At 35.9% G+C, this 544001-nt stretch overlaps 3 protein-coding genes across 13 annotated transcripts; 2 read left to right on the top strand and 1 right to left on the bottom strand.

Annotated features, from left to right (window-relative positions):
• The first annotated feature begins 10634 nt into the window (after positions 1-10634).
• On the top strand, positions 10635-15964 carry LOC145694840 (uncharacterized). The gene has a single exon (XM_081771521.1). It carries the CDS (start codon positions 10959-10961, stop codon positions 12210-12212), a length of 1254 nt encoding a protein of 417 aa, XP_081627647.1. The 5' UTR covers positions 10635-10958; the 3' UTR covers positions 12213-15964.
• A 56622-nt stretch (positions 15965-72586) lies between these two features.
• On the top strand, positions 72587-533642 carry rdgB (retinal degeneration B). Of its 11 annotated transcripts, XR_014133053.1 has the most exons (29): positions 72588-73022; positions 110376-110481; positions 250008-250089; positions 429295-429419; positions 436474-436606; positions 441226-441429; positions 443261-443400; positions 446784-446901; positions 447885-448448; positions 457775-457798; positions 463999-464106; positions 464571-464759; positions 467081-467243; positions 467757-467974; positions 469157-469270; positions 471579-471693; positions 472951-473066; positions 477391-477561; positions 478745-478900; positions 479981-480129; positions 483081-483197; positions 483478-483586; positions 485239-485395; positions 487626-487775; positions 489364-489544; positions 490323-490597; positions 498629-498744; positions 509529-509683; positions 522104-522224. XR_014133053.1 is itself a non-coding variant. In XM_081771511.1 (28 exons), the coding sequence occupies exons 5-28, from the start codon at positions 429342-429344 to the stop codon at positions 522210-522212; spliced, it is 3858 nt and encodes a 1285-aa protein (XP_081627637.1). In that variant the 5' UTR covers positions 72588-73022; positions 90793-90962; positions 110376-110481; positions 250008-250089; positions 429295-429341; the 3' UTR covers positions 522213-533642. The 11 variants fall into 11 exon arrangements, 10 of the variants coding, with proteins under 10 accessions (XP_081627642.1, XP_081627637.1, XP_081627638.1 ...); XM_081771511.1 differs by lacking the exons at positions 498629-498744; positions 509529-509683 and adding an exon at positions 90793-90962 and having other exon boundaries at positions 522104-533642; XM_081771517.1 differs by lacking the exon at positions 509529-509683 and having other exon boundaries at positions 72589-73022; positions 522104-533642.
• On the bottom strand, positions 285088-285459 carry LOC145660926 (uncharacterized). The gene has a single exon (XM_081726363.1). It carries the CDS (start codon positions 285457-285459, stop codon positions 285088-285090), a length of 372 nt encoding a protein of 123 aa, XP_081582489.1.
• Positions 533643-544001: the final 10359 nt, after the last annotated feature.

Below are 544001 nucleotides of genomic sequence, written 5' to 3'. Positions count from 1 at the left end.
CATTTTTTACCTCACCTCGATCTTAAAAATGAAACTAAATATTTAATGTAATTATTAGATTTGGATCTTCCATGCGCTTTTAATCTTCTAATGCTATATTTTGTTTTGCAGAACTAATTTCTATTTTAACAACTAATCGCTGGTACTAGTCAAACAAATTATATATTAGTAAATTACATTATGTACAAGCTGAAAATATCACTATTTTAATTTGAAGATTTGATTGATGTATGTTTTTTTCAATACCTCGATTTTTTAAAATTTACAGTGCAATTAATATAAATCGTAGATGTTCATTATTATGTTGTAAGTAGTATGTGAATTTCAATTTTTATTATTATGCGTTTATATTCTGAAAATAAAATCTCATTTGGATTTAAAACTCACAGTAAGAGTCACACCTTTGTTAAAAAACTATATGTTGATTTCACTATGTAACGTGTTCTCATTGCTTATGTAAAAAGTGGTATTGATAATTCAGGATTCTGTTTTCTCATTTATATATTTTACTATTGATTTACGTGACTTTATTTCCATTGGAGCTGAGGTATTGGAAATAAAAACGATTATTTAAAGGCTGTGTTTTATTGTGAAATTTGTCATATACAATAAGGATGTATGTGCAAAACTACAGGGACAATTTATTGAAATATATCATTGAAGATTTTTGTGATAAATTTGTAACAATTTGGCTTTTTTGTGAAAAATAAAACGAATAAGATTGTCATTTTTTTCAATATTTATTGGTTGATTTCAATAAAAATTCGTAAATTGTATGTGTATTCTTTTGTGTGTTATAATGTGCCCTCATTACAATTTGTTATACATCGTCATTCGCGTGTTTGAACACCTCAGTATGATTTATTGGATTGTGTAGTTACAGAGAATGGATGACCCGTTTCTATCCGAACAAATCGAAGTTGCTTACGTAAGATATTCCCCTCGCTACCATGGATTATGCTGTATGTGATTGCCAGCGATATGGAACATTGCACGACATCGCAGTTGCCACTGCAGCAAACTTCGTTGCCGCTGTATTAGGTGTATATTGTCCCACTCCTGCCTTCAGGCCTTTCAGAAGACATTTACCATGCGAACTACAAGTGAAAACGCCTATTGAGAAGTTGAAAAGCACAGTAATTCATGAGACTAAAATCTGTTCGGCCTTACAAAGGCACGTGCAATTCAAGAACGGGGGTATGCTGTTGACCTACCCACGCTTGTACTCCTCCACAAAGTAGTTCACCGCTTTTCGTTATTACTTTTACTTCGAAACAATCAAATAAAACTAACAAGATACATTCGTGAAGTGTCCCCTCGGGATTCATGTAAAATTGATTCAAATGCACAAAGTTCTCTACGGCTGAATGTATTGTACTAATTTTAGCGGCCCATACCGGTAATTTCCATATTTATGAACCTTCATATATCCGGAATTCAATTCAATTATAAACTACCATAACGCTCGGACACAAAATTGCTTTTAGTTCCTTTAGATGTAACTGGAAATGAATGTGGATATATGCAAAACCAATTGGATCAAGTACTGCTTCTCTGACATGTTACATACTCCGGACGTCGTCTTGGATTCGCCATATTGGATTCGACTTTCGTTTTTCAAATTGCAATAGGTACAAGTGATATTTCAAATTCATGTACAATTTTCTCGGAAATTCACTGGTGTAGTGAGTTTTATCATTTCTTGTACCGTTTACAAGGTATTGCATGTTAAATATCAGGCACTTCACGAATATTAGTGAATAGACGAGTCACAAATGACTCGGAGACAGTTCTCCACGGCCATAACCCACCAGATCCGGTGTCCAACACCATTTATGTTGTGTTGTTGACATCATAAGCATCAAAGCTGGGAACATAAATGTCCCAGATGAGATCAAACTACGTGGAATCTTCCTAGGGTGTGGTGTGTAATGTTAGGACCGAGATCAGATAGGAGCTTCGGAATATCAACATGGTTGACCCTCAGTAAAGTCCAAGTGCTGATATCTAACCTGGAATACAGTTTCTCTGCTATAACAGAAGTTAACGTAGTATATAACCAAGTTGGCAAAGATAAATAACCAAGATTTTTCAGTAGAAATCAACTCAAATGTTCACGTATTAATTGGCTTATACACTCATAATACATAGTATCTTATTAAAACAATAACATCAGGCACATAGCAACAGGAAGCTTCCACCTGAAAAATAGTAGGTTGTTAATACCCAAGAGATCAACAGTGAGACAATTTAGTCATGTTGCTGATCAGAATTCTCGTATATGCGTAACCTTTACTTTCACATAAATATTAACTATTTATACTATTGTTGCATTCCTCATTACTTTTATAAATTTATTATTGGAGTGAAGCGAGTGTAGTGAGAGAAGCTCCTCTTTACTCGACTTAAGCGTTCATTTGTCTAGATATTCCTCCGAAATACTTGAACCGTTCTTAACCAAATTGACACGATGATTCGAGAGCGCGCACTGAGTGTCGTAAGGAGTCGCATGTCCCGATCGAACATATCACTGAGGAATAATCACCGTAAAACAGGATGTTCATAAACTTTAAACTTCGAAAAGCATGCGAATTCTCAGTGCAAACAATAGACAAAGCCCTTTCATTTTGTTGTGCGAAGACAATTTTTCAAAGCCATTATCTTTTCGCTGATAATGTCAAATTCAATTATTTGCATATTGTGTTCACGGAAACAACTGATGCACTAAAAAATCTATGAATAATCAATAATGGTCGATCGCTTCGCTCCATATTTGCAATTATTGCATGCCTATTATCTAGTATTCTATCGTTCATTACATCATAGTGACAACCCGGCTCAATTCGTGCCTAATTTGGGGATGCAAAATTGAATTGAGCTGAGCGCCTTCCACTCACCGTCTAGAATGAGTGGGCAAGTTCTCAAATTCATATGCGAGAGGTTTATAAATTTAACACATACCAAATGGGGATTGAGTTCTAATAAAAACATTAATTTCAATGATTAGGTAACAACTGTATTTCGTATTCAGTAAAATGTAATGAATGTGGATGTTGTGAATTTTAGTACGGATATTCGGAAACTTTGCCAGACGAGTATCGCTTATCGAGCATTGAGAAATTGAATCCTGAATAGGAGAAACACATACCTTTCAGTTGACGTTCGCTGATGACCTCGGTGTTGACGAGTTGAATCCAGTATCGCCAAGTTGATACTTCTATGGATAGGCTTTGCTGCTTAGCATTGAGTCTGGTCTCACTCCCAATGCTCTAGATGAATCGTAGAACTTCTTTAATAAAATACTGGAGCTTCTCTAAGAACTGAAGCTCTCATCCAAATCGCGATGACTTCTCTTTCAATCGAACTCACGGTTTTCTATCTGTCTGACTGTCTGTGTCTGTTCGAATCCCCGGTTCTCTGTCTGTCTCTCAGAAGACCCCCTGTCTCTTGGTTTTGTTCAACTCCTTCCTTCTGGAATTCTCTGGCGTCGTCTGCTGCTAGGCACGTGTGACCTCCTTTCATTTGGAAAAACAAATTCTTTCCTCGTGTCAAGACTCAAAAACTGCAACACTCGACACACTCCGATTTCCCGATTCTAGGCAATTTCCTCATATCCGTGAATGTGTGAAATGTTCACAAACAGATTACAATTACTTTTCATGATTTACAGAATGTCGTTTATGTAGGAGTTAACGCATTACATACATTGTCTTCCTGCATTCGCAGACTCTCCATTGTGCATTTTTGTTTACTGAATCTTGCTGACAATTAAATAATACATTTGCATCAGCTTGCGTTAGTCTCGATTCTTAATAGTTGTTTACCTTCACCTCATTATTTTTATAAAACCCGATATCCATAAAATAAATAAAAATTGATCAATAAAATAAAATTATTATACATGAAATTCTGATTAAATTCGGGTACTGCCACAATAGCTATAATTAGGTGAATCGGGAGTTCTAAAGAAGATTGGGTTGGAATAGGAATGTCGGAAGACTCGTAAGAAATTGATATATGAACCAACAAGTAAAGGTTAGAATAGGGCGGAAATGACAGAAGAGAGTGCAATTGAAAGGGAAGTTCGACAGGGATGCTCTCTCGCCAACATTAATATCTAACTGGAAGAAATACTGAAAAAAAAAACAACTACAAAATGAAGACAGCATTTCGGTAGGAGATAGAATAATTAGGTTTATATGGATTGCAGACGATATGGCGCTTTGGCGTGGGAGACCTGGGTTCGATTCCCGGTGGTAGCTCATGTGATTCGGATTCCACGTTAATCAGTAGGTCCCGAATCTCATAACTTCGCTGCTGAAAGGAACGTTAAACTCAACTCAAGGACATGGCGCTTATTGCAAAATCTAAAAAGTAAATCAATCAAATGTTAGAAAACTTGAGGAAGGGCTGTAAAGAATATTGGATGAAAATAAATATTAGAAAGACAAAGCCATGATGATTGTAACGAAGCAGTTGGTGTCAAATATAAGGCAGGAGGGGAGAAAATAGAACAGGCGACTAGTTTTCGATACCTGGATAGTATTTTTGTGATATGAAGTGCAAACGTGAAATAAACGCAAGGACAGGAATGGCAAAAGAAGCTTTAGGAGGAATAAAAGACTATTTTGTTAGAGGATATAATGACAGGAAAGAGAGGGAGGGGACGAAGGAGGCTACATTTTATACAGGTATCAAAACAAAAATCATACGTTAGGGTAGACTGTGCAGCATGAAAGGTTAGCCTGAAGACTGTGCAGCATGAAAACTTCTCAGTTGAGGCAAGAGACCTGCCAATAATGGCAATACGGTACGTATTATTATGATGATGATAGTAATTATGTTGAATACGCATAGTGACAGATGATTATTGAATACCAACATCATGTATGAATTGCATTTAATTAAATTACTCAGCCAAGATCATAACCAAAGTGATTGTCTTCTTAGATGTCAACTTTACCAGTTATTATATTACCTAGGTACTAGCGTCAATTACCCGCTTTGCTGGATTAAAATAAAAACTAGTAATATCCGTTAGTCAGTCACTTTTTAGAATTACTGAAGCGCTCTCTCATATTGGTCGTTTTCAATCATTTATATATCTCCCCCTTCCCTGCCCCAAGTTGCGCGACAATTTGGATTTAAACGGCATCAGAGGTGTCACTGTTCACCTCAGCGGCCCCGAAAACTATGGATTTGTCACTAATATTGGTCATTTTCGATCATTTATATATATATATATATATATATATATATATATATATATATATATATATATATATATATATATATATATATATATTTCCCCCTCCCCTAAGTTGCACCGTCAAAGTGAAATGATAAAAACCATCCCAGGCCCGAACCTCATCGGTGCCGTGTTGTTTGCTACGACTCGATGTTTGTGTTGTTTGCCACGATTTTGCTACAATCTTTGCATTCCGATCTTATCAGATCTGATTATCATGAAGATACATACACACTTGGAGTGAAAGGAAGGGTTGCCAGGCACTTTTGTTTTCGATTCCCTGGGACAAGTGGTAAGTGTTTTCACCTTTGGAACCAGAAAGGTCTCATTAGACTCGCTGCTGAAAGAGAATATTAAGCTCTAAACAAATGAACACAAAACATCATTATTATCACAATAGCTTAGAAAATTATCAGCCCTATAATTTCATTTTCTCTTTTAATAGATTTTTTAATATCATCTCCTGTTACATAACGTTTGGTTTTTCGTTATGCTAAGCTACTAAAGAACTAGATTTTATATACTTAAGAAAAATGAAATGAAATATTTCTGTTTTACGTCCCAAGCTTATGCCTTGTAAGCTAAAGGATATGATGATGATGAGGAGGAGGATGAATAAAAAATAGTGTATTGAAGAAAGTGGGAGGAAACAGAAGAACCCCGAGAAAACTCACGCACACGGTGTTTGCCCACCACAAAGCAACTTCGCACGAGCTGAAATCTGACCAGAGGTCCTGATAGTATGAAACAACAGCAAGCAAATACAAGTAGAAAACCTCAATAAAAACAAATGTAAACGGAAGATCACACTTCTAACTGATGAAATGGAGATATTTCCTGGCATGACTATAAACGCGTAACTATCCTTCTGAATATTTTTCAAACTAAGCTTAAATATAAATATATCTCAACAGAATCAGCCTATACCAGTGCTATTCAACCTTTTTTTTTTCTCGCGTACCCCTAGACACAGTTTGCTATCCTATTGTGTACCTCTGACGCTGTTTAAAAGAAATTAAATCGAAATTAATTTATTAAACGTAATATACATGTTCTGTTGATTAAAAAGGGGGACAAATAGAGACACAACAAAAGAACAATCAGTGTACCAATCAAAAGACTATTTACAGGGGTTAAAATGCACATCCGAAAAATTAACATGGAAAATTTCAAAACATATAGGACATACCCAGTTCTACTGAGGTGGATTTTCCCCTCATCCTCCCTGATAGTTTGCTCACTGAGGACAATGTTAAAAATTCAAAAACTAAAACTAACTTTAGAACTAACCTGTCAATAAGATGATAGCTTGTTTCCAGGACGCCAACTCCTCGAGTCTTGGTCGAATATTGGACATATACTTATTTTAGGATTACGTACCCCCAGAAACATCTTTGCGTAACTTACCCCAAGGGGTACGCGTACCCCCAGTTGAATAGCACTGGCTTATACAAACTCATTAAAACACAAATTAATAAGCAATCGAGTGCTGTCTAATGTCAAACGTCCGAGGCTTACGGTGTGTCAGAAATGGAAAATTCAGATATAATTTAAATTTTGAGAATAAACTAAAACATCCCTAAAACCAATTTTGAGAGAAATGTTTAACGAATATTCAAAACTAGGGTTAGGAATAAGAGCAGTAACTCAATAACATTTTTGGGACCGTTTGTATTGTATGTATTCTGTTTATAAATATAATAGATTTGATTGTTATAATATAGTTATCTGGCAACCCTCAACTTCTGAGTCGATTTTCTATAAATCTTCACGACGATTGTGATATAAATCAGAGAGAACAAACCACACCAAAATCGTGGCAAACAACACCAAAATCGAGCCGTGGCAAACAACACGTAATCACCTCATCCATGTTGAAGATTGGTTCGAGATCGGTCGGGTGGTTCAAAAGTTACTCGGGTTCAAACATCACTTTCATTTTTATTTATATAGACAGGCAGATAAATATAGTTTGTCTCAAATATTAATGTTATGTGCAGTGTATGAACTTTAAGTAATCAACAACCTCCGTTATCTTCTCCATTTAATCGAATTTATAATCTGCATTAAAAATATGTGGCTAATGTATTTCACGTCGAGAAGCTGAAGCACAGATTTTATGCAGTTATTTCCCAAATATATAAAAGAGGAAAATGCAGTGCTTGGAAAAATGGTAAATAATAATAATTTTGCAATCCGGAAGTTTCATTTTTTGCCGAAGGAGTTATATATTCCCAAACCTAATGACTACACTCAATTTTAGAATTAATTTCGAATTTCATTTTCCACCAAAACCTGTCCGGGGGTTCTTTAGGCGTATTTGAATCATTTATACACATAGAATAAAGCAGTTTTATTAAAAAACAATACTTAGAAACATGCCCTCGTATTGTGATAAACACACAACACAATGCATATAGGCCCACAATAAATCAAATATACAGAAAATTTACAATTTATTAAATAGCTGTTACTAGCATCAATTACCCGCTTCGCTGGGTTAAATTTTATATACGTCTCTCTCTCTCTCTCTCTCTCTCTATATATATATATATATATATATATATATATATATATATATATATATATATATATATATATATATATATATAGAGAGAGAGAGAGAGAGAGAGAGAGAACATATTGCTATATATATATAGCAATATGTTCTATTAGTCAATCACTTTCTCTCTGATATCCGTCACATTCGATCATTTTTATATTTCTCCCTCCCTCCTCCTCTTCCATGTTGCGTGACTGAATTTTGATTTAAACGGCATCGCAAGTGACACTGTTCGTCACAGCGACCCCGCCGACAACTACGGATTCGGCACTAATATAGGTCATTTTCAATGATTTTTATATATCCCCCTCCTTCATATTGCGGGGCACGGCATTGGAATTGTCATTGTTCATTTTAGTGACTCGGAAAACTATTGATTCAATACTGATATTAGTCAATTTCAACCATATATATATATATATATATATATATATATATATATATATATATATATATATATATATATATATATATATATATATATATATATATCCACCCCAAAGGTGCATGGCTGAATTTGGATTTAAACGGGATCAGACGTGTCCCTGTTCATCTCAGTGACCCCGAAAACTATGGATTCGACATTAATATTGGTCATTTTTGATCATTTTAATGTATCTCCCCCTTTCCTCCCCTCCCCCAAGTTACAGTGCTGAATTTGGATTTAAACAGCATCGAAAGTGTCAGTGTTCTTCTCAGCGACTCCGAAAACTATAGATTCGACACTAATATCGGTCATTTTCGATCATTTTAAGTGTCTCTCCTCCTGTCCCAACCTGTAAGTTGTACCGTCAAAGTGATATAATAAAAACCATGCCAGGTCCGAACCTCATCTATGTTGACAATTTAATCGAGATCAGTCGGTTGATTTAAGAGTGATGAAGTCGCAAAGACAGTCATTTTCATTATATATATATATATATAACCCCTTCTCCTACGTTGCACCGTGAAAGTGAAATGACTAAAACGCCCGAACTTCCGGATTGCAAAATACTTACTATGTTGAAAGTTTGATCGAGATCGGTCGGGGAGTTCAAGAGTGATGAAGTATTCTTTTTATTTTTATATCTCCCCTCCTTCCCTCCCCGAAGTTAGACCACCAAAGTGAATAGGTCAAAACACTCCCAGGCCCGAGCCTCTTCTATGTTGAAAATTGATCGATCGGTCGAGTGGTTCAAGAGATTAGGAGTCACAAACAGTCACTTTCAGTTTTATAATATAGATTAGGAACAATTCACGTTATTCTGAATCCTACATTTGATATGAGCTATATAGTAATTAGGGAGTTTAAAGACTTTATAAATTGGTGCAAAAGGAATAATATAGTACTTGGTGAGGTTAAAAATGAATCACAAGCCTCCATCTTAAATTATCTAGACGAAATGGTTGTATTCCAGGTATTGAAACTAGTTCAGGGACGATATGAAACTATTTCCTCTTAGGGTACGAAATAAGAATATATGAAATCAACTTTACGGCTGGTGAGCAACTTTCAGCAAATATGGCACTAATTAATCTCTCTATGTGCGGCACCTGAAGTACACAATGCATTACGTACTAGAACGTGAACAATGTTTTGGGTACATCCTTGCCAGAATCTTAAATCATTTCGTAACATAGTAACAATCGCTTGTGGCTATACAGTGTATAGGGTGGCCAGAAGGCAATGATTAAAAAGCCAGACATATTGGCTTAGAAAGCCGGATTTTATGAATTTGTAAACCTTTTCCCACATATGACAATTCAATTCATTAATTGCGTTTAGGCATTTTTGGCTCAAGCGATCTGGGAAAGCTTCATTTACATGTTAAAATTGTTACTTCATTGATATTTCTCTGCTCTGCGAGCGGCTTTCAATAGACGCTTGTTCTGGAAGAATTCTTTAAATATGTCACTACGTGTTCCATTCTCACTTTTTCCTTCAAAGTTGAAACAAACGTGAAGTTAGGATGTAACTGTGAAGATATTAAGTCGGTTGCGTTGTATTGTTCAAGTAGCATTCATTAATGAAAATATCCGTTCACAGTAAGCATTACTACTTTGTATGGAAACAATGATGAACCGACTTTCTTCAAATTCTCAAAACCTCCTTCACTTGCTGTTTTCGCACGTTCTAAAAGTTTTAAATACCATCGAGCCATCAGAATAATAAGAAGTTAAACATTTACAATTAGACAACTAAAAAGCAGGACAAATGGGCGTCCGGCTCGACTACTAAGCCGGACACGGGACAGGACCTCCAAAAACCGGACTGTCCGGCCAAAAGCAGGACATCTGGCCACCCTAGCTATATAGGAAGGTACACGCCTGCGGCGTGAAAGATCCGGGTTCGATCCCCGGTGGGAGTTCATGTGATTGGGATCCCACATTAAGCTGTAAGTTCATGTCTCATATAAATTCGATGCTGAAAGGGACGTTAAACTCCACGCCAACCAACTAATAAGGAATATCAACAACACTTTTAATGAAATTTACTTACCAAGTAAATTGCTCCGATTGGAATCTTCTCATTCTTAGAAGTTAATAAACTCTTTCAGTGTCTGATAACATACGGACAAAGAATACTAATAATAGATTTAATGCATAAAACATAATTTAAGAACTGATGGTATTATGCAAATGTTGAAAGAGGATAGATAAAAATAATCTAAAGAGGGAGAGGGAGAAGTCTGTGAAGATAGAAAAAAATCTAGAACAAATATTACGTGATCCTCTTCGCTTTACAAAATAAATGGTAGACATTATTTGATTACAAAGATTGCAACACTTAACAATTCTCTTTCCACATTCCTCATCAGCTGCTGCTGTCGAGTGCAGGAAACTTTGAGTTGACGTAACGTATGACTACGTGGTAACATAGTAGCGGTGGGATAGTGTTTATCTCGTGTTCAAATAGAAACTTTGTTCACATGTAATATATCTTGCTTGACACTATTTCCATGTAAAAAAGAGGGGAAACAAAGTGTGCTATTTGTCTTAGAATTACAAGTGCTCTTTGAATTGCAAGTGAGGAAATAATATTGCAATAATTTCTCAGCTGTTTTATGATAGTTTATGTAATAAGCAGAAGCCAAAAAGTACGTGCCTATTTAGTTCCTTTTCTGATCTGTTCTTATAGCTATTTCAGTCTGCTGCAAGATTACCGATATGAATAAACTGGAAAACCTTTCAAAGTTGTGCCCAGATAATGATTTGCTGGATATTCTCAAGTGCGAAACAGGCAGTGATGACCTTGCACTCTGTAACATTGAACTGAGCGAAGGATCCGGCAAAGGAGAGAATTTTCTTACTGAAGTGTACCGCGCAGTGGTTAGTGCGGAAAGAAGAAATGGGGAGAAAGTGTCTCAATCGGTAATCCTAAAGTGTTTACCACATAATATTGGCCGTAGGAAAACATTTAAGTCAGTTGAGTTTTTCCAAAATGAAGTATCGTTTTACAGTGTTGTTGTGCCCAAAATGATGGAATTCCAGCAGGAAAGGAAAGTGCAAAATCCTTTTACTGCTTTACCAAAGTGTTATAAGGCATTTGCAGATGGTCAGAATGATATTATTGTTATGGAAGATTTGTGTGTTGATGGGTATTCGCCCCTGAAAAAGCAAGAAGGTATAGATTTTGCTCATTGCGAAATGGCTTTAAAGGAACTGGGTAGATTTCATGCATTGTCGCTTGCGTTAAAAGATCAAGATCCAGAATCTTTGAAACAAATTGTTAGTTCTTTAAGCGAGACATACTATCATGAAGGCAATAGGGAATGGTACAGGGGTATGATGGAAATAACTATCGACATGACACTTAATGCCTTGAATGTTATTTGTCCAGGCAGTATTTACGAAACTAAGTTCAAACAATTCACCGTTGGGTTGTATGATAAGTTGATCGATTGGGTGAAACCTAGGGAACCACTATCAGTCATAGGTCACGGGGACGCGTGGTTACCAAATTTTATGTTTAAGCATAATGAGAGGGGCGAATTACACAGTGCTAAAATAATTGATTTTCAGCTTGCACGTTGTTCTTCTCCAATTTTAGATGTCATGTTTTTCATTTGTAGTTGTACAACAAAGCCACTGAGAGATTCGAAATTACAGGACCTTTTTCAAGCGTATCATACAAGTGTAACTGATTTCTTAAAGGAGTTAGGTTCGAATCCCGATTTGTTTTCGCGTCAAATATTCGAGAAGGAGTTAAAGGAGTTTGGGGCCTTTGGACTTGGAATGTCTATAGAGTCCATCCCATTTACTTTGTGTGATGCTGAAGATGCTCCAGACCTTGACCTAATCGAGGGCAATGAAGCTATTCCTCTTACTGATATCTGGATTTTGAAACCAATAACAGACGAAGAGGACAATCGAAGATTAGCGGATGTAGTAAAATTTATGGTTGATGATGGTTACATTTGATAAGTTTGCTGTATTTCCAGCGCATTTATTCAGTGTTGGTATCTATTAGTTGATTGATGACATACAATTGATTTATACATAACATTTGGAAATTAAAATTTAAACCACTACTTCTCTAAATTTAACAGTTAATGAATTTAAGCATGAACACTTTTCTGTTTTATCGTACAATTTACTCCATTAGCATTGAGGCTCTACCCATTGTACAGTTATGCCACATAATTAATTGATCTACCACTTATGAAATTGGCTAACAGTAAAACTAGGCTAGAAGCGTAAAATTTACGACAATAATGCATTTGGTCTCAATGCACCCGATGAAAACTTATTCGACAGAATTGATATATTTTTAAATGATTAAAGGGTGAGAAAGAAATTCCTTTGGTTAAGACCTTCATATAGCTTACATGCTCATTTTGTACGGCATTACTTGTTGCTACAATCGATAGAATTGATTCAGCATTCTTAGAAGTGGGTATTATATAAATGTGAAATTTGCAAATTCGAAGCAGTTGCATATTTTATACTTTAATTTCTTAGTAAAAACTATATTTTAGTTGAATAGTGCTATAACAGATAAAATAGAAATATTTTATTATATACAGTAGACATTGATATACAATAGACTACCGACCTCTGTAATAAAATGAGGAATTATTTTTTGAACAATCTACTCGTTTTTTTCTTAGTTTAACGTTTTAGTCTAGGATTATGCACCGAGGCTAAGGGAGACGGAGGTGATTTGATTTGATTTTTAGTTTAGCGTCTCTTTCAACAGCGAGGCTATATGAGACGTGGACCTATAGTGTGACGTCGAATCTAAATCACATGAGTTCCCGCCGGGAATCGAACCCAGGTAACTCATCCGAAAATGAGATTGATGATAATGGTGAAATGACGAAAGTGAGAGAAAACTGGGAAACCGCGAGGGAACTTGGTGTTTGTCCACCACAAAACCCATTTAGCGGAAGTTTGAATCGAACCAGGCATCACGCATGCAAAGGGTGAGCGCTCTACCGCTGAGCACCGGACACCCAATCCGAATTTTAACACTTTCGAAAAACGCGACTTCGTCTAGAAAAAGCAGTCATCTATCAAGGACACTAAACTGTAAGTGTGGATTTTTTCTTAGGCCTACCTTTTCAAATGAACAGTAAAATAAACTTAAATATTTATTAAGTATGCGTACGTATTGCGTTAATGTTTTATTTTAAAATTGTATTTATGTACAATGTACATCATTTTATGTTTTGTGCTATTAAAGTTAGACATTATAAGATTTATCTTAAAATGTGTATAATATTTTTATTTTTGGGCTTCTTTTTCCGTAATACATTTTTGCAATGTACAGTACAGTACAGTACGTAACAAACATTTATAAAATACTGGTCTGTACTAAGAGATAAGAAAATGTGAATGAGAGGGGGTTTTGGTATAAAATTTGAGTTTTTAATGGTATGAGTGGAGCAGGGAGTGAGAATCCTGTTATCTGACCTGCCCTTTCGCCAGATTGACCGGTCTGATAGTCGGAAGTATAATGTACTACGAAATTGCTGTCCTATAGTGGTAACTTGTAATAATTACTAAGCATTGTTAAACCTAATAACATAATTGTTAGAGGAATACTTTTTAATGCGAAAATATAGTATTTAAAATGAGAACCCCCCAATTCTCCAAATTCTGTCAATACTTCAATACTAACATTGTAACCCAGATTTCATATATAAAGTATTTACAGTGATGATAAGATACTTCAATAAATATTGAAATTTATCTAATATTAGGCCTATTGCATTTGGATTATGGGTTTTATATTCTTGAGATTATCTTTCAGATAATGTTGTCATAGGAAGCATGGATTTATCTTTTTAGTTTTCCGATTGCAGATAAGGAAAACATAATTACGGAATAACGTAACCTGTGCCTAAAATTAAAAAGAAAATCTTTTTATATACAGTGTGGCTCAAAAGTAAGTACACACTCTTACATTGATCAACTATAACATTCTAGTTTATAGGTTTATTTGCTTCTGCTTTTCCGAGCTGAAAATGTAAGCAAAATCACATTTAGAACAAATAAAAAAGAAAGTAAGTCTACCTGATGGATAACAATAAGAAATTATATAAAATGCAATGAGTTAATCAGTACGGGACTGTATACCTACTTTTGGGCCACCCTGTATATTCAATGGAATTTAAAGGAAAATAATTATATCTTTATGTGAAGTGTTACAGCTTGCAAAAAATAGTTTTTTTTTTTCAAACAAATTATTTGCACGTTTTTCTACAAGATTTCAAAATCTGGGGATTTTGAATGAACTTCGGTGATTTATCGCATAAAAATATTTTACATTAAAGTGAGGTGTCGTAGTTTTATTATGAAATAAATTATATACCAATGTCCTAGAAAATACGTAGATATAATGGTTAAATAAAGTTAAACGTAAAACGAAGTTTCCTAAACAAAAGGGGTTATGTAATTAATAATTTAAATCAATTTATGTAGTAATGAATTATGCCATCTTTATTAAGAATCAGATACAAAAATGAGCTCTTTTAAAAAAAATTGACGCACAGTAGGGAAATACAAACAAGATAGAATTTCTTACAGGAATTTGGAAATAATATTCTGTTCAAATATTGGATATTGTATATTCAACTTCCAAATTTATTTTTGTATACATACAACGTATTAAAATAAAATAAATACAATGTGGAGTGTATGTATGTATGTGTGCTAAAAAGTTATTTGTCAACGTCTCGACTTTGAGAATAGATATTTAAAATAAAATGAAATCGTTCAGTTTACCGCCCCACAATTATGCCTTTTAGGCTAAGGAAGACATATAATTGATGCATGTGATTGATAATGGTTGAGTTGATAGAATCAGATTGTAGGGGGAAACAGGAGTACCCCAAGAAAATTCACGGACACGATGTTAATCTACCAGAAACTTACTTGACGGCGGATCGAACCAGAGACTAAAAGATTTTAAGAATAGCTTTTTGAGAAAGAAAAGTTTCCGGGAACTCTAGTGAATTCAAACTTATGTCAATCAAGTAGCTATGGTTCTGTACATCTTTCAAATATTTTCTAACAATATTTCTCTAATTTCACTGGCTCATAAATAATTTGTTTAGACGGTTTAATCTGGTGTAACATTTTGAGTTTTTTTTTCGTATTCCTGGTATTTTGATATTTCTATGTACATTTCTTGGTAGCTTAAAAATAATACAATAATTAATTATGAAGTGATGTTTAATGGTATATGGCACACAGTGTTCCAAGTGGGCCAAAATATAGGGGACCAATCTTTACATGTTGCTTTCATTTCGGTTTATATCAGATATAATTCGCAAATTGAAAATTGGAAAGAAAAAATATAATATTCAAACTGAACCCTAAGGATGTTTAGTGGCTCCGTGATTGTTCCCCGTGGTAGTGATTGCCAGAACATGAATTTCGTGGTTTTTCCCCGAAATAAAAATGTTATGGTTTTTGCCTTAAAAGAACTGGCCAGCGCACTCAAGGGCACAAATCAAGTACAGGAGAATGAAATGGATACATTTTCTAATACATAACACTAATCATCACTGCATTTAAACCTTGTACTGTACTGCTAACAGTAACTCAGAGGGACGGTTTGTAGTTAAACTTCATTAACATATAAAGAAATGAATTGTAAACATAAATCATATGTAGATATAAATATAATATATTGCATTACTCCTTAACCATTAGTGATGAACAAATGCAAGACCAAGACCAAGACCAAGACCGGGGTGGTCTTGGTCTTGCACTGGAACCCTTGGTCTTGATCTTGGTCTTGGTCTTGCACACCCAGTCTTGGTTTTGGTCTTGCATGCAAGAGTCTTGCAAGTCTTGCATTTAAGAAATCTCAAGCTTTTCATGGGTAAATTTTACTATGGATATAAGGGATAATGAACTGTACAATGCGCCAATACCGGAAATACAATGCATGTTTCTAAATGTAATATAGTTTAACTTTGTGTAAGCATCATGATAGTGTACAACATAGGTGATGACCTTTCCTTTTTTTTTTAAATGGGTGCCCACGCTTCACTACTCGTAATCTGTTTATATTTTTTAACAGATCCAACACTGCACTGGTTCCCAAACTGGGGAGGCTACCCCTGAGACGCATGAAAGAAAATCAAGACGACATAGATTATTGAAATACTATGAATCACAAAATTATTTTACAATCTAAAGGCGTCAGATTTTTCTTTTTAACCACGATTAGCTAATCCTTGTATTAATCAAACTTCCAATTAAATATTGAGATTTTATTTTACTGATTCCAATATGTACTCTATAGGGCAGAAACATTGACATTATGCAAAAGTGATGAAAAAATTGCAGGCTTTCGTTACATGGGCATGGAGAAAAAAGGAGAAAATTAGCTGTGTTGAACGGACAACGAATGAGGTGTTAAAAAAAATAGCAGTAAGGGGAAAAAGAAGAATTTTAGATATTGTTAAGAGGAGGAAGAGGAACTGGTTAGGATATTAGTTGAGGGGGAACTGTATTATGAGGGACGTGCTGGAGGGTATTGTGGAAGGAAAGAAAGGGAGGGAGCGAAGGAGACTAGTTGAAGGAAGGTATTAAAACAGAAAATTGCTACGTCAAGACGAAGGGACTAGCTGAGGATCACCGAACGTAGAAGCTTCTCAGTTGCAGCAAGTAACCTGCCAATAATGGCAGAATAGCTATTATGAAGATGATGATATATTTAGCAATATTAACTAAAAGAAGATTGAGAAAAAAATAAAATAATAATTATCATAATCAAACCTCTTAATATTTTAGAATAATTTGAGTGAAAATTGGAAACGATTCAACTGTCTATATTGGAAATACAAAATAACGTCATCAAACTCCCAAGTTATTTGAAGTCTCACTTGTGAATATGGATTACTAGCATCAATTACCCACTTCGTTGGGTTAAACTTTAAAATAATAATAATAATAATAATAATATATTTCGTTAGTCAGTCACTTTTTACTATTAGTAAAGCGGTCTCTGATATCGGTCATTTTCGATTATTTTTATATTTCTCTCTCCTCCTTCTCCCCCAAGTTGCGGTGCTGAATTTGCATTTAAACGAGATCGGAAGTATCACTGTTCACCTTAGCGACGCCGAAACCTATGGATTCGAGACTAATATTTGGTCATTTTTTTTATCATTATTATGTATCTTCGTCTCCCCAAGTTACGAGACTGAATTTGGTCGTAAACGGTATCGGAAATGTCAGTATTCAACTCAGCGAACTGAAAAACTATGGATTCGACAATAATATTTGTCATTTTCGATCGTTTTTATATATCTTCTCTTCCGTCCGCCAAGCTACGAGGCTGAACTTGGATTTAAATAGCATGGGAAGTGTCACTGTTTATCTCAGCGACCCCTAAAACTATAGACTCCATTTTAATATCGGTCATTTTCGATCATTTTTAAATATCTTTCATTCCCTCTCCCCTAAACAGCACCGTCAAAGTGATATGACAGAAACCATCTCAGTTCCGATCCTCATCTATGTTGAAAATGAGATCGAGTTCGGTCGGGTGGTTCAAGTTGTTAAATTTTATTTATTTTTGTACATTTTCCATCCCCACCTCCTACCCTAACTTCTACCGTCAAAGTGATTTGATTAAAAAAAAAAAACGAAGTCAGAACTTCATCTATGTTGAAAATTTGATTGAGATCGATTGGCTGGTTCAAGAGTGCATATATATCCTCCCCCTCCCCTACGTTGCTCCGTCAAAGTAAAATAATAAAAATCGCTTCATATCCCCCTCCCTTCCTCCTCCCCTAGGTTCTACCATCAAATTGAAACAAACTTTAAAAAAACTTTCCAGGACTGAAACTCATACATGTTAAAAATTTGATTGAGATCGGTTCAAGAGTTATTAAGTCACTTTCAATTTTATAATATAAATTTGTTGTTGTAGTATAATGTTATATCGTTCAATCCTCGATGTACCGTATACCTAAGGAGGCTAAAAGTTATATTAATAAACAATTATACAATGTATAAGCATCTGCCCATGAAATCAAACTTGCGATCACATGCACTAAGTTTTTGTCAATGTCATGAAAATGTTATTTCGATATTAGTTTTAAGAGCACATATTGAAAATTTCCAACGGATTCTTGAGTCTCGGAGCCAAGGCCATACCCATGTAGTCGACACCTATGGCATACGGTATTACCGATGTTCAATACTACATTTCTCTTTAGTTTTGGAAGAAGAACACCACTAATATGCTTTGAAATGAAATGAAGTATTTAGTTTAACGTCCCACAATTGTGTACCAAGGCTAAGGGAGACAGTGATGATGAGAAATCACTGAAATGGTAGAATGAAGAAAGTAGGAGGAAACGAAATAATACCGAGAAAACCCACGCACACGCTGTTTGTCCATCAAAAAAGCTCACATGGTATGAGATGACACCTGTGTGGCTTGAAAACGAGTAATATCCACAGAAAACGCGAACAATTAATTCAGAAAACGACATACTGTTGCTATAAGCTACAGGAGCAGATCGACTCAAACGGATTGCATAAACTACTGGGAACACATTCACTCCAGCAGTATTTTTACTGAAGCCAAGAAATCTATCTCCTTCTTTTTTACATTATATATATATATATATATATATATATATATATATATATATATATATATATATATATATATATATATATATAAATCAAGTAGTACCGGTACTTGTGCAAGACTCTTGCGTAAGAGTCTTGGTCTTGGTCTTGCAGGTATGGTCTTGGTCTTGGTCTTGGTCTTGCATGCAAGACTCTTTCAAAAACTGCAAGACCAAGACTCTTGCGCTAATCACTATTAAACATATAAATCACTACGAAACAAAATGCACAATTTACTCAATAAAATACTGCAAATAATGTAATAACAAAAATATCAATACTAAACTTTCTCTTATCCAAAACTAACAGAAATTTTGTCGGATCTAGCACATGTTTATAAATTTTACATGAATTAAAATTATATAGAACCACAATATAGAATATAAGCCATTATAATATATAACTAATAAAAAAACTGAAAACTGAAAAAAAAACTTTGAAGAAGATTAGCAAAGCCTGCAACAAATGAACAAAAGAAGATCAGATATGTAAAACCAAAGAGATGGTTCCGTTCATTACTGCAGATAAACTATATTTCCTTTAACATACCGACTGGAGATATTTGACAATATCAGGTATTTAAAAAAAATACAAATTAAAATTTAATTTTGAAAAATTTTCACCTTTGAACAAAATTACAAATGGAGAAGAAAGGCATAAAGTGCGAGTACGTATAACTTGTTTTTCTTTCATTTCAGATATAATATGGACCCCGTTTGGTCTAATGGCTAACACTCTTGCTTTTGATGCGCGTGATCCCGGAAATGAAAATGAAATCTTTGAGTTTTACGTCCCACGCTTATGCCAGCTGGGCTAAAGGAGACGGTGATGACGAGAAATTAATAAAATGGTGGAATGAAGAAAGTGTGAGGAAACGGTACAACCCCAAGGAAACCCACGCACACGGTATTTGTCCACCACAAAGTTCACTTGGCTGGAGCAGGGTTTAACCCGAGACCCCCGCACCAGAGGTGAACGCTCTGCGTGGTCCCGGGTTCAATTCCCGGTGGGGTGTAGTTGAACGAAAAAAGTGGTTCGGATTCCATTATTATCAGTAGGTCCACGTCTCCTTTAGCCGTTCTGTGACAAACGTGTGGCGTTAAACAAACAAATATCATATGTATAATATATAACTGTTTATTAAAAATATAATATAGCCTACATACCGTTACACATTTTTTTACGATTGTAGTTGTGCCTTTTTGTTTAAGTTAAAGATTTTAAAAAAGCAATTTCAAAAACTTTTTCGAGTTCATCTTTCTTGATTTTGTTTGCGATTCTAAATTCAAATACATCCAAGAAGTTCAATTTAATACTCACAAGGGAAGAGAGGGAGATTATATATCGAAGGGGAAGATGGTTTATACACCAATCGAAAGCACTAATGACGCCTATTACGAAACTGTAATAAAAATTTTCCGAATGCATATAGTGTGCAAGTTATATGAATATACAGGGTGTCCAGAAAATCTGTTTCCACCCCAAGAAATCGCAAACGGTGAGACAGATGCCAAACCAGAAGAACACGTGTTTGATTATTTTAAAAGTATAACGTATCAAAACAAAAAGTGTTGTCTCAGGACCACCAGCAGGATCCCAGGCGGGGTCCAACTCAAAAATTGCAAATGATGTCAAGTAGCATATCGTTGGAAATCTGTTGCGAAATGAAACAAGACGGAACAAGTCTCAACTCTCTAAAATTACTCTGTACAAAATGGCGACCGGTCAAAATGTCAGCAAAGAAGTCATTGTAATGTCTATGGCCACCCCCAAAAAAACAAATGGTGAAACAGACGTCGAAACAGGAAAACATGTGTGTTATCATTTCAAAAGTACAATGATTAAAAGTAAAAATATTTTCCTAGGGTTCTCCACAGGATCCCAAACAGGGTCTTACTCAAAATTTTCAAATGGCAAGGGAGGTCAAGTAGGATATCGTTCGAAAGGTGCTGTTAAATGAAAGGATATGGAACAAGAGTGGACGCTCTACGATAACACTGTGCAAACATCTTGCGTTTAAGTTCTTCTTTCTGTAGTCGAGATTTAGTTTGCTTTCACTTTAACTCTTGTATTCAACAGAAAGAAAGGAAATGCTCTTACTGTGAGATTCTGCTATTTGAGCCCAGTAATGTCTAAATAAATAAATAAATATAATAAAATCTAAGGAAATTAAGAAATAAAGAAAAAAGAAATAACATTTGACATCTTTGAGTATAGAACTGACTAGTTAACGTATAATGTACAATAGTGCTACTTATGTTCGTTGTCTGGATTATCAAGTAAAAAATGATTGAAACAAAAAAATTCCTTGCACCAGGAACAGCGAATACTTGCAAGTGTCTCACAATGACAAGTGCTGATTGCAAAATGGAAAGCGAATGCGCTCGGAGAAGCGAAATGAGAATGTACATTTTGATCGACCTCCATTTTGCACAGGGCAATTTTAGAGAATCTAAACTTATTCCGTCTTCTTTCATTCCCCAACAGCTTTCCAATGATATGATACTTGACCTCCCTTGCCATTTGAAAATTTTGAGTAGGACCCTGGGAAAAATATTTTTACTTTCAATCATTGTACTTTTGAAATGATGACACACGTTTTCCTGTTCTGACATCTGTTTCACCATTTCAGATTTATGGGGGTAGTCATAAACTTTACAATGATTCTTTTGCTGACATTTTGACCGGCCGCCATTTTATACAGGGTAATTTTAGAGTCAAGAGTTGTTTCGTCTTGTTTCATTTCCAACAGGTTTCCAACAATATACTACTTGACATCCTTATCATTTGCAATTTTTGAGTTGGACCCCGCCTGGGACCCTGCTGGTGGCCCTGGGACAACTTTTTTTGCTTTGGTGCGTTGTACTGTTTTGGCATCTGTCTCGCCGTTTGCGATTTCTTGGGGTGAAAACGGATTTTCTGGACACCCTGTATATTCTTATAACTCGCACACTATATGCATTTGGGAAATTTTTATTACAGTTTCGTAATAGGCGTAATTAGTCCTTCCGATTGGTGTATAAATCATCTTCCACTTCGATATATAATCTGCCTCTCTTCCCTTGTCAGACTCATGACTTTTGGGGAATACCCACGAATTGAAAATAATTACGGGCAAAAACCACGACGGGCGGAAACCACACTACGATCTTAGTCACCTTGCAGTCCATCTCTGTGAAAGTTACAGCATAAACTCAAATCTACGCCCTTTCTTGTTCCTGGCAAATCTGTTGATGACACGATCGTGATCTACGTTTGTCTCGGTGCGTGTATAGTAGTGCCAGGTCGCTAAGTAGATCTGCACCCATCTGGGACCGTACCCATGTCTTCACCTTTTTAGTGTTGAAAATGTTCTTTCGGCTTATGCTCTATATAGGGTATTTTGTCCGAATACACCTCTTTTGCAGTGGTATAATTGAGTATGTAAAGTTAAAAAATCATTAGACCAGACTAGGAATAGGGAGTTGGTAATAGGCCCTATTAGATAATTTCTTAAATGCAGTTTTTAGAAACATAGTATAATTATAGCTATGCTTATAACAACAATAAGATTATATTATACTATCAGTAGTAATGGAGTTACTTTAGGACACTTTTTGGCCCCTGGGTCCCTGCCTCAGGACCCATGGTCCCTGGCCCGGGGTCAATGACCTAGGGGTACATAGGACCACCCCCTTTAAATTTTGGCAGGGATACCTTGGCCCACCCCCTAAATTTTGGCAGGGGTACATAGGACCACCCCCCTTAAATTTTGGAAATTGCCAAATCTAAAAATTTGGTGTGGTAGCCTAGGACCATAGTATGTACCTCTATCCGTATTGGGGGTCTATGTCGTTCCCTTTCATGGGTAAAAAATTGCCAAAAAGTTAAATTTCGGGGGTTTTTGACCTAATTTATCCCCTTTGATGAGGTATTATTACCCTATATGGTTATATGGACGCACACAGGGGTTCATTACCTATCATAAGACATGGATATATTAATGCACCCCTTGAAAAATTTGGGAGGGGTACCTTGGCCCACCCCTTAAATTTTGGAAATTGCCCAATTTAAACATTTGGTATTATAGTACTGGACCCTAATATGTATTATGATAAATTTGGGTGGTCCACCTCGTTCCCTTTTAGGGGTACAAAATTGCCAAAAATATAAACGTAAGCAATACGTTGTACCACGTGTTTGGTTTTTGGTCCATTTTATCACCCTTTGATGAGGTCCTATTACATTATATAGTTATATGGTCATGTATAGGGGTCCATTACCTATCATAAGACATGGGTACATTGGTGCACTCCTTTAAAAATTTGTGAGGGGTACTTTGGCCCACCCCCTTCAATTTTGGAAATTGCCCAATTTAAACATTTGGTATTATAGTACTGGACCCTAACATGTATTATAATAAATTTGGGTGGTCCACTTCGTTCCCTTCTAGGGGTACAAAATTGCCGAAATATAAACGTAAGCAATACGTTGTACCACGTGTTTGTTCTTTTGGCCCATTTTATTTCTTTGGATGAGGTCCTATTACCTTATATGGTTATATGGTTATGTATAGGGGTCTATTTCCTATCATAAGACATAGGTACATTTGTGCACCCCTTTAAAAATTTGGGAGGGGTACCTAGGACCATCCCCTTAAATTTTAGAAATTGCCTATTTTACACATTTGGTATAATAGTATAGGACCCTTATAGAGATTACTATAAATTTGGTTGGTTCACCTCGTTCCCTTTCATGGGTACGAAATTGCCAAATTTTAGTACAACCACGTGTTTGGTTTGGCTCAATTTATTCCCTTGGATGAGGTCCTATTACCTTATATAGTTATATGGGTGTATACAGGCGTTCATTTCTTATTGTAAGACATAGGTACATTTGTGCACCCCGGGAGGGTTGCCTTGGCCCACCCCTTAAATTTTGGAAATTGCCCAATTTAAACATTTGGTATAATAGTATAGAACCCTGATATAGATTTTATAAATTTGGGTGGTCTACCTCGTTCCCCTTTTAGGTGCATAAAATTGCCAAAATATAAACGTAAGCAATACGTTGTACCACGTGTTTGTTCCTTTGGCCCAATTTATTTTCTTGGATGAGGTCCTATTACCTTATATGGTTATATGGTTATGTATAGGGGTCTATTCCCTATCATAAGACATAGGTACATTTCTGCACCCCGGGAGGGGTACCTTGGCCCACCCCTTAAATTTTAGAAATTGTCCCTTTTAAACATTTGGTATTATAGTACTGGATCCTAACATGTATTATGATAAATTTGGGTGGTCCACCTCGTTCCCTTTCATGGGTACGAAATGCCAAATTTTAGTACAACCACGTGTTTCGTTTTTGACCTAATTTATCCTCTTGGATGAGGTCCTATTACCTTATATGGTTATATGGTTATGTATTGGGGTCTATTCCCTATCATAAGACATAGGTACATTTGTGCCCCCCTTTAAAAAATTTGGGAGGGGTACCTTGGCCCACCCCTTAAATTTTAGAAATTGACCATTTTACATATTTGGTATAATAGTATAGGACCCTAATATATACTACTATACATTTGGATGGTCCACCTCGTTCCCTTTCATGGGTACGAAATTGCCAAATTTTAGTACAACCACGTGTTTCGTTTTTGACCTAATTTATTCCCTTGGATGAGGTCCTATTACCTTATATGGTTATATGGTCATAGGTTCATTTCATATCATAAGACATGAGTACATTGATGCACCCTTTAAAATTTGGGAGGGGTATCTTGACTCATCCACTCAGTTTTAGAAATTGTTTAATATAAGCATTTGGTATCTTCGTACAGGTCTTCAATATGTACGACTATAAATTTGGATGGTCCACATCGTTCCCTTTCATGGGTAAAGAACTACCAAAAATCAAATTTCGGAGGTTATTGACTCCTATTTAGCACGTTATATGGTTTATTACCTCTATATGTTTATGTTCTCTTTTAAATTTGGGAATTATAAAATAACATAATTTGGTAAACGTTTTCTAGGACCCATTGGTGTTCCTCTTATGGCCAAATATTCAAAATTTAAAGGTTATTAACCGGCTTTATTATTAAATGAGTACAGGATTTATTACTTTTCCATAAGACACAGGTGTATTTGTGTATCAATCTTAAATTTTGGGAGGGGTACATTTCTTATTGTCATATCAATAATTGGTAAATGTTCTTTGGGTAAATCATTGTGAAATATTAGTATGATCACGTGATCAGTTATTGACCTATGATGGGATTAGGAGTCCAGGACATTGGTACATTTAAACTTTGTAGGATAATTTGAGAATGCGTCATTGGAATTGATTATTACAGCCAAATATAAACGTAAGCAATACGATGTACCACGTGATTGACCTTGAGTTTTAGAAATCTGATAGCTAACCTTATTGAATCTTATGACTCATAGTCTTAAGGGAATACATGCTACAACACTAGCAAAGTTATTGTTGATGCAATTTGATTGGTTGATCACTATCTTTCGTGCAATCTGATTGGCTGATCACTATCTTTCGTGCAATCTGATTGGTTGCTGATTTTCAAATCTTTGCTGCATTCAGTTTTAAGTTTTGTTTAACATTTAAAAATCTTGGTTTCGTTCAACATTTTGCACTCACTGATAAATATGATCAAAACCGTTTATTTGTTAATCGAATAGTTAAAAACCGGATAAAGTTTGACGGTTAACCGTGAAACGTAAAAATTTTTTCACTTTGAAAATTTTTTGTTTGAAAACTTTTGTTTCAAATTTGTGTTTGAATTTTTTTTGTTTCAGAATTTTGTTTGAAATTTGTTTCAAAATTTTTTTGAAAATTTTTTTTGTTGCAAAATTTTGTTTGAAAATTTTTTGTTTACAATTTTTTTCGAAATTTTTGTTTTGAAATTTTTCGTTTCCAAATTTGTTTTGTTTAAAATTTTTTGTTTCGAATTTTTTGTTTTGAAATTTTTCGTTTCCAAATTTTTTTGTTTTGAATTTTTTTTCAAAATTTTGTTTGAAAATTTTTTTCGTGTGAAAATTTTGTTTCCAAATTTTTCGTTTCAAAAAATTTTGTTTCAAAGTTTGGTTTGACATTTTTTTAAAGATTAAATAATAATAATAATAATAATAATAATAATAATAATAATAATAATAATAATAATAATTTCCATCCCTTTTCTTTCCTTTTAGGTAAAATATCAAAAATATGTATTGAATTATTTTGAGTGGAAAGTCCATACAGCAAATTTCATGTTTCTAACTTTCAAAGATTCTTACGGTTAGATATTGATATATTATTATAATAATTGCAATCCTCGTCCCCTTTTCTTTCCACCTCTTTTTTCCCATTTTACTAAAATATCTAAAAACGTTGAAACGCGTGTCAAATTATTTAAAATGAGAAATCCAAGTACCAAATTTCAAGTCTCCATCCTTAGAAGATTCGGAGAGATGGTCACCCCCCTTCCTTTTTTCGAATTCCCAAGAAATCCTTCCTTAGTGATACCTACATCACAAATCTTATCTACTGTCCGAATTCCAAGTTTCTAGCTTAAGCGGTTTGGCCTCTGCGAAGATAAGTTATTCAAAGGACTTCGACTTTTATATAACAGCTTCTTCTGTTATTTCCTAACAAAACATGAAATTCTATTAAAAGTCACAGTGAATCTCTGGTCCCTTCCTAATATTTCCGTGTTCGAACCCCAAAAGTCACGGCTCTCTTTGTTGATCTAGTAGTTAGCGAACGTATCTTTGATCTTTCATGCATGAGGTTCTGTGGTCTGATTCCCGGTGAGTGAGCATCGAACGCACTATGGTGGTTCAGATCCAACTTTAAACTCTAGTTCTCGTTCGGTAAAGCATCGCATTTGGCAAACGTCGTAAATACACATTAATCAATCAACCAACCAAAAAGTCTCAGATTCAGAGAGCTTTTCAGTAAGAAGCGCTGAAGATTTTATATTTCTCTTTATTCAAGGTAAAGGTACTTGAAGTTTCGGGACCCGAATTCCATTTCCATATCCTTTTTCTAGGACACAATTTTAAAATATTCCTTTTTAGTTCAAAGTTTTACCCTCGTTCCTACAGTTGTTTGTCACACACAATTAATCAGTCGGGAAAAGATCATATTTGTATTTTCCAACGATAAATGCTGGAAGTAAGAACCAGATTTTTTGGGAGGGAGGCGGTCGCCCCCTCCGTACCCCCTTGGATCCGCCAGTGCTTCTCCCAAATAAACTTCATAACTTGGCATACACTTGCTCATTTTCTTAATGAAACTCTACTTGTTTAGCAGAGAAATAATTGATGTAGACGAAAGATTTGACCTTACTCTTCATCTGTACTAGGTATATATAATCCTTTTTTTGATAAAAGCAATCTAATTTTCTTATTTTTCATCAGAATTAGGTTAAATATTACTTATTATTTTATTCGGCGGTAGATTAACACCCGTTCGATATTACATAAACATAATGTCTTGTATTATTGGACCCTGCCCCCTAGCCTAGGCCCCCTCCCAACAAAAATTTCTGGGTGCGCGCTTGGACTTGATTGTGCAGCTCTGAAAGGAAACTCTTAATGAACCATGATTATAGAATTTGTTCCTTTCATTTGGGATGAGATCTTTGTTTTTTCTTTCTGCAACCTATATTGAACGTACAGTAACTTTCAGATAACTAAACATTTCATTTAAACTAATCTAATTTTTCCTCAAGCGAGAATTAAGCTTCTGGGTCTCACAACTAAAACTGTATAATTGTTTATTTTCTGTGTTAAGAAGACCGACAAATTACACAAGAAAGAAGAAATGAAGACAATTCGGTAGGTAAGTTCATATTTTATTACTATACTAGCATATATTACCCGTTTCGCTGGGTTGAAATGAAAATTTAAGTGCACAACTACGACCCGTGAAATATGCTGTTTTCGTTTTTAGTAGCATCGATTTAAACAGTTCCGGAAGATCATTGATCATCTTGGCGACCCCGAAAACCATGGATTCGACACTAATATTGGTCATTATCGATCATTTATATATATACATACATACATACATACATATATATGGCATCATACTCGTTCATTAATTTTCCCAGTAAGTCAAAATAAGAATTCGCAGTTTCCTTGTTAATACTAGAAGCTTTCGCTTTTGACAAACAAATATAAAATAGTAGGCCTATAGTTCTAATTTCACTGCTATTCAAATTGCCCCGTTTTGAATTATCCAAATTGCCCCGCAGTCGACGAATATTCCATTCAGAACGTGGTATGAAAACTGCTCATTAGTTGACGCCAGCGTACGGTATATCAATGACCCACATGCTACTGATACGATTATAATCCAGAACGGTTTCATTTTATTCAGTTAATAATAAGGAAAGCTTAAGGAAACAACGTTGAAAATTATAACGACCAAAAAATACACACATTCATACTTGCTTTGCAGCAAACAAAAAATCGTATAAGCCTTCAAAACCGAAAGAATAGTTTGTATTTCTGAGAGCGACTTCTGCAAACCACCACCTACAAACCCACCACAGGCTCACTAACATGGCGAGCCGCGTTTCCACTCCAGCTGACAAAATGCTTAACATTATTCAAATTCCCCGCCTATTCGAATTACCCCGCTGTACCCTATATATCTCCCCTCCCCTCCGCCAAGCTACGGGACTGAATTTTGATTTGAACAGCACCGGAAGTATCATTGTTTATCCCAGCGACCCCCAAAACTATAGATTCCATTTTAATATCGGTCATTTTCGATCATTTTTCGACCATTTTAATATCTTTCCTCTCACTCTCCCCTAAACTGCACCGTCAAAGTGATATGACAGAAACCATCTCAGGTCTGATCCTCATCTATGTTGAAAATAAGATCGAGTTCGGTCGAGTGGTTCAAGAGTTATTAAATTTTATTTACTATTATTATTATTATTATTATTATTATTATTATTATTATTATTATTATTATTATTATTATTATTATTATTTTACATTTTCCATTCCCTTCCCCTTCCCTAAGTTCTACCGTCAAAGTGATTTGATAAAACCACCCCAAGTCCGAACCTCATCTATGTTGAAAATTTGATTGAGATCAATGGGCTGGTTCAAGAGTGATGAAGTCACAGTCACTTATATTTTTAGTTTTTTTTATATATATCTCCTTCCCCCCCCCCCTACGTTGCACTGTCAAAGTAAAATGATAAAAATCGCTCCAGGCCTGAACTTCATCTATGTTGAAAATTTGATCAATATCGGTCGGGTGATCAATAAAATTTGATCAATATATATATACCCTTTCTCTCCTCCTTCCTTAGGTTCTACTATCAAAGTGAAACAAACTCTAAAACTTTCCAGGAAATTTCCTTATCTATGTTGAAAATTTGATCGAGATCAGTTGGGCGGTTCAAGAGATTAGGAGTCACAAAAATAATATAGATTTATTGTTGTAGTATAACACTGGCTTACAGTGGTTTTGGTGCCGGGTGTTTCTTAGCTGATTTGAAGTAGAATTGGGACGCTGAATCCAAATATGGCGTTAGTTTTCCCCTAACAGCTTTAGTTTTTGAGATATAGGAATTGCAAGGCTGACCTGCTACAACGTTGAAAATTGCATAGGTGCTGTTTTACTGTAAGTGAAAAGAAAACTATGACATTTAAATCTGTTATTTGGAACACTTTGAAAATAATGAAAACCATATAAACACAAACATCAAGTACATAATAACTCTGTAACTACATTTTATAATAGTTTTTATGAATAAAAAAATTGTTCAAAACGATCTATTCAACACTTCGGAAGCTTCGTTTTCGTGACATCCTTGAATGTTTCTTTGCACAGTCTCTTTTTAGGTTCCAGCAGTAATCTGCCATCATATGGGCATCCCATCTTCCTTGGTAGCGGTCCTCCATTGTTTTAATATCTTGGTGAAATCTTTCACCTTGTTCTTCACTCAGACTGCCTACGTTGTCTGGGAAACGGTCCAAATGGCTGTGCAGGTAATGAATTTTGATACTCATATTACATCCAAGTTTTTGGAATGCATTAAGCATCTGGTTCACTAGCTCAACATAGTTATCAGCTTTATTATTGCCAAGGAAATTCTTGATAACTTCTACAAATGAGGTCCAAGCTCTACGTTCAGTCTCATTCATGGACTCCACGAAAGCCGGATCTTTCATGAGTTGTCTTATTTGGGGACCATCAAATATTCCAGCTTTTAATTTTTCTGTGCTGATCTGAGGTAGCTTGTTTCCCATGTAAGCAAAGCACGGCCCGTCCTTATTTAGCGCCTTTACAAACTGCTTCATCAAACCGAGCTTGAGATGTAGAGGTGGCAAAATGATTTTGTCACACTCAACAATAGGCATGTTAATAATATTTTTCTTACCAACAACCATGTCGTCTCTCTGCGGCCACTCTTTTTTTGACCAATGGTTTGCTTTGTCTCTGCTATCCCACAGACATAGAAAACAAGGATATTTTGTGTAGCCACTTTGCTGTCCAAGAAGAAAGTTCACCATCTTTAAATCCACACAAATCACCCACTGATGGTCCTGATATTTAATTTTTTCCATAACCAAAGCAATTGCTTCATATTCTTCTTTCAGTCGTGTTGAATGAGCGATTGGAATTGAGCCATATTTATTGCCATTGTGTAGAAGGACGCATTTTAAACTTCGCTTGGAGCTATCAATAAACAGGCGCCAATCATCTGGATTGTATTCTGGAAGACCCATGTGTTCTAGGAGACCTCTAACATCGTGACAGAATACGAGATTTGTGTCTTCAGTGAAAAATGGTAAAAACTCCTTTTCCCTTGTTCGGTAGAATGTGATTTTAGTTCCTTGTTCTAGTACGTTTTTCTCCTTCAATCTGGAAGCAAGTAATTCAGACGATTCTTTTGAAAGATTAAGGTCCCTAACTAGATCATTTAGCTCATCTTGATTAAACTGTTGAGGAATTGTTGACATTCCCTCATAATCACTGTCACTTCCATCATCCATGTCACAAGAATGTTCACTACGTTCGTTTTCAGTCTCACAAAGCTCTGGCAAGTGGTGAAACGTTGGGATTGGTATTTCATCGGAATGAACAACTGGACGTCTTGCTGAAGGCAGATCAGGATATGTCCACTTGTTCCGGTTATTTCTATTCATACCCGTAACATTTACCAGGCAGAAATAACAGTCATCAACATGGTTTGTGGGTTCCCTCCAAACCATTGGAACACCAAACTTAAGACTTTTTCTTTTTCCAGTTGTCCACTGTCGCAAGTGTTCAGTACACATTTTACACACAATATGTGGAGCCCACGTTTTATCTTGGTCCCCTAGGCGTACACCAAAATATGCATGATATGCTTTTTTTACAAAGTCACTGATATGTTTTCTATTGTCTTTAAATGTGTACTCACCACATATGTAGCAAAACACATCAGGATGGTTAACACAACTTCTTCGACTTGAACTCATTTTATGTTCAGGCCACTAACACGGATGTTAAATATAAAGCCTTAGTATACGCGATACAAGTTATGATTTCAGAACAAAACTCACATGTTCCAACACGTCACTCCACCTGCAAGACAACAACTACGATCCACTAGCCAAGTAGAATACCAATGCAATCTAGTGGACGTTCCTGGAACTACTATATGACTAGTTTCCGTTTAGTACCGACAGATAGCAGCACTAATGAGAAAAGAGCGCCGTTCTTCCAAATAGAAATCTCTATAGAGCACAGTAGGATTTATTTGAGTTGCAGAGTTTATAAGATCATATTCAAACTTGTTATTACGAGAATATTTGTATTTCTTTTGCTTATTTTGTATACTATTGCAAGAAGCATGCAGAAATAGTGGTTACATCATTTATAATTTACATATTTATTTTGGATTGTAATATTTCTTCCACATACATTGTAACGTAAATAACACTACTGGTACAGTAGCCTGTATCTACCAAAGTAGAGCTGATAGAAAAAAACTGCTTACATTATTGGATTCAGTGCCCCACACATAGTTAAAATCAGCTCTAAAATTTTAGGCACCAAGAAATTTTTTTTTTCTGTAGGCCTGTGTAATGTTACATCGCTGAATCCTCGATGTGCCGTATACCTGAGGAGGCTAAAAGTTATATTGATAAAAAATTATTCAACGCATAAACATTCGCCCATGAAATCAAACTTGCGGTCACATGCACTAAGTTTTTGTCAATGTCATGAAAATGTTACTTCGATATTAATTTTATGAGCACACATTAAAAATTAAAAACGGATGCTTGAGTCTCAGAGCCAAGGCCATACCCATATAGTCGACAACTATGGTGTACGGTATTACCAATGTTCAATACTGCATTTCTCTTTAGTTTTGGAAGAAAAACACTACTAATATGTTTTGAAACGAAATGAAATATCTAGTTTAACGTCCAACGATTATGCATCGAGGCTAAGGGAGACGGTAATGGTGAGAAATGAATGAAATGGTGGAATGAAGAAAGTAGGATGAAACAGGAAAACCCACGCACACGGCGTTTGCCCACCAAAAAGTTCCCATTGCGCAAGCTAGGATCCAACCAGGGACCCGTATAACCACACGTGACTGCTCTACCACCGAGCCGGTACTTGTGCAAGACTCTTGCGCAAGAGTCTTGGTCTTGCAGGTATGGTCTTGGTCTTGGTCTTGGTCTTGCACCCCTTGGTCTTGGTCTTGGTCTTGCATCGGGATTCCTGGTCTTGGTCTTGGTCTTGCGCCCCTTAGTCTTGGTCTTGGTCTTGCATCGGGATTCCTGGTCTTGGTCTTGGTCTTGGTCTTGGTCTTGCATGCAAGACTCTTGCAAAAACTGCAAGACCAAGACTCTTGCGCTCATCACTAGACCTTACTATTAACGTGAGTTCAGAACCAACGATCGGAACTGATTCCAATGCAATTGGTGGGTGCATGAACCAACATGAAAGATCAGTTCTCTTAGTAAATAGCATTTCTCACCACACTATTTCACCTGCAAGATAATTATATTATAAGACTGCGAGCGTTTTCCGTGACAAACTGGTTGACTTGACACAATGCTTTCCGTGCCTGTTTCCGGCGGCATTAGCCTCAACTAATCTTGACTATTATCTAAATTCCAGTTTAAGTAGTAGGGGTTTATTTAGTTTTGAGTTTAAGGTCTCTTTTCCACACAGAGGCTATGCTATACGAAATGTGAACGCGTGGTTTGTGGTGGCCACTGTAATGTGTTGAAATTTCAAGTCTTTCTCACCGGCAATCGATACCGTTAGCAACTACGGTACACGTTTAAAAACACAGATCAAAGATAATTTAGTGCAAGAACATATTTCATTCCTCTGCATAGAATGTTTATATGGTGTAAAAAATCAAAATGTTGCACACGTGACTGGAAAAGAATTAGTGATATACATAAAGGGTACATTAGGTAGCATTACATGCATAGTAAGAATATCTCTCGGTCATAGGATTTCAACGAATTAAAATATTAGTAAATGGTAATTTACAATGATATATAAACATCTTGTAACAAAAAGAATAAAATATTAAAGTTTGGTAGACAGTACCACACAGTAGAAGATTCAATTCATCGTAGCCGCTGCAGACCAGTGGCGGACCTAGCCCGGGGGGACTAGCCCACCCAGTTTTTTTGAGTGACAAAAATAATGTAAGCTATTATTTATATATTTTTGAAAGTTTATAATAAACTCATAACATACCTATCATAGTCTGGGTACTGGCTGCCTCCCCTAAGTTTTTATCTTCTAGATCCGCCACTGTGTGACAAACGTAAATGTACCGGGATAATTATTTCTCTACTAGCGTCAGAAAACTACTTACTCATTCTAAGCAACTCTCAATCCCATGTCGGCTAACAAAAGGAGGTAGCGGACTAATGATAGTCTAAGTGGTGGCTTTAGTGGGTAGGCCGGGCTGGCACGGGCCTACTCAAAAATTCTGAAAAATACATATGAACATTAAAAAGATACCGGTACAATAAATAGTAAATAAATATCCCACTATCCATATTAATGACAGATAATTATCTAGCAAATAGCATCAACCCTATTGTCTCTGTACTAGGCGTAGACCTTTCAAGTTCAGTTTCATTTTGTGCTTTTCAACGTAATTTATAATAATATGTGTTTTTATAATCTATATGTATGTATTAAATTCAGTGGTGCCCACCCCCCCTTATGTCCATGACGCACCCCCCCTCAATTGTCTATCCGTAGGTGTTCTTCCATGAAAAAATCTTCTTTTCGATTAATTTTACCCCCCCCCCATCAAACATATTTATATAGATTTTTAACCCCCCCCAAATATTTCAATGACGCAGTTTGCGTCATAGCCCCCCCTTGTGGGCACCCCTGTTAAATTAGCCTTTTTTGGTCCAAGTTTAAAGCTAGGGTTTGACTGATAATGAAATTAGGCCTATTACTTTTTTATATCAATCATATTAGATTCTTATTCAAATTACTCAATGGCTTATACGTATATATATCGAAGTATCAATGAATATTTCCCACTAACATTTTTTCAATCAAATGTGAATATGAATGCATGAGTGAGGAAGCGGGCCTACCCAAAATTAAAAACCTAAAGCCGCCCCTGGATAGTTTCCATTTACCTATGGTTATTCCACAGCAGGGGTTTCATTCACTTACTGAAAAAAATGGAAGTTTCTATACTCGTTATCGTTTCGGACTGGAATATACTTTTTCCTGTTATTAGAAGAATCAATTCTTTTCATTTACCGACATCAGAAATGAAATCAATGAAATGCCAAAAAATGCTAGAATTTACGCGAAATATGTACTAGATCACGAATTAAAAAAACACTATATCCAGTATGAAATCACTAGAAGTGGCATCCCTGCCTTTGATCACGTGGTCTAGTTTCCTTTCTTCTTTTTGTTCAACTAACACATCTTTTTACTTCATTACTTGTGGTCCGAGAGCTAATCAGGAAATGCCATTCGTTGATTATCTTTACGATGCCTTTCCAAGGTTAATCCAGTAAGTAAGGTTGGCTCATATCGGGAACATGACGTTGATTGGTTTGTAACATTACGTCACTGTTGGAGCAGAGCGAGAGAAGCGCACAGCCACAACCAGCCAATGCTTGGCGTTCGTACAAAAAATAACGATATTAATCACTGCTTATTTTTTTTTTCGGATTAATAGTTGTTTGTTTTGAGTTACATTTTAATTGACTATATTTTCTTATTTAGGTTGAAGTTGATGTTACTATTCCTATTCATATATATGTAGGGTGGCCAGAAGGCAATGAATAAAAAAATAAGACACATTGACTTAGAAAGCCAGACTTTATGAATTTGTAAACCTTTTTCCCACATGTGACAATTCAATTCATTAATTGCGTTTAGGTATCTTTGGCTCAAGCAATCTGGGAAAGCTACATTTACATGTTAAAATTGTTACTTCATTGATATTTCTCTGTTCTACGAGCGGCTTTCAATAGACGCTTGTTCTGCAAGAATTCTTTAAATATCTCACTGCACGTTGCATTCTCACTTTTTCCTTCAAAGTTGAAACAAACTTGAAGTTCGGAATTAACTGTGCAGATAATAAGTCGGTTGCGTTGTATTGTCCAAGTAGCATTCATTAATGAAAACATCCGTTCGCACTAAGCATTACTACTTTGTGTGGAAAGAATATATGAACCGACTTTCTTCAAATTCTCAAAACCTTTTCGCTTGATGTTTTCACACGAAACCTTTCTTCAACAGTTATACAGTTCTTGGATATAGGGCTATTTGAGGCTGCTACTTCTTGAAACACCTTGAATTTTTCGTAAAATTCATCCATGTCAATGGTTTTAATCAGTTTCGAAGTGAAAGAAAGCAGAAGTGGTATGTTTTACTACGATTTTGACTCGACATCTATATATATAAAAGAGAACGCACAAAATCCTTTGTCCGCTCATCACGCTAATACGGCTGAACCGATTTCTTTCATTTTTGGGGGGTTGTTAGGATTTGGACCCTAGATGGTTTTTATCATATCACTTTAATTTTCAATTACCAGTGTCTTGAGATAATTGACCAATCAGGTGTCAATACGTAAAAAAAATCCTTTGTCCGCTCATCACGCTAATACGGCTGAACCGATTTCTTTCATTTTTGGGGGGTTGTTAGGATGTGGACCCTAGATGGTTTTTATCATATCACTTTAATTTTCAATTACCAGTGTCTTGAGATAATTGACCATTCAGGTGTCCATACGTACAAATCCTTTGTTATTAGTTCATCATAGGTATAAAAATAAACGTATTTATATGCAACCCGCATGACCCTGTGACTCGGCGGGTTAACATAACTGACAGGCGCTATAAATCACTTGAAAGCGAAAAAGTAAAAATTATCTAAGTAACAAAGTTTATTGCGTTCCGGGATGACCGCAGCGAAGCGGGGCGGGTTGGGGTGACCGCAGCGAAGCGGGGCGGGTTAACATAAATGACAGGCGCTATAATGTTAACATTTACTGCAATCTACTATGGTTTTTATCATATCACTTGAAAGCGAAAAAGTAAAAATTATCTAATTAACAAGGTTTATTGCGTTCCGGGGTGACCCCAGCGAAGCGGGGTGAACGCTGCTAGTACTATCTAAATGTTGAAATACAGTGAGGGTATGTTTCCTAAAAATTGCATTTCTATTTACACAAAGACTGAAAACCTTTGGAGAGCTTCTCTTTAGTTACGGAGGGAGGGTGCATGGAGAGACTTTGATCCTCCGCCAACAATTTTCTGAAAAAATAAATAAATAAATAAAATAAAAACTATCGTCTAATGTTGTATTGTGGAGAATTATACAAGAAAATGTTCAAAAATCGAGTTTTTATATTAACAATTTCCTGCGGGAAAACCCCCACCCGGCTAAAGGATACTCCAAACCCCAGGAAGATCCGTTCCCCACATCAGACAACCCCTAAATCCCCTCATGTTTAAAACACGGCATTTATATGCATCAAGGTAAGAAAACACACGCACATATAAGAAAGAAACAATTCAATATGGCATATCAAAATATAAACTAGATGAACTTCTTTGAAGACACATAATTTTAAAGCAAAAGTTAGGAAAAAGATAACAAAAATGTCAGTGTTGTCAACTTAGAAACTATTTCTACATAAGAAACCATTTTTTTACGTGCACAGCCATTCATCAATTATTGTGTATAAAAATAGATTTATAAAATGTACTTAGCATCTACTATCCAGTGACAGTATGTCTTGATCACTGAAAAATCAGGCGGTATGCCTTCATCATTGAAAAACCAGAGGCGGTATGGCATACCACCGCATACCGTCTCACTTCGACCACGTATTAATAGTACACACCTCAACAGAACTAACAGTCTTCAAAAGAACAATTGGGATTTCCAAGCGAAAGAATCAAGAATCTCTTATGTAAACACTCGTTTCACTAAAATCAAACCGCTGGCGAATATATTGACGAGCCCATTTATAAAAATTCAAAAAATAAGAATCGCACTTTGCTTTATTACAAGGAACTGATAGTTTCAACTTAGAATTAACAACATATCCAAAGAATTTGTCTGTTATTCTATCTGTAAACTTTTTATCTAGATCTTTCAACATCGAATAAAGTGTAATAGTACAAGTATTACTTCTGAGAGTTTCGATGACAGGAAGAAATAAATTGAGGGCCATCGAACCATCAAAATAATGGAAAGTTACTAGTGTTGTAAATAGAAAAAAAAACCGTTCGTATTTTTTCAGAAATGTACGTTTTTTTTAAAAAAAACATTGCCTCTCGTTTTTTTCTAAATTTCGTTTTTTTTTTAATAGTCATTTGTAATGCATCTTACGTCTATTTAAGTATTAAATATTTTTATGTAGGTATAATCACCGTAAAATGCAACATAAATTAAATGCTAGATACTGATACGCTACAAATATTTTACAATTTACATGAATACCATACCTATTAACAATTCGGGTTTCAGCAGTTTTCATCAATATCAACTAAGAAATAAAAGTAGAAATGAAATTTTGTTTTTTCGTGAAAGCAGGCCTTTAATAAGTACGAAAATAATGTCACGAACAGTATACAATTCAAATAACTTGTCTAAAGGTAAAAACTAATACTAATTTGCCTAATAGTATTTTTCTAAATGTCATACGTAAATAATTTGTCGACAAGATATATATGATATGCAGAGCCGGCTCTACCATATATGCAACACGTGCATTTGCGTGGAGCGGCAAGTTTGGATGGTCCGGCAAAATCTGTCATAAGTATATTATTTAAATTAAATGTTTCTTGTTGGAAACAGACTTCATGATGATGGTAGTTACATTTACTAAGCTGACCTTCTATTTGAATACTACATTCATAAATTATGTTTAGGTTGCATTAGTTTAAGGCCACATGGACAATGCTAAAGCAAATGGTCGAGTAAATCCGAGCACAAATTGCTTGATTGTTGCCAAATGCAAGAATTCAATTCTCGAATAGTAGTGAATATCTGTTCCATTTAGTAAGTTATCACAGTTTTGATATGACAACTAGTCTTTTCTTGTCAGAAACAAGTCCCTTATCATTGAAGATAGAAACAAGTTCTTAAAAGAGAAATCAAGAAATAAAGATAAAAGAGCTAGTTGCACTGAAATTGCAAACTGATACATTGAGATTGAAGCTCGATAGTGAATTCTATAAAAAGGATTACCATCTTTCCTCTGCAGGTGTGTTTGCTTTATCTTTCACTAACATAATAGATTAATATTAAAAAAAAAAAAAAAAAAAACGGACACAACGGGATTGCATTTATAGAGTAAGTATTTAAGCTTTTCTGAGTGCAACTGCACTTACCCTGATCTTTGTTGTTCATGCTAGAGTAGCATACTTAAAATTTGTTCTTTCTGGAGAAAGGGGGAGGCGGCAAATTATGCCATTGCATGGGGCGACAAATTGACTAGGACCGGCCCTGATGATATGTATATAGCCTACAAGACATGAATATAGGATGACACAATTTTAAGCAATGCAGGCTGTTTCAAAATTAATATTAGGGTTTTGAAACTTTGTAGTATCTATTACAATTAACTTACAATTATAAATATTATATCAAATGAAAGAGCTACTCAAACAGTTTGTACGCATGCATGTAGTCTACATGCATTGTTTCTTCTGTCTGCCGTTAGAAAGAGCAAGCAGCAAAGATGTAGACTAAATGAGCAGAAAGTTTTTTTGTGTTTTAATAAAGACTGAATCTGTACAGTGCAACGGTCTGTGTGAAGAATATTAAGGAGACGCTTGCAACTACGTCCTTATCGTTTGCAATTGCTACAGGTCTAAAGCCTACAGACTACGGTTTACGTGCCAATTTCGCAAGTGAAATATTGCTGCATAACAATGAAGATTTTCTGGATCGTGTCGTCTTCAGTGATAAATCGACATTTTACCTAAGAGCTAATGTGAACACTCATAATGTTTGTATCTGGCTGTCAGCAAATCCTCAGGAGATGGTACACTTGAAACGAGACTCCCCTAAATTGAATGTGTTTTGTGCCATATGGCGGAAAGTTTATGGGCCTTTCTCGCCTATCGACTAGATGTGTGCCGTGTGACGAATGAATCTCACATTGAACACTTGTAGCAAAGACTGTTTGAGGTGCTTGATGCATTGCTTTACTTGATGCATTGCTTATAATTGTACATAAAATGTAATAAGTAATACGAAGACTTAAAACCCCGATATTCATTTTGAAACACCCTGCATTTCTCACCAACAGTGTTGGAACTAAGATGTAAAAAGGAGAGAAAATTTTCCTTATAAAGTTATTGTTTACAACAACGATATTATTATTAGTCGAGACTATAAGTACAACAACAACACGAGTTAGTAGTTAAAAAATGTAATCAAATGTATACTCGGTGGCCCAGGTGGCCAAGGTGGCATACACGGGTGTGTCATTTGTTTAATCCACTCCTGTGTGGACACTAATTAAGATATCGGGATATTATTCTTGCAAAATATGGTTGGACTATAGTTTATCATATTAATTGTTTTCTTCTGGTGTCGAATTTCCTTCTCAAATTTCACCCCAGTCGAAAATTCGAGAATTTTCTGATTTCGAATTTCCTTTACTTCTTTTTCCCTGTAGCTTCCTTCGTAATAGAAAGACCTCCTTAAGACTTGCTAGGTAGATACCTCGGATGGATACCTAACTGTTGACATCAATTGGACGGGCCTGCGCGCAGTGATGCTAATTAGGGAAATTAAATTTTTCTAAAATTTGGGGGAAAAAATTGAAATTTTTGTTTATAAATCCGTACCTATACGTAAGAGTGCAAGTCAACTTACGCCAATCGAACATTTGTCCTTACTTAACAAACGCAAATACAGATCGTTACAATGGGGTAATTAGGGAACGCACGAAAAATTCGTATTTAGGTTCTAACCCTTGATTTTCTAGTTTTTCCCTATTTTTCTGTTTACCGTAATATATTTTTGGTAATTAGAAGTTTTGTTCCTTAAATATCGTCATAATATTTGTAGGATATATTAGTGGTGTACCAATGTTTAATTTAAGATAGTTTACGTCTGTCTGGTAGCAGTGTTACCAGCTACAGAAAATTTTAATTTCAGATTTTAGGGGGAAAGTTTGGAAAAAAATATCTGTTTTGTCTCTATTATTTCCCTCTTATTAGCTATATCGGATCAAACGTACCAGTATCTGGAAGTCTCGTCTTTGCTCTACACAACGCACTATAGAAAGTTTCAATAGGATAATTAGGGGAAGTACAGTTGAGGTTTACAGCAGACCTTGTTCTCTAATTGGGAAGATAACTGTGATTTTTTTAAAGGTAGATTGAGATATTTTTTATTGACATGCTTACTTTATTAGATATCGCCACAATACTTGTAGGATATATTAGAGGGATACCAAAGCTTATTTTAAGATAGTTTGTGTGTGTCTGATAATAGTGCTGCCAGCTACAGAAAATTTTAATTCCAGATTTTAGGAGCAAATTCTGGAAAAATTCCCTTTTTTATTTCTATTATTTCCTTCTTGTTGGCTACATTCGAACAAACGTAACAGTGTCTAACAGCCTCATCCTTAGCCTACACAGCGTACCATAAAAAGTTTCACTAGAATGATTAGGGAAAGTACAGTTGAGGTTTATAATAAACCATGTTCTGTAAATGGTAAGAAAATGGTGAATTTCTGAGGTAGAATGAGATCTTTTTTTAATTTCATGCTTACTTTGTTATATATCGCCATGATACTTGTAGAATATATTCTTGGAGTACTAAGGTTTATTTTCAGATAGTTTTCGTCTGTCTGATGGCTGTGTTTCCAGCCAAAACAATTAATTCCCGCTTTTACGTGAAAAATTCGGAAATTTTCCCTTTTCCCTTCTATTATTTCCCTCTTACTGGCTACATTGAAACAAACGTACCCCTACCTGAAAGATTCCTCTTTGCCCTACAGAACGCACCATAAAAAGTTTCACTGTAGCCCAGGCATATTTGATTTTTGCTTGTGAGGAGCAAAAAGTGTCAAAATTTCATGTATATGTCAGAATTTTTTCTTTCCCTCTTTGGATGGAAGCAAGCGACTTCAGGATTTCACTGTACCTTGTCAACGCACCAAAGATTCTTTTAGGTGATTTGAACCCATATAGCAGGAGTGGTACTAGATACAAAAAAAAAAAAAAAAAAAAAAAATGAAATTCGGTTAGGGAATTTTTTGTAAATTTTTACCCCTACATTTCCCTCAATAATTTCCCACCCATTGGCAACACTGCAATGCAACTTACACCAAAAAATAGTCACATCCATTTTCTAAAAAACAAGGCCTTAACCATACCAATCGAATAAATGGTTTTTGAGCAATAACTCACTAACTGGAAATGTAGGAAAACGCCAAAAATGACCTGGGGCCGAAAGGAATAATCACACAATTTTGCTAACATATAGGTACAAAGAAACAAAAGATTTGTAAGATACGAGGGCTTCGACTCAAGTTCTGTTGATTATTTCAATAATCTGCAACGTAAATCAATAAATAATAGTTGCCAGAAAAAAAAACAGACATTTGAAAAAAAACATGAAAAAGAACGATGTTTTTTATTGAAAAAAAAACTTCACAGAAAAAAAAACGTTTTTTTACAACACTAAAAGTTACACATTTATAGAGACAAGGGAAAAGCAGGACAAATGGGCGTCCGGCTTGACTATTTAAACCGGACACGGGACAGGACCTCCACAAGCCGGGCTGTCCGGCCAAAAGCAGGACATATACCGTATATATACACACATACACACGCATATATATATATATATATATATATATATATATATATAGAGAGAGAGAGAGAGAGAGAGAGAGAGAGAGAAATAGTAGAGGGATAGTAGATGTAGCTCTCTTAGGAAATAAACCAGATAAGGCAGACAAAAGCGAAATCTTTACTGGGTACCACAAGTGACTAGTATAGACCTACACACCATCCTAATACAAGGTGGTGTGATGAAATTAGGTATAACTGGGAATATCTTGGAAACGAATTATCAAAGATAGATGGTTGTCAAAAAGTATTTGGAAGATCGTAATCCAGCAATGGATCGACAGTTATTGATAATGGTATGTATGCGTTTCAGATTTAAATAATCCTCACAACTACACTCATGTGATCCCAGTTCTCATTCTTGACATCTGAACATTTGAGATTAAGAAATAAACGCTTATACCTTATTCTGAGAGCAGGGCTGGACTGGCTACTAGTTGGCCCGACGGCTAACGTATTGTTGGCCCCGAATTCTCAATCCTCTCTCCCAACCACCATTACCCCAACTGCATAGGTGGCGCAACAGTGAGTGCAGTGGGTGCAGCTGCACCCACATTTACTTCGATTTTCAGATTTCCTACAATAATCCTTTCTATTTTGTATATTTCTTGTTTCCTATGTTTGGATATATTTGAGTGACTCCGTAAGTCTCTCATAAGTTACTTGCTATCATACCTTGTTTTTCTAGGTTTTTCTATTTTTAAGTAAAACTTAGGGATTATTTTTGAAATCTTAAAAGGCTCAATATTGCACAGTGTTCTAGCAACAATGTTACGATATGTTGTTCTATCCTAGCCTCAGCCTGCACTCACATTACCAAAATCCTAGCGCCCCCTATGCCCAACTGCCTACTGTTTTCCCACAATAAAAGAACACTAGTTTAGATAAAGTACGTATTTCTTTCTCCTGACTTCTTCTCTTATTAAAATATTCATTTGGCCCCTGTGTGGGCGGCAATCGCCATCTGGACCAGTCCGGGCCTGTCTGAGAGATTACATGTTTAACCTGTAGCTGTAAGAATTTACAATTTCTAAAAACAAAGATAATTAAACTAAAATTTACTGTTCTTGGGTATAAATGGGTAAAATTTACTGTTATATCTGGGTATAACATGTGCCCTATCCAAAAATACATGTTTCAGAAACCTGCTGTATTCACGCAACTATTTTTAAAAAGGGAGTTTGGGTAGGGCATATAATTAGAAGTACTCATCGACTGCGGTAGGTCCCATAGTTTTGGAGTTATGAACCTTTAAAGTTCATTTTTTTTCATATTTTCGGCAACCTGTAACTCCGAAAGGAAGCATTTGTGCACCCAGGTTGGTCCATACTTTTTGTCTTATCTTGGTGTCATGAATCACCTTCCAAACGTTATCGGTGTTGTTTTGAAACACCCTGTATGGTTAGCATAGCACCTTCGACAAAGGAGATTGGAGTTTGATTCTCGGTGGGGGCTAATGTGGTTCGAATTCCATGTTAAGCAGTAGGTCCATGTTTTATATGGCCTTGCTGATAAATGGGACGCTAAACTCTCATACGACAACTAAATTACGTTTGCACTGGTAATTTATCTGCTGTACTTAGCATATCTGACAACCGTGAAATGAGTTTCTGTTTATGTTGACTTTCGTAAATAGCGTACACTTACAACACTTTTTTTCTTTTTACTTAAATTTGACTTAAGCACAGTATATAACACACACATGCACACACACGTATAGACAATAAAACACCAATAAGAAAACAAAATATTAAAACACTAGCACAAAATCTCCGAAGGCACTTCATTAGCCCACACAAATTGCGAAAACGGAGAACATTTCCGCTTTCGCTCGGAAAGAATAAGGTTTATGAAATGTATTTGAATCCCCTTTGTACCCCTTTGGATTTGTATATTAATTAATGAGATAGAATTAATACACAAATCAACCCAAGAACTAATTTAAAGATTTCATTTCAAATGATTCAGCCATTCTTAACATCTTATAATTACAAATCAGAAAGGAAAATTCCACAGAAATCACATATCCCTTTAGAAGTGGTATTTTCGCACACGCAGACACGTGTTCAGTTCTAATTATGAGTTTGTGTACCAAGGATCAGCTCCCTAACTTGGAGTGCGGTGAGATACTTGATTTTTGGCGTACAATTTGAATCTTCTTTGGATACACATAAGAATTAAAATCATAAGGTATAAGCTCGACTGGAGTTTATATTCAAAAGCGCATTTCAATCGAGAAGTCTATTATCTCGTGAAAATAGCAACACATGTTATTTTAATTATAACCCCTACACTGATCGTGATATATGAATAACAATACTTTAAAGTGGACTCACACTTTATACTAAGGATTCTTCTACTATTTTTTGTCTAAGTTAGTATAAGCGTGTAGAATCAATGATTAACACGCCCTCTAAAAATTGGTGGAATCGAACCCGGTTTGCGTGGTGACGCCCTTGAATCTCGTACGGTTCGAAAATGTTCAAGATCCTCCTGTGAAATTTTAAATATTATTGTTTATTTCAACTTAATTCAGAAACGTAATTGACAGTTTAAATATTTTCTCAATATACAGTTAAAAGCTTTTAATGAGCATACAATAACATTAAAAATTGTTTGATTACGTTAAAAATTTCTTATGGAACAGTTTTAAAGAAACAGTAGTGTCATCTAGTGAGAGTTATGAAAACAACATTCATGCAGCATTTTATTTGGGTTGCAAAAAACCTTCCTTCTCTTACAATAATCAGTAACGATCAGGGTGCGAATTGGCGGGGGGGATGCCAGGGATATCCCCCCTGACAAAAATCTTTCCCACCCTGGAGAAGAAAAATTTTATCCCTGGCAGGGATAACTTTTTCCCCCTCTGGAATATTTTTAAGTGGACATAAAGATAAGTAAGTCTACTTTGCGTAGCTAACTTAAATATTACTTGAGTGAAAATTTATGAAAGATCTCACATCTCAACTGTTTTGTACTTGTTAGTGTATATATATATATATATATATATATATATATATATATATATATATATATATATATATATATATATATATATATATATATGGGGGGAGGACTGGGTGCGCATATGGGTGAAATTCATCCCCCCCTGGGAAAATTTTTCAATTCGCACACTGGTAACGATTATTGTTATCTACGACTTTGAAAATCGAAAGTTGCCGGTCCTAAAAAGTACAAAATCAAGACCAAATGTATATGCTGCAACATTCATTTCCAGCCTCTATGACACTGCAAAATAGCTGGCGATGGTACAGAAATACAGAAGAAAATTCCTTTATATAGCCTACATAAATCTTCACTTTTTGCAGACTGATAGAAAAAGTACAATGCAAAGCAAAACATTTCTTAATTATAAGCAATGGCTGTTCAGACGCATATGTTGAGTCATTTATTTTTATTTTATTTTATTTATTTAATTAATTTTTTGTAGCTACGTGTCCACTACAGAGTAACTGACACTGATCCAGAAATACCAAATAATATTATTATTATATAAATTATCTTCATTTTCAAGATAAAAAAGAACAGTTCATAATCAAAGCACTGCTTAATTGAAGTAACTACAAAGCATTATTCCGTACGGAGAGAAAAATATCACAAGAAGGAAACACGTAGCTTTTGCTTTGTGTTGACGCAGACTTTTGCTTTGTGTTACGGAATGAGTATGACGCCAAGGATGACATTGAGTTTTGCATGTTCAATCTCTTCTTTCTTTTAACCTCTCTGCGACTAAACCATAGTGGACAATTATTCTGAAATACCATAGAATATTTGTATACGAATTACCTTAATTTTAGAGTTAAAAAAGATTTTGTTCAAAACATCTCTTACAAGGAAGGGTCACGCAGTGACTCCGCTGAGATCCGAACGAGACGATTGTGTTTGCATTTGATTTAGACGAATCCCAAAGTTAAACGTGGCACCGGGCGGGATGTCGTGAGTTACAACATATTTTGTAATATAAAAGCTACAAGGCTGGCAGAATAGTTTGAGCCGAGTCATTTGTTCGGGAACGGTTGGGTAAATGGAGAACTCGGACAATACGTATTCCATCATTTTCAAGCACACACTTTTTCGGATAAAAAAAAGTTTGCCCCAGGGTTCCAGACGGGATCCAACTCAAACTTTTTAAATGGCAAGATGGGTTAAGTAGCACATCGTTTGAAAGTTGTTGTTAAATGAAAGAAAATGCAGCAAGTCTCTACTCTCTACGACAACCCTGTGCAAAATGGCGGAGGGTCAAAATGTAAACAAAAACTTAATTGAAAAGTCAATGGTCACCCCTATAAATCGGAGACGGTAAGACAAACATGAAAATAGGAAAGGGAGTGTGGCATTATTTTCAAAGTTCAACAATTTAAGTTAAAGCGTCTTGTCCCAGGGTGCCCACAGGGTCCCAGGTGGAGTTCAACTAAAAAGTTTCAAATGGCAAGAGAGGTTAAGAAGCTCATCGTTTGCAAGATCTTGTTAAATGAAAATAGATTGAGCAAGTCTTGACTTTCTACGACAATCATGTCCAAAATTGCGGCGGGTCAAAATGTAAACAAAAGCTTAATTGAAAAACTATGGCCACCTTGAATCCAAGATGGCCGCTTAAAACCTATGTCATTCATAACAGTACAAATCTAAATCTCTATTTTTCCCTATTACGTATCTAGAAATAATAGGAAGACTAAAGAACAATTGAATTTCGATTCACTTCAACTATTATTTCATTCGGTAACAACAAATATATGTTTTCTTCTTAATGCATGTTCGTCACGGTTCTCTCGACATTATTCACTTGAATATAACGAATATGCGATGAAGACACAACTCTGACTTCCTACTCATACAGCTAAACAAAAGTTGAATACCTTGGGGTATTTTTCTAATTTTGTCATACGTAGTTCATACAGAAAGAACTTGCTGCACCAGTAGGTTGGGGGTTCTATTGTAACGTATTCGTAATGGTTAGATTTGTATGCCATTCGTTGGTTTGATCGCAATACTTCAAGCAATATCAAATATACAATAAATAAATAAAATAAAGTAAAATAAAATAAAATAAAATTGCAAGATTGGCGAGTAGTACCAACCATGTGTAAGTCATTTCAGTACATCGAGCTGCGTCAAACTTTGTTGATTTGGTCACAGTATTCCAAGAAATAACATATTTATATACAAACTCATTTTTGACGCTAGCAGCCGTATTGGATTACAGATTATACTCTGATATTTTGTGGATATCTACTATTAACCATTAACGTTCGGTTCTCCAACACCAGTGGTGTGAGCTGGATATGCGTTCGATACATAGTGCAGCATTTTGAACTCAACAAGATGTCGCGTATTTGAACATTTTCATTATTTTAGTCATTTACTAATCAACAATAATGCCAAATTTGTTTTCCTAGTTTCAGCAGTTTGGTATGCTTATTCTTTCGATATAGGTTTTAAGCGGCCATCTTGGACTCAAGGTGGCCATATATTTTCAATTATCGGAAAGTTTTTGTTTACATTTTGACCAACCACAATTTTGAACAGGGTTTTCGTAGAAAGTCGAGACGTGCTCCATCTTTCCCTTAACAAGAGCTTTCAAACGATGTCCTATCTCTCTTGCCATTTGAAACTTTTTAGTTGGACCCGACCTGGCACCATGTGGGACCTTGGGACAAGACGTTTTCACTTAAATCGTTGTACTTTGAAAACAATGCCACACTTCCTTTCCTGCTTTCACATTTGTCTCACCGTTTCCAATTTATAGGGGTGACCATAGACTTTTCAAAGTAAGGTTTTGTTTACGCTTTGACCCGTTGCCATTTTGCACAGGGTTATTGTAAAGAGTCGAAACTTGCTGCATTTTCTTTCATTTTACAACAGCTTTCAAATGATGCGCCACTTAACCCCCCTTGCCATTTAAAAATTTTGAGTTGGACCCCGTTTGGGACCCTGCGGAGGACCCTGGGACAAAGTTTTTTACCCCAAAAGTTTGTCGTTGAAAATGATGGGATACGTGTTTGCCGAGTTTTCCACTTACCCAACCGTTTCCGAACAAATGACTCGGTTCAAACCATTCTGCCAGTAGTGCCAGATAATTTTTTTTGTAGTTCCTACATTACAAAATATGTTGTAACTCACGATATTCCACTCGGTGGCACGTATAACTTTGGGATTCATCTAGTTATGACATATAAAATGCAAACACAATTGTCTCGTTCGGATCTCAGCGGAGCCACTGCGTGACCCTTCCTTGTTAGTATGAAGCACTTACGGAGCCCTATTCTAATATATATATATGGACAATCTTTAGCAGAAGGAGTCTAGCTATTTTTCTCAAAAATGTTACAATTTCGGAAATGCTGTAAGAAAACTTCGGGGCCCCGGTGCAAGAGGGTATTTGGGGGCCCCTATAAGCGAACATAACTTATTTTTCAATATAATAGTAAAAGCAGCAAACACAATATTACACACAAACACCTACACACACACACACACACACACACACACACATATATATATATATATATATATATATATATATATATATATATATATATATATATATATATATACTTACCTCGAAAATAACCTTAAAATAATGAAATAATATAAGATAGGAAGGATATACTTCATACTACAGCACTTAACAATTTACGATAATTTTACAGAGCTTTTAAAAAGCACAGTACCATATCCATCGTGCAAAGTAAGTGAAATATTCTTTGAATATTAGTCAAGATGAAAAAGGTGTTAATCACATACATTTTTTTTTTACAGAAAACAAAAAAATATAAGAAATAATGGTGTTATTCATAGTGTACCATAGTTATACATATGCTATTTACAGAAAATAACGTCATGATTAAGAAATAAAAAGCGAATTTAAGGGATGTGGCAAAACTGCTGAAACGATTTCAAAATAAACTTATTGTAATGGATATTCAAACATGTAAAGAACAATACAAAAAACAACAAAAAATTAAAAGTCGTTTCAAAAAGCTTTTTCTTCTAGCTTTAGCATCAGCAAAATCTTATCTTTGTTTAGTCTTCCTGAAGTTTGTTTTCGTTCTACGTTTAATATAGCACTATTTGTTTACCTTTGTTGTGAGGTACTACTTCTCAAGTAGTTCTTTATGAGCTCTAATTTCAAAAACGAGCTTTCAGCAGAAGCCACACTTGCTGGGATTGTTAGAAAACCGTATGTTGGAGCAGACGGACAGCGTGTCTTGGGGCAAACAGACGATGGTATTTACAGTTATTTTGAGAGACTGTGATAAGCAATTAAGTCTAGAAAAAATGTTAAACAAACCCATCGGTAATTGACACAGCCTTTCATTTTTCTTTCAGTTATGATTTGGCACCGGAAAAGGACAACAAACAGATGTCAGTGGAACGCCGAGTCTATATCATCTGCAGTTAACGCTGTTAAGGAAAGTGCAATGCCACTGTCAACAGCATCAAGGACATTTAACATTTCTCGCAATACATTGTGGCGTCCTGTTCTTTCTGATAGAGACGCTTCCTAAGTTAGATACACACATTTTTGATTGATGTAAGAAACGAACTAGAAGCCTACCTATTAGATCTTGAAGGAATTGGATTTGGTTTGACTACGAGGGAGATTCGCTCTTTGGTGTATTGTTTTGCTATGGCAAATAATTACAAGCAACTGTTCAGCAACAACACACAAATGGCTGGTGATAACGGGATTAGAGGTTTCTGCTACGTCATAGACATCCGAGTGCACGAGTGGCTGAAGGATTATTATATGCTAGGGGAAGAAACTTAACCAGAGAGAAGGCTTAAAAATTTTTGCTCAAACAGACACCAACCAATGAAGAGCACGTGGAGTCTGATGCAAATAGGTCTTCATTGGATGGAGAACATCTTGCAGCTACAGACGAAATGAAGGTGATGTACATCTACCAAGAGGAAAGTCAAGTTGCAGTTCCACTTCGCTAGAAACCATAAGCCTTTCTCGTCTAAGTCCTTCGACTACTGCAACGTCATTAGGACAGCACTACAACAGGAACAATGCTGGATCAAGAATACTTTCCAGTCCTGGTGTCATGAATGTGCTTCGGCGTAATAAATCCTCCAATCCAAAAGCTAAAACGAATTTCCTGCCGACGATATCTAAAAAGAGTGGAGCATCCAATCCACCAACAAAACGACAATTCGATCTGAGTAATGTTTGTCTGAATGTAGAAAGGTACACAGGAAGGAGGAAAATGGGTTTAGTGTTTGAGATGTCATTTTTGGTTTCATATTTCATGTATTTCCAATAGAGATGAGCAGTACTTTGTGTGTGTACGTTGTGATGATGATTCTGATGACAGATGTGCACAGTGTCTGTTTGGCCCCTTTGTACTGTCCTTATGCCCCACTGTCGGGGGCATATGGCCACTTTGGCATTATTTTATCTTGCGACTTTTTCGTGGACTAAATGTAACTACTGTTTTTCGTTTACAACTTTTCCTATTATGTAAAAGTCTGTAGTTTTCAATGCCATATGTATCTACCTTCCAAATATAATACAGTATATATAAAAATTCACAGCTATTTTCATTAGCATGTCCGTTTACCCCACTTTTCCCCTATATTGTGACAACTTACTCCGCATATTATAGACAGTAGCAAATGGGTGGATTGGCTGCCAAGTGGTGTAAGTCACAAAAATTGAAAAATGGACTAATACCACATATCATATCTAGGCAGGCAACTACACTTATCCGCCAAACAATGTGAGTCCTAGTTCATTATTCCGCTCACAAATGGCGTTCGTTGTTTGTCGGCCAAACGAAGCAGCTGAGCGGCTTGACGTTCAAGTGGTGTAAGTCCCAATTCTCCCGCCTAACTAGTCCGCGCTGCTGGAGTCTCTTTGTTGATATTTCTGTTTCGAGTGTGTATGAAATGCAATATGTCGATTTTCTGAATGTGAAGAGCCTCCAAGACTTTATCACAAAACGTAAAAAAGAATCGTACTGGAAGTGAAAGCAACTGGCTGAAAATGCGCCATATCAAGTACGCTAGACGTATAGACTATCAATCCTCTACAAAGAACTACAGAACGACACGGTTGAATTCCAGGAGCTTGACTTGCGGAAAGGAAGCAGAGCTAGGACTAGCTCGGGAGAGTAATGCTCCCGGAAGTAGAAACGAGAAACACAGTTCTGATTGGTTGGCGTTATCCACTTCTTGCCACGTTGCATTAAAATATTGTGCTGCCAAAATGTCTTGAGCCGTGGCAAAAATGCGAACTAAACATCACACCCTCACACACCCACGCGTTGAGCCAATAAGGGTTCAGTTGTTGCTAAGCGAGAGAAAGCGAGTGGAATTCCTTCAGCCGATAGCAGCGCTTGCAACGAAAGACCAGGGATCAAGTCAATGTGGTATATTTATAGCAGAAATCTAACGCTTGTTGCTGTCGGCCGTGGTGGCTGAGTGGGCTAGCGCTATATGCTAGTAATAGAAGTCTGTTTTGGCGTGAGTTCAAACCCAGCCCGAGGAAAGTTTTTTAAACATTTTTTTTTTGCATTTTTATAACACTTATTAAATTAAAATAATATGAAAATAATACTTAAAAAGTAATTTATTTACTTCTGTGCAGATAAGTAGTTGTAGTACTTATGCCCTTGTACTCCATGATATAGGGCTCGTTTTGTTCCCCTTGTACTTCATGATATAAATTTTGTGACCAACTTAAAACAACTGGCTAGGATAGCGCGTAAAACAGCTGGCTAGAGTAGCGCGCTGAAAAACGTACTTCCGGGAGTATTACTCTCCCGAGCGGGTCGTGCAGAGCTGGGCGTCCATCACTACAACTGATTCAACATGAACTTGAAGCAGCATACCCTGATGGAATATCCATCACAGCAGCCAAGAAAAAGGATATGTTGGACCTACTGAATTTTATACTCCTTGTCACCATCCTTCTTTAAAAAACTTAAAGACTGACCGCAACAATCAAGAATTGACGAAGCCATGTAAGAAAGTAAAGAATTTGTATTGTTTACTCACACAGTTTTTGTTAAGAAGGTAAATAATTTGTATTGTTTACTTACACAGTTTCTATTCTTGTACTTCTTAACATTGAACAGCATTGCCAGTGTAAGAGTAATGCTTCAATTTGTTATTTAATCCCACTTCATTTGCACAGTATTTTTCCCCACAAAAGTACCCTCATTCGCCATGTCATGATCTTGCAACTTCTAACCTTACCTACCCTAACTTTGCAAATTATAATTTTGACGAACATGCAACTTCTGCCTAATAGATTTTTGCAATGCATTTACGATATTATAGATCAAAGTCATTATTGAGCAGTACCTTCCTGAAGAAATACACATTTTTGAATTTACAGAGCATTGCGAACTTTCAACTTGCTCTCCTGTAAAACAGGCATATTGAACTTACACCACTTGGCAGCCAACCCACCCAAATATTGTCCCGTCCCTAAGTATGAAACTTATAATTCCAAACAAGCAAATTTTCTAGGTATTTACAACAGCATTAGGGAAATTACCGTAATAAATTATTGTTGTAACAGTGTTAACGAAGCTACTGATCATTTATATTATTTAATTTATTCTGTATTAAACGAGCATGCACCTAAGAAGTCAATTGATTGTAAACAAAAGTATAACAATCCATGGATGACGCGAGAATTGAAAGCATTAATAAACAAACAAGCAAATAATAATAATAAAAAAAACTAAATATTTTGTTAAAGCCAGAAGAACAAATTATGATGTATGGTACCAGAGATATTCAAATCTAAGAAAAATTGTTAAAAAGAAATACAATGAAGCAAGGAAATGTTACTATTCAAGCTTGGGAAATAGTATTTATAAGAACAGCTCATTTTTTGAAACATTTCTAAAAAATCTAAACAAATCCCAAAACAAATAAATTATAATATATATAATAAATAGTATTATAATTACAATTACAAGGCACTATCGAAATTGGTGAGGCGTTTAAGAATGTATTTTTATGAAGCTTTTAACTTAAGATAAATTGCCTGAAAATAACGTTAGTAATAGTACCCTAATCGGAATTCCTACCGTTACTGAATTAGATGTAATGGAAGCAATTAAACTACTTTAGCCTAACACCATTCCAAGTCCGGATAATATTCCTTGTTATGTAATAAAGTGCAATCGAACTTTCAACTAGTTTGGCAAACATATTTAACCTTTCATTACGTAGGTTTTATTTTTCAATGTGGAAGGTATTTGAACTAATTGTGCATAAACACATATATTTTAATGTAAGAAATATCTTAAATGAAGCTCAACATGTATTTTTTATAAGGCGAGGTAAATTGTAACAAATTTAATTCATTTTACAGATTTTACCTGTCACGCACTGAAAAATAAATTGCAAGTCGATGTAATAGAGCTTTTGATTCTGTCAATCATAAGTATCTTACTAGTAAGTGATCAAATATTGGTTTATCACATTTATACATTCGCTGGTTTGAAAGCTATCTGTCAAACATAACACACAAAGTTAAAATTGGACCTGTACATTTTCGTGTAAGGTATGTAAAAAATTAAATACCGCAAGATCGCCCTTGGGATCCCTCTTATTTTCTTTATTTTCAAATGATTTCGCGAAAAAAAATAAAATACTCTAAAATTCTACTATATGCAAGGGCGCCGATCCTGAGGGGCCGGGGGGCCCAGGCCCCCCAAAGCACATGGGGTCTCCCTAATTGTATTCATGAATATACAATATTTGGCATAATTTGAATGCAATTTGTCTTAAAATCCTCATATATGCCTTCTGCATCTGAATGGGCCCCCCAAATTTACAGAGAAATCTGCGCCCTTGGCTATATGCTGACGATATAAGTTGGTTTGTTAGGACAATAAGGATATGTTAGTAAGTATTTTAATAAAAAACTATGAAGAAACCTCGAAGAAAAAGAAATTAAAAAAGTATTCGAGTAAAAGAATATTAAAAAGTATTGAAAGTATAGTCTTCCGAGATCATTCGAACTCAGTTCTTCTTGTCTTCTTTCTCTTATCTTCGTTTAATGCCGTCAAGGATAGCAACCCGAAATCTCTTTCGGCAGTAAAGACATCCTATAAAATGGATTAGTGTTGCCGCGAAATTGAAAATTTCTTTACCAAGTGTAATTGGAATCTATGTTGCCATGCTCATATTATTGGCGATTGTGGGCATTTCTTAAGTTCTACCTGAGAGTCTATCTGATCGAACCGGTTTATCGATGGTCACTTGTAGTCCATAGGATTAGCATGGAGGCAGATGGAATTCGGAATGCTCCGTTACAATAATATCCATTTTCAACTTGACCCTCCCCCGTTTCCTCTACACAAAGCTCCTCATACGAAAGAATAACCAAACGCTTGCTGTAACTTTATATTTTTAACGCTAATTCTTCCTTTTTCTCGTTTCTTTTTGTTTCATTCTTCTTTATTTTTTTTCATTTCTGGTTCCGAAGGGGGGGTCCGGACTCCCCAGACCTACCCCTTGCTACGTGCCTGGTACCCCGAGAAAACCCACAGACTTGATGTTGTCCATTACACATTTACTTGACCGGAGATCGAAACAGGAATACCACACACCAGAGGTAAGCACTCTACCAACGAGACACCATACCCCGGGACAGAGAGTAACATCAAGCATCGTTGACTTACACTACTGTACGTACATATGCTATCAAATCTCTCAGACATCAATCAAGGCTGTAAACTTCATATTAAAATAACTACTTTTTCTTCGTTCGTTTCTAATTCGTATTCATTCATCCATATATTTTTTTATTAATTGGGAAGAGATGTGACTTTGTCACTTCATTATAGAGCTGTCCCTGATAACAAGGGAGTTTCGTTTGAAAATATGAAACTACGATAGACTTCCAAACTATGCGAATTCAATACTTAAACTTGAAGTAGTTGCCCGTTACTGAACCCATATTGTCTTTGCTCTATGGAAATTAAATGGTAATTGGTTATCACTTCCGGTCGCAATACAAAGAATAAAGTCAGAGATAAAATATATTCTTGATACTAAATCCATATATTAAACAAATCTTTGTCGCTGACTATTTCTGTTTTATCCATTATGCGATCAATGTGATAATCGAATGAACGTAGATTTTTCACCACTTTCGGTTTTAACAGATAGATAAACGTCTAGACAAAGCTCATCGTTGTGGCTCTGGATCTGTCAAAAAGTTTTTTTTTTTATTTTACTTACTATTTTTGTTCTATAAAAATAAGTATCGAAACCGGAAATATCTCTAAATTCCAACCACTTCCAGTCAGTGGAGAATCTAGACCGGAACCGGGGGCTTAGACCCCCCATTTTTAGAGAGACAAAATCATTGAAGCTATTATTTATATATTTTTGAAAGATTATAGTAAACTCATGATACAGCTATCATAGTCTGGGTTCTGGTTGCCCCAAGGATTAACCTTCCAGATCCGCCACTGCTTCTGGTTTTGATAGAAAGTTGCGGTTGGTGATGGTATGTTCTCTTGATGTGGTGAACCCAGGCACGTAGCCAAGGGGGATCCGGGAGGTCTGGTCCCTCCCTTCGAAACCAGAAATGAAAAAATTAAGGAAGGGTGAAACAAAAAGAAACGACAAAAAGAATAATCAGAGTTAAAAATAAAAAAGCTCCAGCAAGCTTTTGGTTACTCTTTCTAATGAGGAGGCTTGTACTACTTGCAATCATGGTGGCGAATATGCGGGATATTTTGGAAAAGTCAGGGAATTTGAAATTTCCAGAAAAGTTACCGAATTCTCAGTATTTCTGTTGCTAGTCAGTGATTTCAAGCTTTCGAAAGCATAGTGCCATTCTATAACAGTGTGGTCATTTATATATATATATATATATATATATATATATATATATATATATATATATATATATATCATATCAAGTCGTCATCGCTTATCTGCAGTATCAAACATGTTATTTCAGAAACAGCTTTTTACTGCTCCTTTAACCTATAATTTGCAACAAACAGTAGTTGATAGAATAATGAAAACAAAAAAGTTAGCCTATGTGGAAAGAAATTTCTGTTAACATTTGGTTCAACAGAGAAAGGAACACAGATATTGTAAAATATTTTACAAGACGTTATTGAAATGAAATGAAATGAAATCTTTAAGTTTAACGTCCCACGGTTATGCCGGTTAGGCTAAAGGAGACGGTGATAATGAGAAATGAGTGAAATGGTGGAATGAAGAAAGTGGGAGGAAACGGGAGAACCCCGAGAAAACCCACGAGCACGGTGTTTGTCCACCATAAAAAGACGTTATTGAATACGTACTTTTTATAATAGTGTATGTACTTTTCATAATAGTTGAGGTCATAATGGAAAGAAAATTGTTATAGACTATTTGAATAAACAAAGGAAGGAACGTAAATGTTGTAAAATCTTTTTCAATGCTTTTTTATATTCTTTTACTCGAGATTTCTTCATAGTTTGTTATTAAAATACTTACTAACATTTTCTCATTTTATTATCCTGACAAACCAATATAAGTTGCTAGTAAAATAGTTTAGATTGATTAAGCTTCTGGTGTGATAATCACAATATTTCATGTCACGAACTCTCCCGCCCGCATTACGAAATCCTTGCTGAACGAAATAATATATATAGCTATGTTGCCAGTAAAATAGTTTAGAATGATCGAACCCATGGTGTGATGACCACAGTACTTCATGTCACGGAACCCCCCTTCCCCCCTTTACGAAATCTTGGCTACGTGCCTGCCCGTGAACCAATTGAAAAAATAAAACCTGTTACTTACTATTAAGTTTATGTTATATAGCGATGAACGTTGAGACTGGAAATCGTTGATTCCCATCATTTGCGGTTTGAATAGAGTGTTAATAGAGAAAATGGAACATATTCTAGGGACGCTGAATCGATTGCAAAAAATCATCTCTCGATATTTTTTTAACCATTTTTGCCTTGATACCTGTCGAAAGACAGTCGGATATAGCCGTTTTATAAGACTTCCGACAGTTATGCATAACGAACTTTGGAAGTCTAATAATTAAATAAATGATAAAGTCAATTGAAGGAAAATACAAATATTGGAATGTTGAAGAAAATTCGAAGTCCATGGAAGAATTTTTGGAGGGATTTGCATAACAACACTGAAACACCAAACTTCCATTACAACTAAGTGCGATACAACAAGACCCTACTTCAAGATGTGTAATGCCAAGCCAAACACAAGGGAAAGCAAGACAGAAGACACATGGACATAACATAACCGACCATTTCCTTTAATGTCTGATAACCATATTGAATTAATTTATCGAGAAGCTAAATGCTTCCCACAAAAAATTTTATTATTATTATTATATAAGTAACAAGAAAATAAAATATTATTATTATGCTGAGAAAGACGCACCTTGTCAGATCATTCAATAGATCTTCATTTTCTACATCGGGTTCTTAAAATTATGTATTGCCTTCGGATGAATGTATTTCTGTTTATACCAGTAAGATTTAACAATAATACATAAGTAAATATTCTAAGCTTGAGTTGCTGAATAGCCATAGTAACTTTTAACAGTCGCTTAAAATGTCATGTAGTTTTGTCTAAGACAATTATGCTGCCATCTATTGAGTTTATTTTAAATCCAATTCACGTAAAGTTCAGCTCCAATTCACTCTACCCTTACTGGTATTGTCAGAATTAGGTCAACAGATTCCGAGAACATTTTTCGTTTCTTTCCTTTAAGTATTCATTACACTATTAAACGTTAGATATAGATAGGGCTCGCAGACCCAAAAATCCCAGTTTAGCCGAGACATTCCCGGATCTGTCTCTCCAGGAATTGTTTGAGACAACGTTTTGATTTCCTTTCAAAACATAATATATTCGTAAAAGAAAAAAATCCCAGTTTTATTAATAATCGATACTCAGCTGATAAGAATACGTTCCTTCACTCACTAATATATTCTAACGGTGTTTAATAGTATATCACTATCTCTGTTATTTTAGGAAAAAGAAAGTACATATAGCGATAAAATCAAGGATCTTGGATAAAATATTGTAAATCAGCGATGGCAACCTGATCAGAAGCTATTATCGTACAGTAGCACTTTAAATTATCGTTTTTGTCATAAAATTACATAATAATAATAATAATAATAATAATAATAATAATAATAATAATAATAATAATAATAATAATAATAATAATAATAATAATAATAATAATAATAATAATTATTATTATTATTATTATTATTATTATTATTATTATTATTATTATTATTATTATTATTATTATTATTATTATTATTATTATTATTATTATTAAAAGGAAACTAACAGAAACATTTACAATTAAAACTATATTTAAATTTGCATGGGAAATTAGATTAAAAGTTCAATTCTTTACCAGTCTATAGACATTTTTTCTGTGATTTTCCTTCGACACTATGGGCCTTATGTAGAGCCGTTTTGACGTACGATTAGCATCATATTAAAGACATGACTACTGCAGGAAACATATGTTAGTCGAACTCTTTAGTATGACGCTAATCACGCGTCGAAACGACTTTGCATAAGGCCCTAATATTTACTTGTGGAAACTCATCTAATAGCTTAATAGTGCAGTAAACGAAGCTCAAATTTTAATCAAGAAAGGAACAAATTAGTAACAAGCTGAAAATTGGTACAGATGTTGGGAATGATGTTCTAAACAACATATTAAAAGTCCCCTGAAATCCGAGGTGATTTTCGTCGCCATATTGGAAAATGGCGGCTGGAAGTGTCAAATGAACAATACACAAATAAAAATAGCAATATCTTCGCTATGGTTGAACATAAAGAGATAAAATTAATGACGTTCTATAGAACATAGATAACACAATATTTTTTAAAGAGAAACAATTTTTCATAAAATGCATACTTTTACAAATATTTAGCTCTAAATTCTAAAATTCCAAAACTACCGTCAAACTGATTTACAATTTTATTGAACTTAGGAAGTAAACATTAAAAGTTAAAATTTGACATAGATGTTGATAAAGATTATTTAGATGACATACTAAAATCCCACAACTTCTTCGCTCACCATCTTGGAAAATGTCAAAATGTCCGAAGTAATTGAAAGATAATATTTTGTTAAGTGAAATACAAAATCTCGACCGGGCTAAATATTTGAGAAACTGTAAATGCAGTCGATCCGAAGTCAATTGCGATCAATGGTGGTGCAAAGGGGGGAAACATTATGACGTGTTTAAGATTGTCCTCCGCCATCTTGGAATCAACTTGTTTATTTTAAATGGCAACATGGTCGTGTGACATATTAAACATCCTCATTCGAAGGGAAACCCAATGGTAAGATTATTTTTCTAAAACCTGCATCAGTTTTGAAGTTGTGAATAGATTTAGGATATGTTATATGTGAAATGCTGTGAAATGTGCTGTGCGAAGCTTCGAATTGAAAGATGCTTTGTAACATCTCACATTACGTATTCTTCAATAACCAGAAAAAGAGAGAGCTAACACACATGAGACAATTACAATCATATGATATGTTCAGCATGCCCACCGTTCTGTTCTATGCATATCCTTAACCGTAAGACCCAGTGCTTGTGCACTCTGCGAAGCATGGTTGGTGATATTTATTCACAAGCCGTAATGATTCTTCTTTTCAGGTAGCCAATGTCAATAATTTTACACTTTTAGACAATAGCTTTAAAATGTCCCTAAAGATAGAAATCCAAAGGAGGTAGGTCGGGGGACCTTGCTGGCCACTCATCTGGTCCAGGCTGACCTAACCAACAACCGAGAAAGTGTTCATTGAACCATCCATTACATTACTACCATAATGTGGCGGTGCCCCATCTTGTTGCCAATATTGACGTAATCACCCTTCCTTAAAAAAAAAAAAAAAAAAAAAAAAAAACAAGGTGGCATAACAGTGTTTTCAAGCATATTTCCATATTGTGCAACATCCAAGTCCCATCAATGAAAACAGGTCCAATAAGTTTTCGCCCCATATTACACACCACACCATTATCTTTGATGCATCTCTCCAATTAAGATTTGTATTAGCCCAATATCGGACATTTTGGTTGTTAATCTCATCTGTTACATAGAAATTTGCATCATTACTAAAAACAATGTTATGAGGAAACACTGGGTCACGAGCTATCTGGGCCAACGCCTACTCACAAAACTCCATTGGTCTATGTAAATCATCCTCTGGCAGTTTTTATTTCACCTTTAATTTTTAAGGGTGCCACCTTTATCTTTTTAATATCCTTTGAACAGTTTTGACACTAACATTATGTTCACTTGATATTTGTCTCACACTCTTCATAATACCTTACACCAATACACCCAAACACAGCTGCTGATGGGTCTGGATCAGTTGCATTTCGTAGTCGTCCTGATCGAGGTAAATCATCAACATTTCCCATTGTCATGAATTGGCGGATTAGTTTTCGCACAGCACTGTCTGTCACCGGTTCGCGATTAGGATGTCGCTCTTTTAGGAAGGATGTTATTGCTGAACTGCATCCAGCCAAAAGGAAAATTTCGATTCTTTCCTCTCGTGTTAGCACCCTGTCCTACCTACAAGAAAAAAGAAAAAGCGATAGTCGGTCCCCGTCTATACAACGTTCCACACATAGCAAAATTTAAGTCTAAATGATAACATATTCTAGCTTAAAGCAATTTACAACTTCAAAACCGTTGCAGATTTTGAAAAAAAAAAAAAAGCTTTACCATAGGATTTCTCGATATTGGGCAAATGTTCGGTACAGGACTAATACAAATTTTAATTAGATAGATGCATTAAAGATGCAAGATGCAGGTAACGGTGTGGTGTGGAGTATTGGGAGAAAACTTATTGGACCTGTTTTCATTGATGGGACCTGGAATGCTGCGCAATATGGAGATATGCTTGAAGATACTGTTATGCCACTTTTGTTGGAAGAGGAAGGGTGATATCATCAATATTGGCAACAGGATGGGCACCTCCGCATTATGGTGGTAATGTAATCGATGGTTCAATGAACACTTTCTCGGTTGTTGGTTAGGTCAGCCTGGACCAGATGAGTGGCCAGCAAGGTCCCCCGACCTACCTCCTTTGGATTTCTATCTTTAGGGACATTTTAAAGCTATTGTCTAAAAGTGTAAAATTATTGACATTGGCTACCTGAAAAGAAGAATCATTACGGCTTGTGAATAAATATCACCAACCATGCTTCGCAGAGTGCACAAGCACTGGGTCTTACGGTTAAGGATATGCATAGAACAGAACGGTGGGCATGCTGAACATATCATATGATTGTAATTGTCTCATGTGTGTTAGCTCTCTCTTTTTCTGGTTATTGAAGAATACGTAATGTGAGATGTTACAAAGCATCTTTCAATTCGAAGCTTCGCACAGCACATTTCACAGCATTTCACATATAACATATCCTAAATCTATTCACAACTTCAAAACTGATGCAGGTTTTAGAAAAATAATCTTACCATTGGGTTTCCCTTCGAATGAGGATGTTTAATATGTCACACGACCATGTTGCCATTTAAAATAAACAAGTTGATTCCAAGATGGCGGTCACCAAGATGGCGGAGGACAATCTTAAACACGTCATAATGTTTCCCCCCTTTGCACCACCATTGATCGCAATTGACTTCGGATCGACTGCATTTACAGTTTCTCAAATATTTAGCCCGGTCGAGATTTTGTATTTCACTTAACAAAATATTATCTTTCAATTACTTCGGACATTTTGACATTTTCCAAGATGGTGAGCGAAGAAGTTGTGGGATTTTAGTATGTCATCTAAATAATCTTTATCAACATCTATGTCAAATTTTAACTTTTAATGTTTACTTCCTAAGTTCAATAAAATTGTAAATCAGTTTGACGGTAGTTTTGGAATTTTAGAATTTAGAGCTAAATATTTGTAAAAGTATGCATTTTATGAAAAATTGTTTCTCTTTAAAAAATATTGTGTTATCTATGTTCTATAGAACGACACTAATTTTATCTCTTTATGTTCAACCATAGCGAAGATATTGCTATTTTTATTTGTGTATTGTTCATTTGACACTTCCAGCCGCCATTTTCCAATATGGCGACGAAAGTCACCTGGGATTTCAGGGGACTTTTAATATGTTGTTTAGAACATCATTCCCAACATCTGTACCAATTTTCAGCTTGTTACTAGTTTGTTCCTTACTTTTTGCTGATTTGACTGCCCTACAAGTAACTAGTTTCTGATCGAGTAATTAACGCTCATTTTCTGTGCACATTGCCCGTGATTTGATAACAGATGAGAGCACTTGTCTGGGACACAAACACTACTAGTGGTTAGGGGTCATATTTTAAAAACTACATTCTGTCTTATATTGTATAGGCAGTGGCGTATTTAGGGGGGTGGCTTCCGGGCTTAAGCTCCCCCCCGAAATCTTACTTACTATTGTAAAATATATGAAATATATTGCAGAATTTTCACATTTTCAGGCAAAGCCCCTCCCGAAACAAAATCGTAAATACGCCACTGTGTATAGGTGTTCAAAATGTATGTTGAACTGCAAGTATTTGAACCAGGGCTGACTCTAGTCCATATATGCAACATGTCGATTTGCATGGGGACGGCAATATCTGCCATAACCAGGGCCGGCGAGAGCGGTCGCGGGCCCCGGGGCTGAACAATCCCGGGCCCCTTACATGTTCCCTTATGACTTTTTACGTACTTACCACTTTGGACGAAGGTAAACAAAAATGAACATTAAGGCTTATTTTGAACTATTTATTAGACCATTATTGCATTTAATTTACATGTTAAACAGTATTGCTATATCTCCAAATAAGAACTCTGAACCTAGCCTATGTTCACTGTTCGCTGAAAAAAAAGCCCTCATTAATTCTCTATTTATGATTTTATTTAGACCCTATACTTGTTGGTTCTAAGATTTTTGAAGGCTTCAAAACTAAAATAATAATAATAATAATAATAATAATAATAATAATAATAATAATAATAATAATAATAATATAGGCCTTTTTAATACAATGGTATCAAAATACAGAAAAAAGTAACTTATCTATTTGTAATAGCAAAAGTTCTCTCCCAATGCTCAATCAAATCCTCAAAACAAACTAATTTGTGAAGGAAATACAAAAAGAACGTATTAAATAGTTAATAAAAGTTGAGAAAGTAAATGTTCTCAATCATCCAACCTACCCTGTACTATGAATATCTTTGCACAAATTGTTGATATAAATAATTATATAGAAGTAAGCTATGCAGTTAGTCTTCCTTAACTAGAGACATGAGACATTAGGCCTAATTTAGTTATTTCAATGAAATATTGCTCAAATTAACTATAGTGTGATTAATAATGTGATATTAATAGTAATTGTCTGTAGGAGAAATTTATTTTATGTATTACTACCAGACAACTGTTACAGTTACAATGTATCCTTTTCTACGTATAGTTACAACAAAATTCCCTTTCTGGCCCTTTCAGGGCGAATTCATCAATGATAGCATCCAGGTTGGTACACTTGACAAGTTCTGTCTCCACTGCCAACAAGCCTAAGCTTGATAATCTGTTTTGATACATTGTAGAGTGTAAAACTTTTTTACTCGATTTAACAGAGAGAAAGAGCGCTCTGTACTAGCAACGGTAGCAGGGATTGTGGCGAATATACGAAGGGCCACTGTCAGATTTAGAAATAAAGTTTCTAGATTCAAAAGTTTTGATGTTATGTAGGAGATCCCATGGTGAAAGCGTTTTCTAACCAAAATTGGCCGAATATATCAATTTCAGGCTATGTAGTTCATCAGAAAGATCATCTCCTAAATCTTTTAGATATCGCTGGACTAGTGCAGCTGCTTGTTCTTGGATCTGGTCACCTGTCATTTCTTTGCAAGACCACAATACACAAAAATTGTTACCCAAAGAGCGCAATGATTGGAAGCGAACTGAGTAAGAATATACAACATTTAGTAATTGTTTATCCTCGGCCGCCGGGCCCCCTTTGGGGCCCCGGGCCCCAGGGCTCTGGCCCCTCCTGCCCTCCCCTCTCGCCGGCCCTGGCCATAACTATATTATTTAAAATAAATATTTCTTATTGGGTACAGACTTCATGATGATGGTGGTTAAATTTACTAAGCTGACCTTCTATTTGAATACTACATTCATAAGTCATGTCTAGGTCGCATTATTTTAAGGTTACATAGACAGTGCTAAAGCAAGTGGCCCAACAAATCCCAGCATGAATTGCTTGATTGTTGTCAAATACAACTCAATTCTCGAACACCATGATACCATTAATATAAATAGTGGATTTACTCTTCATTGTATCTTTTAACGTTTATATATTTTTCAAAATTTTTGGATAGGTCCATGCCTATCCGGCCTACTCGCTAAAACCGCCACTGTCAAACAGTAGCGAAAACCTGTTCCATTTAGTTAGTTATCACAGTTTTGACATGAAAACTAGCTTTATCCTTGTCACAAATAAGTTGCTTATCACTGAAGGTGTAAACACGTTTAAAAAAATAACAGATGTGGGAGGAAAATCAAGAAATAAAGATAAAGGAGCTAGTTGCACTGAAATTGCAAACTGATATACTGAGATTGAAACTCGATATTGAATTGTACGGAAAGGATTACCATCTTTCCTCGGTAGATGTGTTTGCATTATCTTTTACTAACAATATATTATTATTTAAAGAAAAAGCAAATACAACGAGATTTTACTTGTAGTGTTTAGGTCTTTCTGAGTGCGAGCACGTTTCCCCCTCCTTTTCTTTGTTCATGATTGGGTAGCATACTTAAAATCGTGGCTTTTAAGATTTGTAGCTTTTCTGTATTACGCAAGCGAGAAGTTTTCATTTTTCACGCTCACAACGGCTTCAAAATTGTGAGGGCTCACTTTCTCAGAACCTACGATGGACTCACGCATTGTTTTAATAAAACATGTTCTATACATGTTTCATGTAGTATGGAAAAACCGCTTTCATGAAAATAGTCTAAGAATTTCTATTCCCGTGCTGAAAGGGATAATGATCGCTATAGGATATAAACGGTGGTAATAGTTAGTGAGAATCTGTTTTCTGCAACCGATTAAGCGTCGCAAGAATATATTTTATCTTAATCTTTAACTCTCTACTAAAACCGGAAGTGATAGAAATCCACTGCACCTACCAGTTTCACTAATCTACATAGAACACAAACGAAAAGAGATAGCGAAAAGCTGTATTTTGGAATCGATTTAGCATTCTAAGAATAAGCTTCATCTCTCTTAACCCCTATTCAAACCGGAAGAGAAATCAACCCCGTCTGGTTTTAACGTTGATCGCCATAGAATAAAAACCGTAATAGATAGCAAGAAAAAAGTTTTCTATAATCAATTAGGTGTCCTAAGAATATTTTCCATCTCTACTCTGTTCTCTCTACTAGTAGAAATTTTCTACAACTTTCGGTTGCAATATTAGCGGATAAAATACCACGTCATACAAATGAAACTCGTTGACATAGTGTACACGTAACACTGCTGTTTGTCACATAAACAATATAAAAGTAAACGAAACGTTCGTTTTTAGGCGGGAGTTTGTTACCCAAAGATTGAGTGGAAGTAAGGGTGCACAAGAATACTCTACGTTTTTATTTTTCCTTAAGACAATGACTTCCGTCTTTTAAGGAGTTCGGTTTAGCAAAATTCCTTTATATGTTTACCCTGTCATTTTATCCGTTCATCCGGAAGACAAAAAAAAAAAAAAAAAAAAAAAAAACTCAAAAAATATTCGATTGATCATCAGGAGCGTCATTTCAGATTTTGCTTGGGGGGGCAAGACCCCTTGATATAAGTAAAATTTCCCGTTTTTCACTGATTTACTACTATTCTATTGATAAAATCTATATACCTCTCAAACTCAGGGGGGTGCGAATGCCCCTCCCTGCCCCCCTAAATGGCGCCCCTGTTGATCATTGTCAAATATGATCAGAGGATCAAAAGTTAGGAGTCGAGTTTGTTAATAGACGCGAGGTTCAAACTGGAAATGACTGAAATTCAGAGCTTCAATCCGTAACGGTTTCGTCAACGCAACGCTAAATTTGCATTTTAACTTGCGAAAACCGACATAGCAGTTATAATCGCTTTTAGCATGTCTTGCGTTGCGGACCTAGCCATTAGTTGCTTGCGACCGCGCATAGCGTAGTCGCTAACGCTCTTACGCTAACGTGGCCATAGATGCAGAACACCCAGAAAACTAATTCCTAATGCTAATTTATTAGACACTCATCAAAGTACCATATTTCTATTAATTATTCCCGTCCCAGGAAGAATTGTTCCCTTCTTCCAAGACACTCTTCGCCCTGGTTCTGTTCAGAAGCACACTCCCACTGCTGTGACAACACGAGCTTGAGGGTGTATTGGGGAAGAGCAAAAGAGCAGAAACATTTTTCTAGGAAGCTATTTCACGTACATCAGAAACGATGGGCGGTATTCAGAGATAACTCGTTAATTTAGGGTTAGTCTCAGACTAGTTAGTACGCATACTAACAATTTACTAACGGAGGTGCACGTTATGGTATTCAGAGTCTACTTTGAGTACTACTAAAATCATGATTTGGGTATGATTAACTTATATAACCGCAATGCATCGGGTGAGAAAAATAAATGTGGCAACTACGGAAAAGTAGATGAGCGCATTCGTAGTCTGTAAAAATGAAAATATATGAAACACGAAATACGAAATGTTGTGTCGCGTGCTAAACCGTGGGTAAAAGATTAGCCTCAACTCTAGATTAATTAGTCACATGTGATTAACTTCGTCAAATACTACGTCCTAATCAGAGACTCTAAATACAATTTTGATAACCACCCGTTAGTCAACAACGTAGTATGGTTTTAATCAGACGGCAAAACGTCTCTGCATAAGGCCCGATAATTTTATATTATTTGATCAACATTAAAATACAAACCGTCTTATGCAGAGTCATTCTGAATTATGATTAGCGTCACACTAAAGGCCTTACTACTGCAGGAATTGGATGTTAGTCGATATCTTTAGTATGACACTCATCACGCGTCAAAATGATTGCATAAGGTCGAAAATATTTGGGCGTGCTGGCTTAGATGTCGAGGGTGCTTCCCTTATTAGTTCCCTTATGGCCTTGTCACTGTCTTGGAGCTAAGATGGAATAATTGCGGTTATATGTCACTTTTGTGCGGGGCACATCATTTTCAAAAAAAAAAAAAAAAAAAAAAAAAATCCAAAAGTAGCTTTTTCACATTTTGATTTTGACCCTCTGGACAAAACTTTCTGGAACAAAGCCTGCTTGCTCAACTCTTTAAATTGTTCTTCACCTTGCTACTACGTAACTATACTATCATCGACATGTCTAACTTTTCCTGCAGCATGTAATTTTCCCCAATTAAAACCTACGTAGGTAACATCTGAAAGTGGTGTATTTCTTTTAGAAAAATGTCCCGGGGGCTAAGCTAGTACTATTCTATTTATTATTATATTACAGACATATTATTTTGGTCTCCTCGTGGGCACACTCTGAGCTCCTTGGGGGCAGTGTCCCCCCAAATAATTTCTGGAAGTAACACTGACGGGCTTTATGCTGACTCGTTCTGACGCGTGATTAGAGCCATACTAAAGAGTTCGACTAAAATGTTACCTGCAGAAGTCAGGTATTTAGTATGACTCTAATCATACATCAAATCGACTCTGCATAAGGCCCTGGGTGTCCATCTGCGAGAATATGGAAAAGGGCTGAATTACAACAAAATATACTTTTGTATTGCTTCCGTAGGAAACGAGGAAGAGTCTTTAGGTAAAGTAAGCCCACAATTAGGGTTACAAGACGTCCCGGTTTTGCGGGACAGTCCCGGTTTTCAATGAAAGAATTAACTGACCCGAAAAAGGCTTTCGGGACGCCTATTTGTCCCGGTCTTCGTTCTTCAGATTAAAAAAAATAATAACCTGCAAAAACTAGTATGTCACCTAAAAGCGTAAGATTTTCGGTAGATTTGTGTAGCCGACTAACTTTACTAAACAAACAAGAAGTTTAAAAATCGCATTCATTCTTTCGTCCTACAGGGTGTCTACTGGAATACCAGAAAGTAAATTCATGACTTTTTCATGACTTTTCATGACCTTTTTGTTCAAATTTTCATGACCATGGCGATAAAAATTTACCATTAGTAATAATAAACCCCTACCATCAGTGGTGCATCGGTTAAGATGAAGATCACACTATGTTCTTATTTGTCTAATGTACATAATGTCGATTAGCTGAAACTAATTTTAAAATGCAAGAGCAATTTAAAAGGCAGTAAACAAATTTTTAATTGCGGTTCAAAAAGACAAAACAAATTATAAAAGAAATTCGTTTTAAAAAAATAGATCAAATTTAAAATCTGCAAACTCAAACGAATAATATTATTTGCATAAGTCTAAAGGCCCAAAAATACACAATTTACATTTCTTAGAAGTAAAGAAATAGCAGATCAGAAAGTTGGACAGTAAAAAGTTGTTACTATATTACAGAGACTAGAAGATGAAATGGGGAGCAGCTAGGAAGACAGTAAAGTACCAGTTAGCCAGCACTAACTGGTGGGGGAAATTCTCACAATTACTGACATGATACAACTGTTTCAGTACATGCAGTATGAGGTATAAAAGTATGAAGTATAAAAATATACTCTGAGATTTCAGATTTTCATGACCAGTTGGGTAAATAAAGGACTTTTTCATGGCTTTCATGACCACTAAGCAAAATATATGACTTTTTCATGACTTTCATGACCAGTAGACACCCTGTCCTACGGATTGTTTCGCTTCCAGAAGAAGAAAAAAATATATTCATAAGGGGCATAGCATGGCAATAATTTCTTGAATATCACTTTCTCGGTGACGGGCTCTAACTACTATAACCTGACCAGGATAGCTGTGCGGTTTTGGAAGGATGGCGCTGCTGTAGTGTTTACATCAGTTTCTTGGCAAGCGCGGTGGGACAGGGGAGCGGAGAGTTTCACTTTGCAGTGTATCCAACGGTTTTTTTAAAGTTGCAGTTTAGATGTTATGCATAGTCTAATCTCTTTACGCTTAATAAAAAAAGCCGCAACTTATGTATGTATTGTAGTGAACCATTCCTGCAGTAATGCAGATGTATTGTGAATAGTGATTTATGAATGGAAATTACCAATTTAAGAACAACATAGCACAGTTGACAATTCCGTGAGCTTCTACCGTGTATTAAGCAGATTGTATAAAAATTGATTACGTTTTATTCGATTTCATTATAAAACAGTAGCAGCCTTTAAAACGCAGGAATGACAATGTCAGTGACTAAAAGATTAATTTTGGGTTGATAGCTTAGAGTTTTGCGTAATATCTTGTAACTGTAAGTTTAAATCAAGTTAAGGTTAAGGCTCATGATGCTGCTGTTTAAGTGTATGTTTATCGATTGACAAATAAATTATTTTTTCGAGTTTTAGCCAGGGAGGAATCTCGAAACGTTTCCTCTCGAAAGCTGTGAAAGTCCTTTCCGCTGGTCTATTGGTCAGTGCACGTGCTTTTCTTGTATGTGGTTCTGGGTTTGATTCCCATTGAGATACCAAAATTTAATTTTATAATCCTTCACTGACGTTAAAATAAAGAAATTTCATTTTTTTGTTCGAGAAATGTGAACCCTTTGGGAGAAAAGGAGGTGAAGAAATTTTTCCTTCATTTTTTAAAGATTTATGTGATTGGATAGCTTACTTTAGGGATTGATTTGTACAATTTGGTTCAGTGCACCCTTCTTTTAGGATCATTATAGAAATCCAGCCCTTTGGTAGAGTTCGAATAAAAGTATTGATAAAACATCAGCGTATGGATAGTATCAGTGCTTCAGCACACAAATTTTATTTATGAGGAAAGAAATTACCTCTGGACTAACTCTGAATTTCTCTCAGGTTTTTGCTATCAGGTGACAAAGAATTAAATCTACTAACTGTTTTCACACACAATATAATTTTGAAACTTGAGAGCCTAGTGTTATATTTGTGTCTGTAGTATATAATAATGCTGATACATTATTCTGTTGAACATCTTAAAGGTATTTGTCGATTGACTTCAGAGAACTGAGTTTAGCCCGTAAACACAAGTTGCCTATAGTTCAAACATATCAGATGTACGGTCTTGTTTAATAAAACCTGCTCCTCCCTGTCCTCTATCTGAAAAGTCCTATATTGTTATTCACATATGAAATTCAAAGGCAAAGTCAAACTTCTTTATTCAGTTGTATTTTTATTTCAAGTGTAAGTATTAAAATGCGCTACGCATGGTTGCAAGAGGTTGGATGGCTTTTTTTTAAATACTGAACTGACATATCTAACATTAGCACTCATCTTCTTTATAAATTGATGTAAGAAACGGCCGGTTGATTTCCAGCCATTTACTTCATCACCGGTATTTTTGAGCAATGAGATAACAATGGAAGACAAACTTCGTTCTTTTCAAACTTGATACTTGAAAAACTTTCATAAAGTGATTTTGTTATTCAAATTCATATTCGCTCTAATCAATTTCAGAATTAGATTTAATCTTAGAATAACGTAATGGCTGTAAGAGTTACCCTGAAAATGTATTTTGTATGTTTTCTTTTTTACTTAATTCAGAGATTTTGCCTGAATTTTACTGGAGTTATAAGGAACCTTAAATTATCAGGCACCCCATTTTAATCGCTCCCTCTCCGCCGTCAATTCAACACTTCTAACCGTCTCCCCAGGGGTCCTGGGTCCACCCCTGATTGAGATGGTACATAAAGATAACTTTGTCTAATCTCTGTCATTATTTAGCATGGTTTAGTATTTTTTTTAAAAGAAAAACGATATTTCTGCCACATTTTGAAAACTTTATTTGAAAGTTTTCAAAATGTGGCAGAAATATCTTTTTTTTTTTTTTAAATTACTAAACCATGCTAAATAATGACAAAGATTAGACAAAATTATCTTTATGTACCATCTAAATCAGGGGGTGGACCCAGGATCCCTGGGGAGACGGTTAGAAGTGTGGTGGTGAAAGATTATCAGTTCTCTCTCTCACCAAACTTTTGAAGTACATCCGAATATGATGTCAATGCAAAAGAATTTTCTTACTCAAGGCACCGTTTCAACAATGGATCGGAGATCACATGATCCGACAAGGTCGTAATTTCGTAGATGCTTTATTTCAAAACTACACAATAGAACTTGGTTTAAACAATGGAAGCGCAGTTGCCAAATGTTTAACTTTGATTCACAATGGTGAACTTCGCGGTTTTGTTAGTGGGAGAATCAGAATTTTCTTACACTCGACTGCTAAGAAGTTCGTAGTGTTAGAAACTATACTAAATGAACGTCGAAAGTTATTATTGCGTGAGTAGTACAAAGTAACTACTGAGCAGTGATTGGTGTGTGGTTTGCGTTTCCTGTACAAAAGTTTGGTTACTTGATTGAACTTCTTAGCATCATGTCATCGACATCTAACAAATCACCGAGAAGTGTTGTTCGGTCTCAGAGTAAAAGTATTATTTATAAAGTAGCCTATTAAAATTTTGTCAAGAAGAGAAAAAGAGTGGTCTGTTAATTCCTTTGACTCAGGCTACTGCAAGAGCAGCTCGAGCTGTAGGTCGAAGTGAAAGAACAGTATTAAACATTTTTTTTTTTTTTTTTTTTAGCAAGAACGCCAAAGTAAGTAATTTCTTGCTATTTATTGTTTTATTCGACTTCTGCAACGTAAAAAAAAAAAAACGTAAGGCCTACGTATTTTAGGTTTTATTTTACATTTATAATACAAAGGTGAAAATTCTTAGGTTTTATTTTTAAAATAAAAAAAGAAATATCCTATTCTAAGGGGTCAATCGCTCCGCCCCTGACTTGAACATATGCGTGAAGTGGTTTATTACGAACAAGACAGAAAGAACTGTGATAGATTGATTACAAGTAGTCCGGTTAGAAACACTGCTGCTTGCATTTTAGTTCCAAAACCGGCCGCCCGCACTCGTTCGCTGGTTGTGTTATAGTTATTTTACATTTCAAATGTGTTTTTTTTTCTTTCTTGCTAAATGCTAAATTTGTATTTCTTTCAGAGTAGTGTTTCTCATTCAGATGATGACGCAACAAAGAAAAAATATCCCTTCAGTCACAAATGGGAGGGTGTTTTGCAATTGGCGCAATATTTAGGATCTGTTAAACATAACAAATCAGAATTCGGAATTAGGGACTCCAGGCAGTTTCCTTTATGTTACCTTTTCACATTCTTTATACATCCCTTGTAGGACTACATTTCTGTTAACTGTATATAGAATAAACTTGAAAATTATGAGTAAGAACCTGGAAAAGACTGGTAGTTAATTGACTCTGACCAAATGACGTGAGTAGGAAACCCTGACTTTATATATAGTCTGAGATTGGTGTCCCGGTTTTTCGTTTACAAAATTTTGCAACCCTACCTACAATCTCAAGTACTTATTGAAAGAAATTTGGTGGAGAAAAAGATAAATAAATTTTTCCTACAAAATATTTCCATAATGTCACCCAAAGACAGACTTTTACCTTCTAATTTAGGTAGAATATGCTTTAGTTAGCACCACTAGGTTATTTCCAGTTCCAGTGTTAAATGAACACAAAAAATGTTCCTTGTACTATTGATTGTTGTGCACTCTTACGTCAGATTAGTAAAATAATTTCTAACAAGCGAAAGATAATATTGCGCATCTAAAACTTTTGAATTGGATGTCTGTAAGTTAAATATTTCTTATATTTTATTATATCACTTTTAAATTGTATCAGAGTTAAGTGTCGAGTTACCTAAAATTATGTTCGTATACCAATAACATCAAAATGAAAACTTCTTAATGATAATCATAGTAATTCCCTTCTTCTGTAACATTTAATTACTAACAGCATCTATTTGTATCCAAATATTAAAAATATTATTGTCATAATATTAGATTGAAAAGTACGGTATATGTATATACATATAATATTTAGTTTATACATTCTAAGGAGCACCACAATGGTTCGGATTAACTTCGGTGGTGAGTGCCACTATAATAAAAAGTATAAATACGTACTGTGTTCGTTTAGAATGGTCTCATGTGCCTCGAAAATTTGTATTCGGCAAATCTTTAGTTTAGGCAAGGCAGTGACAGGAACTGATTGCATTAAGTACAAGGGCAATATTGTAGTAAATTAAAGTCCCCTTATTACTGCCTTCTTAAGGTCGTACATAGTCTATGAATAGTCCCTAGCAGCAGAAACGAACCAATGACACCTGTGAATAATACTAACAGTGACGGGATATCACTGCCTTGCCCAAAGTAAAGAGTTACCTTGTATTCTATTAACAATTGTCCATTTTGAGAATGTATACTTACGTTGGCTGGGTGTCTTATTTCGTAACTCTTGGGTATGTGTGTGAACCTGAAAGAATAAAGCTAGGCGAGTAGCACGAAAACTTAGGGCGCAGGGGCGGGTGCTATTCGAGATTACTGAGACTTAGGAGAAAGTTTATCCTTTAAAATCGATTGGGCCTATGTTTAGCAGAAGGGGTCCAGCTCTTTTCTCTAAAAAATGTTACAATTTTGGTATTTTCTGTTTACATTCGGTTAGTTTAGGATAGGTCAGGTTAGTTTAGTCGGCATTTATTCCGAAGTTGGGCGTCCGCTTTCACCAGGATTTTCGCTGTTATCTCCTTTCCATATTTTCTGCAATTTGTTATTAGCTTCATTAATCTGTGCTCTTCACAAACTTTTAAAAGATTTTGCTCGTTATCAACGTATTGATCCACAAATGTTAAAACTGTTATATTCATTGCCCTTGTACATTCGCCGTGTTGATAACATAAATGCTCGTTTCTTTCCCACAATGCAACTGTTTAGTTACCTTGCGCCAAGTAGTTCCCTCCGCTCGCCGTATAGTCCCATGTTCATAACCGCTTATATATAACAAATAAACAGATTTTTCGAGACTCTTATATATTATCAAACACACAAACGATGAAATTATCCATATTCTTCCTGTAAATTTTAAAAATTTTGCTCCAAACGGACGCCCAACTTTGGAACTTAACCCTTATGTTATATTAGTGTAGGGGTTCCGCATAATTTTCCAAAAAATTATAGAATTTCGCTTATTTCTGCTAATATTAGTTTAGGTTAGTTTATGTGAGGTAAAGGTAAGCTTTGGTTACGTTATGTTACGTCTAAGTACTTGCATCATTCATTTCTGTAAATTTTGTGTTTTTTACGTGTTTCTGGACCCCTTGTACTAAACATACTCCATAGATTGTTCGAGTAGGCAACGTTCTAGAACACAGATCCTCCTTCGGCAAGGTTCTAGAGCACGGTCCCGCTTCGCATTGAGCTGTCGTAAAGACAGAAAACAGCGTGCCCGGCGAGGCTCTAACTTGCCTTCACTGGCTAACGCTCGCTCGAAAATACTATGTGAATTAAATATTACACTTTGGTATAGAAAATCACCAACTAACCTATATGGGGGACCTGGCTCTAGAACCTTCTCGTTCGGGCATACATGCTGCGCAGCAGTTTTGCTTATGGAGGGTCATGATGATACATTATTTATGCTGTATTTCTCCTTTCTACTTATAGATATGATGTCTCCACAATAATTAATGAAACTACAATGCCCACTTCAGTTACTATCCATACGCTGATTAATTTTAACAAAATGGGTCCAAACTTCTCTAAGCTTAAGCTAACACTACCTTACCTTACCGTACTCTTGTTAAGTGGTCGTACTTATTGATGCCCAGCTAGAGCTTGTACCGGCATGTAAAGTTTATTCAAATAAAATTCGACAGGTATCACTCTTATCTGGAATAGTATATTTCTTTTAACATTTTCAAATCTTTTAATTGAAATTCCTAATGAGCTTTGAAAATAAGTATGCCCCTACGAAGTCTTATCTGTAAATTAAAGGGAAATAATTGTAGCAGATCAGAATCTGTTGCCTCTGTCGAATACTTTATTATGAAAGCTCTCCCTGCTAGCATAGCGGTTAGCAAGCGCGCCTTTGGTATACAGGGTCCCGGATTCGATTCTTGGTGGGGGAGAGCGTTAAGGATTGAATGCATTGTAGTTGTTTGGATTCCACCTTAAACTGTAGGTGCAGGTCTCATAGCCTCGGTGCTGAAAGGGACGTTGAATTCCAACATAAGCAGACAACTTTATTATGAAATGTGTAGTTAATGATTATGAATCTTGCGACATATTTCTCTATGCTTAACATTACCATGCTGTCCATAAGTTTCGTAAATTCGCACGAAAATTTGAACCGTAATTACAGTGCTAATATATCATGTTTGTTACATTACTAAGTTCAATTTTCCAAATGTGTAAGTCAACCAATTTTAAATCAATCGGTACCAATTAAAAATTTACAACTACATCTAATTAAAAATGTTAAGTACTAATTCTACTAGTATACGAGAGTTGTTATACCGGTAAATTAAGAATAGTTCGTTAAATTTAAAAAAGACTTTTTTCTTGCCTTAAATGATTCTCCAAGACGTTCTGAACTGTTATTATTCCGGAGCATTCCCAAATTATTGCGTGCTGATTGATAATATTCATGCAAACTGATATGCCCTGGAAATCAGTTTTATTGTAGTACGCACCTGATACCCTAGTATATGTAATTATGTCATAAGAAATTCACTCGCAGTGTCTTAAAAGTTGTGTTTTTAGGGTAGGAGTTGCATTTATGGGAGCAGACGCACTTTACGAGGATTTCCCCTTCTGGTATAAATACCCATTCTGACGTATGCCATAAAACGACGGTGCAAAACTACAGACTAGCTTACGCTAGGTGCCACTAAAAGCGAGAATGCCGTGTACCCGAGACAGGGCAGGAGAACAGCAGGGGTGCCCGAGCCAGGGGCGGATCCAGGACCGACTTCTGGGGGGGGGGCGGTGGGTTGTCATACTGCTACTTTTAAGGACTCCAAACTTTGGGATGGATTTTATTTATATATATATAATAAGAAAGTTTCCTCTTCTGGGGGGGGCGATCCCCCCCTGGATCCGCCCCTGGCCCGAGCGGGGGTTCACATAAAAGCGGATAGTACGAAAAACACTAGATATCACACAAAATCACATAGGTTACAGCACTTGTAGTTTCACACTTGTAACTCTATACTTGTAAACATATAATATACTTTTCCTAAATAGTGCAAAAATACTCCGCCGGTGAAAATTAGTAAGTTAAACAGTCGTCTTAAATGCACTCATTCATTTTCATCCTATTATAGCCCTTGTAATGGTTTCACACTTCTAAATATGAAATACTGGTTTCCTAGTTCAGTGGTTCTCAACCTTTTTTGACTGACAGCATACTTACTAAAAGTCCAGAACATCGCGACACACTTGTTTGATATTTTTATTGTAAATAATAATAATAATAATATCTATTATAATAATGAAACTAATTAGTTTTTGTAAGACCGTATATAGCACCGAGCATTATTGCTACCGCTGGAGGTGTTGGCTGGTACAGCCTGTCTCGATTGTAACTAATTATTATTAAGTTCTTAATTATTTTTAAACTCTAAAATTGCGCGACACACTAGTGTGTCGCGACACATCGAATTTAATATCCTACACAATCCTCTTTCATATGCACTCAGTCATTTTAAATATAAAATTACTTCTACTGTAACTGGGTTAATCAGTATCGAAGAGTTAATATATTATATATTTTCTTCTCTTAGTTTGTAACAATAACATTTTTACCATTTTTCACTTCCCTCAAGAGCCATCACTGGCGTAGGTGCTGCAGACAAGAACATTTTTAATATAACGGTCCTATTTTCATCCAGCGAACGTAAGGTATCGCGACAGAGTACCGCAGGAAAATCCTACCGCATGTACTTAATCCTATCACTGACATATTTAATTACTCTCTTGCCACAGGTACTTTTCCCACAGTATGAAAACTCGCTAAGGTCCGCCCACTTCCAAAAAAGAACAACGCTGACAATATCGCAGACTATCGTCCTATCAGTGTTCTTCCCGTGCTTTCAAAAGTTTTTGAATTGTAAATGATCAAATTTGGGAATACTTAACAACAAATAATTTATTGGATACATTTCAATCTGGTTTTCGAAGTAATCATAGCACATGCACTGCACTAGTAAACGTAACGGATGATATAAGATGGGCTATTGATAACAAAACTGACGCTCCTTACTCCACTTGACTATAGTAAGGGATTTCAGACGATTCATTTTGAGATATTACTTCAGAAAATATCATTATTGTTTAATTTTTCTGAATCAGTGGTTAAATGGTTTCATTCTTACCTTCACGAACGTAAACAAAGAGTAGTGATCAATCAGGATCACATATCGACATGGCATTGTATCAATAGTGGAGTGCCGCAGGGTAGAGTACTAGGTCCCCTTCTCTTTGTCCTTTACATTAATGATCTCCCTAAAATTCTTACATATTGTAAATACCATATTTACGCTGATGATTTTCAGTTATATGCTTCCTTTCCCGAACAAGATATTAATAATGCGATTGAGAAAATAAATATCGAGTTAAACAAAATCAGCGACTGGTCTACGGTTCACGGGTAAAATTAAATGCAACAAAATCGCAGTTCATCTTGATTGGCTCCCCAAGAATTCTCTCTTCTATTAATATCTATCAGCTCCCAAATATAAAATTATCCAATACTGTTATTCCATTCTCCACAACTGTCAAAAATTTGGGAGTCATACTAAATCAAAATCTCTCCTGGTCAGATCAAATAAATGGAGTTTGTAAGAGAGCATTTGGTGCCCTGTATACGTTAAATCGACTAAGAATTTCCTTACCAATATCTCTGAAGATCAAACTTGTCAAGGTACTGGTGTTTGCACATCTTGATTATTGCGACTCAGTCTATTCTGATCTAACAGAAAATCAATCAAAGCGCTTGCAAAGAGTGCAAAATGCCTGCATTAGATTTATTTTCAATTTAACTTACAGGGAACATCTCACATCTTTTTATAAAAAAACTGTCATGGCTGACGTTAGTTGAAAGAAGAAATTTTCATAATCTTACCCTATTGTACAAAATACTTACTACGTCAGAACCATCGTACCTAGCCTGTAGATTTTTATATTTATCAGACTTTCATACTAGAAGCACAAGATCACAAGATAATTTCTTGCTCTCCATACCCAGTCATAATTCTGATTCATACTCAAAATCCTTCACAGTAAGTACTACACGCCTCTGGAACAGTTTACCTCAATTAATACACAACGTTTTCACAGTTGCCAAATTTTAAAAGTCTGTAAATTCCCTTTTTTTAAGTAAAGATAAGGATACTGGTAGCACATGAGGCATCTTCGTTTTACCTTTTTTTTTTTTTTTTTTTTACTTAAGTAGTATACTCTTTTTTATGTGGTTCAATACTTTTCTTTTGTAATTGTTAATATTTCCTATATATTGGTGCTTTTTTTTTTTTTTAAGTATGCACGTGGTTAAGTGCTTGGAGAAGACTGCAGAGCCTTAACTTCGTCACGTAAAATAAGTCATAAATAAATAAATATCGTATTATAGTAGAAACACTGTGTGCTGCAGGGTAAAAAAAAAGTTTCGTTTCTCCCCCTCGTGTTCAAAATATAAACTTCACGATGATCGAAGTTTGTTACATAAATTTATGTAAATTATATTCTATATCTTTTCTTTAAGAAATGAGACTTGCAGCAAACAGAATGCTTATCGTAATAATCTCTCAGAAGCTTATTAAGTACACCAGGATAAGAAAAGTGACACACTTTGTATCTTCGTGTTTACTACATGAATTAAACATTTCCTTCATCTCCGGGAATGTCATCAACACTATTTTTACTACTGTATCGCCTCGGATCCTTATTTTTACATCTCCTGTTTTAAGTTTTCTTTTCCTTAATAACTGTCCATGTATTTCCCATCAATTTACTGTTCTTAAAAATACACTATTCACATTAATATTTTTGCGGAATTCGACAATATGTCTTTAATTTATGCTCTGTATGGTTGTCCTTTTTTTTTTTTCTGTTGTAAACATTAGTTCCACTGGCAGATTTAACATTTGGCAAATTTTGTGAATTTTAGGACTAAGGTAGTTGAACACTTATTTTCGCTTGAATTGTTTGTCAATAAGATTTCTTCTGAAAGTAAGTTTTATATTTTTGTTGGCATCAGATGTGAATTTGTGAAATTATTTTCAATTGACAATTCAAGTCCAGTTTTTGCAGTAATGTAAATATCCTCAGAGAACCTGTTGAGAACTTATTTAAGTTCCTTAATGAGACTGCTAATCTTTTTAACGGTGAAGTTGTGTAAACTGGAGTCGTTTTCAGTAGGAAGAAAAATAGAGGACAAGTTTATATACTAAAACGTTTAAAGGTGGTAAAGTGAAAACAGATTTGTTTGGAGTTTGAAGAAGAGAATATGATTTGAGAAAAAGTGGATACAGGAACTAATTCGTTGTGAGATGCATTCGATGTGTGAGCATTTTCTATTTTGCAAGTAAAGGTATGGTATCATGAAGGTAGCACAGCTACGAAGCATGGGTTATAGAAGAAACTTTGGAAAACTATATAAACAAAAGTATGGAAAGAAAATTGCACTGAAGAATGTAAAATACTGTAAAGAAAGTTGAACTGCGAATTAAAAAAGAAAATCGAGAAAGATACGGAAATATGCAATAGAAGTTCAAGTGACAAGAGGAAATATATAGAAATTTGGATAATATGTATGGAGGTAAGTTCAATGGAAATAGAAAGGTAGAAGGAAAAACTACTACGACTATATTGTAAAACTTTGTTCCATATAGGTTTATAGGTAGAGCGTTAATAAATAGAGCGTCCGGAATCGACTCCCACTACCGGCTTTTATTATAAAATTTCCACTATATAAATGTATTTTTATAAAGTACTGTACAAATAATCTCTCCAAGTTTGCAAGGTTAGTTACAGGTAATCTTTGACTGTGAGGTCGCAGACAGGATCTCTACAGAGCCCCGTAGCAGGCTAAGCAGAGTGGAATTAGGGACCCAATGCTCCGTAGCAAGCAGAGGGATGGTTAAGTGGTCAACAGAGCCCCGTAGCAGGCTAAGCGGCTGAGGTTAGGATTCCCAGATAGAGCCCCATAGCAGACTAAGCCAGGAGATAGGATAGGTATAGTCCCGTAGCAGACTAGATGCCTTGGGTTAGGTTACTCCTAATGTTCCGTGGCAAACAGTAGGAGGGTCACTAGAAAACTGGTACAAAATTGCCGTCGTCCAGCCAATTTATAGGGTTCCTTGGGTGGCGGTGGCGCTGCTGCTCCGTTGATATCGTCTGCTCTGTGGGAGGGGTCAGAAGCCCGTCGTCTGCAGGTGATTGTAGATCCCTCTGTTGTATGGAATCCTCTTGCTAAACCACGTGGTGGTGTTTATAAACACTGACGTGTAGAATTGTTTACGCACTACACCATGTGGAACATTACAATATAGAAATCAAGGACGCAGACGAGTTTCTAACGAGTGAAATATAACATGAGATGATGAAAAGAATACGTTGAATTGTATAAAAAATGAATGTGCTGAGAATCGGAAAGAAATTACTATACTGAAGGACAAGTTCAAGAATACACGTAAGCGTAATGAAGAATGGAAGCGTAAATAATTTGCGTTTTTTTTTTTTTAATTATATAAAAAAGAGAAGACAAAATATTTGGAATTTGTAATCAAATGACAAGGGAGTCGTCAAGGGAACAGAGAGTTAAGATTTCATTAGCTACAAAATAAGATAAAATATATGAGAACTGTAGAACTACCCTGACACATTCGCGTAAGAACACACAATTAGAATTCATGAATGTAGCGTAAAGTTGGTATACAACGCGAAGTAGGTGGTACTGTTTCCAAAATTGTACCCATGGCGTAGCTCTGAACATGTTACAGTGCTCATCTTTATAGAACGTATGACTGCCCCAAGCAATCACACAACTGTTCGGACATATAGCCGATCAGATGATGTAGGGTAGGTCTTGAAAGAGCGTCGTTTTCGGAGCAAGCTGATGGTCAGGGCCCATCCTATCACAACCCACACGTGCTCGCTAAGGCTTAGATCTGAAGACCTGGCGGACTAGAATAGAAATCGTAATTCACACTGAATTCACCTGGGTAGAGTACATTGAGTTCATTTGGCAGCTTCCCAGAAAGTGTTTAGATAAGGTCGAAAGACAGGATTAACGACATTACTAATGTACACCTTACCAATCGTACTCTCCTGAATATATTTGAATGAATCACTGAATGAAGAACTACAAAAAGAAATTAAACGATGAGTATTGCATTGTACGGAGCATAAACTTGGGCATTACGAGAAGTCGACAAAAAAATCTTCCACTGAAGTTTTCCGAAGTTCGTTTGTTGAGTAGAATGGAGAAGCTGTTATTTGAAACGATAAATCGGTAAGGGGCATTATGAATAACAAAGGTAAAAGAATGTAATTGCAAATAATTAAAAAGATGTTAGAAAATTGGTGGAGAAGAAATTGTACTTTGACGTTGTAGAAGGTATGATGAAAAGAAAACAAGAATAGTAAAGAATTAGTGGATAATATTAATAGTATAATTCCTACATCAAGACGAAGTTTCCTAACCATCATTGTATATGGAAACTTCTAAATATGTAGTAACTGAGCTATCAATAATAGAAGAAAATTATGATGAACTGTACTGGTAGAGGTAGAAACCCGATTCTACTGGCTCAAATAGCTTTTCATTTACCTCACGATTTTGACGTAAATTTAGTTGAGGTTTACAGTCATTCTTTGTTCTAGTCGTCCTATAAACTTCCCATACATAAATAGGAAAATAAACTAGGTTACTTTAAAATACAAGAGTATTTCGAAAGAATAAAGTATAAATAAATTTAAAAAGAATGTAATGCAAGAGTAAATTTCAAAACAAAGGAATATGTGCAAAATAAATAAATAAAATAAAACGTGAATACTAAATAACTAAGATGTTTTATGACGTTCGCCTTCCTGTAGATCATGAATTGCTCAAATATACTGCATATTCATGTCTACACAACGTGCTGGCTAAAATGATTGTGCATCAACAATCGACAACATACTTGTGCAGTCCATATGTCCCCGGAAAACAAAAGTGTTCAGCCCATTAAGAATCTGAGAACAGCTTCTACGTCAACTCAGACATCAGCATCAAGGTCTCCAGTTTGTTATCTGTAATCCTCTGAAAATATCTATAATCGGTGAAGGATTTTGCGAACACCAAACCATTCACACAAAATACTAACCCTCTGAGAATTAAAAAGTTAACACTAGTTTACCCTAATAGAACAATAAATACATAAAGTAAAATGTTGAAAGAAAAGAAATTTAAATTAAGATTGCGCAACGAAAATCAAATAAACAAAAGCACGAAACCTCACCCAGAATGAATTTGGAATTTTTCGGATATACCTATCCCCGGTTGTAGTAAAATTTACTTTTGAATACTTAGTTGTACCTAAATGTGATAATAGTGAACAAACTATTATGCTGTGGTTTCTCTCAAGATATTCAAACATCACACTAAACCTTTCGTAAATATGATTAAATACCAAAATATTTTTTTATACCGAAGAATATTATGAGCTTTGTTCATCAAATAAAAATTGATTTTGGAAATCGAACTGTTTATTTGAGGTACTAAGAAGCTGTAGATACATACATTTACAAATCACCGGTACTTAAAATAATAATAATAATAATAAAAACTCAAGGTCTGTGATAATAAAATAAACAGTTTTTATTCCTTGACTTCTATGAATTTCAAAATCTATTACACGAAAATTTTAACATTAAGATTGATTCAGATAAATATAAGTTCTCTTCCAATTACATAACAATATGTACTGTCTTTACAGCATTCGACTTTGCAGAAACTTTTACCTTCTTATTCAGACCATATAACATCACTCACTACAGAACAGAATTTAACTCTCTTTTCTGCAGTGTTATCAGAGCTATGAAACTTCAAATATTTATTTCGTGCACGCAGACATGCTCACGTAGTAATTGTGCCATTCGAGATTAGAGTAACCTCACTATTGTTAACCTACAGGGTTTTATATTCGAGCATTCAGACAATATAATACAATATACTAAATAATGACACACATCACACAATAATAATAATAGAAAATCTTAACCAAAAGCTTTAACTTAATCTACTTTAGCCTTTATATATCATACACTCACAAAATTAAATTCACTATTGAACACGCAGAGATATTTTGTTCTGTGAGGACGTATCTGAACTGGAGAGGCACGTTCCACATTCATCAAAAATGGAGTTTGAAAGTTAGAACATAAATTTGAGACTACTCATGACGATATAATGGAGAAAGATGAATAAAATAAATTAATAATGGGTTTAAGAAACGCAGTAAATACTAATATTGAAGAGGAAACTAATTTCAGTTACTGGTGATAAAAGAGTATCGATAGATTGAGATTAACTTGGCAAATTTTTCGTTAATATGCACAATGTTGAATGGTTTTATACCATAAAAACATTCGAGACAAATAATTTCGCAAATAATGTACTAAACTTCCAATGTTGCATTACTTAAGAAAGGTGTCAGTACATATGTGGTTAGGCAGGGCCAAAACTACACACGTTAATGATATGGTATTCACTATTATATTTTTAATGTAAAGTAAATTTCGACTTAATGTACTTTAAGATACGTAAGATTAGTATTGTGACAATTTAGTTTCTCCCCTTTCAGAAAGATCGCAGAAAGCTACATAATGAACAATAGCAGTTGTAACTTTCAATAGAACGACTCTTCGTAATATGACCTATTTTAAAAAGTGAACCAACACATATTAAAATCAAATACTTTGATCTAGACATAAATGTCAATAATAATGAATAATGATAATAATAATGAATAATAATAATAATAATAATAATGAAATTTGAATAAGGTGGCAATTTAGAACTTCACCACAAACGGTATATAGACGACACTTTCACCACACTGCAAATCTACACACATTAAAAGTAAATTTATAACTCACTTGACTTGTTACCTGGACTGTGAACTGGAAGGTACATATGAATAATGATACTGGAACCAGCAGTCAGGATACAGGATTTCCTGAAATTTCCTGAAATATTTATCTAGGACTTCAATGTCTACATTGGGCTAACTACAGTGGCAATGAATCTTTTACATATAATATTCTTTAACCACGTATAGAGTAGGCGTACCCTAGTCCATAATTTTTTTTAACAATCTCAAAACTTGGAGTAGTTGCTGGTAAGTTCTTGCTTAGGTAGCTCCCAATATGACCTCAACATACAGCGTCACTTCTTCAGTTTTTCGAATAGTTCGTTCCTTTTAAGCACTAGTCAATCTCGGTTTGATTATTGTGTTGTAAATACCACAGATCACCAATTCAAATTATGCTTGACTTGTATCAATTCATGCCAATTTCAATATTCATTATATTTTAAAAACAATACATATATCGACCACACACACTTACACCATCGGAAATACTGATTGGCAGAATCGTAAGGTAACAAGAATAGAATGGACCAATAATTACTGCACATGAAAGACGCCCACCAGTTAGAGATCTACACGTCAACAATCTAGACACTGCAAGAATTATACTGCCGATTGGAGAAGATTACGCAAGACAAAGGAAATTGTTAAACAAGGTAAAAATGGCCGATCTTAAATAAAATTAATTTTCGAAGAATTTAGAAATTAAAATTTTGGGGTTTCTAAGGAAGACTTCAAATTTCGATTTTCCAACTAAAACATTACAGAAGAATGAAAACGACAAAATACATGCCTCAATACTGAAATAACCTACTTAAATACATTGAAAGAAAATAATAATAACAACGACACATGGAAATTACATTCGACAACGAAAATATTGAAACCTAAAGTTAATTAATAATAATTTTGAAAGTTTTACTATATTGAATACAAAATGTTAATACTCCATATTTGAATATTTGGGACACAATGACATTTTAATATAAACTCATATCTAGTGCGCTACAAATATCTCGAATCATGATATATTATATAATTTTTAATGTATCATCTTCCGGGACCTTTGGATAAAAGAAATATTTAAACCTAACAGTTATTACTATTTTTTTTTTTTTTTTTTTTTTTGATAAGGAAAGAAACCCATAACATAGACAAAATATATGAGGGTAGGTTGATAAGTTCTCAGCGTATCCAGGTTCAAACAAAGCTAGATATAAAAGTTATATACGTTTATGAGGCTTATAATTTGTGAACCTTCTGTGCAAAATTTGGTTTGACTAAACTAATTTTAAATTTGTTTTTTCAGGTCCAAAGTGAGGATGTCAACCCACATCCCAAAAATTAGTAAATTTGAACACCGTACATTCATCAAGTACCTCTTCCTAAAGAGACTCTCGCCGAAGGAGATCCACAACGACCTTGTCACAACATTGGGGAACAAGGCACCATCGCATGCCACTGTGAAGAAATGGGCAGCGAACTTCAAACGTGGGTAGTTTGGTCTGAACGATGATCCAAGGTGTGGCAGACCAATTTCTGTGACCTCTCCCGAGATGATTGACGCCATTCATCGGATGAATCTCGACAATAGCCGAATCCCACTCAAACAGATAAAGGGCACAGTGGGCATTAATCATGAACGGGTGTGGAAAGTTATCCATGAAGACTTGGGTGTGAGGAAGGTCGCGGCAAAATGGATTCCGAAACTTTTGAACACAGATCAGAAGCGTGAACGGGTGGAGGCAAGTAAGGCAGTTCTGTCCCAATTTCAAGCGAATAAGGCCAATTTTTTGCAACGGCTGGTAACAGTGGACGAAACCTCGTTATATTTCTACGATCCCACGACGAAACAGCAATCGGCGGAATGGCGACACAGCGCTCCTCTGCTAAGGTCCTTGCTACGGTCTTCTGGATTATCTTGCTGGATTATCTGAAATCGGGTGAAACCAGCAATGCAACTTATTATACATCTCTTTTGGACAAACTGAAAGCAGGACTAAAGAAGAAGAGACATGGAAAACTGTCAAAAGGGGTAATCTTCCTCTAAGACCATGCGCCCTCACACAAGGCACGTCTGACATTGCAAAAATTGGAGGACCTACGGTTTCAAATACAGGAACATCCACTTTATTCGCCTGATTTGGCTCCATCAGACTTTTATCTCTTTCCTAAATTGAAAATGTTTTTAAAGGGAACGCATTTCAATGCCGCCGATGACGTCATTTCACAAACCAAGGCCTGGTTTGCAGAGCATTCATCCGACTTCTATTTGTCTGGCCTGCAAGTACTGCAGCAGCGATGCGAAAAGTGCATTGCATTACAAGGGGAATATGTTGAATAAAAACACCAAGCTTCGCTTCCTATCTACTTGTTTTATTGGTGAGGCTGAGAACTTATCAACCCACCCTCGTATATATACTTACACACTAATAACATTGAATCCTTACTTTAAGCAAGTTGGCGACAAACCTAGAAAACCGGGTAAAATCAGAAAAAGTTTGAGAATTTGAAAAGACCGGGAATAGTTAGGGACTGCTGCTAAGAGTCAGAGAATTTTGAATTGCTAAGAACGGGATTTTAAAAACTTTTAAAGTAAAAAAAAAAAAAAAAGATTATTTCAGATGTGGTTGAGTGCTTGCTTTTTAATTGGGTTATAAACTTAACTGCTTTTCACTAATGATATGTAACAGACGTATGTTCTGTGGTTGTGCACATTATCTTTTGCTTTCGCTTGTGCAGTGGAATATCATATTAGTGAATCATCCACAAAATGTAATTGAATCAACGATGCAGTGAGAAATTCATTTCTGACGCTCGCATAATTCCATTTGTCTATTTTTTTTTCGTTCCCATTAGTTTCTATTTTGTCGAAATTTCTTGTCTTGTAATAAATGAGGATAGCGTATCTCACAAATGAAAGGATTTTGGAATACGGTTACTCCTATTTAAGCTTCAATAATGTATTTTAATTCAAAAAAAGGTTTATTTTGGAAGTGCTTGTGAGTGTACGAAATTAAATGGTAAAGTTGCATATCAGCGTATGCATTGGGTCAATATTCGGTGGATAGCCGGGCTAAATTAATCAGATTCTTGATCTTTAAATATGGGATACGTCTATCCCAAATTAACATTAACGTTATAGTTTCGGCAAAGTATCTTTGCTCTCATCAGACTCGTTATCTGACGAAGGCAAAGATATTTACCGAAACTGTAACGCTATTATTTATTAGATAGTATATGCTTGTGCAGAATTTGTTATTTTATACAAAAACTATCTGTGGCTCAAAAAGGAAAAGAAGTAGCAAATGCAGATTGATTATAGAGTACCAATTGATCGAGGTGGTACGTGCCAGAAGAAAAATATTTAATGCAGTCGTCAATAACTGAATTTTGTTTACGACTTTATATTGTATATAATGGCGGTCGAGTAGCGGAGGGGCCGAGTGCATAGTAGCAGCTTTCTTCTGGTTTAGCGTGGATGTTCAAGTTGCGGAGGCAGAATTGAAAGTAAAGAGATGTAGTTGTGGTGTTCGTTACATCCATTGTTTTTGTGCAGATGAAAAGCATTTCAGTTTTCAAGTATCAAAACCACGTAAATTTCTTCCTGGTTGTTACATAATTCTTCAATATGAGTTCGGAAAGTACCAAGTGACAAATCTTTTGCATCCTGCAACATTTGCAGAGCGTCTTTTTGCTGAGTAGCATATAACAGCAAGCGGTAGCAAGTCACATGAAAGGTAAAAAGCATATGCAAATTGCCACGTCCATTTCAGTATTAGCAAAATGTATGCCTTTGTGAATCAAGAAAACAAGCCAGTACCTTCCGACTTAGAGTGTTATCTCATTCGTACATTGTCTGTAGAGAACTTAAAGGTTTCTGATGATGTTGTGTACTCAAATGTGGATTCAACGTTGCAAGTGGTACGAGGTCAGGGCCGAAAGAAAGTAATATATAGGGATTCGTAGTAAAAAACAAAACGAAACAAAAAAAGCGTTATAAAAGCATAATTATTATGGATATTCAAAGTGTAATGACATATATTAATGCGCACTGTTGCTAAAGATGTGAAAATATTAGTTATGTTCCCAGCCAATGAGATTGCCAGGAAAATGCTGCTTCAATGTGACAAAATAACATTCGCTTTAGTTATGGGTTATCACTATACTTTAGAAGGGACCAAATTCAATTCGTGAGGGAGACATAAATATGCGATTTGGAGTACCGTAAAGGGCAAGTGTGCATGCGTTTTTGACATGGGCGTTTCTAGGAAAGTCTCCAGCTTCTGACCTTTGAATCTCTTTTAAAGAGGCACTTTTATCCTTTAACTTACAAGGATGATTCAGATATCAATGGATTACCTTAATGTAAACTACATTTTTGCATACCTTCAAGTCAGATATCAAGACATCGCCAAATGATCCTCTAACATTTGATATAAGAGACTGTGAATTACTAACTTTGCGTGAAGCATTTAAGGCTGCAATTGAGGTAACGAACTTGGAGAATCGTTCAATTTTTAAAAGCTCTTCATGGCTTAAGAATGTTCCAGCACGCCGTGCCGAGTACACTCCTATTTTCCATTTAATTTTGTTCTGTGTTGGTATGAAAATAGTAGTGTTACCTAGCGAGCCATCTACATATTCAGCGTGTCAGGGAAAAAAAAAAAGTTCCAAGATTTTCGAGCTATCAGATAATGTTAGATATGTTGCAAGAAGATAAAATCCTTATTCCTAAACTTACATTTTTAAAATCACTTGCTTCAGAAGTAGAACTGAAATTTCAAACTGACTCTCCTTTCAGTCCACTTCTTTACGAAACTTTATCAGACGTAATAAAAATGTAATGCAAAATAAGTTTGTAAAACCAGAAATGTTTAGTTCTTTGAGCCCATATATACGAATTGATGTAGAAGACGAAGAAAATCCTGTGAAAAGCGTTGACATTGGTTTTACTACACATACTCCTTTAAGAAATGTCAACCAATAACGGATTTGAACATTTTAGATTTTCCCTAAAATTGCAGACAGTACCTACAGAAATTTGATCTTAAACTTCTGGAGAAGTCACCTTTAAATTGTATATTAACTAGAGCTCTTTCGTGTTTGGATCTTAATGTTTCTGCAGGGTCTGATATTGGAGTGAATTGCGTGAAGCCTTTTTTAGCTGACCTAGTTGAAAATAATTAGCTAGATTACATTAGGCCAGATAGAGCTGTGAGGGAGTTCAAAGAATTTTATTCGAATCGAAGTTGTAAAACAATTATGAATCAGTATTCTAGAACTGGCCAGTGTTTAGCTGACTTTTGGCTGAAGACTTGGATACTTCAGAGTAAAATGGGTTAAAAATGTTAAAATGGTTTTGATTTTCTCTCATATAAATTCAAATCTAGAAAGAAAATTTTCAATCAATGCACAACATGCAGCAGATAATTTAAAATCAGGCGCATACATTTGGTTGAAGTCTACACCACGTTGAAGCCTACCAACATTAAAAAAAACTTGAAGGAATTCTCTTTCATGATATGTACTCATTGATGTAAGTTTTCATTCATTTCCCAATTAAATTTATACTTAAAACTAGGGATTTTTTAAACACCCTTTATATATATATACCCATATACTCGACTAACGAGAAATCGTTACATTACTTGGACGCAATTCATGTTGCCATTTTAATTGAGAGTGATTATTCCAAACGCAGCATAATTATCAATGACTCAATACCACTTTTTTCTTTTCCTCTCTCTGTTACTGCAAACATACCTAGAATCAATCTTAGGTTTTCTCCCATATAAAAATAATAATAATAAGTTACATGGAAGAGAAGTTAAGTAAAGATTCATACGAACAAGTGATACTCAGCATTTTTTTTTCTTTCTTGAGGGAGCTGAGCCAGAACCTCAAGATAGATTCGAGGGGGGAGGGCATGCTTAAACTTTATGTGTTGGCTTAAATAGAGAATGCTAAGTCGCACCCTTGCTACAAAAGTGCCACAACTCAAAGAAGTTAATTTTGAGTAAATCACATTTGAAAGTATTGGTAATACATTCTTTTAAGTGTTATTCATTAGTGAAATTACGCTTTAACGCAGCCTCTAGGAGAGCTAGAGGCGTGATTCTTATATTGCCATGTAGAAGGCAGGCTCACAAATCCCAGTATATACATAACTTACAATTGACAAGTTTTGACTTGTGGCACTTTTGTAGTAAGGGTGCGAAATGTATTGTTGCGATATTGATTCAATTGTGATCATCAGCGTCATTTCATAGATGGCATTTTCGAGCTATGTAAACTCGTCGTTTAAGCTGGAATCATGGGCATTTGTGTCTTTTTTGGGTACAGCCCAGGTAAATGTCGGGCAAACATGGCTATAGATGTCGATGGTCAGAAATTTAATTCCTAACCTAACCCTCTCTCTCTCCCCTACAGGTTTGAATTATCCTGTGTCGCCCAGTATGCTGGTTTTGACTTTTATGTATATATATATGGATCATTCCATAGTAACGGACGGGACATTCATAGATATTTCAAGTACAATGAAGTTTAATTTTCTAGCTGTCCTTAATAATTATAAATGTAATATACACAACAGGGAAAACGTAAGTAAAATAGGCTTTCTGTAGCTTAATTTCAGAATATTGTCAGAGATATGAACTGAGTTGTTAATATTTTTATGGAGCGTAACGGACGGGACACATATTGGACGTGGTTCGCAACTGTCAAATAGGTAGTGTAAATTTCTGCGAATTGTTAAGAAGTTTGCAAATATTAAATATAGTACGAGGCGTCTTGATCTTTCAACTACTGCTACACAACATATTGTGTCAATTTGGTTTGTTGGACATGAGTTCTGCTTGATTGATTAACCATAGTATAGCGAACGGACGGGACAATTTGTCCTATGTTTCAAAAGCCATATTTTATACATACTACGTTATAATTTCTAATACACGTTTTACAATATGTGTGATATGAACATAGTTTTACTGATGTAACGTTATTTGTAACTAATAGGATTGTCTATTACACAACAACTTTGGCAACATAAAGACCATAGACGTATTCTGTAGAAAAAAAAATTAAGTTTTCATCGTCAGAGTACACATCAGAAAAAGACTGTTTCTGTTCTACTGCTTCTTTTGTATTAAACATACTCAAATCCAAATCAGAACTACTGCTGCTACTACTACTATCGTCCTCGTCTAACACTGTATATGCATGGAGCTCTGATAAAGCTGTTCGTCCAGCTACAACCTGAAATGGATTGATGCCCCTAAAGTAATGTTTGGTTTGAATGTGTGGTATAGCCTTAACAGTTTTCCACCTGTTTTGTAGGACGGATTTCTGCATGTCTATTGTTCGAGTGTCAACAAAATAGAGTTTTATCCCTTTACAATAAGAAGAAGCAACATGAAAAAACTCTTTGGCTGAGCTGACCATCACCGTTCTTTCTTTAACCCTCTGCCAGACCGTTCTTTTTAAAGTCCCACCAACACCATCTACAGCTCCTTTACCGTGGGATGTTGCAAAGAAATTCCATTCTCCCTGTACTCCGAAATCGTTTTCCATGTAACACATGTTTGCAATGTTAAACTTGTTTTTAAACTGCGCGGCACAGCCATCAGAAAATATAGACACTTCAGAAACATTGAAATTTGATCGAAGATCGTCAATAATTATCTTCAGAAAACACCACACACTAACCTTATCATGAAACACATGATCACTCACAATAGCGTAAGAGATGGTATGATTTTTAACCCATGCAACACATGTGAAAATTGTAACTTGTTCATGATTCCAATGTGCACTTTGTATTTCATCTTGGGTTAGAGTAGTATAATTCTCTGCGAAGTCCACTTGTAACACTGCTTCACATTCTTCCACGCTTCTTTTTTTTATATTCAAAATGTTGTTCTTGTGTCTTTTTCACAAAATAATGAGTCTTGAAATTTGTCAGTTGACCTTGAAGTTCATTTATAGCATCAACTACGGACCCCTCGACAAATACTTGCTTTAGGCGGCCATCTATATCCCTCATTGTTTCCATTTTATCCTGTCACCTAAGTTAAAGTCATTGGGTTCGGGCAATAAGGAAATGATTTCCTTACAGCTTTCGCATAATCCTGTCATGCACTTTTCGGATCCCACATTGCAGCATATTTCTTGCATAAGGTCACTGCTGGTGGAGGGAAAGCAAGGTATCTTCTTCGCCAAAGCTTCAATAATGAAAGTAAAATTTGAATGATATTTACACACACAAATATTATGAGGCATTTTCGATGACGGTAACACAAACTTCGGTCGTAGTTCATAAAATTTGCTGAGTTTAATCTTAACCGCAGGGTTTTCAATTGTAAACAGACGGTAAGCTTCTTTAACTGTCATCATCATGTGACGTTTCTGTAACTTCATTCTACCACCATCACTGCACTTAACACTTTTAAAGTCCTTTTTTCCAGAAGACTGACGGCTTACATCATCTCTGCAGTAAAATGCTTCAACCGTACGTACATCTTCAGTAGACATTCTTTTCCCAGATGGTTTTATTGTTTTGGTCAACGAATTCACGGATGAATCGCAATTTCGAAGAGTATCCGAAAGCAGTTTCTTGAATACAGCTCTTTTCTTTCGTGGGCTTTGTGGCAGAGCCTTCCTAACTCTTTGGATTGCCTTTCCAAGAGATTGTGGACACGAGAAGGAGCCTAGGTCACTTAACACACTAATATGTTCTTTCTCTAAACTTTCCTTTTGTCTTGCTCTGTATTTCTGTTTTCTTACCCTTTCCATAGACCTCTTTGCATTCAATAGTCTCTTATTTCCTGCCATTCTCGCCTTCTCCTTAGCACGGGCTTCTCTCTTTCTCTGAGCTTCCTTCCTTAGATGCGTTTGCCATTCTTGACTGTTTGTCTTCAGCTTCTCCCTGTATTTTCTCATTCTTAATCTAGCCTTCTCAGCTTCTTTCTTTCTATCCATTTTTACCTTGAAAAGAATAGCAGCAAGTTGTAGTATCATCTTCCATGAACTCCTTTAATACACATCATTAAATGTAAAGCAAATGAATTATAAATAAAGAAAACAACAAATTAAATTACATTTATTATCTCTCCACCTCTCTCTCTCTCTCTCTCTCTCTCTCTCTCTCTCTCTCTCTCTCTCTCTCTCTCTGGAAACTGTGAATGAATAAAGACTTTTTTTTTTTAGTTTTACGTACAACGGTTATGCCCGCAAGGCTAAAGGAGATAGTGATGATTAGAAATGAATGAAATTCCAGAATGAACAGTGAGGAAACGGGAGAACCCCGAGGAAACCCACGCACACGGTGTTCATCCACCACAAAGTTCACTTGGCGGGGGCTGGGATCGAACCCAAAACTCCAAGCACCAGAGATGAACGCTCTACCACTGAGCTACCGCGGCCCCCTGAATAAAGAATAGGGTCCCTAAAGCACATTTGAAAAAGAAACATGACATATAGTAGAGGGGCCATTACGTGGTTGAACTATTTCAGTCCGCGTGATTTACTAACCTTACTAATGCATAATAAAAGAGCGTTTATTAAAACGCACGTTCAGAAATGTAGTCGTTGGTTTAATTCTATTTATCTCTCTCTTTCTCTGTCTTTATCGCTCTCTATATATTCATAACAGTTCCAGTACAAACCACATAATTACAGTACGAACTGAAGTATTGTAAGCACAACTATACTTTTATATTCATCAGATTAGTAAACATTAAATGAAATGCTGATATTCTTTTCTTTCTTTTCAAGCACTTATAATATAATTTACATTAATGTAAACCAAGAATAACCTTGACCCTACGTCTGTACGAAAGGAAACAATGAGAATGCACTGACAGTCTGAAATCCGTAACGGACGGGACATTTTTTTTTAGTAGAACAATACGTGAACTTCAATAGCACATGATCACACAACAGTTAGTAATTTATAACTTACTACCTGAATACTCTTTAATACCAGCAACACAAATATTAATTTTACGAACGTCAACATAATAATAAACTTTCTTACCTTTCAGCGTAACGGACGGGACACAACACAATCGATATTTCATTCACACTTTCCTAACAGATGTATGTGGCTTGAACAACGTCAAATAAACTCTACCTTTCTGCCTTCTTTCCTCACTAACAAACAACTAAGAAACACGTGAACACATTGATTGCTGCATGGGTGCAAACATTAGACTATTCTCACTCCGTAGTTGCTCCCACGCAGACCTTTGATTTCAGCGAAGCCAGATGACGTAATTTTATTTCACCGCGAAAAATGTTCTCGTATCATTACCTGGAGACTTTCTCCCACATGACTACGTACTGAATGTTTTTTTATATCAATGTTTGTAAAATGGTACCCAGGCTCAGTTCGACGTGGAATGACCCATATATAAAGAATGAGTCAGAAAAAACTTGGCCAGTAACTTTGACCAAAAAAGTAGGTAAAGAAATGAAAAGAAGAAAGGTCGTTTGCATATTTTAGTTGACTATAAAGTTTAAAAAAATAAACACACAAAATATATTATAAAGAACTAATTATGGAAAAATGCTCGTACATTACTCTTAATCCGCTTCATAAGAGTTCGCACATCTTCTTCTGTTATTTGATTGGCAGCTGCAGTCCACTTGCGACGAAAAGTTTTCAAGTCAGCCGCCTTCCCTTTTGATGTTTTCAATGTTCTTTTAATGTGGGCCCAATATTTTTCAATTGGCCTAACTTCAGGGCAATTTGGTGAATTTGCCTCTCTTCGAACTGCGACGATACCGTTTTCTTTATAACAATCAGTGGCTGCTTTGGAGTAGTGAGAGGTAGCAAGATCTGGCCAAAAGAAAACAGAGTTACTGTATGACATCACAAATGGATACAAGCGTTTTTGTAAACACTCCTTCGTATAAATTTCGCCGTTAATTGTCCCTGTTGTGATGAACGCTTTGCTTTTTTTACCGCATGAACAAATAGCTTGCCAAATCAAATATTGTTTGGGATATTTGGATGCCTTCCGTTGTTTAAATTTATCCTGCAAATCTCTCCTCTTCAGTGCCACGTACTACTCCTTTCCGGGAATTTGACTGAAATCAGCGACACAATAGGTTTCGTCGTCCATAATGCAACATCCATATTGAGTAAGGTACTGATCATAGAGTTTTCTTGCTCTGGATTTTGCCGTCACTTCTTGCTTTTCGTCTCGGTTAGGTACCTTTTGGACTTTGAAAGATCGTAAACTTTTCCTTGCTTAAATCTGTGCACTGTAGATTGGGACGCTTTGACCACACCAGCAACTGCTCTTTCCGATAAATAAGGATTTTGACGCAGCAATGCAGTAACCCTTTTCTCCAGCTTCGGTTGGCTAGTCCCCGGTTTTCTACCTGAGCCAGGTTTTCTTTCAACAGTTAAATCTTGTGCGTACTTTTTAATTACATTTTGCACAGTAGACCGAGGGTATTTTACGAGTTTGCTTAATTTATTTAAGGACATACCTGGATTTTCGAGGTATTTGTTCACAATTAGTTTTCGTTTTTCTAACTGACTCATCGTTCTTTACCACAGTATGCACACTTCACAACTGACAATCTATTCGTGAGTAAGATCGACAGTCTGCCCTTGCTTATGCACAGTGCTGCCAATGTTCATCTTATATACTAGAAAATATGGAGGGAGGAAAGTGGCCAGGTTTTTTCTGACTCATTCTTTATATATATATATATATATATATATATATATATATATATATATATATATATATATATATATATATATATATATATATATATATATATATATATATATATATATATATATATATATATATATATATATATATATAGATAGATAGATAGATAGATAGATAGATATCTCTTTTTGTCATTTCAGTATGCTAATTATTTATTTTCTTAGCGGCAACGTGCAGATGGCCTATTGTTCTTGTCAGACTATACATGTTACTCTATGTCAGAATGAAGAAAAAATAATTTTCCTTGTAAGCACAGATCTGAAGGACGTAAGGATCTAAGTTCGGTTTTTGGACTTATACTCTAGAAGGCATTGTAGGTTTTTGTAACCAAAAATGTACAATAATGGGATGTGTACAGTTTACATATAGCGCTTGTTGTGGAATCTGAAAATAAAATCAATAAGGTGTTAGAAAACTTGAGAAAAATCTGCTAAATATAAGAGAGAAAAATAAATGTAGAAATTCAAAAGCATTTGTGATCGGAACGAACCAGTTAGTATAAGATATACAAGGTGGCCCACATCAAAGTAGTCCGGCATGTAATATCGGCTGAAAGAGTAGAACATGTAAACACTGGCTTATCTGCATGTTACAAGAGATGCTGAAAATTGCCCTCGTTAACGTCGAGACAGTTCTGAGCACGTTGCAGCATATTGACTGACACCACTTGTAGCTTTTCGCAGATGACGCTCCGGATGATTTGGATAATGTTTTGCTGCAGTTCATCAGGGTATAAAGGTTATTAACATACCTTCTGCACTAGGCATCCCCAGATATAAAAATCCGGGGAAGAAGGGGACTGCGAGTCCCTGCATACTGTGCTCTCTTCTGTAAGCAGTTCATGCACCATTCACCTGTGTCCAGCTCCTTCAGTTCCTGGACACATGTTACTTACAATATTATTTCAGTTTCAGACGTCAGCACACTGTTCGACTTTTGCAGGCATCGTGAGACCTCGCGTTCGGATATGTAGTTTCCGTCTCCTCACATTCACTAAAGATCCAGTTGGACGCCATTTTTGCACAAAATTCTGAATTCAGCATTTCGCATGTGGTTTTATTCCTGAATACCTGGAAATGAAGCCTCTTTTGTGTTCTTAATTGACCCCATCCGCACAGACTCTTTCACTATCATAATTTGCTGCTACATGGAAAATACCATCTTTTTGACGCGACTTGTTCACCACACATAAATAGGCAGAGAATTCCAGCTAAATAACTGGGCATTGGGCGACAGGCCGGCATCACATCGCGGCGTCAGACAGAAGCAGATTTCGCGAAGTGCTAAACAACTTCGCAAGCACACCGGCATCAGCTAGAATTACTCAGGAGAATTACACAATTATTTACTCGTCTCTGGTATTACCTGTCTTGCGACTTTTGTGTGGATCACCCTGTAGAAGTAGAAGGGGAGAAAAATGAACAGAATGAATATAATTTTCGATGCATTGGCTGAACATATTAGTGAGAATGACATGAAGTCAACGTGAAATAGAAGTAAGGATACTGGGGCCGCGGTGGCTTAGTGGTAGAGCGTTCTCCTCTGGTGCTTGGGGTCCCGGGTTCGATCCCAGCCCCCGCCAAGTGAACTTTGTGGTGGACAAACACCGTGTGCGTGGGTTTCCTCGGGGTTCTCCCGTTTCCTCCCACTTTCTTCATTCCACCATTTCATTCATTACTCATCATCACCGTCTCCTTTAGCCTAACCGGCATAACCGTGGGGCGTAAAAGAAGTAAGGATAGGAATCGTGAAAGCATTTAGAAAGAAGAAAAAAAAACTGTTTTGTTGACCCTTGAATAAAGAGTTAAGAAAAAAAAAAACTCTAAACTGCCACAATTCAGCATATGGATGTTCATATGGATTATTGTACTTTATGGCGCAGAAACCTGGATATTACGCAACAGCAGTGAAAAGACTGGAGGCTTTTGAAATGTGAGTGTGGTGGGTCGAAGGTAAAATGAAACCAGAAGTGTTAGAAATAATAGAAAACTCGAAATATAATAGTATTTTTTATAAATATAATAGTAATGATAAACTGATGGTACAGCCAATGGAGGACTGTGGTTGACTAGATGACAATGTTCATCGCATCAATTTACAGGTCATCACTTCTGACTGCGAAAAGCTGATGAGAGACATCCACATTGTTTTATTATTATTATTATTATTATTATTATTATTATTATTATTATTATTATTATTATTATTATTATTATTATTATTATTATTATTATTATTATTATTATTACTAGCATATATTACCCGCTTCCCTGGTGTTGAAGTGAAAATTTAAATACACAACTCCGTATCTCATGTGTGTAGTACCCGTGAAATATGCTGTTTTCGTTTTAAATGGCATCGATTTAACCAGTATCGGAAAGATCATTCATCATCTCGGCGACCCCGAAAACCATGGATTTGACACTAATATTGGTCATTTTCGATCATTTATATATATATATATATATATATATATATATATATATATATATATATCCCTTCCCCATATTGCGGGCCATGGCATCGGAAGTGTCACCGTTCATCTCAGCGCCCCTAAAAAATGTGTAATCAACACTAATATCGGTCATTTTTCGATCATTTTTAAATATCTCTTCCTCCCCTCGCCCAAGTTGCGGGGTTGAATTTGGATTTAAACGGGATCGAAAGTATCACTGTTCATCTAAGCGACCCAGAAAACTATAAATTCGACAGTGATAGTGGCCATTTTCGATCATTTTTATATATCTCTTTCTCCCCTTCCCCCAAGTGGCGGGGCTGATTTTGGATTTAAACCGGATCGGAAATGTCTGTTCATCTGAATGATCCAGAAAACTACGGATTAGACACTAATATTGGTCATTTTCGATTATTATTATATATACACCTCCCCTTTCCCCTCCTCCTTGCTGCGACACACGGCATCAGAATTGTCACTGTTAATCTCAGCTACTCCTAAAACTATGGATTCGACACGAATATTAGTCATTTTCAACCACTTTTAAATATTTATCCCCCTGCCCTACGTTGTACCCTTCCCCTCCCCAACTATCAGGCTGAACTTGGATTGAAGCAGCATCAGAGGTGTCACTGTTTCTCTCATCGGCCCCGAAAACTATGGATTCAACTCTAATATCGGTCATTTTTGATCATTTTTAAATTTCTCTCCGCCTCCCCATCCTCTACGTTGCATCGTCAAACTGAATAGCCTTAAGTAATCCCTACCACTAAACTCATGTATGTTGAAAATTTGATTGAGATCGGTCGGGTGGTTCTAGAGTGATGAAGTCACAAAAGCAGTCATTTTTATTTTTATTTTGTTTTTACATGTATCTCTCCCTTCCCCCTCCCCTAGGTTGGCTCGTCAAAGTGAAACGATTAAAAACACCCAAAGCCCGACCCTCATATATGTTGAAAATTTGATCGAGGTTAGTGGGTGGTTCAAAAATTATTAGGTTTTATTAGTTTTTATTTATACGTCCCCCTCCTTACCCTTAGGATCTACCATTAAAGTGAAATTACAAAAATGTTTCCAGATCCGAAAATCATGTATCTTGAAAATTTGATTGAGATCGGTCGGATAGCTCAAGAGTTATTAATTTACAAAAATAGTCACTTTCAGTCTTATATAAATTGATTTTTATATATCTCCCCCACATTCTCCTCCCCTACGTTGCTCCGTCAAATTTAAATCATAAAAACGATCTCAGGCCTGAACCTCATCCATGTTACAAATTTGTTCGAGATCGATCGGGCGGTTCAGAAGATTTAGAGTCACAAACATAGTGATTTTCAATTTTTTATATATATATAGATTATTATTATTATTATTATTATTATTATTATTATTATTATTATTATTATTATTATTATTATTATTATTATAGTGTCTTTCTGAAACCTTTTTTTTTTTTTTTAATATTTTGTAAACAGTTTCAACTATACCGCGAATAATGTTTTATTCTTGTATTTTATTCGCGATACTTATTTTAAATGCATGATAATTATGCTTCTTTGTATTTTTCACTTTTTAGTAGGCATTGCATGTTTTTATTTTATTTTATTTTTTTTTTTGAACCAATATTTTATTTCATTTTACCAATTTTTGTATGATCAGTTGTATGTTATGTCTATCTGCATGCGCCCTATACTTGTATAAACTCTTTTTTTCTTTTTCTTTTTTGGGGCCCTTGTGGCTGTAATGCTGTTTGTTCCCAATAAACATTTCAAACATTATTATTATTATTATTATTATTATTATTATTATTATTATTATTATTATTATTATTATTATTATTATTATTATTATTTGGGCTAGGAATTAATTCGTGCGGGTGGACAAGAGATGGCGCAACGAACGGAGCGTCCCACAGTTCCGTGTATCCTCACATGTGTTGCAAACCCCTGTCATCGCGTATCGTTCGTAGTATAGGGCAGTGGATTAAAGCGTCAACAACACCAGTTTGTAGTTAAGTGAACATGGCACAATTTGTGCCTGATAAAGTGTTTTTGCGGGGTGTCCTGCTGCATTACTTTAACATGCAGAAAAGTGCGACTGAAAGTCATCGTATTTTGGTGGAAGTGTATGGTGATCATGCTCTAGCTGAGCGAACGTGTCAGAAGTGGTTTGCACGGTTTAGAAGTGGTGATTTCGGCTTGGCAGACCAAGAGCGAGCTGGACAGTTAAAAAAATTTCAAGACGAAGAATTGACAGCATTGCTCGAGCAGGATTCGTGTCAAACGCAGGAACAACTTGCAGCAGCATTAGGCGTTGATCAAACAACAGTCTCCAAACGCTTGAAAGCCATGGGAATGATTCAAAAGATGTCACATTGGGTTCCACATGAATTGAAAGACAGAGACGTTGAAAGACGAAAAACCATTTGCGAATTGCTGCTTCAGCGACAGAGCAGAAAGGGATTTCTGCATCGAATTATTACGGGTGATGAGAAGTGGATCCATTACGAGAACCCTAAACGAAAAAACGCCTGGGTGAAACCAGGTGAACCAGGTCCATCACAACCAAAACGAGATATTCACTGTGCAAAAGTTATGCTGTGCATATGGTGGGATATGAAAGGTGTGGTGTACTATGAGCTGCTGCAACCGGGTGAAACTATGAATGGAGAACGTTATCGACGACAATTAATGCGTTTGAAGCAAGCTCTGGCCAGAACACGACCAGAATGGGAGAACAGACATGATAAACTTATTGTTCAACATGATAACGCTCGCCCACATGTCGCAAAACCGGTCAAAACCTATTTAGAAAATGTCGGATGGGAAGTTTTACCCCACCCGCCGTATTCACCAGACGTTGCTCCTTCGGACTACTACTTGTTCGATTGCATGAACAACGATTTGATTGGACAGCGGTTTACTTCTTCAGAAGATATCGAAACATGGGTCTCTGACTGGATCGCTTCCAAGGATGAGGACTTCTTTCGCCACGGAATCCGTACATTGCCTGACAGATGGGCGAAAGTGGTGGCTAGCGATGGACAATATTTTTCTTAAGGTATTTATGTATTTTCTGTTTGTACTACAGCTTCAATGTGTGCGTACCAACCGCACGAATTAATTCCTAGACCAAATATTATTATTATTATTATTATTATTATTATTATTATTATTATTATTATTATTATTATTATTATTAAAGATATATGGAATACATTTTACAAGATAAAAATTGTAATGACCTTACGTATTCCTAGTAAACCGAAATAATTTCTGATATTTCGGATGCTTTTAGCAAGTCTTCATTTTTAAGAACCACAATGGCTTAAATTTGTTATGCAGGAAGATCTTCTCATGCTTTTTGTTTCAACATCAGGTTTTTGTTTTGTTTTTCAATTTATGTACGAAGTAACGTCATAAATGAGAATGTGATTTGGTTATACTGAACTTCGTATTAGTTTCATGGATGTCGTTTGATAGTGTAGAAGACCATATCAAGACGAGTTTCAAGAATAAATTAATACTTTCAAATATCTGTTAAGATAAAAATAACAAATGTAGAACTGGGTAATACAGTTATGGAACATGTAGGAATCTGATGCTCCCTTTCTTTTCTTTCTTTAAAATACATTACTTTATAGAAACTGAAAAATTTTTCACTGATGTTGAAACACTCGCTAAAAGTATCTGAAATATCGGAAATTATTTCAGTCTACTAGGAATACAAAAGGTTAGTACAATTTTTGTCAAGATTTTACATATTCGGTGGAAAAGAGTCGGAAAAGGGAAAAATATTCAAAAGTAAATTCTAATGATTGTGAATTGCTTTTTTGGATATAGTGGATATGAATCCTTCAATTTCTGTGATTTAGCTGTATAATATGTTAGAAAACTATGATCTGTCCGGAAATTATAGAGTTTGAGACAGAACGAATGATTGAACTGTTGGAAGTTTGTATAAGATATAGTTGTTTTGATTTGAGGATAAAATATATTTCCTGCAAAATAGCTCAGCTCTGTGGAGCCCCTTGTCTCAGTTCCTTACAAATAATGTCCTATTTTAGTTCGAATCAGAATTTCCCAAAGATCTAAAGATGAAATATACTAGATATTACTTGATAGCAAAACATAGATGGTGTTTTATTGCGCTTCTTCACATCCTTACAAACTTAGGCTAACGTACATAATTTTTGTCTTTGTGTTCTGGAAAATAACGAAAAATGTAGTTATTAGCAGTAATTTAATAATAATAATAATAATAATAATAATAATAATAATAATAATAATAATAATAGGATCAGTGATTTATTTGTGGATTTTGTAGAAGGGGGAATATATGTATATATATATATATATATATATATATATATATATATATATATATATATACAAGATTGTGTTCCGTATAACAGAACAACTTTAAAGTGGGGTTGGGATAACGTTATTTTTAAACCTATCCAGTTTGAAATTATAGTACTAGTTTGATAGGAGACTCCCAAGTTCATCATTTTTTAAACTTTTTTTTAAAAAAAAAAACAGTTTTATGATAAATACGAATAGGTACGTTAGATAAGATTTGGTTAGGTAGATTAGATTGCATGCGTTAGTTACCTTACTACTTTTTGTTCTACTGCTGAGGACAAGTGTAAAGCATCCAGTAAAAGCCCTATAGTTGCATTGCAATTTGCACATCTTGTCATAACAAGTGTCACACTCCTACGTGAAACGGTTTTCCTATGAGAAGTAATTCTTTAGTCTGTTCTAATTTGGTCCTTAAAGACCAAATTCCCCTCCCGAACAATAAATACAACAAAACGTAAGAGTTTACTTTGGGCAGAACAGTGATAGGTACACATACACTTGCGTCTAATTTTATTAAGTACAAGGGTGAATCAAAAAGTAAGGTGAATTGTTGATTTACAGAAAAGCGTACAGAGATACGTCGATGAAGCTTTACTATGTTTGAAGTATGGTATCACACTATTATTCGAAGAAGGAACCGTAGTTGTCTAAACATTTATTCCAACGTGGCACCAAATCATCCATGCCCTGTCCAAAGAAATGTGGTTCCCGATTTCCTAACCAGTTACGTCTGTCTCTGTCAGCGTCTGGAAACGCTGCCCACGGAGATGTTGCTTCAGTGGGCCGAACAAATGGTAATCCGACGGGGCTAGATCAGGGCTATACGGAGGGTGATCGAGAATTTCCCACTTGAATCCGCGGAGGTGTGTACGGGCCTGTTCGATTGTATGTGGACGTGCGTTATCATGCAGTAACAACCCGCTCTCTCGAAGTGCCCCCTTCCCCCGCCGTTTCTGCCGTATGGTTACTTTCAGTCTGTCCAGGGTTTGGCAGTAGGTGTCTGCATTAATGGTCGTACCCTTTTCCAGAAATTCAACATGAATAACACCGAGACGGTCTCAAAAGACAGTAGCCATTGTTTTCTGGGCAGATGCTATTGTCTTGCATTTCTGGGCCTGTGGTGACGATGGATGTTTCCATGTCATGCTCTGACACTTGGATTCAGGTGTCCGGAAAGGTATCGGAGTTTCATCGCCCGTTATGATGCGATGAAGGAATGAATTTCCTTCGTCGGCATAACGTGTGAGGTGGCTCACGGAAATTCCCATTCGCTGGTTTTTGTGTTCGTTACTCAGAAGCTTGGGTACCCAGCGCGCACACACTTTTGTGAAGCCCAGTTGGTCATGGACGATACCGCTTACGGAACCATAAGAGATATTCAATTCATTGGCAATGTCCTGCAACCACACTCTTCTGTCTTCACGAATCATGGCATCGACGACAGCCACATTCGTGTCGGTGATGGACGTTGATGGTCTGCCACTTCTGCCATCATCTGTGACAGTACTCCTACCACTTGCAAATGCGTTACACCACACGTACACTTGTTTCAGCGACATAACACTATCTCCGTAGACCTGCACCAATTCTCGATGAATATCACATGGTTTTGTTCCCTTGGCCCAGAAAAAAAGAATGACACCGCGCACTTCCTCCTTGGTGTAATGTTCCAGTCGTTGTGCCATCTTTGAGTTGCTCTCAGCACCAGACGGGTAGACATAGAATGTTGTACAAGCCGTCACACTTCTATTACCAGATTACCTGTAACATGGAAAAGAATTAATTAGCTACACACAATACTATGGGTTTGACAGGCAATTTCACCTTACTTTTTGATTTATCCTTGTAGAAGGAGAAAGACGCTACTAAATGTCATTCCTTATTATCATAAGTGAGTTTTCGTACCACTTTGCTCCTTGTACCGTACTTAATAAAATTAGATTCAGGGGTGTGTGCACCAACCAATGTTCTGCTAAAAGTGAACTTTTGGCCAACAAAAAATACTGGCATTAAAATGAATCCAGAATTGAACAAAGACAGGGATAAGCTGAAACATGATTTACGGCATGTTATTTAACAATGTCTTTAGAAATTAACAATACTTTCACATCGTACCTCACATTAGAATAGTGTAGCAATATGAAGTTGTTTTACATAGACTACCGTCTTTTTCCCAGTTGGTTTGTTAGTGGTAGCATGATGTCATGATGTCCATTTCTTATCCAGCTGATGTCATACTTTTCTGCGTTGAACGAGGTAATATCTGGTCCATTAACGTTTATAAAAAGAATAAATTCGAGGGTTTTTACAGATAAATGGTTTCTAGTAGCAGTATGCTGGAAGTTTAAGCTGGAAAAGCCTCTCTCACACTTTGCAGAAGAGACTGGAAGAACACTGATTTCCCTGTTAAGATTTTGTAGATTTGGGCCAATATTAGGTTTCATCTTATGCTCTCGAAATTCCTGCAGAATTTTGGCTGAATCATCAGAGGAAACTTTTAATTATTTTATTTTTTATTTTATTTTATTTTTGAAATTTACATCACTTCTTTGTCGCCGTTTAACATTCTTGCAGACAATTATTCTCGCCAATTGGATTGTAGCAAAACCTTTTGGAAAGATTCATACTTTCACATATTTTAACTATGGAATCACAAACCTCTCTGCCTATTGTTACCTATACTTAAATAAACCTTAAAATATATTGCTACGCACCTGATTAACTACAGTACGGAGATACACCATGAGAACAGATTTATGAGACACAGTGGAGGATTCGTCCATCATTAGCACGAAGGGTTGATCGGAATTCGCAAGATACTGGGTCATTTTTCGTCCATTTCTGTAGCTATAAAGTCAATAATATTTAAACACGTAACCTTAGAGTAGAGAACTTGTTCGTGGTTCATTCCATTTATTTCTTATTATCTAATAAAATGCACGGTAAACGACAGACGATTTTGCGCAATAACATAAGCAGTTCTAAATATCACAGTTGTCTTTTCAACACGATTTCATTCACAGTTAACACGAAAGCCACTTACTTTCTTACTTTGTGTACCGGAATTACTTGTCTTTTAATCGTCAGGAACTTTTTCTTTATTAAAATATAGTCTAATATTCATTTCCTTATGTTCTTTTTAAGGTGCTTGTCCACGAAGAATGTACCAATTCTCAACTGCAGTGACTGCTCACTATATTATTATTATTATTATTATTATTATTATTATTATTATTATTATTATTATTATTATTATTATTATTATTATTATTATTATTATTATTACTACTACTACTACTACTACTACTACTACTACAGGGTGTCTATCGGTCACGAAAGTCATGAATGTCACGAAAAAGTCACGAAATCAGAAAACGGTCATGAAAGTCACGAAAAAGTAACGAAATTAGCTTTTGGGTCACGATTTCTTTTAACTGTACAAATGTAAGTCCAGATTGAAAATTTTTGTTCTGTGAAACGTCAAAATTCACCATAAAAAATGTCTATGGCCGGCTTTAGACGCTACAAAATCGCAAGCAAAGTACGTTTCTATCGCATGGATGAAAATTCGGCCTAATTCGCATGCAAATTCGCCCTTCAAAATGTTAGGAAATTTTATGGTTTGGTAAAGAAAAGGTCACGAAAAAGTCACGAAATTTCATTTTTGACTTTTAGTAGACACTCTGTATTATTATTATTATTATTATTATTATTATTATTATTATTATTATTATTATTATTATTATTATTATTATTATTATTATTATTATTATTATTATTGTGTTACTCGGATGAAGTATGATAGTCAGTGGTATCAGCTGCAAGGTTTTTCTTCAAGAAACAATTCTATAAACAAGACCAGCATAGCTCGCAACAATAAACATACTAAAAAAGTAAAGAATTGTTACTAAAATATGGAGTTGAATTATTATATTTTAAAATCGATTGTATAGCCTAAGAAAGGTGGAAAATATCTTCCCAGGCTGGGAAGATAGAATTAAATCTAGAAACAGGGAAACCAAAACTTAGAAGGGGGGAAATTCCCAGGCTTCCCTGGCTACAAATAAACCCCTGAATAGGATGGTTATTCATCTAGATGACAATAGCCAAAAATGGATAGGCCTATTAAATTTTTACCACTCAAGTAACCATCGAAGAGTGATTTTTTAAAAAATACTGTATACGTACAGCTAATAAACTGGGTAAAAGTATAGAGAAAATATCGCACGAATTACAAAAGTTATTTTAGGAAAACTTGCTGAATAGGGAGATGAATTAAGTTCCATGTTCATGTAGTAAATTCTACATTTAGATTACATAATAAATGCATTTCCAACTTTAGGCCAGTCAATGAAGGGTCGAATAACGAAAAAAAAAAAAAAATGTGGAAAGTTGAAACAAATTTTATTTTCTTCATAAAAGTGTCAGTAACAACATACTAATTTTTCACCCTCTACCACCCCGGATTTGGTCGCCATCTTGGAAAATTGCATCAAAAATTAGTTTTTTTTTTTTTTGTAGATATCTCGCATGGAAAGCATTTTAGGGAAAACATGTTATTACAAAAAATAATCTACATTAAATTCTCTACAAGAAATGTTCTCTTCATTTTTTCTCTAGGATGCACCGTTTAGATACTACAGGCGTAACTAAATACGCGTTTCTCTTTAAGCATCGCTTTGCAGTAGAACCTTAACGAAAATTTTCGTATACTATTTTGTTTTAGTGATTTCTTTTTAATATAAAATATAAATTAATATATTTTTCATTCATTACAGACGTGACTACGGATAAGTAATCAGGTCTATTGGATCATCTATGTTCAAGATGTCGTCAGCTGAAAAGTGTTTTATCTGCGAGAGACTTCTCAGTGGTGGTGTTCTATGGTAAAAGAAAAGGTACTGAAAATATTAGTAGACTGCAATATTAAAGTAAAAGATGGAAAGGAATGCCAACTTAAGGGACTGAAAAGTGTTACGGTTCATGAAAAGTGTAGAAAAGTTTGCAGAAAAGCAAGAAGTAGCAAAGGGTTATCATCACGACGTACTTCATCACCTACACCGATGACCCTTAGGTCAGCGTCGAGACCATTCAAGTCAAAGATTCTATTATGGGAGCAGCCGACAGAACAAAATGACGACTGAGGCAAAGAAGTTGATATTAGGATTGACAGTGTTCATGATTTAGTTGCTCCTGAAGCCAAATACCATTCCTCATGCATAAAAAAAGTTCTACATGATTTCTGCTGGAATGAAACGTGGTCGTTCGAAAGATAATGTTGTTTCAGACGCTATACTGATGCTTTCAACTACCTTAAAGCTAAGAAGGAAGAGTGTCAGTTTTCATTCAGTAAAGTTTTTCAAGATTATGATGATGCATTGCTAACTGAATAAACAATAAGAACTAAACTGAAAGAAAACACTCAGAATATATTATTATATCAATAAATAAAAACAGAAAGCCTATAGTTTGCTTCCGTGATTTAGGACATAAAATTCACACGGATGCATGATATGATCATCAAAAGCTTAAAAATGTGGACGAAGAGAAGCTGAGCTTCAGAATCGTAATGAGAGCTGGACAAATAATTGCTGAAGATATCAGGTTCCAGATTTACGAAAGTGATGAGTATCCATCAAGAGATAATTTTTTGAATGATGTTAATTCATTACTTCCTGGGACCTTAAAATTCCTTCTCGACACCACTATCTTGAAAAACAAGAAAGGGAATACCACCAAATCGGAATGAAAATCTATAAAAATTTCTCACGTCATAATTGCAGCAGCAGACCAAAATCGTTTTTATCCCCATTGCAAATAGGACTTGCGGTGCATCTTAATGAAAAGTATGATAGCAAGCATCTTTTTAATGTTCTCTCTTTGTTAAGACTGTGTGCATCATAATCTGAGACAGCTCTCTTTCAAGTTTCGGCTCTTCTTCATCCTCAAGACAAACCTGTGAACAATTCACTGACGCAGTTCGTGTTTGATAACGCTGATGTCAATATTTTTACTCTGGATGGTACAGTGCTTTCCACAGGATGAGAGGAATATAATGTGTTATGATTCCACTTCAAATCAATCTATCACAAGACTGAAGAAGATCCCGCCAGCATCTTCTTTCCGTATGACATTATGGTTTCATTCCAGAAGAAATCGTGTAGAACTTCTTCATGCATGAGGAATGATATCTGACTTCAGCAGCAATTAAATCATGAACATTGCCAATACTCTCAATCACAGGTATTTTATTCTGTCTCTTTAAAAATTCATCTGATGTGCATTTTCCACAAAACAGGCAGGCTTCTTGAAAATTAAAGTATAGTATTTCTTACCTAAGGGTTATCGCCGTAGTTGATAAAGTACGTCGTGATAGCAACGCTTTGCTACTTCTTGCTTTTGTGTATACTTTTCTACACTTTTCATGAACCGTAACACTTTTCAGTCCTTTAAGTTGGCATTCCTTTCCATCTTTCACTTTAATATTGCAGTCTATTAATATTTTCAGTACCTTTTCTTTTACCATAGAACACCACCACTGAGAAGTCTCTCGCAGATGAAACACTTTTCAGCTGACGACATCTTGAACATAGATGATCCAATAGACCTGATTACATATCCGTAGTCACGTCTGTAATGAATGAAAAATATAATTATTTATATTTTATATATAAAAAATCACTAAAACAAAATAGTATACGAAAATTTTCGCTAAGTTCTACTACAAAGCGATGCTGAGAGAGAAATGCGTATTTAGTTACGCCTATAGCATCTAAACGGTGCATCCTAGAGAAAAAAAATGAAGGGTACATTTCTTGTAGAGAATTTAATGTAGAATATTTTTTGTAATAATATGTTTTCTCTAAAATGCTTTCCATGCGAGATATCTATTAAAAAAAAACTAATTTTTGGTGCCATTTTTCAAAATGGCGACCAAATCCGGGGTGGTAGAGGGGTGAAAAATTAGTATGTTGTTACTGACATTTTTATGAAGAAAATAAAATTTGTTCCAGCTTTCCACCATTTTTTTTTCCTTATTCCACCCTAAATCATCCCTTATTGACTGTCCTACTTGAGCATTTAAAAAGTTAGTGACTTAAATGTCGTAAGTAGAACCAAAGTTTGGCACGAATAGAACAGTTCGATAAATGTAGGTTGATTTGATATGGTTTACGGGCTGTATTCAAAATTTTGTTTTGGTGAGTTTTAAATTTCGGAAGTCAGGTAATGTTGTTCATTCCTTTCTTTTATTTTTCATTGCTTGTGTACTTTTTTGGTCTCGAAATAGTGCAAGTGATTAAGTGATAAAGAGTGAGTATGTTCCTTTCCTAAAATATTGTGATCAAAATCATTCCTGCATTTAATTCGTAATGTGAATGTCAACAGTTTACAAAGCACATAGTAACAGTGTAATTCGATAATCATTTTTGTTTTTACTTTTAGAATATAAGGCGTGAAAGACTAGTATGTGAAATTTGAATTGCTGAGTTCATGGGTACCTGTACAGGAAGAGATGAGAATCGTGAACGAGTTATGTCGTGGTCTTGAGGTGAGTATTTACTACTCTTTATTTATGAAGTGATAGTATATTTTATTTTTGACAGAGAAAGCAGTTTTGTTGCAAGTTTAAGAAATGAAAAGCGGAAACTACATTCCAGTGAAACACTAAATTAAAGAAAAATAATATACAAAGGATACTGTAACCGCTGTGTTCGGGTCGCTGTTCGGGCTGCCATTTATTTGTAACCAATTCGAGGTCTCTGTTCGTGGTTCTGTCCTCCGTTGTCCTGCCAATAAGTATTCTCCTGAGGCCTGTACTTACCTGGATAGGACGATAAAGGACCTCTCCAAGAAGGTATTACAAATTGTTTCCAAATTGCTCGTCGGTCTCAATGATGAGATGAGCATTAGGTGCCGAGAGGTTCGGATGTCTTGTCCCGAAAACCTCACGGACGATCAGACGGTCATCGAGACCATAACGCACACAAACATCATTCACACAAACAACGAAAACACACTGGATTAAATAACACTAGACTTATTTATTAGAATACTATTATATATATATAAAAAAAATATATAATGAAGAGAAATGAACACAACACTTAACACAGAATATGTATAATAATCTTCATTACTAAAATCACACTTTGCCTTTTTAATGCGCTGTAGCCCTTTATATTGTAAAACTTTGTGTAATTTCGTCTCATATAAGGAAGAGGTAGAGCAGTTAATAAAAAGAGTGTCCGGAATCGACTCCCACTACCAGTTTTTATTATAAAAATCCACTATATAAGAGTATTTGTACAAAATACTATACAATTTGTTCTCTATTTTAAAGGGTAAGTAAAAGGTAGTCTTTAGACCGTAAGGTCGCAGACAGGATCTCCAACAGAGCCCCGAAGCAGGCAAAGTGGAGTGGAATTAGGTTCCCAAAGCTCCGAAGCAAGCAGTGGGTAGGTTAGATGGCCAACAGAGCCCCGAAGCAGGCAAAGTGGCTGAGGTTTGGATTCCCAGACAGAGCCCCGAAGCAGGCAAAGCCAGGAGAAAGGATAGGCGTAGTCCCGTAGCAGACTAGAGGCCCTGGGATAGGTTACTCCTAAAGTCCCGAAGCAGACAGTAGGAGGGTCACCAGAAAACTGGTACTGAGCTGGATTCTTCTGCCCAATTTATAGCGTCCCTTGGGTGGCGGTGGCGCTTCTGCTTCGATTTTGACTTCTGCTCCGTGGGACTAAACGTCGTCTGCAGGTGATTGCAGGTCCTCCTGATGGAAGTTCCTCTTAATGAAACACGTGGTGGTGTTTATAAACACTTGAGGCGTGTATTTGTTTACAAACAACTTCACATGGGATATTACAATATATATGAGATTATGTTTGAAATTTCACTATAAATACTTCTCTCACACCATTGACGCACTTGGGGGATTAGCACACTGGGGGAAAAGTTGCCGGGATAATCCCACGTAGAAATCCAGTTGCTGCGCCAAACAATTCTGAAGCGTTAAGATGAGTCTTCAGCACATAAAAAAAGTCTCCAAAGTAGAATGCTAATGTTGGAGGGCGCGTTTATAACTGACAGGTACGCACAAGGTACGTGAACCTGGGACTTCACTAGTTGGGGGCTAGCCGTAAGAAAACGTCCTTCGCCGGCTAATAGCTTGCGCCCCTTAACACAAAGTCAGACTTAATTCCCGACGCAACGTGCGTGGTAGCTGCACACAATTCCGAAGTTAAATTCCCCGAGCTTAAAAGTTTAAAATACGAGCTGTAATTGACGACTGAAGAGAGTTGACAGTTCATTCTAAAAATCACTCAGTTAACTCACCTGTAAGCACATACAAACAGAATACGGAAAATAATTTATGTTAATTTTAGTCCACTGGCCACAATGCACGAGACATTGCGATAACTCGGGCGTGAGAAAGTACAGATAAGGAACTGCAAAAGCAATGTGACTGGCGTCACTCTGGTCACTCGAACATCTGGTCAGCTAGTATTTCCATAAATGATTAAAGAAAGCACTCAATTCAGTTCCAAATAACTGCAGAATATATACTGTACATATTAATAAGTCAGGGAGAAACATTGAAAAGGTTCGTCGCACACTGAAATGTTCTCACCGAAAAGCAATGTTTTTTTTATATATATATGAAAAAACAATGAGAGACTTCTTTGTCCAGTTGCGTGGGAAAGAAGCAATTCCCACCGAAGAAAGAACTTATTTGCGTCGCAGAATATAGTATAAATAAATAAAAAAAAAAATAATAATCACTGTCTTTACGAAATATACAGAGCGTCCACAAAAAATACTTCTATAACCTCGTAGCGGTTATAATACGGTCACTCACAGAAATGATTAAGTATTTTTAATGTTTACATTGTAGATTACTTGCCACTTCACAAAAGTGCGTCAATGCTATCATAATTTTCACAATATTTTTTATTGTAATTACAGTTGAAAATCGAAAACGTTTTTTGTCAAAATCTTAATACGTGTTTCCATTGTGCGCACCATCATATGAGATACATTAAATCATTGTAGAAAGATAAGAAAATGAATTATTTTATTTTAGTATGAAAGTAAATGTAGACATTTCGTTACACTTATTGTATTTCAGCAAGCAATAATGAAGTGTCAAACCTACTCAGTGTACTCCTTAGGTTTTTTCAAACGGAAACCTGACCTGATATTGCACATCTATATGTTAAATGAAAATGTGCAATACCATATTTGTCATATAGTGAGAGGAACTGAAGATGCTGCAGTATTGGAAACATCGAAACGTGGAAGAGGTCTCTACATCAGTAATAATATAGGTGACATGGACGGGAAAAGGCACATCTGTGGTACCTTAATGTCCAATACTATGATCGTGATATAACGTATTTCGAATATAGAGGAACAGAATTACAAGGCGTTGAAAATTTGACTTTTCTTTTTAAATGCTTTATTTCGAAAAAAATATTTAAATAGGTATCACACCCAATGGTATAGATAGTTCTCAAGAAACATAGTGATCATGCCGTTTACAGCAATTTGATGTCTCAAAATTCTGAAAATATTAAAACAAAGGTAGAGATTGCTATGCTGTTTAAAATGACGTATTTGTGTGAATTTTTTGAAATTATTGTTGTTTTCATTTACTTGGGGGTAGGAAGAAAATTTAATAGAAAAAAATGTGGAGGATTGCATAAAGAACTTAAGTTTTAACATTCGGTGCAGATACGTTGAACAATATGGCCTATAGATGAATGTACATCAGACGGACAGACATCGAAAAATTACTTTTTCGGTCTGTAGGGGTCATGAAACGTTTAAGTACGTTGATATATCGAATTTGATTTTTTTAAACGATAACCATATTTTCTTCTCTCCTATCACTGCTCGAAAGTAAGAAGATGGAACATATTCTTGGAACACAGAGTCGGTTACAAAAATCTCTTTTCGATATCTCTTACCTTTTAGTCTATAAAAATCAATATGAAATCGAAAGTACTAGTACATTTCAACTATTTCTGGTTTAAGTCAGTCCCCTCGGCTGGAAAAGTGATGGCTACAGTTTTCTGGGATTCGGAAGGGATAATGATGGTGAATTATCATCCAAGGGGGCGGACAGTGACTACGGAATACTATGCAGGTTTTCTACGACAGCCGTATGATAATATTCTGCAGAAGCGTCGTGGGAAACTGATAACAGGTGTGCTTCTCCATCAAAATACTGTCCCTAGTCACAAATCAGTCATCGCAGTGGCAGCAATTCACGGTTACGGCTACGGATTGATCCTCTACCCACCTTATTTGCCTGATTTGTCACTTTTTGACTTTCACCTCTTTCCAAAGCTCAAAAAGAAGTTGAAAGATACTCATTTTGACATTGATGATGACGTTATATATGCTGTAGATGGAATTGTACACACTTTCGACAAATCCTTTTTTACCAGCTGTATTAACGCACTCGAATATTGATGGATAAGATGTGTTGACTTGTGTCTGGGAACCATGTTGAAAAGTAACACCATCCATGATCTCTCTGCAACTCCGTTCATGGATGGCTTAGAATTTTTGTAACAACCTTCATATTTCTATGGTGTACTCCATATTGGAAAACTACTTCTCTTTATGTATTACCGTTTTGCACAGGAAATGGGAGATTTTTACTACTTTTGGTTGATATGTAAGAATGAAGGTCGAATTAACAAGTTTTTGTTTGGACGCTCAATGGATACTAAAATATCGCTTCTTGATATCTCTTACTGCTTTTGCTCTATGAAGACCAGTATTTAAACTGGAAGTAATAGTAAATTTCTTCTATTTTCGGTCTAAATAGAGAGGTACAGGAGAAGATAGATTTTTTTCCCTAAGAATGAAATCCTACTGAATGAAATCAAGAAAAAAACTCTCGGTCGGTTTTTTATTACCCTTTTTGTTCTTTGGCGATCAACGATCAAACTGGTAATGATTGATTGATTTCAACAACTTCCGTTTGAATAAAAGGTTAACGGAGGAGATGGAAACCTACTTTTAGGACGTTGAATCTATTCCTAAAAACCGCATGTCGGTACCTATTACCTGTTTTAACTGTATGGAGATCAATATTGAAACCGGAAGCACTAGTAAATATCTTCCTAGTAATACTTCCAGATTTATTAGTGTGTTATGTATGAAAATGACATACTTTCTTGACATTCCGAATCGATTCCAAAAACTGGTTGTAGCTACCTATTACCTTTTTTGTTGTATGATGATCAATGTTGAAACCGGAAACGGTTAATTTCTGCAACTTCCGTTTTGAATAGAAGAGCAATAGAGAACATAAAACGCATTTTTGAAACTCTGAATCGGTTACAGAAAACCGCATCACGATACCTTACTGCTTTTGATGTGATATCTTTCAACGCACGGACAGACGGATCCGACACTTACACCTTACACTTAGCATAGTTTGGAAGCCTAATGATTAATTGTCATAACAAATAATGAATTCTTTTTTGGGGCCGCGGTGGGTCAGTGATAGAGCTTTCGCTTCTAGAGTATGGGGTAGCTGGTTCGGTTCTAGCTTACGCCAGCTTGGCTTTGTGCTGGGCAAACACCGTGTGCGTGGATTTTATTTGGGTTTTCCATTTTCTTCTACTTCTCATTCCACAATTTCATTTATTACTATTATCTTAATCTCCTTTAACCTTGGTGGATGATAGACGTTAAACTAAGAAGAAGAGAAACATGTTCTTTTGATCGAAAGGACAAAGTTGTGATGAGAGGCTTAAGCAGACATAGACTGATTTTGTTCTAAAAGAAAGAGATACAGGCTACGAATTTTTTATTTATTTATTTATTTATTTTTATTTATTTTTATTTTTTTATTTTATTTTTTTTTTATTTTATTTTTTTTTTTTTTTTTGCGAGGATTACACCCAAGCACTGGGGAGAGATGGGTACTGCTGAGATAGAACGTAAATATTATCATATGTAAATTTATTACAACAAGTAACAAGACATTTGTAGACTATTTTGCTTGTTTTCCTGTTTTCATCAAGAATAATTCAAGAAGTGTTTTCTCTATTTATCTGAAAGCTCTAAGTTTAGTATTGAAATCAAGATTACTTTTCAGCAAACACTGGGCTTGCTTGGAAGAACTATCTGCTTACAGACCTCACGTTAAAGGCCTTTCGTTAGAGTTAAATCACCTGAGCAGATTTGGGAATATTTTCCCTCTCTCCTGTAACTTGAAAGACAAAATTCTTTATCTCATGGTTGTACTTCAAGACGCATGCCCCTTTGTTCGACCATCGCCCAAATCATAAAAGAAAATTCGATTCTAGAAAGAAGTGCATAAACTAACTAACTAACTATATGACCTATGGAACCCGGAGGTTCAGTGCCGCGTTTACAAAACCTCTCCACTGACTTCTGTCCTTAGCCAACTGGATCCAGTTTCTACTTTGTATTCCTATTTCTGCGAGATCCATCTTAATATTGTCCTCCCATCTGCGCCTAGGCCTTCCTAATGGTCGTTTCCCGATTTGTCTTCCAGTTACGACTTTGAAAGCGTTCCTAATTTCTTCCATTCTGGCTACATCATCTGCCCACCTGAGCCTCCTAAATTTGATGATCCTAACAATGTTCGGTAAACCGTATAAATTATGTAGTTCCTTGCTATGAAGTTTCTGCCATTCCCCATTTCCATTTTTCTTGGGTCCGAATATACGTCTCAGAATCTTGCTCTCAAATACTTTCACTCTATGTTCTTCCCTCAGAGTAAGCGACCATGTTTCGCAACCATACAGAACAACAGGCATGATTATCGTTTTATATATTTTAAGCTTCAGATTCCTCGACAGAATTCGCGACGACAAGGGACTTTGAAATGAATGATAACACGAATTCCCTGCTTGTAGCCGACATTTAATTTCTTCGTGAATATGGTTTTCGTCTATTAATATTCATCCTAGATGTTTGAAAGTATCCACTTTATCAAAAATATTGTCGTATTACGATTCCGACGAACTTTAATGTATTTAGTTTTCTCTGCATTTACTTCTAAACTCATGTCCCTGCAAGCGTTTAATATGACTTCTGCATTTCTTTCTGTTGTTCTTCTATCATCCCCTATTAGATTTACATAACTAGCATATGCCATAACCTGGTGAACTGATGAAAAGAAATCCATGATAAATTAAAATTACCTACATGTAGATACAATAGAGTCTTAAATGTACTGCAGTATTTTCTTGTCGCCTACATATATATATATGGCAAGGAAAATAGTTCCAAATATCGAAAAGTATCACTTGTATACATGAGAAACAGAAAGAAGGCTCAAGAAATAAATGCTTAGAAAGTTCAGGAAGGCTGCAGGTGCCATGTCCCTTTCTACATGCTGTTCCTGGGTTGTATATACGTATACATGTTAGTGACGCTGTTCGAATTCACCTCTAAATATCGCAAATACATTTTTGGTCTTCACTTACTTACATTCGTTCTCAACCACATATATCCATGCCCTCTATGCTTCTCTAGCGCTAATGCGCACGCCTTGGGTACACGGGTACCTAGATTTTATTTCTGCTAATGGAAGAGCTTTGAAATTTGAAAGAATTATGATGGTTCGGATTCCATTTCAAATTGCAGGTCCACTTCTCGCATTGGTTCGGTGTTGCAAAGAGACGCTAAATTCCAGCATACACAACAACACTCGTGACAGCGGCTCTTTCGAGTTCTAAACCCGCTGTCACAAATGTATGGTTTTAGAATATATAGGCTTATAGAGTTATATTATTTTTTTCAGCATTTTTCTTTGGGAACAATGCCCCACGTCCTTTTTGATGTAGGTATGTTTAACACTTATATCTAAGTTAGATAAGATACACTGACCATACCTTATGGCTGGAGGCATGGCATACCACATCTACACACAAGTCACTTAATTTCTGTAAATTTTACGATGAGCTCGGATCTGACATTCAATGACATCCCAAAGATATGCAATTGGGTTAACATCGGCTGAGTTCGGGGGCCATTGCAGTAATTGAAATTCACCGCTGTGCTTCTCGAACCACTGCAGTACAACATTGGCCTTATTGACATGGAGCTTTGCACTGCTGAAAGATGCCATTGCATGCTGGAAACATGATCAATAAGAATGGATGTAAATGATCAGCAATGACCTATCTACAGGTAGGAGCCTCACGGTGTTCTCTACACGCACTGCTGGACCCATTTATGACCATGTGAAGGTTCCCCAAATCATAATAGAGCCATCACTGAACTGTCATATTCCAATTACGCACGTCTCGGAAAAGCTCTTCCACTGGAAGACGACGAATTCTGACGTGGCGGAATCCCATATCTAATGGTGTATTTTGAACGCAGCTGTTAATTATGATACACTTTGTGCCCTATCCTGTTGTATCAACTTTTGACAGTCTACACAACATCTTTAGTCACCCGCTTCCACGCGTTGTCGTTTGGTGCTGGCTTCACCGTCTTTTACCCAACTGTGGAAGACTTTAACCACAGCAGCTCGCGAACACTCGACAAGTCGCACGGTTTCTGAAATTCTCGTGCCAGCTGTCGGACCAGTATCGCTCTGATATATCGCTGGCCTTCCACATTCTAAGCACAGACACACTGAGTGATATCCCTGATCGTCTGGCAAGCTGTTCTCTTTTGCCCTGTGACTCTTATGTCAACCCAAAATTTCCTTCAAAAAGTAGTGATTGGTCATAATGTTTTTGTTGGTTAGTGTAATTCATTTTCTGTTCATTACTAGACCGTTTTCTGGCTTCTGTCAGCAGTTTTCGATTGGTTTGACGCAGCTTTCCATTCTTCGCTTTCGTGAGATAAGCTTTTCATTTCCGCATTCTTTTCTTCCCTTCATCTTGTATTATTTTATCCATATGTTTCAATCGCAGCCTTCTGCCATTCTCTTCATAGCTAATAGCGTAATTCCTCCATAATATGTCAAACATTCTATATATTCTTCTCGAGAACTCCTTTGTGGCTATGTAGTTAGTGTACGCGCCAGTAGGATATGGTGATCCAGATTCAATATTAATCTGTATGTCTACGTCTTATATAGCCTTGGTGCTGAAAGGGCCACTAAACTCCAAAACACCAACTAACTAATCTTTTCGAAATATTTTTCAGTATACTCTTTTTATTTAATCTCATTTCCAGTACTGCCATTTGATACCTTTTTCACACTTATATGATTTTAAACATTCTTCTGTAACACCACATTTCGAAGGTTTCCAATCTAGTTTTCATCATCTTCTAGAGTTCATGCCTCACATCCATACGTCAGTCATTTCTTCAGTCCTATGTCCATGTTTACGGTTAGAAGATTCTTGTTTTCTTCGAATAATATCTTCGTCTGAAGTATTCTAGGTTTCACATCTTGTATGCATCCATCATCGCTTGTTATTTTACTCCCAAAGTAAATTGCTGCACCTCTTTCACCAGGTGGTCTATTTTGATCATAATTTTTTCGTCGTTTCTTGTCTTGTGCATCTCATTACTTTAGTTTTGGTCTTGTTGATCTTCATGTTAAATTTGCAGCTAAGCACTTGTTGCATTCCATTTAGACTTGCGTCTTTTTTTTTTTTTCCTCAATGTCTGCAAAGAACATGATGTCGCCCGCAAACCTAAGCATGTGTATTTCCTGTCCGTGAATAGTTATTCCGTGTCTTCTGAGCTGTAAATGCCCTTGATTTCTTTTATTGCTTCTTCAATGTAGCGACTAACTCATTTGAAACCAAATTATTATTTTTCTGATTTCTTTCACTTTAAGAAGTTAATTTAGTTTATTACTGCGTAAGTATCCCGAAAATACAATAGTTTAAGTTTTCATGCGCATCAGATGTGACTAACTCTCGGTCCTATAAATAGGACGCTGGTCCTTTCTATACACTAGAGAGGACATATTTTTAAACTAATTTTATTCTATTGTTTCAGTGAAGCAATTCAACTTTTTACCGCTAAATGCCTCAAGGCATTAGTAGAAGACAAGATACGTCGATTGTCATTACATTTGACAATGAGAACTTACCTCCTAGTCGAACCTGTATTCATATGAACTCTGCATATTTACTCAACTCTTTGAATCAATCAATGGATACTGAGACTCGCGATTGCTTTGGAGAGCACCGGTTGCTCTGAATGTCAATTCACGAAGATGTATTAGCAGATCCCTACTTGCGAAGAAATGCTCAAAATATAGCACATGACTTTTTGGATCATCTACGAAATCTAGCATATTGAGAACCACTCTGGAATCTAAAGAAAAAAAATTCTCTATCATTATGTATATTGTCGCTAACATTCTTCTTTATTTTCATATCCTTTCCACAGTAGAGATCAAATTTTTATAACAAACTTTATAATTGCACAACTGAAGATGATGATCATTCTTTATATCCACACTATACCGAACTGTTTCCTTCACTATAGCTATATTGCACTGTGTCACTGTTGAAAATACAATATAATATCTCTATTGGTGATTTGTTTACAACATCTCTGCTTTAGTTCGCCCAAGTTTCTTACAATTTGCACACCAACTTGGGGAAGCTCTGTGTATGATGCGTCCATTTTTCTCCAAACTGAAATATTATTATTCAGGAATTTTCTTTTTTTACACTTATTTTTCTACTGTAATTATACTAAAGCTTAGAGATAAATTGCGTTCAATTGAGAAAAGCAAAGTTTATGTTTTTAAGTGTTCAACAATGAATGATAAGTGTAAAAGCGCTGGTCTATCTATACGTTCGTTTTCAATGCTTGGTAGTGTATTGCTTTGGACCAGCGCACAGTGGGAGATTTCATCGATCTAGGGGAATTTCATTAAGTGTGTGATGCATATTTGAATGGTGCAGGTTTTGAAGTTCTATTCGATTGAAATATGCGATTTCTTTGGTAAAGAACGTTGTTTGTGTATTATTGAATTGAGTTTAACGTCTTGTTCAGCAGCGAGGCTATATGAGACGTGGACCTACTGATTAAGGTGGAATCCGGACCACATGTGCTCCCGTCGTTGTGTATTATTTACCAAAGAAGTAACACATGTGTGAGGAAGGTAAACACCGTTACACACAATTGGTGAAAGGACAACAATAGGATTAATGTGATCAGCTTCTATCTAAAGACACGTTTAGTGATAATGAGTACGTTACACTAGGTAGTCAGGACAATAAACAAGAGTCAGCGAGTACGCAAAACTGACGGCAAAAATAAGTTCATTAGACTTAGTTACTGCTCTGTTCGGAATTATCAGAGGAATCATTCACATAAGGCGCTTTTAGCAATCATGGTAGCACGGACATTATATGTCTGGACGTTTGGTTTTGGCAGGTGCACGTTTAACTAGTAATATGTGGATCAGAGGTGATCAGCTATCTATGAATTAAATCCGTGTTGGTATTCACTCTGGATAATTTTCTTGTGAAGAGTTCCCAATGTATATTATTGTTCTTATTTTGAGCCTCCTGTGCTTTTTCGGAAACTTGGCTTATCGGTAGAATACTCGCGGCAATGATATTTTTCCCGCGAAATAGGACTTTGAGTACGCTTACAGACATATGATACCAAGAATACTCTTGTAATTACAGTTCTAAAGTGCAATGAATGTACTCACTAAATTTGTTTGTATCAGTTGGAAAAACACAATTTAAGCATTCTAAAATAATGTGAAATCACTTAATTAAGTCGACATTTATCCCAGTTCTTTCGGACGGTTTTTCAGTATCCCGAAACTTGCAATTGCCATCATTGGTGTTTCGACATATCTACAAATAGTCCGAACTCACTACGAAATTTTGCTTGGACACTTTTTTTTTTTTTTTTATTCCATTTTCATCCGATTTTCTTTGCCTCGTACATGCCATCTTTTAATATCTAGGCGGTAGGGAATGTGGAGAATACATTCCATAAGACAAATCCAACAATAAACCGGAGAAAGTCCAAAAGTCAAAAAGTTCGGATCTACAGTTTTATGAGAAAGAATACCAAGATTATTCATCTCTCTCTGTTTGCTCCACATAAATAACACACCTGCGTAGACGCATGAGGATACAGAATTACACACTTTTCCATCAATCATACAAAAAATCATCTTAGGCCGAATGATAAATTCCTTGTCACCTACAGTTATTATGATCGGAGTGAGTTTTTCTTGATTTGGTCTTCTACTTTCTGGACTTCGTTTTGTACAACCTCAACCGTTTCTTTTGCAAACACAAAACTTATGGGATGACAATATCTGGTAGAGGTTGGAGCGGGATTTTGCCAAATGACACAGTTACGATTGTTAGTGACACTATACAGTTGAGTAGGGCCCATAGATACACCAAACAAATTCTTTTCAGTTGAACGCTCATCTAAAAAAGATTGACAATACATACTTTGTAGCGCACCATCACAGTCACCCTTAACAACAATATTAATATTGCGAACATCGGATAAATTTTGAATCACATCTTGTTTTACTGAATCTTCATATGGTATCATCAGAAGGGATTGCACCAGTATGTCAACGAATGTTTCTGTGATTTTTATTTCATCTGGATAACAACGTTGCTTAGCATCTCTAACCTTATCATAAGATGGATACATTTTACAGCCTGCTTATTTTACCTCATTACGCACGAAATTTTACTGGTTTTTCGAAAGATTCGCATCAACTTGTAACGCCAAAGCTTCATTTCTGATAATTTCTCCCGAACTGGAAGTGCAGCTCTTCGAGATTTCGTGATTTTCGTACGCAGTGTGGGGAAGAACGCGGTGCCCAATCGCGTTTTCCTGCCCTCCGTAGTTTTAATTCATTAGCCTTCAACAGTTCCTCGTTGCTGGTTGATTCTATAAGTTCTTTTAGTTTTCCACTTTACACTTTTGAGGTACATTTTCGGTCTACCACTTTTATTTGCAACAGAAGTATCCGTTGGCAGAACAGGCGCTATGTTGTAGTCCACTTCATTTTCCAACCATGTTGCAGTGTCTTCTATCAACCTCTCCTGGTGCCGATTGGCTTTGTCCCGTTTAACCAGTACGTATATCGTTTAACCAGTACGTATATCATTAATACATTTTCTTATTCTTGCTCGCAAACTAGTGGTCAGTTTTACTACCCAGGTTTCTTCCATTATGCAATTTGTTAAACCTTCCAACCGCTTTGTTGACGCATGTTGTTCCCACACATCTAATATAGCACGCCATGTAAATACGGGTCCCATTTTTACATCACATCTTCACGTTTTTGCGCAAACTTGCATAAGGTTTCTCGATTGTTTTCACTTCTAACCTCAATAAGCTTTCACGTGAACATAATCCGCAGACTGAACACCACAAAACACCCACTTGAAACCTTGTTTGTAATTCACACATAACAGTTTTTCCACACGTTCACAAACACTTTTTTCCCACGCTATCCCCCACGAACCCTAAAATGCAATGAAAAGTTCAAGTGCTCGATCTTCCCTTTAAATATCGTCAATACTATTACAACACTGCACTCATCACTCTGTGTAAGCACAGCAGTACACAAGTCAAGTGAACTGCTAGTATATAGCGTACCTGTCGTAGACTCTACGCGTGTGACCTTCGTTGCCTCCTTTTAGGCCATATTTGCAACCGTTGCACGCGACCATCGCCCGAATTCATGTCAATTTCATACCAACGGTATATTTAGCTACCTACATCGCAGGTATTCTTTGCTATATTGCATGGTCGCAAAATTGAATAAAGTTCCCTTAGATCAATGAAATCTCCCACTGTGTAGCGTCCTATTTATATGACACTAATGTTTCAACATCTATAGCACTGAAAATTTTAACAAAACAAAAATAACTTTTCTCTGTTCTGATTGCTGCATACCTGTTGCTGCCTAACAAATACAGAAGGTCGATCCGCGTATATGTATCCAATTTTGAAATAGCACTAACCTTATGAGAATCCATGTGACCACCATCGGTTGGCCTCAATGTGATGGCCATGTGTTCTGGCAATAGCCCTGCACCGTAACTTCCACTGTAGAAGACTACGACGAAGTACAGGAAGTGAAATCATCTCCCATTCCTCCCGGCAGGCTTTCCACAGGCCCCCGAGAGTAGTGACACGACGAGAAGAAAGTGCCATTTTCAGTAGACCAAACCCGCAGAAATCCATGGGACTGGCATCTGGTAATTTCACTGGTATATCATGAAATGGAATAGCACGAATACCGGCGTCTGTCTCCATCTGCTTCAGAAAGTTCTGGGTAGAACGTGATGTATGTGAGGAGGCCTTATCCATATGCACAGACACTTGCTTTATGGCATGGCCATACAAACGAGGCAGATCCTCTGTATAAATTGGGGTCAGTATATGTTGCTGAAAGAATGCAGAGTTGATTTTATAGTTTTTAGGAACCTGACGAATTGTTAACTTGCCCTGATAAGAGTAACCGATGACAACCATAAGTCCTTTCGAGAAAGTTGCTTTGCAATGACGGATGAACGCAGGACGGCTTTTTGCATCTCGCGAAGTGTAAGTTATCGAGCGAATTTTGCCACAATCTGATAGATACACCCATGCTTTATCTAGTGTGGCCACAAACTTCCACTTTTCCCCAGATAGATGGCGTTCATAGAGGCGCCTGCTGTTGGTCTTTCTCTCACGGCGATGGGCTGCACAGGTAATATCCATGACTTTTAAAGACCCTCCGGAGGTTTAATTTCCCACTCAGGGCGCGGTTAACAGTTGACTGTGGTATGTGGAGTCGAGCTGCCATCACACGTTGCGGAGGGGGATTTTCTTGTAAGGCCATTCGCCTCAACTTCTGAGCTACTTGTGGAGTCACTGTGGTACACGCTCGCTTCCTCGACCCCTTAGTGGGTGAATGCTTACCTGGTATGTCTTCTTTTTTATACTGCTTGATTATGTTCTTGATAGTCGACGAAACCAATGCACAACCATTTTCTTTGCACTGCTTTTGAATTTTAGAAACCGAATATTTGGCGTGGAAAAGTCCAATTACGTAGCCCTTCCAAAAACGGTTCATCTTTAGAGCCATGGTGCACACGATACACAGTTTCGCTTGGCAGACGATAGAATGGACCTCCAGGTATAGCACACGCGTTTAACCACTTGGTTCGGTCGCTTCTGTGGTTAAAGGTACGGGTGTAAAATTGGACACATATACGCGGATCGACCTTCTGTATAAAGCAAATGCATTGTTTATATTAAAAAAAAAAAAAAAACTTTTCCCGAAGCATATCCAATTAAAGTAACTTACACACATTAGTTTAAGCGTCCGTCTTTTACAGAGGGAAAGGAAAAATGTATCAAGAAATTACAGTACACTAGAACAGGTCTTCAATTGCCCCCTGTAATTAGCAGAACTTAACAACCTTATTCTTCTTTGTTATAAAAAATAAAATATCAAGTGTCCTAAAAATAGAACGCTGGCTCCAAATAGGATAATCAACATTTGTAATCCGCTTCTGAACTGATACTTCTCCTCTCTCTCTCTCTCTCTCTCTCTCCTTCTATTTCAATACATCCTGTTGTTTGTATAGGTTATACGTACATCATTCATCCTTGCATACACACTAATTGTTTGCTGAGCAAAACCATATATTTTCATTAAAAATTAAACATGTGTTACAATTTCACCAACTAACTCTTTGGCCTCATCAGACACTATGAGATACAGGATAACTCTACAATCTTATAAATAATATTACTAAAAGCAGGGCCGGATCTAGGCAATTTCTGCTCAGTGCAATAGCATCATTTGCCGCTTCCCCCTTTCTCCAGAACGAATAAATCGTAAGGGAAAGAGCATTCGCACTTAGAAAGGCCTAAGTGCGTCGTTGTCTTTTTTTTTTTTTTTTTAATAATAATCTCTTATATTAGTGAAAGATAAAGCAAACACACCTGCAGAGGAAATATGGTAATTCGGTTTATAGAATTTAAAATCAAGCTTCAATCTCGATATATCAGTTTGCAGTTTCAGTGCAACTAGCTCTTTTATCTTCATTTCTTGAATTTCCTTTTACATCTGTTAAAAAAAAAAAAAAAAAAAAAAAAAAAAACTTGTTTCCATCTTTAATGATACGGAACTTGTTTGTGACAAAGACAAGACTAGTTTTCGTATCAAAACTGTGATAACTAACTAACTAATCGAAAAGATGTTCGCTACTATTCGAGAATTGACTCCTTGTTTTTGACAATAATCAAGTAGTTCGTGCTGGGATTTGTTTGACTATTTGGTTTAGCACAATCCATTTGACCTTAAACTAATGCGACCTGCACATGATTTATGAATATAGTATTCAAATAGTATATAGCTTAGTAAATTTAAGTACTATCATCATGAAGTCTGTCTCCAACAAGAAATATTCATTTAAATAATATAGTTGTGCCAAATTTTGCCGCCTCGTGCAATGCAGGTGTTGCATATATGGCAGAGTTACTGACTGTAAGTTATTTTTGACAATGAACAACATACTTTTTAGCCCCATAAAATTATTATTTTTTTCTAAAACTACATCGGCAATATAAGAATTTACCTTCAAATACACCATTTTGTTCAACTTGATGTAATGTATCGATTCGTAATTGTTTCATCTTTGGATATTGTAGTTAAAGTAAAATTTACGTTTAACAGTTAACTATAATTTAACCACACGACTTTTTTTTTTTTTTTTGAAAAAGTTTAGTGTCCATTTTCAGTGGCGACATTATATGAGATGTGAACCAATAGTTCAAAGGGCAATCTGCAATACTTTCAAATGTTTTTACTCTCCCACCTGGAATCGAACGCGGAACTACTTGTTCCAAATTCGCACGCGTTAGCGACTAGACCAGCAGGAAAGGCTTTAGAGGGGTGTATTTCAGTTTGAGTTTCTCCTTAATAGATGGCGTAATTATTATGCAGCGTCAATTTTTAAGTGTACGTTTTCCCCTTCAAAAACTGCGCATGAGGATTTACACTCACTATATTAATTTATTTAGTTCACGAGATGTATCAATTGGTTTGTGTACAGGGCTTCGAGTTTTAATCTAAAAAATCGGAACACCCGATTAAAAATTTACACTAATGACCAGGTTAATTATGAACATTTACAATATAACTGTAGTTGTGCACTTGCTTCTTGCTGAAATATCAAAATTAATTAAAATAATAGGTCAGCAGTAAAAAAAGTAAGTGACAGAGAGTATTCCAATTGTTGAATATCAATGACTAATAAAACGGTCTTTGAGCTCCCTCGTGGCTATGTGGGTAACATACGCGTCTTTGGCGCGAAAGACCCGGCTCGATTCCCTGCAAGAAATCATGTGGTTCGGTTGATTTGATTTGATTTTCAATTTGGAATCCCTTTCAGCAACGAGGCTATATGAGACGTGGACTTACACGGGACAGGACGTTTGGGCGCCATCATTTGGGCGCGGACGTTTCGGCGCTGCGGTTTGGGCGCCAGACGTTTGGGCGCGAGGTACATAGTAAAAATCACAATTTACGACATATAAAGTAAGGCACTGAAAACTAAGCGCGAATTAAGATATATACATTTCCTACACTTCTATCTTTATCTCACCTCATTTATCTCTATATTTTCTATCTCTATCTTATTTATTCATCTAAATTAAATAGTTTAATGTGTTTGTTGCCTAACCTCGTCATGGATTGATTTATCGCTTGTTCACGATTCTTGTACTTCTGATCTAATGTTGATTTAATTTTTGTATTATATAAGAAAGCTAGGAAATGAAGGAATCAGACGAACTGTTAATAATTTTCTTAATGTTAATTAAAACATATTTGCCAAACTCTCCTCTTCCTTAAGTCCAATAAAGAACTACCATTAAAAGATTTCCGCGCACTCGAGTTGAGGGAAGTGGCCGCGCGTAGCGTAGCGGTCCCGGGTTCGATTCCCGGTGGGGGAACTCGGTCCAAAAAGTGTAACACGCTCTTTCAGGCCAGCCACCCTCAATGAGGATTTTCTGGGTTTTCCTCATTCACGGCAAATGCCGGGGTGGTACCTAATTTATAAGTCCAGGCCGCTTCCTTCCTTCCCCAATCGTTTCTTCCTTCCCTTTCCCCGGATAGTGTGCTCCCTCAAACGTGACGGGCTAAATGGCCTTAGATGCCAAGAGCCCAGAAATCTAAAAATCCTAAATCCTAATCGAGTTGAGGGAAAGATATTTCGCATACAGGGTGTCTAAGACATTGAGTTTAGGAACTGCAGTATCCCGTATTTCTAGTATCACTTATATATATATATATATATATATATATTAACATTCCAATATAAAAATCAAAACTTAACACACATTTTTTTCGTCCCATTGTGAGCATTTAATCTGCATTAAAGAAAGTGGCGAAAGGAAAAAGAGAACGATTTCAAAGTGAAAAATAATAGTGTATGATACATATATTGATCATTTAGCCACTAGAAATGTGTTTGACATTCACACTTATTGCATAATTATAGTAGAAGGCCTGCTTTAAGTTTTTTAATGGAATAGGCTCACTATGTACGTAATGCAGTCAATCATGTCTAGTCTGGTCGACTTACCTTTGGCTTGAAAAGTAATCAAATAAAAAGCACACTTAACTTTGGTTGAAACTTAAATTTACAAAATTTAATTGTTAATTCAGTTTTTAGAATTTTGAAATTCTAGTATTTCTAGTATGCAAAACAAAATCCAGTATAATTCAAGGACTTCCACTACACTCGTGATATCTTGATTCGAACTTAGTACTCAGCGCCTAACACAATGACTTTTTAATTTAACTCGTGCCCAAACGTCTGGCGCTCAAATGGCTTCGCGCCCAAACGTCCAGTGCCCAAACGGCGGGGCCCAAACGTCCGCGCCCAAATGGCGGCGCTCAAACGTCACGTACCGGACTTAGAGCTTAACGTAAGATCCGAATCACATGAGCTCCCACCGGGAATCGAACCCGGATTCCCCATGCCAAAGGCGCGTGCGCTAACCGCTTAGCCCACAAGGTAGCTCTCATGTGGTTCGGATCCAACGTTAATCTGTAGGTCCGTGTTTCATATAGCTTCTCTGTTGAACCGAATGCTAAACTCAAATCAAATCAAATTAAAATAGCGCTATTTTTTAAGTATCGAATGAATGATATTAACTTATGTTTGGACAACAATATATATATTAGTTTGATTTTACAAAGACGTAAGAATGTGAACTTCTGGTACTATTATACAGGGTGGCCCAAAAGTAGGTATACAGTACCGTACCGATAAGCTCATTGTATTTTATATCATTTCTTATTCTTATCCATCAGGTAGACTTAGTTTCTTTATTATTTGTGCTTAATGTGTTTTTACCTATATCTTAAGCTCGGAAGAGCCGAAGCAAATAAACCCATAAACTTGATCAATGCAGGGCTGTATACCTACTTTTGGGCCACCTTGTATTACAGTTAAATAAATTCTGAATAGATGCCAAACATATATAAGATGAAAAGCTAAAATATGTTCCATCTTCAGTAAGTGATTCCTCTAAAGACAGGCAAAAAAAAAAAGTCTATATCAATATATAGTACATGACTGCACCGTTCCGGAAATATACAGGGTGAATTGAAAGACACGACACATGCCGCAGGGTATAAAGTAGAACTGAACAGGCTATCGTTGAGCCTGACAGACACATTCATATGCTGTAAACAGTGGAATGGTTACTAGCGTACCGTAGGCGTAATTAAGAGGCAGGTGGAATTATGAAAACGACTACTAAAAGCAACATTTAATTAATGTAATGGAAATGGTATTTGTCTTTTGGGAGGAGACAGAACATGGTTTCACAGTAGGCGCAGCGTTGTTAGGGGGAATGTTCAAAATGCCACTATCTGCACAAATACAGGCACGAACACAGCGGATCATAGATCCACGCGCATGTTCAAAAACAACTGTAGCGTCGAATTGTTCGTTTCTCCAGATCGTGAACATCCACGAAAAGCGACAAAAAGGCAAGGGCTATGTGATTGTTCTAAACGTAAAATTCTCTCGTAATATTTCTTCTACAATGGGCGTCCTGCCATCTAGCAAGAATATTCTCGAACGCCATATCTATATATATAGTGCGTTCCACGAATAACACTAAGGCCCGCCTCCTGAAGAAACCAAGAGCCAAGGCAGATAGAAACACGAAACCTTTTGTAACCTTCAAGGGACATAAAAGACAGCATTATGCTGATATGGAGAATCTTCCATGAGGTGCACTCAAGGGTGTTACGGAGGGTAACTACAAAATTTTAAATAGCAACCTCCGTCGTATGGTATCTCGTTTGAAAGGTAATCACGTGTAGAGACCAATTTTGGAAATTACATGTCGCTAGCGTGTCCCTATCCAACATGGCGGCCATCCGTAAAGTACGGTCGAAGTACGTTCCACGCATAACACGAAGACCCATCTCCTGAAGAAACCAAGGCAGATAGAAAAATAAAATCTTTCGTATCCTTTAAGAGATATAAAAGACAACATTATGCTGATAAGGAGAATCCCCCAAGAGGGAGATTTAATGGAGTTAGGGGGTAACTATAAAATTTTAAATAACAACTCCCATCGTGTGGTACCACGTTTCAAAGCTAATAACGTGTAGATACCAGTTCTGGAGACTGATTATCGCTATTGCGTCGCTATCCATCATGGCGGCCATCCGTAAGTACGGTCGAAGTACTCGTAGTTACCCCTCATAACCTCCTTAGACCCCCTCATGGGGGATTTTCCTTATCAGCATAATTTTGTCTTTTGTGTCCCTTCAAGGTTAAAAAAGGTTTCATGCTTCTATCTGCCTTGGTTTCTTCAGGAGATGGGCCTTAGTGTTACGCGTTCAACGCACTTCGACCGTACTTACGGATGGCCGCCATGTTGAATAGAGACACGCTAGCGACATGTAATTTCCAAAATTGGTCTCTACAAGTGATTACCTTTCAAAGGAGATACCCACGGTGGGGGTTGCTATTTAAAATTTTGTAGTTATCCCCCGTAACCCCCTTGAGCTCACCTCATGGAGGGTTCTCTATATCAGCATAATGTCTTTTATGTCCCTTGAAGGATACAAAAGGTTTCATGTTTCTGTCTGTCTTGGTTTCTTCAGGAGGCGGGCCTTAGTGTTATTCGTGGAACGCACTGTATATATATATGGCCGGATCCAGGATTGTCTGAGGGGGGTGCACCAATAACTATCAAAATAACCAATCACACTGAAACTCTTCAAAGTGACATGTGACAATGATCTTTACCTCTGATAACACTGATGCATAGAACTGAGGAGAGTATTTAAAAGAGGGTCGCAGGTGTTATGCAAGAAAGAAAAAAAAAGTTGCTGTTCTCTCCTCCTGGCTTCTGTTTTCTTCCGTACTTGACAAACGCTATATTGTTTTACTTGGTTAATCCTTTTCCTTCAACCTTTTGAAAATCGACTTAAACTATTGCTTTTGCAAAGCTCTGCTTTCTTTTAAGCCCTAAACTGAAACATGATAGCAGAAAGTTTCGGAAAATGTTGATATTTTCACTCCTAGCTTCTCATTTTAGATAGTGTATATTTACAACGAAAGGTGGGGGGTGCACGTGCACCTTTGCACCCCCCTAAATCCGGCCTTGGATATATACATCTATCTCCGAGACGCCTGCTGAAGTTTGGACATATCTTAATGCCCCACCCTGTACGTATTGAACTTAAATAAGCTCGACGTAAAGCGTGACGTAAAGACGTATCATATTTCGGCATATATATGCACATCGGTCAGTTGCAATAAGTGACCAACTGAAGAACTGATATTAACTGAAGAACTGAACTCTATATGATTCTTTCTGTACTACCGCTGTTTCATTTGCTGTTGGTGTGGCTTATCTGTTAGTAAAAAATGTAGTGTTAGATAGCGTCATATATACACAACACAACTTGGAATGGATTGGTTGCTTTTACCACAGGGTGTTTGAACGGAGTTCCAACCGGAAATCGAATCTGGACCTCTCGCACCAGACAGAGGAACGGTAACCATTACGAAAGAAAAGTAGTCACGAGAAGGCTTGAACTTTGGATCGATTTGCGGCCATGCACTTTAGAAATAAGCACTCTAGCATTAATCCATCTCGGTCCAAAACTCCCCTCAAGAAACAGAATGAGATTAATAATATATAAATACAGACTAAAATTCTGATTTCCATGAACGAGGGAAAGAAATCGATGTCTAACAATCAATGTGAAATTACGGCATAAGTGGAGGCGCACTCTGCTCTTTCCCCCGGCTTGTAGATTTCCAGCTCTGGAATGGAAAAGCAGCCTGGAAAAAGACAGAAAAGCAGTGCGCGCGAGACTATTGAGCACCCCACCCTACTTTCCTATGAAGCCCAAACACATGATGCACTGTGACGTCATAGAAACAGTCGCTGACGTCATTGCGTTCTCTTTTAGATTCTGTGGTATGACGGAAGCAAAACCCGGGAAAAGCTTACGGGTTTTTGTCTTCCAGTAATATTGAATGACGTTCTTTTTTTACGTCACAAAGATATCCAGTGCCACGTGTAGCTATAAATATCATAATGACGTTACAACTTATGAGAGGGAGCAAGATTAATACGTTCATCCAAAAACTTATAATTAAAACACGAATTGAAACCTTAACCCGTTTACTTTCTGTGGGATAATGCGTGTTTCCAAGTTTCCTGTTTCATATGTTGCTACTCACAGTGCTTATTCTAGTTCGTTTTGGGCTTAATGAAGTTCCAGTTTATTATTTTGATAAAATAGAAAGAACAAATAAGCTGTACAGTAAATTTGATCTTGTAACTATTTTGTATACTACTCTTTAGCACCAGGAAATTAATGTTCGAGTGAAATGAAATTTATACCAGAGATTCTTTATGTAACTATGCAAAAACGATTAAAATTTCAGCTCTACGTCTCTGACCTTGATAAATCGGAATAACGTGAAACACCCATGCGCTAAAATCAGGCAGAAACTCTGTAACATTGAATCAGACGAACGTTGGATGTGTTTCTGAGGAATTACTTGCGACGCTATTTGTAGACATCGATTCTGCTTGCTGGAAGACCGTCATAAACAAAATAAAGAGCAAAAATTACATCCTACACATATTCGATGAGTGACATGCCAGACGACCGTGCAAGCTAGGAAGCAGTAATACGCTGAATATTCTTTCTCGATGAAAACTCGTATACTCCGGGATACGTGTGGTCGAGCATTGTCGTGCTGAAATATGGCGTTCGGAATTATCTAAAGAAAAAGTGTAATCTCGGTTGGTCTCTAAAACTTCACCACACGCTAGGACAATATTCGTAGTACTGAAGTCGCGGTGTACGTAGTGGTGATCTACACAGTCTCACGTACTGTTCATGCTCTTTAGCGTTCGATGATGCGCGCTACCAGATTGTACTTACCACGATAGCGTATACCACGCATTTGACTATTACTGTAGGACAGATTAAAGCGAGGCTCATCTGAAAACATGACTGTCTGCACTCAGCATGCCATGAATGGTGCTCATATACCAATTACAGCATGAAGCGTTCTTGGTCAATGGAAGACGACACATAGGCATGCGTGCCGTCAGTCTAGCGTTCAGCAGCAAATATTCAATGACTGTTTTAGCGTTGAGCTAATATTGTAATAGATGAGATTGTCCGTTACTGTCATACTGACAGAAAGCCAGTCATCCAGTAGTATAATTACTTTGCACGGTCCACTTCCCATTAATCGCAGCGCACGGTTCTCTTCTATTTATTGGTTCTTCTGTAATGACGGTATGACCTGTGCGTGCACCAATTTGGAGATAAGAAAATTCGCCTTCCAGGAAACCGACCATGCGGCCCCTCCGAACGCACATGCTTTATAAGAATGGCACGGTGGCTCAGTGATAGAGCACTTACCTCTGGTACACTCATGTCCAAAATTGTTGTCGCATATCTATAACTGTCTTCTTGTAAGAATATAATTTGAAAATGATTTCGCAGGGTACTTTTAACACTGATAATCTATGCATAATCGGGAAATGCATATTTGTGGTAAATTTCATAGGAAAAGAATTATAAATACGAAAATTAGAGTGAGTAAAACAAAATGTTGCTAAATGTACAAGAAGGTTTTATTTTCGTTTTATTGTTCTTATTTACTATTCCTTTGAGATGAAATTTGCAACATACATGTCTTTGCCGATTATACACATACTAACGCCATAAGAAATACTGGGCGAATTTGTTATCAAATTATATTCCTACAACAACATATTTATAGACATGCGACAATAATTTTGGACATGAGTGTACGTGGGATCCGTGGTTCAATTCCCGCTAAGTAAGTTTGTGGTAGACAACATCGTGACGGTGGGTTTTTCCCGGGTACTCCTGTTTCCTCCCACATGTTCGTTCCACGAATTATTCCATCATTATTCACTTCCCTTAATCATCCGTCTTCCTTAGCCTAACGGTCATAATCATGGGACATTAAACTGAAAGATTTCATTTCATTTGATTTGCACGTGACGTACAGTATGTTTCCCATTGCTGGATTGTGCCCTTCATTTGGCTACAATGATATTTCTTATGGATAACCTTGCACAGTACTTGTAGAGAGAAAAGTGAAAATAACTAGTGTCAGGTTCGTTTAACTAATTGGTTCATATTAGCTTTGCTATCTTAAGTAACTTACACTAAAAATACAAATCACTGAGCAAAGCGATTTTATTATTATTATTTTAAAATAAACGTTGCTTTGCTCAGCGATTTGTGTTTTTTTAGTGCAGTTTCGTTTGTTTGAAAGATGTATCTATATAGGAGGGAGAGTAGAGAGAAGGAAGAACGTTGACGAATATTCGATGCATTTCATTTAATATTAGCTTACGTCGTTTGCAAAGTAATGTATGTAAGATGGAAAATAAAGAGAGGAAAATTATAATCTTCTTGGATCAGCAATCTCTCGATTGGCTTAATGCAGTTTTTCTTCGACTCTTCTCTATCCTAACCGTAAGCCAGACTTATTCATTTCCGTGTAGTTTGTCTTCCTTACGTTTTGTGTTCTTTGGCTCATATATTTCAATCGCGCCCTTCCTCAAAATACTTTTCCGTCCGTCATTCCCGCCATAACCAATAATATAATTAATTCATGTCTAATAGTGTGTCTTCTTCTTTTGGATACATCCATCAGCATGCTCCTACCCACGGCGAACTCCACGTGTCCTACCATATCCAATATACTTTCGTTTGTTACTGTGTCCATTCACCTAAATTTCAGCATTCTTCTCTAGCATTACATTTCAGTGGCTTTGATTTTCTTCTCCCAGAGTCCATGAGTCATCCATTCAATATGTTCTCTCATCAGCTTTTTCTTCAGTTCTGTGTTGATACTTCCGGTTAGAAGCTTTTTTTAATGTGTTCTTCGTCCAAGCTAGTCTGAATTCTAATCTTGTTTGGACCTATTATCACTCGCAACCCGTAGTAACACAAATGGTGCACCAGGTGATTTATTTTGATCTTCCACTTTTAAATAGTTTCTTTTCTTGTTCTTCTCATTACTTTTGTTTTGCTTTTGTTGTATTGCTGCTATGTATGTATTATATTTCACTTAGATGTCTCGTAAGGTTTTTTGTCCGTCTAACAGCTCAATATTTCCCGCATGTTCTTTGTAGGGCTCGGAAGTTTGATGCACGAGCGGTACGAAAGGCACTCTTAGAATCTACTTGTTTGTAGTAAGACTGAGGCATACGTTCATAGGGATAAATTTTTGATAAATACTTTATATATGTTCAAAACTGGTGGAATGATAATGTGGGAGAAAAGGGAGAATCCCGAGAAAATTCATATTGTCCACCAGAGACTCATATGGCCTAAAATCGAACTAGGCACTCCCCTCGCAACAAAGGTGAGCTCCCACCGTACCTCTTTTATTGTAGGTTGAAGTTTCTAGTTGCCCTAGTACATTTGACATGGTTCAGCCGAAAGTAAATTTTGATGTCAACTGCATTCAGATGTATTTTCAAGATTAGATGACCGATAGTTGGGACACCAAAATGTACATATGTTCTTGTTTTCTAAGGTGCAAATGTGTCTTGAGCAATAAGATTTAGATTGGTTGGATTCCTGTTCATCTTGATGTTCTATTTTGGTGATAGAGATAGCTGTGACCTTAGTTTTAAGTCGATTGATCTTAAGACGCCATAATTCCCAAAAATGTTCATGGATGATTCCAAATGAATATAAGAGTTGTAAATGTTTTTCGTGGCAAGAAATGTGAAATTATGTGAGTATTGATAAAGCTTAATAGAACAGGAAAATCTGCATGTAACAGCTATACAGGGTTATTCAAAATGAATGAACCGATTTCGCAGCGATTTCCTAGTCCTCAAGCTTGTCTTCACTGAATGAAGCACACGTTTTAAAGAGTAAATTTTTATGTTTTAAATTGTTGCTAGCATGGCGCTCTGGATACATTGCTTCCTTAAACGCTGAGTTGATTTTTTACGCTCGGAATGGCAATATCAGCAAATGGCATTCTACGTTCTCGAGTTTGCCTTCGGTTATCACGGTACTGCATGTGTTTTGAAGGCGATACTGCTGAATATCATTGATATTTTTCAAAATATCTTCATATCTTCTACTATCTTCATAGAAACAATTCTTTATGTTGCCATAAATAAGATGTTTATTGATACTTTTTTCATGTGTACCCCTTTACGTATCATGGGGCTCAGAGGTCCACTCAAGTTTCCCTCAGATTTGTTTAGTAACTCTCACAAAAAATCCCTTTTTTTCAATTCCAGATATCTATTCTGCTTCGGAAGTGAGTGGTGATTCAGAAGAAATTATTGTTCCTGAGATTGTCCTTCGTTGGTGTTACTGTCTACAGATGTGTACGATTTGAATGAAGTTTCATTTTTAGTTTTATACATTTCCAATATGCCACATGTAATATTTATTCAAATCTTACGAGTCTCGCCTGGCCATTTTCACCCTTTGGAGACCCCAAGACTGGCATAACAATTACACTGGTCTCACACCCGTAGAGGAGGTCTAATGCTTTCAGCTCTCTTGTTTTATGTAACTTTTGTCAATGTTTTAGGAACATAAGAAGGACGGACTTACCTAAATTTCTAGTCTTCATCCTTTGTGTCTTCCTACGGATCTGCTGGTCATGAACGAGAAGGGGTCATAGATTCAATTCTTTGTGAGCATGTATTGAATAATAAAGACAGTAGTTTGTTTTTACCAAGTTCATGTCCCATTTTGCGTAGTTGTTGTGCATAACTAACGTAAGAACTTGTATATATACGAGGCGGTATCAGAAATATTCGAGACTAGTTCTGTTTACAAGAAAGTACTTTATTTATCTACGTTTACACACCACATTCAAAATAGTCACCTTGTACAGCAATACATCGCTCCCAGCGTTTCTACTACGGCTGGAATGCGTCCTGGAAGTTTTCTTTTTCAAGCGTGTCAAGCACCTGCGGTTCGCGCAGACCGCAGAACCTCCGCAATTGTGTCCAAACGGCAATCTTTGACTTGGATCTTCAGCTCCGGGAAGATAGCGAAGTCCACAGGAACCAAATCTGGCGAGGGATGGGTGCGGAAGTGCAGTAATCTTATTTCTGGTGAGAAACTCAGGTGTGAGGAGAGTACGATGATAGGGTCCATTGTTGTCGTGTAGCAGCCAATTTTTCGCGCTCCAATGAATCGGTCGCTTTCGCCGAATGTCCTCCCTCAAACACCTTAAAACCTCACAGTAGAACTCGCTATTGATGGTCGAGGTCCGGACCTGCCTGCCCTCTTTCGGTCGTGGAGATGATGGACTCTTCCACTGTGGAGACTTGATTTTCTCAGGGTCGTACTTGTACACCCAAGTTTCATCACCGCTAATGATCCTCAACATGAAAGACAGATCATCAACAGCACACTGACGGAGATTTTGACAGACTTTGTCGTAGTGTTCCTTCTGATCGTGGGTCAACAGCCTGAGGACGAATTTTGTGAATTGTTCTCCGACAATCCTCATGCACGAGTTGCCGAATGGTTTCGACATTTTCGAGTGTTGTGCTCGTTGAGGGTTGTCGTGATCTCTCGTCGTCTTCCAGTGATGTTCTTCCGCTCTTGAAGGGCTCGTGCCACTCAAAACACGTCGAATGACTCATTGCATCATCTTCGTACACTTGCTGAATCATATCAAGCGTCTCTGTGGCGGATTTGCCCAGTTTAAACATAATTTCACGTTCGCTCGTTGTTCAAACTTGCTGTTCATGATGAAATCACAGATGTGATAACGCTTGTGGTCAGAATAGCATTCACTGCAAAGCTCCCGATGTACACAGTATGATGTATCTTGGCACACTGATTTACGAAGCTCGGTGCTTCTTATGCCTGGACGTGCAGCCTGACGCTGCTATCTGTTAGCTCGTTACAGAGCTAGTCTCGAAATTTTTTATAGCAGCTCGTATCTATACAGACTGTCCCATAATTCCTGTGTAAATTTTAGTTTCATAATACTCAGCACTCATAGTCAGAATTGGGAAATTTGCAGGCAATTTAGACGAAGGTCAGAAGTTTTGTTCGACAGCAAAGTAAGTCACAGATGTTAGAATCTGCGGAGTTACAGGGTCAAAGGTCAAAGTGCAGTGCATTGGAATCCTTATGGGATTTCAATGTTAAATAGTAGTCTCACATACTATTTTTTTTTTTTTTTTAATATCCATCTCTGGTAGCAAAAATTAGTATATCGGCATAAATTCTGATCTGAAACAATGTGAAAACGAGAAATGTGGCAGTGTCGGATTAGGTTTGATGAGAGCCTAAGTTAATGAAGGTCCCTATTACAAGCGAGGCTGTTCTAACGGGGTTCCATTACAAGCGGGGCTGAGTTACCGGGGCCGCATCCATCACAAGCGGGGTTGAGAAACAGGCTCCAATTACAAGCTAAGCTAGAAAACAGGGACCCTATTCATAACAAACTAGTACATACAAAACACCGTTGTTGTGTGTGCGTTTTATCGTATTTGCTTTTTTTTATTATTATTTTGAAATTACATTACTGCCAGATTTTTTCTTTAATTTTCCCCCCCACCCCTCAAGGGAGTGAGGTCTAAGCTATAGCTTGTTTAGCTTATACGTAGATTCGTCATTGAATGTGGGCAATCGTGACCCGCACCTGTGACCTTTGCGGAAAAAGCTCCCTTTCCAGCCGCTTATTGTACACAATTAATTCAGTTGAAGATGATGTTAAAGAGCATCTACATATTAAAATGCTAGGTTTATATGTTTCCAAAGAAAAGTATATATGTTTGTCTCCAATCTTTTCGACAATGAGATCTCGAAAACCAGAAGTGCTACAAACGTGCCGTTTCCACTGGTCGATTCCAAATTTTGTGTAAATTGTCCAGCTCTAATTGAATATTCTTTTTAAAAAAATGGACATTATTATATTTTTTAGGAGTACACTGGAAGTGTTGGAAGTTTTAACAAGCATTATATCCTACGTGTTATGCATTCCAATACCACAAAACTGTATATAGGGGTTGTATATCTGTCAGGCGTTTGTTTCATGGCCAAATGATAATGAAAAACTAAAGAAAACCATTTCTCCAGTCTTAACAAGTAAAGGGTCCAAATGGATGAGTCGAGTTGCAGGATGAGATATACCTAGTGTGCCCGATAGAGGATGTGAAAATATGTATATGTGCAAAGTTATAGCGGCTGAGCGCCATAAGAAACGGAGAGAGAGGGGTGAAAGTTGGTGGGCGAAGGCCTATGCTATGCTATTGAAATACATCAAATAAACTGTTGAATCATGAAAATAGTGAAAGATAGACAATGAAAACGGTGGTAGTTTCATATATTGGCAAAAGAAGAATGGACAGAGTAGATCACGAACCTCCGCCGCGATTTTGAAATCCGCCATTTTGAAATTGTAATATTTTTTGAAATGGAAAGGTAGTCATGTGATACATCAATTAGGGCCAGCATATTCTCAAAAAGTCAAATATTAACTTAAGCGATAGTTATTTGTATTTATTTGGAAGATTTGTACTTATTTGATATCAAATTTCACTCTGTTCTTAGCTTGTAGATATGTTTAACTTATTCTACATGTGTTTCCGTGATATCCAAATTTTCAACATACATGTGTCAGTCTCCTAGATTTTCGTAAATAACTATAAAGATGATCCAAATAAGTACAAATAACGATCACTTAAATTAATATTTGACTTTTTGAGAACATTCTGGCCCTAATTGATATATCACATGATTACCTTTCCATTTCAAAAAATATCACTGATTTCAAAATGGCTGATTTCAAGATCGCGGCGGAGGTTCATAATCTACTATGTCCATTCTTCTTTTGCCAATATGTGAAACTACCACCGTTTGCATTGTCTATCTTTAATTATTTTCACGATTCAACAGTTTATTTGATTTATTTCAATAACATAGCGCAGGCCTTCTTCCACCAACTTTGACCTCCTCCGTTTCTTATGGCGCTCAGTCGCTATAACATCCTCTATCACGCGCACCATGTCTCATCCCGTAACTGGATTAATCCATTTGGACCCTATTCTTGTAAGATGAATTTTTATTGTTTGGAATGTTTTGCCTAATGAACATCATATATCACTGTAAGTAATTGTGTGTGTAATGTATTACATACAAGTCCGTATTTATATATTGTGCGCCCGTGTGCTCTAAATAGTTTGCCGCTCCCCCCTCGCACAATTTTTTTCCAAAGAAGGAAACAAGTCCTGATTTTGCAAACATACTAGCTATTGTTAAGTAGCACTTTAGGTACGACAAGTTACAAAAGTTACAACATAACTTTAAATGGCCTAATTCTCTCAATGATTATTATAATGTGGTGTTTTTCCCGAAGGTAGGGGAGAGAGGGTAGCCCCGGTCAGTTTGATATAGCGTGAAAAACTTGTCGTAAATAGAAGCAGATGATGGCGCCTTACTGGCATGTATCAGATAAAGTAATTTTGGAAGCGACGCCATTGTAGGAGTGGTATATATTAAATGAAAGCGTGTTGTTTTTTTTCGCTGCGTTTGATGTAATATTAGGCAAAATATTCGACACTGTAAGTACTATTTCATTTGATATTTTTATTAAGTGACTTTTTAGGTAGACACTATGCTTATATAGTTCTAAAACAATCTATAAATTAATGCATTCATTTTTGTATGTTGGTGTTGACCATGTTTTACTCAAAACGCGTTTCGGGTAGCCTCGGTCAAACGGATGGGGTAATGGCTGTCAGTGACCGGAGTTCCACGACATTAAAATAAACGATAATAAATAAGTCTTGGCAGTCAACTTCCAAACAAAGCTCATCAAGTGTAATTTAACTCAGAGGCCAGAGGTGATGAACTTGAACAAAGAACTTCCACTAGATACAGACGTATACAGATGTATTCATTTAATGATTTTTTGCCAATACCAATAGATTTATATTTCAGGTATATTAAGGTGTTGACGAAAAATATATGTAACTTCAATGAATGAGTAGTTTTTTAAATCATCTTTACACGAAACTGCGGTTTATTATCTGTCCCTGTAGGTACCCAACTATTCTAAAGTTAATGAATACATTTGAAATCTTAATGGGGTTGAAGTTTTTTTTCATATGTAAAGCATGGGGAAATCCCTGATTGCCATTACCCAACCGTGTGGGAAATAACGGTCAATTTAGTATGCTCATATTTTCGTTTTTAACTTGGCAATGAAATAAGAGACGTATTTTGAAATTGGTCACAATAAACTAGACGGAATTACCTATAGGATCGACTTATCGCGGAAGCTTTTCGTGGTTTACGAAATAGATTATAATGATTTTTGCTTAGGTGACCGCCATTCCCCCATTCTCCCCTATGTATTTGACTCGAAGGTTCCTGGGCAAGGTGAACCCATGGTAGTGTCATTACCTTCCATGGGATGATGAAGATGTACTAAGGACAGGACCTACAGCTTAACTTGGGATCCGAACCACTTGTGTCCCCGCTGGTAATAGAACCCGGGACCCCTTGATTACAAGGGAACGAGCTTAACCACTTATCCATTGGAGACACATTCTCTCAATACTGGTATGTGATATGTTCATGTAGGTTTTAATTTACTGTCCGAAGAAAATGCATTCTATTAATTCTTAAGCTGTCTGTCTGTGGCGCTTTTCAACTCGAGAACCATAATAGATCGAAACATGAAATTTTAATATGTTTTAAAGCTCTCAGAGAAATGATCAAAATGGCCTCTTGCGGTCCCTAGGTCACAACTAAGCTGAGATATGTTGGGTGCAAAATCCCCATAAGAATAACATGAGTGCGTTTTTAAAAAATCGAAAACGAGCAATATTAGAGTTTAATTCATAGTTTTTGGAGTGGCTGAGATGAATAGTGACAGATTTAATCCAACTGAATTTCAAGGTCATATTCACTGCCCAGGGAGGGGACGAGATTTTAAAAGTAATGGAAAACGACAGATATGAGTGTGGAATTCATAGTTTTCGAGGTCACTGAGTTTATCGGTATCAGTTTACATGATGTTCAAGTTCATCTTCACCCCTTGGGTGACTGTGGGAGAGGATGACTTTTTAAAAAATAATCAGATAAGCTAGCTAATTAGTAACTACTGTAATTAAAGCGAATTAAGCGCATTATCATATTTTCTGGTGCTTGCACGGGACTCTGCTAGTTGCTACTTTTAAATATTACTTTATTGAGAATCTTTTAAAAAATCCAAAATTTTGCCGCCCCCTAAATTCTGCTGCCGTGTGCTAGAGACCTGCACGGGCCGGGCTTGGGCGGGCCGACTCTGCTATTTCTTTGGGCCGGGCCGGGCTTGGGCGTTCCGACACTGTTATTTCTTTGGGCCGGGCCGGGCTTGGGCTGGCCGACACTGATTTTTCTTCAGGTCGGGCCGGGCTGGGGCCGATCAATTGCAATTCTTTAATAATTATTGACTTTCGTTGAACGATAAATGGAATAAAGCCAAACGTTGAAGAAATGTGTCCGTGAAAAGTGTTACAAAGAATGCAATAGCTATTTACAGTTTGGGTTGCTTAGCAGCTCCACTTTCACTATAGAGGATTGCAGGCATTATGCGGTAAATTAAGCTCTAACCTTGACCTTCACTGAACTCAAAATATAACAAGAAAGGATGGGAATGTTTGGCCTGTCGCTAAACAATATTGCCATCTTCACTTTATGCTAAAAATGGTTAGATTTTTGTTACAGGGAATGGAATTTTTGTTCTCTCGATGACAGGCAAAGTTCTAGGAGGCAATGGTACCATTCGGGAGGCAAGCGTCAGGTTGTGAACCAGAGTTTAGAAAATGTTTCTGAGGGTTAGGTCAAATTTAGTACTAAATTTTGAGAAAGATTGGGGCTCGAGCTAATTTTTTTAAAAATTTATCGGGCCGGGGTCGGGCCAAAAACTTTAAAAATTCATCGGGCCCGGGCCGGACTTGGGCCAAGAATTTTAAAAACTTATCGGGCCGGGCCGAGCTCGGGCCGAAAATGTCCAAAGCTTTTCGGGCCCGGGCTGGGCCGGGCCTAGGTACGTTCGGGCTGGATTGGGCTCGGGCTGAAAAATTCGGCCCGTGCAGGTCTCTACCGTGTGCTCAAGCACATAATAGCACTTACGGCTATTATACGGGCCTAATTACATACTGCATGCAAGAAGAAAGGAAACACTGATCATACATGAATTAGAAACTCCAACCGGAAGTAGGGTTAAATCTTGCAAACGATGCGATATTGAAAAAATAATCGAAAAAAGTCTCCCTTTATGGTACCCCTTGCCGATTTTTATAAAGATGTTTTTCACTTGTGTCTGTAAAGGGGCATGTACAGATGTTGTGAGGACTGACAAGGAGGTTTATGCTCATACATGAATGATGCTCTGTATAGAGAGCGCAGGTTCAGCTAGCATGCATAAAGGATCTACCGAACGCCCTTCCTAGCAAACCGAAGAGAGCAATATCATTTGAGGTCAAAGGTCACAAAGTTAAAATTTCGTATTTGATGTGTTAGAAGTTAGGACCTGTGACGTTTGAAAGAATGGCTTAAGCTGCATAGAAAACATGCATAAAGGTTCGTCCAAGGGGTGTGTGAGAGTATAGGAATAAGTCAACAATGTCATGAAAGGTCAAAGGTCACGCAGTTAAAATTTCATTTTTGATGTGTTAGCAAGTATGAAACTGTGACATTGGATAGAATGATTTGAGCTGCCATAGAATACATTTAGAAATGTGCTTCCAAGGAGTGTATGGGCATAGGAAGAAGATCAGCAATGTCATGAAAGATCAAAAGTCACGTAGTTAAAATTTTATGTTTGATGTGTTAGCAAATATGAAACTATGACGTTGGAAAGAATTATTTAAGCTGCCATAGAACACATGCAGAAAGTTCCTTCCAAGAAGTGTGTATGACCATAGTGAAAAGGTCAATATTGCCATAAGGTGAAGAAGCCTAATTTTGTATTTCAGGTACTGCAGGTAATGGTAAGTATCTGTTTCTGTGATGTTTAAAACAATGAATAGAACATATGAGTTCCACCGCTTGTTAATTACTTACCTTTGCAAAACTGCATTCGAAATGTTTTTTTTTTTTCTGATTAAAACATACTAATAGCTACTTACTACACAGAAATATTTGAAATACATTAGAGTCTCGATTATAAGAGCTAATGTGGACCGGATCTAACTCGGATAAGCAAAAACTCGGTTAACACGGATGGATACATAGGAAATTTTGTACAATAGGCCTATTTATTATTTTGTCTCATCCATCTGATGCCGTGTCGTTTTGCTGTTCGATAGAGCAGTGTATCTCGATAGCGTACAAACCATGCGTGTGACTGATCCTTTCAACATTTACCATTTCTTCGTCATCCGAACTGTTATCTTGTGAGACTAAATTTACAGTGGCCTAATCAGACAATTCTTACTGTTCTTAATTTTGCATTCTATCACTCCCATCTTAATTTGTTGCTGCCTCTGTAACCTGTATAACTGTTTACTGTTTACCTGTAGCACACTGTTTAAGAGATTTATTAATTATATATCATTTGAAGATTCTTGAGTTTATGCCATCCGTTTGCTATCATTATTTGGTGAAATAGGTTTCCAGCTTTTTTGGGTGGTACACTCTTTTACATCGTCGCAAGATTCTACCAACCAGTAAATGAAATCTTTTAGAAACTTCTTTTAGGCTTTTGGCAGCTGTTTTGTTATTTTCTAGATCTTCCAATAAGTTTTCAAAAGTCTGTGTTGGTGGTTTCGCTTAATAGCGTATGCTTATCTTCTAGTGATAACACGATTTCTTTTTCTAGAAATTCCTACAAACAGTCCCGAGAACTCGAAAAGACACGTACCGTTGCTCACACACACACTGCTCTGTTGGACAAAATGCTTGTAAGTTCCGTGCAAAAATTGAATCTCAAGACCTGCAACAATTCAAACCCGCTCGTTTAAATGTAGCAACGTCGGGCGTGATCGTTATCTTTATACCAGCTTCATTTTTGCCTTGTTGCTGAAACAAAAGCCTACAGAGTGTTTATCGTTATAACTTGATTAGTTTTTCAAAGGTGTTTTTTTTTTTTTTTTTGTTTGGATTAAACTCGGATAACACCGAACATCGGTTAATCTAAACTCGGACAATCGGTACTCCACTGTATTGTCTTACCTGTACAGCAAACTGGCGTCTTTGTAGGCTAAATCTTCAGTAGTTAGCAATTTATTCCATCTGATCTCCGTGATGTGCTAAACATAAGTTCACTCTGTGTGTAAGGGTCTTTGTGAAGATTTTTTTCAAGTGTGTGCTGAGTTATCTGTTCAACGGCACGCTATATCGATTGTCAAAGTTCTTCAAGTGTTGCTGAAGTGAACTTCTTGTTTAAGGAAACCCCACAGAAAGAAGTTACATGGGGTTAGATAAGGACTTCTAGCTGGGTACTGTAAATCACAACCCATACTTGTTAAACGGTTTCCAAACCTTCCTCTCAAAATTTGTAATGTTGACCCAGTACGATGTGCTGGACCTCCATCCTGTTGAAACCACAGTCATTGTGTGGATCAAGATTTAAGCGATCAAGTTCAGGGAAAATAAATTTTTGTAACATATTTTGATATGTAAGTTGAGTAACGTTTCCTTCGAAGAAAAACGTCTCTATTACATAAGTTCCTGTTAGTCCCACCCATATTATAATACCAATTTGATCTGCACAGCGTTCAATTCTTTCCGACAATGGACTGAGACCCCAGAACTGTGCATGTGACGAAGATACCGTTCGATTTAAGAACAACTTAGCTTCATCTGACATAATTTGAAATAAAAACATGATATTTTCATTTAATATGTCTATCAACCAGTTACAAAATAAAATTCTGATACCAAAATCATCATTTTGTACTTTGTGTAAAATCTTCATCCTGTACAACTCAAGCACATGCAGTAGTATCCTACTCAGTGAACTCCTTTTAACGTTGAGTGCAACCCTCTAACAACGGATTGATTTTTTCTTTTTCTTTTTTTCTTTTTTTTTTTTGGTGAACTAAGCACAGAACAAAACACTTTGCGTTTAGTGTCCTCGGTAGAGACCCTTACTGGTGGCCCCGCCTTTCGTTGTTGCCGAGAAAGATGTTCCTTGCTGAAACAGTTATTCCGAAACGGACGAAGAATTGAGGTATTTCTTATTTTCACATCCCATTGTGCAAGGGCCTTTCTCTGCGTTTTTGTAATCGACTTCATACTACGAACGTAACAATAAAAAGGAGAAATACCACAGTTTTCATTTTCTTACACAATCACAAGACACACAAGATTCACTGACTCATTTAAAATCTAAGCTCAACTTCACACTCTACTGCCACCCTGTTTCTTTGAGTTTTAACGTCTCACGGTTATGCCGGCTAGACTAAAGGAGACAGTGATGATGAGAAATGAATGAAATAGTAGAATGAAGAGTGGGAGAAAACGGGAGAACCCCGAGGAAACCAACGCACACGTGTTTGTCCACCACGAAGTTCACTTGGCGGGAGCAGGATTCGAGCCCGGGACTACACGCACCAGAGGTGAGCGCTTTACCACTGAGCCACCGCGGCCCCCTGCCACAGTTTCTTGAGTTGTTGAATTGATATTAGTTTAGCGTCCCTTTCAACAGCGAGGCTGTATGAGATGTAGACCTACTGAATAACGTGGAATCTGAACCACATGATCTCCCGCCGGGAATCGAACCCGGGTCTCCCACGCAAAAAGGTGCGTACGCTAACCGCTTAGCCACGAGGGAGCTCGATCACACTTTCTGTCCAACTAGATTATCATTCGAGTAATGCCAAAGCATCCTTGTGAACGAAACAGATATTATCCTTGTGAACGAAACAGATATTATTTGACGCGAGCCTAAATCATAAACAGAGCGTGTTTACGCTTCTCTGTCACGAAAGGGTATAAAAAACGATAAGAGTGCGCCTCTTCCTACATATGGAGAGGAAATTTAATTCCATTTGAGTTATTATTATTTTCGTCTCAATTTCCTAGGTAAGCATCAAGGCAGTAATAAGCCTGCCATATTTATTTTTCATGAGAATAGGGGACATCTTTGTTCTCCCCTAACTTCTCGACACAATTTGGCGTGGATACAAAGAAATAACGAACAATCTATTTGGTCTAGGAATTAATTCGTGCGGTTGGTACGCACACATTGAAGCTGTAGTACAAACACAAAATACATAAATACCTTAAGAAAAATATTGTCCATCGCTAGCCACCACTTTCGCCCATCTGTCGGGCAATGTACGGATTCCGTGGCGAAAGAAGTCCTCATCCTTGGAAGCGATCCAGTCAGAGACCCATGTTTCGATATCTTCTGAAGAAGTAAACCGCTGTCCAATCAAATCGTTGTTCATGCAATCGAACAAGTAGTAGTCCGAAGGAGCAACGTCTGGTGAATACGGCGGGTGGGGTAAAACTTCCCATCCGACATTTTCTAAATAGGTTTTGACCGGTTTTGCGACATGTGGGCGAGCGTTATCATGTTGAACAATAAGTTTATCATGTCTGTTCTCCCATTCTGATCGTGTTCTGGCCAGAGCTTGCTTCAAACGCATTAATTGTCGTCGATAACGTTCTCCATTCATAGTTTCACCCGGTTGCAGCAGCTCATAGTACACCACACCTTTCATATCCCACCATATGCACAGCATAACCTTTGCACAGTGAATATCTCGTTTTGGTTGTGATGGACCTGGTTCACCTGGTTTCACCCAGGCCTTTTTTCGTTTAGGGTTCTCGTAATGGATCCACTTCTCATCACCCGTAATAATTCGATTCAGAAACCCCTTTCTGCTCTGTCGTTGAAGCAGCAATTCGCAAATGGTTTTTCGTCTTTCAACGTCTCTGTCTTTCAATTCATGTGGAACCCAATGTGACATCTTTTGAATCATTCCCATGGCTTTCAAGCGTTTGGAGACTGTTGTTTGATCAACGCCTAATGCTGCTGCAAGTTGTTCCTGCGTTTGACACGAATCCTGCTCGAGCAATGCTGTCAATTCTTCGTCTTGAAATTTTTTTGGCTGTCCAGCTCGCTCTTGGTCTGCCAAGCCGAAATCACCACTTCTAAACCGTGCAAACCACTTCTGACACGTTCGCTCAGCTAGAGCATGGTCACCATACACTTCCACCAAAATACGATGACTTTCAGTCGCACTTTTCTGCATGTTAAAGTAATGCAGCAGGACACCCCGCAAAAACACTTTATCAGGCACAAATTGCGCCATGTTCACTTAACTACAAACTGGTGTTGTTGACGCTTTAATCCACTGCCCTATACTACGAACGATACGCGATGACAGGGGTTTGCAACACATGTGTGGATACACGGAACTGTGGGACGCTCCGTTCGTTGCGCCATCTCTTGTCCACCCGCACGAATTAATTCCTAGACCAAATATAGCACAATCTGTTCTCAGGAAACTGAGAGTGATTTACATTTACATGTGATTTTTTAAATCGAAATAATTATGCTACCAACATATATATATATATATATATATATATATATATATATATATATTAAGGATTTAGGAGACGAAAGAAAATCGGGCACTCACTACGTCCTAAAATATCTAACAGACAATAGTGCGCATTCTAGAATGACTTTCTCAAATTAAGTAGACGTATTCTTATAATTTAAAAACAAACGGTTTTCTGAGAGCCGAGACCTTTCTTTCAAACATTATACAAACTCAATTTATCATTTCGCATAGTTTCATACCACCAATATACGAAAAACGAATCCTTCGTGACATTTGACCTTTTATGACATTGTTGACCTTTCCTCCATGCTTACAACCCCCCCCCCCTTCCTTGGAAGCATCTTTCTCCATGTGTTCTATTACAGCTGAAATCATTCTTTCCAACGTCGCAATTTCATACTTGCTAACACATCAAACACGAAATTTTAACTGCGTGACCTTTGACCTTTTATGACATTTTTTTTTTTTTTTTTTTACCTTCTTCCTATTCCCATACGCACTCCTTGATAGGGCCTTTCTGAATTATGGCAGCTCAAACCATTCTTTCGAACCTTGCAGTTTCATATTTGCTAACACATGAAACATGAAATTTTAGCCACGTAACTTTTGACCTTTTGGGACATTTACATTTTTCCTATTCCCATACACTCTCCTTGGAAGGACTTTTCTGTATGTTTTCTATGACAGCTCAAATTATTCTTTCTGACGTCGTAGTTTCATACTTGCTAACGTATCAAACATGAAATTTTAACTGCGTGACCTTTGACATTTTATGACATTGTTGTCCTTTATCCTGTGCTCATACACACCCCTTGGAAGGACCTTTATGCATTTTTTTATGGCAGCTCAAATTATTCTTTCAAACATCACAATTGCTAACACATCAAATATAAAATTTTAACTGCGTGACCTTTGATTTCTGATTATGTTGCTGACTTGGCTGACTTCTTCGCTTTACTAAATGGGGCATTCGGTACATCCTGTATGCATATGTAGCGCCCCAGAGGGCCCAATCCCTGGCAGGCTACAGCTAAGCTTGATTGCCCAGTGCCGGAGCACTGAGATGATAAATATATGGTAAGGGTCGCCACCTGTGATCATGCTATGACACAGGAGAAGAATAGCAAAAGATGCTAACACTGTATAAGATTGCGTTAAATACATGCGTTAATAACAAAAACGAGAAAAGAAAAAAAAAAAACTTTTAGTACAACGGTAAAACGAATCCAACCTGTGCGAGACTGCCCCCTGTACACTCTACGAATGCACAGAACACAGCCCTTCCCTTGTGTTGTGATTTCCTTACCTATTTGAAGCTTATGAGAATGCCAAAGCTGAAATACAAGACTGCGGAGTTAATTTCGCAAAACATAACACTTATGGTAGGGTGTTGCAACATTTTATTTGACTTAAAAACATTCACAGATTAAGAATAATGGATCTCACCAATTATTACACCAAAATTATAATGAAGTTACCATTGTGACTGCTTTCTGAGATAACCCTGCAATGTTATACTTAGTGACTTGCTCAGCTTCTTAACTGAATAAACTCACACCCATCATATTGCTATACTGTAATTGTAAATAATGATATGGGATTCAACACTCATATGAAACAAAATATTGGAACATATACATATATATTTTTATAAAATTGCATAACGAGTAATATGACACTAACAGCTAATAGGATAAATGGCTCGAGCGAACGTAGATTTACTTACCACGACTAGTCGGGTTTACACCAATTATGTAGTACTTAAAAATATCATATGATATACCTATTAGTAATCACCATAGCAGTGAGGAACCCCAAAGAAACATCATGCTAGATAGGTTCTCGCTACATAGTATGTAAACATAAGACAAGTGACTCGTCCCAAATGAAGGAGGACATGAATGTAAATAAAGGGGTGGACAAATTAGACAAGTGTAAATATTAGACATTATAAGGAAAACAGACAAAGCATTGCTGAACGCCAGCGCTGATCAGGATGCTAGGTACAAGTGAGCATCATAATTCTACCGACGAAATGTTATGACTAACAAAACCCATGTAATCGTCAAGTAGTGACGTGTTTGGACAGAACTTACAAGGAAGCGACGGTAGCGTGATCCACCTAGGCTGACAAAAGTAAATGCCACACTAACTTTAAGTGGAGAAACAAAAGGATCACATATCGAATCAACTTGTGCTAGACGGCCAGGTGTCTCCTAAATACGGAAAGCACACTCCTGCTTCCGACAGTGATAAACTCAATACACAGCAGTTACTTAAACAATCATGCAGCTAGTGGCGTTCCTATAGCTTACATCAGCATTGATAAGTGCAAACAGACAATCGTCGAAATTACACTCTTAAGACGGGCATCAGCAAATCCACATACGGGCGCTATGCAATTACGATTCCAATGAATCAGCAACAGAAAAGATAATTCTGTACAAAGCAGAATTATGGTCAGCCTGCTACGAAGACAGGCACTCACAACACAGGGTACTTACCCTTCTGACAGGTGTAAACAAGCAGAGACTGCTATACCTTCCATAAATGCACTTGCACTATTAACGGAACACACTTCTAACTGGACACAAAAGAAATACACACTAACTGCTATTCAAAACGCATACGATGCACAGAAACTGAGACAGAATAACTGATCACTGTTGTGGAGAACTTCCCTTAAGCTATAACGTCTAGAAGATAGGACATGAGAAGAATTCTTCGTCTTGCACACAACCCGATCTGGGCAGGCGAGAGCTGGGGGGCATCGTCGCCAAAAATAAACACACCGATCCTGATGCTGACAATCCATGACGTTCACTGGACAGTTTAACAGACAATGAAGATAAAGCATTTACTATGATTATCAATGGAGATTTGAATGATAAATAGCACTATTATAACATCGTACTGAGAACATATTAATTGAACGCTTCGTAAGAGACACAAATAGTGTATCGATGAAAGTTAAACGTGTAGATATTAACTCTTCTGGATAGATACTTCAAACTGTGAGCCTATGTACAAAGTTCCATTCCAACTTCTTGGGAGAATGCTGAATTCTTGACTTCTTAAATAGCCACTCGGGAGTACTGGATCACAAAAGTCACCAGGTTACGTACAATCACATGGCTAAACAGCACAAGCAAAATTAGCAGGAACGAGTGATAAACCTGTATCCGTACTTGCCACTCGAATAAATCACAATGATGACAATGTTCTGGATTCCATTTCCGGAATGTTATATTTTCACTGGCAAATTTACCATAAACTCCTGATGCTTCCATATCACATAAAGGCGCGGATATTTCTAGATGGGACAGATGAGGAAAGTACTTACTTCTAATACGCTTCACGGACATTGCGAATGAGTTGGGGGGCCCCGCTGCTAAGAATTTAGTTGAACATTAGATACATCATTTCTGACTGCAAGTAAAAATATGGCTCACTGAAAAACATGATGAGCAGTCCACTCTGAGAATGTCATTCACTGGATATTTGAATATGCAGAAGTAATCGAACAGAGCCAACGTAAAACATACACCTACACAAAGATGATTCACGTGGCAGCCTGGGCTAAAAAGTATATCCCAACTACATTCGGAATTTCATACTATGCTAAATAGTGGCCCACTTGCCAAAACCTGTGAAAGAGTTCCTTGAAGCATAAAGTGAAGCACACACCCTGTTAAACTTGACGATGGCGGCTGTAAATTAGAGATTTGACATAGTTTATCAACGCGCACCAAATTAATCATACCATGATGTCTTCATGTTCGACTCTAAGTACCCAGAATCCCTTGCGCGAACCCGCGAACATGATGCTTCGGCAGGGTTGCCAAATACAAAAGGATTACAAGAGGTAAGTAATAACTTGTACTAATAATACAATTGTAGAATCATTTACAATGGGGCGTTACACATATGCTCTTTAACATCGTCTTCAACTGAACTAATTGAGTACAATAAGCGGCTGAAAAGGGAGCGTTTTCCGCAAAGGTCAAAGGTGACTTGCTAGAGGTCACCGAGTCTCGACTGTCCACATTTCTCGTTATCACATTGTTTCGAATCTGAATTTATGCTGATATACCAATTTTTTCCACCAGAGATGGATATTCAAAAAATGATGTGAGACTATTATTTAACATTAAAATCCTGTAAGGAAAAATTGCATTTTGACCCTGTAATTCGGCTGACTGTATATTATCCTTCTTTATTTAGGTAAGGGGTAGCTTTTTCTGGACCTGAGTTCTGGCTAACTACCTCAGGTCTATTTTCTTCTTTTTTCTTTATTGACGATAACTGAAAGAAATAAAATTTATTATTACATAATTTATAATCACACAAACATAATACATAACATACAACATTCACAAAATCGCATGTCAACTACTAATAAAACATTAATATAAGAAAGATTTTGTTGTTGTTTGCATTTAAAACCAAATTTTTTCTGTTTCACCTGTGTGTTGGTTTATTTATTTGAATATGTTTGGTTTCCTTCCTGTGTTGAAGCATTGACAATTACTGTTTATTTTTATACTTTTTTAAACTTATAAAACTTATTTGGTTTCTCACCTGTTTTAGATTAATCAACAAAGTTTTTGTTATTTATGGAACCTATTTGGTTTCACCTGTATTATGTAGGTTGGATATATATATATATATATATATATATATATATATATATATATATATATATATATATATATATATATATATATATATAAGTAAAATTACTTGGAATATACGTGTGGGGGCACCGTCATATAGTCTCGCCCCGGGCGCTGATTTTCCACGACACGGCACTCTATATACAGTATATATATATATATATATATATATATATATATATATATATATATATATATATATATATATGTGTGTGTGTGTGTGTGTGTCCTAAAAGTAATGGTAAGAAATGAAACCACAGATTCCTGGCACCAAAACAAGAAAAAAGATTTATATGACCTATAGTCCGAAAGTGGCAGAGCTAGACAATATATAGGCTTGAGTACTACCGTAGCCTATGTGCCACGTTCTTACTTTATCATTGTTGACGGCTTAACAAGAAATCAGCATTCTCTCAGCACTGAGTGAGCTATGTTTCCCGATAGGTTAATGTCTCCTTGGTTGAAGAATGTAATCTAGGGGTGGCTCATGGACCTAACTGAGAAATTTCTATTTTGACGCTTAAGCGACTCTGGCACTCAACCCTCCATATATAGTAAGTTGATGGTGTTGTATCAGGGCAAACTGTATTGTGTGAAGGGCCATAGAACAAAAGTGCGAAGTGAACAAAGCAAACCACGATGGTGTAAAACGTGAGACCTCTTTGATTTCATAAGAGGGCAAATTGTTAGCGGTCGGTTATGAGAAGTGAGCGTGATGTAAGTGCAAGTGTGTTGCATACATCTCGAGGTACAGTTCCAAGGTAATGAATGCATACAAAACTCACGGTAAAACGACATCGGCGAACAAGAATAGTGGCCAGAAGAAAACCCTTATTGACAGGTCTCGCCGAGCATTAAAGCAGATTGTCAATCAAAACTGTCGTGCGACTTCAGTGCAAATAATTGAGAAACTCAAGCAGCACATCCCACAGCCTGTGTTGACAATCACAGTCCATGGAGTTATACAGATATGACATACGGGGTTGCTGATAATGTACTATAACCCTTTAACGCAACATCGACGGAGAAGCGAACATGCAACATTGACCGCGATGGATGACTAAATATGTGTGATATAGTTGGATTTCAAACCACGGACCGAGTTTCTGTATTGCAGACACCCAAAGAAACGTATGATCCACAATATCTCCGCTCAAGCGTGAAACATGGCTGCGGCTCTGTGATGCTGTGGATCGCAGTATCTTGATTTTCAATTAGTGCTGTGCTGACAGTTACCGGGCCGTCATTACCTGCGATGATATTTGAGGGATCATGTGCATTCTATGATCCATGTGTTATTTCCTAGCAATGACGTGATATTCCAGGGTAATAATGCGTCCATTCACGTAGCTGGAGCTGGTGCGGCGTGGTTTGAGAAACATCAGGATGCAGTGTAATACCTCCCCTAACCCACCCAATTCCCAGATCTGATCCTAACTGAACATCTCCGGTTTATTTTGAAGTCCAAATTCAGCGCAGATTTCCACTACCATCCGCTTTTTCGTGGAAATGAGTGCTGCACTGTAGGGGAAATGGTGCAATATTCCACTTTCTACATTCATGACCTTGGTGACTCCATTCCATGTTGCATCATATATGTTCTGAAATGGTCTGAAGGCATATTAAGCTGCATACTTTTTTACTTGCTTCCACTAAATTGATAAGCATTTATATATGCATGGATATAGCGAGAAACTAAAGCCAGTAATTTGGCTTTTTGCTGCAAGAACCTATGCTACTCATCTTAAATAAAATAAAATAAAATAAGTAAATAAAAAAATGAATAAATGCATATTTTTCATTGATTTTATACTTGATTGAGTCAGCTTTTTATATCATTGTCTTGTGGTTAACGGGTAATGATAATATTTTCCTAGATATGTAAAATTAAGTATAGAACTATACTTATTTAATTAGTGTCGAAAATTCATAAAAGAAGATATAGGTGATTAATAGAGAATGACAATTAACATCTGGCATCTTAATTCACAACGGCATCCCTAAAATCCATGTAACGTGTGCGTGGTCAGCGATTTGAGATACGGTGCTGAGTGAAGCAGAGCTCGTGGTAGAGAGGAAAAACATTAACAGCACTCCAGAAGATATTGTAATCCTAACAAGATTGGCATCCATGGTCAGCATGCATTTATGATGTGACACATGCTAGCTAAGCAGGATACTTTCTGTTTGAAAGGGTATTTAAGTCAACAGCTGTGGACTTTCCATTAAAAAAAAAAAAAAATCAAGGTTGCGTAAATGGGTTCACGAAGTGGATGGACGGAAAACAAACATAGCATCAGGATTGACAAAACACAAAGGTGAAGGTCTTACGCTGAGAAAAACTGAAAGATGGTTTACGCAATCAACAGTCTCAGGCTGTTTTCATCCTGTACAACAGAGCATACACGAATTGTGAAGTTGTTAAATTACGTAAGTGGCGTTGATGGACAAAGTGCTGAGTTCTGTTTTCACTTTAAATAGTTTTTCTCATGGTTTTTAACTGTTTAGTTTCTTATTAATATAGCTATTTTATGAAGTGTTATTTCATCTTCGAGTCATGTGTAGTGATTGCCATTTTTGAATCTGCAAGAAGAGGAAGGCCTAGAAATAACTTCAAATACAGAAGTACGTACGTAGCCTATACAGTGTATAGTATCCATATAAAATTTACGTATACTGAACTATGTGTATTATTCGAATTAAGTTATATTTTGTAGAATTATATTTAGGACATGTAATTAAATTCTTTAGAACCGAAGCAGATGTTCTGAAAAAGTTACTCATTAGGCTACACGTGAAACAAGAAACAGATTATCCAGAAAAAATCAAAGATTCAGAAAATATATGACACATACATTCAGCAATTGTCACTTCACTGGTGAAAAGAAAGGGCTCGCAAGTATGGTTCTTATTTTGTCGTGGCCCACAGTGTCGTAGACCCTATAAATTGGCCATCACTGGTATAGAAGATTTCTTAGTAGAAGAGCCCAATTTGTTTGTAAAATCATAAATCAAAGGGTCTATGTTTATACAGGGTGTTTCAAAACAACACCAACAACGTTTGGGAGGTGATTCCTGACACTAAGATAAGACAAAAAGTATAGACCAACCTGGGTGCACAAATGCTTCCTTTCGGAGTTCTAGGCTGCCGAAAACATGAAAGAATGATTTTTAAAGGTCCATAACTCCAAAACTACAGGTTTATTTTTATAAAGTTATTTTCGAAATTTTAAATAGTTACTTGTATTAAAGTTTCTCAGCGTCTGGTTTTGTATGGGTCGTTTCACTAAAATTTATAATTTTAAGTCATGGAGGATGTTATAGTTTACGGTCCACCATTTGAGAGAAGTTTCTGAAATTCTTATTAGAGGCTCAGGCAAGTATATGTCAGTTGTTGATTTCTTTTTTTTCTTTCTTTTTCTTTTTCTTTTTCTTTTCTTTTCTTTTCTTTTTTTTTGTATTATGCAGACAGTAAGAGTATGGCTATTTGAGAATGCGTTACCCCGCGCAGGGAACGCGGTCAAAGTGGCTACTTGGTAATTTTACTTTTGCCAGAGTAATAAATGATACTGTGAGCCAGTCAGGGTTTCCGGGTCTTTTTTGCCAGGTCCAGGTCTATACTAGCAGAGTTCCAATACTTTGCACAAAGCATCTTCCAAACAGCTGTTACAAAAAATTCCCTTTTGGGGGAATTTTCTCCCCTCAGGTGCACGATACGGATATGCAAGCTATACCGTTCGAAAGACTTATTCATGCCAAAGAAAACAAGGTATGATTCGTGTTCCTACGACAATTAGGGATGTGTCAGGAAATTTTTATCTAGAATTCGGCGGTTTTTTTTTCATGCTATAGGGGAACATCCGTATTGTTGGGACATGGGTCAATACTTTTTCTCGCCCTTAAAATTACAAAAAATTCCCTTTTGGGGGAATTTTCTCCCCTCAGGTGCACGATACGGATATGCAGGCTATACCGTTCGAAAGGCCGATTCATGCCGAAGAGAAGGACGTACGATTCATGATTTTAGGATAAATAGTGATAATACTGTAGATACTTTACTAAACTAATTGACTAAAAATGTGTAAATAAAGCAAGAATTCAAACATTGGAAAATTTCCTGGCACATTTCTATTTACTCTAGGATCATGATTTGTATCTCGCTTTGTTCCAAACAAGAGTAGGTTTCCAACGGTACCACTTCTAATATGTCTATATGTCCCTGAGGGGAGAAATTTAGAAAAAAGGGAAATTTTCTCCTGAAAAATCACTTTTTGATTTGGGCGGGATTTTCCCGCTTCTGGTTCAGAATAGGGAAATTTGAGTGCTACATTTGAAAACTGCTTTATAACGAAACCAACGAGGTAGAAACTGTTTCTAAGATTAATAGGGATCCGTCACGATTAAAAAAAAAAAAAAAAATAGTTCTAAAATTTACCCTTTTTAAAAAAGCCGCCTTCGTTGTTTGTGACGTCACTGCCCCCAGGCATCGCACACGTGACTGTGAAATGCCCATAAAACATGTTCTTTGATGCTTCTATATTTAAATAAATGCAAGAAAAAAAACCGGTGTGAAAAGCTTTACTAGAGATTTATAAAGCAAATTCCGAAGGTCGAGGCCATGACCTGTATACAGGCCAAAAAATTTAAAAGGGTTAAATTCGAGACGAAACATTTTTGAAATATCATAGGAAACACTAGATCACCCAAGTCTTAGATCTCAAATACTATTTAATGTAGCATGTATGAATCTATAAATTGATAAAATGATCACACAAACATATTACACTGTAAATAGTTCGGTTTTACGTCCCACGGTTATACCAGCTAGGCTAAAAAAGACATGTAGATGAGAATAAAATGGTTAAATAAGTGAAGTAGGAAAAAACGGGAGAACCCCGAGAAAACCCACTAACATGGTGTTTGTCCACCACAAAGCCCACTTGACACGAGCTCGAATCGAACCAGGAACCCTACACACTAGAGGTTAACGCTCTACCACTGAGCCACCGCAGTCCCTGTCCGAATATACTGAAGAGCCAACGTTCAAAGATATGCAGGTTATTACAATATGCTTCAATAATAAATAGCCCAATAGTTTAAATGTTGATATCACACCCTTCGTGGACTTCTCATGACACGAAAGGATTTTGTGAACTTCTAAATGAAATTAAGAAAAAGTCAGAGCATAAATTTTGTACATAAATTATAAAATGAGACGAGACGAGAAAGCGTTCCGAGAAGTGAGAAAGAATTTTTCGAGAATCGTGACAAGACGAGAGTTCAACAAAATTTACGAAACGAGGGGAGAACACATTTTCAATTATCGTCTTGTTCCTTGAACAACACTAAAAATAATTATGAATTTTGTTACAAAATGTTACAAGCTACGTAGAATTTTCCCCTCTTAAGCAGAATTAAAATATAAAACTTAAGCGATAAATTTTTAGTGTTATTTATTTTATTTTCTTATTCCATTGTCAACATTTAAAAGTTTTAGGTTGTGCTGTACCACTACAAGCAGTGGCGGCGATTGGACGTTAAAAGTGGGGGGGGGCAAGAGTGATATGAATATTTGTATATCAATGTTAATATACAAATTTCCCTGGTTGAAACTATATACATTAATAGGCCATTTCAGAAAAGTGGGGGGGCAACTGCCCCCCTTTGCCCCCCCTAATCGCCGCCCATGACTACAAGAAACAAACACATTTGTTTGTCTAAGTATCAAGTAGTAGCCTATACAAAATTAACTGCTGTTTTGTAGTTTTTTGCAGTTAGAGCGTGTCTTTTATCAATAATTTCATTTGTTCATTCAAGAATTCATTGAAATAACAGCCTTATTTACCCTCGTAACCTTATTCAATTCACAGATAAACCACTCATAACTGAAAGAGAGATGTGGCAGTTTAACGAAAACGTAAATAGCTATGTGATTCTTATTGTTGTTAATGTAATCGTTCATATATAATAATGTAAATTGTACTATAACGCTTTAATTCCACCAAGTAGACAGGAAAGAAAGAGTACCAAATACATTTAACTGAAGATATTGCTGATGGCAATATCCTTCTTTGTAGTTTAGATAAAAGTAGTTGGGGCAGTTATTGAATTGTGGCATGTGTGTGATGACTAGAAAAAGACAATGGCAACACTACGTAGGTAGTTACAAATGGCACTATTGGAAACGGATCAAGCAATGATGCTACAATGTAAGTAGAGTTCTCCACAGTCGATTTATCGGAGCCAACACATCTACGAGTATATATATATATAATTGTCACTATCTGACGCACCTGGAACCAGATGTGCACTTAGTAAACTCTTTAAAATGGGGAAAACGATGGACCTTCAAAAACATTCTTGTTCATAGTGGAGTAGGCAAAAGAGATGACCCCTTTTAAGCTCCTCATCGTTACAGTGACATTGGAAACTGGCTTTGCTTGCATGCAGTATGTTGGATTTGAAATCCCTGATGTTACGATTTCACGAAATACAATGATTTTATCATCATATTAAGCAAACTTCCTTTTCAAAAGCTCTATCTTTAATCTAGGGGAGGTTTTATAATGTACTCATAGAATCATGCGCTTTCCCATATAATACGAAGAAAAATATTAGAAAGAACAATTATGGACATTTATTTCTGTACGCGAATGAGGAAGACTGAATGGGTATATATATATATATATATATATATATATATATATATATATATATATATATATATATATATATATATTATCCAGTCTACAATCATGATTAATTTTTACGAGATATTTTGGCAACATAACGTAGGTCACGATGCTTGATGTTATCCCCTGTTCACGTGACATAGAATGTAATCACACTTTTATCGTGTATAAATAAAATTGCTTTATATAAAGGTAACCAAGAAAGTTTTTTTTTTTTTTTTTTGAGGCCTATGTTCCATTGGCCCTCACACAGGGAGTTCAATCCGAATGGAGATAAGGCGAAGATCAGTTGTTGGTTGTGGCTCTTCAGTTACACCGTGAACTTGCGTAAGGACAGGATGAACGTGGAACCTCCACAGATCGTCATAAGGCCGTATATGCTGTACCAGTTCAAACTGAGGTCAAACGCCGCTGCAGCGGAGCGGAAGATATACAAGGCCTTTGGTGAGGGTGTCGTGACTACACGGACAGTGCAGTAGTGGTTTAACAAGTTTAAGGACGATTACGAAACACTCGAAGACGCACCATATGGCAGAAGACCGACACATGTACGAAATGAAGATCTTCAGGCAGCAGTTGAGCGAACAGTGGCCAGACATGTAAGGAACTGGAACTACAATTCAGTGTGAGGGAAGAAACCATTCGGCAACACTTCCATCAACTTGGGAAGTACTACAAGTTAGGTCGATGGGTCCCACACAAGGGCGCCGATTTCTTTGTAAATTTGGGGGAGGGGCATTCAGATGCAGAAGGCATATATGAGGATTTTTAAGACAAATTGCATTCAAATTATGTCAAATATTGTATATTCATAAATACAATGCGGGGGCCCACATAAGCTTTCGGGGACCCAGGCCCCCGACTCCCTTGGTCGCACATGATTTGACTCCGGGCCTGAAGGCAACGCGAGCAGCCACCTTTGTTTCTTTGCTGTCTCGTCCGAGGAAGGAGCCATTTCTGGAGAGGGTGTTGATATGTGATGAGAATTGCGTTTTGTACAAAGCTCCAGGGTTAGCTCATCATTGGTTAGAATTCCATGAACCGGTTCCAAAACAGTTAAAATCAGCACTGCACCTGTGTGTTTTCTGGACTTCTCGCGGCATCGTGCATCGGGAACTGCGACCACCTGATTAAAGCATCAATGCAACTATGTACTGTCAGCAGTTAAGCCGTGTTCAAGAAAAACTCAAAACTCTGGAACCAACACTTCTGAATTGCAAAGGGATCCTCCTTTTGCAGGATAACGCTAAGCCGAACGTAGCTAGTATGACCACGCCTTGGATGGGAAACACTATTGCATCCGCCATACTCCCCGGACATTGCATCGTCCGATTATCACCTGTTCCATTCCTTGGACAATCACCTTAGAGGACGACAGCTCAAATCCCTAGTAGAGGTGCACTTGATAACTTCTTCGCTTCACAGCCCACAAAGTTCTGCCGCGATGGAATCCATGACCTTCCAGAACGTTGGCAGAAGGTCGTCGATGCTGATGGGGACTATTTTTGATCTTCCAGGTACGTGTTAGGTGACATATCGATGTTCGAAGGTGGTGGGTGAAAAAGCAACAGAATTTTTGTGGTTACCTTTATACTTAGCTCCGTGCAACGGGCGAGAGAGGAGGAAATACGGTGAAACTTCTAAGCTGAGTAGTGATTATGCAGCTGCACTCGCTGCACACAAGCAAGATGGAGAAATTTCTTGCTAATCGCATGAAAAAGATTGACTAGAAGTATTTCAAGGGCGAGAGGACTCCACAGTAGATTTTTGAAACATTGTACGTGTTCAGTCACACTAACATATGTTATTGTGAAGAAAAACCAAATACTTTCTTAGTTCACTTCACAATTTTGGAACTTAATAACACTTGATATATATTTACAAAACTTTATTTTGAAAGCATTTAGCATTAGTATTTTGAACTACATTTTCAATTGATTTTCCTGTGAAATGTTACTGTGAACGTAAGCATGCGAAGCTGTAGATAGATATGTTAATGTTACATTGGTAATTTAAATAAATAACCATAAAATTCTATTAAGTAGAGAGTAGTCAGTTGTTAAGTCATGCAGGGCTAATTTAAAATGGGGAACACGGTTTTCAGTGAATTTGATCTCCGCTAGATTTACAGAACTTCATGCATAATTTGAAGTATCTTCGTGGATGTATAGTTAACAAATGCATATTCGGCATGGGATAACAGTAGGCCTGCATTTTGGTGCTGAAATGAATTGTTGAATGAATTACTCACTTGCTTTAAGGTTGATTTAAAGTTTAGCGTCCCTTTCAGTACAAGTAGAAATGTGCTGCTAAAATTTTTGAAGGCATTCGCTCGTTCATTTTCAGAAGCATAGTGTATACCCATCCTTATCTCCCTTCGTGTCTAGCAGGGTAGGGAAGAGTTTTCACTCATAGTAAGAGTGTGAATAAATTGTACATAAGGCCAAATTTTTTAAGGACTGTTCTGTGACGCAAGATAGGCACTAAAAAGAGTCATGCTAGACGAGTGAACAGAGGTTAAAATGATAAAATAGGAGTGTCCATGTATTTTTTTTTTATTTAAATACTTTCCTTTGTATTAATTGGAAAAGCACGTGACTTCGTGAATACATTCTTGAACAGCCTCTTGATTATTTGTGTGCGAAATTATAGGCCTATGTAAGCGTAGCCGTCTAGTCAGGTGGTGAAGTGCGAAGTTAACACTAAATTACTTTATCGGAGTAATCCTAAATAAATGAAAGAAAAGAATATGATACATTGCAATATAGTGCATTTGCTTTTGCTAATTACCAATGAATTTTATTTTCTGTATATTCTATTAATGTGCTCCGTCCGGTTTTTAAATGAATTTTTTCTTTGAATTTTTGTGACCTAAATTTAGTAGGTTAGTTAGACTCTATTCGATCGTTCTAGTTATCTAAACTACGAGGGAAGTTTATTTTTATTTATTGTGACAGCAGTTACTGTGAACCAACATATTTCAGTGAAGAAAAACTCTCTCTCTTGATGTATATATATCAGCTTTCCCTCACTTCGAACGTCGTACAAAAAAAAAAAAAAAAAAAAAAAAAAGAGCGAATAAATCACGCGCTAGTATTTCATATAATAGTATACAGAGAAGCATGTAGAAGCTTTAAGTAATATTAGAAAATAAATTTAATAAATGATTCCTTATTCTTTTAATGGTTAGTTGTAAAATACGAATCTATTTATTTATTTACTATCATCAATTACCCGCTTCGCACGGTTAAATTAAGAAAAAAAATAGTAAAATGTTCCGTTAGTCAGTCATTTTTTACTACTAAAGAGCTCTTTGATATCGGTCTTTTTCGATGATTTTTATATATCACTCCTCTCTCCATGTTGCAGGGCACGGCATCCGAAGTGTCATTGTTCATATCAGCGACCCCGAAAACTATGAATTCGACACTGATATTGGTCATTTCGATCATTTGTATATATATCATCATCATCACAGGTATTCTGCCTTTATTGGCAGGTCACTTGCCGCAGCTGAGAAGCTTCCATGCTCCACGGTCCTCCGCTAACTTCTTCGTCTTCGCTTATGATCTTTCTGTTTTTATATCATCCATTAATTGTAGTCTCCTTCGCCCCTTCCCTCTCTTTCCCGACACCATACCCTCTAGGACGTCCCTCATGATACAATCTCTTCTTAGGCAATGTCCCAACCAGTTTCTCTTCCTCTTCCTAATAATATCTAAAAGTGTTCTTTTCTCACCTACCATTTCTAACACTCTCTCTCTCATTCGTTTTGTATATATATATATATATATATATATATATATATATATATAATTTTTGTATATCTCCCCCTCCTCCACACCCCTACGTTGCTTCGTCAAAGTGAAATGATAAAAACATCCCTGGCCCGAATCTCATCTTTGTTGAAAGTTTGATCGAGATCGCTCGTACGGTTCAAGAGTTATTCACCTTATGCAGTCATTTTACGTATGATTAGAGTCATACTAAAGGTCTGATTTTGCAGGAGTCTAACTCTTTAGTATAGCACTAATCACGTATCTGAATGACCCTGCATAAGGCCTATTAAGTTTTATTTTTTATAATTCCCCCTCCTCCCAAGCTCTACCGTCAAAACGAATAGCTAAAAACACCCCCAGGCCAGAACTGCATCTACGTCAAAAATTTGATCGAGATCGTTAGGGCGGTTCAAGAGATTAAGAGTAACAAACAGTCACTTTCAATTTTATAATATAGATTGCATTATTATTACTATTATTAGTATTTACACATTAGAATCATTTAGCGATATTACTCACTAGAAAAACACTCTTCCGACAACAAGATTTCAAGTGCTTTGTAGTGTGAAGTAATTGATTTTACATGGAAAATTGTATTTAAAAAGAAATAGCTGCAACACCCGCCTTGCATTCAACACCTTATATTCATGCATCAAGTAGGATTCTCCAGGTACCAAGGGCGTACTCAACAAAGATTTGTTCTCTGTAAACTCCACTTACTAATGCACTCTGAACGATCGAAATAATTTTCCACTTACTTTGAAAGTACTTTCTAAGGGAAAAAATGAACGACTTCCACAAACTATAGACATAGACAAGAAAACTCGCCGCCACAGAGCAGTTTGATATTAGTACACACACACCTCAAATGTCAAATGTCTAGACTTCAGGTCTTAAAGACAGGAACGGCTTATATCCTCCCAGATAAAAATTTTATTCTGTAACAGACGGAAATTCGCAGAGAGATTTCTCGCTCAACTCCTAATAATTCACATAATGAGTATCCGAATTCTTTTTTGATCTATATATATAAAAGAGAACGTACAAATCCTTTGTTAGCTCATCACGCTAATACGGCTGAACCAATTTCTTTCATTTTTGGGGGGTTATTAAGATTTGGACCCTAGATGGTTTTTATCATATCACTTTAATTTTCAATTACCAGTGTCTTGAGATAATTGACCATTCAAGTGTCCATAACGTAGAAATCCTTTGTTAGCTCATCATAGCTAAATCTAACCGTATTTATATGCAACCCACATGACCGTGTCACTCGGCGGGTTAACATAAATGACAGGCGATATAATGTTAACATTTACTGCAATCTTCTATGGTTTTTATCATATCACTTGAAAGCGAAAAAGTAAAAATTATCTAAGTAACAAAGTTTATTGCGTTCCGGGGTGACCCCAGCGAAGCGGGGTGAACGCTGCTAGTATACCTATGTAAAGTTGCAAGTATAAAAACACAATCCTAACAATATATAAAACTACATGAGCTGACAAATTATTGAGCACTTCCTGTAGGGCTACAATGATTAAATCTGACATGATTGTAGCTTTCCGGAACTAACCGACAGGAAAATTGACAAGAGTGAATATTTTTAATTTTTAGGGGTCTATAGAGGGAATGAAGAATTTCCCCATGTTATCTAAATGGGCCTTTTTTTGGACCTATAATCTTATGTTTTAGTACTTAGAATTGAAATAAAAACTTGAAATTCGGTATGCTTGTACGTTTTTGTTAGTTACCTAAGTATATAATCAGAAATAAAAGTTTCCAACCATAGAGTGGTTTTATGGCGAACTGAAAAATCTTTCCCATGTTATTTATATGGGACGTCTTTTACACCCCAAAATGTTTAGGTACTTCCGGCATGATTAGAATGATGAAATTTGGCATGATTGTAGCTTTCCAGGACTAACCGACAGGAAAATTGCTAAAAGTGGATATTTTTAATTTTTGGGGGGTCTAAAGGGGGATGAAGAAATTCCCATGTTATTTAAATGGGCGTTTTCTTGGGATACAAAATCTTATCTTTTAAATAGTTGAAATAGGGAAAGAAACGATAGAATTGTGGGTTTAAGAGGTGCGAGGCCGTAGGCCGAGCGAAGAGAGTGTGTGGGGGCAATACCTCCGGATGGGCAGATTCAGGAAATATAAAGAGCAAGTTCAGGAAATCCATTGTTGATGCAAAGGGCGATAGATGAGAAATGCGAGGCCATAGGCCGAGCAAATCCGGGGGACTGAGCCCCCAGCTGCACAAAGCCTGGCCCATATTATAAAATTGAAAGTGACTATGTTTGTGACTTAATCTCTTGAACCGTCCTACCGATCTCGATCAAATTTTTGACGTAGATGAAGTTCTGGCCTGGAGTTTTTTTTAGCTATTCACTTTTACGATAGAACTTAGGGGAGGGGTAGGGTGGTAATTATAAAAAAAAAATAAATAAAACTTAGTAACTCTTGAACCGTACGAGCAATCTCGACCAAACTTTCAACATAGCTGAGATTCGGGCCTGGGATGTTTTTTATCATTTCACTTTGACGGAGCAACGTAAGGGAGGGGGAGATTTACAAAAAATAATATATATAAAATTGACTATTTGTGAGTTAATAACTCTTGATCCACCCGATCGATCTGAATCAAATTTTCAACATACATGAGGTTCGAACCTGGGAAGTTTTTTGTCGTTCACTTTGACGGTAGATCTTAGGGGAGGAGGGAAAATATATGGAAATGAAGAAAACTTAACTCTTGAATCATCCGACCGATCTCAACCAAACTTTCAAGATAGATAAGGTTCGGGCCTGGGATGTTTTCTTCATTTCACATTTACGGTGCAAGGCAGGGGAGGGGAAGAGGGAGATATATTTAAAACAAATTAAAGTGACTGTGACTTCATCACACTTAAACCACCCGACCGATCATAACCAAATTTTCAACATAGATGAGGTTCGGACCTAGGGTGGTTTTTATCATATCACTTTTACGGTAGAACTTAGGGAAGGGGGAGGGAGAGATCTTTAAAAATAAATAAAACTTAATAACTCTTGAACCACCCGACCGATCTCGATCAAATTTTCAGCATAGATGAGTTTCGGGCCTGGGATGGTATTTTTCTATTCACTTTCGTGACAGAACTTAGGGGAGGGAAGGGAGGAGTTAAAAATAAATAAAACTTAATAACTCTTGAACCAAACAATCAATCTCGATCAAATTTTTAACATAGATAAAGTTCGGGCCTGAGATATTTTTTATCGTTTCACTTCGACGGTAGAACTTAGGGGAGGGTGATAGGAGGGGAAGATATATACAAATAAATAACACTTAATAACTCTTGAACCTGATCTCGATCCAATTTACGATCTATATGAAGTTTAAACCTGAGATTTTTTTTTTGTCATATCACTTTGACGGTGTAAGTGACAGAAACATGTATTTACATAGGTTGCCATAAAGCCCTGTCTGTACATGCGATTACTGCACTGCAGATGGAGTAGAAAGAGATTAGTGGACCTTGAAAGTCGAAACTCATTGTAACAGTAAAGCTCACTTGCCAAAGGATGATCAAGTATTTCCCTCATTTTATTGTGCATCAAATTTAATGTGAACGTTGAAAATTCACTTAAGAGAGCTCAGTTTACGCAGTTAAAGGTGTTTAAACGAGGGAGTATCGGTGGCTTAAGGAGGCTGAATGACCGTTCCGCAGAATCACACAATCTGTTAAACCTGAAGTACATTAATGTTGGAGCTGTTGGCCCAGGGTTCCGGACGCACCCACATATGAATGCTGATTTTAAGGCTTCCTTTCACGCCTTGTCACCATGAATCTCACCCTTTATGATGTTACGAAGGTACCAATTCGAGAGATCAACGGCTTGTCATTGTAGTTATTGATGAGAGCCAGTCCTTTTTCATTTTTCATGATGGCCAATTTTAAGTGCATCTTTCAACTGAATAGATTGCGTCTTTCACAGTGTATACAGCAACGTCATGGGCTGGCAGCTTATCTTGAAATAACCGTTCGCACAAGAAACATTGATTGACCAGTGCAGCATGTATCCAATATAGTGTTATTGTCAGTTTCGTACCAACAGGAAAGTGTGTGTGTGTTTTTTTTTAACAGGACAATGTCCTACCTCATATCGTTCGTGTTGTCTAGCTCTCTAAGTTTTGTTACTTTCCCTAACCTGCGTAATCATCAGATATCTGTCTTCATTAAGTGTGTCTCGATTGGTCGCCTTTGTTGGTCTGATCATGTCGATAACCTTTCGGGGAAAAAATCATGAAACATTTTCCGAGGATGACATACGTATGACTGTTTCCATGAAAGATTCCAAGTCAGAGAGGATGCACAATTTACTGATGTAGTCTTTTAAACACTGTAAATTCTGTCCATGATAACATGATTATGTTCAATGTATGTATGTTATTATGGTTAGAGTGTAAAATTTTATCCACTTGGAACCATGAATTCTGGGTGTTCATTTTTCATTTTTATTTTCAATTACTGTATTTCTCACTTTGACAGTAATAATTCTGCAATCTGCGTCTGAGTAGTGAAGTTCGGCGAATAGTCCCGTATGTTCAAAACCGCGCTGGTTAGGATGAGGCGCCCGCGCATACACATTGAGAGACATGTCAACAAGCGCCCTCTATCGTGCAAATCACCGAAGTGAAGCAGTAGTGCATCTGCGACTGCAATCAAGCTAACTGAGTCAGTATGAGAACTCGTGTCATTACAAAATTGAGCAACGCGTTAACATGAAAGTTTGCTTCAAATTAGGGAAAACGGCGATGGAGACTCATGAAATGTTAGTGCAAGTTTATCGTATTGAAGCAGTGAGTTAAAGTGTGTGTCTGAGTGATTTAAACGCTTTAGAGACGGAAAGTAAGGTGTCGAGAATGAGCTGCGTTCAGTTCAACCGTTAACAAGCACAATCCTAGACAACATCAAACGAGTACGACTCATGCTTGGGGATGATCGGGGGCTGTCTTGAAGAACGATAGCAGGAGTTGAAGATGAGCAAAGACAGTGCACGCACTATTGTTTACGAACATTTGAAAAAGCGAAAGGTTTATGTTCGGTTTGTACTGAACATGCTGACAGAAGGGCAGAAGCAAATTCGGATGGAAACGTATGGAGATTTCATCGACATGTCTAATTGGAATCCGCAGTTTTTTTTTTGTTTGTTTTTTTTAACCATCATTACAGGAGATGAGACCTGATGCTACCAATACGGTCCGGGGAACAAGTGACAATCAATGGCATGGTGCTCATCGTCTTCCCCGCCTTCAAGAATAGTCGGCTGACTAAATCCAAAATTAAGACGAGGCTGATCGCCGTTTTTCGACAGCAAGGGCTTGATCCATTATGAATTTCTACCTGAGGATCAAATTGTCAGCGTAGAAGTTTACGAGAGGTTTTTGAAACGGCTCCTGTAATGCATCTGACGGGTTCAGCCAGAACTGTACCGGCGTGGACAGTGATCCCCATGTCCAAGACGTATTTGGACCGACCGCGAACCGCGGCGGCCTGCGTCGAAAATTTGGCGGGCTGATGGCGGCTTAGCGTGGCGGTACCCTTACGAAATTTCACGAATGCCGTAATTTTACCGCCATGGCAATAATATGGCGGCGTCCGCCGTTCCTCCTCATCTGAACCGCTAGTACGGGCTTGAAACCACCAGTACCGCCGTTAACCCGCCACATGGGCACTCCTCTGTCGCCTTTAATCCTGTACTCTTAATTTTGTGAACAACGTACTGCATTGGTATTTATACCCTGAAAGTTCTACGCCAATACATGGTTAAAACATAACTACCGCTTTAGCGTACTTGTATGTTAATTTAACACCAAAGATATGGCCTTCCGAGCATATCAGAAGTAACTAGTATCGGATTCTAGTTACCGACAATCAGTGGGAATTTTTAATTGGATTTTATTGTTTGCAACGAGCAAAGCTTTACGCAGTATATTTGACATTTACGGAAATAGTTCTGTAACCCTATGAACCGTCTGACAACAGTTACATGAGTAGCAGTGGTGCCACCTGTTGTTCTTGTCCTAGCTCATACGAAAACAAATGAGAACAACAGGTAGCAGAATAGTTCTCAGCGGGCGTTACCGAGTTCTCACCATCATTCAGCGGTCATTCGTAAAAACGCCTCTATAACACCATCTGGCGGAAAAAGGACAACTACCATCTAACATTACGACGACGGCAGCCACTTCACTTCCACTTCGGTGACTTTCCACTTGGAACCGAAAGTGGACCGATGCCGGCAATCTTTTTTTCTTTGCTTCGGCGGCTATCCGCCAGAAAGTGACGGTTGGCGGCACTTTGCACACGGGGATATTTCCTCCACGACAATGCTCGTCCGCACACTGCGATCCACATGCTCAACTTTCTCGCTCAACGCAAGGCGATTGTTGTTCAACACGGTCTTCATTCTCCAGATTTAGCGCCGACAGACTTTTTTTTTCTTGTTGTTGTTGTTTCCCCGCCTTAAATTAGCACAGAAAGGTTTGCACTTCATAGACGTTGCGGATATCCAATAACACGTGATGACGGTGCTTCGAGCGATTCCACAACAAACATTTGCTGATAGTTTCCAACAGCTTTATAACCGATATCAGAAGTGTGTTTTAGCTAATGCTAATGGTGATTACTTTGAAGGCCAGTAAAGATATTTTATTTGTGACTCTTGTTTCCTTTATTTTCTGAAACCATTCACCGTACTTTTCATACGCACCTTGTATATTGTTCTTTTCGGAGTGAGAATTTAAAAATTCCACAAAACTAAATGCTTTTTTTAATTGGATGGGATTTTTTTAAAATTCTGTCCTTCGTAATATGAATTCTTCAACAAATTTTTCCTCCTGATTTGAAGGTTCGAACATGAAATGAATAGCATTACAGTTAAATTAGACCAGAGCTTTCTGAAACATTATGTTGTTTGACCGATAAAGGGTTCAAAAAATTATTTGAGGATCTGGAAGTATAAATAGTAGTTGTTGTTGTAAGTAGTAATAGGCGAAAATAATAATAGTTGAGAATTTTTGCTTTCATTTATTATAATTTTCTTATATGTACCTCGTAAAATAGTATCTGTATATCCGTTTGTAGCTACGTACTCCAAATTTAACACAATGATCGATAAAATAATTTCTCAAACCTATACCTATTGGCGAACGGCGAGTGATGTAAGAGTATTGTATATTTACAGAGTTCCTACTGGTCAGGGAAGTCAAGGAAAATGGTGCAGGTCAGGGAAACTCAGGGAAAAAGGCTGGGAATCAGGGAAAGTCAGGGAATTTTATAAAATGCATATTTTTTTCATTTTTTCCTAATATTAATTGTACACCAATTTCAGCTTAGCCAACCATTAATGATCACAGTATGAAACGTTGTTCAGACTTTTATGGATGTTAAGTGAAATGTACGTATGAGTAATTGATTATTATTTGTCTCTATAGATTAAATGTTTTCATATATAAATATTCACATTATTTATTCCTTATTTATATATGAACATCATCCGACACCTGTCATGGAAGTCAGGAAATTTCCTGCCGACAGTCAGGGAGAAGTAAGGGAAATACATTTCTCCAGATCAGCAGGAACTCTGATTTATCGTTATTGAATGGGCTTAAATTTTAACAGATTACTCTGATTGTAGTCGGGAAATCATGTATTAATCCTTGTTTCCCAATTGCATGAAATGAACACTGGGATGTATAAATTGAAGTGTCTGATTCCTTTTTTAGTTTCCTTCCACTTGATCATTTAGGTCCCTTGTCTTTCAAAGTCATCATTCCTCATGACCTAGAAACACAATGGAATATATGTTTCTTAACTTATTATGAATATAATTGTCATTTGTTGCTCCTTGTTATCTACTTCGTTAGTTTGTAGGTTTACTGTAAAGTATAGTTTTCTTGATTTCGATTTGTATTGTTCATATTGTCTATTTTCTGCATATTTGTCGTTTATTTAATTTGTTTTTAAAGGTACTAAGGAGCGCAGTTAATAAAACATAAAAAGGCATATTACATTCCTTCTTTCGGCTAGTGCGATCGATGTTTTTGGTTTATTTCTATTGTAGCAACAAAACTCTGCATCAGACTTTTATCTACATAGGAACCATATCGTGAAATTTTTCAGATGAACTGATTTTGCGAAATATTAATTGCATCAATTAAACGTTTAATTGTATTGTGCATAAAAACAAAGGTAAGCGATATAAGATATTGCTGAATAGATAGAATTTGAAATGGGGTGAGAGAAATGCTGTTTGTACCAACAGGGATGGAGCCGGCGACGGGGTAGTTCGGGAGGACAGAGCTTGTGTTACCTTTGACATTTAAGCGAGCGCTGGAGCAGGGTCCATAGTGCGGGTGACGGGAGGGGTGTGGATGAAGTCTTTGGTAGTCGTAGGGCTGGAGCCCAGAACTCTAACGATTCCACGCTCTCTCTGCGGAATAAAGAACAACGCTACATTTGGCAAGTCACTTTTGTTGCTATGTGTTATTTATTTGTGAATTTCCTTTCCATGTCTAAAAATATTGTGCCAAGTGTTTTCAATTTCAAGCATGTCTGTTTTTTAATACTCGAGTGCATTTCTTTTAAATGCGTTTTTTAAAGTGAAACTAGACGAGTGGAAAAAAGTGCATTCTATCGAAATTGTGATGCGTTAGTTTGTTTCTGTTGGTATCTGTAATGTTACTTCATAATATTCTCAACATAGACAAATATATATATATATTTTAAGTAAAAGTAATTACCACTATGGTAAGAATTTTGATTAACTTTTTAGTCTCTTGCCGAATAGCAAGCTTTGTATGCATATTGCTCTTTTATTTGGACTTGTTGCTATCTGCACACATTTGGTACGCATAGTAGCATTTTTTTTTTTTTTTTTTAATTTAGCTCTGCAGTAACAGCATTGAATTTCAATGTAGTATATTAGTTGATAGTACGGTATATCTAATATGCTTTTAAAATAAGAACTACAGTGAAGCCTCCCTTATCGGACATCTTTATAATAGACATATCTTTTATCCATTATTACAGGACATAATCCTTCCTTTATGGATACAGGCAGTCTTGTTCTCCTCCCAATGTTTTAGTAACCCCGTCATAACGGACAGAAATTATTCTCAGTTCATACGTATTTAGAATCTCCCCCCCCCCCAAAATATCTGCAATTGGAACATAAATCTGCGGCACAATACAGCAGACAGAAAATCCCTTACACAACCGTCATATTTGGTGATTTCAATGTATTTTTTTCGTAGTTAATAATATTATATGTTCTTGTTGCGTTACTTTTAGTACAGTCAGTATGAAAATTACCAAATTTCGATAGGGAGATGACATGTACTTAAAAAGGAAATTCCCTCACATATAGTAAATTTTGCATTTCACGCATACATAAACACATCTCCAACGATACTTTACAGATGAGGTTCACCTTTCAGCCACAGTAATTCGTACACAGTGCGGTGTTCCAGTGTTAGAGTAATCTAAATTTGTGTAACTTCTTTTTAGCGGACACCTCTCATTGGCGGACAAATATTCATGTTCCATCGGGATCCGTTACTCAGAGGTTTCACTGCATTAGATTCGTATAAGACTGAATTATTTCATGAAATATGTGAAGGCGAATAATATCATATATAAAACTTGCAATAGCTAAGCACTTCTAAATGATTGCGCATCATTATATAGATTTTAAACTCCTTGAAAATACGTACTTAGATAAAAATGGTTTTGTCGTATATTTAGGAGAATTAATTTATTTACACTGAGAAAACTCTTATAGAAATGAATAGATTCTATTATCTAATTCAAATCGTTTAAAGTTGAATAAACATTTTGAAAAGCTCTCAAAATCTTACTTTCTGACAGCGAAAGTGCTTATAATATATGACATTTAAAATAAGTACTTTTGAAGTATTTGAATTCTTGTATTCGTTTATAATATATAAATTATTTGGATTTAAGATTCAGCTGGCACTTGTAGTAATTTTTTGAATCAATGACAGTCTTTTGAAAATTTTGTATTTCGCGGATGCAAAATGTTAGAGTCCTATTAGATACAATCTTTTTGAAATTGCTTGATACACAGTTAAACTATGTCGACAGTAAATCAAACTCTGGCCTTTCCGATGAAGACGTAAACATATTTTTTACTCTGTTAGAAGGGATGCTAATAGAATTCTATAATTCTTTTTATGGATTAATTTTATTTGTATAAACTGTATCCCTTTGGTGATTTTACCGAGAATAGAATCCAGACCTCCCGCATCATAGGTTATAATTAGTCATTTGGTCATGAGTATCGTCTTCTAATGACTATAGAAAAGACTTAAGATTTTTTTTTTTAAAGATAAATTTATGTAAAAACTATTTGTATAAAATCTCAATAATAACTGTTAGGTCGCGTTTAGATTGGAAGCAGCTGCATTGCTATGTCAACTGAAGTTACTTTGCATGTGAAAACGGGCAGGATCGTTTATTCTGGAACAACACAGTTTGTTTTTCATTTGCGTTTGTTCCAATATACTCAGTAATATTTGACATTATAAGTTTGAAGAAGCAATTTTAGTTCCCGTCTTTTTACAGGTGTCAGTTCCTTCCAATTAAGTTCACCCTAAAATTGAGAATGAATTATGTTCATTGTTAACATTATGAATCTCATATAGTGGGAAGAAAAGAATTTTAGGTTATTATATTTGTACTTAGATTTCTAATTTGTAAGAAACTAGCTAGAAAAGTTTAATTTGCCTCCATTAGAACAGTTTCATGGAACCGTTTTCCTTACCTATAATGATGACGTGAAATATCGATAGGAAAATTTATAGAAGCTAATATGCAAATACTACCTTATAATACTCTTTCTTTAAAATTACTAATTTTCGTACCTTTGAAAGCTATTCGTGTATATCTTTTAAATTTAGCGTTGCTCCTATACATTTCTTGTGTTTATTGTTCACAAGCATGGCGTTCTCCCTAAACTCAAGCAGGCCGATACTTGCACATTGGAGGTTTTCAGTATTTTCATATACGTTCACAATGGACTGGAAAAATCGTTTTTCTTGCTATTCTTCTCGATTTTAATCAGTAAATCAACTTATGATGTACTTCATCTGAATCTGAAAATTCAATTGGATCACATTAAATCTACGATATATATATACACTTTCGCATATCACTGGCTATGAAATGATCGACAAAACTGTAAGTGAGCGTCAAACGGAAGTATCAGATCATCTAAACAGAGTGGGGCCTTTTGAGCATGAAATGGCGTTAGTGTTCCAAATCTCAGGGTTGTGAGACTCAACGGGTCAGGGCTAACACCTTCAATAGCTGACAGCTGAAGTTAATGGATGAGCAAAAACTCGTACAGTCAGATGTAAGGTATTGCATCTTGTAGATATGTAAACTTCCCGCTAAACTGTACTACATATTACAATTTTATTACGATAAAGGTACAAATGCTACGCAGACTTGCTAAGAAATTTGTGCTATTTATGGGCAGCATACGGTATCAAAAGGAACAGCCAAACAATGGTTCAGTAGCTTTTGTTCTGGAAGTTTCGATTCCAAGATGCTTCTCGTAATGGGCGAACAATCACTGCAAAAGTGGAATATATTCTAGCAAAAATCGAGCAAACCCGCACGTAAGCAGTCACAATATCGCCAATAATCTGAACATCCATCACCAAACTGTGTTAAATAATTTGAAGAAAGCTCACTTAAAAAAAAAAAAAAAAAAAAAAAAAACCCTCGACGTTTGGATGTCACGTGATTTGACACAGAGACATTTACTCGATGGAATTTCTTTCTGCGAATCTCTATTGAAATGTAAGAACTTGAGCCATTTCTGAAGGAATTGATCAATGATGAGAAGTAGGCAACTTTGACAACAATGTGCGAACAAGATCGTGGAGAATCTCCATAGTCTGTGGCAAAGCTCACATTGACGCCGGGGAAATATATGCTGTACTTTTAGTTTTATTGGAAAGGCATCGTTCATCGCGAGTTGCTGCCACCAGGCAGAACGATATATTCGGAGCTGTACTGTCGAAGTTAGCATGAGTATACCTAGCAATTTGAAATAAACGCCCTGAGCTGGTCAACAGTAAGGTTATCATAAACCACGTTGTCAACGCCAGATCGTATACATTTCTAACTACCATCAGAAATTGAGATAACTGGACTGGGAATTTTTAATGCATTCACCGTATAGCCCGTACCTGACACCGTCAGACTATCATTTGTTTCGGTCTCCGCCAAACTCCCTGAATGCTGTTGTTAGTTTCGAAATAGGCCTGTGAAAAACACATGTCGTAATTTTTTGACCAGAAATCACAAAAATTCTATAGCGACGGAATGATGGTGTTTCCGAAAATTGCGAGACGGTAATCCAACTTCAGTTGTTTTGACACCTTCACTACTAGAATAACACATTGCAGTTCGATACTCTAATGCAGTGTATATCGCTAATGGGGCGCCCATCTTTGCACTGATGCAGCTTCGTAGTTCAGTGATGTTCCATGATGATGCCACCTACTGGTTATTTTTGTGAATTTAGATCAATCGTACAACATTTTGGAATTTTAACGCACTTTAAGCTAAAGGAGAGGTGATGACGAGAATGAAGGAAGTGGAGAAACGAGAAAACTCGCAGAAAACCCACGCACGCGGTGTTTATCCACCACAAAGCCTACTTGGTGCAAGCTGGCATCGAACAAGGGTGCCTACGTACCAAAGGTGAACGCTCTACCGCTGAATCACCGAGGCTCGTCGTCTATTTCTTAAGATCTATCATGAAAATAAATATAAAACGAGGGCTTTAACGTTCTATGCGCTTTCATTTCCAACGAACACAGGCATGACTTAACTATTACCAATCACCAAGAGAGATTTTGTGATTATCTGTACTCACCGTTGAAAACTAATAATAGAAATTCAATTTGCAACATTCATCAGTCTATAGCTGTGATCACTGGTAATCGCGGTTGATTTCTGGTAATCACGTCATTTCCGATTTTTACAGGAACACACTATAATCCAGTAAATCCAACGAATAGTTGTTTTTAAAGTTGTATGTGCAAAGCGAACCTCTGCTAAATTTACTTTTTAATACTTACGGAGTGGCTTCGCGAAGCGTATTCGCTAGCGCTCTCACCTTTGGTCCGAACAGTCCCGGGTCCGATTCCCGGTGGGGACATTCGGTTGAAAAAGTGCAAAATTGTTCTCAGCCCGGTGATGCTGAGTGAGGTTTTTCTCACTCACACCAGACAAATGTCGGAATTGTACCTAAATTAATGGTTCCTGGCCGCGTTCTTCGTTCCCCATTCCTTTCTTGTTCTCCGATTCCCCGGGTAGTGTGATTGTCGAGGGACGTCATTCCTTGTACGTGGTGGGCTAAATTGATATAGATGCCGAAAGCCTCGAAATCTAATTCCTAATCCTATCCCTGACCCTAATATTCACGGAGCCGTAAAATAGAGTTTCCGCTGAAGATTGTAAGCAAAAGATCAATCAAAAAGGTTGGAATTTTTGTATTTATTTCGGCTATAGGCTCATTATACTATTCGAAGATATTAAATTCGCAAAATACACTTACTCCAATGCGTGTCGGTAGGATTTTTTTTTTCAGGGAAGCGTATACTATCTTTAGGAGGGACAAATATCCAGTCAAATCGCAAAACTACCTTAATTGTTACGCATTAGATTTAAATAAACTAGATTTCAGAAAGTCAAATGCATTTTTTAAAATTCATTATGTGTATGCCGTACTTTCTTTGTGTTAGAAATTCTAGAAATACTATTAGAATAAATTGCAATGCATCTTACGAAAACCTCCAGCATGTATGAATGTTATGGCCGCAAGTTTCTTAGTTTGTCTACATTCGAAATAAATACCACATTTCTTTGAAGTTGGCGCTTTCTGAGACCTCTAGCATTTTTTAAAAAAATACCTTTAGAACGCAAAATCACACATTTTCGAATTGATCTTTCCGCTGGAGACCTCAGATGTTTCTCTGAAGCATTTTCGGCAGCGCGACAAGTGACTTCGATTGTGTAATATCTAGTACAACTAAGTAATTATATACAGAAAATATCCTTTAAGAATTGCGGCTGAAGAAGGAACCACTCCACATTTTTTCCACTTTATCACTCCATCAGCTATTTTCTGAGGACCCACTTGTATTTTGAATGTGTTACTTTTAGTGTAAAAAGCGTCGCTACAGGGCGTAAGTTGACTTTTCTGTTTTTATTCTTTAAAATCCTTTGTAATTATGGAGAAGAAATACACTTTTACAACTATTACAGTGGATTTTAAAAGTTTAAAGAATTTGGAAAACGCGTATAATGAAGAGCATTCCTGTACTAACCTTTCTTCTCAAGTGTGATTGCGAAGACGGATTTGATAAGTTAGTATATTTTTCGTTCAGTATTAAGGTATCCTTTCTGCTTTAAGTGATATAAAATAAAATAATATATTGTATGCTTATCGATGCCATAGTCATTTATGTATAATGTAAATAAAGCCAGTCAGTTGTGAAATTAGCCTTAACTTGCGGCAGTGGAAGAAAATCGTAAAAACTATAAAATTTCATTTCGTTAAAGGTTGTCAAAGTGATTATTGGAGTGGATTTCTTCGTATTATTTGGATGTTCATTATTCGATTAATTAGTTTTAATGATTAAAACAGCTTTTCGTTGTTTGATTGGAATATGGTTATTATTCGCATTTCTTTCTTTCTTTTCTTTCTTTTCTTTTCTTTCTTTCTTTCTTTTTTTTTTCAAATATGGAATTATCAGTTTCAACAGCATAAGTGTTATCTTCTCTCTGTGTTGGGTAGTTGCAAAAGTTAATGCATGATTTTTAACCGGAAGTTCAAGCTGCCTTAACTTGCATGAACCTCTGGGAACCAATCCAAATTGACATCTAAATCAAAACTATCAAATCAAAATCAATTGCTCAATAACGAGAAACAAGTTTAGCACAATTCTGCCAAGTACAAACAATGTTATTTATGCCATTTACATAAAAGTTTGCGATTCTAGAGTGAACGAAATCTTCAAAGGCATTGCGAACATTGAGTTATTCAAGACATCTCCACGACAACTTTTCCAGATGTTGGAAAAGCTGGAAACGAGAGGTCTGCCGAGTATGGTATATAACACAGTTTCCCATTCTAGTGTAATTTCTGCAGTGCGATTTGCGCACATGATTTCTGTTTAGCATAATTGGATCTCTCCCGTTGTCCAGTGTCGAGCATGTACTTTACAGTTGTTCATTCATCCTGTCGATTTCCTGACGATACTTCTTGACCATGACGGATTTACCTGAATTGAGAAAACTATATTGTGTATGTTAATGCGGATATGGAATACCTGATAAGTCCTTTGGCACATCAGCAGCTTTGGAAAGGTTCTCGTGGTAATGATGAAGAAGGGGTGATGATGTAATCCATGAATTGCGTAGAACTTCGACGTTGTCGGGTAAGATCCATTTATCAATCCAGTCGAGAAATGGAACGTTGTGTTGCATACAACATAATTCAAAACACCGGTTATTCCGGTTCCCTATCATTTTATTTCTCACTGCAAATCGAACCTGTGACCTCACACCAAAGGCACACGCTCTAGCCGGCAAATCACGACGGGAAACCGTTTTGCTGAGAGAGTAAGTTTGTTTTCGTTGGGTTAATACTGAGGCTTCCGTGTTTTTTCTTAAGTTTTTCCCAGTCCTTTCGATAGTGAAAATTTTAATATCGTATCACTATATTCAAATTCTATATTTTGGTTCTCATATTGGCTGGGAAGATATAATTCATAAATTAACAGAAATAAATGGTTTACTAGTATAGTATGTAAATGGATGAAAAATGAAAATTCAGAAAAGATATATGAGTTGAATTTTAACTGCCAGTTAAAATGGTGAGTGCAATACGTCAATAATTAAAGGTTTTTTTTTTTTTTTTAACTGACTTCTGCGACTTCAGATACAGCTTTGATTTCTCAAATCTTCAATAATAATAATCTATTTTCACAAGTTTATATTTGTTTGCAGCAAGATTTCGGCATACCATTATATAGTGCAATATTACTATTACCAAATTTGGTCTTTATGAAACTACAGTTCTTACTCAATAGTTATTTTGTGTTTGTACGATATTTAATTTAACACCTTGTTGTTACAACATTATAATATTTGTAAGTTAAATAATCATAAAAAAATCTTAATTTAGGCTTATACATTCTTGGCTCTTTGTAAATCAGTTACGAATTGCTTAAATGCCGCTTTTAATTTTGTTCAGTATTTTAAAACACATTGACAATCCTTTCGACAATTAAAATAATAATAATAGTGTAATTGTTAGCAAACAGCTTTAACCCGGGAACGGTCAACACAGGGCCGACCTTAGGTAGTGCGGGGCCCGATTGGGAACATTTTGCGGGGCCCTATGTTTATAACTGCCCCATAATTCGTGTGTAAACTTTAATTTTATAGTACTCAGCACTCGTAAAAGCTTGAACTGTGAAATTTGCAGGCAATTTAGAGGAAGGTCAGAAGATTTGTCATAGCAAAACGAGATCACGGGTGTTATAGTCTGCGGAGTTACAGGATCAAAGATCAAAATGCGATTTTCTCCTTATGGGATTTCAATGTTAAATAGTAGTCTCACGTGACATTCTTCTGAATATCCATCTCAGGTTGCAAAAATTGGTATATCGACACAAATTCTGATCCGAAACAATGTGATAACGATAAATTTGCGCAATCGTGACCCCGTTACCTCTACCAGGTCATCTGTGACCTTTGCGGAGAAAGCTCCTTTTTCAATAGCTTATTGTACACGATTAATTCAGTTGAAGATAATGTTAAAAAGCATATGCATAAAGGATGTACCTAAGATCCTTTTTAGCAACTTGTAGAGGTCAGCAATACCATCAGAGGTCAAAGGCAGAATGGATGACAGTCAAAATGGCCACTTAAATAGTGCATGAAAATTAATAGATTAAATCAAATGCCCTGAAAATGAAAACACAGTCAGTTTTTTCGTATCACCCTCAGATATTCTGCTATGATAATAATGATTAACTGCTGACAGGAGTAAATGTAATTTGAGATATAAATAAAAGATGTTTATAAGGGTAAATTCTTAGTTATAATGAAAGAAATACATGTATGTGATATTAAACATTGCAAACACATCATTTACAAACTTATGTGTATATCGTTATTACGTATTCATATACAAGGTATTCCGGGAAAAGCCGACAAATTCGCATGTGTGTGCAGAACCTCAATACAAGAAAAAAATCTGCAACTTTGATCGAAAACGCTTAATTACGGAGATATGGATAATAAAAGGGTAAGACGAATGACCAACTCCAGTAATTACTTTTAATTAGATCTGTCCGTAACTAAGCGTTTCCGACCAAAGTGGCAGAGAAACATTTTTTTTTTTTTTAATTGAGATTCTGAACACACATGATAAGTTTGTCAGTTTATCCCCGGAATACCCTGCATGTTTACTTCTAAGCTTGATTAAGAAAAATGATTAACGGCAAAGACCATTTCGAAACATTTTTCCGCTTCTATGTTTTGGAGTCCTCTTTCAGGAGAAACTAATAGTAGTCTCTCATTATGGACGGGTCCCATTTCCCTTTATAATGTTTTACCATCCGCAAAATGTTCTGGTAAAAACGTTAACCCTGTTCATTGCTTATAGCTGCTAATTTTTCACAGAAATAACACAAATGGAAATGCAGACAGTGAATTTTAAAATACATATTTCACGTTTCACCCTTGTGCATCGCAATTTTTCTTGAAGGTTCCGTACCAGTATTTCATAGTTTTCTTCTTTTACAACTAAACCTATTGATGAAGAAATCTAATTTCTTGACAAAACTTGACAGAATACCAAGAAACGAGCGTAAGCAAAATTTAAAAGGTTTCCGTCCATAAGAACGCCGCAGTGGCCAAAAACCTGAGTGACAGAATAATCGATAATAACGTGTTTCAAGTTTGAAAATGTCATTTTATTTGTAAAACGGGTAAAAGGGTGAAAAACAAAAACACATTAACCGACACCGGGAGGAAGTAGGCATCTATTTGAGGGTATGCTTATTATAGCCGCCATCTTGAAGTCGGCCGTCTTCTATCTCGCTTGACATTTTAAAATATGAAGTGGGTTATGTAATACATCAGATTGGGCTAGAATTTTACGAGAAATACAATAGTGAAGTCTATGTTTCCATAAGTTTATATTTATAAGACATAATGAAATGCACATTGGTATGAATTCGTTGGTTCAAAGATTTCTTAACAGCTGTATCTTTTCGAAAAGAATTCAAGTCAGGAGACCTAATTTATACTAGTGAGGACATCGTAGGTACTACTTATGAAAGGTATAATCAGCTCGAAATCATTATCGACTGCAGACAAAATGAAATGCTGATGAGACGATTACAAACCTTAAGGAACTGATGGAAGGTGGATGACATATTTTCGTTTGATTATTCGAGCTAGAAGACAAACCTTCATAAGCAGCCACCTATTCATTATGCACTATTAAAAAAATAGTATACATTCGGTTTTCCTGACTTGGATTTTTAAAAATAAAATCACGGGATTTTTCGCAGGAGAGGGGAAAGTTTGTCCTCTGGTTTTGTATGCAAAGTCGTCGCACAGAGGCTGATTTATTTGATACCATTTCGGTATTCGCGGTAGTATCACATTACATAATCAGTAAGAACGCAAGGGACTTTTACTTAGTAAGGTGATCAAAATAAAAGTCGGTGTGCACCCAGTATAATAATATGCATTTTTACACAAACTCAAAGAAAACAAATTTTTACGCCCAGGCCAGGAGTTTTGTAAGGAACTTTAGGGGGGTGTTGAGCGTTTGCACAATACTCCCTGGACGCAATATCTATTTTCACAACAGAAGTTGTAAAATATATATATATTCTACTGCAGCAGTAATTCAGAAAATTCTTGCTTATGCCTGGAAACTTAATACAAACTATTCATTTCCTTGTTAGGGAGAGGCCATACCCTCCCTTGTGGAGTCTATGGAGGTGCTTGTATTGTAATATGCTGTTGTGTTTACTTGACAACCGAGAGTATCAGAGCTATCTTAACGGAATCATAGCTCTTGGCTGGGGGCCCCGTGAGCATAATGGCATGTATTAATTACATGTATTGGGAGCAAAATTTAGTCATAGAGACCACAACACACTTTGCTCTGGAACCTAATATGCTGTTAAAACGGGACTGGAAAATAGATTAAACTGGACAACAGAGTAGCAGCACTAGCGCGGGGTCCCCTTGGGTGTGAGGCCCGATTGGAAGAGATTGGTCCAATCGGCTTAAGGCCGGCCCTGGGTCGACAGATGAGCGCAGCGCTCACCTTTGTTGATATTTTCTTCTACTTTTTTTTTTTTTTTTTTTTTGTAATTTTAGTAAAAGCCGGCCTCGTGAGGTCACAGACCTGAGGAGCTGTCTCTTGATGTGTCTAGTGTATGAGAGTCAATTGTCAACGTTTTATTCTCTTCAGTTTGAGTAGCACTAGTGTTAATGTGACTATGCATAATTTGTGACCGCCACGGTCCCCTGTCGACCGAAGGCGTGAGTGATTTTTTTTTCGAGATCATAGACAATAACAAGGAATAGATTCAGTTGTGGCTTGCGAAAAAACAGAAAAAAAAAAAAAAACTGTACGATGTGCTAATTGTGAAGTGCCAGTATGTGGTAAAAACACTGTCAGCACCTTCTGGAAGTGTAGTGTGTCACATCAAGACAGTGATCCGACATAGAGTAGAACAGTGTTTCAAACATCTATGTATCGAGAGACAAAAGTAGTGTGTTTACACTAAGATATGTATATATATATATATATATATATATATATATATATATATATATAATGTGTGTGTGTGTGTGTATATGTGTGTTCATTAGAAATTTCAATCTTATAATGTGAATAGTATGAACATATGGTGAGCATACTATATTGAAAACCCGCTCTAACTATGTAAATATTTAAGAACTGCAATGCTTGCGTGTTAATGGTAATAATAAAAAGTGTGATTTTTACGTGATAATGATAGTCAACTAGATGAATTGTTTATAGGATAACAGAAATTGATTTGATTTTAAAAAGCCTTTGATAATAAAAATAGATACAACTTGTAATAAGAAGTTGTTTTATATAAACACCTTATAATATTTGCGAAAATAATAATAATAATAATAATAATAATAATAAAATCACAAAATGTCAGTATAAAGGAATGTGTTCAAAATAAATCCCATATAGAGTCATAAACGGCTATAGGAACGCTTATACTGAAGATGAGCGTCGCGCTCACCTGTCGACCGCTCGCGTCACAAACCAACACTCGACCGTTCCCGGGTTAAAAACGTGAAGAACGGATGAATGTACTCCAGTAATGTTAGGTTCGCAGTCTGGATTTATAAAGCTGGCAAATAACAGAAATCCTACAATTAATTGGTTCGCACTGTTTAATTTACAGGCAGATCTTAGCTATATAAACTTTACCAAAGAACCTAAAGCAAGTATTATCATTGGCTATTAAAGTTGTTAATTTGTGAAGTCAAATGCTCTGAATACTTGTCTCTTTGAGGTATTGTGTGACGACTTCAGTGCTGAACATAAAACTTTACTTTCCCATATACCGAAGTTCTTTGGTTGTCGAAAGGTAGTGTGTTAAGTAGGGTTTACGAGCTTAAATCAAATGTGGAAATACAGATGGTGATCAGAAAAATGGAAACACCTGAACGAAATTGCAACTTACTAGATTAATATGGTGTCGGGCCACCTTTCGCCTTCAGAACAGCCTTGATGCGACGTAGGATGGAGGCATAGAGATCGTGAATGGCAGCAAGTGGAATTTTACACCATTCCTCGTGCAGGGCATCGGCCAGTTCTGTGAGAGAGGATGGAGGTGGAAATCGTCGCCGGAGTCGTGTTTCCAAGACGGACTACAGATTTCAATTATGTTGAGATCTGGGGATTGGGCGGGCCAGGGGAGGTGTTGAACTTCATCCCGATGTTCCTCAAACCACGCTGCAAGAACGCCAGCTGTGTGAATGGGTGCATTATCATCCTGGAAGATGGCGTCATTGTCCGGACACAACATCTGGACCATAGAATGCAAGTGGTCTCCTAAAATTGCGACATAATCGTTGGCAGTGATTCGTCCGCTAAGTGTGATCACAGGACCCAATGAAAACCATGATATTGCGGCCAACAGCATCACCGAGCCGCCGCCATGTTTTACAGTTGGGCGGAGACACTGCAGATCATAAGCTTCTTTGGGCGTTCTCCACACATAAACACGGCCCGTGGTTGGGAATAGGGTGAAGGATGACTCATCCGACCATATCACACGTTTCCAGTCCTCAACGGTCCAAGTTTCATGGTCGCGGTACCATTTACGGCGTGCGAAAGCGTTATGGTCCCTGATGAGCGGTTTGGCCCGTGCAACACGACCCCGTAAGTTCATGTCATGTAATCCGCGGCGGACTGTGATTGTCGAAGCAGGGTGGGGGAGGTGCTGATTCAGTCCCTCCGTCACTTGCTCCGCACTGGCACGACGGTTCTCCGTGACAATGCGCTTTAATACTCGGCGTGACATGTCACTCATGATTTTCTTCCGCCCACTGTTCCGCTTCCCCGATGTGGTTTTCCCGTGTGTTGTGTAGGCCGTCATCACCTTCGACACTGTCCCACGCGACACACCTAACACAGTAGCCACTGCCGTCACAGCCACTCCACATAACCGCGCACCAACAATTTGCCCTCTTTGAAAATCTGAGAGGTCTCCCATTTTACACTACCTCCGTCTGCTGCAGCCACTGGACACTGCTGTTCCACTGCGCCTGACGTAGTATGGAAACCGACCTAACACACCACCACCAGCGGTCCGGCGCTGCGGGCGCCACGACATCACTGCCAACCCATACATCTGACGTGTTGCCAACTGCAGGTGTTTCCATTTACCATCTGTATTTCTTCTAAATGTAGGAAAAGGTGAACTTTGTACCTTATTTCTCTTTCATATTCTGCTGACTTTTTTTTTTTTTTTTTTTTTGAAATATTAAATAATCTCAGTCTCAAACTCTAAGGTAGAAACACGAATATGAGGGACATAAAACTTAAAGATTTCATTTTATTATCTTTATCGAACTCATCACCGTATATCAAGAAACATGTCAAGGAAAAGCAGTGTCACCCATCACTCTGAGTTTCTCTTCCTCTAAAAGTTTTTGAACTCATCATACACTGACATAGCATTTTGTACCCATTCCTGATAATTTTGTTTTAAAAAAATAATTTGCATAATTATTTAATTTTTAATAAACTAGAAATCTTGAACAGGAAAGACAAAATGTCAAACATGCAGCGTTCTGAAGTTTACTAAAGCTAAAATGTAAATGCTTATTTTAAGTTGTGTTTAATTCAAATTTCACATTTACAGTATTTCTGTCATAGCTTGCGCCCCCCTTGCTTCTCTTCACGTCCCCCAGGGAACGCGCCTCAGGTTTTCGTTGGTTGGTGTGTGTTTACGTTGTCGTTGAATACCGCTGGCGCGGTGACATTACCATTCACTTAGTCTTTAATAGAGATGGCCATATTTTTTCGAAAAAATGATTTTTTTTTCGAAAAACGAAAAACGAAAACTTTTTCGAAAAACGGAAAACGAACGCTACCGAGAAACGGAAAACGGACGACTTTCGTAAAACAAACTGAATTCATTTGATTTGTTAGGATTTCCAAACTGTAGTACACTATGCATATGTGTAGGAAATCTTATAGAACGGCTATGTTCATCTGTCTGTCTATCCATCCGTTTGTCTGTCGGCTGGCATCAGAGCAAGAGCGGTAAGAAATAGCGAGAAGCATAGTTTTGCAACGAATAGATTCATCTAATCCATTTGACTTTTATTTAATCCAGAAGTGGTAGAAATCTATCACTTTCTGTTACATTGTTAATCTCCACAGAACACAAATGATAATATATAGAAAGACGCGGTTTTCTAGAACCAATTCAGTGTCCCAAGAAATATTCAATGTTCGCTCTTATTACACTTGTAGCTTAAGCTATGCTTAAGTGTCGGAAGTCTTACAGGACGGTTTTTGTCCGTGCGTCTGTCGACAGTTGTCAGAGCAAAAGCAGTCACAAATATTGAGAAGCCGTTTCTTGCAGTCGATTCAGAGCCCCAAAAATAGGTTTCCTGTCCTCCATTAATCCTCCATTCAAGCCGGAAGTGGTTCAAATACCCTTTTTTGGTTTCAACTTTTATCGCTATAGAACGAAAAGGGTAATAGATAGGAGAAGCGATTTATTGCAAACAATTTAGCGTCTTAAGACATATAATTATTCACAAAATTTCGATCAAAACCAGAAATTGTTTGTATTTACTATTATTTCCGGTTTTAATACTGAAATACGAGATATTGAGATGTAGATTTTTGCAATCGATTCAGCTTCCAAAAAATCGGTCTATCTTTTCCATTAATCCTCTAATCAAATAAGAAGTTGTTCAAATTAACCATTTTCGGTTTCAACATTAATCGATATAGAACAAAAATAGTAGTAATAGAAGCCACAAGTATTTTTTTTAATCGAATCTATAGTATATAAGCTATATCATCACAACTCACGATATTATCGAAACCGAAAGTGGCTGAATTTACTAGTATAGTGGTTTCAATACTGACGCGATAAAACAAAAATTGTAATAGATAGCGACAAGCAATTTTCTGCAATCAATTCAGGGTTTTAAGAGAACATATCGTCATAACCTGTACCACTCTTTTGTAACCGGAAATGCTTGAAAGTTTCTACTACTTTCGGTTCCAATACTTATATTCATAGAGCAAAAACAATAAGAGATATCGAGAAGAGGTTTTCTGCAATCGATTCAGTATCCTAAGAATAGATTCCATCTCCTCCTTTAACCTTCTATGCAAGCCGGATATGGTTCAAATTAGCCATCCCTTCTTTCACTCTTTATCACCATAGAAAGAAAACGATAAGAGATAGCTAATAATGGTTTTTGATACGGATTCAGCATCCGAGGAACAGATTCTATCTTTGATTTTATTAAACTATTGCAACGAGGGGTTTTAGTTGTGCTACTTGTACTGGAAGTTTGAGTATTCAATTCGCATAGATTGGAAGTCTACCGTAGTTTTACACTGTGAAACGAAACTCACTTGTTTCTCTACAAAAACAGGAAGTAGGAGAAATATATCACAACCAGGGGGGATCAAGTGGGGGCGATCTGGACAATTCCCTCCCCCCCAGAAGAGGACAATTTCTTATTTTATATATAAATAAAGCCCATCCCAGAGTTTGCAGCTCTTAAAAGTAGGTCTAAGTAGCAGTATTACAACCCACCGCTACCCCCCCAGAAGTCCGTTCTTGATCCGCCCCTGATCACAACTCCCGGTTTCAGTATTGATCATCATAGAGCAAGCATGGTAATAGTTAGCGAGAAGCATGAATTCGGTACCTTGGGAATAAACTATCACCAAGTATTATTGTGGGTGGTAGAAATTTACTACCACTACTAATTTCTATAATGATTACCATGGAGCAAAAAGAATAAGAGATAACTACCATTTCCAGTTTCATAGTAAAGAAGAACCGATAGCCGGAAGCAGTTTTTGATATGGATTCTGTCCCAAGATGGTAGTTTCCATCTCTAAGTTTAATGCAACCGAAAGTGATGAATACTTACTAAATCTCCGGTTACAATATTTTTTCTCATAGAACGAGAGAGGTACAGGGAAGTGACAAACGTTTCTTTTAAATATATAATTTCATAATTCAAAGAAAGTATTTCAAGCCCTGCTATAGCTAGCGCGTATTCCTTTGATGCACAGGGTCCCGAGTGGGAAAACATTGAACGTGTTGTGGTGGTTCGGATTCCACTTTAAAATGTAGGTCCACGTCTTGTATAGTCTCGTTCCATACTGAAGAGGGACGCTGAACTTCAACAACCAACCAAATTAAAAAAAATCATCTTAGTAATATTCTTCTACTGAAATTAGTAGAGTAAAAACTAATACGAAAACGAAGACCCACCTGTTTAAAATTTGAATTCTTATTATAGTCAGATACTTAGTTCTCTGTCCTAACGTATATAAAACATCTTTAGAGCAAGTAAACAATTCATTGGTATTTTGTTAGTATTTTTGAAAACAGTCAAATTGTTTTTGATACTGAGTTAGTTAATTATAGAAAATAAGAGGAACGAATGGGGGATCTTAGTGAGGAGTCTTTAGAATCAGTATCAGTACATATAATCACTTCATGCTTCATATTTAGTTAAAACCAATTGTTAAAAGTCAATTTATTACAGGGTTGCCTGATACTATGACAGTCAGTTTATACAGAATCCTTGTTTTTGGTAATTTGTTAGTTTTTTTTTTTTTTTTTTTTTACATTATAAAATATATTGTCGATAACGCATTGATTATCATAACAATCAAAATTAATATAAATTTTACACTGTTTACCTTTGTAAATTGTTAGTTCTAATTTATATCCCTCGAGAACCGAGAACCAAAGGTACATCACAATATTTCGTGCAGAGCTCGCACGCGTACCAGACTCGTCAAACTCTGTGACTATCAACTTTGGCCAATGAAATTTCTTGATTTTACTAAGTTCAAGTCCAAAATTTCCGGACAATATTTAAAAAAAATACTGCTACCAGCTAGTCAGAGCATCAATGCAACTGTGTACTGTTAGCAGTTGAGCCGTGTTCAAGAAAAAACTCAAGACTCTGGACCCAGCACTTCTGAATCGCAAAGGAGTCCTCCTGTTACAGGACAACGCTAAGCCCCACATGGCTAGGATGACCCGGGGCACCATTCTACACCATGAATGGGAAACACTATTCCATCCGCCATACTCCCCGGACATTGCATCTTCCGATTATACCTGTTCCATTCCCTGTACAATCACCTTAGAGGACGCCAGTTCAAATCCCTAGTAGAGGTGCAAAATACACTTCATACCTTCTTCGCTTCACGGCCCACCAAGTTCTTCTGCGATGGAATCCATTGCCTTCCGGAACGTTGACAGAAGGTCGTCGATGCTGATGGAGACTATTTTTGATCTTCCAAGTACGTCTTAGGTTACATATCAATGTTCGAAGGTGTTGGGCGAAAAAGCGACAGAACTTTCTTGGTTACCTTTATAGTTACTAAGCTCGTCAAGATCTACCACCATACCAAGTTTAGTAAAAATTGGATGAGTTCCATTAGCTGTGGATTTATTTTATGGAGTATTGTATCAAATATTTGATGATTGCATTCCCCGTAAAAGAAACTAATAAAATCTACCCTACATGGTTTACCCCGAATATTATTAATAAAATTAAACGTAAAACGTATCATCGTAAAAAAAAAAAAAAAAAAAGTTGTCTCAGCGTAGGCAACACTAGGTACCATGAAGAGCATTCCGTCAACTGCGTAGGAAAATTAAAGCAGAAATAACTGCTGCTTATAAAGAGTTTTTAAGCAGCACAGAAGATAAATTAAATAATGATCCGAAATTATTATGGTCCTTCATTAAAAATGAATCGCGTCATTTGTCTTCTGATCATATACAGTACAATGGTCACGACCTTACTGATGATAGGGACATAGCTAAAGCATTCGGGCAACATTTTAGTTCAGTCTATGGCTCCTTAAGAGCGGACTATGACGTATCGAGCATGTCTCTAAATCAGCGTTTCCCAACCGGTGTGCCGCGGCACACTGGTGTGCCGTGAATGGGCTGCTGGTGTGCCGCGAGTAAATCGAAACAAAATTATTAATTCTATAGTAATTAAATTGCAGGACATAGTAAAAAATGTATATTTGTATTTCACATTACTATGAACCTCTAATATGAATCTACAATTTTAAGTTTCATACCACGTTACTTTTCTGTACATTTTTAATGTTGAAAAAGGTATTTGTTATCATTGCTATGACGTTGTGACCATTATTGCTTCTTTATTGTTGCAGACTATTTCGTAACTTCAAATTTTAAAATATTCAATCCTTTCGACAAAACAAACATGCATACGAATTACCTACATTTGTGTTTTAAAAGTAAAAGAGATTTGTTTGTTCGTTCGTTATTTAGTGATCTTGCTTGTTAGTGAAAGTTTGGATGCAGTTTTCGAAAAAGAAAGCGTATTTTTAAAAACCTAAGTCCAATATTTCATTGCAATTGTTTTCTATTTTTAAATTAGAAGGAAAAATAAGCATAACGATTTACCATGGTGGAAAATCAGTGATCGAGCTTTCTTCTCTGTAAGGAGATCAGTAATCACAGAAAAACATACCATGGTATTTTATATTTAATAAAATCTATGAGTGTGCCGCGAGAATTCAAGTTACACCCATAGTGTGCCGCAAGTTGAAAAAGGTTGGGAAACGCTGCTCTAAATGATAGTTCCAGTACTCTTCTTGATATATTTTCACTACATCTCATATTCGAAAAAGAAATAAAAGAAGCAGTAAGGAAGTTGAAAACAGCAAGTGGCCCAGATATGATCCCAACGTACATTGTGAAAGGCTGTTCAGATATATTCTTACAACCTCTGAATATTATATTTAATTTATCTATAAAAATATGTACCTTTCCTGAAAATGGAAGGAGTCAGTTGTGTGTCCAATACCCAAAACGAACTCAGCTAGTAACATTGAACAGTTCCGACCAATTTCTATCTTATCTGCGTTTGCCAAGGTGTATGAATATATACTGCATAAGCGAATAGTGGGGTCATGTTAAACCTGCATTATCTGTCAGTCAACATGGATTTCTGAAGGGCAGATCTACTGTATCAAATCTAGCACTAATAGCAGACTACATTTCGAAGGAACTTGACGAGCAAGGACAAGTAGATGTCATATATACTGATTTTTCTAAAGCATTTGACGTCATTGACCATGACATTCTCTTAAATAAACTTGCATCCTTTAACTTCTCGAAATCAACTCTGCAATATTTTGCTTCCTACCTTCAAAATCGTAAACAAACTGTACTGTATCGTAATCATAAATCTCAAATCTTTCATGCAACATCTGGAGTCCCTCAAGGCTCGAATCTGGGACCTCTACTTTTCATTTTGGCGGTAAATGATCTTCCTGAGAGCTTTCAATTTTCTAAAAACCTACTCTTTGCTGATAACCTTAAAATATTCAACAGAATTAAAACAATTCAGGACTGTTTAGAACTTCAGAGTGACTTACAAAATCTTGAAATTTGGTGTAAAAACAATAAATTTAAGTTAAATGTTCGTAAATGCAGTTATTTAACATTCACTAGAAAAGAAAAATATATTCAATATAATTATTCAATATTAGGGGCAAAAACTGAAAAGGCTTGATTTTATAAGGGATTTGGGAGTTCTTTTGATTCAAAATTATCCTTTATTCAACATATTCAAACTATTTGCAAAGAAGCCTACAAAAATCTTGGATATATTTATCGTGTCAGTAAAGATTTCCAAAATGACCAAACTTTAATTGTGCTGTATTATGCATACGTCAGGTCGAAATTAGAATATTGTAGTTAGTGCTCTCAACGGGTCGGGTCGGGTTCAAGACCGACCCGACCCGACCCGTGACCCGAATTGACTGACCCGACCCGTGATCCGATCGACCTGACCCGACAACCCGACCCGAGCTGACCCAATAGACCCGACCCGAGTTGACCCGATTGACTCGACCCGAATAACCCGACCCGAGCTGACCTGACACAAGCACCCGACCCGAGTTGACCCGACCCGTTTGAGAGCACTATGGTCACGACACTGGGTGAACGCCAAAATGCACTCCCATTGGGAATTAAACCCAGACCACGTGTACCGAAGTCTTACACGTTAACTATTAGCTAGATCAAGCGGGGGATTTGTATATGCATCTTAATGAATATTTGGGACATTCGAGGTTTGGTTATTTCTTTTTATAACTGATACCAGTGTCCGACACGGGAGAAATTTATTTTTTTTCTTGCTTTAGTTCTATGTGACGAAATTTTAATTCAAGGTCAGTGTTCTCACCTGCTCGGACGGCAGGGGATCTTCTCAGAAGGCAGTAGCAAAAGTCTCTTGGCGGAGACAAAAGGGAATCGTTTAACTACTATGATAAGGATTGAGGAAACGGAAGAACACCTGTGATTTTTCCAACCCTTCAACTTCATTCCAAAATGGGTTCTTATGATTCCGGGGCCCGCGCCACTTTGATTTTTCTTTCTCGGTAATTAAAACGTATTTTACAGTATATATAGTTGCAAGTAAGAAGATACATAATATGAATTTTTATGTATCATGTAAATGTAAATGTGTAAATGTAAATAATTTAAAATTTAGAAACACAGTATAATAATTAATTATAAAGTACTAATTTTATTTCATCACTTTCAGCCCAACAAATGAAATTCAAACAATTCACACCCTGGGTCTTGGTCATCAATACTGTGTCTTATTCTTTGTCTTGCACAGTCAAGTCTTGGTCCTGCATTTCGTAGTCGTGGTAGTCTTTCATGCTATACAAGAGCCAAGAATGCTCGCCTTATCGGTACAAATGAAGACCAAGTGTGATTTTGATTATGGTCTTTCATACTATACGGAAAGCAAGAAAATTTGCTCATCGCTACTTCGTGATCACCAAAACAAGGCCAAGAGCAAGATTACTGTGCACTTCGTCTTGCATATCCAATCTTTATCTTATTCCTGTATCGATGTTCTTGGGCTTGGTGAAATAAAATGAAATATTCAGTTTAAGGTCCCTCGATTCTGCACCGAGGCTAAGGAATATGATGACCATGAGAAATGAATGCAATGGTGGAATGAAGAAAATGGGAGGAAACAGGAGAACCTCGAGAAAACCCACTACACGGCGTTTCTCCACCACAAAACTCACTTAGCACAAGCTAAGATCGAACCATGGACACCATGCACCAGAGATGAATTCTCTACCACTGAGCCACCGCGGCCCTACTTGGGCTTGGTCGTCCATATCCAATCTTTCTTTTGGCCTTGCTTAAACAACTTCTAGTTTTGTTCTAAATCCAGACTCCATATTGGCGTAGATATTAATATTACAGTCGATTGGTAAAATCAATCTTCCACATTTTAAAATTAAAGTACACACAAGTACAAAAATAAGCATTTACGGTACCATAAAAACACTAGCTGCAAGTGTTCAAAATAGATTTATGGCTTCTATAAAATCAATTGAAAATTGCTATTTTTAATTAGGCAGCTAGTGAAAAACAGCAGCTCTCGGCTCCAGCTGAGTTTAAGCTCAACCTAAACTCAGTTGACCAAAGTGAACTGACCCGACCCGATAACCTGACTCGATTGACCCGACCCGACCCGAATAACCTGACCCGACAACCCGACCCGAGTAGCCTCACCCGACAACCCGACCCGAGCTGACCCGTAACCCGACTCAGCTGACCCGACCCGTTTGAGAACACTAATTGTAGTAATATATGGAACCCTAATATACAGAAATACTCATTCTTGATTGAGCGTACTACTCAAAATAAGTTTTTAAGGCTTCTTACCCTTAAGAAAACAAAATTCTATCCAAAATTTGAAAGCTACATTAACCTTGTTGAAAATTTTAATTTTGAAACATTAGGACTCAGGAGAAGAAATATTGATTTATTATTTTTACACAAACTCTTTCATGGCAAAATAGACTGTCGTGATCTTAACGAACAAATATGTACCCAAGTACCATCCATTAAATTGCGCACTGCTTCGAAAAATACGTTTTTTTGTATGACAGCGAAAACAAACGTCTTAAGCAGATCTCCTGTATGGAGAGTTAGTGCAACCTACAACAGGTTAGTTAAAAAAAAAAAAAAATTCAACCTGGATGTACTGGCAATGGATGTAAGTAGTTTTAAGAAGTCGATTAATTCTGTAATACAAATATAATTATTACCAATAGCTTTATTAACCTATATAATCTGTATAACGTATATACTATGTAACACTGTAATTAGGCCTGTGCCTGTTGTGTTATATGCCAATAAATCAAATCAAATCAAAAATCTTTCGCGCTTTAATGAAATGTCTTGTTTTCACTGATTGCAAACCTAACATTGATAGCTAATAACTCAGGAACAAAAATTCTGTACACCACAATATTTTATACTGAGCTTCCATGCATACCAAGCTCGTCAATATTTACGATCATACCAACTTTCGTCAACATCGTTTGAGATTAATCAAATGCGTCTTAGTAAAATTTCTTGATATCACTAACTTAAAACACAAATTTGATGAGCAATAACTCTGGAACCGAAATCCCACATACCGTGCGTACTAAATACATCGCAGTCCATAACCATACTAATTTTGGTCGTGATTGAATGAGTTTCATCAATAGTAGGCATTATACACTATCCTTTCATTAAATCCAAACTCAAGGGGATACAGTAGCTTATAATCTGCGTCACCTGAATTGGCGTGTGGCATCAGCCAGTAAACTCTCAGTGCCCTGTTACTAAACTTTCATGGAGGAATCTAATCATTCATAATTTATTTTCTTCGTATTTGTGGATAATTATGAATGATTAAATTCCTCCCTGAAGGTTTAGTAACAGGGCACTGCAAGCTTATTGGCTTATGCCACACGCCAATTCGTGTGACGCGGACTATAATGTTAGAACGCTAACCTCTTGTGCATGGGATCCCCGGTCAAGTAAGTTCATGACATACAATATCGTGTCCGTGGGTTTTCCCTGGGTACTGCCATTTGCTTCCACATCATTCCACCAATTCCGAGAACTTTTCGAGAAACGAAAAATTATCGCAAAACAAAAAATCATCGAAAAACAAATTTTTTCGAAAAACGGTAAACGAAAAACGAATATTTTTTTCGAAAAACGGTAAACGAAAAACGAATATTTTTTCGAAAAAACAAAAATTTTTTCGAAAAAGCGAAAACCGAAAAAAACGAAAAATGAAATTTCCGAAAATCGAAAAACAAATCTTTCGAAAAAGGCCATCCCTAGTCTTTAACTTCATGAATCCTGTGTGTAAGTCGAAAACTGTACAAACACCATCTAGCAGAGGACAGGGGAAGTTTGTCGTGACTGCATCAGGCATGGTCGTAAAATTTGTCTTGTGGAATGTGATAAAAAGAGAAGCATATATAATGTTCCCGTGATTTTAGAGGCCATTCTGACTGGATAACGTGAATGTGTAGAAAGCTTTCCACGCGGCTGTATAGTTGTTGGTAGTTCTGCTATAGTGGCAAACTTACGCTACGCAAAATGGACAAGAAAGCTAAAATGAAAGCAGGTTATTACCAAATGAATATTTTGGATCTACTACACTGTATATCGCCATATTTCATTGTTCTACACCAGCAGCGACACATCTCGCAGTGTCATTTATCATTACAAGGCATCCAGTCATACGCCGAAGTCAACGGTGGTACGTGGAGTATACATGGAGATGAAACGGAAACAGATAGGATATGAAACGAGAACTCATCAATCTCTTTTTCAGATATATGTGAAATCCCTTGATGTATCCTCATGCTCATCCTCATGGATTTTTGTGGGTTTCTGTTATTGAAACTAGCGTTTTGTTGTAGACAGCCGTCGGGTCTTGGGAAAGAAGAATGGAAGAGACTTGATCAAACTGTATTTCAGGACAGTCTCCTTAAGTGGAAACTGAGATGCAGGACGATAGCTAATAAACGGTTTGCATATCGAGCAGAACCGCTGGTTGCGTCGCGATATTTCGTAAGTTGGTAAGGATGCCAAATTAATAAACTCGAAACGACCTTGTGCACTTATCTTTAATATGTGCAAGGAAAGTTGCCTTTCTTCTGCATTGTGTGTTGATTGAATTTTATATTAATGTTAGAATGTGGAAGAAATTAATGAGATCGAATTTTGTGTTGGGGAGTTCGAATTAAGATCGAGGTTTTCATGATGCGAATAGCTTGCTGAAAAGAACTAGTCCTGGCTCACGATATACTATTGCATATCGAGAAGTGACCAGATGGCAATTGGCGTCTGAATGTCGAGTGGTTTAAATTGCTAATGAAATTTAAACTTTAATGATTCATAGGAGGAAGTCATGAACAAGACGAAGTCCGCAGGTGTGATATCTTAAATGTTATGTTTCAATTGTTTAAGTAAAAAGACAGACGATTGAATAGGATTAATATTCGGATACTAATGGTTATTAGGATTGTTACTAGTCATTGATGTAATTTGACTGCAAAAAATTATGCAGTGCTTTAATATGTTTTTGATACTTTTAGAAACAACTTTTAAAAACTGTTTATTATATCAGAAGAGTGATCATAATGTACAATTTCTGTTGTGTAATAAGTATATACGTTGGGAAACGACTTTTAAATGGTTAACTCATATTACACATTACCAATACTCTTTGAACAACTGCGGCTGACACTTATTTATCGCTTTTAGACATTTTGGGACACCTGTCCAAACGTACAAAAAGAATTTTTTTTTGGGGGGGGTATAAGGACAAATTTTTAAAATTAACATTAACATTTACACATGAAATCGGGATCGAAATATAGCAAATTATGGATGCGTTAAAGTATCAAATAATACTTTTGATAAAGTAGATGCTTTCAAATATCTAGGATCAGTATTAACAGACGAAAATCATATTCACGAAGAAATTAAATGTCCACTAAAAGTAGGGAATTCGTGTTATTCAGTTCAAAATCTCTTGTCGCGAATTCTGTCGAGAGATTTGAAACTTAAAATATATAAAACGATAATCTTGCCTGTTGTTCTGTATGGTAGCGAAACATGATCGTTTACTTTGAAGGAAGAACGTAGACTGAAAGTATTTGAGGACAAGATGCTGAGACGAATATATATTTGGAGCCAAGAGGAAAGGGAATGGGAAATGGTGAAGACTTCATAACGAGGAACTACATAATTTTTTACCGTTTATTGAGCATTATTGGTAGAGACCGGATGTTTAGACATTAAAAATCTGGAAAATAGGCACTAAAATAACTCGAGATAATGAAGATAGATACTCAATACAATTAAAAATAAATTCAAGTCATAGGTAATGTTCAAAGAATATAGAAACGTGCCTGTTTGTTAATATCTGCTTTTACTGTATATGGAAAAACTAAACTTGACATGTATTCCATCTATATTTGATAAACACATTCTATATAGCGCTTTATCACTACACATGAGTCCAAATTTTATACACTTTATCAGTACACACAGTATACAACGATATTGTATATCTGACATCTGTGAATTACTTCCATTTCTAATTGTAGCTATTTTGAGCAACGGTGCTTAAAAGTGTACAATCTCTTGTGAAGAAGAATAAAAAGGTAGAATATATGTGGAGATAGATAAAATAATCATGTAATGAGAGTTGCTATAACAAGATATAGTTAGTTCGCGTTGCTATGACAACAGAAGAAGGAGTTTTGAGAATAAAAGTTAATAGTGATATGCATTTGATGTGCCTAATTTCTCTTGCAATTATGAGTAAAAGTTAAGGTGCTGGATCGTGTTGATTTACTCTAACTGTGGGCAATAATTGTAACAGAAAGATAAAAGAATTTTAACGGTAAGTTAAATATAGTTTGAAACGTTACATTATTTAGATGGTGTTTTCCGCCCGGGAACCTTGAGATTTGTTTGAAGCAAAGTAAGCAATCTCATAAATAACCGTCAACACGGAGTATACTTCGTTAAGAAGTAAAAGGAAAATTTATCGTAACATTAAAATGGATATACCCAGAGTCGAAAGTATTAATGATGAAGTTGGTGATATTGAAACACCAGGATCGGATACATCAACGAATATGGCTGACCTTATAAAACAGTTAGATCAATCCTTATCACAGCAAATGAAGCAACTGGCACAACAAACACAGCAAATGGGTACTAAATTTGAACGAAAGTTTCAACAAATAGATACTCAGTTTCAGCAGATGGGTACTAGGTTTCAGCAAATGGATATTAAATTTGAACAAAAGTTTCAGCGAATGGATAGCAAATTTGAACAAATTACACAGTCCATGACACAGGAAATGGATAATAAATTAGAGCAAGTAACACAGCAAATAAACACTAAACTAGAACGAACAGACTGTAGATGGAACAAATGTACAGATTTACAATTGTACAAAGTTCGATGAAAGTGGTTGAAACTCCAGTTATTGAGCATAGCAATCAGATTAAAGAGTTACAGGAAGAAATTAATACTATCAAGGAAAAGATTATCACCATCAATGATAATACTGATCCGATCATCAGCAGAGACCATATACCAATTGAACCCAGATTAGCTATAGAAGAAAGGGAAATACCGGAAAGCTATTCTGAGAGGGATGATAGTGCCTCTAGCATTGGGAAAGAAGAGAGAAGACCACCTTCATCACGTAGGAAAACCAGATACGTACAGTCTAAATATTTGAAACAGCCTCATAATAATCATCATATCAGATTTAGTGAAATAAGATCTTTGACCAAATTTAGTGGAAGGTCGGAAGACATACCAGCATGTGCATTTTTGGAGAAATTCGAAGAAGAATGCGACTTAATTGTTGTAGATGGATCCAAATTACTTAAAATTTTACCACACATTTTACTACCACCTTGCTTTGTTTGGTTCAAAGCGATTAGGGGGAATTTACGTAATTACACTGGTCAACAGTGAAAATGCTTCGGAGATAAAAGTAACCAATTCTTACTAATTTTAGGGTGCTAATAACGAATATGAAATTAGTTTTTTGAAGATTGGTTCGGGTTTCAAAGAAATACGTTATCACCATATGCACTTCATTGGGTATACTAAGGGTTCGTGGCAACAGGAGATGTCTGCTTATTTCAATAAACTTCCATTGTTTGACGGTTAGTTTCATTGCTATCAGAGACGTACAAAGCGGGTGGATCCTGCTACTCATGACCCTTCCGAGTTTTTTGTTGTAAATTTAGTCTAATTTCAGATGCAATTTTATAAATTTTAATATAATTTAGCCTCAGATTGTATTTGGACCCCCCAGAAAGCTTTGGACCTCTCCCGTAATAAATTCCTGCGTACGTCTCTGGTTATCCTTATTGCTCGCACTTCATCGCTGACAAAGAAACATCAACCACATCACGGTTTAGTTTGTATTGAAGAGTTCGCCAGAGAAAACGTGTTGTATAAGGTTTTTTTGTAGTTACAATTTGCTATCCCCGACGTGGTCATGAAGAGATCTTGCGTATGTGCTGTTATTTATTATTATTATTATTATTATTATTATTATTATTATTATTATTATTATTATTATTATTATTAATCTTTCTATGAATGTGCTGAGCAAATACATGTCGCGTAAATGTGTTTACAGTGCAGAGCAAATTGTTGTTTTTAACGAAGTGACATGAAAAGTGGAATTTCACGCCTATCATAAAGAAAGCCTATCACATGTACTTTGGCTGCGAAGTGGGAGATATGGACAAGAAGCGGGCATCACATATTTCTTGTAATACTTATTCTACAAACCTGCGGGACTAGCTACATGGAAAAAGGCCATACATGCCATTTGCAGTTGCAATGATATAGAGAGAGCCAACAGATCATACTTCAAACTGCTAGTTTTGCATAGCTCCCCCATAAAAAATGTGGACTACTACCTATTCAAATATTCCTTGAGATGTTCGTCACTGTGCCACATTCTGGGGAACTATAGGTTCCACATCCTCCCGTACCTTTCCCCAGTTTCATCTGATGAATAGCAAAAGGCGGACAAAGTCGACCCAGGTTACTAAATTCTGTTGCAGATTCATCGTCTTCCACCGATCCTGACTTCACAAAACCAACGTATCATTATCTATTCGCCATATGATACTCAACCCGAATTAAATTATCTGGAATTGTCTGAACGTGGCGCAGAACTACTGACATCAAGACTCAAGAACTGGGGAGCTTATTCTGAAGTCTAAAAATGCCCGTGTTTTAAACACATCAGAATCCCCTGGAACAGTATTTCCAGTGGAAAGTGACGTAGTATGTTGTAACAATGTAACTGGTCTTATGAGTAAACTTTACATAGAAGATAATCCCGATGAATAACGGCTATTCATAGACGCATCAAAACTATTCTACAAATATATTCACGTAAACTTCCACAAATTGCTGAAACTAAAATCAGGTAGGGAATCCTTATTGGCCCTCAAAATCGCTAACTCCTCAATGATCCTGAATTATATGGAGTGTTAGAAGATAAGGAAAAGATTCTTTCCGAAAAGTGGTGACGAACGTTTAGGAAAATGAGCCGTCTCAGAACTATAAGGAAGTGGTGGAGCACCTAATATCTCTACCAAGCAATGGGGTGTACTAAAATGTCACTAAAATGCGTATGTTGTACTCCAACATAGATTTCTTCCCAGAAAATTACGGAGCAATCATTGATGAACATGTGAAACATTTCAACCAAGTTATATCTATGATGGAGAAACGATATCAGGGCCTGGATCTGTCCTTGCAAGCCTGCCCTTGCTGATAGTTGTTGAACAATCGCTAGAGATGTTCCAGAACCACAATACAAGAGACAGGCAAAGAGGCGCCACTTGTAATATCCATGTAAGTTATGTTTTATCACTTTCATTTTATATAGTTTTAATTTCTTATTGACACTTATATTCTTTGGAACAAACGATGTGCCAAGGACACACACAATCAATTATCATACCCTATAACCTATATGTCAAGTGATTTTTTGCCTCATATGTATAGGATCTAACGTTATAACAAAACGCATTTTACCCTCTTTACGTATGAACATCACTTATATATATACGTACGAACATCACTTTATATATTTTTATTTTATATCTCACTTTTCCCTATATAAAATTTGGTATTCTCAAGCATGTTTGAGAAATACTTTTCCCGCATAATTATTGTAGATATTGCAATGAAACTTGGCACACGCATTGCGTAGCTTCAAGGTATATTGTATTTTGGTACCAGTAGCTGGGGCAGCACCAGGGCGCACATTTTTTTAAAAAAGAAATTTTTAATTGAAAATTCCCAATTTTCCCTTTTCTCGTTTATCATACACACACACATTCTCATGTCATCTCTTTGAAAGTCTGTTTTATTCTGAAGAGAATGACGTATAAGTCGATACTCAAATAAATAGTACTGTTTGGATTCTCTTTATTTTATAGTGCTTGGGGTCCCGGGTTCGATCCCAGCCCCCGCCAAGTGAACTTTGTGGTGGACAAACACCGTGTGCGTGGGTTTTCTCGGGGCTCTCCCGTTTCCTCCCACTTTCTTCATTCCACCATTTCATTCATTACTCATCCTCACCATCTCCTTTAGCCTCGCCGGCATAACTGTGGAACGTAAAACTCAAAGATTTCATTTCATTTAATTTTCTTTATTGTATCTCACTTTTCTCTATATGAAATTTGGTATTGTCAAACAGAACAGAAATATTTCCCCCCTCACAACTATTGTAGATATTGCAATGAAACTTGGCACTTGTATTACATAAACCACAGTAGTTTCAAAGATATATTATACTTGGGTACATTTAGCCAGGACCGTACCATAGGGTGTTACATTTTAAAAAAAGGGATTTTTGGACGAGAAATTCCCAATTTTACCTTAAATTTCCCTCTTATAATCATGTACACACGCAAATAGTACCGTTTGCAAGCTTGGTTTATTCTGAAACGAATGACATATAAACCACGATACTCGGATTTAACAAAATTGAAGCAATAGCTACTTGAGTGAAAGGTCAAATAGAAAATGCAAGAATCTAAGTGTCAACACTACATAGCACATATTTCTGCCGATTACACTCAAACTTGAATCAATTCAGCATTTTTATTTTCATTTTCGTATTCAGCATCCTCATTTACATAAGAAAATTTACTTTTCATTTCCGAAGCATGAAAAAAGTTAAAATTTGTTGTCCAGTGTTATTTAGATTTCAAGAACGCACTGCTTTCAAATTTTGAGAATGATTTTATGCTGGCAAATTGAGACGCTTTGGTTCGAAACAGATGTTATGATCCAAAAATTGATAAGAATCTTACTGATTTTATAATTTCCGTATATAATGAGTTGAAGTTAATTAATCCATACCAACAGGAATCACGAATTATAGCATCGATCCGGATATTGTTACCTTTTAGGTTGCAGCAAATACTGATTTCTGCACAATGTATTAATTTCAATCATCTAATTATGATAGTGCAAAATTTTGAAAATCAATCAATGGTGCAAAGTAATACTAATTGAAACCAAACTAATAACCGAAACCAAGCCAATCATATTCCAATCCGAAATATCAATGTGCGTGAAGAGTGTAGTCCTAATGTAAGAAGTAATGATAGATTCAATTATACCGGTAATAGAACCGTACCTAATTTCAGAAAAAACAAAAATGGTAATCGTACATCATTTAGAAGTCAGGCAAACAGTATATCTAATTTTTCTCGAAATGGATTTCGTAATCACTTCATAGGTGGCAGAAATTCTCAAAATAGAAACCAAAGAACTGGAGGAATTCATAATGTACAGAACGGTACTCAAGATAATGCCATTCAATGTAATTTAATTGAATCTTTTGGTAATGTAACCTAAGCTAAAGTTATGGTGTCCGTCAAAAACATTCAATTAATTCTTGTTTAGTTTCACTTTGAATACTATTATGATTTCATTTGTAATTCGTACTTTGTTTGAATTCTATACGGATAATATATATGAACGTTACATTATTAGATGATTTCTTTGTAATTCGCTTCACTTATCAATACAGGGTGAGTCAAAAGTCTTTGGACACCTGCATAAGTTTGAAAATCGACGGGAAAAGTAAAAAGTGATGATGGGAACAGAGGTTTGATGAGGAACCTCAACCTTTGGAGTGTATGTCATTCATGGCCGCCATCTTGAAATCCGCCATTTTGGATTCAAGTCATTTTTTAAATAAGAAGGGGTGCATGACAGATCAAATAACACTAGCTTGAGCTCAGGAATTTAGTGGTGTAATTTTTTTCTATCTTGTACAGTTTAGAAGTTATTAATGTTCAAAGGTGGGAAATTACCTTGATACTGAATGCTACAACACATGTTCTACGTGTTGTCCATCCCGTGCAATGCACAACTGTAGTCGCCGCAACCACTCTGACTGCACACGGAGGAGAATGCCTCCTGAAATTTGGTCACAGGCTTGTTGGATGCGTTCCTCCAGGTGTCTCAAATTACGGATTGTCTCAGCATACACTATCTGCTTAAGATGTCCCCATAGATAAAAATCAAGGGGCGTTAAGTCAGAGGATCTGGGCGGCCACTCCACGGGACCACGGCGACCAATCCACTTCCCTGGCAGTTGTTCATCCACCCATTCACGGACACCAAGTTCATAGTGTGGAGGGGCTCCATCGTGCTGAAAATAAGATGGGAAAATGCCGTCAGCGTTCAGTGTGGCAGGGAACACAAGGTTCTGCAGCAGCATCAAATACTGTGGTGCAGTTAAGATGTTGTAAATGAAAAATGGCCCAATGATGCGGGTGTCCCATATGCCACACCACACCATCACCTTCGCTGGACTATGTTCTCGACTCGGGCCAACCCAGTTCGGATTTGCATCACACCAGTATCGACAATTATGTCGATTAACCTCCCCGTTCAAAGTGGAATACGCCCTTCGCTGAACAGTATGCTCTTGGCAAACACAGGATCCAGTTCGTGTTGTTCAGTAGCCCACATACAGAACTCCAACCAGCGATCAGGACCATCCTCGTCCAGTTTATGTTGCATGTGCAGCTTGTAAGGATGCCACTGATTGGCGTGCAATAACGGAGGATTGGCTCATTGTATATGCTAGGGACACACGACGGGTACTTCGTTTAGGACTTTTCACAAACGACGCAACAACCACCGTTGCAATTTTCTCATTGGTGGCAGTCTTTGGTCGCCCACTACGTGCGCTATCTTGAACAGAGCCCGTCTCCCGGAATTTGGTGATCACATGAGCCACCGTGTTGTGCGATACCGGTTCTCTATCTGGGTGCCGCTGTTGTAGTCAGCTACTATTGTTCGGTAGCTCCGTTCCCCTGATATAAGGATGATTTCGATCTTCTGTTCACGTGTCAGATGGTGGCCATGAATGACATACACTCCAAAAGTTGCGACCCCTCATCAAACCTCTGTTCCCATCATCACTTTTTACTTTTCCCGTCGATTTGCAAACTTATGCAGGTGTCCAAGAACTTTTGACCCACTCTGTATTGTGCTTTCAGTCTTTTATAATTATTTTAATTATGCCCAAATAGAATAAATAAGTTATGTAATATTTCAATATACCTTAATTTAATTTGTCTATGTGCCCCGATGATATTGAATTAAAGAATCTATTTTAGGATCTAAATAATTAGCAAAAGTTTCGCATTTTTGAATAAGTCATCTTCGTCGGTAATTTTACTGAATTAAAATGAAATTGATTATTAAATGAATGTAAAATTATTGTTAAAACAAAATGAAATTAATATATATGTATTATAATTTATATATGTGAGGGCTATTCGGAAAGTAAGGTAACCATGTATGTAAGGTATGTAACGATCCAGGATTCTTTCTTCAATTATAACTAATTTAAGTCCTAGTCGGGAGCCATATATACAACGATATTGTATATCTGATATTTGTGAATTACTTCCATTTCTAATTGTAGCTATTTTGGGCAACGGTGCTTAAAAGTGCACAATATATTGTGAAGAATAATAATAAGGTAGAATATAAGTGGAGATAAATAAAATAATCATGTAATGAGAGTTACTGTAACAAGATATAGTTATTTCGTTTGCTATGACAACAGAAGAAAGATTTTTCAAGAAGTTTTAAGAATAAAAGTTAATAGTGAGTGATATGCATTTGATGTGCCTAATTTCTCTTGCAATTATGAGTAAAAATTAAGGTGCTGGATCGTGTTGACTTACTCTAACTGTGGGCAATAATTGTAACAGAAAGATAAAAGAATTTTAACGGTAAGTTAAAAATATAGTCTGAAACGTTACAAGTAGTCCAGAGTTTTACAGCACTTTATCAGTACGCATAGCAGTCCAAAGTTTTACGGCATCTTATTACTACAAACGGCACTTATATTTCTTGGAAGAGGCTGAATCCTTTCTTAAAACACTAAATTATATATTTTCCCCAATAAAGTTTTATTTTGAAGAAAATGCGTAGAATATGCTACATTAGGCACTGAAACAATTATTTAGGCAGGAAGGGACGAAATAGGCAAAATAAAATTGGCTTAAATTGAAACTATGTATAACCCCCACATAAAATTTAAAGCGTAATTTTTGATCATATCTTTAATATTAAAGAATAGGCATTTTGCCTAACATCCGGTCTCTAATTATTAGGGTCATCAAATCTAGGAGGCTTGGGTGGGCAGGTCATATAGCCAGAATGGAAGAAAGTAGGAATGCTCTCAAAGTCTTAACTGGAAGTCCAATCGGAAAACAACCATTAGGAAGACCTAGGCGTATATGGGAGGATAATATTAAGATGGATCTCGGAGAAATAAGAGTACAAAGTAGAAACTGGATCCAGTTGACTAAGGATAGAAGTCAGTGGAGAGCTTTTGTGAACGCGGCATTGAACCTCCAAGTTCCATAGGCCATAGAGTTAGTTAGCTAGTTACACATGAAAAATGAATTTGAAAAAAATAAAAATTGCGAAAAATGGGATCAAACAAGGAACCTTTCGTACAAGTTACACACTTCACCGCTGAGCCATCGGGCCTTATGAAGATTTGCGTATTAAACCAGAGAGCCAGGCTCGCGAGTCTGAACATCTCAGTAAAGTGCGTTACCATCTGCATTTTCTTTATATGATTTGTGGGCTAAATTCCGTGATATTTTCGTATTTACGGCGGTTTATAAAACTAAACGGAGGTGTTTCTCGACCCATGTTTATTAGTGCTTTTTACTTACATTTAATATAAGGAAACACCTCCCGGAATTTGGTTACTAAATTTCTAAACATATTTTACAGGCCAAAATATAGTGTGTTTTCGAACTGTCTCAGATGTGTTGCAAAATATGTCATAACTTTGTTTGAGAAGTGTTTGACAAGAAGAAATGTTTTAAGTACGTTCTACTGGAACACTATTTTGAAAATTAACACTTTTTAGATACGCGCAGAATATTAAAAAAAAAAAACACTTTTTGACTCATTTTCTCCGCAAAATTTGTTATTAAAGTATTTAACTGGTTAACCACCTTTTTTAAACAATTATCTCTGTTGCTTTATTACTGTTATAGATCCCTACGAAATTTGGATATTTGTAATACTGTAGCATCCTTACTTGGCAACACTGAACAAAAGTATGGTGTTTTAATGTTTCGTTTTACACCGATATATATATATATATATATATATATATATATATATATATATATATATATATATATATATATATATATAATTACCTTCTGTAATACTGTTTGAAAAAGCGAAATTTTATATTGAGATGACAACACTTAATCTGATGATATTGTCGAGTATGTCAAACTTTTTTCTCCCTGCTGGTATTTGCTTAGTACAAAATTCACCTTTTCTGTTGATTAGATTAGAAGTTACAACAATGGGTCACTAAGTGGTTCACCCTATATAGGTACCTCTTTCCATCGGTAATATGTTCTGTTCTCGTTTTTCCTTTACGTGTGCATTGTGAACACTGATGTATTAGTTACCCCTTTATCTGCTGAACTACATACTTCCTGTGTTGAAAAGGTCATACTTAATTTTTTTATGACTTTGGTTAAACATTTACTCAAGGTTGTGTGATAGAGCAGTTAACTTATTTACTTTGTGGCTTGTTTGCAAATACCAATAATAATAATAATAACGTTCTGGTAACACGAAACATTGTAAGTGCTTTAGTCGTGTCTTTAAATGAAGTTGTTTGGAAGCAATGGATGTAATGGCAATCGAATTTTGGAATTGTAACACAGGGTAAGATAAAGAAGTGCTATGTTAGCTAACTTTTCATTTAGATTTAGTGATTAGTGTTTTTGTGCAATTCTTAATTCCTTCATAAGTCTATCTGAAAGAGACGCGGCTTATCCCAGGTGATAAGCAAACACCTATCCCTTCTGTGCTTCCATCTAGTGCAGTGAAATCTTCCTTAATGAATATCTCTTTAATATAGATTTTATTAAAGTCCGGGGTCCCGGTAATAGTATATATATTATTATGGAACAGAACCTTCTTTTAGGCCTACGGGCACGGATTGTCTTTCCCTCTCATCGCTTTAGTGACATCATAATAGGCAGAAATTGTTCTCGGTTCCTACGTATTAGCACAGTGAATACTCTCTGCAGATTGAAAATGAGTTTGATGTAGTCAAATATCTACCCTGCAAAATATAACTATTGCATGTCACTTACTTGGTGAATCACCACACAGAATACCAGCAGTTCTGTCCACAATAATCTTCAGTGTTTAATAATAGTATTTCTTGTTCTTGTTGCTATTTTTATTTTTGGTACAGCCAGAACGAATTAAGGAACTTTTAGAGGAGGATGAAATGTACAGTCTTGTTCTCAAAATATATGGCCACCCGCCGCTCATTGAAAAACCCTGTATTGGAATTAAATTTTTAAATAATGTTATTTTTCTTTGGCCAATTGAAATCTTTATTTGGAGCCAAAGCAATAGATCTTTTTACACGCGGTTGCTGTAAAATCGCCTTCTGAAGCAAGGTGAATAGCCAGGAGTTCTTTGAACAAGGTCTCGATCATATTTCCAGAAACACTGAATACAATATTGGTCTATTTTAACTATTGTATTTACTGTATTGTCCATACAGTCATCACATAAAATGTGAGTAATCTAAATTTATGCAGTCTCCCTTTAACGGACACATCATTTACGGACAAATAATCATGTTTTATCAGTGTCCGTTATTCAGAGGTTTTACTGTATTTAAATTCTTTACTTTTAGCTAGATATTATTATTAATATTGATGCTTGGGTTTCATTGTTTCTTTCAATTAGAAAAAAACAGAACAGTTGTTTTTAGAAAGGAACATATAGTGAATTATATCCTTTGGGGAATATTATGTCCTAGTCGTCGTTATTATCAAAAGTATTCTACTAATATTTTTGCCGTAAATTGAAAAGCTTCAGTGCACTATATCTGTTGCATACCTAACCTCATCTTGAATAGAAGATATTAGCTTCTATACTAGCCGTGACTTATAGTTTTCACTCGTCCTCCCCATTTTTTGTTTTGTTCTTCTTCCACACGTATCATTCCCTGAGAATATTTCTTCTTAAACAATGTCCTTCTTTATTTTTATTTAACTATTTCACAAATTGTTCTTCTATCTTGAACTGTTATTAACACTTCGTCATCGTTTTTCCACTTTACGAAAGCATGTAATATTTTATTTTTTATTTTCGCTTCTCTTCCGCACAGTACGATATATTCCTCTAAACATTTGATAAGTCCTTTCCATAACTCTTTGTCGGCGAGTCCTAAGATTCATATTATTTCCTTACTAAAAGCTTCTTGTGCTATGCCTGTACTACAAGTAGTGTGCGGGGCCGCGGAGGCTCATTGCAAGAGTGCTCACCTCTGGTACACGGGGTCCTTGGTTGGATCCCAGCTCGCGCCAAATGAGCTTTGTGGTGGACGAACACCGTGTGCATGGGTTTTCTCGGAGTTCTCCCGTTTCTTCCCTCTTTCTTCATTCCCATTTCATTCATTTCTCATCATCACCGTCTCCTTTAGCCTACCTACTGTAACCATGGGACGTAGATTTCATTTTCATTTACAATTAGTATGTGCGTAACTGTTGGGAATATCAGTGTGACTATTAACAGTATGTATGCCACCGTTACAGCAAAACAAACAACAATATATATATACTTAGCTCCAGCAGAATTAAATATGTCTATTATCGGCTACGAATGATATACCGGTACTTGTTAGCGCCATATTTTCCCTCCATTTTCTCGAAAACGACGCATGCGAATTTATCGTCAAGTACGTGATTTTGTTCAGCTCGGTTCTATATGTGTCACTTTTAAACAGTATAGTTTATCCAAACAAGAATTAAAGTGTAGAATCTATCTTAATTTTGGGCTATAGGTTATTAACCATGACGAGTATGGCGTCTTGCCATAATCTTATTGAAGAGCTTTATGATACTATATTTCAGTATCAATTTCTTCTTAATACTTGGCGTCGTTGTACAGCGTCCATTTTTTGGATTTTTTTTTTTTTCAGTTTTATTGAAAACTACACGTGAACTTCTGCACTCATCTATATAATTTCGCTCAACGCGATGAGATCTATTAAATGGTGATGTTACATTTTTGGACTTTTTTTCGTTAAATGCTAATAGTGTTATAGAATTTCTCGTTCAGAAATTCTGTAACACTATTAATAATCTCAGATTTGTATTAATAATGGTGTTCTTTAGATACATACTTTACGTGAAACTACTACGCCAGAAGCTGCAGAGGAGAAGTTTGCTCCAAGACACTGCAAGACCCAATACGTCCAACCAAACAGTGTTTTAAAGTTATTTGCTTTGGGTTTTCTTCCACACATCCTTTCTACTCATATCACCTGCCGTCTAATGATCACTATCTGTTGACGGGGGTTGAAGTTAAGGAAGAAATTTTAAGAAATTTTAACATGGTGTACGTTCCCAGATTTTGTATGAAGTAAAACTGACTGTAAATAATAGATAGTTAAAATAATCCCCAAAAATGTCTTTGAAAATCTTTAAAAACAAGTTTCATGATGGAAGTAATGTATACAATTAAGTAGTCGTTATAATGAAAAGCTACAATCTAATATAGATGGAAACAAGTAAATGATAATAATAATAATAATAATAATAATAATAATAATAATAATAATAATAATAATAATAATAATAATAATAATAATAAAAGAAACCTAAAGTTTGTAAAACTTTCGAAACATTCCTCGTATATAATCACTTGCTTCTATATTTTCTCTTAAGAAAATAGGTTGTGTTTCTGAAGTACTTAAATGGTAGATCCTATAAAATTTCAAAGATACATTGTTTTTTTTTTTTTTTTTTTAATGAAATCTTTAAGTTTTACGTCCCACGGTTATGCCGGTTAGGCTAAAGGAGACGGTGATGGTGAGAGATGAGGGAAATGGTGGAATGAAGAAAATGGGAGGAAACGGAAGAACCCCGAGAAAACCCACGAGCATGGTGTTTGTCCACCACAAAGTCCACACGGCGCGAGCTGGGATCAAACCAGGTACCCCAAGCACCGGAGGTGAACGCTCTACCTGTGTTTTTTGAAAATATTCCGTGATCCGACAAAAATGGTTAAATGTTTATCTTAAGTGTTTGGAATCCAAAAGTAAATATATAAAATTGTCTAAGCCATGGGAATCTAACATTTAAACTTAACATAAATAATTATCTAATAATAGTTTCTTTTCTCGTATATCATAACAGGAATTTAGTAACAGTACCTACTTGAACTTCGCAGACACTATGTATTGTAAAGCGGGAGTATATATGCCTCATATTTTAGTACACAGTTTATGCATTTGATGTTTAACCCTTTTAGAATTTCCAAGACTTTGTCAAACAGCTACTGCTTCCTTACTATTCATCGTAGGATTATGGTTCATACCTCTTTTTCTTTTCTTTTTTCTTTTTTTAAATATAGAATAAGCAACGTTTCTAACGGTACTACTCGTTTGTCCTATTATACACCAGAAACGGGAAAATTGAGGAAAACCGGGAGTTTTTTCGATAAAAATTATTTTTCAAAACTATTGCGTCCTTCTGACCCGGGCCTGGGTTCAGGTAGGGATCTGAAAAATCATTTGAAAAATACATAGTTATGTGCACAATGCGTGTCCAAAATTTCAATCTTAGATCTTGAAAACAAAAGGCGGATTTTTTTGAAAATCTGAAGATTTTCCATATATATAATTTCCTACATCACTATTTATCGTAGGATAATGGTTCATACCTCATTCTCTTTAGAATAAAGCAACCTTTCAAAGGATACTACTCGCATGCTCATATCGTGCACCAGAAACGGGAAAGTAGGGAAAATTCGGACCCCCTTTGGCCCGGGCCAGGGTTGATGTAGACATATAAAAAAAGCTGAGAAAAAACTCAAAGGTGCACGCAAAATTTTAATCTGATATCTTGAAAAATAAGGGCGTGAAAATTTTTTGAAACTTACCGTGGGGAAAAAAAAACTGCCACGCCCCTCCGCCTCCACTTGTCGCCACCAAGTTGACCATCCGGTTCCAAAGTGCATCTGGGGTGTTCTTTGTCCGTGCTTGACTTGATTTTTTTAAAAAAGTTTCAATACGTGTTATATGAGTTTCAAAAACGTTTAATACAACACTACGTTATGTTAACTTTTGTTACCGTAAATCCTAAAAGGATTAATCACTATATTCATTTTCATGCTTGTATACCAGTTGCAGTTTATGTGGAATCCAAAGCACACGTGTTCGCACCAGGTATCGAACCGCGTGTGTAGAAGACATTTAGCATCCGTATGCATATTCGTAACAAGTGATGTACGAGTACATACTTTGCACAGGACTGGCTGTTCGTTTTGAATAATTCCGGGAACAACTTGATTTAGATTAAGTGTACCAAGCTTAATTTAATTAGACTTTGACTTCCTTATCTGCTTGGTGTAAATTTCGAAGAGATTTAATTTTACCACATGAATATGCATATGTTCCCAACATCAACGAAGGCTTATATTGCTGCATAAATTTGGTAACATGTGTTGATTAGACACGTCTTTCTTTTTAAGTAAAACGGTCACTTTTTAAAATTATATTATGGAAGAGAAAAAGGAGCTGTTATTGTTTGAAGTGTAAGGGCATTGAAATATTTTTATGTTGTCTTATTTACGTTAGGAGTGCTAGTAGAGCTTTATGGAGAAAGACTATATGCGTACGTCATTTGCTTTTATGCGCACATAAACTCACATTTGATTTTGGCTTCAGCTCTTCTTAACTCGTTAGCATTTGGCAAACTGCTGTGCACAAATAGAACGTGAATATTCTGTGCTTTTTGAGATTCGAAGCCCGGACAATGTGATTTGTAAAGTAAATTATGTTACGTGTACGTCTATTACATTATGCAAATTTTATTCTGTCCTATTGGTAGTAAAAACATGTCATATTGAAGAATGTAATCCAATAGTAAAATTAAATAATTGCAAAACAACTTTCTTTACTACCTTAAGACACTGTTTCTCAAACCGTGGTTTGCGGACCACGTGTTTGATTGTTGAACTTTACTCTACTTGACCTCTTAAATTGAACATCAGTTTAAAAAAATTAAGTGAATTATGTATCACATACACACTGTAGTTGATAATCTCAAACACATATAAATGATACAAATAGTAAATTATAGAATTTAATAAGGTGAAGACTATACAAATTCTAATAGTATAGATCATCCAGAATCAGAAAGTCCGTAGTCTAACAGCTAACAATAAAACAATACTAATTAATGCGCCAAAATACATTTATTCTTCAGTATATTCTCCCTTTTCGCCCAGTGTTTTTCCACTGCATGAAGTGATTTTCCTTATAACCTCGAAAATATTTATGTACAGCTGCTGTAACTTCTTCATTTGATGTAAAACACTCACACAGAATTTTTTTTGAGGTTCGGAAACAGATAAAAGTTAGAGGGGTCAGATCTGGTGAATATGGTGGATGCTCCAACAATTCATGGTGAAGCTCCTTCAATTTAGTCATTACAAAAACACCTTTGTGAGTAGATACATTGTCTGGATGAAAAATTATTTTGTCGTCGCTAAACAAGATCTTTTCTCCCGAATTTGTGCATCCAATTGATCCAAAAGGTTTGAGTAATACTCTCATGTTACTGTTTTACCGGTTTGAAGATAATCAATTAAAATTTCTTGTGCATCCTTAAAAATTTATGCCATAACCTGCTTTTGACGTCCTGAACGTGGATTATCATTTCTACCTATACTACCACGTTTAAATAGAACAACCCATTCTTTTACCATTGTATATGAAGGAATACTGCCCCCTAACACATTCATATCACCATCAAAAGTTTCCTTCCCGTTTAATCCTATTTTAAAAATCCCGTTTATTTTTTGTTCTTAATAATCGGATGCTCTCTATAGGCCTGGTCAATTGTAACGTAACTTTACGTTTTGACATTACTTATTGAAAATTGAGAATTCACGTTCTTACCTTCAAACTAACTACACATTTCCAGATATGACAGTTCATTTTGTTCTGTGTTAATGTTGAAATAATGTAATTGCGATTTTTATTTTAGCGTACTCATTCTTACTACTGTTTCTCTGTAGTAGTAGTAGTAGTTCGCAAGATAAATCTCGTAATATATTTCTTTCTGTTCTCCAATGTACTGTACATTTAGAGCTCCCTCGTCTTTATATAGTTAGTGTGCTGAAGACACGGATACGATTCTCGGTGGGAGCGTATGAGGTTCCGATTCCACGTTACACTATAAATTCACGTCTCATATAGCGTCTCGCTGCTGAAAGGGACGCTAAGGTCCAACCAATCAATCGAGTATACATTAGATATCGAAGGCGAAGTGGTTGTAATTTAGTTTAGGCAATACATTACATAGTTAAGATATAATTTTTCTTTGTAATATTCTTACATTCGTATTCTTTGTAAATGAAACACAGTTTATTATTATTATTATTATTATTATTATTATTATTATTATTGAAAGGAGGACGTCTGCATGCAGGAATGAGAAGTTTTTCACAACACGACGAGACCATGCCTATGAAATCTCTCGCTTTCTTTCTTGTTGATCATTCTCCTTTCAAAGACTTGGAACTATGTGTCATGCATCTGTCCAATTTTTAAAGTTTTAAATGTAGTTTTAGTATTCCTTTTCATTCTTCTCTACACGCCAATTGTTTTATTTACTGATAACATGATACTTCTCTTACGTGTAGAGAAAGTGAATTTCCATGTACAGGAGTGTACATGCGGTTCAGTTATTTTTTGTGGTTCATATAAGTAGTGGTGCTTACGAAACGAGATGAAACAGAATTTTCGTGTCGAAATACGAGACGAGAAAGAAGTCCTCTAATACTTTTTGAGTTGAGACTACACTTTCAGGACATCATTTCGAGACAAGACAGCATCAAATATTGTCTCATAGGCAACATTAAGTCCAAGTGAAGGAATACATAAAATATTGCACATCAAAAATTCTGTTCTCTACTTTACGTCAGTAAAATAGCTTAGAACTTATTGCATGAGCATGACAAAATAGTTGTGCGCTATATGGTCGCACCAGAGATATAAATGTAGATCAGGGATGCAAATAAGCAACAGAATTTTACTATCCACCCCCTCCCCCAAAAAAAAACTACTAGCTCACATCCCACAATAGAAATCATTTACTTACCTTCGGTATGATATTAAATACTCGCCCGCACAGATGAACCACTCGCATCGGGCGAGTGCTTATTTGCATCCCTGATGTAGATGATGTGTCCAGAGAATTGGATTTTGAGTTAGCCACCGGGTTTGGTGGTGTATGCGACTGTTGCGATTTAGATTTGGGAAGTAGAACATTTTCAGAAGTTTCGCTAAAAAGAATCGGCTGATTCAACCCCATATATGTACTTCGTAAAACTTACATATACTACCTAGGTATATATTTATTTATAGCTTTTTAAGACGTTGATTTCATATCATTAAGTAAATTACAGTTTAAAATACAAGTATATTTTAACATTCCAGAAATACTATCTTCATAAAAATTCTCCATAAGAGTAAAACCTAATATTTTGGGTTTGGTACGTACAAGGTATATATTTCGAAGCAAGGTCATTAAAATGTCACATTTCAGGCACCATGTGTTGGTAACGTCGTTAAAACATAAAATGTAGATCTGTCTAATAAATTGGTTTCTAAAGGATCAATATTCTATTATTCATATACGCTACCTACTTCAGTGAGGTGCTTCTGTCATTTCACAAGCATTACATCAAGCTAATAGGATGGGCTTAACTTCGATCCCCAGTTAGTGACAAAGCGAGATCTGTTAGTGGGCGTTGAGAGCTCTCCATACCTTCATTGAAGATTCTGTTTTAATGAAACCTTTTAGTCGTAGTAGGATTTTAATATTCTACGTGTTCTCTGTTTCAGTCAAATAAACTATTTCACTGAAACGTGGCATACGTATTAGTGTAAGAATCATTGTTGTCCACGGTCTAAAGTGACGATATTTGATTAATTCATTAATGTTGTTTTCTAAAATATTAAAAAGTTCTTCTTTCTTTATAATTAAATGATCAGTACTTTTCATTCGCATGGTTCTGAGTATTATTCACAATGCCACATAGAAGTTTCTCTGCTCACCCAACATTTTGGTGCAATTAAGGGGGTGCTACTTGGAGTAAGAGGCACGGTCTAGCACCCTGAAAGCTTGTGGGGGAGGCTAAAATCTGGAAGGGTGGAAGAATTTATCTCAGCGAACATTTGTCAGTGCTAATTGAAGGAATGCATAAGAAACCCTTTATTTGTGACAATTTTACTGCGAAGTCGATTGCCGGTGGGAAGCTCACTCATGTGATTCGTATCCCTTATTAAACTGTGGATTCACGTTTCATATAGCCTTGATGCTGAAGGAGCACTCAACTCCAAATCAACCATGAATTCTACTCTTAAGAAGCATAAAATTTATCATTGTAAGTGAAAAACACCTGGAACATTCCACCCACATTCACTGTACCATGGAAAATAGATTAATCAGGAGTTGACATTTTATTCTTCAAAAGCAGATAGAATTAGTCTTTACTATTCGTAAATTGAACTATGTGACATTTTCTTTAGTAATTGTAGGCGGTGAACCAATTCATTCCAGTTCACTTATAGAATCGCATGTCTCACAACCGTTTTTTTTCTGTCTGTTGGTCTCTTCTCTCTGTTAGCTTTTGACCTTTCCTTTGTTTTTCCACCACGTGTCAAATCAATCGAATAAACGGAAGATGAAAACGGCATTGGTCTATATAAGCAAACGAAGGGGAGTTTTGTATCTCCCCTTGTAGTTGTTTGATATCTCCGGTTGAACTTTTGACGTTTTCTTATATTCGATGCTCGAATCAATCCATTTCATCATAATCCTAAGACGCTACCTTCCTTGAACATTCTTTCCATTCGATCGTATAAAATGTCAATGGCTAACTGGATGAAGTGGAATTGTATTAACTATTAGTTTGCTTGTCTTTTTATTGTTAACTTTTCTGTTATGATTTCTTTTTTGTTTCTCTCAGTCTCGTTAAATATCCCGAAGCAAGACCAGAGTTTATTTCGCTCAAGTTTTAAGTAATTTCACTGCACTAAATTCTTGTATTATTATAAAAGTCCATTAAAAGAACGTGTTAAATCTTCATCCTTAATGTACGTTTGAGAGATTTTCTATTTTATTCCTCTCTTACTTTTCAAAACCTCGCAGCATTTCTGGGTCTACATTCTCCGTTTCTGAAGGCAGTTCATCCCATTCGAATAACGAATATCCATTAATTTCATTTCGGAAAACAGTGAAGTTAAAATTGCTGTAAATGAAATTAAAATGAAATATTTAGTTTAAATCTTTAATTATCTGGTTTAGACCAGTGGAGACGATTGATAAATGCAAGTGAATGACCATGGAAGAATTGATAAAATTAGAAAGGTGGATGGAAGACGAAGAACCTCGAGAAAAGGTACATGAACACAATCTGGTCCAGTAGATAATCGAATCAGGGATCTCTTGCACTAGAGCTCTAGAGGTGAGGGCTCTACCACTGAGTCACGGTGCTTGCTAGGGCTACTGTGTTTCCGATCCATCTTTTCAGGTTTTCGTGTTTTGTAGTTAAAAAATTTATTGTAAAAAACTTCTTTAAACTCATTACATTCCAAATAATTGTTGAAAGGTAAGTACAAAATATTAAAGTAAATTGTGAAATATTTATATGGACTCTAAGTTAAATATTGTGAATTTACGAGTACGAGTTCAGAAAATGATTTAATATCTGAATATAATTGTTAGCTTTGCTTATAATATATACAATAAGTGCAATTTTAAATAGTAGTATAAAGTAAATTCCATCCAATCCATCGTTTTAATTGTTAATAATTCGTTTCAATATAGGCCTATATCAATATTAATTTTTTACTATGAAACTTACTTATTAATCAATATTAAAGATCTTGAAAAACAAAGCACTATGCTTAGCGCAATTGATGTTCTTCTACAGACTTCACCGAAATTTACGAGGGCCATCCGGAAAGTGGTACCCGTTTGTGCAATAAAGACACAGTAGTACATATTAACAAATATACACATTTGTATGGGAAAGAGCATACTTTACACTACTTCTTTACATAATCACCAAGCAAATTGAGGCATTTGTCATACCGTGTGACGAGTTTTTGTATTCCAGCGTCATAGTCCTCCGCCGCCAGCATATTGAGATACGTAGTCACGCCTCGTTTAAGTTCTTCATCGCTGTCAAATCTTTTTCCCGTCAGAAAGTCTTCAAGCTTCGTAAAGAGATGAAAATCCGAAGGAGCCAAGTCCGGGCTATACGGTGGATGGTCGAATGTTTCCCACTTGAATTGCTGCAGAAGTTGTTGTGTTTTCGCACCTGCATGGAACCTGGCATTGTCATGAAAGAGAATGACGCCTGTAGACAACAGACATCGTCGTCAATTTTGTATTGCCCGCCGTAATTTCTTTAATGTTTCACAATACACATTAGCATTAATTATATCCCCACGGGCCATAAAATCAATGAGCAGTACACCTAGTCGATCCCAGAATATGGTTGCCATGAGTTTCCTTGAATTTTTTTTTTTAGTTTGGTTGGTAAATGAGCGTGATGCCACTCCATGGACTGTCGTTTACTCTCAGGTGATGCATAACAAACCCATGTTTCGTCCCCTGTAATGATGCGATTCAGGAAGGAGTCTCCTTCATCTGAATAACGTCCCAGAAACGTCAGTGCTGCAGCCATACGCTTGGATTTGTGCTTATCTATGAGCATGCGAGGTACCGACCTTGCACAGATTTTTGAATAATGCAGATGGTCTTTGACAATTTCATGAACAATTGTTCCAGACACATTAGGAAAATGTTCACAGAGTTCATCAATTGTGACGCGCCGATCGTTCCTCACGCATTCATCTACTGACCTCAGCAGTTCGTCTGTAATGACAAATGGTCTCCCTGAACGCTCCTCGTCGTGTGTACTCCCCCTCCCCAGGTTGAAGTTGCGACACCAGAGTCGAACAGACGACTTGTCCATCACATTGTCTCCATACACCTCCTTTAATTGGCGATGAATTTCACAAGGTCGAACGTTTCGTGCATTAAGAAATTTAATCACGGCCCTCACTTTACAACTGGCGGGGTTCTCAATTCGTTTAATAATTACAAACGAGCACAGACACAACACAGGCACTGCTAGCGTCACGCAACCTCGCACAGAGCAGGCAGACAAGCCACTAACGCGGTCTGACCTTGCACAGCGGCTCCCCGAGTCGTCAGCGCTTCATGCGGCGCAAACGGGTACCACTTTCCGGATGGCCCTCGTAGTATTGAAATTGAGAGTAATGTGCAGTGGATCAGAAATTGCGCTTTTCTCTGTTTTTGTCTGAAAGAGTGGGTTAGCTTAAAGGTCGTAGAGTTCAAGTTGTAAGCTAATTAGTTGTTTCGCAATACCTTTTGTCCGTGGATTGTTAAACAATGCAATATCATTTTACTTTGTCAAAACCTGAGCATCTTGAATTAAAATAATTCATGATAATCCCTGTGTCTATGGAGAAGTCACAAAAATAAAATTCTTCCTCTTCAACATCTGTCAGATGACTGCAGGTTGGAAAGGGTGCTAAATTATTTTTCCCTAAAGCAGAATGGAAAAGCTTCAGCTTTGTTCGGAATCCGATATGTTCCATAACATCAAAAACTAATTGGCCTCTTCCGTGTAGTTTTATGTCCAACTCAGTAAGATGTCCTGTAATATGTCAAAAATGCCAAATGCCTTAAGAAAATCATTACCTCGAAACTATTCTTGTAGGCATGTTGAGTAGCATCTAATGGAGCAAAATGATTATAAGAAAATCAGGAATTTCTTTCCTCAGTTCAAACAATCTCTAAAGATCATTTCCTACGTGTAACCATTTGATTATTAAAAGTTGGTCTTCATCCTCTGGTTTCATGCCTTCCAAAACTGACGAAACTGGCAATGTTAAGGATCTCTATTGCCGCCCCTTATTATGTTGACAGTTTTGACAATTGTTTTGAGGACTTCTTCGTGCTTTAATGATTTACCACAAAAAACGTCTTGACGATATAATGACATGCAAGCAACTTATACCATTTTATCTCAAAATGCCTAATAGTCCAGACTTGTCCTCTACTTCTCAAAACCTCCAAATTTATTAACAGAAACCTAATTTATGTCTCTTTCCCTACAGTGCCGTGAAGAAATATGTTTAATAGCTCTTCTTCACTCGAAAAATCTTCCTGTGTCGTGCGTATAAGTCATAAGCTGACTTATATCTGATCTATCTCTGTTTTCATCTAGGCGCAAAGAGAAGAAATGGTATTTCTTAATTTCGTTTGATATTTGTTTCCATTTGGTTACCCACTTCTGCTATTATTCTCTTTATATTAGGGTGAGAAAGCGTAATGATTCAATTTCATTTGCCATTTTTGTCACAGAATCCTTTACTATTTCTACTGCACCTTTATTATAAATTATGTCACTGAACAGCCTTTTCTAGCAAGCTCGCGGGAAACTGCATATGAAGCATGCAACACACAAGGTTGAATCGTGTTAACGTTTTCAAACACTTATTTGTTGCTTCATTTTTTCAAACCTTTAATCAACACTTTTCGAACCATGCCTTCGTATCTCTTGTATTTACTTTTATATACAGTTGAATATTGTCTTTTCACATTATATTCGTTCGGCACAAACGTAATCTGTATGCATATTATATCTTGTAACTTTCCTTGCGATTTGTTACGATTTTTTGTTTTTGTTTTTACGGCTCCGGAGATGCTCGATTTTCATTTTAAATTTTACGTTTTCCCCCAATCATTTCACAAATGCAAGGAATCCACACGAAAACAAAATTAACACACACACGATACAAATCATGCTTATCACCTAACAAACATGTCATTACAATGTCCATCAGTCGCTGAAATGACGAGTGCTAGAAATTCGATGACTAAAAATTAATTAATTAATAAGTAAAAAGTCACAGCTCAAAATTTTAGTCTTTGGAGGATAAAATGTCACTAGTAATGAACACGCAGATATTAATCTGATCTTTAAAGCACACATTTCATCTGTAGTTTCATTACCGACTCTATATTGTTGCGCAGATGTAATAGGGTAAATAAAAAATATTATCAGTAAAATCTAAATAAAACTATATAATAAATCGTAAAAAACCTTGCGGGCTGCCATTTGGACAGCTCTATTATCTGAAAACTACGAAAAATATGTAAATACAGGACTTTTTGGGTCTATTGTAACAAACGTGGCACCCTTACCAGCTTAAGAAATAACGCTGCGGTTGTGCTCAGTGTGCAAGCCCTGACTGTTAACTGTCACCCTGCAGTTCAGTTTTCAGTACAAGAAACTGCGTAAAAGCACAGTTTGATCAAGTATGTTTCATTCCTGTTGACAAATTTTCCGAAGACCACCGAGTGTGTGCTGCTGTCGACGGTGCACGTACGCTTCAACAACGGGAACCCACAAAAATCTCTGGATGAATCAGATTTCACAGGAATGTCTATTAAAAAGATCACATGCATTCCTGTTTCATGCGCCCTGTTTCCTGTTTCATCTGGTCCATGTACATCACTGTTAACTTTGACGTATGACTGCACGCCTTGTCCTGTGAATGACATATGTGAGGACGAGATGTGTCGCTACCATATAGGGATGAAATATCATGGTCGTATAATGCATCCAAGATGTACGTCTTGTAAAAAGCTGCTTCCATTTAGCCTTTTTGCCCACATTCACGTACCCAGTCAGAATAATTTCTGGAATAGTGTGGATTGTTGAAAATGGGAACATTCTCACAATGTGTGACCTACCGCCCGTGGACCATACATCAAAGCTAAGAAACCGATATATAATGTTACCAAACTAACAAAACGAAAAACACAGTATATAAATAAATTACATTGGAAAGTTGGTCGCCGGCTAGTAACTTACCGTAGGTGAATTTGGATACCAAACGGCGCATTTAATAGGAACGTTAATGAAATAGTTACACTGTTACTCCTATTACATTGATAGCTATCTTTGCGGTAAACAGGACATTGATGCCTTATTTCCCTCATTCCAGAAATATATATATATATATATATATATATATATATATATATATATATATATATATATATATATATATATATATATATGTGTGTGTGTGTGTGTGTGTGTGTGTATGTATGTTTAATTTCTTAATCTTCAAATTATTACCTATTTCAGATATGTTCTTATTCACTGCATGACTGGCTAGCCTTAAAAACATATTTTACTAATTCTTTTTATAGAGCACGATTCTTGACGCTAAGAGAGAAGAAAACGTCAGTCATCTGAGTATACTTACTTTATTACGAATATATATTCGTATCCGTAATAAAGTAAGTATACTCAGATGACTGACGTTTTTCTTCTCTCTTAGCATCAAGGATCGTGCCCTATAAATAGAAATTATTACTAAAATGATACGTTTTTAAGGCTAGCCAATCATACAGTGTATAAGAACATATCTAATATACGTAATAATTTGAAGATTAAAAATGTAAAACCTAAATCTGTAATATAGTACGAGTAAGCATCCTGGTATATTGTGCTGTTTTTTCCTTTTTTAAAAACATATCTTAATATAGCCTAAACAATCAGTTAATGGGGAGTAATACATAGCTATATCCGACAATAAATCTCATTGTTATTCATTCGAGTGACTGAAAATTGACTTAGATCGGTCTATCCATTTTCAAGGAATTGACACAAGTCATTTATTTCAATGTGCTGTTCCCTTTTGTTTCTATTTTTTAACCCGATCTTATTCAAATGCCTTCTTTGTTGCCTACTTAAGTTAAATTTCACAGTAACAAATTACAACAGTGCAGTTTCCACCTAATTCATATTCTCAATCAATGATAAATATAGGTTAGACACCTGTTGCGATAGATACGGTTTAGTAGGTCGTTTATTGCTAGAATGCTGAAGATGTCTTTTTATCAGTGCAAACACTTGTATATTATTTTTGGATGAATTGTATTATTGGTTTGATTTATTATTAGTATTTTTTAAATGAACGTTAGAGACAGTAAAAACGGAAAGATAACCTTTTCGTTGTAATCGCAAATGCCTCTTCTTGAGTGCGAAACTATTACTACTCAAACACTGCCTTAAGGCACATGCAACAAATGTAACCGAACTAATCATTTGGTATATCTGAAAACGGTTAAACAGTCGTTTAAAATTGACGAATGTATTCTTAAGAGTGCACGTTTACAATCTCAGATAATCGAAGAAGAAAGGAGCAGAGAGGGAGAAGACTAAATTAAATAAGTATTGTCAGTGTACGTGTAGTCATGGATCCACAAATAGTATGTTTGCATAATCATCTACTAATAGTGATGGCCAGTTTATAACATACATATTAAGGCTAGGACAAAATAATAACTTTACTTGGGGCCAGGCAATTAAAATAGATAAGCATACAACAGTGGCAATTTAACAACATACTATTATTAGTCATTAGCTCATCATATTATTATTCAAGTATTTAATTTTTTTTTAAAAAAAATGCATAATACAACGAACATTACTTTCGATAGAAACAAACAAAAGTGTTTGTTTTTTTTTTTTAAAAAAAGATGTTTCCACTTTCACTTTCAATATTTCAATTCTAAGGGAAAGATGCAACACTAAATCATTTATTTTAATTCACAGGTTAAATGAAAACTCGTGAGCATCGCTGAACTACGCTGTCGATGTTCTTGTTTCCCTATGACTTTTTATGAAGGAGTGAGGTTAGATTTACATCGAATTTACACCACCCGAGCGTGACGCAAAGTCACGTGGTATTATAATGGAGGCAAAGGTAAAATAAAACAAACCCTCTTAGTCTTCTAACCTCCTTCGCTCGCTGACGCTTACTCAGCTATGTTTCGTAGCGTACGTAAATCATTTTTATCGATAAAGTTGTGTTTGCAAAGTGGACGAATTACCACTTGACATTACGTCACGACCGGATGGTGCAACGTCAATGTAAATTTAACTACACCCTTTATGAAGGTCAGGTTACCTGCCAATACTTCTTCTTTTCCGTGTGTGACTTACCAAAAACGTATCACAGAACATTCAGTTGGAAGCAACTAGTGTAAAATATTAAGCAAAACCTAAAAATCCTAAACTTGAATTGTTAACTCTTTGATCAGTCAGTGTGATGCTTGTGCGTAAATTGGCGAAGGCAATATATCAGAGTTTGATTGGGGCCAGCTTGTGATAACCCGAGTGGTCTCGGGAACTGTGCGCGAAGCTGCCGTGCTTAGTGATGTGATGTGATTTCAGTTTAACGTCCCTTTGAGCAGCGAGGCTATATGAGATGTGGACCTTCTGATTAACGTGGAATCCGAGTCACATGAGCTTCTACCGGGAATCGAACCTGGGTCTCCCACTCCAAAGACACATACGGTAACCGCTTAGCCACGATGGAGCTCCTTCCGCGGTTAGGGTTTTCCAGATGTGAGGGAAAAGGAAGATGGAACCAACAACAAACCACAAGAATTGGATTGGTCTCACCCCATTAAAGTTGCCTGACGTCGTATACTGTCGATGTTGGTACAAACTGTAGGCACAATTAATAGACTTCAACAATGGAGAAAGCATGAGTATGTCTGAGGAGCACACAATTAACCGTACATTATTAGATATGGGCCTCCGCAGCCGACATTCCATACATGTACCAATGTTAACTGAACGGCATTTTTGATTTACGACTGGAATGGGCAGATACTTATCGTTATTGGACCACCGAGCAATAGCACAACTTCGCATGATCCGATGAATCACGATATTGCCTTCATAACGGCGCTGGCCAGATCAGAATCCGTCGTCTTCAGGAGAATAGAATCCGTCTGGTGCTCGAAACGCGCACAGTACAACTTCAACGGGCTGGTAATTCCATCCACATGATCGTCCATGGGCCCGATAATGCTTATGTAGAATACCATGATGGCTCCTAGCTATCGGCACATCATTCCTTATCACGTGCTCCATTCATGTGGACCATATTTGCAGCTGGCAATGGGATCTTTCAGAGAATACGCTCCTTGTCGCAAGGCCAACGTTGTGGATCAAGGAGCACAGTGGTGAATTTGCTGCAGTGGGCCCCAAACTCACCCAGTTTTAACCCACTTGAACACCTTTGGGCTGTCAGTGAACGTCAGATCCGAGTTCATCACTCCCCTCCAGTGCCGGATTTACGTATAAGCTAAACAAGTTATAGCTTAGGGCCTCATTCGCTTACTTACCTTACCTTACCACTAGGCGCTACAGCCCTATGTGGGCCTTGGCCTCCTCAACTATTAGCCTCCATTCGTCTCGGTTCTTCAATCTGTTAGCCCATCCTTTTATCTTAATCTTTTCCAGATCTCTCCTTACATCGCGACTTGGGTTTCCCTCTTCCTCTGTTCTTATACATTCTTTCGTGCAGGACTTTCTTCGGTAGTCTGTCAGCCGTCATTCTTTTCACATGTCCAAACGATCTTAACCGCTGAACCTTAATGAACCTAACTGTATCCTGATTCCCCAGCATATCAGCTATTTCCTCATTAGTTCTCCATTCGTCGCCCTCTTTCACGGGTCCGTAAATTTCTCTTTCTTCTTTCAAATATTCTGACCATGTTCTCATTCCGCTTCATCATGGTCCATACTTCCGCTCCGTTGGTTATTACCGGCGGAATCATTGTTTTATAAATCTCCATTTTTGTGCCCTTACTAATTAATTTACTCTTCAGCAGCTGCATATTACAATAGAATGCTGTATTCCCTGCTTGTATTCTTTCCTGTATTGTATCACTCATTCCGTTTTGATTGTTCAGTGTCATACCTAGATATTTAAAGCTTCTTACAGCCTCGAAAGTCTTGTTTACTATCTTCAATTCCGTTATGTTCCTTTCTTTCATTTTTGTGGATATTATCATGTACTTAGTTTTTCCTACGTTGACTCTTAATCCCATTTTTCCAGCCTCTTTTTCCAATTTGATGTATACCTGTTTCAGTTGTCGCTATAATTGTAACATCATCTGCGTAGGCTAATATCTGGCTCAGTTTGGTAAATATGGTTCCTCTTTTATCTTTTTTATGTATTGCTCTATGTAATGCTATATTGAATAGTGTCGTCGAGAGACCATCTCCCTGTTTGACTCCACCATTATATTCAAATGAGTCTATTATATTGTCTCCTATTTTACCTTGGCGTTTGTTTGTTGCATTGTCATTTCTATTAATCGCACCAATTTTCTAGGTATGCCAAATTCCTTCAATGTGGTAATCAGGGTCATTCTATTAATGCTGTCGAAAGCACTCTTAAAATCTATAAATAACATGTGCAAAATAGCATTATGCTCCTGATGCTTCTCTACTATTTGTTTTAATGTAAATAACTGATCCGTTTTGCCTCTGTTGGGCCTAAATCCTGCTTGATATTCCCCAGTTGTATTCTCATAGTATTTCCGCAGTCTTTCGTTTATTACAGTGGACATTATTTTGTATGCTATGTTAAGTAATGCGATTCCTCTACAGTTTGCGCAATCCAACCTGTCACCTTTCTTGTGAACTGGACATGTTATTCCCACTTTCCAGCTGCTGGGCATTCTTTCTTCCTCCCATATCACTTTTATAAGCTTGTGAATTTCTTGTTTAACTTCAGGTGCGGAGTATCTAACATTTCTGCGATGATGATGTCTTCGCCGGGTGCTCGATTATTTCTCAGTTCCTTAATTGCTGCGCATATTTCTTCCTCAGTTGGGTTTGCTATCTTTCTTCCTCGTCGCGTTGTGGTTCGTATAGTTTCTGCTCTTCATTTTGTTGGTCGTCCCTTATCTCTTCTATATTCAGCTGTTCACGGAAGTACTCGGCCCATCTTTCCATTACCTTATCCTCTTCCAATACCTTCCCATTTTTATCTCTACAACTTGTAGTCCTAGGCTGATATTCCTTCAGCATTTTATTAATTGCTGCATAGAGCTTTCTTATCCCATTCTCTCGGTTTAGTTACTCGATCTATTCTAGAATTTGTTTTAAGCTGTCCCTCTTTTTTCTTCTGCAGACATTATTTGCTTTATGTCGCAGTTGTATATACTTTTCATAATTTCCCCGTGTTTCTCTTTGAAGCATTTTCTTACTTGCTTTATTCTTTTGTGTTATTACTCTCTACATTCATCATGAAACCAGTCCCTATTCTTGTTTTGTTTTGTCTTTCTATCACTTCTTCTGTTGTCTCCTTTAACACCACTTCAATCACCTTCCACCTTTGTTCCACGTGTTCTGTCTGTTCTTCCGGAATTACTGCCTCTCTTATTCTTTCCCTTGTCGTATTATACTTTTCCTTAATTTGTTCATCTTTGAAGTTATCGATGTTCCATTTCCTTCTTCTTTTGCCTTTTATCCCGTGCCATTTGCTTCCTCTTTCTTACCTTAGCTCTCACTACATAATGATCTGAATCACAATTTGGACTCGACAGCTTCTTAGATCCGTAATTGAGATGGCACATCTTCTATTTACCAATACATGATCTATTAGGTTTATTGTATTATTAACGGGCGATTTCCATGTTCCCAGATGGACCCGTCTTTGTGTGGAAAGCATGTGCTATTTATTAGCAGCTTATTTCTTACCACAAACTGCCCTAGTTTGATCCCATTTTCATTGCTTTCCTCGTGGAGTGTAATCTTCCCGCTACTTTTTCCTGAAACTCTTCCTTCCCGATTTTTGTGTTAAAGTCTCCTAAAACCATTAGCATGTCATATTTTGGTGTTTGGTCACAGACTTTCTCTAAGTTATCGTAAAATTCATCTTTTCCTTCCTCCTCTGTTTCCTCTGTTGGGGCATATGCCGAAACAAGTGTTATATTCTTAAATTTTCCTTTAATTCTTAGTTTGCATATTCGTTCATTTACAGGTTCAAATTGTAAAATACTTCTCACTTGTCTCTTCCTGACCATAAATCCCACTCCACACTGCCCTGTTTGCTCTACTGTTCCACTATACATCATAACATAGTCGGGTTTGTCAATCCTTGAACTATCTTACCATCGAATTTCCTGCATCGCCACTATATCGATGTTAAACTTCTTTATTTCATCAGCAATCTCTTGCAATTTACCCGGTTGCATCATTGTTCGTATATTCCATGTCGCAATAGCCAGATTACGCTCCGCCATCGTCTTAGTTCTCGTCATCCTATCTACCCAAGGCTTAAGTTGGGGCTTCTGAACTTGCTCTTTTTTTTTTACAAGGTTGGGTTGTTAGCCCAACGGTTAACCCCCAACCAGGAGGACTAGGAGTTTTCTGTCAGGGTCCTCATCCCTTAGCCTTTGTAGATCCCTCTACTAACTGCAAGGCAGCAGTGCTGGTTTTGGTCTACCCAGGAAATATCCGGTACCCACCATATCTGATGGGCGTTCCCCTATCCTCCACCTGGGGAGGCGCCTGGTAGGAGTCCAGCAACTCCCGCCAGGCCTCACTCGCTTGGGGGCCCAAAATATTTTAAGAAAAACTGATTGAAATATAATTTCCAAATAACAAGAAAAAGCAAATAAAATAAAACGCACATACAACAATGGTGTTTTGTATTGTTATGTACTAGGGGGGTTATTAAGCAAGTAATAGTGCTCTGTTTCTCAGCCCCACTTGTAATGAGGCCCCTATTATCCATCTCCGCTTATAATAGAGTCCCGGTTTTCAAATCCTGCTTGTAATGGACCTTATTTCTATTTAGATATCCATTCGGTCCCTAAGTTAACATATAGTATATATTTAAACCTAAAAACGGAGACATTTTGTCGCTGAAAAAGAAAGCTTGACGTATAAAAGGCCCCTTTCAATAGTTTAGGGCCCCATCAAACCTAAATCCGACACTGCTCCCCTCCGTAAAATTTACAGCAATTAAAGTGTCTTGTGTATGCCTCCATCCATATATCAAGCCCTTATTGCTTCCTTGCAAAAATGCATTTCTGTTGTACTGCGAGCCAAAGATGGACATACCATGTGGTCATAATATTTTGCTGGTCAGTGTAGGTCGAACACAATGTATTAAAGAAAAGAAATAAAATAGGATGTCTTGAATTTTAAAATAAACTGGTGACTGAGTTACGTAGAAGAGATAAATAAAATGCTGGAATACACACGAGTCGTGATAACACAGTTTGTGGAAGAAAGAAAGGAATAAGGCTATTTCCGCAACAGCGAAGAGAGAGGAATAGTTGAAGGGGAAGGGACAATTGTTGATTGTATTTTTTGTTGCGTAATACTTAACGGCGCACAGTGGGGAAAAATTGGAATTCTAGCTGCGAAAAATACGTTGCTCTGTAGTAAAGCATGTTTTTTGCACTTTTTCTATTGCTATAAGATGTTAGCGAATTAAATAATTAAACACCCATATTGTTACAGCAAAGTTTGCAACAACCTATTTACGTCTTTGGAGCAGTATGAACCTTGTAACGAAGAAAACCAATAGTATTACGTGTATATTCCAGCAAAAAAATAACAAAAGATGGTGATATACATATAAAGTAGTAATATGAACATGATATGAAATTAGCGAAGAAAACATAAATTATTGCATGTGTATATAGTATATTCCTTTCAGAGAAAGAGTTAATATTATAGTTGCGTATACGGATGTACCTCTTTGTAGTAGTGTGAATATTTGTTATGAAATTACTAAATAAAACACCTATATTACTGCACGTGTATCCACGTATGCGAAGAAACAAAAATAAGCACATACACTATGTGATCAAAAGTATCCGGACACCTGGCTGAAACTGACTTACAAGTTCCTGGCGCCCTCCATCGGCACTGCTGGAATTAAGTATCAAGTTGGCCCACCCTTAGCCTTGATGACAGCTTCCACTCTCGCAGGCATACTTTCAATCAGGTGCTGGAAGGTTTCTTGGGGAATGACAGCCCATTCTTCACGGAGTCCTGAACTGAGGAGAGGTATCGATGTAGGTCGGTGAGGCCTGGCACGAACTTGGCGTTCCAAAACATTCCAAAGGTGTTCTATAGGATGCAAGTCAGGACTCTGTGCAGGCCAATCCATTACAGGGATGTTATAATCGTGTAACCACTCCGCCACAGGCCGTGCAGTATAAACAGGTGCTCGATCGTGTTGAAAGATGCAATCGCCATCCCCGAATTGATCTGCAATAGTGGGAAGCAAGAAGGTACTTAAAACATTAATGTAGGCCTGTGCTGTGAGAGTGCCACGCAAAACAACAAGGAGTACAAGCCCCCTCCAAGAAAAACACGACCACACCATAACACCACCACCTCCGAATTTTACTGTTGGCACTACACACGCTGACAGATGACGTTCACAGGGCATTCGCCATACCCACACCCTGCCATCGGAATCACACATTGTACCGTGATTCGTCACTCCACACAACGTTTTTCCACTGTTCAATCGTCCAATGTTTACGCTCCTTACACCAAGCGAGGCGTCGTTTGGCATTTACCTGCGTGATGTGTGGCTTATGAGCAGCCGCTTGACCATGAAATCCAAGTTTTCTCACCTCACGCCTAATTGTCATAGTACTTGGAGTGGATTCTGATGCAGTTTGGAATTCCTGTATGATGGTCTGGATAGATGTCTGCCTATTGCACTTTACGACCTTCTTCAACTGTCGGCGGTCTCTTGTCAGTCAGCAGACGAGGTCGGCCTGTACGCTTTTGTGCTGTACGTGTCACTTCACGTTACCACTTCACTATCACATCAGACACAGTGGACCTAGGGATGTTTAGGAGTTTGGAAATCTCGCGTACAGACTTCTGACACAAGTGACACCCAATCACCTGACCACATTCGAAGTCCGTAAGTTCCGCAGAGCGCTCCATTCTGCTTTCTCACGATGTCTAATGACTACTGAGGTCGCTGATAATGAGTACCTGGCAGTAAGTGGCAGCACAATCTACTTAATATAAAAAACGTATGTTTTTGAGGGTGACCGGAAACTTTTGATCACATAGTGTATATGTTCTCTTGTAGTAGTATGAACCTTTTTATGAACTTAACGAAGAATTTTTATACATGTACAGCCACTTACTTCAGAAAAACAGAAAGTTTGGTTTTTGTAGTATAATGAACCTTGCCTAAAGTTAACGAGGAGAACGGAACTCTTGCGATTCATGCATAGCCACTTTGTTCAGAGAAGGAAGTAACGTAATAGTTTGGTATGCGCATGTACTTTTTCTAGTAATATGAATACTTTTATGAAATTAACGAAGAAACATGTAGTGTGACATGCAGATAGATTGATACTCAACAAGAACTACACCTTCATATAGCCTACACAAGAATTCTATCCAATATCTTACAGCCATGTCATACGTATTTATGCATTACATACGTATAGATAGTACTTATTACAACTCGTACCTATTCGCTCTCGGAGCATAACTCCTGAGTTACTGCATTAGGCTCAGGTAGCAAGGGATCTAGGTTTTTTTTTTTTTTTTTCACACATCTGGTGAAAGAGGCTCTGAATGACTGCGATAGATAATAGTTTGTGAGATTGAAGAAATTACAGGATCTGAAGAATACAACAATGTATGCAGCAGATCCCTTAAGTTTGTTCGCGAGACATTTTGCGGTATTTCAATCCAAAACTACGTCTGCATTACGCCACACCTGAAATAGCTCCCGACCTTTCATCGCGATATTTGCTGAAAAAAATAATATAAAATTAATAGGCAGATCTTGGCAGCTAGTTTTATCACCATCAACTCTTTATAGTGTGTAAATCAAAACAAAATAAAAATGAAGACGCCATCTCCCTACATCAGTTACTAAATGTTTACACACATTATGTATAATAAATAAAAACAAATTTTTGAGCTTTATTTAGTTAAAGACGTATTTCAGTCATAATTATAAAATAATACGACTACCGATATGTAAAGAAAGTCTTGATACATCCCCAAAATATTCAAAATCTCAACCGAACTGGAGAAGAAATGTTTTCACAAACACGGAAGTTTATAGCTTCCTTTGGACACAAACAAAAAATGTAAAAATGGTCAACTCGTACACTACTCTTTAGCTTATCACATTATTTTCAATGACATTGCGTGGACTCACTATCTCCGATTCATTACATATTGCCATTTTAGGCATAGGTGCTGGTTGGTTTTCGAATTTTCAGCCACTAAAATGGCACTTTTTCCCACTGTGCGGCGGTCGTAAAGAGAGAAACTATTTTCACCCCCGGAAATTTTTATGTTCATTGTTATTTCTTCTTTTTATTATGAAATGTTTCGATAATTTTTCAATATGTAGTAATCTTAATTATATTTTTAGCAGTTCTCCTGAGTCTGCTTTATGTTTGTTTGCGTGAGAGAGAGAGAGAGAGAGGAAGGGAATGAAATGGGGCTATTTGAATCAATATCGTGAATATATTTTGTACATTACAAAATATACGCTTGGTCAATGAAGCGGGCGCAAGTAATATATTAAACCAGATGTCGTTCATGACTGCTTAATGTACCGAGATAGACTGCAGTACGGAAATTGCTGACACCGTTCAAAACCGTAAAACAAATTAACGAAATAACCTTAAAACAAATATTTTTCCTTAAGTCAGCCAGTACCACAGATGGCTATTAATATATATATATATATATATATATATATATATATATATATATATATTATTATAATTGCTATGAAGCAAGTTCATATTAAAAGCATCCTCGAATATATTTTAGTATTCTTAACATTAAGTGAATCAAGTTGTAAGACTGTTTTCGCCTTTATTAGGACACGGTGTGGATTATTCCGGCATAAAAGCGGGAGAAGAATGAGGTTAGGAATTAAATGTTTGTAAGGGAGAACAGCAAATAAAGCCTTAATTTTTACCACTTTATTATGCCCATTAGCATCTACAGTTTTGGAACATATTACGCCTTCGTATGGCTACTTACGATAAGATTTCAGATTATTCAAAATCTATTTTACAATTGGGAAGCATTCCTGCTTAGACATCTTTATACACAAGAAACCTTGAATAACAGACTAACTTTGATTATTAGTATCAGGGTCCATTCTACATGAAAAATTTCCGTTTGTAAAAGGCACAATTTTTGTGCTCGCCCACACATCAGATTTTGTAAGCTATATGGACAGGTACTTGTGACCGAAACACGACCCATTGTTCGTGAGCGATTAAAATGTTACATTTATGCATTTCGACCGTTTTGTGCTAGTGCTGGATCTCGGATGATAGCAGTACACGAGGTAATGTAGTATGGATTCGTGTGTGCGTAACAGGCAGAACATTGGTGATGCAAAAGGGGACACCTCTCCAATTTTCAAGCAGGATAAGCTGTGGGTACGTGGTTAGCTAGAGCAAATATGTCCGCCAGTTTTCATAAACGATTGGGGATCTTTGTGATACAAACATATGCGGATACTCCAGCGGTACATTTGCAAGAAATAATTTCCATAGACGAAAATTTAATTCTTCTTTAAGAACAGTTCGGATATGTGTCGGGTAATCCCTTTCGCGAGATGGCTGAGGGCTTCGAATGAACATTTCCTGGACCAGTTGAACATTTTCCTCCGTTCTGGATGTTGAGTGGCGACCGCGTCTCCTAATATCTGCTTTAAAACTTGTGTCGGTTAGATTCGAATAACAATTCCTTATGGTCTTTGTATCTACCCAGGCACAAGGTCGTTTCACACATTTTGTCACCATCTCTTTATTTGTACCACTGACTGCCATACTTCGTACTAGTGCTGTCGAATTTTTGTGACATTTGCGGTTTTCTGTTTTTGAGAAAACCGGTTTTCTGAAAACCGAAAACCGCAAAGGCGGTTTTCCGAAACCGAAACAGCAAAAGCGATTTCCAAACGGAAACCGCAAAAGCTCTTTTCGAACGCGAAAACCACCCGAAACCGTGTTTGCGGTTTTATGAGCGAAACAATGTTTGTTCTTTTCAAAGCAGAAACAATGTTTGCTGTTTTTAATTATATCTTTTAACAATTGTGAAAGCATCTATCAATCGAGACAATTGTATTGATTTATATGTGTGTTGTAACTCTTTTTTTATTTGCTCCAAGACTATGATGGTAATATGTACATCACTGTGCGAAAGGGATAGTTCGAGGTTGTACAAGTCACAGCTAAATTAGGATTGCCATATTTTAAAATCAGAAAAAATGGTTAGTTCTTAACCGTAAGTACTGATGTGAACTTGTGTGTTACAAATACTGACCTGGGATCCTTCGCACTTTTTTAGTTAACGTCTTTGATGACAATTCCAATGTACTTTTCGGCTGCAGGGAAGCAAACTGGACCCCACCTGATTTTCATATATTTTGTAAATTAGACCACGAGGAACACGAATCTGAAGGAATTTTGACATTTCGAATGTCGGGACTTGAGATATTCGAACATAAAGTGACCATGGAAGCAAAAAGGACCCCATTTGACTTTTATATATTTTGTAAACTAAACCAAAGTGAGCAATAATCTGAAGGAATTTTGACATTCCGACTTCCCGAACTCGAGATACTAGAACTTATACAGTAGTTTTATATAGTATGCATAAAAGTAAAGAAGAAAGTCTTGTCGCTTTCTGACCTATCATCTTAGAGCATCGATATGTCACCTAAGACGTACCTAGATCATCAAAAATAGTACCCATCAGTATCAACGACCTTCTGCCAACGTTCAGGATGGGCATGGATTCCTTCGCGGTAGAACTTGGTTTGCCGTGAAGCAAAGAAGGTGTCAAGTACATTTTGCACCTCTACTACGGAGTTGAACTGGAGTTCTCGAAGATGAGTGTCCAAGGAATGGAACAGGTGATAATCGGACGATGCAATGTCCGAGGAGTATGGCGGATGCAATAGTGTTTCCCATCCAAGGCGTAGGATGGTGTCCCGGGTCATTCTAGCCATGTGGGGCTTAGCGTTGTCCCGTAACGGGAGAACCCCTTAGCGATTGAGAAGTGCTGGCCCACTTCTCATCACATGTCAACATCCTGTCCAGAAATGGCTCCTTCCTCAGACAAGACACCAAAGAAACACAGGTGTCTGTTCGCGTAGCCTTCTGGCCCGGACTCAAATCATGTGGGAGCCATAGACCCAACTTGTAGTGCTTCCCAAGTTGATGGAAGTGCTGCCGAATAGTTTCTCCACTCACATTGAATGTTAGCCCCAGTTCCTCACGTGTCTGTCCACTGTTCGCCTCAATTGCTACCTGAAGATCTTCATTTTGTACAAGTGTTGGTCTTCCGGCACGTGGTGCGTCTTTCGTGAGTGTTTCGTCAACGTCCTTAAACTTGCTAAACCACGCTTGCACTGTCTGCGTAATCATGACACCCTCACGAAAGGCCTGAGATATGTTCCGCCCCGTTGCAGTGGCGTTTGACCCAAGTTTGAACTCGTATAGCATACACGCCGTTATGACGCTCTGTGGAGGTTCCATATTCACTCTATCCTTACACAAGTTCACGTTGTAACTGAACTGCCACAACCAGATAGAATGTTGGATATATACCCACACCAACAACTGACCTTCGCCTTATCTCCATTCGCATTTAACTCACGGTGTGAAAGCCAATTGAACACAGACCTCCACAAAAAGCGACAGAACTTTCTTGGTTACCTTTATGTATCTCACAGGACATAATATGTTTCGTATAGAGAATATTGTTTTTTTCATATAGATACATAGCGTTTATATTAAACTTTAAGTTTTAACATTCGAGTTCCGGAAGTCGGAAAGTCAAAACTCCTTCAGATTCGTGTTCCTCGTGATCTAGTTTACAAAATATATAAAAATCAGGTGGGGTTCGGTTTACTTCCGTGGTCAGTTTATGTTCGAATATCTCGAGTTTCGAAATTCGGAATGTCAAAATTCCTTCAGATTCGTGTTCCTCATGGTCTAGTGTACAAAATATATAAAAATCAGTTGGGGTCTAATTTGCTTCCTTGGTCACTTTGTGTTCGAATATCTCGAGTTCCGAAACTCGGAATGTCAAAATTCCTTCAGATTCGTGTTCCTCGTGGTCTAATTAAAAAATATATAAAAATCAGGTAGGATCCAGTTTGCTTCCCTGCAGTCTACTTTTCAAACGAAACTGAGTTTTCCAGAGTGTACATTTTGCTTCACGCTGAGTTCTGCCCTGGCTAACAAACGTAAATTCGCTTCTATAAAAGTCTTTAAAGGGGGGCAATGACGCAAACTGCGTCATTGAAATATTTGTGGGGGGTTATAAATCTATATAAATATGTTTGAGGGGGTGTAAAAATTAATCAAAAAGATTTTTTTTTTCATGGAAGAACACCTACGGATAGACAATTGAGGGGGGGTGCGTCATGGACATGAGGGGGGGTGGGCACCACTGTTTAAAGTTACACTTGAAATTGTCGTTCGGCATTCTTGTAGCTTATGAAGGCATGAATAATTCAAGTATGTTTGTCACAACATCTACAAACGAATATTCATTCGTATAGAACCTCCAATACATTACATTAAAAACACATGAACTACCAAAGAAAACTATTGTGCATTAGAGCAGATCTCTTATTAGCAAATGGCCCTGCACACGCGCACTGCTCAGATAGCCCACAGCCTGAGCGCGAGTCCAAATTTAACTCAATCACGATTGAGATTATCAGAGATGTAGTGGTTTACGTTGAATATACACTTTATCAACTAAGTCGTCTTAGATTTTTCTCCAATTCCAAAAAGCGGGTGGTTTTTTGCGATTAAGATATGTTTATGTAGAACCCGAATATCGTTTGGTACCCGCTAAAATCGGGTAATATGGCAACACTAAGATAAATAGAAAATAAGGTATACCCCTATTTAAGATCACTACACATGCAACTCATGAAATTCAATTTGAAATCTCATCCACTTAGACAGATCTTTTATAGTATTATTACTCTTTCCCCTTGTTTTTAAAAATAGTACTGTCACTCTTTCTTTTGTTAACAAAAATCACCACCTTCCTTTTTTCTAAAAAAAAAAAAGAAAGAAAGAAAGAAAGAAAAGAAAGAAAATGTAGATCGCAATACACAATTTTATTGTTGTTTGTTGCCACTCTGATAAATGTGAATGTCGTGGTTTTGCATGTGTTGACTGGTTTCGTATCACAAGTCCCAGATACCTACAATAGTTTAACCGTGAAGGAAACACCAATCATGCTTTATTCTGTATCTTTTTACTTCCCAGTAACGATAGCCGTGCCTCTTTGTGAGGAATTGCAACTTATTTTTTTTATTCTGCCAATTGTAAAAGTATACTCAACAACAATTTCCCTACACTTTAAGACAGTTTAAGAAAAAATACCTTCTTTCCCCTTTGCAAATTTTGATCATTTTTCCCTACGCCGAGGGAAATTTCCCTCCATCTGGCAACTGTGAGCCGAAATGGGGAAAGATTCTTTGCTGTTTTTTTCGTCGTTACTTGATATTAGTGCTGTCGAATTTTTGTGACATTTGCAAAGTGAATTTTTGTGACATTTGAACTCAAAAACCGAAACCGAACTGTCTTCGTAAAACAACATATCATAGAAAGTTTTAACAGAACTTTTAAACATGTGGAAAAAGTTAGTACTTAAGAAAATTATAAATGGATAGATATATTACAAGAATGGTTTAATGGGTATAATAATAAAGTACATAGAACAATTTGTATAAAGCCTGTAGAAGTTAAGAAAAAATATTTCCTTTAAGTCCGTTCTGGCAACGCAAAAAATAATTTTTAAGTTCTTGGAGCATTCTCAACTGGTTGTTTGTGTTTCATGTAAACCTGATGGTAAGAAATGGAAACATCATATATCCTATATTACGTATAATAACGATACATAATATACATTCCACAAATGGTATGGCTTGTCAATAGCTTTTAATTGAATGACGTGCGGCCAGCATCATAAACTGGAGTTAGATTTAAATTCCATGTAGCTCTTTAATTGCCTGGATCATCTCCAAAAAATGTATGCACACATCCTGGATTAGACTCAAGCCTAACATTTGCACTACATTATAGCATGCTGACCATTCAACTACACATGTAAAATTATTTATATGTGTAGGAAAAAATCGATGATTTAGACTTGTGTTACTGCTTAATACATTTTTATTGTTACTACTTCCTGAATGGTTGTTATCAAGTTCCGTGAACTTCTTGGTATAACAGAGATGTTTATTATGTGCTCAACATGAATGAGAATTGGAAAGGGTTTCTAACCATTGTTAATTCCTGTTGGATTAGTTCTTATTGGGAATGAGAGAATATGGCTTTCACCATCTGCTTATCAGTATTTGTGCCTGATAACAGACTAAAGTCTCGCTTTACTATGCAAGCAAATTAAAAGTATGTTCCTGTTCTGTCAGTTTGCGTTCAGAAATTGTCCCGCTTTGTGCATTTCCTCAAAGACCCGTGTCAAAATTGTAACCTGGCGAGTGGAATGTTATTGAAAATAAGTGAGACTGGCGAAATTTGCGATTAATGTTAATGTTATATAAGATGTTTACTATACTATTAATTTTTACAGAATATTTTATTTAGAAGAGAGGAAAGCTCAACTCTAAATAAAATAATTTTCTGAAAATCTTAGAATCAGTAGAGAATTCAGATTCTAAAAAACGTTAACTTGGCTTCAATGCTGTAGAGCCTTCATTTCCTATAAGATACGTATTACTTATTACGCTTAAGTTGGCCATCTGCCTATCTTGGACTTGACCGCATTGAAGCACTATTATTCCTATGCTGTTAATGTTAAATTCGCATCTATATATTGGGCGCCTGAACATTTGTCAGTATACGCGATCATATTTATTTCTTACAAACACTTCGAAATATCATTTGCTGTTGTTGTTGTTGTTATGTTTTGGAAGGTCAGTAAACCTAAGGGAGAAAACTTTCCTATTGAAGCTACTCGCAGGAAAAATGCAGTAGTTGATGTTACTATTCAGTGTTTCTTACGTCTGTTGTCGGCGCATGTATGAACTAAAATGCATATTCATATTTCTCATGATTATTGAGCTATGGATGTCTTATTTTCGCCACATGTTGGAAATTTTTTCTTCCTACCAAAAACTTGCAAGAAATGTTCAGGAAATGAGTTCGGGTTCAGGTTGCAAAGTGTAAAAGAAGAAAGAAAATATAAGCACAACTCGTTCTCTGTATTTGATGTTCTCAAAATTCAATAACAGGGTGAATCTGTGAATCCAGAACTAAAGACTGGTAGGATGAGATGTCATCGATGTTCTGTTTTTCCTGCAACTAAAGATCTTACGTGTGTCTATTCTCATAGATGGAAGGGGAAAAGAATAGTGTCCTAGCGTTTTGTAGGTAGGTAGGTATTGTCGAAATACATAATCTAAATCATATAGAGTGCGAAATGCCGACCTCAGATAGGTATTTATATATAATGTTATTGGTAGTTCAGGATCTAATGTCCCTTTCAGCTCCAAGGCTATGTTGTACAAGGAACTACAGCTTATTGTGAAATCACAATCACATGAGCTCTTACCATGAATCGAACCTATGTCCTCCAGCATGAAAGCTGCATACACTAACCACAACCATGAGAAAACTTTGATATAAATTATAAGATACAAACTGATACATAAGTAATAAAGTATCTATTTCAATAGAAATGCATTTGTTACTATGTACTGCTTCAGAAAACAATTATTTTCTGTAAGTTGGCCAATTTTTAGTTGTACCGATGGGGGCCAGCGTGGATAGGTTTCACTCTATTTAACCCTGGGAAAATATGAATCTGTAGGTGGAGGAAATGAGATAATTCCTTGACTTTTTGTTCTTTCAATACATATAATTTAAATTACTTTTTACCAGTCGCTGCTCGTGCGGGAAGCCATATATGAAAAGAAAGTGTATTTCTACAAGCTCAGGGAAGAAATCTTATCTAATGTGCTAGTTCCTGTGTACAGTTTTCTGAGGTTACATTGAACTTCCTCCCCTTAGCTTTTAGCGATTTAAATTTTTTACCAATGACACTTCCCGCAAAAAAAAAAAAAAAAAAAAAATGCCTCTTGTTCCTACTGAATTCATTCCTGGTTAGAAAGTAGAACAGAATGTCTTCTAGAAGAGAAAGGAAAAGGAAAATATTGTTAAAAGTTCCATTGTATTGATTCGGTTCTGGCTGTTACGGCTATATTACGAAAAAATATTTACATTTTAAAATATATAAAATTTCGGGAACTGTTCAACCTCCTCTAGACAATAATAGTAATAATAGTATCATATATAAGCGTAAAATAAATCATATCGATACTGGGAAGTAGGTTTAAGCTAAATACCTTTACGTTTCAGATATTAGTGTGAATTCGTGAACACGTTAACGTAAACGTTTTTTTTTTCGTTTCGAATTTTTGAACATGTGACAGACAACGTTAAACAAGTAGGTATTAATGAGAAACATAAGCTTTAATACATATTCCGAGATGCATGTAAGAGATTTAAGGGTTGTGAGTTCTTGTGCACACACAGAGGAACACATTAGAATTAAATAATAATAATAGTCTATGAAAGAGTAAAATCACTGATTCAATCATCACCTGATTGCCGAAACCGTTGATCGCAGGGATTTGAAACTGTTTAAAACATACAGGCTAGTACGATAATACACGGGTAGCAAACTGGAGGTGATAGTAGACGTGAAATTAACCAAACTGTGTCTAATCAGGATCAAAAGCGACACCGTTTCATATGAGAGACGCTAAAAAATTGTAAACTCGCTGATATAATACCGAGTATCTCATAAAGGTGGAAAGATATTGAAAGGTCACACAAAAGGTTACACCGAAAGTCCCACCCTACAAATACAGTGACATACAGATGGGACCAAGCGGTCACCGCATAAAGGAGATCCCTCTAGAGAAAAATTGAGAATCCACACACGTATTCCTCATTTGAAAAGTGTCTCATATGGCGGCGATCATTCCACTCTCGTCCGTACGTCGTTACACTTAAGGAGTGCGTTTTTCTGTGTTTTTTTTTTTTTTTTTGACTCAACAGGAATATCTATCCGCGTTCATGAGATTTCAGGATTATATCAGCACCTTCGCTGTTTTTTTTTAAACTCGTCTCTCTTGAAAATGGCTTTCGAACCATGTTCATTAGCCTTTCTTCTTCTTCTTCTTCTTCTTCTTCTTATTATTATTATTATTATTATTATTATTATTATTATTATTATTATTATTATTATTATTATTATTATTATTTCTTGTTGACTGTCACCTCCTTAGTTTGTCTTGTACTATCTTACCACCCTGTATATTACATGTAGAGTGTGGATAAGACAGTTTCGTAAAATTCAAATTTTACGAGGAAAGGGGGGATCAAATATTTTTTCATTTGACTTTGCATCCCAGACCAGGTCAAACTGAAAGTCTGAATTTTCCTCAAATCATATACAAACGTTCTGAGGCTCATGAACACGTCAGTTTTCATGTGAGAAGATGCCAATGTTCACTTTATATTCAACATGATGTTGGGAAGACGGCAACACATGGTCACAGAACGTCGAAATAAACATACTGGTCATCTTCATTCACGTGTATAATGGGTCAAAGTACTCCAATACCAGCACAGAATCTAATCCAGCTTCAATCACACACTATGGATGAAGTATTTCAGTCACTCGATATCTTGCATCGTTGGAATACTTACATGGTAAGATAAAAACGCGACGTGCCATATCACAATACGTTTCTAATAGCGATGTGCCATATGCAATTCTATACATCGTAGTGAAAAATGTCCTCTCTCATGGGAAATGCCCGTTAAAGAAAATTGCTTTCTTCCCCTCGCAATAATATTTCAGAAGTCGATTTTGATGGATTTGATGCAGTACGGCGGTCCCTCTGGGTAGTATACAATATCTGCACTGGATTTTATGTTGTGTTCAAACATTGCGATTTTTCGAAAATTAGCTATGTTCAACCTTAAATGACACACTTGAAAAGTCTTAAATTTTCACAAAACAATCTTTATTTGTCTAGTAATCAGAGGCGGATATAGAAGATTAAAATGGAGGGGGACAGCCAGAGTCCAGACTATGATAAAGATATCACGAGTTAATATAAACTTTAAAAAAAATGTAAATAATAGCTTAAATTATTTTTGTCACTAAAAAAACTGGGGGGTTGGTTTGATCCCCCTGCCCCGGACTAGATTCGCCACTGTTATTTTTTAAATAGTAATAACAAGGTGCAAAACATCGGTCTAACAAATATGTATATAGCATATAATGAACTACGGGACTCTATCAAGATGTGTGCTGCCTTAGCCTTTTTGAAGCCAGCAGAAGTGGAGGAAGGATAGCTACACACCCACAGTATCATTGAAGAGGGTACGGCTACGGAGTCCTGTATGGTGCTAACAATGGACTTTATCGCACTGTAAACATAATCAATGGGTAAATGTGTGTGTGTGTGCGTGTGTGTAAGTACTGGACGAAACGCTACTCGATCAGGTGGCGGGCCGAAACCTGTAAGTTTCGTGTTCAAACGGTACTGAGACGAAATGCTGCTCGAGACGAAACTTTACGACACGTGATGGGATTGGGACGAAAAGCCACAGCACGTACTATTTATTCCAAACTATTTATTTTGTAATTACATTTATTATTATTATTATTATTATTATTATTATTATTTAATTAGTTATCATGCTATTGAGGAACACATTATGATTTTATTGGTAGTAGGAGTCGTAGTCGTTTCAGCTCAGCACTCGACTGACATTATCTAGGTAGTTGTTTAATAATGACAGATCAGATATCAGAGTTGACCCAGAATCCGTTAGAATATACTAGACAAATAAATCTGAATTTTATTGTTTTAAAACTTATCTGTACTTCTTAAAAACGTTCCTGGGAGAATTGTTTATAATTCTAACGTAAATGACAAGTGTAAACTTATTGTGGGAGAAATGTATATATATATATATACAGGGGTGCCCATCCCCCCAAAGCTGATGTTGCACTCCCCCTCAAAACTAATAATCTCTTCTCTCCTCAAAACTCAAGTCTTCTAAAAGCAATTGCCCAGTGTAGCAATAGTTTTTATAGTACTAGTAATTGTTATTTTTGTTGTTCTTTTTATTTCCTGTAGTAGTATTATAGAATGTCAGCCCTGCCCACGGCGAGCAGATAGTGGAAACTCTCCTCGTGAACGCTCACGAGCATTCTTCGAGCAAATACCATTGTTCGTGCTTCGTGGATCTTCGGGTTTTGTCCTTAGAGGAGCGGAAGTGTTGTCAACCTTGGCGGTAATCACTAGCTTACCAAAAAAAAAAAAGTATGTATGGTAACTGATTGCCATTTAGTGTAAAGTGTTTTTTTACAATGTGGTAACCGTTAACTATAGACAATACAAACTTGTAACAGCAATCAAATGATAAACTATGTACGTTCCTTTTCTTCTTTTTTCTTTCCTTTTGTTAAAGAGGGATGTGGGTTTGTTATATTATGTTGTTTCGCTTTTTAGGAAAAGAGATAATCTGTTGATAAGAAAAAACTGTAGCACTTGTTTGTAATTATCTAAGTATATCTCCAGAAAATTAGCTTATGCATGTATGTGTGTACGAATAGGCTTAGCAAGGGGTTGGTTGTGGAGATTAGAAGCCACTATTACACTATCAATAGGAAGAATAGTATTTCTTACTCCACTTTTAAAGTTACTTTGATCGCAAAGAATCAAACAAAATATTAAGAGAGCCAAAGAGATTTTCCATTTTTAAGTGTGACCGTTAGTGACTGCAATTAGTTTTTTTCTTTTCTTTTTTTTTTTTTTATAACAAGGAGTGTCTTTTTAATAAGGAAAAATGTATTGTCCCTGGCTGGTTGCTTGCCGGTGGCTTGTTAAAAGTGAAAAAGAATGTTAAATCATTTCAACGACTGAAGCTACACGCTTGTCTTTCTTCGATAGTTACTGACTGATTTTGAAAGTCACAATGTTGTAGGCCTACTGTAATAGCGTAGGTCTACTGTAATAGCGTAAATTCGAAAGGAAACGTTCCAACTGAATGATACGAACAATTATTCCCAATGTCTTGAACATGAAACGTGGGTTGCACGGATAACGCTTAAAGTAGGCTGGACTGCACTGGAATTTCCTTCCGGCAAATTAGTGTTTGGTCGAAACTCGGTTCTTCTGTGTAATTGTCTCTTAACAACATTTGAACATTTCTTTTAGATAATAATAACTAACTAACTCTATGGTCTATGGAACCCGAAGGTTCAATGCCGCGTTTACAAAATATTTCCACTAACTTATGTCCTTAGCCAACTGGATCCAGTTTCTACTCTGTACTCTTATTTCTGCAAGATCCATCTTAATATTGTCTTCCCATCTACGCCTAGGTCTTCCTAGTGGTCTTCTTCCAATTGGGTTTTCAGTTAAAATTATGAAAGCGTTTCTAATTTCTTCCATTCTGGCTACATGGCCTGCCCACCTGAGCCTTCTACACTTCATAACCCTAATAATGTTAGGTGAGCGGTATAAACTATGCAATTCCTAGTTATGAATTTCCTCCAATTCCCATTTTCATCCCTCTTTGGTCCGAATAATAATAATAATAATAATAATAATAATAATAATAATAATAATAATAATAATAATAATAATAATAATAATAATAATAATAATAATGCGTATTATTATTATTATTATTATTATTATTATTATTATTATTATTATTATTATTATTATTTTCAACCTCCCGTCGTTCTCCTATCAATCTAGCAACGAAAGGCGTTTACAACTTAGCAAACGTGAAGCGAATGACAAATTACAGACCGAGTGCTAATGTAATACAACGTCACGAATTGTGTAAGCAAGCTAAAAAGGTCTGAAACAATTCGTTTCCGATTTTTGCAGTCGTTTTTACGTCTGTAAGATGACATGTTTAATATTAGTTTCTTTCTTTCTTTCTTTCTTGTTCATTTGTTAGTTACTTCAACGCTAACTGTAACCTCTATCATGCGTCTTCCTCAACCAAAAAACGTACCAATTTTATTTCCTGCAGTGTTTTCGCGTCACTGCTTTCGAAATGGGGAGGGGGAGAACACACCTGCACATTTCACGCTTGCGTCTGCTCAATGCTTATCATCGTGCGAATTTCTGGCCAGGCTTGGCCATAGGTTTTTTGCCATCATGTGTGGTTGGCAACACTTATCGGATGCAGTGGAAGAAGCGAAGCTAGCAGCACCTGTGCTCACCTGTTCTTATCTTCGCTCGTGCCCGCTCACGCTTTGGCTCCGGGAGCCAATTCATGGACAGGCCTGCTTGTAGTAGTAGTAGGGGCAGTAGTAATTATTAAAATGGCATTACTTTTATTAGTAGTCTTGGCAGTGGCGGCGATTGGACGTTAAAAGTGGGGGGGGGGGGCAAGACATGATTTGAATATTTGTACATCAATGTTAGTTTCCCTGGTTGCTTCTAACATTTTGTTTAACGAAAGGTTGTATAACTAATAGGATACTATCTATTTCAGTTAAAATACCGTATATCGTATTTCATATTTTATTAAGTAAATTAACAAGAGCAACGCAAGTAGGTACTAGCCCTTTGTACTCTTAAACAAGGAAACTGTAAGAAGATATTTGATTCCTCACTCATGAACATCTTAAAATTCTGCCTGGAAAATTTTGTGATCAGATTATGTAATGACAAATTTGCAAAACAAATAAATAGAAAGGATTATATTAAATCATAGTAATGAATAATGAGGCCTGTTTTGTAGAAGTTATATTGGAACTGGGAATTAATGAACACTTATATTTGTAATTCCACACATACCATTAAATGTGTATTATTACTCTTAGAAAATGAAAGACAGCAAATACTACAAGCATATGCTACGACACTTAAAGAAATATTTACTGCAACTTCCCTAAACGTGCTCGTTGTCATTAGGTACAGTTTTCACTTTCTTGGAACGCATCAAAACACAACAATACTTAGAATCACTCCACACTTCAGTTATACAAAATACAGAGGTTGTTCAGCCTACGTTTGGCCGATTTCGTTCCTTCCTCCTCCCGGGCAGAATGGATTCACCCGACCTGGCTCGTGGCGTCCTGCAGTGTTGTGCAGTGGCTTCCTGGGAACGGAGTTGTTTTTCCGCGCGGACGACAATAACGCACAAAACAGAACCATTGTTGTGAGTGTTGTGTTAAATTTGTTTCCAAGTGTGTGGGTTTTCGCTCTGTGACCAAAATGCCGCCCAAACTAAGCCGGTTTTGGGAAGGCTATGTTGCGGCTCTTTATGACGCCCACTTTAGTGTTTATGTCATTAGAAAACAGTGCAAGGAGAATGGTTGCAACATCAGTTTAACTGTAATAAAAAATGTTATTAAAAAGTACAAGGGCAACGCAGATCCACCATTTGGATCACCAACGAAGTTGCCTAGGAAGCGAGAATGCACCAAGGCCATCTCCACCATGCAGAGGAAACTTCGCAAAATGGCAATGCAAGAAAATCCGCCAACATATAGGTGTATGGCTAATCGACTTGGCGTATTTTTGGGGACTGTGAGCCGGACGTTACACCGTCAACTCAAGCTGGAAAACGTCATGAAAGCTAGCGGCCATCTTCTTACGGATGCCCACCAAAAGGAACGAAAGTGTAATGCCCGGAAGCTGTACGAACGGCATCTGGCAAAACAAAGGTGGATGTACGTCGTAACGCTCGATGAAGCATGGATTTACCTTTCCGACTGCGGCAAACCGAGAGCCATCATGTACTGAGAGAAAGGCGCCAAGAACTTCAGAATGTGGGTCCGTGTCTGTAAAGAATCCTTTCCAAAAGGGTTCATGGTCGTTACTGGCTACTGTTACCGAGGTAAACTGAAGATTCGTAGGGTGGCGAAGAACTGCAAAATAAATTCTCAGTATTTTCAGGAGCAGATCACGCGACCGATCTACGAGCATGAGATTCCAACAATGTACGGAAATGACGCCAACTGGTGCGCATTCACATGGACAAGGCCTAATCGCATACCTCACGATCGTCCCTCGCATTCTACAGGGAGATGGAGAAGGCAAGTGGTATACAGGTGATACCTTTCAATGAGGTACCTGTTAAATCTCCAGATGCAAGTCCTATGGACTATTGTGGGTTTGGATTGCTGAAGCGGGCTTAGGGAAAACGGCGTGTGACAAATGTGGAAGGACTTTGGAAAGCTGTGCAAAGGGAATGGGACAAGATTCCCCTCCCACATCTTCAGAGAAGCCTACTACAGTGGAAATTACGCTGTCGGGCTATTGTTAGGAACCAAGGGAAATACATAGAGCACTTACGGACCTGGCGCCATGGATTCTTCTAAATTTTTAGGTAAGTCAAAATTGGCCAAATGTAGACTGAACAACCTCTGTAATCCCAAAACCTAAAATTATGTTGAATTCACTAAATTTAATTGTATATACAATAGCACACTCCTAAACACACCACTTCGCTCGCATATTACACAGCAAAACAATGGAAAAGGTAGAGTTTCTTATTACTCTCTTTTTAATTAATATTCCTTACTGAGATCTTTCATGTCTAAGCGGTTAGTGTACGCGCCTTTGACGTTGTAGACCCGGGTTCTATTCCGGCGGGAGCTCACGTGGTTCGGATTCTGCGTTGATCAGTAGACTAACGTCTCATATAGCTTCGCTGCTGAACGGGATGTTAAACTCAAAGATATCAAATCAAATCAAAATATTCCTTACAATTAGAAAGAAGAAAACATATTTTAGGAACTCAATTATTGGGCAATTAACAACTTGTGAAAGATATTTTTTTTGCGAAATGTTATATTAATAAGTTTCAAAGCGGCTAATTAACATATCGAGCCCTTGTATGAAGAAATGAAACAACCAATACGTACTCACGCAAAATCAAATATTATATGGTACCATTTTTTCTGTGAACCACTAATAAATACAAAAACTTTATATTTGCAAATGAAACTATATACATTAATGGGTCGTTTCAAAAAAGTGGGGGGGCAACTGCCCCCTTTGCCCCCCCTAATCGCCGCCCATGAGTCTTGGTAGTGTACAATACTAAATATGTTCTATAAGGATATTGAAGGGTATAAAAACTTTTACACACTGTGTATGGCACAGGTATTCTTTTTTTACAATTAGTAGTATTATTTTTTTCTTTACAAAATATTGATATAATTCCCTTGTACATGAAAAGTACCGGTAAGACGCAAGTTACTTATTGAGTTTGATACCAAAAGAAAATGTTATCCTCGAAATTAGCCTACAAAAAGAAGTGATATCCAACAAAAAACATTCCTGTAAAAGAGCCAAGTACGAGTGGCCTTAAAAAGAATTGAAATCAGAAAAATAGGCGCCAAGTTCTGGTGGACAACAGTTACGAACACTCACTGGTTCACTTCAAATTTAGATTTGAAACTTGGCTGTTGTCTATATGGTTACCACTAGCTCACAATTATGTCAAACTATTTTATAATTTTCAACAGACAACATAGGCAAGTTTCAAATCTAAATTTGAAAGTGATTCCTTGGGTGTTTGTAACTGTTGTTCACCAGAACTTGGCGCCATCCTTTCATATAGCAACTTGCGCGGTACTTCATTCATAGAGTTTCTAAGCAGGGGGTAGGGGAATTCATTCTCGAGATTAAAAAAAAAAATCGCATCGTGTTCCAATGTTATTCTGATGACAGCAAAATTACTTATTCGACATTAGAGTAAAATTCTTCCCCAATTTTTTTATTACCCCCATTTTTTTTCTTGATGGCACAACTTGCGCCATTCATCCCTCCTGTGGGCGGCCCTTCTCTCTTAAAACGAACCAACCTTTCCTTTCATACGGTTACTTGAGCGGTACTTCATTCATCGAGTATCGAAGCAGGGGGTACGGGGGTTCACCCCGGAAAATTTTTGAAAATTAGCTTCTCAAAATCGTGTTTTAATGCTATTCCGACAGTAAAATTGCTAGTTCGAAAGTAGAGTAAAATCCCCCCCAAAATTTTTCTCAATGGCGCAGCTTGCGCCATACATCCCCCCTGTGGGCGGCCCTATATATATATATATATATATATATATATATATATATATATATATATATATATATATATATATACAGACTGTATATCAATAATGATGGGTAGACACATTTCCTTTTCCATCCGTTAGCATGAGTACATCCTGTTGCAGATGATGGGGAGAAGGATGTTAGTGGTAAACAAGCCATTTCTGAGAAAGAGAGAGTCAGTCAGCAGACGAAGTCGAGAGGAACTTCTCTATATATTACATTGCATAATCAGCTACTTCCGTTGTGCTCAAGAACAAAATAGCTCTGAGTTACCTAATATATATTGTATAGTGTAGATTTTTGTTCTCCGTTCGTTCCGTGCATTACATAACTTGTTTTTCTTTTCTTGCAGGAATTTTATGGACAACATAGTTGCAAAAATGGCAACAGGTTTTGTCTTCTGATGCATTGAAGATACACGTTCATTGTTCCAGGTAAGTTATCAGAGCAATTTTATCTCATTTAACTACTACGGTTGATTCAAGTTCATCTCTTTCTTCTTGTAATTATATGTAAAGTCTATAAGTCTAAAATAGGGTTGCCAACTGGCCAGTTTTTCACCGGCCTGGCCGGATATATTGCTGTTATTTTGATCAGTAAGTACGCCAGAAATTTTTTACTTGGGGGGTGTTCAAAATAAAAGGGTGTGTGTGCTCTCAACTCAAACAAGAAAACAGTATATTTTGTTGCGCAACTATTGCAATACTACTACTACTACTACTGCTACTACTACTACTACTACTACTACTACTAATACTAATAATAATAATAATAATAATAATAATAATAATAATAATAATAATAATAATAATAATATCAGTTCTTCGCAGTGGTAGGTTCAATAAAGTAAGTTCACACATTTGAGAATTTATTATTATTATTAAACTAAGTAATACAGTGAAACCTCTCAAAACGGACATCGATGGAACCGATTATTTGTCCGTAAATGAGAGGTGTCCCTAAAACGAAGGGTTATCTCTTATGACACCACACCACACATATTTATGGCATGGAAGAATAAGAAAGTTTGTCCTCTTACGAAGATGTCCACTATTGAGAGATGCCCGTTAAGAGAGGTTTCACTGTATTAGGAATTATCCTCCACTATTTTATCCAGTAATTACATGTCAATTGATTACATACGAATTATTGTAGTCTAATTATTTTGCAAAATTATGCTATTATTTCAATTTATTCACCCCAGCAAGTTTTATTGGGAAAAAAATCCCTCGTCCCATGCTAAAATCACATTCGTTTAGTAATTAATACTGTACATAGTTCCAATTTCATTATTTTAATATTCTAACCCTGTTATTAACGTTAATTGTTGTAATATTATTTGATCTCTTAATCTCCGTTCCTGCCTCTTCCTGACTACGTTATTGGCTCTGAATATCTTTCATAAGAAAATTATTCATTGATTTAGTTGTTTTCCAGAAATCCAGTTTTTCAATTTACAAATATGTTGTATCTTTCTGTTTTGTCTTCTTTAATATACTCAAATTTTAATAATCCCAGGGCTCATAGTGGTCTGATCTCTTGTAAATAGTTGAAAAGTGACCAAAAATGGCCAAAAGCACACGAAAAAGTGACCAAAATCTCATCATGCCCCTTTTTTCCTTTGTCAATTTCTCCATCACATCTTTCTTTGTTTGTTCTTTTGTTTCTCCTTTACTTCTTCTTTTTGAGATTCCTCCTTTCCTAGGTTTTCAAAGTATTCTTTGTAGTTATGGTAGGCAGACTTAGCAGATGTAAAAAACTTCTAAGTAAGTGGAACCAGTTCTGGCCTATTTCCGAATTTCTTCATCCCAGACATTATATTTAACTTCGCATTAAGAGTTCTCAAAAACGTGAAATATTCAAATTCATCACCTACTCTTAAGAAGAACATACAAGAAGCATAACACAAGACGAACATGATGAACCACACAAACAAACGCACACAACGTTGAACGGAGCGTTAACTATTACGAGAGAAAACTAAAAGATTATTATGATAGAAGAAAGAGTAGACACAGAAGAGTTCTCATCCTCACCTTGAGAGCTTAAGCATCCACCAACCGTCCACTGTGCTTTAGAAAGAATAGAAGCCGAAGTGAGAATAAAGCTGACTGTTTCACATATGGCAGCAAGTACTGAAGCTTTCAGAAGAGTAATGAGTAACAAGTTTCTGCTTTTTTCCATTTGTTTTTATATTTTTCTTAGAAAACTGCCAATGCGAAACATAAATCACACGAAAAAGTCACTTTACCTCTCAAAAAAGTAACTTTTAGTGAAAAATTTGAAAAAAAAAAAAAAACTTTTAGTGACCAACTTGAAAAAAAGTAAATTTTAGTTAAAAAAAAGTGACTTGCTATGAGCCCTGTTCCGCTCAATGAATTTACGTAAATAAAAATATACTTTACAAAAATTAAGCTAGCGCCAAATGCGTTCCTGCATAACACTAGACTCAGTCTAAAAAATATATAATTCTTACTTCGATCGATCTCTTCATTTCTAAAAACGTTTTGACTACAGCCTTCTAACGTCCATCTGTTGATACACCACTTGCAGAGCAGGCTCGAAATCAGCCACAGAGCTTTGGTGTCCATGAATATGTTAGGAGGGGCCAAGTCATTAAAAATTCTCTTACAAATATCTAAATTGTGCATTTTGTATTGAGGTCTGTAGGGACATGAAAAATTTAGGGAGGGCCAGGCCCTCCTTAGCCCCCCTCTGGTTGCGAGCCTGTTGTAGAGTAGCACTTATATACCAACTGAATCTGGTATAGGCTTATTACTATATTGTCACATTTTTCCTTATTGAGGAGGAGGTAGGTGAATGACCGTTCAAGACATTACCAATTTCAGTCATCTGCATCTGTCCATCAATCTCTTTCCTCGGAAACGACTGCGGAGCCCAGGAGAGTAGGTATCCGCGGTCTGTTTTGTCAATTGTTTTGATCAAAATATCGCCCGAAACAATGAGGTCATGTGGTTCTCGAAGCTGTACATGAGAACGAGGTCGCTTCGTATTTTGAAGTGAAATAAATAAATAAGAATATTGTCTTCTTTCCTAAACGCTAAACCTTTTATAACTCGATGTAATAAATAACCTATATGATACTGATTGATACAATTGGATTTGGGGGAGTATTCCTTTTCTATCCAGGGATGTGTGTAAAGAAATTTGGAGGGGTGTTAGGGGGGTGTAGATTACTCCCTGATTTTGATTAAACCCGTTGACCGGTCAAACTTCTTACAAACCCCTTTATGACCGGTTTTTCAAATATGTATCTAGTTTGAAGTATAGATTTAAAAGTAACCGTCATTCAGTAAATCCAAAACTGTCACCTTTCATCATCTACCAAAGATTAACATATTTTGTTCATGTGTTTAGACAATTTTAAAGATATGATAGGGACTGTATCAGGGAAAATTTGAAAATGACTTGTAATGAATTTTATAAATTTATTGAGAGTGAAAAAGAACTTCTTAAATTAATTTCCTGTAGTTGAAGTATAAGTTTAAAGAATAAATTCCATTTTCCAAGTACAAAATTGTCACGTAAAGATTAATATATTTTTGTTCATCTGTTTCGATGATGTTAAAGAAGTGGCAGTTGCTGATAAATACAATAAAATGATCAATGCCGATTTCAGTTTCTCATTTATAGCACAATGTATCTATTAAGATTATTAGTGGATGTACAAAGGATTTTGCAGAAGACAGGTGCTAATGCACTTTTGTTCACGATAGTACATTTTCTCCCCATGGATGAGTCCGAACCACGGGCGTCATTTCAGACTTCGCTTGAAGGGGAGCAAGTGCACCACCGACAAAAGGCTTTCACGTTTTGTACTAGTATATTAGTAGACAATCGATTAAAGTATACGTATTCCTCAAACTCTTTGGAGAGGGGGAGCAATTGCCCCTCCTGCCTCCCCTGGTACGAACAGAGATATTTCACACTTAGACCTATGTCATAGGGAATTTTGGGCGGTGCCGGTTTTTTTTTTTATATTCCAGAGTTGGCAACCCTAGTCTGAAAGAATATTTAAACAACATTCAATTCGCTTGACCTCGTTATTTTGATTTGAAATCGACCACTCGAATATACGGTACATATTAATTTTATTAGTAGAATTAGAATTGTAATTAAAAATTGTTTTTACTTAGGTCTTTTATAATTACTAGTTGTTCTCCGAAAGCTTTCGGCTCATTTTCATATTGTCTGCACACTAGCAACACCCCTTGACGTCAGGGAGGAAGCAGCGCAGCTTGCGACAGTTATTAGCCCGACTTGAACTATTAGGAATTAGCGTTCTTGCTTTAGTAATAAGGGCTAAATATATATAAATATTTTGGTCTAAGTGTTTATCCAAGCTGTAACTCTTTAATAGTAAGCTTTGCATATTAACGTTACTCACACATTGAGGCGTCTTCATATTATAATAAGGATGTGACGAGCATTAAGTTTGCAATAATCGGGAAGTCTCAAGATCGATGCTGTTTGTGCTATTCTAAGTTTTATCAATAACAAATTGTGGTCGAGTACATTTGTCACTTTGCACGCTTATTACTAAAGTAAGAATTTAGTTGACCCAATTTGCAGAAAGTGTAGAATTTAAAAAATGCATTTATGCTTTAAAATCCTTCTAAAATGCCCTAGAATATGTTTAAAAATTTCGTAAAAATGTAATTGAATGTGTAAAAAAAAAAGCACCTACGTTATTTTTTCCATATATATATATATATATATATATATATATATATATATATATATATATATATATATATATATATATATATATATATTCCTTCCGGCATTTTTGTTCTCTTCTAAGAAAAGCATCTAAAAACGCTGAAACACGTCTTTAATTATTTTAAATTAAATGCTTAAATACCAACTTTCATGTCCTAAACCTCAAGGAATTCCGAGATATTGACATATTTTAACAATTCCAACTCGAATTTTTTTTTCCGTTTTACTTCCTTTTTAGGGGAAATATTTTTAAAAAACACTGAAACACATCTTTGATTATTTTTAATGAAATTTAAATCAAATCATTTTAACAGCACTAGTATATAGCCATCTTACATTTTGTAATGATGAGCGCAAGAGTCTTGGTCTTGCAGCTTGTGCAAGAGTCTTGCATACAGTACCAAGACCAAGACTCTTGTGCAAGAGTCTTGCAGAAGTACCAATACTATTTGACTTTTTTGATAGAATGTAAAGAGAAGGAAAAATCATTTCGTCTTTCACTTGAATTTCTTGGCTTCAGTAAAAATGCCGCTGGAGTGAATATGTTCCCAGTAGTTCCCGTTTCCTCTTTCTTCATCCCATCATTTTATTCATTTCTCACATCACCGTCTCCCTTAGCCTCGGTGCATAATCGTAGACGTTGAACGATATATTTCATTTCATTTCAAAGCATAGTGGCGTTCTTCTTCTAAAACTGAAGAGAAATGTAGTATTGAACATCAGTAATTCCGTACACCATAGGTGCCAACTACATGGGTGTGGCCTTGACTCTGAAGCTCAAGCAATCGTTGGAATTTTTTAATGTGCGCTCATAAAATTAATATCGAAATAACATTTTCATGACAGTGACAAAAACTTGGTGCATGTGACCACAAGTTTGATTTCATGAGCGGATGCTTATATGTCGAATAATTATTTATCAATATAATTTTTAGCTTCCTTAGGTATACGGCACATCGAGGATTGAGCGATATAACATTATACAACCATAAATAATCCATATTCACAAGTGAGAGTGATTTTGTACAGTTATTTCAAATAACGTGGAGTTTATGCCGTTATTTTGTAATTCTAATATAGGTCAAAGGTATTTATGTAAATTGACTTTACACAAAATATATAGGCAGTTGAGTCGTTTTCAGTTTTGATTCAAATTATTTTAAAATATTAAGAGATTTGATTATAATCATTATTATTTTATTTTTTCCTATGTCTCTATTGGCCAATATTGCTAAACATATCATCATCATCATCATCATCATCATAACTATTCTGTCATTATTAATAGGTCACTTGCTGCAACTGAGAAGCTTTGATGCACGGTGGTCCTTAGATAGTATCTTCGTCTTGACATAGCAATTTTCAGTTTTAATACCTTCCTTCAACTACACTCCCCTTCGTCCCGCAGAGTTGGCGTGGGTCAATGAAAACTTGACCCACGACCCACTGACCCACCACCCACCGTGACCCACGACCCACTGACCCACCACCCACCGTGACCCACTCTGACCCACCACCCACCATGACCCACTGTGACCCACCACCCACGGTGACCCACTCTGACCCACCACCCACCATGACCCACTGTGACCCACCATGACCCACCACCCACCATGACCCACTCTGACCCACGACCCACCATGAACCACTCTCATCCACTTTAACCTACTCTGACTCACCAAAATCCATCGTCATCAACTCTGAACACGATCCACGGCCTCTTATAAACTGACTAGAGTTTACACTTGTAATAAAACAAGACTGTGAAATCGTCACTAATCGGAGTTTGAATTTCTAGTCAATCGCTCAAGCACTCTGTTACAATAACAGTGGATCTGACCTTTACGATATAAAATGGTAAACTGTTTGTCAGTGAGGAAATTGAAACAGTTCGAGGTGGGGGAAATTAGTGTGTGCCTAAAATATACTTGTACTAAGAGAGTATTCTTTCAAGTGTTAATTTCTGAACGCATTCCACAAGAAACTTCTATTCGCAGGAAAATACCCCTGTACAATATGGAAAAGGTTATGGTTTCTCAGTTCACAGTAATTTTCTCACAAAAGACTTGAAAAATCAGTTGTTCATAGGGTATAAAGGTGCTCGGTTACCCTCTGTGAGAGCATCTCCATAAAGTATGCTCATAATTGTAATTTACCATGTTAAATTTAAGTTACAAATGTGCATAATTGCAATTATTATGAATATTTATTCAAAGTAGTTTACCTAAAGCAAAGAATGACTTACTAAAAATTAGGTACAAAGTTGAATAACACAAATAAGCCATTAGTAATACAAGTATACATTTTCCGTAATACGTAATTTTCCACCTTAAAACAAATCTGAAACCGGATTTATTTCCTGTTGGTAACTTTTTGGCGGTAAATCATCCGCAGTGGAATGATGTCCATCCTTCAGGCAAGAAATAACTAGTTCGTCTATTTCGAGCTTGTCTAGCGGTGGGCCATTAACATTGATGAGCAACAAGTTAGACAATGTTTGAGCACTTAGTGTATTTCTAATATTAGTCATCTGTAAATTCATAAGGGGAAATTTCCGTTCGCACTCTGTCGTGGAAATTGATAATATTTCTACCCGATTTCTGCAACTTCTCATCGATAATCTACTTGTTAAACAAGTCTGATAACGATTTTTCTTGGTTAGGTTTGAAATACTCAGCAAGAAGTATCATCTCTCTATCACCATACAACATCTTTTCCATATCGACCATGTCAGTTGGCAATGTCGACCCATGTAGAACATAAACATCTACCACGCCTTTGATAGGGAATCTTGTGAATAAATTATCAATTAAAGCCTGATAAACTGATGCTTTCTTATTTGTTTATAAATTTAATTTTTGTAATTACACATGAAGGTTTGATACCATTACCAAGTTCCCTCCCCCGTCTAGAAAGCGAAAGGGAACGAGGTACCTTGAAAGTGTTCAGAGTTGAATGGGAATTTCCCTCCTTCTTCAACTTCAATTACTACACTGCTGTTTGCCATGTGCCAAATTACGATGAATTTCAATTAAATTATCATAGTATAATTATTTCCTTGTTGAATTATCAATACTTTTCAGTGGAAAAAAGGATGAAATTTCAAAGTTCCAAATCAAAGTAAGTAGACCAACGTAAAGGGAGAAAAAGTGTAAAATTTTCCATACAACTATGCGTACAATCCAAACTTAAAATTTCCGTGTAATTAAGCTTACAGTACAAATTTTATGCCTATTTTTCTCACAACTTTATGGGTTGATTGCCCTGTGCTGTAAGCGCTCCAAATAATAAACATAAGCTTCAGCAATTATTATAGCAGAAAGCAATGAATATATGAAGCCAAGCACTGTATTTTTTGTTTGTAATTTTTTTTCTTAAATAACATCGATCGTTTTCGATCATTTTTACAAACCAACTCACTACCAATTTTCCTAGAATTTTTTAAAAAAATGCTAGGACACACACTGTTTATTTTCAATAAAGAGTTAATACACTGAATTTCAGCTCCGTAAGTTTAACGGCTTGCGAGATACTCATTTTCTTTTTGCAAAAATTCGGATCCTCACTACCTCTTTAGGATATTATGCATTATAATAAAAGCAATATAACATTCCAATTTGGATTAAGGCACGGATACATACCAAAAGTAATTTCATTTGACTTTGCAATTTGACCGTGATGATCAGGCACACATAGTTAAGTTCAATTTTTTTATATAATAATTTATATATTACAGTGATTCAAAAATGTATTTTTTCCAGTAGTTAGCTCTAAAAACTCACAGGTCTCGAAAGCCAAGTAGTAGTGTAAGTCCTATTGCTATTATTACTATTAAAAATATCAATATCCAAAATTGCCTGAAGTTCTTTTTTCACTTGGTTAGATATACTCACCTCAGGTAAGTAGACAGAAACAAGTGAAAAAAAAAGAGAAATGGTCTTGAAAGTAAAACGGAGACAAATTTACCAGTCCTCAGAAGATACTGTCTACAATGCAGTGAGCAGAGAGGATCGGTAGATCATATAGAGTCGGTGGGTCACAGTGGGTCACGGTGGGTCGCAGTGGGTCATGGTGGGTGGTGGGTCACAGTGGGTCACATGCTGTTGACCCACGACCCACTGACCCACCCAGAAAACTTGACCCACTGACCCACTCCATCTCTGTCGTCCCGCCCTCTCTTTCATTCCGCCACATCCTTTAGCACGTACCTCATAATACAGTTCCTCCTCATCCAATCTCCCAACCAGTTCCTCTTCCTCCTCTTAATTACGAGGGTAAGTCAACTGAAAACCATAAAAGTTGAAATAAAAATCCGCATATGGCGCCAGTGAGCTGTAAGTTGGCATGCCTGTTTACGATAGTATGCCGGATGTCTCCTAGGTGGCAGCAGCCGGCAGATGCACAAACACCGGCGCAACAACAGTTCCAAAATGGCAGCCCCACTAGCCACATGCACCAGCGAGAAGCAGCGTTCTGTGATTCGGTTTTTGCGAAGTGAAGGTGTGAAACCGATTGACATTTTTAGGCGAATGAAGGTTCAGTATGGAGATACGTGTTTGTCACAGCCACAAATCTATGAATGGTGCCGGAAATTTGCAAATGGTGTTACGTCTGTGGCCGATGCTCCACGCCCCGGCCAGGCTCGGCGCGTAGTGACTCCAGAGACCATTGCAGGCGTTGAAGCCATCGTTTTGGAAAACCGCCGTGTGACAATAGACGAAATTGCAGCGGCAGGAAGTTCCACTCCGATGAAGAGGTACGCAACGCGGTGCACGAGTGGTTGCCCGTCGCCCAAAAGACTTTTTTTCTGCAGGTATTCAGGCTCTTCCGATCGCTGGCGGACTTGCATTGAACGAGGAGGGGACTATGTTGAAAAGTGATTTACTTCTGTACCCTGTGTGACCAATAAATAATATTTAAAAAAAATAATTATGGTTTTCATTTGACTCCCTCTCGTAGATCTAAAATTCTTCTTTTCTCCCGTACTGCCGCTATATTTAACACCTTCTAATTCGTTTTCCGTTCAACCCAGCTAATTCTCTTCTTCTTCTTCTTCTTTTTTTTTTTATTCATGCCCACGTTTCGAAAGCCTCCAATTCTATTTTTCATCGCTTTTGCGTAATGTCCATGTTTCTGCGCCATAGTGTATGTATTGCAACCAGTTAAACAAAATCTCAATATTTAGTTGAATGTTTGTTCTATACAAGGATTAGCTAATTGTGGTTGAAAAGAAAAAAAATCTGACGCCTTTAGGATCGAAAAATAATTTTGCTCATGGTATTTCAGTAATCTGTGCCGTCTTGATTTTCTTTCATACGTCTCAGGCATAGCCTCCCCAGTTTGGGAACCAGTGAAGTATTAGATCTGTTAAAAATACAAAAAGATTACGAAATGTTATTTATCCTATTGGTAGTGAAGCAGGGCTCATAGCGAGTTAAAAGACTAAAAGTTACTTTTTTCAAGTTGGTTACTAAAAGTTACTTTTTTCAAATTTGTTACTAAAAGTTACTTTTTTGGGAGGTAAAGTAACTTTTTCGTGTGAATTATGATTTGCATTGACAGTTTTCTAAATATATATATATATATATATAAATGGAAAAAGACAGAAACTTGTTACACATTACTCTTATGAAAGCTTCAATACTTGCTGCCACATGTGAAACAGTCAGCTTTATTCTCACTTCAGCTTTTATTCTTTCTAAAGCACAGTAGATGGTTGGTGGATGCGTAAGCTCTCAAGGTGGAGTTGAGAACCCTTCTGTGTCTATTCTTTCTTCTATCATAATAGTCTTTTAGTTTTCTCTCGTAATAGTTAACGCTCCGCTCAACGTTGTGTGTGTGTGTGTGGGGGGGGGGGGTCATCATGTTCGTCTTGTGTTATGCTTCTTGTATGTTTTTCTTAAAAGTAAGTGATGAATGCTCTCAATACTAAGTTGAATATAATGTCTGGGATGAAGAAATTCAGAAAGAGGCCAGAACTGGTTCCACTTACTCAGAGCTTCTTACATCTGCTAAGTCTGCTTACCGTAACTACAAAGCATGCTTAGAAAACCTAAGAAAGAAGGAAGCTCAAAAAGAAGTAAAGATCAAATAGAACAGACAGACAGGTGGTGGAGAAATTGACAAAGGAAAAAGGGGCATGATGAGATTTTGGTATCTTTTTCGTGTGCTTTTGGTTACTTTTCAACTATTTACAAGAGACCAGACTGCTGAGCCCTGAGTGACACGTGCGCACCCATTAAAGAAAGAACGGTCACCGCCTATGTTGTACACTCAGCCACAAAAGTATCTCCCCCCTAAATGCTCTAATTCCATTACTTGGGGTCCAGGTAATTTGCAGTTGTGAGAACGCCTAGACAGATGCAAGCCAACATACACGTAACTTTTCTGGGCACTGACTGCAGTTGGTAGCCCTGATCCAGGTCTTTATCCAGGTAAAATTGTAAAGTAGGTGACTAACGAAACAGTTCTCCATTCTAAGATGAAATCTCTATGGTTCAGATCGTGTTTTCCAAAGAACACCATATATTTATCTTAATATTGCTGTGTATGTAATGTATTATTTCTTTATATATTGTATGTTTAGAGAAATAAAAATACTGACCACGCATGAATCAGAAATTGCTTGAAAGTAGCTGAAAATATCAAATCTCGAACAACTGCTGAAAATAAGTTAGTAAATGATTGCCTTCATTGAGAGACCTTCTTCAATACTCCTCTTTCCAACATCTTTTTCTTTCTGGTGGAGAGAAGATCTTTCTTGTCACACTGAGTATGTATTGAAATTGAAATATTTGAAAAAGTTTCAACCTGGCCGGGATTCGAACCGTAGCCCGCCAAACAGAAGTTCAATACGCTAACCTCTTACCTACCGCGTCACTTAACCTTTTATGTAAACTTTTAGCTAGTTAAAATCTCTGCATGTAAGACTATACTAATGCTCGTATGAGAAAACGTTCCTTATGAGTGTCACAGTGACTTACTCGAGATTTCCTTCTTTAACTCAAAAGCAAGTTATATAGACCTTCGTCGATGAAGAATATTTCACGAAACGTTCTTCAAATTGAGGGCACCTCATTGTTGTTAACTGCTCCCGATTTACATTACTACTATTCTTCCTCATCGTAACTTCTAATTTCCAAAGAAGAAGAGCCGGCAGCATTTACGCCGATCCCAAGAGTTTCAATATTTGTGCGCTACCCTAGCCAGCTGTTTAAAGTTGGTCATGTAAGATGTACAAAAAAAATTGAGCAATAGAATAGAACCTAACCAACCCCTGCGGGGCTTCTAACCCGTTCCTACTACTACTACTACTACTACTACTATTATTATTATTATTATTATTATTATTATTATTATTATTATTATTATTATTATTATTATTATTATTATTATTATTATTATTACTGTTACTATGGATCCGTATAGTAAAACTGCAAGCTTATTTTAATGAAAAAAAGTGTTATGAAAATTTTAAAAATCCTTGGGCAAGGCTTGAATCCACGCCAAAAACTATTTTCATTACTAGAACGTTGCTCTAGAACACTCGGCCACGAAGACCGACAGCAGTTGGCCTTAATTTCCGCTATATGTAGGTTATGACTCTTGATGTCCTATCTGTATCGGCCAATAAGATCAGAGGATATCTGAAATCTTGGAATCTCCCGCACACCAAGGTCTGCGGGGTCGTTAGTTACGCCTCTGGGCCCGTTCCATACATGACAAATTAATTAAGGGGACAATATTGACAAATCTGACAATAATATACGAATATATAATTTCTAGTGCTCCTAATAGTAGACATTTTTTTTTTTTTTTTTTACTGAAATGCGCCCGCAACTCATTATTGTTTTATTTACCTTTAGTGTGCTGATATGTTTATGTAATGTAGTGAACCTGTTTCATGCTTTACTTATAATTTCATTTTCGTATCGTATATGGAGTAAGACAATTTTGTCTTAAAATGGGAACCCCCTCGAACGGCGGGGAGCTTCCCTGTGGGGCAGTGCCACCCTGCCCCCACAAGTTACGGCCCTGCGTCGTGGCAATAATTTTTTCTTAATTGGAAGGTATTGTTTACGTAATTGATTTTGTAATTTGTTATTCCTTTATTATTATTATTATTATTATTATTATTATTATTATTATTATTATTGCAAAGTCGAGACTTGGCTACATATTTTATATTTTATGAATTTTCTGATTGGATTTCAAGTCTTTTTGTTGAATAATCAACACACTCCACTTTAGGGGGTTTGGAGGAGGGAAATATCCTGTTGCTTTTCATTTGTTTACTTGCACGCTACAGCAAGCCTGGATACTACATTTCACCTTTCTATATCTATGGGAGGTACGCTAAAGGTTGTGATGACCATGAGAGAAGAAGTGAATAAATGATGAGATCAATGAACTTTGCGTATTAACAACATTTAAAGTATCAGGTTGCCAGAAAAGTCATGACGTATTTCGGTAAAATATGACAAGTGATGGTTTGAGGATATACTAGAGTTCTTCGGATCATGCAATAGTTTGCCGTGAATAGCAAAGATGTTGAGCGTTTTGTGTAGTAATATTGCTCTTTGGTTTGGTTTTACAGATTTGATCAGAGATGGCGTGGGTCGATGAAAATTTGATCCACCACCCACCGCGACCCACTCTGACCCATGATCCACCACCCACCTTGGCCCACTCCGACCCACCACTTACCATGAACCACTGACCCACCAAAACACGTCGTCATCAACTCTGACACAGATCCACGTCCTCTTTTCTACCGACTAAAGAGTTTATACTTGTAATAAAACCAGGTTGTCAAATTCTAACTAATCGGAGTTTGAATTTCTACGATCAATCCCTTAAGCGCCGCTCTGTTACAATAATGATGGATCTGATCTTTACGATGTAAAATGGCAAAGTGTTTGTCATGGGTTTTTCGATGAATTTCAATTAAATTATCATGGTCTAATTATCTCCTTGTTGAATTATCGATACTTTTCAGTTGAAAAACGGATGAAATTTGAAACTTCCAGATCAAGGTACGTAGACCAACATACAGAAGCTTACATTACAAATTTTATGTCTATTTTTCTCACAACTTTATGGGTTGATTGCCCTGTGCTCTAAGCGCTCCATATAATAAACAAGCTTTTAGCAATTATTATAAAGCGCATGGTAAGCATATATGGATATATGATGTGAAGCACTGTATTTTTTGTTGAGTTGATTTTGAGTTTAACGTGGCTTTCAGCAGCGAGGCTATATGAAAATGGACCTACCCCATGCCGTAAACGTCGCCAACACCTAGTGGCCCACTTGCGGGTAAACGTCGATCGTCAATATAGAGACGAGTCGAAGGATTGCCGCTAGTGTCCCACTGCCGGCAGGGTTTCGTCGAGTCGAAAGAGATATCTCGCGTCGGGGTGTTGAAGTTACCACCGCGTAGCAGCGAGGACTTCGTTTTGGTCCGCGCTCCTTCGATTCGTCGCGGAGAATCGCGAAGGGACCAACACGAACTATCGCCAGTCATGTGCATGCGGTTATTATTATATTTATTTTTTCCTAACGAATTGTTCCTAAGGTGAGCTCCGGGAAGAAAGAATAATAAGCTCTGCCTCAACAACATGAAGTAAAAAATCTTGAGTGTGATAATTGTATGAATTTAGATGGCAACTGTCGTCGATCATTAGAAAGTGATTATGGGAGAACTATGAAATAAAGTAAATAGACACTCGTCATTTTGTTATAAAATTACATGGCGAACACATTTTATCTTATCCCAAACAGTTATCATTTCATATATACGTTTAAAAGAGCACTCTGATTGACCAAATTAAAAAGATCTCAACGAGTTATCCCTTTACAAGCGTCTCCTTCATCGCCTTCGTGGCGAAGTCGGAAGAACACCCGCCCAGGAATCATAAGATTGGTGGTTCGAGCCCCCTCCAGGGTACTTTTTTGGTACTTAGTGTTTTTAAGACACCTTAATGTAAACAAATCACACATATAGACGATTTAACATATTTTGGGGCAGTAATTTTGTGGTTCATTGGCGTTTTGTCGCGTCAGAAGATGCTGTCAACAATGCAGTGAGCAGAGAGGGTCGGTGTTTCAGAGTGGGTCATAGTGAGTGGTGGGTCACGGTGGATGATGGGCTGCAGTGGGTCACATGCTGTTTACCCACTGACCCACTCAGAAAACTCGATCAATTTAACCCAATGACCCACTCCAATTCTGGATTTGATACCACATAGAAAATGGAAGACCAAAAATTGCATGTTAAATATATTTCATTGTTTTACTTCAGGCAAGGGAAGAACGCACGAATAGTGTTTGTGATTTTTACTGTTTCTGTGTTTTTGTCCCTGTTGTTAAGAAGTTAGGGGAAAAACTGTAAAAGTGAGTAAAACATGACAAAATAGGAAACAAGTTACTGAGGAAGGATCGTTAAATTAATTAACTTAAAAAAATAATCCAATGCCCTGAAACACCAGATTCCAACCAGTATAAATATCTGTCCAATGCCGTGCCGTGAAAAATCGAGGCCTGAGGCGACAGCATACGGCAGCGCCTCCGTACATATAAGTTGACAATTTAAAATTGACTTCTCTTGAGTATTCTTTCTGCATAATACTTTACTATTTTATCATGACTCAAATCAGAGTTTCAGCGTTATTACACTGGAATCGTAAAAGTGGGTAATTACTGAATTAACTGCAGCTCCTTTTTTCCCCTTCTCCCAGAACAGTGATGTCTTAAAATAGTGGCTTAAGCGTTAGTTTCATAATGTTGGGGACGCGAATTCGATTCCGGCTGTATCAATTCAGGAAATTTTTATAATCTACAAAACTGATACTTCTGATGTATATTAACATGAAAAATATTCAATTTCTCTGGGTCTAAGAGTTGAGACAATTTCCTTTACAGGTGAAATGCCAACAACACAAAATTACGTCATCCGTATCAACCTTCGTATCTGTCGGGCAAGTAACGTGTTTGGACAAGGATTGATGAACACATAAGGGCTAAACACGTCCTTACTGCTCTGTATGGACCAAAAATTGAGTTCCAAGGAATTGTTCCTAGCTGTGTTAATAGTGATCGAACTTACAATAGGGATCGGTAGTCACGAGAATGATCGTATTTAAGATGTCACCTCACCTTTCTACTTAGAGGGGGCGAAACAAAATGTATTGCTGTTATCAGTTAACAAATCTTTATATGCCATTTCTTGTTGTCATAAAATGATAATTCTATCTGTAAATCCATAAACGTAATAATATTATTGTGTTCATGTGTAAACCTAAGAAACATATGACATACTCTATATCTTTTCTGTTCCTATGAACACCTTCGACTGTTACTTTTTCTTTCCATTGTGGTAATAATAATAATAATAATAATAATAATAATAATAATAAAGGGATAACATAATTACAATACCAATTACATAAACATTATCTTCCCATTCAGAAAAATTACTAATTACCACGACGGGATTTGAACCCAAGTAGCTGCAATGGGAGTTTCCTGCTTTCACAATTTTTTTTTAAACATATCGCCCCAACCGGAGTATTGTTCGCCACTGTCACCTCATGTCCTTTCGACGTATTCCAAACACTATATTAACACGGACACAGAAATACTGAGGACAATTAAAATTCCGACCTTGCTCTTCAGAGGAATTCGAACCCCTAGTGGATTGTGCCTCATGATCAGAAGCCGAACGCACGGGATCACTCGGCTAGTGCCACCGGTTCAATTTGCCACAAACTCCTGATATGAATATAAGAAAATAAACTAGTAGTTATGGAACATAAACATAGAACTCTCTATTTCTACACGTGTGGATACAATTCAAAGAATGTGAAAATAATTTCTGTCGTCATTTCTTTGGAAATTAGAAGTTATGGTAGACGAAATGTAATGTAAATCGGGACCATCCCTGCAACCGTTGACCAGCGCCGTAACTTAGATTCTTTTCTGGGGAAGGGGGCAAGCATTAATAATCTTATTTGGGCCCCCTAGAAAAAGTTGATTTTCTAAATATTGGGCCCCCTCTTTCCAACTTTCCCTTAATCTTTATGGCTCCCCCGGAGCCTGTGGGCCCTTCCGTACGGCAAGGTCTTCGGTTCCGTTAATTACTTCCTGGGCCCATTCCATACATGACAAAATTATTAAGGGGACAATATTGATAAATCTCAAAGCCATACGAATAAATATTTTTGTTCTATTTACCTTTTGTGTGCTGTTTTGTTTATGTAATGTAGCGACCCTATTTGATGCTTCCTTTCTAATTTCATGTTCGTATTGTTTATGGAGTAAGAAAATGTTGTCTCAAAATGGGCCCCCTCGAACGGCGGGGAGCTTCTCTGGGGGCAGTTCCTCTCTCCCCACAAGTTACGGCTCTGCCGATTACGTAGGCTCAACTTGAAGAACATTTCGTAATATTTTCCTCATTGAGCAACGTCTATATAAGTTGTTTTTGAGTTAAACAAGGAAATTTCGAGTAAGCCATTAAGACACTCACACAAGTTGCTTATATTTTCTTATTTATATTTTTATTTGTATTTTGTTTATATTTGTTTGTTTTTGTTATATTTGAGTATCTTGTTTATATTTTTCCATGAAACGACTTTAACTAGGTATTAGTTTGGGTTGAAGTTTAAATGGTGAGGTAGGTGTGTGGTTAGCGCATTGAACTTGTATTTGGTGGACCCGCGTTCGAATCCCGGCCAGGCTGGAGCTTTTTTAAGTGTTTCTGTTTCAATGCATACTCAGTGTGACAAGCAAGATCTTCTCTCCTCCAGAAAGAAAAAGATGTTGGAATGAGGGGAATTTTAGATTGTCTCTCAATGGAGGCAATCATTTACAAAGTTATTTCCAGCAGTTGTTCGAGGTTTGATATTTTCAGCTACTTTCAAGCATTTTCTGATTGATGTATGATCAGTGTTTTTATTTCTTTGAATGTACACTATATAATGAAAAAATACATTACATACACAGCAATATTGAGATTAATATATGATGTTCATTGGACAACACGCTCTGAACCAGAGAGACTGATTTCAGAATGGATAAATGTTTCGTGTCATCTACTCAGAATTTTACTTCCATACAGACTTGACTCAGTGCTACCAACTACTGTCAGTGCTGAGAAAAGCTACGTGTAAGTTGGGTTGCATCTGTCTAGGCGTTCTCACAACTGCAAAAGACCTGGACCCCCTAGTAATGGAATTAGAGCACTTTTGGGGGGGGGAGATACTTTTGTGGCTGGATGTGCACTATCATCACACTTACACAAGGTAAACTATATTACATTTAGAAACATACATTGTATTCCTGTTACTATTGGCGCGTTGTAGAATTTATTATCCCTTATGTGCAGATTAAAATTTACCTATGATTTACCTACCTAAAAAGCATAAGATTTCTTAAAAGCAAGACTTGCAAGCAGTGGCAGCTCGTTAGGGTAGGGTGGGGCAAGCCCCAAGACTTTATGATTACGGTTACTCTGATAAAATAAAATTGTGGCGTACGTAAAATCATATGTTACACTTGTAATCCTGTAGTTTTTGGACTTAACGTACAGCAAGCGTATAACTGAAAATTCATGTTTTATAATATTTTCTGTATAAGTGTTTCATCTGTACGTACTTTCCGTGTGAAACAAGATAGGTGGTCAGATCTCACATACGTATGGAGATATGGACGTATATAACATATAACTGAGGAATGTAAGATAAGTATACGTATGTAAAGAAAACTGTTAGATGTCAGACATCCTGCAATGGTATGATATAACATCTAAGGGCAGTGCGTATGTAGCATACGGATAAGGTATGCTCCGTACTGATTTCTGCAGTAACAAGAGGATTCCGTATATTTGTACAATATGCCGCTGTCCGGATAACGGATTTTTCTCAGTGTACGACTTCTACTACCAAGATATTGTTATTATTTCATTATTAAGTGAATTGCTCAAAAAAACACTCGAAATTGTAGTCAGAAGAACTTATCATAATAACACATTTAGTGTTAAATTTCTTTATTGTAGTAATATAGTCTTTGTACGTAGACAACATTGTTAGTGCATTTAGTCTGTCTTGACTCATCCAATTCCTTAGACAAGTTTTCACCCTTTTTAATCTACTGAAACAACGTTCTGATTCTGCTGTAGCTACAGGCGTTGTAAACACTATATCCACCAGTTTTGACACCTCAGAAAATGTATCTGTTAAGTCATTGTCACGCAAAAATAGTAATAAATCACTGGTAGTATTAATTGTTCAAATAATATCGTTACTGTATGCGTCCGATAGTTCGGATTTGAGCTTTTCCTTGTTCAGCATCGGATAGGAACAAGATACAACTGTTAAGTAATTTTCCGGCAAGGAATGTTTAAAAAGATACACGTTTAAACAAAGGGGTGGAGTCGTGGTTGGTTTTTGATCCCTTCAACAGAAGTACGACAAGAGAGCAAGGTCCAAGGGTCAAAACAACTGAAAGTGCTGAATTAACAACCTTTAGAGACAAAGTGAGTTTTGGCGACAAGCAAGCTTCAAAGCTTTTCGTTCGGAAGAGGTCGGGTGCAATCGTGTGATGAGGGCCTATGATTCTTGGCCCATGGCACCTATATTCAAGCTGGTTTTTCACGTTGTTCGCCACACGAGTCAATGTAAGACGATACCAAGCCCACACTGCAACAGCTCAGGCCCTTTTTCTCCTTTGTTTTATACTGACCGCGTGATTAGTGTACCCATAAGCGTAAGTAGTACATGGAAAAACTGATTTGAAGGAGTCAGAACTACTGTTTTTGGTTCAGAGGGAAATTATAGCAAGAATACTAGCAGGATAACTTAAGATACATACATTTTTCTATGTTAATACAAAAACGATGGGAGGGCCGGGCCTTTCGAGCCCTTTTTGACAGGCCGCCTCTGCTTGCAAGACTCTTGCAAGCAAGACCAAGACCAAGCCAACACTGGATGTGCGAGACCAAGACCAAAGGTTCCAGTGCAAGATGAAGACCACGTCTTGGTCTTGGTTTTGCATTTGCTCATCACTAATTTTCTCTTCTACCATGAGGGAACTCGGAATGGCCAGAACCGGTTCCTGATGGAACCGTTTTCGGCTCTGATTGGATCCGGTTCTAGGAGATTCGGTTCCGGAACCGGTTTTTCGGATCCAGGTTTGGAACAGATTTTTCGGGTCCAGGTCTGGAACTGGTTCCCAAGATCCGGTTCCGGAACGGGGTTTTCGGATCCAGGTCTGGAACCGGTTCGCAAGATCCGGTTCCGAAACCGGGTTTTGGGATCTAGGTCTAGAACCGGCTCTGAAAACCGGATCACCAAAAACCGGGTCCTCGCGGAACCTGAACTTTGAGGTCATCCCTACGTTAAGCCCGAGTACTGGCAGGCTGTGAACAGTGTGCTAGATGAAATGGTGGAAGCGAGAGGTAGGCGCCCAGGCGGCGGCTGCTTGTCACATTTTTCTAAACAAACTGGGTAACTGGCAAACTCATTGGCTAAACAGGTGAACTCATTTGGCTAAACACCCACTGGTGGACCAAAATTTTTTCTGGGGGTACAAGCGGGTCTGGTCGGGGAGGGCACAAGCGCGGGGTGCTCTTTGCAGTGTTTTGAAGGTGAACTTTGTGCCTCCTTTACATGTCTTTGGGGGGCTTTCGGATCTAGGTCTGGAACCGGTCCCTAAGATCCGGTTCTGGAACCAGATTTTCGAATCCAGGTATGGTACCGGCTCCCGAAGATCCGGTTCTTGAAACCGGATCTCAAGAACCGGTTCCGCCGGAACTGGAACTTTGTGACCATCCCTAGAGAAAACATTGAGTATATTATGCATAGATCCACATATCGTGAGTAGTGATATACATAATGCTACCAAATAATGTATTAATATCACTTTCGGTATTGCCGTCAGCCACACATGAACTTTGGGGGCAGAGTACCAGGAGGACTAAGGTGTGTGGAATACCCCAGGAAGAGTTGTCCTCGCGGTAAATTAAAAAAGTAGTCTTCGCACATTGCATTTTAAAGCATTTCTGACTTTAAAAGCAAACAAAAACTTAAACATTTCTGTGTATTTTACCTTTGATAGTCTAGTTTATTTTTTGAAAAATGTGGTACTAAAACCACAAACATTTCAGTTTTTTGTAAATAAAAAAATAAATAAACAGTATAATTCAACCAGTAGAATTTAAACAGTAAAATTGAAAAAAAAATAGTTGAAAATTATGCTTTTTTTAAAAGCTAAACTGAACTCGCTTTGCTACTTGTTATCTAACTAAAACACTTTATTACTTTACAGTTTACTTCACCTTCCTAAAGTCAAAAATTTCACAGTTGGAAACAAACTTTTGTGCTACTTTTTTCGTATCCACTTTGTTTAACATTATTTTGTGATCTTAGCAATCTGCTACATGGTTCAGTATCTTTTTTAGGGTCAGTTGACCGAAGATTGATTGACCTAAGATTATTGAAATATTGGGAGGGAACGAAAACTCGGCCCGGGTGTGCCCGGTGGGATTGACGCCCGTCACTTTGGAAAAAGAGTAGCCAGCCGACTGTGGAATTATGGAAACAAAATCTGCCTTGTCAACATTCTTCTACAATGGTATAATTTCATTTCTAATTGGGGAAAATCAAGATTACACTGACTATCTACTTACATAGTTAAACTCATCACAGAGTATAAAACAGTCTAATCTAAACATTTACTTTACAATTAACTTATGTTACTTGTTTCTGCGAGTATTTGCACATCCGTTACTTAACATGTGGAGATCGGAAGAAAGAAGACGGAACTTCAAGAGAATCTCGTTTTGTTTATTTTGAGATATCTCGGATGAGTTTATTCTCCATAAGTATTCATGAATCATCATACCGCCTGTACGTCAAGGCGTTGCTTGAAAGGGCAGTAATAAAATTGTTTCCTTGGCAGTCTCTTTTTATGAGAGAGGCCGTAGTAAGGAATGAATTATTTTCTTTTGTGCGTGGCCGGGTTGGGAGGAGAATGAAGACTTTGTTCCATCAATGTAAACAAGAATTAAATTGTTATGAAGGAGAGCTTGTAATTGAAAGTGTCGTAGCGTTCAGGAATTGTTGATGCTCGTTTATTGTTTGTAATAGGCAATCCTTTGATTAAGAAGTACGTACCACGTATTGGAACAGCTCTGTATAAAATTTGCATGCTCCTTGTTACATATTCCTCTGGATTTATCGATTTGAAGTGAGCCTTCTTTTTCTTGTCATCAAATCATAGAAAATTGTATTCAGATACATTGTTTGGAATAAGGTTTCGATGCTAATAGCATAATATAAAAGTGTTAGAGATTTATCTTGGAAGTAAGTTATTATCGCATGTGTCATATGTGGGTGGAAAATGTGGGAATGTATTTCTAAATATTTTTTTCTAAAATAGCAAAAATACAACTTTAAAAAATTAATATCCAGTAGGTAGCTATAATTTAGTGCAGTGGTTCTCAACATGGACGTTAACATTCCTTGTGGGGAGTTTTCGTTTCCAAAGGGGGCGTTGAAACAAAAAGGGGTGATAGGCTATTTAGGGGAATTTCGAGATTATATGACCTGTTAGACATTTTTCTTATTATTAGATAAAAGTCATTATACCTTTTTACAAATTATCACAAGTTTATATTATCCAAGTCTTACGTTCAACCTTGTGCATTGATATATTGAGATAACGGGGGCTCTCAAGAAAATCGTATTCATCGAGGGGGACAGTAGGCTCGAAAAGGTTGAGAATCACTGGTTTAGTATACATTTCATGTATTCGAAAGGCTGAAATTCTTTTATGTATTTATTAACATTTTTCTGTTACAGAACAATAACGTTCCAAATGTATAGACACTAGAGTACAATATAATAAGATTTAAAAAATGCGTGTATATACCTAGTGGGGAATAAAAGCACTGCTACTGATTGCATATCCTATTAACGACCTAACACTTAGTGAAATTGTGAAAATATTTTCTTTTGTTTCGGCATATCAGGTATACGTGTATGTCCGTTGTATTCATGTACACTCATGTCCAAAACGATTGTCGCATATCTATAACTGTCTTCTTGTAAGAATATAATTTAATAATGATTTTGCAGGTTACTTTTAATACTGATACTATGTGTATAATCGGGAAATGTATATTTGTGGTAAATTTCATAGAAAAAGAATTATAAATACGAAAATTAGAATGAGTAAAACAAAATGTTGCTAAATGGACAAGAAAGTTTTATTTTCGTTTTATTGTTCTTATTTACTGCTCTCACCTCTGGTGCTTGGGGCCCCGAGTTCAAACCCTGCTCCCGCCAAGTGAACTTTGTGGTGGACAAACACCGTGTGCGTGGGTTTTCTCGGGGTTCTCTCGTTTCCTCCCACTTTCTTCATTCCACCATTTCATTTCTCTCTCATCATCACCGTCTCCTTTAGCCTAACCGGCATAATCGTAGGACGTAAAACGCAAAGATTTCATTCCAATTTTTATTTACTGCTCTTTTCACATGAAATTTTCCACATACGTGTCTTTGCCGATTATACACATACTAACATTATAAGAAATACCGGGCAAATTCGTTATCAAATTATATTCCTACAACAACATAATTATAGACATGCGACCATAATTTTGGACATGAGTGTACATGGTTTTAATTTCTTCCATGGGCCATGATGTCTCAATAATATAGCGATCACCTCTTTACGTGGGGTCACTGGTTCGATCCCAGCTCATGCCAAATACACTTTGTAGTGTACAAACACCATGTGCATATGTTTTCATGGTGTTCTTCTGTTTACTTCCACTTTCTTCATTCCTCCTTTTCATTCATTATCATTATGACTGTTCCATGACTAGAGTCCTTTGAAAATCTTCTGCTGTCTTTTTGAGAGGTGGAGGAGTCGGCATTGCTTCCACTGCGTGCTCATGGTTTAGATCTTCGGATCATGGTTTAGATCCGGATCATATCATCCATGGTTACCAGACGCCCGAGAAAATCCTCTTCATCCTCTTCTAATGGCGTCAACATCTGTTCGGAAAGATCACGTCGTGCTTGCTTCTGAAAAGTGTCAGCAAACGAGATATCCAGTGCGCAGATACCTTTAACGTGTGAAGTTCGTCATGGGTAATTTTTTACACACTACCATAACTGAGACCAATCTCATTCATAATCGTTGGATGGTTACACGTGTCTGTCTTCGAGGATTAAACACTCCACTTTCTTCACAGTGGCCGCATCGTCCGTCAGGTATGGTCTTCCAGATCTTGGGCCGTCTGTGAGAGACATATGACCAGTTTGGAATTTCATTTTCCACTGCAGTGGTGCCATAAGAGGACAGTCATCGCCATACAGAGCCTTCATCTTGTCATGAATTTGTATGGCATTATTACCCTTCAAATGCAGGAATTTTATCACACTGCGAGTGTCGATCTTATCCATCTTGCACTAGCAATATGCTGAACCTCGCCCGCGTAAATAAAGCCTTTTTTTATCACTTTTGTCACACCCTGTAAAAAAATAAGTCATTAGGAGCTAATTTCTTTAACATCATGTGCATAAGAACCAACTTGTAAATTATTGATTGCAGCTTTGGAAAATTCAAGATTGCTAATAAAACTCCAACTGACCAAAGCAGTGTATATATTTTAAGATTATATATTTGTGTTACAGTTTCGGCTATGTAATGTGTCTGAGGAAGGCTATGTTACATAGCCGAAACTGTAACACAAATATATAATCTTAAAATATATATACACTGCTTTGGTCAGTTGGAGTTTTATTAGCAATAAGGACCAGACATAACACTGACAAAATTTCACCATCATAGCTCAATAACTTCCTGGTAATAATTAAAACTTTACGATACCCCTCGTATAAGTTTTATCTTTCTTGGGGGAAGTTATTCCTAATACTTAAACAAATTGAAACGAGTATTTTCTGTTTCTTTCTTTTTTCTTTCTTTTCTTTCTTTTTTTTTTTTTTTTTTTTTTTGTAGTTTAACGCCACAATTATGCACCGAGACAATGGAAGACGGTGGTAATGAGATGGATGATAAGGGTGGAATGATGTAAGTGAGAAGAAACAAGAGAGCTCCGAGGAAACCCACGAAAACGATGTTATCAACTACAAACTCACATGGCCTAGGATTCAAGCAGGAAACCTTCGAATCAGAGATGAGCGCTTTAGCACTGAGCCACCTTCAGTGATGAGCGCAAGAGTCTTGGTCTTACAGTTTTTGCAAGAGTCTTGCATTCAAGACCAAGACCAGGAATCCCGATGCAAGACCAAAACCAAGACCAAGGGGTGCAAGACCAAGACCAAGACCACACAAGTACCGGTACTACTTGAATTTTTTATCGAATGTAAAAAAGAAGGAAAAAATCATTACATCTCTTACTTGAATTTCTTGGCTTCAGTAAAAATGCTGCTGGAGTGAATGTGTTCCCAGTAGTTTATGCAATCCGTGTGAATCGATCTGCCCTGTATCATATAGCAACAGTATGTAGTTTTCTGAATTGGTTGTTCGCGTTTTCTGTAGATATTACTCTTTTTCAAGCCACACAGGTGTCATCTTGCACCATGTGACAAACACCTTGTGTGTGGGTTTTCTCGGGTTTTTTCCGTTTCCTCCTACTTCCTTCATTTCAGTCATTTCTTATCATCACCGTCTCCCTTAGCTTTGGTTCATAATCGTGGGATGTTAAACTAGATACTTCATTTCATTTTAAAGCATATTAGTGGCGTTCTTCTTCCAAAACTAAGGAGAAATGTAATATTGAACATCGGTAATTCTGTATACCATTAATGCCGACTACATCCGTTGGAAATTTTCAATGTGTGCTCTTAAAACTAATATCGAAAATAACATTTTCATGACGTTGACAAAAACTTAGTGCATGTGACCGCAAGTTTGATTTCATGGGCGGATACTTATACGTTGAATAATTGTTTTTGAATATAACTTTTAGTCTTCTTAGGTATACGGCACGTCGAGGATTGAGGGGTATAACATTATACTACAACAATAAATCTATATTATAAAATTGAAAGTGACTAGGTTTGTGACTCCTAATCTCTTGAACCACCGAACCGATCTCGATGAAATTCTCAGTATAGAAGTTTAGGCCTGGAACGATTTTTATCATTTTACTTCGAGGGGAGGGGAAGGGGGAGATATATTTAAAAAAATAAAAATAAAAGTGACTGTGACTTCATCACTCTTGAACCAGCCAATCGATCTCAATAAAATTTCAACAAAGATGAGGTTCGAGGTTGGGGTGTTTATTTCATACCACTTTGACGGTAGAACTTAAGGGAGGGTGAGGGGAGAGATATATAAAAATGATCGGAAATGACGAATATTAATGTCGAATCCATAGTTTTCGAGGTCCCTGAGTTAAATACTGACACTTCTGATACCGTTTACGACCAAAGTCAGCCCCGTAACTTGCGGGAGGGGGATATACATAAAAACGATAAGAAAAAAATACCAAATATTAGGGTCGAATCCATAGTTTCCAGTATCGCTAAGATGAACAGTGATACTTCTGATCCCGTTTAAATGCAAATTCAGCACCGCAACTTGGGGGAGGTGGAGGAAAGACATATATAAAAATTATCGAAAATGATCATTATCAATGTCGAATCCATGGTTTCCGAGATCATTGAGATGAACAGTGACACTTCCGATGCCGTGCCTCGCAACATGGGGGAGGAGGAGATATAAAATTATTGAAAATGACCTATATTTACCAGTGTCGAATCCATAGTTTTCGGGGTCTCTGAGATGAACAATGACACTTCTGATATACCTTTTAAATCCAAATTCAGCCCCACAACTTGGTGAGGAGGAGGGAGAGAAATATATAAATCATCGAAAATGACCAATATCAGAGAACGCTTTAGTAATAGTAAAAAAGTGACTGACTAACGAAACATATTGTTTTTTACATTTAACCTAACAAAGTGGGTAATTGATGCTTGTAATTCGTATTCACAAGTGAGACTGGTTTTGTACAGTTATTTCAAATAAGTTGGAGTTTGATGCCATTATTTTGTATTTCTAATATAGATCAAAAGTATTTATATCAATTAAGTTTACACAAAAGAAATAGATAATTGAGTCGTTTTCACTTTCGAATTATTCTAAAATATTAAGAGGTTTGGTTATTTTAATTATTATTTTAATTTTTCTCTCTTTTTTGGACAATATTGCTAAACATATCAGCTCCAGCAGCAGCATATTAGCTATTCTGCCATTATTGAGAGGTTACTTGTTGCAACTGAGAAGCTTTGATGTACGATGGTCCTCAGCTAGTCTCTTCGTCTTGACGCATATGCGGAACTAGAGGCGGGCAAGGGGGTGCCGGGCCCCCGTAGAAGCCAAGCTGGCCCTCCCCAGAATTTTTCTACTGGATGAAAATAATATTATTAATTTACCTGAATTTATGTATAACAATTTTAGTGATGCTTGCATTTGACATATTTAATAGTGTCTATACTCGTCTTTCCATGATTTTTTTAAAATATGGTTTGGTGCCTGGATGTAATAAAATCCCTGGACCAATGTTATAGTGGGCAGTATAGCGACATCTCAACTTGCGCTGGTTTTTTTATTATTATTATTTGATAACTTCATTAATGTAAATTACTTTGTATTGTTTCAAGTAATTATCATTATTGACATAATAAGTTTTTCTTGTTTATATATGTATGATAAACCAATCTTGTTATTATTTTATTTATAGCATATTAACGTTTGAATAGTGAAGATTCTCAGAGCAAATCATTAAGGTACAGTAAAAACAACAGAAAGAAAGAAAGAAGCCGAATTCTTGATCTGCTAGACTCAAGCGATTGTTGCCTTCTATATACATTAGAGACCTGCACGGGCCGAATTTTTCGGCCCGAGCCCAATCAAGCCCGAACGTACCTAGGCCCGGCCCAGCCCGGGCCCGAAAAGTTTTGGAGATTTTCGGCCCGAGCCTGGCCCGGCCCGATAAGTTTTTAAAAATTCTTGTCCCAAGCCCGGCCCGGGCCCGATAAACTTTAAAAGTTTTTGGCCCGACCCCAGCCCGATAAATTTTTAAAAAATTAGCTAGCGCCCGAATCTTTCTCAAAATTTAGTACTAAATTTGACCTAACCTTCAGAAACATTTTCTAAACTTTGGTTCACAACCTGACGCTTGCCTCCCGAGTGGTACTATTGCCTCCTAGAACTTTGCCTGCCATCAAGAGAATAAAAACTCCATTCCCTGTAACAAAAATCTAACTTAATTGATTTTTAGCATAAAGTGAAGATGGCAATATTGTTTAGCAACAGGCAAAACACTCCCACCCCTTCCTTTTATATTTTGAGTTCAGTGAAGGTCAAGGTCAGAGCTCAATTTACCGCATAATGCCTGCAATCCTCTATAGTGAAAGGGAGCCGCTAAGCGACACAAACTGTAAATAGCTATTGCATTCTTTGTAACATTTTTCACGGACACACTTTTTCAACGTTTGGCTTTATTCCAATTATCGTTTAAGGAAAGTCAATAATTATTAAAGAATTGCAATTGATCGGCCCCAGCCCGGCCCGACCTGAAGAGAAATCAGTGTCGGCCAGCCCAAGCCCGGCCCGGCCCAAAGAAATAACTGTCGGCCCGCCCAAGCCCGGCCCGGCCCAAAGAAATAACAGAGTCGGCCCGCCCAAGCCCAGGTCTCTAATATACATGCATAGGCCTATAATACCCATTCAAAAGTCACTATTCAATATTGTTTGTTGCTTTTCGTTATTATTATTATTATTATTATTATTATTATTATTATTATTATTATTATTATTATTATTATTATTATTATTATTATTATTTATGAACTGAAGTTTGCTGTTACAGTCTTAAACTATAAACTGTAACCAGGCGCGCACCCAGAAATTTTTGTGCAGGGTGTCGAAAGTTGGGAGGGGTATAATATTGGAAGCAGGGATATAATATAGCAAGACACAGACACGACGTTATTCTGCACCCGAGTAAACGATAAATAAGTAGCGGAAGTCGTGCACCCCAGGAACACTTTTTATATTTTGCTTTTGAAAAGTGTGTATATTTATGTTATGCTAAAGAAAAAAATATGTTCTCGATAACCTGACATTTTTGTTTCATACTGTAAAAGTTACATGAGTATCGCAGCAATAACAAGAACCAGAGCAATTTTAGCCGAGCAAGTCATGTCGTCTCTTCTTGATACAGGGGGTTGTACCAAGGGACTTAAATTATTTTACCCAGGGACAACCATACAGAAACCATAGTTTGCTTCCTCATTCTCAATAGAATGGGAACTTTTGCATTGTCAAGTAACTTTGTACCTAGGTAAATACAAGGAACAAATAATATTGCAGTTTTATCACATTATTTGCAGAAATAGCATGCACACTGAGAAAAAAATCGTATGCTGTGTACGTAAAATCATATGTTACATTTGTAAATCTTGTTACAGCAAACGTATAACTACAAACGCATGTTTTATAATACTTTCTGTATAAGTGCTCCATATGTACGTACTTTCTGTATGAAACAATATAGGCGGTCAGGATAGGATTTCAAATACAAATGGACGTATATAACATATAGCTGACGAAGGTACCATACATATATGCATGTTATATAAGGAAGACTGTTAGATATCAGACATCCTGCAACAGCATGATGTCACATCCAAGGGCAGTAACTATGTAGCATACAGATAACGTATGCTCCGTACTGATTTCTGTAGTAAGCAACAGGATTCCGTATATATGTACAATATACCGATGTCCGGAGAACGAATTTTTCTCAGTGCAATGAGTATGTTATTGGTTTTAGAAAAATACAAATTCATAAGTTTAATATCGCTACATCAAATAGGTATCAATCATGATATTGCCCCTTGATACGTGAAAAGTCGTGTTCCTTGGTACTTGAATCGTCCTATTTATAAATAAAGGTAAATTTAACGAAAGGAGTGCATAATAAATTAAAGTCATCAGAATGTAGAAGCAATACGCAGGTATCTTAAATGTGCTGGAGCATTTACTTGTTACTTCCACTTACACGCAGCAAGAAAAACTCTCCAAATATCAGAAAATAAAACCTTTCTTATATTTACGAGAAACATATATATTGTCTTCCAGTTCATTTGTTTGTCTCTATATGCAATTACTTTATGTTGCCCAAATGAAGTATAGAAAACTGAATTCAGTGATAGGAAGGCAAAATTGGTACGAAATTCAGGAGAGTCATGTCCCCTGGTACATTATGTCCCAGGAACGCATACTTTACATATATGCAAACGCATACTTTACATATACTTTACATACCCCTACTTTACATATATGCAAAATAAAAAAATTAAAGAACTAGATTGTTTTTATAAGAAAGGAAAGAATACAGATATAGTGTAAGATCAAATCTTTAAGCCACATTAATAATTTATCTGTTAAAGTGGGTATAGTTAGTTCTATTAAGAAAGTGCACTAATGTCTGTCAAGTTACTAAGATTGGATGCGGTCCAGATCGGATGGACTTTCCATTAGTGCGCCCTGGTACAGACAAAACATCATCATTAAAGAAAGAAAATATTTTTTGAGAATCCGGATCCGTGGGTGCTCCCGGGCTATAACCATATTTATACCGACGGTTGATACTAACGATGCAACAACAACAGTACGCTAAGAAGCTCAAATGTAATTCAGGAATGTTACAAGAGTTGGCTTATATATGCTACGTAACGTTTATAAAATCTGATTTAATGATTTAAAATAAAAGTCCCTTTATGCCATTTAATTCGTTTTCTTTTCTTTCTGTTAAAATATTGCGAACAACAAAAAAATGAAAAGATTTTACACTTTAAATACAGAAATGAGTAAATGTTAGCCCATGAATGATTTATAAAAAGTTATAATTTTAAATTATGTCATTGCTCGTGTATTTATTTGTGTTTCTACTAGATTAAGAGTAAAATGAGAACATTATAGTTAACATTTACGAATGACATACTTTTGCTCAGAATTGCACGAGAAAAACAGTAATAGAAAATTATGAGTTTTCATATAGTGTAGATTTTAGGTAGTTATTTAGTAGAAACAGAATATAGGACGTATACAATTTTAAGCAAATTTCTGACGTAGGCTAATAGATTTTCACTGAACTTTTACATGACAGTGTCGTGTTAGAAGAACTAAATAACTTGGAGATGATAATGAGTGCGGCGTAAGGGGGCTCAGAAGGAAATATGAAAAGCATTATAACAAGGTTTTCTAAAAGATTATTTTAATTTTCAGAAAGGGGCCATGGCTCCCCCTAGGAAATTATCCTAGTTACGCCAAGTCTTGACGTAGCAATTTTCTGTTTTAATACCTTCATTCAACTACAGTTTCCTTAGCTCCCTCCCTCTCCTTCCGCCATACCCTCTAACACGTCCCTCATAATACAGTTTCTCCTCAGCCAATATCCCAACCAGTTTCTCTTCCTCCTCTTGACAATATCTAAAATTCTTCTTTTTTCTCCTACTGCTAATATTTCTAACACCTTTTCATTCCTTTTCCATTCAACACAGCTAATTCTCTCCTTTTTTCTCCATGCCCACATTTCGAAAACCTGCAATTTTTTATCGCTTTTGCGTAATGTCCATGTTTATGGCCCATAGAGTACATATTCTAATCAGTAAAACAAAATATCAGTATTTAATTGGAAGTTTGTTCAATGCAAGCATTAGCTAATAGTGGTTGAAAAAAAAACTGACGCCTTTAGAGTGTAAAAATAATTTTGCAATTCATGGTATTTCAATAATCTGTGCCGTCTTGATTTTCTTTCATGCGTCTCAGGGGTAGCCTCCCCAGTTTGGGAACCAATGGAGTGTTGGATCTGTTTAAAAATATAAAAAAAGAGTACGAAACGTTGTGATTTGTCTTATAAGTAGTGAAGCGTGGGCACCCATTAAAAAAATAAAGGTCATCACCTATGTTGTACACTATCATCATACGTACACGAAGGTAAACTATATTACATTTAGAAACATACATTGCATTTCCGTTACTATTGGGACATTGTAGGATTGATTTTCCCTTAAATCCAGAGTAAAATTTACCTATGTAAAGCATAATATTTCTTAAAAGCAAGACTTGCAAGCAAGACCAAGACCAAGACTGGATGTGCAAGACCAAGACCACCCGGGTCTTGGTCTTGGTCTTGCATTTGCTCATCACTAGCCACCTTGCCCCCTACCACTTGTTTGAGACTATACTTTAATAGTGAATGGGTTAGTAAGTTGATTGCCAGCTAGTCACCGAATTCATTCCGCAAGGACTCTACTATTTGTTTTGGAAAACCATTGACCCTTGTAAATAAAGAAAAGTGTAAAACAAGTGAAAAAAGGTTTTTAGTTCAGAGTAGATGTATGGGTTTAAAACAAAACGAATTCTTTCTGTTATGCACAATGTATGCAAAACTGTTATTTGTATAGATTGGCACAGTGACAAATCCAAGTCATGTTAAGTGATTGAAACTTTTGTCCCAGGATTTCTTATTTTACTCTGCTTTCCAGCTATCTTGCTATCTTGATAGGTTTTCTAAGTTAACGACCTCCATTTTATTATCACCATAACCACTAATACATCGGTGCTATTCTAATACTTTTTGTAACGTTCACGCAAGCCGTACATTTACGTTAACCGAAGAAAACACATATAGCCTAAAATATCAATTCTGCTGAAACTTTTAGTATGCACTTCTGTCGTAGCTTTGTTACACGGTTGCCGTAGCGTGTTTATTAAACCATGTGTATTGACTATTTTTAGATTGGATATTAATTATTCCGGCGTCCACCTACACTCTTTCGTAAAAAGGCATGGCATGTCTCATGATTAAGGCAATACGCATTGTAAATTTTTGTTTCTTTCTTTCTATTCCTTTTTCATACTCGAAGACTTTGAAAATTACCAGCCATACTTTTTATTATTATTATTAAGGTTGCCGGAAATACGCTTTAACTTGTGAGTTTGACTGAATAAAAGTGGAAGAACTTGTTAAGGTTTTAGAGATGTAGTGAATGTTCCGTTGCGTGACAGACGGAAGGCCTTCTCCGGAGGGAGACTTGAAAGCTGTATGATGCCACGAAACAACAGACGTTCAAAATGATGGCCTGCTCTACTTAATTTATGTATTAGAAACCAAGGAGTCCTTTTGTCTTTAGAAAGTATACGTACAACATGCATAAAGAGACAACTGTGTTGTGAGTAGTTGCGTTCCCTCAAAATAATTTCATTTCCTTTTGATCAGACATAAAAGTCATTTGTTGTTGGCACAACTTGGCTTATACTTCGTTTGTAATGTATTATATTTACGATTAGAATTACCCGAATTTAATTTAAGAAGAAAATACGGTAATCTATTCAGAGTGATGAAAATGGAAATATCCGAAAGCTTCAACTTTCCAATACTAAAGTTATGGAGCACAAATTGGACTCAAGAACTCCTTTCAGACCTTCAGATAGTTTTTACTTTAAACGGTATTTAACTCCTTTCGTAAGTCGTGTTTTAAAAAACCTGGCCACTCATCTTTCTTTGAAACGCCCTGTACTCTAACCCACACTTGGAATGAAATTATATAAATGTTGATTTTCTTAGGCTAATTGAGATCTTTATTTAGAGCCTAAACATTTTAATTTCCTACGTAAAGTTGCCAGAATATGGCTTTCTGAAGAAGGTGAGATGTAAATACAGAAGGTCAATTCACCTAAGATAGCCAAAGGTGCGCTCACCTGCTCATGACAATCCCCTCCTCCACCAACGATTGTGCTCGATATGGTGGCCACGAGCCTGAACTATCGCCCTTCAACACAATTTCCACTGAAATAGTGCGCATCGAAAGTGTGTGAGGGCATTGTAAACCACACCGCTTGACAAGCTTTCCAGAGCCCCGCTATGGTGATGGGACGTCTTCGCGCGAGGCCTTGTTTCAGAAGGCCAAAGGTCCAGAAGTCCATCGGCGACACATCTGGTGACTTCACAGGTATGGACGAGAAGGGTATAACAGATACACCAGCCTCCGTGGCCATACGGCGATAATACGCGACAGAACTGCGAACAGTGTGACTGGATGCTTTCTCCAGGTGGTTCCACACCTTTCAGGTGTCCCTGCCATACAACTGTGGGATGTGAGTTGTGTATAAGGGTCCATGATGTTTGTTTGAAAGTAGGCTGCGTTCACATTGGCCTTCGAATCCACACGATGCATTGGCAACTTCCCACGGGCACAGAAACCTGCCACCACCATGAAGCCTTTCGAAATCTCGCAACGTTCACGGACGAACTTGCCGCGGCCCTTCGCATCATGCGGTGAATAAAAAATGAACCTGGGCTAACTGGTGTCATCAAGGTAGATCCAGGCTTCATCCAGAGTGACAACCCACTGCCATTTGTCACCAGAGATGTACTGTTCATACAACTTTCTTGCGTTCGTGAATTTCTCTTGAATGTGCCTTGGTGGTAAGTTATGCCCCAGCGCCTTATGACGTTTTTTCAGTCCCAATTTGTCTTTTATGATACCACACACTGTGCTCTATGATATTGTACATGAGGTGGCAAGGTTGCTTTGGGTGGGCGGGTTGTCCTTCACAACTGATGCCCTGATGTTTCTCACAACGCGTGGTGTCCTGGCTGGACATGTCCGTGTCCTTTTCACTCTCATGACTTGGTCTTGTTATTTCGGGCCGTTGCTTTTACAGCGCTGGCTTACCCTTGCTACTGTACGCCTTCTAATATTGTTGCCCCTTGCCGCACACATTTTCACAATCACTGACACACTGAATTGTGCATCGAAAAGTGCACGTATGTACTCTTTCCAATAAGGCGTCAGTTTAACAGACATAATAGCTGTTCACCATAACAACTTGCACACAGCGTTGTACGTGACTCACTACAGGATTCACGGGCTACTGACTTCTGGTTCCTTCTCCTACGCTGTGCTCGTCATCAGCTCTGTAAAATTGGTTACCTTAGGTGAATTAACCTTCTGTATTTTTTGAAAAGACTGTACCTTCAAATTGTCTTTGCTTGAGAGCAGTGGTTTCCAACCTTGTTCAGCGCTCCTCCTTCGTAAACGTTGCATACTTCACGCTTCTCCTTCCCGCTCGTTGGTCATACGTACTTTTTGTCTGAACCTATCTGAGATTTCAGATGCAGCATTGAGTTCTCAAGTCATCAATACCATATTATTACCAATTTATGTTTATTTATAAAGTTCTTCATTACGAAGAAATCTTGAGTAGGAATAGAAGGACAAAATGGTGAATACCTGTGAAATTTGCTGAAGCTAAATTTTCAAAGGTTATCTTCTACGAGATATGGAACTCCTTTCTACTTTTCGATGTTGATTTCTATTCCGTATTGTTTCCCACTATGAACTGTTTTGTTCGTCATCTCCTGTAGTCCTTCCGCGGTTCTAACTATAATCGTGTCGTCCACGTACTTCACCGTGTTAACAATCTGTCCTCCAATTTTGAAATCTTCAATTCCATCAATACTTTCTTCATTAAGCATTCACACTAAACGTTGAATATCTGGGGTGACATACTACACCCTTGTCTGACTCCCCTCCTAAACTCCATACTGTTTGGTTTCTACTTTTTCAAGCGCAGTTTTACTCTGTCCTGTTTATAGGTTGCGAGTGAGTCGACGGTCCCTCCAGTTGACCCCGATTTCTTAAGTATTTCCAGAAGTTTGGATCCGGTCCAATCCACCGAGCCAAAAGCTTTTTGCCATTCGATGAAGCACAAACCAACTCTTCTTTTACGTCAAGAACTCGTTCTAATATAATTCTCATCAACCCAGTATCATCTCTGGTACCTCTTCCTTTCCGGAATCCAAGTTGAGCTTCTTCCAGCGTCTCTTCTGTCTTAAATTGCAACCGCTTATTCAGTGTGCGGGCAATAATCTTTCCAGTGTGTGAAATAAGGTTAATGGATCTGAGATCACTGCACTTCTTTGGCTTTTTCTTAGGCAGTGCAACCATTGTAAAATCTAGAAAATCTTTTGGCCATTCTCCACTCAGGTAGATCTTGTGAAGTCAGTAGTTTCATTGCATTGTCTCCTAGTCTCTTGAGTAAATCTACTGGTGTATCGTCATCTTCAGTGGCCTTCCTCCTTCGCATATCTTTGATGGCTTGTACTACTTCACTTTTCAATATATTGGATTCATTTTCTTTAGGGATGGACACGAGTCGAGCTACAACTCGACTCGACTCGAAACTAGAATAGAATTCGAGTCGAGTTTCGAGCCGAGTTCAAGTCGAGTTTGATAAATGGCTCGCTCGTTCAGCTCGTTTTAACTCTTTTTGAAATCATGGCCTGATTACACTTGAAAGCAAAAGCCATGAAAAATATAAGCAGTAATGGGGAATAGTTTTAATGTAGCTAACGACAGGGGACACTGCGAGTGCTCGCATATCGTCTCGTCTCAATAACGAGACGACAATAGATTTTTATAACGACATCCTCAAATGTCGTAAGCACCAATATAAGTATATACTGTAATTCTTACCATCAAGGCTGAGACTTGCATGGTCGTATTTTTTTTTTTTTAGCCCAAACAGAAAGCCAATCCGGGTGGTGATGTCAACCGGCTTGGCTCGATTCAACTGAGCGAAGAGCTCGAGCTGGCTCGGTTGGGATGAGCCAACGACCCAGCTCAGGAGAGCCATCGGCTCGAGCCGCTCGGTTGAAACGAAGTCATCGACTCGGTTCGACTTGGCTCAACTAATCCGATGGCTCGAGCCACCTCGGTTTGGAGTAAGCCATCAGCTCGAACCGAGTCGGTTGGTATAAGCTATCCGCTCGGTTCGGCTCAATTCAGCCGAAAGCTCGAGCCGGCTCGATTGGGTGAGCTGTTGGGTCGGTCCCACTTCTCGGTTCAAGGTTGGTAGTGATTGAGCTGTGAGCCGAGCCGCTCGAGCCGTTGACAATTCTACACCGGTACCGAACAGTATTGAATAAAATGAAATGAAATCTTTAAGTTTTACGTCCTACGCTTATGCCGGGTTGGCTAAAGAAGACGGTGATGATGAGAAATGAATGAAATGATGGAATGAAAAAAGTGGGAGGAAACGGGAGAACACCCAGAAAACCCACGCACACGGTGTTTGTCCACCACAAAGCGCACTTGGGACAATCTGGGATCGAACCAAGGACTCCATGCACCAGAGTTGTGCGCTCTACCACTGAGTAACCGCGGCCCGAGTAGGTTTGAAGATGTTTGCGCGGCGCCCTATATGTTTTACCGATTTTTGGCACTAGCTCGAATACTTGTTCCTCCCGAACTCAAACTCAGAACCTCGTGAACGATGCTCTTGCCTCCTGGGCTTCACTATTACGGAGGTCGGCAGTTAGCTTTTTTTTTGGGGGGGGGTATTCAGACCTCCTATCTTTCATGTTCATATATGGTGTTTCTGTAATAATAATAATAATAATAATAATAATAATTAATAATTAATAATTAATAATTAATAATAATAAGTTGTAGCAGCAGTATCATTGATAATAATCTATCTATATATATATAAAAGAGAACGCACAAAATCCTTTGTCCGCTCATCACGCTAATACGGCTGAACCGATTTCTTTCATTTTTGGGGGGTTGTTAGGATTTGGACCCTAGATGGTTTTTATCATATCACTTTAATTTTCAATTACCAGTGTCTTGAGATAATTGACCAATCAGGTGTCAATACGTAAAAAAAATCCTTTGTCCGCTCATCACGCTAATACGGCTGAACCGATTTCTTTCATTTTTGGGGGGTTGTTAGGATGTGGACCCTAGATGGTTTTTATCATATCACTTTAATTTTCAATTACCAGTGTCTTGAGATAATTGACCATTCAGGTGTCCATACGTACAAATCCTTTGTTATTAGTTCATCATAGGTATAAAAATAAACGTATTTATATGCAACCCGCATGACCCTGTGACTCGGCGGGTTAACATAACTGACAGGCGCTATAAATCACTTGAAAGCGAAAAAGTAAAAATTATCTAAGTAACAAAGTTTATTGCGTTCGGGGGTGACCGCAGCGAAGCGGGGCGGGTTAACATAAATGACAGGCGATATAATGTTAACATTTACTGCAATCTTCTATGGTTTTTATCATATCACTTGAAAGCGAAAAAGTAAAAATTATCTAAGTAACAAAGTTTATTGCGTTCCGGGGTGACCGCAGCGAAGCGGGGTGAACGCTGCTAGTTAGACATATACTTGAAAGTATAGACAGGATTTGGCTCGATTTGACTCGTTTTGGTTTGACACGACTCGAGACTCGATCTAAATTCGAGTCGAGTTGGAGGACATTTTTGGAGCCGAGTTCCCAAGTGGAGCTCAAAGACGTCTGTTTCGAGTCGAGTCGAGTTTCAAGGAAAGCTCACTCGTACTCGCTCCTCCCCATCCCTAATTTTTTTCATCATCCACCTCTTTCCCTGCTTCGATCTCAGTATCTTGGGGCGTTCTTCTGATCATAGAGATCTTTTATGTATTTCTCCCAAATTCTAAGGATTATTTGATGGTCAGTGACTACATGACCTTGTTGATCTTTAATTCCAAACGGGCGTATACTTTTGTTAGCTTTCCCTCCTAATTCTTGTGCTTTCCGATACATCAGATCATATCTGCCGCGTTGTTGAAGTTCCATTATTTCTTCATGTACTTTTCTTTGGCTTTGTCCGTCTCTCTTCTCAATTCATTATTCAACCTCCTATATTTTTTGATGTCAGTAGTTTTCACCCTTCTGCGTTCCTGCGTCTTCTTGAGCATCTCTTCAGTTATCCATGGTTTACTCGGTGCTCTTTCCTTCTTGCCAATGTCGTTATTGAGAGTTTCTAGTAGAATCTCTTCATAAAACGTTGCCTACATAAGTCGTTTAACATCTGGCCCTGTGCGTTTCTCCTGCCTAGTCAAAAGGATCGCACTATTTTATTGTCAGATCCTTCTCGCATCACACTGTTGAAGTCTCCCATTACTATGGTGTTAAACTGACTCTTCCCTCCTGATGTAATACGCCACTAATCTTTTCATATATTACTTTTTTCATTGCAATCACGGCCAGTTGTTGGCATTGGCATATACACTTGCGTTACAATAATAACCACTGGTTTTGCACTTAGTTTTACAAACATCGTGCGGTCACTACAACATTCCACCTTGGTTACACTTTTGGCTCTTTTATTCCTCACTACTATTGCAACACCATTTTCAGTTTTAACACCACCCGAGTAGTTTGCGGATATTATTTCACTTTTTTTATTATCGCGCTTCACACTAACGCACTATGTTCACTTTACATTTATCCATTTCCACTTTTAAATTTTCAAGTTTATCCGTACGTCGTAAAGTTTTCACGTTCCAAGTTCCTATTCTGAAATGTTAGTTATTATTTCTTCCTGTGATAATTCTTCCCGGTGTAGTCCTCATCCGGAAATCCAAACGAGGGACTATTTTAGTTCCGGAATATTTTATTTCAGGAAGAACAATCATTACGTTTAGTCTCGTTCATCCCTCCTGGGAAAAAATAATGCGGTAATATTCTACCTAGGTAATTGCCTTTCCGTTGACCACGTTGTAGTTCATCCGCCTTTTAGTACAGTTTTCCCTCCTAAGGACAAGAAGGTGCTTTGACCTTTAGCAATGATTTATCGTACACCCTAACTAGACTATTTAGTTATTACATAGATACTTTATCTTTACTTTTTAAGATACTAAAGGGAATACCATTCTGGCGTTCCTATCTTGGATACTTGAAAATGTCCGTGAGTTTCAACTCACATACTTCAGGGAAAGATCTTTTCGTTATTTCAGGGAAGAACCCAATTTACTAGGAACAGTTCGTGGTGTCACCTACGATAATTTCTATTTCATATAATTGACCTTGGTGTAATATAAAAAATGATACATGAAAGTATTGTCGTTAAAAAAGTGTCCATGTTTTCAAAAATATAAATGAAAATCGTGGTGAAGTATAATCTTAAAATACACTAGTTTCCAAAAAGATAGCATAATTACGAAAAATGGGAAAACATGGGAACACACAATGGAGACAGCGGCATGCAACCGTCATAGAACAATGCGATCAGAACTAACCTTGCCACACAGAAGAAAGCGTACTGAAGGTCATACAAGGGCTGCTGGAGGGAGGGAAGAGAAATGCCCGAAGAAGAGCTGATAACAGCACACCACATACAGTCGATTGCTGAGTTGTGTGCAAAGTAGGCGTGTTGGCAATAGTATTAGTGCGTCGTGAAGGCTTCAACATGCCACGAGGACCCACATCAGATCCTGGGCAGGATAATCGGACGCACTAGCGTGCGCAGGACATTGGGAATGTGGGTGCCAGATCTGAAGTACCACCATATGGAATGTCGTCCTCTCCCTTTCCCCTAAGAAAAGATAGCGTCATCGCACCCGACGCTGCGTCGGCGACGCACGGCACACATGCAGACGGGAAATAATTTACACGTAATCTCTTCAGTTCGTAATAATTCTACATAAAAAAGTTTGTCTAATGGGGGTGCCAAGGCACCCATGGCACCCACGTTGCGCACGCCTATGATCGGACGGCTGGAAGCTGGGCAAACACAAACGGAGGTATCAAGAACACTGAATGTACCACAAAGTGTGATCTCACGGCTGTGGCACAGGTTTCAAACCGCCGGCAACATCGCACGTCCACCAATTCTGGGTCGCCCAAGAGTCACAACCCCTCGACAGGACCGGTATCTGTCAGTAAGAGCACGTCGGAATCGGTCGATGTCGGCATAGCAACTGTCATCACAACTTGCAGCTTCTACAGGACCACGTGTTTCAAGACAAACGGTGTACCGGCGACTGCATGAGGTTGGTCTTTATGCAAAACGCCCCGTCGTGTGTGTCCCTCTCGTGTACAGCGCAGAGCCCGCTTGAGTTGGAGCCAAGAACACAGGCACTGGACCATGGGACAGTGGAGTCACGTTCTGTTCTCGGATGAGTCGCGATTCAGCTTGCAGTCAGATTCTCGATGGACACTGATATGGAGAGAACAGGGGAGGCGCTACAACCCGCAGAACATCATTGAAAGGGACCAATTTGGTGGTGGGAGTGTGATGGTTTGGGCGGGCATCACACTCCCACCATACTGACCTACACGTCTTTCAGGGCGGGACTTTGACCAGGCAGAGGTACCGTGATGAGGTGCTGGAACCGTATGTGAAACTGTTTCGGGGTGCAGTTGGACAATCATTCATATTCATGGATAACAACGCACGTTGTCATCGGGCAGGTGTGGTGGATGATATTTTGGAGGAAGAAGATATTCGACGCATGTCGTGGCCTGCACGGTCCCCAGACATGAATTCAATAGAACATGTCTGAGATGCATTGGGAAGGCCCGACAGCCCCCACCACGAACGATTCCGGACCTGTGTACTGCCCTTCGGGCGGAGTGGCTAAGGATCCGATAGACCTCATAAACGAAGTGATCGGAAGCATGGAACGACGTTGTGCAGCCTGTGTAACCGCGCAGGGTGACCACACGCCTTACTTATGCTCTTGATCCACCACAAACTCATTTGTCTTCTAGCCACACACATTGGGTCATTTTCAACTATTGTGAGTTTTGTCAAGGTGTTGGGACTGTGTGTTGTGTGTTTTCTTCTTCCCTTGCACGTTTTTTTCACGCAGGTGTCCACGTTTTGGATGCCTAGGATCAGTCAGGTATGTTTGGTCCATGCGGACTAGGATTATGCTATATTTTTGGCTGTAGACTAGGATTATGTTATCTTTTTTGGACACCAGTGTACTTTAGGAATAACTATAACAAAAGTTTCTTAATTTAGGAGAGCGTAAGTTTTATGAAAGAGTGCCATCTTGTTCTGCACAAATAGCTTTTAGTATGCATGTGAAATAATTAGTTCTTGTATAGGTTACGAGACGTTTAATTATCCCTAATAAACTTAAGTTTTACAAATTCTCAGAAAACAATTCATTTTCTCGCGTTAGTGGTATTGCACAGCTTTCCACTTCTCCCTATTCTGAGCTAGACTTTTCATTTCCACGTACCTTTTCTCCCCTGCATCTTGTATTATTTCGTTGGTATATTTCAGTCGTGGCCTTATTCTATTCATTTTCTCGCCTGCCTTCCATCCATAGTTAACATCGTGATTCCGTTATGTTTCATAATGTGTTCAATCATTCTATCTCTTCTTTTTGAAATGATATTCAGTATATTTCCTTCTCCTATCATTTGCTAACCTTTTCTTTTAACACTTAGCATCACACGTCGAAAGCAAAGTTCCCCGTTTTTCCTTTGCTCTTATTTCATGACTTACAGCAGTACAACGTCACTCCATGCATACAAAGCACGTCCAGAAAGTAAGTTCCGTTTGTAATTTATACGGCAACTTCGCTTAATCGTAAGAGTGCACATGTGTGCCCAAGAGTTACACATCATGCATTACAGACCAAATACATCAGTGTTAAGAGTACACAGAAGTACAGACGCTGCGTAGTCAGTTGCCATAATATTCCAGAGAATCGAAACTTCTACCATGTGCAGAATGCACTGTCATATGATTTTGATTGCAAAGAGCCTAAATTTACCGTTGAATTGGTAAAGTCCATGATGAACAGATCATGTGTGCCTCAGTGATACGGAGATGAGTACAACAGTTTAACGAAGCACAGAACAATGCACATGATGAGGGACGCTTACAGACTTTAGCTGGGAAATATTTCCTCATCATCCGAATAGTCCATACCTCATTCCATCCGATTTTTACCCTCTTTTGCACCTTAAAGATTTGCTTGCTATCCGGAGCTTCGAAGATGATACTACGGTCAAACAAACTGTTACCACTAGGTTATCATTGTAGGCTGCATGGTTCTTCGATATAATACAAGATATGGTGTCTCGTTATGGTAAGCGTCTCAAAAGGGATTATAAATATGTCGAAACTTAGTCCAAGGACTGTAATTTTGTGTGTTTTTGCATTCCATTCCATTTCTTCTTTTAAAAAATTGGCCAATGAAACTTATCTTCTAGTTGGCCTCTTATGTTTTCAACCATTTCTTCAGTTCTATGTCGATGTTTTCGGTTAGAAGCTTTTATATTCCTTCAAATGCCTTCGCGTGAGCTATTATGGATTTTACATCTTGTTTGCATCTATTATCGCATGTTATATTACTCCCTAAATAACAGACTTCCTATGCCTCTTCCGCTAGATGATTTATTTTGCTCTTGTTGGAATTCATATCGGGTTTGTTTTTAAGCACCTGTTGCATTTCATTGAGACCTAAATAAATAAATAAATAAAATAAAGTAAGGTAAAATGCTGAGGTATTCTGTACTTCCTAGACGTATTAATATTAATATTCCGATATCGTATTTCCACTAAACTGATTTTTACTTCAACTTAAATAGCAATTATTAACAAATGTCACAAACATAGTCTTATAACCAGAATACTCTTCACGTGCCTACACTTGACATTTCACTCAACTATCTTCAGAAAATTGATTGACACAAAAAGTTTTTACCTTACTTTCTTATCAGGTTAATGAGGGTATACTGTTGTGGTGTGATCCTCCTCACTGAAACCAAGGCGTTTTGGAACCATGGGGTTTACGGAATACATGCGAAGCGAAGAAATGTCCGTTTCATGTCCCTTCCATGTCCGTTTCCGTCCCTTCCATGTCCGTTTCATATTTCCGCGTCGAATGCAAATAAAATTCGATAAGAACATGAACAACCATTTCATTGCTGTAAAGTCTAATACAAGCCCTTAAAAATAGACTGAAGTTCGACGTTTAATGAACAATACGTTAATTAATCTTAAACGATGAAAATACACATGTGAACGTTTCTGGTACATCAAAATCAAAGTTTTCTTACCACCATACTTTCACATCTCTAACATCAAATATTCTATCCCATAACTTCCTCCTTACCTCTCTAGAAATTAAAATTGTTTATATTGAGAATATTGCATGAAAATAATGAAGCTATAGATATACATGAGATTCCTCATAGTTTTAGAACATAGATATGTATGTTGTTTCTAGTAGATATCTTGCATTGACACACACTAGGCATTTTTCCAACTTTTGGGGTAATGTGTTAGTTACTATAATATTTTAAGTTCTGTTTTTTCTTGTACACACTGTTACGAGCAGTAGTTTAAATATTATCTATTTCGAATGCTTCAAGCTAAATTTTATAAATAACTTGGTCGTGTGTTAGTTTAAATATTTCCTTCAAACAGATGAAAAGAATTCCGTAGTTTTTCCATTTCTTTACCCTTCCTCTCTTCTTGACATAGACCTACAAGTATATATTTCTCCTTTTGTCCTCTGACAGAGTATGTTATTACACAACTACCACATCTATCTTATTTGTCGGTATAGTTGTAGGCTACTTCCCCCAATAAGCCTACTCCCCCGATCCGCTTTAATAACAACATAATTTTTCATTTCTAACAATACATATTTGAGAACAATTTAAATAGATTTAAGAGGGACGATGGTTCAGTGGTAGAACGCTTACCTCTGTCGCAAAATGTCCCTTGTTTAGAGGCCTGCACGGGCCGCAAAATGTCCCTTGTTTAGAGGCCTGCACGGGCCGGAATTTTTAGCCCGGGCCCGGCCCAACCCGTGAATTTATAATGTGAGGCCCGACCCGAGTCCAAAGTGTGTTTTAGCATTTAGGCCCGAGCCCAGCCTGAGCTCGTGTGATAATCAAATGAGCCCGAAATAAGCCCGAATTACAGAAACTTTTTTCATTAACCCAAAATTACAGTGAGTGTAAAAAGTATTCATACAGGCAATATTTTTTTAAAGAATGAGGTTTTATTCCGCTTCTATGATATGTAGGTCCAACTCACTGGGTGATTAAGAAAAGGTGTTCCGAAAGGAAAACTTGGGGGAGTATAAACAACAAATGCTATTCCGATCTTGGTTTACAGAGACAAAAATGGAAAAGGTATGATAATCCATGCGCAGAAAGTATTCATACAGTACCAGAACTCTCACATGAATACTTCACTCTCCGTGTACAGAAACGAATGACGGGCATGTGAAGGCACTCTAGTTTGCTCTACATTCCCGTGCAATGCATTCAGGTTACAACGTTACCGCGGAGTTTGAGAGTGCGGCAGTATGGGGCATAAAGGTCCTAAAATTGCAGAAGAGGAACGAGAATTATAATTCGTCTGCATAATTAGTGTAAATTACTTTCATAAATTGCAAGCATTGTTGGTAGTCCTAGAGGAACTATTCAAAGTGTTACTAATAGAACGGGACAGAGAAAAACGTTGAAAAACGCACCTAGAACAGGTCGTCAGTGAAATTAAATACGCATTGGCAGTCATTGATGGTTCGAAAAATGAAAAAAGCATCCACGTTTGAGTGTGCCAGAACTTACAAGTGAGCTTTATGATGAACTTAAAGTGCATGTCTCACATTCTATCATTCGCAATTTACGTGAGAAAGCGCTTCTTTCATGTCGGGTAGCTCAAAGAAAATATTTTGTGAATGAAGTCAATAGGAGAAAAACGTTAACATTTGCCAAAGCGCACTGAAATATACCATAAGAATTTTGGAACCGTGTGATATTTACGGATGAAAGCAAATTCAACATATTTGCATCGGATGGACGAACCATTGCGTGGAGGAGAAAGAATCCAGAGTTTTAAAAACAAAACCTGAAACTCACAGTGAAACGTGGTGGTGGTTCTATTATGGTTTGGGGGTGTATGAGTGCCTCAGGTGTAGGGTCCTTGTATTTTATAGATGGTACGATGAACCATCATTACTACATTGACATTTTAAAATCGAACCCCATTTATCTGCTGAACAAATGGGCTTTAGACATAACTTCATATTAATGCAGAACAATGATCCAAAGCATTCCACTTTAAACACACGCCTTCGGATCTTGTGCAATTCGCCAAAGTAGATGCCAACACCTCCCCAATCCCTCAACATTTATCCAATTGAGTATCTATTGGACCAAGTTGACAAAACATATTAGAAAACGACCGATTTCCAATAAGCAAGACTTGCAAAATGCTCTGCAAGAGGAATGGCAGAAAAATCCCTCATCAAAGACCAAAGATTTGGTAGCGTCAAAGCCAAAGCGTATTAAAGCTATTATAGCAGCAAAAGGATATCCTATAAACTACTAAAATAGCCCAATATGACGAAAACAAAAGCACTAAGTGAAGTGTATGAATACTTTTTGTTGATTGATATTTCTTTCTTTTCACAACCTTTTTAAATTTTCTGCACGAATAGTAGCTTCTTTGTTTCCTACAGTCCCAGTTTGTTTCATATCAGTATATTTTTGTGTTATATTTCCTACACTTGAAAAAATTAAATACAAATTTTCAATTCAACTGGTGTTTGTTCACCGTGATATGTTACATGTTACCATTTTCCAAGGTGTATGAATACTTTTTACATTCACTGTATATTTTTTATTTATAGCACTTAGCGGTTTAATTTTGTAGCTGTGCTTTAAAAGTTCTCTAGAAAAAACGGTGACGTACGGTTGTACAGTATTTTACAGTTGCGCCCAAAAAGGCCCGAGAAATATGGTTGTATATTCAAAAATTACGGCCCGAATTCGGCCCGCGGGCTCGGCCCGAGCCCGTACAGACCACTACCTGGTTAGATCCCATGCCATGTGAATTTGTGGTGGACAACATTGTGTCGGTAGGTTTTCTGGGTATTCTCCCATTTAGTTTCACATTCTCATTCCACTAGTTCTTTCATAATAATTCACTTGCATTAATCATCTGTCTCCTTTAGTTTAAATAGCATATACATGGGACCAAAAATTCAAAATAAAATAATAATGGATTTAATTTTGTTTTAAATTTCCATGCCTTTTACTGTGAAAATAGCTGTATCTCCAAATCTGTCGTTTATTTCAATCAGAATGTGTATTAATTCGTTACTGTCAGTGTTCTCTCTGTTATGTTATCCGATAACATGTCGAGAGAATAGTCCCTACATGTTTTCCGTTGTTGCGACGTAGAGCCATGTGTGTTTATACTCTTATTGTGCATTATACAAATTGAACGATTTGTACCTAATTGATGTTACTCAACATGCGTGGTGTAAGATTAATTTGTCTGATTCTGTTATGTTGATTCGTGTTTTATGATTTTTTTTTCTTTGTGGACTCTCTTAATATTCTCCGTTCACCTCACTTTCGATACGGTACTTCATTTATTTGTGTATCTGGGGGCCGCGGTGGCTCAGTGGTAGAGCGTTCACCTCTGGTGCTAGGGTCTCGGGTTCAAACCCTGCTCCCACCAAGTGAACTTTGTGGTGGACAAACACCGTGTGCGTGGGTTTTCTCGGGGTTCTCCCGTTTCCTGCCACTTTCTTCATTCCACCATTTCATTCATCTCTCATAATCACCGTCTCCTTTAGCCTAATCGGAATAACCGTGGGACGTAAAACTCAAAAAATTTCATTTATTTGTGTATCTATATCCATTTGATTTAAACGTTCTAAGGATGTGTAAGACTAAGAATATGATAGGAAGGAAATTGTGAAAGCGTGAGCCAAAATGATAGATTCACGCAAAAACCCTTAATTGTTTTAAAGCATCCCTAAATATTGGAGATTATCCAGTACTTGATTTTTTCTGATTAGTAATTCTATGATTTTTATGACAGATCATATTTTTTATTCTGTTATCTTTTTACATTGATTTCTGACTCTCTTAAACACGAAAATGTTTTATTGGTTATGTAAACGCATCTTTGAACCATATTTTAGCTTAGTCATATCACCGCTTAGGGATATTAGTCATTAAGAGAATATTTTTGGTCATATTTGAACGAATTTAATTTATTCCTCAGAAATATATTTGCTAGCATTGGCAACAAGAAGAGAACGTCTCAGCTTTTCTCCTATAAGCAGTATGCCGTGATTGATGTTTCAGAGCCTAGATATTTATTCAGATCAAAATGACTTCGTACATTTCTTATTATAATTAGTATAATAAACTTCTTAAATACTATTCATAGGAATTTTTGTTATGACATGCGCTGATGATGTCAATCTGATAGTAGATTATATGAAGACAATAGAAAGAAATGCAGAGATTGTATTGTATTAAATTCCTGCAAGGGCGTAGGTATAGAAGTAAATCAGAGAAAACTAAATACGTGGAAATTCGCCGTGACCGTAATACTGCAAATTATGGATACATTAAAATATTAAGTAATATTTTTGACGAAGTAGATATTTTCGGATATCTAGAAAAAAAAACATTAACAGACCGAAATCATATCCATGAAGAAATAAAATGTCAAGTAAACGCAGGGAATTCGTATTATTATTCAGTTCTTGCCTTCGTGTATTCTGTCGAAAAATTTCAAGCTTAAAATATATACAATGATAGTATGCATGTTCTGCTGCATAGTTGCAAAACATGGTCGCTTAATGCCACGCAAGAACGCAGACTGAAAGTGTTTGAAAATAAAATTCTGATCCAATGGGGACGGAAATGGGGAATGGCGGAAACTTCATAACGAGGAACTGCATAATTTGTAACGTTTACCGAACATTATTAAGCTTATTAAGTCTAGGAGGCTCAGGTGGACAGACCATGCACGCAGAATAGAAGAAAGTAGGAACGCTTACAACATTTTAAGTTGAAACACAATCAGTAAAACACCATTAGATAGACCTAGGTGCAGATGGAAGGATAACATTAAGATGGATCTCACAGAAATCGGAGTACAAAGAAGAAATTGAATCCATTGGCTGAGGACAGAACTCAATGGAGAGCTTTTGTGTATGCGGCATTGAATTTTCGAGTTCCATAGAACATAGACTTAATTAGTTAGAAATTGTTAAATATTTATTTTTTGTGAATCGTTATGTCATATTTTGCCACTTTATGGGCATAAATGCATGCATATTTGTAAAGATTTTAGGTAATAGAAATCCGAGGCTGTATTTGTTACATCTTCGGTATTTTTCCTTACATAATCTACAAATTCCCATCAGGCGGAGTCAAAATTTATAGAATTAAAAACATTTTGCTACTTTCTCTCTCTCTCTTTTTTTTTCTTTTTCTTTTTTTTTTTTTTAATCGGGTGATACGAGCTCCTGAATTAAATCAGATCAGAAGACGGGAAATAGTTGTAAATTTATGCCAAATACGAAAACTCCCTATAATACGTTGCCTAGTGCAGGAAGTAGTATAATGATGTAACTCCGTATATTAGATTTGAGTAATTTGAATTCGTTAGCGTTTAATTATGATACATATGAGGTGTAGTAGTCTTTTCCGCATTCAACGCCGCACACACGCACAAAAAATCCTTACATTAGATTCTATTTTATGCCAATGTAATGTTACGCCTCTTTGTCTAACTCCATCTTTATATTATTCTTACTTCGCGAAGTCTTCTTGTCCAAAACCTTTCAAACTAAAACTGTGTATCCCATGCGCATTTATCATGTGTGTGATGTGCCCTGCATAAATCCCTTTTACAAGGCTTGTGGATCTGACCTGTTAATGGATAGTATTAAAAAACATGCTGTTGAGAAAACATATAGGTACAGTATTTAATTCCTCATTGAAAGATATACTTCAACATAAAATATTTTTAGAAAATAAATATGAGTGTATGGCAAAATTGCACTGATGTTACGGTAAAAGAAATGTCTTTTATCTTCTGACGATTTCAGGATAAAATTATAAGTCCTTCAAAAAATAAATTTTACTTTTGTTAATATTTTCAATTGTTTTCTACCGGAGAGAAATAAGGTTTGACAGCAAGTGGCGTTTTAAATTAAGAGTTACAAATGCTGTTTTTTCTCTCTCGCAGTAACACTATATAGGAGAAAACTGTAATAAGTAACCATAAAATAGCGCTTTCGTTTGACTTATTTTTGTAACGGATCTTCTCATCAGCATCTTGGCTAGTCAAAACATACAATCACTCGCTCTTTCAAGCAGATATAAATGTGTTTGATAGCAGCGAAGGAAGTTGTCCTTGTTCCGTCTGATATTTTTACCTTTTTGTTATTTTTAAAAACTATGAATATCCAGATTTTATCACCTGGGAGGAAAATGTTTGTCTGTTGACAGCAGGTGTAGTACGAGTTCCTTCCATATGCTAGGAAGTGGGTGGGTGTTCTGGGACTTCAGTTTTTGTATTTAGGAGCTATCACCTAAAGCCGCCAAGTCGCAGGAACAAGATCACCGGAACAGGATAATTGTGAGAACGGAATCGCTTGACATTGACAATCCCAAGATCTTGGTCCAGTTATTTGTGGTGATTTTAGATTTCATCCCACCTTTCGCATCCCTGATTTAATGTATGCTTTCTCTCCCCCCCCCCCTCCGTGAAGTTGTAACGGGGAAAAGTAAACATAAGAAATGTTAGTTACATAAGAAACTTGAAAACTCGTTGTAATCCTCGTGGCTTTTTAAAAAATAAAATAAAATCGTAAATTTATCAAGATATTTGTACAGTTGTAGAACAGTATATATACCAACTTGTTAAATTACATATTTACCAGCTTTATAAAATTTATTTAGCGGGTTTAAAGCTATACATATGAGGTATGAAACTTTAATATTAGCAATTAATAGAAAAGAGATACACCTGTAAAATTTGTACTGTCTTTCAATGTAGTCACCGGCATTGTTGTAACTCATTGCCAGCGATGCCGAAGTCGTAGTATAACTGTAGCAAAACATGTTCTGTTGATGATTCGAATAGAGCTGTCTATTAGAGGAGAATTTGGAGCAATTTGGAAACTAATGGCATAAAATGATTCATTCGCCTTAGGAATCAAATCATAGTCATAGTCTGGGGTGAGTGGTGCATGGTAGAACACTTCCTAGTCCCATCGAGCGAACAAATCAGCCTCCGGTTCTGCTACATGCGCCCGACTGTTGTCCTTCAAAGTGCTAGAAAGTGTCCCAGCTTCTTCCGCAATGTTGATCGCAGGTTAAGTTCTAAAAGATGACGTTCTGTCCCTGAGATGCATTATCTTTTAGAATGACGCCAAATATTGGTATTCATAAACTTTCACATAGCTGGAATTCTACGAAATGTTGATGTTCGTTGTGATTTGTAATGAATCTCTTCGTTCGACTGGCGCATGGTGGAAAGACTACCACCATGGACTGTAGTCTTTCCACCATGGACTGGCGTTTTAATGTGGCTCGTACGATCTAGTTCGTATCTTATCCAGCACAATGATACAGAGTAAGAAAGACAGTTCTTCGCGTTTATAGGATTCCAAATGGGTCCGAACAGCTGCTAATGTTGGGGAAGTCATCTCGATGCAGTTTTGCAACTTCTTTCTTGCCCAGGAATTAATTTAGAATTTTTGAAGCTAGAATTCGCTTTTCGACTGTCGAAAATGGACTTTTCCTTTCATTGTGTAGATCTCTGCCTAGCTAATTAGTCACTCGCCACCAGGAAATTTGTTATTTATTTAAAGTCTCCTTTAAATACCGAGGCTTTATGAGACGTAAACCTACAGTTCAATGAGAAATCAGAACCATACGTATTCCCACAGAGAATCGAACCTTCGTTCTGCGGCAAAGGCGATATTGCTGATTATTTAATCACGCCCACCTTTTTAATTCAACCAAAGGCCACAATTGAACAAGTTTATTTCCTCGTTTATTTATTTGTTTTCTTTTTTTTTTTCTAAAATTCTACCGTATATTTAATGTTTAGCGAATAACAAGAAGGGATACGTACCAATCGGTAGATCTCATTAACCTGAACAAAATGATGTGGGTCAGTGTGAATCCTCATAACGTGATTTTCAAGAAATCGAAAAAGAAACTACTTTTTATAAACCGAAAAATCTATTACCTATGAAGATGACAGTGATCCTGAAGTATATACTTATGGAACTTTTTATCGTGACAATAGTAAGACAAGAGTACATATTATTGCTAATGAGATATAGTCCAACATTAAGATTACTTTATAACTTTAATTCTTATTGTGCAAAGATAAACCATGATGAATCGATAGATGAATAAAATAACATAGTTGAGAGAGTAGTTTTTGTGAAAATCACCAGAAGGTATATCTTTTGTTGTCAATAATAATGAATAGATGTTATTATGTTGGAAGAGATTACTTACGAGGTACATGTAAAAAAAAAAAAAAAAAAAAAAAAAAAAAAAAAAAAAAAAAAAAAAGAAAGACATTTATTGTGATTGATGTACAGTAGTCACCATGAACCTCCAGACATTTTCAAGCATAGCACAAACTTCCGTATACCATCTGTGAAAAGTCAGCCGTTTGAGAGTGCAGCCAGTCCAGAACTGATGTCTTGAGCATCACGCACCACTGTCGTGAAACACTGCAGTCTGTCGATGCAAACCACTTTTTCAGGTGAACAAAAAGAATGAAATTGCTGGGGTAAGGACGGGGCTCTAAAGGGCAGGGAATGATTGAATAGTTTCCATCGAAATCTTTGAATTTGTCAACAGTACAAGCAGGTATGTGTGAGCGGATGTTGTCATGGGTCAGAATAATTCCACAGCGTAGCGGTCCTCTCTGCCGATCTTGGGTAGCACGTCGCAGATTATTCAATGCTTGGTAGTACACGCCTGATTAATTGCTCGTCCTTGTTCCGTGTCAAGAACCACACTGCTTTGGTCCCAAAACACGGTTCTATGATTTTGTGAACTGATGGTGTTCGTGTAAAGTTATTCGCTGCTGGAGAACCAGAATGCCGCCATTACATTGACTGCTCCTTCGGCTCCCCAGTGGCGTACGATATCCGGGTTTCATCCCCCGCCACTATGTGGGAAAAGAGGTCATCCTCCCCTCAGCGGGCCAAAAAATCACATGCAGCTGTCATTTTTAGTTCTTTGTGAGCGTAAGTCAGCATTTCTGGCACCAACCTCGCACGCAGTTTGTGATAACCATTGGCTCACTTGCATTGCCTGACTGTCCCTTCACTCATTGCAGTCGGTCCATAAGTGATACACAAATATCACTGCATTCTGTCCTTTGGCGTGATTTTGTATGAACACAGCTATTTCACTTTACTGCTACTCGTACGTACGCAATCGGACGATTTTACCTCTGTTGCAGCACAAAATACTGTGGCATGCTCCTGCTCATGCTGAAGCGCATCAATATTGCCAGCCCCGCGTAAAAAGTTCTTTTTGGCATGCCTTGACATTTTTTTGCCAACCCTTTTTTAACATGCACCTTGTACTGTATTTATTTATGTATTGCATATGTAAAAAAAAAAAAAAAAAAAAAAACACTACACTGTTAACAAGGAAATTCAGTCTCTTGTTTATCTTCCAACTGTAATACACATACTCCTAACAATGACGCACATACTGTGTGTAAATTAAGTCTTAAGTTTAATGTTCTTCTCGGCTGTATCCGTGTAAGCCAATGGCTTAATAAACTTACTCTACTAAGGTCAGTGTAAAGTAAAGGCGAAACGTACATTTATGAATTTAATGGGCTTGCGTTAGTAATAATGATTAAGAATATCTGAATATTTTCGCCTGGATGTTTGTGCAACCCGTAACTCTTAAAACGGATTGTCTTCGTTAACGATCTCGGCCGAAATAATCGCTCTAGCTTTCTATTGCAACATATAGAGTTCAAAAATTCACTTTTGTTCAAGAGTTATCGTGTGAACTAATGGACGCAGATATTAACATTACAGTCTCATAATAACCACTAGAGTGATCCTAATAAGTGAAAGTGAGTGAAGGTTGTAAAATAATTGATGGAATACGCGAGTGGAAGGAAATGGGAGAATCCCGAAAATACCTGCGGGCAGAATCCTGTTGTCTCTTACAAGCTCACATGGTCTGGGATAGAACGGACAAACGCTTTCTGTGCGGTGCGTGTTACACTTGTGGTAGAAACTCATAATCTTTGAATGAAATGCAACACAAATCTGAGAAACGGTATAGTAACTATTTCAATCCCTTTCAGTTCATAGAAAAAGCGTTTATTAAAGAAGCTAAAAAGGAAAGATATGCAGTATTGCGTATTTTGATGTCATTATAATTTACACACGTTCCTGTCGCATTCATGGAATTCGAATGATGCTTAAAAAAATTAAAATGATGCTTAAAAAAAACAACCTTGAATCAAAGGGTTTTGTTATTCCCTGTTGGAGATTTCTGCGACAACTTTGGATCTGTACACCCTTATTTGTGTTAGGTTTGCGTTGAATAATTTAATAAAATATTATTATGCATTTTAAGTATCCCTGTCAAATTATGTTTTAGCAGCTGACAGGGCGGTAGCCAGCCCGAAAATGTATGGGGGGAAGGTAAAAGTTAGGGGGCGATCCAACCATATTATAGTTCATCACCATATACTCTATTTTGCAAGGTTACCGTGAAAATTTTAGTTAGGGCCGGTGAAAAAGGCCCGACCCCTATACGGGCCTGGCCATTGATACACAAAAACATCTGTAACTCTAGTTATACTGATGTTTGTACTTCTATAAAATAAACGTTTGTCGCACTTTAAAATGACAAAATGACAATCTGTAAAATGACAAAAAAAAAAAAAAGAGGGGGGGGAGACTTCACCATATAAATGAATCGGTTAAAAAACAAAAATGGTGCAGGAACTAAGCATCCTTGAGTTGTAAATACTCGTTTAATGCTGTTGTAATTAGCTGTGAGTTTAATTATTACAATGCTTTTATTGTGTTACTTTCTTCTGATTTTCAAAACGTAAACTTGATGACAATGTAATATTTTCACAATTTTCGCTCTAGCCTACCATTTTATTGTAAATATTTTTTTTTTTCAAATGTTTTTTGCGTATATACATTGAAAACGTTAGTTATTTAAACATTTCTTCAGTAGATGGCACAATAGTTAGTGCAGGTTCGAGACCTTTAAAGGCACATTTAACGGAAAAGTTAAGAACAGTTGCTTTCCAGAAATATTCTTTCATCAATTCCTATATAATATCCTTTTGCAAAAATTTTAAATGATCTGTTGTTGTCAGGTCTTGTGCAACGTTCTCAGAAAATAAAATACGTAAGCTCATACCCTGAAAGCATGTAGTATTTTCATGTTAAGGAAGTTAGGAATAAAGAATTGATTGCAGGATATTGAATAAAATCTAAGAAGTACATAATGACCGTTAAGAAATTTAAAAACAATGCCTTTATGATATACGCCAAAGATGAGAAAATAATTTGAGGGGATAAAATGAAGAAATGGGATTGAGACTAAAAGTATTGAACGCATTGTCAAGTTTTTCTATTATCGACCATCATTCCAAATACCCATATTGACCAAATGCAATAAACTCTGGATTATCTGTTTTTTATTTCCTTTTTTCTTCCTTTTGTGTCGGTAAAACACACGGGTTCGATCCCAGCCCCCGCCAAGTGAACTTTGTGGTGGACAAACACCGTGTGCGTGGGTTTTCTCGGGGTTCTCCCGTTTCCTCCCACTTTCTTCATTCCACCATTTCATTCATTACTCATCATCACCGTCTCCTTTAGCCTAACCGGCATAACCGTGGGACGTAAAACTTAAAGATTTCATTTCATTTCATTTCGGTAAAACACAGTATTAAAAGAAAATCTAGAACGGTAGAATAAGTTATAATTGTGACAAAATGTTGTTTAAGAAAATTCATTAACAAATAAGATGTATGTTAACACACACACACACACACACACATATATATATATATATATATATATATATATATATATATATATATATATATATATATATATACAAAAAAATAAGATTGGCCGATTTTTATGTGAAAAAGTAAGCTAACAAACTTGTAAGTACAGAAAACTATTGTTTATTAAGTCGTAATTATATGTGTAGACGCCTTACTGTAAATAAAAATTGTTCAAGGGTGTTGAATTACGCCATTTTGCGTATCTGCGCTTGCCGCTCCACCCAATTCCGCGGATAGTTGGGAGTTTACTGTAATACATTGCCCAGTTTCTTGAGGACACCGAAGAATCTGAAGGTAGACTATAGGGACAGAATTATAATACTATACCAACTCCAAAAACCAAACAACCCTCATAGGAACAGAATACAAGGAAAGTGAGAATAAGCAGAGGAGTACGGCGAGGATATGAATGTCTCCTTTACTACTCAGCATCTATATAGAAGGAACTATGAAAGATATCTTGGTTAGTAACGAAAAAGGCTAAAAATAAACGGCCAAATCAGTATAATTAGGTTTGCGGACGACATAACACTAATAGTGGAGAAACGAAGAATAACCGTGTATTATCCATATTGCCTACCAACCTGTGGTGAGGAGTGAAGAAGACTGTAATATAAGATTAAGGTATAGAACAACATAGAAGAACAATGAAAATTCTGGTTCAAAGATAGAAATTCACGTGTGATAGGTATGTCGGAAGACAGTTGTTTATATATTGTAGATTCGACCCACTTACATACATCTTGCAGTTCTTCTTAAAAGCTGTGTCTTGTTGTTTCCAAACGTTACAAAATTATGAATTTCAAAAAATAGTCAAATTATAATTAATATACAAGGATATAATTTCTAACTTTCAAAATTTAAATTACTGCTATGTAATTCGATAGCATTATTTAAAACAATATTTTGAAAATGATTTTAAAAAGCGTGGGAAAAGATAATCCGTATTCCATAATTTGATATTAATGCATATACCCAGATAATTCTATTCTTGTATTGTTGAATTATATATCAGTGATTTTTAACTCTTCGATACTCGGGGACCGACAGAAGCCAGGGACAACGGCAATTAAGCAAAAATCACCATACTAATATTGATATTTAATTCTAGTATTTATTATCATTTTCATTTACCATTGAAATAATGGATGCAAAAGTTACAAATACTACAGCCTCAACCACAGTCTAATTTTGGATTAGAAATTTTATAATCACACAACTACAGTATTTAATAATATTTCATGTTTTTCTGAAAAAAAAAAAAAGTATTTTTATAGGTGACGTGCAGTTTCTCACGGTGCAATTTCACACGGTGCTTATTATGGAGCAAATTCACACGGTGCTGTTTATCGGATTAATCATTCTGCAGGTGTCGTGCATTTTCACACGGTCCACATGTCAATCATATGATTCATCCTGTAAACGCTTTTACCTTAGGGGAGGAAGGACACAGAACAAGTGTCAACTAAGAACAGAAAATAACAAATTCAAGTTAAAATAAATAAGGACAATTGCAATTAATACTAGAGGAGGAGACCTTAGGTAATGTTTCACTTTCACAAAAAGAATAATCAAAATAATAGGAAATTAAAATTACTAAGAACAACATAGAACAAAAAGACAAAAAATAAGCAAACAAAAGTTATAGTAAAGAAGGAGAGAACATAATAACAAACAATATGAAATTTAAATAAATAAGAAAAATAACAACAAAAACTATCGGAAATTGAAATAGATGAAAACAAAAAAAAAATAATAATGAATGAAAATAAATAAGAATAAAAAAGGAACAATCAAAAATTGTAAACATTAGGAATAGAAGATAGAACAATCACAAATTAAAATAAATAAATAAACAATAAAATAAGCAGCACATCAGAGAATTCAGTCAGGAAGTTCAAAAATCGAAAAAAAAATTGCCCCCCCCCCCCCAGAGGATAGAAAAACGTTGCGATTTGTGAAACACAAAACATTAGCTTCATACTCCAAGGCGGTTTGAAGAAGGACCTTGTCTTGTTATTTACTTAGCGAACAACGCATTTTGTATAATTCATTGTTCATTATTCGAGCTTTTGGAGATGGGCAGGAGCAACTTCGAGCGAGGTTTTTTGAAACCCAACTCGACTCGAAACAGACATCTTTGAAATCGACTCGAGAACTCGGCTCGAAAAATTTCCTCCAACTCGACCCGAATTCAGGTCAAGTTTCGAGTCGAGTTGAGCCTAACCGAGGCAAATCCTGTGTGTAGTTTCAAGTACTCTCTTCAAGTATCCTACATAGACAATATAATTATTATCAATAATATTACTACTGCTACAACTAATTATTATTATTATTACAACATCACAGAGTATAAACAGGAAAGACAGGCGGTTTATATCTGAATACCAAAAACCAGTTGACTGCCGACGTCGGTAGTCGTGAAGTCTAGGAGACAAGGACATCGTTCATGAGGTTCTCGGTTTGAGTTCCGGAGGAGCAAGTATTCTGGCCAAGCCAAAAATTGTTAAAAGTTATAGGGCGCCGGACAAACATGTTCAGGACTTCTCGGCCCAGGTTTAGGGTTGTCAACGACTCGAGCGGCTCGGGTCATAGCTCATTCACTATCGAGCCAAACGAAGAAGTTAGCGTAGCTTACAACTCATCCAACCGAGCTGGCTCGAGCGATGGGCTCAGTTGAGCCGAGTCAAATCGAGCCTATGGTTCATCCCAACCGAGTCAACTCAAGCTGTTCGCTCAGTTGAACCGAGCAGAGCCGCTTGACATCACTACCCGGATTTTGCTTTTGCTTGGGCTCAACAATTTGACCGTGCAGTTCTCAGCTTTGATGGCAAGAACAACAGTATGTACTTATATTGGTACCCACGACATTTGAGGCTGTCTCGTTATAAAAATCTATTGTCGTCTTGTTATAGTGACGAGACGAGATGCGAGCAGTGTCCCCTCTCGTGAGCAACACTGACAATATTCGACATTACTGCTTCAAATTTCATGGTTTCACTTTCCAGTCTAATCAGGTCATTATTTCAAAACGAGTTAAAATCGACTCGAAAAAATTACCTTTGACTCTACTCGAAACTCGACTTGAATTCGAATCGAGTTTTAGCTCGACTCGTGTCCATCATAAGCTCAAGCTTCTCAAGCATTTATTTAAAGTCCACGCCGTTTCCTAGTTTTTCCAGAACTAGAGGCAATCTGTGCTCAAGATGGATGTAAGTTGATTTTCTACGCTTCTCTGAATTGCAATTTTTAAGCCCTGTCTCGCAAAAGTATGAAAATTAGACGTTGAATCTGTTTCTAGTACACTCGCAAGCTTCTAGATACATGATGTACTCTTGGATATGCTGCGATTTAACTTATTTCGCCCACTCTTCACTGGATTGTTTGTTCTGTGTCTTTGACTATTGCAGTTCTATATTTCTCTGAATGTTTGGAATGTCTATCCATTGTTCAATGAAATAATCGTTTAACTCTTCGATTTTCTGGCCAGACAGATAATTCTCCATGACGATGAGCCAACCTCCATCGATCCTGCTTGATAATATTAATGCTAAGGCACTACACGTACGAACATGATGACGTACATCTTCACTGTAGAGGTATCCTTCGACGAGACCTAAGATGCTTCCACCAGATGCTGTGGTTAAAATGGTAAAAGCAGCCAGAAACCTGTGAATTAGGAAACACTGCATGCAATGCATTGATTGCATCAAGCTCAAAATCTACTTTCAGCACTCGAAATTCGTTCTGGCCAGACCTCATCTTAAGAAATGTAAACAGTTCCTTGTGTGTTCGTTCTATTTTATCTGGCATCAATGCATACGCGACTGGTATAACCAATGTATTATCATGTGTGGTTCATATATCTACATACAGGGCCGGCCTTAGGAGGTGCGGGGCCCGATTGGAAACATTTTGCGGGGCCCTCGGTTTACAACTAGCTTGCACTAATATATATATAGTGCACTAATATATAATATATATATATTGCATTCTCCTTGTTGGTCTAGTGGTTAGCGCATGCGCCTGTGTTGTACATAGTCCCGAACCCGATTCCTGGTGGGAGAGCACACAAAATTTCATAATTACTCCTTTTCATGCAGTTAGAATGGATGGCAATCACAATGTGCGCTTAAATGATGCGTGAAAGTTAATAGACTAATCATTTATAAGGTACATTTCAATATAAAATTACAGCCAGCAATATTAGTATATCATATCTGAAAAGGACAGTCATAATACTACTTGTTTTAGAGACTGTGAAATGATTTACTTAAACAATTAATTTAGTTCAGAAAAGACAAGACAAGAAGTGTTGCTTCGTTCCCGCGAAGTCTTGGTGTCATATCTTCTTGGCGATGATTGTGGAAATACACTTATGTTTGATTGAGGGTAATGTAGAAATTGCCTAAGGTTAATGGTATAATGTGTAGCTTCTTCTGTAGAATCGTATGTTTACATGTAGTTTCAGCAATAAACTTTGTAGCACTGTAGCACATATCTACACATTTCAACTTTCAAAAATGTGCAGAGATTATGCAATCCTTACTAAATCGAAGTCGTGAAAAGGAAAATGCAGTCAGTTTTTTCGTATAACCCTAAGATTTTCTGCTATGATAATGATAATTATTAAATGCTGATAGGAGCAAATGAAATTTGAGATATAAAATAAAAGGTGTTTATGTAGATAAATTCTATGTTTTAATGAAAGAAATTCATGTATGTGATACTATGTCATTCTAAACATTGCAAACACATAATTTATAAACTTATGTGTATATCGTTATTACGTATTCATATACAGGGTGTTCCGGGAAAAGCTGACAAACTTCGGATATGTGTTCAGAATCTCAATTCAAGAAAAACTCTGCAACTTTAATTTTGTTGTTTTGAAACATTTATCTTGTATAGAGATTCTGAACACATATGATAATTTTGTCAGTTTATCCCCGGAATAAATTGAATGTTTACTTATAAGCTTGATTAAGAAAAATGATTAACAGCAAAGACAGTTTCGAAACATTTTCCCGTTTCTATGTTGTGGAAACCTCTTTCGGAAGGAACTGACAGTAATCTCTCATCATGGATAGGTCCCATTTCCCTTTATAACGTTTTTCCATCTGCAAAATGTTCTGGTGAAAACTCTCACCCTGTTCCTTACTTATAGCAGCTAATTTTTCAGAGAAATACCTCAAATAGAAATGCAGACAGTGAATGAATTTTAAAATACATATTTCACTCTTGTACCTCGCAATTTTTCAAGAAGATTCTGTACCAGTATTTCATAATTTTCATTTCTTACAAGTTAACCTATTGATGTGTACTTTCTTCACCAAACTTGGCAGAGAAGTGTGGACTATCAAGAAACGAGCGTAAGCAAAATTTGAAATGCTTCCGTCCATAAAGACGACCGCAGTGGCCAAAACCCTAATTGATCAGAATAAGCCATAACAAGGTGTTTCAAGTTTGAAATTTTCATTTAATTTGTAAAACGGGTAAAGGGATAAAAAACAGACACATTTAACCGACACCGGGAGGATGTAGACATCTATTTGAGGGTATGTTTATCATGGCTATCATCTTAAAGTCGGCCATCTTGTATCTCGCTCGTCTTTTTAAATAGGAAGCAAGACAAGTAAAATATCAAGTTGGGCTAGAATTTTACGAGAAATACAATGGTGAAGTCTATGTTTCCATACATTTATATTTGTAAGACATAATGAAATGCACATTGATATGAATTCGTTGGTTCAAAGATCTCTTAACAGCTCTATTTTTTGAAAAAAAAATCAAGTCAGGAAAATCTAATGTACGCTAGTGAGAATATCGTAGATAGCTATTTATAAAAGGTATAAGTATAATCAGCTTGAAATCGGTTTCGATTGCAGACAAAATGAAATGACGATGAGACGATCACAAACCTTAAAAACTGATGGAAGATGGATGACGTATTTTCCATTGGATTATTCGAGTTAGAAGACAAACCTTCATAAGCAGCCACCTGTTCAGTACGCACTAGTATACATTCGATTTTCCTGACTTGATCCCTATATATACCCACGGGATTTTTCGCAGGAGAGGGCAAAATTTGTCTTCTGGTTTTGTATTTTTAATATAGTTATAATAAGAGAAAGGATATGCAAAGAATTCGCACTGAGGCTGATTTATTTGATATCTCAGTATTCACGGTAGTATCACATGACACAATCAGTAAGAACGCCATGAATTTTCATTTAGTGGGGTATTCAAAATAAAAGAGGGTGTGCACCCAGAATAATGATATACAGAATAATGATATAATGATACACTAACTCAAAGAAAACATTATTTTTACGCCTAGAGGTGCATGTAAGGAAATTTGCGGGAACGTTAGAGGTGTGCAGAATACTCCCTGGACATACTATCAATTTTTGCAACAGAAGTTTTAAACGTAAACAATAGAGAAACTACTGCTGCATTAAATTCAGAAAACATTCGCTTATGCCCGGAAACTTAATACAAACTATTCATTTACTTGTTAGGGAGAGGCCATATTCTCCCTTGTGGAGTTCATGGATGTATTTGTATTCCAAAATGTTGTGTATACTTGACATCCGAGAGTAGCAGAGCCATCTTAACGGTATCATAACCACTTGGCCGGGAGCCCCGCGAGCAGAATTGCATGTATTAATTACATATATTAGTACACGGACAAATTTAGTCTAATTTAGGAGGACAAATCTAGTCATAGGAACCACAACACATTTGTTTGCTCTTGGGCCTAATATGCTGTTAAAGCGGCGCTGGAGAGTAGATTAGACTGGGCAGTAGAATAGACGGCCTAGTGCGGGGCCCCCTTAGGCGCGGGGCCCGATTGGGAGCAATCGGTCCAATCGGCTTAAAGCCGGCCCTGTCTACATATATGGTGCACAGTTGGGAAAAATACTTAAGATAGTATTAATTCAATTGCTTGTATTTATTTTAACTTGTTTCTGTTCTTACTTAGTTGACATTTGTTCTGTCCTCCCACCCCCTATAGTGAAAGCGGTTTCAGGATTTATCACATGATTGACAGGTGGACCGTGTGAAAATGCACCACACCTGCAGAATGATTAAACGCATAAGGAAGACAGTGCGAAATTGCTCGATAATGAGCACCGTGTGAAACTGCACCGTGCGAAATTGCACGGAATCTTTTTATAGACTTGGTGCGACATTTGCGGCTGTTTGTTTGCCACAGTCATCTGAATTCATGGATTCAATGTTGAAACTGCAAGACGTAGAGCGGCATCACCGCCCAGTCGGCACCAGTATTTTGTCTTTATTTCATAGACAGGATAGTATGAGTTTTTTTCCACATAAATATTTAATTGTAAAATATGTAATTGAAAATTTCACTAACATTTTGAAAACCTTTCTGCTCAGATTGGGACGTTCTTCACCCACAGATAACCGAAACTTATATAGTGACTTGTTTTACAAATCTGAAGTTACATTAGGAGGAAGTTTTCATGAATGACATGACTTTATGTCATAGGTTAAAGTTGACGAACCGCTAATATGGACGGGCTAAAATAATATCGCGGACCGGCCCCAGTCTGCGTACTAGCAGTAGAAAACCATTGATGTATATAGTTCATAATTCTTTTTTCTTTCTTTCAAGAAAAACTACGTGAAGTGTTGAGTATTTGTAGGTTTCTCTGTATTTCCTTCTCTTAAGAACACAACTGTTTGATGATTTGAGGAACAGAAAAAATATCAGGAGTTAAAAGAAGCTAAAGATCGAGAAACGTGGAAGAAACATTTCCAGTTCTAAGTCTAGAATTTAAAAAATATATATTTCCAGGCCCTGCTGAAAGGCAGAATACTTAATAATAATAATAATAATAATAATAATAATAATAATAATAATAATAATAATAATAATAATAATAATAATAATAATAATAAAAATAAAAATAATAATAAAATTTTGGTATATAGTATTTCTGTTCATTTATTTTGCAGAGTTTAAATTTACATTCTCGTCTTTCTCCTTTACAGGAGGTGAGTCTTTCATATTTTTTTCCCTCACCGCTCAGCAATTTTGCCACTAGGCAGGATCTGCATAATGTCATCTACATTTTAAAATTGGAAATTACTTCCCTGAAATACTCGTTCTCGGAATTTTGATCGTGAAACGGCTTACAAAACTTCTTTCTTCAGTTCATGTCATTTTCATTTTCCCAAGATACCAGTAGCAGTAAAGTAAACTGTTGGTATTGATCTCAGCTTTATTTCATTATTACTTACACATTTACAGTCATTGTTGGTAGCTTAAAACTAAGAAGTAGGGAAACAGATCTATTGCATTTTTGGCCTGTGATGAAGTTCTCGATATGAAAGTGAACTCCCTTGTGGTACACTCAACGTAGAGCTAAGACCAGGCTTATTATGACCTTTGCTCAGAATGCGTATCGGTTTCAACGCAGTTATTTCTCACGTTTTATCCCAAAGTTCACAGTCTCTTAATTCACGTAGCTTCCAATTCTGTCTCGAAATCGAACCTACGAGGGAGGATCAGAAACTAAGGATACAAGGTCAATATTTCTGGAATTTCGTATGTTATAGAGGAATGAGAAATGTGTGGTAATTTTAATACATGGAATTGGCAACTATGCAGTTTCAGTCACCCACCACCTACGGTGCTAGTTGTGGGTAAATACAAATCGCGACTCGTTTGGAAAACTGGTCTCGCGAAGAAGTCCGCTCTTTATTCTATTTCTGTGAGTGAAACATGTAATCACGGCTGAAATTCACCTGCAGCTGGTAGAGAAAACGTCACCAACCGCATAAAGCCCAGAAGACCACCATGCTGTTGAAGCAGTTTCGCTGGGAAATCATCGACCACCTTCCCTACAGCCCAGACCTCGCTCCAAGTGACTTTTACTTGTTCCCATACTTGAAGGAGCGCCTAGGAGGCCGTCGCTTCACTTCAGACTAGGAAGTGAAACTTCGTGACAACGTGGCTGAACACGGAAGGATAGGATTTTTACCAGGTAGGAATCTTCAAACTCATTCCATGATGCAACGAGTGCTGGCTGTATTGGTTGTATGGAACAATATATACATGTTTCACTGCAGGCTTTGTAACCGTACTTTCTGATCAGTCCTGCCAACTTAATAGAGATATGTTACTAACCGTACAATGACAATCAAATCGCAGACCTTCGATATAATCTTCTGCATTGTCCTACCTATTTCTAAAATCTGTTGTAGTTGTTGTTTGCTGTGGACAAGACATTTTTGTTGATGCAAGGATGGACTGTTCTACAGTATATAGCAAAGATAGAATATCTGGGAACTTGGTGACGCGGAGATTCCTTTAACCATATGGATACATTTCAAAATCACACGTGTTCACTTTCTGGCGAGTTGGATGTCCCAATATTACCTGGCAAACATTTGGGTTTCTGTACCTACCACAGACTGATGACTAATTCCAATTTTTACGGATTCCTCCCTAACAGCTCTGTGACAGTCAAGACTTCGCACTAACTCCACTTCCTCCTCAGTAATGGATATACAAGTGCTACATATCATATTTGCTGAAACTTTACTGAACGAGACACTAAACTCGAAATCAACTAAGGAAAACTTATTCCATTTTGGCACAATATTAGTTTGACTATGCTTTACGTGAGTCATCCAATACTGAACGTATATCCAAGTATTAATCGTATATATTACAATATGTAGCGCAACGTCTCTCGCGGTACTCACCTCACATTATTGCAGCTGTTCAATCATACTATTGAAAGAGATTTTCCTCCCTCAATACCACGGACCATTTTTTTATGTGTGGCGGACACCCAAAGAAACGTATGATCTGCATGAAAATTGTGACACTGTAATACTGTGGGTTGCAGTGTCTTGGTTTTCAGTGAACCTTTTACTGACGCTTATTGGTCACGTGACTGTCCCAGATTATGTCTCCTTTTTAGGAGTGCTTCTGCATCCTTTGGTCCAGATGTTTCCGGGCAATGACGCTATATTCAAGGATGATATTGCACCCATTCACATAGCTAGAGCTGTTGGAACGTGGTTTAAGGAATATCAGAATGAATGGCCAGACCAATATCCGGACTTGAATCTGATGTCCACTTTACACAAATCCGACGCAGATTTCTACCCCCATCCTCTCTCACGGATCTAAGAGATGCACTGCATGCGAAATGGTGTAATATTCCATTTGCTGCCATTCACGACCTGTATGACTCGATTCCAGGCGCATAAAAGCTGTTCTGGTGGTGAAAAGTGATCAAACACCATATTAATTGCATTTTATTGGTGTTTGCATTATTCTGATAACCATCTGTATATACTAGAGGGCCTATGGCATCCAACCTCCTGAGTTTACGCATGTATTTGTTATATGATACACATTAGTAATGAAATTTTTTTTGTATTGTTGTCACTATAATATAAACTTACTCGATTATATATCGTAAAAATACAGTATGCGTGTTATTTTTTAGTTTATAATTTTAACAGAAATTTGAAGATTTAACGCTATTTCATTAAAGTTGAATTCATTCAGAAAAGAATGACGCCATATATCAGTAGGTCCCGTCTCATATAGCCTCGCTGCTGAAAGGACGTTAAACTTAAATTCAACTCAACTCAACGAATTTAACATACTATAAGTCTGCTTCCACTTGATGGGTCGTATATACAGGGTGTTTCTAAACAACACCGACAACGTTTGGGAAATGATTCCTTACACCAAGATAAGACAAAAAGTATAGACCAACTTGGGTGCTGCAAAAATGCTTTCTTTCGGAGTTATAAGCTGCTGAAAACATGAAAAATGAACTTTAAAAGTCCATAACTCAAAAACTATGGGACTTACCGTAGTCGGATCAAGAATTCACTTAGGAACTAATAAGACTATTCATGGCTTTGGATTAATTGTTTTAACAAAAGAGACACTGACCAAAGCTTAAAACTTTACTTTATTTTAAATTATAATTTAAAATAAAGTAAAGTTTTAAGCTTTGGTCAGTGTCTCTTTTGTTAGGAACTAATATGTGCGCTATCCAAAAATACATGTTTCAGAATTCTAAAGTACTTACGCAACAATTTTTATATATAGAGAGTTTAGCTCTGGGCATATTATTTGAAGCACTCACCAACTACCTCTATAAAAATTGTTGCGGAAGTACGGCATGATTCTGAAACATGGATATTTGGATAAGGCACGTACTAGTTCCTAAGTGAAGTCTTGATCCGACTACGTTAAGTCCCATAGTTTTGGAACTATAGACCTTTAAAGTTCATTTTTTCATGTTTTCGGCAGCCTATAACCCCGAAAGGAAGCATTTGTACACCCAAGTTGGTCTATACTTTTTGTCTTATCTTGGTGTCAGGAATCACCTCCGAAACGTTGTAGGTGCTGTTTTGAAACACTCTGTATATATAAAATGATTTAGAATAAACTCGATTTAAAGCGTGACAAAAACAAACAAACAAACAAACAATAATTATTTGCTCTTTTTTGCGTTTAGTTGTTAAAGTTTTGTTTTGTCTGTTTTTACTGGCATTTCTTGAAATTGTGTTAATAACATGTGAGCTTTTTAAAGCTACCTTTTTATCCTGCGGAAATTGAAGTGCGCAGAAACACATATTCTGTGGTAAGAAACACCACTTTTCTGTGATGTAAATAGGAAGGGAGTAGCATTATGGAAATGAGCATTAAGCTCAGGTGTAGTAGTAGGAGACAAGTTTGAGTTAAAATGAGCTTGATGAAAGCAGCTGTCATTGCTGGTTAGAGAACAGAATTAATGAAGAGAGTATCATCAAAGAAGTTGAATGGAAGGCTGCTGAGATTTGTAGCAAACCTGGAGATAATAAAGAAGTGACATGTTTGTAAATATATATATTTCTGAATAGCAAAAATATATATCTATCTACACTAAAAATTCGTTTCGCAGTGTAACAAAGTTTTCTCTTGAAATAGTTTCTTCGCTTTTACAGATAATTTGATAAAGAAAACTCTCCTAAGCGCTATGATTCTTAAAGCTGTTTCGTCTAAAATAATAGACAACCAAATACAAAATAATAGACAACCAAATAATACCTTCTGCTCTTTCGCCACAAGAGTGGACAGTAAGTCAGTGTCCCGGTCAGGGAAGGATATATTCTAATTCTTTAGATCTAGTATTGCTTAAATTCTCAAATTTCTCTCCAAAGACTAAGTTCTCAGTATTTTTTAAATACGATACTTTCGTAAGATCGAAACGAGTGCAAGCGAGTATCAGTTGTGTGTGTGTATTTGTCTGTTCCGTGATAATATTCGTAATATTCATTCCTTGTTAATGAGACTTGGCATGTGCCTTCTAGTCCTAGAAAATAAGCCTGTTATTTCTTGATGAAATCTGTCAAAAACAAGGGGATAAAACCAACCCATCTGCAGGTTTGCAGATGTACGTTATGTGATGCAATAACAAAACCATTTCGGTAAAATTTATTCAGTTTCGACACAAAGTGGCGTGTAACTTCCTTAATGCTTTAAGATCAAGCCATTGCCTGAGGTCGAAGCCGACTAAGGATAAGAGGGTAAATTCATTCCCAACTTGAAAGATTCCTCATGTAAACAAAAGAAAACCGATATATACAGTATATTCATATAATAGTGCGTATATTTTCTTCCTCTTCCGTCATCCCCACTGTTTGGAATTAAAATCGGTCATGAATGAGGGGAGTGAATTTGGTCCTAGCTTCTAAAAAATACAATATCGTTGCGGAAATCACAACACAAAGTAAGGCATGCATGTATGCATAGAGTAAAGTATATACCTCTAAACTTGATAAATCGTTATGGTTCGAAGCCTCCATATGCTGTACAATCACAGTTCCTGTACGTCGCGGTATAGAGTCAGGCGTTAATGAATCACTTGCCATGTCGGTTATATACAAGCCCACAAGGCATTGACTTTGTTTACTTGAAAGCCGTTATGAATATGGGTTTCTACAAATTATATCTAATACATGTTCTATGGCAAATATGTTAGGTGCCTGTGCAAGTCAGCAGTCCGTGTCGTTCGTCGAAGAAGCCATACATGTTCCGGGATACATGTAGCCAGACATTGTCTTGTTGAATTATGATGTCCAGATTTGTTTGAAGGTAGAATTTGACCATGGGCTTTAGAACTTAGTTGATATAGCGGTCACTGGTGAGCTAGCCCTCAATGTATAGAAGTGTGAACGGGTGTTGTAACGAATTGACGCCCCAGACGCTCACACCTATCATTCTGCCAGCGTGGTGTCCAACAATGCAGGCTTTCAGATTACGCTCACCGCGACTGAGTCTGACATTTATGTGACCTTAACTGTATAACATATTGAAACGGAACTCGTCCAAAAACACAACCTTCTTTGTATCGGAGTCAATTCTATTGGTGTTTACTCTCCAATTGTGGTCTAAGGCAGTGCTATTCAACGAGGGGTACGCGTACCCGTGGGTGTACGCGAAGATATTTCTGGAGGTACGTAATGTTGCTTCTGGGGGTCTGCTGGAAATGTCTGTTGACAGTTCACTGCAAATAAAAATCGATAACTTGTCAATTTGTGACTTCTGTATTTATGCACAAAAAGAGTACAATGAAATTAGTGATAGTGCTATTTCACAACTTCTTCCATTCCCATCAACATATTTGTGTGACAGGGTTTTTCTGCATTAACATCAATAAAAACGAAGCACAGAAATTACTTGAATTCAGAATCTGCTCTGATTCTCGCACTCTCGAAGGTTCGACCAAGAATCAAGTAGTCGGCGTCCCGAAAACAAGCTCAGTCATTTCATTAACAGATTATTTCTAAAGTTACTTTTAGTTTTTGAATATTTAACATTGTCCTCAGTGTAGGAATTATCAGGAAGGATGAGGGGAAAATCCTCCTCAGTAGAACTGGATATCTCCTATAAGTTCTGAAATCTTTCATGTTATTTTTTTTTCGGGTGTCCAATTTATCCCCCTGTAAATAGTCTTTTGATTGGCACACTGATTGTCTTTTTGTTGGGCCTCTATTTGTCCCCCTTTTCAATCAACAGAACATGTGTATTAAGTTTAATAAGTTAATTTCGATTTAAACAGCTTTAGGGGTACACAATTGGATGGGGAACTGTGTCTAGGGGTACGCGAGAAAAAAAAAAGGTTGAATATCACTGGTCTAAGGCATTTGTGGCTCCGGTGGATGGAAACTGACGCAAAGGCATTTGCCACCGTTCCAGCGTTCATTAGGTCTCGTCTAATTGACGAACGAAAAATAAGTTTGCACCTGTTACAACAATTCAGTGTCGAACTAACACTATGGACGATGCTCTTGGATCCGACATGGACTTTCGTACGAGATGTTTGTCATTCCGTTGTGGAATCACATTACGTGGTTCACTTTTGTGGCAATATTTCCTGTACGCATACCAGTTTCACTGTTTCAGAAGCCATCTTTTCATAAACCAATGCGCGGCCCTGTTTTCAACGCAATGGTTGTTTGTATTCCGTTCTTTGACATTAACGAGGCCTACGCTACTTTCTACGTCAACCGCCCTCTCACGTAGCAACTTCACGCGACTAACCCAAATCAATGGTGGACACACGCATATATCATCTAATTGAAATTGAGTTATTCGTACGTCACCCTCTGCCGTACAAATCCTATGAGTTTGGACACACTCCTTGTCATTCGTGCTTGCTTTTGTAATGTTCACAAACAGCAATTTATACGAGTATTCGAGTTAAATTCAATAAAAATCTCATTTTTGTATGAAAGATTGCGTGAGTTTTCTTTAACCTAAGGCTATTTCTATTGTTTGGAATTAATTTGGTGAAGCCAGGGGGAAATTTACTCCATCCTTTAAAAAAACGTATATTTTAGATGAAATTATCAGATTTTTATTAAACATGACCTGTGTTTCCTTCAAGGCTTCACTATGTAGTCTGTTGGCTGGTGAAGCATAGTATGTGGTTTGTTGACACGCTTATTGTTTCGAATTGAAATATGCAAGAGGCAAAATGTGAAATAACACCATTTCGAAAAAAATCAAACGTACTGAATTCGTAAATTTTTGTAAAATTAACCGAATTTCGTGAAATGTCGTGTTTTCTTTCTTTGAGGCTTCCCAGTGTAAAGGGTAATTGAAAAAGAGAGAAAGATTAACTCTTTCGTTCAACTGTCTGAAGCAACGCTATCAATCCATGTGCATATTGTAACAGATTTCAGGGTAACTAAAGAAAATCGGATTTTCTTGAAAGCTAGAATCACTCTTGGTTGGTTTGGTGACGAAAAATTTAAAGATGTGGAGTCGAAAACTTCAACTTAAATCTTTCGCTCGCTTCTCGTTCGGACAAGGCTCATACACTTTTGTTAAAATTTATAATTTGAAATTCCGTCTTTGATAATAAGGTTAGTAATTTTAGATGCGCACCATTTTATTTTATGGCAGAAAACTGCTTTCAGAAGATACCTAGTGTGTCAAATGTTCCTCAAACCAAGCCACAACAACTCCAGCTGTGTAAATGAGCGCATTAACATCTAGGAATATGGCGTCGTTTCGAAAATAACGTGTAGACCATAGGGTGTAATGGTTTCCTAAAATGGCGATATAATCACAGGCAGCGACGCGACCGGTAAGCGTCAATACAGTACACACTGAAAACCAGGATATGGTGACCCATTGCATCACAAAACCGCCGCCACTTTACACAGTTCGGCGGAAACCCTGCGGATCATACGCTTCTTCGTACGCCCGTCACACACAAATACGCCTCGAGGTTTTAATAAGGTGAACGATGATTCTTATCTCATGTTTCCAGTCATTAGCTATCCATGTTGCATGTTTGCAGCACCACTGGCGTTGTACTAAAGTATTATAGTCCCTTATTAGTGAAATAGCCCATGCAACCCGACTTCGTATGCCCATGTCATGTAACTCACCGCGAACTGTAATGGTTGACACAGTTGTGAGAGGTGCTGGTTGAGTTTTCCATCACTTCCACCGCAGTCGTACAAAGATTGAGTAACAGTCCACTTTAATGCTCGGCGGGCCATGTCATTGAAGGTTTTCTTCGACCATTGTTCCTCTTCGACGATGTAATTTTGCCGTGAGTTTTATAAACCGTCATTACCATCGATACTATCCCTCGCGACACACCCAAAACACACTTACTAGTTTCGTTACGCTCCTATCATAACCAAGCACCAAAAATTTGGTCACTTTGAAAATAAGAAAACACATTTTAACTTTCACCGTGTGTTCAGTTCATTGCACACTGCCCTTGTACTGCTTCTCATGTAAGTACGGAGTTTGACTTAACGCACAACCATCAACAGTCTGATGCAGCAGTCGTCCCCTGACCATTGCCAACCCAGGCATTGTCCTGTTTTCAATTCCAGATGTTTCCGTTAAATTGATAATGATCTTTATATCTGTCAGTCACGAAACGAGAATATGACAGGGGAGTTGTTTCTTTTGATCTATTAGCTTAGAAGGAAAGAGTAATTCTGTTAGGATTCTAGCTTTCTCTTGGGATATATAGAACGAGTCTTCATTAGTTTATTAATTTCAGTCCCAGCGTGCTTCCGTGTGAAAGAAATCGTAATTTAGAAATGCCTGTATGTGAACACTTAACCATATGCTCCACTTCAATCATGAGTGGAGGGTTCCGTTCACTCTACCTCCTTTCTTTTTTCTTAATTTTTATTTATTTAGTTTGAGTTATCTTGTAAGTTTTGAAGAATGATGTTTCTTCGGAAATATTTACAAGGAACAGTTTCCATGGCTTCTACTTTCCAACCAAAAATATTCTGTCGTAAACAGTTTTCTCTTAAACAGTCTTTGACTTATTTGTATATTAGTAAACGAATTAATTTAATTAACTATTTTATAAGTTCTAATCAAAGAATGTGGTTACACTGATTTTTAAAAGTATGTTTCCACTATTTCAGTAAAAGAAAGTAGAAAAAAGGCGAAAGAAGAAAATAGTGAAAACATGTCAAAAAGCGGCAGAGCGCTCACTTTTGGTGCACATGGTCCTTGGTTAAATCCCAGACCTGGGAAGTTTAAGATATGTGTAGTAGTTTGTGATCACCGTAAGGTTTCTGTGAGATCATCGTTTCTTCTTATATTTCTTTTACCAATTCATTCATAATAATGTGTTTGTGTTTATCATCTGTCTGCTTTAACCTATATTAGGTTAGTACAAAAGGTTAAAGTAGCTGTTTCTTCTCTGATAAAGAACTTATATGGAATCTTACGACTGCGTTAAAGTTTAAATAATTTATATTTAATGTTTACTACTTTCGTAGCTTGTTACTATGAATATGTCTGACAAAATACCTTTTAAAAAGCAAAACTTGAGAGAGTATTCTTTACTATTAAGATATTTACTTATAAATTGCTTTATACATAAGTATTTACCAAATTTCCAAATACACCTGTAAGACCAGTTTATACTGGGATTGTCAACAATTATAATAAAAACAACAATGGAAAAGGAAGTGGTAGAAAATTGGCCAAGGGATGTATTTATATGTAACACTCCGGCATTTACCGGTACCTAATGGAACTAAGAAGAAATCGTGAAAAAGTGCAGTCACGATGGCTTGCCTTTGGATTCGGAATCCGAAACAAACAACAACTTGTATGAAACACATCATTCTATTTCATACCGTTTCTCAAGTTAGTGTAGCGCTTACCTCTGCTGTGTGGGGTCCCTGGTTTGATCATCGACCAAGTAAATTTGTAGTGGAGAACATCATGTCCGTGGGTTTTCTCGGGATACTTCAGCTTCCTGCCACATTTCATTCCACCAATTCTTCCATCATCATTCACTTGCCTTAGTCATCGTCTCCCTTAGCCTAACGGGCCTAGTTGTGGGCCGTTAAACTGGAAGATTTCATTTCATTTCAAGTTAGTGGGTTAACGATGCCTTCTGCACTGCAATTGTTTGCTGCTCCCAAAACCGCATATGTTTGGCCATTATCAGTCTTATGCTATTAAATGGTTTTCCAAAACCTCGTAGCCCCCTTAAGTACCTTGTCTAATTTTCTTGAATCTTCCGTACATGGTGCATTCTGGAGGAATTCACCTCCGTTCTTAAATTTGATAATCCATCTTTGTACCTCATACTCTTTTACCGTAATCCTATGCGTATTTTTCACTACCGTTCATTCCCATTTATGCTCGTAAAACATATATGCCCGTCAGGGGCAGATCCAGGGGGGGAGGCGATCGGGGCGATCGCCTCCCCCCAGAGCAGGAAGCTTTCTTATTTTATATATATAAATAAAATCCATCCCAAAGTTTGGAGCCCTTAAAAGTAGCAGTATGACAACCCACCGCCCCCCCCCCCCCAGAAGTTGGTCCTGGATCCGCTCCTGATGCCCGTATATCAATGTTCCCGGTTCGATTGCTCTCACTGACGTCCTCGCTTGACTGTTGCGGATACAAACAACAAGCTAGCAGTGGAAAGACTAATACGTTAAGGTGGCACGGTAACTCAGTGGTAGAGCGTTTACTTCAGATTCGAGGGATCTCTGCTTCAGTCTCAGGCCATATGACTTTATGGTGAGTAACACCGAGTACTTGAGTTTTTTTAGGGATTCTCCCGCTCCATCTCATTCCACCAATTCCACCATAACTATTCACTTTCGTTAATTATCCGTCTCTTAAATCTACAGGGATAACTAAGGGAATAAAACTTATTATTTAATTTTATTTTATTTTTTACTATCACTTTAACTATCTCGTTTTTATTTATTTATTTTTCTTTTTTTCACTTTGAATCATGTATGCCAAAAGTGTAGGAAGCACGTGCAGTGTAAACACATGAAAATTTGACAGAATTATTTTGAGTGCCTCATATTTTTGTCACATACCAAACCTGATAATATTGATGGGAAAATATGAAAACCTGTTAAATATGATAGTATGACCTTTGGTTACTTCTAGTTTTTAGAATGTAAAGAATTGTGATGATATGAAAATGGAAACCTTGGAACATTGAGTAGTCACATATTTGTGATTCAGTCTTTGATTAAGTCTTGATTATTTCATTCACGTATAGTATTTGATTGTTATAATAATTGACTAGTTTAAGACAAGAGCTTTTTATGCAGGGTTGTCAAAAGATCAATTTTCCTTGTTCAAAATTTTAACAACTGTCACAATGTTTAGTAGTTCATCCGTCCAAGGAGATGGCATCAGTCAAAGCTATAAGTACGCCATCTAAAGCAGTGATTCGCATTTTTTATTTATTATTTTTTACTGGTGAAACACTCTGCTGTACCCCACGGCATTGTGACACATTTGTTTGGATTTTTTAAAATAAAAATATAAATCATAATACCGTATGACTGTAAGTTAAAGTAGTGACTGTATGTAGTACTGGGCATTGTCGCTGCTGCTGGAGGCGTTCACTGGTACACTCTGTTCCAAAATTGCTTTTAACTAATTATTAAATGCTTCATGATTTTTAAATTGTGAAATTTCGAAACACACAACGGTTGGGAGTCACTGATCTAAGTAGTATCTTCACCTTCCAGTGGTTCAAACTAGCAACATCCTTATCACTGTGAAACGTTTGAGTTCTACTAATAATAGGAAAACGAAAAGGGTTAAGCACCAATATACTTGACTAGCTCAGTGAGCTTGTGGCAAAATATGTAGGTATGATTGACATCAGTCTTCTCTGAGAAGAAATAAACAAGAAACACATTGTTCTTAGTACATTCTCCTGTGTAATGTATTCTGGATGTTAAATAGTTCTCCAATAGATCGGCGCCTTCCACAGATCTTGAGTGTAAAATGAAGCAGAAAGTCAGTTTAGGAATATGAACCATATGAAATTGTATCCAGTTGGAAACTTTAAAGTATAGTTCACTTGAAACATACGGGGGCCGCAGTGACTATGTGTTTGAGCGTTCACCTCTTTTGCCTAGGATCCCTGCTCGCGCCAAGTGGAGTTTGTGGTGGACAAACACCGTGTGTGTAGTTTTCTTCTACTTTCGTAATTACACTATTTCATTCATTCTCATGACCAGCTCTCCTTTTGCCTTTCGTGTTCTATCAGCCCAAGTTAAATACTGTTCAGGATACAAACACATTTAGAAGTGGTATTTTATTTTAAGAAAGAAGATAATCGTATCTTTTTAAGCGGCGTTTGGCTTTAGCATGATCGAAATTTCTTGGAACTAGTTATAGAATTCTTTTTCTTTCTTTTTCTTTTCTTTTTTTTAAGTGGAATGCTACCTTAGCTAGGATAGTAAATATGTAGGATCGAATTTAACACTAGGGGGCGCGGTGGCTCAGTGCTAGAGCGTTCACCTCCGGTGCTTGGGGTCTCTGGTTCGATCCCAGCTCGTGCCGTGTAGACTTTGTGGTGGACAAACACCGTGCTCGTGGGTTTTCTCGGGGTTCTCCCGTTTCCTCCCACTTTCTTCATTCCATCATTTCAATCATCTCTCATCATCACCGTCTCCTTTAGCCTAACCGGCATAACTGTGGGACGTAAAACTTAAAGATTTCATTTCATTTCATATTTTCGAATTTAACACTGTACGCGCCTTTGGCGTGGGAAACCCGGGTTCGATTACCGGCGGGAGCTCATGTTGTTTGGATTCCGCGTTAATCAGTAGGTCCCGTCTCATATAGCCTCGCTGCTGAAAGGACGTTAAACTTAAATTCAACTCAACTCAACGAATTTAACACACTATATGTCTGCTTCCACTTGATGGGTCGTATATACAGGGTGTTTCAAAACCACCGACAACGTTTGGGAGGTGATTCCTGACACTAAGATAAGACAAAAAGTATAGACCAACCTGGGTGCACAAATGCTTCCTTTCGGAGTTATAGGCTGCCGAAAATATGAATTAATGAACTTTAAAGGTCTATAGTTCCAAAACTATGAGACTTACCGTAGTCGGGTAAAGACTTCACTTAGAAACTAGTATATGCCCTACCCAAATATCCAAGTTTCAGAATCTTGCGATACTTCCCCAACAACTTTTATAGAGGTGATTGGTGAGTACTTCAAATTAAAGGCCCTTAGCCAAACTCCCTCTATAAAAATTGTTGTGTGAGTACCTTAGGATTCTGAAACATCTATTTTGGGATAGGGCACATGTTAGTTCCTAAGTGGTCTTGACGCGACTACGGTAAGTCCCATAGTTTTGGAGCTATGGACATTTAAATTTCATTTTTTGATGTTTTCGGCAGCCTATAACTTCGAAAGGAAGCATTTGTGCACCCAGGTTGGTCTATACTTTTTGTCTTATCTTGATGTCAGGAATCATCTTCCAAACGTTGTCGGTGTTGTTTTGAAGCACCCTATATATATATATATATATATATATATATATATATATATTCCACAATTTTGTATGGCGCATGGGCATAATATTTAAGTTGTGTTTGGCACAACCTAATTCTTCCAGTGTTGATATAATTATATACATTAATAAAACCATAATAATTATAATAATTATAATTTATTATAATTATATACTTATTACAAACTGAATGATTTTGATAGGATGCTCACTTTTATTCTAATAATTTTTGATTGTTTCTATATGGCATCTGTACTATTAAAGAATGCTTTTCACTGACATCCTAAATTTTGATTTCGAAAGAAATTAAACCTATGAATTTCTTATGTATTTGTGTACAACATAATACCAGATAGTTCCCACAGAATGGGAATTTTCTCTAACAGAATCGTGATTCGTGGTTCCTCCATGACTCCGATCCGATTCCGATTCTGAGAAATTCGCTGGAGCGTCGAACTTCGTGTGCTCCAACCCCATCTCTTTTCTGATCAATACGAGCTTTCACTTCGGACCAGTTCGTGGCTGAGAGTTCCGAAATGGTCCGATATGAACCGAGTTATCTCGATTGCAGCCTACGCGCTTGTCCCGGCCAGCAGAGCCCAAGGAGAGGAACACTGGGCAACGGATTATGTGTTGATCGCAAAACCGGATATCGGCTGGAAAGACACACTCAACAGCTGACATAGAATTCGTCGTTATCGTCTTTGACAACTCCCAAGATGTGTCCAAGATAAGAGTGCATTTGTTTCCAGATTTCGTTTTAAGAATTTGACAAGAACTCTCTACAGGTTAGTTATGAATCGGCATGCGTACATGTTATATATGTGTGTATTTGCCGTTGTATTTGTGTTGTAGCGAGAGAGCAGAGGGGAAGTAATAGACCTGGAATGTCATTCATCACAAATGACTGCGTTAAGGTATTGCATACTATTGCCATGCCTTCTTTTCAAGAGAATCCCCTTGAAATATTCATTCCTTGTTAAAATACCTGTTACTTTCACATGTATGTCACGCGCCTCCTTTATTAGAGAGTTAATAGCAACTAATAAGATTTCCGATAGCATATTTGTATGGTGTCCAGAAATATGGTCAATGAATTTAGCTTATTACTTGTGAAAGCCTAAATGACATCAGAACTGACCTTGTCCTGTGATATGAAGTCTTAAATATCTGGGAACAAGTTATATAGCAAAAATAAACTAGTTATTACTCGTATATAATTTCTAAACTTATTTTCAAATTTAATTCGTAAATCAGGTTCAACCTTCCTTGCAGATCAAGGCTATGTAAGACATAGATCTACAATTGAACAAGAGTCTCCCAGCAGGGATCATATCAGGCACCACATACATACGAAACAGCGTGATATTTTAACTCGACTACTGGGGTATCTTTTCCACTTTTGTATTCCTACTGGTGTTTCGTTTGACCTAAACACTTACTAATGGCTGGTGATATGTGTCGTGTACGATCTACCGATAAATATTATCTCCTCTCTTGTCTTAGTGTTTCAAACACTTTTTCATTTGAAAATAATCCATAGGGTTAGTCGGTCTCTAATTATTGCACTTTCTTTTTTAAAACATGATTTTAGTGATAAAAATAAAATACATATCACAAGGATGAGTTAACTAGGACGCATGTCAGGGTTGAAAACGCATAAATTACATATTTTTAAAAAAACTATTTAGTATTATTGAGATAAAAACTCATCAATATGTAGTTCATTATTTTAATAAAATTCAAAATTCCGCAAGTAATATATTTTTCGCTTAATTTTGGATGACTGTGGTTTTTTGTGAGATCTATTTTAGAAAAGTACCACAATACAATTTTTCGCATCAGACCCGGATTTCCCGAAGGCTGACAAGGCTCTAACCAAATGCGCTCTGTGACAAGGGACGCCTAAAAGTAGCAAAGTATAAAGGATAAAAGGAAAAGAAGAATATTCAGTGTAATGTCTGTGATCCTATTTTTTATTTCCTATTAAGTGGGAAAAATTTGAAATTCTCTGCTGTACAAACGAAGAGCCGGAATTGATGTGATTTGTGTAACTTATATTCGTGTACCAAACCTTATGAAAACCTGCTACTGTGTGAATCTATAGTAACTTTATTGTCAAAGTAAAGACTAATATCCGGTAGTTAGTCATGAAACTAAAAGATAACAGTGTTAAATTAAATAATAACACAGGTAGGGATGCCCACGAGTCGAGACACACTTTGTAAAATTCGAGGCGAGTAGAGAAGGACTTATTACTCGACTCGAATTCCCGAGTTGAGACTGCTCGTAAAAATCTCGACTCGACTCGAATATCTCGAAAATCTTTCTATATTTTTTAATATTATTTTGAAGAAAGTATTCACTCAGAAATAGCCTTGAAAGCAATTCCAGCATTTATTACTTTAGAAAGATACAGAACGCATAAACTTAATAGTTAATCTTTCGAGATCAAGATTTAATTTTGAGCTCAATTCAGTTAATTAGTGAAGTGCTGGCCGTTTGTAGAATGGGGAAGGCTATCTGAGTTTGACCGAGGGCAGGTTGTAGTGACCCGGAGACTTGGCACGAGAATTTCGGGAAGCTACAGGATTTGTCGGGTGTTCGAGGAATGCTATGGTGAGTGTCTTCAACAAGAGGCCAAGAGGCAAAACCAAGGGGAAACGACGTCCAAACGTCGAGGGGTTGAGCACCTCTCACCTCATTACAGATATCGGACGTCGTAGACTGAGCAGACTGGTAAAACAGGACAGGCAGCGAACTGTAACGGAACTAACATCAGACTTTAATGCTAGGCAAAGTACAAGTGTGTCGGAACACACAGTACACCGAACACTTCTAACGACAGTCCTTCACAGCCGACGACCCATCCATTTGCGTATGTTAACACAACGACATCGCCAACTACGACTGAAATGAACACGTGACCATCGTCACTGGACCTTAGCGCAGTGGCAGAGCGTTGCATTATCTGATGAATCCCGATACCTTCTTCATCATGACGATGGGAGGGTGCGAATCCGTCGTGTTCCGAGGGAACAGCTCCTTGACACCTGTACTACGGGACGGAGACAAGCTGGCGGCGGCTTAATTATGCTGTGGGAAACATTCACGTGAGCATCCATGTGTCTAGTGGAGCTCGAGCAAGGCACCATGACAGCCGAGGCGTATCGCACACTGCTTGCAGACTACGTACACTCCTTCATGAGGACCATGTTTCCCAACGGTAGTGGCATTTTTCGACAAGATAATGCACCATGTCACACTGCCAGGACTGTGATGTTGTGGTTCGAGGAAAACAGGAGCGAGTTCCAAGTGATATGCTGGCTCCCCAACTCGCCGGATCTGAACCCAATCGAACACAGATGGTATGTGATTGACCGTGACGTCATAGCGCATCGCCCCCCTCCCCGGAATTTACGGAAGTTAGGTGACCTGTATGTGCATATGTGGTGCCAATTCTCTCCAGCGACGTACCAAGGATCATTGCGTCCATGCCAAGACGCGTCGCCGTTGTTATCCGTGCCAAAAGTGGACATACTGACAATTCATAATGTCTTGCTGATGTGTACGTATATTTTAACTCGTATATTTTGTCTCGACTCGAATTCGAGTCGAGTCGAGGCAAACATATTTTCGAATCGAGACGATTCGAAACAGGCTTAAATCTCGACTCGACTCGTGCGCATCATCTCCAAAAACACAGGTCTGTAAAAACATTTTTTCTAATTGCATAGAATATTTTTGGTAAATTTTATGGTGTTAGGGTGATGAATCCTAAAATGACCTCCATTCCCTTCATTACGTATTTTTTAAAATTTTTTTTTACATGGTGAGTTTTCATTATAAAAAGCACAATTCTTTCCTATATGGAAAGCAGTATTCACTTCAAAGAATACTATTCCTTCATGATATATTTAACACTACCTGTCTTAATCTTTCTGTGTGAGAAACCTTTTCTTTGCTCCTCTGAACACGTTTTCGCTTTTCATCTTTGTTCCCCACCTGAATATCCAACAGTAATCAGCTAGCATGTTGACATCCCGTTTTCCTTGGTATCATCTCTCGAAATCATGGACATCCTGGTGAAATTTTTCATCCTGCTCTTCATTATAGACTCCCAACATTTCGGGAAAGCAGTCAATATGGGAGTGTAGGAAATTCACTTTTAAACTCATCTTTCATCCTTGAGCTTGAATACACCCCCAACGTACGTTGTTCGATGATTTTGTAGAGAGGGTCTTTATTATCCCCCAAAATCTGTACACTACATTCTGAAAAGAGTCTCATACTTTTTTCCCCTTTTCCCCCATTGTTTTCCCCAAAAGAGGGGATCGGATAACAGTTTTCGTATGTCGGGGTCAGTAAAAACTACCTCTTTCAACTTGGTGTCTAACAGTTTTGGAAACGTGTGGAATTCAGATATCTGAAGCATTCCCAATCTTTAGGCAGTGAATTAATAATAAACTGCTTCATAAGCCTTAATTTTATATGATGAGGTGGTAATAAAACCTTTTCAGATGGAACCATGGTTGTATTTATTCATTTTTTTTTCGTCGGGGGTTAAGGCATCTCGAAGTGGCCGGTCGGTTTTGGTTCACTAGATTGTCCCACAAGTATGGGAAGCAAGGATATTTTGTGTAACCTGCCTGCTGGACCAACAAGTATTTTAAAGTCTCCAGACCATCCAATTATGTTCTTGATAGTTGATTTTCTCAAGAATCATAGACAAATCAGTATAGTTATCTTCCAAATTCAGTGAGTGTCGTAAAGAAAGCGATGCAAATGTATCACCATTATGCAGCAAGACTGCTTTGAAGCTTGTTTTAGATGAATCTATGAATAGATGTCACTCAATGGATCATATTCTATCTCAAAGCACTTCATTAGCCCTTGAACATCATGTCAAAAAAAGAGACTTCCTCTTTGGAGAAAAATTGAGTGAATTTCTTCTCTCGGTACCTGTACCAGGAGAATGAAGTTCCATGTGTCAGCAGATTTTCTTTTGAGTCTTGGCCCTATCAATTCAGCTTCATCTTTAGAAAGGGCTAAATCTCTTAGCTTGCTCTAAGGAAAATGTTGGGATCCCTCATCAACAGAAAAATCTGAGCTAGATTCGTCCTGCTGAGGTAATATGACTCCATCCTCAGAATCACTCCTGATATCATCCAAACTTGAAGGTGGGTGTGGAACTGATATTTCTGAAGGGTGAGGCACTGGGCGAATAGCTGATCTGAGGTTTGAGTAAGATATGTTCTTTCTGTTTTTTGTATTAAAGCCTCTTACATCTACCAAACAGAAATATCAATCAGCAGTGTAGTTTTGCTGTTCACGCTACATCATAGGAAGTCCAAAACGAAATGATTTTTTTTTAACCCTTAAACCACAAACAAAGACCTTCCTCACATCGTCTGCTTGGAAGAACACATTTTTTGTCTTGATCCCCAAGTTTCAACTTGAAGTAAACAAAATAAACTTTCTTCACAAAATTAGTTATGTTCCCTTGTTGACTTTTAACAGTGTATTCACTATAAATAAAACAAAAGTTGTTTGGAGAAATTATACAACCTTTTGGAACCATAATACAGAACAGACACGTGCACAGTGACGATTGAATGCAGGATATAAACTGAGTGTTCCGGCTTGAATCACCTCTCCTCGGTCTACGACCTCTCCTCCTACTGATCCCCCTCGCATTTTCTATTTGTATTTCTCTTGAGTGTCGCTCTTGGAAATATGAAATTCATGTAAGAAATCATTGTTGGATATGGTTTTTTGACAATAATGCTAATGTACTTTAACCATTTTGACAACTAATGAAAAGTACAACTTCGCTGTTTAGTAAGTGATATTCGGGATATTCTTCGTGTTCAAAGATATTTATTTTGGTTTTTAGCGTGTGTGTGTTTATGTATTTTGTGCTTCATAAGCAATAATCAAAGATGAGAGGGAGAGGAAGTATTTAGATTGGACTGAAAATATAAATAACTGTTATTGTAGAGTAGAAACTTATATTCCTAGTAGAAAAGGAAGATGAAACTTATATTTGAGTTTAACGTCCCACAATTATGCCCTTTAGGCCAAGTAAGATGATTAAAGCAAGTGAATGATGATGGAAGAATTGGTAGAATGACAAAATGGGAGGAAACGGGAGTACCCCGAAAAAAAACGCGGACGCCATGTTGTTCACCACAAACATAATTGGCTGGAGATCGAACCAGGGACCCCACGCACCAGAGGTAAACGCTCTACCACTGGGCCACCGTGACCCCCTAGAGTGGAAAAAATAAGCTTATAATGCAAGTAAATCTCAGCATAACTGAGTCTTAATGAGCAACTTTGTTATGTACTTAGCACAAACTCGTCGTATTCTGTTTGGTGACGTGATTTTCTTTTTCATATTCTAGTAGCTCCCCAAGACTCATAATTTTGAAAATGAAACTGAATGATATTTAGTTTAACGTCCATGGGTAATTTCCTTAGACTAAGAAAGACCGATGATAAATTCTAGAGAATAATTATGAAATAACCAGCTGCTTTCAGTCTACTTAGCTGGTCAAATAAGTTAAGACTTTTCAATTAGTATGTATTGGTCCCACAATGCTTAATGTTTCGTACTCTTGGCATGCACATTATCTCCCCCTGAAAATTTCCTGAGGCAATAGCTGCTCGAGTGTTTGATGATGTCAAATAATAATAATAATAATAATAATAATAATAATAATAATAATAATAATAATAATAAACATAGTATAAAAACAAGTGACCTTTACTTTACATTGTACAATCCGCGGCAAAAAACCTGCAACATGAGCATATAAGTTTATTGTGAAACGACGAAGTCTTTTGCTCCAAAATGTGTGTGCACGGGAGGAGGCCGAAGTTCATCCTGGCGTGATTCGTTCCACGTATACGTTATGTTCATTCCCTGTACTGTTAGGCGTAGTTTCACAATAAACTTACATCCTCATGTTGCAGGTTTTTTGCCGTGGATTGTACAACTATGATAGACTTCCAAACTATGCAAATTCAGTACTGAAACCGGAAATTGTACGTCTACAACTTTCTGTTGTAATAGAGGGATAAGATCAGAGATAAAATTATTCTTGAGGCATACCAAAAAGCAATTTCTCGCTATCTTTTATCGTTTTTGCTCTTTTAAAATCAATGTTGAAACCCGAAGAAATAGTGTATTTTTATCATTTTCGATTTTAGCAGAGAGAAAGGGGTGGATATGGAATTTATTCTTGGAAGTTAAATCGATTCCAAAAACTGGCTTCTTGCTACTATCAGTTTTACTCTAGAGCGATCAATGTTGAAACCGGAAATCATTGGTTTTTACCATTTCTGGTTTGAATAGTGGGCTAAGGAAGATGAAACTTATATTCGTGGCACTGAGTCGATTCCAAAAATCGCTTTTCGCTATCTCTTTTTGCTCTATCTGTTTTAGCTCTGATACCTGTCGACAGACAGACGGACGGATATACATAATAAATGTACATCAAACGAAAATAATGAAAATTTCGATTGGTGCATCAGCTCGAAATGCACATGGGGCATTCCATGTGAAATCAACCAATGAAATGGCAAAATCTGACCTGACGATCTTAGATTTTTGTAAAAATTGGTGCACAGCTTTATTACAGTGAGAGATGAAAAAATCCCAAATATTACCTCTCTCCTCCTGAAAGTGTCCCCATACAGGGTGACCAAAAATTGCGAAAAAGCGCATTTTTTCAGTTACAATAATTATTAAAAATTGTCATAAAATGGTTAATACGTGCACTAGAGACATGAAACAAACACCATTGGAAAGCTTAAAGGTTGCTCTACAAGTTGTATTATATTGAAAAAACCTATACAATAAAAAATAACACTTCAAAAATTCAAATTAATATTTGAATTTTAAATTTCGCACAGAAATGTTCCTGCGAATTTGTTCAAAATTGTCTAGATTGTAGTCTCATATGTGTACTAAAACTTCATAAAGTTGCATTTTGGGCACTCAATGGGATCCGATGCAAAATTCAACATAAACCAAAAATTGCAAGATATTGACTTTGTGAATATCTGGGTTCAGATCGATAACCATTTGCCTGTAGCTATTTACCTGCAGCATCAAAGGAATTTATATTCAACTTAATTTGTTTCATGATCTATTTATTTGAATTTACTCAATTATCCAGCTTTCGAGTTATTTAGAGAGGTATTACGTTTCCGAACAGTACTCAATACAGGTCATTATTCTTGTTAGTTAGTATGGATGTTTCTAAATTTGTATTGGCTATATTGATACATGTTATTTTCATTCCTTTGTTTCAGAATTGCTGTTACAGAACTTGTTATGAAAGGGATGGATATATTTCCCTCGCTTTCACAATATTTGTATCAAATGTGTTATAAAACATAGTGACAGTGTTCTCAATCTCTTCACACATTTTCAGCACAAACAATTAGTCAATAAATTCTTTTTCCTATTTCAATTATGCACTTCCACATGTCTGTAACAGCAATCCTGAAATAAAGGAATGAAAATAACTTGTATTGCCTGTTAAATTTGAGTTAAAGCCGAAATTTTGTGACCTCATTTCAGTTAAATTCTTCTAGTCGATATCTACGCTAAATTATAAATGACTTCCGCAGTTATCGACAAGTAGCTTTTGATATTCTACGACATTTATGAAAGATCTTGTTTCTTGACACCAAAATGCCAAAATGGCAAAGATATAATATGAATATTAATCAATGTGTACAAAGGAACATTTAAACAATGAAATATTATTACTGAGTTCTTTAAAACGGTCACTTATTACCTTACCTTACCCTTACTTATTCATGATTTCGAATAATTTTCAAAGGAACCACACCAATAGATGAGAGCAAACTTAGAAATTAGTTTTGCTGTAGTAATAATCTGCAAAATAGTTTTAAGTATAAATCCCAATTATATCTGCGTATGTACTACAACTTAACTACTTAAGAATACTTGCTGTGATGATGTATCATTAATCTAGGAAATCTATAAGTAATGTACTTTGGTAGGATGTCGGGAAATTATATTGAATTTAAAACCTTCGAGCTCCTGCTGTTGAGAATAGAGTTACTGATTAAACGTCCTTCATATCATGGTGCTTTCATTCACATCAGATCACTGAACTAGAATGATTAACCGGGCGAATGAATTAATACTGAGACACCCCTAAATAGGTTGGTTGTTGGACTGGAGTTTAGCGTCCCTTTCAGCGCTGAAGCTATATGAAACGTGGACCTTCACGTTAATGTGGGATTCGAACTACATGAACTCCCATTAGGAATCAAACTCGAGTTTCTTATACCAAAAGCGAGTACGCTAACCATATCGCCACAAGCGAGCTCCACTCCTCAGTACATGACAAAATGGATATACTCAAGGGAGAATTTTCATTCAAGATGAACATAATTGTATAGGAGATGTGAAATTGACTTTTAGCATTTTATTTCTGAGTTCGGAACATCAGTCTTCAGTTTCGACCTTATACTGACCAAGGTTTTCTTCTAGGTGAATGCCGATATGATTACCCACTAGATCGATTCACTCTAGTAAGTAATCAACTAAATTGACTCTAGACGATCTTATGCATACGGTCTGAATACGGTGAATGGCATGGCCTCTAAGCAAATGTATATACATCGGGAAGAACAAGGAACCGGATGATCATACGAGTAAACTCCAGAAATCACTTTTTCGGTATAGGGGCTATGAAACGTAAATTCATCTGTTACATCTCTATTATTTTCAATAATTCCATACTTTCTTCTCTCCTACCGACGCTTGAAAGAGAAAATACAGAGAAATAAATTAACTATAAAAGAATAAGATCGGATGTAAAAGAGATACACTATATGATCAAAAGTATCCGGACACCTGGCTGAAAATGACTTACAAGTTCGTAGTGCCCTCCATGGCTACTGCTAGAATTCAATATGGTGTTGGCCCACTCTTAGCCTTGATGACAGCTACCACCCTCGCAGGCATACTTTCAATTAGGTGCTGGAAGGGCTTTTTGGGGAATGGCAACCCATTCTTCACGAAGTGCTGAACTGAGGAGAGGTATCGATGTAGGTCGGTGAGGCCTGGCACGAAGTCGGCATTCCAAAACATCCCAAAGGTGTTTTATAGGATTCAAGACAGGACTCTGTGTAGGCCAGTCCATTACAGGGATGTTATGGTCGTGTAACCACTCCACCACAGGCCGTGCAGTATGAACAGGTGCTCGATCGTGTTGAAAGATGCAGTCGCCATCCTCGAATTGCTCTTCAACAGTGGGAAGAAAGAAGGTGCTTAAAGCATCAATGTAGGCCTGTGCTGTGAGAGTGCCACGCAAAACAACAAGTGGTGCAAGCCCCCTCCAAGAAAAACACGACCACACCATAACACCACCACCTCCGAATTTTACTGTTGCCACTACACACGCTGACAGATGACGTTCACCGGGCATTCGCCATACCCACACCCTGCCATCGGATCGCCACATTGTATACCGTGATTCGTCACTCCACACAACGTTTTTCCACTGTTGAATCGTCCAATGTTTACGCTCCTTACACCACACGAGGCGTCGTTTGGCATTTACCTGCGTGATGTGTGGCTTATGAGCAGCCGCTCGACCATGAAATCCAAGTTTTCTCACCTCACGCCTAATTGTCATAGTACTTGGAGTGGATCCTGATGCAGTTTGGAATTCCTGTGTGATGGTCTGGATAGATGTCTGCCTATTACACTTTACGACCCTGTTCAACTGTCGGCGGTCTCTGTCAGTCAACAGACAAGGTCGGCGTGTACGCTTTTGTGCTGTACGTGTTCCTTCACGTTTCCACTTCACTATCACATCAGACACAGTGGACCTAGGGATGTTTAGGAGTGTGGAGATCTTGCGTACAGACTTCTGACACAAGTAATACTCAATCACCTGACCACGTTCGAAGTCCGTGAGTTCCGCGGAGCGCCCCATTCTGCTTTCTCACGATATCTAATGACTACTGAGGTCGCTAATAATGAGTACTTGGCAGTAGGTGGCAGCACAATGCACTTAATATGAAAAACATATGTTTTTGGGGGTGTCCGGATACTTTTGATCACATAGTGTAGTGGTAACTCCAATCAAAAGTGTTTTTATAAAAGCTAAGGGGAACACGGTATTGCATTACCTTTCTGAAATCATCCATTCTGAGTCATAACTAATTGTACAATCTCAGTTCAGTAGCACTATTTTTTGGTAAAGTAACATTTTTTTTCAACATTTTGGAAATTTGGGGCTGGTGTTCGACAATAGAGCCGATTAAATCTGAAAACTGAATTATATTAATTTCTTTAATTTCTAGCAATTGAGAAAAAGTAAAAAACATGATCTATATTTTGAAAAATGTATCTTCCCTGTTGCTTCTCATTTAGTTGCCAATTTCATTTTTTCATATCACCTCCTAGATGTCTTCTCAGACATACAAAGAACATCCCAATTCAATCAGAATTCGCTGGTTTTAGAACTTGTTTTGTGTCATTTCTGACTTTGGCCTGTTCTAAATCCATATGTTTTCGCGCCTTCCGCATAATACAATTACCGTCATTCCACTTGCTTCATGAGGAATTACCGAGAAATGCTAAAAATACATTTATCTCTATCTCCCTATCATTCGTTTCTAGCTGTTTACAATTCTTCGTCTGGTATTAAAGGGATTAAAATTAATTTAAAAGAAACCACCTTTTACATATATCAAAATTGTATTCTTGTATTGCATATATTGACGGATTGTAGTCTGGGAGGCTAACGGAAATGTAGGGGACCTAGATCCCCTAGCCTCCACTCATGATTGTGACCCTGGAAAAGTTGATATTTCAGCTTTCGAAGATAAGAGAGATGCAAAAAGGAAGATATTTCGGATGTGTACTGTATCAAGAATGAAAACGAAATTCTGACAAGTAAGAAGATGATAAAGAAGCGGTGGGAGTGTTTCCAGGAACTTCTCAATAAAGAAGGACTGAGGAAAGCTGACAAAGATCTACCTACAAATCAAGGATCCATGGTAAAGGTAGAAAATGCCATGAAAAAGATGAAAAGTGGTAAAACCCCAGGACCGGATAATATCCCTATTAAAGGATGAAAAGTGTAGGTAAAGAAGTGCAGTGGTTTACTCAATTTTAGTAGGATATTGGAACCAGAAAATATGCCAAAACAATGGAAAAGGAGCTACGTTGTGCCGGATTTTAAAAATAAAGATATGCAAAACTGTGGCAATTATAGGGGAATAAAACTTATGAGGCATGCAGTGAAGCTCTGGGAGAGAATGATGGAAGCAAGATTGAAGCAAGAGGCCAGAATAACAGAGAACCATTTTGATTTCATACCAAGACAGTCGACAATGGATGCAGTATTTGTACTTAGGCTGCACATGGAAAAGTACAGAGAATAGCAGGACCTCCATATGGTTTTCACCGAACTAGAGAAAGCCTATGATATAGTGCCACAGGATTTTATATGGTGGGCACTGAAGAAGTTTATTCCGAACTTATACAGATGTTCGGAGCAGCCTTATATAATTCAAAATATGTATGATGTATGTAGGAGAGGAGTGAGGAGCGCGTGTGGAGTAACAAAAGAGTTCACAGTTGAATCGGGATTTAAACAGGGATCTAGTTTCTGCCCATACTTTTTTGCAGTTGTGATGGACGAGCTTACAAAGGATTTCTAAGAATTAACACCTTGGAATGTGCTATTTGCGGGATGGTATCGTGCAGGTAAGTGAAGTCAAGGCAGCACTGCAAGAAAAATTGGATACGGGGAGAGGAGCACTAAAGAACAAAGGGCTTAGAATGAGTAAAACCGAGACAGAACATTTACATTGTCCTCTCCGAATATTAAAAATGTAGTCGAGAATACAAGAATATAACTGGACAAAGAAGAGGTGATAATGACAAGGAAATTCAAGTACTTGGGATCAATACTGCAGGAAAATACAGGAATAAAAGAAAATGTAAACAGCAGAATTACCAGCGGTTGGTCTAAAGGGAGAGAAGCGGTAGGAGTATTGTTTGATTGTAGGGTACTAATACGCCTTAAAGGAAAACTTTACAAAACAGTAGTGAAACCTGCCATATTATACGGAGCGGAATGTTTGACGACGAAGAAGAGAGAGGAACAAAATTTGCATCTTGCGGAGATGAAGATGCTGTGGTAGATGTGTGGAGTGACGCAGAAGGACAGAATTAAGAATGAAGTGATCCGGGAAAGAGGAAAAGTAAGACCAATACTGTAGTAGAAAAGTTAGAAAGTTGACTTCGATGGTTTGGACATATAAAAAGACCTTCAGCTCACCAAATGGATGCTTCAGAACTGAATGGAACACGAGCGCAAGGCCGACCAAAGTAGAAGTAGGGAGATTGTATTAGGAACGATATAATGCAATGTGATATCACAATATATATAGGTATATAATACAAACTAGAAACAGGTGGAAGACAGCTATTCGAAAAACTGGTCCCAGCTAATTGGGAAAAAGGCTTAGAGGAAGAAATGTATATCAGAAGTACTATTAAAGGAGGAGTCTACATTCGTGTTGTAATATATATTTTTTTCTTCGGTGTTTTCCTGTTTCCCGCCACAAGGTCATAACCATAGGATGTTGAACTAGAAAGTTCATTTCATTTAACGTTTCAGTCTGCTTTTTTTTTAAAAAAAAAAAAAAGATTAAGAGATCATTAAAGTAAATTATGATGTAGTAGTTGACGGTAAGACAAATAAAACTATACGAACGTATGGCCTGTCCGTTTTAAGCATTAATTATAGAACAGCTTTGAAATAACCACGTTAATCTTATCGACTTTTGTCGCCGCACAAACACACAGTGCGCTTGCTTTACGGAGGCGCTTCTCACTACGTACATTAAAAAAAAAAAAAAAAACCTACAATATTATTAGCGTGTAACAAAAAAATGTGTCCAAATCGAATGCTCCATTCGAATAATATCTATCGATTCGAAAAATATACTCCATTCGAATCGATAGATTCCATCACATCTTAATACAATGATACAGATGAATTATAAAACGATGCTGTATTCATAATCTTAAATAGTTTAGTAATTAGGGATGTTCAAATATGTGATCATATTGAAATATTCAAATGCGACGATTTTTTTTTTTCACTTCTGTCTTCCCCCATTTGGTCTGTTATCGCACTTTGGATACAGACCAAAATTATGATTAGCTCGTTAACTTTAGTTTTTGTTTAACCGTTATAATATAGTCTAAAGATATAATATCAATGAATAAATCACATTGGACTGAGCAAAATTCTAATGCTTAGTTTTGGAGAAAATCAACAAAAACGAATTTATATGATATTAACAAATATTCGTTCGTTGTCTGACTGATGAAGCTGATTGTTTTTATTGTTATTAGATTTCTTCTAACCGTGACTCACGTACTTCATATAATGACACTAATCGTTAACAGTGATACGCATACCACTCTTATGAGTGACAAGTATACCACTTGTAAGGAATTTTCCAGTACATTGTGGACAGCCAATGTGGTTGCCTAGTTTTTGTGACTACACATCCGCGTACTGTTATCAAAGGATCATTATTTTCGTCTTGCCTTTCATGTTAGAGGTTAATGTTTTAAAATAGGGTTTTATACGTCGAGAAAACTCATGCACATCGGAAGTGCTTACCAAAAATCTTGCTTTTGTGTTTGGTCGCTCTTCACCTTATCGACATCTGACTAATATATTCTATACGCTCATTGCAGAACTATTTTATGTACTTTAGCCTTACGCGAAAGTACGTCGAGAATAGAGATGAGAAAACTGTTTGCCGCATACTAGTTTTGGTCCACTATGGAATTAATGGAAATGTTCTCATGAGAAAATAAACAAGTTGCGTAAGATTTCAGAAGTTAACTCAAGGATAGAACTAAAATCTGTTTTCAAGTTCTATGATTACGGCTTTTAGGCTGATAGATTGATTAATTGAGGTTTAATAGGGATGTCAGCGTCTAGCCTATTTGCCCCCGTCACGGAGGCTTTTAGGCTTAAAGTAACAGATAATAGTGAAAGAAGTTGAACTTCAGGAGTCACCGTTCTTCCGACTTATACGTGGAAATCTGTATAATTTGAGGTGAGAGATACTGAGATTGGTTCATTAACTAAGTTCTCGTATGTAGATTTTATTTGTATGTTTCTATATTTTCTGAAAAGTGAAATTTTTGGCGGGACTATGTTCTTCATGAATTATGAAACCCTTTTGGAGATAAAGGAGGCCGCGGTAACTCAGTGATAGAGCGTTCACCTCTGGTGCATGGGGTCCCGGGTTCAAACCCTGCTCCTAGCAATGAACTTTGTGGTGGACAAACACCGTGTGCGTGGGTTTCCTCGGGATTCTCCCGTTTCTCCCACTTTTTTTCATTACACTATTTCATTCATTTCTCATCATCACCGTCTCCTTTAGCCTAGTCGGCATAACTGTGGGACGTAAATCAAAGATTCGTTTCATTTTTCCTTTTGGAGATAAGACCTGCGAACAGGGGAGGTGGGCGGTCAATTTTATGAGTTTTTATTTTGTTATTTTAACTGTATATCAACCTATTATGGCTTAAGCATACAAATTTGGAAACATGATAACAGTCTTATGCATATTCTAGTGTTCTTTACATATCAAAGTATGTAAATCTTATTTCGTTCATATTACTATTACCTAATTAGTATCGTTTCTCCAGAAATCGGAACTAAGAAGTTGTAATCATCCTCACTTCTTTTTTGAGCTTAATGCGTCCTTCTATCATTATATTCACAATATTTTCGAATACGCAGTAATATGTTATACCAGAAGAGCTTATAATTCAAGGCATTTATAAGTATTTGATTGAAATTAACTTGTCTAGAGAAAATTATAAGTAAAATCCTTTTCAACAGTGCCGTCAACATAATTCAACGCAAGAGATTATGGAATTCCACTCTTTTCTTAATCTAATCTCAGTTCTGTGGTTTTTATGTCTTGAGTACATGAGGTGGATGTGGATAAAGTAAAGGTAAAATCATATAGTGTAATTTCAATTTTACTTAATTAACATCGTAATTTTCGTATGAAGCGACTAGCGAGTGAAAATTTCAACTCTTCCATCAAATCATTTGTTGGAAGTGGAGCAAAAAGAAGACGTTTCTATATTTATTTAGTAAATATAGATAACTGTTTGTTCCAGTACTGCATCTATGAAACAATTACTTTACTAAAAAGCCTTTTTAATATACTAGCAGCGTTCACCCCGCTTCGCTGCGGTCACCCCGGAACGCAATAAACCTTGTTAATTAGATAATTTTTACTTTTTCGCTTTCAAGTGATATGATAAAAACCATAGTAGATTCCAGTAAATGTTAACATTATATCGCCTGTCATTTATGTTAACCCGCCGAGTCACATGGTCATGCGGGTTGCATATAAATACGTTTATTTTTACCTATGATGAACTAATAACAAAGGATTTGTACGTATGGACACTTGAATGGTCAATTATCTCAAGACACTGGTAATTAAAAATTAAAGTGATATGATAAAAACCATCTAGGGTCCAAATCCTAATAACCCCCCAAAAATGAAAGAAATTGGTTCAGCCGTATTAGCGTGATGAGTTCACAAAGGATTTGTGCGTTCTCTTTATATATATATATATATATATATATATATATATATATATATATATATATATATATATATATATATATATATATATATATATATATATATATACTCATTACATGTTTTCACTAAAACTAATTATATACAGTTCAAGAATTGGTACTGTATATATACAGAAAATTAGATTTAAAACAAAATGTTTATTTTGATTTCGAAGCTGATACCTTTTTCATTGTTATTGTATTAAATTATTCTGTGTATACATATTATAACTTTCCAAGCTATAATTAAACTTCCAACAATAATAAATTTTGCTGTTAAGACAGGAAGGATAAACAGAAAGGTACAATGTGCATTACCTAGTTGAAAATTTCGTTTGCTTACGTTATAACCAGGTTGACGTCAAGATACGTTGTTTCAATGCTAACCAGTCTATCCTACTTTATTCTATAAACAATCAAACCGTATTCAGGTACGGAACAGTTGGATGAAATGATTCAGCACTGCAAGAATCTCTTTGACCTTTTACCATCACTGGAAATTCTTCCATTAATATAACTATGGTCTTCACTTCCAATTAAGAGATTATATATATACATACACTTGTAGATATACAATGTATTGTTTCTAGTTTTCCTAATAATGCAATGTTTCACTTGAAGAAGTTTGGTGAGAAATTTACTGAAAATTTTTACTATAAGTGTGTATCTGCTTCTTCTCACGTTTATACACTCTTAATGCTTATGACTTTGGATAAAAAAAGAAAAATCTAAAAACTTCGATCAGTTTTTCCTGTGTTTGTGAATACAGACCACCATTATACATGGGAATAAATGATTTAATTATATATATATATATATATATATATATATATATATATATATATATATATATATATATAACATGTTGCACCTAATTATCCAATTTAGAAAAACAAATAGATTTCACTCTAAAAGCAGTTTTATGTAACCCCTGCGATTTTCTTAGAGGGGATTTGTATTTTTTTTTTTTTTTTTACTGTTTTTTTTCCTACCTCGCTCATATTGGAAGGACCAGAGGTTCTGAAAGATGGATATTTGGATAGTTCAATTACTAGTTCCTCAGTGATATATTGACCCGACTACGATCGGTCCTATAGTAGTGGAGCTATGGACTTTAATTTTTTTTTCACATTTTCGGCACCCTATAACTTACGAAACTATGCACTTCCGACCACAGTTTCATATGCATCTTTTTTCTTATTTTGATGTAAGGAATCTATTCCCAAAATATTGTGACAAACTTTTGTAACACCTTGTGTATATATACCGGTGTATATATAAAATAGGAAAGCGAAGTAGTCAGTTGATCTCTGAAGTCATGACCCGATTAAATAAATAATTTAATTTAAAAAGGAAATGTAAGCGAAACAAAATTACTACATGTCTTGATTCAGAGGGTGTACAACGTACATTGCCTTATACCCTCGACTGCAGCTTAACGTGCGGTCCTAAAAACATAAGCTTCCACTGGAATCAAATACATATCTGTGCGAAATACGTGTATGCTAACCATGTAGCCACAAGGGAGCTCTCCAAAAGGTCTTAGGGTCCAATACTGTGGTCGTAACCTATTTTGAATGATTAGAAACAAAGTTACATAGGATTAAAATCTTTACTTTTTAAGATGATTTATTTCGCAAAACTATGTTTCATATCCAATGAAATAAATGATTTATAATAGATGTAAAGATCTTAATGCTGTTTACAGCAATTTGATTCTTAAACCGTTCCGGAGGTACGAGAAACATTTCAACACTGTGTAAAATCATGAATTGCGAGAACTTGTAATTACAGCTACCGAAAACTATTGTACCTACGAAAGTTAGACAAAAAATGGCAAAAAATTCCGACCAAGCTGTATTTTTGTGGATACCTTTTTCTTTCTTTCTTTTTTGATGCCCCCAGCATATGCTGAAAAGTGTCCTTAATTCGAGCCGTAGTGTTTTTTCTAAAGAGGGAAACGGATGAATTTCTAGTTTTGTTCAATTAATTATCTTGAAAATTATCTCCATTTTTCAAGGATAATAACTGGAAGAGAAACTGAAGTTTATAAAAGTCTAAGCAAGAAGGCCATTAAACTGTTTGTAAAAGTAGAATCAAGATACAGATTTCAAAGATACAGATTGAATTATTCCTGAACAGAAATAGCACACACCACTATGATATTAGGGTGACTTTTTTTTTTTAACTTGAGACTGATATGCTTAAATAATCATCGGATGGAAATAATGTTCGAAATGTAAAACGTTAATACTTTGGAGGGGATATTAACTTTTAATAAAATTAGACCGTCCCCGCCCCTTGGGGGTGGGCAGGGTAACTTTGAAAACTTAATCGAAACAACATTTTTTTTTTATTTACACATACGGATTCTAAGGGGTGAAATAAGTAAACTTTATTCCAAACATTTTTTTTTTGATTAGCGATAAATAGGACTATAATTCACTTTTAAAAATTAGAATTCACCCTCTTTTACACACTCCTAAAACAGCCACACAACTTAACGGCACTTTTCAGCATACGCTGAGGACACCAAAATAAAGGTCTCCACAAAATTCCAGCTCAGTTGGAATTTTGTCAAAGTCGAAGTCTAATTTACTGGGCTATTGCTGCAATGTTAGAGAAGCAAAGGAAAGAAATGGTCATGTTTAATGTTTTCCACAAACACGTCATTTAAAGCACGATAACAATATCTACCTATCTATCATGAAGTTTAGTATATTTTCTCCAATTTTCTGTTTCCTCATCATTTTACCATTATTTACTTAATATTCCTCCCGTCTCCTTTAGCCTAGCCGGCATAATAGTGGGGCATAAAACTCAAAGATTTCATTTCATTTTTAATGTTCATCGTTTGTCTTGTTTAGTTTCAGGAGCAAATCTTATAAATGGTTAAATCCAACAGTTGCCATTTTCCTGTCTTGATTTCATTCATCCTCAAAAGTGAGTTCGTGAAATTAAGGTTGAGGGATCATGGAAGGAAATAAGGTTGATGAACAGTTTGAAGTAGACGTAGTGCAAATTCTTTTCAGACCTTTTCCTAATCCCAAATCAGTTATAATATCTCTTGAGACAACTTCAGAAATTGAAGTTCAACCTTACTTACTCCGTTATTGCTAATGAAGTTGCAGTTAAAAAACAAGAGATGTGATGTGGGGTTGATTTTAAGTTTGAGTGAGGGTTGGATAAAATGTTCGTTTGTTTAGTCCACTCAACATGAAAATTTGGTATTTTAGAAAGGCGAAAGTGAACTGAAGTCCAGTAAAAGATAAAGTAGAATTATTTAAAAAGAAAATTATATGAAAAGTAACCGATCTAGATATCAAGTAAAAATTTTGAATTACAATGATGAAATTTAAAGATAGGGATTTAAAGATACGATATATGTATAATTTGCCTAGAGTTTCCCATCAATAATCTTTCTGATATTAAATGACCCTTGTTACACTTTCCAGAAAAAAACAAAGAAAAAATTCTCAAACATTAACAAGAGCTAGAAAATTGAGTACTATTGTTAACGATCATGCCTATATAGTTTTCCCGCTATTTTCGTTTTTCTTAAATTATTCCAATGTGGATCCATAAATACAAAGTAATTATTACCAAGTCAAATTTATTTGATACGTTATCTATAAATAACATAGCTAATTATTCAATTTCAGTAACAAATGCAGAGTGCTCGGGAATGCATTGGAATCTCTAGTACAGTAACATGTAACATATATATACTCATTACATGTTTTCACTAAAACTAATTATATACAGTTCAAGAATTGGTACTGTATATATACAGAAAATTAGATTTAAAACAAAATGTTTATTTTGATTTCGAAGCTGATACCTTTTTCATTGTTATTGTATTAAATTATTCTGTGTATACATATTATAACTTTCCAAGCTATAATTAAACTTCCAACAATAATAAATTTTGCTGTTAAGACAGGAAGGATAAACAGAAAGGTACAATGTGCATTACCTAGTTGAAAATTTCGTTTGCTTACGTTATAACCTTCTTGGACATGATTCTAAAGTTACTCTTCAAATTGAATTAACAGTGAATATGGTTTATTCTTTTCGAATTACTCAAGCTTAAGTCGGATATGGCTACTTTGATATGCTTTGATATATACCGTTGGTGTAACTACGATATATTTGTAGGGGACATGGCCTTCTGAGAGTTGGAAAAATCTTACTTGTAGTCCAATGGTATTTAAGGTAAGGCAAAAGTGTTCTAGGGAGGCTTGTCCCCTAAATTCTTTCTAGTTACGCCTACACTTGTAGACATATTTGAACTATTTTTGAAAATCGGAAGAAAAAACTCAAGCAGACTATTTATTTTGTGTTCTTAAAGGAGACCAATTAGTAACACAGCAAAAGTATGTGCCAAATGTGAGTTAGTTAAGAGTATGTTCAAGATAACTTTTTTTTTTAGTTCCACATCCCATGATTGTGTTCCAGGCCTATGGAAGACTGTGAGATAATGAACGAAATCGTGGAATAAAGAAAGTGGAAGGAAACGGGAAAACCCACACGGTGTGTCCACCATAAGTACACTTAGCGAGAGCTGGGTTCTAACAACGGACCCTACATACAATAGATGAGAGTTCAAGCGCTGAGCCATTACGGTCCCGGTGTCCGAATTGTTAGAATGATCGTCTACTTTGTATGTGGTTATCTACTGCTACTCGATTATATCGGGGGCCGCGGTGCTTATGCTAGAGCGTTCACCTCTGGTGCTTGGAGTCTCTGTTTCAATTCCAACTCGCGCCAAGTAAACTTTATGGTGGACAAACACAGTGTTCGTGGGTTTCCTCGGGGTTCTCCCGTTTCCTACCACTTTCTTCATTCCACCATTTCATTGATTTCTCATTATCTCCGTCTCCCTTAGCTTAGCCGGCATAATCGTGGAACGTAAGATTTTATTTCATTTTTTGATTATATCGGAAGGAAATTTCGTAAATTGTTCAATCCAGTATTATGAAACAAGCTGTTATTCATACTAGAAAGCCACAGAAATTACGACAGTCAGAATCAGTACGCTAACCACAGCGGAAAGCCTCAACAAGCCTTTAGCACAAATGATTTATTTATTTTTTGAAGTGCTGAAAATAATATTTACAAACGACCCCTCTTTTTTCTTGTACTGAAAGGACAAAATGTTAGTTTCCAAACTTGCGTGTGTAGTCAAATATACGAACTAAGTAGAAGTAATTTCTAATATCTTCGCTTTTATAAAGTTTGTTTATAGCATGAATACACTTTCATTTCGTGAGAGTGCACGATGAAATGAATGAAATATCTATGTATTATGTTCTCCAATCCTCGTCCTATCGGAAGATTTTTCGCGTACTCAAGATCAAGATGTAGGTGTAGTCTGCTCTTTCTTGATTCTTCCTTCGAATGTGGGCGTATTGAAGGCTGGAGCTGGAAGAGTGCATGCGCCCTTTCCCCTTTGGAGCAATAACGTTTACTCCAGCCAAGGACATTCCGTGGCCCATTCATTATTAACCTAATACCATGTCTTCCTTACGTAATTTCCGTTACGTTCATTCCATTCCATCAATTTCTGTTCCAGTTATACATATATAAAGCCCGTTCGAAAAGGTCACGTCCAAATTATTAAAAGTAAATAAATAAATAAATAAATAAAAAGAGAAAGATTATCAAAATAAACACTGGAAGTTCTAGTAAACAATCCAAGGACGCTATAACAGCTTTAAACTGTCGAAAGTATAAGAATACAGTTTTTGAACTGCTCTTTAGCTCTTAAATGATACCTTGCTTTTGTCAATGGGGAAACAGCCTTTAACTAGGAAACTAAGATATTTTACTTTTTAATAAATAGGTGTGTATATATTCTGGTCAGAAGTGTTAATTATTCCTTTTAGTGAGTTCCAGAGTCGTGATGGATAGAGTTTCATGTATATATTATTTCATACAACTAATACAGCCAATAGTACATACATTAGGTTATTTTTCGACATATTCTCCATATCGATTGAGACGCTTGTCGCATTGTGAGATGAGTTTGAAAATTCCTTCATAGTAAAAATCCTGCCCTTGCGTGTTCAGCCACGTTGTCATGAAGTGTTTCACCTCCTCATCTGAAGCGAAGCGACGGCCTCCTAAGTGCTTCTTCAAGTGTTGGAACAGGTGAAATTCGCTTGGAGCGAGGTTCGGGCTGTAGAGAGAGTGGAGCTGTATTCAAATCTTTTGAAGCCGTTCTGGGTCAGCTATTCCTCGTCGGTGACGTTTTCCCTACAGCCGCAAACTTTGGACATCATTCCGCAACATGCTGGTTAGACATTAGTGTCTCTGTAAACCTTTACCAGCTGCCGGTGAATTTCAGTTCACAGAACTGAGCGGACTTCTTCGCGAGATTAATTTTCCAAACGAGTCGCCATTTGAGTTTACCTACTAGCGCCGTAGGTGACTGAAACTACACAGTTGCGAACTCCATGTATTAAAATTAACAAACACTTCTCATTCATCTAGAAGAGACGAAACTCCAGAAATATCGGCCTTGTAACTTTAGTTTCTGATCCTCCCTCGTACCTGATCAATCTTTACATTATGACAGTAGCAAGAAACAGTATACAACATGGTTAATCTATGAGATATGGCCCAAAATTCTGATTTACTCTTAAACTTTAATTCCTGTTTTACTATGATATTGTCCAGCGGTAAGACATAGATCACATTGATGTGAACAAAGTGAAATATTAAAATCGAATAAAAATGCGTAGTTTCAGAAAAATCGTGACAGGATATCTTTTACAGCGTTAAATGTGCGTCGTTCTTTGTCAGTCAGATGCAGTTTATAGCCTTTACTCTCCTAGGGAAGTTTCTTATTATATATACTGCTACTATAAGTTAACTAGTAGTCTGTATCTATTTTTGTTTGGTATCGCCTAACAGTGATGCATATATTACTATACTTATAATACAGAATGCTCGTAGAAATGTTTTGAATATGTAGGTAAGGGAGTCATTTCAAAAAAGTTTTTTGGCTCCATTTCCGGCGTAGTAAGTTTGTGGTGGACAACATTGTGTCCATGGGTTTTTTTCGGGATACTCCCGTTTCCTCCCACGTTCTCATTCCACCAATTCTTCCATCATCATTCACTGCCCTACTCCGATCATCTCCCTTAGCCTAAAGGACACAATCATGGGATATTAAAGTTTTTCGAGAAAGTTTTATTAATAATAATAATAATAATAATAGCTGTAGATGAACTTTGCAAGACAACTTACTATTAAAGGGAATGTGTTCCGATTTCGCATTCAATCAATACATGTCTATTGCTGTATGTTTTTCTTCTTTTAAAGTTGCATTTTGAAGCTATTTATCAATCATTCCTCTCGTTGCTGCAATACGAAAGTCAGAGGTTTAACACAAGAACTTTCCACAAGATTTTATCATTGTAAACGATTGTGTGCCCAGGATTTATTGGAATGCTCCTATTCATTATTCTGTTGTTATGTCGTTACAGGCGAGGGAGGGAACAGCGGGTAGTGTCTACTTTAAATTACTTTTTGTCCCCTTAAAGTAGAACGTTGTTGAGAATGTTTGAATTGAAGCAAAACTAGATGTGAAGTTCTTGCAATTTTGTTTACCATAATTACTAAATTATTTAATGCTTTTTACTCATTTCAATGTAAAATGAATACTTCTTCGTAGGGGCATACTTGCCTTTTCTTATTCTAAGAACGTCAAACTCAAGCATGAAAGGCCTGGGACTAGATGCACTTCTGAAAAATAGTTGCATCAAGGTACACAGTGTTAACTGCTAACATAAATAAGCTGTAATACACGCCGAAGCTAAAGGTGGCAAAGAGAGATTAGTAACCTCTGCGACCACCTTTAGCTTTCCTGAAATTTTTAGTTGGTTGTTTAGATATAGCTGTGTTCAAAAAATGCGTAATCAAGCATATAGGGTGAAAAAGATCTACAGCCTTGTTAGCTTCCACAAACAAACAAATGAATAAACAGTTTTGTGGTGTTCCTTGATGTCCGTCATTGCCCCCTCCAGCAAGTCGGACTGACAGCGAGCGTATGTCGTTATTACTCATTTGTATTTCCCTTCAGTTCCATTAGTCTACAGAGGGCTCAAGGTTGAAATACTAGTTCTGTTCCTTATTTAATGTATAGAGTAGGACTGTTTGGTATTGGAATTTACAGATCAGCGTTCGGTATATATATATATATATTTGGATGCCTATATACGGAAGAAGTCAAGACCAGAAAAGAAGTTCAAGTATAGAAAGAAAAATTTGACTTGTGTGTAAAATATTATGGTAGTATGTCTAGTACTGTAGTAGAGAAACTGTATTTACTCAGCGTAAGATATTTCCTTAAATTAATTTCCTTTCGATTCTTGATTTCAGTCATTCTGAGACAAGTTCATGTAACGATATATGCTAGTGATTTGTATCAACTTTCATAAAACTACAGTATTTAATCTCAACGTTGAGAAGAAATTTGGTGTGACTATGGGGCTCATTTCACAATAGTATGTGCTGAAAGTCGGTAACCCACAATGCAGTGCTGATGTGTGGGTTGCGTAAGAGTAAGGGGTTGACATTTCATTTCAGCTTGAAATTAGCATAAGATATAGTATCCTAACTGTGAAGAATATAGGTTGGTTGGATTGAAGCTTAGTATCCCTTTCAGCAGGGAGGCTGTGAGATGTGGACCTACACCTTACTCTGGGATAGAAACCATATGAGCTTCCTCCAGGTGAAAAGATGGAAATCAAAATATGAAAAATATAAAACAGTTATAGAATCTCTTCACTGGCGATAAAGCTCAAGATTAGGGATGCCCAAAATTTTCCGGAGTCGGAAATTTCACTTTCTGGATTTCGGAAAAATCCGGATTTTTTTCCGAAATATGGAATTTTCCGATTTTACTTTCCGGATTGCGGAAAGTAAAAATTCTGGAATTTGTCATCCCACATATCGTCCCTCTCGAGACGAAGGGGCGTATCTCATTTTTTCACATTTGTTGAGGAGAGCGTTTTAAAGTTTTTGCAGTATTTCTTCTGTTCATGATTTCTTCAGTTTAAAACTTAACTGAATGAATCCAACTTGCGTAACTGCAGTAAGGATATCTCTTTTAAACTAGTATTGTAAGCTTCGAATATTTTAAACATTAACCCCTCATTTGTTTAAGAAATTGAGATACGCCTTGATTGAAATCAGTTGCATGGTAAGTCTGCTGAGTTACGCCACCTAGTGTAGTTATGGAATTGATTTCTAACGTAGAGTATGGGCTTTTATTTTAGCTTTTTCTTGGTTATGACATACAGAATAATATTGGGAATGTTTATTAGTTTCGTACTGTCTTACGTGCAAATACCCCAAAAACAATGGAACAAAAAAGAACAAAATTCTCAATGAATAAATATCTGATATTACAAGTACTGTTTGATGTTTCTGTGTAGTTCTAAATATCTAATGGTATTTTTTAAAAATGTATTCATTTTTAACATAATAATTGAAATAATAATAAAGAGCCTTAGAATAATACAATACTCATAAACACAAATATTTTTTTGACTTTCTCAGTAGAGCAAAAATTCATAAAACAATACATGGCCTGGGAATTTCACGACAGGCGTTACCCTGTGACACTGGGTCATTAGATCTTTAAATTTCTCATTTGATAGTAATAGTGGGTTCCTGTACGATCCTCACACGTGCAGTTCCGTAGATAGAAGAAGGGATGGAAATTGCAATTATTGTAATAAGGGATCCACATCGGCAATTCCTTACGGTTGGAAACAGAAATTAATATTTGAACTTTTCATTTAAAATAATAAATATGTGTTTCAGCATTTTTTGCAATTTGACCTAGAAGGGAAGAAAACAGGCCGATAGAAGAAGGGATGGAAATTGCAATTATTATAATAAGAAATCCACATCGGAAATTCCTTACGGTTAGAGACAGAAATTAGGTACTTGAACTTTTCATTTAAAATAATTAAATATGTGTTTCGTTGTCTTCTGATGTTTCCGCTAGAATGGAACAAAAAGGAAAAATGAAAATGAAATCTTTGAGTTTTACGTCCCACGGTTATGCCGGTTAGGCTAAAGGAAACGGTGATTATGAGAAATGAATGAAATGGTGGAATGAAGAAAGTGGGGGGGAAACGGAAGAACCCCGAGAAAACCCACGCACACGGTGTTTGTCCACCACAGAGGAACAAAAAGGAGTGGGGATGGTTCACCAAGATGCCCGTACGAGACGTTCTAATTTAGTTCGAGGCTTTGAGTTCAGAAGAATTTTATATGAAATGTGCAGAAGGAATGCAAAATATTGGCTGCAGTAACTGTCAGCATATTGGCATTTGATACCATTATGAAAAAGGTTGTTGGGAGCCACCGATCTAAAATACAACAGTATAAGTAAAAGCAACTTCGCTATTTTTGAGATTGAATAAAATATATGTTTAATACAAAATTAACTAAATAAATATTGAAATAAATAGAAAATAACCAAAGTTGCCACCCTTAGAGAACAAAATTTCGATTTTCGTGTTTAAAATTATCGTATAATACAAAAAAAAATCATATATTCGTTATTGCACGTGATAACTTTAGAAACAAGTATAATACTACTGATAATAGCTAATATATATATTAAACTTATGTAGTAATCTTCTGTTTCGAACTCCAAATTCGTGTTACTCTCCTCCCATTGTAAAATCCTTATTAACACTACTCTGAACAACAACAATTTTTCCATTCCTTGTAATTGTAATTGAATTTAATGAATAGATGCAGAATTGCCATTTGGCAATTTTCAAATCGTTATTGTTTTTGTTTTTTTAAGCGAAAATGACTATTAAAAGCCTCCGTATGCTTTATATGTTTTATAATTATTTAATGCACAGCTACAATTTATTTGCACATTCTAAACCTGCAAAAAATGTACGTTCTGTATATTCACCTATTATCGCAAGGACATTGTTGTATATAACATTCAAGTATAAATTGCCGTATATACCGATAAATTATTGTGTAGTTGGCAAATCTGAAAATAACAATACTACCAAATTATGTAGTGATATGAACAATATTCTGCATGTGATAGGTACAAAGCATAATAAGTCGATGTGGTAACGCTACGGAACACGTGTACGTTGATTGCTGCTTCCAAGTGTGTCATTTCATTAAATATTTAGTACTTGCGTGCCTCAAATAGTACATTTTTTAATCACAGGAAAGAAGCTAACGAAATGGTCTATCGGTATAGTTTTCAGGGCTTATTGAGAAATAAAGTATCTAAAAGACATCACGTAACTTACTGAATTTACTGGGAAAATATCGATGACTACTTTCGTTTACTTTAGGCCAGTCGAATTAGAATTCGCTTATATGGTATTCGTGAATAATAATGATTTTTTTTCATAAGATTGTTATAATTGTTTTTCTCACCAACATATTAAAAGTCGTTACTGATTCGACTTGTGCTGAAGCGACACAACTTCTGAACGTAAAGGAAAATATATCTATCATTGACAACTTGTAGTATAAATATGAGAAATGAATCAATAGGTAGGCGTCGTTCATATTTGCCTTTATTTGGCGGGCAAAGTAAAGGGGAGTACTTCGTGAAGCTCAGCATATTATGTTTTCGTTGTTGAACGATCGGTATATAAAGGAACAATAAGTGATTTCGAATATTGTTCGATATAGCTGTTATTATTTGAGAGACATTAGGTACTGAAACGTTTTAATCAATGAGGCTTGTCGTGTATTAGCTCACGTTACTTGAATTGGGTTAACTCCATTAAATGTGTGCTAGTAGTTAAGTAGGTTTCCATGAGCTGTAAATATTGGACATACTTTGTGCACTTAAAAAAAAAGAGAGATATATATATAGGGGAAGGTAGTACACAGTGGATCATTGTACACAGTGGATCAGAAGGCGTTATTCATTTATTTATTGCACAAATTCAACTAGCGCATGTCAGTTACTCTGTTTTCACATTACACACTTATGAACGAAATGTCAACAACAATGGATGCTTCTTATTTGTGGTGAAGTGAAAAATATGTTTTCCTTGTGCTGAAGTAAAAAATGAAGTAACAGAAGTGAATGCTCTAACGCTGTGATTTATCTTGTAATTTAGAATATCGCGGACATGGGAGGTAGGTAAGAATGTATTTGTAATATAGCATTGTTTATTTTGTTCTTCTACTTTAATAGTTCCTTGTTGTGGGAAACTGTTTGGGTTGACACCAACAAGTACACAGTGGATCACATCGGTGTGGTACACAGTGGATCACATCGGTGTGGTACACAGTGGATTGATCCACTCTGTACCTCATTGTGTTTATGGAAGTTCAGTGTATTTGGCATACTCGTTTAGAAACAAGTCATAGTATTGGCATTTCACGGAGCTTTTAATATCATGTTACACGTTACAGATTAATGGTTTAACCACAAGGAAATATACGCAAGGCAACATGAAAGACATTTATTTAGATGAGAGAAGGAGTGCAATTAGTGGTGGGGCAGGGATATTCTATTAGCAGCGTTGGTAAATTGAAGAACATTGATTACACAACTTTGAGCAGATGTGTCAAAAAATAAGAAAGTACCAGGTGATAATGTTAAAATGAAGTCAAATTATTCTGTACGACAAATATTCACTTCAGAGTTGGAGCATTTATTTCCGAAATATATAAAAAATGTGCAACAAAATATCTTAGTCTACGTTGCCGTGAGGAGTTTGGCATATGAAATTGATAAGAATAATATATCGATATCTGCTTAGTGGGAAAAAAGCAAAATACTGGTCTACAGTGAATCGTAATAAAGATCTTAGTATTCGAAATCCCGAAGATGTGTTGAATAGCGTCAATCTTAGGCTCTCAAGATTGATGTAATTCAACAAACACAATGCTGAGGCATTCTTTAGTAATTTACGTAACTTATCTACGAAATATCCCAAATTCTGTAGCCTTTCACGTATTTCCAACTTAGACATGAACTAGAACAGATCATACATCCAAGAAAGTAATAACAGAGAAAGAAGCCCGTGAATAAAAGGAGTACAAATTCAGCAGCAATCTGAAGCAAAACGGATAAAATAAAGACTTCCAGTCCTGAAGAAAGGAAAAGAAAATGATAGTTCAACGGGGAATGATGATTTTAAGTCAATTATATTATAAGATTCTGTAGATGATGATGATACTTTAGAAAACGAAATCTTTCAGTTTAACGTCACACGGTTATGCCCCTCACGCTATGGAATACGGACCATGTTACTTTAGAGACAGAAACTACTAGCCTACTTATTGATGATTTGGAACAGAGTCAAAGAAAAGTTCAACCTGGTGATTACGTTCTTGTAAGATTTCTTTCACGGACACATTACATTGGCCAAATCACGACTAGGAAAGACAATAAAAAATGATTTTTAGATTTCGTTTCTAAGAAGTGAGAAGATACATGAAAGTCCACGTCTCATATAGCCTCGCTGCTGAAAAGGGACGTTAAACTCAAAATCAACTCAACTCAAGATACATGAAAGTTTCGTCCACCCAAATAATCCAGATATTTTACCCACACACAATATTTGAATAGTAAGACGGCTTCCAAAACCTCTTATTGTGAAGAATAAAATACTGTCTGTTAATATCAAGTTGCCGGTAGAGTTCCATGGAATTGATCTCCGCTAACCTTTTGAAGTTTCAAAGGATGATAATGTCGAGCTGGACATATATTTTTGTCGTCATAATGAAACTGATAATTTGAATAATCAGACTAATTGAACTCAGTACAGAAAGTTAAATTCTCCATTTTATAACAAATTGATTATGCTATTGTGCATAACTACTAAATTTACTAATCCAAAACCAAAGATTCTCAGTACAAGATATCAATTTAATTGTCTAAAAAGTTTGTTTTATAACAGTCGTTTGTATTGTTTATTTTGGTAATCAATTTCTGAAATTAATACTATGCTATTAAGATGCTTGTAATACTTCGATTCTAACTTTTATTTAGAATTTTAAAATTTATTTTGTATTGTGAGTAATAGAGATTTTTACAATAATGCTTACAATTTTATGTAGATTTGGAGATTTTCAGATGATGGGCCCCTTTATCATACGGTTTCTATTCATTACTTTCAATATATTGTTCCTTTGATCCACTGTGTACGCATATATGATCCACTGTGTACGATGCTGGTACACAGTGAATCACTTTACAAGCATTAGCGTTAACTGTAACTGTAAAATACAGAGCAGCGCTTCATATTAATAAATTACTTACGAATGTAGTGGAGACATGTGTCCATGTTCTACACTAAACAAATTCCAGTAATAGTTGGATTAAACGGATTTATGCTGAAAGTTTTAAAAATTGATCCACTGTGTACTACCCTCCCCTATATATATATATATATATATATATATATATATATATATATATATATATATATATATATATATATATATATATATATATATATATACTCTTTCTGTATTGAAACTGAAGCAAGTTCTCTCATTCTTAATAGTTTGTATAAATGAAGATAATTCGCTTTTCTTTCTTTTCTTTTTTTTTAAAGTAATCTTGCATTGACTTTCCTTATTCCTGACTACCGAGTTACATGGGACAAGGACCTAGAGACTTGCACGGGCCGGGCTTGGGCTGGCCGACACTGATTTCTCTTCAAGTCTGTCCGGGCTGGGGTCGATCAATTGCAGTTCTTTAATAATTATTGACTTTCGTTAAACGATAATTGGAATAAAGCCAAACGTTGAAGAAGTGTGTCAGTGAAAAATATTACAAAGAATGCAATAGCAATTTACAGTTTATATTGCTTAGCGGCTCCAGTTTCACTATAGAGGATTGCAGGCATTATGCGGTAAATTGAGCTCTGACCTTGACCTTCACTGAACTCAAAATATAACAAGAAGGGGTGGGAATCTTTTGCCAGTCGCTAAACAATATTGCCATCTTCACGATATGCTAAAAATCAATTAAGTTAGACTTTTGTTACAGGGAATGGAGTTTTTGTTCTCTCAATGACAGGCAAAGTTCTAGGAGGGAATGGTACCATTCGGGAGGCAAGCGTCAGATTGTGAACCAGAGTTTAGAAAATGTTTCTGAGGGTTAGGTCAAATTTAGTACTAAATTTTGAGAAAGATTGGGGCTCGAGCTATTTTTTTTTCAAAAAAATATCAAGCCGGGGTCGGGCCAAAAACTTTTTAAATTTATCGGGCCCGGTCCGGGCTTGGCCCAAGAATTTTAAAAAAACTTATCGGGCCGGGTCGGGCTCGGGCCGAAAATCTTCAAAACTTTTCGGGGCCGGGCTGGGCCGGGCCTAGGTACGTTCGGGCTGGATTGGACTCGGGCCGAAACATTCGGCCCGTGCAGGTCTCTACAAGGACCTACAATTCAACACTGTTTCTTAGCCACATGCTCTTCTACCAGGCATCGAATTCGGTTTCCCATACCAAAGACCAAAACACAGTTTATTTACGCACAACAAAGCTTTCCATTAACCTCAAGCGATTTCTTTGTATTATTTTACTTTAACGTCTCACGTTTATGCTCTGAGGCTAAGGGAGACTATGATTATGAATGAAATTCTTCAATGAAAATATGGAGGAAACGGGTACTTGGTCAATTTTAATGTTTCTTTCAGTAACTTGACTATATGAGACGCGGACCTCCAGTTTAATGTGGAATCTGCACCAATGGGTTGCACTACGAATCAAACCCAGGTCTTAAAGGTCCAATGCGCGCACGTTAACAAAAGGCCCACGAGAGAATATTGGAGGAAGATGAAAAACCCTCAAGAAAAACCTCACACACAGTATTTTTCCACCACAAAGCTCACTTAGCGCAAGCTAGAATTGAACCCGTGTAATGTTGGTTCCTGTCATCGCATCATGGCTCGTCCTCAGGTTGCGGATCGAGGAGAAGGCCTCTATATATAGGGGTTAGGTGTGAATATACTGAATAAGCAGTCGCGGACAGACGACAAGGAATGGTCCTCCAGCTTGGGGGTTTGGTGAGCCTAATACCATCATTATTTTTCCTTTATTATTATTATTATTATTATTATTATTATTATTATTATTATTATTATTATTATTAAGGAACATTCATAGAAGACTCGGACCAGGACTGATAACTTGACAGAAGTAAATGGAGAGCTTTTGTGAACGCGAAATTGAACCTCCGAGTTCCATAGGCCATACCATTAGTTAGTTAGTTATAGTCGAACCAGATACCTCATGCATCAGAGATGAGAACTCTATTCCTGAGCCATTGTGGCCCCTTAAGTAATATCTATAGATATACTGAAAACACTAAAATTGGATCACAGTGAATAATTCAGAGGAATATGAAATAAAATCTTCCAGTTTTACGTCTCTCAGTTACGCCGTGTACACGAAAAAAAAAAAAAAAAAAAAAAAAGAAAGAAAGAAAAAGAAAGGTTACTAGTAAACAAGAAAAAGGTGAACAGTAACCAAATTAGTTTGTCAATGTACGGACAACAAAGTCGTGTGTCCCAGCAGCCAAGCCAAAAAGGTTAACAGGAGAAGGTGATTCCAACCTTGCGTTACAGGTTAATATTGTTAGGTTACAGTGTAATAACTCACAGGTGTACGCTAACCGATCACGTAGTTAATACTACCGATCATAGCCTGTAACCGGTAACCTAGTTAGCATGTTTGAACAACTAACTGCTCGGTTAACTAAGTGCGCCAACTGTTTAACTGAGCATTTTAGTTAATATATCATATTCAATAAATTAAAATAGTTGATATTATTCCTTCAGTTACACCTTTGATGGTGTAAGAACAACTACCTAAAATCATAATTCATTTCTACTTTTGTAATACACTTGTAGGCTACCCATATCAGAAATATATATCTAACAACTAACAGTGGGAATTTGTGTGGGTTTTACTCGTTCCTGTAAGCAAAACTGTACACGGTTTTTTGTATTTGTACCGTAAAGCAACGTACAACGTATTTGTTTCCTGTAAACAGCACGAAATTATTGTTATTAGTGTATGAGCTTTTGAAGGCAGTTACATGATTACCAGTGCTACCATCTCATGTGATTATTTGTACTAGAAACATGGTTCATAAGATTATATTCATTTAAATGTCAGAAAATGCATAAACTTCTGTAAATAAACTTTCCTTCACATTTCTCTATTAACTCATGTAGCATCCATATTTTAATAACTGTTTTCCTATTCCTTAGGATGTATTCACAATTGTTAATACCTTCGTTCTTTGCAGTGTTACCAGCAAAGTTCTGGAGGGTTAAATTTACCTTGTGTGAAAATCGGTTGATAACAACAGTGTGTTTTAAATTAAATTAACCTACTTGTATTGGTTACTTTCTTCTAACCTACTCTGCAGGTTAATAACGACAAAACACTGTATTGTTTCTACGTATTTTCCAGAAACCTTATTCGATTGATTACTGGTGACCTCGTAAAATTAACTTTTTTTTTTTTTTTTGTCTTAGAAGGGTTGTTGCAAATTATTAACTGTTTCTAGCAGTCGAATTGTTCATTAACCTCGACTAGGTTACCGCTTATTTTTTTCAATCTAGGCTAAAGGATACACTGATGATAAGAATGAAATGAGGAAACGGAAAACCCTCGAGAAAACCCACATATACGATGCTTGTCCACTATAAAGCGCAATTAGCACCAGAACCAGGGACCCCACGCATCAGAGGTGCAGTGGATATGAATTTAAAAAGGAGCGCACCACACGTGAGAAACCACGTTTGCTAGAAAGTTAGTTATACTTTACGTAGAGTTAGCAATGCGCCTTTGGTGCACGTTCCCATTTTCGATTCCTCGGTGGTAGAGCACTAAAATTTAAACGCGTAACAGTGGGCCAGATTCCACCTTAAACCATAGATCTACATCTTGTATAACCTCGGTGCTAAAAAGGGCAGCTAAACTTAAACAAATAAGGCTTTACGTACTAATAGATTTGTGTCAGGTAGGCTCAATCACAAACTTAAAGTGCATTTTAGTGTTTATAATTTACTGTGGCCCTAAGACCACATGCATTAGCGAAGTCTTAGAATCTGGCTTATCTACGTATTGTTGATTTTTTAAAATACGAAAACACGAAATGAGAAGGATGCTTTGAGTATTCATCTAAGTTGTACGTGTAAAGAGTAGCTCTGAGAAAATCTACTTTATAATAGTCAACTTATATTTTAAAGATGTAAATCAATATATTAACTGATCAGATAAATCACCTTGGAAAGGCGCATCTACACTCATGTTCTAATTTTATTCATTTTCGGTAGAAGATGCACTGAACAGAGTGATCAGTGTTGCTAAAATCTTGCTTACTAGATAGTAGTCTAAAGACTAAGTGTAATCTTAAAAAAAAAAAAAATAAATAAATAAAAATCTACTCTATTCAATGCTGTACACACAACATGCATAAAAATCTTCATTTGACATACTGTGTTCAGTGGCGTATTTACGATTTTGTTTCGGGGGGCTTTGCTAACTTTCGGGGGGCATGTGAAAATTCTGCAAGATATTTCATATACTTTACTATAGTAAGATTTCGGGGGGGGGGGGCTTAAGCCCGGAATCCCCCCTCTAAATACGCCACTGTGTGTGTTCTGTGTACTTATTTTGTGGCCGAACAGAACGAATTCCTAAGACTTGTATTGTCCTTAATTGTATCTGTACTTTCTTAAATAAAAAAGGAATATCTATACATTTTTCTTGTTTGTAACAGTACATAACTTCACTAGTACAGTCACGAAAGAAGGAATTCTGTCCCTCAAGTCGCATGAGAAAGGGAAAATATTCCCAATCCTGTTCACGTAATTTAACTCCATCGAAAGACCTGCTGTCTTCACGGATTTGCAGGCAGACGGCTTTTCGAAGCACGCCCAATGTTTGCTGAAAATCAATCTAGGTTTCGATATTAAGCTTAATGATTTTAGATGGAGGGGAAAAACAGTTCTTGAATTTATTTTTTAGGAAACAGGAAACGAGACAAAGAAATTCATAACAATAGTTTACAAGTGGCTCATTACTTATTATAATAAATTTACATATGAAAACATGTGTTCTACACCAGCAATGCCCATCTTCTTTAAGTGGTTCGGTTCAGTCAACCTAAATTTATCACCCACTCCCCAAAAATACATAGTATACTACTTCACTTAGGAGCATCTGCCACCTTCTTTTTAAACAAAATCAATCTATGTTCGCTTATGCCTCCTGCCACAATTTTGTTCATTCGATCAAAAGAAAATTCTTTTTGTTTACGTTAATGTTTCACAGTTATGCACTGAGGCTAACGGAGGCTGAGATAATTGTAATGAATAAATTGTTGGATTGGATAAAGTCCAAGGACGCAGGAAGAACCAAGAAAATGAGTGCACAACGTCTTTGTCCACCACAAGCCCCAGTTGGTGCGAGTTGGAATCGAACCAGGGATCACATACCAGAAGTGAGCGCTGTTGCATTAAGGCACTGCGACCTCAATGCATTCTTTGCTTGACAATTAATTATTTAAAATTATTATTCATTCTAAGTTCTCCTTCATACTTAGCGTTCTTAAAGGAAACATTATGGTACAATTGAAGAAATCTCATGGATTCGTTCAAAGCCGTAGAGCTCACCTGTGGGCGCCCCTGTTCTACCCATAACCAGTGGCGGATCCAGGGGGTCAATCGCCCCCCTCCAGAAGGAAACATTCTTATTTTATATATAAATAAGACCCATCCCAGAGTTTGGAGCTCTTACAAGTAGCTCTTAGTAGCAGTTTTACAACTCTTCCCCCCCCCCCTTCAGAAGTCCGTCCTGGATCCGCCCTTGCCCATAACTAAGTTTTTTCAGTGCACAAGTTGTGAACAATGAAAAGTGATTTTGGGAATACAACCAGGCTTTCTTCGAGAAAATTTTATTCGCAGGGCAAAATAAAAACATAAGAGGAATACAATTGGATGCTGTTCTTTAAAGAACATGCGGTTACACAAGAGTGGCAAGTAATCGCAGTTCAATTTACATTAATTCCGTGGGATGGTATCGGTTAGCCATCTCCGAGAGGGTTTAACTTCGCGGAAGTGTGTCTGGAAGAAAGACTGAATACAACAGACTGCATTATTGATTAATTGGAGCGAAATTAAGTGGAAACTTCAGCTTTAACATCCCAGAAATACGACCTGAAGGCTAAAAGAGATGGACGATAAGTGAATAATGATGAAAGATATTGTGAAATTAGAAAGAGGAAAGAAATGATCACAAGTGCGATATTGCCAATCATAAACTTACATGGCATGGGCCGAAATCAAACGAATAACCCTTGGAACCAGAGGTGAATGATCTATCATTACACTGTAAAAAATGAGGTGTTGAAACAACACAAAATGACTACCACTTTAGCGTGTTACTTGTGTGTTAATTCAGCACCAAGCACGTCGCCTTCCGAGCATATCAAAAATAACTCGCTACTATCTGAGAGAATTTGCATTGGTATTTATCATTTAATATGAGCAAAGCTTTGCGAAATATATTTGGCACTTATGCCAAGCAACGAATAATGTTCTATGTTTTCTGTAATCGGCCACAATAATATTGTTGTAAACCTGTAAATCATTTGACAGCAGTTACATAGGCAACAGTCCTGCCATCTTCTGTCCATGCGTGCTGAGACAAGAATAACAGATAAAAATAATAGATGGAAGCACTGTTATCTGTGTAACTGTTGTCAGATGATTCACAGGCTTACAACAATATTATTGTGACCGATTACAGAAAACAGAATTTTATTAGTTACTTGCCACAAATGCGAAATATATTTTGCAAAGCTTCGCTCATACCAAACAAAAAACGATGCAAAGACAGTCACTAACGAAGTATGTCTAATATGCTCTGAAGGGGTGTGCTTGGTGTTGAATTGACACACAAGTAACACGCCAAAGTGGTAGTCATTTTGTGTTGTTTCAACACCTCATTTTTTGCTGTGTAGGTCACCATATATACATTATAAGCAGTAGTAGGCCCTTTCTATCCTGACATCAGGACGTAAACTTCGTGATTTTCGCTAGTGTTGCGCACGGTATAAGATTCCATGCTGTATCGTCTTGAAAAGTGTCATGAAAATGTGGTTTCATCTTGGAAAGGTGTATGTTTCTGTTGGACGACTTCTATCTTGTTTCTTTTGGTCTCGTGAACAACACTAATTTATGCACACAATTAAGACACACATACACAAAGCCCTGGGAAACGATAATCATGGAATGCGGACACGTTATTAGTCTAACAATTAAAAATTAAAAACTATTCTTTTAAATTTGAAACTTGTTTTGTTCAAAACTTGGTAATACTAGTATCATGATATGAAATGTCAACAGGTAGAAGGGAAAAAGCATTTATGTTCTAAACATATGAAACTGCCAAAACGGAGCAAAATATTTTGTTATTTTTGTGAAATAAGTATTATACGGTTTCCTTTATTCTTTTATGGGAATTTAAAAAATGGGTGTTCCGAAACATTGAGTTTTCAAACTCTAAACGCCAAGGAACACAAATATTTTTAGTTCTCGTCGTGAAATAAGTGTCATGTACTTTTTTCTTTCTTCACAATGGAGGTAAGCAAAATTCTCATAATTGTCTATCGTGTACTAAATCCCTATGGTTTGTCTGAAGGCTGTCACAGTATGTACATACTATTTCAAATGTATATGTATGGATAATAATAATAATTTGTGATGATTGGTGTAAATTAGACTGCCATTTTAACAGCTGTTAGAAATATTCCTACAAATGCTAAAAACGGGGTTAAAATAAAAATTAATGTCTATTATTCCGTGGCAACGGCAGTCTGACTTATCATAAACCTGCCAGAATTATATTTCAGAAGATAAATTTCACGTTCATCTTTGAATACATGAGAACTCTATTGCTATTGCTAATTAAAAAAACAATATCTCATAATTGGGAGTACACTGACGAATTATTAGGAAATAACTTTCAAAATATAAAGAAATTATCTAGCTAAATACTGAAATAAGATTGTGTATTGATTAGGTTTATCTTTATTGACATCAAATTGTATATGAATATTTTAAAAAGAAAAACATCTTTTAACAGGTGATCTGAATTAATTCACAATTTTGTTAATAATCGTCGCTGTAATCGATTTTCGGTAGCTATGAAATCGTCAAATTTTAAATAAAATACAGACCACATTTTCTAACAAGTTTGTGTTTAGGTCTTTGCATGCATGGTTTATGAAATTCAAAATCATTATTTTCCATACATGCAATATCCAGATACGTATCAAATCTAAATTATGATAATAGCCTTCCCTGCTTTCTACACATTTATAGCATACATCGCCATGTTAGTCTAATATTTACCCCTACATAAATATTAACTATGTACCATTCGTATTCTATAATTTACATTTCATTACGTATAATTAAACATGAATATTATCAAAACATAATTCAACCTGGACACTAAGCGTACATTTGTACCAGAATCAAAGTAGGAAAACAATCAGATCTATTTATTTGTAATAATTTATTTTTAAACACCAGCAAAGAATCATTTTAAATGAAAGTATCCATTAAACTGTACTTGTTCCATTGATATTAATTACCTGAGACTGTGCAATAATGAGTAATATTCCACAGAGCAAAACTGGTTTGAAGAATTTAAAGTCATTGAACTAAAAACCAAAATCACAGTTTTGTTCACCAAGATTCTTTCGTTTAGCCAAAATATTAATAATTTAGATAAGTAGTAAAATATTGTGCAGTGCTCGGAAATACAGTCACTTTTCTTTGTGGAAGGGGGGACTAAAACAAAACTAGCCACGCATCATGTTAGTTGCCTTTGCCATACAGGTACTTTCAAAATTCCAACTTCTGCCAGTAAAGTAATTTGAACTGTAATATTAAAACTGCCGAAACGTTATATTTTGTTCTAACTCAATTTTGAAGAATCCTCTAAGCCAAAATAAGGGTTCAGCTTACATTAATGCTCAAGGTTTATTAATAAGCAAGCTGATGAAACAAGCTACGTTAATGAAGAATTCAGAAGTACTTTCTCACTTAAGATATTTACCAACTGTTCTATTTTCCACAAATCCAGTTTGGAGTTTTATTAATTGCACTTTAGTTGTCAGACATACCTTACTTCGGATAAAATTTGCAAAACTGCTAAATAGGCTATATTCCGGAACGAACATTAAACACAACTGGCTTTCATTTTCAATTACCATGAACTACTTAATTTCAACCCTAGACGTTTCTCAAATCAGAGATGAACATATATGTTTCCATGGTAACATTACATTGCTGTATTACATTAAAACATATGGAAATATAAATATATACAAGACTATGAATATAATCCGCCTATTTTTAATAATCATCGGATTTATTTGATTAAATAATTCTGAAAATATTTATTCCTAATTAAAGAAATCGAATATTTATAATTTGGTAAAACTAAAATGGTACAAATTTACATAATTTAGAAGGATTTTCCTAAATATATGCACTTCAGTGGGTAAAAAACTTTTTCATTAGTATCACTACACCCATATATATGCAATGTTGCATTTTCATCTAACATTGGGCGCATAAAGAGTGTACAGACCAAATGGTTCGTCCGATTTTAAAAATTCCTTCCCTTTAGATTGAAAATATATTTGCAGACGGTTTATCCTCTTACATTTTGTTGTAACTCTGATAATAACAGTTACCCTACGTCAGGGGACTTTTAAGATAGCCTATTATTATCATAGTTACAACAAAATGTAAGAGGAGAAACCGTCTCCAAATATGTTTTCAATCTGAAGGGAAGGAATTTTTAAAATCGGACGAACCATTTGGACTGTACACTCTTTATGAGCCCAATGTTAAATGAAGATGCAACGTTGCCATTTACTTGAACCTGCAACGTAAATGAATGAAGTTACTGTTTGAAATGGGGACTGGCCATCGACACGTTAGCATAAAAGACAGTAACCAAATGGCTCGTCCGATTTTAAAAAAATATTATTTTGGTAGTTATTGGTGCACCCCCCTCAGACAATCCTGAATCCGGCCACGCACACACACACACACACACACACACACACATATATATATATATATATATATATATATATATATATATATATATATATATATATATATATATATATATATATATATATATATAGACAAATCCTAACTATGTAAAACTACATGAACTGACATGAAATGAAGGGGTACTTCCGGTTGACATGGAAAATTGAAATTTGGTATGATTATGATTGTAGCTTTCCAGGACTAACTGACAAGAAAATACCCAAAGGTGAATATTTTTAATTTTTAGTTGGTCTAAAGGGGCGTGAAGAAATTCCCCATGTTATTTAAATGGGCCTTTTTTGGATCTATATTCTCATGTTTTATGTACTTGAAATTCGAATAGAAACTTAAAATTCGATATGCTTGTACGTTTTCGTAAGCGTTACCAAAGTAAGTCACTAAAAATAGAAATTTCCAACTTTACAGTGATTTTATGGGAAGCTAAAAAATCTTCTCCATGTTATTTATATGGGACACCTTTTACACCTCAAAATTATTGGGCACTTCCTGTAGGGCTACAATGATTACATTTGTTATGATTGTAGCTTTTCGAGACTAACCGACAGAACAATTGCCAAAAGTGATATTTTTAAGTTTTAAGGGGTCTAAAGGGGCGACGAACAAATTCCCATGTTATTTAAATGGACCAGTTTTTGGACATATACTCTCATACTTTAGATACTTGGTATAAAAACTTGAAATTCGGTATGCTTATACGTTTTCGTTAGCGTTAACTAAGTAAATTGTCAAAAATAAAAATTTCCTGTGTAGAGTGGTTTTATGGGAAACTGAAAAATCTTTCCCATGTTATTTACATGGGACATCTTCTACACCCCAAAATGTTTAGGCACTTCCGGCAGGATTAGGATAATGAAATTTGGCATGATTGTAGCCTTCCGGGACTAACCCACAGGAAAATTGCCAAAAAAAAGTGAATATTTTTAGTTTTTATGGGGTCTAAATGGGGGATAAAGAAATTCCCATGTTATTTAAATGTGCATTTTTCTCCAGATACAAAATCTTATCTTTTTAGATAATTGAAATACGAAAAGAAACTTGAAATTTGGAAGAATTGTGAGTTTAAGAGGTGCGAGACCGTAGGTCGAATAAACGCGGTGGTCAGGGGGCGAAGCCCCCAGGTGGGCCAAATTCAGGAAATGTAATTAAAGAGCAAATGCACGTAATTCTCTCTTGTTGAAAAGGCTGATACATAAGAGATGCGAGCCCGTAGGCCGAGGTACCACGGGGGTCTGGGGCAAGTCATGATATAAGAAACTAATTGACGTAAATGAAAACTTGGAAAGATTGAATAAATATTGTTAATATACGAAGTTTGCAACGAATGTTATGCTAATATTATAAACAAAATTAACATGATTGAAAACAATGGGATTCCTACAATGTGAAACGTCACACAGCAAGTAAGACTCTGCAACACCGAAAAATATAGATGAGAGCTGGAATCGAACATGTGACCCCAAGTGCGAGAGATTCGCGCTCTACCACGGAGCCACTGCAGATCACAATGAAAGATGCAGAGACGCGTGTAGTTATGGGCTAACATTGTATATCGAGAGATAGACTAAGTAACACTGTCTAAGAGAACACGGTGTTTTTAACGAGTATTAGTCATGTCTAGAGGCACGAGTTTTTCGCAATGCGCGATAAAACGAAATGCGTCAGAATTAAGTAATACTCAGTTTCTTGACGTTTTATGATATTCTGTGTGTATTTTCATTGGTTTCTGATGCGCGATAAAACGCGAAATTGGCAGTTTTGCACGAAATTTCTAACACTACGCGATATAACGCAAAATTTTTAAAATACATTTTCATTACTTTAAAAACGCTAGTTTTCCGCTGACGGAACGGTAGAACGTGGCATGAACTGTGCACTTTGGGAGACTAGGACACGATTATAAGGAACATGTTGCCCGTTAGCTACCACCATCGCAGCTCTATGGGGAGTTTCGAAGTGATGATTGTTTGAAGTTTGTGGTAAAAGAACTTACATACGTGTGGCTTCCAACAAGCAATACCAATTGTGAGAGATTTTTTTCTTTAAGTACGGACTGATGATACGTGACAAACGTACAACAATGAAGAAGGAAAATGTGGAAACAGGTAACATGCTTATGTTTAATGCTTAAATGTAACTTGTGTCTTTGTGTTTTCAGAAGACAGCAAAACTTTCTACTTATAGTAAGTTTAGTTACTGATTTTCCACAGTTTGATTTGAAAAAATATAATTTTCTATATATGAAATTGACATTGTCAAGTGAAATATTCTATGTATTTTGTTTTTAGGTAATTAATGGTTTATTTTTATACCTAATGATTTATAGCTATGAATAAAAGGAACAATTGTAAAAAAAATGTCAGGGAATTCTTTTCCACAAGAGCTACAAAATGCGAAACTTTATTTGGAAAATGCGACAAAACGCGAAATATGGAAAACGAAACGCGAAATTTTCAAATTCTTAGTGCGAAAAACTCGTGCCCCTAGTCATGTCTATAGTATTTGTCTCAGGACTGTGTACGATAAATAGTCATTTGACATTAGTAATCACCAAATGCTGAATTGTGTTCCAAGGGCAATCTGATAATCACAGCTGGGAGAGAGATGTATTTCATGTTGAAATGGCTGGAAGGAGTGGGGAAGAGGCAGCTATATATAGGCTGCTGACAGTCAATACATTACACCTACCAGAAAGAGGTGGATTACGTTCAAGACGGGGATTGTCTACGCTTTTGCGTTCCCTGTCACTCTGTCCGGAGTTTCAAGTTTGGTATGCTACAAACATTCTCCGTACAAATTTCCTGTCCATACGTCCAGTGTCAGTATCAATCAGATCTGGAGGAAGTTCGCATTTGCGGCAGCAGGCTGGTGTGAAGTTCATCCTCTAACTGGTGGTGAATACGGACAATCAATGATTCACCATGGCTTAAGCAGAAACTCTACAGTGTCTGGATAGAACTGTTTGTCAAGCCAGTCAGAATTACTCTTTTTAACCAGTGTAGTGATAGAGCGCTATCCTCTGGTGCTGAGGCCATGAGAATTTCAGGTGGACAACATTTGATCTGTGAATTTTCTCCGAGTTCTTTTTATAATCATTCACTTTCGTTAATCATCCGTCTCCTTTAGTGTAGGGGATACATCGTGAGACGTTAACTTAGATTTCATTTCTACCAACTTTAAGCCAATTAGAACACTCAAAGACCGTATTTAAAAAAATAATTATAAACACCCTTTGTATTCATTAAATGATTTAACATTTTAACACCTTCTTACCACAGAAAAATAAATAGCTCTGAGAATTAACCGCGTTTTTCATATCTTCAGAATTAACACTTAAAAAACTTTATACTGAACGTCGTTGACTAATGTCATTGGAAATACGTCACAAAGTATATATTTTACCAGCCCTGTATTATTCAGCAAGACAGCAGTTCCTATAACTTTTGAAATAACCCTTGTACAATAAGATCTTACATCTCCATATAGAATTTTTCCTTTAGGCACACCTTTCCACTGAGAATAGGTCTCGTTACATAAGGTTTCCTCGTATTTTATGTGATTCTTGTAGCCACTGAAGAATTAGACCAAATCTGGAATTCCGTGCACGTGTCTAGCTATTTCGTTACTTAGGAATCATTATATTGTATCATCTTTTTGTTTGTCTTTATGTGTGATACGCTACATATTAGGGATTCCGATAAATTTCATTAGTTTTTGTAATTCCATAAGATAACAAAACTAAATGAAATTGAGTGGATTTTTATCTTCTATGAGGGATGAAGTGTCATAGCACTGTCGAGAATTAAAATTTGAACTCTTGATCATAACACCCTCCTCTCTTCTTCAAGACTATATCAAAATGGTTTTCTGAACAGGCACAAGTTCCTTACAAATGTTATGCTCATTTTCAATTATTTGTCTCAGCTGCAAGCGTTAGTTGAAATCAGGGTGGAAAAAATAATGATTTTTTAAAATCATTTTTATTGATATTTTTGATTTAAATCAAATCTTTCTCCTCGTAAATTAAAAGTCGTGAACTGAAGAAAAAGCATTAAGAATTAGTATTAAATGTTAATTATGCCATTTAAGTGAAAGTATTAGGGTTGAATTTTGTATTAATCCCCAATTGTTAACCTATATCAATCCCAAAATAATGTTTCTTGACCCTTTTAAATTTGGCTTTTTTTTTTTTAAGGTAAATTATAGACTTTCAGTCAAGCAGTTACATCATCCCTATTTATCCTAGGATCATGGTTCAAACCTCATTCTCTTCAGAATATCCTTTGAAACGGTAACATTCACATTTCCCTATGGTGTCTCTGAAGCGGGAAATTTTGAGAGAAAATGGGATTTTTCTGATTTTTTTAAAAATTTTGATCCCCTCTGGACACCCTTGTGTTAACGCACATATCTCAAAATCAACTGGGAAATACTAAGGGATGTACTAAATGTGTGTATAAAATGTCAAGCTATCTTGAATAGTAAAGGCGGGGAAAATATTTAACAATGAGCTAAGAACATCCTCACAATGCCCCAGATAATCCACATGTAATGTAAACATTTCCTCAGACATCCTTATTTATCCTAGGGTCGTGATTTGTACATTATTCACTTCATATAAAAAGATTTTCAATCGTACCATTCAAATGTCTCCATCGTGTATTTGTGGCGGAACAATCATGAAAAAAAGGGATTTTCTGTTAAAAATATCCTTTTTTTTTACTTTTTACCCCCCTGGACCAACCCCCTGTTTTAAGGTAAAGATCTGAAACACTGAAAAATACTAAGGGGTGCATTGAATAAATGTGCAAAATTTGAATCTTCTAGGTACAAAAGTAAGCCCGCGAAAAATAATATCCCCCAAATACCCCAGATTACCGTATAAAACAGGATCTCAGGTAACAGTTTCCTGAGACATCCCTATTTATCCTAGGATCATGTTTCGTACATCATTCTCTTCAGGATAGAACAGCCTTTCAAACGGTACAATTCATATGTCTCCATCTGAATCTCGAAAAAAGCTATTTTGTTAAAAATATCCTTTTTTTTATTATTTTACATTTTCCCATCTGGACCCACCTGTTTTCACGCAGAGATCTGAAGAAATCTGAAAAATACTAAGGGGAGCACTGAACGAGTGTGCAAAATTTCAGTCTTTTGAATGCAAAATGTAAGCCTGCCAAAAATTAAGAATAATAGGCATAACAAAAAATATCTTTTTTAATTTATGATGTCATCACACACTATGTCTCGACGCAGGAAGGCGTGAAAGCATATGTAACATGTTCTAGAATGCCTCCAGTCTTTAAAAAAAAAAAAAAAAAAAGTTTACAGATACTTTTAATCGGATAATGAAGATTCGATTTTTTTGCTCCGTTACCCGTTCAAAACGGGATTTTCCCTAATCATCCTGTGCATGTCACTTGTTTTCATACTATGCTATACATACTGTACATTTGTCTCATTGTATTATGATTATTAACTTCCGTAACCGAAATAACAGAACAGAAACGGGATTTTACTTATTTTCACTTTAAATTATTTTGTTTCAGAAATTGATTTAAATCAACGATTTATCAGACTGATTTAAATCAATCCATCCTGGTTGAAATGAATCACATACAACTTTAAGATTCAAGAACACGCAACCTAGTATTCAACTGTGAAGTGAACTGTGGACTGAAACTCCATACAAAATCAATGAAATTACCGTTAAAATATTTTTTAAACGTAAACAGGTAGAATTTAGGTAATAATGCACCAATTGCATTCTTTCTGTTATGTGATTTAAAAAAAAAAATCTTTGAAATCAAACTTCATGCGCTGTTGTTTTATTAAATCCAATATGATTAGTTCATTTACTAGTTTTTTTTTCCGTATTGTGTATGAAGATTAAGGTGGGCGTGGCAAATACAGATGTGACAAATACCAGGTGTGTGATACACAAGATAACAGGGCATGCCTCCAGCATCCGACATCCGAGTTTTTTTCTACAGAACGCAATACTCAAATTGTTTGTTCTAGATAGAGTTCTACTTTTCTCTATTCAATTCCTTGTTTTTGTATGTAGTAGATTGTTTCGTTGATGGTTCGAGTAATGAATTTCAGTAATAGCGCGCCGAACTTACACCAGGGAAATTGCATTATCGTATCTGGTTTCTCATCTCGCAAGTGTACAATAGTCATAGTTTCATTTTTTTCTTTAGTATCTTCCCTTAGAGTAATTACATTAATATGATAACTTACATCAGTGATTGCAAATGGCGGCCGGATATGGCTCGCTAATATGTTGTTCAGGACTTGACTTTTAACTGCAAAAATACTTTCTTTAATCTTGAAGTTACCAGCTCACTCTGTATGGTAAGATCGTTGTTATCGCCCCGTCTTTAGAAAGATATAGTTTTCGTAAATATACTTTTTAGATGTTTGTAGTTTAGACCCTGTTTGGCATAGACACATGAAGTAAATGGGATACGCAAGTAGAACAAAGATTCAGAAAGTGTTACGCACGTTCAGCGAACTTACTTCTTAGGGGCAGGCAAACGACCACCAAGAATATTTTTTTCTTGTTCTGACGTGTAATATTTGGTCATCACTGACTTACATGATAGATTTGCATAACAAGCTAACATAAAAGGAAGGCATTTGCTAGTGATGCCCGATACCAAGAAATGCAGTTAAAACTTTGAATACCCATGTAAAAAAAAAATAAGATAAATTATTGGACCATATTTTAAAAAATGATACATTAGGGTCGCATATATTTTGTTAGCTTATTTGGCAAGTACACTGTGTTTCCATACTTTGTTTAAAATGTATGTATAACGTTTCTTCTTGCTTTGATTTGTGTACGTGTGTTCAAGTGGTGGTCTGGGAGATAATGTATTAAGTGCTGTAATTTACATTGCATAGCAAATACGAAGCATATCCAACGTGTTGAACGTCGAATTGAATCTGCAGTGCGAGTTGTATTTAATTCATTCACCCAATTCAGATTCCGTAATGTTTAATTAGTGTGTTAATAGTAAATTCGAAATCTCCTCTTAGCGTCTTTTATGTCTTTTATGTGAATATTTCTGCTTTACCTGCTAATCATGCAACATTGTAAAATACGTATACTTACATATTTTATTATAGATTTTGAACTATACGCATTTCTCATCATTGATTTCCCTTCCAGCATTTTGTCTTTGCTAACCCTGGATTAAAAGATTACCATGAGACCAGTTATTTAGGTTGTATTGCGAAAAATTAGTAAGACCGAAATTCAGTCTTGAAGTTTATGCTGTGGAAGAATCAAATGCTCTTCGATTAGCCGCTGTAAAAGAAAATGGTTCAAGGGCTTTAATGCCGGAAACATCAGCCTTCAAGATCAAACACGTTCCGAAAGCTGGAGATCCATAACTTTTACACCAAGCCATCGAAGGAATTCCCCGAACAAGCATGCGTCTTTCAAGTTCGGTACTTCGAATGGCACCATACATCTGAAAACTCTGGAAGGTCAGCAGGAGCTGCCGGGTGGTATTCCTTGAGCTGATCTAAGGACAGGCTCGAAGGTAGTTGAACCTTTATTGTCAGCTACTCGATCATATACAGATTTGCTGAAGAGACATCAAACTGTTACGTGGGATGGATAATAAATGTTTACCCGTAATCCAGACAGGAGAAACCTGAGGTTGAACCCCAGGAACCTTTCGGAACAGGTGGTCAAACGGAAGATTCGAGTATAATGTGATGTGTGTGTATGGGATTTGGGATAGCTCTTCAAAGCTGCGATCCATCTTCAATTAATTCCAGATGACCGTGCCATCAACGGCAACTGCTACTTTCGGTAACTTCATAGAATGTATGAAGGTCTGGCTCGAAAGTACCAGGCTTTAGTACTGGAGACGCACCATCTTCCAATAGGACAACACTCCGCCCATTAATCCCGCTACGACCCTTAAAAGATCCAGAACTGGAAAGTAGTCCAACTTCTCGTCCATCCACCTTTTACTCCTGACCTTTACTTAGCGATTATTATTTGAATACTAGCAAGTCAGACTAGACCCAGTACATTTTTTTTTTAACCAAATTGAGTTATTATACAAAATTATTGGTAATGGTGTGAATATTTATTTGGCAAAGTAACCAGCTGTCTTGTAAATTAGGATGTTAACAGGATGAACTACTGCCAGATGAAAATTCACACCATTATCAGTAATTTCGGATAATAACTCAATTTCGTAAAAAAATTGGTACTATGTCTAGTTTGCCTTGCTAATTGCTAATATTCATTGATTCCGGTTAATGGCACACTTTCTCCGCAGCTGAACCTAAAGCTGATTCTATTGTGACGACAATACAATCATATTCTCTTAATAATCTATTGTATGATGGTCATTAGACGTACTTTCCTCATAAATATTTCAAAATTTCAAATCTAATAAATGATGTTTGTGAAAAATACATTTCTGGAAGTATGGCTTGAAAAGAAACCGGTTATCCCTTGTTTAACTCCGTTTTTTTTTTTTTTTTAGCTGTTAAAATTAAATAAACCTTAATTCATAAATCGAACCTGTAATTATTAGCAAAAATGGTAGTACAGTATTACAATATTGCCTCCGGAATCCGAATGTCCCGGAGCTCGAACAACTCCGAAAAAAAAAAAGTTATCAAACTTTTCCCCTGAACACGAGCGCTGCTTTGGAATCCAAACGTCCAGCACGTTGTTCATGTATATTTGTGCGTACGTTTCTTCTGCGCTAGGACCACCCATACGCTTTGTCGCTCAGTTCGTTGTCGGAAGCTCTTGTACAAGCATCTCGTATGATTTTCACTGCTAACTTTACGCTGTTAGTTGTTTTGTGCAAGTACTATATTCACCATGAGTCCCACAAAATTATTATTTTTTTTTATTCAGGTGTTATTATTATTTGTTAATATTTTATTTTAATAAAACCTAGTGTCCTTACGGTTAGAATCATTTTGAAAATTCGAGTTTGTGGAATCCAGGAACAGATTGATCCAGTTTCTATTGTTTTTTAAAGAAGAAAAAATGTTTTGAAATTCGAATATGGTTCTGGACCACATTAAATTTGTATTCCAAGATATCACTGTACTTCGTTTCGTATGCACGTTAAGATATGCTATGAATATAAATACCATAACTTAGTGCAGATTGATAGTAAAAATTGGGCATTAAGATTTCCACAGAAACTGTCTTCTAGATTATATGGTATGTACCAGAGGTGCATGTTAACAACAGATTAATACTTTATTATCCTAAGTTTTTTTTTTTTTTAAATGTAACATCATGTTCATATTTCAGCGTTAAATCATATTGTATTCCCGATAAAGGAGACTGATAATGTAAATAAATAATTATACAGTGATGAAATATGGCGAAATGTGTAGGAACACTCCGAGTACACTTAGGTAAGAAGTCTATCCGGTAAGCCCATTACTACGACCCGCCTGCAACAATCTTCAGTGTTGTACTATTAATACTCATTTTCACTATGTTACCGTATAGTTTAGACAGGTAATAGAAAACATGTTTATCCAGTTCATTTGAATAGTTCGTATTACTCAAAGGACCGAATGATAATGTTTTGAAAGACAAAATATACATTTCAGTGTTTTTTATTTTCACATTGTCCTTCATGTAATTGTAATCTTATTTTGATACATCATAATCTTATTTTCATAATCTTGTTTTGATAATTGTAAATTGTTGTGTAGTTAGTGCACTTTCTTTTAATATGTATATTCTTTGGCCACAGTGTAAACTGACAATAATCCAAGTAGTTTTGCTCATATAAAACAACTTTGAAGTTATTAAGGTGTGTTCCTCCTGATTGATGATGGAATGTAAGTGGGTGGATAGATAATGACATTTATGTGTGTGACCAAAGTAGGCGACGCCCATAATATTAGGTAGATTCTTTCTACAATTTTATGTGCAGGGTGAACTTTTTTTTTTTTTTTTTTTTTACCGTTGCAGTCAGAAAAATCGAGGTTAATACAATAAAAAATATTTAATATTTTCCATTGATAAGAGTAATGAATTTATTTATATAATACGAAGTTTTAACAAAAGAGACACTGACCAAAGCTTAAAACTTTACTTTATTTTAAATTATAATTTGTAACTGTTTCGGATATCTAGCATATCCTTCTTCAGACACGATCGAAATTAATGAAAATACAGACATATATATAAATGTTGTTATATTATGGATAGTCATAATACGAAGTGTTTAAAGATAGTAGCGATTCAGCTTCGGGAGAAAGATTTTCGTGCATAACATGAAATAGAAAATTTATTATAGAAATTGATGTGAAAGCAGTTTGTGTTTGTATAAAACTGTGAAAAAATAACAGCTAGAATTTGGAAAGATATAATTTGACAAATATTGATGTATTAATATCAGTTTTAAGTCCTAAGCAAAAGCTTCATCTTGGCTATATGGTTAGCGCACGGGGCACAAGACCCGAGTTCGATTTCTAGTGTCAGCTCATGTGATTTGGATCGCATGTTAAGCTATAGCTCCACGTCTGATAATAGCCTCGGTGCTGAAAGGAACGCAAAACTACAAATGAACCAATCAACAAGCGAGTAAAATAAATCGGTGAATTTGCATTATGTAAACTGTTCCAGTAACATTATGAGGAATCCCCATTCTTAAGCTTCTAAAGTTGAAAAATATCTTGGGAAGTTTCTGAACCAATTCTCTACGCTTACAAGCTGACCATCGTTTGCAATAGTCTTTCGTCAGTTACAGTGTACGAGTAATTTCGAGCTGGCCGATATATTTCGTAGGAGCGCCCCTTTTACAATCATTTAATAAGAACAGGAAAGAAGGGGAAGAACATGAGGAGAGCAATAGAATAAGTATGGATTGGCAATATGCGCATAGTTATGGATCCATTAGTAACGTGTGTGCAAAACCACCTATTTTGCCATCGACATTCTTGAGGGCCTGTTGTCATCACTGTCTGTAATCAACGTTAGGTTCCCTCCCAGCTCTTTCCCTTTCTGCTTGGTTTACTAGAAGGAAAGCAGCATAGTATAACCTCACAGAGCATTGGATTGAAAATGAATTGTGTTAGACAAACATAGAGAACATGTAACACTTCGATGACGCACCGATCTGCATGAAGTCAAGCAGTTGCGTCCTAGAAATGTTTCATAAGTCATATAACAGTACATTAAAATACTTGGCAATTGAATGCGTCGATGCACACCAGTGTATCAAGTACTTTCGTTTGATAAAATCTTTTGCATATATGATGGTAGCTTTAAGATGTACCTGAATGCCGCGATATTTTCAACAAATATTATACTCATCCCTTGGTTTTACAGACCTCGATTTAATAGTCTGCGGAAGCAATGGACAAAATCTAGGGCAGTCTAAAGAAAAAAACAATTCGAAACAAAAATGTTGAATTTACTGTTTGTGTAGGTATTTTACATTATCAGATTAGAGAATGTGCGTGATTAAAAGTACGGTACTTTATTTTGTCCTCTTTCTTTTATAATGTAATTGTGGATATTAGCCACTGCAAATTTATTGTTGGAAAATCGGCAACACCGGACTGCTATTGTTCCCTTCTAGTCCGTTAAAACGAGGGATGTGTGTGCTTTGTCCACTACTTTCATATTTAATTGTCGGTGCCGGCCTAATCTCAATTAATATGCGGACCACAAACACCATACATCAAATGAAATAAAATGCATGGGCAGCGTTTATTTTTTAAAATCATAATAGAGTGATACTGTACTATACACTTCGAAAAAAGACATTTGATTGAAATGAAAGTGCTTCGTCGTCATATTCTGGAAATTTTATATTGTCTTGTGAAATTGAACCGAAATTGTGTTGAATCCTGAATCACTGAGAACCCTTCTCTGTTAAGGAAGCCCATCAGTGAGCTGTAATCTATTTTCAATTTCTCAAGAATGATACATGAAAGTGGTTTCAATGATAGCAAAAGAGTTTTCAGTGTAATTTATCAAAATTTGAACTGACTTAAATGCACGAATCAAATTTCAAGATACGTTTATTACTGGTCTGTGGAACTTAATTAAACACCAAATATATTTATGAACTTAGTGATTTTTGCGTCTCAGATTATATAAAGCGTTTGCCAATAACGTTAGAAATTTAAATGGAAGTAGAATGAAAACTGCAAGTGTTAAGAAATAATTTTCTTTCTATTGTGAAAACTAATCATTAGGATTATATTTTGAAGATAATGTCATTCAAATGCCTTCGTCTAGTTGGATGTGTAAAATGGATTACTTTGGATTTATTGCATGAGAAGTTTCCCGGATGCTTTTCCTCGAGAAATGGAAAATTGGATTGAACGCATCGTTGTGAATTTACCGTTCAATATTTGTGCAAAAGTGGTGCAAAATTGAACCTTTTGAATCCATTCCATCCACTGAAACAGGGAAGGATGTTTGAACGACATTATCTTCAAACCATAATTCTATTGATAATAATAATAATAATAATAATAATAATAATAATAATAATAATAATAATAATAATAATAATAATAATAATAACACAGTTATAGTACCGGCGTAAGAGGGGACCAGCATGCCCCACCGGTAATTGACGCAAGTGATAAATTGATCGTTAATCAACGGAGCACTTCGATGGTACTCCACTCCAATCGATCTAATAATTGTGCTTGTCTCAGGACTGACTTGTGCGCTTTGCTGTACTTGCTGAAAGGGTCTCCACAATCTCAGTAATGATGGTCATGCATAGATTTACAACGAGAGAGCGATTCGTCCGTTTTATGAAGCGAGTTATCCATGGCGCCCAGTACAATTCTGATTTCCTCTCCCATCTCCGGCTCCACGCGGAGACAGGTGGATGAAATAACGGACTTCAAAGTGAATGAGTGACACTTATATACCTTTCTTTACACTCTGGCATGCGCTGTAATATTCAGAACAGTTTTATATTTTTATCGTAACATTGTATTAAATATTAAATACTCGACTTGAGCAGTAATTATTTACAGTAGAGTTGAGTATAAACATTCTCTAGTCTTTTAGATCACTTTGAGTTGGTAGCGTTTGTGATACTGTAGATACAGTAGTGTGCAAATATCAATTCTTTGAGTACTCAAGATGAGGTGTTAATATCCCAGTGAAGCAGAAAAATGAAAAAGAAAATTTTGACAAAAAAAAAAAAAAAAAAAAAAAAAAAAAAACATCAAACTTCCAGAATGTTTATGGAAGAGTATCTGAAAACACACCTAATGCTGAATGCAGTTACGTTAGTAGTGGACTTTATAGACCCAAACATACGCCAGAGAACATTATGAAAATAGTTCTTCGGCCAGTTTCAGGTCTTGCATTACCTCCGGATTTAGGAAATGAGACCAAGAATGAGCCTTCGCCTATGACGAATTCATCATATGGTGACAAAGCATCTATGGTGACATCTTGTCAGAGTTAGTGACTATGGCAATAATAATTATGATGATGTTTCAGATTATGGAAAGGAATATTAATTTAAAAAGCTATCATCAATAGAGATGGAATCATCCACAACTGTTGGAAATTCGCAACTGAAAATAAAAAAAGAAAATCGATCTGCTGAGAAGCTAGCAGGAACTAGTACTTTCTAAAATGTTTCATTTCATAATATTTCATGCTGAAAGTTCCCGATTTCATATGCAATTCTCCGAGATCGGTTCAGAACTGCAGAACTCCAAACTATTGTTTTCAAAAGAGAGTTCGGACATTTCCTTTCGAAAGACTGGTTTGAAAGAAAAAATGCCAAATGGAAAAATGATTCCAGAACTTGGTAGTGTTACTCCCCACAGAAGCAAGCATTGTTTTGTTTCTGTTGTGTCTTATTCTTTGATGACAGAATAGAAGGAACAATTTTTGTAGCGCTAATGGTTTCTCAAATCGAAAAACTTCTAAGAGTTCCGAACTATAAAAGCAGCTCTAGTCATCGGTTAGCGTTTTGGAAGTGAGAAGATCTAGAATGTCTTATAAACAAATGTGAATGATCCATGACACTGCAAAGACAAATAAAATTCTCGATAGAAGGTGAAACGTTTTGGAATATGTCATCTCACTGATTCTACTACAGAACAAAATCTTGTCTTTCGCAAACACAGGCGATTTCTTATTGAAAATCCGAATCCGGGAAACTTTTTAGCTGTAATTAAGTTTCTGTCAAAATTTGATTCGACCATGAAAGCACATATCGGTTCAATAACCACAAAGAAGGCATAACAAAGAGCATTGTGTTATTTTTCTCATCACATTCAAAATGCACTGACTAACCTTCTAGGAGAAAAATTTGCGAACACATACTTGAAACTATGAGAAGCACTTGGGAAGAATTTATTGATTTCATTGCTATTGAGGGGAAGTCTGCTAATAGCATTTCTGCTGACGTATTGAACAAATTTCAGCGTGATGGACTTGACATTCACGATTGCAGAAGTCATACACATGATAACCAGGTTATAATGACTGGTCAATATCTGGAGTTCATATTTTGATACGAAATGCAAATACTCTTGCTGTATTTGTTCCAGGTAACATCTTGAATCTTGCTGGCGTATAAGCTGCGCATGTTAACAGTCAGTCGGCGTATAAGCTGCGCAGTCATTTTCTTTTAAACAATGGAACATTTGTTTGTGTTCTCTTCGGTGAAGTGTTATTCAAAAGTACATCAGGATTGATCTGAAACGCGAAAAGTACTCCATTGAGTTCAAAAGCAGAAGCTGTGGAAGTAGTTTCTTGTCAACTGAGTACTTGTTGTTGAAACCTCGATTTAAAAATTGATACTAGAAGAGATAAATATCTTCTTTCAAACATCCATTTATTTAACTTCATTGCTTTGCTTTCTTTCTTGTTTGATGTTCTCCAATGTGTTAATTCGATCCAGAAACGTGTGCAATCTATGAATGTGATTTGTCATCCAGTTGGAAAGCATAATGATGCAATTGATTAATGGAATCACAACCTGCCGGACCACATATGTGTAGGAGAAGTAAAGTGCAGAGAATGGGAGGTGACACTGGGAGCACTCTGTAGAAGCAGCAAGTGATGCACCTTTGACTGCACAAACTGAAATGAAGCGCTCTATCAATGAAGTTCTAGATGCAATTAGATAACAAATGTGTGACTGTTTTTCGCAGATGGAAGACTTAAATGGATCCGTCTGTTCCATTGCCGGCTTAGTCCAGCAACAATCAGATGAAAGTGAAGAAAGGCTGAAAGCATTTTGATTTGATTTGGCATTATTGTATTCCAATGATCTCGACGGTCAGAAATAATATCAGGATTATAAAGACATAATTCACTCATTAAGATGTCGCAGTTGATTAGGTGCCTTTCGTAATAATAGACCTAAATACAATGAAACTGGCGTTTATTAAAGAAATTATTCACTTGACAAAAATATGAAAAAAAAAAAAAATCAACTAATTCCTTCCAGCAGACTTCCTAACCCAGTGATTCTCAACCTTTTTTGACTGACGATACACTTTAATGAACGTCCAGGACATCGCGACGTACTTCTTTGATATTTTAATTATGAATAATAATAATAATAATAATAACTATTGTAATAGTGAAACCTATTAGTATTTATAATGACTCTATATAGCACCGAGCATTATTGTTACCGCTGGAGGTGTTGACTGGTACAGTCTGTCTCGGTTTTAACTAATTATCATTAAATTCTTCATGATTTTTAAATTCTAAAATTTCGCGACACACCTTAGGGGCTTGCATGACAAACCAGTGTGTCGCGACAAATTGGTTGAGAACCACTGTCCAAACCACTGAATAGCCTTGTACGTAATGACTAAGGCGTTATATGGGAAATCTTGCTTTGTATGCGCTACGCATCGTGAATACAGTACGTAAGATAATAAAAACATATACATATGTATTATAAGATACTGTATAACTCGCAACAAGACGAAATTAAAATTATTCCATTGTTGCTTATAAACGACACGTTCCACACTGTTAATGCAAACAGAAAATGTAATAAAGGCAATTATAAAATGAAAATATCAAGTATATGATCAAACTCCTAATGTTTTCAGTCATAATAGTATTGATACAGTGAAAATTACATTTAAAAAATACTGATTCTTGGAATTGACTTCATGTATGCAGGGTTGTGAAAAGAAATAGGTATTCATTAAACCTTAACTTTTGCAATATAATCACTCTAATGGCCTAGTATTGTGATTTTTGCTCTCTTATTAAAACTTCAGTGTTCCACTGACTTGCTCAATAAATTACTTATGAAACGCAGTTTTTGCCCTCCTCTTGGTTATTTTTTTCCGTATTCTCACTTACTTGAAAGACTTCTGGGAAGTGGATTCCAACGAAGTCACTCGTGTTCTCCTGATGAGAAGTACAATTGCTACTTTCCACAATTCTTGAGAAGTGAGCTGATGTCAAGTAAAATTCGCTTGATATCCGGAAGAGATCAAATAGGCTGTGAACATTACGTGAAGCAAATTGATTAATCCGCGCTTTAATAATAAGCACAAGTGCTATGTATTTCAGATCCACTAAGATTTAGCAGTGATCACTTTGGAATAACTATGCGATTATTATATTGCGAATATTAATATAGCAGACTGTTAACATCTGTTCAATAAAACTTAATTTTGACACTTCGTTTCCATAACGTATTATAATATTCCATTAAATTCGCGTTTTCAAGAAATATTTAACTTTACTTTTATAAATTGTCATGTATACAATTAATACTGCACACAATGTGAGTTTCAAAACTAACGTTTCAAAATGGGTAAAGACGAACTTACACTGGGAAATATTCAGTTATGAGCGCCATTAATACCGTTGGAAAGATATATGTGTATTGTGCGGAGAATTGAATTCGACTGCCACGAAGCGTCACCCCGTAATTGAGCTCTTGAACCTAGACAAAGAATAGAAAGTGCATCAATTAGATTGGTTTTGGAAAGTCAAGGGACCAAAGCCAGCCTACAACTTAGATGTACGAGGTCTATCCGGATAATAATGTCATACATTTTATTGTGAAACGACTGTACAGTGCAGCGCGCTCTATCCGCTGGAATCAATGATAGTGTAAGTCAACTACTGAACGAGGGCTTGCTCAGTTGTCTTCGAGCTTTCGAAAGTGGAGGACGGGCGATTTCGTAAGCCTTTGTTTCGTCTCATACAACTCGGGATGCAGTGCTTACTCGAACAAAGATACACGATCAAGTTTTATGTGAAACTCGGAAGTCTGTGCGAACTTTCCCAATGGTTCACCTGGCCTTTAGGAATAAATGCTTATCACAAACGCAAGTCTACAAATGGCACAAGGAGTTTTTGGAAGGCCGTGAAGAGGTCGGCAACAAAACCTACTGCACGCCTGTCACCCGTCAATCTCCTCAAACTATGAAAATGTAACTTGTGTGAAAGAGTTTTTGCAAATAGACCCTCGAATGGGTATTTATTTAATGACCATATGTTAAATATTCTAAAAACTATCGTTCACTAGATTTTGATCAAGGATTTGCGCATGAGAACAGTGTGCGCGAAGCTTGTCCCAAGGATTTTGACCGACGATCAAAAATCTCGAGAGGAAATTTGTCAAGACGTTTTGGAAATATGTGCAAATTATCCTCACTTTTTTGGACAACGTTATCATGGTTGATGAAACTTGGATACTGCAGTACGACCCCAAAACGAAGAGGCAAAACGTCCCCAAGTGGTACACCTCAGTGTCCCCTCTCCGCAAGAAGGCTCTATTGGGTAAAATGAAATCGTTGAGTTTTACGTCCCATGATTATGCCGGCTAAGTTAAAGGAGACGGTGATTATGAGAAATAAATGAAATGGTGGAATGAAGAAAGTAGGAGGAAACAGGAGAACTCCGAGGAAACCCACGCACACGGTGTTTGTCCACCATAAAGTTAAAATGGGATCGAACCAGGGACTTCGGTTGAGCAAATCAAAGATCAATACCATGCCCATTGTGTTTTTTGACATCAGGGATATCGTCCACCGTGAGTTTATATTGGGACAGTCGTTAACTCTAAATTTTATGTAGAAGTCCTCTAGAGACTGAGAGCAAGGATCCGGCACGTCAGACTTCAACGGCGATTGGAAATTTCAACATGACAACGTGTCACCCGACATTACCTTCGTGGTGATCAGCTACATGACAACGGATGACAACCCACCCTACAGTCTCGACTTGGCTCCTACAGACTTCTTTTTGTTTTCCGCTTGAAATCTCTCCGAAAGGACATCATTACAGAACAAATGACGACGTGAAACAGCTTGTGAAATGGCTTTAAACAGATTTCCTAAATAGGCCTTCCAGGATTTCTTCGCAGATTGGAAATCACGCTGGCAAAAATGTATCTACGCTGGGGGACAATATTTTGAAGAATATTAATGTGCAAGCATTATTATTATTATTATTATTATTATTATTATTATTATTATTATTATTATTATTATTATTAGTGTGTATTTTCATACTTGTAGACTTGGAAATATTCCGAACAGACATTGTATAAAAAGTTTGCAACATCCGTGTCTCCACAAGACAAAAATATACTAAAGTAATAATTTCGCAGTTCTAGGTTTTGAAAAGGGTTCGTAGCTTGAAGAGCAATGCTCATAATTCAACGTAGAAAATTATGAATAGTTGTGAATGAAATAAAATTGATTTTTTTTTCAAAGAAAATATCAAAATTATTGGTTGCAAAAGTGTGCGCAGGAAGCTAAAGTAGTGCGCAGAGACTTTTCCTCACAAGGCTTCCTCGTATATATCTTCCATGGAGCTTAAAGCCTACAAATGCTTGGCAATTTACTTCAAGATTTGACACTGCTTATATCTGCCGCATTATGTGAACGTCCTGCAGTAAAATGAAGCTAAGATCGTATTTGCGTTTCACTATGAGCTACGAAACTGACAAATCTGTTCTCTCCATCGAGCATGAAACTAAATCTACTTTGAATTTTGAGGATATAATTGACATTTTCGCAGCCACCAAAACACGAAATGTTTCATTCTGGGTGTTAACGCTAAAATAGATTACCGAGATGGTGGTATGGTAATATCATCTCATGTATCAATGTATACTGAATAGCCATTTAATTAAATCACACTGGAAATAAACTCCATAAAAAATATTACGGAAAACTGTAGCGATATACTATTATGATAGTTTGGACATACATGTAAGATATGTACTGAATACTCATTTGTATTGATCATACTGATCTCATAAGACCCATAAAACATAAAACATAGAAAACAATTAAAAATGAAAAATAAATAAGTATATACGTAAAAATAAATGCCGTAATAATCTGACTACTAACATCCAAGCGGTGATGGGTAGTAGCAGGAAATAATTCCGGATAGTAGTAGCAGTGTGCGCAAATATTGCTTTCGCGGGCCCCACTTTGGCTTATGCCGCCTCTGTTTTATTATTACTTGTAGTTTCCATTCTATCTCATTTTACAGTTCTGACATACTTGTTGGTGAACTTTTTATTTTATTCGAAGGAGAAGTTAAGAAAGAAATAGACTTCGAATACTTTTATCAAGCTACAATCTCGATATTCGCTATGTATGAATGGAAAATGTAGGCCAAAAATACCGCCACTGAGATCTGTTTGAGATACCTGACGAGACAACCACCTTTCTTTCTTTCTTTTTTTTTTTTTCGTCCTCAATCTCGCCAATGTTTGGCCATAGGTGGTGACGAACAAAGGACGAGAAATGGAATTACGCTTCTAAGTGCTGCAAAAGAATAAAACTAATAAATAAAAGAAAGAAAACTGTATAGCTGCGCTCTGCAAAGTTGTATGTTGTTGTTTTGGAGATTAATTTTCAATTAATGCGCTGTATTCGACGCATGTGTCTATATGAACTTTTTGAAGAGCTAAGATGAATGATGTCTGTCACGGCACGTCAGATATTTAAGCAGCAGCAAGATTGAAGAGGTTTATATTGACACTTTCGTTCTTTTTCTGATCAGTACAACATGTTTCAGTGGTTTACGAGGGAAACATACTTCTGTCTCCCCCCACTCGGTTTCTAGTTTCCACTTGCATTAGTCGTTAAATAGCTCTCTCTGGTTACGAGTTCTACTTAAGAGCGCAAGCGGAAATGTATTTCGGAGTCGATAATGTTACTGAAAGCTATACGCTTTTATTCAAGACTATATCTTCTTTTCCTCTTATGAACTCACTCCGCTTCTATAATGGAAATGTGCTTTAGGTTTCGACTTTTTTTTTTTTAATCTCGTTTCCAACTTGCTTTCTGAGAGAGAGTACACATCATATTCCTTTTGTGTTATGGTTGAGTCACCTGATAAAACCATCACAAAATGCTGTGAATAATGTTTTTCGCCTTTGAACCTACACATCTATACCAGAATGTTATTAAATAGAAAGCAAAGAGAAAAGAACAGATCTGATAATTGTATTTTGAAGAATGTGTACATAAAAGATCAAGTTTAATACAAAAACAGTAGATTTTACCCGAAACATCAGAATTTACAAGTTATTAAATATTTTAAACTTTTTTTTCAATCGATTCAAATAGCTTCCATCTCCCCCGTGAACTCTTTATTGAAACGGAAGTGCTTCAAATTAACCATTCTCAGTTTCAACATTTGTCGCCATAGAACGAAAACGGTAATAGATAGCGAGAAGTGTTTCTTTGCAAACGATTCAGTATCTCAAGGCAACGTGCCATGGCTATCCGCAACATTCTACCAAAACCGGAATTATTTCAAATTTTATTTCGTCCGGTTTCAATAGTGATTTCCACAGAGGAAATACTGTAAAAGATATCGAGATGCGGTTTTCCGCAATCGATTTATTGTCTCAGGAATCCATATGTTCCACCTTCTCCGGTGACCCTATGTTCAAACCGGAAGTGGTTCCAATTAACCATTTCCGGTTTCAGTATTACCTTCATAGAATAAACGTGGTATTAGATAGCGACAGATAGTGTTCTGCAATCGAATCAGTGTATCAAGAGAACATACCAACACAACCGCAACACTGCCAAAACCAGAAGCGATTGAAATTTAGTACATCCGGTTTCAATACTGATTTCAGGAGAGCAAAATATATAAGAAATATGAAGATGCGGTCTTTTCCGAAAGATTCATTCCCAAGAATAGGTTCCATCTTATCCCTTAATCTTGTATCTAACCGGAAGAGATTTAAATTAATTAACAATTGTCGCCAAAAGAACAGAAATGATGATAGATAGTGACAAGCAGTTTTGTGCAATCTATTAAGGATGTCACAATCCGCATCACCCTACTGAAGCCTGAAATGGTTGAATTGTACCATGACTTCCAATTTCAAGACTGATTTCCGTAAACAGAAACTGTAAGAAATATTTAGAAGCGTTTTTTTTTTTTTTCAATCGATTCAATTTCCCAAGAGTAATTTCTGGTCTCCTTCCTTAACCCTCTATTGATAATAGAAGTGGTTCAAATTAATGATTTCCGGCTTCAGCCTTTATCGCCGTAGAACAAAACGGTAAGAGAGAGCGAGTAATTGCTTTTTTTTTTTTATGGATTCTTCGTCCGAGGAACAGATTCTGTCTTTGATGTTAGTGTTCTATTGCAATCAGTAGTTATAGATGTACTTCTTGAACTTTGAGTGTTGAATTCGCATAGTTTGGAAATTTACCGTATTTCACACTGTGAAACGAAAAACGCTTGTTTTTCTCCTAAAAATCGTATTTTCTCTTTTCTTTCTCGGAAAGATCTGGCAATCCTATTCAGATCCCACGTTAAGCTGTAGGTCCGCGTCTCATATACTCTCAGTGCTGAACAGAACACTAAACTTAAAATCCATCATCACCACCAATAAAAGCTACAACCAACAGCATGAACGTTCTTCATATATACTAAGTAGCTAATTGTCCACGGTATGATGGTAATAGGCAGTGATGATTTCAGGGGTTGACCCGTGGAAGGGTAAAAAGTTTTCTCCCAGAGCTACGAAAATCCCCCCGGGGCATATATTCGATCGTGCTTAACGTAGCTTACACGGGAGGGTCCCACAAGTTGTCGCTAAAATCTGATTGCCACATAGTATATCTGATAGAGCATCATGAGAAATGAAAACGAGCAAAATGTAGGTTGCTATGGATCAGAAGGATAGGAGCTACGGGGCTTCAAAATTTGAATATTCAAAAAATTATATAATGGTATTATGTACATTTAAAGTAAATATATTGAAAACCTTTAAAGCAATCAAAACAAAAGTTACACAACATAATTATAACAGAATGCCCTATCGATAACCACAAACAAGTGTTGCCATAGGTGAAGCAGTGTTGCCAACTCAGCATAAAAATATTTTATTAAAATAGCACCATATACAAATGTGCATAGATTTAAAATACACTAGTATCACAAAACATAACAGTGAAGTGTAGCGGTACAGTGTTGCACACTCTTGGAGGTACGTGTGTTGAAAATGTACAATGGAGAAGTCTGATATGGAGCAAGAGATGGTAATACAGGAATCTGGGCCTCATACTATGAATAAAGTGGGATTCTAACTACTATGAAAGTGAAATATAACAATGAAATGTAAGGTAAAAAGTACAATAAGAACATGTCTTAGACGGGATTCGAACCTGCGATCCCTAACCCGATCGGTTGTCTAGCATTCTAGACTATACGGCTATCCGGACCGACTAGAAACGAAAAGTGGTAGTAATAAAATAATTATATTTCCAACTAGCAGCGTTCACCCCGCTTCGCTGCGGTCACCCCGGAACGCAATAAACTTTGTTACTTAGATAATTTTTACTTTTTCGCTTTCAAGTGATATGATAAAAACCATAGAAGATTGCAGTAAATGTTAACATTATATCGCCTGTCATTTATGTTAACCCGCCCCGCTTCGCTGCGGTCACCCCCGAACGCAATAAACTTTGTTACTTAGATAATTTTTACTTTTTCGCTTTCAAGTGATATGATAAAAACCATTATAACGCCTGTCATTTATGTTAACCCGCCGAGTGACACGGTCATGCGGGTTGCATATACATACGTTTATTTTTATACCTATGATGAACTAACAAAGGATTTGTACGTAATGGACACCTGAATGGTCAATTATCTCAAGACACTGGTAATTGAAAATTAAAGTGATATGATAAAAACCATCTAGGGTCCAAATCCTAATAACCCCCCAAAAATAAAAGAAATTGGTTCAGCCGTATTAGCGTGATGAGCGGACAAAGGATTTGTACGTTCTCTTTTATATATATAGATGTGAATATGGTAGTATTACAGTGTACAAAGATAATCATATGGTATGTAGGATAGGAAGTAAAAGAACATGTCACTTAACACGAAAGACATAAACCAAGAAAGTACTGTTCCAAATATTGATAAGATAATATGTAGAACCAGTTTACAGAATTAGAGAACACATATTTCTTTCCTCACGTGTATCATTTTGTTTTCACGAGTTGTCTGCTTATTCACCGGAGCTACAGAAGTATAATGCAAAACTCTCACTTTTTTCTAACTCATTCCTTTATTACCATCTGCCTCCACATATCAAACTCCTCCATTGCACATTTTCAACACACGTAGCTCCAAGAGTGTGCAACACTGTACCACTACACTTCACTGTTATGTTTAGTAATAATAGTGTATTTTAAATCTGTGAACATTTGTATATAGTGCTGTTTCAATAAAAATATTGTTATGCTGAGTTGGCAACACTGCTTCACCTATGGCAACACTTGTTTGTGGTTTTCTATAGGGCATTTTGTTCTCATTATATTGGCAACTTTCGTTTTGATTGCTTTAACGGATTTCAATATATTTACTTTAAACGTACATAATACCATTATATAATTTTTTGAATATTCAAATTTTGAAGCCCTGTAGCTCCTATCCTTCTGATCCATAGCAACCTACATTTTGCTCGTTTTCATTTCTCATGATGCTCTATCAGATATACTATGTGGCAATCAGATTTTAGCGACAACTTGTGGGACCCTCCCGTGTTAGTATTTTCGCAGTATTGTTTTAACTTCTTTATTGAAAGTTCCCCCGGGGGAATTCTTCTGAAGTCATCACTGGACATACATGTATGTATCGTCATCCGCAAAAAAAAGTTCGCATATACTGTAACTTCCACATTTTCATTAATAACTCAGTTTTCTTAATATATTATCTCTTCTTTATGCTTTCCTTAACAAAGCAGTGTAGTAATGAATAATTATTTATGATTTTTGTGAAAAAATAAAGCAAAATAAGAAAATTATAAGCAAAAAACTGTGATTGTTATGAAACTTTAGTCTGTCAGATAATTACGCGAAGAATATCCCGAGGGAAATTCACTCCATACAGTGCACAGGTATTAGGAGCACTCACAAATACGTAAAATTGAAGGAACAGAAAATAATGTATTTTTGAGATGAACATACAATTCACACTTCACGTGAAGTTCCAATATGGGAAATCAATCAATATCTTCAGTTGAAATTACTGAAAAAAAAAAAAAAAAAACAACAGAAAATGGCTATTTAAAACTCCAAGTGTAAACCTGCGCTTGGAGCGAGTTTATTTCTAATATCAGAACGCGTTATTTCGTAACATGCCTGCGTGGCCAAGCGGGTTTAGCAATGCTGTTGAAATTCTAGAACTGAAGGGTGGCAGTCCGAGCCGGAGTGCGGAACGCTTTTTTTTTTCAATATAGTTAAATATTTTTTAAAATATAAATGTCTAGTTTGAAGTGCTTAAAAACACAAGACCAGATGAACAATCACTTTTCAAAGCTCAGTCACATTTATTCACTATGTTCATCAATTAGGCTATAACGAAGACACTAAAATGTGGAACGTTAACGATCCTTATTAACGTTAATACCACATCCGTTATAATGAGAACAGATTCGTGATCTGAATACCAACCTTAAACCATACGTCCAAAATGAAAATTATTCATGTTCTTAATACCTATTGCAACACTCAGTTGTAATATAGAGAGTGAGAGTGCGAAAGAGAGAGATAAAATACTGTATACAGGGTGCGGAAAAATTCCCGGAACGGTCCAATATCTCGCGAAGTATAAATATCACCAAAACAAAAATAACACATGTTAAATAGTTTTAAAGAAGCTATCCAATGACAGAAAATGCAATCACCTATCCCTACCTCCTTGGAGACTACGGGGGATAACTTTAAAATTTTAAATGGGAACCCCTATTTCTTATTTCATATGTGGATTCTCCAGAAAAAGTGATAGTGATTTGATCAAAAATTGAAAACAGTGTGTGCGAAGATGAAGTTACATGGAATACAATATCGATAATTGTTTTGCAAAGTAGCTTTATGAAGTAGTTCTTAGTAGTAGGGTTATTTACAACAAAAATAAGCAATTTTTGTCACCATTTGTATTTTCTTGCAAATTAATAAATATGGACAAATGCATTATTTTATGGAAGTTAAAATGTATGAATTCGTTATGTGGGTAAAAAAATCACATAAAAATTTTACTCTGCGTGGGAATCGAACTCACGACCTTTCATGCCGCAGTCCCGTACGCTAACCGCATGGCCCAGAGCTCGACACTGAGAGGCCACATTTTCATAAAGATTTACCGCCTCCATTTTTTATGTGTCGATTCAAGTGCTATCCGTGAAGGCACTGTTTTCAATTTTGGGTCAAATCACTGTTACTTATTCTGAAGAATCCAAATGTGCAACAAAATATGGGGATTTCCATTTAAAATTTTAAAGTTACCCCCACGTGTGGGAATGGAGGGTTGCGTTTGGTATCATTGGATAGATTTTTCAAAACTGTTTAACACGTGTTATTTTTGTTTTGCTGATCTGTATATTTCGCGAGATATTGGACCGTTCCGGGACTTTCCCCGCACCCTGTATAAGCTTGTATTTTTAATTAAAACAGTTAGTGTAAATCATAATCTGGATTTTTATAAAGTAAATTAAACAATCATATAGAAAATGTATACAGTTTAAAATTGAATTAAATTGCAATTCCAGAATCTGTAACCAGGGGCGGATTAAAGGAGGGGGCGAGGGGGGCGATCGTCCCCCCCCAAGAGCCCTCTAAAATATTAAAATTACACACACTGCCGCTCGTAGCTTACCGCCACACGAACGAAAGTTTGGGATCATTCTTGCATTATTTCAAAAGAGATTTAATTCTTTAAATTCTATTTAAAAATAGTCTCCGTTTAGCATGCCGCGTTTACGCTAACGATAATTCGAGTCATAATATCAGATAAATCTCAGGAAGAAGGACGATGTTACTTGAGGCCAGAACATCTGGAAAACTATCCATGGCTGGTTCTTTCCCATAAGAAGAGGGATCTCTTTTGTAAATATTGCTCACTTTTTGCAACGGGTTTTGGGGAGGGGGGGCTATCGAAGAAACGTGCCTCTCCAAACTCTTGAGATTAAACCTTTGAAGAAATTCGCTACTTTCTACGGTATTTTAGAAACTCACCACAAGGCACAATATCACATTAACGCTCTTGAGGTCGGAAAAGCGTTTCTGAAAAACTACTGGAAACCAGTGAAATCAGTCGAGAATCAAATCAACTCGTCAAGAAGACAAGTCATCCAAAATCGCGACAAACTGAAATTAGTGTTGGGAAATGCGATATTCCTTGGAAGGCAAGGCATTGCTTTCCAAGGCCACACGGACAAGGGCGCCGATTTCTCCGTAAATTTGGGGGGCCATTCAGATGCAGAATGTATATATATGAGGATTTTTAAGACAAATTGCATTCAAATTATGTCAAATATTGTATATTCATAAATACAATAGGGAGGCCCACATGAGATTTGGGGGGCCCGGCCCCCCAGGATCGGCGCCCTTGAACAGGGACGGTGCGTGTGCGGATAATTGGACCTCAGCTGGTGACAGTGCAGAAACTAAGTTCAGCGAGGGCAATTTTCGAGAATTGCTCAAATTTAGAATGGCTTGTAGTGACGATCTCTTAAAGAATCACTGAAAGAAAGCATCGAAAAGGACCATTTTTGGCAATAAAACCACACAAAATGCCCTCATTGAGGGTTGGGGATGAGAAAGCACGTCTGCAAAATTATCAATCGAGTGCGAGAGGATCAGTTTTATTCTATTATGTTTGATGAGACTACGGTCGTTTCGCACACATCTCAGCTGTCTTTGATTCTAAGGTACGAACACATGGGTGAAATAAGAGAAGACTGTTTCGGTTTCATTGATCCTCGATCAGCAGAGCTGAAAGGTGAGGTCATTGGTTCGAGCTCGGAATCCGAAGACGCAGAACCGCCCGAACTCTCACTGACTGGGGGGAAAATTGGAGAAATTGTTCTATCTTTGCTACGAGATTTCTCACTCGACCCGAAAAACTGCGTTTGTATTGGTACAGATGGTTGCGCTGTCACGACCTCTGAAAGTCACCGGGAAGTGCATGAGATCCAGAAGGAGGCTTCAAACGCGCTGCACTGTTCATATTGCAGTCACAGCCTCAACTTGTCTATCTCCAGGTCGTCGTCAGTATAGTGCATCAGGAACTGTCTGGGAACAACGAAAGAGATCATTGCGTTTTTCACCGCATCGTCAAAACGTAATACTGTCCTTAAGCTTATGGTTAGTGGCCAGTTGGAGACATTGTGTGAAACGAGATGGGTTGAACGGAAGGACGCGGTGTTACAATTTCACGTGAAATTTCAATAAATAAGTGAGGTTCTACAGTGTGTTCCAAATGATCCCAGTTAGATACAGCAGCCAAAGCATGGGCACTTTCTTCTGCCATGCACGACAGCGAGTTTATCGTAACTATTACGTGTCTTCAGGGGGTGTTCTCACGATAACCCTCCCCTCAATCGACTTTTGCAGAAAACAGATTTAGACATGAACGCAACGTCAGATGTCATTCAGGACACTATCGCAGCATTAAACAAAAAGCGTTCAAACAGCAAAGAATTCAAGGCAACTTTCGAAGCAACATCCAGAATGGTTGCCAGTGTTGACGTGCAGATTCAAACTCCTCATCTCACCCAAAGACAACACATCATACGAACCTCAGGGCAGATGACACGACATCTTACTACTGAAGAACTGTCTACATTCCGTTGATAGAGTCGGTTGTAGAAAACCTCAAAACTCGTCTTGCGCAGGAAGTTTTAAATGTATATGGACTCAACATTCTATTGCCAACACGCGCAACTAACTAAACTCTGAGCAACAACTTCCGCGTTCTAGCAGAAAGATTTTACAAAACTATCGAAACTCAAGAAAAAATGCGGTTTTCCCTCTTTAGTTCTGAATTTGCAATCTGCACTTCTAAATGGAAGAGAATTAAAGAAAAAGGTGGAATTCTATCACGGACTGCGTTGGAGGCCTTAACCACCAGCGACGAAATCTTCACATGACTATTCGAAAACTGCTGCGCATACTTGTAACCCTGTGGTACGGATTCCACGTTAATCAGTAGGTCTCATATAGCCTCGCTGCTGAAAAGACGTTTAACTCAACATCAACTAAATTTGTAACCCTGCATTCGAGCGTGGCCAGTGCAGAACGATCTTAATCCACATTGCACTGACTGAAAACGTGGTTGTGATCTCGTTCTGGCGAAAAGCGGCTGAAGGGACTAGCACTTTTAAATGTCATAGGGACATTGTCGTAGATCGCGACAATATTATATCGACAAATACGCTTTGTGTGGTATTCGCCGAAAAGTGTGTTTTGCGTTGTAACTTGTAAGTTATTTTGTCCTTTAGTTTAATTTATTTTACTAAAATACAGAAACATTATGAACGTTCTAAAATATGTTTAACCTGATATTTTTTCTAGCGAAATATTTTGTAAAGCATAGCCACGACCAGGTCTGTAGACAGAATATCTTTTCGGGGAGGGGGCATTGTGGTGAAAATTCCGTAGCAATTATATCTTTCACCCTCTTTTCCTGAATCCGTTTTACCTTTCTTTTTTGGGGGGGGGGATTTCGGGCAACATATCCCACTCTACAATAAAGAGCCCCCCCTAAGACGTTTGGTTTAATCCGCCAATGTCTGTAACGTTATACATTTCTTATTTATTTACATCGAATGTTAACTTATTGTATAATTTATAGCATGAGTATCAGCTGATATGTAACACAAAATTATCTATAAATTGAATTTAAATAGGAAATGATATAGTTGCTATAAGAACAAGTTTATGAAAATGAACTGTATAATAATGGTTGTATTTGAAACAGAGTTTGCGTAATGGAGTAAATATTTACACCGCCAGCTTTGCAATACTGTGCGGTTTAAATTGTCAATCTCATCAATTTTACTTATTTCGCTTGAATGTTTATGGAATTTAGTATAGCATTATGAAACATTCAACAACTGATCTAGTAGTGAAACATATTTAATAAGATTACCGCACATTACGGTAGAGTCCGAGATCGCTCCCAGCTTTGCGAGCACTTGATAATATTTTGTTATTATATTAGATAAAATATTATGTGGAAGAGCTAAATTAAATTATAAAATGAAATGAAATATTTAACATCCCACTATTACGCCCTTTAGGCGGGAAGGTTCTAGATTGCTGGTCCTCACATAGAGGAGAATTTGGATTAGTAACCAGTTTGGTTCTTTCCTTTATCAAATCTCAATACACAATTCATATAGTAATGTCGAGCAAGCGATAGCGAGTGAAGGCAGGTTAACCAGGTTGATTGCTTTCTTCATCACCACTCAATTGGTATACGGACCAGTGTTCTAGAATCCTGCTATTTTATGCTAAGGGAGAAGATAATTAAAGTAAGAAAAATGATATAAGAATTGGTGGAATGAGAAAGTGGAAGGAAAAGGAAATGTTGTGAGAAAAGTCACGGACATAATGTTGTCCACCACAAGCTTACTTGGACGGAATAAAACCAGAGACCGCATGCACCAAAGGTAAGCGCTCTACCAGTGAACCATAGCGCCCCATAAATTAAATAAGAAAGATAAGTAGTAGGCATTTTATAATTGAATATTGTATGTAAGAAACTTATTGTCCATAAAGATTCTTTCTGTTCAAGCTTTTGTAATTGATGTTGCAAATTGTCCGATGCTTTGCAATGCGGGTCAAAGGAATAAATGCATTTTTTCGGGATAGTATCGTCTGCCCCTTGCTGCTATTGGTGGTATAAAAGTAGTGTTGAGTTGATTTTTAGTTTCTTGTTCCTTTTGTTATGTGAATATAGACTAGACCAAAATTTTTTACTGGTGTCCATTTCAGGATCACTCGGTAGCATGTTTTTAGTGGAGGAATGTTACGTGAATATAGATTACACCAAGTCACAAATATTTTGACAAAGATATACATTTTTATTACACAAATAGTTTCTGCTTTTCCTTTTACTGCAAATGTTTGTTTCTATTAGTGATTTTTATTCTTATTTTATCCGTGAATACACATTCAAGACTTTTTTTTTTTTTAATTAGTTGTTTAATAAGGCACTGAAAAGTGTTGGATTTTGTAACACTCTAACACTTAAAAACATAATACTGAGTGATCCTGAAATGGACACCAATAATTAATTTTGGTCTAGTCTATATTCACGTAACACTTTCAACAGCGAGGCTATATGAAACGTGGGCTTACTAATTAACGTGGAATAAAAATAAAAAAGTCTAGTGGCTAGCGCGAGTGTTTTTGGTTCTTGTAGTCTCGGGTTCGATTCCCCGTAAGGGTCGATTCAGGTTAAATTTTCAGGGGAGTTTATGGGAAAAACGTTAAAAAATATAATTGCAAAAGTCTGATGCCAGTGTTTTGTAAGCTATTGACAAAATAATAGAAAGACAGGAAAGAAATTCTCTTGAGAACTGAAAGTGAACAATGTTTTCGCATTTATGCTTAATTTGCTACTAGCGTGACACATTAAATTGAATATAATATAAATATTAGACACAAAATTCGCTACTTCACGGTTGATAACATGGTAAATGCTAGGTATTGTTAAACATTAAACGTAACACCTCAATTTTATACCAATAAATAACTTAAATAAATAAATAACAAGACAGAACAATACTATTAACCTATATTTGCATAGTATATAAATTAAAAACACGTTATATGAATTGTGTATTATCATAACGAAATGAATTATCGTATTATCATAACGAAAAATGGCTGAACCGTTTGAAATGAATTTTATTAACATAGTTAACACCTACCTCGGACTGGGTTGTTGTCACGCCATTTTTATTAAACAGAAGAGAGGGGGTTAAAATGTATGCCAAAAATAGAATCTCTCACGTTTGTGAGATGAAATATGATACATAAATTCCTTATTTAAAACGAGTGTGCACGTGTCCGACCGTGTTTAGAAATTTCGGTACTAAATGGAGAAGAGGGGCAATTTGTATCGGTTTTGCTCAATATTTAAGAATGATGACATCGAGATTGTGTCATGTCTTCACAGCAAAACGGATGAACCACTTGAAATTATCTTTTAAATATACGGTATTTAGCATTTGGTCCAGTCGGATTCATTAACACATATGTCGTAAGAGGAACAGATGGATATAAACACCTTATTTTAAAATATGTGAGCCCATCTTCCGTTGTCCTTAAAAATCCACTTTTGAGGGGGAAATGGGGCAAGTTCCAAATAAGGCGGTCAATATGTAAAAGTGACGTCGTGTTTGTCTGTCCGATCATCACGGGAAATCAAATCAGCCGTTTGATATAAATATTTGAATACATTTAGTACTTGGAAGAAAATGGCTAGCTGACGTTCACTAGAAACTTGACAAAACTTCGATACAAATTAGAGGATAGTCAGCTATGCCTAAACCTAATATTGTAGGTGGAAGTGAAAACGACGAACGAAGTAACAGCGGATTAAAATTTAGCATTAGAAGTCATTGAAAAACAGAATGTGATGCGCGAAAACGAGAAAAAAGAAAAGAAAAAACGTAACGTTGCCGACGACAACACACTGGATGATGCTTATCGAAAGACCCATAAACGCTATTCATTAGCTCATTCTTCACGGTTTGGATTGCAAGAAATAAAACTATTTCTTCGTGCTAATACGCCTCTCAAAACGAAATGTTATATTTCTGCAAAAATTTGTTTTTCTCACATGACTGGATATTTTTTAAAAAAATTCTATTGTGCTGAAGAAAACAAAACCATATGACAAGCTGTATTTGATCTGAAGACCCCATGATCTTTACTACATGTTGTTATTCATTACCTCAGCGAGACGTTGTTTGCAATGACACTGATATATTGAGTGGTTTGTTCGAGAAAGTTGCTTGTCTCGATTTTGTTTACTCTTTAGGTTTTTCGTAGAATAGGCCTACATGAAAAAGAAATATATTTTTCGCTTAGATATCCAGGAATCCTGTTTTAACTGATCAGAAAACAGCAATCTACTGGTGAAATGATATGGGGTAATGTGTAGCATTTTGTTTTCACGCCATCGATAGCAGCAATGGGCACATGAATTACATAAAAAGAGAGTGTGTTGTTATGAACTACTAATATATTTTTCAAAAAAAAAATTACGTATTACTTCGTAGCTCAGGGGATAAGTGAGAGATTATAATACACAAGTTCGCACGATCGAGTCTTGTCCACTGCTATTATGTTTTTTTTTTAATTTTCATCGAAAGTGACGTAGATACATTTTCATTGGCATTCAAAAAAAAAAAAAAAAAAAAAAAAGGAAGGGAATACGTAGCCCTGAAAGGGCTGTTTATATATGTGTCTAATAGGAGGTCCAATGACCTTCTACATCGATGACTGCCTGGAGCCTTCTGGACATGCTTGTTTGACTACAAGGGAGCACTTCACAACTGATTACTTAGTGATAAGATCTGTGGTATTCTGTTCAACTTTCCTTTAGGCAATTTTAAACGTAATAGACAATATTTGTCTGACCTTGTCAGTGCCTGAGGCAGAAGACAAAATCAATGAAAATGTTTTCAACATAACATTTTCGATTTATGTTTATCTCCTATCCGTTTTTATTACGATTGCCTCCTTTAGAAATATCAGCTCTCTTTTTTTTTGGCCCGTATAAGGAAATGCTATTGCGGTTTTCCAACGTTCAATATTTTTGGCAAAATTAACACTTTCAAATAAAGCTAAACAAGCATATGTTTTACAGACAAAACAATATGTAAAGTTCTACTTTCCAGTTAGGCAACATTCCTTCAAAAAATTGCAACTATAGTTTGCATCTCAAGTAATTGGGTAAATGTGCCAGTAGTCGACCATTTAAGGAGATTTTCAACTTTGTTAAAGTAAAAAAAAAATATCATTTTTTACTAATAACTTTTACTGCATATGTCATTAGAAAGAACAGTGTTTAAATTTTATGTTTGTGTAGCTCGCATAGGAAATCTTTTATAAATAATTACACAGGAAAAAGAAAATACCAGAAACCCTGAAAAAAACAGTAGTCGGCCTATGAAAACCAAAGGTCAGCCATTACTTTAACCAGTACTCAGCCACACTATAGAATTGACTTTTTTAATGGAATTTTAGAGATCAATTCCTCAGTAGCAAATTAAGGGACAAATATATTGCACTCAGAGTTCCTACAAAGAAAAACTACGTGGAAAACAGGCCCGCAACTAGAGGGAGCTAGGGGGCCTGGCCCTCCTAAACTTTTCGTGGCCCCTCCAGACCTCAACACAAAAAACACAATTTAGATATGTGTAAGAGATTTTTAATGACTTGCCCCCCCCTAACATATCTATGCCCCCAAACCTCTGTGGCTAGAAGCAGGCCTGGTGGAAAATATATTGCGATACAGGAAAAAAAACTTCTTGTATGATATTTACCATAAACTAAGAAAAATGTGCCTCGGCCTAGACTAGCCTATTTAAAACTAATATATAGGCCTATTTATATTTACATTGATATTTATATTTAGCTATGACATTAACCCTTTAATATGAAGTTCATTAAGCACATTCAGGACACATAAGCACTTGTTTAGCAGGTTCCTCGTACGATAATTCACTGAGGCATGTGTATTTTAAGTGGTACCAGTGATCACAAAAGTGACACCCAATATATTTAAGTGTATCGTTCTCAATATCACTTATGAATTCTTCTTCAGGCCTTAGACGGCATTTCAACAACTTCTTGCGTCTCGTCTTTTTAACTACTAGTGCTACTTGGCTTGACAGTCCTTTTCTTTTTGTTTGACTTAAAATTTTTTCTTTCTTTTGTATTCTCTCCCTTTTTCATTTTAGACGTTCCTCTTCTAGTTTTCTTTTCTTTTCATTCTTTACCATCTGATAATTTCTCCATGCTTGGGAGGATACTGCACTTTGAACTTTTTCTCTGGGCACATGTTTGGTAGTTTTGTTTTTGATTGGAGCTAGCCAGAAAAGATGCTAATCAAAGCCAGATGATATGGAAGTATTTTACGAAGGTTTTCTTTGAATTTCTTCTGAGATCATATGGAGTTATTTCTGGCTCTACTGACTGTAGAAACAGAAGCAGACCTTTCACCTTGCCTCGCTTCAGTACAAGATGCCATAACGGATATGTTGTTTTCCTGGTTTGAGTCAGACGTAACGTCTATTTCTGATATCGAAGATATATTTGTAGGCTCTAGACGGCCAATTGCTAAAATTTGGTATGTTCCAGGACTAAGATATCGAACATTTCACTAACAAGTATCTACTGATAGCAGATCGATCCTCTTCGGAGAGAACAATAGCCTTATATGTGTTCATTAGTGTAGAATAAGAAGACTCTTTGGATAGAGTATCCTCAACGCACCTGATTGCAAAAACATCTGACACTGAGTCTATTCCAGTAGATGTCTTTGGACTGGTTGAAAGAAACGCTAAATCACGCGTTCTTAAACTGTTAGACATATTTTCCTCACGCTCACAGTGAGTTAGAATGTTAATATTTATGATTATTCTGTATTGTTTCGGCAATCAGGCAACTCTAGGAACAGAGCAGATAAGAACAGATAATAATAATAATAATAATAATAATAATAATAATAATAATAATAATAATAATAATAATAATAATAATAATAATAATAATAATAATAGTTGAAGAGCAATTGCAGCCTTGGAATTAAAAACATGCAGAAACGCGACATTGTGCGGAGTAATTTAAAAAAATAAATCAATTAGATATTGATAACCCTTACTTCCTCATAGCTACCTTAGATTAAAAGACTAAGCTATGATCAGGGTCAAGGGCGTCGATCCTACTAGGGCCGGGGGGCCCGGGCCCCCAAAGCTTATGTGGGCCCCCTATTGTATTTATGAATATACAATATTTGGCATAATTTGAATGCAATTTGTCTTAAAATCCTAACCTTCCGCATCCGAATGACCCCCAAATTTACAGGGAAATCGGCGCCCTTGATTAGGGTAAAATAAATACTCATTACCTGTCCTTTTTAAATTTTAGAGAAATAATTCAGACCAGCCATAAATCCTTAACCTTTTTTCCCTCAGTTCTAGAAAAATACAAGAATTGAAATGGTTACAATACCAGACTGATATTAAAGTACGGGACAAAAATAAACGACAAACATCGTCATAAGTTTTAATGGCATTTTCGATCGTTTAATTTTGTCCCGTACTTTATAACTGTATTATACTTGTATGATGCAATTAGTGACATCATAACAGTTACTTTTTCATTAAATCGTTAGAAAAGTCTTCTACGTATTAGTTAAGTGTCTTAGTTGTATGTCATGTGTCATTTAAATTGAATGAATGATAAGTGGATGACTACTGGAGTATATGTATCCAGTAGCCGTCCGTTGAAAGTAATGGGGGGCTGACCGTTGGAAATTGAAGTGAAGAGTCATTTCCAGTAGTCAGCCCCCTTATTTCTACGCAATATCTTGTTTTGTATCATAAACCACGAATTTTTAATAAGCTACGATACATTCATGCATAGAAGAAAGCAATAACTCGTACTATTTTACAATAATATAATTTTAACTTAACTTTGAAGTAAAGCTTCTTCCTTATTTTTTTTATTAACAAAATGCGCACTTTGCTCACTTGCATCAGCAGACCTCAAATGATAATTTTTCTTTTCTACCACGAGGAGTCACACCAGGCCAGAACAAATGAGGTTGAATACTGGAGCTCTGATTTAAGTTGTAGTTGATTATTTGTTTGATAACAAGCTACTGTATGTTTATTTAATATGGTTTTTACTGAAAAATGGCTGACTACTGGAGACGGCTGACTTTAGGCACACTTACACCCCTCCTTTTCCCGTATCGATTAAAGTGCCATCCGTGAAGGAATTGTTTTCAATTCTGAGTGCAGTCAGTCAGTTTTCTCTGGAGAATCGAAATGTCCAATAAGAAATGGGGGTCCCACTTTAAAATTTTAAAGTTACCTCTACCGCCAAAGGGAATGGGGATAGCGGATTTTGTTTGGTATAATTGAACTATACATATAAAGCAGAAACATATATTCTCATTTTGGGCGTGTGTTTTCAATTTGATATTAACTTAGAAATCTATTTGAACTTTGGTAGTGCTAGCATTTCCATAGCGTCATCTTCGTATACAAACAGATGGTGAATAAAAGTGATAGAGGTTTGAAAGCTGACAGTTTATCTGATTTTGTTTTTATAACCAATTCAAATGTTTAAAATGTAACGTTGTATTTAGAAAAAATAAAATATCCTTATATTGAAAGAAAACCGGACTGGGAACCGAACCGTCAATCATTACTGTAATTTCAAGCGCCTCGCTAAACCCACTTATTTTCTTCTTAATTTACGTCGCGAAAGGCGGCCCCGAAGTTCACTTACCAAAGTCTACTTTCCCCTTATCAGTAATTTCTGTATATTTCCTACTCGGTTATACACGTTTTACAGTAACCTTGAATGATAGGAACACAAACACAGACACGTCGAGAACATTTAAAATTCCAAAAGTTCTCCCACCGGGAATCAAACCCGGTACACCACAGACACACATGCCAGCCACTAGACCACACAGCCAAGTTATAAAGCCAGCGCGTTTTAATAATTCTACTGGAAATGCACGAGATATGCACTTGTAATACATTGAGTGATTTATTCGAGAGAGGCAAAGCACTTTACTTTGAATTCATTTCTTGGTTTCGTTTCTACTGTGTTTATTCTTTGTATTTTTCGTACACTACTTGAAAAAGCAAATACATTTTTCGCTACGGTGTCCAGAAATACTATTTTAACTGATCATAAAACAGAAATCTTTCGATGAAATAATATGGGGTAATGTGTGCTATTCTAGTTTCATACCGAGTTCCTTCGTAGCTAAGCGGTTAGCATACGCACCTTTGACGTAAGAGACCCGGTTCGATTCCCGGTGTGAGCTCATGTGGTTCGGATTTTACGCTAATCAGTAGGTAAACGTCTCATATAGCCTCGATGCTGAAAGGGATGTTAAAATCAACTCAACATTATTTTATACCATCAATTGAAGCAAAAGGTAGACGATACTATACTGTTAAAAACATGCATTTATTTCTTTGGCACATATTACAAAGCATCGGACTATTTGCGACACTTCAAGAAAAAGATGCTTTATGAATATTAAGTCGCTTCAAGCGTTGAAATCGCTTTGTAAAAATCCAGATTATGAATTGCAATAACTTTTTACGTTGTAATTAAAATAACAGCATATATTGTTTTCTATCTCTCTCTTATACTTTCTCTCTCTCTTTCTTTCTCTATATATACACACCTGTATATTACAATAGGTATCAGAACATGAATAATTTTCATTTTGGACGTGTGATTTAAGGTTGGTATTCAAATCAGAAAGTTGTTCCCATTATAACAATGTTAACGTTCCTCATTTTAGCGTCTTCGTATATAAATGATGACAGGGTGAACAAATGTAACAGGCTTTGAAACGTGATAGTTCATCTGATTTTTTTTTTCAAGCACTTCAAAGCAGAACTTTATATTTAAAGAAATGTTTCCATATGTTGAAAAAAAAAAACTGCCGTGCGGCAGATTCGAACTGCCGCCCTCCGATGCTAGACGTTCAAGAACTCTACTAAACGCGCTTGACCACCGAGACAATTCATGAAAAAGTTTGTTGTAATAATGCTCATATAGCGCTCCAAGCGCACGTTCACACCTGAAGTTTTAAATAGTCATTTTCTCCCTATATCAGTAATTTCAACTGAAGATATTGACTGATTTTGCATATTGGAACTGTGCATGAAGTGTGAATTGCATATTAAACGCAGAAATACGTAGTTGACTCTTCAGTTCATGTTTCTGTTCAATAGCTTCACATGTTAGTGAGTGTTTCCTAATACCTGTGTCATTTTCCCTCTTTTTTCCCACGGGATATTCTTCGTGTAATTATTTGACACACTAAGGTTTCATAAGATTAAAGGTTTTTTGCTTATAATTTTCTTATTTTGCTTTATTTTTTCTCTAAAATAATAAATAATTATGCATTATTACACTGCTTTGTTAAGGAAAGCACAAAGAAGCGATAATATAGTCAGAAGAGCGAGTTATTAATGAAAATGTGGAAGTTACAGTATATGCGAACTTTTTTTTGCGGATGACGATACGTATGATTCTGATCTTGCGTTGAAACCGTATATTCACGTCGAAAGAGATGTTGGCCCATTTAAAATGAGGTCGGTTTTATTTTATTATTATTTTGTGTGCTATATAGAAAATGGCGATAACAGCAACAACTAGGGTTTATTGATTTTTTTTTTTTTTTTTTTTTTTGCATGAAAAATAATGATACTACGAGTACTAAGTGCATTTACTTCGTAATTGCTCGAGATGATGGTCTGTTTTAAAGACTTTCCAAGTTTTTTTTTTTTAATCTACGTCCCTTTTACAACGATCGTAAACTACATTTTATTAGTTTAATGCTTCTTTTGTTCATATCATATGAAATATAGTTATTGCTACTCTTTTTTTGGTTTGTAATCACTAGAAATGAAGCTCTATGTTAAGACGTGGGCATTTATTTTAAATCAAAGTACTTTTTACAATAATCGAAATTTTGGTTTGTTTTCCTCCTTTTTCACCATGGACACTCTCTTTTACTCTCAATGGTGCATGATGGCTCAGTGGTAGAGCGCTTACCTTGGTGCGTGGGATCCTTGGTTCGATCCCTGTCCAAGTAAGTTTGTGGTGGACAACATCCTGCCGTGGATTTTCTCGGGGTACTCCTGTTTCCTTCCACTTTCTTATTCTACCAATTCTTTCATTATTTACATATCTTAATCTTCCATCTCCTAAAGGGCATAATTGTGGGACGTTAAACTGAATGATTTAATTTTCTTTTCCCCTCAACAGTTTAGTAACCTTTTCATAACAGACAGGAACTTTCTTAATTCGAACGTCTTTAGTCCAGAAATTATCTTCTGCAATATCAAAATAAAATCTGAGCACAGTTCAATAGACATAATAACTCTTCGTCACCTTCGTCTTTCACATATAATTCGTATGAACTCGAAGTCTCGCACGAAATTCGAATACCTCGTATGGGTATTTTTGTGAACCACCCAATCCTTTTTCTTCTCTTCTAGATCAGATATCAAAAACTGTGTTTAATAAATTTAAATCAAAAGTCCAAATATTGAATTTCATGTCTGTAACTTTAAGCGATTGCAATGTATGGATATTTTATTATAATACTGCGGAGTCTTTTTAATTCGAGGTTCAATGGTACACGAAGAAAGTTCGAATTATCCAAAAATGTGCATTATTAAATATCTAAAATCAAACGAACAGAACAAATGTTTCTACAATAATATAAAAAATATATACAGTAGATTCTTGCTTTATACGGAGCAAATTATTTGTGTAATACAGTATATCAAACAAGAAAACGACATTCACTTGCACATAAACTGAACCATGGGCCCCGGAAAACATACTTAAAGTATAGTACCACACACACACACACACAGAATTAACATATAATACCAACGTCACGAGTAACAATCTTAATTATCTGCTCTCATTTAAAGAAGTTCTTGATCTTCGTTTCGTTTAATTCGATTGCTTTTACACGGTCAATAAAATCTTCAGCTTCATTTATTGTGTGAAATATGTTATTAATTGCATTTGGTTCACATTCAATAGAACTTCTTAAAATGTTCAATTCCAAAGGCTTCAGAGCTCCTTCGTGGCTAAGCGGTTAACGTACGCAGCTTTGGCGTGGGAGACCCGAGTTCCATATCCGGCGAGAGTTCGTGTGGTTGAAATTCCACGTTAATTAGTAGGTCCCATCTCATTTAGCCACGCTGCTGAAAGGGACGTTAAACTTAAAATCAACTCAACTCGGAGACATCTGGTGAACTTAGCACATATTATTTACTTCATGCCCTATCTCGTTTCCATCTTCTTTATCATCAGTTGGATGTGTTTTTGTTTCACTGACATACCTGCCTCTGGATAACTGAAAACTAGTTGAAACTGTATTTTTCTGTCCGTAATCTGCCTAACATTAATAATTCTCGTACTGTATTATTCCGAGTTATCCAAACAGGAGATTCAAAAGTTCGAGTTATCCACTATTTTTACCATTGTTGTCAGTACAGTTTTCAAAAGGAATTAACTTTGTTCGACTTATCCAATATTTCGAATTATCCAAGTTCGAATTAGTGAGAGCCCGCTCCCTCCCACCTATTTCCTCCCTTCCACTTCGAATTTTCGAAATCCTTAGTGAACCTTATGTCACAAATTCTGTGAACTGTCCAAATTTCAGGTTTCTACCGTAAGTTGTTTGACTTAAGCATTGACCAGTCAGTCAAAACTTCTTGCAAATGTCAGAATTTAGGTTGGTACGGATTAAATATCGCTTTAACGTGTGGTGGGAAGCTCACCTCAACAATACAACACAGGAATGGACTAAGATTACGCGTCTGATTTTATAAATTCAGTACACTTTTATCAAACAGACTGGGATATCCAGGAAGTCAGAAGCCAGTGTTTTGTTGAATAGGGTCGTAACAATTACGAGTGACTTTCCTTTATTTCTTCAAACTGGGACTGGCACAGCAAATAACAAAAAAACATCCACAGTGTATTTAGGCCAGGAATGGTGAGCGAACAGTTGGTTTGCCAAATTTCGTTCCGATGACATAGCATTTCAAAATGAACATGATTGGACGAACCTGTCAGGAACACCGTAAAACTGTTCGGGTCATTGTAGACGAGTTAGACATACACCATACTACTGTCATTTGGTGGTTCCTGAAGTCGGTAAAGTGAAAAGTTGAGCTTTTGATTGCCACCCCACATGAGTTGACACCAATTAACAAGAATCGCTGTCTGGACATGCACAGTTGTGTGAGTGTAAGGAACCGAAAAAGTTTGCTGTGTATTGTCATTTCAGATTTTTAATGGATCTGCCATGGCAATTGCAAGCAGCCAGGAGAATAATTGTATCTTGATTAACATCCAGAACAGTTTCCTAAACCATCTGTCTATCCACAGAAGGTGTTGTTGCTGGTATGGTGCTTTATAGTGGAAGTAAAACTATTCATATAGATGGTTACAGTGCTGAATTTCGTGAAATGCACTGCAAACTTGTCCGTAAGCTGTGACGAGCACCCATGGTGTTCTCATGTTGGACGATTCTGTCGCACAAAGAACAGTGCAGGCTCGTCGTGAGTTGTAGTATAAAATCCTTCCTTCCCATCATATTCCTCCGATCTCTCTCACTGACTGTAACCTCTTCTGACATCTCGATCACATCTTGGTGGAAAAAACTTTCCAATATGACCGGGCGGCGAAATGTGTGATTGATTACTCGTGCGAATCGCAATCTCCAGACTTCTTTCACCATGAAATCAGCCATGACTAAAATTTGTGATTGCAGACGGCTACTATTTTGATTATCCAGCGATAGTACTTTTGATTTTTTGCTCTTTGGAAGTGACATTTTATTCACACCAACTGATGGAAAAGGAGAATTCTGAATGGCTGGCTGATTGATCAACACCTAGGCCAAACTGGTTAAGTTAGAAACTTGAAATTTAGATAGTACGTTAGATTTGTGACATAAGCTATCACTAAGGAAGGGCTTTTAGATATCCCATGTGGAACAGCGGAGGTGTGGGTAGTAATTATTAAAATAAAATGTCCATATATCAGTATCCCATAAAGTTACATAGATAAAAATTTGGTACTTTGCATTTAAAATAATTAAACACGTATTGAAGCAATTTCTGATACTAGATATAGAAGGGAAGAAAAAGAGTTGGGGTTGTAGGTGATTCACTAAGATCCCCATATGTCGCTTTGAGCATATGAAAAAGGTTGAAGTAGAGGGAACATAAAATACTGCCTCCAGTAATACGTGGAGATACTTGCTAGTATAGAGATAAACGTAATAATTACACCTATTTTTCCTAATCGCAATTTTTATTCTCATTCTTGAGTGAACTATTCTGGTGTATAGAAAGAAAATATGAAATACCCACTATAGAATTTCACTAAAAATTGCGAAACAGTATTTTGAAATTTAGTCTCAGTATATTGATCCAACTTTAAAAAGTGCGAAGAAAAAGCAGAAAATAATTTTGAAATGCAGAAAATAATAAAAAAAAACTGTCCATAGAAAGAAAAAAAACAAAAATCACTGAAAAGTTACAATTAAAATTTTTGAAATTTTGTGTGTGATAAGCCAAGCGAACTAACGCCTAATAAGTTGAAATTATACTTTTTTATATTAGGCATTTATATAATTGCCTCGGCACATACTTATTTTTTTATATACTGATATTAACTTTTTGCACTTTTCAAATTTACAATGGTTACACTTTCAAAATTAGTCTGTTCAAAATTATTTCGGTTTGTTGCGTTTTAGCACTCTTTTATTATATTTTGACTTCTTTGCCTTTTTCAAATTATTTTCTACTTTCTAGCGTTTTTAAAAAGTCATTTAATATTTGTTTTTTTAAAAGTTTGTTTTATTTTTATATTTTTTCGTTACTACAGTAGTTTAGGTAGGTACACTCGTGTCCAAAATTATTGTCGCATGTCTATAAATATGTTGTTGTAGGAATAATTTGTCCGGTATTTCTTATAATATTAGTATGTGTATAATTGGCAAAGACATGTATGTGGCAAATTTCATGTCAAAAGAGCAGTAAATAAGAACAATAAAATGGAAATAAAACTTTCTTGTCCATTTAGCAACATTTTATTTTACTCATTATAATTTTCGTGTTTATAATTCTTTTCCTATGAAATTGACCACAAATATACATTTCCTGATTATATACATAGTATCAGTACTAAACCTACCGTGCAAAATCATTATCAAATTGTATTCTTACAAGAAGACAGTTATAGATATGCGACAATAATTTTGGACCTAACGTAAAGATAGAGCACTACTTCTATAATATCGGTCGCCCAATGCAATGTGCATAAACAACTTCTTTTTCAAATTCGTGTAGGCGTTAGGGATTTATATATGAATATTCACACAATTACGATATTAAGGTTGTCAGCCATGAGGAGGTTCATGGTTTAACTTTGAAAACTATATTCAGATTCTTATTAAATTTACATGAGACCACTACGGAATCATATATACCCTATTTTTTAAGTCGGTTAAAATGATTGATTGGGACATAGGCTATATTAGACGAAAGCTACTGTTTGAATTAGTATTTGAATTACTACTTGGTTTTTATCGCAACCAATACCCTCTCCGGGAATCGAATCCAGGACCACGGACGCAGAAAGCACACTTGTTAGCCACTTGGCCGGGAGAGAGCATGATGCTTCTTATATACAAAGGGTACTTAACTTCGTTTTATAGGAGCGTAGTCCCATCTTTTATCACCATCCACTTGCACGTAAGTATATTATCCGTGTTTTTCTTTTAACCTAAAGCAGATAAACTAAAGTTTTCATTTAATTTAATTTTTCATCTGTACTAATATGAGGCAAACATTTTGATATAAATGTATTTGCTAAGGTTTCAGTTAAATCTACTTGTATCTGTGAAATATTAAAATTATAGCACTTGTATGTCACTTCAGCTATTTTCTTTCGAGTGCGAAAATTCTGTTTTTCAGAGGCAATAGGAAAAGATAAAAATCAATGTCATGCTGTACTTTTTTTGATGTTCAACAGCAGCAGTTAATCGAATAAATTCCCAGTGGCTCGTCCACGCTGACCTCAACACCTTTATGTCGCTTACTTTAAAAAAAAAAAAAAAAAAAAAACTGTGGCAAGTGCATGCGGAAAATTTGCGTAAGTGTTATATCTGAGAGCCATCTGCTGTAAAGGAAGTGAAGTGAAAATTTGCACATGGTCGTTGATTTTCTCTACTTTGAAGTTTATCTTCCTGCATAAATTTATCAGTTCAGTGTACAGTTTTACTCCCTGATCTATATATTAAATCTATCTGTTGCAAAACATATGTTACACCACTTTTGTTGTTCCATTTTGAAAATTCTGTTATTAAAGTTATTTTATATTCATTCCCATTATTTATTATCATTATTATCATTATTATCATTATTATTATTATTATTATTATTATTATTATTATTATTATTATTATTATTATTATTATTATTATTATTATTATTATTATTATTAAAATGTTTAGATAAGTAAATTATTGAATCATTCAATAATAGTTTATTAGAAATCAACTATGGAAAAAATAACTATAAAAGATATATATGTCGTCCACTAACACAATTCAATCCTATATCAGCAAATATAAAATCAGTGGAGAAGCACCATACAAAGAACAAACTAAAGATCTAAATATTATACACTGCTGTTTGTGAAAATAACAACATTAAGAAGGGATGATGGGAATGCGTCTAAACTCATAGGATTTGTGCAGCAAGGTAAGACGTACGAACGATTACATTTCCAGCTCATGCCCACCCAGCAGCGCCCTCGGTTCGTGTTCCAAGTAGCACCATGAAATTGGTTTGCTCAGTATTCAGATAGTGTAGCGTGAATAAGCGAGCAGGAATTCTATCTAAAAGTGTCACTATGCCTTATCAAGAGTGCAATATAAACAGACAACTACGTTTGAATGGAGCTATATGGTCCGTCTACGGGAAGGTGGCGTCTCGTACAGAGGAATCTGTACCTGACAAGGTGCGTGTATGAAAGTTATAAAGAAAAGTAAACAGTACGCAGCTATAATCGATAGTGGCCGCGCAATGTGACTAACCACGGGGTGACAGATATTTTGTCCGCATGTTAGTGACGGATTGTACAACATTGTCCACAGTTTTAACTTGACTCTAAATCACAATAACGGGTGCAGATTTGTCTGCATCGGCAGTTGGACGACGTCTGCTGAATACTGGACTGGCAGCGCACACGGGTTTGCGTCAACTTTCATCAACCCGAAAAATATGAGTGCTCCATTATTTAGATTCTATCTACGTGTTTATTCCTACTATGTCAATGTGCATTGTTCATGAGTAAATGGAATATAATGGAAAGATTGAAAAACACACCAGAGATGTTATTGGGTTTATGAGAATTACTGTATATCAGAACGAGTTCTTGACGTAAAGGAAATGTTGAGTTTGTGGATCATCGTCTGGCAAAAAGCTTTCGACCGGGTCAATTGAACCGAACTTCTGGAAATACTCAAAGAAATAGGGATCAAACTGGAGGGGTCGTCGATTCATTCGCAACATGTACACAGGACAAAGAGTGAAATTGTGTTTGAACCAAGTGAAAACCAATAGTATGGAGAAGTCAGACAAGGATGTTGTGTATTACCCCAATTATTCAACATTTATAGTGAATGCTTAATGAAGGAAGCATTATTGAAAGTTAAAGATTTCAAGAGTGGAGGACAGATCATTAATATGTTGTGGCATTTGGATAACATCGTTTTTATAGCTAGAACTGAAGAAGGACTACAGGAGATGAATAGAATAGTTTACAGTAGGAAGTCGAAAATAATGAAAATATCTCTTAAAAACATGCCCTTATGGATTAGAGCAGAACAAAAAGAGCTTGAAGAAGTCGATCATTTCAAATATTTGGGAAGTTTCTTTACGATAGACACTTAATGCACCAAAGAGATCAAGTTAAGAATTGAAGTAGCCAAAGAGTCGTTCGACAAGAAAAGATCTCTCCTAACTAGCAGGCTTAACATTGGACTAAAAAAAAAGAAAAAAAGAAAAGAAGAACAAAAAAAGAAAATAAAAAAGAACTGGTCAAGTCTATATATGGAATATGGAATTGTATGGTTCGAAGACTTCGACATTATGGAAATTAGAGAAGAATTGTATAGAGACTTCGACAGGTAGTGTTGGAAGGAGGAGAGGATTAAATAGACGGGGGGAATAACAAACGAAGATGTTTGAAAACAGGTAGGAGGAAAGAGGTTGCAATTAACCAGCATCCTTTAAGGGAAGGCAAATTGGATTGGACACATCTTAGGAAGAAGTTATCTTCTTCATAGTTTCATACAGGGAAGGATGGAGATAAGGCGAAAAATAGGAAGAAGATGACAACTTATCGATGGTTTGAAAATAGAAGAAAATATTGGGAGTTAAACGAGGAAGCTGAAGTTCGGGAAACATGGAAGAAACGTTCGCAATCCCTAACCTAAGGAGAAACAATCTCTTAGTTCCAGGACCTGCCGCTCATTTGTTGAATGAGTAATAATGGTAGTGAAGTATTATAGCTACTTACCTTCTTTTTTTAATAGTAATAGTAGTTGTTGTAGAAGATATGGTTTCCACTAACACTTTTGAGACTGGGCTGCCGTAAGGAGTCGTTGATTGCATCGTCTCATATGTCTCCGTTGAAATAAATCTCAAAAATCCATTGTAATAAAATATCTTCTGGAGGATGGATTTTTCTGTTTGCTCTCCTCAGTCAGAGTGCCGTCGATCATGTTTACGGGCATTAGGACCTTTCCTGCACGTTGCACCGAACGTTACAGTAATTTTTAAAACTATATCGGTCTCTATTGTCGACTGTCACGACCTAGAACATTATAACATATAGCCTCACTGAGATTCATAAGGTATAAAATATTCCTTTAATATTACTATGTTTAAGCTGTGTTCACCAAATATAAACTCAAGTAGGTTCATCAAGAATGAAAAAAGTTCTTGTGTCAAACTGTTGGACTTCATGATCTCACTTCTCTTTTATTGTCGTTATTGGCAAATCATCCTCTTCGTAAATATCAGACAACAGGATAATGCCAAATGTCAAATTAAAATTTGGTATGAAATCAAAACATTTTTGTTTACTTAATGTTTGCAGCAAACTATTATTACAATATTATTAGCTGAATACAGCGCATCGTTCCAATGAGCATGAATCTCTTTCCCACTTCCTTACTTTATCTATACGTGTTCCTTTACAGACACAAATGAAGGATGACCACTGTCATTACTTTAAAAATACCAGTCCTTCCTTTATATCCTCTAAGTAAAAATGCCTTTTCTTTGCTCTTTGCCATATAAAACAGGGTACATGATGCCTGTAGAGTATGTGACCGTGATTTACTGATAGGAAGTGCAGGTTGCATAGGACTCTTTAATAGAGTGTTAAATAGAAAAATTAAGCAGTAATTTTATGTCGTTAGGGCTCACATTTGCAGCATCAGTGCAGTATCCTTTCTGAAAAGATTCGGATTCTTAGTTTCTCGATTTCTTGTCTGATACGTTTAGCTAACCACCAATATATATTAGTGACATTGTAAATCGTCTTATTTTTGAAAATGGTCTCTGCAGTCTATTTGTCGGAATATTCATCTCCAAAGGTGAGCGAGAAGCGAAAGAAAGAAATATAACGTCTATAAGATCTATTTGATTCACTAAACAATTATATTCCATTTACGAAACAAGTAAGAGAGGGTAGAGGATATCTATAAATCTAAACTTGTAAAAATGTTCTAGAGAGGCGCAAATACGATTAAAATTGTCAATAAAATAGTATAATTTCTCTATCTTTTCGTTTATTTTACAATAGTTGCTTGAGCATTCTGATGTTTCCGTCGAGGATTACGAGGTAAACTGAACATGGTAGCATCTGCTCTTAAAGATTTAAATTAAGTAAAAAAACATATTTTCCGACCAGGATTTGAACTTACGGCTTTTTGACTGTGAATCCACCACGCTTTCGCTGAGCTAAAGATGGCTGCTTTGTGATTATTTATAAATTACTATTTCTAGTACGTGTAATGTTGGGTTGTCAAATTTCGGATATTTACCATGACAAGATGTACAAACGGGTGCCCGTTGACAATTGAGTTTTCATTTGATTGAACACTGCTTATTGGTATCGGTTATAGCGATAGATGTCCAAATCTAAGTAATAGTTTATTTTATATTAACTTATATCGCGTGGTTTAAAACTCGCGTCCTTACTGAGCACGGGGTGATGTTAGAAAAAAGACGAAAACGTAATATGATTTTCAACCTCCGGGCCCTCGTTTCGGCGGTAAAGCCTGGTAAAGATATGACGATGTGACAGTACCGCACGGCACATATGAAGATAAGTGTCTAAAGAGGTATGTTAGCATTATTTGGCATAGAGTAGGGGTAACGTACGCGTGTGGCTGTTAACCAGACGATCCGTGTTCAAGTTTCATCACAGTTCCACTTTTTTTATGGTACAAAACATTATTTCAGGTTAAATGTGTATGGACACCCTGTAAGAGCAATAAAAATTACGAGGGCCACCCGGAAAGTGGTACCCGTTTGTGCAATAAAGATACAGTAGTACATGTTAACAAATATACACATATTTATTGGAAAGAACATTCTTTACCTTACTTCTCCACATAATCGCCAAGCAAATTGAGGCATTTGTCATACCGTGTGACGAGTTTTTGTATTCCAGCGTCATAGTCCTCCGCCGCCAGCGTATTCAGATACGTAGTCACGCCTCGTTTAAGCTCTTCATCGCTATCAAATCTTTTTCCCGCCTTTAAGCTTCGTAAAGAGATGAAAATCCGAAGGGCCAAATCCGGGCTATACGGTGGATGGTAGAATGTTTCCCACTTGAATTGCTGCAGAAGTGGTTGTGTTTTCGCAGCTGCATGGGGCCTGGCATTGTCATGAAGGAGAATGACGCCTGTAGACAACAGACCTCGCCGTCAATTTTGTATTGCCCGCCGCAATTTCTTTAGTGTTTCACAATACGCATTAACATTAATTGTGTCTCCACGGGCCATAAAATCAATGAGCAGTACACCTCGTCGATCCCAGAATATGTTGCCATGAGTTTCCTGGTGGACGGAACTGTCTTGATTTTTTTTTTTTTTTTTTTTTTGGTTTGGTTGGTGAATGAGCGTGATGCCACTCCATGGATGCCACTCCTTTTTTCTCAAGTGATGCATAACAAACCCAATCGTAGAATGATGCGATTCAGGGAAGAGTCTCCTTCATCGGAATAACGTCCCAGAAACGTCAGTGCTGCAGCCATACGCTTGGTTTTGTGCTCATCTGTGAGCATGCGAGGGACCCACCTTGCACAGATTTTTGAATAATGCAGATGGTCTTTGACAATTTCATAAACAATTGTTCGAGACACATTAGGAAAATGTTCACAGAGTTCATCAATTGTGACGCGCCGATCGTTCCTCACGCATTCGTCTACTGACCTCAGCAGTTCGTCTGTAATGACAGATGGTCTCCCTGAACGCTCCTCGTCGTGTGTACTCCCCCTCCCCAGGTTGAAGTTGCGACACCAGCGCCGAATAGACGACTCGACCATCACATTGTCTCCATACACCACCTTTAATTGGCGATTAATTTCACAAGGTCGAACGTTTCGTGCATTAAGAAATTTAATCACGGCCCTCACTTCACAACTGGCGGGGTTCTCAATTCGTTTAATCATTATAAACGAGCTCAGACACAATACAGGCATTGCTAGCGTCACGCAACCTCGCACAGAGCAGGCAAACAAGCCACTGACGCGGTCTGACCTTGCCCAGCGGCTCCCCGAGTCGTCAGCGCTTCATGCGGCCCAAACGGGTACCACTTTTCCGATGGCCCTCATACTTTCAAATAATGAAGGTTGCATATTGTTGAAAGCGTTGCACAAGAGACAAAAATTTTGTGAACCTTATAGGCTCAAAACGATCCCTAGAACGTTGAATAGAAAAATAAAGGCACTTAAAAAAAAGGATAAAAGCTGGTAAATCTACACAAAATTTGCAATCGATTACCGAAAAGGGCAGGTTTCTAGAATTTAGGTTTCCGAGATCTCATTGTAGAAAGGAATTGACTACAAACATAGCATTATAATATAGAGATTATTATTTATATAACTGCAGACAACAGGCAATACGTAAAAAGGGAAGACAGAAACTAACGCTGAAGTATATATGCTTATAGTTGTTATTAAAATGAAGTAAGAAAATGAATAGTGCCATTGAGGGTAATTATGGGACACTGCCTATGGAGGGTAATTATGAGATACCCCTCACTGATCTTCAACTACTGTAGGTACATACAAACTAAGAGCGCAGGCATTTAGTAACATCCTTCATAATGCTCTGTCTACATTTTTAAGTTTCAGTTTAAAAAAACTTGGATGTACCAATTTTTTTAAAAGCTCTGTCTTCATTTTTAAGTGTCAGTTTACAAAAGTTTGGATGTATCAATTTTTTAACGAACTCATTAAAAAAGTTTTGAAATTTGAAATCCTGTCATTAACATTTATACCTACTCCTGCAGTAATATCACTGTTGTAAAACCAATGGGTGTTAGTGAAAGCCTGGTAGGTCAGCAGTTATAGGTAGTGTTGTAAAAAAACGGTTTTTTTTTCTGTGAAGTTTTTTTTCAATAAAAACATCGTTCTTTTTCATGTTTTTTTTTCAAATGTCTGTTTTTTTCTGGCAGCTATTATTTATTGATTTATCTTGAAGATTATTGAAATAATCAATAGAACTTGAGTCGAAGCCCTCGTAACTTACAAATCATTTGTTTCCTTGTACCTATACGAGCAAAATCGTGTGATTATTCCTTTCGGACCCAGATCATTTTTGGCGTTTTCCTACTTTGTCAGTTAGTGACTTATTGCTCAAAAACCATTTACCCTATTGATATGGTTAAGACCTTGTTTTTTAGAAAAGGAATGTGGCTATTTTTTGGTGTACGTTACATTGCAGTGTTGCGAGCGGGTGGGAAATTACTGAGGGAAATGTTGGGGTGAAAATTTACAAAAAATCCCCAACCGAATTTCAAGATTTTTTCTCTAGCACCACTGTCGCCATATGGGTCTAAGTCACCTAAAAAAATTATTTGGTACGTTGACAAAGTACAGTGAAAACCTAAAGTCGCTGGCTTCCATTCAAAGAGAGAAAGAAAAAAATCTCTGTTTCCATACACATGAAATTTTGACACTTTTTACGCCTCAGAAGCAAAAGCCGACAGATATGCCGGGGCTACAGCTTCTCTAATTATCCTATTGAAGCTTTTTATGGTGCGTTCTGTAGGCGAAAGAGAAGGCTTTCAGGTAGTGGTACATTTGTTGCAACGTAGCGAGCAAGAGGGAAATAATAGAGGGGAAAGGGAAATTTGCAAAATTTTTTACTTTAAATCGGGAATTAATTGTTTTGGCTGGAAACACTGCCATAAAACAGACGTAAAGTATCTGAAAGTAAACCTTCGTACTCCAAGAATACTTCCTACAAGTATCATGGCGATATCTAACAAAGTAAGCATGATTTTAAAAAAAAAAATCTCATTCTACCTCAGAAATTCACAATTTTCTTACCATTTACAAAACATATTTTATTATAAACCTCAACTGTACTACCCCTAATTATTCTACCGAAACTTTTTATGGTGCGCTGTGTAGGCTAAGGACGAGGCTTTCAGATAGTGGTACGTTTGTTTGAATGTAGCCAACAAGAGGGAAATAATAGAGACAAAAAAGGGAGTTTTTTTCAAAATTTCTCCCTAAAATCGGAAATTAAAATTTTCTGTAGCTGGCAACAGTGCTAGCAGACACACACAAACTATCTTAAAAGAAGCTTTGGTATCCCTATAATATACCCTACAAGTATTGTGACAATATCTAATAAAGTAAGCAGGTCATTAAAAAATATTTCAGTCTACCTAAAAAATCACAGTTATCTTTCCACTTAGAGAACAAGGTCTACTGTAAACCTTAACTGTACTTCCCCTAACTATCCTATTGAAACTTTCTATAGTGCGTTGTGAAGGGTAAAGACAAGACTTTCAGATACTGGTACTTTTGTTCCTATGTAGCCAACAAGAGGGATATAATAGACAAAACACGTAATTTTCCCCTAACATCTTGAATTAAAATTTTCCGTAGCTGACAACACTGCTACTAGACAGACGAAAACTATCTTAAAATAAACACTGGTACATTACTAATATATCCTACAAGTATCATGGCGATATTTAAGAAACAATGCTTTTAATTACCAAAAATATATTTCGATAAAGAGAAAAGTAGGGGAAAATCAAGAGTTAGAACCTTAATCCGAATTTTTCGTGCGTCCCCTAATTACTCCACTGTAACGATATGTACCCGAGTTTGTTCAGTAAGAACAAATGTTCGACTGGCGTAAGTTCACTTGCATTCGGACGTATAGGTACGGTTTATAACAAAAATTTCGAATTTTTTGCCCAAATTTAAGGATATTTTAATTTCCGTAGTTGGCAACACTGCGCGCAAGCCCGTCCAATTGATGTCAACAATTAGGTATCCATCCGACGTATCTACCTGACAAGTCTTAAGGAGGTCTCTCTACAACGAATGAAGCTACAGGGGAAAAGTAATAAAGAAAATTCGAAAATTTTCGAATTTTTACTGGGGTGAAATTTGAGAGGGAAATTCGACACACAGAAGATAAAGAAACTAAAATGATAAACTATGGACCAACCATATTTGGCAAAAAATATATATACCGATATCTTAATTAGTGACCATACAGGAGCGGATTAAAAAATTGACACATCCGTATATGCCACTTTGGCCACCTGGGCCCGAAAGGGTTACGAATGTACATTTAATTACATTTTTTGACTACTAACTTGTGTTGTTGTAGTAATTATAGTCTTGACTAATAATAATATTTGTTGTGAACAATCACAATCTCTCCTTTTTACATCTTAGTTCCAATACTGATGCTGAGAAATGCAGGGTGTTTCGAAATGAATATCGAGGATTAAGTCTTCGTAGTACTTATTACATTTTATCTACAATTATAAACGATACATCAAATAAAAGAACACCTCAAACAGTTTTTGCTTCAAGTGTTCGATGTGAGCTTCATTCGTCACATGGCACACATTGAGTCGATAGGTGAGAAAGGCCCATAAACTTTCCGCCATATGACACAAAACATTCAATTCACACAGACGGTTGCACTGTAACTACAGATTCAGTCTTTGCAAAGTTAAAACACACAAAGCTTTCTGGTCTCTAGTCTCCATCTTTGCTACTTGCTCTTTCTAACGGCAGACAGAGGAAACAATGCATGGCATGCATGTGTACAAAACTGTTTGAGTTGCTCTTTAATTTGATAATACTTATAATTGTAAGTTAATTGTAATAGATACTACAAAGTTTGAAAACCCTAATATTCATTTTGAAACACCCTACATTACTTCAAATTATGTCATCCTATATTCATGTCTTGTATGTACACTCATGTCCAAGATTATTGTCGCATGTCTATAAATATGTTGTTGTAGGAATATAATTTGATAACGAATCCGCCTGGTATTTCTTATAATGTTAGTATGTGTATAATCGGCAAAGACATGTATGTGGAAAATTTCATGTCAAAACAGCAGTAAATAAGAACAATAAAACGAAAATAAAACTTTCTTGTCCATTTAGCAACAGTTTCTTTTACTCTTTCTCATTTTCGTATTTATAATTCTTTTCCTTTGAAATTGACCACAAATATACATTTTCCGATTATACACATAGTATCAGTTTTAAAAGTACCCTGCAAAATTATTATCGAATTATATTCTTACAAGAAGACAGTTATAGATATGCGACAATCATTGTGGACATGAGTGTACATATTATCGGGCCGGCCGCGGCCCTAGGCAATTTGTCGTCCGCGCAATGGCGTAATTTGCCGCCTAAATCTTTCTCCAGAAAGAACAAATCTTAAAAGTCACGATTTTAAGTATGCTACTCCAGCATAAACAACGAAAGGGAGGGAAACTACACTCGCACTCAGAAAGGCTTAAATACTTACTACAAATACAATATTGTTGTGTCTGTTTTTCTTTAATTATTAATCTATTATGTTAGTGAAAGATAAAGCAAATACATCTGAAAGATGTTAATGCTTTTTATAGAATTCAATATCGAGTTTCAATCTCAACATATCAGTTTGCAATTATAATGCAACTAGCTCTTTTACCTTATTTCTTGATTTTCCTTCTACATCTGTTATTTTTTTAAGTGTTTCCACCTTCCATGATAACGATCTTATTTGCGACAAAGACAAGAGAAGCTTTCATATCAGAACTTTGATAACTAACCAAAGGGGACAGGCATTCGAGAATTGAGTTCCTGTATTTGACAACAATCAAGCACTTTATTCTGAGATATATTTTACCATTTGCTTTAGCACTGATCATGTGACTTAAACTAATGCGACCTAAAGATAATTTATGAGTGTAGTATTCAAATAGAAGGTCAGCTTAGTCAGTGGTGCGCATCCCCCTCATGTCCATGACGCACCCCCCTCAATTGTCTATCCGTAGGTGTTCTTCCATGAAAAAAAAAATCTTTTCGGTTAATGTTTACACACTCTCAAGCATATTTATATAGATTTTTAACCACCCATATATTTCAATGACGCCATTTTCGTCATAGCCCCCCTTGTGGGCACCCCTGGCTTAGTAAATTTAGCTACCATGATCATGAAGTCTGTCTCCAACAAGAAATATTTATTTTAAATAAAATACTAATGACAGATATTGCAGCCAAGTGCAAATGCACGTGTTGCACATATGGTAGAGCCAGCAATGCATATCATATATCTAGTCGACAAATTATTTATATATGATATTCAGAAAAATATTAGTAGGCAAATTAGTATTAGTTTTTACCTTTAGACAAGTTATATGCATTTTATACTGTTCGTGATATTATTTTCGTACTTATTAAAGGCCTACTTTTACGAAAAAAAAAAAAATGTTCATCTATACTTTTATTTCTTGGTTGATATTGGTGAAACACTACAGAAACCTGGATTATTAGTAGGTACGCTACTCATATAAATTGTAAAATATTTGTACCGTATCAGTATCTAGTGTTTAATTTATGTTGCATTTTATGGTAATTACACATACATAAAAATACGTCAGACATAAATGACGTAAGATACATTACAAATGGCTATTTGAAAAAAAAACGAAATTTAGAAAAAAAAAACGAGAGGCAATGTTTTTTTTTCTAAAAAAACGTACATTTCTGAAAAAATACGAACGTTTTTTTTTTTTCTATTTACAACACTAGTTATAGGTTAAGTAGAATTTCTCCCTTGGGCTTTCGTTTCAGAGTTACAAATTTTCTTATTGTTGTATTTCATTTTGCTTATATGAAGGGTAATTATGAGACGCATGCTAGATTAATTTATTTGAGAAATAACTGGAATCTGTCTCTGTAGCCTACTATGTTAAGTTTCAAAAAAAGCTGTATTCTGTAGTTCAGGAAGTCCTATAACCTTGTTTCTTAGTAACTTTCAAAATTGTAGACTAATATTATTTTGTTGAAAATACCCTCTTCTGCATATCAATATACTAAAACATAAAGAAATAGAAGTAGCCTTTTTTTAAGTGAACAACTTAGAACTTGGTCTAAATTTGTTTCATAAGCCTGTTTTGTAACCTGAAACTATCTAATACTAGTATCAATTACCCGCTTCGGTGGGTTAAATTAAGAAAAAATAGTAATATGTTCAGTTAGTCAGTCATTTTTACTATTACTAAAGCACTCTCTGATATCGGTAATTTTCGATTGTTTTCATGTTTCTCTCCCCCTCCTCCCCATGTTGCGTGGCTGAATTTAGATTTAAACGGCATCGGAAGTGTCACTGTTCATCAGAGCGACCCCGGAATCAATGGGTTCAGCACTAATATCGGTCATTTTCGATGATTTTATATATCTCCCCCTTCCCCTCCCCATGTTGCAAGGCACGGCATCGCAAGTGTCACTGGTCTTCTCAGTGACCCGAAAACCATGGATTCAACAATGATAATGATCATTTTCGATCAATTTTATATATCTTCTTCCTCCCCCTCCTCTAAGTTGCGGGTTGAATTCGGATTTAAACGGGATCGGAAGTGTCACTGTTCAACTCAGCGACTCCGAAAACTATGGATTCAACACTAATATTCTTCATTTTCGATCATTTTATGTCTCCCCCTTTCCTCCCCCAAACTGTTGGGCTGAATTTGGATTTAAACAGCATCGGAAATATCACTGTTCATCTCAGTGACCCCGAAAACTAATATCGGTCATTTTCGATCATTTTTAAATTTTCTCCTCCTCCCCTTCCCCTATGTTGCACCGTCAAAGTGATATATATATGACAAAAAAACTCAGGTCTAAAACTCATCTATATTGAAAATTTGATTGAGATCGGTCGGGTGGTTCAAGAGTTATTAAGTCACAAAGATAGTTACTTTCACACACACACACACACACACACACACACATATATATATATATATATATATATATATATATATATATATATATATATATATATATAATCCTTCCTCTCCCTAAGCTGCACCGTCAAAGTAAAATGATAAAAATGGTTCCAGGCCGAACCTCATCTGTGTTGAAAATTTGATTGAGATCGGTTGGGTGGTTCAAGAGTTATGAGGATTTGTTTATTTTTATATATAAATCTCCCCTTCCCCCTCTTCTAGGTTCTACGTCAAAGTGAAAAAAAAAAAAAAAAAAAACTTTCCAGTCCCGAACCTCATCTGTTAAAAATTTGATCGAGATCGATCGGCTGGTTCAAGCATTATTATGTTTTATTTATTTTTATGTATCTCTCCTCTCCCGTAAGTTCTACCGTCAAAGTAATATGATAAAAACCACCCCAGGCCCGAAACTCATATATATGTTGAAAATTTGATTAAGATCAGTCGGGTGGTTTAAGCGTGATGAAGTCACAGTCTTTTATTTTTTTTTTTTACATATATCTCCCCCTTCCCTCCCCTACGTTGCACCGTAAAAGTGAAATTACAAAAATATCTCAAGTCCAAACCTTATCTATGTTGAAAGTTTGATCAAGATCGGTCGGGTGTTCAAGAGTTATTAAGTTTTATTCATTTTCATATATTTCCCCTCCTCCCCTCCCCTCCCCTAAGATCTACCGTCAAAGCGATGAAAGCAATGATGAAAAACTTCCCAGGTTCGAACCTCATCTATGTTGAAATTTGACTGAGATAGATCGGGTGGTTCAAGAATTATTAACTAACGAACATAGTCATTATATATATATATATATATATATATATATATATATATATATATATATATATATATATATATATATATATATATATATATAAAACATTGATTTTTGTACATCTCCTCTACGGTGCTCCGTCAAACTGAAATGATAAAAATATCCCAGGCACGAACCTCATCTTTGTTGAAAATTTGATCGAGATTGGTCGTTTGGTTCAAGAGTTATTAAGTTTATTTTTGTATAACTCCTCCTCCATCCCCTCCCCTAAGTTACATCATCAAAGTGAATAGATAAAAACACTCCCAGGCCCGAACCTTATCAATGTGAAAATTTATTCGAGATCGGTCGGGTGGTTCAAGAGATTAGAAGTCACAAACATAGTCACTTTCAATTTTACAATATAGATAGGCTATTGGGCTATAGGCCTATTATAGTCAACTCACAAAAATTTTAGAATAACATCGGTATTTATTTCCACTTTTTTCTTAATTATTTTCGTGTATTCAGCCAAATATTTGTATATCTTTATATAATAAACACAAAATAACGAAGACTTCTTTATCTCACAATTGGGCTCCTTCACACCTCAATGTCACATATAGAAAGCTGGAGACAACAGTTTTCTCATTATTACCCACCCGGTGTCTCATAATCACCCTTTTGAAGGGAAATTATAAGACAGCACAAATTTGACGTTTACTCATCGACTTATGAGATGACAGGAAATTTTTTGGCAACAAATTGTTACTCTATTGGCACCATAAACTGCTGCGTAGGCTAACTGCTTCCAAAACTAATGTAAAGCTGAGTAACGTGAAAATGGTGTGAAATCTGTCTCATAATTACTGTCACTGACCCTACAACAAAATTGTCAGAATAGTTTTTACGTGTAGTTGTTCGAAGTTCCAGTTCTGTTTTACCGCTGAGGTTCTGAAACGTGAATTTAAGTTATTTTACAATCTCATTTCCTTGCGTAAGAAGAAGAAGAATTATTAATAGTATTATGATCAATTTTTGAATAATGGTTCATATTATATTCATGTAGATAAATGGGAAATGTATTTGTGTGCGAAGTGGTGGTATTTGTATTGATGCATGTGCGCTGTTATAAAGCTTAGTGTGATTTGAAAGGTTTCTTGACGAGGTCGAATCTGCTGAGACAAGAGTATTGGATTAGGAAAGCATGTTTGTTATTCCTGTGAGACCAATAAGAAATACGTAAAATACTATCGTATGGTGTTTTCAGTTAGCATCTAGTTAAGTAATAACCGGCATATCTTATTCATCAAGCAATCCATTTCCGTAATTATTTAGTACTAGATAATGTATTGAACCACAGAAATGCATAGTTTTATTTTTCTGTTTGCTGTCTAGTACATGTACAAGATTTGTTGCGTATTATCTTTGAACAGGATTGAGTAGGAGTACTCTCACTTTTAGAGTATTTTTCTACGATCTAGCTCATTTGTATAAATATTCTGTCTTGAAGTGAAATGTTGATCTGGCACTTGATTAATATATGTAACAAATTAACACTATGGCTCAAGAACCCAGAGAGCTCATCGCCGCAAACAAAATTCCATTAGATTCTATCATGCGTCAAACCAACCCACCCTGAACTTGTAAGATCGTAATTGATATTCTCACACTTTCTTCTTGCTCTACTCAAAGTTCTTTTTCCCCCGTAGATTTCCCGACTGGAACTCTGTGCATCTCTTAAGGTTAGGTGTGTTATACGCCTTCTATGATAAAAGTACAAGCATTTTAAAAAGGAGAATCCGTATCTTACTTTCAAATTCAGATGTCAAGGTATTGAATTATTTGCAGCCTATACTATCAAGTTTCTATAGTGGTCTCCAATGTAAAATTTTATATACTGAATATTTGTCAGAGATGATGGAGTTATTATCTTATACGCATTAATATCTTTTCCTCATATCATGATAAACATTTTTCGGTAATTACGAAATAAATGTTGAGATGATGTTTTTAATAGAACAATCAGTTTTTTTTTACTATTCTTATGTTCTTGCACATAGTAATTAATTTAAATATTGAGAAGTCTACAAAATTTTGAGCTCCTAGGTTGTTCATAAAGATGGTCTTTTCTCGTTTGAATTCTTCACGCACGAGAGTATGTAAAGGATTAAAATCCTCAGTAAGTCTTTCACTTGGAATAAGATGTTTCATTTACTAGATTGCAATGTCAGTTTCATTTTATGCTGTACCCGAATACGAGTTCTGTCGTAAGTAATAACATAAATAAGAAGTAGTGTGGTGTTACGTAGAGGTCAAGAATTATCCTCTGATAGGAATTGAAGACATTCTACGATAATTGTCTGAGATCGGCGAAAATGTGCCTAGTTTCCAATAGAAACTTAAAGAACTTTTTAGTCACCTGATAGATTAATAATAGTTCATGTATATATATATATATATATATATATATATATATAAAATCAGGGTGCCCATTTAAGATACTAAGAGAGTGAGGTCTTAAGCTTGAGAGTTGTTTCACAATCGGCAGTGGAAAAATAAAATGATATTAGAATCCCAGACAGCAGTAGTACCCATCCCCACCAAATGTTTGTAGTCAGTTCCCCCCAAATACTTCGTTCTCCCCCCTCAAAGAAATAGCAGAGACCTTGGTTGTGACAAAACCCAAGAAACTTGACTTAACAAATAAAACTACTTTTGTAGAAACATTTATTTCATATGGGGCATCGTTTACAAAATGGCTACCATTTAAATGTGAATTCTTGCACATTGAGATAAAACGTCCAGTGATTATAAATCACAAATCGTTGAAGATAAAACAACAAAACGAAAACTTAGATAGAGAAATGAAAGAGGACGTATCAAGTGGTGTGCTCTGTTCGCCTCACAGAAGTCCCTGTCATGGGGCCTGGAAAGGATCTCACGAAAATTTTAAATTGTAAGGTATATTTTTTTTATTTATTTTTTACATCATTGAAAGGGAGCCATGGAAAAACAAAGGAAATTTTGTAGGAAATATTTTTTCGTACAGCATCGGTTACAAATTGGCCACCACTGAATTGTGAATTCATGCACGTTCAGATAAAACTAACAGTTAAATAGTGGACATTTCGTAACGGTGCACCGTACAAAAATCTCTTCCCCACAAAAGTTGTTTGCTTCCCTTTGAATGTTGTATCTTTTCATTGATCATCAAATTACCCATCTTACCATTTAAACTTCTCGAGTGGCCCTTGGCCTGTGAGGCATGCGCATTCTGTTTGCTATCACTTTTTGTTTCATCTTTTTATCCTTAAACGTTTGTGATTTATAACCATTGGATGTTTTGTCTGAATGTGCAAGAACTCAATTAAACTGTACCTCATACGGGAAAAAAAAAATCAAACAAAACTTGAGATATGGAATTTTGTATCATCTAAGTGCCGGGACGGGGACATTGTTTGGCATACTCTGCAATATTAACACATTAATAGTTACCAACCTAACATAAATATATTTTTTTTTTTTTCAAATGGCACTACGTCAGATCATTACAAATTTCAAATCCACATATCAAATGAAAACATACAATACCACACTTACTGTTCAATGGTGCAAACTAAGAATGCTACAGTATCACAAACATCCAAAAATGTCCAACTTTTGGAGGTCCTTCTACAACAGTAATAACGCAAGTGAGACGAGCAGTTCAATGCGCATCCAAAGTACCTGAGTGTTGAATACTATGGTCATGATATGAGATATTTCAATAAATACAAAAAGTACCAAGGAACTGAAAATTCTTGTTTCGATAGGCTATATTTCGAAAAAATGCTTAGAGAAGTATCACAACTAATCATATAGATTGCTTTCATAAAGATCACAATGTACTTTGTCATTTACCAAAATTTTATATACCTTACCATTTACAATTTTCGGATGACCCCTCTCATGTTCTCATGATAGGGAGCCGTATGGAGCAAATAGAATGCTGCATTTGATGCACCGTATGTCATTTTCCTACCTCACTTTTGTTTTATCTCTTTGTCTCCAACCGTTTGTGATTAATAACCGGTCAGCATTTTATCTTGAGCAACTCCCAGTATAACTTACAACAGCAAGGGAAACGTGTTTCATCTCCATCTTGCATCTCCATTGGAGCTTATTTTAATATGTGCTATGGACCTATCAATGAGGAATGAATATAAGCCTGTTCCTATGATCGAAATATCTATAGAGCGGGACAGACTTCCTGATAAAAAGTTGAGGGTGTGACAAGAGTAGAATAATTAAATTTTGTGATTGCGAGGAAGGAAGATTGATCTAGCAGTAGTTAGTGTACATTAGGTGTTTCAATTGTTAAGTATTATTTAGCTAACGAAGAGTACTACAAATATTTAATTTGAAAATGCATTCAGAAAGAGAAGAATAAACTAATTTGCTACTTTAGAATATATAATTTTTCTTCTTTCAGTTATGGTACATGCCAGATGTTGTTGGTAGCCAAGCAACGCTTCAGCCATGCTGATAAAGGAATACCGAGTTCCACTTCCTCTAACGGTGGAGGAATATCGGATAGCTCAACTGTATATGATAGCAGTAAGTATATTGCAAAACAGTATTAGCAGTTGTATGGATTTTTTGACTTATAGTTTAAAGTTGTAGAATTTCGCATTATCTTGAAACAATGTATTACTTCCCAATTCGCTAAAATTTAAAGTATTTGAACTAGAAATTCTACATAAATTATTTATTTATTTATTTATTTATTTATAGTACTATAGATTTATTTATTTATTTCCATATAAAATTTTCGAAGTGGCATTTCAATTTAGGATGTGTTGTAAGAAATAATGTAGTACTCTTATTTTCTATGTCATTTAGGTGATTTGTATAGTTGCCAGCAAAATAATATACCACGTACGGTTCTTTGTCAGTAATTAAAAAAAATAGACCATCTTGAGTAAAGTTTTTCGATTACTAAAAAAAACTGTATATGTTTTTAAAACTCATGCACTCAAATTATAAAGGTAACCAAGAAAGCTTTGTCGCTTTTTGTGGAGGCCTGTGTTCAATTGGCCCTCACACCGTGAGTTGAATGCAAATGGAGATAAGGCGAAGGTGTTGGTGTGGGCATATCAAACATACTACCTGGTTGTGTCAGTTCAGGTACACAGTAAACTTGCGTAAGGACAGAGTGAACATGGTACCTCAACAGAGCGTCGTAAGGGCGTGTATACTGTACAAGTTCAAACTGGGGTCAAACAACGCTGCAGCGGGGCGGAAGATATGCCAGGCCTTTAGTGAGGGTGTCGTTCGTGACTACCAGAGTCGTAGCTAGGGGAAGCAGCGGGGCGGTTGTCTCGGGCGCTGATAGTAAGGGGGCGCCGAACGAGCAAGAAGAAAGAAAAGTTGTCGGAAAAGAGTAAACGACGCGGCGCCCCGTCGGTTTGCAAAGAAATACATTTGTTTAAAATTTTCGTGCTCGCTAGGCTCGCAACCCAAAATTTTCAGTAAGAATCACAACAAGTTTTTACTTATTACTTAAAGAGAGTTATTATATGCGATTTGTTAATGACGATGTGACATACAAGGTGTCGAATAATAACTTACAGCGTACGCAGGAGTGTTTTCAAAATCGGAAACGGTCAAAGTTTGAAATACGTATTCAGCGTTGTGATGATGATGAGTTCGTTCAGTTAACCACGCTTTTCTTAACAATCGGATTAATCACGATGGTGAGAATGAAGGTATGAAAATGAGAGAGTGAAGAGACACACGCAAGCTGCTGTTTGCGCGGGAATTTAAAATTAAGGTAAACAAGGAAAATAAAAAAACATATTCCAAATAGAACCTAACTGATTTCGTCTTTTTCAAAGACTAATCACTATCAGTGATTTTATTTATTCCATTGGCATATGAAATGCTTCCAATTTGAAGGCATTTATTGGGATCATTTTTCCATCTATTAGTTGTATCGCCAGGATATGTTTTCTATGCGTACGTATCAGTTGTGCTCTGTTTTATCTATCTACATACAGACAAAACATAAACCTTCTAAATTTCCGTTATATTTCATTTTTTTTTTCGTAAAAGAACTAACTCTATAGCCTATAGAACCTGGAGGTTCAATGCCGCATTCATAAACCTTCTTCAATGACTTCTATCCTTAGCCAACTGGATCCAGTTTCTACTTTGTATTCCTATTTCTGCGAGATTCATATTAATATTGTCCTTCCATCTGCGTCTAGGTCTTCCTAATAGACATTTTCTGATTGGATTTCCAGTTAAAACTTTGAAAGCCTTCCTACTTTCTTTCATTCTCGCTGCATGACCTGCCCACCTGAGCCTCCTAGATTTGATGACTAACAATGTTTGGTAAAGGGTGTAAATTATACAGTTCTTCGTTATGAAGTTTCCGCCATTCCCGATTGACGTACCTCTTGTATCCGAATATTTGTCTCAGGATTTTATTCTCAAATACTTTCAGTTTGTGTTCTTCCCATAAAGTAAGCGATCATGTTTCGCAACAATACAGAAACACAGGCATCATTATCGTTCTATATATTTTAAGCTTCAAATTCCGCGACAGAATTCCCGACGATAGAAGATTTTCAACTGAATAATAACACGAATTCCCTGCTTTCGTGGATATTTAATTTTTTCGTGGATATAATTTTGGTCTGTTAATATTAATCCTAAGGTATTTGAAAGTATCCATTTTGTTGAAAATTTTATTTGATACTTTGACACATCCATAATTTGCAGTAGCCTATTAAGATTCCGACGAACTTCCATGTATTTAGTTTTCTCTGCATTTACTTCTAAACCCATGTCTCTGTAAGCGTTTAATAAGACCTCTACATTTCTTTTTGTTGTTCTTCTATTATCTCCTATCAGATTTACATCATCAGCATACGCCATACCCTGGTGAATACCATTCAACTCTAGGCCCTGGTTGCTATCTTTGATTTTCCTTATGGCGTACTCCAGAATAAAGTTGAATAATAATGTCAACAACGCATCTCCTTGTTTCGGGCCATTCTTGACGAAAAACTCGTGGACAAGAATTTTCCTACTCGGGTTTTACTTTGGGATTCGTTTAAACACATGTTAATTAATCTAACTAGCTTTTTCGGTGTTCCAAATTCTGCAAGATTGTTGTATAATATTTATTTCCTAATAGAATCATAAGTCTTTCTAAAATTAATAAATAATTGATGTATTGTATTCCCATTTTTTTTTCGAGTAGACCAATTTGTCGAATAGTATATATATGATCCATAGTTGATTGATTTCGTCTAAATCCACACTGATAATCTCCAATAATTTCATCCACGTACGGGATCAATCTTGCTAATAAAATGTTTGAGAGAATTTTATAGGATGTTCAAGAGAAATGCCTTGATAATTATTACAATCTGCTTTGTCGCCTTTCTTGTGAATTGGAACAATGATTCGTTCTTTCCACTCGTGTGGTAATTCCTCCTCGTTCCAGATAAGGAGAATGAGTTTGTGTGTTTTGTGGAACAATTTTCCTCTTCAGTTAAGATTAACACAGCCGGAATTTCGTCTACACCCGGAGATCTGTTTCTTTAATTTCTTTATAGCAATTTCTACTTCTCTTCGGATAGGCTCTGAAATTTATGGTTGTGTTATGCATTTCCCTTTCCCTACTAATACTAGTTTTTGGCTGCGTGTTAAGCAAATCGTGAAAGAAATCTTTGAATCTATTCAAGATGCTGTTTGTATCAGTGAGAACTGTTCCGTCGTCTCTCGATAATATATGCGCGAGGTTGATACTCTTTCTTAAATTCGTTGATGTGCTTGGACATGTCTCGATTTTTTCCCTTTTTCTATTATCTTCAAGTTCATTAATTTAAGCTTTCAAAAATCGCTTTTCTCTCTTCTAAACATTTTGGAAGTTTCCCGTCTAATGTCAACGAAATTTAGTGTAGTTATATCGTTCGAATTTTGTAGCCAACGCAGTTTCGCCCATTTTCCCTTCTCCGTTAGTTTGGTTCATTCGTGGTCAAACAATGATTTGTTCCTATTTCCACATGTCCCAACTTTTCTTTTGCTCAAATTTTAATGCTATCCCAAATTTGAACCAAGTATCCTCAACATTAGTGCTCTGAAAACCTTCTAAAAACGAGAATCTATTACGCTTCAGTCTGGTATTCCCCTCTCGCCTGGTTCTCTTCTAATTTCTTGAAACTAATCCTCTCCGTTTTCAGATGTTGAATATTCCCTTTATTCAACGATAATCTCTCTCTCACGTATTATCACTGTTACTAGATAGTGGTGAGTGTCACAGTTCGGTCTTCTGAACGAGCGAACATCAATTATGTTAGGCTGTCTTCTTCTATCTGCTAAAACGTGATCAATTTGATTGTGTGTTCTTGCATATGAAGAGGTCCATGTGTATTTATGAACGTCGGGATGTGGGAATTTTGTACTCTTCAAGGTAAGGGTTTTGGATGTTCCAAAGTTCACGAAACTAATGCCGTTATCATTACTTTCCTTATACAGACTTTCTTTCCCTATAACAGGTTTGAAAGTATCTTGTCGCCCCACCTTCGCGTTGAAATCCTCTAATAGAATTTTCATATGATATCGCGGGTTAGTCGAATACCCGTGATACTTCTTAAAAAGTGTATTTTATATCGTCATCCTTATCTTGTACTGTTGTACTGTTGTAGCGTGTACTGTTGGGGCATGTACATTTTAAACAATAATACATCACCGACCTTTAAGAGTAATAAAAGAAAGTCTATCATTAACAAATTCAACCCGTTTAATTCTGGTTTTAAAAGAATCGAAATTAAAGTGCTATTTGTGTGGTCAAAATAAAATTACAAAAATTTACAATTATTACTGGAAATTAATGCTGTCGCCCATTTCGAACGTTTTAAGAGCATGTAGTTTCTAATGTATTGAAATTCAATTTCGTGTCGATAGTATGAAACGTTACAAATAGTTGTACTGTAAATTTCCATAACTGATCTCCAGGTGGATCTGCATACCAATTAAAGGTAGTTTTGTCAAGTTTAACAAAAAGTACAAAATACGTCTCTTGAAAACATCTCTTATTTGTAAAAGAATACATAATAATCGCTTTTGGCTGTTGCAATGGTCTGTCCAAGCAGGTTGATAAAAAAAAATCAACATCGATATCAACAAAAGCTGCTTCTCTTATATGCAAAAAAAGAAGAAGAAGAAGAAAAAGAAAAGAAAGAATGTGGAAGGAAAAGCTTGATGTGGTGAGTGTAGGGGGCGCTGAATCCCACTTCGCCCCGGGCACCGAAATTTCTAGCTACGGCTCTGGTGACTACACGAACAGTGCAGCGGGGTTTTAACAAGTTTAAGTATGGTGACAAAACACTCGAAGACGCACCACGTGCCGGAAGACCAATACATGTACAAAATGAAAATCTTCAGGCAGCAATTGAGGCGAACAGTGGCCAGACATGTAAGGAACTGGGACTACAATTCAGTGTGAGTGGAGAAACCATTCGGCAGCACTACAAGTTGGGTCGATGGGTCCCACATGATTTGAGTCCGGGCAGAAGGCAACGCGAGCAGACACCTGTATTTCTTTGCTGTTTCGTCTGAGGAAGGAGTCATTTCTGGATAAGATGTTGACATGTAATGAAAAGTGGGTCCTGTACGAAGCTTCACGGTGCCATCATCATTGCTTAGCATCCCATGAACTGGTTCAGAAACTACCGAAACCAATATTGCATCAGAAGAAGGTCCTGGGAACTGCTACCAGTTGGTCAGAGCACCGATGCAACTATATACTGTCAGTAATTGAGCCGTGTTCATGAAAAACTCAGCCCCACGTAGCTAGAATTGCCGAGATGGGAAACACTATTGAATCTGCCATATTCCTCGGACATTGTACCGTCCGATTATCACCTGTTCCATTCCTTGGACAATCACCTTCGGGAACACCAGTTCAAATCCCTAGTAGAGGTGCAAAATGCACTTGATACCTTCTCCGCTTCACGGTCCACCAAGTTCTACCGCGATTGAATCTATGGCCTTCAAGAACGTTGGCAGAAGGTCGTCGATGCTGATGGGGACTATTTTTGATCTTCCAGGTGTTAGGTGACATATCGATGTTCGAAGGTGTGGTGTGTGAAAAAGCGACAAAATGTTCGTGGTTACCTTTATAGTTTGTTTTCTATTTCAAAGTTGTAAATTATCATATGAATATTTGAGGGAGAAAAAGAACAAGTGCATATAGATTGTAAAATTCTACTTATGGATATATGGGAAACTTGAAGAGTTCCCTTATAAGGGATGATAATTCCACCAATCAATATTCAGAATTTGGTATAAAGTGTCAGTACTTAACTGCGAATAAAAGGTATAAAGTGTCAGTATTTAATCACTGATACACACATACAAAGTTTTAAGATATATTTTTGTTTAGAGCTTTCAAAGAAGCCCGGAGATTTTGTTAAAAAAGAAGTTAAAATAACAAAAAATTACTCAGTATTGCTCTATGTTAAAACAAAATGTTTCCATTAGTTTTAATTTGTTAAAAAAATGTTCCATGTTATTCATGTTCGCAAATGGCTAGTAAATAAAATATAAACTGATACATTTTCTGCCTTTATATGTTTTTCAAATGCACTATTCGTGAACTATTGGTATATTGTGAATCCCAAACAAACATATATAGGAGGCATAGTGGCTCAGTAGTAGAGTAGTCAGACCTGTGCGAGGGGTCCTTGATTTGATTCCAAACCGTATGAGTTGTGGTAGATAACACGATGTATGTGTGTTTTCTCGAGATTTTCCAGTTTCCTTCCACGTTCTCATTTCAGCAATGCTTTCCTAATCACTCACGTTCATTAATAATCAGGCTCGAGTTTGTATCCGAGCCAAGTATCCCAATCGGGGATCGAACCCGGGATTCACGTATGCCATACATTCGGAGATTTACGCAAACAATACGGCTTGTAATAATGACTACCTGTTCAAACTATGTAACCGAAAGAAACATAGAAAATAATCTTTCAGAAAAAGGAAAGATGGAACGAACATCCATGCTTCAGGGGTTTGACTCTCTTTTTCGACTGCTTGGCTGACACACTAACAATAACAGAATGCGACTAAACCAACTGTACGTTCTTCTACTTACCCATTCTCTAACACATACTGAATATGAAAGAAAATTCGTATGATCTGTTTTTACGGTGGCAAGTTCAACTTGAGATAATGCATTTGTTTCAGATGATATGTATTCAGAGCGACAGTTGTAAAACTGAAACTCCAGAACTATGAATACTGGGCCAGTCCTATGGCATAAAACATGAAACGGAAGGTATTCAGAAGTTTATCAATATGTGTGAAAGTTTCTTGAATTTCATTGAACTTGACAAAAGAAATGGGTAAATAAATCGGGGTATCTGTGAAACTGAACAATCAGTTTCTTGAAATTGGTTTTTGAAACATTTATTCAACATTTTAACAGGCACATGCATTATTCTTGAAATACTGATGACCAAATTTTGTTGGTTTTAGATACAGAGTGATATTGACTTTAGACATCCCCTTAAAATATCTTATCTCTTATAGCATACTATTGAATTGTATTGTAGAATGTAATTTTCTTAGAAATGAGTGTATTATTTTTTAGAAAAAGAGTCGTGAAGAGAGTAAGGGTGCCGGCAGTGGAGTTGAAATTCTTATCAATGAGCCATATACTGATGGACCTGGAGGAAATGGACAATATACACATAAAATATATCATGTTGGGAGTCATTTGCCAGGTAAGACTATATATTTTGTCAGTTTGCTTTCATCGTTCTGAAAGGTTGAGCCCATATTTTGTCTTGTGTCTACACACGTGGAAGAATTTTCCTCAGGCATATTTTCAGTTGTCCCGAACAAATGTTGAAATTCAAATGCCTTTATTATAGCGGGCGAGATTTAGCCAAGGTTCTAAAAAAAAAAAAAAAAAAAAAAAAAGTCATTAAAACCCTTGTCATTTTTAAAAAAGTAAAACTAAAGAGTAATAATAAAAAAGTCTCATTAAAAATAAGGGAGTTAAAAAGTTACAGAAGTAAATACAAATTCAAAACATTAATTAAAAGTAACCTAAATCAACGATAGATTTCAAGTAACTGAAATACAAAATTTATTATGTAGTAAGATGAAAGGAAAAACACACATATACTGTGTAGTGTCACACCAAATTGTACATTTATCATGAGTCCTAAAGGATAATCGCTGGTCATTGAACAAGTAAACTTTTAAAGAGTTTTTAAAGGCGTTAAATGACTGCTGGCCTTTAATTATTTTAGGCAATGTATTCCATACCCTTGGTCCTTACATAGAGAAACATCCTCTGCGTATTATAAAATATTTATTGGGCGAAGATTATTTGCAGACTTTACTTGAGACTTCTTAAGCGGTGCGAGGGTAATACTTTTGACGTTTTCCAAGCAATGGGGAAGCAGTCATTTACTAAGGAAAAATTTACAGTATTAGTTACGGAAGCTAATAAAAATAGTGATGCTAGCTTGAGTATTTTTGTCGTTATTTCATCAAAATCAGCTGCACTAGATTTTATGCTGTATAGTGCTTTCCTTACATCTACTTCACTTACTGAATGTAATTGAAAAAAAAATCGTTTGTATTTGGGTGCTTTCAGACGTAAATTGAGTAATTTGGTAATCAAGTTTTTCTGAATTTGTCAAGATAATCTCGAGACATAGACAAAATAATTGTTTACACAGGTTGAATAAAAAGTATTGGCAGTACTGTTCTCACGTCAGAGAAGTGTGTCTTTAGTACTACAAGAGTTTTGTAACTGATAAGGGAATATAAGACAATCAAGTGTGGTGAGTGATAACAACTGTGTACTATTCAGTCAAAAGCAGCAATGCCGTAAAGTGGAATGATTAAAGTGGAGCATCATAACAATATGTTTCGGAAAGATGGACAACGTGCGCGTGTGGACATATGGGCGCAATGCATAACAATGTTTTCAGGAACTTTGTGACCACCATTCCGCCAAAAAGAAGGAAAAACTACGCAGGAAGCACTACGATACAAGAGAAGCCATCACCCGTGCCATATGACGATCTCTGCGGGACATCAATAAAGATTGATGCACTGACCGTGTACGACACCTTCCATATGTATGACAAAAGATGATAGAGATGGGAGACGATTACATTGAAGAAATGTATTAGGTGTTCTCCTGTGCATAAAAGCTGGTACGAATTATAACAAAGTTGCCATTACTTTTTATCCAGCCCTTGTATATAATTTGGGTCATTCAATTCGTCAGGAAGTATTAGAGATGTTTTTCTTTCAACAAGAACAACAAATGTTATGAAGCTGTCTTTAACTAGCGACAGAGAAATAAGGAACATGTAAATGTACCGGGATTCTTAAGAAAATAAATTATTTAATTAGTTTCCTTCTTACTCCCGTCTCTCTGAGCAATCAACTCTTTTTTATGCATCTTGTGATGTTATTGTCTAGTTTTGATATTTTCTGATTATTTTAAGAAAGAAAACTTCTAAGATAAAAAAAAAAGTTTAATAAGGACTCGCATTATTTTGTTAATTAGTTATTTCCACGTCTTTTTGAATATTTTATGAGTCACTCTTAAAATTTTCTGTTTAAGATTACAAAACGGCATATTTATGTCAAAAGTTGATTTAATTGAAGATAATTGGTCATTCACTTCACTGGATATAGAAATTCAGTCCAAATATTTTCAGTAGTTTCATCCACAACACTCCGTTTATAAATCTTTTCCAACGTATTATTATTAGTTTTTTTGATTTAGCTTAATCGCTGAGACGTAGCAAGCATGCATGTATCTATAAATATTCCATCAACAATCACGTGATGAGACAGAAGTGTTGTTACATCCCGAGCTCTCGTCTAATTGGATCTTGTTTTCGTTCTATTTATTTTTACGTGTTATATAACGCCTTCTATGCTGATGGACTCCATCGGAACTTTAATTGAATTGGTGTTAACACCAAATTCATGGAAGTCAAATTATATTGAGAATCGTGAAGTTGTAAGCAAGAAGTATTGTGGAATTAACTTATTCTTACTTTCCCTCTTTTTCAGGCTTGTTGCTAGGAAAAGGTGTAGGTTTTTGTGTCGTATGAAGTTTTTATAGAAAGGAAAACTTATTTTCAAAAAAAAAAAAAAAAATGTTTTTACTGGTATTACCAACGCTGTAAACGCACTGGAATACCGCTTCTTGAGAGATCAGCGAAGTCAGACAGGTCAGATCTAATCAGCTGAAACATGTGTGATGTTCATACTTAACCGGGTGGTATTGATATTGTGGCGTCCACTTAGCGTTGTAAGAATAACTTAGGAGCTACTTGAGAAAAAGAAGTGACGAATTCCGGTCTAGAAAGCCATCATTATCGGTAAAGAGAACCGATGTGCTGACCACATACCTCTCCATAAGTTGAGTACTACAAGCCAGCTGACTGTTATGCCAGGATTTTTAAGTTTTTTTCTATGATATTAGTATTTTTAGAGCAAACATGTTTAATTTTTATTCCATAGTAGTTCAAGTTATTTGTATGATCCAGAAGAAAGTGTGTTTGTTATTGATTTAGCCAACAGTTTAATGTTTGCAAGAATAATCAAAATATACGGTTGTGATATTTACAAGTGGAACTACTACTTTGTTTTATTTTTAAACTACTGTATATTTGTATGCCGTGATGTAAGCAAATTCCTTAAATCTGTTAATTTCAAAGAGTAAAATGTGTATGTGGACCTATGATTGAATCTGAATTTTTGGCTTCAGACTGTAATCTTCCAGACTGTAAGTTCCATCGTAGTATTCGAAGAATTGTAAGTTTAGCTAATTACCTGCAGTTCTAACAACATTGAAGCTAACCCATTCATAATCAAAATTAAAGTTAGTGCAGAACAACCAAAACTAGAATTGATAATTGAAATGTAGTAAAATGAGTGATGCGGAAATGAAACTACTGAAGAAATGGGGACATATGAGTTGATATTCCGAGCGTGAATGAGATCACGTTGATGAATGAATGGACACAGGATGGAAGCACATTACTATATTCAGAAACTCAAGATGGTAACGAACATCGGAATAGAGTTGGTTTACATTTATCTAATAATATAATAAATAATTTAATAAGATGAATGTAAGACTTTTCAAGGAGCGGACTGGGTAGTGTGGTGGTTAACGGAGCAGCATGGCTCGATTTTCGGCTCAGTCCTGGATTTTTTCACCCTTTAGCTTTTCATTAAATTCATACCTATGAAGGATGCGCGGTGTAATGAAAATTGGGAGATTCGTCCCATCTCATATAATTGAATAATGTTCTTTTAAGCTCTCTTTAAGAGAACAATAACAAGAAATAGGCGTTTGTCCAGTTTTCGGCCATCTAATCATTCAATAATTTTCTTACTTATTCATTATATTGCGAAGTTTCTCTGATTTTAATGAAATTTCTTATCCTGTAATTTTGGTATCTAACGTTAATTTAGTACCGCAACACAAGATTTACAACAAGATTTACAACTTTAAATACGCTGCTTTCTTTTTGCTCATATCTTTTCTTTGTTTCTTCTGATTATGTGGTCTACCTACCGGACAAATTGACAAAATTGCCAAGTAACAAAGTGATTGGAGTGTCTTGTAACTAACGCGTGCGCCTTTGGTTTACGTCATGGATACGATTCCCAGTGGGAGAGCGTTAAAATTTGAACGCAGTACTATGGTTCGGGTTCTACCCTAAACAGTAAGCTCATTTTTCATGTAGCTTCGGTGCTGAAAGGCACGCTAAATTTCAACAAACAAGCAACGTGATTTTTTTTTTTTTTTTTTATAAAGTTAAATGTTCTACTTTCTGAAATCTATGTTCTGCAACGTGTACGTGTGCAATACATGTATTCGTGTAAACAAACAAGTATCAACACTGAACAAGTACCAATACGATAGGTGCTTAAAACAAATAACGCCATTGCTTTTCAGTTCGAAGTTCATGTAGCATAAACATATAGGCGAACATCCTTGCATTGTATGTTTTAAACCGTTATTTGCTTTTTCTTTTTCCTTCTTCCTCTTCTTTCTTTCTTGATAATTATTAAAGTAATTAATAATCACAGTTTGTAATTGAAATAAAAATAAATTTAGAAAAATACAGACTCTCACTTTGAGAAAAAAGCATACATGTATTAGACATCAAAGAATGTCATCGGAAGAAAAAAGATAAAGAGACGAGAGAAAAATCAAATTTAGTGATAATGGCACCACAATAAGTAGTTTTCTCTTATAGTAAATGGAGTTGTGGATATGATTTAAACATAGTTTTGAATTATATGTCTTAAAGTCATATGTAATTTTCACGTGAAAATTTATTTGTAGGTTGGCTGAAGAGTCTTCTACCGAAGTCAGCTCTTACGGTGGAAGAAGAGGCATGGAATGCTTATCCATATACAAAGACAAGATATACTTGTCCTTTTGTAGAGAAATTCTATCTCGAAATTGAAACTTACTATTATCCTGATAGTGGGGGTCAAGAGAATGTCTTTAATCTCACAGGAAGCGATTTGAGAAGCAGGATAGTTGGTAAGTAATAATATAATTCATCTAAGAGTAGAAGGAAAGTTTCGTAAAGAATATTTAATCAATACTTCATATATTTTCTTTGAAGTCTCCCACTCGTATTTGTAGTAGAAATCTGGAAAAAAAAAAAGTATTTAATGAAATCTCTACTTTTAAATAATATATTCCACGATGAATTTCTGAACAACTCTGATTTTTATGAAACATAGCGTGTGCTGTGTTTGAGACGAGACTTACTCCTATTATTTGTAGTTAAAATTAGTCAAGAGGCAAGGGGTAAATACATGATTTGATCTTGAAAAAGAAGAAAGTTTAGCTACTTTTTCTATCAAAATTTAAGAACCATGGCATATGATTTCTTTGACTTCAAATGAAAGCTGTTGGTTGTGGCTAACATCAGTTAGCGATAAAGGAATGCCGCACTTTAAAAACATGTTCCAAGGTAACGTTCACTTAAAAAATTAAAATAAAATTAAACATCACGTCCGTTCCCTTTCGAGTATTTTTTTTTTTTTTTTTTTTTTTTTTGTTGAAATCGGTCTAGAATGAGCGAACATATTTACCCTCTGCCCTTGCAATTTTAGAATGTATGTTTCACGATACTTTTTTGCAAGAATTATGTTTTTTTTATGGAATTTTGCGTGGATTTTCGTTGCGACTTTAAGACACTTAAATACCCTTAAAACAATACCCTGTTTCTGTGTTATAGCGTTGTGCTTTATTTTAGGCTTCCCAATGGAATCGGTCGGTTGAGGTTCAAATCAGCCAGAGGAAAAGGATGACTTCGCCTAACCTTTTAAAAGAATGTTTTAATATATCCTTCCCTTCTAGAAATTATCAGTTATATATATATATATGAAACATAGGTATCAGGCTTTGCAGAGTGATCTACCAAGGTATTTCTTGGGGTTTACCTCAGTCAAGGAATGTTTTAAAAGAATGTTTATAGTTTTCCTTCAGTCAAGGAAAAGAATTTTAATTTACTTTCAGCTTCAAGAACATGTTTCATGGAATCCTCTCTCCAACAAAAGTCGTTTTCTCTGTATTCTTCTATGTTAAAATTTTTTTCTGTTGTACTTGTGCTAGAACATTTTTCTTCAGCTGTTGCACTCTTGTTTTCACTTTCGTTAACCCATTACTGCCCCTTGGCAACTTAAGTTGCCACGGCAATTTTTCGTTATAGCGCAGAAATTCATGGATTGACGTTGCAGGTTTTAACCATGAAGTTACTTTGGAGTCTGTTTCGTCATAGCATCGTTGCATTTTCTTTGTATGATATATTGACGTAAGGTTAGCATTGTTTTTGGTTACAATGTGTTTTGAGGAGAAAGACTCAACTGGATTGATTTCAAAGACTCCAGAAGGAAGGATTGAAGGTCTGTAAAGGAAGGGTTAACTTGATTTTAATAGTCATGTTTTCGCAGTGTATTTTCTCCCTCAAAATTGTAACTTTCCAAAATTTTCCCTTTTTTGAATATGTATGTGCCATTTGGCAACTTAAGTTGCCGGCCTAAAAAACAAGAAAAAAATAAATATTTTTCAAAAATATTCTAATTTCTATTTTAGAGTACTATTAAGACCAAATAGGCGAAAAGAAACTTTTCAAAATACCACTGGGGAATTCTGGGCACTAATGGGTTAATGTCTATCTGTCTTTTCTTGTGTACATTTTTTTTTTTCTTTCTTTTCCTCTAAGATCAAAGATCGACAAGATTTAAATTTGTTTACTTTTCTTGATACTAACCTTAATTTCTTTTATGTTTCTAATTGTGTAAATCGATAAATTATCGTAAACGTTAGTTTCAGTTTTAACGAGAAGTGATTTCCCTTGCAGACGTTATAGACGTGGTAAAGGATCAGCTATATGGAGCTGATTATTGTAAAGAGGAAGATCCGAAATATTATATTTCACAAAAAACACAAAGAGGCCCGTTGTCAGAAAATTGGTTGGAAGAATATTGGAATGAGTGCGAGGTAAGGTGATACAAGGTTACTTGATTAACTGGACATATTTTATTTAGTTTAGGATCCATATCTTTCACGTCGGTTTTAATTTGTCAATCAGAGCTGTATTTTAAAACGCCATATAGGCTCCTTTCGCAATCTAAAAACAGGATAGGAAAGAATTTATTTGCATGGAAGATTTGGTACAGTGGAATTTATAGCTATGAACTATTGGGGAACAAAGGAAGAACAAAATCTACAGGCGTGCTGTAAATTTCTCGAAATCATTTCTTAATGCGGCTGTGAAAATTATTGATAATAAAATATAGAAGATGGTGATGATATATGTTTTTTTTTTTTTTTTTTAAATTTTTAACACTGTTATTTAATGATTTGTTTGAATTATTGTACTGTTCTTGGTATATAGATTCATTTTACGTGTGTGAAAAGATCCAAATGCTTTATTTATTTATTTTAATGAGATTTGTGCAAGATCTCAAGTGTATCAGTTTTAGATTTTTGGTCTAATAAATATTTCGACAGACTGGCTTTTATGCCTAACGTGTTCTTTAATTCGAACTTTAATATTAATTTATGTCATGTCCATATAGTTCCTTTCATATTCATAAGTTTCTCTATATACACAATCACTTTGCACTTTTTTGTAATTGATTGAAGCCTTCCTTAAAATTGATTTCTTACTATGAATTTTAGTAAACAATTTTTTTGAAGTATATTCATTATATTCTATCATTATCTTCAATTGAAAAATGTATTAAATTTATTTTTAGTATCTTTAACGGATGATTGGTTCGTTGAATTTTAATGTCCTTTTGTGTACTGAAGCCATGAGACGAGAACTTAGTATTCAACTGCTTAAAAATGGAACACGAATTACTACTCGAGTTTTCGCCCGAGGTAGGTTCCCTTACAGGGAATAAAATGCGGAATTACGGGAACAGAAAGTTCAAGTTCATCACGAATGGCAAGGGTGTTAACTGAAGATTCCTGATATCTGTTAAAAGTTTCTATATTTTTTCTGTTGTTAGTCACCTTTATATTAAAAATGTCATTCAGTTCCTTTTCACTTGTAAATTTTATTTCTTGGTGGATATTGTTTAAATTATCTAATAAGTAGTTCAGTTGTAATTCATGATAGTTGTTAGTAAAGGAAAATTATGTATCAGTATATCTAAGTACTTAGAGGGTCTACCTGTAGGTAAACCAAGATCGGTAAGTCACCGATTTCACATGAAGAAAAACGGTGTGAATAGAAAAAAAAAAAAAATCGTTTATAAGGAATTGCAAATAGAGATATACAAAGTAATCTTGTGAATATAAAGATGATTACACACACACACACACACATATATATATATAATGACTGAATGAATTTATTTAATTACATATCACAATTAATTCTCTCAACAGCACTCAAGGTAATTGAAATGAAATGAAATCTTTCAGTTTAACGTACCAGTATTTTCCGTTTAGGCCAAGGGACACGGAGCCAGGCAAGTAAATGATGATGGAAGAATCGATCGAGCAAGAATGTGGGAGGAAACGGGAGTACCACGAGAAAACCCACGGACACGATGTTATCCATTACAAACTTACTTGAACGGGGATTGAATCAGGAATCCCACGCACCAGAGGTAAACACTGTACAATAGAGCCACCGTGCCCCCCCCCCCCCTCTAATAAAGATAATTAATGGTAGGCTAGGAAAAAAATCATGAAGTGACATTTTCAAAAACATAAAACAGTAACTGCACTTGAATTCTGGTACCAATAATCTTTATCGTCAAAACAATCTGTATCTTATTCTCTATTTGACTTCACTTATTTAGGTGCCATTGTAGTCGCAGCAAGAAACGATATAACACGTTTGGAATTTCTATTTTCTCCAATAGTTTATAAATTAAAAATTCCTCTTCTACTTAATTTGTCTACACAGCTTCCGTTTGTGTCCTACTTCTAGGCGGACAAAGAAACCAGTATATAATATTACTTTGAAATATATCCCTGACTGTGAAAACAACCTAACTTGGACATTCTCTCCTAAAAGAGATACAAGATAGTTAACAGTGTGATTGATTTTCTTGCGAGGATTGTAGAGTTCCTTCACCGTTTTAGTTTATTACCCATTGATATATACACAACAACATCTTTCCTTTTTAGCTATAGTAAACTGTGGCAAATTTTGAACTAATAATTTTACTTATGACTTCTTTATAAATATTTTAATGTGGCTTACTCTACAAAAATTAGTTATTTGATAAAATTTTTAAATCAATAAATTAATTTAAGTAATACAGGGTGTTCCAAATGGTACGTGATCCAGAATTCCGAATTGCATAGTTACCAAATTGTCTCCTGAATGCCCTCAGCATTTCAATGAGAAAATGAGATATCCAGTGCGTTTTCATACACCAGAAAAAAAATCGAAGAGAATACTGCTTGTCTCAACGATTTTTTTTCTTTTTCACTATAGTCAATATCGACATAATAATTTCATATATAATTTCCGTCAGAGTTGTTAGATGATTTTACACAGTAAAGTGAAATATCATGTTCGTAATATCTTCCAAATGAAAAATGGTAAGTTGCTAAAACGATAAAGGTTATATGGGTTGCCATGTACCGTATTAAAGATTTTTCAAAGTAAAATATGGTATATCATGCATAACAAAAATTGAGGAATTGGTATTGATAATTTTCAATATGGATAAATAGGGAAAGGTGTATTTAGTCATAATGAAAGAGAGAAAAGAGATTTTCATTCATTGGTGACAATTTATTGTCTTATTAACTAGTACCTGAATCATGTTTATCTAAAATTACGAGATCCTCCGACTATACAGTCGGTGTCAAAATAATGAGTATCTATTATGACTATCTTTGATGTTCAGGTAATTTAAAAATTAAAAAGGAAGAAGTAGTAGTAGTAGAATTTTATCGTAATAATACTAATAATAATGAAGTATAATGTGATAACACCTGAAAACCTCTTTGACTGTCATTTGGTAAAACCGTAGATGCGCTTCAAGGAAGTATGACAACAGAAAGAGTGCGTATTTAACAAACTAAACTGGCGCATGCTTAGAAATATTAACTTGGACCCGACAATTACTGTATGACAGAGGTATACTAAGATGAGTTCAAGAGAGTATTTGTTGTACGTAATGTACTATTAGTACGTACTGTTATGACATGTGTTTTTATATAGTTTTCTTCCTTGGTCAGACATCACGAGGCACGTATATATTATTGAAATTTATTTTGGAACTTCTTAATGTGAAACAGTAATGGTACAATTTGTGAAAGATTTCTAATTTCAGGTTTGCATGCTACTCAAATATTTGTTAAACTTGAGTATGTAGTTTTATATTCACTTTTGTTTTGTATACTAGGGTCAAACAATGCCTTTGCCGAATGGTAAATCCTTAATGTGTGCTTACAAACTCTGCAAAGTGGAATTTCGCTATTGGGGAATGCAGAGTAAGATTGAGAAGTTTATTCATGATGTAGGTAAGTAACATTACTGTTAACTAAGCAAAATCGATTAGTTAAAGAACATCATATACTCAACACTTACCTCTACATTCCCTACTTCCAGATTTGTGTGTACTATCTTCTGCTATGTATTTTGGAGAGAAAACGAAAATTCCTCGAACAGCGATGGATTACAAATAGGCATGCTCACATTTGCTGGTTACGTTATCTTTGTTTATTATAGATTGCTGAATCTAGATCAACGCTAGTACTAACTTTGAATTAACAGGTTTTATAGCATTATTTTTTTAATGTAAATAATTTGTAATATTGTTAAGTACACCTAAAAGTACTAACCCTGTGATAAAGAAGCTAGCTAGTCATTTATCATCAAATCTGTGTGACTATTCCTTTCCAAACGTTCATATTCTGTTGACTTTGCCAGCTTTTCCTCAACTTTGACAAAAGGAGAGATTCTTTTAAAGAATTGGACTGTACGAAGAAATGGGAGTATGTGAATTTGCAATCCGTCACTCGTGAAGGAAAGGGACGGTTTTTCTCTGAAATTTATAGCAGAAGATAATGCACACAAATTTGGAGTCAGAAAACATAGAGGTGAATGTTAAAAATAAACAAAATCAATAATTTTTATTTATTCATTTGGTACTTTGTTCTCTCGTTTTCATAATTTTGAAATTGCAGCATTGAACTATTGCATGACGATTGAAAAAAGGGTTATTAATAATAAATATGTGAGTAACAAATGTAAATATAGTAATAGTATATTTTGTCGTTATAGACTTTGCGTACACAACTGGTGTGAGAAAAAATATAAGCGAGAGTCTAACTCTTATTTACTTAATAAATTTCGCTTAGGTCACTATTTCTCCTTTTCGTTGCTTGATGTTTAACATGTATTTTAAGTTTATAGTAAGTCTGTAGATTTAGTTCTTCTTTCTTTACTCATTATTTGGTTATATCTTGTGAGCAGAATTTTAATTCTCTTGTTTCAATTTCAGCATTAAGAAAGACTATGCTGAGAGCACATAGGCAAGCATGGGCCTGGCAGGATGAGTGGTACGGACTAACAATGGAAGATATAAGAAGAATTGAGCGCCAAACTCAGGAAGCGTTAAAAAGAAAAATGGGTTGTGACTTAGACGAAGAGGAACCAGATAATGGATTCTCGAACGGAGTTTCTACTCCTAATGACGCAAAGACATTAGCCGCTACGTTGAGTAGTATCGAAAAACCAGATAAAGATGTGCCTAGCCCACCGTTAAGTAAGAAAATGGACTCTGATCATGACGTTCCAGTTATTCACACGACATCAGAGCCTACCGATGTGGAAGTGCCAGTGAATGTGAACAAGCCCAGTGACTTGAATCTAAAACAAACAGACGAATCTATTGAATTAGAAAACCGCCGAAAATTGTGGTCAAGAAGCAATTCTCGTGCGGCATTGCATTCTCCTGGATCCGGTTCTAGCAAAAGTTTCGATATTCAAATGGCGAACTGGAGAATGGAAAGTATCGTAAGGGACTCTGATTCCGGAAGTGACGATGAGTTCTTTGATTGTCAAGGTAAGTTTTAGCTATAATTAATGTGAAAGTTTGCAGTTTGTCAATTTTTTTTTGTTTGGTGTTTGTTTCTAGTGAAAATAATATTATTTGGTTATGTAAAAAATAGAAATCTTGCATTATATTTTTGTTCGTAAAAAGTACATTTCAGAGATTAGGAAAATCAATGCTAAAATACTCATAATTGGAGATGAATTAATTGAATCATTTGCAAAATTAGATAGCTTTCTACACAACTTCTACCCACAATACCTTCAAAGAGGACAGAATTATTTGAATGCTGTTTTCTTTAACTCCACAAAATATGAAATTACCTTCTTAGCTGATAAGTACTCAAATTTGTCTGGTATGCTGAAGTTATTGACGGATAAATTGTATAAGACTTACCAAATTCTGCATACAAATAACATGTGCAAATTAATACTATCATCAATAGTATTTTGCCAATGACAGCACGCGCCTTTGGAACAGTATAACTCGTGTTCATTTACCTTAACCGTTAGCATTGTTTTAGTTGTATTTTATGTTTTTGATCTTTCACCACTTACTGTACCATTTGTTTATTCTTTCTAGTGTGTTTTCTATGTATAATTGATTCTTGAGTATTATCAATCTTAAAGTGGCCTACTAGGTGCCGCAGCATTGTATCGAACTCGATTATTAAATAGCATTCAATATTCATTCTCAACTCTGCGAAATCAGGCGTGTAAATCCTCAAATCGAGCGCTCGATAACTTGATTTGCGCGGACTCGGATCTTGATGCAGTGCATTCTGATAGTTTTCCTTTCAAATCGTGTAAATGCTGGAATGGGTCATAGTATTAAAGCCAGGTGTAATTCCTTTCTCGTTTCTTACAGTACAGTCACAGTAAAGAATAGAGGAGGAAAACAATTTAGATACCAGAAAATCGATAAAAACAAGATTTAGAGTAATCTTAAAATAACAGAAATACTAATGAAATATGTTAAGTTGACGTAATTGAAGGTTTGTGTGGGAAAACACACACGTAATTGGCAAGATAATCCTCTAACTTTCAGTGCTATCTTTGTTCAAACTGTTTGTGTTTGTGCTATTAATTAATATTGAATTCTGTTTGTTTCCGTTATTGAATATAAGGTATAGAATATGTTAAAAGAATCCGGTTTCATTGCGTCATTTGTGAGTTGTTTACTCAACAATCAAATCTTTATCATAATCTCGTGTCGATTTAATGATAAAAGGAAGAGAATGTTAACTTGAAAGAGATCAGTGTGTTGATGAACCGGATTTTCTTCATTATTCTTTCGATAAATATTGTTTGTGTATTTAATCAAAGCAAGTGAAGAATTTTCTTATTGAAATTTACATCTTATATTTGATTTTCACTCAGATAAATTTATACTTTATTAAGGAGATGTACGTATAAATTTCCTTGTAGTTCGATTAGACTTATTCCGTGATGCAAGTGTTTCCAAGCCCCCCCTTTTTTTTTGTTGTTGTTGTTGTTGTTGGTAGGGTTTCATGTAGCTTTGATTCCACATTTAGCTGTAGGCCCACGTCTCATATAAACTCAGTGCTGAAAGGGTCGCTAATCTCCAGTCAACTTTTTTTAAGTTTAGAAGGAAGATGGAAATCAGTATTTTTGGCAATACCATTGCTCTGTTTATTCTTTGTTAAACTGAAGTTTAGTAATCAGGAATTCAATACCGTACTATTTTTTGGTTAACTGGTTTGCTGCAGGAGTACCCTGTCGATTCTGGGTTCGGATCTCTCGTTAAATATTTAAGTTCGCGTCTCAAGCCTTGCTGCTGAAACAAACAAACAAACAAATTAGTGTTGTTATACAATGAAGAATTTGGAGTTTGTGCATCTGGTCTATTCCAATAATTCAGACATATGAAAATATTTATAGAAGAATATTTATAGATGAAAGTTTCCCATTCTTTGCTGACTAGCTAACTGAAGCTAGTCAAGAGTTTTATGACATTTCAGAATTGTTGTGTAATCTTGTCATGTATTATATAATTTTTTGAAATTCGAATCAATACCAATTGACTATCGGTGTGACATTAAAACTAAAACTTCTCTTTAATCTATTATTTTAGTACTGGTATCGTTTTGTAATTTTCATAATATAGAGTGCTTTCATATCATTTCTAATCATGATAATAGGAGTAATTGAATGTTATGGTCATCTGACGTGCTAAGATTCAAGGAGTTTCGTAAGCTATTTCCGTTATATTACGATATTTAAATCTCAAGATGCCTTGTCGTCGTATTTAATAATATACTCATTCAACTGATTTTCTGTCGTCTCAAATAAATTAATTTATGATTTAAGATTCAGTCTTTTCTAATCATATTTATACCACTTTTACCTTAAATTTCTTATATTTCAAATGCAATAATTATACTTATATAAAGATCTGTTTTAAATCCATATTTAATAGCAATGAAGCTCGTTGTTATCTTGAATTAGTGTCAAATGTGCCTGTTTAAGGGATATTACTTGTAGTAACTTACCCAAGATTTCTCTGATGTAACTGAAAGATGTTTCTATTAGATTCATCAATTTATTCATCATTTAAGTTTTGTCCTTTCCTGCTTAAGACTTAACAGGAATCTTTTTTCTCTAAATTTCTTTTATTCAGATAGCTCTCAGGTTATTTTGTCAAGTACTCTGGTCTTGTTAGCATCGAAATCAAAATTATGAAACATGTTTCCTAACAAAATTATGAACCTGTATTATTTCTTTCAGGTTCCTATCCAGATATTCTTTACTTTGTACTCTTCACGAACAAAATAGGTTTCTATATACTTCAGTTCTTTACACAAGAATCCTTTTATTTAGCATGTTAGTCAAATATAATTGAACTGAAAGAAAAGACAGTCACAACAAAGATCTGCTTTGTTTGTTGACCATGACATTAAGCTGGATTTAGGAGAGGAGCGCTCAGCGGTCGAATTAAGGCCAGTATGAGTCGGCATGACATATATGTGGTAAATTGAAATGCCAAAAATTATATAGCTGTAAACATTTAAATAAACTCAACTATATTGAAGTAATGTCCAAGCGTATACTTCATTATTTCTCATTCTTTCTTATTTTTCTTCCTTGCTTGTTTGAATTGCATAGCACTCTACATATTTCACTGCATCTTCTCCCACCCACACAGGTTTACTGAGCTCTTTTTAGTTTTCCATCCTTGTCTTTCAAATGTTATGAGTAGAGGCACGAGTTTTTCGCAGAATTCGTCACAATTAAGTAGTTTTCAGTTTCTTGATGTATTTTGATATTCTATGTGTATTTTCATTGGTTTCTGTTGCGCGATAAAACGCGAAGTTAGCAGCTTTGCGCGAGATTTCTAACAATACGCAAAATTTTAAAAATACGTTTTCATTAATTTAAAAACGCCAGTTTTCCGCTGACAGAACGGTAGAACGTGGCATGAACGGTGCATTTTGAGTTATTCGGACACGGCTATATAGAACATGTTGCGCGTTAGGTATCACCATCGCAAACTTTCCTACTCATAGTATGTTTAGTTACTGATTTTCCTTTAGTTTGATTAAAGAAATATAATTTTCTATAAGTGAGATATTCAGTGTATTTTGTTTTTAGGTAATTAGTGGTTTATTTCTGTAGTGATCTACGAGTAAAAAGAACAATAGTAAAAATGCCAGGGAATATCTTTTCCACAAGAGCTACAAAATGCGTAACTTTATTTGAAAAATGCGACAAAACGCGGAATATGAAAAACGAAACTCGAAATTTTCAAATTCTTAGTGCGAGCAACTCGTGCTCTCCTAGTTATGAGTGACATAACAATAGCATCTGCAATATATATATATATATATATATATATTGCGCTATTGCACAACCTGTTCCAGTGTATTCATCTTACTGGTCGGTTTTTTCCCGTAAATAATAATCGCTTTTAATTTGCTATTATACTCTGCAGCAGTGACGGTTTCCGGGGGAATTTCTCCCCTTGAAGCAACGAAATTCCTCTTTTCCCAGGAGCATATATCCAGTCGTTCTCAACGTGAAACCACTGTTTTCGCAGTACTGCTTTCATCCTCTTGAATGTTGAAAGTCCTTCCTTTTCCTATCTCGAAACAAAATCTTCAGGAATCATCACTGCTCTGTCCTGTTAGTGTCACGAACTGATTTAGAGTTCGCAAATCAACGTATTAATTTTGTTTGTGAGTGTGATATTTCTGTTTAAAACGAACATTTGGAAGTAAACCTGATACAAAGGCATTTGAAGTCGAAAGTGCTATAAACGTAAATACTGCCAATCATTCTGACTCCAGTTACGGTGAACAGGCTGCGTGCCACAAGGAATTTAAAACTTTTGACAGTGATAGGTCTAAGAATGATCATAGCCATGCATGCTCTTTATCCTGATTGTTGGACATTTGAAATGTATTGTAAGAACAAAATGAATATGTGTGGCTTATTGCAAACCCAGATGATATAGGATGTAGTTCTTGTTAATAAGTAAAACTGGTACAAACAAACACACACAAAATCATCGAATGCAAGTACCATCAGAATAGACGCAGTACTCAGTTTCGCCTATAGTAAGGACAAACAATCTCTAAGAAAGAAACGTACATATACAAAAATTAAGAAGGATATCCTTATTCCGAGAATGTCTTAAAAATGTCTAAACTGAACCAAATAGAGGAATCAAAAAACATATACCATCAAAATGACATAAAATCAACAAGTAAGGTATTTAAAATTGTATATAATATTGGCAAGAATGAGAAACCCTTTTATAAATTTACCACATTCTATAAACTTGCAATAAATTAAGTAAAGTGTCAGTTGGATGATAAATCATAGTGATCTTATCTTATGGTAGCGTGTTAAATTTTCTGGCTGATGTAATGACAAAGAATTCTTTTATTCTACTTAAGCAATACAAATGAAAAATTGAATTGCTGGTCGACAAACCAACAACTGGCCGATATTAATTACTTGTATAAGAAGTGCAGTTAAACCATTAAATAATCCAATTACGATTTTTATGTAAAGTCACGCTGACTGCAAAATGCTTCTAGTGAATGCATAATTGATACCAGTGATGTGATGTTAGAACCTTTGGTAGGCATACGCTCTGTCGTTTCGAAAAATATAGCATATACCCACTTCATATACACTCGTTTTTTCATAAATGTAATGTAAGTATACGCTGAACTATAATAAGTATTATGTAGGTATAGTCCGTGTATCTTATATGCCCCATTACATTCCTAGTTGATACTGTGTTAAGTGAAGTGAATAAACTAGGTTTCAATGAACAGTATTTACACGAATACCTAATTTTATTTTATGGTGCTTCGAATGTGCTAGGACACAAATCAGGTATTTAACGAAACAATATTTCGTTTTTAATTGTCTGATACTGCACTAACCATAAACTAAAATTAGCAGTAGATCACACCATTGTTCTAAAAATAGTTTTGAATTACTCCGGTCCGCAAACGAAGTAGGAACATGATTATTGGGTCTATCTATTGACAAAGTGCTGGACACAAAATAAATGACTTGTAGTTTGCTCACTGGCTGTCGGGAATAAGTATTCAGTCGTGTACAAATTTTATATACACCATCTATATATATATATATATATATATATATATATATATATATATATATATATATATATATATATATATATATATATAGATTGTGATAAGAGAAATGGAAACACCTGTAGTTGACAACACGTCAGATGTATGGGTTGGCAGTGGTGTCGTGGCGCCCGCAGCGCCGGACCGCTGGTGGTGGTGTGTTAGGTCGGTCTCCATACTACGTCAGGCGCAGTGGAACAGCAGTGTCCAGTGGCTGCAGCAGACGGAGGTAGTGTAAAATGGGAGACCTGTCAGATTTTCAAAGAGGGCAAATTGTTGGTGCGCGGTTATGTGGAGTGAGTGTGACGGCAGTGGCTACTGTGTTATGTGTGTCGCGTGGGACAATGTCGAAGGTGATGACGGCCTACACAACACACGGGAAAACCACATCGGGGAAGCGGAACAGTGGGCGGAAGAAAATCATGAGTGACAGGTCACGCCGGGAATTAAAGCTCATTGTCACGCAGAACCGTCGTGCTACTGCGGAGCAAGTGACGGAGGAACTCAATCAGCACCTCCTCCACCCTGTTTCGACAATCACAGTCCGCCGCGAATTACATGACATGAACTTACGGGATCGTGTTGCACGGGCCAAACTGCTCATCAGGGACCATAACGCTTTCGTACGCCGCAAATGGTGCCGCAACCATGCAACTTGGACCGTTGAGGACTGGAAACGTGTGATATGGTCGGATGAGTGATCCTTCACCCTATTCCCAACCACGGGCCGTGTTTATGTGTGGAGAACGCCCAAAGAAGCTTATGATCTGCAGTGTCTCCACCCAACTGTGAAACATGGCGGCGGTTCGGTGATGCTGTGGACCTCAATATCATGGTTTTCATTAGGTCCTGTGGTCACACTTAGCGGACGAATCACTGCCAACGATTATGTCGCAATTTTAGGAGACCACTTGCATCCTATGGTCCGGATGTTGTTCCCGGACAATGACGCCATCTTACAGGATGATAATGCACCCATTCACACAACTGGCGTTGTTGCAGCGTGGTTTGAGGAACATCGGGATGAAGTTCAACGCCTACCCTGGCCCACCCAATCCACAGATCTCAACATAATTGAACATCTGTGGTCCGTCTTGGAAAGACGACTTCGGCGACGATTTCCACCTCCATCCTCTCTCACAGAACTGACCGATGCCCTGCACGAGGAATGGTGTAAAATTCCACTTCCTACCATTCACGACCTCTATGCCTCCATCCCACTTCGCATCAAGGCTGTTGTGAAGGTGAAAGGTGGCCCGACACCATATTAATCTGGTAAGTTGCAATTTCGTTCAGGTGTTTCCATTTTTCTGATCACCATCTGTATATATATATATATATAAGCCAAAGAGAGATTAAGAGTACTGTCGGTAAAGAAAGATTGAAGTCCTTCAGAGGGTTGAAAAATATACTCACACAAACTAACTTTATTGTAAATCTTGGCATTATGTAAGTTGCTTTGTTCGAACGTTTTGGTGCATCATATCAGTTTAAAATGTGTGATATTACAATTCCTGTATTTGATCTCGTTGATATTCCCGGACGATATGTAACAAAATATATTGATGCTAGAAATAAGTCAGTATTTCAAGGTTGTGTTTTCCATAACGAGAAGGCGCATAGTATTTTGGAAGAATAATTCTTTAGAAGTTTAAGTGCAAATTAAAAAAAAAAAAAATGGAAAGTTTATGTATATATGTATGTATGTATAAGATCCACAAAACCATATTATACATTAATACTTGATCCCGTTGATATATTTGACCCAAATGAATTAGCCTGATAATATTCTCATCACTTACGAATATGGTCATGTTGCATTGGATTAAGAGAAGTTTCGTATATACTACTGTATATAGAGAGCAAATGCGATTTCAGAAAGTTCGTAGAAAGTGAAGACAAGTCAGAACTACATAAATTACATCACCTGGTCTCTGCGATTAAAACATTAAACATTCTACTAGTGAACGTGAACATATGTTGAATGTGATGAGTAGCATTATTTCACTCACTCAAAATAAGCTACTCGTACATACAGCTTCGAATTTTGTCTTCGTAAGAAGTATTTAAGTCCACATTGGCTGGTGAGTGGCGGAGAGAGTTGAATAATGCAGTTAGCAGAGAGAGTGCAGGAGCAAGGAAGACGAAAAGAAGAATTCATATCTGCAAGAATTCTGAGACATGCTGGAGATGGGGGAATCCACTTTTTAGTAAACTTATTAAAGGCTATTTATGTATAATTTTGTAATCTTCGAGAATTTCGAAATGCTATACATCTGTCAAACTTTTACAGTAATGCGTAATGTCATACAGTATTACATTTTGCACACGAAGAATATAAATAATGTGTTAATTTAGATTTTAAAAAAATGGAATAAGAAGTGATGAGTTGTTTAAAAACTTTTCAGAAACTGTACGAAGACAAACGACGTGCTTTGTAGGAATACCAAATTTACTGAATATTCTGCAAGACCCGTGTTCCTAACTGATTTTTGTTCATATTACATTATCTTTTCCTTCAAAAAAGATATCCGTTTGGCATTTAATTTGTGGGTAACCCATTCGATGTAAATGGCTGCATAAATCTATCTACTATACGTTCTAGATGTAGCTATTCTAGATCAATATAATTTAATTGAACAAATTTCTCAGCTTAAAATAATGTTGACACATCTAATAAAATGGAAATGATTACATTCAGTATTTCTGCATGTAATCTCCGGCTCTATCTTAAGAAATTAACTCGTTACGCTAATGTCTCGTGAACAAAATTCAAATATATAGCTAGAGATTCAAATTAATGGAATTAAATACTATCCGTAAACCCTATAGTATTTGTTTAGTGATTTTTTTTTTTTAAATTATCATTTCATCACTAACCATAATCCCCGCCATCAGTTGAGCTTCAATAATCAGAACAACTCAAAATCATTCACGATACGATTAATGAGTTACATATGTGATTCATTTCGTCACTGTTGAATATATTTTTTTAAAAACGCCCTTATATCATAATTCATCATCATCATCATCATCAGTGATTGCTTTAAAGCAGGAAATACATCTTTGGAAATCAGTGATAAGATTTAAAATGCAGATATTACCTGTAATATGGAATATTCATATATGGAAACTAATTGGGAATGCATTTGTAAATTATTTTGTAAGGAAATATGTATTTGTGATACTTATCCCTTAAAATAAATAAATTAATAAAAATAAAGCTTCAGTGCTAGATTTTAATGTTCAGATTTCGAAAGTAACGTATTATTAACATTGATTTCATTAATATAAATACTATGTATTATAAGTAGAGAGGCTTTTTTTTTTTTTTTTTTTACTATGTTTTCTGGAAAAATAATTCTGTGGTATTATTGGATACTAGTAGACATTTAGTGATATTTATATGTACTGATTTTGTAGACATTAGTGTTTTAATGTATTTGATGTTGTTTGAGCATTTACTCAATATAGCTATTCGAAATTAACTGAAGCATTTTTGAATTAGCTGCTATATACTAAAAGTGTTGTTTCTGTTGGCGAAGCCAGAGGAATGAGAGAAAACAATACTTGTTTTTAATTTATTTATTCTTTCATGTGCATGATCTGTCAGTTATTGCTGAAACTTTACTTTTTTCTTTGTTCTTTTTCTGCTCTCTCTGTCTTTATCTTCATTCTGTGTTCGACTTGGTGTGACGAGCAGCCTTCGAAATTCCTATAATTAAGGGTAGGTATCAATGAAACGCTTGCATGGTGTCGTGAGTACAGGTTACGAGAGCAAAAGCAGCAATTTTTGTCATAGTAGGATGAAAGGGGGATATCTCGATAATAGTTTGGCTGTTGCTGAGGAATTATTTTCGTGGGTTACCTACATGAGAAAAATTTATAGTATATTATTAGATAAGTCTTTTAGTTTCTAGAGCGTAATAAATACGAGAAAACAATGGTTTCAATACGAAAGTATTGCCTATAAAAATTGTATAAAAATTGTGCGAAAGATAAGACAAGAGTTTTACTTATACAAACGTATGTGCCACAGTTTTCCTGTTCTCACTGTTTCTAGTGGTGAATTTTTGTAATGTATTTAAAGAAAATTAGTAGATAGACTCTTGCAAATGAATTTTTGATGCCTTACCACAATGACCAGAACGTCTTAGTACCATAAAGCTAAGACTCATGCACGTTGACAGAAAAGTCACTAAAAGGCACAGAAGCAAGGCTTATGTAATCGCATATACACACATATACACACACACACTATATATATATATATATATATATATATATATATATATATATATATATATATATAATGTCCATGTGGTCTCGCAGTACAATATATAATAGAAATTTTTGAAAGTTATCGTTATTGTCAAAACAAGAAATGCGGTTACACATAAATAAGACTAAATTACATGCATCTTGTTGCATTTTACACCTTGGAATAAAATTTGCCTTTTAATTACGTTGCTTGAACGTAAGGGCTCAAAGATTGCTGCTTAATGTGATTTTATTTTAGCATGAATTTTTATACGTGAAATGTGCGAATGTATGAAAGTGTTGCATGAGTCAGAAAGGTAAGTGCAAATAAAAGTAAAAAGGAGTGAAATTGGTTATTTTTAGTGAACATATATACAAATCCATTTTGTTAGTCTAGTGAGATTTTATTATTAATTGTAAACGCAAAAGAAATATTTCAATAGATTTACGAGTATATATTGTTATCATTTATTTAGGACAATAAGATGGATGATAAAGCAATCTCTGAATCCTGTGTTCCAGCCATTAATTATGTGTTGTTCTTGTCACTTTACTCCGGCACCTTAATTTCCGGTCTCCGTACACTCATTTGAACTACAGAATATATGAGCTGGTGACTCTAGCTCCGGTGGCTTAGTGGTCTTGCCTAATCTGGATAGAAATTGCCGTAGGGCAGAACACTCAGACAAAACTAAAATCATGCTATTGAGAAGATAACTGTTTGCATTACTGTTTCTACTAAGAACGTTGAGAAGTCAGCAGTTATGGAAAGTTAGAAATATGAATAGCAAAAGCTGAATTATTTCATATTGATAGAAAGTTGCATAGTTCATATTTTTTAGAAAGTGTTAGTATATGATTTTCGTATGAAAGAAAAAGATTGCTTTAATTGTAATACTTGTTGAGAAAATATTTTAAGAAAATTTTGTCCAAAAGTTCTAGATTTCATTTGCCAATAATCCTTTTGTTATTTTGTTGATGTTTGCGTTATTCTTGTCTTCCCTATTTTTCATTGCTGTTTAAGTTTTCTTAACGTTGGTGCCTACACATCAGTGAGAAATAATAAGCGTAAACTGCGGATAATTCTGAATAATTCTGGTTGTAGAGTGCCTGTTTTCTTTGTCACATTAATTATCATCAATTTTCGTTAATATTTTGTTCACATAGAGTGACATCTTTTTACCGTTGAAACGATTAAAGGGATTGATAGAAACTGAGCAGTGGGATCGAAAACAAATAGCCAAAGATGAGAGTTTAAATAATCTCCAAGAGATTATAACTATTCCAGCGCCATCTTATATTCACTTTTTTAAAATTGGATTGTGTATAATACAGTGTTAAGGAGTAGAATTCCCCCCCCCCCCAAAAGTAAGGAATTTATTAATATCATTGTTTGTTAAAGAGATAATTGTGACTGAATGTAACTGGTTGGATTACCATAACATTTTTCTCTGCAGAGGTGGGCCACGAAAGCATTGAAATCCTGATAGGAAGTTAACTTCATTCGACAGGCTAATTTTACACAAATTTTGTGAAATAAGATATAATATTTTGTCAGACAAATATTCGTGAATGTTGTAATTGATGTAAAGTCAAACTCGTAAATAAATAAATAAATAATAAAGTAGTAAATAATCAGACAAAGGTTTGTCCTGACAAACTCCACATCAGCAAAAGGTATCCATACGAGTTTCAGATCCATCAACACATAAATGAAAGTAAATGATCCAGACACAGCGTCTAGTTTACAGAGAAATCTTAACCAGAACGATTTAGATCTTTTTAAAGAAAAGAAAAGATGTTCAGTTATGATATACTGTTACTATGAATGGTGAGATAAACTGACATAATCTAGCAATTTGTCGTGCCATTCCAAAATATTGAGCTGAGTGAAAGTGATGGTCATTTGTAACCTTTGAGAACATGTACAATGTGGGCTGTAATAAAGGACAGCATAATCAGTGGATCTAAGGATTTTGAAACCTCATGAGGAATAGCTTTTTTTCTTAATCACTTTTAATAGGGATATTTTTTTTAAAATATAATTTCCATGAGTATACTTATTAAGGTACCTCGTTAATTAAGTCAGTTATTTGCAGAACACTGTATTGAACATCGAAAGTCGATTAAATGATCTTTCAGATCGTCTCATCTGATACATTACCCATTTGTCGTTGGGTCAATTAAAGACTTGTTTTTGCTATAAAAATTACGATGTCAGGTATCTGTAGAATAGAATCTTGATATATATATATATATATATATATATATATATATATATATAATATGATCTTGAGATCTTTTATATGTTGTGTTTGTGCAAGATCAAAGTAACTTAATGAAAAAAGGGGGGTATATTCATCGAATTATTGAACTTGTATGCTAGAACTCCATACAAGCTACAGTTAGATTGATTATCTTACAAAGAAATAACTATATGACAGAAATAATTGTAGAATTAATTTTCTGAATGATTCCCGTCGCTAATCTATGTATCACACGATCACTTTTTTTATGTATAAAAGCTCAATTCTAGGTAGTGCCATGATTGTTAACCTCTTTCTGAGATAACAGCATATATCCAGTCCCCTTCTTGTGTTCATTTATTTTCGATATTCTCAGGTTTTTCAAAAAGAATATTGTATCTTTTCTTGGATTCTCCTCTTATCGTGTATGTATATTATATTCACTGTACGCTCTTTTAGGATATATTTTTCGAGTCCTAGATCATAAGGCGGTGATTTCATTTTTTTTTTTACGATTCTTCGGTTGAATTTTTGAACTAGGAAATGGGCTCGTGAGCCAGACAATTGATACGAAAATAGGAATCCCTTTCTATAGAAGTAAAGGAAGTCCGTACCTCAAGCACAAAATCAGTCGCATTATTTATCGACATGGGTGAATACAAGTTCTTAAATAAACAAATAAATCATCTAAGAGTAACAACCGAAAATCGTTCAAATACTGTTAATAAGATATTTGCCAACATGGTTCATCCCATTAAGTTGCTATTGCCACTGTGACGGAGCGAAGCAGGATTAGTAGGAATCATTACCAGTTCGCCCCAGAGATGGCACCAATAAATAATTCCTATGATGTCATCCCTGAAGTGTAGAGGAGGAGTCTAGGAACTTCTTAAATTATAAGAGACACTTATTAAAGTAGCACAGATATCGAATCCCGTAACCGGAGTAAAAAAGAGTACGGAAATCAAAAATCTAAGTGATTAAAACAGACAAATAAAATTAGAGATATTGCATTAAAATCACAAGAGTTACTACCAGCAGGTTCACAATGTCGAATAATACTTCAAATAGATTACGTAGACAATAATTGAAGACTCGTTGTAGAAAACAATGTAAGTGCCGGCTTGCAATTGTTTCATTTGTTTTTCATTTTTAATACGTTTATGGCTTAGTTAAATTTTAATACATCGTTATGTGCTGGGTTATATTTCTAAGCAATAATATTTTCTATTTTGTGACGTTTGGGCACAATTTACTTTCTTTTGTTTCTACTTTACAGAAACTTTTGCATTTGGCACTTACATTGCTTTCTACAGCGAGTCTTCAATTATTAAAAATATATGTGAACTATACTGTTTATAAACATCGATCCACAAAGTTAATAAACTCCAAATAACGTTAGTTCCTCAGAATTTGAGTGATTTAAAATATTACTGATAGCTTTTATTTACGCTTTATAAGATAATTTGTTAATTATAAAATACTAAGTTGCTCGTATATATATATATCATTAACACATCGAACCAAAATAATTTCACCACAAGTCTGTTTTATATCCACCAATATCTGTTGACCCGACAGTGTCTTTGTCACTAATGTTATTGTTTAATGACAATTTGGAGGATCATATGGTATAGGGAGGGAGAGGGAGTATGTTGAAATGTGAGAAATTTTTGTTCTCTATCACTTCTTTTAACTCGGTGATTTCTAAGACAATTCTACAACTCACTTTCCGCTGGTTGCCACTGATGCTTAATTCTGGTGGTACACGAAAGATCTACAACACTTCATAAAAATCTCTATCAAACGACATCTTCATCAAAATATTTCAATGCATAATGCTCTTCATCTTCATAAATCACCAAAATAGAAATAAATTTTTCTTATCTTGATCAGCACTAAACCCTCTTTGACTTTTCATAGTGAAAATATAAATATCTCATAATGTTAACTATGTCCTGCCCGGAAACACCTTGTACTGGGAATCAGAATAATCCCTGCACCTGGCTCATCCGAGATGCAGTTCCATAATAATAATAATAATAATAATAATAATAATAATAATAATAATAATAATAATAATAATAATAATAATAATAATAAAAATAAAAACCTGACCAAAGCTTCAACACACACTGTATTTTAAACTATGATGTGTTACGGTTACGGATATATAACATATCCTTCATTAGACACTATCTTTATGTGATGTACTGATGATGTCTGATGAAGGATATATTATATATAAATACACCGCACTTGCGTGAACTGTATTTAGGAAAAGGATCAGATTAAGAGCCTAAACGTCACTTTTATCAACAGCTTCGACTGTTAAATAGGCCTAACCAAATGCAACACTCCAACCTAATGGCGCTACTATTTTCAAGATATTCTGTAACAATTATGTCCTTTCAATAGATTGTCCCATTTAATCCCACTATTTAAAACTAATTAAATATCTTCCATATTAAACAATAGAAGCAACTGTTATCCCAGCTCTCACAAGATTCATTGTCCTCACAAAGAAATCTTCGACATATTATTATGACAATTCTTTAATCTTTTCCCTCCAAATATCTAGAAGTTTGTAACCATTTGACACTAACCGGAATGTCTTAGAATTTCTGGTCTCGTATCATCACTCAATACAACACAATGTTCAACAGCCGGGATAAATACACAGTTTCAATAACAGTAAATAGTATCAACTGATCTTTAAATAAACTCAAAACTAACTTCTTTCTAATACTTCGGCAGAATTCAATTCAATTTGCTATTCTACTGTAGAGTTAATACATTCATAGGTAATAATTCCAGTAGAATTTATAGATGACTTCCAAGCAGGATAAACGCCAGAGAACACTGAAGCAAACAAACGTGGCTTAATTTAGAGAAACTTGCGTGAATATTAAGAATAAATTTATCCTTACTTCGGAACACGCTACAAAATGAAACTCGATAACTTTGTTCGTACTAGGATGAATAGAACAGTTTTGTATGGATTTGTAGTTTTTCATACATTTTAAATGTGTCAAATTTAACATCTAAAAATATAAATTCAGTTTCTATTGAAGGCGAAATTCTGGCTATGAGTATTTGCTGGAAAGTTCACCAGTACTGAAGTTCAATTGATTTCTTCAGTAATAGGTTCCACAGTCTGCGATGGAATCTAATTCGTCTTTCTGGGTTATTGAATTTTATTACAGTTTTTAAATATCTGCGAAATAAGTAAAATTGCATAACGTATTATTTTGAGTGGCTAATGTAATACTAAAAGCAAAATATATATACAAAAACTTTATATACATATAATCAACTTTTTTAGAATTCTAAAACAATCTATACTGTGATATACTTTGTTTCTAAATGTTCGGACGTTTCTCTTTTAATATTTTATATGTGTTGTTTCTCTTTTTCTTAGAAGAACTTGGTGATACAACCTCTCTGACAAAGTGGAGTTCAATGGAACTTCTTCCGGAAGAAGATCCTGACTCAATATCTCCAACATCCGCAGCAGATGAGAAACAAGGTGTGCATTAGTCCATTCCTTCCAAAGTTATTGAAGAAAAGAAAGAAAGAAAAGGAACAATATAAATGCTTACTCTTTTGTCATTGAAATAAGAAATGTCTTTAGACAACAAAAATATGTAGTGTAATCTTGGTGAAAGCACCGAACATGTACTTCTCTTAAATTAAAAATAAATAAAAGCGAAGTACATATTAAATATTTGATTGATCATAAATTTCACGGCCAAAAGGAACAAATAATTATATACTGCAATTCCGGTTTGTAATTGCGGTGAGAATAGCTTTGTAGAATATAGTTGACAACTAACATGATCAGTAAGAGTAGATGTCATGTAACCATGGTGTAGCGGGGCAAACATTGCTTGTTAACGTAACAGTTACTAAACTAGATCCGTATTATTCTTATTCACCAGGCACTCCTTTAATCTCTAAGTATTAATGCTTTGTTTGTTTATTTGTTTTCAGATAGTATATTTTCGCATACATTCCTTCAAAGAATGGCAAGTGAACGTGATCGAAATAAAGCGCTTCATACTATAACAGGAAGTAGTGTCGACACGTCGTCACTGCCAGCCTCACCGACGCTTTCACCTGCACACCATTCCTGCAGTACTACTGTATTACTTTTGGTTCTTCATGCTGGCAGTGTACTTGGTAAGTATAGGCATCATTGTTCAAATTTTTAAGAAATATGTGAAGAACAACTTTTAATAATGATGAACTGTCTTTCAGAATTTCCAACGGAAGTGTATTTCTTGGCTTCTCTCAATAATTCCCACCATTTGTCAAAAGCAAGTACAGTGGTGGAAATGTATTTTAATGTGATAACGCCTAGTTTTAACGTGGAAATGTTTAAGAACGCCTAGTAGAGATTCATGGATCAGGCCCAAAGTTAATACACAAGACGAATGGTAGGTAGGAGGCGATAGTAATCTTGATATGGCATCCGTGGAATATCTCGAATATGTTATACAGGATGTTAGAAAATCATAATCTCACTTTCTGTTCTGAGGTTGGTATGGCACGCTTGTTGTAGATGTTGTCGTAGCTGGGGCCGTACTACCATGTCCACGCGTGCACGATAGGGATTAGGTCTGGAAATCTAGTAGGCCAGGTTAGAAAATAAATAATGGGTGTAGGACGCATGGTTGCCGGTTTGTATGAGAATGCTTGTTATCCTGCTGGAAGATAGTGTCTCGCAAAATGTTATACTCCACTGAATGAAGAACAAGGGTGAATGGAATATGTAACTTGTGCATAAGTGTGAACACGCGCTGTGTTTTTTCTCATCTTCACGTCTAATGATACGCACTGTGTCCAAGACAGAAACAAATCTCTTCTTTGAATTCAACCCGCTGTCCATTCGCCTAGGTAATGCAATCTCATCTGACACCATCGAAGTCGCTAACAATAAATAAGTGTCAGGAATAACCGTGCGAAAAAAAGGCAGGAATGAGCGCGTTCTCCAGCAGTCGATTGTTTATTGTTCGTGTGCTCACATGGAAAGCCGCAGTGGCTTTGGTTGCATTGATAGTGGCATTAATTGTTTTGATTGAATTAGCATTTCTATCACATAGGACGCACCGAATGATTCTTCTTTCTGGAAATTTCCCGTTCACGTTGTGGGAATCGTCTGCCTTCCATCGTCTACACCACCAATGGACCATTGATATGTTTCAACTAACACATGCGACAATTCTGCTGAACGAGCACGCGGTCGCTCGTAGCCCCACAGTATGGTCACGCTTGAAGTCTTTAATTGCTTTCACTGGCGTCGTCCTGCATTGCATACACAGGCTGTGGTTCACGTACAGTCACATGTGTCTTCGTGTTAGTTGGTTGAAATTTAACGTCCCTTTTTAGCATCTAAGATGGAGTCCGAGCTACCATTTATGTTCAAATTTTCAGGCTCTCCTATCGGAAATCTGTCCCGGGACTCTGTGCACCAAAGGAGCACGCACTAGCCATTAGTCCAACGAGGAGAGCTATTCGTCGTGTTGTCTGACGGACTTAAAACTACTAGTGGGATACCCTCTATATACACATTCTGCGGTGTGAATTTTGTTCGACTCTGATAATTTTATGGAGTGTTCTTAAGCGTTTCTCCAGTAATGTATTTATGTGCAATAATCATTATAGGCAGTTTACGCGCTTTTATTTGCTAAAACTTTTGTCTCCCGACAAACTGGATCGTGTAAGCATGCAATTGAAAATTATGTTCAACTTCTTGTTTTTGTTGAAGTCCTTCTATTTATCAACCCTATTAGCGTGGAGAAACTGACGTGCACAAGTATTTTTTTAATAGCACATTATTTATTGGAAGAACGAACAAAACAATACGGCAAACCAAAACATAGAATCAGTTCAGTTGTTCTCCAGATATTATGATAAATTCACAAGACAAAAGTCGGTGAAGATTAAAGACATATATAGTGCAACAATACATCTAATTGTAGCTTAAATAACTTGTATTTTCTCGTATCACGTTATAATTTATATTTAGAATTTCGTCGTGGCTATATGTTTAGTATATTCGCTTCACTGCTGGAGACAAGGCTTCAATTTCTTGCCTTGCCTCATATAGCCTCAGTGCTGAGAAGGGATGTTAAATTACAAATCAACTACCCTGCCTTTTTTTTTCAAATCGAAGTTTTCTGTACTCTTGGATTTTCTCTATATGACTATATTTATTCCTCAGTATTCGATTTCCTTTAAGAGAATCCATCGTATATTCTGTGTATCATACTTGTCATTTGTTCTGTATCTATTCTCAAATACAGCAATGAAAATGAAACATTGATCTTATTTGCCATTTTGATGAAGGAGTTGTTAATAGGATGAAGTATTTAAAGCATTAACTTTTAATAGAAAGAACTTCTCAGTAAAATACCTATTATTATTGTTTATTTACAATTAAAGCACAGTGTATAATGACTGCAGACAAAATAATATAAGAGGACAAGCTTCTTTTACAGATGCAAATGTCGACCTGACTGCTAAGAAGTCTGATGTAACAACATTCCGTGGTGCATTTGAGTCTGTGATGAGGCAACATTATCCCTCCATGGTTGGCCATATAGCAATTAAGCTTGTGTCATGTCCTTCTATATGCACTGAAGCATTGGGAATACTCTCTAGGTAAGCAATAATTTGTATAATTTTTAAACCTCTGTCATTTGTTAAATCAAGAGATCTTGTTCTGTTTTTGTAATTTAATGCTCCTTTTGCGGCAAAGAAAGATTTGTACTATTTCACCTAACTATATTCTTGTTCTTTATTTTATGAAGAAATGTTTCTATTCAGCTTTACAGTTTAGCTTCATGAAATCGAGTTAAAACTCATTGACATATTATTATTTTTCGTTGCATTTATTATTATTATTATTATTTTATTTATTTCATGTGTTAAAGCTTTGGATAACCTTCAACAAATAGTTTTTCAGTCAACTGTAAAGCTTTATATTTTTTTTAATTCTAATATAATCTACGCAGTGAACCTTTGTTTCAGTTCGTACCACCTAAAGTTGAAAATATCTTAACATACTATAATGGCCTTGCATTGTATTTTAATTTTCTTTAACTACTAAAATTATCATATTGAAGACAAAAAGAGATCTCTAGTATTCATTACTATATATTTCTTTTATTTCAGTTTAAGTCCATACAGCTTTGATGTTTCGCCATCATCCATTGACGCTCCGTATGTTACTCATGATTCGATTCCAATTGGTGCTATTCCACTGTTCGCCATTTCAAGTCCAGAGTACCAAGAGGCTGTCTCAAGGGTGATAACTGGGGCCAATGCTGTGTATCAAGAATTTCTAAAGACTGATGAGGGAGCAGGGTTCAATGGGCAGATATGTTTCATAGGTGAGCTCAAACAATGTATATGTGTAACTGTAGAAAAATTATCATTTAAATATCGTAGATTGACTTGGTGGAGCAGTCCTTTCAGACATTGAGGTTTTTCGATAGCACTAATATTTGACGTATACCTCTTTATTGTAATTTGTTAGTTGCTTGGGGCCTAACGAGTTGATCAGACTAGTGCGAAGACAGCTCCTGTAACACTGTCTTTCAACTTTTTACTTGGCAAGAATTACCAGAAGATCCATGAATGTGATATATATTCGTTATGCCCATAATTAAATTGGGCTCCCATGAGCTACAGAGCCCTCTCCGCACCGCTGGGGCTTCGGGGAGTGTCCGTTACGGCCCTGGACGTAATCTGCCAAGATGACAATACTCCAATACACTTTCAACCAGACCTGTTCAGACATGGTTTGCGGAACAATAGAATTAACTCAACACTTCTTCTGCCCCGCTCAATTCTGGAAACATTTCACGAGTTATATACCTTAATTCCTAATGCAAGCTGTACTACAGGCTAGAAGTGGTCCAACGATAAAGTAAACCTCATTTTGTTAAGATGTTTGTATTAGTTTGATATATATCTGTATGGGTGTATTATTACCTTTTTAAATTGATTTCATTCTATATTTTACTGTAGCAGCAGCGGTTCAAGACAAGAGAATTTGAAACGTGACATGAACACAAAAGAGAACATACGATGAAAGCGCACTGTCAAAGAAAAATTAAATAAGTATTTCGTTCACAGTTTCTGAAGGATTTCTCCTGAAAGGCTGATTATTAAACATAATTATTAATAACAGTTAACATTTTAAATATTTCGAGTTATAACATTGCTACTATCTTTAAGATCGCTTAAAACAAGATATATATATATATATATATATATATATATATATATATATATATATATATATATATATATATATATATATATATATATATATATATATATATATATATATAAAACATGTTATGACCACTTAAGAGATTGATGAATATATTACGTTGCAATTTCCGGAACTAGCTTCATAAATCTTTGTTTCTGCATTGGAAATAAAATTTCGCAAGACGTGTTATTGACGTGAACGTTATCAACATGTATTGTTTTTAATTGCACACGCATATTATTTAAATAATCATTTTCAATATCTGTTATTATTCGTACTTCTTTATTTTCAGGTGATTCTGTTGGCTCAATCTTGGGGTACGATGCTTTATGCCGAACTGCTCAGTATCAGTCAAGGAACGATAGTGAGAACAGTATTCTGGATGTTGACAATGTTCCATCAATGGGTATGTCATAAATTTCTTGATGCCAGTAGAAGATGAATAAATAAATAATTGCAAACAAACGTGCATTTAGTAATCGTACTTGATAAGCAGCCATGTTCTTGAAGCATAAATGTTTTTGAGGGAATAAATAAATGTCATTGCAAGTTCAGTGTTCCCAACTTAATATTTCTTTGTGTATTGTGTGTTTGTGTTTGTTTGACCTCGGCTTTTTATTTGAACTTTAAAAAATTGCATTGCTAAGACATCACAGACTCCGGACCTATAATCATTGACAGGTAGCATATACCACACTTTTAATGTGTCTTCACAGATAAAAATACAGTGGATTCAGGTCTGGAGATTGGGCAAGCCAATGCACTGGACCGCCATGTCCGATCCAACGTCTTAGAAAGTTGTTGATCAACCACCGGCTTACACTCACACTGAAGGGCGCGAGAGCCACATCATGCAGTATCACATGTTGCGGTAAATCGCTAGGGAAACATTTTCTAGTAATACGGGCAGTGTGTCCTTCAGGAAGATCAAATGCTGTGCTCTTTTCAGTCTTCGGGGTGGCATGTATGTGCCGATCAGTTGATCATGAATAATACCACATCATGCATTGAATCCCAAATTGATGTTGATGATGAGTGTCAGCCGTACCATGGGGATGTGCATATTGACGATACCATCCGTTCCAAACGTGGCCTTCTAAGTGAACAGTACTGATGCCTGACACAGCATGGTGGTCTCTTGAGTGAACCACTGGCAGAATGTTTCACATGGTTGGAAATCTACCAGTCACTCCTTGTACCTTTAACAAGTGGTATGGTTACAATGCATTTTCATGTAACACACGTCACAGTCATGTGACTAACATGCATTTCACTACTGAGTTCCCTGACACTCGTACCTGGCTCATTGTCCACAGCTTCTAACACACGTTCTCCCATAACAAGTGTTTGTACACAACGGGGTCCACCAACATTCACACATACGCGCCGATAAATTGCTGCAAACATCCTGTATGGTGGTTGGCGTCTGTTAGGAAAACGTTCCTGATAGATTCGTACTGCTTCACGCCCATTGCATTTGTACGACCATACATGAATAGAATGTCAGCCTGTTCGCAGTTTAAATAACACACCATGTTTTAGTGGAGCACTGCCACTTGTCCTATTCAACACTTGCAGCGTAATGACCGCATTCATGCACTGTAGCGTCTTGAACACAAGTACCACCTGTAAGTGAATCCAGCAACTACATATTGTACAGCAGCACCACCTCTAGACCTTCTAGACCATCATCTCTGAGCTTATTGGTTTTCGATATCTACCGCTTCGAACTTACTATTCCTACGCTTTCGGTCTTCGCTAACCATGTCAATATGGCCAATATACCGTATGTCCATAGGACATTTTTTGCTTATCTCGGTGTCAGGAATCACCCCCCGACGTTTGTTATATTAATTAAGGTACGCCTTATATATATATATATATATATATATATATACACAGGGTCTCCCATTTAAAACGCGAGTTGGAATCAGGTGTAGGCTGATTTTTTAACGGAATGAGGTACACGTATAAATAATACACAGTTTTTTTAGCTTGATCTACTTAGATATTTTTAAACAAAAAAAAAGCAGCTAATGAAGTCCACGTGTGTACATGCAGTGTTGCCAAATGTAAGTGAAAGTGTAAAAAAATATTTACAAAGCATGGTAAATCGCATGTCACACATGTGCATGGACATGTAGCTCACAAATTTCAGCGCGGATTTGTGCGTTGGATAGGTAGTTATCGTCCTATTTCTCTTCAAACCTTTTCGACTCACACTCCTGGTTAAGTTTGCTAAAATAGCAATGAAGGTATGACGAGAAATGGATTTTTAGCAAAATGGCACTCTGTGTCTATCGGAAAGAGTGTAATTAACGATCGTGTTCTAACATGAAAGATCTTAAACAATAGAACAACTGTCAATATTAAAAAAATAATAAAATTTGTTGGAAAAATTGAGTGAAATATCTCGAATCTGCTCTAGACCGTTTCTAGCGGTGATTGAAAGGAAGACAGTAGGCCTCTGATTTTAAACTATGTTTCTAACAGACTGCAAGTGTTTGTAATAAAATTGTTCCTGAACAAGATTTACATTCCTATCACATGAGGACTTATAAATGGAGAGTTGTTGTATTAATATATGTTTGTGTAGTTGGTGTAGTAGTGGTGTGAAACTTTTTCTTAAGTCCAATTTGATTCAAGAAATTGTAAAATTATATGACTAGAAATACATTTTATTCAATAAAATTAATTCATTGCTCTGTTCGTAGGTGATGGCCATAAATTGGTTGCTACTGATACTCACATAGAAGGGCAAACCACCGAAGGTCATTATAATAAACACTTGACAGCACCGTCTCCACGCCGACGCTCTTCTTCTACAAGGTATTTATTTTTATTGTTTAAAGTAAGCTGCATAACTACTGAAAGAACTAAACTGACACATGATTACAAATAATAAATTAAAGTTTGTTACTGTATTAATCAATATATTGTAAATATGTCAATATACACATTGAAAATTTCGGCAGTCAAAGAAATGAATTGACGTATACGTATTTGCATATTAAAAAAGATTTTCAATATCGATAACCGTGGTTAAGATTAATTGTTATGCTTTTCAGTTAAATAAATACCTGCCTCTATCACTGAAATAAATCTAGAAATGATTATACAAATGGATACGTAAGCTGTAACACACATGTATACCGACGTTAGCGATTCGATTGGATTATATTGGACATTGAAAGTTTAAGTTAAACTGCAATTTTTGAATATTTCATAAATTTATATTAAGCGCTTAATCGTTAATAGAAGTGAGTAGTTCGTATATTTTTTGTATTATATTCATAATACTGCAGCATTAGTACAAGAACTTTATTGATATTATTATCATTCAAAGTATCTTCAACACTACATGATATGGATTTTATCGGACGCTGTAACAATGTATGACTGCTTAATTCAACTAGTTAGGTCTTATTATTAGAGAATAAGTATAAGAAATATGCTTTCTTCATTCAGTCTTTCTACAATGTGTATATACAGTAATTAATTTCTATCGCAAGTCGTAAATTGTAAAGCTTACGATTGAAACTTTATAAAATTTTAATCTATTGTTCAACTTGAGTTGTCCTAGTGAAACAAAGGCATTAATGTGTTTCTTATCTAAAAGATGATATTGTTTGATTATCAGTATTTTAAAATAATGAATTGTAAAGATAACGAAATAATTATTCTATTATTTTTTCGTGTGATTTCTAAGCAATCTGAAAACTTCAATTATGATTTCAACTGAATTCGAACTCGCTTGACTTTTATTGTTAACATGATTTGACAGTTGTCTGTTGATTTTGGTTCCATTATTTAGAAAGAATACATTTTATGGTCTACTTTGATGGAAGAAACGTTGAGATACAAAGCTGTTCTATAAATGTAGAGTAGAATTAGTCATGTAACATGTTACATCTGCTCTGCACATCCTCCGAATTTTATTTTTTTACTTTTTTTTATGAACATTAAATTGAATCAGTGTATAACTTTAACATTTCATTGACATATCTTTTTAAAACATTGTATTTTTGGAAATATCTTTGTTTTATATGCAATCTGCTTTTTATATATCTGCACTCATTTTTCCAGTGACCAAGCTCATCATTGTAAGTTAGAATTTGAAGTAAGCGAATTCTTTATGTTTGGAAGTCCTTTAGCAATGGTTCTAGCTCATCGCAAAGTCTCCTCAGTTGAAGACAAAAATAGTAAGTGAATTTTACTATTTTATATGAATGATACATTTTATTATTAATTTTAGAATTTGTCTATTAAATAAAGTACTCTCTCGGCATAATTAGATTTTTTTAGATTGATTAAGTTGTATACAAATAATTTTTGAAGAAAATTAATCTATTGTATTTCTTAATTAAAAAGTGAAGGATAACACAGTACAAACTCTACAGTCATGTAAATGAATTAAATGTTATAGTTGTTTTCTAATTTTGAAGTTCATAATGTCTTGTGCGTTTGAATAATTACATTTTACTATTGTAAAATTATGGCTATAGTAATACTAGTTTTAATTTTTACTCAGTTTATGTAATACTCTAGTTAATATTACCATCAATGTCTAAATACTGTTAATCAAGAGAGTTTTCTTGTTTATGACTAAGTAATTATAATAATTATGGCTAATAATGGGAAAGCTACCCTGTAACAAGAGGCTGCCCATGTGACATAATTCCGAGGAAGGGAAGCCAGAAAATATTCACAATTGCCAGCAGAAAAATTGAACAAAAATTCTGAACCCAGAATAATGTATAATAAGCTGTCTGTATAAGCTAGAGTTACAGAAGCTCAACCCCCATCGTACACCTTGTGTGGGGTTTATGCTTCAATGCAGCGCCGTAACTTAAATTTTATCGGGGGGGGGGGGGGGGCATTAATATTTGAGCACCCTAGAAAAAGTTGTTTTGGGTCATCCCGCAAAATTCGAAAATAGGCCCCTTCTTTCCACCTTTCTCTTACTCTTTATAGACCCCCCGGAGCCTATCGGCCCTACCACACGCCCCTGGGATCGTTCCTTACATGACAAGTTAATTAAGGGGACAATATTGACAAAGCGATACGAATAAATATTACTTCTAGGGCCCCTAATAGTAGAGATTTTTTTTACTGAAATGGACCAACGACTCATTTTTGTTTTATTTACCTTTTGCGTGTTGTTTTGTTTACGTAATGTAGGAACCTGTTTTATGCTTCATTTATAATTTTATGTTCGTATCGTATATGAAGTAAGAAAATTGTGTCTTAAAGGCCCCCTCCTTCGAACGGCGGGAAGCTTCCCTGGGGGCAGTTGCCCCCCTGTCCCCCACAAATTACGGCCCTGTTTCAAAGGTTCTTTTACGATCACTAATAAGTAAAAGATTTATATTAAACTTTCCTGTTCATTAGATCCAATAGTATCACATCAGTGTATAATATCATTATACTCAATCAATGCTTAGAAATATTATCTCAATGTAGTATTTATTGATTCTTTGATTTGTATGTACTTGTAGTTTCCATTTTTTGCATTTACTTTATGATTTTACTATGCCAACAGTTTCTTGTCTCAAGACACAAGTGCTCTCAAGAATGTATTTATTACAAAATATTATCTGTTTTACTTCTTTGTTAAATTATACAAAACTGTTTTAAACACTTTTTTTAAGCGAGATTCAGGGCTCGTAGCGAGTACTTTTTTTTTTTTAACTAAAAGTTACTTTTTTTTCAAGTTGGTCACTAAAAGTTACTTTCTTGCAAGTTTGTTACTAAAAGTTACTTTTTTCAAGGGGGGGATGCCATTTTTTTCGTGTGATTTATGTTTTGCATTGACAGTTTTCTAAGAACCCATTTTTTTCGTGTGATTTATGTTTTGCATTGACAGTTTTCTAAGAACCCATTTTTTTCGTGTGATTTATGTTTTGCATTGACAGTTTTCTAAGAGAAAAATATAAAAATGGAAAAAGGCAGAAACTTGTTACTGATTATTCTTCTGAAAACTTCAGTACTTATTATCAGGTGTAGCTGTGCTGCCACATGTGAACCAAGTCGACTTTATTCTCACTTCAGCCTTTATTGTTTCTAAAGCACAATGGGTGGTTGGTGGGTGCTTTCTTCAAAAATTTTGAAAGATTTACAATGAAAGCGCAGCTAAATTTTGTCATGTGAAGTGCGAAACTCAGGAGGAGCCCCTTATACATGTTCTGAACTCTTAAACTTCAAACTGTTACCAAAGTTTTGTTGTTACGATTTGTAAAGAAAAAAGTTGTTACATCTTGACTGAACTGGATGAAAGTGATAAAGTGAGGAAAATCTGTTACGTCTTGGTGAAGTAGAGTGTGGAGAAGAAGCAAGGTTAGCATTCAGCAACTGTGCTTAGTTTCAAGAAAAATATAAAGTCTCACTACGTGGCAGTATATAGTGAAAACCATTGGAATTTCCCGAGAACTTAAATACTTATCTTGTCTTCATCTGGAAAATGTGGTCATTTGAGAGTGTCACGCATATTACAAATCTGGTAAAAGTTCTTCCCCTCAACATTAATTTGGATTTACTGAGTGATGAGTGGCGGTTACTTCAACTTGAGGATTTCTCAGGAAGTCTTTGCAGTGGCCGAATAGATGATTTCTGGAGTAATTTTTGCAAATTTCCTACAGTGGCGACGGGTGAAAGTTTGCCTCTAAATCATGTCAGTGCTGACGTGGAACGCGGGTTTTCACTGTCACGTTGTCTGCTCTCTGAAGATTGCACAGCGATAGCTTTAAGAACTCGCAATGCTAAATTAAATATAAGGTCTGGGATGAAGAAATTGGAAATAGGCCGGAACTGGTTCCACCTACTCACAAATTTCTTACATCTGCTAGGTCTGCTTATCGTTAACTACAAAGCATACTTAGAAACCCTAAGAAAGAAGGAAGCCCAAAAAGAAGAAGTAAAGAAGAAAGATGAAATAAAAAAGCAAGCAAAGTGAGAGGTGATGAAGAAAGGAAAAAGAAGGCATTGAGGACATGGGATCAATCCTGCAACAGAAAAGAAAAGAAGAGGATATGAAAAGAAAAGCAGATGAACTTTTGTTTTAGGGTTCTAAACGTCTGAAAACAGCTGTGAAGAGAAAGGACATGACAGAAGTGCACTTTGCGCAGGGTATGTTAGAGGGGTTGAAGAAAGTAAAAGAAGATTGCAATGACCAATGACTTGCAGAAAATGTGGATATAAAAAAAGTAAAGGAAGATTTGTAAGATAAACAGAAACAGACCAAAGACTTGCAGGAAATATGGATAAGAAAAAATCCTCGTTAATAACTCACTTCTTTATGAACAAAGACTAAGTTTATGTAAAAATATAAAAAACTGTTATCATGCGTTCTTGTTACTGTTTATTTCATTTTGTGTGCAACTGCATTTTTAGTTAACATTTGTAAACATAATCCACATTATTTGCTTGATCTTATTGTGTTAAAGGAGAATGACATATATTACCTGTGTACAGTTTACCTTTAATTGTATGCAAAATGTTGGTAGAAGCCATACCTATGTTTACCAATCATGTGGTACCAAGACAAAATTTGTAAGAAACAAATTGTACAAGACAGTTTTAATACCAGTTAATGATAATCTAGATACTATGTACTAATTACATTACTTTAATTTTGTATTATTGGACATAATGGAAATATAGAAATTTGGCCTTACCCATCCAGATCAAAGTTGAAATACAAAACAGTGCAAAGTATGTAATTAATAATGAACCTCTAAACACAAGTAGTCAATTTTTTTTATTAGCTGACAAACATAAGTAAAATAATTTTTAATCTTAACATGTTAAAACATTACGTATTTCAGCTATGCTCCAGCCAGCCCTATTTTGGTTGAAAAAATAAAATGTAAAATTTAATTTATGCCGAAGTTTGGCATCAAGGTTCAGAGTTACTTTTTGATGAGATTATGGTCACTTTTTCATGCGCTTTTGGCCACTTTTCAACTATTTAGAAGAGACCAGACCACTATGAACCCTGAAGATTGAATTGTTGATTTATCATTAACTCCTTATTTTTCTCAAAGAAAAACAGTGTGCAAAAAGTTTGGAAATGTGTAGCTTGAATTGAAGTTAAGGTCTCGATTATCCGTGGGCGGATTATCAGCGGCCTTCTCTCCGTTTCTACTTCTTATTTTGCGACTATAAATTATGATATTAAAAGAAAATGCGGTTTAAAAAAATATTGTTACAAAATGTTGGTAATAAAACTTCAATCACCAATACAGAAAAAGTGTTTTAACACGAAAAAATAACATTTTAGGGGGGGAGTAAACTAACAAATTTGTAAGTGCTGAGAATTATTGTTTATTAAGTCACATTTGTATGTTTAGGCTCCCTCCTGTAAATAAAAATTATTCAAGAGCACTTTCATATTGATTTGAGTCCTTTACCGGTTATTTTGGGGATTATGCACGGTTGCCGCTCCATCCAATTCCGCGGATAATCGGGAGTTTACTATAGTCGTAACTAGAGTTGGTTCAGTAAATGTTTATTTCATTACCTTTCCAGCTCCAGTTGTGCGTCCTTCAGTCCAACAAGTTTATAATCTGTTCCATCCCACGGACCCTGTAGCTGCAAGAATAGAACCATTAATATCAGCCCGTTTCTCTATGCTACCTCCTGTGAATGTGTCACGATATCAAAAATATCCTTTAGGAGATGGACAGCCGTACCATTTGTGTAAGTTGTTCTTTTTAATAATTATGATAATAATATTTTTCAAATCTACCAGTGTAATTAACTCCAAAAGTTAACTTCCTGCCACTATGGTTAATCACGTAACGATTTTAAGTTGAGGGATATCTGTTCAACTTATCACGAGTCTTATCGGCAGTTTCTTGTCCATCATCATTAATACGATGCAATGGTACCCTCAATCGAATATTTGTTTACATCCTTGAAAAGAAAAAGGCAATCACATCAGTGCAATAAATATTTCTTAAGAAGTTAAAAATAAAGTACTTAGGTACATAAATTTCAAATATATAAATAGAAGAATATGGTGGTTCAAAATCGTTCTTTATGTATGTACCGGTAGTAGGAAAGGTATTACTTATCAGAAAATAATATAACTGGTATCACATAACACAATAAAAGTAAACTATAAGCGTTTTCGGTATCTTATCATTGGATAAAAAAGGGAATAAGTAGGAAAACAAAACGGAATGTAATCTTATTGAGAGAGAAAGAAGATAGCATTTTATTTTTACTTTTGTCTCTCTGTTTTTGTTTATGTATGTACGTGTGAATGGGTGCATGTATGTATGTATGTATGGATGTATTGATTTATGTACTGTATGTACGGACGGATGAATGAATAAATTGATGGATGGATGTTTGTTTGTATTTATGGACGTATGCATGTGGATAATTGCATGCATATATGTATGTATGGATATATGGATGGATGTGTGGATTTATGTATGGATGTATGGATGAATGTATGATTTATATATGTATGGACGGATGAATGAATAGATAGATCTATGAATACTTGTATGTATTCATGTATGATGAATGGATGGATGGATGCATGTATGTATGTACGTATGTATGAATGAATGGATGGATGTACGGATGTGTGTATATATGGATAAGTAGATAGATTTGTGTGTGTATGTACGTATGTATGGCGGGAAAAAGTAGGAAGAGAGAAATGTAAAAGAAGAGAGTGATGACTGAACGATTTTTCATGCCCACTTCGGGATTCTTTTGTTTCCGCTACCTATATATAAAAATTATTATGTTTAAATTATATTATAAATTATTTTCCTTAAAAATGGAAACATGAAATGAAAAATAATTAAGCAGTTAAATCAGTAGCACCTAAAATATTAATTATAATTATTTTTCCTTCTACCAGTGGAATTCATCCAAACAAATCCTCAATTATTCATGGATACCATGGGTTTGGGTCCACCTACCCCAGGAACTCACTTCCGACGAATGTCTGAAGTTAGCATTCAGAGTACGATGTCTGGAGTGATAGAATCTCTTCCCCTGCAAACCATCAATGCCTGTAAGTAGCCTCTTCAACATCAGAATTAAAAATACCTTACTTAAAGTAATGCTGACTAAATAAAGGAATAATATATGCCGTAGACGTAACAGTACAAACATTGGTATCTTTATTTATATTATTTAGTTTCTGTAGATGTGAAATAATAAAAGAGAAACCAATAGTAATTACCAGAATATTATCAGTTTGTTTAAGCTGTTTTATTGGTGTACATAACTTGATTATTCAGAATCGTGATGAACACTAAAGAACAAAAATCAGTCAATACTAAACTTAAAACTATTGATCCTTCGTATTTGTAAAATGTGTTTCATACGTTAGATATTTGCTTTAACTAAAGCTTAGTCAAGACATTGTAAAAGGTAAGGAATTGAAAGATAACATGGATAAGGTAAAATTGACTTATCAATATATTTTAATTTCTTGTAGATTAATTTTGTAATATATGAGAAATTGGCAGTTAGTAACAGGGAAGAAAGTATCTGAATATACATCGAATGTAAGACGTTCTTATTTGAAGGGTAAGGGGAAAAAAGAAGGAATGTCACAAAACTGCATTTTCGAGAAAACGGCGTTTTAATATTGAAAACTGCGTAAAAAGAATAGTGTTAGTTAAATCTTTTGCCCTTTTTACATGGATATTTCTACATCTACGCATGCATGGCATATACAGTCAAATAGTACCAACAGTCACCAATAGATAGGACAAAGCAGTCGATAAAGCACATACATGGACATTCCTTGTTTTTCCCCCTTACCCTTCATTTGTTTAATCTTATTCTTATTTCACCACTGGGAAGGAACCAAGATCGTATACATTAAAGATTTTACTGTTAATAACCCATGGTTGAAGCCCAGTTCAAACACAAATAACATTGGAGCGTTGAAGCGATATGTTGCTGATTGCAATAATAGTTACCATAGTTTAAATTATGCTAATGTGATATCCACTCTCAAATCAGATCAATTTTCTTCTTGTCTTGTTCCCTTTATGCTATAATTCATGATTCCAACTTCTTTATTTGTTAATTACAACGAAATAAAATTATGTAATTAAATGTTAGGATTTATTTTTTGCAGTAACTCAGAAATGGTGGGGTGCAAAACGACTGGACTACGCTCTCTACTGCCCAGAAGGTTTAGCAAATTTTCCAACAAATGCCTTGCCTCATCTGTTTCATGCTAGTTACTGGGAGTCATCTGATGTAATTGCTTTTATTTTACGACAGGTAAATTATCTGTTCATATTGTAGATATCAGATTATTTTTTCCTTAAGATTTGCTTTACGTATTTTGTTTAATTTCTGTCGAAATAGTTTTACTGCATATTGCAGGTGATCAGCGTCCGAACATTTGTGACTAGATATTTACGCGCATGCGACAGACAGTGAAACCACACTTGCTTCCACCAAGTCCTGCATACAATACGTCGATTTCGCGATAAAATTGTAGGAATATAGAAGTGTTAAATAAAACAAGTGAGATAATTACATTTCTACACGTTTTACAAAGGACCATTCCGATTTGGTGAATTAAATTGCTGAAAATGATTGCTAGTACTGGATTCAGCACCAGAAGAAACAGAGTAAAAAGAGGGTATTTAGTGGCAGACGGTACACAGGGTGCGAGATAAGTGAGGGCAAAGTGCGAAGATAGAACGTAGAAAATGTCTAGAAATGTCATGTTAATTTTGAAACGAGTAAAGGAATTGAGGTCAAATGTTGGATATGAGGAAAACATGTAGAGCTTCACTGAATAGGCGTAATGTGAACAATGTTTTAACTGCCAATTGTATGTAACTGGTTTAGAGAAGAGTCACCAGTGCTACAACCGGCACGTTTTGTTGGAGGGGGTCAATATATCAGAACCCTGAATGGGACAGGTGTCTTTGTGCAAGGTACCATGCCAGCATTCATCCAGTAGAACTACTACTCATTCCGTTACACGTTGTAAACATTCTTCTTGATGTTCCAGGATTCGATGCTATCTCTTTCTGTCCCTCGTGCATACAGCTTGCTCACGGACCGTACTACAGGGCCTCTAGTTCCTCATTCACGTCACCTTTACAACAGTATTGATACATTGCCATAGCGTGGAACCCCTCTTGTTACAGAGGTCTCAAACTGTATTGACTACTATCGATTTCAATAGACGGTGTGCGTCAAGAGCCATATGTCACATAACCCCTTTCCCGTATATTCTTCTTGCACTAAATCCAACATGGCGGCTTTTCAAATATCCCCCATGATTCACATTACGCCTATTCAGTGGAGCTCTACGTGTTTTCCTCATATCCAACATTTGACCTTAATCTCTCTACTCGTTTCAAAATTAACATGGCATTTCTAGACATTTTCTACGTTCTATCTTCGCACTTTGCCCTCATTTATCTCCCACTCTGTATACAGTCTGCCACTAAGTACCTTCTTTTTCTCTGTTTCTTTTGGTGCTGAATCCAGTGCTAGCAATCATTTTCAGCAAGTGAATTCATCAAATAAGATTGGTCCCTTGTTATTTTTTTTTTTATTATTATGAGCAAATAAATTATGGTTAACTCTTTTCTGCGTCTTCTTACAAAATGGCGGAAAAAAAAGTGATTTTAATCTTAGTAGCCTAAATTAAATAATTAATATTTTTCTGACCAGAGTATGTACTTCTTTATTAAAACTAAAATAACTCGTAACGATATCAGTAATTTAATATTATGATGTTTGTATTACCTACATTAATATGAACATATATTGCCAATTAACGTCTGATGAAGATAACGTTACGTTATTGAAACTGTTACGACTTTTTTAAGTTTTAATAAAGTACATACTCTGGTCATAAAAAAAAATATTTATTATTTAAGTAATGATTCCATAGTCAAAATGGATAGAGTTACATGTAGCCTAAATTAATATAACTGAATTACAGATGAAGTTAAAATTTACGAAATAGAAATACCTCATGCATCATTATTAGAGTAGCGCCACATAACTAATGTAGTGAAAAATAACAACATTCGTACTTTCAAAAATTCACTACACGCAGTTCACAATTACTAAATGCTATCTGGCAACACTCTTCCAAAATTTTTGAATGACTTATATTATAAAAGAGTGTCTTTTCTTCATCAACTCCAACCTTTCTAATTTATTTGGAGAAACCTTAATTTTATGGTATTTTAATGAGGCATAATATAGTGAGTGTATAGGGTGATTTAAGCTAAATATTTTTTTCTGAGTCAGATTTCTAGAGAATTTTTATTTTCAAATTTCAGGATTTTCTGCCATATTTGTGTCTGATATTGCCTTCCAATTTCGTATTTCTGCTATTATAAGCCTTATAATTTCTAAAATCAGGTAACAAGATAGCTTGGTGTAATATTACTGTTAAGTGGAAAGGAAATTTAGAAAGTTGTACATAACATGCAAATTATTATTATTGTATAATATTTCATTTTGGCTAAGCGTATATGTATATTTTTTTCTTCGAGGCGTACCCTAATTCTCTCTCAATATCGGATGTGTAATTAAAATAAAATGTACTTAGGCCTACATGATTATTTAGATCACGAACATACTAAAGATATACTCAAGTTTTAAGCCTGGAACGTTTCGGCGAAGTGTAAAGAAATTAGAAGAAAAATAGTAGAGAGAGGGGGTCGGTAATCATTTGAATATTATATCAGAAAATCGTATTGAAAAATCAGTATCGCAGTAGGGTTTCAAGACAAAGGAGGAAGAATTAGAAAAGATCGAGTCGCAGAACGTAGAAAGTCATTGCGAAGATTCTTTGTTTTATCATTGCTCTGGAGGATGATAAAGTAAAGTAGAAGTAAGTAATGAAATATGATAGGAAATAATGGAGTACAAGAAAGGAGCTAAATACTTGAAAAAAGCCAGTAAAGAAAATTGAAACAGAGTAAATAAGAAAATTTTAATAATTAAGATATAAAAATGTGAAAAAATCAAGTAATTAAATATGTTTTATTATTTATAATTAGTGTAGATATGGTATGTATATAATCAATTCATATATATCCTGTTATAATAGTTTGTGTGCAGAAAGGTACTGTAGGATTCTTACATGAATCCCAGATCTCAGAAGAGGCTAAACATATGTCTAAGAGAAATTGCGGGAGGTAAATTGGATATGTGAATTTCTGATGGTTTATATCCTTTTTGATTTTCAGCTGGGAAGGTTTGATACTGTTCCTGTAATTGGACCTGAAGAAAAAGACACAACAACTTTTAGTCCGAATCAACCCCGAGAGAAGTGGATGAAGAAGAGGACGTCAGTTAAATTACGCGTAAGATATTAAGACGCTTAAGACTGACTTAGCTTAGAACTTTGTTTTGTGTCATATCATTTAAAATTTCGTTTTTTTATTTATTTATTTCTAGGTGGGTAGAATCTTGATTTTACTATCCACGTTATCTTTTATTAAAGGTTGATGAAATAATGCCTTATTCGTGTAATACTATAGTTCGCACTATGTTTTTCACATGTCAAAAAAAGAATGCTAGTTTGCATTTTCTAGTGTATTTATTTTACCCATTAAATTTAATTATATTTTCTTCGTTTTCTAGAATGTCGCTGCAAATCACAGAGCAAATGATGTAATTGTGAAGGAAGGTGCTCCACAATGTTTAGTTGCCAGGTTCATGTATGGTCCCCTAGATATGATAACACTTGCAGGTAAGTAGACTTATAGCACTTCCATTATCTTACATCCTTCTGTACATTTCAAAGGAAAATATTAGTTTCATTTTATTTGCTATATGATTTGTTTCTTGCATTCAATATAATAAGTAGAGTCCAGGCATAAAGTATTCATTGTATTTCTCAGCAGTTGACATACGTATAAATAAGAGAAATTGACATGAAATTTTGACTCTTATTTGGTAAAATGTTGTGCATTAACAGAAGAAATAGTTGTGTTGTCATATATCATTATTATCTGAAAGAGTAACATTTTGCTATTATGTACCAATTTTACATTTCATCTTATATTTACAGGGAAGTCAGGAAAGTCAGGGAAGATCAGGGAAAAAGACTGGAAATCAGGGAAATTTTATAAAATATATTTTTTCTAACATTAATTGTACACCGATTTCAGCTTAGCCAATCATTATAGTAGAAACAGACGTAAAGCAAAGAGAGATTACAACTCAAATTGATGACATAAAAAACGAAATAAGCAATATTGCACAAGTCACAGATCTTAATTGAAATAAAATGTGGATATTTTAGTATAGCCATGTCACTTTATTAATAAATGTATAAGATATATCATATGTAGTGTATGTTTCAGTGTCAGATGTTTGTGGGTAATATAATAATTGCAGTATTGGATAAGTAGCATATCTTTATTGAAACTGGATATGAATATTTTAAAAGAGTCTTGTCATTATTAAATGAATGTATAAGAAGTGTCGTATCTACAGAGTAATTGAATGTCAGACGTTTTGAGTAGATATCAATGATCACAGTATGGGATGTTGCTCGATTCTTATGGGAGATAAGTAGAATGTACGTATGAGCAATTAATTACTATTTGTCTCTATAGAATAAATGTTCTCATATGTAAATATTCACCGTTATTTATTCCTTATTTATATGTCAACGTCGTCGCACACCTGTCATGAAAGTCACGAAATTTCCTGCCAAAGGGCAGGGAAGTCAAGAAAATAGATTTCTCCAGATCAGTAGGAACCCTGATTTATAAACGCTTTTGTTAACGTAAAAGAAAAATTGCTCGTAAGGAATAAGATAAAATTGTTTTGTGTGACAATATTATTCATGAATTCACAATAACTTGCACTGTGCAATTATTATATATTTGTCCACGTGTTTTGTCAAGTAGAATGCAGTCATAAGGATTAAATTAAAGGCAGTGTTTGAGAAAAAGAGAGATAGGGTGAGGAAAGATTTCTTGTTATTATTGTAGATGTCCTTTGGTTTGAGAAGTAAACGGTTATTTATTTATTTTTATATATTGTAAATATATGTATTTATTTTATATATATTGTAGTGGCTATGTTGTAAACATTTTGAGAAGTATTTGATGTACATACATTAAACTGTTGATGTTTTCAATGTACACAAGAATAATTTGAGTGAGATTTATTTTCGTTAAACATAAATAAATAAATATCCCAGATGAAAGAGTTAAAAGTAAAAAAAAAGTTTGCTGAAAAATTTCGTGTCATTTGGGTGTAGTTCGTTACTAGAACTAGTCCATTTCGAGTAAGACTAAGAAATGGATTGTTCAACAAGCTGGTGCTAGTTTTGTTATTTATTTCGAAAACATTAATTGCAGTAAATATAAGGAAAACTTATAATTGCAGGTGAAAAGGTCGATATCCATGTTATGAAAGATGCACCTGCTGGTGAATGGACGCTATTGGCGACAGAAGTCACAGATAAAAATGGCCGAATTATTTACACAATTCCAGAGGATAAAGCACTCGGCTATGGAATGTATCCTATTAAAATGGTGGTCAGGTAAAATCAAAAAGTTTTATTTACTATACGCGATTATTCTTAACTAATAGTATTCTATGCTTATATTTCCTATGTTTATATATAATTTAGAACGTAACAGATAAAAGTAGAAGCATATGCCAAGCTGAGCACACTGCGTTACCTTGGCATTTGGGGACGTGAGTTTTCCTGCTGGAAGATGTAGTCTTTCAAAGTATCCAAATAAGGTCAGAGGACAGGATTGATGACGTCTCCAATGTACGATGCATTTGTCATATTCCCGTGCATAACAACTAGAGGCGATCGGGACATTTTTTTTTTTTCTTTTTTTTTCAGACCGCTGCTAGATTGAACTCTCCATTCACCTGCACCACACCACCAATGCCCTCCCTGATACAAAGAGGCTAAGCAGATGTCAAGGGTAATCGTGCAGTAGGAGTGCGGCAATCAATTTATTGTTCTTGCGTTAATATGGGGAATGGTGTCACGTTGACTGATTTTACTGGATGTGGCCATCCTGTAAGGGCGGCCCGAACGATCCTTCCGTCCAGGCGCTTTCCGATGCTTCGCGGGAGCATTAGGGATACATTTGCTGTGGAAACCTTCTGGCTTCCTTAATAACCATTGTTCGACCCACTTGAAACACTTCACGATCCAACGGTAATTCTGTAAAACGACTATTCGCTCTCGTGTATGAGGGGTGTTCAGGAATTATTGTCTCGCATTAGATGGAGATGAACAAAAATATTGTGCTTGTAATATTTCGTATTCTAATGCTTTAGAAGTGTGTGTGCTAAAGAACAGGGCAATATCATTAATACTGGCTGTGTTTGGGAACCAGCACCATTTGCATGTTTACAGCTTTGCCTAGTACACGAAATTTACGTGACTTATATATACATATATATATATATATATATATATATATATATATATATATATATATATATATATATATAGTGGAAAGGTGTAGACATTTCATCTGGAAGTATTTGATCATGGCATACACTTCATTTTTTTTTTTTTTTTTTTTTTTCATAATTCAGACGCACTTGCTAACTGAAAACACAGAAAAAACAGTCAGTATCAATAATATTGTTCTGTACTTTGGCACACATATTTCTGAACAATATATTACAACTCCTATCTATATCAGGGACAATAATTGTTGACCAGCCCTCGTAACTTTACTATGAGGCCACACGTGAAGTCACTTAATCGCACAATATGCGTTGCTCTACGATCAGCTTGCCCTCTACAAACACAATCTGTGGTGATAATTTCGTTCGAATTGAGCGATACAAATCGAACCACTATATATCATATATCTAATATAAAGTTAAGAGCCAAGGGGGCTATAACGCCCGCACTGCACACGCACACATATATTGAACTGCATGTTTGTACTGGATAAAATGGCTTATGATACTTGATCATACTTTTACAATGGACGAACCTAGTCTTCCCAATCCTAAATGCTGAATATAGATAAAGCTACTTTAAGCTAGCCACTTCATTCTTTCGATCAAGAGTGCAATAAATCTTATTAAAATACATTCAGATAATGTACTTTTTAACTGTCTGCTAGGTAGAATAACCGTCGGTTCGTTAGAAGTCGCATCGCCCTTCACAGGAATGTATTCATTACACAGGATTTTTTTTTTTAAATTCAAATGAAGTATGCGTGGATATATATTAGCTTATATTATAATCCCTTTGGAACAAAACAGGAGAGTTATAGAGCTCGTAATAGATAAAGATATAGTAATGATTAAAAATTGTTTATATCATTTTGAATTTTTAATTAAAATATTTATTTGAAAAAAAAAAAAATTAATGAACAGGTTTAACTCAAAAACTATTTTAGAAAATCGGCAATGTTGAGTATAGGTTTAGGTATGTACTCTGTATTTCGCAAATAAGATCTCAAAAGAGAGTATAAAGATGAAACAATTGACATAACATTAGGTGAATTTGTAAAAATTATATAATTAGGAGAAGAAACTTAGATATCAAATAACGCAAATGTTAACTTCAAAGATAAATATGAGGATATACATTGAGCGTTAAGAAAAATTTAACAATCAGTAAGAGTGCATAAGACATTTACGTGCTTATCTTTTTCTTTCTTGGACATAGAACTATAGTGAGGATGTCCAAGATGTTTGACAGTGAACTGTTGTTGTTAGATAAAAAATTAAAAATATCCAAGTTAGTTTATTCTATTATTATTTTTTTCCTATTCTTACAGAGGTGATCACACGTCTGTGGATTTTTATCTTGCTGTTATCCCTCCAAAAACTGAATGTGTTGTGTTCAGCATTGATGGTTCGTTTACTGCTAGTGTCTCTGTTACTGGGAAAGATCCAAAAGTCAGAGCTGGAGCTGTGGACGTTGTTAGGTAAAACAATCTTTTAGTCGTATAGTGTTATTAAAGAACCGAAATGCTCAAATATTATCATACTCTATCTTTTGTTATATGTCTTCATGATTAGTAGAGACCGGATGTTTAGGCACTAAAAACCTGAAAAATAGGCAGGCAAATAGGCACTTAAAATTTTAAAAATAGGCAGTAAAATAGGCACTAAAATGTAACTCGAAATAATGAAGATAAATACTCAATACCATTAAAAAGTAGATTCAAGTCATGGATAATGTTCAAAGAATATAGAAACATACTTGTTTGTTAAATATCTTCTTTTACTGTATATACAAAAACGAGGCATGTTATGCATTGCACATACTGGGTGAATCTGAAAGATGTGCACATACTTCGGGAGGTGATTCGTGACATGAAAAGAAGACAAAAAATGCTGTTACATGTTGTCGAATTTGTCGTGTTCGAGTGACAAGGGTGCCAAATTGAAATCGAAATCGAAACCTGTCATCTTCGGGACATAAAGGTGCGCACATACTTCAGATGATGATTCGTGAAATTCAAGAGGAGTTTTATCTTCTTTTCATGTCCCGAAGTATGTGAACATCTTTGAAGTTCATCCTGTATATATATTGTAACGTACCACGAGCTTGTGTTTACAAACACATAATATAAGTAAATATATGTGTATTATGTTACGTAAATTATATATTTTCCCAATGAAGGCTTATTTTGAAGAAAATGCATAGAATAGGCAATATTAGGCACTAAAGCAATTATTTAGGCAGTAAAGGTTGAAATAGGCAAAATAAAATTGGCTTAAATCGAAACTATAACCCCCCATATACACTTTAAAACGTTATTTTTGATAATATCTTTAATATTAAAGAATAGGCATTTTGCCTAACATCCGGTCTCTAATGATTAGAGAAGGAATATTATAAGCTAATAGAAAGACAGTATGTCATGCCAATAAAGTGTCTTAGAAATAATTGTAATCTTTTTTTGTGTTAACAATAGTAGATAAGATAAAGTAATTATTTCAGTTGTGCAAGCAATAATAATCAAAGTAATTCATGATTATCATGATAATATCTTGAGCAGCCAGGTGAATGACGCTAAACATTGGCTTAAAAGAAAATTCCTATTTACTTTCCTGCTTTGTGTAATTTTGCTTTCTTCTTTGTCTCTGAAAACAACTAGTTTCTTTCTATAAAATATAATTTTGTCAGTAATATTTTATAGGTGTTGGGATTTGTGTACCTGTGACCATGAAACGTAGAGCTTTTCTTACTTGTTTCGTTTCGTAGAAGCCGTTTGGAAAATTTCTAAACGGTCATTCTATTTGTAAGAACTATTTTTAAATATAAAATTTAGTCTAGAAACCAAATCACAATTTCTGAATAATGGCTAATTTTACATTGTGGTTTCCTATTGCATTATAGTGTTTGATGTCCTGATATTTTATATATTTAAGCTTCACTTTCCATTTACTTTGTGTTTGCTGTTTTATTTCTTTTGAACTGGTCGGTTTTCCAAATATTTTTAAAATTGAGTCATTTAACCCATCATAATCAACGAGTTTTAATGAGTACATATTTTCTGATTTCAGACACTGGCAGGAATTGGGATACCTAATTATTTATATTACGGGTAGACCTGATATGCAACAGCAACAAGTTGTGTCTTGGCTGGCCCAACACAACTTTCCTCATGGCTTAATATCCTTCGTCGATGGCCTTTCTACTGATCCGCTACGTCACAAAGCGGACTATCTTAAACATTTAACGCAGGTATGCTTGTTAAAATAACACAATCTTGTTCAGTAAGACCTCCACTCACTTCTATTTTAAAAGCTCTGCGCTCTTACAGTTGGAATGAAATCAAACAAATACGGGTTTTCTTCAGTCGATTGAGATCTTTATTTAGACCCACAGTATTAGAATTTCCTTCGTATGATTGACCGAATATCGCCATCTAAAGCAAGCTGAGTGTTCAAGATTTTTGAACAAGATTGTGCATAATATTTAAATAAAACTTGTTCATAGTGTATCCTAATCATTGTAGTTTTAATATTTATATAACTGTTTAGTTATTCACATAATACAGGCATCTTGAAAGCAACTAAAACACACAACATTTCAAGATACATTTCTTCACAATCAGTTTTTTGTATATGATAATAATCACACATTTTGCATGTATCTGTTATTTTAAAAAATATCTTTAACGTCCCACGTTATGCTCTGAAGTTAAGGAAAAAGATGATAATGGAATGAATGATAATTGTGAAGTGAAAAAAGTGGAAAGAAACGGGAGAACCTCCAGAAAACCGTGTGTGTTCACCACAAAGCTTATCGGCGCGAGCTAGAATCTAACCAAAGACCCTGTGCACCAGAGTGTGCGCCCTGCCACTGAGCCTCTGTACTCCTTCATTTTTTTCTGTCTGCATGTCCGTAGTCAGTATGAGTAAAAACTTACTCTATTATTTACTTTACGTAAGTAAAAACTTTATAAATTACCCTTTCTGTGAATATTTTGTATATTCTTTATTTTCTCTTACTAATGTAGGATCACGGTATGGTTATTCAGTGTGCATATGGCAGTGGAAAAGACATCAGTGTGTATACATCTATAGGATTGAAACCAGAACAAATATATATAGTAGGCAAGTTGTCAAAGAAACAGCACCATCTGGCTCAGCCCATATCTGATGGTTACGCTGCTCATTTATCTCTTCTTATGGCCCATGGCGGATCCCGTCCAGCACAGGGGAATGCCAGGATGGTTATACCTCGTGGGTATTTTGGATTACCCGGACAGAATGCCTCGTTACGAAGGAGGAGGTAAGTTCTTATATTGTTCTTATCAAATAAGATCAAGAAAAAGGTTGCTTTTCAGTAGGTTGTGTCTTGAATAAGAAAATATGTTGTAGGATGAGTATACGTACATGCCGGCAAAATCGTCCATTTCTGTCTTCGTTTGGTTATGACACTTAATCGTGTGAAAATAGGACTCTGAATTATAATTGGATTACATTATGCGTGCGTTCCAGTTCTTATAGTCTGTTTATGACTTCATCGTACTGTGGAATAATGATTCTTGGAAAGGTAAGACTGCCATATGGCATATTTTAAAAGTTGAATGAGAGATGTGTGATAACAAAAACGACTCCCCTTGATATATTTTCGACTGGAATTCGCTACTTCTCAGCTCAACTTTCTTCCTCTTTGTTGATAGTACTAAGTCCACTTGGAAAGTCTATAACACTTCTAAAGTCGAATTGGGGGCCTGCATATTTGAGTTTGGTATCATTTTGTTGCACAACAGCCCTATGGCATATAAGTACATTTTTACAAAGATTGATACTGCTCTATATTTTGACATAATTGCTTCTTAGCTGTTCGTACAGAGAAATAGGTATTTTGGAAGAAAATCTTGGTTACATTGCCATAGTTTGTATATTTATGTATACGTGTCTAATGCACATATTTGAATTCTTTCTAAAGTCTTAACTATTTTGACTTCTAGATTTTTTCTTCATTTTTAATAGTTGACTAGAATTTAACACACAAAACTCATAACAAGTGGCGCAGCTCTAAACGTAAGGATTTTAAAACAAAAATCATTTCAGAATAACTTAAATATACTACTATCCGTGTTTCTCTCTTTGGATCTAAATTATTTAATATAATATTTGGTAAACTGACGTTATATTTACTCTTAGAAATTCCTTCATTAGATTAAAATTAATGTAATTTCTCTTGTTGAGAGGAAAAATCTACTGCCTTACTTAAAATGCTTATATAGGTTATTTTTCTGTTTGTTAGAGTCAAGTCTCGCAACTTAAATGTCAGGCACGCCCATACTTACTAGTATTAAGGAATATTATACAGATATATAAAATATATACAGATAATAAACAATAGTTTCGTGTATTTTTTCTTGTAACATAAAATAAAATTACTGTAAAATTAATAACATTAATTATTTAGAAATAATTTATCGAGCGTCTGTGATTTATACAACCGAAATTCTCATTGGTTGCAGGCAGTAGACGTTGTGTTGATTTTTATTATTATTATTATTATTATTATTATTATTATTATGTATTTAATAACAGGAAGGGGACTACTGTCTTCCGCAATGCGATTAAAGCTATTGAATAACGACTAAAGTATAAATAATAAAAACCGTAAAATGGACTTTAAAAACAGTGCTTTTATAAAATGCACTACATACGAGAAAATATTTTTGCTGGAGTAGTTTAGTGTTATTGCCTTATTAACAAAAGTTTAAGAAAAAGAATTACCAGGGTTAAAATAAAGAAATAAGACCACATCTAAAAGCATTGTGTAAGCGAACCACTTTCCTAATATCCATAAAAACTTTACCCCTCAACCTTACGAAGACCGACCAGTACTTTTAATCGTAGTCTCATTTCTTCATACCCCATCACGTTTATTGTTTAAAATAACTTCGGTAATCTTAAGGGATAAGAAAGTAAAATCATCGCCACAGAAAGGAAACGCCGCTGTTGCATACAATTCTAAGCCAAGTCAATCAAGTCAGTATTGTTGTTACCGCTCCCCTAAAAATCTGCCATTATATTATTGTATCATCTCCTTGATCTACCCAAAAGTCTATTTTTAACTAAAACCCTACACCCTAGGTCCGATTTCTCATGTGACTCTATTATTTTAGATTTTGATCATATCATCCGTATGGTATTTGATATTCGGTAATGTTACATGAAGTTAGTATTACAAATCGAAATAATAATGTAAAAATCATCACTCTGTTAGCTAGAAGCAGGGTTATTTATTTATATATGCTTACTTTGGTTGTTGCGATCCGAATGCAAAAACGGAAAGAGAAAAGATTGCAGCCCTCGTACAAACGCAGGTCACTTTTATTTCTGGTCCATAATAAACTACTACTACAAATGACTTTATGACACTGCAGCTACAGTAAATGCAGCGCGAATATGAAAACGATGGTTCCATGAATCAGTGCATAGCGATTTGCAGGATTCCAATGACTTCATCATACCACGGAGAAGGTAGATTTCTTGTGCGTATAACTATGACTGATTGGACAGTTATATTGCTAACTCTGGGTTCTTGTGCAGTGACCAGTCTCCCCATATCATGTGACAGAGCTGGGCGTATATTAATGGCTCTTATTGCTACTGCTTTCTTTGACTACATAGCATAGTCATGTGCAGCTGTAGTGGTGCCACAAATGTCACGCATGAGAAGCAGAATGTTACGTCGTCTTTTCGGACGAATCCCGATTCTGTCTACAGTATGATGGCTACATCTGTATCTGGCGTTGCTGTGGCAACTGACTGGCAACGCTTGCAGTCTACATTGCTAAACCTGACAGGCACTGGGGGTTATGGTATCGGATGCAATTGAATTCCATGCCCATTCGTGTATAATACGCATTGACGTGTCTTTGACCAGCCCATGATACATCGATAATGTGTCGGATCCAGGTTGTTAGTTACGCATGGGCATGACCAGGGGTGGAAAATTTTCTTAGACATGGATATGACTCGGAATTTTACCATTTGTGAATGTCCAAATAATAGGAATCTGTTTGGGAGCTCTTTTGTGGCTATATGGTTAGCGTATCCGTCTTCGACGCGGAAGATCCGGGTTCGATTCCCGCGGGAGCTTTTGTGGTTCGGATTACACGGTAAGCTATAGATTTACGTCTTATATAGCTTCGCTGCTCAAAGAGACGCCAAACCCCATCTCAACCAACCAAAAATGTGTTTCGCTGGAAAGAGGTAGTGGTAATTTTAGATATTAATTGGTATTTATTATTTTTTCTTTTTCAATTGTTGACAGTATTCTTTTAGTGTAATTTCAAAACCTTTCCATTGTTGATCAACTTTCAGAATTTGAACGCTTATAAACCGAACCACCAATACAAGAAATTTATAAGCTTCAATCGTGTAACAAACTTGTATTATTATTCTTGAGCTTGGCAATTTGAATATTCTAGTTCATTCAGTGGCGTTCGCAAGGAAGCAGGGGACTCGAGGTTTCAACCCCCTTTGAATAAGATATTATGGTAAATATAAACAGTTACTCAATTGAGATTTATACAAAAAATACGCGTGTTCTTGGAAGGATGTGAGCGTAAGTGCTTGAACTCCTCTCTCTTCTTAATGCAATTCTGCATATGCAACTGAGTTTGCTAATCGTTAGTTTAGGAGCAGCAATAAATCCGATTAAATCTACTCGCTGAGCAAAACAATACGTTTATTGTAAAAATCAATAATGTGTAATGGTTTCGCTAACTATCCACTTGGCTTCATCAGACACTATCTCACAGATTTGATAGGTCTAATGAAGCCAAGTGGATAGTTAGCGAAACCGTTACACATTATTGATTTTTACAATAAACGTATTGTTTTGCTCAGCGAGTAGATTTAATCGGATTTAAGTATACAAAGCAAGCTTGTACTATGGAAAATATTACAGGAGCATCAAGCTAAGTGTGACTGATAATTCTTTCTTATAAAAGTGTAACGTCAGAGTTAAAAAAAAAAAAAAAAAAAAAAAAAAAAAAAAAAAAAAAAAAAAAAACCGGAGCTAAGTATTGAAAGCAGTCCAAACTTCATTAAGAAAATAACTTAAATTGCTTAAAGTCAAATTGCTTAAGATTGATAATTTTTTTTCAAGTTGCTAAAATGATACAGGGACTCTCAATTTGTATACATCGGTATTTATTGATATAGAGAGGGCGGCATTTTTTTAATGGCCCGGGGCAGCAAAAATGTTAAATTCAACCTGGTCGGGCCTCGTTGTAATTTCTGTAGGTCCTGCATGAAGCCATTTTCTAACAGGACCGCATATGATACGCACCAACCCACACTTCTTGGATGGATAGGATGTTCCACTGCTTCCTTGGTTAGCGGGATTACCTGATCTTTCAGCAATTTAGCATGATCGTCAATAATTGTTCAGTCTCTTGCACACCAAAGACCTTCCCAGGCTACAGTTTATGAGCTTTGGCAAGTGTCAGAGACATATGTCTTGTTATACGTCAGAAGAACGCCAAAGTGTCATCCTTTCTATTCTTCGTTGCATCGCAGCCGTTCTGGACCCTCACGTGGCACTAACATCAGGACTTTCTGCTAGGTCTTCACGGTGCCTTCTCGCACAGAGCGGTAATCTTTCAATTTATACCTTAAACTGTTCGTCTGCCTTCTTGGTGTTGCATTTTTAATGCCCAACAGTGTATATTTAGAGTAAAACAAAAATAAATATGTAACATTATTAGGACTATGCGAATTAGTTATATGTCTTTTTAGAATTACAAATACTCTATATAAAAGTTCGTATATTCTTTCATATTCAAGACTATATTCGTTCTCATTTAAATACTGTGTGTGCATACAAACAATACGTTTCTCTGGTTATATTAATGTGAAGTTAACATAGTATCGAATTTGAAATAGCTTAATAATATATCCATATTATAAAGATTTTTTCAGGATCATCTTGTGTGTTAATGCTTATTTATGGTTTTCTGTATTTAGGCGTTTAACGTCGTTGAAACAAGGAATTCTTGATAATGGTGGCATGGAATTTCAATTAAGCCAGTGGTGACATATCTCAATTGTCATATTGCGTGATTCTACCTTAGAGACAATTAACATCTCATTTCAATTTTCACAATGTGTGAGGAGATTTCAAATGTTTGAAGATAATACAAATTAATGCAAAACGTCGTTTTTATATACTTTGCCTTGTTAAAAAGTGACTTATATCGTTGATTTATTAATCAACTGTTGTTTTTTGTAAATATTTCTTTTTTCCGTGTTTCACTATGTAAATATTCTTGGCCGTTTGTAATTTTATATAGTGGCCGCTAGAAAAAGTTTCATATATGCTATTAATACATATTTCTGACGAAATAAATTGCATGGATATATCCTTGCATTGTTTTTCAGTTCTAAGTTTATTTTCCATTTTATACTTTCCTTAAGTGTAGCAATCAGTAAAATTTGAATTCCAAGCATGAAATCCTTTGTTTATATTTATTATTTTGAATATGTAGTTAATAATGAAATCGTGTAGTGGTAGAACCGATTATTTAATTTAAAAAAAAAAAACTTTTGTGGGGATTAAAAAAATTACGTATTAGAATGAAAGGCTGTCAAAATAAATTGTGCGAATATTATTTATTCAACATTTGTTTCCTTAATTTAACAAGTAATCTTATGTGTGGCTGTTATATAAAGCACAACGGTTTGGGACATTTTCTTGTTATTTATTTATTTCTGAAATTATTGACTTATCATTTAATTGTTCTTTAAGTCAAGTTACCATTTGAAGAATATTAGTGTCTTTGATATAGCTTTTATTTAAATTACAAATTAGGGAAATTTTGTAGTAATAATACAGATTTGTAATAGTAAAAATTCATAGATGTGCTGTTTTTAATTTCATACTACAGATCGTAATTCTTAAGTGAAAAGCAATATTTACTTGTTGATCTGTTGGCATATTATTAACATTTTTTTCTAAATTGATATTTGTCATAGATTCGATGATACACTATTGTCATTATGTACAGTATATTTAAAATCTTCACGATATTTTTATTCGCACAGTAATTAATAGTAAAGATGTGGGCAAAATTTGAGAAGTCAAGATATACAGTACCGCTCAAAAGTTTTCGAACATTCTGGACTTCTGTAAGCATCTACTGTGATCCTACTCTTTTGGCACGAGAGCTTACCGCCCTGCATCAGAGGTACTCCTATCTATAGCATCAAATTTGACGGCAGTTGAATCGAGATCTAAGAGGTACTGCAGATTATATGGCAAGTCATAATTATTAAAATTGAAACCAAAAACGATAATTTGATATAGATATTTCATAGTATAAACAAAGGTGTGCTAGGTGAGGCAGGATATTCGTTTTGTTTGGAAAGTGTAGACACAGAGGGTCAATATAGTGACAAAAAATTGAAAGAGAAAGCAGCTTTCCAAATTTTGCAGTTTTTTATAGCTTGTTGATATGCTAACGTTTAAAATGCCAAAAATACCATACTTTGAAAAGTACTTACCATGGTTTCGTGTGCTCCATTGTTGTTCGTTGACGAGCATTGCATACATACTTCCACTGAGCGAAAATTGAGAGAGAAGAATGTGTATTGACCATCGTAAATGTTTTTCAAAGAATGGCCTTTTTAGCTTTTTTAAAGCTAGCATATCTATAAGGTATAGATAACTAGCATAGGATAGTTAGCATGTCTACACTTTCCAAACAAAACTAATGTCTTGCCTCACCTTACACACTTTTATTTATACTGTGCAATATATACATCAAATTGTCCTTTTTGATTTTAATTTTAAGAAATATAATTTGACATATCATCTACAGTACCTCTCAGACTCATCAAACTCTATGCTTTAGGCAGGAGTACATCTGATGCAAGGCGGTAAAGTACTCGTGCCAAAATAATAGAATCACAGTAAATGCTTACAAAAGTTTGAGGTTTTCGAAAACTTTTGAGCGGTAGTATATATATATATATATATACAGTATGGCGCTAAATTCGTTGTACAAAAGCAGACGAATGATTCCTGAAAGTAAAATAAACAAAAAAGTTCCAATAAACATAGGGAGAAAACCCTATCGTTTACGTGTTATAGGCTGCCGAAAACATGAAAAAATGAATTCTAAAGGTCCATAGCTCCAAAACTATGAAACCTACTGTAGTCGGGTCAAGACTTCACTTAGGAACTAATATGTGCTCTATCCAAAAATACGTGTTTTAGAATCCTAAGGTACTCACGCAACAATTTTTATGGAGGTAGTTGGAGAGTACTTTATATCATAGGCCCGTAGTCAAACTCCCTCTATAAAAATTGTTATGGAAGCACCTCAGGATTCTGAAACACGCATTTTTGGATAGGCACATACTAGTTTCTAAGTGAAGTCTTGACCCGACTAAAGTAGGTCCCATAGTTTTGGAGCTATGAACCTTTAAAATTCATTTTTTCATGATTTCGGCAACCTATAATATGTAAACGATGGGGTTTTCGCCCTATGTTTATTGGAACTTTTTTGTTTGTCTCTACTTTTGTACAACGAATTTAGCGCCATACTGTATATATATATATAATATCAGGTATATCAAAAGCCTGGAGCTGTAGCCCAACTCCGTTATGAATAAAGGTACAAAAGAGTGGAAAGAGAGAAAAGTTGTTGGAAAAAAGTGGTTTTCAATCTAAAATGGTAGAATTTTACCAATCACAACAACTGTTTGGGTTCCACTCTGGTAGGGCACCCTACGTTAAAATGAAAAAGCAAATTTCCCATTCAGGCAAAAATGAGAGGGGGAACAAGCATTGTTGTATGAGGAAACTTACTTCAAATCAGTTTCCCAAAGAAGCAGCGAAAACCCAAAGGAACTGCGGTTGAACTGGCAACGTCGATTTTCCATTTAACATAGGGCGCCTTACCAATGTGAAGCGCAAACAGCTTGTAGGTACGATTGTAGAAATTCCATTTTTGATTGAAAACCACATGTATCCAACAAGTGAACTCTCTTTCCATTTTTTTGTATCTTCACTTATGACAGTTTCTCTATGGCCTCGGACTTTTAATATACTCTCTCTCTCTCTCTCTATATATATATATATATATATACACCTCGTACACATTAAATGGCTTTTTTGTTGCAGATTTTTCTTTTGTGATTTTGTTTACTATTATACGTACATCTTTATTTTATTTTCAGTAGCTGTATTTTGTTTCGCTTCTTTGTTTTTGCTTTATTTCGTTTTTCTTTTTATTCATTTTTATTTTTTGTTGTAGTACTTAGTATTGCTGTTTTGTTTCAGTACCGAACCCTCACCATCGCGCACCAGTGCCTTCCTAAAAACGAAACTTTATAACACTAACACAAAATGGAATAAATCAGAAGACGGTTTAAGTTAGAGGAGAACTTTACGTCACGGTAATTATAGCTGTTGTTTTTCATATTACTAACCAGCTTGTTGAACGGTACATGTTACTTGTATGTTAAGATTGTTACTAACCTGATAAATGAATCACACTAGTAAGTCATATATGTCCGGTAATAAGCGCATTATAATTTCACCATTATTATTTTTATTTTTAATACACAAAATTTGTCACTATTTTGTCGAGATAGTGCACAGAATCAACTATATCGTCATAGATTTGGCGATGAAACTCGCAACAGTAAAGGTATTTTCAAATTAGTAGCCATTTAGTTAAAACAAAGTCTGAGGTACTAGGAAATTATATATATATATAAAGTGGAAAAACTAAAATGAAACCAGTGGCAATTCTTTACTTATTCAATTGTACAAGTCGTATATCCGGAAAATACCAATTGTTAGTGTTGTTATTTTGTTTGCTTCCACTGTTTATTCTTTGAAGGAAAATTCCTATTTTAGTCGAAAATGCATATAGTATACAGTAAAATCTCTGAATAATGACACCGATAAAGCATGATTTTCCATAAATGAGAGGCGTTCATTACAGAGAGATTACAGAAATTTAAGTTACTCACAGTCCACGTAGTATACAGTAAATACATTACTTGTGAATGTAAATGTACGGTAATATCGAAATACCTTATTCAATGTTGGAATTGCTGGGGAGATGAGGGAGATATCAATTTTGTGAAGAAACCAATGTATCAGTGGGAGATGGACTGCAAAATATACTGCATATCAGATAATTTTCTTCTCAAATACATGTCATCTGGCTACATATAAGTAAATCCTTTAATTTATATTTTGACTGTGCTAAAAGTAAGAGTAGTGCAATCAGAACATTCAGTATTACTATTGAGTACTGTAAATTTATTGTGGTCAGATAAGAGAATTGTAAGTTCAGCTTGCAACTGTTGTGTGTGGTAGTTCACCAGGACTTACGACAAAGTCATTTTGTAGGGAACGAATTTTCTGTCTGCTATACTGCATCCAAGATTTATTTTCAAATTGCGAAAAGCATTTTCTATGCTAAACGTATGAACTGAAAACAATTCCTATCCGTTGTGTAGGTGTTACTAAAATGTTCGAAGAAAATGAAGATATTCCGTGTCGTAAAAAAAAAAAAAAAAAAAAAAAAATCTGTTCCGTAGTAATATATACATTATTGCTGGGGGAAAAATCTGTCCGTATTATGTAGGTGTCCGTTAACAGAGATTTTCCTGTATATATAACAAAGTAAAGGTGCGTATTTTACAGTTTTGAAGAAAAACACACTGAGAATGCTAAATACAGACACACAGTTTGTGAAATCGAAAAGCCTTGTCAACGAACCGTAGAAAGGAGCTGAAAAAAGAAAATACAGTAGAGTCGCTAAAACTCGGCACTCGATAACCCGGCAGTCCGAATAATTCGGCCACACCCTGGCAGGGCGAAAATCATCGCGCGCAGATCCGTTCAAGGTCATTGCCCGCGTGCTTGTGTCACCTATATCCGCATTCCTTTTTCTCGCGTCACACTCCCACTCCTCACCACGTGTCTGGCGCCGGCGTGCGCTTAGCCGTTCAGTGTACCTGCAACCGTTGCGGTAGTACGTGCTTTTCCTTTGTTTAAGAGAAATTGGGCAGTTTATTCTGTGTTGTATTCTCAAGCAACCAATACATACAAGTACAGTATTGTATTTTCTGAGGAAACACTCGTACTTATTATTTTTAACCCCATTCCCGACAACCCAGCATTATCACAAACTCAGCTACCCTTCGGTCCACATTAGGTGGAGTCTTCTGCACTGTACTGTATAACATTAAGAGATAAAAAAAAAAAAAAAAAAAAAAAAAAAAAAAAAAAAAAAAAAAAAAAAAAAAAAAAACTGGTTGAGTGTCATTATCATCTGTATAAAATGTAATGTTTAAGAATGTTTGTTTCGACAGAAGTATGTAAGCTCAGGTCAGTCTTAGTCTAGCGAAGAGGAATGACAAAACACTAGAAGGAACAGGGCGTGCTTTAAGAACATAATTTGCGATGAATCTATAGAAATAACATCTATAATGTGAAATGGTGAAGAATGAGTGGCAAGATACAATATCAGGTTGTCTATAAAAAAGTATTGAGCTTGTGGAGGTCAAGATTGAGAATACATTGATTGTACTTTGAAAATAACATTATGAAACCACGTACGCATCATTTTGTTTGATGGCGCCTTCAGCCATTTTTCCGACACCACCATAATTCCGTTACTGTAGAATTTCTGTAGTTTCTGATCAAAGCATTGTGACACGTATATTTCACAGGCCCTGTTTGAAACGTACTTAACACCATTCAGGGAATTATGCAGAGACCGAAACAAATGATAGTCTGACTGTGCCAGTGCCGGGCTATATAGTGGACCAACCAATTTCTCTCGAACTTCTGACGGGTCGTTAAAGATGTCTACGGTTTAGCGTTGTCAGCTGGTATAAGACACCCTTTCTGTTCACCAATTCGGACTGTTCCTTTTTTGATTGCGAGGTGCACTCGCGCTAATTGTCGTCAGTACAGGTCCGAGTCTGGCGTTCTGCCTGGCGGCAGCAGCTCGTGATTCCTTCTAATCTTACCAAACACAACAACCTTCCTCGGCGTCAGTATGGGCTTTCTCACAGATAGTAGAGCTTCTTGCTTCGACATGATCTTTTCTGTACATTGTTGTAGGTTATCTACTTTTCATCACTCGCAATCAACCATAACAAGAAATGACTCGAGTTCGTTGCGTTTCAGTAGATGGAAATTAGATCGAATCAATGCTTTTGAATCAGATCATGTGTCACCCAAACGTCGATCTACTTTTTGTACCCAGCTTTCTTCAAATGATATAACACTGTCTGATAATGGACGTTTAGATCATTCGCGATGGCATGACTGCTTATATGCCGGCCTTGCTCGACTTTTACCAGAACATCATCCTCTTTTGCTGTGATTGGTCGTCCACTGCTAGGAGCATCTTGAACATCGAAATTACTAGAAGGAAAGGAACTGAACCATCTTCGGGCTGTTGCTTTAATAACGTATCTTGCCCGTAAAAAGTCCAAATTTCCTTACGGGCCTGCATAACACTTGCGCATTTATCGAATTAAAGGCATAAAATATGGCGCAGTTTTGCGAAAAGTTCACTCATCTTCATGGCACAACGCCTTACGTCTGATTATAAGAATTCCATCACTTTTTGCAAAAATCTACTAGTTTCAACTATCAGCTGTCAAAAGATGTTAGGCCTCACCTGCTGCGACTCATATACCCTTAGATTTGGGACACTAACGCCATCTCGTGCACTAAATGCTCCATACTTAGACGACTTAATAGAAATCTGTGAGTGAAGGAAGTTACAAATGAAAAACGTGGTAATAAAAATAATAATAATTAGTGATGGTAGCCTTCGCTACTTTCGCCATTATTATGAATACCTCTCGCAAACAAAAAGGAAGGACGGAGAAGAAAAAAGCGAGAGAAAAGTTTATAAGTAATTGTTCCATGCTAACAGTAAGCATACGAAACGGAAGGCTTTGGGTGGAGAGTGGAGGTTTTTATGACACTGTCACAAAAAGGTTAGTCGACGTGGATTTTTTACGGTCCATTTGTTCAAGTATGGGTAAATGTGAAATCTTGGCATTGCAGGAGTAGCATTGATTGGTAATACGTATAGATACAAGGGTTTCTGTTCCTCTAATGTAGAATTTAGGACAGTGGATGGATTACGAGAGGTAGTTAAGGCTGTAGGAATTGTAGCTGACTGAATGTTGGCTTGATTATATTTTGTGGTTTTGAATGTCCAAAGGCGAAAATGACGTAGAAAACATTTATTTTGTGTCCAATTTTTTTTACATTAATTCGAGACGAGAGCATTTTTGTTGTGGGGTATGCAGATTGTTTTGTCTCTATTAGTCAATTGTGAGACGTGTAAGAAAGTTTTAAGGGTTTCTAGCAATAAAGTAAATATTGTAGAAACAGTATTATTGAGCTTTTGCAAAGAAGAGATGTTAAGGTCGTATTATATGAGAAATCCGGAATAGGTAATTTTTCAGAATTAGAAGCTTTATTGTAGTTATGGATTTTTGCATAGTATAATTGTTTGTAGGTAAAGTTTATACGGTATTGATAGTCGATAAGCGCTGATGTTAGAATGTTAAAGTAATTTAGTAGAGATGGTGTAGTGGAGCAGATTAATGTTCTATAAATAGTCAGGATGTAAGATAGGGTTGCGGTGTAATATGGTAAGCTAGTAGATATTTTTTTTTAAACTACATGTACTAACATACTGTTGGTTGGATTCGTATGTACTTTAGTCTTGAGGCATGTATTCTTGAGTTTGTTGTTCACGTTTAAGAAAGGATGATGCTGGTAGAGAAGAACAAGTTAAATTTAACAGGGAATTCTCTCTATAGAGATTGTTGAAATATATTTCAGTGCAGGTTGTCCGTAAATTCGAATCAGTTATATCGTCTATGAATCTTAACTGTAAGAAAGATTTTAGCTACGCATAGTTGGGAAGTTCATCAGCTGTTCTACAAGAATGAGTCGTAAGTCTTATGATATTTCTACAACTTAAATAGCATGCGCTGTAATCGATGGTAAGCACAAGGTTATACTGACCCGAAAGGAAGTGTGACAAGCAGATAATTTAACATAGAGGCGGTCACTTCATCAATATCTTCAGTCAGTTTTTAGTGGCAGTGACAATGAATGCTCAACTACGTCTGATAAGTGAATTGTTACTATATGAGTTCAAACTTGGGCATAACGGTGCGGCAGCAACCCAAAACATTTGTTCTGGGAAAAGGGAAGGTGCAGTGAACTACACCACAGTAACTCGTTTGTTCCAGAAATTTCGCATAGGTAGTAAAAGTGTCGAAGATCAGCCAAGGTCCGGCTTCACCAAGGGAACAGATTCTGAGGTCATAAGACACTCCGTTGAGGCACACGGCGACGGCGATTGCTGGTGCACGGCCAACTTAGCATGTCCCAGTCCACTGTAGTGCGTCACCTTCTTTAACTTGGAAAAACCATCAAGAGCTGCCGCATCGTGCCACATGAATTGACTTCAGCTCAGGTCCAGAGGAGAGTAGATGTGTGCAGACGGTTGTTGCGAAATCCACGTGATGTGCGTTTCCTGAGATGGATTGTCACATGCGACGAAAAGTGGGTGTTTTTCTGAAATTCGAATGTACAAAAACAGTGGTTGAGCAAGGGCTAGCTTCCAGAATCAGTCATCAAACAGGACCATTTCGAGCATAAAGTCATGTCATGTTCTGTGTATAGTAGAACTACCAGGAGATAATTCACTTCAGGTTCGTTCCTAGTGGGCCTACTATCAATGCCGAACAGTTCTTGTATTGGTGAACCGAAAGCTCGCCCCGGTAAAACAGGATAATGCAAAACCACATTTTTCAACTGGAAAAACCCAACAAATGAATCAGGAATTTGATGGGATTGAACTGATGTCATACCCAACATATGATCCTGACCTTGTCTCTTCGGATTACTACCTGTTTCTGTCCATGGCGAACTTCCTGAAATCACGATGCTTCATTAACCAGCAAAAGGTGAAAACAGTAGTGACTGATTTCTTTTCCTCAAAGGACAAGACGGGTATCGACGTGGAATCGAAGAACTGGGAAGAAGGTGAGTGCAGACAATCCAACACGAGGGGCTATACTTTGATATATACATACAAAACTATTTGTTGATATCCATTTCCTTTTTACCCATTATGCGATCAGTATTGTAACCAGAAATCGCAGATTTTCACCACCTCTGATTTGAAAAATAGACAAAAGTCGAGACAAAACTCATCATGTCGACGCTGGATCTGTATCAAACAACAGCTTTTCGATGTCTTTTACCGTTTTAGCACTATGGAAATAAGTATTGAAACCGTAAGTACTAGTAAATTTCAAACACTTCTCGTTTTGTTAGAGTATTGCTGGTGGTGATGGGATTCTCTCTTCAAACACTGAATCGATTAAAAAAAAAAAACTCACTATCTATTGCAATTTTTGTTCTATTGTGATCCACGTTGAATCCGAAGACAGTTGATTTCTACCGCTTCCGGTTTGAATAAAGAGTTAGTAGAAGAAATTGAATCTATTCTTGGGACGCTGAATCGAAAGAAAGAAAGAAAGAAAAAAAAACGCTTCTAGTTATCTTCAACAGTTTTTGCTCTATGAAAATTAGTATTGATACCAGAAATAGTAGTAAATTTCAACGGCTTCCGGTTTCCATGTAGTGTTGCGGGTAATAATATTTTCTTTTGAGATGCTGAATCGATTGCAAAAAGCAGCTTGTTGCTATATGTTACCGTTATCGTTCTATGGTGATCAAAGTTGAAACCGGAAATGGTTGATTCTACCATTTGAATATAGGATTAACGGATGAGATGGAACCTATTCTCGGAATGCTGAATCGATTGCAAGAAACCGCTTCTCGATATAGCCATTCTATAAAGCTTTCTACATTTATGCACAGCATAGTTTGTAAGTCTAACAATGACTGATAGCTTTAGTATGAAGTACTACACCCATTGCGATTAAATGCGAGGCACAATATCTGTGGCGATGCAGATGTGTTATTATTGCTTTCTTTGACTACATTTTCAATTACATTTCTCAGTTGTAGCGTCTCAATAAATGACGTGTTGAATCTCCTCCGTCAGTTGAAAAGTTAATTTGTTGACATAAATGCAAGAGTCCAATGAAGTCCAAACGGAAGAAGTCTTAGGAATTTCAATGGCTGATTCTGGTCGCCACGCAATTTGTGAACTATAGCCGCTAAACTTTCCCCACATTTATAATTTTTTATTATAATAATCCGGTTTGTGACTACTAATCACATCGTGTTTACATGATAGCTGTGAATTTTTAGTGGTGCCTAAACACCAAAATGAAATTGACGCGCATTTAAAATTTTACCCTCTTATTGGAATATCCTTTGTGCTAATTGCTTGCTGGTTGTCATTGTAATTTAATATAGATATATGATCGTCAATGAATGATTTCATTAAGCACTGTCTGATATTATTGATAACCTATAAATACAAATTAAATGTAGTACAATTGCAGTTACGTAGTACAATAGCAGCGTTGCTGAGAAATTTGAATTGAATGGTTGATAAATTTAAAAAATTCAAGTGTACAATGGTTGGTGCTTATTCTTTGTGCTCATTTTATTGGCTGTCAATATATATAAATTTGTAGTTAATCTAAATAGGACAGTCACTTAAAATTAATCTCTTAATTAGACCTATTAACTAATAATACTGTCTGTGAGTTCAGTAATGATAGTTTTTACGGAAACTTTCGCTGGTTTTGCGAATCAGGGCAAAGATTTAGATGAAGATTTTTTCCCGTACTTCTGTTCTCCTCAATATATTCTCGAGAGTAAACATGTCTTAGATTTACCAGACACATAAGATTTAGAGAAAGTCTACATACAAATTAAGTTTATACGTTATATTGTTGTTATTTCTTAATTTCTAAATTTTTGTATATTTTAATGTACCTATTAGTAGCTGTAAACTGTATTTAATGAAGACTATTGTCTTAGTTCAAATATAAAAATTACCTAGTTATGTCTATGATAAATTAGCGTGATAAACAGCGCATTACCAGTACATTAAAACCGACTACAAAGAAGAGGAGCTGATATGAAATTGCTGTTACTGGCACAATTCTAGTCCTCAATGTTTGCGTTATTTTTCACAACCGAGCTTGCTTTCTCAATGTAGCATTCTCAAATACTTCCCTTATCAGTCATTTATTTTGCTATGTGGCAAAATGTTTGCTAGTTGAAGTTTAGCTTTGCTTTTGAGCACCAAGGCTGTATGAAACGTGGACCTATAGTTTAAATGGGATTCGAACCATCGTAATGCGTTCATTGCTCTCTTGTTTTATGGAAAGTGTTTCAAATTCGCAAAACACATTCAGTATGGTACAGCATGTACAAGATTTATTGTTTACAAGTAGAACGTGCGTCACTGCTAAGAGTGTTAGAAGGAAACACAGTCTGGAAGTTAACAGCTTTATTATTATTATTATTATTATTATTATTATTATTATTATTATTATTATTATTATTATTATTATTATTATTATTATTATTATTATTATTATTATTATTATCATCATCATTACATATACAGTACATAAATATATAAACATTTTGTTCCAACGAAACTATCAGTTATTATTGGCAACGAACAACATACTTTTTAGTGCCATAAAAGGTGATTTTTCTCGATTTTGTCGGAAATTATATGATATAACACACACAGAGTGAAAAAGTGACTAACTGGATCGGAACTCGTGCCCAGGACCCTCGACATACCATGCCGATGCGTTAACGACTATGCCACCTAATCCGCTTCCCAGAACAGCCACTCATTCTCGAGGTCGGTGCTCTGACGTGGGTTGTACCACAGACCTCTGCTTTGATTGGACAATCCTGTGTCCATATATCGAGCACCTTATGACGGCTTTTATTTCATTTCATGTATACTCGTCCCGGTCCAGACTCTCTTTCTCTCTTTGTTATAGAATTCTCATCTATAGAGGATCTACTGTGAAAAAAAAAAAAAAAAAAAAAAGTTACCTCCTTTCATTAGTATATATGAAATTACAACCGTCACAAGGTGCTTGGTATGTGGACAGATGATTGTCTAATCAGAGCAGGGGTCTGTGGTACAACCCAGGTGGTCCGAGATGAGAGCACTGACCTCGAGAGTGAGTGGCTGTTCTGGGTGGCGTAGTGGTTAATGCATCAGCACGGTATGCCGAAGGTCTCGGGCTCGAGTCTCGGTCCAGTCAGTCATTTTTTCATTCTTTGTGTGTTGTAGAATTGGCACCTAATAGAGGATCTGGTGTGTAAAAAAATCGGTAGTTCCCTCCTTTCATTAGTATATATATATATACACGTAATAATTTACACGTAAGCATATAATTTTGTTAAGCTCAATGTAGTCTATACATTGATATATCTTTACACAATATTTTAGTTAAATAGAACTTTAAGTTTTAGAGTTGATCATAATTTTGGGCTATATCTCATTAACCATACTTCTTGGTATATATCGTCATCTTGCTTGTATCATAGGAGCTTCCTAAGGATATACTTCAGTGTCAGTCTCAACTTAATAAATGGCGTGATTCTTGTTCGGTATCAATTTCCAAGTTTACAAAGTAATTCATTTTTCTCGAAAACTACACATGAGATTTTATACTGAGTCATATTATTCTGTTCTAGTTAGTGAGATCTATCGATTGGTATGGACAATCTTTTCTCCATTAAACACTAACAATATTGTAGAATTAATAATTTACAAATGTGATGCTACCATTGATGAATTAATAAAGAAAAATGCAGGTTACTGTGACAAGAAGCGTTGTTTTCTTATCTGAATATAGCGGGCTTTTCTGGGAAATTTATTGAAAGTAAGCGACCTCTTGAAAATTCTCAGTGTGTGGTTGATTGGTGTAAAAAGGACGTTGAATAATTACTTCAGTATATTTACGTACTAAAGTTTACGTTCGAAACATTTAACGTTATTTTTGTTCTTGAATCAAGTAAGAAGAGAAAGAGACATAAGTCATCGTGAAGGAAGTGGTATTATTAGTAATTCAGTTTGGTGCTTGCAAAGAAGTGAGACATCTAACCGATATAATGAAAACATCGTATTTTCTACTCCAATACTTTCAGCTGTAAATTGTGTATAATTCTTTGTGGTATTAAGTTTTCAAAAATGAACAAATTTTCATTCAAGAAGGAAACGTATAAAGGATCTTGAGGATGTATTTTTTTTTTTTTTTTAATGTGAGTTTGGTCATACACACTGGTATTTTTCTTTGACTTGAAATCTTCTAGCAACCTTATCTTCCATTCAGGTAAGATACCCGGTAGCATACAGTAGACTTTATATACTCGTAGTTTAGTAAGTTTTCACTATTGGTGTTAATTTCCACCAGTCACCTGACACTGTACGTATTAAATTCCAGTTCTTGATGCACTTGCACCTTTAGCAATAACACTTTATAAACGTTATTTTAATTCTAATGTTGATTGGCACAGAACCGTGAATTTTCACAGTATAAGTTGCACTCTTCGAAATCATTTGGCGTCTCCTCGATTCCAATTACACACAATATTCCATAGGATTTTGATATTGTAGCATTAACCTTGCATGACCATGGAAGAACCAAAGGTAGAATTCATTTCGGAATCATAAATTAAACCAAAGTAATAATAAAACCTTCTATAATAAATATCATCATTTATTCATTTACTTCCATAAGATCATTCACAAGGGAAACTTTTTTAGTCACCTGAAAGAAAATTCAGTGAAAAAATCATTTTGTCTTTGTAAGGTTATTTCAGTAAATTGCCTCGGGAAACCAAACAAATAATACCCAACTTATCCTCAACTAGGAAAGAAGACTTAGCATTATCTTCTATCCGAATAGTGAACTATGTTATTAGTAAAGTGTCAATATATTAATATATATATTTTAAAAAACGTAATCCTCGAATTAATTTGAAATAATTTAATGCCAACGTTCCATTTTCATGAATATACTGGTTATTATTCTTCTAGCAAATGCACACCTATCACTCGAAACTAAAGGACTATGAACAGAATAACGCGAGCAAGATAGTGACAATGCATTTATTTTGGTCTTCCTTGGAAATGCTCTTGCACATCTTGCCAAGTGGCATTATTCACGATAACCTTAGTCTAGTAAGGTTTGTCCTTTTGTTCCAGGTTTCCCTTTCAAAGGTAGCAAATGTGTCTGATGTTTGGCGTTTGTGATAGAAGTTTTCACAGAAATGTTAGTGTAAATAAAAAAACCAAAGCTAGCAGCTGACCAATAAACACTTGTGTGACAATCAACTTCATAGGAATGTTCTAAACAAAAGGTAGATATTGACGTGTGCACATTCTATGTTGTAGTGGTCTTGCACTTAGATGTTTGTACCGTAATTCGTAATTGTTTCAAGTTAATATCTATAGTATACGTACACGACCAGACATTCGCTAAGGCAAATGGGCCAGATTTTGTGTGAAATAAATTAAATGGATCAATGTTTTGACAATACAAACCATTTTTGTTTTTTACAGAATGTTACGAAATGTATTGGTGGAATTAAAAAAATAAGTTTGCTCAATATTGTAAAGCACTGTCATTTGTACACTCTTTTCATACTGCCGTAAGAAGGACAAAAGTAGGACTCTGAATTTCTGCAGTATATTTTTATCCAGCACACTTGTCTCAGGCATTCCCCACTACAACATTCAGCAACTGTACTTCAGCTATCACCGTGAAATTATATTATTATTATTATTATTATTATTTTTTTTTTTTTTTTTTTTTTATTACTCTCGTGACACTTCAATCTATGTAAATGGTGAGAAAGTAAGCTGTTTTAATAGTGAGGAAAACGGGTGATTTATACATACAAATTTTTTTACAACTATCTTGTTTCAGAATTTGAATTACTTCTTACTAAGTAAATATGCTATTTCACTTGATCAAAACTTCACATGGCCTGAGTACAGGCATGTTTAAAAAATCTCCTTCCTCCAACCCACCCGTTCTCTTTTACAAGCTCTATCTCTTATTCCTAGATATATTGCAAGCAGGGTGGGAAAAATCATGATTTTTAAAAATCATTTTCGTTTTATTTTATTTTTTTTATTTAAATCGATTTTTTTATTTAAATCAAATCTTTCTCGTATAATACAAGTCGCGAAGTGAAGGAAAATCATTAGGAATTAGTATTAAATGTTAATTATGCCATTTAAGTAAAAGTATTGGGGTTGAATTTTGAATTAATCCCCAATCATTAACCTATTTCAATCCCAAACAATGTTTCTTAAGCATTAAGGAAAAAGTAGAGCAACGTTTATCAACATGATACCTTTTTTTTTTTTTTTTTTTCACAAAAGTTATTGATATTTGGCAGGGGCATATTTTTAAAAAATCTGAACTAGCCTGCGGCACGAAATACATATAAAATACATAAATTTCGCTTGAAGTTATAAAATCTTTTTAAAAAAAGTTTCGAAGAAGGGATCGGACCCCTCTAAATACACCCCTATTATTTGGGAACAAACAGACACGCACAAAAAAGAATATTCGTCTTAAATGTCCATGGTGATTTCCCCATTGGAATAGTTAACAATTTACAAACCCTATGTTACGAAGAGAAGAAAGCAGGATTCCCCCGTTACCCGTTCAAAACGAGATATACCCTAATCATCCTATACATGACATTCGTTTTCATACTGTGCTGTACAAACATTTGAGTCTCATTGTATTATGATGATTATTTTCCATTATAAAATAATAGAACAGAAACAGGATTTTTACTTGTTTTTACTTTAAATTAATTTATTTCGAAATTTGATTTAAATCAACAATTACATCAGACTGATTTCAATCATTCCATCCTGATTGCAACAAACAGAAGCAGAAACGTTTGCTTGTCTATTGAAAACCTTTTTTTAAAAGAAAGACTGAGGGTTAAATTCTTTTAATCTTTGACATTATTTAAGAACAAACTAATCCATTTACAAGAACTAAACACACTAGAAATTACCAGTAATTATTATTTTTGAATACCTTAACACTAATGTACGTATTATCATATGAATAAAAAAAAATCAACATTCCTAAATTACATTAATCGTTTGTTGTAAGTTTTATATTTGATTGTGAGCACTTTTACATTAAATACAATTTCTTTAGTATAACTATAAATATATTGAGTATAAGTCGATGTAATGAAATCTTTGGTTGGTTGGGTGGATTGGTGTTTAACGTTCGTTTTAGGACCGAGGTTCTATGACACATGGACCTACAGTTTAAGGTGTAATCCAAAACACTGTAATGCGTTCAAATTTTTTCAAGACTGTCCCACCGGAATCAAACCTCCAGGACCCCGTGCATCAAAAGCGCGCGTCCTAGCCGTTAGAACAGAGAGGAGAGCTCGAATGAAATCTTTTAACATCCCACGGTTATACTATTTTGGCTAGAGGAGACGGATGATTAATGAAAATAAATGATTATGAAAGAATTGGTGAAGTGAAAATGTGGAAGGAAAAGGAAGATCTGAGAAAACCCACGAATTCGATGTTGTTCACTACAAACTCACTTGACATGGTATCGAACAACGATGCGTCACACCGGAGGTGAATATTGTTCAAATGTAATCTTACATGAATAATGAGATTTCTAAAATGCTCATTAATTCATCCAAAATAAATCGACCTTTTTGTAATCTTCGTTTATTCTTGTTAATAAGTTAGGCACGTGACAGGCATCGACTGCGCTTGCGTTCAAATTTTACTTCATTGATGTAAAGTACGTTGTTTGCAAATAATCAATTAAAATTATTTTGTGTTATTATTTCACTTTAAATAAATTTATTCTGACGATCAGATGAATAGAACATATAGAAGCCCGTGTATAAAATTACTTTAAAAGATTTGTGAACTATAGGTTCTATTACTTTAACCCTGTGAATTAGTTGACACATCTTTTCAAGTGGGAGCCATTTGTAGTAGTTTGTTCTACGGACCACCCTACTCCTGCCCCCTTCGAAAGAAAAATAACTTTTTAAAAAGCTGTTGAGCTTATGTTAGTATCAGTATACTTAATATTTTTAAAATAATACAAATTAAAATTCTCTTAATTTTATACTAGTATTAATAGATTTATATACAAAATATTGTACAAATTCTAATAGCTTATATAGATGTATTATTATAAAACATTGTCAATACTATTACATTCTAAAAAATACGTATTTAAATTATTTAGTACCTTTATTATTCAGCTGAACCCAACTACAACACAATTACTTAATTTCCAGGTATTCAACAAATACACAATTGTACATCATAATCCGTCGAATCTTGTAGTCCCATATTCTATCTATATTTGCACAGGTTAATCCTATTTTTCAATGTTCATAATAGTATGTGTTCAATTCGAAAGCACTTTGTGCCAACTTCGTGCCACTGCCAACACTCTCCCCCTTTCTGTAATCCTGAACTATGTTCTTTGAGATTAACTATAGCCCCATCTTTCTGGTGGGTTTCTTTTCCTAGTAGATCTTCTCAGGCCCTCATCACTGGTTGTTGCTGATTCCATTTCGTTTGGAAAATGTCTTATGAACTGATGTGGATAATTTCTCCAACGATTAAGTTCCTCCCGTTGAAAAAATTGATTTGTCAATTTCGACTGCGCCAATTATTACATTCTAAAAAATACGTATTTAAATTATTTAGTACCTTTATTATTCAGCTGAACCCAACTACAACACAATTACTTAATTTCCAGGTATTCAACAAATACACAATTGTACATCATAATCCGTCGAATCTTGTAGTCCCATATTCTATCTATATTTGCACAGGTTAATCCTATTTTTCAATGTTCATAATAGTATGTGTTCAATTCGAAAGCACTTTGTGCCAACTTCGTGCCACTGCCAACAAATACATTTCAATTATATATATATACATATACAGGATGTTTATGAACTATATCGACCAACTGTAGGAGGTGATTTCTCACATCAAACTAAAAGAAAAAAAGGTCCTATGGACTTGTGAGGAAATACAGTTTCGGAGTTAGGACAATCCAAAATAGTGGGCAAATATATTGCAACACATGTTATTTAGAATACGAGGAACCGTGGAGCTGGTGGTCCATAACACTTTCAACTTCTCGCTGCCAATATATTGCGTGTGCACGGCTGTTAAAGATTATTTATACTTATTTGGACCTACATGTAGGCCAGAGCATATCTATGAATTCCTTATGCCTTTTAGGGAATCCCTTGAGTATCTATTACACATTGCTGAAATATGTATTTTTCGATAGCGTGTTACATCCTTTACGCTATCGTGAACCATCAGCTCCACGGTTCGTCGTATTTGAAATAACACGTTTCCTTTTCTTCTTCTTCTTCTTCTTCTTTTCACGCTTGTGGACTGCCTAAGCTACGAAACTGTGCACTTTTCCCATAGCTCAATATAAACTTTTCTCTTAATCTGCTGTGAGAAATTCCCTATTATAATTTGTCCGTGTAATTCATTAATACCTTGTTTATGTAGATAGATGGATATTTATAGATAAATGTAATTGATAACATTAAAAATATGTTATAATAATACATCTATATACAAGGATGCAAATAAGCAACACAATTTTACTCGCCCAAGAAAAAAGCTACTAGCCCACATCCCACAGTAGAAATCATTTACTTACCATCGGTATGATTTTAAATACTCGCCCGCGAGTGGTTATTTGCATCCCTGATATAAGCTATTAGAATTTCTACAATATGTATTAAATCATATAATTTATATCTGTTTGAGATTCTCATCTATAGTATGTGATACATAATTCATTTAATTTTCATTTTCTGTCCCTTTTGGAGTAACGTTCAATCTCAGAGGATCACACGTGGTCCGCTGACCATGGTTTGAGAAAAGCTGCTGTCTTCTATTTAAAGCTGTTGATTTAATTAGAATATTTATAATTTTTATTGTTGTATACTTAAGGTATAATATGTAGGAATTTACTAAACTGATCAAACTAAAGAGTATCCCATAAAAAACATCACTTTTGAAATGCCGTCCTTTCTGTTCTAGTAAGTTGGCAGCATTAACCATTACACGATTTTCATTTGTTATCTTTGTGGTTACTAGTCACGGAGCGTTCACTACATTTGTAATAAGTTTTCAATATGACAATCAGTGATGTAAATTTTCCGATTCATAAAAACATACTCCACTTATTCCTACATCGTTGTTTAGCCGTGATGTGAGGTGGAAATTTTTCTTCTATATTTTTCCGGAAAATTTTCCGTTCTTAACAAATATCAGTGATCAAGTAACAATTCCTCAGTATTCATAAAATTGATTGAATTAATGTATAGAAATGTTAAAAAGTGAAAGATCGTTTAAAGAATCTGAAAATTTTCATGGCTCACACAATTTTCAGTACTATGTGGGAACAAGTGAAATAATTTTTCATGAATCGAAATATCTTCTGTCTTGTATGGAAAAATTGAAGAACTTTTTATGAGTCGGAAAATTTTCATCATTTTGAAGCAAAAAGTAAAACAACCTTTTGTAAATCGGAAAGTTTTATTGCTCTCTAGAAACAAGTGAAAGGAATTTTCATGAATCGCAAAATTTTCATCACGATGTAGAAACGATTGAAAAAAACTCTTCATAATCCGGATATATTCATTTTGGATATTATGTATAGTGATGTTTGGTGGATAATTTTCCACTATATTTAACTGCACATTCAGCTATAAAACTCAATTCCTGTAGAGGAAAGTTAGACAGCAAAAAATTATCATTTTCCAATTAGCTTTCGGAAACCAGAAAATTTTCTTATATTTCAAGTTGGGAAGTATTTGCTTTCATGAGTTACTTAAATTCGAATTTTGGGTAGTCAAAATTTACAGTAGGCACTTTATATTATATCTACTTATTTATAAATGTTGCAGTATGTAAATCTAGAAAAGTAGTAAAGCTATGAGAAAACTTCGTCTTACGCGTATTAAACTGACGAAATATATGATTTTGTGATATCAAAGGTGGATTCTGAGGAAAGAACGCATTGAAGTTTTTGAAACATTCTTGAAATGAAGAATCGTTAGATTTTCGCTTCATGAAACTTTTTAAGACAATATTTATGACCATTAAATTTTACGGCTAAACAACGATGTAGGAATAACTGGAGTATGTTTTTATGAATCGAAAAATATTCATAACTTTTAATAAATTGAAATTTTAAATAATAGAATCCGGTTCCCGAAAGCAAATTGGAAAATTATTATTTGTTGCTGACTAACTTTCCTCTACAGAAATTCAATTTTGTAGCTCTCCACCAAACATCACTATACATAATATCCAAAATTGTCCGGATTATGAAAAGTTTTTTTCACTTGTTTCTACAGAGCAGTAAAACTTTCCGATTCACAAGAAGTTGTTTTACTTTTTGCTTCAAAATGATAAAAATTTTCCGACTCACAAGAAGTTGTTTTACTTTTTGCTTCAAAATGATGAAAATTTTCCGACTCGTAAAAAGTTCAATTTTTTCATATAAGACAGAAAATATTTCGATTCATGAAAAATTGTTTCACTTGTTCCTACATTCTACTAAAAATTGTCTGAGCCATGAAAATTTTCAGATTCTTTAAACGATCTTTCACTTTTTAACATTTCTATACATGAATTCCACCAATTTTATGATTGCTGAGGAATTGTTACTTGATTACTGATATTGTTTTTAGAACGGAAAATTTTCCGGAAAAATATAGCGGAAATTTTTTCGCGGAAAATTTTCTACTTCATATCACTAATGACAACACACTGTTCCGTCGTGAAGCACTCCATTCCTACCCGTACAAAAAACAGATGACGATCATGCAATATTTAGTGCTCCAATGATGATAAATAAAAATCGTGTAACGTTCAGCGCTACCAACTTACTAGCACAGAAATGACGGGCATTTCAAAAGTTGCATTCTTTATGGGACACCCTGTATTCATGGGCGCCTACAGAGGGGGGCAAGAGGGGGCAATTCCCCTCCCTGAATTTTCGAAAAAGGTTAACATTTATAGGCTCCTCTGGTGACAATAGTATACTTTTAAAATCAACATTCACTAAATGATTAGAGTAACAAAATTTAGTCAAATACATTTCTAAGATTTTAATCTACTTCTCTCCCCCATGTGATGTTTCATATTTTTTCAGTAATAATTATATTCAGCCTGATGCTGCATGCAATGATAAGTATTTTGAATGATGGTATCCGTCAGTTGAGTTGAAAAGATAATTTCGCTCTTTGTTTCTTCTTTTGCTGACGTGGTGCTGAAGTTTTGTTTTGTTGGGTTTAATTCTAGCAATTGTGTGTGTCTTGCCCCCTCCCCCCGTGGAAAATATCCTGCGGGCGCCCATGCGTGTATTATTCCGAGTCATTCTCCGTTCTTCCCATATATTAGCAAAATGATATTCAGCTGAGGGATCTGATATTCAGCCTCAATTGCTGAGTATTAAACAATTAGTGTATTTTATATTCAAATAAAAAAATCGTTTATTGTGTGTAAGTATCTAGTGAGTGTATGTAAAGTTGTAAGTGTATATGTTAATCGTGTATGTGTGTCGTTAAATCTGTATGATAAATGTGGTTCTTTGTTTTTTTCATATTTTACAGTCTTGTATTTTCTAATTTTATTTTGCAGTACGAAATTTAGGAACTACTCAGGTTTCCACCTATAGCTACTGATATGAGCTAGAACTTTCTGAACCCCTTTCCTCCCGTTATGTACACTACCGATGGACCACCGACACGTCACAACCCATGTGAACGACCAGTCGGTCTATGATATACACCATTCCCTAATATATAGCCACATTCAAAGTCATTTTAATTCCACAATAGGCGTTGTCCTGACGTTGTCCTGTGCCTGTAAGACACAGATTGTGACCTTCACACAACGGAATACACATCGTGTTAACCGATGGCCTTCAAACTATAGCAGCATGCCCTCTACAGACACACTTTCTGTGGTGCGAATTTCATTCCAATCGGATGGTTTGTACAAGATGCTCTTTAAATGCATTTTTTCCAGTAAGAAAAGGAGAAATATTGAAAGATTTGAAGCTTGAATAATTTGTTTCTCAATTGATTATTTTAAGTATTACAGTATATGGAATGAGAACTACAATCAATGTGTAATGACTATTGATTCAAGTCATAAGTGGATCGGAAAATTAAATGAAGGGTAAGGAGGAAAAAAGAAGGAATGTCACAAAACTGCATTTTAATATTGAAAACCGCGTAAACGGAGTTTTAATATTGAAAACCACGTAAAAAGAATAAGGTTATTAAATATTTTGCCCCTTTTTACATGGACATTTCAACATCTACGCGTGCGTGGCATATACAGTCAAATAGTACCAAGAGTCACCAACAGATATGACAAAGCACCCGATAAAGCACATACATGGACATTCCTTGTTTTTTCCCCTTACCCTTTAAATAATGTTTAGGGGACCCATGCGTAGGAGTGGATTCGCTAAATTATAAAATAATTTAGATGTTGAACAATTGCTGTATTCGTTTATAAACAACAACTATCGTTTGCTACTAGTATTAGTCGTAACGAGTGCCATGTATGCTCGGAACATTGTATATTTAATATTATAAATTAGGGTCAATTCATTGCAAAAAATATAACGGTCTGTTCCAAAATCGGAATCATCTCCCTTGGCATTCTCCCTTTGCTTCCCTCCCTTGGCATTCTAAATACCAGAACCTAAATAAATAAATAAATAATAAGACGCGAAATCCTACAATTACTTTGTAATTAGAATGACTGTAAGAAAATATTATATTTGAGAAGGACATAATATAATGAGATGATTTTCAGTTTATTCTACATGAAAGCAGTTCTTACCTTAAGTATTAATTCATTGGAGTCTATCACTTCTTTGCGTGTATGTCTATCAAACTTACCAACTTGTGCTTTTGTCCTTAACTTCTGATAAAACTAAATTATCTCAGAGTTGAAACACAGTTTTTGCACGTTTCATTAACAAAATAAATTCATAAATGATGAATTCATTTGCTAGATTTTATGTTTTTTATTACTTTCAATGAATTCCAAGTTAAAACAGTTAATATTTGTGTCTTATATAGTGTTGATGTTCAAAAAGGACGTTACTTTTTTTTTAATATGTATAATGGATATTATATCGGTAGTGTAACTTAGCGTCAACTTTCTTGGAGGCAGGACCGTCCACAGATTTCATAGGACTACACTTGTCAGCTCAGGTTTTATGTCTTGTTTTCAAAGGGCGTTTAGAAAGTCGCTAAATATATATATTTAAAATCCAGTTTTACTTAATTTATTCTCTAGAGAAGTTGTGATTATTTTGTCTGGAATTCAAACTTGGAAAAATTACAATCGAATAAACAAAACTTGAATTTTTTTCACGAACCTCCCGTTATTTGTTGGTGTTGTCTTCTATATGGACGGCCCTGCTCATAGATAGGGAAATTATTTAAGGACAGAGGTAGAAGACACGGTGATATAATGGTAGAGTGCTCTTTTCTGATGCAACGAGTTCCAGGTACGACCTCAGGCTATGTGAGATTGTGGAGACAACATTGCATATTTCTACTTCCTAGCAGTGGTACGCAATGAAGGGTGGTCTTTCAACAAGATAAACAAATTAAACATTTACCATATTAAGATACGTATACAAAAATGAGATGTGTAGTGAAACGATATACACTTAGGTGTTTGAATCCTTCTTTGATAAAATTCTGTATATGTCATTGCTTCCTAGTATCATTATTTCAATATTTATTTCAGCATCATACATTTTCATTTATCGTCTGGTCTCTCAACTTTTTTAAATGAGCTTGAGAACGTTAAGCGAAGAAATAAATAATTTAAAAAAAAAAAAAAAAAACTGGAATGACAGACCTAATCTGATACTATAAAGGATGTGTAGAAGTTTGTGTTTTTAACGAAACTTTCTATATAAATCATTGAACTTGATCCAGAATAATTTGAACTAATGTTAGACTTCAGAAAAGCACGTCAAACAATTGATCGTGTTACCTTATTACATAAATTAAAATACAACTGTCATTTTTGAGAACCATCAATTCGATGGATGAAAACATGCTTATTAGGAAGGGAACAGTGTATTGTCACTCCAAACGAATGATCTGATTGGTTAAAGGTAACAAGTGATGTGATACAAGGAAGAGTTTTGGACCCCCTTCTTTTCTCGTTTATAAATGACGTTACAAATTAAATAAAAGTTTCAAAGTATTACTTATATGCCGATGATCTACAATGTTCTCTTGTATAATTGCCGGCGAAATTGCATGAACCCATAGAAATATTAAACGACGATCTAAATAACATCCTACAGTGGTGAAGAGAAAATAGCTTGAAAATAAATCCAAACAAGACGAAATTTATTATTATAGGTTCGAGGTCAATATTAAGTAGCGCTGACGAAGCGCTATTACCAACCTTAATTTTAGATGGGACCGTAATTCCATTCTATGAGACGTTTTCTTGTCTGGAAACTATTATTAGTAAAAACCTTACGTGGTCAGATCATATAAGAAAAATAAGAAAAATATAACCTTGCATTCGTTATAGAAACTTAAAAAACTGCTTCATCAAGATAAAATTATACTTGTTCACTCACTAGTTGGAGCAAAGCTACTCGACTGAGGCGTTCGTTTGTCCTGATACTCCTCCGAGATGCTTAAACCGTTCTTCACCAAATTTGACACGGTGATTCGAGAGCGCGTACTGAGTGTCGTAAGGAGTCGCATGTCCCGATCGAACATACCATTGAGGAATAATCACCGAAAAACGGGGTACGCATAGGCATAACATTGGAAAAGCATTTGGTGCGCGAATTCTCATTGTAAACAATGGAAAATAAAATTTTCTGCATTAGAAATAGGACAAAACCCTTTTAATTTTGTTCTGCGAATACAGTTTTTCAAATCCATTATGCTTTTCGCTATGCCATCGTGTTCGTTCACGAAAATAATTGATACACTAAAAAATTCTATGAATAATCAATAAAGGTCGATCGCTTCGCTTCAAATTTACAATTAGCGGTACTGTGTATTAGCATTTAACTGAAGAACTTCCTTCTTAGTTACAGAGAATACAAGACAGTTGCATACGATTTATATTTAACCTGAAGCCATACCATCATGTGACTTCTTACAGGAAATAATTACAGTGACTTAATTGGGAAACTTTTCTTAATTTATATCAGAATTTAATTGCATTATTTAAAGTTCTCAAGGTTGTTCAACCTGGATATTTGTACTACTACCAATTTCAATTCTTAGGAACCTCTCATTCCATATAGACAGACTCGATTGAGGCTTTAACGGTAAAAATTCCACGGCATAAAACAAATTTTTACTCGAAATCTTTTCATAATAAACACTATATGTCTATAGACACTATACGTATATTTCTCTATTTAGAAATACGAAGAACAGGCACTTCTTCTAATAATAATAATAATAATAATAATAATAATAATAATAATAATAATAATAATAATAATAATAATAATAATAATAATAATAATAATAATAATATATGTACGTTAATATACAGGGTGTTTCAAAAGTCCCCTGACATAGGGTAACTCTGTTATCGAAGTTACAACAAAATGTAAGAGAGGAAACCGTCTCCAAATATGACATTTTCAATCTAAAGTGAAGGGATTTTTTTTAATCGGACGAGCCGTTCGAGGTGTACACTCTTTATGCGCCCAATGTTAAATGAAAATGCAACGTTGCCATTTACCTGGTCCCACAACATAAGTGAATGAAATTACTGTCTTTTACGCTAATGTATCGGCGGTCAGCCCCCATTTCAAACAGTAAATGGCAACGTTGCATTTTTATTTAACATTGAGTGCATAAAGAGTGTACAGCCCAAACGGCTCGTCCGATTAAAAAAAAAAAAATCCTTCACTTTTGATTGAAAACATCATATTTGGAAATGGTTTTCCTCTTACATTTTGTTGTAATTCTAATAATAATAGAGTTACCCTATGTCAGGGAACTTTTGAGACACCCTATATATATGTATGGTGAGTTATTAATGCTGTCATATTCTGAATGAAGACTTTTGGTTTCCTTTTAGTGTGTAAAAACCCCGACCCCACTGAAAAAGTTACGGGCCTCCCCTTGAACAACTAGCTGGCTACACCCCTGACTCTTGGTACAGTCAACGACAAAAGTTCTTTCCATTTGATGAAATTAGTTTGATGAATAACTTCAGAATGGAAGGACAATTTGAGTTCAGTTTTCAGTTAATTAAAAAGAATGTAATTTTCTGTACGTTCCAGCCCTACCACCGTTATTCCCAATTTACGAAACGGAAAGAACTTTTGTCGCTGACTGTACATGTCAATGTGTAATTCTCATTAAAGTTCGTAGATAAAAGTATATTTTAAATTTATATACTTATTATTATTATTATTATTATTATTATTATTATTATTATTATTATTATTATTATTATGATTATTATTATTATTATTAGTGCCAGTCCAGTTTATATATGCGGGGAAATGCATGACTTCATTTGTTGAATCTTTGTTAGTCACGACAAGGTAAGGAATTTCTAATAATCACTAGTAAATACTGTTAAATGCACTGAGTATTAATTATCAAGGTTTGCGAGATATTCAGCTTTTATTCTATATTAACATACTTTTTTTCTATCGTCAACAGGGCAGCAAAGAGAACACCTTCATATCCTCTAAAACCTTCCTCAGATAGTGGACCTCTAATGACTCGAACTCTGTTACCACGTTCTCCAGTGTCGCCAGAGAAAGTGTGACCTGTTTTGTTTCCATGTTGTCAGTGGTGTATTTCTTCTTTTTTTTTCTGTGGAGATTATCGTGTTCATTATGATAATTGTATATACGATTATTTGATAAGTGATGAAGAATAGGTTAAACCATTGAACAATATACTGTGGTTCGTTGTTTTGCTGTGCTGCACATTGGACAGCACAACTGATTAGCAAGCATAGGAAAGAATAATACAAACAATGCATTAATTAAAGTTACCTGTGTTCTGTTTGCCTATGTAATATATCCAATTATATATAAATAATAGAAAGTCGAAGTGTTGTGTGAACTACGTATATACATACATATATATATAATTTGTTATTTTGTTGCTACAGGTACAAGACAAAAACTGATTATTTTACTTGCAGTGTTAGGAAGATACTTTTTAAAATACAAACTATTTTCTTGCTGTGCGGGAGTGTAAATAAATACGTAAGCGATATATAAGCGCTATATTTTTTGTGAGTGCGCGCGCAAGCTTTTTCCATCTGAAATTTACATATTATGCATATTAATGTTCTGTACACAACGTGTACAAATGGAATAGCACCTCATTAAGTGTAATGAAGCATGTTTTTGTTAAAGGTCATTGAATGAATTGTTACTGATAGAGAAATACTGTATTCAAGATATATATATACATAACAGGTTAACAATCAGTCAGCATGCATCCTATAACTCTTCACTCTAAGCCACATTTGGATTGAACGATATACGTTTTTTCCTCATTAAGCAAAAATTTAAAAGTAATTTATGAATTTCGTTTTTATAATTCTTTCCATGGATTACAAGAAGAGCAAGAAAGCCTAATGATTTGTTGTACCTGTACTTTTACTGAATTAATCCCGAGTTAATCATCTCGAATAAAATTATAGTTCATTATCCGACTAGGAATATGTAATATCTTTGGTACAATTCATCAAAATTACTGTCGTTTCCGATCTATCCTGAAAAAGTGAAAACTAAAATAAATTTTCCTACCTAATCTCAACACCTTAACTGCCGCCTGATCCACCCGTGGGTCACTTTTTCTACAGTTTTATGTGTTATATCATTTTCACCGGCTTATAAGTCCAGAATTAAAGGGGTATCTAATGTCATACATGTATTTCGTTATGTTCGCAAAAATGTACAAACATTCTAATATTATTGCGGCTCGTTATTTAATTTACTCTTATGTTTGTCTGTAGTCAACACGTTAAACAAATATCACACAAAATCAGCAACAAAACAAAAACTAGCATGAACTACTAATTCTGGCTTAGGAAACCGTAAAGTTTATCTCTGCATAAACAAAAGCTATTGCACCATATTCCTTATAAATCCCCTCAATGAGGGTTGTTGGTTAGCTTGTTGAGGTGTAGCATTTTTTCAGCATAGAGGCTATATGCGACGTGGACCTACAACTTAACGTAGCATCCAAACTTCACCGAGAATCGAACCATACGCTACCTATATAGCCCAACGGAGCTCAATGAAGATTGTTATAATTTTTCTTCCAAAGATCGAGATTTATAGTATCCTGAAAATCTATACAAACATAAATATTAACAATCCACTTCTACCCAAAAGTGTATACAGACATTAAATACTAGTTTACAACATTTAATTCAAATTATTTTGATCTCGACAATAAAAATTAAAAATTTGCCCTGTGATTCTATTATTACTATTATATAACAAAATAAATAATCATTTTATTAATATATTGATAATATACAGTCTTGTTTTAAAACACATACACCTTTTATTTTGACCGGCTGTATTTAGTTGCATTGGATTTTGTGATAGAAATGATTTTTTCCCTCTATTTTAAAATATTGTCATTTCCGTTGTCTAGTTAGTTTCAGTGACTCAAAGTTGATGAAACGTAATAATTCTCATTACTCTTGATTAATTGGTACTTATTCGTAAATAATGAACTTAATATTAGCATATAATAATCTTACCATATAAATTGTTAACAATTATAAGGAGGAAAAAAAACAATATTTCAATTACAATGCTTTTAAGAATTGCTGTTTCTTGGTTAAAATCAATTGTAATTTTATATTCTACCATATATGTTTGTTCTATTCAACAATGATCTTTTACAACTCATTATATTCAGTGTTAACGATTATCACAGTTTTTTTTATTTTCTTTTCTTCAAACATTAAAATAAGTGAAATGAACAACTGTAGAACAGAGACGAATAGAACATTTATCTCTGCCTGGATAAATAATTATCTCTAAATAAGGTAGAGAGTATATTATATTATTAACGTTGTACTGAATAATGTATTATTCAAAAGGAATGCCAATCTCATGTCATGTTGTCATGGCAGACATGCACTGTAAAACCGTTCTTCTAACATCAAATAAATATTTCTTTCAGTACAAATTTTAGGATTGCCGGTGAAACAAACAAAAGAAAAAGTAGTAATTCTGTTTGAAAATCAAAGACAAAGATTGTATTTCAGATATTTAAAAATTACCAAAAGAAAGAACTGAAGAGGTGAGAAACAAGGAAATGATTGAGCTATTAAGATGCATGCTAATTGAATAAAAAATATCTACATGTCAAACCTCCAAATATAATATCCATCTTTTTGCATGTTTTTGTATGGTTTTCTCCAAGTGCTCTTTCGTATTTTGTATTTTCATTTTTAATATTCTTTTTATCAGCATAAATACACAAACAACTAGGTTTAGTTTAGATTTATTTCGTTTCTCATTGTTTTAACTATAAGTAAACAAAGTATGTTCTTCATACAACACAACAATAGTGTGAATGAGAAAATCGATTATGGTAATTTTTAGACTTTTTCGTAAATGCTGAATTTGTCATCATCGTCATTATTAATTATTTTGAGTCTCTAGTAGGTTTGAACAATAATGTTAAGGTCTAGCTAAATGTTATTTACACATTGTTAATTGTACTATTTTCTTGTTACTAATACTGTTATGTTTCCATTCCCTATAATTAACTACATTTTTTATATTGTTGAAATGTTATAATCGTTTTTTCAAATATAAATATTTTAAATGTACTAGATACCAGATGCTGTATACAGTTTAATCAGGAAAGATAACTATTTATATGGAGTATACAACTGTTTGTTTAATATTATATTTATTACTTGGCACTTGGAGTCACACCAGCTAGTTACAGAATCTCGTGTAGAAATCAATCAAATAGATATCTATAACAAATGGATACATATTATATTCAGAGTCTACATATCCTAAAAAGTGTATAGTTCCTCTATATGAGAGATATGGTATAAAATTTGATAGGATGTAAAGATTTCCTCCAAACGAGAATGTTCCAAATTTGTTTCCGGAAGTATTGAGAATGTAGTTTATAGTTCTTGAGGTAACGCTAGTTCCTGTACCACACTGTCACTTTTGTCAATTCTATTCTATATAATAAATATTAATAATAATAATAATAATTGAATATCTCAAAATGTTATAAACATTTGTTGACGTTACATTCTGTTGTAATAGAAATAATGCTAGTATATTCTGATTGTAGAAATTTATGTTTCATGAAAGAATAAAATTGTGTATGCAGATTTTACTTTTTGAGAAAAAAAGAAGTAAGAATGTGTGATTTGCAAGTGAAATACTAGGGTGAGGACATTCTAAAGCTTAATTTACAATACAATTGTGTATATAGTAACTTAAATATTTCTTTCTAAGTAATTTATCTAGTTACATATTCTAAATAAGTTTCTGAGTTGGATGCAGAAATCATTCTTTGTAGACTATCTTGTCCCCAAAATAGTGGTTGCATTATGGGTGTTGTTTATTTTATTCGTTACGAGGGAGAAACGAATCGTTCTATCCAGCTTTTTATATTCAAATTGAATTACAGTTAAATCGGTGAATTATAATTATGAACAAGGTACGTGAAAGCTTTAATGGACAGAATCATGTTATTAGATTTGTTGGTTACAACTCTAAGGATATCTATTAAGTTAGTTTGTAAATTTAAACTATCAATGAACGTGAAATTCCTCTGTTCCACAATCTTTATTATACTTATGAACCTCTGGTTACATACCCACACTCCATCCAAATATTAAGTTTCAGAGATATCAGCTTTTCAGACAATCTAACCCTGTCGTACCTTATTCTTTAAGAGGCTCTTTATTTTAGCCACTGTATAACTGCCTAGTATTCCCTAAATACAAAAGACGTTAACACTGAATACTTTTTCCATTAACTCAGCCACTTACGGATCACAAACTTCAGCCACACCTGGCTCATTTTCACCTACATCAGTTTATCCCTAATAAACTTAAACATAGTTGCGCCTTTCAATTGTTTTTTCCATAAATTAACACTTTGTCCAGTAAACACATAAACACCTTATCGAATATATTCTAACTAAAACCAATATACACTAATTACAACCTCAATAAGATTCATCATAGCATAACGCGTATATCCATAGTCAATTAAATGAATTTACGATTCATTAGCTATGTTTTGATAATGAAGGGAGAGAAATGCAAAAATATGAAATTTAGTTTTCCTTTTAATGAATACACTCACCAACTTAATTCAAGAAAATCTATATATGTAATAATTTAATTGCAGAGCGTTTATGTGTATTCGAAGGCTTGTGTTGCATATGACAACATAAGAAGACTATTTAGAACTTTAAAAATTTGTTTTTCTTATAGATTTTTTTTTTAATTTGTAGTAATTTTAAAGTTTTATATATATATATTATTATTATTAGCAAAACCAAACGCAATATGTATGAATAATGTTTAACCATGACTTGGTATTTATTGTTAATGAAATACGAATTAGCTTTGTAGTTCATTAATGGATTCCATCCTTTAAAAGTCGTCTGGTATTATCAGTAAAAAGTTGTAAAAATAGATGTCTTGGTTATTATCGTTTATGTGTTTGAAACTGACTCTGAAAGCCTCAGAATAACATGTAAATAAAAGAACACGCCCTTTGAAAAAACAATTCTTTCAGAATAGATGACGGCAAATTGATCTATGATACGAAGTAGAATAATTTGAATCTTTCTGTACCAAAATCAGCTTTAAAAATAACGAACCGGCATATTTGTAAAAAATGTTATAAGTTTTGAATTATAATATGTGAAATTTCGTGTAAATAAACACATACAATAAAAAAGAATAATTTTCACGTGTCCGTAATATCAGTTTGAAACTGTCATGATTTAAATATATTATTCAAAAGTCTGTATAGGATCTGTCTCCCTCGTAATGCGTTGTAGTAGATACTAAATTCGTGTGTTTCGGAGTCAGAGTTCATGTTCGTTCAGAGATGAAAAACATTATATTCAGAAGTCTATATATATATTAGAATATTTAATTAGAAAATGAAGTTTAGTGCATAATCAAACCATAGTGATTGGAAAAATTAATTGTAAAATTGGTAGATCTTACTATTAAAGAAACTGTATTATTTTCTGTAATAGTTGGTATTCTCTTCTATACCAAAGCGTTCGCAAAGAAATTAAACGTATAGAAACTTGCAGAACTATTAAAAAAAGTATATACAAAAAAAGTTAATATTAAATGTGTATAAATTAGTGATAGATTTGGTAGTATTATGATATGAAAGTATGTGTTTCTAAATAATCGTGTGAAACTTTACATTCTTTCTCATTTAACACGTCCTTGTGCAGAATGCTCATTTCATATGCATTTAAATGCAATATTCGTAATCTTCAATATTGCATTATATAGTTTTAACCAACTATTCTACAGTATCGTACTCTATGTAAGAACAAATCGTCAATTAGAAATGGATAGCCACATTTGGTTCCCACTGGTATGCTCTTTAGGCTAAAGGAGAGTCATGGTTAATGAAAGTGACTATTATGAAAGAATTAGTAAAAGAGAATGTGTTAAAAAAAAAGCAGACACACACACATAGAAAATATACTGTCCACTATAAACTCTCATCGCCTAGGATCGAGCCGGACCTCTCTCTCTCACTTAACGTAAGCGCTCTACCACTGAGTCATTGCGACCCTAGGTTAGATTACATTGTAGCATTTTGAAATACATTTTCGTACACATGCAGATACACTTCTGTCCAATTTTGTTTGTTTATTTAGACATTTCCACACCAGTTATTACCGAATAGCTGATGGCACAATGTCAGTGTGCCATAGTTGATCACGGTTGCATATTTAATTTAACTTTAATATTTTCACTTATTATTTTAGTCTGAAATTCAGTATTATTAAATAATTATATATATATCTAAACAGAAAATTGTTTTAATCGTCTTGTATGTGATAGTATACGTATCGAATGTTAAAATATCATTAGTTACTGTGACATTAAGTTTTCTTTAGAAATTATTCAAAGATCAACCATTAAGAGAAGATAGAAGAAAAAATAAAACATACAATAATAGAAATTGATTTACATTTAGTTTATTGCTCAAATAGTTCGTTTTTACAATTTAAATTTTCCAGATGCAGTATGAATTACGGTGAAGGTTTAGTCATATTCTAATTTTTTAATGTGAATTTACCTCATTGCCACTGAAGTTTATATGTTATTCGTAATTAAGAATGTGTATAAACTTACATATTTCTTTGATGGACTCACTCAAAAAAAAAAAAAAAAAAAAAAGTGAACTTCATTTCTGTTTATTTGTCTAATGGAAGAAGAGAAAACGGATTATAGGGATATGGAAAAGGTAACTTTCAGTTTGCAACACTGATCTTTTATTATTATTATTATTATTTTTCGATATATATTCACTTTTGTTTCATTCACTTCATTGATTTTTATTGTTTCTTTATCAAATATTTAATGATAGTCACTCTTTTTAGCAAGACATTAAATTTGTATAAATATATTCATGTGGCTTTCCATATCTGATTACATGGACCAACAGTATACAGAATTTTCACAGACCAAACTTGTAAATTATGCTTAGCTGTAATCAATTACACTGTATAATTATGTACAATAAAAATAATCCACTTTTCCCTGTTGAACATTTGAGTAGTCCAACATTTGAGTGTGTTGAATTAGAAGAATCTTTAATATCGCAAATCGATTGAATATGAATTAATGAAAATATACTAGATAAAGATTTAACTATTATCCTCTGTAATATCTTTGGAAAAGAAAAAGAGAAAAAGCTGCTTATGTACTGTTAGTTTTTTATTGTTGCTTTTATTCTTAGCTATAAGATATTTTTAGTTGACTAGTTCACATAATGTAATTAAGAATTAAATTGTTCTCATTTTGTACTTATCATTTGTACTGTAATTTTGTTTTTGTTGTTATTATTATTGTGCTTAAAGATTATAAACTAGAGCGGAATATCATACTAAATATGTTAAGTAATTCCTTTATGTTTGCTTAGTTGTGGAGGTATTTGAATTGTTATGGTTACTATTTTAACCCTCTTTAAGATTAGTAACATAATTCCAATATTTTTAACTCAAAAAATGAAATATTATATTCTACATGCCGAATAAACAATTCTCTGTTTCAGAGCTAGCTGCGAAATATACGTAAAATTCAGAAAATAAAAGTATCATTATAAAGTAATGGGAGTCACACAATGTCTACATGTGAATAAATATTTAATAGGAAACAAAATTTGATCACTTTACTGACACATCCAAAATGAATCATTTAAGGAAAGAAGCAGTATCTACATTCTAGAAGCATTCTTGTAAATGTGTAAACAAACAAACTAAAAACCTTATTTTCTCTGTTAATTTTGATTTGTCAACAAAAATGCAGAATTTCTTTTTTGAATTTTTGTAGAAACGCTGAAGCACTTCTCTTAGGTTTTAGGACATTTTTCCAATTTTTGTCAAAATAAGTTTGATATGCTTGTTGATGTATTTTATCAGATACTACATGATGGTTACGAACAACACATAACAAACTATATATGTACTAAGCTTTCAACATTGTCTTACGTCCGGTCAATCAGCCATGTTTAGTGATATCCAAGTGATATAGCTAAAATCGGAATTAACAAAATAAACTGCCAAAAGTGGCTGACGAAATTATTATATAAAAAAGCAAAAGTAGTGGGCAAAATAAAAAAATAAGAAAAATAACTTTGTAAACAATAAACTAGTAGAAAACATTTAGAAAGTAAATACAATCGATATACTAATCGAATAAATAATTTGGATAGTATGAAATAAAATATAATTTATTTTACAGTTAGTACTTACCACTTAAAATTGCTAGAAACTTGCAAATTGTTGAACGCGTAAGGGATTAATGAAATAAAGGAGGATGACACACGCATCACACTATCAAACTTTATTCATACATACTTATATTAACATGTTAGAAAATATTTAATGCATGTAAAATATTAAAATGAAATTATTTTACATCACACTAACAGTTCGTTTTCATTCCAGGAAATTCAGTTTGCCTTTTTATTTTGTGAAATAATCAGCAACTTCTTTAGATTTTTAATCGCAAGACTCTGCTTGTATTTCCTTGTTCTTAGCAATTAGAACGAAACTGCACGTACATTTGGTTGAAGCACTTATAGATTGGTGTTCGTATTGCCTCCAAACAGAGCAACGATTTTGTCGTATAAAGCAAATTTGTCAGTTACTGCCATTAACATACAGCATTGTAGATCGGATGTTTCATCAGATAAGATCACAGAATCTATCATTTTGTCTTGAACACCCACAATTTAGCAGAAAATGTCGAACAAGAATTGGCTGAAGTTTGATGTCATATTTGATGAATCTAAACTGACTGCAATCCATTTTGTTCTGTTCAAATTCTCTTTTACTTTGTTCAATATATGCAGTGATAAGACATTGATAATAATTGTTTCTGATTCAGTACACGCAAAAGAAATTTTTACGTCGACAGCCAGTAATGTGCGAGAAAACTTTGGTCGTGGCTCACAGTATGATAAACAGCAGCAGCTTCACTTACTACTATGTATTTCGTACTTCCATTATCAAAGTCATGTATTAACTTAAATGAGGTAATGTCTTTAACTGAAATCAGCTTCCTTTTGTTTCTGGATATATGGCCGTTTGCAGATATCGTTTCTGCCTTCATATGCAACGAAAAGAGTGTACGTTACGGTGTTGGCAAACAGTCTTCTTCCCAGTACTAGATTATTTGTCCAATTGAACAAATTTACCTTTGATACTAGTTAAAGGTGTAGTTTTACCTCTTTGATATTACAGGGCTAGACCTAAAGCTTCATAAAATTAAACTTGAAGTATTCAAGTTGAATCACAATATAGCACAAAACTGCTAACAAACAAACAAAACCATGCTAAACAGACGCTGGCTATGAACGTGAAGTTATCGACATGCATTTTTTTTTTTTTTTATTTTCTCTGAATAAATTACAGATTGAATAATGCGACTTCATAGTTATACAGATCACTTGTATCTGTTGACTGATATATTAATATGTGAGTTATGAATGACAATTTACTATTAACCAGTATTAAAAACGGACAAAATTTGATAATATTGTTGAAATGACTTAAGATGAAAATGGTAGACGAGAGATAAGATGAAAATGGTAGATCCTTTCTATCTCAACTGTTGGCGCTACTGTCGATATGTGATTTCCAGTACCTCCCTCGAAAGAGGCGGGATAAGTTGTTGTGACCGACATCTTTCAATTGCTAGATGCAGAAGCGTTGCCACAATGAATTATTTCACGGGCTTCGCTGTGGTTTGTCTTATTAGCCATTCTAAGTAGCCTATGATCTTCATCGTCAAGATCAATCGACTGAATGACAAATTGGCAACACAGCTGAGGTCATTCACTTCTTTTCCTTAAGCAAAGGGAGGGTTTCCTCTGTCAGAGGGCGGCGGAGGTTGGACCGAAGTATAGTTCGCATAGTTTCCGAGGGCACAGGTGGAATAGACAGGCTCTACCGTCTAGTTCAATACGGTACATGTGGTCAGCCTACGTAACCATCATGCATGCACTTATCTTTGTTCAGGGTTTTCTCTGTTGTAACCGTGTATATGCAATAGAGTATCGACAATTCAAATTGGATAGGAGCAAGCTACTTCAGATTATACGGAAAGGTAGTTTTTCAATTTCACAATTTTCTAGTAGGATCAGAGGCATGCGCAAGAGCTCCGGCCACTGCCCCTTCCCTCTTGAGGAAGATATTATGCAAAAATAAACATTTACCATATTAAAAAATACATGCAAACACGAAAATGATATGAGCTTGGAAGTTTGAACTTCCCCTCCCTCATTCTCCCATGATGAAATTCAGCGTACTCTACTGTGCAGGATCGTATAATATAAATTAAATACATTCTTTCACTTATTTTTAAACCAGCTTATCGTTACAATGTACATGACATGTATTACACTATTGTTATTTTGCCCCCTCCGCTGGTCTAGTGGCTAGTGTGCGCCTTTGGTGGTCGGAATGCATTGAACTCATTATAGCAGCTCAGATTCTACCTTAAATTGTAGATTTAGTCTTACATAGCCTTGGTGCTAAAAAGAGATGCTAAACTTCAATGATCAAACTATTGTTGTTTTGTAAAAAACTTTATGCTGTGTTGCACTATTTTCTATGCATAGTATAGTTAAAGGCCATCTGGAGACTAGAAGAAACGAAACCGAAAGGAGATGGCAACAGAATATGGCGTGGATCAATTAAACCAACTCAGCTACAATTAAGAAACTGAATATCCAAACATAAGAAGTAAATTTTAAACTGCAATGTAAAAATGAAATTGGGCAGGTGTCTTACAAACAATCAGAACTCATATTAAAATGAAATATGTTTGTATTACTGTACTACGTACATAACTCTTCACTGTTCTTAAAACAATAACGCGTAGGAGCGACCTAGCCATTGTTGTTAGAATAGAACAACAATGTAACTGACTTGAAAAGTGAGCCGGGAAGTGCTTTTGTCATTTGTTAAAAGCAGTCTTTTCTTTTTCTGGGTAGCTGGAATTATACAAATTTAGGATTATCGATACTGTACAGCAATTGAGATTTTAAAAGCCAAGAAAAACATTGTGATTTTCCAAAACACCCGAAAGGTTACTGAACCTAATCCCTGCACTACATCATTTGATTAAATAAACCATTTTCTTATAAATTCGAATTTGTAACACAATACATAGAATATTTCTTTTATTCATTCCTTATTCTGTATCAGTTTTCACATATTTTTTTTCTGCTGTTGTGAGTACTATTTGAAGTGTAGACCTTCATTTATGAAGTCTTCCAGTATAATTCTCAGCAGTTGAAGAATAGCAATAGCTCTGAAACCGAGCGAGCATGTTATATATCCTTTTTTAATGAGAATTTTTCTACAATGGAAAACTAATGTTTAACTCGAGAAGGAGCTTTCAAATCAACACTAAAAAGAGCTTTTCTTTTTGAAATAATACTTTTTTTTTTTTTTTTTTTTTTTTTTTTTTTTTTTTTTTTTACAAAAATTAGTGAATTAGCAGTAGACGAAAAGTGGGTCATACTTATTGTGCAGCTCAATATATTATATGTGTATATGTTGTGTATATATATATAAAAATTGGTCCTTAATCTAGTATCAAAACAAACTCTCAAAGTGTTAGTTTTATTTTCAAAGACATGATCAAAGATTTTTTAAAAAGACAAATTTAATTTTGAAGAAATAAATAACCAAAAAATACATTTATATGTATATACAAATATATTTGCTTACGATGTCTATTTCAGCAAGCAAGCATTAAAACAAAATATACTAAACGTGTAAGTCAAAAGAAAAAACAAAGAAAGACGATTACAAGTAGAATTTTTATACATCTTTTAAAAAAATGTGTTTCATATATACACATATATATTTTCTTTTTGTAAAAATAATTATATAAAATTTTTAAAAAAATAAAAGGATTCTGATGTCTGAGTCGAGTATGTATGTTGCTTTGCAACAGTAAGAGTATGTGATTACTTCAATATGCACCTCTTTCAACAGTTCTTTGCAGTTGTTGTGACAATACTTAACTGTCCAGAGTTGTGTTGTTTTAATTTTAAAATGTAAAATGATAATTAATGCATATGTATAAATATCTTTAAATTAAAAATAAATCATGTATAGTATTTTCATTTGAATGTTGACTTTTGAAGAATGGCTATGAAGAACAAAGTATTTTAAAGAAAAAAACATAATGTGATAAAATTTAGCTTTAAAAAAAGCTATGGGTTAATACCTGTATGTTATATATAAAAAAGGAATTGCTTGATGACGATTGTATGTTTAAAAGATTTTAGTCTAGTCATGTAAAATTGTTCAAAGTATTCTAAAAAATATAAGTTAAATAAACAGAACTTGTGCAACTCGCATGTGTATTATTGCTGTTTAAACCACTAACAAATCATTCCACTTAAACCACTTAGCGTAAGAGCCCATCTTGAGTGCCTGAGCTGCTCCAACGCCATCTATTAGCCACCGGCTGAACTAAGGCCAGCTTAGCTACGAGTACGTGGTCAGCGCGCTGCGTCCCTATCACTAAACGATTTCAGGAGCTTTCTAGACGTAGTGGCCGTCACGTCTTGGTTTCATGTGACTACCCAGTTTGCCTCACGACGCTGGGTGGACGCCGAAAATGGGGAAGCACCGGCCGGGAATCAAACCTGGGATCACGCGGACGTAAGTCCAACGTTCTAACCACTAGACTACGATGTCTCCTACTAACAGATCATTACATGGATTAACAATAATAATACCATACAAATGAGAAGTAAATTAGAAAAGAAAGGCAGAGAAATTATTTAATTACGCTCTATACCAATACAGACACAATAATTAAGAACTAACAATAATGAGTTAATAATATATTCCCTTGCAAGATTTAGGAAGGATATCGATACTAATCAAAATGAAGATTTCGAGGATATATCCTATACATATTAGCTACATATTTGACTTACAAGCAAGGTTTTCCAAGTGTCACACTCCGATTTGCTTGAAACTCTACAGTGAATAAAGGAATCAAAAGTAAAACGTGTTATATATATATATATATATATATATATATATATATATATATATATATACCTGCCAACGTGAGCGATGAAGGTGGGTAAACACCCCTCTAAACTGCGAATATAGGGCAATATGACACCTTTCGGCAAGGCCATAACTAGTAACGGATAATGTGGATTTGCTTGAAATTTCTGCAGTGAATAAAGGAATCAAAAGTAAGACACATCTGTTTTTTTTTATATCGGCCAACGTGGGGGATGTAGCGGGCAAAAACTCCCTAAACTGTGAACATAGGGAATATGACACTTTTTAGCAAGGTCATTACCAGCAACGCACAATGCAGATTCATACCTGTATTTACATTCGATGTATGTAAGTTTCAGTCGTACAGTCCAATTTTAGAAAGCTCTGCTGTAATTTAGATTTATCCCTCCTTGGTCTAGTGGCGCATGTGTCTTTGGTTCGATTTCCGGTGGAAGAGTACAAAAATGTAATTTCACAATCACTCACTTTCATTAATCATCCGGTCTCCTTTAGCCTAAAAGCTAAATATGTACGACATTAATTTTTTAAAAGAAATCATTTTATTTTCTTGTAGTTTAGGTTATATCTTTACTTATAATGGAAAACTCAAGAAGTATACTTGCACAATAATGTACAAATTTACACTGGTATGAAAAAAGGGCCTCGATTCAATGTTGTCCACACATCATAATTATTGGTGAGTCTAATTCCCTAAAAAGATTATGTTATGATCCTGAGACCAGACTATAAGAAGATGTACTGAATTATTTCAGTAGTCTATTGCACACTCGAATCCGTACTAGAGCCTTTCTATTTCAAGTGTACCCCTTCTGGCGCTGCTCTCGATGTGTGTTTTCCCTTACCTCCCTCGAAAGAGGATGGACATGTTACTGCGAATGAGGTCTTTCAATTGTTGGATGCGGAAGCGTTGTCAGAATGAATTATTTCACGGATTTCGCTGTGCTCTTTCTTGCTGGCCATTCTAAGTAGCCTACGATCTTCACTCATCAAGACCAAACGACCGAATTGAGAAATTGACAACACAGTTGTCATTCACTTCTTTTCCCTAAGCAAAGGAGGGATTCCTCCGTCAGAGGGTGGGGCCGAAGTGTGTTTCGCGTATTTTCCGAGGGAACATCTGAAATAGACACGCCATACCCAGTACACAAGACAATCCTAAGAATCAAAGGATTTTATTTCCTTCCCTTCGGAGGTGGTATTTGTCGTGAAATTTTTCAATTGTGTACTTTATCCGTTATTTTTCATTTTAGCTTTTCACAAAAATTCTAGTAATTTCGCGGTGTTCTCAATTGATTTTATATTTAGCTCTTTTACTTTAAAACTTAGCCTTCCTGCTAGTTTTAGTCTGTTCTCTTGTTCTTCCATGCATTTTTGCCAAATGCATGTCTTCCTTAACTTTGTTGTTTCAATAAGAAATGTTCTATTTTATAGCTTTCTTGTAAACACAGTTGGCACTTTATATTTACCTCCTTAATCAGTGGCGACCGGTGGATTGTGGTTTCAGGTGTTGCAGTACGAACGATCGGAGACAGATATAAACTGGACTCATTGCGTAATCAGCATAACTTTAGATGCAAATGCTATGTGACATGTGAAATTAAATAAAATTATATTTTTGAAAAATAAAATTAAAAAAAAAAATAATACAGAACATTTTATCCGATTAGTCACCTTATTTAATTAATAAGTCCATTCTCTTCTCTTTGGTTGGAGCAAATCTGCCTAATACATGCTGGTTGAACTCTGGTATTCTTATTAACAGGTCATTTTCGATGGAAAGCATAACCAATGGTGATAACCTTTCTTGGGACATTCATTTCCTTGAAAGTGTCAATTCCTTTCGACGTGGAAAAACGCCTTTTTCCCCTTTGCTGACGTTATAGGTGCAGTTAATATTAGTTTCAGAAGCTTTGTAGATTCACTAAATATTTTCTCTAGATTACTGCGAACAATTCATTCTAGCAAACCCAGTCCCTGACAGTGATCCAAATTCCTCTGTAGAGTAGACTGAAGACAGTTCGTGGCAGAGATTAGTGTTGTAAAAACATGTAAATTGGACACGCTTTATTCAGTTTATCTAGGAAGATTTAAAATAAATTCTGGAAATATATCTAGTGCAAACAACATTGCTGCCATAAGATGTCCTGTGAATTTAAACCGGATTTTTTTCGAGCACTCCTGAATTGTCATTTGCTTGTTTCGTCTAAGCCTTAATTGCAATTTTTTCCTCAGTACAGAGCTGAGCGAACTGCTTTGTTGTAAGCTATTTACAGAAGTCATGGTATACAATTCAATCAGAATTTGTAGATTATTTACAGAATTAAAGCAGACACAATGCAAGTAAATCTAATAACTAAAATCCAAAACAACTGATTCAAAAAAAAAAAAAAAAAAAAAAATCCAAAAGAGGTATATAAATTGCGAATGTCACATATACACGAACACACACACATGTCCATAAAAGGAAAACTACATTCCAAATCATCCGTCTTGGTTGTAAGCAATGCACTATGAACGAAATCTTTCTATCGAGGCGAAATAATGTTTATCAATGTCATACGTTCTGGAAAGCAAACTTTGAAACCCGTCAAATGTAGACCCAGCATGTAAGAGGAGCCAAAAGTCAAAGAACGTCACAACAAACCGTATTACCAGTTCTACACCCAAAAATGTTTGCTGGGAGGGGTCCAAAGTATTTAAGGGGGTGCATCACGTATATGTAATATCGAACGTGTCGCATTCTGCACCCGAAAAGATTATAACTAATTTTTAATTACTGTCACCTATAGTTGTAAAAAAAATGATTATTTTTATAAGAAAAGAAAGTAGTGGGATAGCTAAACCTCCGAAGTCGGGAAAATATTTCACTTCCGGATACCAGTCTGTCCTTTCCAGCGCAGTAAGTATAGGTCATAAGAAATCGAAAAAGACCGGGACACAGGTTTTTCCTGGTCTAGGGTGGTCGTGGCTGCCATTTTCCAAAATGGCTGCCCTGTACCACAAACTGTAGGTGTAAGTCAGGTGCAAGTATCTCAAATGAGCAATATCGGTGTCTATTTATTGGCTTTTGATGACGCTGAGTCGATTTGAATATTTTCTTAACATGTAAAATACATAATGAATGACAAAGCCGTCATTTTTAAAGATGGAGGACCTATAATGCTATTTATGGAAGTAAATCAGGGAGTAAAAGTCCTACAAGTATAAATTTGGTCTCCATTTATAGGTTTTCGAGGTCGCTGAGTTAATTGGAACAGTTTTTGGAATGGTCAGATAAATTCCTTAAAATCTGTCATTTATCAATATGGTCTCATTAATAAAATTGTTTCACATCTATTTTTTATAGTAAAATGTCAAGGAAATCAATATCGTGTGGCATGACAGTATTTCCCTGGCGTATCTTTATTATTTATCAGGGTTTTTCAAGAAAATTTTTATAACTGCACATTGCTCCCTCCCATATATATACAACGACAATGACATTTCTGAGTGTTAAAATTTCTGGAATCAAGTCATGCAGCTGGAAAGTTTGCTTCTATGCTTCATTTTTAGCATCCGAACATCTAATTACCACATGTATTTGGAGACATTAGAACTTATATGCCCATGGACATTTGCCCTGGATGCTGTTCATTTTTGTCGGTGGTTGCCTGTATTTGTTCGCACTCTGAAGGAGTTACCAACCAGACATCCAGAGATTTACGCGGAATTCTGCAGCGGCCATTTTACTAGTTGTAGAACTGGAGCATTGTTTTCATCTATCCCCGATGACCAATTCCACGAACAAATCAATAAGCTTGTGAAAGGAAATGGAGGTGCCATAGGAATTCTTTATAACAAAGACGCTTTATTGAAGTGGATGTTGGCAGGTCCTACACTTTCTGCAATGTTATCGAAGTCCGAGGAGAGTATATTTTTCCAAGCGCAATCAACATCATCGCGACCACTGGATCATCACGAAGATACTAATGTTCATAATGAAATATTTCGGAAACACGTGAGAAATTTTATTGCTGCTCTAAATGAACATCTAAATCCATTTGAAGGCGATGTGTTGGTATCAATTGACATTCGGCAGATAATGCCAAAAGATGAAATGAGACAGAGAATTAAAGAATTGCATGAGAAGGTACTTCAGCAGTATGAGGAATACGTAACAAATCGTCTCGATTATGTTAAATTCTCGATACACGATGTCATTCCGAAAAGCAATATTTCAATATTCAACACACCCGTGAAGAAGAAATGTGCCACAAACGAGAAGATAGTGAATTTGCGAAGAGATTCAAATCTCTTTTGTAAATTGTTCATCGCATCGCAATCACGTGAAAGTGATATTTATCACTTCTTTGCTCACGAGAACCAACCATGTCCCCCCTCTCTCTCTCTGACAACGGAAGACTACGTCAATCTGCTAACAAACAAGACGTACTGGAGTGTATTAACATCGAAGAGAAGGAGAGATTTGACGCACCTGACTTCAGTGCTACTGTTCTAGATGGTGCGGCTATAGTGCACATTCTTAAGGTTGGTAAATCTAAGACGTTTCAAGACTACTTCACTATGTTTTTAAACCATATATAAATTATGTGTTGAAGACCGTAACTCGAGTAGACGTCGTCTTTGATACGTACAAGTCCACTTCTCTTAAGAGCGATACCAGGCAGAGAAGAAAATGTAATAGAGGCGTTTACGTACGTGTTCGGCCATCTACTCAAGTTCCTATGACTTTCTGAAAGAAGGCAGTAACAAAGAAGAGTTATTTACGCTTCTAGCGGAGCTGCTCATCCAAGAAATATATGATGGTAAAAAGTTGTGTGTACTATTGGCGAGAATGTTGTGACTTCATCCTTAGTGCTAGATGTGAATGGTATTTCACCATCATGGCATGAGGAAGCATATGGACGACTTATGTTACACGTCAAACATGCAGCTGAGCATGGTCACAGAAAAGTATGTATTCGAACAGTAGACACAGATGTTGTAGTAATTGCGATCGGTGTGTTTAGCAAGATACAGCACCTTGATGAACTATGGATTGATTATGGAAGTGGAAAGTTCAGGCACTATATCGCAGTTCATGATATCCGCTCCGGCCTATGTCCCCAGATCCAGAAAAATCTACATGCATTTCATGCTTTTAGTGGGTGTGACACTGTGTCAGCATTCTGTGGAATAGGCAAACGAACGGCGTTGAAAGCATGGATGCAGTACAGAGAAATGGATTCAGCATTTCAACATATGTACGAAATGGGTTTTGAGGTAGAGGAAGAGGTGCTTGCTGTTATTGAGTGGAATGTTGTCCTCTTATATGATAGAACGTCTCACTTGAATGATGTAAACGAGCGTAGACGGATACTGTACACGAAGAAAAATCGCGCAATAGAAAACATACCACCTACGAAGAATTCACTTATTCAGCATATAAAGCGTACAGCTTTGCAAGCAAAACTATGGCGCAATTGTACAAATCATGAATATATGACGCCAGATCCAGACAGCTATGGTTGGAAACGAAGTGATCAGTATACACCTATTTGGGCAACAATTCCAGACATATCCAAAAGTTGTAAGCAACTTGTTGCATGTTCTTGCAAAAAGCGCTGCTCTACATGCAAGTGTGTGAAAAAGAGTTTACCATGCTCTCAACTGTGCACATGCGAAGGACACTGCTCTACAGCTGATTTTTCGTAAAATTAAGTTCAAGCTGTTCACAACTTTTTCCTTTATTAACTATTGTAAATGAACTTAATAAATGTAAATGTATTTCTTTCAGCATTAAAAAACTTTAAAATATTCTAATAAACTGAGTCACTTCTGAAACCTATAAATAGACATGAATTTTACACATGTAGCGATTTTCCTTCCTGATTTGTGCTCAGCTTGAGCCTTATACGTCGGCCATTTTTGAAAATTGCGGCTTCCGGCAATCAAACATATATCTCACTATTCCAAAAACTGTTCCAATCAACTCAGCGATCTCGAAAACCTATAAATGGACACCAAATTTACACTTATAAGACTTTTACTCCCTGATTTACTTCCATAAATAGCATTATAGGTCCTCCATCTTTAAAAATGGCGGCTTTGTCATTCATTATGTATTTTACATGTTAAGAAACTATTCCAATCGACTCAGCGTCATCAAAAACCAATAATTAGACACCGATATTGCTCATTTGAGATACTTGCACCTGACTTACACCTAAAGTTTGTGATACAGGGCGGCCATTTTGGAAAATAGCAGCCACGACCACCCTAGACCAAGGAAAACCTGTGTCCCGATCTTTTTCGATTTCTTATGACCTATACTTACTGCGCTGAAAAGGACAGACTGGTATCCGGAAGTGAAATATTTTTTCGCTAAGCTATCCCACTAAAGGGTGCATGATGAGGCGTAAAATAGAATATTTGGCCTATATCAATCATATTTCTGTTAAACAAGTATAGTTCGTTAAGAAAGTCTACAAATGTTAGTCGCATATGCAATTTTTTGGGAGGTCCTTACCCGGTGGACCCTCCTCGTGGCTGTGCCCCTGAACATTGCTAACTAGTCCCAAATTTAATGTGGCGTTTCCCATCATACAATTTTATGTGAAAAGTTAGCGAGAATATAAAATACATTTATTCTATAAATGAAATATGTATATACTAAAATTTTATCCACAGTGGGGGGGGGGGGATTCTATATATTGACTGATTAATATTTGGTTCACAAATTACTGTACAATAATTAACTTGTAAATACGCATTTACTTTCATTTGTTTTCTGCTTTACTACATATTTTCTTTCTTATTTTGTAATTCTGCAATCAGTTTTTTGAAATTGTTATATTGGTTTGCTTCAGTATAGTCCCGCAATTTAAAAACATGAATGCATAAAAATAAATTCCATTTGTTAATTGGTAGTGAAATAAAATTCAGAAATCTTATTTAGCGCGAAAAATCTTCTCGTTCACTAGAAACCGTGCCGCGTCGCAGAAGCACAGCAACGATCAGAGCCTCTAACTTCTGACAAGTAAACCTTACGTTTGGGTGAATCGAGTTGCTGACTGAGACACATATGAGAAAGTAGTACTAAATGTGGTCAGTATTTCAGTGAAGTTGTAGGTGCGAAGCTCCAGGGGTTTAGGAGATACAGCTACCAGAACATCACATGGAAGTACAGAATAGTCTTCATACACTTGGAGGTAAAAGCTCTGTAAGACCTCTTGTAACGACAAAAGGTGAATAACAAATATATGGGTATATATTAGGACTAGGGGGAAGTCATATAGTAAGGGTATACCTGACGGCGGCCATTTTGAAATCCGCCATTTTGAATTAAGGTTAAGTTTTTAAAATAGGAATAGGGTTATGTGATACATGATTTAAGGCGCAAATTTAATCAGAAGAACAATGGTCACGTTAATTTTGAGTTAAGCACAATTGGTAAAAAGTTACAGGGAAATTAAATATTGTTGCAGCATATGTATTAGTCCTTTACCCCACCTTGTAAATTTTGTTTTAATGTTAATAATTAAATAAAAAGCAGGTGGATAAATATTAGATCTATGGTAAGAGTTGCCTTGATGGCGGCCATGTTCAAATCCGCCATTTTGAAGCAGACAAAAGTTTTAAACAAAACGCATAACAGTGATACCTTATTAATAGCAAATTTTACCATAACTCCAACGGTATAACCATTTTTGCTTTATCATTAACCAGCACAAAATTAAATGGATCGCTCCTTACGACTATTGCTTTGACGGAATTGTTAACGACAGATATGTCAAGTGTAACTCGATTGCCTTTGTCAGGTGTGCTCACTGTGAGCAGAGCATTTGTGCAAGTCATGCATTCTTTTCTGAACTACATATTGATTGTACTAATTGAGGTCTTTTCTGGAAGAAAGGCCCAAGTTCAATTGTGACTCAATTCCTCTTTGGTCATTTTCCCTTAAATTAGCAACTTGTTTATGCGATAACAAATGCTGGTTAATGATAAAGCAAAAATGGTATACCGTTGGATTTATGGTAAAATTTGCTATTAATAAAGTATCACTGTTATGCGTTTTGTTTAAAACTTTTGTCTGCTTCAAAATGGCGGATTTGAACATGGCCGCCATCAAGGCAACTCTTACCATAGATCTAATATTTATCCACCTGCTTTTTATTTAATTATTAACATTAAAACAAAATTTACAAGGTGGGGTAAAGGACTAATACATATGCTGCAACAATATTTAATTTCCCTGTAACTTTTTACCAATTGTGCGTAACTCAAAATTAACGTGACCATTGTTCTTCTGATTAAATTTGCGCCTTAAATCGTGTATCACATAACCCTATTCCTATTTTAAAAACTTAACCTTAATTCAAAATGGCGGATTTCAAAATGGCCGCCGTCAGGTATAACCTTACTATATGACTTCCCCCTAGTCCTAATATATACCCATATATTTGTTATTCACCTTTTGTCGTTACAAGAGGTCTTACAGAGCTTTTACCTCCAAGTGTAGGAAGACTATTCTGTACTTCCATGTGATGTTCTGGTAGCTGTATCTCCTAAACCCCTGGAGCTTCGCACCTACAACTTCACTGAAATACTGACCACATTTAGTACTACTTTCTCATATGTGTCTCAGTCAGCAACTCGATTCACCCAAACGTAAGGTTTACTTGTGAGATAGAGGAAAGGAGACTTAATGTTTGCTCCAATTGCCGCACTGTAGAAATCTGGTCGTTGTATGCTAGCTACAAAGCAGTATAAATTA

This window comes from Thermobia domestica, chromosome 9, assembly GCF_964235325.1.
Source record: "Thermobia domestica chromosome 9, izTheDome1.hap1.1, whole genome shotgun sequence".
Taxonomy (NCBI): domain Eukaryota; kingdom Metazoa; phylum Arthropoda; class Insecta; order Zygentoma; family Lepismatidae; genus Thermobia; species Thermobia domestica.
The sequence above is the reverse complement of the archived record's forward strand: the minus strand, read 5'-3'. Positions and strand labels throughout refer to the sequence as shown.

What these genes read in the sequence shown, in the direction of transcription:
- rdgB (XM_081771512.1), top strand. Translation starts at nt 429,342, where the DNA reads ATGCTGATAAAGGAATACCGAGTTCCACTTCCTCTAACGGTGGAGGAA. An exon ending in TGACAATGTTCCATCAATGG is followed by an intron (nt 469,271 to 471,578) that starts GTATGTCATAAA and finishes CTCTGTTCGTAG; the next exon opens with GTGATGGCCATAAATTGGTT. An exon ending in GGAGCTGTGGACGTTGTTAG is followed by an intron (nt 487,776 to 489,363) that starts GTAAAACAATCT and finishes TTCTGATTTCAG; the next exon opens with ACACTGGCAGGAATTGGGAT.
- LOC145694840 (XM_081771521.1), top strand. Translation starts at nt 10,959, where the DNA reads ATGAATAAACTGGAAAACCTTTCAAAGTTGTGCCCAGATAATGATTTG.
- LOC145660926 (XM_081726363.1), bottom strand. Translation starts at nt 285,459, where the DNA reads ATGGTTGCACTGCCTAAGAAAAAGCCAAAGAAGTGCAGTGATCTCAGA.